This window comes from Diabrotica undecimpunctata, chromosome 10 (genome assembly GCF_040954645.1).
Source record: "Diabrotica undecimpunctata isolate CICGRU chromosome 10, icDiaUnde3, whole genome shotgun sequence".
Taxonomy (NCBI): Eukaryota; Metazoa; Arthropoda; class Insecta; order Coleoptera; family Chrysomelidae; genus Diabrotica; species Diabrotica undecimpunctata.
Window position 1 is genome coordinate 53580396 of NC_092812.1, and position 576716 is coordinate 54157111.

The following is a 576716-nucleotide window of genomic DNA, read 5'->3' on the forward strand; positions in this document are numbered from 1 at the left end:
AAAATTCCCTGTATTTGGCCATCTTGTTTCGCTCACCCCCATGATAGTGTTTAGTTTGTCCATTTCAGAGAATAGATTTCTCAGCTTACCGGCTTCATATAAAGTTGTTACATTCCATGTAACTATACGAGTTCTTCATTTTCATCTTATGATGTCTGGTGATGTTTTGATCATAAGGATTTTGCTGGCTGGCGACCTGGAAAGCTCTGTGGTTTATTTGTAAATTTCTTCCCCTGCTAGATCTTGAGTTCCGCAGCCCATTACCAATAATACTATTCGTTTCACTAATCGATGCCATGATAACTTTATTAGGAAGTATAATGGGTGGTTACTTGTTGCCTTAAGTGTCCGTATTAAACTAACATAGTAATGAAAATGCTGCTTCCCATTTCCATATGCTTTGGTCCTTCCCGTGTATTTCATTTCCTCGATACCACCCTATATCTGGGAGGCATTCCTCTATTCGCCACCTAGGGAGGCGCCTGATGGTAGATATAACAACCACACACAACGACTTTGATTTGAACCATTTTTCTCTAAAATATGAATTTGAAAAAATTATTTTTTTACTTTTTATGATTGTTTAAAAAAAAGAAAGCAACATCAGCTGTACATCTTCAAGGATTTGTCATCAGCTCTCCCTCATATATCTTTTAGAACCTTCAAAAACTCGTGAAAGATTTTTATGTAAAATCGATAATGTAGGTACACTATTTAGAGGTAAATAAAATTCTTAATTAATTACTGCTACGTTTATTTAGACAAATAAAATATAAAGTTATCACAAAAGTAGATCAGTCTGTTTTTGTAATGTTAAAATAAGGAATATAAGTGTAGAACAATGTAAGATTTGCATGCTACTACAGTATTTTTCAGTTGTATGATATAAATCTTACAAATACAATGTTAAGAAATGTTATATCCAAACACATGTAGTTTTCCTCATGCTATAGTATAAAGATAATCGAAAATTTTATCCAAAAAGTATGTAATATAAAGGAAAATACACAAAAATACAGAAAAATATGAAGACTGGATATCATAAAAATAAAAAAATATCATAATTATTTTTCATACATACTACTATAATGTGCAAAAAGAAATGCGTAAATTAAAACACTTGTTCACACTAAAAAAGATATAAAATATTAAACTATTCTTAAATTGATAACCAGTAAAGTAAATCTATAGACTTTAGACTTAGACTTAGGGTAGGTAAACTTTATTCAGATTCAGAGGAGGTTCATTAATAAACAAAATCGAAACTAGGTTTTTCGAATGTAAGAAAGTCTACTTTAGAAACCCAACTGAATGCTTCCTGATACATAATAGATATTTGTAAATATTTATTTGTAAATTATTTGTCAATCAGCAACAAAAAAATGTTTGTTATAAAAAATTTAAAAAACAATTTAGGTTACTATTAGAGACGCAAATTATAATGAAGAGACTAATATATAATAATAATATATCCTTATAAGTAGGTAAATAATCTATGAGGTAAGGTTCAGAATAAATACATGCATATTTATTTTATCATTTTCTTGAGCATTTTTTGATTGTTAAGTTCTCTGGATTATCTTAAATTAGATCAGAAAGAAATGCTAACATGAGCAATGAGTAAGGGAGGCAGAGGACTGTAAATAATTTAGTTCAGTATAAGACAAGGACTGCTTAGCTCGGGGAAATAAGATTTCCCTCGGGACTGTGACAAATCCAGGTTACTTACTGAAAATTTTTTACTTATTATAGATCTATATAAAGAAAACCTATACGTTTTTTGCAGAGATTTTGGCGTCTTGTTTAATTAATAACAATAGTGTAAAAAATGCGTAAAATGTGTAAAAAGTGTAAAAAATGGCATTTTTCGAATTTTTGTTTAGCATTACCTTTTTCTACACCAAATTCGCAGTCTTCTATTGATATTGATAGTCAATTACATTATATTGGAGTAAGAGATCCAAATATGACACACTCTTCAAAATCATCGTCAATTTCTTCTACTCCAGAAATTTTGCAACTGCCTACTGAAATGAAAAGAACGATGAGAACATTTCCATCAAAACTTCAGCTGAAAAACCGACGGAAGAAAAGAATCCACAAGCTTCACTCGAAATCACGAAACAATCACACGTTAAAAGAAGCATTCAGGAAGCATTATCTCCCCCTATCGTAAATCTGAATGCAAATACTCAATTATTTACTTCTTCACCCAATACTCACAAAATCAAAACCCAAAAATCAAAAAAAATCCAAACGCTCAGCACCATCCTCTAATTTTCTTAAAGTTTTCATAAATGAAATTCCAAATCACTTCTCTTAAACTACGATCAACTCATGATGATGATGTGACAGTTTTCTAGGCGGAAATAACGGCAATCCATCACTGAGTGGAAGAAATAGAAAGGCAGGAAAGAATATTCTGTTCAGTTGCCATCTTCACAGATAGTCAAGCAGCGCTTAAGGCCCCCAATTCTGTAGAGGTCAATTCTAAGCTAGTATAGGATTGTGTGTGTATGCCCCAAATAAACTAGGAGACCGTGCCCATAAGGCCAATGAAAAAGCAGATGAAATGGCCAAACAAGGCTCATCAATGCCATTCATTGGACCGGAACCCTTCTGTGGCGTTGCAAAGTCAGTAACAAGAACTGCTACAAGAAAGTGAGTAGCTCACAAATCTCTGGAATGGTGAAGGAATTTACCAGGACATAGACAGGGGAAACAGTTCATTACAGAACATTCGCCAAGATTTACGGCAGACCTAATAAGCAAGAGAGAAAAACAGTCGAAGCCATAGTAGGTCTTCTAACAGGGCACTGTAAGCTGAATAAGCACTTGAAGCAGATGATGACCTGTTCAGATTCTGTCACCTCGAAGAAGAAACAGCAGAGCATATTTTATGTCAGTGTGACAGTCTGGCAAATGTGCGGTTCTTTGCATTAGGAGAAGAAAATGCACCGGCAAATTGCTACATGGAAGGTACAGTCTCGAAGCTACTAGACTTTATAAAAAGGGTCAGGCTAGAGAATGTTATCTAGGACTAGAGAACCACAATAGATCTAAAAAGGTCGCAGTGGAATAGACCAAAAGGCCACCTTTCTAAATCTATCTATCTATCTATATCACGCTAAATATTACGTTATACGGAAAATCAAGGAAAACCAATAGTAGACCGCTACATTAAATTTTTAGGAATGCATTTTAACAACAAACTAAAATGGCGAGAACATATAAAGCAATTACAATTAACTTGCCATAAGCGAATACATATTTTAAAAACATCAAACAGGAAATTAGTTTCCGACCAAAATACAATATTATTGGTATACAAATCGCTGAACTTTATTACAGGCGAATGCAACTGACACTAACACATTCATCCTCAGTATACTGTAATCCAGAAAAACCTATTTACATCAACACTTCACAGATAAGTACAGCGCAATTTTTAATTCTAATGATAAACTGTGTAGACGCATTCATTATCTTTAGATACGTACATTACCTTTACAACTTTTCATTTGTGTGTACCTAATCTTATTTGTTTATTATCTAGTTATATTTGATTTACTTATGCGTTAGTTCTAAACCTTTGATTTACAATGTTTTATCACTTTGTTTTGTCAAATTAATAAAAATATTTTGGTTTATAAGACTTTCTATTATATATAAGTATAAACCATTGTAATTTTTTACATGGTAACATTCATTATTTCTCGAAATAAATGGAATTGATGTATGTGAGGGTAGAGCTCATACGCGTGCAACTATGTATAATAGAAGACATTTGTAAAGGCGGGTTTTTGGCGGGAATTTTGTTTTCTTTGTATTTAGTGACAGACTAAATTCTTCCCTTGTTTATATTAGTTTGTTTATATTAGTTTATTACATAATCTCTGGAGACGTCAATATTTTCTGCAATAAGCGCGGTGTCATCTACATATTTAGTAACACAAATGAGGTGACCATTAATTGTTATTACTGTTACTTTCTTCTTAAGGGCTTTCTCTTAATTATTTCTTCTGAATGAACATTGAATAATATTACTGACATTATAAAGTCCTGCCTACACTTCGTTTTATTTTTTCTGACACGGAATTATTTATGCGTAGCTAGAGTTGTGCACTTCCAAGGAATTGGGAGTTTGATTATCTCAAACAGAATAAAATACGTTATCATTACGGGCATCGACCGTGATAGCTTATGCTCTCCAAACACATATATGCTCAGCAGGATTCTAAAAATATCAATGTAGAAACCAAAATAAATATGAATCTATTCTAATCTGTTCTTAAGTATTTCAGGCACTGGTTCTTTATTAATTCTTTAATTTAATTCCAGTTAACCCTTTACCGCATTATGAGCCATAAATGGCACAAACCAAAACAAATTTTTTTAATGCTCCAACTCAATTTTTGTGATAGCAGTATGGCAGCCCATATCTTACAAGTACTATAATAGTTTACGCGAGATATGCGGCATAGTTCTGTCCGCGAGATAGGCAGGGATTGAAATTCTAAACCACGTGAAACAGTGTTCGAAGTTTGAGAATACTTTTCATGGTAATAACGTTTTTACGACAAGAAAAAATTGAAATTCATTGTATTGTGATATTAGATATCTTCTCAGGTGAGTACTATAGGTTTGTCCTATATATGGTATACTATATGAAGTTATGAACTCGTTGATTGTTTTTGTAGATGTGGATCCGAAAATATTTTATGGTACAACGAGTGTAGTTAGAATACCAGATAGTACTAATAGTGAAGAATCAGATAGTGACAATGAGGAACGTGAAGATTTACCAAGCAATGTCAAGAAAACGTTCATTCCGGCCACATCCTCAGAGTCATCAGATGATGATACCCCTCTGTCTGAAAGACTGCGATATAAAAAGAAGAAATCTTATGATTGCGTGAAAGGAAATCTAAGAAGATCAGAAAATGATACAAAATTTACTGGTTCTAAAAATTTACATTCCTCGATTTTATAATTAGAAACTTCGGTCCAATTTTTTAACTTTCTATTTCCTGATAGTCTTATAGATCATATCACAGAACAATCAATTTATACTCAGTGTAACAACGTCCAAATAAACCCGCTAATATAAAAAAATACGAAATAGAACAATTTACAGAAATTACTATTTATATGTCGATAATTCAACTTTCATCAACAAGACACTATTGGAATGCCAATATTGGTCATCGAGCAGTTAACGATGTGATGAGCTGTAACGGATTCAAAGAAATAAAACGTTTCTTGTATTTAAATAACAATAATGATATGATTGAAAATGATTAGCCTGGACATCACAGATTATTTAAAATCAGACCTATTCTGAGTCAGGCTCAGAAGCACTCATCGTTTCGAAAGAATAATTTCTAGCTGTAGACGAACAGATTTTACCAACAAGCGCGCGAAGCCAGCTAAAGCAGTATAACCCAAAAAATCACATAAATGGGGCTTTAAAATTTGTGCTGATAGATATTTCGGGATTCAGCTATGACTTTGATTTGTTTGCTGGTTCCCAAAGTAATATTGTTCCTCCGGGAGCTCCAAATCTTAGTATGAGCAGCAACGTAGTTGTCAAATTAACAGATTCGATACCAAAACATCAACATTAAAAGTTGTTTTTGACAATTAGTTCAACAGCATGCCTTTTATGATATATCTGATCAAAAAGGGCATTTTACCTTTGGGAACAGTAAGACTAAATCGTGTTCGTGGAGTTGTGATGCCAGCTCAGAAAGAAATGAAGAAGTGTGGTAGAGGTCATAGAGAAAAGAGCCAATATAGACAATGTGGATGGTATTCCTGTACAGAAAAATATATATAGTTTGCACAAAATGCACAATACCGTTGTGTCTAATAAAGAAACTGTTATTTGCAGGTTCATACTGCATAGTGTATAGAGTAAGGTCTCTTTTTATGCGGATTATTTTTATGCGATTTTAAAGTTGTGCGGTTTGTATTTCATCCAAAAATTTCTATTATTAACTATTATAATAAAATTAAATATTAACTATTCACATCCAGATGTCAGTAAAGTGAGCCTTTGCTGACTCCCTTGTTACATGACCTCCCTATTACATCATTGCGAATTTCACATTGAAAGGTATAACCTATTATGGTTCTAAAATAATTTTTCTCTTAGATATTACCAAGAACTTTAAATGCCTGTTGGAAAAAGGTTTGGACGGCATGTGTAACAAGCAATGCACCCATTCAAACATCGACACTATCAGATGAGATAATTAATTTGGCACATGAAATTGGCGGAGATGGTTTTAGTACCTTCAGCCACGATGATATAGATGAATTGCTTGTTGATGATGCATTAAGTGACCTTGATATAATTGATCAAACTTTAGATCTAACTTTAGATGGCGTCGTGAGTCTAGAAGATGATAATAATGAGGAAGAAAAACCAACCCCCCTCACTGTCAAATTAATTCGGACTTTGGTAGGAAGATCTATTGCAGAGACAGTTTCTTCTGACGATGAAAATGATTTTGAGCCACTTCACAAACAGTACCAACCATTATCAGATAGCGATAATGATTAAAAAAGTAAATGTAAAACTATATGTACCTATTACTTTCCCATAAAATAAAATTAATTAAGTTTTGAATACAAGTTATTTTAAGCTTTTGTATGAATTTCTTTCAGATATTCGAAGAAATTTATTATGCAGCTTATTTCTTTTAATTTCTGCAAAGCAAAGCAAACTTTTTTTGTTTTTGTCTTGGTGTTATGTAATTTTGACAGAAAACAAAAATTCATGCGGTAAAGGGTTCAAATTTGTTTGTCTTTAAAAGAGGTTAATTCATTTAAATGCTAGGATCTCTGGACATTCCAACAAAATCGGTTACAGTATATTACTATCATTATTGATTTCGCCACAATTAATTGTATTGTAATAATGCATTGACTACATAATAACTATGTTTATTTATGTTGTAGGACGTCCTAGAATATCCTATAACAGCTTGTTGGCAATAAACGAATAAACCTGATAAAATAAAATACATACGTCTTTTTGATATCAAATAGTATTATGTTAAGAATAAAACAAATTATAAAATAAAGTCTCTGAATCAGAATACAATATTTAAAAAAGTATTTACGAAAAAGTTTCCTATTTGGAAATAGAAACAGCATATACTAAAGTATTTGTTTCAAAATTTGTGGTATATTCAAAAACCAAAGGAGTTTCAGAACAGCGTGTATATTAATATCTAAGATCTATATAATATCTAGGATTTGTTGTAAGACCTCCCCTTCTACATTAACAGACAAGTTTTTAAAATAAAACCAACTACAGTTAGCTTTTCGCCAATGTTATGAAACATATCTTTCAAATATTTAAAAAAATATTTAAACATATTTAAGTCCAACTTATGGCTTTAAACCTATACAGTGTAGAACGTTTGTATTTTGTTATCACATTCGAAAATTAAGTAGATTTTATAGAATTCATAACAACGAACTCATCATCGGGTTTGGAATCCTTTACATCAAAAGGTATTGAAACTGATATGTCGGAATGGTGTGTTTTCGTTATTGAAGGAATGGATAAATTACTATCTGACTGTCTGCTGCAGCAATTAACCCTTAAACGCCCTTCGAAGTATCCTTGAAGCACGTAAATGAAGGGATCCAGCAGTAAATATATGATCAATCCAGTATCAGCCACCAAAAAGAATGTTCTTAGCTTTTCATCTGCTAAACTGTGCAACTGAAAGTACTGGGCAATCGGTACTGTCATCTAAAAAATAATAAATGTTTAAAATTACTACAATACTACGTTCTCTGAATAATATTCAATGTTGTAACCATTTTAGTCCAAACTAACCACCCATTTAGAAAGTAGTCACTAAAATATCATTTTCGGTGGTTACTCATAGACTAAACTGAATTAGAAATTAAATATCTTAGCAAAGAAAGGTCACAAGAATGGTCTAAAAATAGAAAATGGCATACGGAATATGTTAAAATAAAAATGAAATATACAGTTTAATAATTAATGACCCCTAAATTCTTAATAAAATTTTAAATGTGTGTACTAGTAAAAGTATATGTTTTTTATATCAAATGAAAGCCAATTTTTTCTTAATATGTTGATCTAAGGTTGTCTTAGAAAAAATAGTCGCAAACTAGGGTTGCCAGCTATTAAAAACGTGAGATATCAAAGATAAAGTAAAAGACATCTAGCGCGAAACGCTACTGGTTTGAAATGTCAGTTGTGTGAGTTTTTAAAGCATGCATTGATAGATATATACATACAGTACACCCTTGATAGTCCGACGTTTTGCAATCCGAAACGTTCGGCACACAACCTAGTGCCAAGCTTTTATTTAATTCGTTAAGAAATTTCAGTTCAATGGCGAGCACAAGTTCAAAACGAAAGCACAAAACACTGACTCTAAAAAGATAAATGGGATATTATTAAGAGATGCGAGTGTGGTGAAACTCTGACTGCAATATCTAGATTCTATGATATTGGACTAGCTACAGTGTACGACATTATGAAAAACAAGGCCAAGATCGAAAAATTTATGAAATATGTAAAGAATGATTCTAAAGACAGAAAAATCTATCACATCCGGTTTAAGCAACAAAGAAACAGACAAGCTCCTATTTCAGGTGACATGTTAAAAAATAAAGCTTAGTTTTTGTATCAGGAATTAACAAAGAAAACTGATTTTCGTGCTAGTCAAGGTGAAATACGATTTTTGCAGATGAGTGGAGAGAAGTTGAGTGCAGATGAGCCTGAGATATTTGAATTTATTCAGAATTTGAGAAAAAGATCACCGAATTAGACCCAATTCCTGAACAACTTTATAACGCTAATGAAACCGGTCTAAACTGGCGGCAACTTCCAATAAAGACATTTGTCACTCTTCAGACGAAAAAAAATTTTTGGTAGAAAACTTCAGAAAGAACGTCTTACTCTCATGGTATGCGCGAATGCATCAGGATCCCACAAATTGAAATTGGTAATCGTGGGTAAGACAAAAAACCTCGTACCTTTAAAAATGTTAAAATTGAGATGAAGTCCCACAAGTTGAAGATGGGCTAAGAATAAAGAAACTATATGCTACTGCCTTGATTCAGCCCATGGATCAAAACATTATTAAAACTCTCAAGGCACACTACAAGAAATAACTCCATGTAGATATTGTAAGTCAACCTAATGCTGACATCACTTAAATTTTGAAAATCTTTAACATCAAAGATGCGATTATCAATGCTGCGTTTGCCTGGCAGCAAGTCAATACTTCTACACTGATTAAATCTTTTTCTTCTTCTTCTTCTTCCTACTTTATACATAGGCAAAATGCCTGTTTTACTTCGGTTTTTAGCCTCAATTGACGTTGTCTGACCATCTTTTCCTCGGTCGTCCCAATGATCTTCTTCCATTTGGCGATTTGTCTCTTGCTATTCGTACTATTCTATTTTCTGTCATTCTTTCGATGTGTTGATTCCATTCCACTTTTCTTCTTTTGGTCCACGCGTTTATTTCCTCTATACCACATCTCGCTCGTATTTCCTCACTTCTTACTCTGTCTCTTAGAGTTTGGTTTATTATTTTTCGTAAGACTTTCATTTCTGTTGTTTCCAGTAGTCTTTGTGTTTTCGCCGTATCTGCTTTTGTTTCCGCTGTGTACGTCATTATCGGTCTTATTGTTGATTTATATATCCTGGTTTTCGTTTCCGTTGTGAGGTATTTGTTTCTCCAGATTGTGTTGTTGCGACATCCTGCTGCTTTGTTTGCCATGTTCACTTGTTTTTGTACTTCTTCTTCCACTTTTCCGTAGCTTGACAGTTTTATTCCCAAGTATTCAGTTTCCATCACTTGTTTTATTATTTTGTTATTTACGACTAGTTTACATCTTCTCGGTTCCGCTGATATCACTATCGCTTTAGTTTTTTCTGTTGAGATCTCCATGTTGTATATGAGCGCCGTATATTCGAATTTTTTAATTAATCTTTGTAGGTCATCTTCATTTTCGGTCGTTATTATGGCGTATTATGGCGTTATGGACTGATTAAATCGTGGAAGAATATTTGGCCCAACAACCCACTCGTTCCAATAGAAGTTAACAAAGAATCCAATGACCAACCTGTGCAAGTTGTAATAGATGATGCCCTTCAAATTTTCAAGGATATGACTAATTCATCAGAATCAAAAGAAGCTTTACAAGAGTGGATTTTAGATGACAATCTCCATGCTGACTTAACAATAAAGAAATATTTAGAGAAATGACAGAATCTGTTGACAGAATACCTTAGTTGCGGCAGTTAGTTATTAGTACGTATAATGTTTATGAGTTATTATTTACATAGTGTATGTATGTCAAAATTAAACAGACGAAATAGGCCACATAATTATTGTAGTCAGATAGATCAAACTAAAATACGACAAAAGGGAGATGAGTACAGAGAAGTCTTAAGAAAAGAATTTGTAGAACATTATCAACAAGAATACTCAGACATGAACACAATTAATAAAGAAATGCAACGAAAGCTCTTGAAAGCAGGACTGACTGTTGCAAAGAAAACGAAAAATAAAAAAGATAGAATAAGTGATGAAACAAAACGGTTGATGGAAAAGAGACGCACATTTCTAAGCGAAGGAAAGCGAAACACCAATGGTTTCAAAGAATTGAATAAACAAATAAAGAAGGGAGTAAAGGAAGATTTAAGGATCTATAATGAAAACAAGGTAGAAAAAATAATAGAAAAGAACCGAGGCCTGAAATGCTTAAGGTCAAACTTAGGAAAGTCTTTAATAATATCATTGAAGGATAAAGATGGAAAAGAAATAAGAGAAAAGAACGAAATCCTAAAAGTTACTCAAACATTTTACCGTGATTTATATTCCTCAAACAAGAACCCAGATAACACTGCAAAGGAAGATCTTATGAGAAAGATAACAAATGTTAACTCAGAAATACTCCCTAACATAGAATCCTTCGAAGTAAAACAAGCTCTGGCATAACTAAAGAACAATAACGCTCCGGGCCCAGATAGAATACTTGTAGAAATGTAAAGGAGGGGAGTGAAATTATTCTCGAAGAATTGAAAAATGTTTTCAACGAATGTCTTCACAGAGGAGAAGTCCCAGATGATTGGAATGAAAGTTTGGCAATACTTCTCTTCAAAAAGGGAGACAGGGGAGATCCGAAGAACTATAAATCAATCTCCCTGTTGTCCCAAATGTACAAACTGTTTATGAGAGTAATAACTAAGAGGTTAACGTCGAAGCTCGATAGCTATCAACCGGTAGAGCAGGCAGGATTCCGAAAGGGTTACAGTACAGTAACTAAGTCTTCGTTGATTATGAAAAGGCATTCGACTCCATAGAACTTTGGGCATTAGAGACAGCTATGAACAACTGCAGGATAGACCCCCGATACAGAATGCTCATACATAATATTTACAAGAAAGCTACAATGAAAATACAAGTAGATGCGAAAACTAAAGCTATACCAATCAACAGAGGAGTTCGCCAGGGAGATGTTATCTCACCAACGCTATTCACACTTGGACTGTAAGACGTGTTCAAAGACATCAACTGGGTAGATAAAGGAATAAATGTTAATGGAAGAAAACTAGTTCATTTGAGAAACGCTGATGACATTGTAATATTCGCTACAAGTTTCGAAGAACTACAGACCATGATGTCGCAACTATTTCAAGCTTCGGAAAAAGTAGGTCTTAAGATGAACTTGGAAAAAACAGAAATAACGTTGAACGACATAAATTTAGAAACAGTAAGCGAATACATTTACCTGGGACAGATAATAAAAGTTAACAAAGATCCACTTCTTGGATCATTAACACCCAATTCGAACATGGAATGGAAGAAGTTTATACTAATCTGACAAAGTAGAAAACATTGTGTCGGAAATATGCAGAATAAAGATTAACATACTGAAGCTTAGCGATATACAATAGCCTAAATTACGAAAATGAAACACCAGAAATGGAACAATGTATTATTACGGTAAGAACAACTCCAGTCACAGTCAGGGGGTTGGAATTATAGTTAATAAAAATTCTCAAAAATTCTTGGGTGGCTGAGATCATCATACTTTATTGACCGAGTTTAGATGATGCATATCAAGGATTTTGTTTCCAGTGAAATTAAGGTTCATTCAGGAGTACCCCAAGGTTCCCATTTGGTGCCCCTGTTATTTAACATATTCATCAATGATATACACCACTGCTTCTAGCACAGTTCACCTTTTGTTTTTGCGGACGATGTAAAGTTCTACACAATTATCAATATTATAGAATATTGTGTTAATCTTCAACACGATCTTGGTCGGTTGAGTCAGTGGTGTGTGTTGAATGCCATGGCCCTGAACGCATCCAAGTGTCACGCTGTTTCTTTTGAACGATCGAGAGACTCAATGGAATATAATTGTAATATAGAGAACATTCTTGTTGACTGGGTTACCGAAATTCGTGATATGGGAATTAATTTAGACTTTTATTTGAATGGCATTATATTTCAATAATTTTGAAGTCTTTATAAGAAGGTACAGTAGATACTTTCAGAATATTGAAGCGATTAAATTACTATATTGTTTTTTAGTTAGATTTCTTCTAGAGTATTGTTCTTGTGTGTGGTCTCCATCTTATAATATTAACGTATTAAAAATCGAGACAGTCCATCATAAGTTCTTGAAATATGTAGCATATAAACAAGGTATACCTTTTGAATTAAAATCAAGTAAATGATTTTAATTCAAAATTGAAGCTCTCATTGTATGACCGACGATTAATTAAAGATGTAAAGATGCTTTATGGTATAATTAAGTCTACTGTCTTGTGTCCTCGGCTTTTGAGCAGGTTGGCCTGCATGTACTCTCCGTAGAACACGATTAAACCAAACTTCACAGAACCAACTATGCATAAACTAATTTTTAATCTCGATCACTAAGATGGGCAAATATTCACCCAGATCTAGATTTTTGCACCGAAGACCAAATTCATCTCTGGTCTCGGGCATATGTTTATGTGAGTGGCTGTGGAATAGGTAGTCATCATTTTGAAACGTAAAACTAAATTACGTGATTAAGTTTGTGATGTTTATATTTCATTTTATTTTATTGGGCAACAGCCCGTTGAAAATAAATAAATAAATAAGTATATACTTTTACCTATCACCAACATTTATTCCATTTTCCTTGAAAATTTTTTAAATTTTTATTAGTGTCGCTGTTTTTTGGACTCAAATACAGATAACAGTATTAATAGAGTCAACACGAAATTACCCTAAATTAAATTTCCACTAATCGATAAGTCAATAGAAATACACAAATATTTAAGCCATAGAAAAAATGTTAGTGGCAAAGATCGCTGAACCAAACTTATCTGAATTTATTAGAGTGGAATTTTAATACCAGATGGCCCAGAAATATCTCATCTAGTTACAGTATATATATATATATATATATATATATATATATATATATATATATATATATATATATATATATATATATATATATATATGGTGGTTTTCTTGTATTTTTTTTTGGTGTTTCAATAATTTATTCAAATTTTAGTATACGTACCACTTGCGGTGCCCAACATACAACATATATAATACAAACAAAGGCCATTAACTTTGCAAAAGCGACTTCTTCCGGAGTCTGATATCTGGTAGCACCAACTCTGTTGCTGATTATCGATTTGCTTATTCTTCTTACCAAAATACGTTGTTGGGACCTTATCCTCGAAAGTTCACAGATCACGGATGTGTTACAAAAAGCTATACATAATAATAAAGTTGCCCCTAAAAATGTAAAATATGTTGAATAAAAACCAAAAAATTCTTAACTTCGACTTACCAAAAGCAAAGAATATATAGGCATAAACTTTGTCCTTGGATTGTGTAGCATACCTAAACCTAATACAGGTTTCCTTTGAGGCATCGTAGTATATACCAAATCCAAATAGAGGCATGTATGTTAACAAAACAGCTGTTATCCATAGCGCAAACAAGAACTTTTTCAGCCTTTCATAGGTTACAAGCTAAAAAATGAAATACATAAGTATTCAATAAATGCATAATGTGAGATGGTATTTACTACAAACTATAAGATATTATTAACCCTATAATAATATACTAAGAATGGCAATGACACGATTATATTTCATTTTCAAACTTCTTCTCTCAAATAAATATACGTTTCTAAAATAAACATTATAATTAAAGTTAAAATATTCCTTTTCAAAGTTGCTTTTAAAATCTGTAACCAAAATGTTTTCATCTGCAGAAGCCTGTTTGCCTTTTCCTTTCGTGTTATCACTTCCTGAAATAGGTTTTTTCCGGACACTTGCTTTTTCTCTCCAATCTATCAAGCCTTGTTTTACTGCTTTCAGCCGTTTGTTCTTTTTCCCATTTCTCATTTCTTCAGTATTGTTTTAACATTTCGGTTCTCTGGCATTCGTATAATGTAACCAAGTCATCTAGCTTTTTGGGTTCGTATTTTTGCCTTAATTATTGGGTTTTCATACATCTTCGTTATTACTGTATTTGTTCGTCTTCTCCAAATATTATCTGCAGTCTGTATTCTTCCGAAGATATTTCTTAGCATCTATCTTTCCCAGATCTATACTTTTTGCTGGTTCATGGCTCATCTGTCGCTGGCATATATCAACGTGGGTCTGATCTATGTCTCGTAGACTCGCAATTTAGCTGTTTTTGACACATGTTTTGCTTTCAATACTGAATTTAATGACCTCTACTCCCCTTCATTAATATTTTGTCTATCTCTTTTCCTGTGTTCGTTGTGGTTATTCCTTCTTCTTATTTTTATGTAGACATGATTCTGTCTGTTTTTTAATGTGTCTCCAGTAAGTTGTCGTTTCATCCTTTTCTTGGTCTTACTACTGATCGTATTCCTATTGGGGAACCGTCTCTTGCCGTCTTTACTACTCTATTTGTTGTCATTCGGCTTATGTGATCGTTTCATTCTACTCTTCTATTTCTTACCCAGTTCTTGATGTTCTCCATCTTGCATCAACGTTGTATATCTGTACTTCTAGCTCTGTCCCATAGTGTCTTACCATCAATTTTTTGATGGTGTTTCATCTCTGCTGTTTCTAACATCCTTTTTATCCTCTCTGTGTCAGGTCGTGTTTCTGCCGTGTATGTCATTGTTGGTTTGATGACTGATTTGTAAATTCTGTCTTTCATTTCTTTCCCGATAGTTTTATTTCTCCATATTGTTTTATTCTGGCAACCTGCGGCTCTGTTTGCTCTATTAACTTGATCTTCCACTTCTGTTTTGAGTTTTCCGTAGCTAGATAATGTGATGCCTAGATATTTAAACTGCATCACCTATTCTGTTATCTGACTTTCCAGCTCCAATTCACATCTGAGTAAATTTGCTGTTATAACCATGTATTTTGTATGTATTGTATGTATGTTAAATTTTCTGGCGGTTATATTGAATTGCTGCAGCATACATTGAAAATCATCTTCACTTTGAGAGAGTAGTATTGCGTCGTCTGCATAGCAGATTATTTTAAGTTATTTTTCTCCCATTTGGTATCCTTTTTTAGTTTTCACTTTTTTATTATTTCATCCATACTCAGGTTGAACAATAGAGGACTCCGGTAATCTCTCTGTCTTATCCCATTGCCAGCTTCAATAGGGTCGGTATAAGCTTTTCTGGTATTTCTAATGTTCTCGTGGCCACGTATAGCATCCTTCGGTTTTTGGAGTCATGTGCCTATTTAAAATCGATAAATAACATATGCAATTCTAAGTTTTGTGCGTAGCTATTATTTTGAATTAATTTTAACATACTTTTTGTTATAACTTAAGCAAAAAATACTGCTATTAGCTGTTAAACTGTGGAAAATACTTAATATTATTATTTTAACTTGCCAAAAAATTATACACGTTCCAAAACATATTGTAAACAAGAATGTCTTTGGTGAATAAGAATCGTTCTTAAATGGTAGAATGTGTCATATATTAATATCTCAAGGTGTTGCCATGTTTAGTAAAAAATTAGAAACAAACTAATATTCGCAGAAATAAATTTTAATAAGGTCGCCTAGTCAGCGAATCTCGCTATCGAGATAAACATTTCCGGCAGTGATGGGTTCCTTCCATCCATCCAATGGCGCTACAGCCCAAATCGGGCCTTGACCTCCTTCAACAGGCTTCTCCAACCATCTCTATTTACCGCTGTTCTTTTCCATGAACGCGTTCCCAGGCAGTTCCTGGCAATCTCATCGACTTCATCTTCCCATCTCTTTTTAGGTCTTCCAACAGGTCTTTTTCCCTGCATTCTTGCATTTAATAATTTTCTGGGGATTCTATTCTCATGCATGCGGACCACGTGCCCTGCCCATCGTAATCTCTGCAGTTTAGTATGTTGTGCTAGAGTTGGTTCGCTATATTGCTCGTATATTTCTCTATTGTACCTAATTCGCCAGTTGTTGTTTTCACTTATTGGGCCCAGGATCCTACGTAATATTTTTCTTTCAAACACATCTAATGCATTGGCAGATTTCTGTGTCACCACCCATGTTTCGCAACCATAACTTACTATGGGCCTGATTATTGTTTTATAGACCCGGAGTTTTGTTTTCCGGTGTACGTCTCGCGATTTGAATATGTGGCCCATCGCGAAATAGGCTTTTTTTTGCCAGCACAAGCCTTCTATTTGGGTTCCTTAACTAAAAAAAACCCTTTAAAGTCACGTGAACCAGCTTAGCCCTGAGTCGGATCTCCCTGTCCTCCTTAACCGCACTCCTTTCATACTAGTACATCGAGGTGAAACAGTCAGTTAGGACATTGCTTCACCCCGATTTCCTTCTTTTGCTCGATTCTCAGTCGACATTCACTTCATTTCCCATGCTCTGTCGCCATTTTTTCTCTTTCGCTCTCTCGTTCGTACTCGCATTTTATCCTGTATTGTCAACCTCTTCTTCTTACCCTTACTGGCCCAGTTCTCCCTCCTCGATACCTACTAGAACGGCATCCAGCTCCTGCTTTTTATTCTCTTCTTGTCTGAACCTAACCCAACATAACTAAACCTGAAAGAATCCCTTAATCCTGAAAGAATCTCTGGTTCTAAAAATCCAAAATACGATCAAAAACTGTGTGGTTACAAGAAAAGAAATTAAATGAATTTGCAGAAAGAAGAAAAGAGAATAGGTAGAAAAGCAATTGAAAAGTATAGAAGAAGCCTACATAAACAAAGAGGTAAAAAATTTTTACCACGAAAATTAAAACTTTATAAAAATTAAAATAAATAATACAAAGTATTGCAAAAAAGGTTTACTTCTAGAAGAAACTACAGAAAAATTAAACAGATGGCGGAATACTTTGAAGAACTGTTGAAAATAGACCAACAAAAGGAACTAGAGGGAAATGGGAATTGGCAAGAAGAGAATGAAGGGACGTGCGATGAACCAACTCTGAATGAAGTTAAAGAACTAATAAGAGACCTAAAAAAAGTGTAGGAGAAAGTTATACTCCAGCTGAGATTTTTAAAGAAGGCGGCGTAAGACTAAAACAAAGAATATTCCGCTTGCCATTAGGAGTTTGGCAAAAGGAAGAAATTCCGAGACAATGGAATGGTGCTTTTATTTATATAATCTACAAAAAGGCGACAAAACGGGATGCGAAAACTCCAGAAGTATAGAACTATTAGACTTAGTCTATAAAATACTAAAATTATTAGGAAAATATTATTTTTTTATTTTTTTTAGCCTTGGTTTTAGAACCTTCAGCCATGTAAATACATACAATTATTAGTAGTATTCATTCATTCAGGATTGTACATGGAGGACACTGTTCACGCTCAGAGGTTCATCAGAGCGACTTCATTATAACACACAAGACATAAACCACGGTTAGATAGGTGGGCAACAAATACGATAGGTACACATACAAAGAAAATATCCATTCAAATGGTCAATTTTTCATTCACACCTTAATAAATACCATAATCAGTTTAAAAATGTTTGTATTATCTGCACTTTAGTACATTTAATGATGATGATGATGATGATGATGATAGTGTGTTTGGCATGGAAACTAGTCCTTTTGCCACAGATTTTTAAATGATTTATGTTATGTTTATCAATTAAAAACTTGATTGTACTAAATTTATATTATATATCCGGATGCATATAAGTGATTACATATGAGTTCGTATACAGATTTCTGATTCAGTGACAGTAGGTGGGTTATGTTTACTGGAAGTTGCACATTATTTTTAACTAGATTTTCATAAAACGTAGATGAGAGTGCTTTATTTTTAATACATCCAAACAGGATGTGATTAACATCACACTGGGAAATATTATCGCATAAACACTTTCCTGATTCTATAATGTTTAATCTAGCCAGGTGAGCAGGAACAGCACCGTGACTAGTTTTTAATCTTGTAATAGTTGCTGCTGATCGTTTAGATATATTATAATGGAATATGTGTGGTAATGCTGTTAGGGATGGTAACGTAGGATGGATCTTGTAATAATGATTACAAGATCCATCCTACGTTACCATCCCTAACAGAAGTACATTTAAGTAAATATTAATTAAATGTGAAAACAAGGTTATCGGAAAACACCAAGCAGGGTTTAGACCAGGAAGAATAACTAACTAAGAATAACTTCAAAATAATGGCTACAAACAAAACTTAGGATTACATATGTTATTTATAAAGCATATAAAAAAGTTTTCCAGCAATTTAAAGAAGAATTGAAAAGATACGGACTAACAATAATTAAAACAAAAACGCAATTTATTTAAATGAGAAGATACATATCAAGTGATAGCAAAATTAAAGCAGTACATGCTGTCTATAATTTTGAAAAAGTCACAGAATTTTAATACTTAGGAGTAACCATAACGAACACGCGAAAAAAGGGAAAGAGATAGACAAAATATTAATGAAAAGGAGTAAATAGGTCACTAAATTCAAAACTGAAAGCAAAAAACGTGCCAAGAACAGCTAAACTGTGAGTCTACGATACAGTAATCACACCCACGGTGAAATATGATGGTGAAATACCATGGTGAAATATGAGAAACGTGGTTTATGGAAAAATCAGTCGACTATAAAAAATGAAGGGAATAATCAAATGTTTGTATTATTGTATATATATATATATATATATATATATATATATATATATATATATATATATATATATATATATAGCTGAGTTTAATCTAGTTTTATGCTAGGGTGCACTTGTTCTCTGATGACATGTTTCGGTTTTCTGTGAGTTTTGTTTAACTTCATTAGAAAATTTTTCATGTTCTTTCTTTACCATTGGTTTTGTTAGTGTTTACTGACAGGCCGCTTCCTGTATGGTTTAGGTAAATTATCGTACGGCTTCATCAATGTCTCTAGTACTTTTCAGGGTATAGGTCCAAACTAACATCAAGTAGATCCCGAATCACAATCCGTGTATTTATTACTTAAGAATGGCGGATGTTCAATTTTAATATAAAACTATGAAACTATAAAGGAAATAATGAAATTACGCATGAGAGATTTGTATTGTCCAATTTTTTGTACTTCTAATCAAAGTAACTACCCTCAAATAAAGTTGGTTTAGGAACGCAGCTCAAAAATATTACCAAAACCATTGTTAAATATATTTTTATTTATTAAAATTTTTAATATGAATATTTTTGTTAAAAATAATTGTATTTTGAAAACCTCTTACGAACTGGAAGTTTAAACGTTAAACAAAAAAAATTATTACAAGTTATGGTTTGCTCCTAACAAGATATTTGAAAAACAATTAAAATGCCACAAGCGCACAGACTCACAACAATAACAATTTAACTGTTGATATAATAAACAATCAAACGGAATTTATATGAAATAAATGAATCATAATTTCATTTCCCGAACACTAATTGCAATTTTTCATGTATAGCATAGAAATAGGTACATTGACGGCAAGCGACCATATACATATTTACCAATCAAAAATTGAAAGGGAAAATCCTGGTTCCTGGTGGTAGGCTGTATACCATATACTTTCTCATATTTAGATTCCTATCATAATCTGTTCTTGCAATATGAAGTTTCCCACTACTATACAGGGCATTTAACGAGTTAGGGCCATATTTATTTCGATATCGCTATGAAATAAACACCCTGTATATAAAGAAGGAATACATAAATAAATATCCATTTTACATAAAATGGTAAGTTTAACAGAAATCATTGACAAATATTTGTATACAGGGTGAATTACAAAAGAAAATTACGATTTTCTCATATTTTTTAAACTTACAACTTACAACCCTATATTTTACCCCATATTTTATTTTGTCAAAATATTTCACTTTTGATACTCTTTCTTTGTTTATAAAGGATTCCCTATACCTAAGCTTATTATTTCCGAGATATTTTTAGTTTTCTTTAAATTTCGGGAATACCTTTAAATTGTGTAATTAGAAATAACTTAGTCTTGTATAATAATATAACAAAATTATTTTTATTCAATAAATAAAGTCAATATTATGAAAAGATTCTCTTATTCTGTTTTTCGTATCACCTGGTTTTGTTAGAGGCCTTCTGCTACACAAGGTTTTTTATATAAGCAGCCCCACATGAAAAAATCAATTTTTGATAATTCCGTTGATCGCGGTGGCCAAAAAGTTGGGCCTCTTCTGCCTATCTTAATCGCAGTAGAATTATTATTTAAATGATTGTGAATAAGAGCAGTGTGATGAACTAGAGCACCGTCGTGTAAAAAACACATTCTTTGTCGAATATCAAATGGAACATTTGGCAGTAGTAATGGTAAATAATGATTAAGAAAATCCAGATCTATAACACCGTTCACAAGGCCGCCAAAAAAATGCGCCAATCACAAATTCCTCAACAATACCATCCCAAACATTTATAAAGAAGAATTTGACTATGGCTGTTAATAAATTAGGGATTGCTTGATGCATAAGAATGAAAATTATGCCGATTCAATGTTTCATTTCTATGAAATGTAGTCTCATCTCCAAAAAGCACAAAAAAATCGGTCGCTATGCACTTGCTGCTGACACCATTAACAAAAAACTAATCTGCAATGATAACTATCGACTTTCAATTTTTGATGTAACTATAATCGTGGAGATGCATTTTGTGTGTACAGAGAATTTTTGCTGCCGAAGTTTTACTAATGTCATGTCTAGTGTGGGAAACTTCAATAGTGCCTAACAATATATCACATTCAGTTTCTTCACTTATAACAGTTTTGATTCTCTTCAAATACAGTACGACCAAAATGATTAATTAATTTTTCAAAAGCTCTTATGTTTGGCCTGCTCTGTTCATCGCTGTTGATATATTTTGGATGCAAGTAGACAATTTCTAGAACTTTCTTCTAATACCCAGATCATATCTGCTAATTGTTTTACAGAAAAATTTATTTTTAAAGTTTAAGATATCTACAATGACGAATTAAAAAGGTAGTAATAATAACTGTCATAACTAACATAACTTTGATAACATTAAAATTTTGTGTAATGGAGGTAATAAATTCAAAAGGATCCTTTTAGAAATGGTTTGTACTAGCAAGAGTGAAAATAATTTAAACAAAAGATCATAAATTAAAAATCTAATTAAAATTTATAATTGTATTATTTCTTTATAATTCATTTATAAAACTAAAGCTTAAAATATTTGTTTTGAGTCGTTCTATAACTTTCAGATTTTCAAAGTTTATAGCTTAATTTTGTTTAAAACTCTTATAAACAAATTAGTTTGCAACTTTTTAGTGAAATTTATAATGTTTAATTGTTATTAACTTTTTTAATAACAAAGATAAAGTAATTTTGCAAAGTTTCTTTAACCTGAAACAATGAAACAATTACCTTTAAAATGATGGGTTTCGAAATTTAATCGCATGTATGATAGCTGAGTTATACTTGGAAAAGTTCCATCCGATGTCTATTTTGCAATTGTTTTTCACAAAATGTGTTATAACTCTGGTTCTAACAATCAGATCAGAGTTTACCAAACGGCATTTTGTTAATTTTTTCAAAAGGAACAATTTTCATTTTGGTAAAATGAAATATTTCTAATAGTTTTTTACTGTGTTGAATATCATTTTTACTTAATTTTATCAAAAATAAAATATTCAAAATATACCTCTATAATAGTAACAGTGAGTGATTTGACAGACTAAGAAGTTTGCGAACTTTTTACAGACAAATATACCGAATGAAATTTGTGTATCATCCTGACGTACGCTGAAAATAATGCGCCTTTCCATAACTGATTGAATAAGAAATTAATTTCTAATATTTACTCATTAATATACTTTGAGCATGAAAATTATCATAAGATTAAAAGATGTCGTAACATTTGTATTCCGAATAAGTGTCGATCAAATCACATTCATTCATAGAAACTTAATGGTGGCATTATTAACTCTAAAGTACCGCGCTGTATTTAATTGGAAAAACGTGCTATCCAAGGACATTGTTAAATTTTTTAAATTTAATTTTTTAAGATGATTTTTAAATATCAACTGAAAAGATCCGAACTCTTTTCGTATTTTCTTACAGAGCATTTTACTTTATTTCTGAAAACCATCGAAACGAAAATTCTTCAAACAATCGACAAAAATCCGAGCCGTAGATCCTTCAATACCGACTTAAAACACAAATACTAAATAATGGAAAGACTGTACTCGTAGTACATTTGAAAACTATTGATAGAAATTTTATTACACGTGAAATAAAACCCAATATAACCATCATAAGACAGTGACGGAGATTTTCTAAAATAAAATATTCAGCATTGTTCTGAAAGTATTTTGCAGATTGTGAATCATTTTAGTTAAGATTGTTAGTTTTATAATAAAAAGCGATATTAATAAGTGAACTTGTGCAGTAAAAATGTCACAAACGTCTAATTTTACTCCTGTGACAATAAAGGGACCTGGGGTCCCTAATAACAAATGACGGAGGGTGTGACAGAGAGAGGCGTAAAAGGTTGACTATTGCTAGAACAGCTATGATGAAACTGGTAGCAATTTGGAAAAATTCTAGCATAACAATACACACAAAACTAAGGCTGGTAAGGGCGCTCATTTTTCTCATAGCGACATATGCATCCGAAACGTGGACCTTAAAGAAAGCGGATAAAATAAACTGGACGCTTTTGAAATGTGGGTATACCGCCGCATGTTGAGAATATCCTGGATTGATCATCGCACTAACGTATCGATATTAGAACAACTTAAAGTAAAGGATAGATTGCTCAAACAAATACAACAGAGATATTTGCAGTATTTTGGACACATTGCTAGAAGAACAGGTACGATGGAAAAACTGATAGTCGAGGGTAGAGTTGAAGGAAAGAGACCTAGGGGAAGATCTCCAAGCCGTTGGGTAGATCAAACAAAAATACTGATTAACCTAGGGTTACATGAAGCTGAACAACTAGCCCAGGACAGAGAAGGATGGAGAGAAATCGTGCAAAAACTGTAAAGGCCTGATGGTGTCACCACATTCCAAAAGGGATTAGGACTGAAGAGGATGACATTAAAGTGTCATTTAACCGTGCCAACGAAAATTTTAGTGTTAAATGTTTATGATGCATGTACATGAACATTTTCGAAGTACTGTTCGGAGTATAGTTTCTAATGTGTTCAGATATGACCAGAGTTGGAGAAGCAACTATTATAAAATTTTAAAGCAACGAAAGAGTGGAAGTATTATAGAAGCATCTAAAACGTCAACAGGGAAAAAACCCATTCATACAGACATATGTGAAACAATCGATTCGAAGAAAAGTCCATTCATTTTATTTACAAAAAAAGATTTCTACTTTGGATAAACTTTTATGAGTCTTTGCCAAACATTAAAAGAGATAAATTGTGGAAATCTCTACGTGAATTAATATTCGTTTATGTGAATAGCAATAGAACATCTTCGCTGATAGAGACAGAATAAATTATTTGTTAGAGGATGCAATATGTAAGGGAAATTCGAAAATTAAAGAGGGAAGGCAAAAATATTTTTTATTTAGATGAAACATGGATAAATGAAGGACATTTAAAAAAAAAGTTTGACAAGATAAACTGGTTACAAATGCTCGTCAGGCATTTATAGAAGGTTTGTCCACGGGCTTAAAATTTTCAAATGGTGAAGGTCGCCATCTAATTATCACTCATATTTGAGGAGATAAAGGATTTGTTGATATAGGTTTGCTAGATTTTATATCTAATTCTACAAACGAATACCATGAAAAAATGACTGCTGATGTTTTTGAGGAATATTTCAGTCAAATGATAGATTTATTACCGACTAATTTTGTAATAGTCATGGAAAATGCCAATTACCGTTCAAGATTAAAGGAACCGTTACCTAACACTAAATGGAGGAAGCAAGAACTCTTGGATTGGCTAATAACCAAATAAATAGAAGTGCCAGCAGAAGGTTTACTCAAAAAAGAGTTATTGCAGCTATACAAACAATATTCACCAAAATTTAAGAAGTATAGTGTAGATGAAATAGCAAAAAACATGGAGCTAAAGTGTTGCGATTACCCAGTGACAGATTACCCCATAGAACTAATCTGGTCTCAAATGAAGGGATATGTCGCGAGAAATAATACAACATTTAAACTTCAAGATGTTCGTCAACTATTACCTGATTCCATATAAAAAATTTTATCTGACAGTTGGCAAAAAGCTATAAGACATGTCATAGCAGAGGAAGAAACATTATAGAAACTCGATATGTTAATAGAGGAAACTATAGAACCAAGTATTATTTCTGTGAAATGGAGAAACTGATGATGACGATGATGCCTTCTTATCGGAAGAAGATAATTTTTAGTTTTCCCTCACTGAGGCGTTCAGTTATTGCTTAATCCCTTAGGGTTTGCCCATTTGCATTTTATGATGTATTGTATTTGAGGTTTGTCAGTGTGGTCATATTAAAGTCGAGTGAAAATTCAGATAAGAAGGTATCACAAATTTTTTTTTTTTAAAATCCTTTATAAAAGTTATATAAATTAAAATCCAAAACAGGCTATGTCATGAAGACAAAACGTTTTCGGAATCCATATTCCATCATCAGTATCCTAAAAAGTATATAACCACTTCAATTAAAAAAACCATGAAGTTAAAATTTTGACCAAGGTTAATACAAAATGTGGTTAATACTTACTAGGTGTACATGTTTTGAGCCACTAAATATCTGGGTAAAAACCAGTTAAAAGGTATATGTTACAATTTAGTTTACATTATTTAATCTTATATTTTAGGATTTTAAAATTACAGGAAGTTAGTTTCCTTGTGGATGAAAGAAAGTATCAATTATTACGTTTTTTCTCTATTGACCAATCTTGTATTTAGACCTTTGCTTAAAAATTGTTCTATCAATCATTTTCAAATGTACTATAAGAGAATTTATTGTAAAATGTGACGATGGTTAGTGCAATGGCTACTACTGATAACAGTGCTTATCTAAAAAACTAATAATGCGGTTTACTTTATGCATCACGGAATTTTCAACCATTACTAATTTGGCATACCTACGTTTAAAACCACCAATAAATTAAAATCTATTTTATCTAGGACTAAACTTAATAATAAACAAAAAAAAAACAAATTGTTGTGTTCATAAAATACCTGAAAACGAAAATGTTTATTTGAAAGAAACTTCAATACTACCAAAGGTTATAAAAACTGAACGATCTCAGATATGTATTATGTTCAATGAGATTAATCAATATCATCAATACCATCAATAATTTTAAACGAATTAGACAGAAATATTAAAGAAGCTGCATCAACTTTACTAATGAAACATATTAAACTGAAAACTGTTTAGTAAAAGAAAAAGGGATTTGATTAAGTTATTGAACGGTCTCGGTATAAGACTGAGGAGCTCTATACTAAGTACGACTCCTCCGAATATACTGGGTGGAAGAAGTTCTCATCCTCAATCGTTCGGACGCACATATAGTGCGTCCCAACGGCTAATAGCAAAATATATCCTTTGAATATATAGGACAAAGGGAGAGGTGTACATAATATCTAACCAAATAAACACATCAGGATCAGCTAAGAATATGATTAGTTCAAGCACTAGAGACAAAAATGAATGATTTTGTTTTTTCGGTCCGGGCAATTTTTTTTTATTATTTGGACCATTCTGAACAAAATAGGTCTGTTGTAGTTTTTCTGCAAATTTGATCGTTTTCGAGTTCTAAATAATTTAAAACGGAGAAAAAAGCAAAATTACGATTTTCAAGGCTTAAAAAACAAGTAAAAAATATTATTTTTGAATTCATCAAGGATCTAAATTCAAGTTCAACCTTGTTCTATCATTCCCCGATAAGTATTTTTGACCTATTTTATTTTAAAACATTGTTTTTTGAAAGGACGGGCGCTCGGGCTGCTGCGTATAAGAAAGAGAAACAAGATCTACATAGGGCACAGATTTTTGCTGGTTTAAATTTTCATTGCACAAATGAGAATTTAAAAAACAATGGTTTAATAGTTATTTATGCACCAAGGGTGTTATTAAGATGATTATGCCCGGAGAGCAACATAATCCATCCAGAGGGCCTCTGGCCCGAGGGATGGATGCTGTTCGATGGGCGTAATCATCCGGTAATACCAGTGGTATGTATAATCGATCAAGAAGAGAATCCGTTTAGAATAAGATCTATATCTATAAAAAAAAGTTCTGGACCTGCAAAATTAATGAACATTTAAGAATGGATCTTACGAAGTTTCATTCAAGAGCTACAATATAATACTTGTTACATAAAAAAGGTTGATTACAAAATTTATTTCAAAAATATAAAATGGCGAAAAATTGACATTTTTGGACTTTTGCATCAATCGGTAATTTTGAATCAACTATTATGTCAAATTTAATGTAACTTAGCTAAAATTAAAGCTTGTACTTTCATAATAGTGCACTCGTTTTCTTCTAAAATAATGATTTGATACATTAAACATAAAAATGCTTTTTAAATTTAGATACGTAAAGTAAGAATAAAATCGTTGATTGAATAACCCATTTGGGTTATTCAATCAACGATAAAATGTATGGTAAGGTATGTATATTCAGCATGGCTTTGAGAGATATGCGGCATATACAAACACTGCAAGCGGCAGCGGGTAATAATTGAATACGCGCTTGATTAAAAATTAAAAAACGAAGGTTTAAATTAATATTATGAACTAAAATGCTTCAGGATGTTGTTAGCAGACATTGGAAGAATAGTTGTGACCTTTGACAACATTAAAATTTTCCTTTTTTCATATTGTTTTTCGGAATTGAAAATAGCCATTTTTGCTGAGAAGCTACTAAGAGCCTTTTTTGTTCAGAAACTTTGTTTATAAAAAATTGTTTAAACAATTTTTGACGCATTTTGGACCTGCCAACATGCAAATTTGTTTTTGCTTTTTTTTTAATGAACAAAAGGTGTCTTTTTTGAGTAAGATTGTGCAAAAAACCGAATAAGAATATTTTTTCTAGCGGACGCGCAGTGGCTTCTTGGACTAATATGAGAGATAGCTGACCACCGATACTTGAAGACGTACGGCTGATTTTGCTTTGTTTCTTTTTAACTTTCATACAAAATACAAATACAGTATTTTGCAGTAATTTAAAAAGGTTAACCTTATGTGCTAAATCTCAGCTAGATCGACCAAATAATTTATTATTCAATTTGTTTATCCCGGATAGCGATTATTTAAAAACTGTACTTGCCCAAAAAGTGACCCTACAGGGGTGGCCAACTTAATCGGACTCGAGATCTACTGTCTGCCTTTCTAATTCTTTGCGATCTACCGACTAAGAATATTTTAACGATACTGGCGAGCAATAAAACTTTTAGTCAAGAATTTTAACGTTAAAAGTGAGCTGAATAACTTAAGAGTCGCTCACTATATATCAGAAAATCAATTACTGATTTTCTTTTTCTTCTTCTTTTTATGTAGACATCACTCTGTCTGTTTTTCAATGTGCCTCCAGTAAGTTTTGGTGCCATCTGAGTTGAGGCTTCTTACGTCGATTATTTTGGATGGATGTATATCTCTGTTAGATATAGATTTCTCCGAGAAAGGGTAAAAAGATTGGTATTTTCTTTTTATTGATTTACTCAAGATTTCCAGTTTAGGAAAGAGAAATAGGGAAATATCTTTTGTCGATCTTGAATTGCATTGAGGAACAGATAACCCGTTAAAATGATGGTACTTGTAAAATACCGCCTGTCCGAGCTCTGTTATTTTAGAAGGGAACTTAGAAATGCAAGCGCTGAAAAAATTTGCAATATCTCGATTTGTATGACACGCAGAAGCTTGATTATTTTTAATTCCGGTAGCTTGATAAAATAATAAGAACTATGCTATTTTCACCTTTCGGAAAAAAAGTTGAATTTTACTATTATTTCGTAAAAATATTGAAATTTTATTAATTAATATATATTATTTATCTTAAACATATAACAATTATTAATTCTTCTTGTAAAATGCAGATTTGTTTCAAAATTTGTCTTAAAACAATTTATTGAGTGTAAAAAAAGTCTTTTATATTTTAATTTAAATAAGGAGTATTAACTTTTAATTAATAATATATATTTATATAAATAATATACACTAATTAATAAAATTTAAATATTTCTTACAAAATAATAGTAAAATTAAACTTTTTTATTGAAAAATTTAACTAATTGATTTTTTCGAGATTTTACGATTTTTCCGGGAAGTGAAAATGGCACAGTTCTTACTATTTTATCGAGTTACCGCAATTTAAAAAATCAAGCTTCTGTCATAGAAATCGAGTCATAGAAACCGAGATATAGAAACGAGGTCGGTATAAGATATCTTCAGGATTCGACGATAAAGCCACATCGATTCAACGATAATGCTAATAAACAAAGAAAATATGATTTTAAGAAAAAATACCATATTGGTTTCTATTGGTCATAGAAGGGTTTTTTTAAGATTGTGTTTTTTCAGCATCTTTTCAGTGAACCTACTTACCACCTACAAGCGCCAATCATAAAAGATATCAAAGTTTTTATAAATACTTATAAGCTAAAAAGTCAGCCCTTTTTCAACGCCTTTTTTTAGCCTAACGTAAAAGATAAGATTAAATACTTCGAAATGGGAACATTAGGATTAATACAGAAAGAAAGCAAATAAAAATATGGAATATTGAAAACAAATAGTGCTGTTTGTAACAGTTGATTGAGGATATGGAAATAGAGCAAAGAATAGTCAAAGGAAGTACTCATGGACAATTTTTATGGAAATGTTTCCTTGAGGCGTCTTAGCTTTACAAAATAAATTATTTACCATGTCATGCTCGATATAGAAAGGTTTTCCATATACAATTATTAAAATTTCCAAATTTTTTACTTGTAGTAAAATCAAACTGAGTTGTTATACGCAAGAATTACATAAATATTTTCATTTTTTTAACGTAGGTGAAACCGTAGACAATAATAAATATGCAGAAATTACATTCATAGCAAAATAAACCGCCAAAAAGTTTAAAATTCAAATAAAACAAAACAAATTTGGCTAAATATAAAACATTAATACAAAACTCTATGAGGATTATTAGTAAAAATACATTTTTTGGCATTTTTATACTTACTTGATGATATAAAAAGGGTCTTGTGAGTGCCAGCCATCTTTCAAGCGCCATAACAAATGCTACACATCCAGAACCAAGACCAAAAGCCCGTACCACCACAAAACTTGGACAATATACAGAGGGATGAAAGTAAGTATAGGTTCCTGGATTTGTAAGAACGACCATTCCAATTTGCGCCATTAGGTCGTTGGCAGCTAAGCATCTAAGCATAAATAAATGCTTCTTATTTCTTCTAGAGGCCGTTTTGTAGAGGATCCAAAGTGCTACGAGATTGGCTAGGAGGCCTAAGAGAAAAGCCAGTTGCATGACGTAACTCCAAATACCGTCCACCATTTTTTAAGTTATTTAAACTCTTCTGTCACCGTAAATCAGTTTCTGATTTATTTAGAAAAGGCTATACGGCATAGTACCGTCAAGATCGGCTAGTAACTACAGCCACTCTTCGACGAAATCTTCTGAAACACTGAGATTCTAAATGATGTGGCACTACGAAGTTTAGATCTGTAAAAGAAACATTAATGGTTAAATATGCACTACTGTGATAACCATTGATAAGAACAGTTTATATATATGCAAAACTAAAAGTACAATCAGTGCTTTTTGACGCAATTAGATTTTTTATTATTAAATCTAATTAATTTTAATTTTATTAGTTCTTATTAAAACCACATCTAGTGGTCTGACTAAAAAAGGTATTTGGTACCATACAAGGGGAAGTTAAAAATTATTTTTGACTACACTAATAGAAATAAAAAATATTTAAACCTAAGTAGTAGGTATTTTAAAAACTAATTTCAGCCCAAATAATACCCACATCAAGAGCGAACGGAGGATAATCATGTCCATAAAAAATGTTTAGACCATGGGAGAAATCATAATAATTTTTGTTTAATTTCTTGTGATGAATATTGTAGGTGTACCAAATAGTCAAAGTTGTGCCATTACAAGAACATATTATTATTAAAAAAATAATGTTCCATCCACATAAAAATTATTGAAAAATTATTCATATTATCTAAAAACTCTTATCGACAAAGAAATAATGTATATTTACATATTTCTTTAAATATTAATAAATAAAACTGATTAAATTATGTTTAAGATTATTTAGTATTTAATTTTTAGTTTATTTATTAATCTTAGTTATAATAATTAGGTATTAAATTAAATTATATTAAATTATAGTAATTAGTATTTACAGTCCATTGAAATGTTAAATTTGTGTATGCTTAGCGTGTATTTCCTAGCGGACACAGATTTATGTTTTTGATGTATTGGGAGGGTATAAGCAGTATAAGCTTAAATTCAAGTTTAACCCTACAAAAAATTTTATCTGACATTATTTGTAGCAAATTAAACTGTCTACAACTTTATTTGTAATTCTTTTAACCTTAAAATGGAAAATAAAAAAGTTATAAACAAAAATAACTAAAAATTTTAGAATAAATTTTCTTGGGAATTATAACTTTTTTTCTAGTAATTTTGCAATAAAATATCATTAAAACAATATCATAGATGCTCTTTCATAAAATAATTTTTACTGCAAATTTGTTTAATTTCATTATTTTCTTTGGCTTTTACAGCGCTCCGCACTTGACTGGATTCTTGAATACTCGCCATCTTGGAATAAGGTGTGCCATCTTCCTACGTTATTATTAATTTATTATCGATCCATTCCGCCACTAGAAAACTTACCCCACCTCGTGCGCTTGCGTCGCACGAAAAAGCACCAATGGACAAAGGTTTAATAAGAGCACCGTATCAGTATTATTCTAAGATAAATTTTTGGGTAATGAAAAGAACAAAACAAACTTCTCAAAACTGTTCTATCAGAAGTGGATTTTAGTGTCGACCAGGCTGAATCTGATGCAGATACAGTCATCATCCGTTCTGCTCTTGATGCATTCCAAGCCTATGATTCTGCAGCTGTAGCAGAGAACATTGACATTCTTGTCTTGCTCACAGCCAGTTTTTTTAAATCTTCAAAAGGGTGTAAGTTGCGTCAGTTATACTGTCCTTCAAGTTTTATATATGGAGACGTCATTGCCGAAAATCTTCTGTTTCTCCATTCTTTTTCAGGAACCGACACAATATACAAGATCAGCAAACTTAAATTCATCAAATTTACAGAAACATCCTGAATTAGCAAGCCGAACCGCATTATTTCTTAGTAAGAAAGCCAAGCGATATTTGCCCACTATCGTTGGCGAACATTTTTGTATCGTTTCTTTTTATACAGATCACGACATTGTTGTATTGACCATACAACACAATGGCAATCGCTGTAACATGTTACACGTTTCCACCTCTATATTAATTTCACAGTAGGTACGAATTTGTAGGTCGTAATTGTCTTATTCTGCCTCACCGAATTCTCAACCACATATATGTAGAGGGCAACATCCCGGAAGAATGGCTTAAATCGATATTTTTACCTCTACCAAAAAACAACAATCCCAAATCATGTAATGACTATAGATTGATAAGCCTAATATGCCACCATTTAAAGATTCTCTTGAAAATTGTTCAAAACCGAATTTATAAGAAATGTGAGGAGCAGATAGATGAAACTCAGTTTGGCTTCAGAGGAGGCATGGGTACAAGAGAGGCATTATTTGCGTTGACGGTACTCTTGCAGAAATGTCGGGAATATAACAAGAGTGCATATGTATGCTTCATAGACTTTAGGAAGGCCTTTGACCGAGTGCAGCATATGAAGTTAATAGATGAATTAAAAAACATCAATTTAGACAAAAAAGACATTAAGTTTATTAAGGCTATATACTGGAACCAGAAAGCAGTAGTAAAGGTGAACGATATAGAAACAAATAATATACCGATTGCGAGAGGGGTTAGGCAAGGATGCGTCTTGTCTCCGACGCTTTTCAACGTGTACTCACAGGTCATATTCAGAAAAGCCTTATGGGAAAGAAAAGAGGGAATAAGAATTGGTGGAGAAATCATAAACAGCATGAGATTTGCAGATGACACGGTAATTATGGCTGAGAGTATAGAAGAACTACAAACTTTACTAGATGCAATAAATAGTGAATGCATTCAAATGGGACTTGACATCAACACAGATAAGACCAAATTTATGATAGTATCAAGGAGTCCAATAAATAATGAACAACTAACTCTTGGTGGACAGCAAATAGAGAGAGTGACAAAATATAAATATCTGGGAGCTTACATCAACACAGAATTAGATCCAGACCAAGAGATCCGGGTACGAATAGAAATGGCAAGGGCAGCGTTCTTAAAATTCAAACAATTGTTCTGTGACAAAAATCTGAATACTGCGCTGAGGCTGAGGTTTGTTGAATGTTACGTCTGGTCGCAACTATTGTACGGGGTAGAAACATGAACACTAAAAGCATGTTAGTTAATAAACGCAAATAGTTAAAAAGATTTAAGCCTTTGAACTTTGGATATACCGGAGAATGTTGAGAATCCCATGGACTGCCAGGGTCACCAATGAGGAAGTGCTGAGAAGGATGGGTCGAGACAAAAAATTGTTGAGAACGATAAAAGTACGCAAGACTGCATACCTTGGACACATACTAAGAAATAATATAGTCTTCTGCAGGTCATCATGCAGGGTAGAGTCGATGGCAAAAAGGGAATAGGTAGAAAGAGGAAGTCATGGCTGCGAAATATTCGAGACTGGACAAACATGACTGTAGACGAATTATTCCACGTTGCAAAAGACAGAGAAGCTTTTAAAAATGTGGTCGCCAACCTCCTTTAATGGGGACGGCATAGGAAGAAGAAGAATTGTCTTATTGACATTTAAAACTTCAAACGAAGTTCTGAAAGAATATGCAAATAATTAATAAAATGCCTATTACGTTATATACCGTCCAAGAAGAAGTGCAACTTGTAACATGGTACTTTCAGGGTCATTCGATGCACGAAGTAATTAATTTATCTATTGTTGCCTTCGAAAATAGACCCTCACCAAATGTTACAACAGTTAAAAATACCATTAAACCTTTTCAAACTTCGGGATGTGTAAACAGTTGTAAAAAGATAGTGAACCCTGCAATAGTGTACAAATTGCTAGGGAAGTTAATGTGAATGCTCGAACTGTCCAGCGAATTCTCAAAAGTAAATCACACTGGTATGTTTGTTTTAAAATACAATCAATACAAGAACTGTTTTTGGAAGATAACTTTAGGCGGATGGAGTTTTGTTAATTTATGTTAGATAAACAGAATGAAAATGTACACTTTTTAAAAAATATTTTATTTTCTGACGAATCTTCATTTTTATTACATAAAAAACACAATCCATCCGTTGCAAGGTATTAGTCTCGGAAAAATAAGCACCTCAGGGTTGCAGTGCGAAAACAGCATCCGCAAAAGATAAATATTTGGACTGGGATGTTAGGCGACCATATTGTCGGTCCATTTTTTATCGATGGATACCTAAACGGGCCCAAATATTTACAACTTTTACAGATTGAGATCATTCCGGTAGTTCGACACCTTACCGTTAATTTTCAGGAGGTTTATTTCGAACAGGATGGGTGTTCGGCTCACAACTCTAGAGCAACTTTTGATTTCCTCAATCAAACTTTTTCTGATCGAATTATAAATACACATGGTACAATTAAATGGCCCGCTAGATCCTGTGACTTAGCGCCTAACGGTTTCTTTTTTGGGGTTTTCTCAAAGAAAACATTTATAGGTATCAGTTTGAAAGGGCCACAAACCTAGTCGAATTAAGGACAAGAATACTTCATTTCTCTGCAAACATTACACCAGCCCTACTCCAAAATATGAGGAGAAATCTGTATGACAGATTTGGTTACTGTTTAACACAAGGAGATGGAATATTTGAGCCCTTTCTGATTTTTTTTCTTCTGTCTTATTGTTATAAGCTTTGTCCATAAAATGTGTACAATATTCAGTCACAATAAAGAATATTACTTATTTACTTATTTATTTATTTATATTGCTATTAAGGCTAAAAAATAAAGGCCAAAAAATTAGTTTTAGAGCATTATAATAAATATACTCTAGAGATGGGATTACAATAAATCTTAATTCCTATGGTCAACAAAACAATGTCGTTATCTGTATGGTGGAAATAAAGATTATTCTTTAACAGCATGAGATACAAACAATTCGCCAAGACGGTGACCAAAATTACATTTAACTTATCATCGCTCCCGCCAATACAAGATGCAGCTCATTTCCACAGTGTTAGAGTTTATTACCAGGAAACACTGCGATCCTGAAGATTGGGGCTGGAAAAAGCATGGAAAAATTTGGATACCAATTAAAACTTTCAAAACTCCAGCACACCCCGAACTTTTGAAATTAATTTTCCGCAGATACAAGGGAAACTGTGAAAGTATGTGTGGTTACTGACAAGTAGGCCTCAAATGTTCTGCAGTGGGCCTCAAATGTTCTGCAGTGTGCCTCAATTTTTCTGGTGAAACCTGCAGTGTCATTATGAAAATATTAAAATTAATCGAAAAATTCGAAGATGAATTACCCACAATGACGCCAATTCTAACTTTCGTTCTTTCGCAAACATTCACCTTCGATACTGAATTAGATCCTGAACCGCAGCCTGGACCATCAAAAAAAAATGAAAAAACAATAGCTAGAAAACAACTTTTTAGATGTATAATTATGCTCGATTGGAATATTATCTCGCCTAGAAATTGTAAATGAATTAGGCCTAATGGGGATACCACCTAAAAAACGCGCCTCCAGACTCTACCTCATAAGTGGTGGGGAAAAAAGCCGATAATAAACCAATAATACCATAGGAATGTTAACAAAATAATAAATTATATGAATAAAATCATAGATAATAAAAAACTAAGTCTAATGGTTGGTTTTTGTCGTATTCTTATAAGTTATAAGTGTTCAAGGACCTGGTCAGCTTTGGGAGTGCTGTGAAACAAACAGAAATTAATGAAATTGAACACATTTTTAGTGAAAATTATTCGTTGAAAACCTTCTTTCAAGAACACAGAGACTAAAAGCGAACAATTTATTATTTATACGAAACATGGTATGATACGCATGATAACTCTAGCAAGGGTTGCACTTATGGTTCACTTAGGTGCAAGCTGAAAGACGTACCTCCGAATAAAGGTTCTCGAATGATTATTGTACACTGTAGATCTTCAAATGGTTGGGTGCCAAATGGGTGAAAGCTTTGCGGAAAAAAAAGAATTCTAATATATTTGAAGAGTAGTTAAAGAATACATTACTTTCTAATATAACACCCAGCAGTGTGATAATTATGGACAATCCTATCACTTAAAATTCTAAAAAAAAGTTCGTCTTTAAAACAAGATTTCCTCTCGAATAATGATTTATGTTTTGAAGAGAACGAAATAAGAAACAATTACGTAAAGTGCTTCGTACTAAAACTTATGACAAACAATATATATAGGACACGCTTGCAACTGAACTTAGTTTTGCATTTTGAATCCAATAGAACTTATTAAAAAGCAGAAAACCATGCTCTTAATGTAGAAAATGAATACAGAAGACTAGGATAATTACCTTCAAATTCTTAAACATTTATACCGCCGCTTTTTTCGAGGGGAGAGAAATATGGAGGCAACTTTACGAAACCAATTATTGTTAATAATATTCAGAGTAATGTTCATAGTAGCAGATGCAACAAAAAAACAAGATTTAGAATTAGAATATTCAATACAAATAATACGGAAGAATGAATGGCATAAAGCAAAAAATACGGATAAAAGTTATCTCAAATTGAAAAGATATTTAAAACAGCAACATTCGACCTTCAAAGTATGCTACAACTCCCTCACTCCCCAGTATCCCCATTTTACTACTCTCGAAAATTGTGTGTATACAATTTTGGTGAGCACGCATCTTGATACTGCTGCAATAAAGTTAATGGAAAGCGTATTATTCTATTGAAGTATATTACAAACTTACCATCCTTTTTTCAGACACTTGTGGAGGTCAAAATAGAAACCAGCAAGTGGCTGCTGCACTTCTCTATGCAGTACACACTACACACTTTGAATGCATAGAACAGAAATTTTTGGAGTCAGGACATAGTCGAATATGCGTTCGGCGATAGAGTCTTCTAAAAAAAACCGAACAGCTTTTATCATGAACGATTGGCTGGAAATATTTAGGTCAGCATGGCATAAAAGATTACAGAAGGACCTGTATGCAGTACGTGAACTTAAATATACAGATTTCTATGATGTAAATAAAAATAAAGCAATAATAAAAAATAGAACGAAAGATGAAAACGGCTGCACAGTATCCTGGCTCAAAATTAAATCTTCAAATTTGTAAAAGAACAAACCGATCATCTCTTTTAAAACAGAATAGTAAAGTAACACCTAACCTCCATAGCTCCATAAATTATAATACTTCTATCTATAATAATCATAAATAAAATTGTAAGGTGAAAAACGAACAAAATGGTGATTATCTCTATTGTACTTACTTTGCAGTTAAAATAGTGAGTTTTACCTCTATATAGACGATATATAAATATGTATTTTCTACCGTTAAATGCAACAATTATTTTTTTTTTTGCATAAATATAACAAATATTTAATTATTTAGGACATAGTATTCCGAATTCAGCCGTATTATTAAACTTACAAAATTTATCACAAAATTATTGTCTTAATCACAAACCGAGCAATTCACAATCACGACTATACCTTATGGTTGATTAAAATTTACTGAAGCTATGACCAAGAGAAAGAATGCGCACATATGTACAAATCAAAATATGTTTATGCTATGTTATTCCTCGTCAGATATTAAATATTAACAGATCATTTAATTTTTAACCATCAAAAGCAATGTAATATGATGACAAGATGAATTCGGTAATGATAAGATGGTAATACGATCTTCAGAGGGTATCGCCGCAACAGTTCTTTGTCGATATCAGTTTATAGATAGCATGAACCATGTTTCAATGATAATATGTGTGGATTCAAGAAATTAATTCGGATAAAAGCTTTAATCCTAGGAAGTCACGTACCTATTATCCCTTAATAGTAAGGCAAAAGACTTGGGTAATTAAGAAATTCACAGAACGACAAAGGTACATACAGATTACGATGGAATTAATTTCTAAAAATTAATTCTTAGTTTCAAAATAGATTCTTACCAATAAATCACCCTCTCCAATAAATTGTTGGACTATAGTTATCAATATAGCATTGTTTTTAAATTGTTTTATGCATGACTTGGAATGGAATTACGAACAAGTCATTTTAGCTACTGTGATTAAATATAATGGAATGTGTGGTATTCATAAAGACTAATCATATGTTGTCATTGGTTGTTGGATGAAAATTCTTGAATTAAAGTTGATTTTAGGTAAGGAAATTAACTGCTATCTTCAAATAAAGTCGTTCCAAATATGCATTAAAAATACTAAAAATATGGTTTGCAATGTTTAGGGATTGCTTCACTCTTCATATGTAGGTATCATATATATACTGAAAATCATAGGGTACAATTAATTCGTTTTGTTTTCACAATTATCCAACAAGATCATTTGTTTAATAAACAAATGTATTTTGAAATCTACTTCTTATGTGGTAGTCTGTTAATATAAATAATTCCTTAAATAGATCTAGGTGACATAATAAATTGCAAGAGTATGAACATACAGCACTTAACATCTCCAACATCAAACAAGAGGCGCGCGGAAAGATCTACCTCGATTCAATATAGAACTAGATTTAAACAATAATAATACAGATGTATATCACATCACGAAACACTATCGTCAAAGTTGAGGCACCGCACCTGAAGAAAACCTCAATGGACCCCAATGTCAGAGATATTTTAGAATTTTTTGTAGTACATATGTAACAATGTACATATGTACATATGTAACAAAACTCTGAATGTAATAGGTGTGGGTGAACTGAGTAGCTTTACACCTGATACAGCCGGTCCCAAGCCCGGATAAAAGAGGAGGGGAGATGAGTAACACCTCTATAAAAAACCAGGGTTCAGCTGACCCGGCTGATAGCACCCTGTAAGGGTCCCTTGCCTAGGGTTACAGATAAACCGAATGATTTCCGGTATAAGCAATCTCCCACTTACTGGCCAACGGCTTCGGTCAAATGAGTTGGCGAGTGGTAGGACACTCTGTTGTCCTGAGAATGGTCTAAAAGGCGGAGGAACTAAGAAATAGGCAACGGCATCAGGATGTAGAAGGCCAGGAGAAACCACTACATTAAAGATCCTTGTGGATATCTCTAGTACAGCTTCCCGTGACAGAGGAAGAAAGTATGCATATTTTTAATGATCATGAACTTCGGAATCCAAGATCCGGCAGGGGAGGAAGATCACAATTAGACCACGAGGCCTCTCAGCTTGTAAACCCACGAAAGCTCCATGTCGTGGAAGTCCACAAGATAGCTAAGTGGAACGTCACAACTGTGTTTGAAGGCGCGAAGTTACACAATATTCAGCTAGAAATGGCCAGACTAGACATTCCTATCCTAGGTATCTGCGAGACGAAATGGCTAGGGTCAAACATATTCGAGAGCAATGGATACATTGTCTACCACACAGGAAAGGCAGACGTAACGGAGTCGCAATTATTGTCAAAGAAGAAATTCGTAACTGTATTAGAAATTTCGTTCCTTTCAATGATCGCATCATGATGATACAGCTGCAAAATAAATTAATAAATATTAATATAATAGAAGTCTATGCACCAACAGCTGACAAACCAGATGAAGAAATTGAGCAATTCTACAACCAAATTAAACAAATTATCCGGAGCACAAAAAAACATGAAGCTACGATTTTTATGGGAGACTTCAACGCAAAAGTTGGTGCCGAAATAACACAAGACATAAAAGGAACACAGAAAGGAACGAAAGCGGGCAGAGACTAATACAGTTCTGTCAAGAAAAGAATTGCATTATAGCAAATATTTTGTTTCAACAACCTAAAAGACGACTATATACCTGGAAATCTCCAGATGATCAAGAAGAAAAGGTAGTCAGAAATCAAATCTACTACATTATCATTAACAGAAGGTTTAGAAACAGTATTACATCTGCAAAAACATTACCAAGTGCAGACGCAGCAACTAATCATAATCAGTTCTGTACTGGATTCAAACTAAAACTAAAAATAATAAAAACCCTGACAGCTCAGAAAAAACATAATAATCGACTCCTAAGAAATACCGAAAAAGCAGATGAGTTCGGAAATAAGATGGATCATGAAATTAAAAAATAGCTAGAAAGATCTGAACAAGAAAATATCGGACAAAATATAGATATAATGATTCTGCCATGGTTACCGCAGCAGACGAAGTTTTGAATCAGCCATCAAAAGAGTCAGTAAAGAAAAAGGACTGGATGACCGATAACATACTAGACCTTATTCAGCAAAGAAGAAATTGTAAAAATAAAGATGAGACTCGATATAGAGAAATATATCGACAAATAAGATACGGGGTTAAGCGAGCAAAAGAGGTCTGGATGGAACAGATATGTCGTGAGATGGAAGAACTACAAAGAAAACATGACTATGAGAAACACCAAAGGTAAAATTATTCTCGACTTAAATGAAAAAAAGCAAGAATGGACCAATTACATAAAAGAGCTCTTGCTGGATCCGAGGCCACCACTGAACACCACAAAGTATACGAATACTGGTCCTAGTATTTTGAAATTAGAAAGCAGAAGTAGAGAAAGCCGTCAAACAAAGCAAAAATGGGAAATCTCCAGGCCCTGACCAAATACCATCAGACTGGCTCAAACTTCCAGACGACGACAATGTCTCAGAACTAACAAACATTTATAACCACATATATGAAACTGGAACACTGCCACGAATATGATTGCAGTCTACATTTCTCCCACTTCCAAAAAAACCTAATACGTCATTATGTAAAGACTTTGGAATAATTAGTCTCATGAGTCACTCTCTCAAGCTACTTCTTAGGATAATTCTTAATAGAATCAAGCAGAAATGTAAAGACACAATGGGAAATAAACAATTCAGTTTCAGAGAAGGATTGGGAACAAGGGAAGCTTTGTTCTCAATGCTAACACTACTTCAACGATCATGGGAAGTACAAAAACTTCAAAGTCTTGGAAGGGCAATGTGGAGTACGAATCGGGGAGAAACTATTAACAATATCAGATATGCAGATGACCGCGATCATGGCTAAAAGTATGGATGATCTTCAATTCCTTATAGATCGAGTCACTAGAGAATGCTCTAATAACAGACTAAGCATAAATACAACAAAGACAATTGTCAATAATGAACCGATAACAAAAGTTAACCATTTTAAATACCAAGGATGTTAGATAAACAAGACACTAAATCCGGATGAAGAAATTAAAACTCGTATAGAAAGGAGCATTTATAAAACTTAGATCTATTCTGAGCAATTTTCAGCTGAACTTACAGTTGAGAATTAAGTTCATAAAATGTTATGTGTATCCTGTATTACTGTATGGATATAAAACCTGGATTATGAAGGTTAATATGGTGATCAAATTAGAAGCCTTCGAGATTTGGTTATATCGTAAAATGCTCAGAATATCATGGGTCCAACACATTTCAAACAGAGAAGTCTTGAACAGAGTAGGTCAAGGTAAAGGGGACTTAATAAAGATGATAAAAAAGAGAAAACTCGAATATCTGGGGCATATAATGAGAGGAAGCAGATACAGGATAATGCAGTTGATACTCAACGGAAAGATCGACGGAAAAAGAGGAATTGGTAGGAAGAAATACCCACGGCTCCGAAACCTTCGTCAATCGACTGGCTTATCAGCAGATGAATTGTTACATGCCGCGCAAGATGACACACAAAATTAACGGAATAATCCAGAAACTAAAAAACAATAATATGTCAGTAAAAAAAAGCTGAAAAAATCTTATAAAGGTTTTTGAATGTTCTAAAAGATATATGAGACATAGCTGATGGCAAATCCTTAAAGAACTATAGAAGTACAATAATCGATTCTTTGAGGCTTCATTTTTAAGATATATATAGAAAATGAGTAAAATGTATATCCCATTAAAATGATGGTACTCATAAAATACCGCCTGTCTGAGGTTTGTTTTTTTAGAATGGAACTTAAAATTGGAGCTCGTTGAAAAAATTTGCAATATCTCGGTTTCTATGGCACGGAGAAGCTTTTAAAATTGCGGTAGTTCAATAAAATAATAAGAACTGTACATTTTTACCGCTCGGAAAAATCGGAAAATCCCGGAAAATTAATTAGTTAAATTTTTTCATAAAAAAGTTGAATTTTATTATTATTTCTTAAAAAATATTTAAACTTTATTGATTAATGTATATCATTTATATAAATATATAATAATTATTATGTATTCTTCTTGTAAAGTACAAAAGATTCGTTTCAAAGTTAATTTTAAAACCATTTATTCAGGGTGTGTAAAAACTTTTTAAAAATAAGACATTTCATATTTTAATTTAAATAAACACATTTGGGGTATTAATTTATAATTAATATTATGTATTTATATAAATAATATACCAATTATTAAAATTTAAATATTTCTTAGGAAATAATAGTAAATTTCAATAACTTTTTATGGAAAAAATTAATTCATTTATTTTTCGTGATTTTACGATATTTTCGGGGGTCAAAGTAGACCATATCTTATTATTTTATCGTGCTACCCCAGTTTAAAAAAAATTAATGTCTAAACTGAATATTAATGAATCTTTTAGAAACATGGCAGCACTATTATAATATATCAAATTTTTTTTGACGGTAAAGAAACGATTGAACATAATATATTTGAAGAAAGAAATTCAGTAAGTGTAATTATAATTTAAAAGAGTATGAGTTTAAATTTTACACCATTACAATATTTTGCCATTGCAAGGATAAAAATTCTTACCTGCCACTGAACCATAACAAAAATACAATTAATGCACTATCAATTCGTTAATATAATCATTCTATGCAATCATATAAAATATCAATATTTACGATTTTAAATATTAGATTTTTTCCTAGAAACACAACAAATACCTTGCTAATCTTTCGCTATATTTAGATCACAAATGACTGTTTATGAACATATCAAAACAACAACATTTGAGAAAAAGTTTTTGTAGTACCTAAGTACAAAAATTTTCTTTTATTAAAGATTTTATACAGTAATATACCGTTGTAATGTCTGACGAGGCCAGTAAAGCTGAAAAAGTCTTATACGGGCTTTTGAAGGTTTTAAAAGGTATATGAGGAATAACTGATAACAAGTCCTTAAAGACGTACATCTGATTTTGCTTTGTTTTTTTTTTAAATCATAAATGTAAAAGATATATTAAAACACTTCAACATTTTATCAAAATTGTTATTAAAAAACCTTTTGAAAAAGGACTAACTTTTTTGATGCCACGCGTTTGTAAGTAAGGACACTGAAAAGATGATGAAAAAACACAATTAAAAAAAAGAGAACCTTCTACGATCAATAGGAACCAAGATGGCAATATTTTTCTTAAAATCATATTTTCATTGCTTATTAACATTAAGAAAATTAAATAAATATGAAAATTAAATAGATTATAAACGAAGATTAAACTACTAGTAAAATACCGCCTGTCCCAGCTCCGTTTTTTCTAGAATGGAACTTCAAATTAGAGCGCACTGAAAAAATTTGCAAAATCTTGGATTCTATGGCACGCAGAAGCTTAAATTTTTTAAATTTCTGTAGGTTCACCTCCCGGACAAATCAATTAGTTAAATTTGTCCACAAAAAAATTGAATTTTACTATTATTTCGTAAGAAATATTTAAATTTTATTGATAAGTGTATATTATTATTATGAATCTATATTTTAAGCAGCGGGTACATATAGGCATTAATGAACACATTTCAGAAGAATTCGAAATTAAAAGAGGGGTACGACAGGGATGTGCATTGTCGCCACTAGTGTTTAATGCATACCCTGAAGAAATTATGAAAACAAAGGAGAGAGAGAGGTTTCTGTTCATCGAGGAGACAGAGAAAAAAACACAATTTTTAAATAATAAAGTCTAAATTTGTTATCTGATAATCTTATATTAAGATAATGAAATTTTAGGAAACGAAAAATTACAGATAAAATATGCAATATCGCTCAAAACTTTACAAAAAATTTATTTCAATAAATCTACAAAATATTGTAATTGAAAAGATAACCGTTCTAACGTTATTATGGCATAATACGTTGTCTGGGGTTTTTAGGATGTGGTGTGGAATTTTAGTTTGGCGGTGTGACATTTCGTCTGCAACTATAATAGACATCAAAGGTGACGCGGCACGATCGGATCTTCTTTCATTCACTGATTTTATTTATTACAAGACGTTAGCAGTGAAAGCCCATTGATAAGGTTTTAACGTTATGTCAATTAAACCTATGTAGTGCGTCATCATCCAAGATATCTATATATGTATCTTTAAAATTATCTTTGCTTAAGATACTTAAAATTACTTAGATTACGTAAAATGAATACGAAGTAAGTTCTAAAATTCACCATTTTTTTTTCGTAACAAGAAAAAGTGTACACTGTATGGAAGCCTTTATTTAAAAGCCATCGAATGCAGCTCGTTGGAGTAAACCTGGATTCGTATTTCATTTCTTTTCTCTAAAAAACTCTAAAAGACTTTTTGCCACAAAAGTTTTTATCACGATTTTAGTCACCAAAAACATCATTTTTCTCTTTTAGTTTAAATTGATATTCTTGAAGTGTACAATGAAAAGTCGCAAAGAAACCAGACTCCTCAGAAAACTTTGCATTTCTCATAATATGTTATAGGGGTTGATAAAAATTTTATTACTTTATAATTTACAGTTAATTCATAGCAACTGGACATTAATTTGTTTTTACAGACGTACAAACAACGTGACGTCCTACTGACCGCTTTTTCAAAAGATGCAAATCAACTTTAAACACAAAATATTTGCAACTGAGACAATCTCGTAAAAAAAATCCTAACACCTAAGTGTTAATGTATTTAACTACCGGCGACCATAGTCAACAACTAGCTCGACCACTGGTCAATCACTGATTTGAAATTTTTATATCATTTCTTTTCCAGCAAGATGGCGGTCACGGAAAGAAAACTAAAGTATTTTTCAAATTCTCAAAAAATGACGTATTACAAGCCATTGAGGATATTAGGAATAATGTATGTCCAATACGTAGTGCAAAAAAGATGTATAATGTTCCTCACTCTACCCTTATTAACAAACTAAGATGTAGAACCCCGGAAAAATGAAAAATGGGTCCTCCGCCTCCGACCATTTTGACCGTAGAGGAGGAAAACATATTAGTGCGTTAGATCACTGCTTCAGTCCATAAAGGATTTTCTCTGTTTCTATGTTTCATATGTTTCTAAAACCAGTATTAGACAGTGGCAGGAAGATGTACGCAGATACCTGGCAAGAGAAAATGCAGAAGATATATTACAAGATCCCACCAGACTATTTAACTCTGATGAGTCAGGTTTTCCTACAAATCCTAAAACAGGTTTGGTCTTAGGACCAATGGGATGAAAAATTTCTATGAAATCAAATCTGGTTCAGAAAAAGAAGGCATTTCAGTTATCTTCACAATTTCTGCAGATGGAGAAATTTATCCTCCTATGATCGTTTATCCCTATGAGCAAATTCCTGCATAAATAGTACGAAACTCAAATCCGGACTGGGTCATTGGTAAGATATTTGTATTTTATTTCATTACGCCTAACTCATATTTGATTGAAAACAGGAAGGTCTAAAAAAGGTTGAACTTCAAGCCAAACGTTCCATAGTTACGTGTGTAACACACTTCTTCCATTTGTAAAATCAAAAGGCGTGAAGTTTCCTATAATTTATTTTAGAGATCGGAATTTTTCTTTACCGACTTTTCTCAAATGCAACACATATTCTGTAGCCGGCAGACATTTCATTATTTGCACCCTTAAAAGCTAGTTGGAGGAATGTTGTCCTTAATTGGAGAAGATCAAATCGTAATAAATCAGTGAACAAAGCAACCTTTCCTGCCACAGAACGAGTTAGTGGGGATTCTATTAGGAACGGATTTCGTAAGTGGATATTTTAACCCTTATAATGTAGAAGCTATAGACTTGGTATATGCGTGCAAGACACTTCTAGAGTTTTGAGGGTATACAAGGAAAATAATACAAGTAGAAATAAATTCGCTGAATTTAAGATTCCACATTTTCTTTATTTTAAATCACTAATTCTATTGGAAAGAAGAAATGAATTTAAACGTGCTGAAATGGGTGAATGGGCAGATGACGAATCGGATACGTATAGTAAATCACAATAACGCCGAAAAATGCGTTTGTCCAGGCCAGACTATTTCTGTGGAAGCTGTAAAGAAAGACCTACAACCGCCTCAGAAAAATAACAGCATTATTATCCATAGCAATGTAGTGTTGAAGAGGCCAACGACTCCAGGATCATCGACATCTAACTCTAACGAAAAATTACAGAACCGAAAAATTAGCACTTCCATTTTAGATCACATTTTTTGGCCAGAAGAGTCGCCTGAAAAGAAAAACCAAGTTGTGAACAAGAAAAAGCTACCCCATGCTACTATGTCAAAAAGGTGGCTTAAGTATCATGAAAATAAAGAAAACTTGAAAATGAAAAAATTAGAAGAAAAAGAAGAAAGAGCTATAATAAGAAAAGAAAAAGGAAGAAAAGCAGCAAAACGTTATAAATAAAAATAATAAAAATCAGGAAAAGTTGAGACGAATATCAAAAAACCTAAAATAGAATATTCCGAAAGCGAGGGAGATGAAGAATGGTCTGAAAGCGAAACAAGTCTTGATGATATATCAGAACATTTCACGTGTGACAGCGAAGAAGAACCCTTAGCCAGAATTGCTAAAAAAGAAATTAAAGTAAAAGACGGGGAATTTTATTTAGTTATTTTTTCTAGGAGAAAATGTCACACTACACATACAAAAAATTTGTACTATTCTAAACGTAGTTAGTCGAGATGAAATAAAAGTTCTGTCTGTAGAACTCCTTGTCCTGTTGGCGAAGATAGATCAACCTATAAGTATATCGACGGTGATTTTTAGCATAGTTCAGCCACTCTTATTTAGGCTGAAGCAGCCAAAACTTGTAGGTACTGAGAATCGTATTAGGTACAAGAAGTAAGTAATATAAAATGTTGATGTATCGAATCGACGTTTTATTTATATCGTTTGGTATGTATCAATTACTGGCAAAAACGTAATCAAACACTAGTTGTCCAGTGAGCAACAACCGGAAGAATACGAATTTCTATATATTAATTTTTTTATTAAAAAAAACTTATTTAGGATTAGTTTCAACGCTGTTACACGATTTTACATTATAAATAAACATCTCAGCATTTTTTGTCTTGTGCAAAATAAAAAATAAAGGGACTTACATAAGTTTATTTATGAAAATTTCCTTAATTGATCAAATACTGGTTAACACACCCTACGAGAGTGTTATAAAAACTGTTTCTTAAAAAATAATCAACTCACTATTATGGCTTCTTTATAAAATTTATAGATGTGAATGTAAAAATCGACTTCCTCTTGTCTTAAAAAATAATCAACTCACTATTATGGCTTCTTTATAAAATTTATAGATGTGAATGTAAAAATCGACTTCCTCTTGTATCATCTAATATGTATATATATTATTTAATTTTAATTTTTTATGTCATTACTAGCACAAGATAGTAGATTATTGCATAAACATTTGGTCTATAGGATGAATACCGTTGATTGTTTGAATTATTTTGCAAAAACTAATTGAAAATATTTGATTTGGGTCGTAAATTTTATTAATGATTTTGGAGTACGTGATAATCTGAATGTAAGAACCAATAACAAAATGTGATATAAAATATAATTCCACGAATTAAGATCATTGATTTTTTTTGCTTAATTTTGGTTTATAGGTTATCTATTATGATTGCATCCTTTGTCTCCTAAGGTAGATACGTGCCCCTAGAATAATGGGATATGGGCAAAAATACAACTGGCTATCGAGATATGTTGTGGTGCATCCAGTTTGTGGATGTAGTTTATCCCTAACTTCATTTAGATGACGTATTCTTCATCTACAATATTTTCTTTCAAACATTAGCAGCCGAACTCAATATCCTACGGAAGACGGATTTCACGCCCTAACATTAAACAAAAGTGAATTCTGTATAATAGATAAGTTCCCCTAAATATTTTAAAAACTATTGAAAACATCTACCAAAACAACAAAATGGAAGTCAGAATAGATAGACAACTTACAAAACCTATAGAAATAGGCAGCGGAATAAGACAAGGGGATTCATTGAGCCCCATACTCTTCAATTTAATCATGGATGAAATCATCAAAAGCGTTAACAAAGTAAGAGGATGCAGAATGGGGAACAAAGACGACGCAATATTGATAGCCCAAGATGAAGATAGTCTGCAAAGACTGGTCCATAGATTTAACACAAGAGCAAAAGAATTTAATATGAAAATTTCATCTCAGAAAACTAAAACAAAAGTAATCAGCAAAGAACCAACCAGATGTAAAATAGAAATTGATGGCATCAGTATTAAACAAGTAATGGAAATAAAATACCTTGGAATTACACTGTCCGGCTATAGAGACCTGGACAAAGAAGTGTGAGATCAAGTGAGATCGAAAGAGAAGTAAAAACGTTAGAAGAAAATGTAACGTACAATGTATAAACGAATGGATACTAAATAGAAAAAAAGAATGGAATAACCACACAAATAGAATGAGGGAGACCCTCGTCGTCAAAATAGCAAAAGAGAAGTCACCAATCGGCAGAAGAATTATCGGACGACCGCGCAAAAGATGGAGTGACAACCTTTGATAGAGGTATTAATCCGCCAATGAACAAGCAGAATTGCTTATAACGAGGAAGAAGAAGAAGGTACGCTATCAGAAACAAATAAACATACCGGTCCCAATCTCTTTGATGTTTGGATATAACTTTGGAATGCTGTTTGTCCATCTTTGGATTCATGATCTCGACCATTCGACCAGATGCAAAGGTGTCTTTCTGGTCTTATTGGAACTAATCAATCGGCAAACATTTTAAAAAAAAAGTGTCTATTCGAAATTTCGCTCTTCGTCTGCATGGATTTCTAAGAATACCTCAAAAAGGCTAAATAACTCTTTAATCAGTATATTTGCAAATCATAGAACACTCTACTGTATAATGGATGCCCTCTTTTGTCTAACTGGGCCATTCCCCGTTGTACATAATTCGCATTTTAGCTCTTATTTCCTTACGCATTCTATTAGTTTCTTCACCTCTGTCCTTTGACATTTTACAAAGCGCCATATTTTCTTTTGACGCAATTACTCCAGTCAGTCGAGCTATTCACCTGCCAATTTTGTTAGACTGAACTGATTCACTTAAAATTTGGTGAGTTGATGAGAAAGTGCTCATATAACCAAAGTTATATAACGCCGATGTGTGCTTCTGTCCCAGTGGTTGCCACCCCTTTTCGGGGGTGGAAATTATTTTGCTCAAAACAATCACGGGAATCGATGGAGGATTTAATTCTAAGCATCTTGTCTTCTAGCGAGTTTTTTTCAGAAAGTCCATACTGTTTGAGCTATTTATGGTTGAAAACAGCGAATTTTCATTGAAAAAGTCACGTTTTTTAACGGTTTTTCATGAATAACTCAAAAAATATGCTTTTGATCGAAAAAGTATGTAAAACAAAAATGAAACTTATAAAAGAAGAATTCATTTATTGCAAGATATTCTAGATACAATACAAAGTGAGATATGGTAGGTGAAAGGAAAGATTTTTTTGCGAATATTTGGATCAATGTATTCAATATTAAATTGTAAGAAAAGGATTGATTTTTCGGGGATAATAAATTAAAGTTTTTTATAGTCCATGAAAATACCTTTAAAATGAGCTCTTAAAAAGGTCATTTTTATGTAAACTGAATAAGTTAGAGCTCGTTAAAGATGGGCTCTTGGATTATTTTAAGGAAAAAATGGCAGTATAATTAACCTTATATCTGGGTTATTAAACCAAAAACTGTATGAGAGCGGCGCAAGATAGACGGGGTTAAAAACACGAGGAAGAGGCCTATGTTTAGCACTGGCCTTTTGAGGCTGGATGATGATGATGTGACATTGAGATCCATAATGAAGATCAGAACAGCTTTGTTAAAGTTGCAGCAGAACATTTTTTATCGATAAATTCTAGTAAATAAAAATTTCCATAGTCCAAATATACACCTAAATACATTTCTTTTTAAAACTTGACAATCTTATTTTAACAACGTAATCTCGTATTATGTATTTTTTCTTTGGTTCACAGTTCTACATGTACCTACCTAAAATAAAAAATATCTCGTTGCCGTATCCCAGAAATATTGAACCAATAATGCCTAATAAGTAGCACAAAAATGACAATAAGCAGCATATTGATGGATATGCAAAACTCGTATTTGTAAATGGATCGTTATCAGTTTTCAACAGATAATCACCACTTATGAAAACAAAAATAATAGGTATGTCAGCGTAGTAAACATTGTTAAAATACATCATTTGGTTTTATGCTTTCCTTATTCTTCTGCCTATTATATTATTTATAAACAATGTATATATATATATATATATATATATATATATATATATATATATATATATATATATATATATATATATATCGGAGCAATGATAATCAACGCAGTTCAACTCGTAAGTGGAGTGTTGTTTATTATTATCTCTTGGACATCCAATAGCTCGTTGTACATGGTTTTTGTTTTTATCAAGTTCATCTTTAGGCCAACTTTATTAGGTCGCTTATAAGTTCTTGTAGTTGTGAAGGTTGATTAACAATCAGAACGATGCCGTCTACAAATCTTAGATGGTAGAGTTATTCTCCGTCAATGGATAGGCCTTTGTTCTGCTAGTTCATTTTGCTAAATATTTTTCTAGAGTTGCAGTGAAGAGATTTATTGATATGACGTCTCCTTGTCGGAGGCCTCTGGTATAGGGAAATTTTTGAATGTTTTTATAAATTTTTATCTTAGCTGTTGCTTGTTTGTATATATCTGCTAAAGTCTCTATGTACGGTTTGTCAATTCCTTGGTTCTATTACTGCCTTGGGATATATAGAACCGAAAGCCTTCTCGAAATCTATGAAGGTTAATGCTGATGGCATTTCATATTCTTTAGCTCTACTCATTAGTTCTCGAAGCGTATGGGTATGATTCAGAGTACTGAATCCACTTCTGAAGCTAGCTTGCTCTCTTCGCTTACTGCATCTAATGTAGTTGATAATCTGTTGTTGTTGATCTTTTTGGAATATCTTGTATATGATTGGTAGTAGACTTACAATAGGTCTGTGGTTGTTGATATCCTCTTTGCTACCTTTCTTATAAATGAGAATTATGTATGTTTCCTGTATTCCAGTGGTCTGGTATGCATCTTGATTTTAGAGAGTTTGTAAATATGCCTGCTAAGATTTTCCAGTTTTTTTACCAGCGTATTTAAGAAGTTCCACTGTTATACCATCTATTCCAACTGCTTTACCGTTTTTCATTTTTGTAATTGTCGATTTTATTTCTTCCGGAAGGACTTCTGGCACATCTTCTTGGTTACTGATTGCTTCTTTAAATATTTCAGGGACTTTGTCTAGTTCACTGTAGAATTTAGTCACGGTTTAGTTTATATATTGTATCTCTTTGATAGTTGTAAGGTTAAGCTAGCTATTCTATCCGAGATACTAGTAATTTTTACTGTTCTTCATTCCCATTTGTTGTTGATTAGGAATCCAATACCTCCTGTTCTGCCTGTTGATGTTCCTCGGGAGAAGAATGTGTTTTTTGACACTAATTCTAATAAATCTTCATCTTTCCGTCTTACCTCGCTGATTCATATAACCCATTTTATATTTTCCCATATCCCATTTTATATTTTCAGTTTCTTTGTCCATTGTCCAGTTCTACAAGTCTGGATTGATTTGATAGCGAGCGGCAGTTATATGTCGTTATATAAAGCGTTGTTGTTTTATTTGGCTAGCGGTTTAGACTCTGCAGATTCTTAGCATCCTCTTTCCTCCTGGCTGAACTAGGTCGATTTTTATTCAAAATCTTTTAATTATGCAGATATCTGTCATTTGTCAACCCACTTACCACGAACCCTTAATTTTAAATAAGGAATAGACTATGTTTGGCATACATCATTAGACAGGTATTTCGCTGGAGAGAAATCAGGCATCCATGATTGTTTTTTCATATTTACTCTATTCTTTTGAAAAGTATCAATTTATTAAAAGTGTTAAACTTGTTAAGAACTAAACGTACCACGTATGTTTTGCTAGTGGTGATGACAAATTTTTCCGTCACGTTAGAAACTACATTGAAAGAATTTTGCAAAAACCTTAGATATTTGAACTATTTTTGGTAGCATTTAATAGCGACAGTAAATAAAATATCCACAAATATTGGATATTAAAATGCAAAAAAGAAGACATATTTAGAACAAAAATAGAAGAAAAAATCTATTGGAAAATATAGTCCATATGTAATTGGGAGAAATATGACCAATATTATTCAGAGATACTACAATTGATACACTTGAAATAACCATAGAAAAGACGTTTGAGAATATTGAGACCTGACAGTGGTCAAGGAGATCGAGGAAACAATAAAAGATAAGAGAAAATAATGAAGAGTAGTAAAAAAAGCTAGAACGATCTTAATATTAAAGGTTAAGTTTAAGTGGACGAAGAGGATGTGAAAATTAATCGAATGAAATACTTTATTAGTTTATTAAACGAAGAATTTGACCAAAAAGTTGGTAAAATAAGGTGATCAAAATAAAAATGAGTAAAAAATGATATACTTGGACAAATCTTGGCAGCCATAGAAGATATTGCAGATTTGTTTAACGGAATTATGGAAGTGGGGAAAATACCAAATGAATGGAAGAACAGGATCTGATACATGGGTACAAAACCAATGAGGATATTCAAGGTACAAGTTATATAATATATAGAAAAGGAGATTCTAGGTAACGTAATTAATTTTCTGATAATTGGAATATAAACGGTCGAAGGCACCGTGGAGCTAGTCAAATAATCACACCCACTATCGATACATGTTCGACTTCCATTCGATAAAATATTCTTTGAAACATATGGATGCCCAAGCAGTATTGGAAAGGGAATGTTAATGTGACTAGGCTAATTTGCTTCTCATGAACGAATATTTTACTGTAAACAGAGCGATGATGTCGATATACCCTACAGTGGCTATGATCTTTATTTTTCATGTAAGAATTTTTCAAAAGGCGTGAACTAATATAGAGAAGAAACATAATGTGAATAGATCCTTAAGTTTATCGACTCATATTGTTAAAATTGTAATTTTTTTATTAAGTTGATGAAAAATATAGCCTCTTAAATTAACTTATTCATGTTCCATAATTTCAAGTGACCTAATTTAACATTGTTAGTTTATGTAACGAATATTCTCAGTTTCTGAATTTAGGTTGTCTATATTTTTAGTCAAAGCGTGTAAGTCAAATTATTTAATTAAGAATTCTCAACGCTGCTGGAAGAAAGTCAGTATCGATTTTCAATTTTGTCGAGTTTGTTTACAGCAAACTAATTACCAGACGAGACTAACTCTGGTCTATAAAAATTGCATTATTTTGGAGAAAATATTTTGCCCAATAATAAAATATTAGTTTATATTTTTTTAGTTTTTTCTTTTTATTTTTTTGTACAATTTACACGTACTACAAAATGTTTTGTTTAGATTAGTACCTTTATATACGTATTAGGTCTAATTTTACCCCGATTGTCTTGTCTAACTTCGCTGTTAGACCAAAGAAATTAGCATAAAAGTATTTTTCGTTACACTCTTTGCTACAGCTACTGCTTTTGATAAATTTAGTGACAACAATATGTAATAAACAAAATATTCAAAAGTTTAACGTCATTTTTTACTTATAAACAATGTAAGATAGCTGTTTGATTTTACATACTCTTGGTAAAGACCAGTAAACTATATGGAAAAGTGACACAGTTTTACTGAAAAATCATAGAAAATCCTTGAGAGTTTAGGTATGAGTATGTGGGCAATGAGAACTCTTGATCAGTATGACAATGGTATGACCAAAGCTAGAGAAGAAGGGGGAAAAATGATCCCCCTAAAAAAAAACTTCATGAAAATGGCAAAATTATTTTAATATAGCATTTTAATAGGATAAGCCTCTAAAAAAATAATTTATCTTAAAAAAACACGAAATTTTTTGAAAGAAATCTTTATTTACTTTTTAAAAATATGAAAAATACAAAAATAGCAACGTGATCATTTTACCCGCATGTTAGGGGTAAAACGATCATTTCTACAAACAACAAATATAATATCAAAAAAAAAATGTCTTTAAAACCTAATCTTTTTCTGAACTCTGTCTAACGCAAAGAGAACATCGCAGCAATGTTCACTAAGAAATTCATCTTCGTCTTCTTTAACTCCCGCACACAATTCGTGAGCCCATTCCAAACACTTTCGGCATTGAATCCATCCGTCAATTGAACTAAAATATTTCTCGGAGCAGTAGAGACAAATTGCATGTCTCTGGTTGTCTTCTGAATCCGAAGAGTCCTATAGACTTTCTTTTATATTCTTTTGTTGTTTTGGTTTTATTTCGTTTGAGTGTCTTCTTATTATTTCCATTTTCCTTTTAATTTCCTTCTCTTTTGCTTCTTTCTTGTTGATGTCCTTTTCAAGAGCAGTTGCCTTGAATTTTAGGAAAAGGTTGGCATTCTTGTGGTGTAACTGTAAACGATGAATTCATTTGTTTATCTCGTTTTGAGCTGGGCCCAGGCTCAGGATTTTTATACAGATCGTTTATTTTGCTAGTACCATTATCTGCTTTGTTGGTTATTCCCATCGATAAATAAGCTGCTTTACTTAAACTAGATCCTTGAGCCATATCCTCACCATTATCAAGGTCAGCTGCTAAAAAGTAAACATCTGAAAAAACCTGTGTGTCAGTTTTGCGGAACCCGTTTATCTCATTTGTTGAAGCCTGTAAGTAGCCTTCACAAAATATTTGGCCAATTTGAAACACTGGCACGGATCTAGGAGGGTGATGGTTCAACCATTTGTTTAATGCTTGGTCTAAATAAACACTAAGTGGACCCATAACATCAACGTCCAACGGCAGCAGCTTGTGCGTGAAGTGGGGAGGTAAACACAAGATGGTTACATAGTTTTCTCTGGTACTAACAATAACATTGAGATTTTTGGTGTGCGATAAATGTCCTTCTAATATAAGTAACGCGGGCTCATGGATACTTGGCTTCACAAAAGATACGAAATGAGCAAAACCACTGCTTAGAAACTTCTGTACGCATCCAATCACTTTCATTACAAGCAAATATGGTACCCGGAGGAGCTCCACCTGTCAGTTCAACTTTCATTCGCTTTCTGCTGAACATGAGCATTGGGGGTACAAAACTTCCTGCAGCTGATACATAAACTACAGCTGTCGTCGAAATTCCGTCTACGTTATAAACTTGGTGAGGAGAATAACTATATTTTTGTTAGCAGATTAAAGAACTTTGTCACAACCGGTTTGTTGAAGGCTCTTCCTCTAGCAGCTGAGGTGGGTTCAGGACATCTCAAGGAAATTTCTAGGTGTCTTCTTCTAAAACCATTAAACCAATCTTTACCATTAGCTTTTTCTACATGGCAAAACTTGTGGGGCAGTTTGTTTTTTTTTTTTTTCAGCAATCTGATACGCTAATTGTCGCAAATCATGCAAGGTGAGTCCATACATCCTACTTATAAAATGTAGGATATGTTTTACTAATTGTTGTTCTTTTTCTGGCGAAAATACAGAGTGGCAGCTACCAAATGACTTCTTCTCTAGCTTTGCTACCTTATTTTTATCCATTACACGCCGCTTCAGCGACATTCTTGGCACCTTGAAGATTGCGCCGCGGTTTTGACAGGCATTCCTCGCTTTAAGTTCTTTTTTTCACAAGCTCAGCGTCCTAATTTTGTCTGTTGGTTATTCGCTTATATGTTCGTGGCATTCTCTAAGAGAGACGTAAAATGAAGTTAAAAACCAAAATTCTAAATCAAATACTTTTACAGAAACTAAGGGGTAACATGATTCCGGGATCATTTTGCCCTCTTAGCAGAGATTCGTTTTACCCCAAAGTGACATGCATTAAGTTTTGTTCATTTTAAATTTCTTCTTCTTCTACTTCCTCTTCATAAGCAATTCTACTTGTTCATTGGCGGATTAATACCTCTATGGAAGGTTGTCCATCTTTGGCGCGGTCGTGCGATACTTCTTTTGTCGATTGGTGACTTATCTCTTGCTATTTTGACGACACGGGTCTCCTCCATTCTGCTTATGCGGTCATTCCTTCTTTTTTTTTCTATTTTGTGTCCATTCATTTATACACTGTAACTTACATTTTCTTCTAATGTCTTTACTTCTCTTTCGATCTCTCAGCGTATTTCCTGTAATTCTTCTTACTATTCTCATCTCTGCCGTTTCCAGTAGCCTTTTGTTGTGACTGTGTCGGGTCTTGTTTCTGAGGCATATGTCATTATTGGTCTTCACTGGCTTTATAAATACTTTACTTCATCTCAGTGTTAATGTGTCTGTTCCGCTATATAATGTTATTAAGGCATCCTGCCAGTCTATTTGCTTTTTGTACTTGATCTCTCACTTCTTTGTTCTGGTCTCCATAGCTGGACAGTGTGATTCCCAGGTATTTTATTTCCATTACTTGTTCAATACTGATGCCATCAATTTCTATTTTACATCTGGTTGGTTCTTTGCTGATTACTGCTGTTTTAGGTTTATGAGATGAGATTGTTATATTAAATTATTTTGCTCTTATGTTAAATCTGTGGACCAGTCCTTGCTGACTATCTTCATCTTGGGCTATCAATATTGCGTCGTCTGCGTAATAGAGTATTTTTATTTCTTTATTCCTATTCTGTATCCTCTTCCTTTGTTAACGCTTTTGATGATTTCATCCATGATTAAATTGAAGAGCATTCCAGTTTGTTGTTTTGGTAGATGTTTTCGATAGTTTTTATAATATTTAGAGGAACTTCTCTATTATACAGGCGATGGATTACATCTTTGAGTCTTACTCTGTCAAACGCTTTCTTTACGTCAATCAGACACAGAAATGCTGGTCTATTATACTCTAGTAATTTCTCAGTAATTTCTTTTTTAACGAATATTGCATCTGTACACGATCTTCCACTACAAAAACCTTGTTGTTCATCTGCTAAACTTATCCTCTGATTTATTAGCACTTGAAGAATTTTAGTTGTAACTTTTATGGTAGTATTTAACAAGTTTCTACCTCTGCAGTTTTCTGGCTGTTTTTTATCTCCTTTTTGAATACTAGAATTAGTTTGCTTGTTGTCCATTATAAATTTACTTGCATATATTAATTGAAAATGGATACCACAAATCAATTCAGCAATAGGGCAGAATGGAAGAACGTTGTCAACCAGGCCAAGAACCACAAAGGGATGTAGTTCCGTTATAAGAAGAAGAAGAAGAAATTTGTTATCGAATTTGCTCTTATCACATTTATATCTCCTATTATTTATGGAAAAGGTTTTAAAAAAGGATTCAGTACAAGCGACCATCTGCTTACGATAAAAATATTAATTGAAAAGGCCAACGAATATCAAAGAAGTCTTTACAAAATGGGAGAATAGACTATAGATATACGGACTTAATTTCCAATATATATGATCAAGCAACAACATCCATCAAAATAGTTGAACAAACGGAGCCCATTAAGATACGGCGAGGAGTCAGACAGGGTGACACTATATCACCTAAACTATTCAATCAAGCTTTGGAAGACATTATGAGGAAATTACAATGGGAAAATGGGGTACTAACATAGCCAATACTTGAATCACTTGAGATATACAGACGACATTGTATTAATAACAGAAAAAAAGGGAAGAATTACATAATGTGATGGATGAATTAAATAGCGAATCAACAAAAATAGATCTACAAATGAATTATACTAAAACGAAAATTATGACCAACCAACCAGAAGAATTAATAATTACAATTGCACAAACAACTATAGAACAAGTAAAAGAATATGTATATTTGGGACAACTAGTTAAACTAAATAAAGAAAATCAGACTGGAGAAATAAAGAGAAGGATACGGTTGGCTTGGGTATCCTTCGAAAAACTTTCCTATATACTAAAAAATAAAAAATACTCCCAATATTTAAAAACAAGAGTCTTCAACCAATGTATACTTCCTGTTCTCACCTACGGTTCTCAAACTTGGACGTTTACAAAGGAAAACATGGAAAAAAAAAACAAAGACCCAAAGAGCCATGGAAACACAAATGCTGAACATCAGGCTATCAGACAAGAAAAGAAATACTTGGTTTCGCAACAAAACAAAAGTGAACGATGTAGATAGGAAAACATAAGTGGAAGTTCGCTGGACATACCATAAGACAGAAAGACGATAGATGAAATAAGATGATTATACACTGGAGATCATATAGTTACAAACGAAAAAGAGGAAGGCCACACATGAGATGGTTAGATGACTTGAAGAAACACGCAGACCCGAAGTGGATACAAACCGCCTACAATAGAGAGACGTGGAAGAAGGAAGAGGAGGCCTATCTCCAAAATTGGACAGCCAGGGCTGTATAGATAGATAGATAGATTATTTATGAAAACAATTTCGAAATTCTTATCCTATTATATTTCTAATATAAATTTTGCTTTTATTTGATATCTTCTTCTCAGGTATTGCAGATTTCCGTATATTTGTGCAGAACTTTCATTACGTGAGGTTTTATCCTTATCCTTATTTTTAAGTATATGTAGGTTATGTTTGGTTTTGTATTGTAATTGTTTTTTAGCTTTGCTTAGCCTTTGCATATTAATATAAAATTAAATTCTCTATAACCGGTACGATAATCAAAAAAATATCATTCTTCACAGAACGGATGTTTTGCACCAGTGACACGACCTGTAAGGGATGGTTTAGGCAAATTTAAAAAATGAGTGATCCTCAACTGAATGTATAATTCAAAAAAGACAAGCTGCTTAACAATAAGGATTTGCAAGCGACTTAAACAATAATTTAACATAAAATGTTGGCATGTACACGTGTTGTTTGTGTAACGAATATAAAGTACTATTAATTAAAATTATTTTCAAAGGAAGTACCCGAACATATTAAAATTTATGTGAAGTTTAGCTACATAAGATTATCTTTATTTCTTTACAAATAAGATTCTGCAAATAGTTGCTTAATATGGAAGAAGAGTTTTTGGCTCATTTAAATATTTTAAAAACACTTGTATATCTCTAAAATCATCAAAAAATATTCTGTGACAAACACAATAAATAAATGAAAAAAATGATAAAATTATGAGAATTAATAAAATTTGTTGTTCAAATGTGTTTTGCACTCCTTTGATTTGCACACTTATTCATTCTTTACCAAGTAGTAAATACTATTCCTTAGTATTGTTCTGAAGCTATTTTTCTTGTGGCATTTTAAATTAATTGCTATTTAAATGGGAATAAGCCACAATTAAAGGTTAAAATACGTTTATTGACGTTTCAATTTCCACTTCGGAAATCGTTCTCAAAATACAAACATTAGTAAATTAAACAAATTTTGTTTTTTGTTACTTAGTGAAAAATTCTTCTAATAATTTAATTTTATCTGACTCATCTATATTGACAATTCAGACATACCTTATACATTTTAAAGTAGACGACTTTAAAATGATATTGCCAATATTGTTGAGTTGCGTTCCTGGGACGACTTTACTTATAAGATAGTTCATTCGATTACATGAAATCAACTTTAACTTGAGAATATCCGTCAGAAAAGATCATAACATGTAATTCGTCTTTAAAAAGACAAATACATGCCATGATGATAGTAAAATTCTCCTGTTAGTAATTCCATAGTAAATTATGAGGGAAAAACCAGGAAAAAACCTCATAATACTATCCCGACATGGTAAGTATTTGATCGTGCATTTAGTTTACCTTCAATAAACACCAAATTCCGATTTTATATGTTTGTTATTTAAAAAACATAAATTATGTATTCTCTATATGTTACTGACTTACCAATACTGGTATTTTCCTTTTAATAACTTCCTCTTTCAATATGGGTAACCAGATCCTACTACACTCTCCCGAGGAATTCGCGGCACAATTGGTCTCATTTAGCATAATTAGAGCCGCTTCTTTGATTTTTCTCTTTTTACCATCCGTTTCTTTTAGGACTATATTTGAATCATTCCATTGAACCCTATGTTCATTATCCCATGCGTGTTTACAGATTTGAGATCTATCAAATTCTCTATTTTTAATATAGGATTGATGTTCACTTATTCTAACATTTAATGATCTTGATGTTTCACCTAAATAAAACTGATCGCATTCACAAGGTATTTTATAAATGCAGTTCTTTGTCATTTCTTGTTCATTGTTAGGTTTGGTTTTGGACAAAATAGATCTCAACGTGTTTGTTGTTTTGAATGTTGTTGAAATGTTAAATTTATTTCCTATCCTTTTAAGCTTTTCCGATAATCCTTTTATGTATGGTATTGTTATTTTCCTCGTATTATTCCTAAATAATATTAGGAATAATATAATATAATAATCCAATTAATATTATTTAGGAATAATACGAGGAAAATAACAATACCATACATAAAATTATTATCGGAAAAGCTTAAAAGGATAGGAAATAAATTTAACATTTCAACAACATTCAAAACAACAAACACGTTGAGATCTATTTTGTCCAAAACCAAACCTAACAATGAACAAGAAAGGACAAAGAATTGCATTTATAAAATACCTTGTGAATGCGATCAGTTTTATTTAGGTGAAACATCAAGACCATTAAATGTTAGAATAAGTGAACATCAATTCTATATTAAAAATAGAGAATTTGATAGATCTCAAATCTGTAAACACGCATGGGATAATGAACATAGGGTTCAATGGAATGATTCAAATATAGTCCTAAAAGAAACGGATGGTAAAAAGAGAAAAATCAAAGAAGCGGCTCTAATTATGATAAATGAGACCAATTGTGTCGCGAATTCCTCGGCAGAGTGTAGTAGGATCTGGTTACCCATATTGAAAGAGGAAGTTATTAAAAGGATAATACCAGTATTGGTAAGTCAGTAACATATAGAGAATACATCATTTATGTTTTTTTAAATAACAAACATATAAAATCGGAATTTGGTGTTTATTGAAGGTAAACTAAATGCACGATCAAATACTTACCATGTCGGGATAGTATTATGAGGTTTTTTCCTGGTTTTTCCCTCATAATTTACTATGGAATTACTAACAGGAGAATTTTACTATCATCATGGCATGTATTTGTCTTTTTAAAGACGAATTACATGTTATGATCTTTTCTGACGGATATTCTCAAGTTAAAGTTGATTTCATGTAATCGAATGAACTATCTTATAAGTAAAGTCGTCCCAGGAACGCAACTCAACAATATTGGCAATATCATTTTAAAGTCGTCTACTTTAAAATGTATAAGGTATGTCTGAATTGTCAATATAGATGAGTCAGATAAAATTAAATTATTAGAAGAATTTTTCACTAAGTAACAAAAAACAAAATTTGTTTAATTTACTAATGTTTGTATTTTGAGAACGATTTCCGAAGTGGAAATTGAAACGTCAATAAACGTATTTTAACCTTTAATTGTGGCTTATTCCCATTTAAATAGTAATTAACTATTCCTTAGAATTATGGAAACAATTAATGACCAAATGTTTTTCAAAATTTTCTAATAAAGACATGGGACTTCTATTTGTGTTTATATATTTGTAAATTGAGAAACTTCTTTCCATATCAACGGATGTAAGTGGAGCATATTCTAAATTCACAGAAATATTTGGTTCTAAATCTATTTTTCGAAAAAATTACCAACAAGAATGTCAGCTACCTCAGTAAGTTTCGGTCAAACATTGTTTTTTTGAACTATTGTTTCTAATTTTTAAAAAATATCTTTTCCAGTGTCACCTTTAACATTTGACAAGCTGATCTAATTTTTTTTATTAAGGCTATGGTTTCTACCAAGGACAACTTTGATTATTCTAATTGAGTAATAGTTTTTTGAATGAAACTAAAATTTGATTTAATGAATGAAAGTTGCTGCTGAAGAACGTTATTTGTTTAGCATCTAGCAGAGATGGAACTTTCATCCGTTAAAACGTCAATTATATTTTTTTAAATCTACGAAATAGTCTGAATAGAAAAAAGCGTCTTTCAACCATGCTCCCGATCGTGTTAAAACGGGTTCTGGTGGAACGGAATATTTGGAAGCATTTTTTATAAAGTTGAATTCTTATTGGAGATTTAAATAATACTTTTTTATGCTTGTTATCAGGGAGTTTACAAAAGGAAACTTTTTCTAATTTCTTCCGCAACTCTATTGATACCATGTGCTAAACAAGTAACATGTATTAAGTTGGAAAAAATATTGTTAAAATTTGTCCTGCCTTGACCATATCTGGTGCAGCATCGGATAAAAAAGTAATAATTTATGGTTAGGAACAGCTGCAGGAACAAAAAATTTTGATAATTCTTCTTGTACAAAACGTGATATTGTTGCAGAGTTGTTTTTTTTTTCAAATTGCTTGCATTACTATTGCACTATTATTAGTTTTTATTTATTATTTATTATTAGTTTTTATATTATCTATTACTGGCGAGTACAACGAGTTTACCTTTAGAGTCGTTTCACTTAAAATATTCAATTTACAATATCATTTTAAAAAAGAAGTTAAGTTTTCATTGGATAATTTTAAAATCGGTATATTTAAACAGATTAATGAATGACATTAAGTAAAAGTATCTTGTCCATTTCCTTCTTTCGAACTTGACCGAAAAGACTTAGAAATCGTGCAAGCCTATACCGAGATAATTGATTCGTTCCATACTTAAAACTCTGTATAAAAATATAAGTATGATACTAATAAATTATATTAATATTCTTAATGTTACTGTTTTTGGGATATTCTACATGTTGTTTTTATAAATTTATTTTTTTAAAACACATTTATTCACCATTTTAACAGATTGTCACAAACATTGTGCTCACACCAGAGTAGATTGAATTAAATATTTTATGTCGAATGATGTTTTTACGATTTGTACTAAAATATTTTTTCACATCCACCTACGCTAATTTAACTTCAGAATTAGCAAAAAGTTTATTTCAGTTATTATAAAAAATGTTATCAATATGATGTTAGAATCTATTGAAGTTGATACTATTTTACAGTTCGTAAAAATTTTATTTACAGTGCAGATTTATGAAAAAATCTATTTTAAATTGCGACTAACCCGAACCTTGTCTAACATAGAATCCCGTGTATGATAAAAATTTGATGATCACTTGTATTTATTGTAATATAAATAATCTAACTGGGGTAATGATATTACTATTACCGTGGATTTCAAAATTGTAAATGGTAAATGTAAATGCGCCGTCCTAGTTTTTTTGCAAAAATCGGAATTAAATACGGTCTCCATGTCGAAGGTAACCGTATGACATCTCTTTTATTGAAACAATTCGGTCTTTTTTCAATTTCTATGGCTTCTCCTGGGTTGACAGAGTTACTAACGTGGAGGTCCTGCGTAGAATGGGGAAAGAATGTGAAATTCTCATGACCGTCAAAACTAAAAAGTTGGAATATCTAGGACATGTAATGAGAAATCAAGAACGTTACGGCCTTCTCCAGCTGATTCTCCAAGGGAAAGTAAATGGTAAGAGAAGACCGGGAAGAAGACGCATTTCCTGGCTTCAAAATTTACGAAAGTGGTATAACACGACTACCACTGAACTGTTCCGCGCTGCAATAAATAAAGTAAAGATAGCCGTGATGATCGCCAACATCCGGAACGGATAGGCACTTTAAGAAGAAAATGGCTTCTCGGATAATTCTTGGTTTAGGTATAGAAGCGGATGGGGGCTACGGTTGTGGAGTTTCAAAATCAATTGTGTGACCTATATGAAGATGGTGTTGACCTAGAGCCGAAATTGAATCAGAATTGTAAACAGAAAGGGAATGTTCATAAATCCTATTTTGAATTCTACGATTTGTTTGACCTATATAAGATCGGGGGCAGTCTGCACAAGTAATTTCATTAACTCCGTGTTGTTTGGTATTTCTCAACATTTGGCTAATTATTTATCAGTATGATCAGGAGAAAAAGATTTAGAGTACTTTAAACATTTCCATGTTCGTTCAAAACAGTACTGACAATATCACTTGGGTATATAATTAGAATAGAGATAGAATGAGAATACTTGAGATGAGAATGAGAATGCTTAAATGGATGAATAGAGTGATACAAAAGGGTAAATTAAGAATGACTATATTAGGCACCAATTGATGCCAAAATGAGAAAGCATATGTTTGGCGGTCATGTTCAATGTCGAGACATTATTCACTCAATACGAAGAATTGCTAATCTGCGGCTTATTGGGACGAGTGGGAGAGGAATATCACAGAAGACCAACTCGATGGATAGGTAGAAGCTGGTTTATTAGACGGCCACCTCATTCTCCGGATTTAAGCTCCTTAGACTTTTGGATGTAGGTTTATTTAAAAAGCTTCGATAGAGAATTAATTTTAAACATCACTCCTAATATAAATTTAGAATGTCATCTGATGGATTCGAACATTGAATTGGCTACTATCAGATAGTTATTGCTGGATATTTTAAACATTTGATTTAATAAAATAAAACGTATTTTCTCATCTCATTTCCATTTTCCTCCTGGTGTGTTATAAATGATTTTCTTGAATATTTCATAAAGTAATTAAAAGGATAGCTAAACCATATACCATTGAATCTGCCTGTGGAAGAACTATTCATTGCTTTAATTAAATATAGTGTCCCATAAAAAAATGGCGATGACGCCATAATTTCAACAAATATAACAGAAAAAAGTGGATGTGCAAAAGAATTACAATTTAAAAATTAAATTGACCTGAAGTTGTGTTTTTTTAAAGGAACACCCTGTATATTAAAACATTTTAGAACGTATTTTTTTAAATATGAAGAGTTCATTATAAGAACAGTGTGCCTAATGTTTAAACATCTATTCATTCAAGAATTCCAAACCACGGCAATAAAGATACATGGATTACAAGAGGAAACTGCGTTCACGAAATATCAATATTTATGTAAAACTAATAACCTAGGAAATATACTATATTTACTTACCAATCATTAAAAGAAAACGACAGATAATATAGATGAAAATATACAGGAATAAATACATGAAATAAATATATCTTTACTAAACATTAAGAACAAAATATGTGAAAACTTTACAACTGACTTTTAATTTTTGTATCAATAATTTTTCCTGACGCCTTTCTACTAAATCTTTAAAAACAAAAAAAGTGGAAGGAAAAAATAATAGAGTACATTTTTTACAATCATAAAATATGATTTTTTTAGTAAGTACCAAATTAATGTTTTTGAGCAAAAATCTTTATTTAAGTATCTGAAAAATATTCAATAAATTTATGTTGAATATTTACCTATTATAAGAAAATACTGTAAACACAAATAATATCATTAAAGTAATCACCAAAGTGAAATATATTCATACAAATTGTGTATGATACGCCTCCAACAAGAATATTTACTAGCTAAAGTTTTATACCTTAAAGTTTTTGAGTATATTTTGAAAATGAATATTATTGTGTGACGCAACTTACTTGTTTTTGAATCGCGGAGTTCCGATATTATCCTTATATCACCCTACAGAGCACCAACAACTAATGTAATTAGGGAATTTTTTGGTCGACGTATAGACGTTCCCGCTACCACATGACAGACCAGTATAATTGTCGCAGGCGTAATATTCTTATTCCGAGACGCGATCCATCATTATTGCAAATAATGTGCTATCCAAAAGCAACTTTATGGATACGCCACCGATCATCGGTTTAAAATCCGCATTATATTTATTAGCGCTATTTTACATTCAGAAAACGTTTTCAATTCACTATTTGCTTTGTGGTTTTTCTCATAGTGTAATAATAGTCACATATCGTAACAATATTGTTTATTGGTTTTTTATTGTGATTATTTATTATAACAAAAATTGTTATTGATTTTAGTACCAACTACTATATTGTTAGTTCCCTGTTTTAATCTTCTTTTATTATAATATATGCATAGATACATACATAATCGTTCCTCCTTCCGTTAGTTGTCGAGGGAAGTGATTCTAGCTTTTGATGAAATGCTTTTTCGCTATTTGTGTTGCTTCTTGCCAAGATTTGCCCTATACAGTATTTTTTAAAAGTTTTCTTACATTATTCCACTATCTCATTAATTGTTAAAATTATATGACACAATTGTCAAACAAATAATCTTGTTTAAGAAGTAGTATTGTTCTTGATTCTCGTTTTAGGTAGGTTTTATATTTGTTATGTTATATGATAATAAACTCGTTTTAGACGAATTTAAACTGTTATCTCTTCGAAAAAATAAGAGCGTAATATTACATTTATAAATCAAGAACTTAAGCTGGTCAATCAAAACTAGTATAGTATAAAAAATTTTCAAATAAAAGTTATTATTTGAGCAAAAATATACTTGACAATGAATATTACGTCAATGAGAATTTCGGTATCTATAGAAGCAAGCATTACCGACAATAAAAAAAATGTATATAATTTTAAGCTACAGGGTTCCGTTTTTATTATGAAATGCCCGCTGAAAAGCAACTTCAAAATTATCATTCTGAACTATTTCATTTGATACAGATGGTAATGTTATTTATCAAAATAAGTATTTACAACAAACTTTAATCCCAGTATATGAGAAAATTGAAGCAATTGCACAAAATGAGTGATATAAATATTCCTAAAGTTAAAACAACTATAAAAAAATAAAAGATGATTTTGTGCTTCGAAATTTTAATGGAAAAAACGTTCCAATAACTAAAAGAATGGTTTGAATCAAAAATAATAACAGTAGACTTAAGCATTTTCGGATCCAAGGGGGGGTCACGGGGGTCATGACCACCCCCAAAATAAAATTAAATGTCAATCAAATAATCTTAAAAAAATAATTTAAAACCCATCAACCCTATAAGCAGGAAGTCAAGAGTTGAAATTATTCAAACTCATTTATTCTAGGGTTAAGTGTAGAATTATACGGAAGCCTTTTTAAATTGCTCTTTAAAAAAATCAACAACTCTAAATACAGTAATACCTCAACTAAGACTTCCACGAATTCAGAGTTACGCGATTTTCAAATTTTGTCAATTCGTCATTTGAGTGCCAGAGAATCGTTCGATTATCGATGAGATAGGATTATTACCGCCCACACATTATTGCTCATTCAATGTACATGACATGACTTTTCGCAAGAAATCAGCACATTTTTATTTTGTATTAGGTATTTCTTATCTTCAGTTTTGTCTACGAATTGGTTGTTTGTAATTTGAATATGTATTATAATTGTTAAGGCTGTGTGCTAGATTTTATAATTTATCTATAATATATATCAAAGTGAATATTGTTGTTGCATTAGCTCTGTCTGATAAGTTAGTGAAAACAAATAAAGGAACTGGGGGCTGCTGTCCAAGCTATTTGTGAAACTGTGAAAGAGTAGTATGTTTTAGTGATGTTTTAGGTACAACTGGATCACTTTGGAGTCGTCTTCTTCAGTCACTAAATTAGATTTTAAGTAGACCACTGAGATCATAGAGGACACTTAATGCATTCTTCAAAATAAAAGATGAATTGAATTGAAGATGCCAAGTATAGTTTCTCGTCAAACCTGTCGTCAAAACCAATCTGCTAACTCTTGCGAAGAATATTTCCGAAGATCTATTTATTTACCCCTTTTATAGCGCACTGCATCTTGTGTTTTGGCTTTTGGTTTTTGGTAAATAAAGGTCATCGAACTGAAGGTAACTCCGTACTCCCTATCCCTACTAGAGGAATTTAACAATTATCAAGGACGTTCCTTCTGCCACCGAACAAATGCTGTGTGTTGTGACATAATAAAATTATAGAATAGAATAGACTAATAGACCAGAGTATTATGTCCTATGGAATATACAAAGCTGGCTGAAATCTGAAATAGTCGTCATAGAATAGTCCTGTATACACTATATTATTTATTTATGGAATAGTCCTGTAATAGGATTGGAAAAAGCGAATTAATTTCCACCACTACCAGTACCAGAAGCAAACTGTTTTTACTACTCCAAGGTCCGGTCCGGTACTTTCTGCTATGTACTACCTAATAATCGTACGATTACTAAATCAGCCGATTAACTTCAATCGCCGGTTAAAGCTTGATTAAATAAGTTTCGATAGTTTCTGGTCAATTTTGGTGGTGACTTTTAATTTAAGTCTCTTAACTTATGTCATATTTTAGCATGCTTATAGTGTCTTAATACCAATAAAGGTCATGGTCCAGGCGGAATATTCTAACTTATTTTTAAGGGATTGTACATTTTTTATATATAGGCCTCTATGGCTTATTTTTAATAAATCGCTGACTGAGGGTCACTCTCCATCACAATTTATTTATTGATGTCATCCTTAAATCATTCATTTCTAATTAATTATAACTCTTTCTGCTATTCTTAAAATTTTTGAGGCTTTACTGACTGATTTTTTGAAATTAAACCTGAAGAATCAGCTTCATACTGGTCAGCATGGTTTCCTGTCTGGTTGTTCAACTTCTACTAATCTATTAATTTACACTGATTATGTTATAATTGCATTAAAAAACATTTCTCATATCGATTAGAATTATACCGACTGTCTACAAGCATATTTTTTGAAATTTTTTTAGAGTGTCTGGCAAAATTTTTTATTGGTTAAAAAGTTATATGCAAGACCGATCTTTGTGTGTCAAACTGAAGGGCTTTACTTCAACTGAATACCTTCCTACCTCTGTAGTGCCTATTTGGGACCTCTTATCTTTACAGTTTTTCTTGATGATGCTAGCAGGCCCTTGACTGACTGTGAAATCTTAGCATAAGCAGATGACATAAAATTATTTTTAATATTATTCGGATTATCTTGGGCTACAAAAAATCATTGGACAGTTTTGTGAAATGTTAAGTGATCCAGTTTTATCAACCTTTTGAGCCCATGGTATTTAATTAGAATTTTAATATTTTGCTTGAGATGGTTAATAATGTCACAGATCTAGGTGTGGGTTTTCAGAGAAATTTGTCCTTCAATTTGCACATAGATCTTATATACAACAAGGCTAGGAAACAAATTGGTTTCATTAAGAGGCATACCAGAGATTTTCATAGAATTGCATATCTAAAAACTATATACTTTTCTCTTGTCCGCTCCCAACTTCAACATTCAACTGTGATCTGGATTCTCTTTACGCAAACATGTATCGAAAAGTTAGAGAGTTCAAAGAATATCTCTATCTACTGTTCTTGTAAATTGTGTAGACTATATTCTTATTCTGGTATGATCAATTTCTTGAATCTGGATTCTCTTACCAGAAGAGTTACCTTTCAATCTTTATTTGTAAAGCTTGTTAATAAAATAATCCAATCTCCTGAATTGCTTCAGCTAGTTTGTTTTCATATTCCTCCCCATTCACTACGTCAGAATTCACATTTCCATGTTCCTTCATCATCATCAACCTCTATACATCCACTGCTGGACATAGGTCTCCCTCAGCTCTTTCCATCTGTCTCTGTCTTGTGCGGCTTGCATCCAGTTATTGCTAACATGCTTCAGGTCGTCAGTCCGTCTAGTTTGTGGGCGACCTCTGATCCGTAGTGCTACTTGTCTTGGTCTCCACTCGACAATATGTTTTGTCCATCGATTGTCTGATAATATTGAGACGTGTCCTGCCCAGTTCCATTGTAGCGACGCGATTTTTTCGATGGCGTCTATTGTTTTTGTTCTATATTTCTTCGTTTGGGATTCGGTTTCTCAGAGAGACACCCAACATCTGACGCCCCGTAGCCTTCTGAGTCATGGGAATCTTATTCACTACCTTTTTTGTGAGTATTAATGTTTCCGCTCCATAAGTGAGTACAGGTAACATACATTGGTCAAAGAATTTCGTTTTGAGGAATATGGGTAGCTTTGATTTAAATACATAGTTTAATTTACCAAAAGCTGCCCAGGCTAATCCTAATATTTCGATTTAGCACCAGATTAGTAATTATTTGCGCCTTGTTCATATACGTCGTGCGTAAAATCGCAACGTGAACGCACACACCAGTGAATTGAAGTTCCAGAAAAACCGCAAACAAAAGTCCAAACAGCGCAACGGGTCGCGATATCGGCAATTCCGTGTGTGAACCCGCGAACGGATCCACGAGCCGGCGGGACGCGTTCTGGACGCTGGACCACCAGAAATAAACAATAGATGCGAAATTGCCACTTGGAGGTATCTTTTTATATCTCTCTTGCTTTTGTAAACAGGTACTAATATACATACTGCTTCTCCATTCGTCTGGCATTTGTCCAACTTTCATAATTTTATTAAATAAACCTGTTAGCCAACTTGTTCCTGTTTACTTAATACTCTCCATACTTCCCCAGGAACCGAAGATAAAAATAGTTAAGAGACAAGTGTTTACGTCAACCGGTAGCATCTCAAGCAACATTTCAATCAAAATTTCACACCAAAATCACACATTTCATATAAAAAAAGTAGATTATTATGAGGAAGATTCTAATATGAAAACTAAAGAGTATAGAGAAACAACTGAATATATAATATGTGGAGAATTTGGAACAAATCTAGAACTGTGTTTGGGTTGTGTGATTTGAACCAGACGCTTGCATCAATGGGGAAAGGAAGAAAACATTCAGTTGCGATTTTTATCAGTAAACGGTACTACTCAAATGTTAATTAAATGTATTCTTATTTGAGGTAATAGCAGCCCTCGGCTACGATTACCCACCAACTGAATAAATAATTTATTCAAAAATATTACAATTAGTAAAACTGCTTCTTATAAAACTAAAACTAGTTTTTAGTGTATATAGTATTAATAAATGGATTTGAATTAATGGACTCCCTTATTTGTTTTTATTTAACAGAAACTGGCCCGTATTTGTACGATGGCGGGAAAGCGTTTGAAATTGCGTTACATTTTGGTTCCATGCAATCTAAACATAGATGGGAATAAAATTAGGTTCTGAAAATAGATCTTTTTATAATATGAAAATGTAGGCTACATCAATGACATTTTGTACATGATTATATATCCAAAGCATACTTAAGATATGTACCATACAGTTTAGACAGTGAACTAATAAGAAAAAAAAGGTAAGCGTATATAAAAAACACTTTTGGTTTCTTAAATAAAAGTGATAAAAGACTACCCATGTGCTTAATTCATTAAATAGTTTTCACATAACCTCAACAAAATTTATTTTATTTATAATAAATTCGAATTTATTTCGAAATATATGAATGGCCTAAATCTAGTTTTATTTTTTGAAGCTGTGAAACAAACTCATGGGCCTATTATTTTATATCTACAATTGTTTTCTTTAAACCATAATTTGTGTAGGTACTTATAATCTACAAAAAACTTCTAAGTAGAAATAATTCATTTTTGACAAATTTCTTTTCTGCCGTCGAAATAAATCAGTAACTTCATAAATTAAAAACTTTATAAGCATGTATTTATTATAAGTCAAACTATTTTTTATAGATTACTTGTATGTAGTGTTGCTTCATTTTAGGTGTAGTATTTATTTTTAATATTAATTTATAACAAAAATATCAATTTGTGGATGTATGCGTTCCATACATTCTTACATCTACTTTTATGATTTATCCATCTCGTACCTACCAGCGTCTCTAGATGTTCTAACATATAATTCTACATAAATTCATTACATATATATTTTGATTTAAGAGACATGGTGAACAAGTACCTATTTCAATTATTATGAAGAACTTTTAATGATCGTATTTACAAATCATACTCTACACGTAAATTAATTGATTTAGTAACATAGAAATATGAAATAATCCCATTTTATCTCATTAACCGAACCGACATAATTCCTTTTACAAACTTTTAGCATATTTGTCTATACTGTGCATAGACGTAATAAGAATTGTCTATGTCTATAATACTGTGCTTGTGCTTGACCATAATAATAAAGGCGGCTAGGCTAGTAATTTTTAGTGTCTAAGATATAGACAAGTGACAAGGACAAGTAACGTTTTAGAGCTTAGAGCTTAATTTATGGGAGATATGTAGTAGGATTTTTAAAAACAAATTGAATATATATTTTTATTAATTAGTGTATAGTTCATACCAAAAAGTATGAATGTTTTATCAATGAAAAATAATCTAATAAAAACTAAAATGCTGAAATTTGTACTCGTATCCTTAACAACCATATAAACCAACTTGTTTATAAAGCAAAAGAAAGTTAAAACGATTTTAAGACCAAATAGTTTTATTCAACATAATTTTTAAGTGTTATTATACCGTTAAAACTTAGTGTGAAAACTATTCCCCTGTCTGCGCTCAATCTGCAATTTGTAAGTTTCTTGTATTGTTTTAAAATTCTGTCTGTACATTATTAAATCTAAATTCTAGGTTATGGAACCCCAAAATAAAACTGAAATACCGGCGGTACCGGTTTGTGGTGAAAATCAAGAACAATCTCCATTAGTAACACCACAATTAACTCATAGCGCCACTGAGAAATTGGCAGTACCTCTTTCTGAAAAAGCCCCCCTTTCATGTGAAAATATTTGTCCTAATAGCACTTCTGAAAAGGTAGATTCTAAACAGGTTTGCCAAAATGCTGAAAATCTGTCTATCCCTATATCTGGAAAGTCTCTTCATTCATCTGAAAAACCTTATTCTGAAAATATCTGCCCCAATACAGCCAACTTGCCTGTATTTGTACCTGCAGTAAATACAGGAGCAATTAAGAAGAGGCGAGATGAAAAAAGAAAATCAAGAGATCAAAGATCATGGGATAATTTGCTCGAATCTCTTACTAACCTGCCAGTAACAGAGAGAATTTATTTTATCAAAGAGAAATACATAGAACTATATAATGACTACAAAGCAGCTTCATCCACTCTTAAAACTAGTGAAAAACAATTAAAATGTTTGAAAAGGGAAAAAGAGCATGTTGAAACTGATCTTGCAAAAAACATAATGTCTAGGTCTAAACTAGAAAATTTAGCTAGAGAACTTCAGAAACAAAATCGAGATATAAAGGTAAGAAACAATGTTTATGAATAAATGTGTCTTAATATTATGAGTCTTTATATATAAACGGAATCAAATAATGTTTTTTCCTTAATTTCAATTTGCTGTTACCTAATATTAAATTTAGATTCCAGTATTTTTAGTTTTTCGTGAATATATTTGCAATTTGCATATTATATCCATGTAGGAAGATTCTCTCATACTATCATATCATCCCTGATAGCAATGTTTTTTTATCCAATCTTTTGGCTTCCATTGTTGCTTTTGACATTTATATTTAATGCTATGTTATTGTTTGATATGCTATGTTTTTAATGATTTATGGTAATAATCTTTGTAAATTTTTATATTGTTCCATACAGGAGGAAAACTACAACAGACTGAAGGATGAGGAGGAGAAAAGAAAGGAAGTTGCAGCTAGATTCACAGAGAAACTTAATGCCCTTACACAACTTATGGATGAGAATAAGGACAAATCTTCTCGTTTACGAAATGAAAATATTAATATGACTTCTAAACTAGCTGAATTATATGAACAATTTCAGGAAAGGGAACTTCACTTGTCTAACATGAATCGTCAGATGGATCTACAGAAGAAACTCTCTGAGACACAGCTTAAGAAGCTTGAGTGTGAGTTTGAAGCAGAACGTGAAATTTGGAAAAAAGATAGAGCCATGATGATTATTAATTTAGAAAGAAGTGATGAGACAAATAAGGTACTTCAAGAGAATGTCAATAGCTTACAGGATCATCTAAACTCATATCAAAAGCAGTATAGTGACTTTGAAACTACAATGAAGAGAAGCAACAAGGTGAGTAATCACTTTTTATTGATGATATCTATTATATTTATGGCCTTTTTAGGTATTTGATTCACTCAAAGATGAAATGGCTCATATGCATAAAATAAATAATGTTTTGGAAAGAGATCGCAATGAATGGCACAATAGATGGCAACAAACCAACAACAAATGGGAATCACTTATGGAAGTTCATAAAAAAACTGCTCTAGACTTAGATGTCAGTCAAAAAAAGTTGGATGCATTAGAAAAGTTATGCAGAAAGCTAACAGCTGAGAGACAATGTTATTTACAGGAGTTAAAGCTGTCCAATATGAACCCAATTACTCCAGTGGAGGAAGATGGTGAGTGCCATAATAATATATGGATGTTTATTTAAAACTACTTTAATACTATGCAGGTTTAGTTTTATTTCTAAAACTGGTATATATTTTAATTAACTGTAATTCAGTAAATATCAGAATATTCAGTCTATCAGTTATATTTCGTTTAGTCAATACAATAAAGGATTTCCCATAGGGGGAAATTTATAAAGTGTAACTATTTCTCATTGAGAAATTTTTAAATTGTCTGCTTACTTTTTCACAATAGCAGAATTGTGGCCAAAAGTTCATACTGTATTAGTAGATATCTGTTTGCAGTCTATAAGCTTATTCTGTATAAACAGTGTATAGACATTGCAATAAACACATATAGTCTATTTAGAGGTATATATATATATATATATATATATATATATATATATATATATATATATATATATATATATATATATATATATATATTCGTATGAACTTTAGACATTGCAGTGATAATAGATAGATAGATAGAATTTATTCATCCACAAAGTTTTCACAAATCTTATCAGACTAGTCAAAATTTTAGTACAAAAGAGTACAATATATAGTAAAAATACACATGATTAAAATAAAACAGTGATTAGAATAAAATAAATAAGAAATAAAAGTTACAAATACAAATATAGAACTATTGTTGCAAAAATGTTAAAAATTTAAAAATCCATCAACACCGTAGAATGTGTTGTCCATTAAAAATGAATACACAGTTTGGCCAAAACCTTTATTTGAAGAATTACGGAGAGTTAATATATTGACCATTTTATTGTAACATTTTATTCCAATATATTCAGGTGCATGTTGGGATACACCTAATCTAGAGAAAGGTTGTCGAAAATTTGATTTACCTCTAGTATCATGTGAGTGAATGTCCTCATTTCTATTAAACTTGAGCTTGTTTTCCTCAATGTGCAATATTAATTGGAAAATTAAAAGGCCAGGTAATGTTAAAATATTCATCATTTTGGCTTTACAACCCTGTGTGGGTCCTAGCCTCCCCAAGAATTTTTCTCCAGTCGTCCCTATCCATCGCCTTCCTCCGCCAAGCACGTATTTCCATATTTCTCATGTCTTCATCGATGTTATCTAGGAATCTTGTTCTGGGTCTTCCTCTTCTTCTTTGACCAATAGGTCTATCAAGGAGCGTTTTTCTAGCTGGGTCGGTTTGCTCCATCCGCATAACATGGCCTACCCACCTTAGACGTCCTATCTTTATGTGTTTTACGATATCTGGTTCCTGGTATATCCTATAGAGTTCGAAGTTGTATCGTCTTCTCCAGACACCATTTTCATTTACCGCTCCATAGATGCGCCTTAGTATTTTTCTTTCGAAACATCCTAACATGTTTTCATTACTTTTTGTTAAAGTCCAGGTTTCTGAACCATATGTTAGGACTGGGCGTATTATTGTTTTGTAGAGTTTTACTTTTGTATTTCTTGATATAACTGTAGATTTAAAAAGGAGATTAAGCCCAAAATAGCATCTATTAGCCGTGCAAATTCTGCGGTTTATCTCTGCGGTAGTGTCATTTTCAGTATTGACGAGCGTTCCCAGGTATACAAATTCGTTAACTGCTTCGATGACGTCATTTTCTATAACAAGTGGCCGTAGTGTTTGTGGTTGCGTACCTATTTTCATGTATTTTGTTTTGTTGGTGTTTATTATTAAACCCATTTTTGTAGCCGCTTCCTTTAATGCTACGTACGCCTCTCGTGCTGCGTTTTCCGTTCTCCCAACAATATTGATATCATCAGCATATGCTAAGATTTGCACAGATTTGTTATATATTGAACCGGTAGTTGTGATTTGTGACGTACGTATTACTTTTTCCAAAGCTAGATTGAATAGTATACAGGAGAGTGGGTCTCCCTGACGTAGCCCGTTATTTGTTTTAAAAGGTTCAGAGAGTTCCCCCTGGATTCGTACTTTGCATTCAACTTTTTCAAGGGTTAGTTTGGTTAAACTTACCAACTGATTTGGTACTCCTAGGTCTATCATTGCTCTAAACAATTCTCTTCTATTTACAGAGTCGTAGGCTGCCTTGTAGTCTATAAATATGTGGTGCGTGTCTACACCGTATTCCAGTGTTTTCTCTAGAATTTGTCTTAGGGTTGAAATCTGATGAATTGTTGATTTACCACCTCTGAAACCAGCCTGGTATTGTCCTATTATTCGCTCTGCATATGGTGCCATACGATGGCATAGTATATTGGAGAATATTTTATACGCTGCATTTAGGAGCGTAATTCCTCGATAGTTAGAGCATTCAAAGATATCACCCTTTTTGTGTATGGTGCAAAGTATTCCAATATTCCAATCATTGGGAAGGGACTTCTGTATCCATATTTCTTTTATAAGCTGCTGTAGGGCTATTATGATATCGTGGCCACCTTCTTTATATAATTCCGCTGGGAGATTATCTATTCCGGGTGATTTGTTTCTGGCTAGTTTGTTTACAGCGTCTTTAACTTCCAGGATCGTTGGTGGATCCTCCTCCCTCTCGTCTGCTCCGCTTACCTCGCAGCTTTCGTCTTCCGGGTTTTCTTCTTCCTCTATATTAAGTATCTGGTTAAAATATTCCGTCCATCGGTTTAGTACGTCTGTTCTTGTTGTTAAGAGATCGCCATTTAAACTTCTACATTGATTTGTGTTTGCCTTAAATTCTTTTCTGTTGATGTTAACTTTCTTATAGAATGTTCTGAATTCTTTCTCTCTGTTGAGGTTTTCTATATATTGAAGTTCCTTTTTTAAGTGGTTTCGATTCTTCATTCTGTGTATTTTCTTTTCTTCTCTTCTCTTTGTCTGGTAATTCTCTATACTTGTTCTAGTTCGGCGGGTAAGCATTTTTGCATAGGCTTCATTTTTTTTCTGTGTTGCGTCTTTGCATTCATCGTCAAACCAGTGATTTTTTCGGGTACAAGTTTCTGTTCCTATTTCATCTTGTGCTGCTGACTCAATATCTTCCCTTATCCTGTTCCAGAATGAGTCTATATCTCTCTGGTCTTCTTCGCCTAGACTTTGATTCCTTAACCTATTGGTAACATTTTCCCAGTACTGTTTTGCAACAGTTGCATCTCTCAGCTTCTGTACATTCCATTTCTTTCTATTTATTTCTTTTTCTTTGTTGGAGTTTGAAATTCTAGCCCTTAGTGTTGAGATCACTAAACAATGGTCTGAGTCTATGTTTGCGCCTCTATAACTTCTGCAGTTTATTATGTCCGTTCCGTGTCTTGAATCTATTAAGATGTGATCAATCTGACTAGTTGTTCTTAAATCAGGGGAGGTCCAGGTTACCTTGTGTATATTCTTGTGTTCAAAATAGGTGCTAGCGACGGTCATGTTCAGTGCTGCTGCTAAGTTTATCAGTCGTAATCCATTATCGCTACTGATGTTGTGTAGGCTATGCCTTCCTATAGTCGGCATAAAAACATACTCTCGTCCTATTCTTGCATTCATGTCACCTAGCACTATTTTAATGTCATTTTTGGGGCATCTTCTGTAGGCTTGTTCTAGGTCTTCGAAAAACTGTTCTTTAATGTCTTCTAGTTTGTCGTCGGTCGGGGCATGTGCATTAATTAAACTGTAATTAAAGAATTTACCTTTTAAGCGTAAATAGCACATTCTTTGACTGTAGGCTTTAAAATCAATAACTAGGCCTTTTGTTCTTTGGTTTACTATAAATCCCACTCCATCTATGTGTTGGTTTTCATTGCAGCTGTAATATATGGAGTGGGTTCTCTTATCAAGAATGCCTGTTCCCGTCCATCGCATTTCCTGCAGTGCCAAAACATCTACTCTGTACATGTTCACTATGTCTAGTAGAGATGCGAGTGCTCCAGCTCGGTACAGGGTTCGGGTGTTCCATGTTCCTAATCTTAATTCCATTTTTCGTTTGCAGTGTCGTCGTCGTAAGTTCCGTCCGGCTAATAGTCCTTGAGGTTCCGTAACATATGATTTTTACAGGAAGAGGTTGTTAGCCTCTAGCCTAACCCCCAACCTGGAGGGCCAGGGACTCTGTTGGGTTGCCATGCCAGTCTGTTTTGGTTCACGGGTGGTATTTTATTTCCCACCTACCCGCCAGTCCTAGGACTGGTTAGGGCGTTCCCCTATCCACCACCTGGGGACGCGTCCGATGGGCGACAGACAACATCCACACGGATGTTAAAATATTAGACTTCTTAAATAGTGGCTTGCAACTATCTGAAAATGGAACGCCATATATATACTTCTTAAAACTTTCTTTTGAGCTATAAATGCCTGTTCAAAATGAGATGAGCAACCCCAAAATATTAAGCCATACTGAAGTACAGACTGGACTAAACTAAAGTAAATCATTCGCAATATATCAAATGAGACAGTTTCTCTTAAATTACGCATTATACAGCTACATGTACTTAACTTTGCTGATACATGATTTACATGAGTTTCCCATGTAAGTTTATGATCTAGGGTTACCCCCAAAAATTTCGTTGTAGTATAACTTTCTACTGATTTGCCATCCACATGTAAATAAAAGTCAGAATTTGGAGTTAAGTTTTTTGGTAAGAAACGCATAAAATGTGTTTTTGTTACGTTGAGCTTGAGAGATTTTAACCTTATTTCTGAAATATCCCGAATACTCCTTCCTGGACCACAAGAAATAATTAATTTTTTACATGGCGATAAATGGTCATATCTAAAAGAAATCACATCGGCTTGTTCTTTTACAAATTTGAAGCATTTAATTTTTAGCCAGGATACTGTGCAGCCGTCTTCATCTTTCGTTCTATTTTTTATCATTGTTCATGTCCAATTATTTAGATCATAGAAATCTGTATATTTAAGTTCTCGTACTGCATACGGCTCCTTCTGTAATCTTTTCTGCCGTGCTAACCTAAATATTTCCAGCCAATCATTCATGATAAAAGCTGTTCGGTTTTTTTAGAATACTCTATCGCCGAATGTATAGAGTCGTACTTCATATGACCATGTCCTGACTCCAAAAATTTCTGTTTTATGCATTCCAAGTGCGTAGTATGCACTGCATAGAGAAGTGCAGCAGCCACTTGCTGGTTTCTATTTTGACCTCCACAAATGTCTGAAAACAATGATATTTTCAGAACTGTGGAGTAGAGTTTGTAATATACTTTAACAGAATAGATCCAATTTCGTTGCTGCCACGCTTTCCATTAACTTCATTCAAGCAGTAGCAAGATGCGTGCTCACCATCTCCCTCATAAATGGTTAAATTGTATACACACAATTTTCGAGAGTAGTAAAATGGGGATACTGGGGAGTGAGGTAGTTGAAGTACACTTTGAAGGTCGAATGTTGCTGTTTTAAATTTCTTGTTAAAGCTCCTCAGTGGCGACTTGTCAAACGTGCGAGGTCGAGCCTCGACTTGCGCTCACCTATACGCCCCGGGGGGGATTAACGGAGGGTGTGCGTACCGCAACACAGGTACTACGGGGAGGGTGGAGCCCCGTGTTACTTTGTGTAATCACGCCACCCTCAAATGGTGTCGGACTCGTAGGGGTAGACGTTCCGCTAACGGTCGTATGCTGAAAGGCCAGATAGACTAGGGTCCAGCCAATGTCTTTACATTGGAGGGTACACGAATTATTTCAATGCCCCGAGACTTACAAGGGAACACCGTATAGCACGTCTAACATTTGCAAGAGAGCACGTAAACTGGAATATCGACGACTGGGGTAACATACTCTTTACGGATGAGTCAAGATTTTGTTTATACACTTCGGATCGAAGAATACCAGTTTATAGACGAGATGGCGAGCGTTATTTTCAATGCAACCTAAGACCGGCGACAAACTTTGGAGGAGGATCTATTATGCTCTGGGGCGGAATATCTCTTAGAGGTCAAACCGAATTTGTACAGCTAGATGGAGGATCCTTACCTGCTGATAGGTACATTAGAGAAATTTTGGAGATGCATGTTGTTCCTTACGCCACATTTATTGGTAATGACTTTGTTTTAATGCATGACAATGCATGCCCACACGTCGCAAGAATTGTTACTGAGTACCTTCAAGAGGTAAATTTATAAGTTTTGAATTGACCAGCGCACAGCCCGGACTTAAATCCAAAAGAACATGTTTGGGACCATCTTTACAGAAGAGTGAGATCTGGTAATGTTCGTCAGCTAATCTTAAGGACCTGCAACGGTTGTTAACCGTAGAATGGGATAATATCGATATAGATTATCTAAGAAGATTAATTGGAAGTATGCCACAACATTGTCTAGATGTTATAAGAGCTAGAGGAGGCAATACGTCTTATTAAATTATCATTACTTTTGATTTTTATTTTTTTTTATTCAATGCTGTTTGTGTGCTTACTTCTAATTTATGAAATAAATTAAATAAAACCTTTCTTTTTCGTACATTCTGCATTTTTCTTTTAATACTTATGTACTTAAAAAACAAAAAAAAAACAACAGTAAAAAAATCTATGTTTTAAATTATTTTTAATACAAAATTTGCAGTTTCATAGGTGATGCGATACTTTTTTGGCGGAGTATGTATATATATATACCAATATAGCAGAAACAATTCAGGAGAAAGATCTTGAGAACCATACTGGAACTAACCAAAACATATCAAAATAAATAGTACTGAAAGAAGATATCGTGGCCAAAAAAGCAATGTAGAATTAGATGGCTAGGTCACCTCTGGCGAGCAGGAGATGAACTAGTGACATACGCACATAGTGATATAATGAAATCCAGGAGGAATAAAGAAAAGGGGAAGGTCAAGATCAAAGTGCAAGAAGTTGAAGAAGATGTACAAAATGCAGGAGTATGAGAATGATTTGGAATGGCAAAATATTTTGAAAGCCAAAAGTAATTTGTTTTTGACATTGGGATAGTTTGGGAAAAGTCAGAAAAAATCTGAAAACAAATAAATATAACTTATGCTAATTGTTATTAATATTATTTTAATTATTGTGTTTTGTTTTAGGGAAAGTTCCACAATCAGTTGCAAAAAATTCCGATGAATAAATCCAATAAATTTCGAAGGTTTGGCTGCATTCATGTTTCCTTCGACCTTTTTGTGTTTTGGTCTAAAGGACATTTTTTACTTTGATCTTGTTTCTTTGCATGTCCATAAACGATGTTCATAAATGTTGATACATAGAATTTAAATGTTTAGTCAAATTTTATTAGAAAGTTGGGGAAGTACAATAGTAATTCAATTACATCATGTTCGAAGTATGCTTTAATTTATTAAATTGCTGCTGTATTTATATTTAGTATATTAAGCCAAAACTAGGCTGTTTTCGGCCTTTTCAATGGTTTCAATTTTGTCTCAATCAGAGACTGTATTTGATCGAAGGGTTGATCACTAAACATCACTAAAAATATACTCATATTTATTTTATAATTAGATCTGATATAGTATAGACACATTTTCAATTGTAAAAATTATCAAGTATGATGGACCAACTGGACACTGTTTGACAAAAAAACCGGGCACCACATGTATAACTTAACACTAAATATATTGAAATGAAATACACTTCTATCATATGGTACAAAATTGTCTTAACCTAATAGTATGTATATACAGGTTTGTTTATTACTTATTTATTTATATTTAGTACATTAAGCCAAAACTAGACTGCCATTTAATTGTTTTAACATTAGTCTCAATCAGAGACTGTATTCTAGAGTGTAGTTTATTAGTTTCTTTGATATTCCTTTGATAATATGTAATAGCCATCCTCATTCAGAATATGCCACAAAGCTTACCTTCTACATTTATTATATTATATAGTCTCACATACATGATAATTGTAGATATTCACCAAAACATTAAACATCCGAGTTTTTTATCCAGCAGTGTATTTTAAAGATATCAGAATCATTTTATACTGATATACATTTGACACTATTTAATAAATTTATATTAAGCAAAACTACAATATATTTAGTTTCCTTTTCAAAAATTAGTCCTTTTCTCTGCACTAGATCAGTGTATGGGAAACGCTAAATCTTTCGAATAAAAATTTTCTGTTTCAAAGTTTGTCACATTGTGCAGTCAAAGGTTGCAATCTCGACCAATTGGGTCTTCCTATTTGAACTAGTAGCTAAGAAATATAGACACTGTTTCTTATAAATAAAAGCTGGCCCAGCTGAAGAATTAACAAGAAAAGCGAATGTTCATCCCAATATAGAGATCGACTCTTTTCTAAATTATATAACTACAATGCCTTAGAACTTATGTGATAATTACTGTTATTTCATTGACAAGCCGGAAAATAGTAATGATTGTATTGTACCTCAAACTTTCGTATCTGTTTATTCAAAATAAAATAAATTAATGTGTCAATTTTGTTTTATTAAAAATATCATTTGGTACATAAATATTGTACTATTCTAAAATAAATGTATGTAATAGGTGCTGACCAACATGGATATAGAACGAGAGGAAAAAACATAAGAATCATGGGACTTTCCTAGTACTTCCCAAGAAGAGCAATTTAAGATTAAAACTATCTTCTTCTTCTTGTATAGTTGGGCCGCCGAACAGATAGAATTATCACGTGAACGCCATGCGCTGGTTACGAGTTGCAGTTCCCAACGTCACAAGTTCGATTTACACTGGGTCAAGATTTGAGATACAATTATTATCGCAGTAAATGCGGTAAAACCCATACATAATATACATATTGAAAACTTAATTCTATTTGTCACTGTGATAGTGGAGTTATGATATTTACAATTTATTATTAAATTATGTAGTAGGAATAGTGTGACCAACTAGTCAGAAAAATCATATCAAATTAAAATTTCTGTATTTTAATTATCGTCTTCTGAAAAGAAGACGATTCTGCGTTGTGTACACGGCTTCTCTCGTTCGGTTTCAAATGCATTTAAGTCTGCAGACAGCCAATCACAACTCTGTAATTCTACGACACTCGGTGATCACGCGGCTTTGGGATTCTATCTGTTCGGCGGCCCAACTATAGTTTCTTCTATCGGAGGTTGGCTGTCATCACAGGTATCCGTACCTTATTGGCGGCTGCTCTGAAAAGATCTACTGAGCTGCAACTAAACCACTCTCTTAGGTTTCTTTTATCCTTGATTTTACCTTGCATTATGAGCCTTAATATCTCATATTTCGCACCTCTGGTAATGTAGCTTAATTATTCCAGCTTTCTTGTTTTGATGTGCTTTATGACCTCGCAATCCTTTTGTAGCCTTCTTAACACTTCTGCATTTGTAACTCGTAGGGTCCATGGTATTTTCAAAATCCTTCTATAGCACCACACCTCTCAAATGATTCCAACTTCTTTATATTATCCACTTTTAGTGTCCAGCTTAAGGATCTTATCCTCAGCTCCACAGCAAGGCCTCGATTAACAAACATTGTTTTCATTTTTATAAATGCTTGTCTTGCAATTTCAACGCGTGTCCTTATTTCTCTAACTTGGTCATTGTTTTCGTTTACCCAGATTCCCAGATATTTGTAGTTATTCACTCTTTCTACTTGATTTCCCTCGATATCTAGCCTTCCTACTGTATGTTGCTTAGAAATAATCATGCACTTGGTTTTCTTAACTTGGTTTCTCCTACATCTGTAGTCCATATTTTATACTGACTTGATGTAATCTATTTACTAAGCGTTGCATTGCTTTTAAACTGTCTGCAAAAACAGCAATGTCATATGCGAATCTTATGTTGTTCAAGATTTTTCCGTTTATTGATATACCCTGTTGTTCCTCTGATATTGCTTCCTTAAAAATAGCTTCGCTGTACAGATTTAATAACAATGGGGACAGCACGCAACCCTGTCTAACACCTTTTTTAATTTCTATAGTTTCTGTATCGACATTTTCGATTCTAACTTTTGCTTTTTGATTCCAGACATTCCAGTACAGATTTACAATAACCCGTATATCTCGACTATCCACATTCTTTTCTTTTAACAATTTTACGAGTTTCTGATGTCGTACTCTATCAAAAGCCTTTTGATAATCTATAAAACAGACATAAAGATCCTGGTTCATATCTAGTCGTCTTTGCGCGAGAACGTTAAAAGTGAACAGAGCCTCTCTCGTTCCTAGTCCTCTGAATCCAAACTGGGTGTCATCTATATCTTCTTCTATTTTTTTGTATAGTCTTCCATGTATTATTTTGAGAAATATCTTAAGTGTGTGGCTTATTAAGGAAATTGTTCTGTACTGGGAGCATTCTGTCGCATGTACCGATTTTGGTAATGTTACAAACGTGGACAGCAAATAATCTTCGGGTATTACTCCTGTTGTATATATTTTGTTGAACAGATCTAAAAGTATATGCAGTGCTTCTTCGTCAATGCGTTTAATTAGTTAAGTGGGTATCTGATCTGGGCCTACTGATTTTGCGGTCTTTGCATTTCTAATTGTCTGTTCTAATTCGCACATTTTTTTTTGGGTCCTGTTTGTTCCAGTATCAAAACTATACTATCTTGAAAACTACTTACTCTATCGCATTGAGACAAGAGGATGATATTTGCGTAAAGAGTAACAAAGAATAAGTAAAAACGTGCTGAAATGATTATTACGACAGTGACGTAGATTTTGAGGGGGAAAAAGGAAGTATCTATCCCTACACACTCCTCTGGTAACAGTGCAAAACTGTCTTATAACAGTACTTAAAGTATCCTAACATGTGTAAACTGTTTGTCAAGTAAACCATTTTAGAATATTTGTAATAAAATACTGGGTAAGGAGGAATATTTTATTTAAGTATTTTAGGTTTTTTGTGCTCTGGTTTCATCAGTTACTATATGGACAATTCTTAATGAAACACCCTGTATATAAATATGAACTTTTTAAACATAAATTTAAATGCTCATGCAAGCCTTGCATAGTTCAAAAGCTTTATTTGTAATCGAACACCCTGTATATTTTATGTTTTTAAAATTTGCTCAACAACCTGATCTTAACAAACTATATTATGCAGGTTTTATTATGAATAATACAATTTGAAATTATGTGTAATTTTCGTCAAGAAATTAAATGGAAAACCCAATATATTGGGTTCTTAGTTTCGAAAACTGATGTCTGTATTTAGCTAATTAAAAAAATACTATTTTTTAGTGTGATAAATTATTAATTTCAAAATTTTATGTATTTAATTTCTTGGTGAAAATCATATATAATTTTAAAATTTCACCTTGAATTATTCAAAATAGACCCTACATAATAGACTTTTTGAGATGAGGTTGGTAACTAGCTTCTAAAAAAAATATATACAGGGTGTTTTATTAAAACACTGTACATTTATATCTATGTTTAAAACACGCACATTTGAATTTAACACGTATGCCAGCGTTTCAAATTTCAAAATTTCACCCTCTAATATTCATAATAGACCCTACATGATATACTTCATTGAGATCATGTGGTTAATAATAATTATATTTATATTTAGAAAGTGCACATTTATATATAAAAGTCGACGGGTCTCAGCGTTTTCTATAATTTTTTTAAACAGACAGACATAATTTTATTCCATAAGTGGTTTCCACCCTGTATAACAGCATTCGTCATAAAATCCTACAAGCGAAAAAAGTGATAATTGTGAGGAAACATAACAATTAGATGAGTTGCATGATTCACAATCTCCACACAAAAATAAAAAGAAATCACATGAACTTTTAGAACAAAAAACAAGTTCCATAAGTAACGGTAACTGAATTGTAGTCGGTGATAGCTATGCAAAACTTGCAAGAGTTCGTAAAGGTCGTGAGAAGCATGATTAAAGTGATCTTTCGAAAGACTGACATATAAGTTACCTTTTTTTGCTTTAATCCAAAACTATTAATTCTTGTTTGAAGCATATGTAGCTTTTTTTACCAAAACAGATCATATCTAATTTAATAATAGTAATATCATTTTTTTTATGAATAGACAATTACATCGATAGCCGTTTTGAGTACGCTGATGAATATAGACCTCCCGAAGATAATTTCATTACTTCCGGTCATGAGCACCTTTATTCCAGTTGTCCTGCGCATGCATTCTCTCTAGGTCTCCATTCTGAAATTTTTTTGATCCTTCTCTTGCAACATGGCCTGCCGTTCCATTTCAGCGTTGTAGTTCTTTTAATTGCGTCCATAACTCCAGTTTTTCTCCTATTTTATTTCTAACTTTGTATCTGAGGGATGTATTCAACATTGACCTCTGTGTACCACTTGTATTTTACTTATTACTTTTCTGGTAAGGGTCAGTGTGTCCATACGTTTTAACCGGAAGCACACACTGATCAAAGACCTTCAGTTTTGAGAGGTTCTTGAAGAATTTCACTTGCATGATCTAACTGGTCTGCAATAAGAACCTTCAAGTTGTTCAGAAACTTCCCATTTATGTTGACTCCAATATTCTCCCAATTTATTATGTACATATGATCAATATTGCACTCTTGACATGAATCTATTTTGGAAAAAGAGGCAACTGCTTGACACAGTCCAGGACAGCTTCATGTTATGCTGGATAAGCAATTAGTAATTAATCAAAGGTATAGGTATCAAAAGGCAGTAGACAAATAGAAAAATATATTTTTTAAATATGTAATATACGTTAAAAAAGCAGAAAAATATATTTAAAACGAATTTTACAGGATAATAATTTCTTTTATTGTAATGTCAATTCTATCGGCTCCGTGATTTTTTCACTTTTAAGTAATCAATTCAATAAGTTTAATTTCAGTCCCGTGTGCAGTGCAATAGTATTTGAAATGTTATATTACATAAAAATTATGCAAATGTATTAGAAAACTATTGTTAGGAAGCATTTTGTAACTTTTAAATACACCTTCAATAATATTGTCAAATTTCTTTTGTCGTATTTGTATGAAAAATGCATATACCAATGTCCAATAAAGTCGGTACCATTTGAGAAACTATTTTAATTTTATGAAAAAAGTTATTCTTAATAAAATGTTCTGCATCTTCTAAAACCTAAAATACAATCATCAAATATTAAATGTTTTTAGTTATATACGCGGTTTATATATATAATATAATATAATTTTATGTAAGAGATAACAATATCTACAATTCATATTTTTTGACAAACCACGTATATGAGTAAAAAAATGTAATATTTGATGATTGTATTTTAGATTGTAGAACATGCAGAACTTTTTATAAAGATGAATAACTCTTTTTCATAAAATAAAAAATAGTTTTCCATATAGTGTCGACTGAATTGGACACCCTGTATATTTATAATAACAAATAATGATTCTAGCATGTATCCTCTTCTTTAGTGTGTTGATTGGTAAAAATAGTTTCTTCTGTTTGTGTTGCTTTATCTGCAAATGTTTTAATAGTCATACTATTGGCTATTTTAATCTTTAGCTCTCTAGACCTCTGTTGACGGTAACCTTGCATGTACTTGTTGATGGGTGTCATATCTCGTATGGTATTCCTACATCGAACATCAGTTACTTTGTACCGTTTAGCGTTAGGTAGCTCATCCAAATCTTGGTCTGAATTAAATCGTTTTAACGATCCAGGAGAAGATGTATCACCAAGGGTGGTAGAGAGACCATGTAAAACATTTTTTACTAGCTTTGTAACAGAAGACCAAAGCCTACCTGGCATAGAGTTGTCAAGACTAATATCATCTTCTTTACTCTCTGTAAAGCAAAATTTGTCGTCACTATGTATGTCAGCAGAGTTCCAGTTTCCTGAGTCACCTTTTGAAGTGCTTGGTCTATTATGAAAAATATCTCTGATATTAGGAGCTGATTTTATTGGTATAATAGAATTGTTGGGAGTCGACGATATTTGCACCGGTCCTTCAAATCTAATGCTCATTTCCTTATTTTTTACTATAGAACAAGGTGCCACTAGGTTTATTTTTTTCTTTGGAACCATTGGTGTGAAGAATTGGTTATTTGATAAGTGAAAATCAAGTGAACTTTCCTCTTCAAAACTACTACAAAGTTCAGTTGTAGATATCCACACAACTTTTTTTTCTTTATGGATGACTATATTAGCTTGATCTAAAGATGATTTTTCTTTCTCTTCTTTGTCCTTCTGTTGATAGAGAACGACTGCTTTTTTTTCGCTTTTTACGTCTTCTTCCATACTCCCACTTTGATTTTCAGTTGCAGAAAAGTATGCACTTCCTCCTAAAAATAACATAGATATATAAAGTGGACAAAAAGTTTGGAAACGCATAATTATCTCTAATAGATTACAAGCCCATGGAACATTTTTAAGGGTTTATTTGACCCATCATGAATCACATATTACCTGCCTAAGTTATAAATGCCGTACAAAAATGTTTAAGCCAAATAATCCCCTCTTGTAGATTCTAGTCTATAAATGGATGGTCTGAATTATAAAAAAAACGGGGTACGTCTATTCTGTAATATGGAGATTTCAAATTTGAAGATTGCAATGTTGCCAGCTTTACCATATTTCTGATATTATTAGTCACTTAAGTTTTTTGCTATACAATAAAGATGGTTTTTAATGAAAAAGAGCGAATTACTGTTTTAATGAAACAGGAAAATGGAAGAACTAGCGACACAGTTAAAACAATATAAGATAGATATCGCAGAAATTCAGGAAACCAGATGGGGGGGAGTGGACATGGAAAAATTGAAAAGGAAAATTATACAGTATGGTATGCAGGCAGGCAGAAAGAGCATATAGAGAACCAACTAAAAGAACTAGAGAACTATAAGGCACAAGCAGAAACGCGAAAGTTCTACGAGAGGATTAACCGGAACAGGAGAGAATTCAAACCTAGATTATCATTCGTTAGAAATAGAACACGGGAGATCATTGATGATGAGGACAAGATACTAGAAAGATGGACAGAAAACTTCGAGGAAAGGCTAAATATAAGAGGTGAGACAGGGCTCCACCAATCAGAAATCCAACTCGAGGACATTGACGATGAAAGAGGGAAAGATAAAATCCCAACAGAGGTAGAAGTCATCCCAGCTATACAAAATTTGAAAGAAAACAAAGCTCCTGGGGCAGATGGCATTCCTTCAGAACTTTTAAAGCATGGCAAAAAACCTGACATACTGTATATGTAGACTGGTAGAACTGATCTGGAAGCAAATAAAGTTCCCAGAAGACTGGAATGTAGGTATAATTGTACCTATCCACAAGAAAGGAGATCAAACAATATGTGAAAACTACAGAGGAATCACCCTCCTAAACGTAACATACAAAATATTGGCATATATTCTTTACGACCGACTATCGGGATATTGTGAAGACATAATAGGTAAATATCAGTGTGGGTTTCGTAAAGAAAGATCAACGACCGATCAAATATTCCTTCTAAGGCAAGCTCTGGAAAAAACATGAGTATGGCATTGATACTCATCACCTGTTTGTTGATTTTAGGTGTGCCTATGATAGTGTTGAAAGAAACGCACTGTACAAGGCCATGATAGAATTTAGCATACCAGTACACTTAGTAAAATTGGTGAAAGCGACCCTCTCAAGAGTCGAGTGTAAAGTTAGAGTGTAGAACGGAGTTTCCAGAACGTTCCAGTCTCAGATAGGACTTAGACAAAGAGACAGCCTATCATGCCTTCTATTCAATATTGCACTAGAGAAAGCGATAAGAGAATCTGGAATAACAACCAGAGGAACTATTATTAATCGCAGCGTACAATTACTAGCGTACGCCGATGACGTAGACATTATTGCAAGAAGAAAGGCGGACGTGGTCGAATCATTCAAGTCGCTTGAAGCAGCAACAAAAAGAATGGGACTAGAGGTTAACACTAGTAAGACGACGTATATAAAAGTATCAAATTATATACAAGCAGCACAACCCGAATATCTAACGATCGGAACATATACTTTCGAAGGAGTAAGAGAGTTTATATATCTAGGCATACAAATTAATCAGAATAATGAAGTAAGTGCAGAAATTAACAGACGGATATACCTAGAAAATAGAGCCTATTATGGATTAAACAATTTTTTAACAACAAGCCTAGTTACAAAAAGGACGAAACTAGTGATATAAAGAACTCTTATCAAGCCCATCCTCACCTACGCGTCGGAAACATGGACGATTACAAAGAGCGATGAAGAACGTTTAAGATGCTTTGAACGTAAAAAGCCAAGGCGAAGAATAGGAGAGAATGGAGACTTATCCTTGAGTAGGCCAAGACCCACCATGCGTTGTGGAGCCAATGATGATGACGATGGTATGCAGGCGAAGAAAAACAGGGATATGGAGGAACGGCTTTTATGGTGATAGGAGAAATGAGACACAAAGTTATGGAATTTAAACCCATAAGTGAAAGAATATCATACATAAGAACGGTAAATATCAAACCGAACAAGTTGTCGATAATAAATGTCTATGCACCCACAGAAAACAGTGATGATTTGACAAGACAGCGGTTCTATGAAACACTAGAAGAAAACGCCGAGAAAATCCCGGGAGAAGATATATTAATCCTTATATCCTATAAAAGAAAATTGCTTCAAAGGGGTTGCAGGTGCAAATTCAATACATGACACGACCCAATAATAAATGGAGAAAAACTATCTAATTTAGAAGCGGCATAAACATGGACATAAGTAGCTGTATATATAAAAAAAAGACATACACAAAATAACATGGATGTACCAGGAAGTGGGGGAAATAAAAGAGACCTACTGATTAAAAAGATACACAAACAATCGATAAAAGACGTTAGATCTCGTAGATGGGCCAACATCGATTCGGACCATAATTATGCTAGTGATTACAAAATATAAAATATAAACAACGAAGAATAAAAGGCGAAAAGCACAGAGAAAATGGGACGTTGGTAAATTGAAAGAGAAAGAAGTAAGAAGAAAATTTGTACCAGAAGTAAATACAGAGATGCAGTTGAAAGAACAACAAATGTAGGAACAGTGGAAAAAAATCAAACAAGGAATAAAATGCAGCAGAGAAAGTGGTCGACAAAATGCAAAATAAAAGAAGAAATAATTGGTTTGAAGATGTGAGTGCAAATTAGCCGTGGAAGAAAAGAATAAAACAAGATTGAAATGGTCAAGCACAAGCAAAGAAGAGGAACGATAAAAATACAAAAATCAAAGGCAAAAGACAAATAAATTATTTAAATCGAAAAAAAAAATCAAAAAGTAGAAGAAATTATGAACGAGATAGAATCAGAAAATAAAAAACACAACTCAAAACCATTCTACCAATACTTTAAACTAGGTAAGCGAAAGCGGACAGCTAATATAGCTATAGAAGCAGAATATGGCAGAAGTATTTCGAAGAGATATGTAAGAAGCGGATAGAGAAGTAGAAAGAGAAACCATAACGAACACAGAACAAGATGATGAAGAAGAAGAATTGACCTATACAGAAGTGAAAGAGAAAATATGCAAACTTAAAAACTGAAAAACAGCGGGAGAAGATGGAATATATGCAGAACTTATAACTTATGAACTAATACAGAATATATGGAGCAAAGAATTAATGCCCGAAGAGTGGAAGGAGGGAATTATACTGGCAATCCCAAAACAATGAGACCATAGAATATGCAAAAACTACCGAGCAATTAATTTACTGAATGTAACATATTATAAAGTAATGACTGGTATAATTAGAGACAGGCTAACAATATATACAGAAAAAAGTTTAGGAGATTACCAGTACGGTTTTAGAAAAGGAAGATCCACGATAGGCGCTATACATACGCTAAAACAAGTGATAGAGAAAACATACGAGTACGACGGAGAAACACATCTACTTTTCCTAAACTTTAAACAGGCGTTTAACAAACTAAACAGAAGAACAATGATCCAAGACTTACAAGAGAGTAATATACCAAATTAAATTATAAGAATGATGGATATGACAATGCTAGATTCCCGAGCAACAATAGATACCGGGAGAGAAAGAACAGAAATAATAAAAATAAAAAATGGAGTAAGACAAGGAGATATGCTTTCAACGGTTCTATTAATTCTATCACTAGACAAGATAATAAAAAAGCTGGCAAATGCAGGAACTATAAACAAGAATTCGCTACAAATAATAGGATATGTGGATGATATAACCATAGTAGCAACAGATAAAAGGGCATTAAAGAAAACCTTCCAAGAAATAGAAAACGAAGCTAAACTGAGAGGACTGGAAATAAATGAAAATAAAATAAAATATATGAACGTAAGCAAGAAAAAGAAGACACAAATAACAGAACTGGCAATAGATGCACACGGTTTCGAAGAGGTTGAAAAATGCAAATATTTGGGAGTACTAGTCAACAGAAGAAATGAAAGTGTAGAAATACAAATAGAAATAAAAAAATGTTTAGAGGTCAGAAAATAAGATGAAACACAAAAAGAAAAATCTAAAAAACGACCATAAGACCAATAGTAGTACCTATATGCTGCAGAAACATTTACAAGAAGTGCAATTGAAAGTTTTTGAGAGGAAGATTATCAGAAAAATACTAGAGCCAAACAGGGAAAATGAAGAGAATGCAAGACAATGGATGAATCACGAAATACAAGAACGGATGGGTTAAGAGAACATAGCTATATGCTGCAGAAACATTTACAAGAAGTGCAATTGAAAGTTTTTGAGAGGAAATTTATCAGAAAAATGCTAGGGGCAACAGGGAAAACGAAGAGAATGCAAGACAATGGATGAATCACGAAATACAAGAATGGATGGGTTAAGAGAACATAACTAGAGTAATAAAAGCACAAAGAATTATCCATATTTATAAGAAGAGCAATCCGTTAAAAGTTCTAACGGAATGGATACCTACTACCAGGTAAAAGAACGAGAGGCAGACCTAAACTGAGATAGAGCGTAGGCGCAAAATTTCGAGGCCAATGCTTTTTAAATGCATTCTTTTTTTTTCGAATCCTGAGAAAACTAATTAATATTTTTGAAAAATTTAAACGCAGAATGAAAGAATACATTATTACCGAGGGCCGAAAGTCCCTGAAAACTTCTATAATGTTTATTTTAATAAGTTACAGGGGTGAAAAAAAAAAGAGAAAATTTAGTGTGATTTTGAATTTCAAATATCTCATTCAAAAAAACTTTTTGTTTATTCTAAGGGACTTTCGGCCCTCGGTAATAATGTAATCTTTAATTCTGCGTTTAAATTTTTCAAAAATATTTGTTAGTTTTCTCAGGATTCGAAAAAAATGAATGCATTTAAAAAGCATTGGCCCGAAATTTTGCGCCTACGCTCTTAAGGAGTATGGAAATTAGAAATACAGCAAGGACAATCAGAGAGAGAGAGAGAGAAGAATAGAGAAAAGTAGTGGAAACAGCGAAGTCACACCAGAAACTGTAAAACCAAATACAGAATGGGATGATCTACCCACACAAAAAGGATTGCCCCTTATTTAAAGTTCGTAATAATTCGAAATAAATTTTTGGAAAATATAAGTGTGATGAAAATTTTTTTATAGATTATCTTACCTGAAAGTCCAACTGCAGTAAAAAATTGGGTGCAAATGACTCTTCCTTCTAAAAGAGGTGTCGTTAATTCATAACCATTTCTCATATTTCAGTTTAAATTACAATAAGACAAATAACATTCGATTATAACACATACATGCAATATATATTATGATTTATTTTCAAAAATTTTAGAACACATAAACTCAATAAATTTGAGTAGCAGCATAAAAGAATAAATATAACATAAAAATAAAACCATCCTAAAAACAAGTTAGTTATGTTAATGATACAAAGAATCGTAATAAACAAACATTGTTAAAAAGTAAGATCCTTCAAACAGTTAAAGTGTTATCTCTATGCAAAAAAAAAACAACTATTACTTTTTGTTTGTGTGACGTACCTATTGTTTAAAATGTTATATTTTTTGTCCACCTCTATAAAATAATTTTACACAAATGTTTTTGCGTAAGTCCTAAATTAAATTCACGTACTTATCTCTAAATACATCTCTTAAAACTCAACTAACACGCTATCACAAATAGTGGAACAAAAAGCAAGCTTACCAAAAGCAGACGAGTTTTTTAATTTTTTGCTAAGACTTTCTGTGATTGGAGTGTCGCAAAAAGTAACCTTCCTCTTTAGATTTACTGAATTATATTCAACTGTATCTCCGTTTTTGTTCGCAGAACAATCCACTGGAGTAATGATAACTTCCTGAATTTTTTCTAATACGACATTTGCTTGATCCCTTTGCATTGGAGTGCTAGTAGCTAAATTAGTTAATATATTTACTTTATTATTTGCATGGTTCAACTTGCCTGGAATGTATGGAGAGTAGGCATTCTCTGAAATGCCAGAATTATACGGTGTATAGAGACTATTTTGGCTATTATTAACTAGGGGACATTTAATATGTTGAAATAGCTCTTCTATTGACCCAAATAATCTTTTACACAATAAACAATTAAGTGGCCAATGATCAGTTTTTATATGTTCTAAGACCACTTGAGACGTAGACGAAATTCTGGTTTGGCCAAAAATGCATATATCACAATCAGGAAACACTTTGTGCACTTCAGTTTCATGATTTTCTCGACAAGTTTTGCAGCAAAATACTTTTTTACACAAACGGCAGTTATTATTCTAAAACAAGATTAGATTTATTGATATATTTTATATCTGAATATTTACTCACAACTATAAAATCTTTCATTTTCACATGCTTCAACTTTTTATTTGGCTCAAACACTGATTATAAACCATTCATAATTGACTATTTATTGCAAAGAGCTTTAACTAAACTAAGTATTTAAATTTGGTGCCTTTTCCGTATGGCAGTTGTAACAATCGTTTCCCTTAATTAATTTTATTATGATACCAAAACTTTTAATGGAATATATTTTTTATTTTTAATTATTATTTTAATTTACTCCTACAATCCTACATATGCTTATAATGTTAATAGTTCTCGTATAAAAATATTTAAACAATAAAATATAATAATAATCTTGTCCTTATTAGGATAGGAATTCGTTTCGCACGTTGGTAACACTAGCGTAAATCAATGCAAAAATAAAAGTTGGCGGAATTAGCCATGTTTGTTTTGTAAACAGGAATTCATCCGGCAAATTTTTACAAAAATTATTTCTGTGTTCAGTGAAGACTGTCCAACTTAGAAGAAGTGCGAAGCACTATTTTTTGTTGAATTCAAAATGAGCGGTGCCGTATATGGAGGTGGTAAGTTGTTAAAATTTACATTACATGTTTATATTTTTCATAACCTTATCTTCTAGATGAAGTTGGGGCACTTGTATTCGATATTGGTCATAATACTGTTAGAGCAGGGTATGCCGGTGAAGACAGCCCTAAAGTTGATATTCCTTCGACAATTGGTGTTTGGCTAGATAGTGATGAAGATATTCCTGTGACAAGATACAATATTGGTCTTCTTGCCATTCATGTATGGAGACCAGGTAAGTGAAACTAATAGGTATTTTTCCAATACATGCAAAACACAGTTACCTATGAAGAATAGAGAGAAGAGTATAGGGATATGGGAACACTTAAAAATATCAGATTGACAGCAGGATTGAACAGAAGTTTGTTGTAAGATTAGTCATTTAAAAAAAAAGTCAAAAATGCCATGTAAATAAAATAAAACCACAAACATCTCACTTCAAAACATTTTAAACACATTTAATGATCATTTTTGTCAAAACAAGAAGGGCAAATCTAAATAGAAACAGATCATATCAGAAAAAATGTATCAAAAATTTAAAATAAAACGCAAATAACATAAATAAATTAATTTAAATAATTTAATGATCATGTACAAATTTTCCAACATGACAGGATTCTGTGTTATTCAGGTTCGCCTTTTATTTTTTATAAAATGTCATCAAAATTTCTGTTTACAATGGTTTCTGGGTTATTCAGGTTTCACTTTTTTCCTACATGAAATATTTTGTTATTTTATAGGAATGGAATTATCCTCTTTTTTAAAAGAAGGCATGGTGGAGAATTGGGATATGTTTGAAAATTTCTTGGATTATATCTATAACCAAGCTCTACGAGCAATTCCTAAGGACCATCCTATACTCCTTACAGAGCCTCCATGGATCACCCCAGTAAAGAGAGAAGAAATGGCAGAATTAATGTTTGAAAAATATGGAGTACCAGCGTTATACTTAGCCAAGAATGCTAGTTTGGCTGCTTTTGCTAATGGAAGACCTACCTGCTTAGTGGTTGATAGTGGGGCCACCCACACATCAGCTGTACCTGTTCATGATGGGTAATTATACATTAATACATTACTCAAATTAGGTATATTGTCTCATGTGTTAATTTTGATACATCTGGTTCACTTTGCTTGGTGTTTGTTTAAAAATAAATGAAATGCTATTTGAAAACTTGGCTTTAATCAAGTTTAGAACTGTAGATAGGTTAGGGGTAGATATTTACTCAGTTGGATATCATATGTGTCTGTGGATGGATAGTTGAAAACCAGTTCTCACATTGTTACTTACTTACTTACCCTTCTGGCTGAATATTCAAGAAGTGTATATATTAAAATATGATGTCTTACTGTTGTGTACTCAAATATATTTGTTTTTGAGGGATCTAAAAGCTTAATTTTCACAAAAATATAATAGATAAGTACCTTAAATATTACAGATTCTGAACTTCACACTATATTTAAAAATTGCTATGTTCTAAGATGTTATTTATATTGAATATGACTTAACCTAAGTTGTAAATGTTTTTGTTTGGTTTTCTAATATTAGTTATTATACATTATTATAATAACTAAGATATAGCAGATCAATGTCAGATCGCTTATAAGATATAAAATCAATTAGTTATAGCAGATCTCCATTGGAAACTTGAATCAGATAATCCCATCTGCTTCATCATGATATTTGTTTTCATCAACCTATTCAATTTTTCACTTTGTAATACCTCTAACTATATGATATCGAAAAGTTCTTTATTTTACCTCTTATGAAAAGCTCTGATACATGTTTCTTGAATGGCTGTAACTCTGTTTTTTCGCCAATATATCTAGTTAGGTGGTAGTGATGGATGCTTAGCGTTACATAGAAATATGAATCAGTCAATGATTTTCCTATTTTATTCCTAATTCCTATAATTTATTCCAATGTTGCTCTTTTTACCTAATCACTTAGGATTAAAAATATCAAAATTTGTTACAGGTATGTTCTAACTCAAGCTGTTGTTAAGTCTCCAGTTGGTGGGGATTATTTGAGTGCTCAGTCTAGATCACACTTAACTGACAGAGGCATAGAAATTGTACCCCCAAGTTTTGTTGCTGGAAAGGAAGTTGTCAAACCTGAAGAAACGCCTATATGGAAAAAACGCATGGTCCCTCTACATTTAACTGAATCCTGGTATAATTATATGATCAAGGTAAATAGTCTAAATATTGGTATAATTATGTGATCAAGAACCTTTCTGTATTTTATTCATCTGTATTTAAGGTTTTATTCAGGATTTCAAAACTTTTTAAGTCTATTGACAGCTGTCAAAAAGTTCAAATTGGAACTATTTTATTTGAAGATTCAGCTTCCAATCCAGAAACATTTTATGCTGTGTACTTGTTCAGTTTTGATAGGATATACTGACGAAAACGACACTTTCCCCTAAATCCGGGTAACATCTCATTGAGTAAGTTACAAAGGTGTCAAAAAAAAATTGTATAGGAGACACCTATCTTCCTTTAGTAGGTTTTCACGGGTTGCTTTGTCATCGAATCACATACATCGAAGAAGCAATTTAAATGGGAGTGACATAGTCAGGTGGAACATTTCTATACTTGATCCATCAGTTTTCCAAAACTCATCTGGATTCACTTCTAATATATCAGCGTGTCTAGTATCCCGATCACGAATAAAAGTTATTTCTTATTGAGTCTATATATTTGTTCATACTTCCTACAATTATTTCTAACATAGCGTTATTCACAAAATATTTCCAACTATCACTAGGAGTCTTCAAGTCACGTGTATGTAATCTCGGCATCCTCAATTGTACTATGTAATTTTCTTGTCTTGTTCTAATATTTCTTGGTGGAACAGCATTTCTGCATCTGGTAACACCATCTTTTCCAATAAACGCTATCAGGTATTTAATAAATTAACATGATCTTTTTTGTTCTTTCCAGTGTTTATTAAATTGTATTATTATTTTAATAACAAATTATAGGAGGTAATGCAAGATTTCCAAGCAACTGTTTTACAAGTATCTGACGTGTCATATGATGAAGAAATTGTAAAAACTATGCCTGCTAATCATTATGAATTTCCTAACGGTTACCATAGAGATTTTGGAGTAGAGCGGTTCAAGATTCCAGAGCCATTGTTCAATCCGACAACAGGTGCCAAGGCTGGCATTCAACCAATCCTGGGGGTTGGTTCTTTAGTTACCACCAGTGTGGGAATGTGTGACATTGATATTAGACCGGTAAGTGTTTTATACATTTTGTTTGTCTTACTGCAGATAATTTGGTTATTATACATTGTGTATATTGTAGTATGTGTTGAGTAATAGCTTTGTTACTAAGTAAAGTGTTCTTCATTGTATTTACTACAAATAATCTATTAACTTTGGTGGATCTAATGTTCTACAATTGCTGTAAAAGAATACAAAACTGCTCTTCATAAGTACCGACGAACAAGAAATGAAGAACTTGTCATTAATTTTAAAAACATTAGAGCCAAGGGGAGGTATATCTTGAAACAAAGCAAGGAAGATTCATGGGGAACTACATTTTTCTCTAACTTCTAACATTCCCTCTACTCAAGTCTAGAAGAAAATTAATCAAATGCAGGGGAAAATATCCACAGAAGAATTCCATCTATCTTACTTCAAAGCGGTTGAGTAATTAATAACCAAGAAATCGTTTTCACCATGTTAGCTTGAATGTAACTGGACACTTTGTTAACTCAGATAACATGTTATATGGTGGATTCCTCCTGCTGTAAGCCAAGTAAACGAAAGACCTCACACACCTGAGATTTTTTCATAGCTAATGCGATCAGCTAATACATTAGAGTTATATTCAGGAATTTTATAAATCATAAAGATTTTGAGCTCTATTTATACGTTTTTGTACTTCATAAAAAAAAACTGAATCAGCTGTAGTCTGTGAATTGCTTTTTTTCATTAATTTTTTCTTTGAGACTGGTGATTTGTTCTTCCAGCTTTGCAAATCTTCGCACAAACATAGGAACACTCTTGAATGTATCACGACAGGTAGCGTAAAAATACATAAGTAGACTCTCTGCAAAATAATTGCCTGTATCTCGGATGTGGAAAATCAGAGCATTTTCTGCAATGTGTATCCTTGAACATGCTGTCGCATGCTATTATTTGCTTTTCATCAGTACTGATATCTTGGGAACAAGCGCTACAATTATTGGTCATTATAACCTCAAAATTTTATCTTAAAATATCTCAGCAATTCTTGGCTTTTTGCGGTCTATTATGAAGAAATATAAACAGCAATAACCGAATTAGCTAGTACGCACAATATTATTTTTAATATGCTTTCAGAACTTAAAAAGTTTTTAGAAAAATAAAGCAGCAAAATTTGTTTGTTTTGATAGCGTCTTGGATATGTGTGATATGATATTCAAACCTTAATATGGCCACCGAAAAGTCCAGTGCCTTATAAGAGTAGGAGAAAAAGACAACGATTTTTCCTTTTATGCAGATTTGCCTGCATAACAAAAATTCCACAATTTTTGTTCCTAATTCTAGTTCTTTTATTAAATTTCTTGTTTATTTACAATTTATATACAGAGTGAGTCATGAGGAACTTTACATACTTCTACCATATGTAGAGTCCCTCAGGGAGCATATCATGTGGCCACTAAAAAATGTCAACTCCTCTTCTTTATTAATTAACAGGGTGATTTGTGTAATTGACCATTTATTTCATTTTACTGTAGAGTTTATACGGCTCATTTGATTTTTTTAATTTTTGCATGATACAGTACACTACTATCAAGCATTCGACTGGTATTAGCTAAACTAAAAATTCCAGGACTGGCTTTGGAAAAATTAATTTAGGGATTCGTATTAAATATTACACCCTGTATAATTTTTTTTTAAAATGCAATAAGTGATTTTCAAACTACATAAATAGCCAATGAAAACGACATATGCGACAATGTTGTCGCACTTTTATTAAATTTTTAGTGAACGATCAAATCTTACCAAAAATAGAACAACCATAATGAAGTATCAAATTATAAGGTATTAATTTAAACAAATGTTATAAATTTCAAACATTTTAATTAAAATGAGTTCCTACAATATAATCTAATACGTAGAAAATTAACATCTTTACTGTCACTTTGTATTATCTCTACGATAGAATCAATTGTTTTTCAATTTTAAATTTTTACTCATAGATCGTATTGGGGCATTATTTTCGATAAATAATAAATTAAATTGATTAAAAAGTCAAACCTCTTGTATGTGTTAGTTTTTGTTGATTGTAAATGATTAAAATTTTATGTCAAATAATAATACATTGCATCAACTGTACTAAATAAAAATAAATCTAAAAAAGTTTAAAATGAAGGTTGGCGTTGACCGTTTGACGTTTCTTGATATTTTATACCCATTGTCATTATTGTCATTATCAATTGTTATTTATGTGTACAAGAATACATATTTCTTCTGTCATATCTACGTTAAGTACATTGTGTTAGTTTTGGTAGAGCTTTTGTTACTTTCGTTCAAAATGCCACATCAGTTTTCGACCACAGAATATGCAGACATAATATTTGTTTATGGATTCTGTAATGGGAATGGTAGGGCTGCTAGTAGAGAATATCGCAGGAGATTTCCTAATCGTCGAACTCCCAGTCATCCAACATTTGGGTCAGTTTTTAATTATTTGCGAGAAAATGGCACTTTTCCTAGTGGAACAACAGAGCGACATGTAGATAAAGCGTAGGAAGATGACATTATGGACGCCGTTACTATAAACCCTAGAATAAGCACTAGACAAGTAAGTCGAGAACTCAATGTTACTCAATCAAAAGTAAGTAGAGTCTTACAAAAAAATAATCTATACCCATATCACATTCAAATGGTTCAGCGACTACATGCTGGAGATGAGATCGATAGGTTGTAATTTTGTAGATGGATTAACAATAATCGACCAACGCTATACAGGACATTATTTACAGATGAAGCCCAATTTACCAGAGACGGGATAAATAATTTACGAAATTCACATGTGTGGGCAGAAGAAAATCCCCATGCTATTCGAGAACGTCGTTCTCAGTTAAGGTTTACGGTTAACGTGTGGATTGGTGTCATAAATAACCAATTAGTAGGTCCTCACTTTTTTGATGGTCCTTTAACAGGGCAGGTCTATTTGAACTTTCTACAAAATATTTTGCCGAATTTGCTTGCCAACGCGAACGTTGCTATCCGAGGGATGTATTTTCAGCATGATGGGGCACCCCCACACTTTTTACTGGCAGTGAGACAACATCTCAATAATGTTTATGGCAACAGGTGGATAGGACGTGCAGGTCCTATTTCGTGGCCTTCAAGATCCCCTGATTTCAATCCCGTTGATTACCATATTTGGGGACGATTGAAGCAACTAGTTTACGCAGTGAATATTAATAACCGACAACAATTAATTGATAGAATTATACATTGTTGTAATACTATTAGAAACGATCCCCAGAGTATCCGTAATTCAATACGTCAATTAACAATTCGGCAACAAAAATGTGTACAGGCTGCAGGGTTCCATTTCGAAAATCTATTTTTAATTATTTTTATTTTGTTACCATTATTGTATCTTTTCCAGTTCTAATTTATGGTTTTATCATAACTATGTACATATTTTTAGTTTTTTTTTTCAAATTGTTCTTCGTTATTGTTAGTAGTTACTGTTTTTTGTTGTGCAGTGACTCAATTTATCATTTCAATTAAAATGTTTGAAATTTATAACATTTGTTTAAATTAATTACCTTATAATTTGATACTTCATTATGGTTGTTCTATTTTTGGTAAGATTTGATCGTTCACTAAAAATTTAATAAAAGTGCGACAACATTGTCGCATATGTCGATTTCATTGGCTATTTATGTAGTTTGAAAATCACTTATTGCATTTTAAAAAATATATATACAGGGTGTAATATTTAATACGAATCCCTAAATTAATTTTTCCAAAGCCAGTCCTGGAATTTTTTAGTTTAGCTAATACCAGTCGAATGCTTGATAGTAGTGTACTGTATCATGCAAAGATTAAAAAAATCAAATGAGCCGTATAAACACTACAGTAAAATGAAATAAATGGTCAATTACACAAATCACCCTGTTAATTAATAAAGAAGAGGAGTTGACGTTTTTTAGTGGCCACATGATATGCTCCCTGAGGGACTCTACATATGGTAGAAGTATGTAAAGTTCCTCATGACTCACCCTGTATATATATATATATATATATATATATATAATATATGAATTTAAGATGTTGATCATTATTTTTATTTTAGGCTATGTATGGTAGTGTTGTTGTTACTGGTGGAAATTCTAGTCTACAGGGCTTTACAGAGCGCCTTAATAGAGATTTAGCTGCTAAAACTCCCCCAGTAAGTATTTTTGTGTAAATAGTTTATTTTCAGCATTTACATGATATTTTTAAAATATTGCCTTTTTAGTTATATGACATAATTTTATTATATTAATACCATCATCTCAAAATATATCTCATGTCACAGTGTGAAAATGTCTACGAGCCAAAACGACCCCTTTCATTCTCTTTCCTAATTTTATTTCTCCATAATTTCTGGTTCTTTAAGCTACTTTACACATGCATTCAATATTTACTTTAATTTTTTTAATGTCAATACTGCACCTGTCAAAATAATGTATTTCGGGGAGGGGGGATGTTTTTTTTTTAATATTTTAAACAAATTTTTAAGATTGTTTTTTAAATCGCATAATATAAATTTATTCCTAACACTAGTACATTATAGTTCAACATTTTAAGAGTATTATCTGAAATTTTGATACAAAAATATTAAAAATTCAGCAAATTATAGCTACTTTTCCAAGACGAAAAAAAAGTTTTCCAACAGAAGTCGATCATAGACTATATAATAATGAGACAGAAATCAAAATTTAAGTACCAAGACTGCAGAGTAAAAAGAGGATCTAACTGTGGGACAGATCACTACTTTCTTTTAGCTAATCTTTTGTGCCCCGTTAAACAATACTACAAACAGAACACCGAAAGTGAGAGAAACAATACTACACAGTACAAAACGGAGAGATATAAATTGCACCTTTTATTCCAACAAAGTATTAAACATCTTTTTCAATTTAGATTAGAAAAGAAACTAAATGAGATTGAAAGAAATATGTATGTAGAACAAGAATATAACAACATCACAACGATAATAAAAAAAAATTGCTTATGGATTATTAGGAACAGAGAACAACGACAAAAAACACCACGAACCACCATGGATGACAGAAAACGTAAAAGAAATGATACAAGAAAAAAACAAAATATATAAGAAATGGCTAACAAATAAAACATCTAGCAATAGAGTAGCATATCGAAGGAAAAACGGAGAAGTACGCAATCAAATAAAAGAAGCAAAAAACAATTTGTGGGAACAAAAAAAAAAGCATGGAGAACTATCACTAATCTAAAGAAAAACACCCATAACTCCTTAACCCCTTAACGTACGTGCCCGTCTCAGACACGGGCGCGCCTTACGCGCTCGTCTGGGACAGGGGCACCGGTTAAATTAAATTTTACACATCGAATTTTTCAAGTCTTGCGAAGCGGATATTTGTATAAAGAAACATATGTAAGCATATATCTAAATTATTTATCTATTATAAAATAGATGACTCAGTCAGTATTGAGTTACTTTAAAATATATTTATTATCTCATAACTTGCAATTTGCAATCGTCAGCATTGATAACCGATATTATTGTCGAACTTTTGTTTTTATACAAACCTTCTGTCTTGCCGGTGTTTTTGCGTTTGAACTAATTTGTGCCTTATTTTCATCATATTATATTGTTTTGCAAGAAAATTTGGATAATAATCGGTAGGTTAGAGTAATGTGTATATTTTTTGTTTTACTAAATTTTATTATAATTCATCTAAAATACCATATTGTGTGTGTGTCAATAAAATATTTTGGATTATTTGTATTGTTCATATAAATCATACTACTATATACCTATTCACAGTATTTCCTCTGCACAAAATTTTTAAATTTCAACGGATTTGCATATAAAAAGAGTGCGCCACTGTCATCTATAGTAAAAGACCATTGGCATTATATATATATATATATATATATATATATATATATATATATATATATATATATATATATATATATATATATATATATAAGCGGGGATCCTACAGCTTCTGCCGCTTCCCGCATTTCGATCGCCATCTTTTTCTATCTCTCCAGGTGTCTTCATCAATGGCTCCGTCTTTTATGGTTTCCATAACACCTTGTATCCAAGACTTGGCTGGTCTTCCTCGTTTCCTTCTATTACTTGGATCGTATTCCATAGCTCTTTTTGGCCATCTGTTGTCGTCCATCCTCTGTACGTGTCCATACCATATTAAGTGTCTAGTTTCTATTCTTTCAGAAGTTGTATGTACTCTAACTGTTTTTCTTCTAATTTCAGAAATAGTTATACGTTCTACCCTTGATATACGGCAAGCTCTTCTCAGGTAGTCCATTTCAACCGTGTCAACTTTTTTCTTTCCTTTTACTGTCATTTGCCAACATTCTGCTCCATATGTAAGAATGGGCTCTACAATTACTTTGTAGATAGTCATTTTAGTTCTTATAGTAGCTTTGTTGGACCAAAGTATCGAATTCAGAATTTAAACACTCTTCCTGCCTTGTTGCACTCTATAGTCTATATCTCGTTCCGTTGTTCCTTTACTGCAGATAATACTTCCCAAATATTTGTATTCGTAGCACCTTTTCATTTGTCTAATTTCCAAATCCGGGTCTTCGTCTTCACTGCCTATTCGCATATATTCTGTTTTAGACATATTCATACTTATCCCCCATTTTTCGTATTCATCTTTGAGCTTTCTAAGCATATAATCTGCATCTTCATCTGCAAAGAACAGCGTTGTCAGATAATGGTTGTTAAGCTTCAACCCCATTCCCGCACATTTTTGTCTCCACTGGTGCAGTGCTTCTTGGATATATATTTTGAATAGGGTGGGGGAAAGACAACATCCTTGTCTCAAGCCTTTCGTTACTGTAAATACCCTTGAGAAAGTATTTCCTGTTTTTACAGTGCTTTGAGGACATTTATAGATGTTCAGTATTGCTTTTAGATATGTTTTACTAAGGTCCGTTTTCGTCAAGACACTAAATAAGAGTTTTAAAGGAACTGTATCATAAGCCTTCTCCAGATCTGTAAATACCAGATGCGTAGGGAGGTTTCGAGATATATATACATATATATATATATATATATATATATATATATATATATATATATATATATATATATATATATATAATATGCGTATATTATTAGTATATGTATTAAAACAAAAATAAATATTTCGCCTAACCCCCCAGGAAAAGTAAAGGTTCTACGCCACTGAATATATTTTTTTATTTAATTATACCAAAAACAAAACATTTTCACTAAAAAAAAAAATTCGATCATTTTTTGACCATAACTTCAAAATTAATGTGTACGTTAAGGGGTTAAGAAACTTAATTCCTATAGAAAAGTGGGAAAATCACTATAAAAATTTACTCCAAGAGTCCAGATTGGAATATATGGGAGAGGAATACAGTATGGAGAGACAAACAAGTAGTAACATTAATACTACTAACAACGAGGTCCGTACTGCGTTAATTAAAATGAAAAACCGGCGATCTCCAGGAGCTGGCAATATAGCTGTAGAGTTACCTAAAGCAGAAGGTCCACTCCTAATAGAACGAATAACTTTTCTAATGAATCAATGCTGCCAACAAATTAAAGTACAATCTGAAAGTCGGTACTTTTTCTGTAATCGAAAAGATCCTAACTGCTACAGAGGATTAAGTGTCCTACCTACTTTCAGGAGATTGTTTGGAAAGATAATAAATGGAAAAATAGAAAATGATGTAGGACATCTAATTAGCGAAGACCAAAGTGGATTTACGCCTGGTAAATCTTGCACTGATAACTTGTTTATACTCCAACAATTAATAGAAAAAAGAATAGCGGTTGGTACCGAAGTACATCTAGCCTTCATCGACCTAGAAAAGGCGTATGATACAGTTTTAATACTTAAATTGTGGCAAGCTTTACAACAACTCGGCATTAGTCCATATCTTTTAGAAATTATCACAGAAGTATACAGGGATAACACTACTTACCTAAAAATCGGAAATAGACTATTAGAGCCAATAAAAGTAACTAAAGGATAATACAAGGATGCAGTATGTCACCCTTACTGTTTAATTTATATATTGTGGCAGCCTTCCAAAATTGGAAAAACCACTGAAAATGAAAACGATGAAAACGCGTTTAAAAAAAGCATATTTTTTTGATACACAGTATCATATATTACGGGTCCATATAGCGACGTGCTTGCTGCTAAAATATATAGAGCATCTTTTTACTTCTGCCTTTGACGAACTCTGCCTATTTTTTATTGCATCTGGAACCTTTTTATCCGCTCTAGTAATTCGATTGTTATTTGCCGCAAGTGCATAATTATGAAAACTTGACGCTGTACTTATTCCAATTTCTATGTGAGTGCTCACTCATCTCATTCACTCACTCACCACACTCACTCATTCACTCGCTCACTTTCTTTTTTTACATATTTAAAGAAGGAAAGAAGGAAAATCTGCATACAGACACCTCTGACTCACGCAGGCAGTGTTGGGTTCCTAATGCCTGGTTAAGGCAAAACATCTCTCCTTGTGCCCTGCTATCACTCGATTCTCATTCTTTCTCCCACACATTCATCGGGAAAACCACACCCACACGAACCACCAAAGACTTTCAGCCCCGTGCCTTAGCGAGGCTGCCACCTCTCCCGCGTCGTCTGTCTCTCATTCGCTCCTATTTCGGCCTGCGACAGTCCGAACCCCACCGAGGTACTACTCGCTCATTTTAAAATTCCGTTCCTAGTTCCCTCTCCTCTCGTTCTTTTGAAGAGAACAGCTCCCTGATAAATTTGTGGATCCGTGTCCACCACCACTCATCCCTCATCATTTTCTCCACCATTTCTCTCACGGAATAAAACATTCTGCAGTTACACTCTTTTTCAAACTTCTCTCTTTCATCCGCCCAACGCTCACACTCCAACATCGTGTTCACTCACTCACCCCAACACTCATTTCACTCACTCAACTCACTCACTTGTAAATGCCTATAACTCATATTTAATGAGTTTTATATAAAAATAAAAATGAGTTTATATAAAACTCATGTTTAATAAGTTGTATTTGATTAAAATAACACAAAATATGTTGCTCTTTAAGTATTAAAACTTCAACCATTGTCATCGACCTAGGGTCGCATTATAATTTAAATTTAAATATGTAAAACCATTTATATTGATGTCTTCGCTGCAATTTTAGTGTTAGCTAAAAGTACCAAAAGAAGGCACTGAGGATGATCTGAGCTAGATCAAAAACGTTATGTATCTATAAATTTTGGACGACACTTTTAACAAGTTTTAAATGAAATGTTTTTATACCAATATAAAAATTTTGAAGTTTTTTACTTCTGTATAAGTTTTTTTAACTATGGTATACAGCCAACTACTGGGATTTTCCCATTAATTTTTAAATAAAGAACTTTCTTGTTTTTAGAGTATGCGCCTGAAAATAATCAGTGCTCCCGGAGCCTCAGAACGCAGGTTCGGCGCTTGGACTGGAGGGTCGATTCTCAGTTCATTAGGATCGTTCCAACAACTATGGGTTTCCAAACAAGAGTACGACGAAAGTGGAAAAATCATTGTCCAATCTAAATGTCTGTAAATGTATCATGGTTACTTACATTACTAAAAGTATTAGGTGCTTCCTATTATGGAAATACTCGAATCATTGGACTTTTTTCATTTTTATCATTTTTTATAAAATTCTATGTTTCTATTATTTTCGTTCTAACGTACTTAAAATTGAAGAGTATTATGCTGAAAAATGTTAAACATCGGACATTTAAAGAAAGTTATAACCTTTCTTTAAATAATCAATATCTACAATGGCAGTTGTCTGTTCTTTGTAAATTACATTATATTTAGTAGATTTTAAGTAAATTGCGTGATTGCGAAACTAAAGTTATTAAAATACTTAAACCTTAAAATTATAATAAAAATCCATTAAAGACATGTAGTGATTAAAAGTAAAATAATTATAAGAATGTAGATATGAATTATTCAAAGTGATATAAATATTAGGTAACTGGCAAGCATTTGCATCATTACGTCATATAAAGTAGCTATGCAAAAATAAATTTTTTGTTGTATTATGATTTTTTTACAGTTTTATAAAAACCACACACAATGCTCTGGAATAAGTCTTACCCCCCCCCCCCCATTAACTTATTTATTTTTAGCACATAAGCAAAACGCCCGGACAGGTCGATTTTTAAAATAATCGTAGTATAACATCAACGTTTCGAACAATTCCTCTTCAGGTGACGGTGATAACTTTGACTTTTTTAAATGGGAAAGTACATCATGTGACACCTCATTTAAAAGCTTTTGAAATACTGATTTTAAAAATGTATAATACTTTGGTTCGAAAATTTACAGAATTTATATTATTCGAGAAAGAATTTTAATACGTACCTAAAAACTTTTTAGATGGTGCTAAAAATAAATAAGTTAATTGGGGGGGGGGTACACTTATTCCAGCGCATGGTATATATTTGCCACATAAAATGTCTGATATTCGTTGATTATTTAAACATTTTCAGCATGATCCTTATTAAATAAATTTTAGTTCATTAAGGACATTTTAACTAATGTAAATTTTTCTAACATCATTCCAAATTTAGGGATTAATGTGCAATTGTTTGTTTTAAATATTTTACGCTTTTACTAAATATATGTAGGGGTTAATGAATCAACAAGTTTGATTCTAAGTTAGTCTTTAACTTTTCATGGTCTTTTTGCCGTTAAATTGTTACTTTCACTTTGAATCCTATTTAACTTCCATATAAGCCGATTATCAAACAGTTTTTTAAATATTTATTTCACTCTTTGAGTTTCCATTAATCATTTCAAATATCTCTTTCTCCATCTTCAGTTTTCTTTTAATTGTGTTAATTGATGTGAAGCATCTAATGCGACCGGTTAGGTCGGCTTGCTGAAGTGGCCATGCGTTCGTAACTCCCCCCTCGTAACATCTTTTTTTATATATAATAACAGTCTGGTTTTTTATTACAATGGCAATATATGGATTCACTTTCAATGTTGTATATTCTTTACACTCTGAATGCAGCTGGTTCATTATCTTTTTTTCAATTAATGCTCATAAATTTGTTTTTGTAAATGTTGTAAATGTTTGTAAACGATTTTTCCATGACACTCGTTGATACAGGTATCTGCTTTTGATAAATTTGTTGACCTTACGTCATTGGCGTGAAAAGAAATATTTCAATAAATATTTACTGACACTATCACTTCACTTACAGTTTGCACTTGTAGGTCTTGTAGTATGCCTTTGTTGCTTACAAACCATGGCGCATCAGTTATTGCTCGTAACACCTTGTTTTGAACTCGGTCCGTGATTGCTAGGTTGGATTTTGAAACAGTCACACCTCTATTCCGTACGTTCAAATTGGCTTCAGTCCATTGTACGCTATTAGTTTCGCAACGACAAATGGGACTTTCTTCCTAGTCTCCAATAATATTTTCTATATGTGTTGTTTTCGTTTTTTCCATATATTAGTTTTCCGGATGAGTCTCTAGCATAAGTACTTTACAGTATCTACCGTTGGAAGTGGAGCATTGTTGAGTAATATTTGATATGAGTCGTCATGGCATTTAGTGAATACTATGGGGCTTGATTTAGATTCATTGAGTTTTATCTTCCACTTCTTAGTCTATTTCTGGACTTTATAAAGTTTTCTTGAAGGGTTTCTGCTGCAACAACGGGATCTGAATGTACCGCCATTATTGCGGTATCGTCTGCAAATGTGGCTGTATGTACTTTATTCATCATCATCATCAGTAGCTCGACAATCCTTTCTGAGTCCTGGCTTGTTCTAGGATTTCCGCCATTCTGTTCTGTTCCTTGCTTTTGGTTTTCCAGTTGATAATCTTAAGTGTTTTCAGATCTTGTTCCACTTGTTCCATGTATCTAAGTTTGGGTCTTCCCTTTGAGTTTGGGTTCATTGTATGCTGTGTATAGTTCAAAATTATATCTTCTGCGTCATATATAATTTTCTTTCACCCCCTTATATATGTGTCTTAAGGATTTTTCATTCAAACGTACCTAATAGGTTCTCATCGCTTTTCGACAGTGTCCATGTCTCTTATCCATATACAAGGCCGGTTTTATCAGGGTCTTGTATATTTTGCTGGTTTTTCTTGTGATGTTGTTAGATCTTAGATGTTTAATTAGTCCATTATATGTTTTATTATCGATATGTATTCTTCTCTTAACTTCTTCACCTACATTGTTATCTGCGATAACCAGTGAACTTAGATATATAAAATTTTTCACGATTTCGATGTTATAGTCTCCTATAGTCAGATTCTGTAGGTTTCTTTGGCCTCTGTCGATTTGCTTGCCTTCATGTATTTGGTTTTTATTTTGTTAATGTTTATGCCACTGTTTTGTGCCACTCTTTCTATCGCATTAAATGCTTCTATCATCTCTCTTTCGCTTCTAGCTATGATATCAACATCATCTGCAAATGCCAATATTTGTACACTTTTTATTATTATTGTTCCTTTGGTGTTGCCTTTTGACTCTCTAATTATTTCTCTAATGTGATGTTGAATAGAATACAGGATAGGGCATCAGTTTTGAATTCGAATTTTGCTTTGTGCTTAAAGTGTTCCTTTTACTATATCAATGAGTTGAGTTGGAATATTAAACTCTTTCAGTGCATGGATCAGAAATTCTCGATGGATGCTATCATAGGCACTCTCAAAATCAATGAAAAGATGATGTGTATCTATATTAAATTCACTAGTATTTTCCAAGATTTGCCTCAAAACGAAGATCTGATCTATTTTGGACTTCTGCCTGCAGAAACAACATTGATATCCCCCAACTATTTGTTCCGCATATGGTCTTAATCAGTCATACACAATATTTGACACTATTTTATATGCCACAGTTAGTAGCGTTATTGCCCGGTATTTTTTACATTGAAGCTGATCTCCCTTTTTATGTAGTGGTATAATTACTCCGGTATTCCAGTTTTGTGGCAATTGTTTATTATTCCTTATGTTCACTATTAGTTCGTGTATCGCATTCAATATGGAATGTCCGTCTTCCTTTATTAATTCTGCGCTAATGTTGTCTAATCCAGGTGACTTGTTGTTTTTCAGTCTGGTAACTGCTTCTTGCATTTCAGCTACTGAAGGGGGGTTGTTTCTCTGGTATCCGTTTGATCCAGTATAATTCCATCATATAGTGGATCTTCGTTTTTTTTCAAATTTTTCTTTGAAGAATTCTCTCCATCTTTGTAGTATTTCACTCTTCTGTTGAGTTACTATATCTCATTCTTTGTCTCTGCGCATCATTGTTCTTGGTTTAAATTCTTTTCTACTTTTGTTAAGTTTTTGTAGAATTTTCTGTTTTCTGATGGTTTATTTAGTTCTTCCATTTCTTGGAGTTCTTTTTCTATGTGTTCTCTTTTCTTTCTGTGATGTATTTTCTTCTCTTCTCTCCTTAGTATTCTATATTCTTCCTCTGCCTTTCGTGTTCTATGTCGTTGTAGTCGTTGATATGCATTATTTTTCCTCTCTGTTATGTTACGACACTCTTCATCGAACCACTGTCCTTTAGTTGATTTGAGCTTTTTTTGTAGACCCAGGGTCTCTTTGGCCGCGTCTTGTATGATGTTTTTACACGCTTCCCATTCTCTGTTTATATCCTCGTGCTTTTGTCTGTTTTCTAGCCTTCCTTTTATAAATTCTTTATCTTTTGCCTTTTTGCTGTTGTCTGCTATTTTTTTTTATTTCATATTTTTCAATTTTGGATCCATTTTCTTTTTTAATGTTTGAGATTCTGGCTCTTATTCTACTTTCCACTAGGTAGTGATCCGAGTCTGTATTTGCCCCTCGTCTGCTGCATACGTTTGTTACGTCTGAGTAATGTCTAGAGTCAATAATAACATGATCGATCATGTTTACTGTAACCCCATCTGGAGATCTCCACGTTTCCTTATAAATATTTTTTGCTGGAAGCATGTGCTGGCAATGACCATGTTAAGGGAAGTTGATATATTTATTAGTCTGGTGCCATTGTCATTGGATACCTCATGAAGGCTGTGCTTACCTATAGTTGGTAGTTATTGTTGCTCTTTTCCTATTTTTGCGTTGAGTTCACCATAAATAATTTTGATGTCATTCTTTGGACATGAATGGTAAGCAGCTTCTAGTTCTTCATAGAATTTTTTTTTGACATCGTCTTTCTTTTCTTCTGTAGGAGCATGCACATTTAAGATCATCATCATCTTGGTGCTACAGCCTTTAGAGGGCCTCGAGTTTCTCAAGCTTTCTACGCCATTCTATTCTGTCCCTCGCTTGCATTTTCCAGTTGCCGACTCCGATCTTCTCGGCATCTTGTGTTAGATGCTTGTGTTAGAGTGGTTTTGTTTTTTTTTGGATATTTGTATGAATCGTAGCTATTACTGGTGTATGATCTGAGGCAATATCATAATTAGGTTCAATAGTCGGTATTTGTTGGAGAATCTTTGGTTACAAAGAAATCAAGGTAATCTAGGTATTTCTGAGGATCTGTAGGCCAGTAGGTTGGTATATAGGTGGACAGATAATTTGAGTGTAGTTCTTGAATGACTTGATACAGTTTTCTTCCTTTTCCTGAAGCTGTTAGGCGAAATCCCCAGCTTGTGTGTTTAGCGTTATAGTCGACTCCTGCTAGGAATCTATTGCCGTTTTGTGGCCGAAATTTACCAAAAGCAGTTATTAGATACCTGTATCGGAGTGTCATGAAAAAAGCTTTTGTTTGCTAATTTCTCTGGTCTATAGGTAGTTCTGAGATGCACGACTCTTCTTTTTTATCAAAAAAGTATTTCTTTGCTCAGTTTTTTTCTTATTTTTTGTTTTATTTCGAAAATCTGTTTGTTATATACTTTATAGTTACAAAGTGTCTATGTTTTACTGTTTTAAAGAACCATGCAGCTTTTGTTTGCATTAAATGTTAATATTAAATGTTCTGTAAGGTACAGTAATTATTTTTTAATTACTTACGAAACATTGCAATTTCTATGCATTCAATGTGATAGTTTTATTTAACTGTAAATTGTTTGATGCATTAACCCTATAGTTTAGATATTAACTACTTTTTAAATTTGTATGTTCCTAGTTAAAAGAGCTTTTCCCAAGGAAAAGAAAAGCAAAAGAAAGTACTTAAAACCTAATGGTTTCAAAATGTATATTTTTATTTTTTTACCAGTATTATTTCTAAGGCTGTTTTTTTTTAGATTGTAGTCACTAAATTAGCCTATATTAGATATCAAAATTGTTAAGTAAACTAGATTTTTAGGCAACTTTTGTAAATTCTAGTCAGTGAGGATAATTTTAATAAAACAAAAATGATTGATTGATAACCAAAACAAAGTTATCAATTTTTTATTCGAAAGTATTTTTTGTAACCACCGCTTCAGTAACTTTTAGATTTTTTATAAATGTCTCTTCAATTTATGCAAACGTAGCTTTGGTTACTAAACTTTTTATGCTGTAAAATGACCATTTTATGATGACGTTGATGATAAAATTATCGATTTAAAATTTTGTGAAATCTCTTCAGCGAAAGATAGTTAATTAAATAGGTGGAGGCATTCAATACTCCTGTCATTACCTAGACATACATCTATCTAGCGAAAGAAATGTGATAAAAAAGCATTTACTAATAACATTTTAATATCAATAAGTAATGTGAAATTACGTAGGTCAGATAGCATTTTCTATCATATGAAAATAGACTTTATCATTTGAACTGAGTGTTCCGACATTTTTGCTTTTCGTGCGGTCTTTGTGACTCTTTGTTTGAGACACATTGGATGAGGTTTTTGCACGCAAACATCACTTCTTCGACTACTTTCACTACTAACATCACTAATCACCTGGTCATAATATATATATATATATATATATATATATATATATATATATATATATATATATATATTTACTTTATTTATTACTTTACTTTATTTATTTAAAAATATAGCAATATTTTTACTTTTCGACCACTTATTATTGTACCTTAAAAAAGTAGCCTAGAACTATTGTTTAGCCCTCTAGGTGCCCCTGGGACTGAGATATGCCCGTCGAAATAGCCCACTGCAGTGATAAAATGATATAATAAAACCCAAATTTCACGCGATAAGGGCCTTTAAGTTGTAGATAATTAAAGTTACGGCAGTTTTAATTTTAGCTTTAATCTGAGGTATTAAATACGTGAACGCTAATTTTGCTGTTAAGTTTTTAAAAAGTGACGAATATTTAGATTTAGAGTAAAAAGGGCGTGCATATCCTATGCCCAGGGGCACCTAGAGGGCTAAAAATAGGTACAATACTATAGGTAATTCTGACTTCCAAATTCGTGGTTCTCTTCTCCCTATTTCTCCATCATTTAGTAAAATACTAATATACCTAAAAGCTTAGTTGACTGGAGCTACCGTTTCAGAATAGTCTCGAGGAATTTTTTTGTAATACAGAAAATCGTCGAAGCGACTGTCTTGCCAATATTGTATATATTTTTGGAAAAAAACATTTTAAAGTCATAGTTATATTGCAAAATCTAATCCTAATATTTTATCTCCCTCCTCTTCTCTGAGTATTTCTTAAAAATTTTAACTTCAAGATCTTCATTTCTTTTCATACAGAAACGTTTGCAACGTGAAAAATAAAATTATACCATTAAAATGCTCTCTTATTTTTCTCAAGGTTGTTATGAATAATGTAATGTATTAAAAGTTGTGTTTGGGTGTTAGATAAGCATGAGCTAGTTTTGTCAAAAATTGTGAAAATATTTTGTACGAATATTTGAATATTACTTCATAGGAATATTTTTCTCAGCTAGTCTAAACCCTGAAATTTCAGTTGGAGAATTTAATGTATCTCGACAAAAAAATCTCAATAAAAATAAATTACCTAATATTTAGTTAAACTAGACCTAATTTTTGATCTTTATTGCTATTTTTTAAAGTGAGATTATTCTTAATTCATTTTATTTTATTTGTAAACAAGTTAAAAGGCTGAATTTTATGTTAAAAAAATAGTTAATGTGATTATCTACATTCTATTGTGCCAATAAATGTAATATCAATAAAATGTACTTTATTTCCTTGAACACTTCCAAATGATCTAACCCTAGGAAGTCCGAATCTTATCTACAGCTTTCTTTTTGTTTTTTTTTTAAGTAATAGATAATTGCATATAAAAAGAAAATAATAACGGAAATGAGGGTGCTGGAAAAAGATGGTTGGATTTATTCCTGTAAATAAATAGGACGTGTTTATATTGGTTGTAAAATTCACGTTAAAGGGTGAGTTCATCTCACGTATGTTTGTTGTGGTTTTTCAATTATTTACGACTGTTTAAATAACAAGTGATATAAAAATTAATAATTATTGTCTGCTGTTAGTCGTACTTAAAACCTGTAGCTTACAGAACCAGAATTTGAGAAGTCATTAGCAGCAATAAAATATTAGGCCAGTCAAGTTCCAGGCGTCCAAATTGTCGATCGTTGATAATAAGAATACTCAATTGTCTGTCTTGCAATTTACCCATTCATATTCAATGTCTAGATATTGAACAAGAAGAGGTTATAAGAATAACTAGGGCAAAATCGAAGTCACTAAGAATCGTCTGTAATAATTGCTGTATATTCGAAGATAAGTTCATTAAATTAACTGAGTTAATTTTTAAGTTCTCGATAGATTCGCATCGATTGAGGATCGTCTCGAGGCCTTGGAACAATCTTCTCAATATAGCAGAATGGAGTTCGAGGATTGTAAACAAGCAGAAATCGTTTAACCTAATTTTGTATTATTTACCGGAATCAGAAGGTGACGATAAAGAAGCAGAGGATATATCCAGGGTTTCCACGATTGTAGATACAATAAAACCGCGCAATCCCTCATTTACCTCCCTTTTTCGTATTGGAATTGGATCTTACATGAGTCAGCGTTACAAAACAAAATACCGTTACAGGGGCTCATGGCTGATGAAACAATTTGTAGAAGACCCAGACTAGAATCGTCCTTGTTTTGAATACTTGTACAGCAAATTCAAATTCCCTATATACTCTGATTCCCTGCACTGAAACCGGTGCTGAAATTGACTTGATCAGTTGTATAAGCACTGCATAAAGTAACAAATATTTCAACTATACAGCTTAATTTTTTACGATCTCCGGTTAACCGTCAAGAAACGAAACGAAAGTTCAAGCTGAGTATAGCCGCAGACACAAATGTCAACCATGAAACAAAATATTTCGGCAGTGTTGGGATGTTTGTATGATGTATATGTTGTATGCTTTCAAATATAAAGAGAGAAAGTTTTTAAAACGTACATTTTGATTATATTATGGTATTAATTCTCCAATTTTTAGTTTATATAAACCAATAACGAGTAAATGTCTTTTTTGAGATTAACTGCAAACATCTGTTGCAATCTGACAACTGGTGGTTTGACGGTTGTCAAATCTATCTGCTAATTTATCAAAGGGCAATTGCCAAAAAAGTTTGTAGTAATTAACTGCAATTAATCTCCAAAGAAACAAGTATTTACTCGTTCTTGTTGTATATAAATTAAAAATTGCAGAATTCATAATATAATATAATCAAAATGTATGTTTCTAAAGCTTTCTCTCTTTATATTTGAAGCATACAATATATACATTATAAAAACATGCCAACACTGCCAAACCGAAATATTTTTCATGGTTGACATTTGCGGCTATGTTCAGCTTGTATTTTCGTCAAAGTTAAACAATAGGAAAATTTATAAATACAATACAGCATCGTTAAATAAACAACCCACACTCAGAATAACAATAATATAAATAAACAACATACTGTAATCTAAACAATGCATTTTCTGCCATAAATGCAAATGGCGGCATAGGCTTTAAAAAAATTGACAAGTACGAGTAATAATTTCAATAAAATACAAATAAACTGTTTAAAATATAGTTATTACGTTGAAATCATATAAAATACTAAAATTTTATATAAAAAACTTCGGGTTTTAATTAGTTTTTGTTTTCTCCATATGCCTACATTGTTGCCAAGCATACGTAAACAAATTAATTCCAGGCAGAAGTTATTTATTAAAAATTATATAAATGGATAAAATACTCTTGTAGTATTTATTATACTGGATTTTTTCTGATTCTGATAAAATTTATAATAGTTTTATATGTTTTGTGAGATCGGCAACATTGTGACGAAAATTGTTAGTCTTATCACCGAAGTGGCCTTACGCTTGCCGTTACAGTTTCCTTTTTGCCAATTTGGTATCTTTAGCGTATATCACATAGATAATACAAAGTCCAACTAAATATTAACTGTTCAATAAATTAATCTAGTAAATTAAATAATATGAAGACTACATAAGATCCTTAAAAATAAAATTTAAGTATTTTATTAAGTATTGGTATACTTCCTGCAAAGCTTTGAGCCTTTGATGACAGATGGCAATGGTAGTTAATAGAAAAATTAGTTTAATATTTCAATAAAATACAAATAAATCGTTTAAAATATAGTTATTTCGGTTGTTAGTAAATACTAAAATTTTATATAAAACACTTTGAGTTTTAAATATTCTTGAAAATGTCAATATTTACAATTTTGTCAGCCAGCACACTGTGGGCGTGTACAAAGCAAAATGTTGGGAAACTGACGGAGCAGACGCATGCAGAATTCGACGATCTTCACACGTTTCTGTTATCCTGGTAGGAAATCTTGTCGATAGAAGTTTAAATTGTTTAAAAGGTGCAGGGTACATTTTATCCAGTTTCAATGACTAAACATGTGTTGTTCTTTCATTGTACCAAATTGTACCATGGGTGGTAGTAAGTAGGTGTGCGTTGTGGTGTACTTGAATAATTTCAAAAGTTTTCTGTATTTTATTTATTATGTAAGAGAAACGGTAGATTAATTAAAGACAATTGTAGACAATGTGTGTATTTATCATTAAATTTATTTAAAAAAAAAAAAAATAACTATAAAATGGTCAGGGTCCCATTGATAAAAAAAAATAGTTGTTTTAAACATCTGAGGAGTAAGTAAATCCTGTAAAAGAGCCTTTTCGTAATATGATAATGAATATTTTAAAAATCTAGGCATTTTTCTTTAGGTCTTCTTGTTATCTGTACTATCTTGAATAAATTACTATTTTTCTTTTAAGTCTTAAGTTTCTTACTTCTGTTCTCGCAATACTATGAAGTGCTCATGTGATTCTCCTTCACCACTGGACCGTCCTTGGTCCATAAACTATTAGATATGCATTCAATTATAAACTAGTTTATATAGTTTAAAACTAGTTCAAGAAATTTAATGGAGACTTGAAAGATTGGCTTCCCTTTTGGTCGCAGTTCAAAGTAGTGCATGATGATCCATCAATTGATTTTACTGATAAGACAGCTTAATTGAGACAAGCCACTGTAGAGGCTAGTAAGGCCAGACGATTATTGGAGAGTTTTCCTGCAGTAGCCGACAATTACTCAAAAATGATTCAGATTTTGCAGTCTAGGCTTGGTAGAGAGGATCTCCAGATTGAAGTTTACATTAGAGAGCTCTTAAAGTCAATTATAAGTCGAATTTCTAGTAGTCCTTGTAATATTTCTGCTCTTTATGATATGATTGAGAGTCAACTTAGTTCACTTGAGACCTTAGGCATAACTGCTTAGGGATTCGAGAATGCGCTTAAGCAATTGGAATGGAATACTATCCCGGAATATTCTTCAAAAGCGTATTAAGTGGCGTTTCATCCCCCCTACAGCCGCATGGTGAAGTGGATTTTGGAAGCGATTAGTAGGTAACGTGAAAGGACTTTTGCGAAAAGTTTTAGGTCGAGCATCTCTCAATTATGAAGACTTATTGACATTATTGTGTGATTGTGAGAGTATAGTCAACTCGCGTTCGTTGACGTATCTTTCGAATGAACCTACTGAGTTAACCACGTTAACCTTAAGTGTATGTTTTTACATGGACAAGTCAGTTACGAGTTGCCGGATTGTGATTTGCTAGAGCAGAATTCTCTCACACGCAAAATACGACGTTTACAAGAGTTGAGAAATCATTTGCGAAAATGATTTCGTGCTGAATATCTGGCTCAACTCAAATCAGGAATGAAGAAGACGAAGGTGTCTAAATTATCTATGGGGGATGTCGTTTTAGTCGGCAATGAGAACATCAAGCGTCTTCAGGGTGCTTTTGGAAAAATTATTGAACTTATGCCTGATAGGGATGATTAGTTGCGGTTAGTTCATCTTGCGACTGCACAAGCCAACTTCTGAGACCATTACAAAAGCTTTACACAGTGGAAGTCGTCGAGGCAGTTATTGTTGACGAGAATGTCTAAGATAATACTCTACCCTGTGGAAGTGAGGCGGTTCCAGGTTCTAAGTAACCTCAAGAGAACGTTTGTCGACTCCAGACTAAGGAAGAACCAAATGAAGAGAGTGCGGAAGTGATAAAAAGCAGAGCACCCGACTTAAATGAAAGATATACTTGATGTGGACGTATGGTGAAAACTCCTTCAAGATTCAAGTGATATTTTCTTGACTTCTCTCAAGGTGGGAGAATGTCGAATAACTACTTAATATGTTTACTTAAAAAATTCCCTAATTAGCGCATCGTCCCTCCAACTGAGGGCTGGTGTGAGGCAATTAAAGTTTAAGACCTTTTCGTCTGGGAATATAGGGAGTATCATAATATTAATATTAGGGTTGCGTAGATATAGTCAGTCGAATTTGTAGCACCAAAGCAAACTGTATTAAATACGAAAATAAATTTCACTATCCCAGCCAGATGGATCGTATAATAAACAAAAAGAATGATTTACCTTTTTTAACTGGCCATATAATTTAAAAATAGTTTGTTTTCTTTTAGTTAAAATTTTTAATATATATTATATATTATATATATAGTATCTAGTATATATAGTATATAGTATATATTATTACCATTTGTCCCTAAATATAGTCCACTGTTATTACAAATATTGACATGTCATTAAAAAAAGGTCTCAAGAAATATTTTAATTCTTTAAACAGCAGCATGATTCTTCACCAAAATGCCTTAGGTATGCAACCAAATAAACACTTATTTGTATTATTGGCTGTGAATAACTTTTATGTTGCCAAAGGATAATATCACAAAATCAGAAAGAATTGTTCCTATTTTATGATTATATAAAATAACGAATAATCAATGCGAATAATAGTATATTCATGAATTAGTTTGATATTTCATTGTAGTCCCCTTACGGAATGAATTACAGACGACGATGATTGAGATATTTATAATAATAATAGAATTGTGAATCTTTTAAACCATAGCTGTCGTAACTTAATGATTCAATAGCTTTACACAAAATTGAATTTAAATTTTTGGCATTAAAAACAATTGTTTATTATTTATTCTGTGCGTTTGCTAATTTTGCTTGCTGATTTAACTGTCAAGTATATAATAAATGTCATATAAACGCCAAGGTCAAGCTAAAATAATTATTTTAAATTGGTGTCTATATTTTTGTTTATAGTATGGACTACAAGATTTATTGTATTAAATTCATGTTGTATTACATATTTATATAGCCATGAAAAAATATCTGATTTGACACAGCACATAGAGCATTCCATATTTTTAGTGTTTCACGCACAGTACATTTTACGCAACCACTGGTGGTAAATATCTATTTTTATGAATAAATCACATGATAATGATATGTGGAAGTAGGATTAACTGAGTTTATTTTTCTTTTGTAGCGCTGATAACTTTTAAGGATGACCTCTCTAGAGATAAATGACCCCCCTGTGGAACGATGTCTATATAAACTGGTAATTTAACATAAAGTTCATAATAGTAGTTATTGTCAGTGATACAGTTACAGTGATAATAATTTAGCATTATTTTTGTTAAAAAAATATCTTTATTGTCTTTTGGTGTTTTGTTTTAAGGTGTTTTTGAGTACATTTTAATTTAGTGAATTTTTTTGTTCGATCTGGCAGCAAAGGAAGGAATGCTGAGAACTACAAAGGACTGCCTGGCACTTAGAATCCGTATTAATTCCTTACACCAAACTTGGAAGTGGTTGCATCAAACTATTGCTCTTCACGACTATCTTACTGCTCTTACATCAGCTTCTAAAAACGTGTGTTACATTAATTTTTTAACACATTAAGGTACTTTTTAAAGGCACAACATCTACAAAATTAATATTAGTAAAGACTCATATACATATATTTCAAAATGGCATTATTCCATCGTACCTACACAAGAGCAATTACTTTGATTTCAAGAAATAATAAATCCTACTCAACATCAACAGACCAAAACATTAAAAAATCCGTGTTCATATCACAATCTAAGGACATTTATACAAACTTAGCATTAGAAGATTGGCTGTATCGCAATTCTGATTTCAAAAATCACCATGTCTTGATGTTGTGGCAAAATGATCCTTGTGTAGTTATTGGCAGACATCAAAATCCTTGGCTCGAAGCAAATGTCAATGAATTGCCATATATTGGTGAACAAGGAGTTCAACTTGCTAGAAGAAATAGTGGAGGAGGCACTGTGTACCACGATAATGGAAATTTAAATCTTACATTCTTTACACCGAGAAATCAGTATAATAGAAAATACAATCTGGAAGTTATTAGTAGAAGTCTTTTCAGAAATTACAACATGAAAGTAGATATTTCCCCCAGAGAAGATTTGACGATAAGGAATTTAAAAGTATCCTTTTTTAGTGTTTAATTTGGTATATTATAGTAAATATCTTATTTGCTTTTAACTAATAACATATTTAGCATTTAGTTGCAGCATTTTTAAAACAGAATATAGGTACATAATAAAATAAGTACTTTGCTATATTAATTTGCAGTATAATTCAATACTAACTTTATTATTACTACTATTACTACTGGTTCCTTCTGGTTATATTTCCTTATTTCTGGGTATACTTATAAATTTTTTTAGACAAAACAATAGGTGTGTGCCCTTTCTGCAGTTTTGAAATATCACCACTTATTAAAATATTTTCTTAATAAAAGTTGAATGAAAGTCTAATTTTTGATATTTCAGCCACAGTTGACATACTTTCTTACTTTTCTTAAATCAAGTCCAAGTGATTATTGGTTAGCAACAACTATAAATAATATTTATTATTGATTTGTATTATCAAACATCACTCTATATTGGGAGTTTCCTCGCTTTTGTTCCTATGGTTCTCAATATATTATATACTTGTTCCATCTCTCCTATTTTGTTAATATTGGCATGACATACAAATTTGTATATGTGTGAGAATATGCACTGGTTAAATGTTCTTGTTAAGCTATTGTGGATATCTTTATATATAGCATTCATTTTTAATTTCTGCTACCTGTACTACTACTTCTACTGATATTTTTTTCATCTGTGTTTTTTTTGTTACTTTTGCTTTTTTACCATTTAATTCTTAATGTTTATGTAGCATTATTGTTTCTGTATCAGCTACCAGAATTTGATGCTCATTATATTACACATAGTATTGGTAAACATTGTTTTGATATCTCATTACTTACAATATAGTTTCTCTATAGCATCCATCCAACAACTATTGACTGTACAGATTTTGAGATATTTTATATTAGTCTAGTTGTGTTTCTATATTATGTTCTTCATAAAATTGGTATATCTATTGTCAAATGTGCTATAAATAGTTGTAGATATGTCAGATTACATTAGAAAAGTGGCTTGATCTTTTGATTGGATAAAAAGGTTATAAATGCATTAGAAGAGATTGGACTAAGCAAAATAAAGGTGGTACTGAATCGTGATGGATTAATACTTAGGAAAGATATTAAGTTTGAATACAAGGACTTTGTAAATGAACAACCCAAGTCTAGGTTTATCAATGGATGAATATTTTTGATATGAGATATTCATAATCATGGCTTTTATTGTTGTATGTGCTTCAAGTATATAAAAGTATATTAAATAATTTTGTTTATTGACATTTTTTCTGCATCTACTTCTAGCTTTATTTTCTTAACTTAGTCTTAGCAGATATCTGGAACTGCTGCAAAATTAGGAAGAACTAATGCATACCACCATTGTACACTTCTAGTAAATGTTAATAAAGTGGATCTGAGCATGGCTTTACAAAAACCTGAAGTAAGTTATACACATTTAATTATATAAAATCTTTTTAAATAAATTATTTATTTATAGGCTGAGATCAAAACTAATGCTACACAGTCAGTGAGATCAAAAATCATGAATGTGTGTGAAGACAATCCCATCGTTGATGTAAAAAATCTTATGACATTCATAGGATGGGAATACATGAGGATGCATCCACTTAAACTTATTGATGGGGGCATGGAGCTAGCTAATAAACAAAATGGCTTCCAGCTGGTGAATCCTACAGAGGGATGGTTCCCAGGTAGGACAAATATTTTATTCCGAACTTTATATAGTAGTACATAAATTATATGTTTCTGTATGGACAGTGTTTTCTAATACAAATCTTGTGTGCTTGTTGTAAAATATGTTATAAAACACGACAATAAGATATTCACTAAGCGAAATAAGATTAGAAAACTGTGGTAATTATCAAGCTACGTAACCTTATCTTTATTTTTACAATTTATTTCATTAATAATAGTGATTCGTCATTCATGATCCATCCGGACCGACTCAATTCTCCAAATTATTACAACCCGAGTCTTTTAAGATCCAGATCAAATTTGATCCAAGTATGTTATCTGTCACCTTTCTTTTTGTATTCCTAAACATTTACTTTTTATTACTCTTTTTACATTACTCTTACTTATTTTATAACTTTTTTAAAGAAGAAAGTGTTTGAGTCCAGTATTTATTTGTTCTGTAAAAATTAAGTTTGTACTTTTAAAAAGTAGTTGCATCAGTGAATACACAGTTAACCTGATACCCATATAACTCACTTGGTCTCTTGGGTAAACACTCTTTTACTTAAAACTGGGTTAAGTAAGTTATTCTCCAGAACATAAACATCACCATAATTGGAAAAACTCTTTATTAAAATAAAATTTACAAAAATTAACAACATGTACATGTTTTGTTTAAAAATGGGTTGCAAAAGGCTTTAAATATTGATGGTGGTTTAATATAATGCACCAGCAAGTTGCAGTTTTTTGTATTGAAACTTTAACAACACCTGATTGCATATTGGGATTCTTATTTGGATACAGTTTGTTAAATTTCATCGATAATACTTATGTATTTTAAAAGTTTTATAAAGTGAACTTTAATAAAATAATTTTCTTTTATTTGTAGGTTTGAATGAAATTAAGGAAGAGCTTCTCAGTTGGAATTGGCAATATGGAAAAACTCCAAAATTCAACATTACTAAATCTTTCAAGGTTCCTGATACCCTAGTTGAAAGCTATGGTATTAATGAGGATCTAAAGGTTAATATGGTTGTAGAGTATGGAAAAATCAGTGATATTAGCCTGTACGTACCGCCAGGTCTATCCTCTCAAGGTTTATCAGGAAATGCTAACGTTATTACTAGCCTCATAGGCCACACATTCTCAGAAGATGCAGTGCATGACCTTGAAATGATGATTAGTGGGTTGATCAATGAAAAACTAAGATTTGGCTCAGAACATTTAAAACAAGTGATGAATTCTTTCTGATCTAATCAGCATACATAGGTGGAAATATATACCAGTTATTTATATAACGTTCAAAAAGATCACATTTTTTTAAATTTCCATTTTTAATATAATTTAAGTTGTTAACGAAAAAGAACATAGAACGTGGCATACTGTAATTGAAAGAAATTGAATGGATACGAATATGGACTGGTACATTTTCCACTAAAAACTTCACCTCAACAGACATTTTAGTTAATAGTGACTTTTAAAGTAATTTGTGTGATTAACTACCAAAGTTAAAATGCTTAATGTTTAAGCTTTACCTTAAGATTCTGTATGTATTTTATGAACCGTTTCAATATATTGCTGTTATAATTTTCAGATTTTTATATAATTTAATATTTAGACAATTTAGTTTAAGAAAATGCTCCGTATTACCGGTGAACAAGAATTGATCATATCATTTATATTAATATAATTATTTTTAGTATACTTTATATTTACTCTTGTGTTGACTGTGTGGATATTCAGATAAGTTTCAGACACTTTATTTTGTGTTTATTTTTGTGTAAGACTGGCTAGAACTATATTTAGTGCTTATTTTTAATTTCATTTTCTTCATTTATAAAATTTTACTTTTACAAATTTCTTGTATTGATTTGGAGCTGTTGTGCCTTAACTAAAAGTATGGCAATATTGTAGAATTAATTAAAAACAAATAAAAATATTCATAAAAAAATTTATGGTGTTTTCTTCCCAAATTTTACCCATATCAACATTAATTTCAAATGTTGCATGGTCTCAACATTGGAAATACTAACCTTAACAATATATAAGTTTTTATGTATGTGCATTTAATAGGTTAATTAACAGCTTAATTGAGTTCTGCCAACTTTTTCTTTTAAAAATAGTGAATACCCAATGCAACATAAAGATATTCATAAATACACTTGGGAATGACCTTCACTCCAACATAATTCGATCATAGACTATATAATAATGAGACAGAAATCAAAATTTAAGTGCCTAGACTGCAGAGTGAACAGAGGATCTAACTGTGGGACAGATCACTACTTTCTTTTAGCTAATTTTTGTGCCCCTTTAAACAATACTACAAACAGAACACTGAAAGTGAGAGAAACAATACTACACAGTACAAAACGGAGATATATATATATATATATATATATATATATATATATATATATATATATATATATATATATATATATATATATATATTGCACCTTTTATTCCAACCAAGTATTAAACATCTTTTTCAATCTAAATTAGAAAAGGAAGTAAATGATATAGAAAGAAATATGAATGTAGAACAAGAATACAACAACCTCAAAACGATGATAAAAAAATTGCTTATGAAGTATTAGGAACAGAGAACGACAAAAAACAACACGAACCTTCATGTTGGATGTCTGGATGACAGAAAACGTAAAAGAAATGATACAAGAAAAAACAAAATATATAAGAAATGGCTAACAAATAAAACATTAGCAATAGAGTAACATATCAAAGAAAAAACGGAGAAGTACGCAATCAAATAAAAGAAACAAAAAACAATTTCTGGGAACAAAAATATGTCCAAATTGAAAATTTAATTGGTGGTTCTAAGACTACGGAAGCATGGAGAACTATATACAAACGTAGAAACAGCTCCTTTTGAAGATTCGCACGTTTAACAAAAAATCTTACTTTAACAGTAGTATCAATATCTGACGATTTGAAAGTTTTTTTAATAGTAAATATAATAATTTATAATTTATAATAACTCTTTCGATATAAGCAGAAGCAGTAAAAAATTATTGCTACATGAGAAATTTACAGGAAGTTTTTCGAAAAGCATTTAAAGTGTTTAAAGGCTATTTTTCTTAATTAAAATAATACAAATTGCAGTACCTATATATTTTATGTCTGAAATATTTCAATTTATCACACGAAAAATTGTTGTTACATTTTCAACAATTGGTACTCACGCCACTGCCCAACTGTAAAAGAGCTCACCAAGTGATTGCAGTCCTCTCATTGCTGATTTTATATTATGCTTGTAAACTTGAGATGGTGAAACAACACAATCTTGAAAAAAAACCTATGACCAATAGGAACCAAGATAGCAATTATTTTTTTCTTAAAATCATATTTTCATTGTTTATTAACATTCATCATCATCATTTTGGCTTTACAACCCTGTGTGGGTCCTAGCCTCCCCAAGAATTTTTCTCCAGTCGTCCCTATCCATCGCCTTCCTCCGCCAAGCACGTATTTCCATATTTCTCATGTCTTCATCGATGTTATCTAGGAATCTTGTTCTGGGTCTTCCTCTTCTTCTTTGACCAATAGGTCTATCAAGGATCGTTTTTCTAGCTGGGTCGGTTTGCTCCATCCGCATTACATGGCCTACCCACCTCAGACGTCCTATCTTTATGTGTTTTACGATATCTGGTTCCTGGTATATCCTATAGAGTTCGAAGTTGTATCGTCTTCTCCAGACACCATTCTCATTTACCGCTCCATAGATGCGCCTTAGTAATTTTCTTTCGAAACATCCTATCATGTTTTCATTGCTTTTTGTTAAAGTCCAGGTTTCTGAACCATATGTTAGGACTGGGCGTATTTTTGTTTTGTAGAGTTTTACTTTTGTATTTCTTGATATAACTGTAGATTTAAAAAGGAGATTAAGCCCAAAATAGCATCTATTAGCCGTGCAAATTCTGCGGTTTATCTCTGCGGTAGTGTCATTTTCAGTATTGACGAGCGTTCCCAGGTATACAAATTCGTTAACTGCTTTGATGACGTCATTTTCTATATATTAACATTAATAGGTAAAAATTAAACAAATTATAAACGAAGGTCTAAATTTAAAATTCATTTTATAGATGGAATACACCGAGAAGTAGTAAAAAGGTATCACCGCTAAAAAGGGTTTGTACCTACTCGTAAAATACCGCCTTTTAAGCTCCGTTTTTTTAGAATGGAACTTAAAATTGGAGCGCGTCGAAAAATTTGCAATATCTCGGTTTCCATGGTATGCAGAAGCTTGATTTTTTTTTAAATTACAGTAGCCCTATAAAATAATAAGTACTGTGATATTTTCACCTCCCGCAAAAATCGAAAATTATCGGAAAAATCAATTAGTTAAATTTTTCCATAAAAAAAGTTGAATTTTAATATTATTTCGTAAGAAATATTTAAATTTTAATAACTAATGTATATTATTTATGTAAATATATAATACTAATTATAAATTATTACTCCAAATGTGTTTATTATAAAAAACAGAAGTAAAATTGCTGGGTGTAAATGCTCGAGAGTAATTCGTTCCAAGAGCTTCAGCAACTGTGTATATATCTAATGTTTTCCCTGAATTGTTGATCAACCACGCTTCAACCGCTTTGCTGTAGTAGGTTTTAAGAGGTGAATAGACTGAAAGGTCCTGCGGCTGAAGCTTATGGCTGCTGTGGGAGGAAACGTAATCATCACTACTTCTGCATCAGAGGCTTTGTCCACGGCTTCTGGAGAAAGGTGTGTTTCATAGTTGTCAAGAACAAGTAAGTATCTTTTTTCCTTAGAGCAACTGGCATAGGTCAGAAAGTGATCAAAAAATTTTAAAAAAGTTTGCTCTGTTGACCATCCAGTTACAGATGCAGCACCTATACATCCGGGAGGCCCTTCAAAAATCATTCTGTCCTTGTAATGCACTCAAAGAAACCTTGTCAGAATGCCCCTTTAAAAATGCTCGCATCCATTCTTCTCCGACCATTTCTTCCTCAAGTCATGTTTCTGAATATTTTTTTTTGATTAGCCTCTGCGAAATTGGAAGCCAAAATTCTGATTCTTTTTTTTGTCAAACCGTATTGCATTTTAGCGACATTTTGGATATACGTAACAAGGCTTTGCTCTTCAGTATCGCTGAATAATTATTTCATCGCATTGTTTACAGAATATTCAAATTTAACGGCCCCACTTTCCTTATATTTCTTTAAGTGCCTAGTTATTGTAGACCTGCTCACTTTGAATACTTTTTCTGTCTCTCGAAACGTCATTCTCTTATAGGGGTATTCATTATTTTTAGCTTGGATTGCATTTACAATGCATCGGCATCTATTAGTTCCCTTTTGATACCTGTTTTACTTCATAGCATGATGAAGTTTAATCTATAATAAACAAAAATCACTGCAACCTGTTGTACCCTGAGCCGGTCCAAGGTACAAGATGCAGCATTGCTTCAAGGCATCTTTATATTTGTTTGGTACCAGAGGTCCAGTCATTGGACTGACATCTCCAAAGTCAATTTTTTTTCGAACACCAAAGACGCTTATTATTAGAATGTTTATAACTAATAGATTGCTGAATATATGTTATAAAAAAATAGAAGGCGAGATATTGCAAATTTTTCCACAGACAGAGTCATATCTACACAAAAAGAAGTATTTTAAATTTTTACAACTCGTAAATGTAGACCGACATTGATGTGATACTTCAACATAAGTTTATTTGAAAATCGTGGCGTATAATGCAATTTTTTAGATAACAGATCCCCATAATAATTATCTAAGGTCAAAGAGTTTATATTTCAGTCAGCGAGACGATTCATGTACAACCAAGTGTGTTTACAGTTTTATAGAAACTATATGGTGTTCGTGGATATAGGTCAAAAAAAGTACTGACCAAAGAGCAGTCTGTAAACGACGTTTTTGAAAAATATGTGATTTTTAGGTAGAGAATAGAAAATGTTAATAAAATAAACGTAGCTGTTCAAGGTTGACAACAGATTACAAAAATTTGTCGTTGTGTTATTACTAGCTGTTATCTTGGAATTGTTTTATAATTTAAAATTAGAGGTCAACATTCTTTATCTTCAATAATTACCCAGTTACGATAGTTATTTTTTTTAGGTATAACGAAAATCTGTCACATATATAGTGAGTGTTCACGTATGTTTATTAAGTTTTATCTTTTCGGAATTTATCTTTTTATTTTCGCCATTTTAATTGGTATTTATTTATTATCCTTGCCTATATCTCTAGTTTTTTGGTTGGACTTTCTCACTCGGTTGAGGAACTTGACACTCAGCAATTCTTTCTATCGACTGATCCTCATTTCGACGTTGATGTATCCTCTTAGATTTTTGCATTAATCCGTACCACTTTTAGCAGTACCGCAAGATATTCGTTCTTAATTTTTTCTCCATTCATACATCTAAGCATATTCGTTTCTGCAGTTGTATTTATTGTTCTTTCTTTTTCTTCTTCTTTCTTCTTGTATCTAGGCTTTAAAGCACGTTTCTTCTTCAATATTAGCCTCCTAAATTGCTTAAATTAGTGCATCATCTTTTTCTTGGTCTACCAATACTTCTTCGTCCATTTCGTGCTATTCGTACTATCATATCCTCTGCCATTCTACTAATGTGTTCGTTCGACTCCTGTTTCCGTTTTGTCACCCATCCATTTATGTCTTCTATATTGCATGCCATGTAACCATGACCTTTACGTACTGCTCGTATTATTTCGTCCATTATTATATTAAAGAGAAGTGGGCTTAACGAGTCACCCTGTCTGACTCCGCTTTGTACTGATATACACTGTGTTAGTTTTCCATTTATCTTTGCCTGTATTAGATTATGGAAGTACTTAGATGTTTTCGATGGTTTGTATAATATTAGTTGGTATGTTTCTTTTATACAGTAGGTGTAAGACGTCTTCGACTTGGATGCGATCGAAAGCATTTGTCAGGTCCATAAAACATATATATGCTGGTTTATTGTACTCGAAGGCCTTTTATCTGATTTGTCTTAGTACAAATACGGCATCTACGCAGGATCTTCTGGATCTGAATCCTTATTGTTCATCTTATAAAGTTGTTAGTTTATTGATTTTTTAGTTAGGACTTTTCTGGTAAGCTTAAGTGCGGTGTTCAGTAGATTTATACCTCTATAATTGTTGGGGTCTTCTTTATCTCCTTTCTTGAATATTCGTATCATTATGCTGTTTCTCCATGCGTCTGGTATCTTGAAGTGCAATATTAGTTTTTGTATAAATTTTGTCACCTCAAGTGTCACCACACACCGTGTTTTAGAAGCTCGTTGGTTATTCTGTCTGGTCCTGGTGACTTTCTATTTTTGACTGAATTTATGGCTATCTCTACTTCCTGAAAACTGATTTCTATTTCGTGTCTTAATTCAGGTACGTTATTCTGTTGATTAGTATTTTCCTTTCCTTTAAACAGTTCCGTCTGGTATCTTTCCTATTCGTTTGCTGGTATGTTATTGTATTCCTTCAATTCTGCCATTTCTTTCCGTTGGTTTCTTAGGAAACCAACGGTGTTATTTTCATTCTTATTTTTGCTAGTACTAGTTTGTGTTCACTCCCTGCGTCTGCTGAGTTCTTTCTTTTAACCTGTCCAATATTTAGGCCTGTACATTCTAGCTGGTCTTATGGTGGACTTATAGAATTTACCTATCTTTTTTCTATCACACAACACACCATTTACTACCTTCCATCTGATCTAACTTTATTTCAACTCATTTTTTGCAAATCGTTTCATCACTCGAATTGACTGGATGATAAGTAGTAGTACCGTCATCTTCAAACGAACATTCGGAATGTTTAGAGGAATTTAGGAAGTTAGTTCATTAGCCATATATAGTACCTAGTAACTTAAGAACTAGTAATAAGCAGCGTCGAGGAGGAGTTTTTTTGACATTAATAATGTTCAGCAACTGTTTGTTCAAATATATTATGAACTTGCATCATTAATCTTAGGTGGAGTATACATTCCCCGGACTCATCAGAAGATAGTTACCTTAGTTATTGCTCAGCTTTTAAAACTATTAAAAACAATAGGCCAAATGTACCTATTTGTTTATTTGGCCACTACAATTTACCACTGGCTGTTTGGGCTTACTCAAATGAAGAGGGCTTGTTCGTTGACTGAACACAAAACTATCCAGTAAAGGTACTATACTAATGCTTCTCTTACCTAAATCTAAGGCAATCAAATAACATACCAAAACAACGTGAGGTATTTTTGGATCTCATTGTCTACAGTATTAAAGATTATTAGAAACTGTCAATTTTCGAGGCTTTCATCATAAGGCAATTACTTGTGATCTGAATTGTAATGGTAATATTAAATAACTAGATTATAGTACTAAATATTTTGAGTATCGTAATGCAACTTTTATTGGCCTAAACAATTATTTTTCTTCAGTTGACTGGAATACTATTTATGATGATTCAAATATTATCCCATCTCATTAAATAATTTCTTTGAGGCAGTATCTAAAGGAATATCACTTTAAGTTCCGAAAAAAAAACATAGAAATCTTCAAAATTTTCTCGTTGGTTTTTTCCATAATTAAAAAAACTTGTTATTTCAAGAAGTCTGAGCATGCTACATTCAAACATACTCAGTTAGCAGCTGATTATACCTTATTTTCGGATCTTAGAACACAACGCAAAGTATTAACAGATCAATGTTACCGATCTTATATCTCCAACTGATTAAAGAATCTATTCACCCAGATTCAAAACAATTTTGAAATTATGTAAAGTCCTTTTATAAAACCATGGAATTCCGAATTTTATGCATTTTGATGACTTGTCAGCTGAATCAAGTGAGGAAATAGCAAACTTCTTTGTTAGTCATTTTTCTAGTGCCTATAGCTCAGATAGGGTCAATTTAAGTAACTTCAATTTTAAAGTAAAAAATTTTGTTAAAATTTTCACTTTCTGATCTCTTGAGCCTTTAAATGGTCTTAAGGATTAACTGAGTTAGGGCTCTGATAATATTCCTACATATGTAGTCGACTTTACATTATGCAATTTTCATGCTAGGCAAGAGTTATGCAAGACAGAATATGCAACTGCGCATGCCCACGCGATATTTCCAAGCAATATCCGTGCTAGACGAAAAATTAGAATGTGCTCTATTTTTCAGGCTATTTTGATGCAAGTTATCGTCAAAATTCATGTTGGCAATAAAACAAAATTTATGGTTCAGAATAAAACGTAACCTTATTGTGCAAGTGTAAATGTTATTTATTGGATGTAATGATTTGTGATTTATATTTGAATATATTTAATTCTGGACTGAAATTTCCAAGTGATATATCTAATAATTAAAAGAAAGAATATATCAAATAAAATTTGATATATTCTTTCTGTTGGCAACAGTGAAAGTGGTATCTTAAATTATTTTGACGCTATAATTGTTTATCTTTGACATTTCTTAGTCCAATATGGCATACAAATTTTCCTTTTCTTCTGCTTGTTTGTCCTCTGTAGGAGCGTGCACGTTAATTAGATTTATATCAAAGAACGTTCCCTTCATTTTCAGAATAGCTATCCTTTCGTTAATGTTAGTAAAACTTTTTACCGCGTGCTTGTATCTTTAGCTTATTATGAAACTAATCCCCCCTTGTCCACCTCGCTAATTATCGTGACATAGGTATTTTCCGTATTCCCAGATGTCTTCGTCCTTCCATCTCATTTCTTGCAATGCTAAAATATCTATTATTAGGTTTTTATTTGATAAATAAGGTTTTGTAGTTCTCCTATTTCTCCTAATGTTCTTATAGTCCACGTTGCAACTAAAATTTTTCCACTTTTCTTATTTTTCTTCTTCCACATTAAAATTATGAGGAATTATGCATTGATTTATTATTGCAGTTTGATCGTTTTTCTGGCCTACCTTTTTAACTCTATTATCTTTACCCTTATTCTTAAGATTAAAGTCAACATTAATATTAAAATCAAAATCAAAATTGAATAAACTGATAATTATCGAAAGGCTTATTATATGTTTACAAAAATATACAAAATAACAGTTGTACAGGATATATGGTTGGAAAATTTTAAAAAGAAAAACTTTTATATTTTATAAATAACCTGTTTTTGTTTTTAGATGTTGTTTGCAAATCATTTAAAAAAATATGGAACATAGTATGAAAAATGTTACTAATCTTTTTAATTAATTTGATAAAAGTTCTGGAAATAAACATTCGTGTCCAAACAAGATGTAATCGACTACCAAACCATCAAAATATTCCTTAGAAAAATAACAGATATTCTTGTCTGTAACCTACTAATAAAAAACAAATATGTGATAAGTAGTCTTGGTAAACTTGTCACTTATATTTGCACTTTATCACTAGCTCCTCTGCTGATTTGTAATACTGTTAAACTGCCGTCGGTATTTACAAAAAAAAACCAAAAAGTTGAAAAATATTTATTGAAAGTGAACATGGATATAAATAGTAATGTGTGTTAAGCAAATTGATAAAAAGATAGCTAGTGTAAAGTCTAACTTTGTAATTATTTCATTGTTTTATTTTTAAAACAAATAGGAAAAGAATCACAATTTTTATTTAAAAAAATTTGAACTTGAATTTTTTCCGTAACACACTTAACCGTTAATAGTAAATGAACATCATCATGATCATTGGTGCTACCGTCCGAGTTGAGGCTCAACATTCCTAAGCTGATTCCTTCATTAGGTCCTAGTCTATGCAACTTGATGCCAGTTAACACCAATCTTCCTGACATCCTCATCTACACCATCCCACTATCCCAACCTTTTCCTACCTCTTCGTCTAGTCCATGATAGTGGTCTAGTCATGTATTCTTTATACTAATTGTATAGTTTAAAGTTATATTGACGACGCCAAGTTCCATTTTCATTTATTGGGAGAAGTATTTTCCTCAGGACTTTCTTTTCTAATATTAATGGCCTATTTTCATCTGTGTTAGAAAGTAACAATGTTTCACAACCGTACATGGGACTGGAAGTAATATTCTATATATATCTTTGTCATCGACGTTAAAGTTATCCCCCATGTTTTTAACTCTGTGACCTGCCCCTGACGCCATAAGCTTAGTTTTATTTTCATTGATGACCATACTGTGCCCGTAAAAATCATTGGTTTGACGATGAATGCAAGAATGTAAGAAAAGAAAAGAATGAAGCCTACAGAAAGATGCGTACCCGACGAACTAGAACAACGATAGAGAATTACCAGACAAAAAGAAGAGAAGAAAAGAGGATACACAAAAGAAAAAACGAAATCACTTAAATAAGGAACTTAAATATTACTTTGATCTGCTTTCCCTTCCTTTTATATTAACTTTTTATTTATTTAATTACTTTAATTAATTATTTAATTCATTATCTAAGTGTGCAAATCATACATAAAAAAAAACAATCTCAGGGTGCCATTTTATTATACAAAAAAATTAATCAGCTTAGGTTATACTTATCTTTTCTCGTGGCTTCCAGTATCTCTTAGTTGTTCCTTATCGGGATAAAATAGGAAAAGGAAATAAATAGAAATAACATAAATAAACAAATACAAATATCTTTTATTATCAAAAGAAATAATATGAAAATTTTGAAATATTAGACTCTTTGTTCATATGTTTTGTACTCAAAAAAAAAATGAAATTCTGAATATTATAAAAAGAAACTTTTAAAATTGATTGAGCAATATTGATCCTCAATTATATCGAGAAATACAAAAATTAAACTCTACAAAAGAATAATACATATGGTTCAGAGACCTGGACTCTAACAAAAAATAATGAAAATATGTTGGGATGTTTCGAAAGAAAACTACTAAGGCTTGGCTACTATGGAGAAGTGAATAACAATGGAGTGTGGAGAAGACGATACATTATCGAACTTTATATAGAATAGAATATACCAGGAACCAGATATCGTAAAATATATTAAGACAAGACGTCTGAGGTAGATTGGGCATGTAATGCGGATGGAACAAAATGACCCACATAGAAAAACTCTCCTTGATAGACCCATTGGTCAGAGAAGAAGAGGAAGACCCAGACAAGGTTCCTTGACAACATCGATGAAGACATGAGAAATATGGGAATAACTGCTTGGCGGAGGACGGCGATGGATAGGGACGACTGGCGAGAAATTCTTGAGGACCCACGCAGGGTTGTAAACCCAGAATTATTATGATGATGACCAGACTCATCTCTCCTGCCATTTTGGAAAGTTTAGCGACTGTAGTGACTTGCACACATCTCTCTGGATTTATGAGTAGTACGTGCAAAAAGGTCCAGGTCATCTGGATCAGGTTGCCTGAATGAAACAATATGGAGAAATAAAAATATCGGGAGAGAAATGAAAGGTCAAAACAGTCATCAGATGAAACAGCAGAGATGAAAACACTTAGACAAATTGATGGTAAAACACTATGGGACAGAGCTAGAAGTACGACGTAGATGCAAAGTATAGAACATCAAGGACTGGGTTAGAAGTAGAAGAGTAGAATGGAACGATCATGTAAGCCGAATGACAACAAATAGAGTAGCAAAGACGGCAAGAGACGTTTCCCAATAGAAAGACGATCAGTAGGAAGACCACGAAAACGATGGCACGACAACTTATTGGAGGCACATTGAAAAACAGACAAAGTCATGTCTACATAAAAGGAAGAGGAAGAAGGGTTCTTCAGTTTTACATGAAAGGTCTAGTGTTTAAAGGATATAGAAACACTGTTAATATTAAACAGTTTATTAATAAAATAATATTAACAAAATTCAAAGTTCAAATAATATTAATAATATAACAAGAAAGAAATTTTCAGTATGTACAAAAGTTAGAAAAAATTACAAAATAACATTCTTAAAATTATTTTTTAATTATTTCTTATCTAAACTCAACTCGAAAAATGATCAGCTATTTATAGAAACTTTATAAAAATCTATAACTGCAAAAAGAAGTAAAAATTCAGAAAATGACTTGCTATTTAGTTTTTCTACTTGAAATATGGCTTGAAGGAATTTTTATGTCATCGAAAATTTAGAGAAATGTTTGTCAGGTTTTCAGCGACAATATTAATTTTTATATGAAAGTATATTCTGTTCTTTTTGTTTGAGCACCAAAGTCTGTACCAAGGTATAGATATTATATATTAGTCCGGCAGCTGAGTATCTTTCTGTATGCTTGGAAGGGTGGATAACAATTCTATCTTATGTATGTCCCCCATTTCAAAAACAAGTCAACACAATGTCAACACGTACTAGCCCGCCGTATGCTTGTTGATTCTGCAAGGACGAAAAGCTATTTGTTTATTGCTCAATGAAAAAGACAGTCTTTTCTATTTTTTTTTCAATAGTAAATTGTCAAAATAGATTCAAACTTTCTATTTATGTGCAGCTGTTAGAGAAATATACACCTTGTAAAAAGTTATGATGACTCAAAGTTAGGCTAAATCTTCGATTTCTTTCTTCTTGCTTTCTCTCTCGAATTTCTCACGCCTATTTCTGACAAGTCTTGCTTTACTGCTTGCAACCATTTCTTCTTTGGACGTCCCCTTCTTTTTCCCCATTTCTCCCTCCTCCAGTATTGTTTTAACATTTTGATTCTCCGGCATTCGCATAATGTGTCCAAGCCATCTAATTCTTTAGGCTTGTATTTTTGCCGTAATTGCTGGTTTTCCATACATCCTCATTATTTCTTTATTCGTTCGTCTTCTCCAAATATTCTCTGCCGTCATTATTCCTTCGAAGATTATTTCTGAGCACCTTTCTTTTCCAGATCTCTACTTTCTTTTCTTCCGGCTGGCTCATGATCCACGTTTCACTGTGGGTCTGATTACTGTCTCGTAGACTCGCAGTTTAGCTGTTATTGAGACATTTTTTGCTTTCACTAATGAATTTAGTGACCCTATCGTTCTGTTTCCCTTCATTAATCTTTTGTCTATCTCTTTTTCTTCTTTTCCCGTTTTCGTTATGGTTACTCCTAAGTATTAAAATTCTGACACTTTTCCAAAACTATAGACAGTCTCTGCTCCTTTCATTTTGATATATTTGTTATTATTTGTTATGTCTTCTCTCATTTCCATATATTGCGTTTTTGTTTAGTTTATTATTAATTCGTATCTTTTCGCTTCTTCGTCAAATTTCTGGAAAACTTTTTCTAAATGTTTTTGTGTTCTCGCTAGTATCACATCATCCGCGTACGATATACACTGTTGCCTGCTATTGAAAATAGTCCTGTTTGTTCTTATATTTGATCTTCTTACGATTTATTCTATACTAGGTTGAATAAATTCGTTGATAGCGGATCCCCTTGTTTTAAACCTCTATTCACTGTGAACTGTCTTGAAAAGCTTCCTTCCATTGTTACCCTATTTATTGTGTTCCTAAGCGTCATTCTCACTAGCCTTATAAGCTTTTCTGGTATTTCTAATGTTCTCACGGCCTCATATAGCATCGTTCGATTTAGGGAGTCATAGGCTTGTTTAAAATCGGTAAATAGCATATTTAATCCTAAGTTTTGTTCGTAGCTATTATTTTGTATTAATTTTAACATACTTATTTGATCAGTAGTTATTCTTTCTGATCTAACACCTCCCTGGTATTCTCCAATCACTTTGTTATCATATTTTATTAATCTTTTCCTAATAATTTTTGCAAGTATTTTATAGACTAATTCTAACAGTGCTATACCTCTATAGTTTTCGCCCTCCGTTTTGTGTCCTTTTTTATAGATAGGACAAATAAGAGCACTATTCCATTGTTTCAGAATTTCTTCCTTTTGCCAAATTATTAGTGTCAAGTAAAATATCCTTTCCTTTAATCTTTCGCCACCTTCCTTAAAAATCTTAGCTGGGATACCACTTTCTCCTGCACTTTTGTTATTTTTTAGATCTCTTATTATTTCTTTGACTTCATCGTGAGTTGATTCCTCGCACGTCCCTTCTTCATCTTCTTGCCAATTCTCATTTCCCCTTAAGTTCCTCTTGTTGGTCTGTATTTAATAGATCTTCAAAATATTCCGCCTTTTTTTAAAATTTGTTTCACCTAGAAGTAAGCCTTCTTTATTTCTGCAATACTGTGGATTATTCTTTTTAGTTCCTCTGGATTTCTTAACTTCTTGGTATAAATTCTTTATCTCTTTGTTTATGCATGCTTCCTCTATGTTTTTCAATTTCTAGCTGTTCTCTTTTCTTTTTTCTGCAAATTCTTTTCACTTTCCTTCTTCACTTTCACTTCTTATTCTTTGCTTTGTAGTTTTGCCCTGTTTCTTTTTGCCAAAACATTCCTACATTCTTCATCGAACCAGTCTTGTCGTCTTTTTATATGCTCTCTTTCTATACACTTTTCCGCTGCTTCCGATATGGCTGTCTGTATGGTCTGTCAATCTTCATCTCTATCCTGCTTGACTGGATTCTCTAGTTTTTTATTTATTTCTTCCTCTAGTCTGTTTACAACCTGCTTCTCTTGAAGGCGAAATTTGAATATTAATTTATAAAAAAATGTTTATAAAAATTGGTACCACTTTTTGAGATAGGGGACCTACATATTCGTATTCAGCGAAGAATTTTACATTTACATAATTATTTTCAACTATCCACCCTTCCACGTATACAAAAAGGTACTCAGCTGGCGGACTATATGCACTGACTGTAATATTTAGAATTAATAAAGTAAAATGAAATTGTGGCATAAACAACCAAATTTTATTTGAAACAACCATCAGAAATTGCAGAAAATAAAGATGATCTATCAACAGTGGTAAGGTTAAAGTACCTTTACTAGTCTAGGTGTACAAAATAGAAAATATTATATTTTGCCGTAACATGTGCTGAAAAAATGTAAGCATTGTCCATATGTATTATCAGCGGGAACCATTATTCCAAAAGAAAACTAGTATGCTTATTATATCATTCTTTTTGTATCATTAAATTGTCTAAGTTAAACAAAAAGTGAGCTATCCCGTTAATACTAAGATACCATTATATACATTAGAACCATTTTAAAGTTAGCATGCTTTAAAGGATAATATAGTCCAAGTTGTTGAAAGTTGAAAACGTAACCATTTCAAGGGGGGTTAGACAGGGCTGTATTCTTTCGCCACTGCTTTTTAACCTGTACACGGAACAAATATTTCTAGAGGCACTGGAAGAGTACAACGAGGGCATCAAGATTAATGGCGTACCAATAAGTAATTTTCGATATGCAGATGATACTGTTATACTGGCCGATAACATCGAAGATTTACAGACTTAGAGATTAAGATCCGAATTGAAATAGCAAGATCCAAATTCATCAAAATGAGAAAGCTCCTAAGCAACTGCCACCTAAGCGTGAACCTCCGATGGCGCGCCACGAAACGCTACGTACTCTCTACGCTACTTTACGGAGTTGAAGGTTGGACTTTAACAGCAGCAACTATAAAGAAGTTAGCGGCTCTAGAAATGTGGCTGTATCGACGCGTACTGAAAATACCTTGGACAGACAGAGTGATCAACACAGAGGTATTAAGACGAATGGGTAAAGAGGTGGAATTGTTTACAACTGTTAAAAGGAGGAAAGCGTCATACTTGGACCATGTGTTCCGTAATGATAAATACAGTCTGCTACAGCTTATCGTGGAAGGCAAGATTAAAGGTAGAAGAGGTCTGGGCCGAAAGAAGAAATCCTGGCCGAAAAACTTGAGAGAATGGTTTCAAATATCAGAAGCTGCCAACATAATACATGCGGCACAAAACAGAGAAACCTATCGTTTGATGGTCGCCAATCTTCGGTAGAAGACGGCACATAAAGAAGAAGAAGTCCAAGTTGTAGAGAAAAAAATGTCGTGCAGTCGTGCATTAATTAGATAATTTTTGAAACCAGCACAGCGTTATGAAAGGCAATACCTGGAGTAACCTCCAAGTGTTTTCAACTCCAAAGTGTTGGTTATAATTTTTATGGTACTTTTAAGGTGCAAAAACAGTGTTTTTTTATTATTTTTAGTTTTATTGTATCAAATAAATATCTTAGGGTAAAATGAGCACAATTATGAATAAAAGCACATAAAAATGCTTTAATTTAAGCTCTGCTACATTAACCACATCACCGCGTGTCTTCTGCATTGTCACCATTTCGTCAGCGAATTTGGTACTAATCATCAGCACATCTCGCTTATCCCTCCACTTCTGAACAACGATGCCAGAATTGCTTTGTTCACCTACATCTTCGCCTACTTTTCATTTTTTGGGATTATATTTGCGGTTTGCACGTAGCGTACCGATCATATAAATTTTTCGTTGTAGGAGTTCATGTGCAAGCGTGACAGAACTGTACTAATTATCAATCGCAAGTGTTCGTCTTTTGTCAAGCAGTTCATCCATAAGTTTCATCACTACATTTGTTGGTACGGTGCTACCTTTAGCATGTTCTTTTCCACAATATGCATTAAAATCGTAGGTATAACCACCTTCCAGACAAAATTTGAACAATTTTATCCCAAATTTTTGCCTCTTGTTGGCAATATACTGCATGAATTTAAGTCGCCCTTGAAAAGGCACTAAAGTTTCGTCAATGCATACATTTTCCTTTGAAATGATGGCAGCCTTGAATTTATCCTTCAGTCTGCTAACCAACGATCTTCTGCAAACGGTCATCTGTTGTTACTGAATTATCGTTAAAATGCAGCGTTTTTCAAAATAACTGGAAGCGATTCCTTGACATTACTTTTTTGATATTATTCACATAATGATCATTCTTTGACCAGTACGAATAAAGAGATGGAAATGACATAATCCCATCGATATAACTATACCCAGAAATCGTTTTATTTCGGCGACATCAGTGTTGTGAAACGCGGTAACACGTGCGATTATTTTTTGATTTTTTTCCTGACACTGCAGGACATAACGATTTATTTCTTTGAAATAAAAATCATGGATAAAAGACCATCGTCTAGAAAATATTCGAAAGGGCGATTTGTTGTAGAAGTTTTCGTATACTGGTTTATGAAAACCTACAGAATTATAGTCCTTTAATGTAAATTTCTGTAAATTTTTGCTGTTGACCAGCCCTCAGACAATAGCTTCATTCATTGTAGTGAATACTATTGGTTCTTCTAAAAGTTGCTGTTCGGAGACTTCAGAATGTTGGACAATGACAGATTCTATAGCAGCATCAACATGTTCTCCGAAATTCATAAGTGTATTATGAACTACTCAGTTCATAACGCTGTGCTGGTTTCAAAAATTCATAATTAATGCTCAAAATCATTTATTTTTGTCTCTATAGATTGGACTATAAAGACAAAATATTCGGATGCTATTCTCACATACACAGGTTTAGTTAGTGATTTACACTAGCTTTTTAAAATAAAAACGTCTAATATCTTAATCTAAAATAAAATATTATGTAAAGTGTTATGGTAAATCCATCTTATCTGTTGGATTTCTAATTTCTTGGTAACTCTTACGATGTTACTCCAGTAACAATACGGACTTTGACCCGCTGCTTTATACGGATTTGAGAAATATCGATAGCGTCTCCAGTTGTCTGGTTTACATAACAATAAACATTGTTTTTAGCAAGCGTGATAAAATAATCCGCTTTCTGACTTACAGAGTGTAAATATTACTGATAAAACTTCCAATAACTAGAAGCCAAAATGAGAATTTTTCAATCAGGTTAGCTCTCTCTTTAGCTTATAAACTGTCAACACTTACGGAATTAAGCACAATGTCTCGAATATTGAATAGGTGGCAAGGAATTAAAATTATCTGACCCATACTGTCATGAAGATCCATGAAGCGGTACGTGAAGGAATAGTTGGGTATTTAGTTATAATTTTGCAAGTATAACTCTTGTGGAGACTGCTTCTACTGATATGGTATTCTCTGCCAATTTTTTATTAATAAGGAATCTGAACCTTAATGAAGAATGTTTTCTCCGACAGAAGGCCCTCTCGACGTAGAAAATGTGACCAAATTTTCAAGTGGTGAGGCTTTCTTCTTTCCTACTAATCTCTGTGACGTCAACTATGTCCCAATTGATCTTATTCAGTTCATTTTCAATGTTTCTTCTAATAGCAGAGTTTTTGAATACTTTCTTGATAATCTTAAAGCCACCAGAGAAGAGTAGGGTGACTTTTTCATCCTTTCATAAAATATATGTATATATTAATGAAGGTGTCAACAATTCTCATCTTGTCCTTTTATCTTTATATTATTGTTTAATAATACAGGTCAACAAAAAAAAGATATATAAAACTTTTCTTATAAATTTATGTGAATTCGATGTATTTTTTGGCGCTAAAAAAGAATCTGAAATTAGATTTTACGTGTTACCCACATATGGACTGAATGAGCAATAGGAAGTGAAGTCTAAGTGTTCCCATTGTGTAAGAGTACAGCTTTTATACTTGTTTTTGAAGAGTCTATAAAAAGTCTCCAATCATCCTTATTATACTCAATAACAAACTCATTTATTAGACCACCAATATCATGACAGAAGACCAAATTCCCTTCCTGCCTAAAAAACTGAGCAAACTGTTGATCTCTGTACCTGTACTTGTAAATAGATGAACCAAACGACAACAAATCATTTTCTTTTAATCTTGAGCCAAGCAATTCTGATTTTTCCTTTGTTAAACCCAAATCTGTTACTAGTCATCTAACTTAGCTTGTGTAAACAACTGTGGTTGTAAATTTTCTAAAGGAAACTGAAATTCATCATCACTTCCTGGACCATTTTCATCAGATTTTGATTTACTAGTAGTTAAAATGTCATCAATACATAGAGGAGGCTCAGGGACTTGCAGTTAAGGTTCATGCTCTACCGGACAATAGCAGACAGGAGGTTAAGATAAACAGTGACTTTTTTATTTGGAGTTATATTCAGAAACATCGAAAGTACAAAAATAACAATCATTTGAATCATTTTTTTTGCTCTCTCCATACCATAGGCACTGCAGATCTGAAAGCTTTTTTTTCTTTTTCGACCACTTCCTTAATTCCTCAACAAAAACACAACATACATAGTGGTATATCCTTTGTCTTGGTCACCAATTTTCACACCAAAATATGAAAAATACACTCTGACGTTTTTTAGTAACAAAATCATTACATATGTAACAAAATGTATTTGGACAGATTTTACAACCTCTACTAGCCACATTTAAAAGCGTATGAGTCAAACACTGAAAGGTGAGGTTATGTTTATTAGAATAAAGGTACTATACAGCTATTAGAGATAGTGCAAACACTCCTGACCATGTCGCAGTAGACGAAATTTGGTTTAGTCCCACCTTCCATGCGAAACGCACTGTACTATGCAACGTGAAAGGTAGAACGTTTCAGTTTGGTTAGTATAATTCCACTTACAATAGAACATTTCTGCCTTTACGTGAAGTTTGACTCCGCCTTCGCGCAGCCCCATGGTCAGGAGTGTTTGCACTATCTATAATGAAGAGAAAGAAGAACAAAGAGTGTTGTACAATTCATTAACAGTGCTACCAATAAAGTAACATTAGATTGCTCTGCTCGTTAAACTAACTAAAATGTAATTATGCAATTTTAAATGTTAAATTGTAAAAGAATAGTGGGTGATAGTATTTTTAATATGATTTTTGTACTCAGCACATTAAAATAGATAAGATAGAGGTAATTTTATCAAAAAAGATTTTTTATCGTTGGCCTGTGCAATTAATATTATTTGTTTTATAAAAATAAAGCTTCTTTACTGCCAGTATACTTAATGCCTGTATTTATCACTGCCTCTACAAGTGATTGACTTTATTAGCTGAAAGGTTTGCAATTTGTTTTCCCTAACTTGTGCGATTTAAAGTGGCAGGAGCTGAAAGAGAGAAGATAAAATATTCAGGGCGCCGCATTCTTTTAAAAGAAACTGAAGATATGTTTTCATGCGGGTGAATTATTGATAAATAACGAAAAGGGAAAAATCGCCTATACTTAAGTGAATGATTATTAAATTGATTATTCGATGGGAAAACTATAACTATGATATGTTAATGCTAGTCTATATAAAAAATATACTTTATAGCATTTATTGGTAAATATTTTTAGGAGCAGACAAAAGCTAAAAGAAAAAAATTGACAAACTATAATATTTATTTTAATTAAAAAACACAGTGAGTAAGAAATTCTTATAGCATTTATAGCTACGTGATTGGTAAAACAAATACAACAAATGAATGTTTAACACTTTATCCCTTTCGACCCCACTTTTTTTTCTTCTCACCAAAAACTAATATTTATCATTTGGTCATACAATGTGCTTTTACGGATGTGTTTGATCATATTAATATTTTTTAAATTAAGTTTGCAGTCCTTATCCTAGGATATATTGTACCAATGGTTTTTTTTAGGGAGAAGATATCGATGGCTTGGTTCCAAATGTGGCTAACTATAATTTTTCCATTTTTGAGCTATTTACACAGTAAACCGCATAATTATTTTAAGTTTTGTTCCAAATGTGGCGAATTTCATTAATTTAAAAATTGGCGCCAGAATATATAGAACCATTAGTATCTATCTACACAATGAACGTAGTTCGGAATTCCATATGTAACTAGTAACACGTGACCACCTTTGGAATGGACATCTTTCGATGTAGGTGAAGTTAGCGCCATTTTTTTTATTATAATCCATGGTACAATGAACATACCATAGGTTGTTCTGTGGAAACGAATATTCAAAATATTGTGGTAACGTAGAGCTTGATGGGGAACATTAAAGTTAATCTGGCTTAACAGGTTTGGACAATAAATAAATCCATGTATGATCTTATATATAAATATAGCTCCTGATATATCACGACGGTTCTTGAGTGAAGGTAAAGATAATTGTTGTTCGATACAGGAATAATCATGGTGTTAAATAGTAATGTGGACACAAAAAGCACAATATCCGAAAAATTTATGCTGGACTCTTTCTATGGTATCAATATGTTATCAATTTAAAAATAGGGTGACCAAATAACTGAACAGTATTCCAGAATAGTTCTAACTAAGCAACAATACACAAGTCTTGTTAAATCAATGAAGAAATACTTTCAATTCCTAGTAACGAAATTGAGAAGTTTAGATCCCTTTATTGAATTAGTGTGTATGTGGAAAAAGTAAGTATTTTCTGATCCAAAATAACACCCAAATCCCAAATAGAAGAAACATAATTCAGTGGCTGATTATTAATAGACGAGCTTGTTCCAATTCTATTAACTTTACGAGAAAAACTTATAAAACAACATTTTTTTACACTTAACTGGAGTTTGTTCTGATTGCACCACTTTTGTAGTCGGTCTAAGTCATCTTATAGCAAGGCTTGATCTTTTAAGCTATCTTTAACTTTCCAAAATTTTAAGTCATCTGACAACATTAGACATTTGCTATTTAGGACACAGATAGTGATTCGTTAACGAAGATATTAAAAAGAAGTGGAAAAGTGTGGCCTCCTTGAGGAACTCCATTTTTAAATATAGAAACAACATAACTTTCTTTCTATAAAGAAGGAAAAATAGAGGTTTCCAGAGATCTATTTAACAATATAACAAATGGCATTACACGGATACAGACACACTTTTTTCATAAAAAATTAGGCACACCATCTGGAACATCAGTAGGCTTAGTGGGTAGCTCATTTATGCCATTAAAAATATCAGTCATAGTAATCTTAGAAGGACAAATATTTGTACTAAAGTTGCTATCTAATGAATGGATAGGTATGTAAAGGTTGTTGTTATTTGGTGAATATACATTTTGGAAGAAGTTCATAAATAAATTAGCTATATCTTGACCATTCATTGCAGATTGGACTTGATAAAATAAGGAGTTAAGTAGGTTATGCCTAGATCGCTTATCATTGATGTACTTCCAAAATGATTTTGGATTATTTCTTAGGCCAGTATCCATACCTTTAAGATAGTTGCTGAAGCAAATTTTAGACAGTTGTTTACATTCAGCTCTTAGGTGGGAAAATCTAATATAGTCATCATAAACCAAGTTATTTCTATTTGTTTCTTTCACATCGAGGTTTAAGCAACAGTCATAACTCACATGATGGATGCTAGGATCTACAAGGGGATCACTTACTTTTAAGACATTTAGCCCCTAACATTAAAAAAAACTAAATCCAAAAATACATTAAGATTATTGGGAATGTTAATACAGTTTTAAAAAACCAATGGCTTGAGCAACAATCACAGCTGGATCATCTGCAGGACAAAGCACCATTACACCAAACTCATCATTCTCCCATGACGCATTGGGAAGATTGTAATCGCCAAAAACATAGATATCATGTGCTGAGTATTGCAGAACAACATTTTCCACAGTTTGACAATGCCAGTTGTATACTTCGTGAGGTGATTGTGGAGGTATGTTAAAACCACCGACCACAAACTTGACTTCATTATATACGTTGACATAAGATATATATTTGCTCAACCGGATCTTCACGAATACTAATGATGTGTGATTTTAGCTTGTTGTTAACAAACACTAGTACACCACCGCCACTCAACTTTGCACTGGTTCTCTGGGATTTATCACATCAGTAGATACTAAAACCGTCACATTTAATTTCACAATTAGTTATGTTATCATTCAAGTGACTCTCCACTAAAATAAATATATTGTACAAGCAGCAGGAAATACTTTTCAGGATCTCGGAAATCTTTGTACGAATGCCTCCAACATTTTGATCTTCTTCTTCACGTGCCATCTCCGCGACGAAGGTTGGCAATCATCATGGCTATTCTGATCTTAGATGCTGCTGCTCTAAATAGTTCAATTGATGTGCATCCGTACCATTCCCTCAAGTTACGCAACCATGAGAGTCTACTTCTTCCTACACTTCTCTTGCCCTGGATTTTCCCTTGTATAATCAATTGAAGTAGGTTGTATCTCTCATTACGCATAACATGCCCCAGGTATTGCAACTTTCGTGTCTAGATGGTTTCCAATACTTCCATTCTTTTGTTGATTCTTCTCATGACTTCGTTGTTTGTTACATGCTCGGTCCATGATATCTTCAGGATTCTTCTATACACCCACATTTCAAATGCTTCCAACTTTTTAGCAGTCGACGCGTTAAGTGTCCATGCTTCCATCCCATAAAGCAGAGTCGAGAAAATATAGCACCTTGCCAGCCTAACTCTCAAGTCCAATTTTAGATCTCTTGCACAAAGTACCTTTCTCATTTTACTGAAGTTTGTACATTTTGACAAGAAACTGTTAATGGGAAGGATACTAGGTTTTTTTTGTAGTTTAACTTCACAAACTGTAGGAAAACCACTGCAGTATCTAATGCATAAATTTTCATCGCCAGCACATTTTCTTTCCTCTAGTTCCTTTTTAGTTGCCTTCTAAGAGTCTTATTCCATCTTAGTTTGATTCTTTGAGATTCTATAAACCAAGAATTATTTGAAAATCTATAGAGATTGAAAACGTTCGAATTGCCTCAATAAAAGAGATAACAGCACCCGATTGCCTTGGAGATAGAGACCCTTCTTAAATAAAACATCGCCCGCTCGACTTACCAATCCTAATCCCAAATACTGCTGTAGTGCAGTAATTAGTAAACAGTATAGTGTCTGAGGGCTCCGATTGCGTTATGATTATTTGTTGAAGATAAAAAAATGTGAAGATAAAAATATTATTTACTTTGATAAAACTATCACACACATGAATTTGTTAAGAAAGGTAAGAGATACAATATTCTGAAAATAACTATGTTTTTTTGAAGACGTCTACACCAGTCAAAGACCACAAGACAATTTCCCGAAACGAGTAAGTACTCTCATAAATCAGGAATCTGAAGTACTTTTACCAATCACAGTGTCAAAAAAGAGCAGCTTTAAAGGAAATAAAGAATCATCAGTTACCGGAGGCGTGCATCTCCGATATAAATTGACCTTCAAAAAGTTAATGGAATATGAGGAGGAATTCAATATTAGCGGAAACGGTTCGTTTTGTAATTACAAAACAGCATCAGTCCAAATCTGCAAGAGTACCTAATACTCTTTTAGAAGCATTAGTGAAGTTCTTTAAATTAAAGAAGGCCAATAAGTGACCTATTATGTTGATAGAAAGAAGAATATTAATGAAAATGTTACACATGTACATGAGCAGTAACACAATATCGATGGTAATTACAGCTACCAGTGTTACAAAGAATTGGTCAAACTTGTAAAATTCACATCATGTAATTGTATTAGTAAGGTTACAATCACTTTCCTAATTCGTGAAAAATCAGGTTTAAACAAGTATATTTGAATTATAAAATGAGCCTTAGTTGATAAATGCCTTACATGTTTAGAAAAATCGAAATAAATCAAAGCACCCTGTATTTAGGTATGGAGAAACCTTATAAAAATATAGCTTATGTTTTACGGAAAATTCAAAAATGTCATCAAATATAGGGTGTTCCATAAAAAAAAATATAACTTTGATATACCAATCTTTTTTGGAGCACCCTGTACAATTCACATTATTTTTAAATTGTAGTGTTAATGACATAATTCTGGGAAGAAAAGTCGTTTTCCGTACAGAGATCGAGGCGTATAGGATGGGCCACCCTGGATATATATAATACATTATTGAAGATTTTTGCAAGGAGATTTGTTTTCATATTTTAAGAGCTTTACAATTTCACTGTAAATGTTATCTGGACCAGGTGCTCTTTCAGTTTTCATGTTTTTCAATGTAAATTTATTTTCTGACGTTAGAATAGGTAAATTATCATCAATATTTGTACAAACGTCTGTTGATATTTTTTTCCGTGCTGTCTTAGAATAGATTTAGTATATGTTTTCCATTCGTCCTTTATTTTTCTTATGTGGTCAGTACCCTATCATCCCTGCTTGTTAGCATGCCACACTGTTTTTATTTCTATTTCCAGTTAATTCCTTTGTTTTCTTGTGGTGAAGTCTGTCATTGCATTTTTTCTATAAGTCTTCTATCTCTTCATACGTTTATAATAATTTCTAATATTTCATCATCTATCCTTAGTTTTTTGCCTGTTGGTTTGTGTTTTTTAGATTGTCTTATTATTGTCAAATTATTGTTTTTAATTCAGACCACAACTTGTCAGAATCTTCTCTGTCCCTCCAATGTTCATATTTTTATTCTTAAGTTCATAATAATTAAGTTTTTATTTTATTAAATTATTAACAAAATTATTAATATAATGTACATAATTATATAAAGGGGATTTTTTTAGAGGTATAGAAATTTGAAATGAAATAAAACAAAGATGATTTTTATAAATTGACATGAAATTTACTTTATTCGAAAGAGAATCTCTTGGCATTATAATTTAAATATGATTTCCGGCATATGACCGTCATGGCTGGCTCTGACGTAATCTAATCTGGAGGTCTAATTTTCGATCATATTTTCCAATACTTGTCGCAGTATATCGGTAAAACCGCGGCAAATTTTGTCCTCCAAGTGGTCAATCGTTTCATGCTTATTCGTATAGACTAGTACCTTCACATATCCCCCATAAAATAGTCTAGCAGTGTTAAATCGTACGATCTTAGAGGCCAATTCACGGTCCGAAACGGGAAACTATGCGGTTACCAAACGTTTCCTTCAATAAATCAATTGTGGTACGAGCTGTGTGACATGTTGCGACGTCTTATTGAAAGGACAGCTCCTGCACATCATGGTTATTCAATTAGGGAATGAAAAAGGCAGTAATCATGGCTCTATAGCGGTCAGCATTAACTGTAACGTTCTGGCCAGCATCGTTTTTGAAGAAGTACGGTCCAATGATTTCACCAGACCATAAAGCACACCAAACAGTCAGTTTTTGTGGATGTAATCCACAAATGGATGTAAACAGTGCGAAAAGGTATACGATTATCACAATATGCATAAGAAGATAAAGGAACTCACAACAAAGAAAAGCTACAATATTTTATCGAAAGGACTGTGCGATGATAATGGAAATCTACAACTAGACCCCAACAAAATAGTTAGAATCTGGGAAACTTATGTGGAACAACTGTTTAATGATGACCGTACTAGTGGGTATACACTCAGCAATGATGATACTGGCCCTTCTATTGTAAAATCAGAAGTGGAGAATGCTATAAAGGGTCTTAAAAATAACAAAAGACCAGGCAACGATAACGTATACGGGGAAGTATTGAAAATGCTGTGCGAAACAAACAGTCAATTTCTAGACTCACTCGTCAGACTCTTTAACAATATTTATAACAGCGGGGAGTTTCCTGAAGACTGGCTAGAGTCAACTTTTGTTGCCATACCGAAAAAACCAAAAGCAAAGTCTTGTGATCATCGGATGATAAGTCTAATTAACCACATTTCGAAGGCATACACCAAGGTTATTTACAACAGAATAAGCAAAAAATGCGAGGATAACATTGGAGATTCGCAGTTCGGGTTTCGGAATTCTCTTGGGACAAGAGAAGCACTTTTTAGTCTACAGGTACTCATCCAGCGCTGCAGAGATATGAACAAAGACGTGTACATATGCTTTATAGACTACGCAAAAGCATTCGATAACGTAAAGCACGAAAAGATAATTGAAGTTCTCCATAAGATCGGAGTCGACTACAGAGACATTCGAACAATAGCGAGTCTCTATTGGGGTCAAACAGCTAAAGTGAAAGTAGGATCTACATTGACCAATAAAACTGAGATCAAGAAAGGGGTACGACAGGGCTGTATCTTGTCTCCTATTCTCTTTAATATATACTCAGAAGAAGTATTTAAGACAGCGCTGGAGGAAAGCACAGAAGGCATAAAGATAAATGGAGAAATAATTAATAACATAAGGTATGCTGATGACACTGTGATTCTAGCAAGTAGCATGAAGGAACTGGGTTGCCTAATGAGTAAGATACAAAAAACAAGTGCACAATACGGACTTAGACTAAATATCACAAAAACCAAATGGATGTTAGTAAGCAAAACCCAACAACCACCACAGCAACTGATATTAGACAATGAAAGAATTGAACACGTGGATTCGTACATCTACTTGGGAACAACAGTTAACTCAAATTGGGATCAAGCGAAGGAAATACGTATAAGAGTAGAAAAGGCAAGAGCATCGTTCACTAGCATGAAGCAAATTTTCACCTCTAAAAGCCTCACCCTACCTCTCAAAATTCGACTTCTGAAATGTTATGTATTCCCGGTTTTGTTATATGGAATGAAGGCGTGGACAATGACCGCAACATTGATGAAACAAGTAGAGGCCTTCGAAATTTGGGCTTACCGACGTATATTACGTATATCCTGGACTGAGCACGTGACCAACGAAGAGGTACTACGCCGGATAGGTAAACAGAGAGAGGTAGGAATAAGTATAAAGAAAAGAAAGTTGGAATACTTGGGTCACGTTATGAGACATAATAAATATAGAGTACTACAGCTGATCGTTCAAGGGAAAATAGACAGCAGAAGGGGTCCAGGGAGGAGAAGACACTCGTGGCTCCAAAACTTGCGGCAATGGTTCGGATTGTCATCTGATGAACTATTCAGATCTGCCGTAAACAAAGTCAGAATAGCCATGTTGATTGCCAACGTTCGGAACGGACAAGGCACATGAAGAAGAAGAATGATTCCGCAACATACATGTAAGGATTATCTTAGGCATTTTTTGTTTGTTCTCCGCGTGTGAAGGCGGGCCGCTCAAGAAGAATATCTTCACGGCTTCTCCTGCTTGTCGTAAAAGGCGACTAAATGAAGCAGCTGTCCGCTGTCCACTACCCAAATTCCTAACCGGTCCCTGTGTGATAGCATAAACTCCCAACTATCATACGACACCCACCCCTACCCATAATACACGTCCTGATACCCAAACCTATACCCGAGGAGAAAACCTCCACTAATACAAAAACCAGTGGAAAAAATCACTGAGAACAAATGGATATGCATCATTCGAATATATCGCCACCCCAACCTCAAGGTGTAACATCATCGTGCCGAAGGGGTGTATGGCCCAAGGGAAAAGTGGGTCTCAAGCGATGCCCTAAGGAGGGGGCGAACCGAAGGGGATTATAGCCTGTTCTGACACAACATAAGTCACTTTTTTTAAAACCATAATATAACTTAAGAAAAAACAATTTTTACAAAAAATGTGTAATGCATAATGTACAGGATAGTGAAATATTATTGCAACAATTAATTTTAAAGCAGTTTTTCTTACAGAGCTTTAAAACAGTTTTTTGTGATTTGCTCAAAACTATAATTTCTCATGTTGTTTCTAAAATGACCGATTCAATTGGTGTATCATTCTTAAAATATTTTTTCATTAAATTTTAAACCAGTAGATAATCCCATAAATTTCGTTAAACATCGGAATTGTTTATTCAAAAAAAAAAAACTTTTTAATGAGTGAGAACACGTCTCTAAGTAGTTTATTATTGCAAAATAATCTTTGATAAGATGTAGTGTTTATTAAGATAAATCAAAAAAATAATATTATTAAATTTCGGAATCTTAAGTGGTACTGGACGTGGACGAAGTACAGATGACCGTGTTGAACAATTTATAATATCGAAAATATACTAATGATATGTCTGATAATAAAACACAATATAGTGTATGGTAGTATGGTACTTAATGTTTCTTATTAAGGAAAATATATAACTGATGACCTTTTGAACTTACTAATTTAAAAATCTGTTATCAATAACATGTTCCTGTTTTAAAATTACAGATTTGGAATATAAAGTAATAGGGACTTGAAAATGTTTCCATAATAACAACATTGCATATTCCGTATCCTTTGAAATGCCTTAAATCCGTACTTTGTACTATTTGTGCATATAAGAAATGCATATTTCATATCTTTATAAAAAAACTGTAAATACCTACTGTAACACATTTATATCAATAAAATTCTAAAAAATATTTTAAGGGATATTTACATAATAGGTACGTGAAAAACCCAAATGAATTCTCCCTAAAACGGTAGTATATTTTACAAAAAGCAAAATTTTTGAAGCGACTCTTATTCACGAACGTTCTGAATGGAGACTTAAACTCTCCTTATGAAAAAATTGCACAAAACGGAAGATTGTAACGGAAATTGTTCCTCATTTGTTTGAGTGAGCCAACGTAAGAAAAATTAGACGACTTATTGCACTGGCGCTATCTATCGGAAAATCCTCCAAGTTGTGCACAGTAATCACGGTAACCAACGTATGAATATTCATTACCTAGCCACATATAATGTTTTTTTCGATAGATAGCGCAAGCTTGCATGAATTTTTGCTTTTTGTCAAAAATAAATTCTCAGATAAGAATTTTAATTCTATTTTCTCGTAAAAATATTGAAAAAATCTAGCTACGAAGAAAACTTTATTGATAAAAAAAAATTTTTTGGTGCCAAATATGGAATATCATGCAAGTGAAACTAGTTGGAAGCTACAGTATACACTACGCAGTTCGAAATTGCAAATAACAGGTTCTTTCTTTATTAAGACCCAACAGTATTGTGGATTTTGTGCACATTATATATTTTCCCTGGCGGGTAGGAACTCCTTTGGATAGTCATATCAGGGAAAATGAATCAATCCCTGCCCTCCGCAGATTCCAGGTGTTTCCTGACCCGCGAAACTAGTACCTGCTTAGGGTCCCTTGTCCAGGGTCACGGATGAAGTCCACAACGGCAGCCAACGCGGAGAAGAATACCTTCGGTACGGTGTGGATGGCTGAAGTGTCATTCCCTTGATTTTAGGGATTGTATAAAATCACTCACCAACCCGTCTAGCCAGCGTGGTGTTTTAAGGCTAAAAACTTCCTAACAGGAATATGGCGATATCTAAAATAAAAGGAATGGGTCCCCAGGTGGGTAGACCATACAGTAATGGCAAATCCCACTTCTTTGGAAAAAAGGACAGCTTCATGGAATCTGAGGGAAGCAAGAAATCGCTAAAAACCACACGATTGAACATCGCAACTCCAAATATAAGCTCCTTAAGCAAAGATGAAAAAGTTTACGAACTCAAAGAAGACATCAAGGACTTAAAATTGGACATAATTAATCTAGCAGAGGTAAAAAGAAAAGGGGAAGAGTGCGTAGCACTAGAGTCTGGTAACGTCCTATATTATAAAGAGCGAGAAGAACAAAGCCTAGATGACGCAGGATTTCTAATCTCCAAGAAATATGCACATAAAGTAGAGCAATTCGTAGGAATATCTGAAAGAATTGCAATGATTAGGATAAATATAAACGAGAACATCTCTCTGAAAATTACTCAAATATACGCTCCAACCGCAGCACATCCCGATGAAAAGATAGACGAATTTTATGAGAAAATTGCAGAAACTAACACGAATTATCACAGCACGTATACAATGATAATAGGAGACTTCAACGCTAAGATCGGACAACGACTTCAAAAAACCGAACACTATATAGGACAATTCGGCTCGGGAGTTAGAAATGAGAGAGGAGAAACCTTGGTTAACTTCCTACAAGCCCACAAATATTATGCAATGAACACATTCTATAAGAGAAAACCCCAAAGAAAGTGGACGTGGCTATCCCCAGAAGGAGAAGATTAGAAAAACTCAGAGAGCTATGGAACGACAGATGCTGGGTATCTCACTCAAAGACCATAAAATCAATGAAGATATTCGTAATAGAACAAAAATAAAAGATGCTATCGAACAGGCAGCTAAACTGAGATGGAAATGGGCTGGACATAACCAACGTCATAAGGATGGCCGATGGAATCCGAATCCCGAAGAAATCGGGAATTGGTAGCAATATGAAGCCAAAAGACCACGAGGAAGACCGCAAATGCGCTGGAGCGACGATATTGAACTGCAGGACCAATGTGGAAACGTTTTACAAACAACAGAGATGAATGGCGAGAATTAGGAGAGGCCTTTATTCGGCAATCCGAATAGAGATAAGGGCTTAAAAAAATATATATACCCTGAACAGCCTGGAAATTTGCATCTTGACCTAGTGTTCTCATCCCAATATGGAAAATGATCAAACACATCTTTACGGTTGTCTTCTTAGGGTATTTTAAGAGACCGTTAGGATAATGAAGGCACTATATTTGTGAACCCTCTATATCGAACGAATAATGAAACTGTTCTGCTAGTGTTTTTAAAGTTGCCTATTGTAGATTACCAGAGGTTATGAGGAAGTTAGGTTATTATTTTGGGCAATAACTGATCGCAGTTACAAAGTATTCGTTAAGCCAGAATAAATATATAATCGTAAATAGTAATAGTAAAAATGGCCACAGTTATATAAAAATTCTGCGAAAATGCAGAGAACACGGATGGACATGTTGTCTACAGGGTGTTTTTACTGAATTAGATTAGTGCAAAAGACTGTAATAAATTATAATAAGTGGAAATAAAGATTAAACAAAGTGTTATAATATTTTAATAATAAATTAAAAGACTGTAAATAAAAGACAATTTACGAGTTGCTTTTTTATCATGTTTTGCCCACATGAACTTCAATTCTATTATAGTTTCCCATTGTTTTGTCTGTCCTATTTTAGGAATATATGGATCTTCATTGATTGCATCCAAAACTTATTACACTTTAAATTTTGGTCAGTAAATTGAATTTTTTTACCTCTTGCATTGTAGTTTGGAGGTTTAACAACTTCACTTTTTAATTCATTTCAATTTTATAAATATATCGTTGATTTGCTGACTAACTACATAAAATACAAATCTACAAGACCATTATCCGATGGATAGTGAGCTATGGATGTGAAACTTGGGTGTTGATTCAAAAATCTGCAAACTGCATAGACATTTTGAAAGAAAGGTACTGAGATGAATACTAGGCCATATAAATGAGAACAACAGGTGGCGAATCAGATACAATTATTGTATATATAATACAAAAAGAACCTTTATCTTAGTATGTCCGCCTATAGCGTCTTCAATGGGCAAGCCATGTATTTAGGATGGAAGAAAACAGGCTTCCAAAAAGCTGTTAAATGCCAGAATCCACGGGAACAAACCTATTGGAAGACCAAGAAAGCGATGTGCGGATGATGCGAATGGAGACGCCAGAAATCTCCTTAATAGTCGATCGTGGAGGAGAATGGCTACAGAGGGGTTTGATCATGGAGGCCAGGCCCTTCATATTACTTGTCTTTTAACAACATCGTCAACAGAAACCGAAGGATGCTCCATTCTTAAGAAATTATAAACATTGCTTATAAGTTCTTTCTTAATAACTGATAATGCATACTTTTTTAAACGTTTGACAGGTATAATATTCAAACCAAACTGCATCTTTATATACAGTGTGTCCAATAAAGTCGGCACCATATGGGAAACTTTTTTATCATTATTTTACAAAAAAAGTTATTCTTGATAAAAAGTTGTGCATGGTCTAAAACCTAAGATGCAATCATCAGATGTCAAATTTTATCAATCTTATACTAGGTATGTAAAAAATATGAACTTCGCTCAGACGTAAAGTACATTTATATCTTACAATTTCAAAAATTTTTATTACGAAAATTTGTTTGGAATTAAGAATTATGTTTTAATATGAAACATGAGAAAAAGAAAAATTTTAGAAGTAGAAAATAACTAATACATAAAATCACGCCATACCCATAGGTTTGTTAAACTACATAGTTAATAATACTGAATAATATAAAAAGCAGAGATTCTCTTTATTATTTCGGAAATAAGAACTTAATGATAGGAGGATAGCAAATTTGTTGGTATTAGATAGTTTTCAGCTTTCATTCTCTTAATCAATTTTTCAATTTTTATTTTTGAAGCCGATTCGTTACTAATATTACAATATACATTTTTAAATAACTATTTACTAAGTCCCGCACTACATCATATGGTACTTGGCACTTTAATACTGAATAATAATTTCTAGTAGAAAAATATACCATCAAAAATAAATATAGTTTTATAACCACAATATGTATCTACTAACTACAAAAATAGTGTTATTGCTTACTATATATTAAACAACCAAAAACGAGAATTAAAATCATCTGTGGAAGTCAATAATATACTTATCTAGATACACGTTATATATAGGATACAGGACCTAAAGTCTGGAAACGCTTAATTATCTCCTAATTGGATAGTCCGACTTGTACAAAAATCGGGACACGCCTATTCCGCAATATCGAGATTTCAAACTTGATGCTTGCAATGTTACCAAATTTACCATTTTCTGATATTATTAGTCACTTTGGTTTTTTAACTACACCACTTTGTATATTGTATTATTGGAATACATTACGAGTTCAACCATATGTAACACTTTGTATTTTATCTTCTTCTTAAAAATGAGGAACTTTTTATCCGTGTTAGACTGGAACATTTTTAACGATAATCTTGATGTAAATTACCTAGCAACGTTTCTAATAGATAATTATATTCTTGCAGTATCGCAATATTTTCCACAAAAAAAAACTGATTATCAAAGACAGATGTCCGGTAAACTGGCTCAATGACAACTTAAAAAATATGAGAAATCATTTCATCATCATCATCATCATCACTGGCTCGACAACCCTTTTTGGGTCTCGGCCTGTTCCAGGATTCTTCTCCATTCTGATCTGTTTCGTGCTTTTTTTCTCAGTATCTCAGCTTCGGTCTTCCTCTTATTATTTTTCCTACTGGCATCTGTTTGAATATTTTGTTTGGTATTTCGCCTTCTTCCATTCTTTCTACATGTCCTATCAAACGCAGCCGTCCTATTTTAATGAATGTTATAATATCCGGATCCTGGTATATTTTGTATAGTTCAGAGTTGTTTCTTCTTGCCATATTCCGTTTTCTTTTGTGCACTTATATATGTGTCGCAAGATTTTTCTTTCGAAGGTGGCTAACAACGTTTCCTCTCTTTTAGTGAGTGTCCAGGTTTCTGAGTCCCGTTCTTATTAGGGTTTTATATATTTGGCATTTTGTTTTTCTTGCGACGTTATCTGATCTTAATTGCCTAAATAAACCATATTAACATTTATTTGCAATAAATATTCGCGTCTTCACTTCATCCGTAACGTTATTATCAGACATGAGTAGGGATCCCAAATATATAAAATTTTTTACTCCCTCTATGTTGTATTCTCCTATTGTTATATTTTGTGGCTGCCTTATTTCTGCGTTTTTACTTACCTGCATATATTTTGTTTTGGTCTGATTGATTTTAAGACCACTATTTTGTTCAGCTCGTTCTATTTGGTTGTATGCCTCTATCATTTCTCTTCTTGCATGATGAGAAATCATTTGCAAACATATAAAATACGTGCTGATTCTACTAAAAACCCAGTACATTACAGCGAATACAAAAGATATAAAAATCATTACAATGCTGAGTTGAAAAGAACGAAAAAGCTGGCATATGATCAATTGATATTAACTTCAAAGAATAGATCCACGACGTGTTGAAAGGTAATTAACTATGAGCGAAATAAAACAAATGGTTTACATAATTCAACAACCAACGTATCTTGTTACTTTTTCAATAACTTTTTTGTTTAAATTGCTGAGAATATTATAAAATCCCTTCCAAATACACCAGACGACACAATTTTGAACTATTAAAAATTTCCAGCTCCATCGAATTCATTTTTTCTGTCGCCAACGAATCAACAAGAAGTATCCAAAGTTATACAAACATTTAAAAACTCAAATTGTTTGGATACTAATGAGCTAAACGCATCTTTTATCAAAAGCACTAGTGAAATAATTACTAAACCTTTAACACATCTCATTAATAGTATTTTTTCAATAGGGATATTCCCAACTTCATTTAAATACTCCAAGATTGTTCCTATTTTTAAAAAGGGCGATCGTGACCTTATAGACAATTATAGACCAATTTCCATCGTTTTGATATTCAGTAAAATAATCGAAAAAATTCTGAAGAAGCATCTTATATCGTAATTCGAAACAAATAACTTTTTTACTAGTTTACAATATGGGTTTAGAAAGGATCGTTCTACAACACATGCACTTTTAGATGTGATGAGTGCCATAGTTGATGGCCTTGGGAAGTATAATCACTTTGCCATAACGCTGACTAAAAAAACTGCATTTTTACGGTATAAGAGATACTCCTTTGGAACTAATTTCATCGTATCTAAAGGATAGATACCAATCAGTCAAGTACGGAAATTGTCTCTCTGAATTTAAGCAGATAAAGCATGGAGTTCCACAAGGATCGGTTCTGGGTCCTCTATTATTTATAATATATGTTAACGACTTGCCCAATTTCATGGCTCCATTTAAAACAGTTTTATTTGCAGATGACACTACTTTTGTTTTTTCTGATAAAAATTGTTCAGTTTTAGAAACCACGTCTGAGTATGAAAATTCCAATGCTCAATCATGGTTCTTAGCAAATAAACTTAAACCAAATGATAACAAAACTCAAAATTTAATTTTTTCGTCTACCTTTGATGTGAGTGTTGAAAAAAATAATGTCAAATTGTTGGGCATAACAGTTGATAACACATTGACTTGGTATAACCATATTGACCATCTCAAAGGTAAATTTTCTAGTACCTTATTTTTACTCAGACAATTAAAACTTGTTAAAAGTGTTGATACCTTAAAAATAACGTAATTTTCTCTTTTACATTAATTTTTAAGCTATGGTGTTTTGTTCTGTGGAGAAACTCTTGCAATGCCCCAACAATATTTAAATTACAAAAAAAGCAATAAGAATAATTGCAAAAGCTAGCTACTTAGAATCTTGCAAACCGTTGTTTATTAAATATAAGATAATGCCCTTGCCAACATTATGGCTATACAGCGTTAATGAAGAAACACATAAAAACGCTGATACTTTAATTAAACAATCTGACTTACATAACTATAGCACAAGAGGTGCAAATAACATCAGAACAGTTAAGTATCGTTTGAGTAAATCACAAAAAAACTCAATTCATTATAATATATACAATGTCCTACCTAAGGATTTAAGACAACTTTCGATGAATTGGTGGTGGCTGTGTCGGGTCTTGTTTCTGAGGCATATGTTATTATTGGTCTTATAAACAATTTATAAAACTAACAATTGCTTGACGTTTATTGAAAACTTTTGTAAATAAATTCTATTAATAACTAAAGGTGATAGTTGTTTTTTGTCCTGTACACAACCTTTACGTTCGACACTAGGCCATAGAATGGAAGCAATATTTATATCGCTAAAATTTAAGGTATTTTAGTGAGGTAAATCCACACTGAATACGTAAAAACCATACTCAAAGACCAAAAAACCAAATGTATGATTGGGAATAGTCGGTACTCAGTTAATTGGGCCGTTTTTGATAGAACTCAATTTAATAAGCGATAATTATAAAATGCTACTTAAAAATGAAATTGCACCTACCCTAAAAACAAGTTTGGAGCCAATTTGAATGAGATATGGTTTTAGCAAGACGGAGCTCTAACTCATTTTGGTGTAAATATTCGGTGTTATTTAAATTAGACATATCCAGGACGATGGATTGGTAGATTAGGTAGTATTGAATGGCCTCCTCGTTCACCCGATTTGAATCCCAAAGATTATTTTTATTGAGGATACTTGAAAAGTAGAATCTATAAAACTAAACCAGCAAGTGTTGCAAAGCTAAGACAAAGAATTATTATCGAGAATCCATATTAATTTCCGAAGAAACATAGAGAAATGTAATAGACGCATTCTACCATCGTTTAGGATACTGTCAAATTAACAACGGAGAACATTTTGAACACTTCATTAAGTGGACATTAATTTAGCAATGTAGTAAACTTTTAATTATTATGTTCAAATTTAGTTGTACATAATTTAAATAAAAAAAAATATAGAGACGATTAGACGTTTCTAGGCTTTTGTTTTCTTTATAAGGTATTCCTGTCGACATAAAATCGAAATATTTGTATACGGCTGAACTGGCATTGAAGTTGAAATTTTAATAAAGGTACAATATACAGGATGTTATATTTAAAAAACCAAAGTGGCTAATGATGTCAGAAAAATGGTAAATCTGGCAACGTTACAAACCTCAAATTTTAAATCTTCATATTGCACAATAAGTGTATCCCTGGTTTTGTATAATTCGAACCATCCAGTTAAGAGACAATTGGGTGTTTCCGAATATTGGCCCATTCTGTATATATATATATATATATATATATATATATATATATATATACAAGAAATACTGGATATTATTGACTGTCTATATAAACAAAGAAAGCAGTTTATTAGGGATGCAGTCAGTCAAACCTACTGTCTGCATCCCTAATAAACTGCTTTCTTTGTATATATATATATATATATATATATATATATATATATATATATATATATATATATATATATATATATATATATATATATATATATATATATATATATATATATAAATTTAAAGCCATTCAATTGTAGTCAACGATTTATTACTTAATTATATTTTAAACATTTTGGCGTGTTAATACTGTAGTTTGTTTTACAAGTAGCCAAGTGATGTCAGTGGGGTATTTCAACCTTTGGATAAAATGGACGAAAGAGACACATTACATACTATTCTTTATTTTAAAGTTTGTGAGTCAAGAGTGTGATTGTAATTTTTTAGTCTTGAGAAAGGAGTTGTATCGTAGGTATAAATCTATTACATCCTTAAAAGTTAAACAAAATTATGTTGAAATATTTTCATCGATACTTACTTATTTACCAGTCTTTAAAAAATTAGAAAATAGGTATAATAGTTTCACAAATAAACAAGAGACAACGATAGTTTTTATGAGGGTGTAAATGATACAGTCCTAAATTATATAATACAAGCATATATATTACAAATTCAAAAGACATTCCTTGGACTTGGATCTGCGGTGGTGAAGTTTTAGGGGACATTCGTTGGACTTTCCGAGTTTGAATTTGTATCAGCCCAAGTGTCTGATGAGGCTGGGATAGGCCGAAATGATTCATAACACTTTATTGATACCGATTCGAGCACGGGAAGTTTAACGAATTTGTCCTCCTAGGCCATATATTTGGCCATTTAATTCAACAATTAATTTAATTTAATTCAATTTAATTTAATGCTAAACCAACGCTAAAGGTAAGAGTGAATGATGCTGAAAGGTGAAGCTAGAAAAGTGGGTCACACTGTATGAGTTGGAATGCGTGAGTCAGACTGTGAGGAAGGAGGAAATGCCCATCTGGAAATAATGCCGAACTAGGAGCGATGAGTGTCTTCTACGCGCTACCTGAAACGAGACAGGGAACCTCCTTGCTGATGAATAGAGTGTGGATGTGTATGAATGTAGAATGAATGAATAAAGGTAGTGATTCGGAAGTGATGCCGGCCTTACAGCGGCCATTCCGTTTCCGGATCGCTGGATGACAGAGGAGGGTCTGGTTTAGCAGGTAGGCGTTCGGCGTAGACTCGGCGACGAGAGGGCATTTTAAAGTACCTCGGGAACTATCGCCGGAAGTACGAAGAACAAATCCTGCACTAAAGTTAGTCAGGCGGCGTCCTGGACTGAGATGTCTTTTGAAGATTCCAGACCCCCCCTCTATAAAGACGAAAAAAAAAGAGGTATTTAGTAAATCGCAATCGATTCTTTGAGGTTTTAATTGTAAGATATGTAAAAAAATTTAACATTTTATCAAAATTGTTATTAAAAAAACCGTTTGAAAAAGAGCTGTAGTTTTAGCTTATAAACATTTATAATAACCAAGATATTTTTCTTATTATCATATTTTCAATGTTTATTAACATTCACAGCTGAAAACTGGGTTGAGAAAATTTGCAGTATCTCACCTTCTCTGGTAGGCAGAACACTAATTTTTTTAAAGAGGATAGGCGCAAAATCTTGGTCCAGTACTCAATAAATGCATTCGTTTGTTTTCGAATCCTGAGAAAACTAACAGGTATTTCTGAAAAATTTAAACACTAAATGAAAGCTTACATTATTACCGAGGGCCGAAGTCCCTGAAAACTTCTATAATGTTTATTTTAATAAGTTACAGGGATGAAAAAAAAAAGGTAAAATTTAGTGTGATTTTTAATTTCAAATATTTCATTCAAAAGAAACTTTTTGTTTATTCTTACTTTAGGCCCTCGGTAATATTGTAATCTTTCATTATGCGTTTAAAAGTTTTAAAAGTATTTATTAGTTTTCTCAGGATTCGAAAAACATGAATGCATTTAAATATCATGTGAACAAGATTTTGCGCCTACCCCCTTAAACTGGGGTAGCTTAGTTCTCGTAAAGAACTGATCTACTTTCAATTTGCGGAAAAATTTTAGTATTATTTAGCAAAAAATATTTAAATTTTTAATAATGAATGTATATTATTTATATAAATGTATAAAATTAATTATTAATTAAAAATCCAAATATTTTTATTAAAATAAAAATATGAAACGACTTTTTTTTTAAGAATCTGAATAAATGGTTTTAAAATGAATTTTGAAAAGAATCTTTATGTCGGTACTTTACGAGAAGAAGTTTTGAACCCTGCTTTCAGTGAGCCTACTTACAAACGAAGTTATCCAGAAGAGGAGATTCCAGATGCATTACGGTATAAAAACAGAAAAATCTTCTTTTAAAGATTTGCATGTCTAACAAAGATAAAATTATTTATCTTTATTAATTATTACAATATTATTGTTTTCCTATATTTCTTTAATAAGATGTAATATAACATAACCTACGAATTAAATATTAGTATTAGTGACTTTAACAGTAGAAACAACAACGATTTGAAAGTTTTTTTAATATAAAATATAATATGTAGTCTCTTTCGATATAAGCAGAAGCAGTAAAAAATTATTGGTACATGAGAAATTTACAGGAAGTTTTTCGAAAAGTTTTTTAACTTTTTAAAGATTATTTCTCATACATATTTTGAAAATTCGTTCCTACTATTCTATAATATACAAAACTTTAGTAATCTCTAAACCTGTAAAAATTTGTATTGGTACGAAGGGAATTACAGATATATGTATAAATAATCACAATACAGTATCTAAAGTTTCTAAAGATCTAAGGAAATGTTCATCTCTGGAACACCACTGTATTAATTCATCTATTGTTATTACTCCATCCTTGTTCGTGTCAATCATCTGGAAAAGAAATTTTATCAATTAAAATAATAAAAATGCAGTACATATATATATATATATATATATATATATATATATATATATATATCTATTTTATAAAAGGTAAAAGAAAAAATAAATTAGACTTACTCACAATCAATTTAATTTAACTATCAGACGACCGGTTTCGCTTTCTACAATATGCAAAGCATCTTCAGGTCACGATACAAAGTTAAATCAATGCTGAAAATAATAAACCCATATTAGGGTGTTGTCTAATAAAGGTAAAACAAAGATAGGTGATATAAATTATATAAATTACAGTAATTATGCCAATATTACATGTCTGTGGTTTTTAAAAATGAATAAAATGTTTAAGCAGACAAGGTAAGACCCACAAATTGGTAAAATAGTCTATTAAACTGTAATGAATTAATAAATAAACAGGATTTTAAAATCCTCCCCCTTTTTAAATTTAATGTCTGTTTCGTCCCCCCGTTTTTTAAGTGTTTTCTGTGTGTTTTCTGTGTGTCTTAAAGTATCTCAATTTTAAATTTTAACTTTATAATTTGGACTTTACAACAATTTGCCACATATTGTAACATAACTTTATCAAAGTAATTTGATAATTACAAGCTGATATAATTGCACACCCACACAATTTGTACATTTATTCTTATTCATTGTCTCACAACTGTCACTTTCCAAAACAAAAATAAAAATCTCAATATATAACACACATTTCATAAATATATCTCCAGAATAAATATAAATAACTTTAAAGAACTTAATGGTATAGAACATTACTTTCATCAAACAAACAATTACATTTACCTATCTCTACTTCATTGGATAAAATCTGTCTCCTCAAGAACTTCCCCGTTTACTGTTAAACAATTACAACAGTTGACTTGAGTTCTCCAATCAACAATACAAGATAGTTTGAACCATGTTCTTTCAACCATCAATTAATAGAGTACCGGCATGTAAGTAATATTTTATTTATTCGTTTATTTATTAATTCATTACAGTTTAATAGACTATTTTACCAATTTGTGGGTCTTACCTTGTCTGCTTAAACATTTTATTCATTTTTAAAAACCACAGACATGTAATATTGGCATAATTACTGTAATTTATATAATTTATATCACCTATCTTTGTTTTATCTTTATTAGACAACACCCTAATATGGGTTTATTATTTTCAGTATTGATTTAACTTTGTATCGTGACCTGAAGATGCTTTGCATATTGTAGAAAGCGAAACCGGTCGTCTGATAGTTAAATTAAATTGATGGTGAGTAAGTCTAATTTATTTTTTCTTTTACCTTTTGAAATGGACTCACACAAGCAACACATTCATGATATCTATTTTATGTTTGAAATATTTTAACTTATCACACACGACCAATCGTTGAGGGATTTTTACATTTTTATCAATTTGTACTCAATACGGCACTGCTCAAACGTGAAAAACTCACCAAGTAATTACAGTCATTTCATTGCTAATTTTATATGATTTTTAGATAATTTTGATTTTAATGTTACTTACTGGACCCTTGAAAGGTTAATATATCTAAAAAGTTACGTTTTTAATGCGAAAATTATAATACTAAAAGAGGTAACAGTCTAAAAAGTTACCAAAGTAAGTAAACTGTGAGATTTGTCGGTTCAAATGCACAGCTAATTTTCAAGAGACTATTCGGTTTGAAATCGTCAAAGAATACTGGAATTTGGCTAACTATAATCAGCAGAAAGATTTCATTTTGCAGCGTGTCACTTGTAATTCGCCTAAAAAAACCAAGTTTAAAAAACCATGAAAAAAATTGGAAAGAAAAAGCAAACAGAAATTGAAATTAAGACAGTGGAACAAATTCACATCAAAGTGAAAAGTTAAGATGCGTTTCACTATTTTATTACCTAAATAACAATGGAATCAAACAAAGGGTATGTTAAAAAAACTCTGGGAGTTTTGAAAAAGGCCCAGAGCTTCTGAGAAAAAAATGTACCCGGGAATAAAACGCTCGAGAATGTCTTACTATTGGTAAAGCAACACATCGAAAGTTTCACGGTTGGTTACACATTCATGGAGTGTTACTCAATGCACTCTGCTGTAGAAACAGACAAAAAAGGACAGTAGCCGGTGCTGTAGACTAGAACTAATAATTGGATAATGCGCTTTTTTAGAATCTTTAGAATCTTTAGAAAAAAAGATCTTTCAGGTTGCATTGTGAAAAGTTTTATGGCTCCTTTGGAATCTAAAATCTACATTTACATAAGAATTTTATGTACCTTAAGTTACCTTAAGAATATATGTATTAAGTTTTATTTTCCAGGTAGTTCCCGAAAAAAATCTTGTACAGGTCATAAGAAAAGGTTTTGTATATTTATTTTGCCTAAGAAGGATTTATAGAAGGTATAATTAGTAACTATTAGTAAATCAATACAACTTACGTTAAATATTTTTTCTACGTGTTCCTTGGCAGAAGAATCTTCTACTGCTGGTTGTGTAGCTCTTCCAAGCATTTCATAAATACTAGTAACAACATCAACCATTTCGTTTTTGCTAATGAGGCCATCTCCGTTCAGGTCGTACAGATTAAAGACCCACTGGATTTTTTCGTTGATAGTACCTCTTGACACTTTCGACAAAATATTGAGAAAATCCTGCAAATATAATATCAAGTATAGATAGATAATAGATATATAAATGTTGTATGAACAAAATATAGTTATACTATTGCAGCAGACCACACAAATAATTTTTGATGGTAAATACTTTTATCATCAACCTAAGGGCCTGCGTCAATTACTGATAGATATTGCAGGAGTAAATATACAAACTATAAGCTACAGTTTAGTACACGGTGCAACTTATGAATCAAATTTTTTTAAATACATTTGCATTTTTTAGGAATTTTAACAGATTTAGTAAATTAGAAGTAATGGCAATTTTAATGTTATTTCTAATATCACAATTTGTTTTGACACAGGTCTTCCTGATGAGAGATAAAACCTCGAACTACGTCTAGAAGAATAGTAGAGCTCGAAAAGATATGCGATGGATTCGACCGCTACCTGATGGAAATTCATTTTATATAACAATATCATCTACTTTCATTTTAACGTATTTTTTCTAAGTAAAGGGTGCAAAAGATAATGTTTTTCAAGGGTGAACTGTAGATGTATTATTGGAATAAAAAATTATTCCTAACATCGTCAAATAGCTTCCAGCAAGCTTGGATTTACAGTTCACTTAATTCTCATCCAAGAGAAGTCTTTTGACATCTTGTTGCTTCATATAGAGGTCGCTACTTGCGTACTAAGGCATGTTATGTTACTGTAAGAGACATATAGATAAATTTCATTTTAAATCCTTAAGAGAACTCGAATTAGCAAGAGTTATCAGCGACACGAAGATCAGATTTAACAGGAAACGGAAGACAGGAATGGCCATCCTAGACATCGGGAAGGCACATGAAATGGTCTGGAAGAAAGCCCTATTCTACAAGATAGACAAAGCTAGATTACCTCATTACTTAGTTAACATATGTGACACATATCTAACTAGTAGAACTTTCCACGTTTCAGCCGACCGAAAGATGTCCAGAATTCAAGAAATCCAAAAAGGGGCACCTCAGGGCAGTATACTCTCGCCCATTTTATACAACATATTTGTTTCAGACTTACCAACAGATGCAAAAACAAATGCAGCACTATATGCAGACGACACGGTAATATATACAACAGGAAAAGATGACAGAAGAATAGTTCAAAACATAGACAATTACCTTGGAAGAATCACAGAATTCACGGAAAAATGAAAAATCAAGATCAACACCCAAAAGACGCAATTCATCATGTTTATACAGGAGAAAAATGCACCAGTAATAGAAATCACCATGGGAGGAAATAGGATCCAATCAGAAGATTTAGTCAAGTACCTAGGAGTCTATTCCGACAGATATTATTCATCATCATCAGTGGCGTTACAGCTCTTTATGAGCCAAAGCCTTCTTCAGAACAATCCTCCATTCGCCCCTGTCTCTGGCAACTCTTCTCCATGCTCTAATTCCGATAGACTTCAAATCATTTTCTAGGTTGTCTTGGTATTTAAGTCTCGGTCTTCCTCTTCTTCGTTATCCGATCGGCTCTCTTCGGTCAAAAACTTTTCTGACTATGGCATTTTCCTCTCGTCTGATTACATGACCTATCCATCTGAGCCGTGCTACCTTAATGAATTTTACAACGTCGACAGATATTATTATAATATTATATATAAAGAAACAAATACTTCCTAATATTCTTAGGTCCAGTCCACTAACAAAGGCCAAGAAGAACCAGTTATACCAATTTTTATACCAAAATTCTTGTTTATATGCAATATCAATTGGCTTAACAGAATAAATAATCAAAAGACAATGGTTTCCCTAACTAAAAGTATTGAGAACCACATTGATCACAAATCTTTAATGGAAAATTTCAAATCTACTTGTAGCTTTTCCTGACTATAATCAGCAACAGCTGTGATAAACCTAAGGTAACAAATTTACTCTCGGTCTGGCATTCAACTCCTATTTATTACTAAACTGTTTAGGTAATTATTCTTGGCTCTTATCAAATAATTATTATATAATAGGCACAGTCGTTAGTAGGCCAATCCAAGGGGTTGACTTTTACGGCAAGTCGTTTACGTTTATAAAATTAAATCTTTATCATAACACGTTGCTTCAAATTGGCACAGGGTGGCAAAAATTAGTTACTTACAAACTTAAAAAAGTTACTTACAAAATAATAAATGAAGAATAAACGTATTAAAAACATTAAATGATATTTCATATTGTTATACAACTACTTAGATAAACTATTTAAAACACCTTTAATGTTTTACAGTATTTTTAATTTGTTTTTCATTTGACGTTAAAAACCGTCAGAAATATAAAAGTACAAATCTTATCTATATTGTTTACGCTTTACAGAAGGTACGTTTACGTGAAAACTATTCAAGCAATTTATCATTTGCAACTTTTTTTGTTCTTCTTTCTTCTTCTTTTGGTGCCTATCCTCTGTGGATGTTGGCAATCACGTTGGTCCATACAACTGCTCTAAATAGATGTACAGTAGTCATTCCTGCCCACTGTCTGATGTTCTTCAAGCACGATGTCCTTCTGCGCCCTTGAGATCTTTTGCCTTCTATCTTGCCTTGTAAAATTAGTTAAATTAGTTGATACTTCTTATTGCGCATCACATACCCTAAGCATGCCATCTTTCTGATTTTCACGATACGCATAATTTCCAGATCTTTAATCATACGTTGGATCACAGTGTTGTTTGTAACATGATGGATATAGGAAATTCTGAGCATGCGGCGGTAGCACCACATTTCGAAGGCTTCTAATCGTTTGGATGTTGCCTCCGTCAAGGTCCAGGCTTCGACTCCATATAAAAGGGTAGAAAATACATAGCATCTCAAGACTCGTGTTCTTTTATCAATGTTCAGGTGCATATTACATAAAATCTTCCTGAGGCGGTTGAAGACAGCTCTCGCATTTTCTATACGACATCTTATTTCCTGTGACTGGTCCCATTCCTTATTTAGGCTGCATCCAAGGTATGTAATTTTGTCGATTATTTTCAAGGGTTCATTATTAGCTGTGAATTGGTGCTGTATTACGTCGTTTTTACTTACTACAAGAATTTTGGTCTTCTTACAGTTTAAGTTCATGCCGTATCTGTCACAGGCTTCCACTACACGGTCTATTAATGTTTGCAGATCCTCCGCATTATCAGCAATCAAAATCGTATCGTCCGCATATCTTAAATTGTTTATGATTTCACCATTGATTTTTATATTTTCTTCAACTTTTTTTACAAAATGCATTTAACCTAAAGTGATAGTATTGAAATATTAATAATGTAGTATTGATCAGATCGTAAACCTATTTCACAATCTACGGTAAGCGAAAATATAAAGAATTAGGCCATGTGAGAATGAAAATATTCGACATAGTTTTAGCGGCAGTAGAAAATCTACACTATACAGTGCGAGAATTATCTAGGAATTTTGGTGTTGGAAAGTCTTCAGTATCAAATGTTTTTAAAAAGGTAAAATACCATCCTTATAAAGTACGTATTATTCATGAATTGGCTGAAGACGACTTTGACCAAAGAACTGAATTTTGTGAGTACATGATGAACCAACCTAACAATTTCATTAATAACGGTTTATTTTCGGACAGGCAACGTATCATTTGAACGGTCACATTAACCGACAAAACACCCGTTATTGGTCTGATGAAAATCCACACTGGATGCAAGTGTCCCATAGGGAAAAACCTCAAAAAAAACGGGCTGGTATTGTGAAAAATACAATTATTGGTCCACATTTTTTTGATAAAAAATTTAACAGGAGCATTATATCTGGATTTCCTACATATATATTTAGGGATTCTACAGTATTCACTGCCTTCCCTCGCACAACCGTTTCCATCTCTCTCTGTTGTTCCATTCTCCATCGTTTAGTCCTCTCTTACTCATGGCGTCGTCTACTTCGTTCCTCCAGGATTTTCGGGGTCGTCCTCTTTTCCTCCTTCCTATGGGGCTCCATTCGGTTATTCTCTTTATCCATCTGCTGTCGCTAGCTCTTCTTACATGTCCATACCACTTTAGTCTTTTTTGTTCTATATATGTTAGTATGTCTGTTTCTATTGATGTTCTTTGCTTTATTTCGTCATTACTTCTCCTATCCATTCTTGTTACTCTGCAGCATCTTCGCAGGCATTCCATCTCTGTTGCTATTATCTTACTGCGATTTCCTACAAAATACATTAATTCCTGATCTGATCTAGCTTTTTCCTGATATTGAAATACCCACTAATTTAGACCGCAGAATCTGGTTTTAACAAGATGGTGCACCGCCACATTTCGCCGTAACTGTGACCGAATTTTTAAACAGAACTTTTCAACAACGGTGGATATAAAGAAGGGGACCAGTGGAATGGCTCCGTAGATCACCTGATTTGAACCCATTAGATTTCTTTTTATGGAGTTATTTAAAATCTATAGTCTACACAAACTGTACCAATTTCAAGCAACTTTTTATACATTTTTGGAATCAGCTCAGCAAAGGAAATAATATAAATTGGAAAAAAGGGGGTTACTTAAAAAAAAAGGTGATGACGTTATCATACGAACGTGGTTTACCCTGTATAGTAGATTATAGTTTGAAAAAGTAGTAAATTAAAATCAAAAATCGACTTGTTTCGAGAAATTCTAATAATTTTGTTTATTTAGCTAATAATGAATTTATGCGTTACTTTATGGAGGCACTATATATATATATATATATATATATATATATATATATATATATATATATATATATATTTCTGGATATAAAATTGGGCATCAAAGGTAAAACGCTTTAATCTGTGTGTCTGATACGACCGATGGTAATCTGGCCTAAAACCGCGACCCTTGTCGGATCCACAGGTGTAAAGTTAAACTCTGACATTATAATAGTTTGAAGCCCAACACGGTTTTGAGTTATCTGGAATAATTAATTAGAAGTTGTGTTATACACTGCCGTGGTATTAACCAAGCTGAGGGTAAGGGATCACTTTAAGCGGGGATCAATAAGATCCGTTTTAATTTTTTACCTATCCGGATTATACGGCGCAAAAAGGTCTCGGAAAAACTTTCTGGATTATATACAAGCTACACTATTAGGAGCAACGACGTTAATTATAAAAAAACTTAATTACTTAAAAAAGCGGAACTTTTTTACAAGCCGTCGGAGATATAGGAGGTAAAACCCCATTTAACAGAGAAAAAGATAAAGAATACAAATTTAAGGATTTAAAAAGAGTATTTGTAATTTATAAATATGCTATACAAACACACATACATACACACACACACACACATATATATATATATATATACATATATATATATATATATATATATATATATATATATATATATATATATATATATATGTATATATACAGTGTGACCAATTAATTTGGCACAGAAATTTAGTTTTTTTTATCAAAATGTGATTTACACAATCAAAAGCTTTGGAATAATCACAAAAACAGTGGCAGTATAAAGATTACTGTTTAGTTCTTGATAGACCTTATGTAGTACAGAATATATAGCACCGCTGGTACATTTATTAGATTAAAAGCCGAACTGACTTAGTGATAAAATGTTGTTTTCAACGAGAAAGGACATAAGTCGGGCTATTATAAGTCTCTTCAATAATCTTGGATAGTACCGGTAGTAAGGCAAAAGGTAATGAGGTGAGAAATCTGCGACAATATAATCAATTATGGTAGATGTTGTTTTATTTTCTATGTGTCATGCGTGAAAAAAGCTATTCGCAAGTATATGTACAGCCAAATAAAGAAATTTGTTGACGAGCCAATTTGGTCAGATTTGGGTATTGGTTGGGCTAATATACTTTTTGTAAAATTCACTCCATCTGTTTGGAAGGCAATTATGATATGACGGTTTTAGAAGAGAGTTGCTTTGTATTGAAATCAATTCTAACTGTAGGTTTAATTCGGCGCTTTCAATTTCAACACCAAACGGATTTTGGAAGACTTTCATGTTGGTTATTTGTAATTTAAAGTCTGTGAATATCTCATAAAACTCATTCCTTAATAGAAAATACAGTAAAGGCTTCCTACTGAGGTGCTCTGATGAGTCCTAAATAGAACAAAATACGTATAAGCGATTTGTAGAAGCACTATATGTGAAATCAAATCTTACATGTCTTTTCTATATCTTTATTCACTCGTGTTTTGAGTACTAGAAGCCAGTTCATCAAAGGTTCTTACTTAGATGAAACGATATGATGTGGAATCTAATTTTAGATTTCCCATGCCGATTTCTTTCATCGTCTGTTTGCTCTGTATATCGTAGAAAGTACAGATTTGAGTGAGACTGAATTTTTTTTCGAGCATGTAGTAGAAATCTCCGGATTTTTACTTTTTGCTTCATTCTTTAATCTTTGCAATAACGACGCGTACTTGGTCCAATGCCTCTTGATTTTTGCAAGATAATGTATCCTAATAACCAACTGCTTTTGTTTCAACTGTTTCTCTAATAATATGACCTTCTTAGTAAAAGCTTGAACTTCATAAAGCTAGAATTATAGTTGATCTTTTTATGGTTCATATTTTGCTTGTCTTGACAGTGTTTCAAATATCGGGAGACTTTGCGATTAACTTTTTCAGCACAGCGTACCGTTTACGTCAAATTTTTTATCCCTAATCAGGCGCAAATTCGTGAAATATATCGTAATTTCTAATTTCGGGTTAAAATAAGATAAAAAAATATTTTCAAAAGGCTACGAAAATTACCATTCTGTCAAACTAGCACATCATTTATAGGAATTTTTCATGTTACAATATTTTTTGACAAGGGTATGGATACAGAATCTACCTGAAGCTTATGCTACAAAATTTATTATTCACCGCTGCTTACAAAGCCAAAGAAAACTCAAAAGTTTTTCAACTTCGCCGAGGTTGAAATGCTAATAGATATTTATTTCCATCTAAACATGTTCGAACAAAATTGGCGAAAAGGTAGGTTCTTGAATATAAAATTCCGTGCCAGTCGTCTTTTAAGCATAGCGATTGAATTGTTCAGCATAGCTTTAAACCAATCGACACACGGGCCCTTTTGAGCGATTTTAAAATTGAGCAGTATCTAACATGAAGAAATATTTTTAATTGGTAAATAATGCCGTTTTAAGTCTGCACGGATAAAAGTAAAGTTCAAGCATGCTTCAATACATTAGATTTAATGAATAGTATCGACGTTCCCTGTCATGATAGCCGATTTTGGACGACATTCGCGAAAATAGATATTTTAGCAAATTACGTAGACACGTTCACAATTTTTTTTAATTGTAGTATCGTTGTATAGAAACATTTTTACCAAAGTGTCGTAAGTGTTACAATTAAATGCACTTTTTGGCAAAATATGTTAAACATATCATCAAAAGTTCGCTGAGAATTTCACCATGCAAGAACCCAAGTGATTAGTGAGACTCATAAATTAATGAAGGCTTTATGGAAAGGAAAAAAATCCCGTAAGCGTGGACTAGGCTGTGATATGTTCTATTCGCAAACAGATAAGTAAAAATGCATCTCAAAATTATTGGTCAATAGCATTACTAAATGTGACGTACAAAATATTTGTCACATAGACCAAAGCTATTGGAAAAAATAGGTGAAAACTATAATTGGAGAATATCAATGTAGGTTCAGCCAGAGAAGCATGCCATAGCAGATTTTTATGCTTTCAAGAAATACATGCTGACAGTTACCGATATGGAAAACCGACGATGGTTCTATATGAATTGAAGAACCCTTAAAATATTTAGGAATAGATATAAAAAATTTTAGTATGCAAAAATTCCTCCAAAGTTAACTCCAATAGCATCTTTACTAGCCAAATCTTTACAAACAAATTTTCAGTTTTGTTCCACCAAGATCAGTTAAAATAATAGAAAAATTAATAGCTGATAATTAGTATTTTTTTGGTTAGAGCACAATGTTATTCTAGTCTCTTAACACGATTTCTGCCGAATCGTTCTGTAACTAGCAACCTCCTTCTAGCCCTTAATGAATGGACTTTATGTCTGGACCGATATGAGCCAATTGATATTATTTATATAGAATTTTCCCGTGCATTTGATAAGGTAGATGTCTATATAAAAATAATACTGAAGGGTACGTGGTGAGTTGCTATTGTGGTTAGAAAACTTTTCGATGGAAGTGGAAAATTACTGCCCTATGCCACATGCAGTAGCCAGTGGTGTCCCTCAGGGATCTATGTTAGGGCCTATTCTGTTTTTGCTGTACGTTTCTGATTTAACGTGTGGATGGTAGCCAAAGTCGGTTTAAGTGACCTTAACCAGCTATCAAAATGGAGCATGAAATGCTTACTTCTATGTAAGTTTTTTTTTATAAATTAATAGTTACCACAATTACTTTATTGTAAAGACAAAAGGTAAATTTATGTGTCATTAAAATTAGTAGATAATTTAAGGTCAAAAATTAAATCACTACCTTAAAGTTATTGGCCAATTAAAAAAAAAATGGAATATGGTGAGGTTCGATTCAAACTCACTTTGGCGGTTATACACGTTTTTCAACAAAATTTTTAAATAATCTTTTTTAAAAACGATCGAGTGAAAATCGAAAAATTTTTTAGTTAAAGACGTAATTTTCATTACAATTAATTGTGGATTAATATAATATCATATAGAATCATATATAATGAACAAAGACCACTTAACATAACCTACCTTTCACACTAAATTATAATTTTATTTGTGATTAACATTAAAAACCGAGATTTAGTGTTTTATATTTATTTTTTAAAAAAGGCCTTATATTACTGTGGATTTAGTTTGGCGTTAAAAATTTTTCCAGCCAATTTTCATCGGACGAGTACGAAATTTTATTCATGTCATTTCCGTTTCCCTTGAAAAATGATCACTGCATCTGCATGACCGTAAAAGTGAAGATTGCTCGGAAATAACTAAATATTGTGGAAGATTTTATTTGTACGTGATTTAAGCAATATGCAAGGTTGTAACAGTAAATATCCATGTACAAATAATATTTATTTTATAAATACATTAACACATTTAAACTCATGCGATTAATCTGTCTTAATATTTCAACCTTAATTATCTATTAATAAAAATACTTCCTTCTTTCTCATAAAGCAACTCACTGCTACAGGGAAGATTATAATATATTTATATCACCTGACTCTTTTTCATGCTATTAACTGCTTAAACAACCAAGATCTGAAAATAATTAGAAATCTTTACTGGAATCAGACAGCAAATCTCAGAGTTGAAGGTGAACACACTCCTCTTCTTAACATGCCATACACAAAGTGCGTAGGCGACTATCTCATTACTAGAATTCTGTTCTTGGCGGCGTGACACAGCTCGCCTGTATTGTGTATTCCTGTCCATTCTTTAATATTCCTTAACCAGGATAATTGTTTGCGGCCGGCTCCTCTCCTACCTTCGATCTTCCCTTGTAGGATTAACTGTGGTATTTCATATTTTGCTCCTCACAATATGTGCCCAAGGTAACTAATCTTGCGTTTTTTAATTAATTCAAAGAGTTCCCTTTCCACGCCGGCTCTCTTAAGGACGTCATCGTTTCGAACTCTATCCACCCAAGGTATGCGCAACATTCTTCTCAATGACCACATTTCAAATGCTTCAAGTTTGTTGATAAATGTTTTTTTCAAAGTCCGCGTTTCCATGCCATAAAGCAAGATTGACCATATGTAGCACTTGACCATTCTGTAGCGTATTTCGAAATTTAGGTTTTGATTACATAGGAGCGGTCTGAATTTCACAAAAGCTTGTCTTGCCATTTGTATTCGGGTTTTTATTTCTTGTTGTGGATCCGATTGGTCATTGATTGTAGTGCCAAGGTATTTAAAAGTTTTCACGCGTTTTATGCGATCGTCACCCAAGCATATTATCGGGTTTTCTGGAGGGTTTCTGCTAATGACCATATATTTCGTTTTCAAAATGTTGATTTTGAGGCCATATTTTTTACCTATGCTATTCACCCTATCAAGTAATAACTGCTGATCTTCCAAATTATCAGTTATAATCACTGTGTCGTCCGCATAGCGTAGGTTGCTAATTGGTATGCCGTTCACCTTAATGCCTAATTCCGTGTCTTCTAATGCTTCCGCAAATATATTTTCAACTTATAAATTAAAAAGCATCGGAGAGAGTATGCAGCCTTGGCGGACACCTTTCCGGATTTCAAATTCATCCGTATATTGGTCTTGATCAATCCTCACCTTTGCCATTTGGTTCCAGTATAGATTCTGAATAATTCTGATCTCCTTCTGGTCAATGTTGGCCCTATGTAGTAGTTCCATCATGATATCATGTTTAACATTGTCAAATGCCTTCTCGTAGTCGATGAAGGTGAGGTAGACATCTTTTCGTTGATCTAAATAGTTTTGTATTAAGGTGTTCAAACATAAAATTGCCTCTCTTGTTCCTAGTCCTCCCTTAAAACCGAATTGTGTTGACCCGCTAAGTTCTTCTAGTATCTTGTACATTCTTGAGTGTAATATCCTAAGGAAGAGTTTCAGCAAGTGACTCATTAAACTGATTAAGCGGTGTTCATTGCATTTTGTGGCATTAGCTGTTTTTGGGATCATCACAAAGGATGACTGCAGCCATTCTCGCGGAATGTAACCAGTATCATAAATTCTATTGAACAGCTTTACCAAGATTTCGATATTCTCCTCGTCTATTAGTTTTATTGCTTCTATATTAATTTCATCTGGACCTGTTGCTTTATGCATCTTTGTGGTTCTAACTGCATATTCTATATCACTTCGCATTATTGATGGCCCTGATAAGTTTTCGGAAGGAAGTTTGCGCGTTGGTTGTGTTGGTCTTACGTCATTAAAAAGTCTTTCTGCGTATTCTTTCCACGCCATTGCTATCTCCTCTTCTGACTCTATGTATTCGTTTCTGTCGTTGCGTATTCTTGTTCTGTGGTGGCTTTTGTGTATATTCGATATTTCTTTGATCTTCTTATGTAGTCCAAAACTATCTCCTTTTTCCTGCAATTGTTCTATTTCGTTGCACCTTTCCACCATCCAACGTTCTTTTGCTTTCTTAACCTTCTGGCGAATTTCTTTATGTATCTGTTTGTATTTGTCTTAATTACGTTGTTGTTTATGTTGTCTTCGCTTTTCCATTAGATCCATAATTTCGTCCGTCATCCATTCGTTACGCTTTCTCTTTCTGATCTGTGTTTTAACTTCCCTGTTTACTGCCAGAATCGTTCCTTTAATATCATTGACTATCTCTTCGATATCATCATTTTGTTCTATTATTCGCATTCTTTCATTAATTTGATTTGCATAACTCTTCTTAAGATTTTCGTCTCTCATTAGTTCTCTTGTATTTATAGGCGTGCTGGTGTTTGTATGTGTTCTTTTAATTTTTGCTAGTTTTAACCTCACATCTGCTATTAGCGGATTATGATCGGATGCAATGTGAAAAGAGATCAATCACAAAGATGTAAACACACTGACTATGGGAAAATCATGCGTGGAGTGAGGCAAGGCTGTATTTTGTCTCCTCTAATCTTCAATCTGTACTCTGAAAGAAATATTTATAGGAGCTTTGCATGAAACTGAAAAAGGTATTCTACTAAATGGTTACCGGCTAAACAACATCAGATATGCAGATGACACCATAGTATTTGCGGACAACTTAGAAGACCTACAAGTTTTTATGAACAAAATCACGTATTACAGTCAACAATATGGACTCAATATAAACGTTAAGAAGCTTATGATAATTAGCAAGAAAAGGATATCAGAAGGTCAACTTTACGTCAACCAATCCCCTGTAGAAAGAGTGACACACTACAACTACCTCGGCACCATAATAAATGAAGAATGGACCAACAACCAGGAGATTAGAGCACGCATCGGAAAAGCTAGATCCACCTTCAATCGGATGGGGGGCTTCTTCAAGAGTCACAACCTCTCTCTTGATATAAAAGTAAGAATGCTGCGATGCTACGTCTTCTCTGTCCTTTTTTATGGTGTTGAATCGTGGACCTTGAACGAAGATATGTGCACAAAACTGGAAGCATATGAGATGTGGCTATATTGGAGAATGCTTAAGATCCCGTGGACTGACCGAGTCACAAATAAGGAGGTCCTCAGAAGAATAAATAAGAACCGAGAGATACTGGCTACCATCAAATATGGAAAGTTACAATTCTTCGGACATATTATGCGAAATGAATCCAGATATGCTCTCCTTCAAGCCATCCTGCAAGGAAAACTATTTGGAAAACGAGGTCCAGGAAGAAGAACATCTTGTACATAATACAACAAAAAATTGTACATAATACAACAAACAAAAGCAACAGAAAATAGAACAACATGGCAGTGACACTGACTTATCATATTGTCGTAAAATTGAAATCATTGTATTTGCATTTTCCTTATACACAAAATGCAATTTTCATTTTACCACTATTAATTTTGTTCACAAACTTTCCTGATACTTCCCTGCATCGAATATAAAAAGTTGTACAGCGATTCATTTTGCTGCGGAAAATTGATAGGTTTAGTGGTTTTTAGTGCTTCGTTTCCTCGACTAACTAGTCATATTGCTACCAAAATGAATGCATCTGTTATTTAATTGGCTATCATTGGCTGTGAATTTATTACTAATTGTTGTGGCGGAGTATGGTTTTTACCAAAAATCGCAAACTGTTTTTTTACTGCTAAAGTTGAGGCTGTATTCTTAACTCGTTTCTGCAAACTTAGTATCTAAAATTATTTAGACGTTCTCCATTTATTAGTAATGAAATTGCTGTCTTTTGGGGCTTCTTTAAATATCTCTTCTAAGAAGATTATCTAGCAATGAAATCTCGAAACTCAAATGAAAGATCAAGTGAATAGAGCAAACAGAGCCGCAAGCTGCCTGAATGAAACAATATGGAGAAATAAAAATATTGGAAAAGAAATTTTCTTCTTCTTATGCCATCCCCATTAACGGAGGTTGGCGACCACATTTCTAAAAGTTTCTTTGTCTATTGCAACGTGGAATAATTCGTCTACAGTCATGTTTGTCCAGTCTCGAATATTTCGCAGCCATGACTTTCTCTTTCTACCTATTCCCTTTTTAAAATCGACTCTACCCTGCATGATGCCTTGCAGAAGACTATATTTATCATTCCTCAGTATGTGTCCAAGGTATGCAGTCTTGCGTACTTTTATTTTTTATTGTTCTCAACAATTTTTTGTCTCGACCCATCCTTCTCAGCACTTCCTCATTGGTGACCCTGGAAGTCCATGGAATTCCCAACATTCTCCAGTATATCCAAAGTTCAAAGGCTTCAAGCTTCTTAACTATTTGCGCTTTAGACGTCCATGTTTCTACACTGTACAATAGTTGGGACCAGACGTAGCATTCAACATACCTCAGTCTCAGCGCAGTATTCAGATTTTTGTCACCGAACAATTGCTTGAATTTTAAGAACGCTGCCATTGCAATTTCTATTAGTACCCTGATCCCTTGGTCTGGATCTAATTCTGTGTTGATGTAAGCTCCCAGATATTTATATGTTGTCACTCTCTCTATTTACTGTCCACCAAGCGTTAGGCGTTCATTATTTATTGGACTCCTTGATACTATCATAAATTTGTCTTATCTTTGTTGATGTCAAGTCCCATTTGAATGCATTCACTATTTATTGCATCTAGTAAAGTTTGTAGTTCTTCTTTACTCTCAGCCATAATTACCGTTTCATCTGCTTATCTCATGGTGTTTACGATTTCTCCACCAATTCCTATTCCCTCTTTTTTTTTCTCATAAGGCTTTTCTGGATGTTCAAGGATGTCAGAAACAGCATAGATGAAAACACTTAGAAAAATTTATGGTAAGACACTGTGACAGAGCTAGAAGTACAGATATATGACGTAGATGCACAGTGGAGAACATAAAAAACTGAGTAAGAAATAGAAAAGTAGAATGCAACGATCATATAAGCCAAATGACAACAAATAGAGTAGTAACGGCAAGAGACGGTTCCCCAGTAGGAAGACGATCAGTAGGAAGACCACGAAAACGATAGCACGACAACTTACTGGAGGCAAATTGAAAAACAGACAGAAGTCATGTCTACATAAAAAGAAGAAGAAGAGTAGATATTAAAAAGGAAGGGAGATAAAACGCACTCTTGTTCGATATCTCTGTTCATCACAACGTCTCAGCTCAGTTGGTTGCCCGTTCTAATTTTTGTTGTTTGGACATCATCCTTAAATCTTAATATTTTGGAGATTCCTTAGATTTATTGTTTTAGTTTTCACAACTATGTATAAACATGTCTATTATATTTAATATTGTTTAATTGAATGGCTTAATATTTGAGTCTGCTCCTGCCTATGTTATTGCCTGTAAACCGACAAAAAGATTCCAAGACAATAGGTATAAAACAAAGAACAATAAGCTTTTTATCCCTATGCGTGCCTAAAGTAACAAACTGTAAAACACGTCAATACGTTTATGGTAGCTCTAAAATTCGGTAATTTTATTTTCCGCCGAAAAATTTATAGATTTCATCCTTACCCACCCATGCTTCCATAAATATCTTTTGAATAGGTGCTTTACTCCTGAATGAAATCTGGAATGCGTTACGCGAAATATAAGTTACTTTCCCTTTAAAGGCCTTGATAGAGGTCGTGCGGTTTCATTATAAATATAACCTATAGTGAAATGTGCCATTTTTATCAGCGATACTGAAATCGAACCTCGCTTTACTCACTCACCGTTAGCCAATTGAACACGGAATATTGCTTCATTTGTATTGTTGCTCTTGTTAGGGATGTATGGATTGTGGAAGGTAACATGGTATGGAAGAGTAAAGAAAATTCATACAGGGTCTATAAAAAAGCTCTTCATTAACGAATTTTTTATTTAATTGTCTTTATTAAAAATATGGCACTTGAGAGATGTCCTACTCTCAGAAAGGGGGTTTTTGTATTCGCCAAATTGCAATAGATGTGACATGGTAACTTTCTAAATGACATTACATGGTAATTAACGAACCTGATTGTAAATACACGTTTGCAATTTACGGTTTAAGTGAAATTATCGCTAAATTAAAAGCTTTTAATAGTTGAGTCCGAGAACAACGTCCGAAAAACTGTAGCGATTATAGAATGATAAGCCTTATGAGCCACACTTTGAAAATATTTCTACGCATCATCCACAGTAGAATCAGAGATAAATGTGAAGAAGACCAGGATGAAACACAATTTGGCTTCAGAAATGGACTGGGAACTCGGGACGCCCTCTTTGCACTAAATGTATTACTGCAGAAATGTCGAGATCAAAGGAAAGACGTCTTTGCTGTATTTATTGACTATGAAAAGGCATTTGATCGAGTACAGCATCACAAATTAATTACAATATTAAAAGATAAAGGAGTTGATAGTCAAGACATACGATTCATAGAAAAGTTATACTGGCGTTATAACAGCGACAGCTCGCATAAACGGAAAATCAATAGAAATATGTAAAATACAAAGAGGTGTCAGACAGGGTTGTATACTATCCCCACTGTTATTTAATTTATATTCAGATAGAATATTTAAAGAAGCGGATGGCGAATATTTGGAATGGGGCGTGAAAGTTAATGGAATTCTGATAAATACAATCAGATATGCAGACGATACAGTTATTTTAAGTGATGACATGAATGGATTACAATGCCTTTTAAATGCCATTGATACAGTGGGAAGAGAGTTTGGCCTAAACATAAACTGTTCAAAAACAATACACATGGTGTTTAGCCGTTTAGCACATCAAGATGCACGATTATATGTTGATGGTCATATAATTCAAAGAGTGTCCAGTTTTAATTATCTTGGTTGCCATATTACTGAACAACTAGATCCAGATCAAGAGATTAAACGTATAATCGAGATAGCCCGCACGACATTTTTAAAAATGAAGTCATTCTTCTGTAATGATAACTTGCAACTTCAACTTCGAAAGCGCATGGTTAAATGCAACATTTGGTCAGTCCTCTTATACGGTGTCGAAGCATGGACATTAAAAATATCCACCATTAATCGTCTGGAGGCCTTTGAAATGTGGCTGCACAGACGTATACTAAAAATTCCATGGACGGCTATGCTGACAAATGTGGCAGTCCTTGAGAGAGCAAATGCTGCTCGCGAGCTGCTTGATAACATCAAATGTAGAAAGATGGCCTATTTTGGACACGTAGTAAGGGGAGACCAATATAATATTCTTCAACTTATTATGATGGGTAAAATCGAAGGACGCAGAGGAATTGGTAGAAAGCAGACCTCTTGGTTGAAGAATATCAGGGAGTGGACCGGAATGAGGAAAGCTGAGCAACTATTTAGAATAGCTCAAGACAGAGACAGTTTCGCCATGTTAATCGCCAACGTCAAGGGGACTTGATAGGGCACGTTAAGAAGAAGAATAGTTGAGTTTTATAAGTTCAGTCTTTAATAACATCGAGAAAACGACTGTGAGAAAACAATGGGTGTAAGTGAATTGAGGTGGTCAGGCTCAGGTATTTCTCACAAAGACAACTTTACAGTGTACCATTCCGGTAGCGACGCCACAGGTAAAACACCATGAGACTCGCCTGAAGAATGATCAAGGAAACTACGTTCATGCCCAGGAAGAACCAGCTAAAATCTGGGTAAACTATGCTTCGTGCCTCTTTGCGGATAATAGACCGAATTTTCCAACTACTAAACTACCCACGGAAAATTTATCCGGCCCTCCCATTATTCGCGCCGAGGTGGAGTACGCTATAAAAGTAGCAAAACTAGGCAAGGCCCCTGGACCGGTTGGAATTACTACGGAAGCCATAAAAATTTTGGAAGATGATAACATCGACATGCTGGTAAAAATTTTCAATGCCATATATAACACCGACCACATTCCAACGGATTGGCTTTATTCAACCTATATAATGATCCCTAAATCACAAAGAGCGACAAAATGCAACGACCACAGACTGATAAGTTTAATGAGCCATTTGCTTAAGCTGTTTCATAGCATCTTTCACACAAGAATGTTCAGAAAGTTGGAAGATCTAAGCGGTGAGACACAATTTGGTTTCAAGAGCGGACTGGTCGGCTCATGTTCACAACTTAAGAAAAAGCTATCAAGTTCATTATTTGTTATTCGCCAACCAGCAAGGGTTTTCAACTTTGAAACATTAAAAATGACATATTTGTCTTTATTCCACTATCACCTAAACTATGGTATAATCATATGGAGCAATTCAACAAATGCACTTCAAATTTTTAGAATGCACAAGAAAGCTATCAGAATTTTAGCAAGGTTAGTTATCTAGAATACTACCGACCTTTCTATATTAAATTTAAAATTATGTCGCTATCTACTCTGTTGATATTTCAAGTTCTAACTGAAATTCACAGAAAACGTGCCCATTTAATAAAGTAGTCCACGTTCACATTACACGAAACTGTCACTACCACGAACAAATCGCTGTAGATTAAGTCTTTCAGAAAAAATTGTCTTAATTATAACTATTACAATATTTTACCAAAAAGTATTAAACAACTAAGCTGTAATAGTTTCGATAAAGTTATAAAAAAATATCTTCTGAAATATTGTTTTTACTGCTCAGAAGAATATATGACTCATTGCAGAACATCCACTGAACTGCTTACCGTAACTTTGCCATAAATCTTTTTCTGTTTAATATTTGTTTTTATTTGTGTATATTTAAGGTACTGTTGTGAATTTATTAATTGTTAAGTCTTTAATTTATAATGTCTTGTTCTTATCTTAATTCATTAAAAAGCACAATGACTGATATTTATTTATTTTCACTAAACATACATAATTTATTAAAAAGCGAACGTAACATTTTATCGCGAGCGCGTCGTCCGAGTATTAACTGCCCTCCATATAAAAATGTTGTATTTATATACGAAATCCTGATATACTAGAACAGCATCGAAAGATCGAGAAGCTTGGCCGGCTCATTCACCATAATTTTGGTTCTAGACTTCCACCGAAATTTCTACAATAAAACAGAATAATTAGTCATAAAAGTTAGGCCAGTATATTTATCGTAACATTGCCCCCCTCTTAAAAGATGGTTCCTCCTGGAACCTTGTCGGGACTGGAACCGGAACTGTATGCTGGTATCGGCAACTGGACCCTCTTTTACAACTTCCAGTTGTATAAAAATGACAAGGGACGGTTTTCTCTCCGCACCAGTAACTATGCGGATTGCAACAGACTAACACCTGGACTTCGGTGTCTTTAAAGATCTCCTCCACCATATTTCGGATAACCCTCCAATCTAATTGGCGGCACTCCAACTTTGGCATGGCTAACTTTTGCACGTCGGACTCTAGTACGTGCCCTCTCAATTGAAGTAAGGCTTCCCATACATCTCGGTAGGTAGGTTGGTCACGGGCAGTGTCTTTTGTTACCAGGTAGAAAAGGTAACGTGATGCATCTTGGAGTTTCAAGGTTTTACCGGACGCTGGCACTTGGCATTGAAGTTCTGCAACTCGACCAAACTTCCTTCGAAAGACGGATGCCAACCCTGGTGCGTCTTTGATACTGGCCGGGATGGTAAGGGCCAGCGAGTAGTCATCGGGGAGCGCGAGTAGATCTTGCTTTTCTTCAGTGGTAACACCATGTCTCGCTTTACCGGTACCTCCATAGGCACCCATGAATTCCTCAAACGTGAGGTCAGACACATCTTGGACTTGGTTTACTTCCACTTCTTCATCTACGTCGTGGTCACCTTCGAAAGATGCCAACCGGTTATGGTGTACTATCATCGGCTTTCCCCTCGGAATCTTGCTTATTCGGTAGATGACATCGTTGATCTTCTCCATGATGAGGTATGGACCTTCCCAAAACTGCTGCAATTTGGGAGAACAACCTTTTCGCTTCTTGGGATTATACAGCCATACTTTGTCGTTCTTCTTAAAGCAACCCTTTTCGGCTTGTGTATCGTACCGTTTCTTCATTCGGTCGCTAGCGATCTGAAGGTGGGAACGGACCAACTCATGTACATCGTCCATTCTTCTTCGTAATTCGATCACATAATCTTCACCTGCTACATCTTCTCCAGGTCGACACCCAAACTCTAGATCACAAGGTAGTCGCATTTCGCGTCCGAATAGGACTTTCGCTGGTGTCTGGCCTGTTGATTCGTTAACAGCAGATCTGTAGGCCATTGTGAAGAACGGAAGGTATTGGTCCCAGTCTCGCTGATGATTGGACACCATCTTTGTCAAATATTTGCCAACTGTCCTATTCATCCGTTCTACCATACCATCAGATTGCGGATGATATGCTGTAGTTCTTGTTTTCTTCATGCCTAGTCTATCACATATTCCTTGGAATAGATCACTTTCGAAGTTCCTGCCTTGGTCACTATGGATCTCCAAAGGCACTCCAAATCGGCTGATATATTCTTGGATCAACTTATCTGCAACGGTGGCGGCCTTCTGGTCTGGAAGTGCGTAAATCTCGACCCACTTAGTGAAGTAATCCATTACTACCAACATGTACTTGCCCCCATTTTCACTTTCTGGAAATGGCCCTGCAATGTCCAAAGCTATTCTTTCAAACGGGCTTCCAACATTATATTGTCTCATAGGAGCTCTCCTTTTCCGGTGAGGCCCGTTACTCGTAGCACAAATAGTACATTTCTTACACCAGTCTTTTACGTCGTCGGAACTGTTCATCCAATAAAACCGTTCCCGAATTCGCTGAAGGGTTTTCCTTACACCAAAATGCCCTCCCGATGGACTGTCGTGTAACTGACGAAGTACTTCGGCTATTCTGCTCTTTGGAATCACCAACTGTCTTCTTTTCTCTGAACCGTCATCATTTTCCAGGACTCGTTTGAGCAAGCCATCTTCGATGATAAATGAGTCCCACTGGGCCCAATACGTCTTAACTACTGAGCATAGGGTTGATATTTCCTGCCAAGGTGGTCGACGGTTTTCCTCTTTCCATTTTCGGATTTTCTGTATAACTGGATCTTTCTCTTGTTCTTCCCTTATCTTAGTGGGCGTCCAGTCGTCGTTGACAATCGTCGTTCTTAGCACTGCTGCTTCCTTGGATTCCGTTTTGTTGCAGTGGGGACACTCTGCTGGGCATGGCCGTCTGGAAAGAGAATCAGCGTTTCTGTGGCTAACTCCGGCTCGGTGCTCAATCTTAAAATCGTATTCTTGGAGTCGTTCGATCCACCTGGCTATCTGACCCTCTGGATTCTTAAACTGCATCAACCACTTAAGGGCGGCATGGTCGGTTCGGATTAGAAACTTTCTGCCATAGAGGTATTGATAGAAGTGCTCTACTGATTTAACTACTGCTAGAAGTTCTCTCCTCGTGACGCAATAATTCCGCTCAGGTTTTGAAAGAACTTTACTAAAATATCCGAGGACTCGTTCCTGTCCTCCTTGAATCTGAGACAGCACTCCTCCAATTCCCACATTACTTGCATCTGTATCTAAGATGAACTCTCCTTCTGGCAGTGGATACCCTAAAATTGGTGCTGTTATTAAGTGCTTTTTCAACGTTTCAAAGGCATTTTGGCAGTCTATATCCCAGCGGTATTCTCTTGCTTCCTCTGTAAGTCGCGTTAATGGCTTAGCGATATCTGCAAACTTCTTAATAAACCTCCGGTAGTAAGTACATAGTCCAAGAAAACTTCTCACTTGATGTTTGTCAGTTGGTTTTGGCCATTCCTTAATGGAATCGATTTTTCCTTTATCCACGGCCACTCCTTCTTTACTGACTATATGACCCAGATAATTGACTTTACCTTGAAATAGCTGGCACTTCTTGGGGTTTAGCATCAATTGGGCAGCTTTAAGTCGATTAAAAACGTTTTCTAAATTCCTCAAATGATCTTCGAATGTCTCCCCCAAGACGATTATGTCATCTAAATAAACCAGGCATGTTTTCCAAGATAACCCTCTCAACACATTTTCCATAAGCCTCTCAAATGTCGCAGGAGCATTACAAAGTCCAAATGGCATAACGTTGAATTGCCACAATCCAGATCCTGTGGTGAAGGCTGTCTTTTCTTTATCGACTGGGTCCATTTCTACCTGCCAGTATCCAGACTTCAAATCTAAAGTAGAAAACAATTTACTTCCAGCCAATGTGTCATCGATCCGAGGCAGAGGATAACTATCTTTCTTGGTAACGTTGTTCAGCAAACGGTAATCCACACAGAACCTCGTCGTTCCGTCTTTCTTCTTAACCAGGACCACCGGAGAGACCCATGGACTCGTAGAAGGTTCTATCACCCCGTCTTTCTTCATTTCCTGAACAATCGTTTCAGCTTCCTCTCTCTTCGCCTGTGGTAATCGTCGAGCTGTTTGACGAATTGGCTTAGCATTACCAGTATTAATTTTATGCTTAACAACGGTAGTTCTTCCCGTCTTTCCTCCTTTCGGTACGAAAATATCACGATACTGCCACAGAAATTCCCTTAATTTCCTTTTCTCCATCTGATTTAGAGACTGTCCTGCGACTGCAACCATTTGGTCGAATTTGTCGTTGGAATTATCAGATGTTGTCGCCTGACGGATTATGGATGTCACAGGTACACAAGTTCCTACTTTTGTCTCTTTCTTTATGGTCACTGGGTAGTCGTTGACATTGATAAGTCTCACAGGAATTTCTTTAGCCGAAGTCACCAATTCCTTTCCAATTATGATTCCACGACCAACCTCATCGTCGTGGTTCCAAGGCTCCATCATAACAGGTCTCCCTTCGTCTACAATTCCCTGTAGTCGCGCTACTATGATCGTTTCGCTTCTCGCAGGCACGACTGTATCTTCTGTAATGGCTGCTTGCACAGTGTTGTCATTATGTGGATGGAGAAATACCTCCTCGTTGCCAACTTTGATTACCTTATTCTTAAAATCCAATTGGAATCCATGCATATTCATTACGTCCATTCCTAATATAACATCCTCTTCGATGTCAGCAACTATAACAGTATGGACAAACTTTTCTGCCCCAATTCCCAATTGTACCTGGATTTCTCCATGAATGTTGGCATTTTCACCTGTAGCGGTCCGAAGTCGTAACCTCGTTGGTAACAGTTTCTTTCGGCTGTTTATAACTGTCGGGCGTATAATGGTTCTGGTCGCTCCGGTATCCACCAACAACGTATGCTTTTTACCATTTATGTCTCCATCTACATATACACTATCTTCACGACATTTCAAAGAAGCTATTAGTATAAGAGGGTCTTTGGAAAAGTTTTGGGTCGAAGCTGCTCCCCTAAAGCCGACTCGTTCTGGTTTTCCTGATGGTGAGTTTCTTGATTTTATGGTCTTCGTTTTATTGCATGTAATACTTTTCATCATATTAATGAGCTGGTCAAGTTTATCTTCATCTCCTTCCTCTTTTACAGTCCTAACTTTACTGTACCCGCCAGAGGCCTGCGTAGCTGACTCATATTCGAGGGCGGCGGATAGGACATCAACCAGCGTCTTGTGACGAGCTAATCGCAGTGTTCTCTGCATTTCATGATCACGAAGACCATCAATAAACGTTTGAACGGCCAACTTTTCCATCATGTCTTCGGGAGCTGTTGGATAAGCATATCGTACTAATCTGGCAATATCTACCTCATATTCTTGAAGAGCCTCATCTTTCTTCTGTCTACGATTTTTAAGCTGCGACTGATATACATGCTCCAAATGTTCGTGGCCATATCGCATATTTAACCTCTTCTTCAGTTGTTCGAAATCATCGGTCTCCTCTACGGCTATGGTCTGAAGCACATCTAAGGCATCTCCTCGAAGAGCGATAGTCAGGTTTACAGCCTTTTCTTTTTCAGACCATCCATTTGCTCTTGCGGCTGATTCGAACTGTTTCATGTAGTTGTTCCATGATGATTTTCCGTCGAAAGTTGGGACTTTAACATGAATAGAACCTCCACTTCCTTCAAATTTCGGCCGTGTCTCCAACTTAAATTTCGTCTCGTCTTCTTTTATCTCCACTGTAATCGGATTGTTACCTCTCTCTGCTGTCCCTGTTTCTTCCATCTTCCTTTCCATCTCTTTAATCTTTTCTTCGAAGGCCAACTTATCGGCAGCAACTTGGTTTTTTAGCGAAGACACTCTATCGTCAAGAGCAGATATTTCAGAAGTGACTTTAGAGATGTTAGCAGAAACTTTGCTTTCCAGAGAAGAAATCTCGTTAGAAACTTTGCTTTCTAAAGAAGCGATGTCGCCGGATACTTTGTTCTCCAATGATGCGATGTCGCCGGAAACTTTGGCTACATCAGAAGACACTTTCGAAATATCGTCGGAAACTTTGTTCTCTAATGATGCGATGTCGCCGGAAACTTTCGAAATCGACGAGAGGACAGCATCTTCAAATATATAAGTCTCTGGATCTAGTCCTTCTTCTAGCAAAGCGTTCTTTAGTCGTTGGACTAACTCAGCCTTTTTTCCGGTAGAAGCTAATTCTCTGTCTTCGAGATGTCTTCTTAAATTCGTCACTGTGAGCTCATAAATCGTAGCCATTTTCACAATTTATTTTACGTATTCACTTGTATTATTATTATAAGTCTAATTTATGTTCGATCTCACTCTGACACCATTTGTTGTGAATTTATTAATTGTTAAGTCTTTAATTTATAATGTCTTGTTCTTATCTTAATTCATTAAAAAGCACAATGACTGATATTTATTTATTTTCACTAAACATACATAATTTATTAAAAAGCGAACGTAACATTTTATCGCGAGCGCGTCGTCCGAGTATTAACTGCCCTCCATATAAAAATGTTGTATTTATATACGAAATCCTGATATACTAGAACAGCATCGAAAGATCGAGAAGCTTGGCCGGCTCATTCACCATAATTTTGGTTCTAGACTTCCACCGAAATTTCTACAATAAAACAGAATAATTAGTCATAAAAGTTAGGCCAGTATATTTATCGTAACAGTACGTTTTATATTCCTTTTTTATATACTATGTATTTTTTTGACTTGCTGCAAACAATACTTGTATCTGTTATGTAGTTAAGTAAACACTCTACTCTACTCTACTCTACTACAATCTTCCCAAAAAAGTCCATCGGAAAAACAAAAAACCCAAAACAAATACTTCATTATCTTTAAACAATCGGAATCCTGTCGATGTAGTCTACTTAGACTTCTCCAAAGCTTTTGACCGTGTTCCAAAACGTCGATTACTAGCTAAATTGGAGCACTATGGTATCCGCGGAAAGTTGAACATTTGGATTGAAGATTTTCTATCCGGTAGATACTTCAGGGTTCGTGTTGGGGAAGACCACTCACTAGATAAGCCAGTCAAGAGTGGAGTCCCACAAGGATCAGTACTTGGACCGCTACTATTTTGTGTCTACACTAGTGATCTTCCGCTCATCGTATCCAGTAAGGTTTCCATTTACGCTGATGACACGAAATTATATGTGAATCCAACTATTAACCAACATGTTCTTCAACAAGATCTTGACGCAATATTCAAATGGTCCTCAGAATGGATACTTCCGCTTAACATTGAAAAATGCGTTGTTTTACATATCGGCAAAAATAACCCATCACTACCGTACTTTATTAATGGACATCCCTTAAACTCGGTAACCTCCCACAATGATCTCGGAGTGATAATTAATAGTGACTTAAATTGGTCTGATCACATAGTGTCGGTGTGTAAACGTGCAAACTCGAAACTGTTTTTGATCCGTAAATGTTTTACACGTATATCTCTAACTTCTGTTAGTAAACTTTACTCAATATACGTTAGACCTATTCTTGAGTTTGCCGGACCAGTGTGGAATCCAGATCTCATTCGCGATAAGATCCTTATATGAAATGTTCAGCGTAAAGCTACAAGACTGGCATGCGGTCGTGTAAGACCTAACTATGAAGATAGATTATCCATGGCTCATCTTACGACATTCGAGCAGCGACGTCTTCGAGGTGATCTAATTATGTCCTTCCGTATTTTAAAACATAACTTTGGGAACCTAAGCACCATATTCACTTTGAATCAAGACGAAAGATTAAGAGGCCATCGATACAAATTGAAAAGGGAACAAACTACTGCAAGGTCTAGGGTGAACTTCTTACCAAATAGAATCTTTAATATCTGGAACAATTTGGATCAAGACACCATATCGGCAACTAGTGTTAACATCTGTAAAAATAAACTTGATAGTGGTTTATTTTATTTATAGGATTTTTTTTTCTTTGACAGCATTATTTATTTATTTATTTATTGTCTCACCATTCAACTTTTGTATGATATACTTAATTGTTTATGTTTACCTAACTTTATAATTGGTATTAGTTTTATAAGGATGTTTTTATTTTTGATTTTTGGGCATAATAGGAGCTCGCTCCTCTGCCCTTATTTGTCATATAATAATAATAATAATAATATCAAGAGATAGATCTCACATATTTTAGTTAATTTAGCTGTTGAGGTTCAGAACATTGCTAGTCTATACTTGATTTCTGAGAAACTATTCTCATTGTTGGTCATCAGACAGCCCAAGTATACAAATCTATCTACTAAAACTACAACTGACTGAAGTTGATGTTTCCGTCGAGGAGAATTTTTTTTGTTTTTTAAATTCATTATAATGAAATATAATGATAATTAAAATGAAGTAAAAACACAATTACAAGTTACAATGACATTTTTAACATAATTTTTTGGACAAAATTTTTAAAGAGAAAAAATTGGGATTTGTTAATTTTTAAAGTACTTATATTTGTTATTATAAAAATATTATCAATTCAGTAATAAGCAAGCATAAAATTTCTTTAACCCCCATATAGTAATAACGCGCTATAAGACGTATTCACTTCTGTCGGCACTGTGCAAGTGCCTTGCGCCGCTTTTTTTAACGATTTTTGACTTTTTACAACCATCAATAGCCAGATTTTGCAAAGAAAGTACTTTTTCACGCTTATTTACAATATGGTGTGTTCAATTTAAAGGATATATAGAGTATTTTTTTACAAAAATGACTACTTTTATTTATTTTTTATGGAATATCCTGTATATTTACGCTGAAAATAATGTTAAAATATTCTGGCCATAACTTTCTACAAAAAGTTTTTGTTGATCTCTTCTGTATCGTTTCTGTCTAACTGAGAATAATTTTTAACAATCAAACTAAGTTTTATTTGTCGGCTGGCAAGTTGTCTTTAATTTATGCGGCGTGGTCTAACAATTGATGGGTCGTTAGTGGTAAAAGTTAGAAGAGGGTGCCGCACCGTGCCATCGACATCGTATTCGGTGGCGGTATATTGATTCTTTCTATTAATAGCAAGGAACACGGCACATCTCATCATTTTGTGCTCGCTACTCAGCATCCTCCTGCCATCCTGCTACCATACAGCAGCAAGAGACGACTCCTCCACGACACTAGCCATTGCATTGGGTTTCTGACAATTATGCTATCCGCAGCGATTCCCAACCTGTTTCTGCGATCTCAGGAAAATAGAAAAATAATGCAATTTCCTAATAATTAAGATCTGTAAAAAATTATTATAAAACTTTGAAGTTCTTTGGGTATGAGAATTATTATCTGTATAGTTTTAAGGTTTTGATAAAAGTTCCATACCGTATAACATTATATATAAAAGAGTTTTGATGATACAGGGTGCTCCACAATTAGATATCTGTAGAAGTTAGTTGATTTAATAAATTTTATTTAAAATTTAGTAATTTTAGATAAAAAGCATGAAAAAATAAATATTAAATCTGTGCAATAACTTTTCTTAAAAAATACTAGACTCTAAGTTAGACCTAATATTAACAGCAAAGTTTAGGAGAAAATATATTTTCTACATACTTCTTCATTTTTAACTCACCTTTATCCACTACTAGACACAGGTTCCTATATCATCAGTCATACTTTCCGGGGCCTGCTTAGGCCTCTTAACGTTAACTCAGTTTCCACTCTGTTAGCCTACCATTTACAGACGATATTACTTGGCCTAACGTCATTTAATTATTGCCACTTCTTCTATTACGTCTGTAATTTCGGTTATACTTTTGATCTATTCCTTTTTGATTTTGTCTTGCAGTAAAATCACCAGAATTGATCACTCCATGACTCTCGGCGATGTTCTTAGTCTTCTTTAGTAAAATATTTAGTAAGCGGGGTGTTGTCCAACCCATATGAACAAACAGGTAAAATACATGTTTAGGACACTTTTCTTCAATCCCACACAACTTCTGTATTATTAACTTAAAGTATTGATTTTTCACTTATCACATCTTCATAGTAATATTAATTAAACAGAAAACAATGAGAACTGATTTTGTGATTTTGTCCCAAGGTACAATCAAGCCTTGTATTTTGGGACAGTGCACGGTCCGGTCTTTCAAATGTCTGCCTTATCAACTGTCGATGGTAGGTACTGTGCCTACCATGGTTGTAACGGGTAACAGGGAATCAGTGTTTGATTCCGGAGAGGAAGCCTGAGAAACGGCTACCACATCCAAGGAAGGCAGCAGGCGCGCAAATTACCCACTCCCGGCACGGGAAGGTAGTGATGAAAAATAACGATACAGGACTCATCTGAGGACCCGTAATCGGAATGAGTACACTCTAAACCCTCTAACGAGGATCAATTGGAGGGCAAATCTAGTGACAGCAGCCACGGTAATTCCTGCTCCAATAGCGTATATTAAAGTTGTCGCGGTTAGAAAGCTCGTAGTCGAATCTGTGTCCCACGCCGCCGGTTCATCGTACGCGGTGTCACCTGGCGTCTCGTGGGACGTCCTGCCGGTGAGCTTAGCTCACAAAGGCGGCCCAACTCAATCCCGCTGTGTGCGTGGAATAATGGAATAGGACCTCGGTTCTATTTTGTTGGTTTTTCGGAATCCCGAGGTAATGATTAATAGGAACGGATGGGGGCATTCGTATTGCGACGTTAAATGTGAAATTCTTGGATCGTCGCAAGACGGATTTTAGAAGCGAAAGCATTTGCCATAAACACTTTCATTGGTCAAGAACGAAAGTTAGAGGTTCGAATGTGTTCAGATACCGCCCTAGTTCTAACCATAAACGATACCAGCTAGCAATCCGCCGACGTTTCTCCGATCTTATAGCCTGCGTACGTCTTGTTCCCTCTAGGCCGTTCTACAAATGTGAACTTGACTATGCAGGACCTTTTTTGCAAAAGGATCGACATACCCCAAATTATAAAGCTATCAACTGTTTCATAGCTCTATTCATCTGTTCAGCAACTGAGGCCATACATTTAGAAGTCGTGAGCAGCTTGACTACGGAAAGTTTTCTAGCAACGCTAAAACGCTTAATTTCTTGACGAGGAAAATGTTCTTCTATGCTTTCGGACAATGGAAGTACCTTCGTTGTCGCAAAAATTAGCTTGCCAAATTTTCTGAAACTTCTAGTTCAACTATTAGGGACAATTGAACTACCGAAGGTAGAAATTGGCAGCTTATTCCGCCACAATCACCTCATTTTAAAGTAGTTTGGGAGGCGGGAGTAAAATTTGCCAAATTTCACCTAAAGCGAGTGATTGGCAATACAATTCTTTCATATGAAGAATTTTCCACTATTGTATGTAAAATTAAACTTCACGACCACTATCACTAATGTCTAACGACCTTTCCGACTCACTTACTACAGCACACTTTTTAATTGGATCCACATTGACCGCAACACCTGAACGGAATTTCTTATTCCGTTCCATTCCAAAGCGTTTAAAAAATGATCCAAGGTTATTGGACTAGGTGGTCCAAGGAATATATTTCATCCCCCCAGCAGCGAGTTAAGTGGAAAAAACATTCCAACAGTCTTCTCAAAATTGGAAGCTTAGTGACGGTGAAGGAAGATGGGACTAAACCCTTAAGATGGTGTCTGGGTCGAGTGACTCCATTACATGCGGGCAGTGATGGAATATTTGGTATAGTGATCATTAAAAATAACAGAGATTGTTTTAAACGATCAGTAACGAACGTGCGTCTTACCTACAGATCAGTGACTTAAACTTAGTTTTCGCCCCACGGGGGCTGAATTTACTCGGAAACAGGGAGAGGCCGACAGTGATCATTCTCATAACATCAACCATCAGACAAGGAGGCAATTTTTATATTAGTTAAGTGATTTTGTTTTGTGTTATTACACAACGTGAGTTTCTAATAATATTTAACTACAGCCCCTAAATGCCTATTCTTATTTGTTTGTTCATATCCCAGATATACGAGTAGTTAACTTTGTCGAAAACGAAAAGATCAGACTGCTCATCATAGCAACGAACAAACTCCAAATAACCAAATGCTGGAAGTATCAGTTGACTGCGAAAAAGAAGAACAAGCATAATAGCTTACATAGAGAAAGAAGAATAATAATTACATAAAGCCTCAAATCTGATTGTAATAGAAATTAAAATGCGAGATTCCCAAGCAATAATAGACACAGGAAGAGAAAAAACAGAAATACTTAATAAAAAAAAAACGAGTAAGACAAGGAGATTCGCTCTCACTACAATGGTACTATTTATTCTATCACTAGACAAGATAATAAAAAAACTGTCAAACGCAGGAACTATAAACAAGAATGCAGTACAAATAATGCATGGATATACGGACGACATAACCATAGTAGCAACAGAAAAAAAAAACATTAAAGCAGAAATATAGTGTTTTATAGAAATGAAAAAATGTTTAGAGATAAGAAGATAAGTACATTTGACATGGATTTGAATGAAACAATTTTAACAATCAAACAGCTTAATAATGAATAGTTTAATATTTCCTAAACCAATCTAAAACCCGGAGATAAATTTTTAACAATGGTTTTACTCACAAGCTCAGGAACTTGTTTTAAATTTCTATGAGTGCTTTGAGTATGAAAATAATTTATTACCTATGTCAACATTCTTGACATATTTTATGCGATATCAACCCATTAATAATTAACACTGGTGATGGTTTCGTTGGTAAATATATTATTTAAGCTTAAGTTTGTATATTATTTATTTCGTTAATTATGAGTCAATTTGAAACTATCGTATTCTACTTTCGCAATACGGAACTTTTGTGAACTAAATCGTCCAATACTATATTTAGTCGTGTTGTATTTATAGTTCTCGGTATATATTTTGAATTGAGATAAATATGCTATCGAACTTTCAATAAATACATTGTTTTACTATCTTACATTATTATAATTTGATTATATTGAAATGAAACATTACATTAGTTAGTCAGAACAGTACCCTCGGCGTTTTTAATTTCGACACAGCGATGTTGAAATCCGTTCGTTAATTCTTTGAACATGCATGACAATATTCATGCATTGTCATCCTGGTGCCTTTAGTGACGAACTAATACGCACCCTGATGCGCATCGCCCCGCCTTTTACACATTTCTTAATTTACCATTGGCCGAGAGATCCGAAAATGCCATATAAATATTAAAATACTTTTAAATATGCGCATTCTTCGGATCTTGGATGAGTCGATAGACCACGGCCTTACCTAGAGCACGTACGCTCTAGGAGGTCGCCGGTCGGGGCTCTGCTCCATTTTGCTACCGCAAACAATTAAGACTCTGTAGATAGTCTTTCTTCTGCTACAAAAACTTGTTTTATTTCCACCGATATCCTGATAGTATTCGTCATATAAGAAAATTCACACCAAGTCTTTATCAAGACTTGGTGTAACAACATACATCCAGAAGTTAATTGGATAAATGCTTAGGGGTATTTCATCCAATATACCTGAAGCCCCTAAGTAGAGCGTACAGCAGAGTGGATAATTTCATAGGTTCACTCATGCTGCGACGACATGGCGCCCAACTCGCTTTTCGACTACGCCCACCGATGAGAAGCCGTGGTACACACAAGCCTATGAATCCATGCTGGATCCAAGAGGACAGAGGGGAGAGTTACCGGATGTTAGGACGTCAAAATCCTAACATTCCGCCATCCAGGTCCTAGACACAGACCTGACGCCTTCTGTGTACCAGACGCCTGAAGCGAGCCAGTTTTCTTCGAAGCCTGAAGTCCTGGAAGCTATGGAAGTCCCGGAGTAGCTACAGTCACTGCCTGCCCTACCAGTATGTGGTCCGCGTCACCACGGAGGCCTCGGGCAAACTTGCCTACGAAACACCGTGGATAAGCAGAAGGGATCCGGAGAGCTGAGAAGAGGACGAACCCGCCGAGGGAGCCTGGTGCATCGAAGGAGGATGGAACCTGCCTAGGATGGAGATGCTGTCACCACCACCTTCCCTCAGAATCAAGGTAACAGTGTTGCTTTAATAGTGCTTGTGTTTGCGAACATTTATAATCTTAAAACTTTGATAACTTTAACTTTTTCATTTTTGCAGATTGTTATTGACTATTACTTTTCATATTTTCAAAGCGTTTATTAACTATAACCTTTTTTATTTGTAAACTGTTTATCAATTGTACTTTTATCTTGCAAATCGTTTACTAATTATTACTTTTCATTGTGTTTATTAATTATAACTTTCTATATTTGCAAACGGTTTATCAATTATACCTTTTACCTTTGCAAAATAGTCTATCAATTATTAATTTTCCATGTGTATAAGTTGTGACTTTTCATTTTTGCAATTTGTTATTAATTGTACCGTTTCATTTTGAAAATTGTTTATTGTGTTTTTATCTATGTAAACTTTTTCAATTTTTTTTAATAAAATTTACCTATCTACAGAGTCTCCAAAGGGAGGGGGATGTCATCCTGGTGCCTTTAGTGACGAACTAATACGCACCCTGATGCGCATCGCCCCGCCTTTTACACATTTCTTAATTTACCATTGGCCGAGAGATCCGAAAATGCCATATAAATATTAAAATACTTTTAAATATGCGCATTCTTCGGATCTTGGATGAGTCGATAGACCACGGCCTTACCTAGAGCACGTACGCTCTAGGAGGTCGCCGGTCGGGGCTCTGCTCCATTTTGCTACCGCAAACAATTAAGACTCTGTAGATAGTCTTTCTTCTGCTACAAAAACTTGTTTTATTTCCACCGATATCCTGATAGTATTCGTCATATAAGAAAATTCACACCAAGTCTTTATCAAGACTTGGTGTAACAACATACATCCAGAAGTTAATTGGATAAATGCTTAGGGGTATTTCATCCAATATACCTGAAACCCCTAAGTAGAGCGTACAGCAGAGTGGATAATTTCATAGGTTCACTCATGCTGCGACGACAGCATTACTTTTTATATACAGTGTGGCGCACCGAAAACGAAACAGAGGCATTTACTGGCAGATGATTCCTTTTTTGAAAAAACGCTCGGACCCGTCGATTTTGTTTTTGAGGGGGACACAAAATTGGCATAAAATCACTTTAACATTTGCAGCCCCTTAAGCGGGGGTGGCATGATCCCTAAAATCTTAAATGAAAAGGGGGGTCGAATGATCCATTATTTGAAAGGTCTTTCAACTCCCTTTATAATGATTTAAAATTCATGTATTCAATTCAGTAGTTTTGGAGATTTATCGATTTAAAGTTTAAAGTAGATTTTAATGGGTTCATCAAATAAGTTTGTACTTCTTTCAGAAGAAATTTGAGTAAAAGCATTTTCTTGATAAGTAAATGCTTTTATTTACTACGCCCATGGTTTATTAATAATAAAAATAGCAATTGAAGTGTCCTTTCTGACAAAAAAAGTTGTTTCTTAAAGAAAGATAAGTAGAGAATGCCACGTACTTATTTTAAATAGGAAATAGTACATTAGTTTGCGATTGATTTGACCAATCTTTGTTGTTAAAATATCATTTATTGCTTTATACTTAAATTAACCATGGTATATTCCACGGCAGAAAGGGTTGAAATTATTGAAATATTTTTCGGAAATAATCAGTGCGCTAATAGAACAGCACAAATTTTTAATGAGCGACATGAGAACAATAATGTGCACCGAAAATATGTCCTAGAACTTGTAGCTAAATTTCGGGAAACTTAATCAGTCGCCAATAAAAAACGTAATATTGAAAATCCTATAAGGAACGAAGCAACAGAAGTGGGGGTTTTAGGGCAAGTTATTGTAGATCCTACATTAAGTACCCGCAAATTGCAAACTTCGTGTGGTGTTAGTCGACGTACTATCCAACGGATTCTAAAGGCCCATAATTTTCATCCGTATAAAATGCACCTTGTACAAGAACTTAATGAAGACGATTTTGATAAGCGATTAGAAGTTTGTGAAGTTATGAGTGAACGAATTACAAACGATGAACAATTTTTATTTAACATTTGCTTTTCCGACGAATGTTCCTTTTTTTTTAAATGGCGAAGTAAATCGTCATAATTGTCGATATTGGTCGGACTCTAATCCCAGAATTTACCATGAGGTACACACACAGCAGCCACAAAAATTAAATGTTTGGGCTGGCATTTTTGGCGATCATTTGGTTAGTCCTTTTTTCTTACCTGGAAATTTGACTGGTGAAATGTATTTGGAATTACTGCAAAATGCCATAGATCCGGCGCTAATAGATATAATTGAAAATCAGAATGATGGTCGATACGTTGAGAATATGTTGATGTTCCAACAGGATGGTGCCCCACCACATTACGCATTAAGAGTTCGGCATTATTTAGATCAGACCTTTCCAGGTCAATGGATTGGTAGAAGAGGTGCCATTGAATGGCCCCCAAGATCGCTAGATTTATCACCTTTGGATTTCTTTTTGTGGGGTTACTTGAAAAGCAAAATCTATGCTACTCAGCCACCATCTTTAGAAGATTTACGACAAAGAATTGTGAATGAGTGCCATCAAATTACTCCTCAAATATTGCAAAATGTCCGGCAACGTTTTCAGCAAAATCTTTATTATTGCATGAAAAGTAATGGTGGTCATTTTCAACATTTACTCGGCTGACAGGTCAGTTCATTCTTTATTTTTTAACAACTTTGCTGCTATGTATTGATCTCCTCTTACAATGATGTATTTAAACTTTAAATCAATAAATCTCCAAAACTACTGAATTGAAGTACATGAATTTTACATCATTGTAAAGGGAGTTGAAAGACCTTTTAAATGATGGATCATTCGACCCCCCTTTCCATTTAAGATTTTAGAGATGGTGCCACCCCCGCTTAGGGGACTGCAAATGTTAATGTGATTTTATGCCAATTTTGTTTCCCCCTCGATAGCAAAATCGACGGGTCCAAGCGTTTTTTTTTAAAGGAATCATCTGCCAGTAAATGCATCTGTTTCGTTTTCGGTGCGCCACCCTGTATTAAACTTAAACAGTTTATGAAACAAATCATAAACTACAATAGAATATACCAAACAAAGACATTAATATGACCAAGGACAGGAAAATGTTTACTCGGACCAGCTTTTAAAAAGGCACTTGAGGGACAGCCATATGGAATCAAAATCAACAGGGAACTACTTAATGTAATTAGATAAGCGGGCGATACAGTAATTCTGTCAGAAAATATTGAATGTCACCAAATTTTGCTTGATCGAATTCACGAAGTAGAAGAGGAAATAAATTCAAACAAAAAGAAATTTTTAATCTTTAGTTGTAACCCACATCCAGATGCAGAGCTTCATATTGAGAATATGATTGAAAGTAAAGCAGGTTGGACTAGTGTACACAACTATATTTGTGCAGTGATCAAGAAAAAAAAAGAGGAAGAAAGACAGCCGGATCAACGGCAAAGGTAAGAGGGAAAGATGCTGGAAGTTGAAGGTAGAATAATGGGTCAGACTGAATGAGTTAGACTGTGTGAGTTAGTGGATGAATGAAGCTAGTACTTCGGAAGTGATTTCGTTATTCCAGCGGCCATTCCCCTTCCGGATCGCTGGATGACAGATGAGAGTCTGGTTTAGCAGGTAGGCGTTCTGATAACTCTGATATGGCAAGTGAAGAAGAAGATACCTGCTCGAAGAAAAAAATATTGGGGATAACAAGTTAAAATCAAGACCTTTTAGATGTTCTTCAATAAGAATATATGTGATTGTTGGACATATGTTTATTAGCACCAGTTTAGTAGCAGGTGTAATTAATTGACGTGCCGGAATAACATATCTGATACGAATCTCCCCTTAGTTTCTTAGAAAATTTTCCAAAATACTTTAGCTTTCCACTCTCGGCTTCGCTCTTCAGATGCGATACGAGGGCTGCCTTTTTAGTTTTGCATATAGCCATAAAGACAAAAAAATATATAGACATAAAGTACTGTATTGCTTTTCGGAATATATCCCACATTCAAGATGAATACACTTTTTCATACGTTCAAGCCAATTGGTAAAGCAGTTATTCCAGTCTTCAGTTGATACCTGCAAAATCGTTGTTTTAAAGGCATCGATGGTTTCTACTGTTGACTGGAATCGCTGCCCTCGCATTGAATTCTTGATCTTTGGGAACGTGAAGAAGTCATTGGAACTTAGATCGGGGCTATACAGTGGATGGTTTAATAATTCGATTTTTTGAAGTTCGAAAAACTCTCTTGCCTTTTGGGCAATGTGAGCACTTGCGTTGTCCTGATGTAGGATGATTCGCCGTTGTGTGTTGCTTTGTTGGAGTTTCGCTATAACTTCTGGTAAACAAACGGTTATATACCAATCAGAAGTAATCGTTCTTCGATCTTCTAAAGCAATTGTTGCCACATGACCATATTTTGACACAAAAGTTGCGACCAATTTCTTTGATACACTTCGAGAACGGATCACTTTTGTTGGTTTTTCCTTATCGTGAAACACCCACAAAGTGGATTAGCGTTTAGGATAGATAGATAGATATATTTAGAGAGGTGGCCTTTTGGCCTATTCCACTGCGACCTTTTCAGATCTATTGTGTTCCTTTAGTACTAGATAACATTCGGTAGCCTGACCCTTTTTTATAAAGCCTAATAGCTTCGAGACTGTACATTGTATGGGTACACCTGTATGTATTGTATGTATTGTATGGGTACACCTTTATTCATGTCTTCCCTGCCTGGTATCTTAATTGTGAACTTATTGTTAAAGCTGTATCTCGTAGCTGTTGCATCGATAGGTTGCCCCATCACAATATAGTCTTTTAGCTCCTCGATTAGCTTTCTGTCCTCAGCACCATGGGGTGATCACCACAGATTAATCTGTGCATCACTGATCTGGCTTCGCCCTGTATAAAGATATGAAGTGGTGGTAGATTCAGCAGACCTTCCAACGATGCAGTAGGAGTTGTTTTTATGGCCCCCGTAATACACAGGCACGCTATATAGTATTTGTGTATAGCGTTTGTGTATTACCTAGCAGCCTTATTGCTCCCACTTGCTGCGTCTTTGTCCACCACGTCACCGAGACATAGGTTATCATAGGTTTAATAACCCTTGTGTATAACAATAGAGTTATTTTGGGGTTAAGTCCCCAATTCTTACCGCATATTCTTCTACATCTACCCAGGGACATATTAGCTAGAATTGACACGAACCGCTTTTTGTTTTTTTTTGTGAGCAAATGAGGGATCCAACGGTAAACCAACGTAGTAACACCCAGTTTTTCATGTAGGATCTTTTGAATCGAGGTCTTTGAAATGTCCAAAGATGCCTCTATCTCCCGTTATGTTACACGGCGGTTATCCTTAATTAGCTGACGAACCGCATCAATGTTTTGCTGTGTGATTGTTGTTTTGGGGAACCTGGCCTGGATTCGTCGCTGAAACTGAAGCGACCACGTTGAAATTCGCAAATCCAGCGGGAAATAGTTGACTGGCGTGATGCTTTATTCCCAATCACAGAAACCTTTTCAGCGAGACATTGTTTTTGGGGTAATTCTCTCCGAAAATTATTACTCTAAAATGTTCACTGCTAAGATCCATTTTTCGACCGACTTGCTAATTTAAAAATATTCACTGTATCTACACGACTTGTTGTATCACAATGAAACTCTCTACTTATGTCAACAAAAGATTTAGACAAAGACTTTAAAAAGAGAAACCTGGTATAATTACCTACAGGAGAATCTTCTAAAAATATTTGAAAATACATGGAAGTAGAAATATGGCTCCAACAATACTTTTTGGGAACTGCTGACGTCGACGATTTGCTGCCGCTTTTTACTTTCTCGCATACATCAACGCCTAACAGGAACACACTGTCACCGAAATGCGTGTTCCCTTTGCAGCTCCAAAAATTCTATTTACTAAACACAAAGTTTCGTCCTTCTTTGCATATCCTTTATTATCTATTAATTTTTCAACTTTTTTAAACGACATACATTTATTTTGAGAATATAGATAGATTAGAATAGCTAATTTTAATCCCCAAATGTACTATTCTTCTTTAGAAATAGTATAATTCTATATGAGCATTAAAATATATTCAATTTAAACCAAGTATGTACTATTAAAAAGGCTAAACATTCAAAACACTGGTGCGAATTCGAAAGTTGAATGTTTTTTTTTTACCTCATCATCCCCTAGGGTTATTAGACGGGTGGTATATCTCTATTTTAGAAAAGTTTTTTACAAATAGTATAATAACACTTTTGAAAAAACAATCATTTTGTGAAATTTTACAGTTTGTTATAGAGTTTACAATTTTTGAAAAAGTTTATTGTATTACTGATGTCTTCTAGAGCTTCTTTCAGATTGTCTTGTAATTTCACTGTCAATCTTGCTTGTCGAGTATATTGGACAGCCTATCATTATATGTGGCACTGAAATTGGTATTTGGCAGGTGTGGCAAATCGGCTGAGGGTCCTTGGAGATGATGTATCTATGTGGAAATTTTGTATGACTTAGCCGCAGTCTATTAAAGACTACTTGGTCATGTCTTTGAGCTGGGAGCGGTAGTAAAGCAGAAGTAACATCTGGTTTAATAATTTTTAGTTTTACTTCTGTTTGGCTTCATTTTACTTGTCAGGTTTTGTTAATGTAGGTTTTTATTAACTTTTTTTTTGGTCTGAAAATGGTATGTTTTGCATTATAGAGATTGTCCTGTTATTGATAGTTTTTGTTGCTTCTTCATTACCCCTTATCCCAACATCGAATGGTACCCATAAAAATGTTATTTTTTGCCACGTGTTTGGGTATTGTATGGCACGTCTTTTATTGGTGCTAAATTGGCATGAGTAGGATACATCTGTTTGACACCATTTAAGGCACTCAGAAAATCTGATATAATAAGAAAATTTATATCATTGCTGGTACATTGCTTCAGTGCATTGGAGATTGCTTGCAGTTCTCCAGTAAATATTCGGCAGAGACCCTGCCTAGCTCCTTGGCTAGGCGGGTGATAGAGGTGCTGTCTTCGTAAAGCTGCAGCAACTACACCATTGCTGCTTTTGGAGGCATCAGTAAAAATTAGTTTGAAATCAGGATATCTGTAGATGGTAGACTTAAATTGTTTTATTTCAGAAGAATTGTGTGAATTTTTGGGATAGTTGAGTAAGGTAAAATCTATTTTCGGTATTTGAACTTTCCAGGTAGGAGACTGGCATCTGTTTGTAGAAGTAGCTCTCAATTGATGTATATCAGTTTATAGGGGAGTAATTTGAGTACAGATTTGGAGGATTTTTTCTTGTTAAGCATAGTATACAGGGGTTTTCATTTCATTTTTCATTTAAAGATATTTAGTAGTACAACACATTGAAAAATATTGTCTTCTGAGAATTAATGGCGATTCTCCTGCTGGGACTTATAGGATGCTAATTGGCGTGGTTCTGAAAGCTTCGAAAAATATGCGTGATTTTGTAGATTGTATGATTTCCAGTTTGTTCAATTGACTTTTAGGAGCAGTTTCATAGCATATACATTCGTAATCTAGTTTGCTTCTAATTAGAGCTTGATATAATCGTAGAAGAATAGTTGTCTAAATTTCGTTGATTGTTGTGAGAGTGTGTCCGTTTAGCTTAAATATCGGTTGAAAATCTCAAGTCTATATCTACTGACCACCCTTCTAATTTATTTAGTGTATTTTGTAAGTCAAATGTTTGTTTGCCTCAAACACTAAAAATATTTTAGAAATTATAAAAGTACTCTAGAAGGGAGGTTTAATATTAGAAGCGGGATGCTGGTAAAATAGGCACCATTGAACCAGCAGTAATATATAAAATTTATATTTAATCTAGAAACTATATTACAAAAACCTTATATGAAAAAATATTTCAAATTTATTAATTTGATAATACAAATTAAACCATTGTTTGAAAATGTTGATTAAATATTATAAATACTCTGCTAATGTATTTAGAATGTCCTAAAAGAGCAATAGTAACTGAAATGTCAGTGCATGGGTTTATATCTAAATATACAGAATGTCTGGGCAAAGCGCCAAATAGATTTTAATCGAGAATTCATAATAATGGATATATTATTCAGAATAACTTGATGTAAACTTAATCAAAAATATTGAGGGCAAGGGATTGTTCTAATGACCTATACCCAAGCTTATGAGTCTTAAGAGTATCAGCTAAAAAAAATATCTATGTAGAGACCAATGTCACAGCCAGATAGCTTCAAAAAAATGGTAAAAAGGATAGTAATTTTCTTTTTTTTAGTCTTGTATATTCGTTTAGTTTTGATGCTAGAAAAAAAAACAAAAATAAAGTTTTTTTAAACACTTTCAACAAATTTTGATGAGTTTTACCCGAAAAGTGCATAATTTTTTGGTTATTTCACATTGAAATATTCGATTTGGAATTTGACAAATAGGAACCAACTTTTTATGAGCTACAATTCTGCTTCTACTGGGCCTACAGACCTCATAAGTACACATTTTTTTGTTTATTCATAACCTACAATTTTGCTACAAATATTTTTTTGATAAATATTTACGTATTGAGTTATTTGTAAAAAAAAACTTTTTTTGCAATTTTCACTCGCAAATAACTCAAAAAGTATGGACTTTTTAAAAACTCTATGGAACAAAAGTTGCTTAGAATCAATCAGTTTATAAATTTCGGGCTTATTTTGAAGGTATGTTTTTTCATCCCCGAGAAGGGGTGGATTGTAAGAGGAACCTAAATCCAAATTTTCAAACAAATTCATCGTGACGAGAAAAATTACACCCCAAAAAGATAATTTAAAGGAGTATCTTGATTTCTCTATTTATCATTTCATTTCTATAGAATGATACCAATCTTCTTTTATAATTCTCCTCACACCACAAGAATTTAATACGATCAATTTTAGGATTTTCATTATTTTGTCTGGGTTGCTGTAATTAATTCTTCAAGGAAAAGTAGAAGAAAAGCAAGGACGAGGAAGGCGAAGAATTTCCTGGCTGAAAATTCTACGTACGTTGTTCAACACAACAACCACAAATCTTTTCAGAGCCGCAGTTTGCAAAATACAATATAATACAATACAATACAAGGGAGAGGCACTACAAGAAGAATTATTTTGTCTCGTTTCATAGTGTTCAAACTTTGTGATACTCAACGAGAGGTATGGTATTCTGTCGAAGTCTCTTTTTAGAATCGGGTTTTACTAATTCCGCTGCTCTGGTTTTGTGTGGTTTTTGTTTGGTCTACGTCATAGCACCTATTTTTGCCTCTTTCGTGATCTTCATCTTCTAAGCACCAGATAGGCGTTTTTTAGTAATTCATCCTGAGTTTGTTCCACTCAGCACACCATCTGGCTCTAGATTTTTGTTTCTGACACCAGAAGAATTACCCATTTCTGAGCCAGCTTCTGAGGCATGTCCTTTCTCTCTTAATGCTTGAATTCCTCAGAGTTCGCCAGCTCTCTGCGGTATAGCTGAAGGCAACACTTTTCCCCCCTATACCATACAGTTGTGGTGGAGGGGTCTCTTATTTGCCAACTGAGCAATATCTAAGTAAGAATTTATCCCCTTAATGTTCACCACCCTCAGATTGTTCAGTCCTAGTGCTTTTCCTTTCTTAGTTGATTGTATCGTGTTCTCATCCTAATTAATAGATAGTTGATTGGTTGATCAGATCCTTATCTAGTGAAGTTCCCAAAAGAACCGAGTTTTTAAGAAACTATAATAATTAAAAAAAATACGTTTCATTTGTTTATATAGACGAAACGTGGATTTTTTCTAAAGGTGGAATAAAACGGATTTGGCAGTATATATAAAGAGTGTATATTATAAACAGTTCAGTAAGGTAATATGTTTCCATTTTCTCATAATAAAAAATTTTAAGTGTTATTGTTATTATTTGATCAGTAAATATTTATCCCTACAACTTAGAAACAACAGAATTTGTAATGTTTTCTATTGTTGCTCTAATAATTGTATATTTCTCTAAATAAATGTAAAATACATTATCAGTTAAAACCGCATTTTTGCTTGTTCTAACAGTGTTTTAAATATTGGGAGAATTTGCTATCAACTTTCTCAGCACAGTGGATCGTTTAAGCAAAACTTTCATCCCTACTCCAAAAAAGTTGCAAATTCCTTAAATATACTATAAAAGCAATAGTAGAACGATCCGTATCAGCAACAAATAAGTGAAAATTTACAGATATGATCGCTTATATCCAAAGTGGCTGTAAAAAACAAAGAACGAATCCATATTATTCAATTCAAGAAAAATTTCCAAACCAAATGTTGAATTTTAAATTTTAATTTTCTTTGTCTTCAATTGTTTTCTAAACTGTTCAGGGTGTAAGATTTTTAGTTCTGATTTTTGCGTGGTTATATGGAAATATATGATTTGATTTGATAATCATTGTTATTAGAATCTGAAATGTATATTTGGATATACTATTTACAAAATTCATTATTCTCACTTTTATTTTATCATCAAAGTTCACATTCCCTGCATATACTCAACTATTGCAAAATTTCGTAAGGAATCTCTGATTGCATTACAGTCCAATTCCACATACGGGAGGAACATGAATATCTTCTTTGCTTTTAAATAACCAAATAAATAATGCATTCTGTGCATAAATGTGGAGTTAAATTTCTGCGGAGTGTTAAAGCTTGTATATTTCGTATATAAAGTCAAGGTTAACTGCACCCCATAGTTTAAAATCCTTTGTTCGTAAATCCGTACGTGTTAACTGAGAAAGCTGAGAAAATTAGATATGCAGCTTATACAACCGTCCTTATATATATATATATATATATATATATATATATATATATATATATATATATATATAGAAAAGAAATTTAATCTTTGCAGATAAGTTAAATAGTAAACTCTTAAATATTGGGGAAATCTGCAAGAAAGACTCTAATGAGTATCAATTGTTTCGCCGAACGTTTTCGCCAAAGAGAATTAATTTGGCTTCTTGAGGGCTGAAAGAGAATAAATTATAATTAGCTACCATAAATTATCTATTAAAACATTATTGGTCTTACCGTAACTTAGAATTGTAGAGTTAGAATATTAAAAAACTTTGCTAGTAACATAGTGGTGTTTTTTGTTACTATGTGCAAAAAAAGTTTTTTTAAGGTTTGAAATGTATGGTAGCTTTGAACTTAACTCGCAAAGGTTTACCCAAGGTTAATCGAAAAACCCAATGCAACTACATTTAAAAGGAGGTAATTCTTTGAATTGTCGGCAATAACTAAATTTTTGATTTTTAGAAAGTTGTTTTAGAGGTCCAAGGTGTAATCAATATTAACAGAACCAGCATAGACATCAGGTACGCTAATGATCAAGAGCTAAATAATCTTATTGGAAAACATAAAAGGGGAAAAAAATTAAAAGTGAGTTAGAGATGGCTACTGTTTTTCTTCAACTATTTTTAATATACACGTAGACAACATAACGCGGGAATGGAGAGCAATATATGACGAAAGAATTTATTTTATTATAAACCTATCTTAAAGTCACTCTTATAATATGCAGATGATCCGGTGTTAATTACCGAAGATTAACTAAAAAAAGGAATATATCAATTAAAAAGCGTTTATCACAAGTTAAATCACAAACAATTTCTTTTATTGGTATACCAACGGTGAGATAAAAATGAAATTTGTCATTATAATCATATAATAGCACAAATAGATGATTTAATTACTTAGGATGTAATCTGACGTATTAGTTAAGAAATATTCTCCAAAAAAAAAATAATATTCAACATATAAAAATGAACTATATTTTAAATTGTTTAATAACTTTAATTTGAAAAAAAAACTTATAATAACTGCCATAATATATTGTTTCTTAAGAATTAGTTCAAGTTCAAGCTGAAGTATGTCTCTAGCGTTTGGCAGAATGTCAAGTACAATGTAGCGTGTAAATATTCCTCAGAGGCAGTGAATAACAATGTCGAGTTTCAACACTCTCAAACAACGCTCGTGTTATTAAAAGCATAATCTATGTATATGATCTCTATTATGTAATTAGAGAGTGAAGTTGATAAGCCAATGTACGACTACCTGTAATGACTTATTTACTGTTATAATTGAAGGTGTAAAATCAACACCTTCTTGAATATACCAAGATATATATATATATATATATATATATATATATATATTATGGATGTTCTTAAAGAACATCCTAAAAAAAATTTTTTTTTTTCAGTTTCCAACGTGTCAACAAGAGTGGATTACAATGGCGAGAGATTTTCAACAATCGTGGAATTTTCCTAATTGTTGCGGGGCATTAGACGGAAAACATATAAAAATTGTTCCGCCACCTAGTTGCGGGAGTTATTTCTTTAATTATAAAGGATTTCACAGCATTGTCGTGTTAGCCATAGCTAATGCCAATTATGAATTTATTATAGTACACATAGGAACAAATGGAAGAGTATCTGATGGTGGTGTTATGGAAAACACTACATTTAACAGAAAATTACAATCAGATGAGCTCAATTTACCGACAGAACAACAGTTACTTGAATGTAGGGATAAAACTTCGGTTCCGTATGTCTTTGTGGCAGATGATGCGTTTCCGCTGTCGAAGAACTTAATGAAACAATTTTCTACAAGCAATTTGAGTAAAGAAGAACGTATATTTAATTATCGTCTGAGCCGTGCAAGAAGAATCATAGAAAATGCATTTGACATATTAGCTGCAAGGTTTCGAATATTTCATACACCAATAAAGACAAAACCTGCCATCATTGAAGATGTCGTTTTAGCAACTTCCGTTTTGCATAATTTTTTACGTAGAAATTCCAGACAATCGTACACTCCAGTTCAAAGTTTAGATATTGAAGATACTAAAAATGAAACTGTAACCCAAGGTGACTGGCGAAATTCTGACGGATCATTTGCACCATTGCAAATAAATCACAACAGACACTACAGAAGAGATGCTAAAGAGTTACGGAAATATTTCAAACGCTATTTTATTAACGAAGGAAAAGTATTATGGCAGGATAGAATTATATAAAGTAATACTTGTATCAACAAATAATTAAATTATTATTATCATTACCACAATACAATATTTTTTGTCTTAAACTGTGTCTGAAATTTGACCTTACCTGACTAATACTGTCCTCATCAAAATTTGAAGCTTCTGTTTGTTCCTCAAAAACCTCTATATTATCTGTGCCCTCTCTAACCATTTCTTGATCTTCTGTGAAGAGTAATAATTTGAAATACCACCAACGTGGATCGTAAACTTCGTCAGTTCCAGTACCAGACACTTTTGATTCTTTTACCTTTTTCAATTCTCGCCTGAACGCTGTTCGTAAAGAATTAATTTTTTTCACCACCATATCTTTGTCGGCGACTGGCTCTATTTCTTTTAATTTTTCAATCATCCTATCATAAGCACTATTTCTTAGATGTTTATTGCTGTACTCTTTACTTTTAATTTTCCTCTCTGTATAACTCAATGAATTCGGTTATAAATTGTTTAGAATAATTTCTTGTATCACTCATTTTGTTTGTTGCTCAATGAACCACCAAAAATAACAAATCGTAAATTTCGTCGTACCACTACATGCACGGACTTGTTTGTGCGATCTGTCGTTCCAACAAAAAATCAAAGCCTGCAGATTTAAGTTCTGGAGTTTGAACGTTTAGTATGCACAAACAAATTGTTGAGCTACACGGATATTTAGGTATGCGCATACCCGTTTGCATACCTAACATTTATCTTAGGTGACTTTAATGCTAAGTTAGGTAGAGGAAAAGTTTCTGGATTCATCAGAGACTTCGGACTTGGAGCAAGGAACGACAGGGGAGAGAGAATGACCGAATTCCGCCAACAACACAACATGGTAGCAACAAATACATGGTTTAAATTACACCCTCGCAGATTGTACACTTGGACTTCACCACAACACAATGAAAACAGAGTAATCCGTAACCAAATAGATTACATATTGGTCAACAAAAGATATCACAATGCAATCATCAGTGCAAAAACATACCCTGGAACTGACATCAATTCCGATCATAATCCTGTTGTTGCAAAAGTTCGCGCAAGATGGAAACTAATAAAGAAACAAAAACCTCAACACCAACTATTAGATATCCAATTAATGAAAAACGACACCATACATCAGACAGTAAATAAAGAATTAAACAAAAATTTAGGAAATATCGACCACAATAGAATTAGCGAGTACGATGACATAAACGTTCTGTGGAAAACTATTAAAAAACAAATGAACAATGTAACGGAAAAACATCTAAAAGTAACACCTAGAAATAACAAACAGGAATGGATGACAGAAGAGATTTTACAATTAATGAATAAACGAAGAGAATCTAAAGGAAAAAATGACAAGGACGGAGAATACAAAAGACTAAATAGAATAATTCGAAAAAAAATAACCGAAGCAAAAGAGAAATGGCTGGAAACAAAATGCGTGGAAATAGAAGAACTACAACAAGGCACGATTTTTTTAATTTACATAAAAAGGTAAAAGAGTTTACATCGACTACCAAGAGAACGACTTTTCACACCATGCTGAACACGGATGGCAAACTGCTAGAATCAACGGAAGATAAACTGAAAGAATGGGAAAACTACATTAAAATTCTTTTTCACGACATACGAGAAAAACCAAGATTGGAAAATAACAACGAAGTGCCAACAATTCTGAAATCTGAAATCATAAATGCAATTAATCATCTTAAAACAAATAAAAGCCCAGGTCCAGACGGAATATACCCAGAAACATTAAAATTAATCAGCGAAGAAAATATCGAAATATTTGTCCTGTTATTCAACCGCATTTATGATACAGGTAAAATACCCTAAGATTGGCTGGAGTCAATATTCATCCCACTACCAAAAAAGCCAAACCCACAACACTGCAATGAGTTCCGTCTGATAAGCCTTATGAGTCATGCAGTAAAAGTCCTACTAAAAATCGTACATAATCGTATCTATAGAAAGTGCGAAACAATAATCGGAGACGATCAGTTTGGATTCAGAGCCGGCATGGGAACGAGAGAAGCCCTGTTCAGTTTACTAGTTCTCGCCCAAAAATGCTACGACCAACAGAAAGATATATTTATATGCTTTATAGACTTCGAAAAACCATTTGATAGAGTAAGACACGACCTACTATTAGAACGTTTGCAAGAAGTCGGTTTAGATGGAAAAGACATCCAATTCTTAAAAAACTTGTACTGGAACCAAAACGCCAGAGTTAGGATCGAAGGTTCCACATCCGCAGAAGTAGAAATTAGGAGGGGAGTTAGACAAGGATGTGTTCTGTCGCCTCTGCTGTTTAATCTTTACTCCGAGTTTCTATTTAAAGAAGCATTGGAGGATTCCAAGGATGGAGTCAATGTGAATGGCGTAAATATCAACAGTATCAGATACGCCGATGATACAGTATTAATTACGGATTCCGACTTAGGTCTACAACGACTCATCGACAAGACCAACTCGACCTGTGAGCAATTTGGTATGAAAATAAACATTAAAAAAACCAAAGTGATGTCAATCCGAAAAAACCTAAATGTACCTCAACCTTGCACAATAAATGGGCACATTTTAGAACAGGTCAATAGATTTAAGTACCTGGGATGTTGGATCGATAGCAGCCTAAATCCTGATCTAGAAATAAGATCGAGAATAGAACAGGCCAGAAAATCTTTCGAAAAAATAAAAAAACTGCTTTGTGATTCTCGAATAAAACTCGAAATTCGACTACGTTTACCAAAATGCTACGTCTGGTCGACTCTTCTATATGCAGTTGAAACGTGGACCCTTAAAACATCAACCGTAAATAAATTGGAGACCTTTGAAATGTGGATCTACCGGAGAATACTCAAAATTTCATGGACATCGCATACCTCAAACGAAGAAGTGCTGCATAGAATAGGCAAGGAAAGAGAACTTTTTAACACAGTAAAAGTTAGAAAAACATCATACCTAGGCCACATACTGAGAAATAATAAGTACCAATATGCCCAACTTATAGTGAAAGGAAAAATCGAGGGAAAGAGAGGCCTAGGAAGGAAAAGACTATCGTGGCTCAGAAACATCCGACAATGGACAGGGCTAAATTTTGAACAGCTAATAAGAACAGCTGAAGATAGAGAAGAGTTTAAAATTGTAGTAGCCAACCTCCATTGAGGAGAGGGCACTTTAAGAAGAAGAAATTAAGTTTGTACCGATATGTTTGATTAAACATATTTTATCTGACTAGTATGAACGTGTAGTTTTAAAACTTGATGTAGTGTTATTTGTATGTACAAACTAGTTAAACAAATTTGTTGCTCCGTTTAGGGCTCGCTTTAGACCGTCCAAATGATCCGATTTTAATTCCATAAAGTACCTTAGACAGGTTAAGTCCGTTTTTATTGGCAAACTTCTATATCGTTTAGTTTTTGTGGTGCAAGCTTTTAAAAAAATTTAGAATGCAAAATTATTATGCGAAATTTGTAAAATCGATTTTAATAAAATTTGTAGGACTGATTAACTATGTTATAGAGATTTTCTAGACGAATTATGAGTGTCTAAGTGTAATCTAAGTGGTTGAAAAACATTGAATAATAAAAGGCTTGTTTACCCCTCTTTTTTGTATTTATTCGTTGTCTGGTTAAAACGTTTTCTCACATTCCGAAGCATTTGCGGTGTGATTCGTCTGCATTAGTTGACAATTCGTTGGCACAAATCTTCTAAAGATGAGTGTGGTGTTCTATAGATTTTACTTTTTAGGTGTCTTTATTAAAAAGAATCCAAGGGAGACAAATCTGGTGACTGAGGAGGTCATTGGATGCTGCTTTTTCTCCCAATCCAATGCCGTGGAAAATGTCGGTGTAAGTATTAATGAAGAAGTAAAACATAATGCATGGGAGCACTATCCTGTTGAAAAGTCAAATGATCTTCATCATACTGTTGACCATATAGTTTAATAATATCAGTTAAGGCAGGATAATTTGATTGACCATTCTTTTTTCCCTGTTGGTGATCGAACATCCTTTGTCTTTTTTGATACTATTAACATTAGAAAAAATAGGTTCAAATTGTTATTTTAAGAATTTATCGAGCTTTTTAATTTTTATATCTTCTTCTTCTTAACATGCCATACACCAAAGTGCGTAGGCGACTATCTCATTACTAGAATTCTGTTCTTGGCGGCGTGACACAGTTCGCCTGTATTGTGTATTCCTGTCCATTCTTTAATATTTCTTAACCAGGATAATTGTTTGCGGCCGGCTCCTTTCCTACCTTCGATCTTCCCTTGTAGGATTAACTGAGGTATTTCATATTTTGCTCCTCTCAATATGTGCCCAAGGTAACCAATCTTGCGTTTTTTAATTAATTTAAAGAGTTCTCTTTCCACGCCGGTTCTCTTAAGGACGTCATCGTTTCGAACTCTATCCACCCAAGGTATGCGCATCATTCTTCTTAATGACCACATTTCAAATGCTTCAAGTTTGTTGATAGATGTTTTTTTCAGAGTCCACGTTTCCATGCCATAAAGCAAGATGGACCATATGTAGCACTTGACCATTCTGTAGCGTATTTCGAAATGTAGGTTTTGATTACATAGAAGCGGTCTGAATTTCACAAAAGCTTGTCTTGCCATTTGTATTCGGGTTTTTATCTCTTGTTGTGGATCCGATTGGTCATTGATTGTGGTGCCAAGGTATTTAAAAGTTTTCACGCGTTTTATGCGATCGTCACCTATGCATATTATCGGGTTTTCTGGAGGGTTTCTGCTAATGACCATATATTTCGTTTTCAAAATGTTGATTTTGAGGCCATATTTTTTACCTATGCTATTCACCCTATCAAGTAATAACTGCTGATCATCCAATTTATCAGTTATAATCACTGTGTCGTCCGCATAGCGTAGGTTGCTAATTGGTATGCCGTTCACCTTAATGCCTAATTCCGTGTCTTCTAATGCTTCCGCAAATATATTTTCAACATATAAATTAAAAAGCATCGGAGAGAGTATGCAGCCTTGGCGGACACCTTTCCGGATTTCAAATTCATCCGTATATTGGTCTTGATCAATCCTCACCTTTGCCATTTGGTTCCAGTATAGATTCTGAATAATTCTGATCTCCTTCTGGTCAATGTTGGCCCTATGTAGTAGTTCCAACATGATATCATGTTTAACATTGTCAAATGCCTTCTCGTGGTCGATGAAGGTGAGGTAGACATCTTTTCGTTGATCTAAACAGTTTTGTATTAAAGTGTTCAAACATAAAATTGCCTCTCTTGTTCCTAGTCCTCCCTTAAAACCGAATTGTGTTGACCCGCTAAGTTCTTCTAGTATCTTATACATTCTTGAGTGTAATATCCTAAGGAAGAGTTTCAGCAAGTGACTCATTAAACTGATTAAGCGGTGTTCATTGCATTTTGTGGCATTAGCTGTTTTTGGGATTATCACAAAGGATGACTGCAGCCATTCTCGCGGAATGTAACCAGTATCATAAATTCTATTGAACAGCTTTACCAAGATTTCGATATTCTTTATTTTTATATATTGGTGTTTAAATTGTCTTCTTCTTCTTCTTCCTTCTTGTATGTAGGCTTTAAAGCCTGTTTCTTCTTCAATATTAGCCTCCTAAATTGTTTAAATTATCGCACCATCTTTTTCTTGGTCTGCCAATACTTCTTCGTCCATTTGGTGACTTATCTCGTGCTATTCGTACTATCTTATCCTCTGTCATTTTACCAATGTGTTCGTTCCACTCCTGTTTCCGTTTTGTCACCCATCCATTTATGTCTTAATGTCTTAATCCATTTATGTATTTAAATTGCTTTAAAATAAATATTTTTTGACTTAGTATATTGATTTTTTAAAATTCGCTTGAAATAATCTAAAATGTCAGATGATTCCATATAAGTTTGTTTGTGTGTACCTCTAACATATAAAACATAATACTCGCTAGTCCTTACAAGGAAATGCTTATTGACTGTATTAGTATTAGTAAAGAAGTCTTTTCAAAAAGTTAAAAATCAACACAAAAGAAAATAGAAAATGATTTTCACACATTAATAAGTAACTAATAAGTTTATTATTTTTAACTAAAGATCGATAAAGAAGTAAAATAAAAAAATAAATTTGCTTTAATGGCAAAAAATAGGCGAATCAAAGTTGCTACTAATCCTGATAGCGCGTCTTGGTTAAAATTTCCAGAAGTTAAAGTAGTTAGTGGAAAGTTAGTTAGATAAAAGCAATGTCTCCAGTTTCTCTGTAAATTAAGTAAACTTTCTATATGCTGTGCTTCTTAAAATTGTTCTTGAAAAATAACACTACTTCAACTATCAACTGTTTTATAGTTTAAACATACAAAATAACACCAGCATTTATAATTTGTTGAATATTCCATAAATTTCTATTAATTTATAATAAGATACGTGTGAAATCGATTCGGATAAACCTGTTACCCAAAGCGATTTGTTCCGGTAAACAAACATTTCGTATAAAAATATTTCATTTTATACTAAATCGATCACAACTGATATAGGACTGCATCATAATTCAACCGATGTTTGTTTAATAATAAATCGCTTCAGATTCACATTCACATAAAAAGTTAAACGTAGTTAAAACTGTTTTTTTATTAAAACGCAATTTTTAAAATCGATCTATTTCTTAGTTTGAAAATATTTTTATGTTTGAAAGTCATATTTTCACATACCTGCCATAAAACAAAAATTGTAAATTCTTATTAAGGCCCATTTATGATAAAACGGACCTATTTATAAGAGAGATTATTTTATTTATTTATAAGTTATACATTTCTAAAGAAATGGTAGCTGTTCTGACTGGTTTTTCCATTCGGTATATGTGCTTACAAAATGTTCCTCGCTGAAAAACTTTGGCAACAACGACCACCTCCACTGCATAAAAGGGTTATAGACAAATTCATCGAATACAACCGATCATTGGTCATTGCTTTCGTAGATTTTCGCAAAGCATTCGATACGAAAGAAATTAACAGCGTAATGAGAGCGTTGGAGGAAAGTCGCATAAATTATCGGTACTAACTGATCACGAATATATAAAATAATGCAACCATGACCGTAAGACTACAAAAAGATACTTCTTCTTCTTCTTTTTCCTCTTTATAAGCAATTCCGTGAAAATCCAAATGTCGACTTCAACAAAATGGGATTAGTTCATAAATATAAATACTTAGATCATAAAATCCAAATTTCTAGGGACAACCAAACTGCTGAACTGCAAAGAAGAATCACTTTAGCATGGGCTGCATAAGGAGCTCTATCAAACATCTTCAAGAGCAACATGCCAAATGATTTGAAAGAGATGTTCGACCAATGTGTGCTTCCAGTCATGACTTATGGCGTCAAAATACTTTCCTTAACCCAGGCTACAGTAACCAAACTCAGAGTAGCCCAAAGACGAATGAAACGTTCCTTACTTGAACTGACTCTCAGAGACAGAGTTAGTAACGAAGAAATAAGAAGAAGGACAGGCGTCAGAGATGCCATAGAGGGCATAGCATGGCTGAAGTGAACTGGACGGGCCATGTGGTCAGAATTAATGACGGGAGGTTGACCCAAAAATTACAGTGGGGAGACCACGAGCTGACAGAAGAAGCTGAGATAGACGATGGAAAAACGACGTCAAAAGAATCGCTTGGAAATTGGCTGCAGAAACCTCAAGACCTGGATGAAATTAGGGAAGACCTATGTTCAACTTTGGACACAAAAGGCTACATGATAAAGATGCGTCTTTTGTTTTTGTGAATACACGTCCATACCTTAGCTTCATTATAAAATTATAAAACACAATAAAATACCAGAAGAATGGAGAACGAGCGCACTAATTCTACTATTCAAAAAAGGAGATAAAAACAGTCAGAAAACTACAGAGGTATAAACTTGTTAAATACTACGCTAAAACTAAAAAAAAAATTACAAGTGCTAATAAATCAGAGGGTAAGTTTAACAGATAAACAACAGCGTTTTCGTACTGAAAGATCGTCTACAGATACAATATTCGTTATAACGCAAATTACTGAGAAATCACTAGAGTTTAATAGACCAGCATTTCTCTGTCTGATTGACCTGAAGAAACCGTTTGACAAAGTAAGACTCAAAGATGTAATCCATCTTCTGTATAATAGAGAAATTCCCCTAAATATTAAAAAAACTATCGAAAACATCTACTAAAACAACAAACTGGAATGCTCTTCAATTTGTTTATGGATGAAATCATCAAAAACGTTAACAAAGGAAGAGGATGCAGAATGGGAAACAAAGAAATAAAAATACTCTGTTACACAGACGACGCAATATTGATAGCCCTAAATGAAGATATTCTGCAAAGACTGGTCCACAGATTTAACATAAGAGCAAAATAATTTAATATGACAATATTATCTCCAGTCCAGAGTCTTAGAGATCATCTAAGACCAATAATGAAATGTGCCCCAGAAATAACACCCAAGACAGCCACAACGCAAAGGCTACTGGAAACGACAAAGATGAGAGTACTGAAAAGAATTACAGGAAATACGCTGAGAGATCGAAAGAGAAGTGAAGACATTAGAAGAAAATGTATCTTACAGTGTATAAATGAACGGACACAAAATAGAAAAAAAATGCAATAACCACATAAGCAGAATGGAGGTGGTCCGTGTCGTCAAAATAGCAAGAGATAAATCACCAATCGGCAAAAGAAGTAGGTATCGGACGACCGCGCAAAATATGGAGTGATAACCTTCAATAGAGATGTTAATCAGCCAAAGAACAATCAGAATTGATTGTAAAGAGAAAGAAGAAGAAGACCTTAGCTTCATAGCTGATAATCCATAGCTTACTGTGTATTTTAGCTAAACCATTCGGCTTTCTAGAAATGTGACGATGTGAGACATTCGGTCAAACATATAACACAAGACTGTCCACGTAGGGTCTACATCAGGGATCCTCACTAGGATTTCTTTGAGAGCCTAATAGTTAAAATAAAATTTTTCCTCAGGGCCGCAAGTACAAGTGGTGGTATGAAATCACTTTAAAACTATATGACTATAACGTAAGTCTATTACAAGTTGCGTAAAAACAATATAATTATAAATTGTATGGACTGTTCTGCATGTAAAAAGTAGGAAAATGTCTTTTACTTGACTCCAGGAATGGCAAGTCCCGAATTTGTTAATTCTTTGAAGTCGACGGGCGAAATCTTTCACAGCTCTATAGAATGGTATCTATGTTAGCAGGTTGGGAAGAAACTGAAATTCTCAAAATGTTTTCAACGTTCTCAATGTAGATTCACAGACATATGTTGATGCAAAAATACACAATTTCTGAGAACAGTAAATTAAGTTAGGAAATTTGTCATTTTCAACTGCTTTCCAAAACTTAGAGTAAGCTTTTTCCTTCTTTTTTTCTTCAAAAATACTTTTGAGCTCTGTATCATTCTGAAGATCAATTAACTCATTTTTCAAATCCCTAGCTTCGTATCCAAAAATAGAAAGATGAGCTACATTTGCTGTTGTTATTGACCATGGATTTTCCACCAAGCGAAATGGTTCTTGGAACTTCCTAAAGTCACTAAACCTCACAGACATTTCATCCTTTAGATCTGCTAACAGCTTCAGTAGGACAGAAATAAATCTCTTGAATTTCATCTGGATTTTCATCAAACAGTGCTTCAACGGAAGGAACGCTGGAAAAATCTTTATTTGACAATTCTTCAATATACATATTCGGCTTCTGCTCCAGTGAAAACACTCTCCACATTAACTACTTCATATTAAAAGGGTAAATGTTTTTAGGGTCCATTTATTTTTTCGGGCATGCGCATTTACGAGGTCCACAAGGTTTTAAAACATCTTTACTGGCCGGCCACTGCCACTGTGGTGGGGGTAAAGATAACTACTGCGAAATGAGGTACAATGCATGGCACCGCTCTACACTACTGTAATCTGATTAAATACATAAATAGAAACATAATTACATTATAACTCGCAAATTTTGTTTTACTGCCTAGCAGTCTGAGGGCCGCGAAAAATCGCTCCGAGGGCCGTGTGCGGCCCACGGGCCGCGTAGTGAGTATGGTTGGTCTAAATGGATCATCGTTAAATAAATAAATAAGTAATACTTTATATACATATAATTCTTTGGTAGGTAACTTTTGGGACTAACTTAACTTAACTCTATTTCATGTGGTGCCTGTTCAGAGGTGTATGTCGGTCAAACCAGCCAGAAACTCTCAAAAAGAATAGCTTTGCACAAGAGTGATGTTGTGAGGAAGTCTACTAGTACAGCTTTTAGCTAACATATTAAGAATACTGGACACATTGCTAACTATGAAAATGTGGAAGTACTAAAAAGAGTTGATAACCATTTTAAGAGAAATTTCATAGAAATGTGCTACATCCATAACTGCAGCTCTTCTATGAACTGTAAGAAAGATGTTGAAAACTTAAGTTGTATTTATTCTTTTTTGCTTCAGCAGGACTTGACAAGATGTAACAGGTTGAAAAATGAAGGTAACTTACCATAACATACACAGATGACCTGCCTGCACTTGAGAGCAGACTTCATTTCCCTGCTATTTTGGTTCTTTAAAAGATTATTTCCAAGTTCCATTTTATTGTACGAGGTGCAGATGTAAATATAACCTTGTTACATATGACATCTAGGTATTGACAGAAATCAGAAACATTGTCATCAAAAAAGAATAAAAATTCTTCTTTTCTACCTTAAACATGAAGATGCAGTTTTTGTTGGGTTTTAAATGTTTTTGTGTTATATTTGTAAAAATACCCTTTTGTGTTGTAATGTTTATATTGAAAATTTTAAATGTATTTTTTAACATTTTTAACATATTTATGACAGTGTTCTTCGCCACTAGGACCACTGAACATTTTCAATGTAGGTTTTTAAATGTTAACTTCCACCATTTGTACTAAATAAGTTTTCCATTTAGGTGCTGATGAAGGTGACAGCCTATCACCGAAAATTTCACATTTAGAATAAAGTTCTACACCAAACTGGCTTATACCATCTCTAGCCAATCCTTGACTTGACGCTTTCCCGAAAGTTACCTACCAAAGAATTGTATTCTTAGCGTCGTTATATACTCTATATTTATATATATATATATATATATATATATATATATATATATATATATATATATATATATATATATATATAGATGGATGCTCAGGCTAAAATAGGGTCAAAAAGGGGCAATTTCCTTAAGCGTAAAATGCTTCCAAGCCTTTTGAAAATATATCATTACCTCAGGTACCATTTGACAAGAATTTTGAAATATATACTAATACACTCGTAAAAAGAAGCGACTGAATATATGCAATATAAGAATACCTCTAAATGATAGTGTCTTCTAGAAATAATAATCCCTTTACTTTTAAAGACATTACCAACAAAGACGTTTTCTATTTTTAAATTCGTAAGATCAGGCCTGACTTGCCAACAAAATGTGTTTATCCAGAAACAATACCTATCAACTATACAAAGATCGCTGATATTAGAAAAGTATTATGCTACAAGCGAAACACGGATATAGTTTTATTATTATATCACTTTCTGGAAACAAAATAAAAGAGCAAGGTATTGGAGACTAAATTTGCGACATAACTAAATTTAAGTTTTGTATGCATTTAATAAATATTTCGGATAAATTCTGAAATACATCAATATGTAATTTATTATTTCTGTATATCTAAAATTTTCTCTGTTCAAAAATAGTATAGTAAGCTAACAGCATAATAATAGGACGGTCAATTAGTTTTGCGCTTCGATAAGATGAGGCGTTGCTACTAGTCTAGATTTTTTTTGTTATATTAGTTTACTCTTCAAATAAACGTATGTGAAGTTTTATTTCGATCTGTCAATTCATTCTTTGCTTACCAGCGATTTAGTATGGATGTGTCACAGTTTTTTTTACAATGGAAAAAATCAAGTATCTTGCAGTGATTAAATTTTTATGTTTCGAAGATTTAAAAGTAAATAAAATTAATGAACGAATGGTAAAAGTATATAAGGACTCTTTGCTTTCAAGTAGTACAGTGGGTTGCTGATTTTAAACCTGGTCATACAAGCCTTGAAGACCCTTCAAGTCAAGGAAGTGTAAAATCAGCAATAACACCAGAAATCGCCAAAAAAATACATGATATCGTATTGGAAAATCGTCGAGTGACTGAGGGAGATTTAGAAGCCTTATTCTTAACACATTTATCTAGTTGAATCTCCCGTCTGCAGGCAACAACTACAGAGGAAGAAAAGTTAAAGAACAATTTGTTGAAATTGGAGGTACATTATCTGAAAATGTAGATCAACCTGTTGCTTCTACTCCTAATAAAGTAGATATTAATTACTCAGATCCTTCAATATCTCCAGTTTAGACTGTTTCTTTTTATAAATGGAGTCTTAAAAAATTGTCTGGTAAAGAACCTCTAATCCCATTTCTAGAACAAATTGAAATTAAAGTTTCTTTTAGTATTCTTTAAGGTTAGACAAATACAAGAAGCATTATTTGATGATAATGCTGAAAAAAACTGAAGTCTGCTTTACAAAATTGAGAAGAGACACCTCAATCCTGAAGTACATATATTTCGTATAAATCGTTTTTAAACTAGCTACACCAATCTAAAAAACGGTTTTTTTTCTCAGAAATTTTTAGCGATAAAATTGTTTAGTTTTTCTTATTGAACACAAAAGAAGGGGTTTTATAAAAATCGCCTGTAATAAAAACAATAAATTGACTATTTACAGAGAGCTTACTAAGCCAATATAACAAGTTCCCACTTGTTGGCAAGCATTCAATCCTAGAGGTAAATAGATATTTCCCGACCGGCTTTCATTGAAGACTACGTTTTTATCTCTTTTTAAAATTTATTATACGAAGATTTCTAAGAATGAAAATATATAATGCTCCGAGTAGAATTCGCTATACGGAAACAATACTATTCAACGTAGTAAGAATTGTTTTGGCTCATACTACGATCCTTTGAAAAGTCTCAGATATACAGGATTGCCAGGAACTTTCTCTAAAAAATAAATAAATAAGTGGGACTTTTAGATACCTTTTTTATATTAGTCTAATGCACTGTTTCCCAAAGAAAACTTTCTTCGATCGGGTACCCCTTCTGCAGACGTCACGTTGTAATCTATCGTCCAGACGAGTGGATTGATATAATTAAAGTCTCCAAATGAAAAGACCCCAGGTTTGTGTTGACTCAAATGCAACATCAAGAGTTGCAGTGAGCACACCATATATAAAAAATATGATTACTAACCGGAAAGTAACTACTATTGGATACAACTTTAGCTGGCTTAAAATAGGATGGTTTCGATTTTAAAGCGATCAACCCCCTTTTTTTTAATGTTTATTTTCCAAAAAGAAAAATGTTGGTAAGCCAATTGCGGTTTGAACATAATACAAGAACCACTCTATCCAACAATAAGGACTGTTACAGCTGCAAAGAAGAACGACATGATGAACTTACTGTCATCATCATTTTTATAAAAAATTGCTCACTGCGTTAGCCACACGAGCATCTGGTCAACGAAACCTCGAAGATAGATCTTCTGAGGATAAACTGATATATGATTAGATGAATTAAAAACAAATCAAATGAAAAATAAATAAATCTTACTGATTTTAAAAACAAATCGTTTAGATTTATATTGGCAAATATATTGGATTTATTTACGCAAACTTTGGTATTATGTTTTTAATGTCCATAGCCTCGGCAATAATATATTGATGTTATACACATACACAGAGAGAGATTACAAACAAATATCTGGAACACCAATGGGTTCTCCCCTTTCCCCTGTCATTGCTGACATGTTCATGGAAGCCTTTGAGTCTTTAGCCCTAGAATCTTACCCCTTAAAACCAAAAGTCTGGTTCCGCTACGTTGATGATACATTTATCATCTGGCCCCATGGTCAACATACCCTTTCTCCCTTCCTAGATCATCTTAACTCACAACACCCGAGTATAAAATTCACAATGGAAGTAGAAAATAATCGGTCCCTTCCCTTTCTCGACGTGTTAGTCACCTCCAAGCCCAATGGCCGATTGGGTCACTCTGTTTATAGAAAAAAGACTCACACGAATCGTTACCTACATGCTTCATCACACCACCATCCTGCCCAAAAGAATTCTGTGATCAACTCTCTCATCCATCGGGCCATTTCGATTTCTGAACCTGACAACCTTAGAGAAGAACTTGGCCATCTGCAAAAAACCCTTGTCGCCAACGGTTACTCCAAGTCCACAATTCAAAATATTACACACCGACATCTACATCCCCCTTTACACCCTAGGACGACAAATTCAGAATCTTCGGGTAATACTCCTGTGGCTTTTCTTCCGTATATTCGAAGTGTCACTGATAGGATTGGCAAAATTCTTCGCAAAGAAGGTATCAGGACTACTTTTCGACCACCCAAGAAAATCTCACAATATCTACCCTCTCCTAAGGACCCATTACCGCCCCTATCTTCCTGTGGTGTCTATTCTATTCCTTGTTCCTGTGGACAAGTGTATATTGGCGAAACTGGTCGTTCCGTCAAAACTCGTATTCAAGAGCATCAAAGATGCATTCGATCAGGTCTTTTCTCCCATTCTGCAGTTGCAGAACACTGCCAAGAAACCGGTCATTCCATATTATTCGAAAAAACCCATATTATTTCTAAGAGCCCCTTCTTTTATTCCAGGAAAATCCGCGAATCTCTAGAGATCCGAAAAAATCCACATAATATCAATCGAGAGGAAGGATACTACTTGTCTCCCATCTGGAATCTCAGTCTAGAGCCGCCGTCCGGTCCCGCTACCACGATGCAGCCACATGATTGGCCAGCGTGCGCTTCTTGACGTTCGCGCCACGGAGTGTGCCGATACGTCCCGACACGACAGGTCACCGCGACTATAAATAGAGCGGTAGCGGAGTAATCGTCGGATTCACTCCCTGCCTCTCGACGCGTTAGTGTTCTGAGCTGTTGGACGTGAATCCCTGTCCTGGCATTTGGTTTTCACCTCTGGCTGCGTTGAGTAGTTGAGTTACTGTGACCAAATGCCCATCTTGGTAGTTAGTATTCGCCTCTGGTTGCGTTGAGTAACTGAGTTACCGTTGCTAACTACCCATCTTCCTGTCTCTTGTTTTTCTTTTTTGTTCTCCTGAAGAAGCTACATACAATTGTAGCGAAACGTCGAGATGAACCCACCTTTGGGTCACTCACAAATGACACGGTCCAAACCCGGAAGACGAATAAACTATAATTCTGACTCTGGCCGTGGAAGCCTACGATTTCATTCTCCTAACTTCTTCACTGACATTGTTATCTGCGGTAACTAGTGAACCTAGATATGTAAAATTTTCACGCTTTCAATGTTATAGTCTTCTATTGTCAGATTCTGTAGGTTTCTTTGGCCTGTCGATTTGCTGACCTTCATGTATTTGGTTTTTATTTCGTTATTGTTTAGGCCACTGTTTTGTGCCGCTCTTTCTATCGCATTAAATGCTTCTATCATCTCTCTTTCGCTTCTAGCTATGATATCAACATCATTTGCAAATGCCAATATTTGTACACTTTTTGTTATTATTGTTCCTTTGGTGTTGACTTTTGACTCTCTAATTATTTTCTCTAATGTGATGTTGAATAGAATACAGGATAGGGCATCTCCCTGTCGTAGGCCCGTTCTCACATTGATTCTAGCTGTTAGTGCGTTTTGAATTCGAATTTTCTTTGTCCTTTAAGTGTTTCTTTTACTATATCAATTAGTTGAGTTGGAATATTAAACTCTTTCAGTGCATGGATCAGAAATTCTCGATGTATGCTATCATAGGCACTCTCAAAATCAATGAAAAAATGATGTGTGTCTATATAAAATTCACAAGTCTTTTCCAAGATTTGCCTCAAGACAAAGATCTGATCTATTGTGGACTTCTGCCTGCAGAAACCACATTGATATCCCCCAACTATTTGTTCCGCATATGATCTCAATCGGCCATACACAATATTTGACAGTATTTTATATGCCACAGTTAGTAGCGTTATTGCTCGATAGTTTTTATTTTATGTAGTGGGATAATTACTCCGGTATTCCAGTCTTGTGGCAGTTGTTTATTATTCCATATGTTCATTATTAGTTCTTGTATGGCATTCAATAGGGAGTCTCCGCCTTCCTTTATTAGTTCCTTTCTTCCAAGTTTCGTCAATGATTATGCAATAAATCAAAAGTTTTTTGAATTACAACCAAAACCTTTCAAATTCTTATAAGATACTTTCAATCAGACACTATATTACAGTTTTTGACGTAGTAGTTGTCTAATACGAAAGCATAAACTTTTTCAATTACATCCTGGAAAACTGCTTAAAAATCCAATTTTTAAGCATTTAAAACCGAAGGTAGTTTTCAATAGTGCTGCATCTAGCCTTCCTTGATTTTGGAATATTTTTAAGTAAAAGTACTCTATCAATGCTCTCAAATTTTTCCAATATTTACAAAATCATACCAGACATTTATTTTGGTCTACTACCGGAAACAGATCACCCTGTACCATATTTAATCTAATAAATGCATTAGACTAAGTAAATATCCACCATCTCTTAAAACTACAATTAAAATATTCAGCCAAAAAAGTATACTTATAAAAAATGCTATGTACAAACTACACATGCAAATAAAAAATATCTTTCTCACCTCAAAACTTATTTTGCCAGTTTGCTTTTGTTTCATAGTATTAAACACATAATGAGCATAATTCGTAGCATCTGAAAAAGAAATCATTTTTAAAATTCGATTTTATCTGAAGTTAAAGGTAAAGTTTTTTTATATTTTAGTGAAGCATTGCAGGGATAATTTAGAAATCGAAATGGTGCATAGTATTGATAGGACAGTCGATAATCGGATTTAGAGATGACATATTTTGTCCCATGCAAATTGTAGCTACGGAAAACTAACAATGCGAAGGATTTCAACAAAATATGAAACGTTTATTGCAGATACTTGAATTATTATAGAGATGAATTTTGTTTTAAATTATTTTTTATCTACCTACTGATATATTTTGAAATTATTTAAGAGTTTATAATAAGTACGGCATTTGACTGTATAAAGAAAAGTTTTATTCATAAAATCCGACATAAGCAATAACCAAGTACAGTGAAGGACTAGTTAACGGCAACTCGTAAGCCAATAAATGGAAAGGTACTTAAACAAAAAATATTTTTTTATGATTTGTATACCAATTCCACATAATAGATAAATGTTGATGTGAAATGATTAAAAAGCAATCAATAAATAATAGACTTTTTTTTTTATTTAAACACAAAACCACATCAACCGCGCAGGGTTATTAGTGGATATAACAAATACATGAAATATTACATTAAATAAAATTGAATAACTTGATGTCTTTTAAATAGCTTAACACTGTCGAAATTTTTTGGTGAGAACTGTCTTGAGATCATCATCTGTGAATCCGTGGGATCTTTTTTTTCCTTGAATTGAGGACAATCAAGCAGGATGTGTTTCACAGTCAGTGGATTAGAGCAGCTGGAGCAGATAGGTAGTGGTTCTTTGGTTAATAGGTATTTGTATGTTAAGGCAGTATGGCCAATTCTTAAACGATTAATAATTACTTGGTTTCTTCTGTTTAAAGGAGTCTCCAGGACATTAGTTATTTTTGGGCAAATTACATTTAATTTAGTACCTAATTTTTCCCACTAATTTTGCCAAGTATTAATACAGTGATACATAAATTTTGCAGGATGTTTTGAGTTCATTCGAATTTTGTTAGCCAGCTGGTCTGCTTTTTCATTTCCGTAAATACCTGTATGTGAAGGTACCCAAATAAAAGCCGCTTCCTTTCCTAATGATCGAAATTTTTCTAGTTCGTTTTTTATACTCTGTATAATAGGGTTGTTGGTATATATTTGTTTCAGTTCCAGTAATGCATTTAATGAGTCTGTTACGATAATGCACTTCATAGTTCTACTCTTTTCGAAGAAAATTAGGGCTTCCAAAATAGCTCACCTGTTAATATACTGCAGTTGGTTGGTATCGATATGCTATAAGAATTTTCTTTACAGTGGTAAGCAGCAGCGTGATCATTGGGAGTTTTAGAGGCATCGGTAAAGATTTGCAAATAATTAGGATAGTGGTCTAGAATTTCCATGAATAGAGATTTAATTATTGTGGAATTTGTAGTTGATTTGGGATACTTGGTAAGTGTTACGTCAATAGTTAATGGGTGGCTTGTCCATGGGGGATAGTTTGCATTTATATGTAGTGATACATTGAGATGATTCCTATCGAAAGTTGTGAGCTTTATTCTTTCTATGAGGGGTGTAGAATAATAGACTTGAAAACAATAAATTCATCAAATTTTTGTAAATTTAAAAACAAAGAACTAATTTATTGGAGAAACGGGAAACCAACCCGGATTTAACTACTATATAGTTAGACAACAAATGCAAAATATGTATAAGCAGCCATCCAATGCCCATCCAATATTCATCAAACCAAACAAATTGTTACTCACAAATGCAGATTCCAAACAACACACAGGGTCAGCACAAATCAACAATATACAAGGTTATCTACAAATCTCCTCACAAACACTAGGTATGTGCAATATGCAAATTATTACTCGAAAGGGTTTTTCTTAAAACAAACAAAAAGTCTATAAAAGCGAAGAGGTAATATATAAACAAAAAATATAAAGCTATTCTAATTATAGATTAGACAACTCATTATCTTCTTCTTCACAATAAAAAGCTTAAGGTCCTTAATGTGCCAAGTTGCTGCAGAAGAACCAATCAAAGTCTTACATGTCCACAAACCTGCTGTTCGTGACATAAACGAAGATAGAAATGTAGAAATGATACTTTTAAAGTAAAATCTAATACAAATCAAAAGTAGACAACTCGTGATCTAAATCATCCTACAAATACAAATAATATATAAACGAAGAAAAAGGGTTTTAGATCTTTAATGTTTCGATATGAACAGTACAAGAACAAATGTGGTTTCTAACTCAATATACTCAACGTAATTTCGCAAACTCAAAAATATATTTTAAGACAGTTGAGCCAACATCTAATCTCAAAAAAAGTAATTACTATTTAAATGGGAATAAGTCACAATTAAAGGTTAAAGTACGTTTATTGACATTTCAATTTTCTGACAAAGAATTTTGTATAAGCAGCCATCCAATATCCATCAAACCAAACAAATTGTTGCCCACAAATTTTCGTCAGAAAATTGAAACGTCAATAAACGTACTTTAACCTTTAATTGTGGCTTATTCCCATTTAAATATTAATTACTCTAACATGCCACAATAAAATAGCTTCAGAACAATATCTCAAAAAAAACTACGCAATCTAACTGCAATCGGGTCTTTCACCGGTGACTAACGTATTATACAAACAACCGAATGCTCGAGGGTCTCCACCTGAGACTAATACCGTTTTGCATAAACAATCGAATGCTGCAGGATCTTTCACTTGCGTCAAAGAGAAATAAGGAGATACACCCTTTTCTACCAAAACTCCTGGAAAAAGAATTAGGTCAGATGCAAGCACCTCTGAGTACGCGCAGATGAAACATTTTCGAACCGAGAAGATTAATTAAAAAGCTGCTATCAGCAGAATCAAATTAGGAATAATCCACCCTGAGTACTCAGTACACCTAATAGATGATAATCAGTAGGATTTGCTTTAGGTAATATTTGTTGAGGACACAAGCTCCAAATGGGAAGGAGCTTACTGCGATCGAATAAACTCATCTGCTCAAAAACCCACATAATATGTATAGCATACATGCCGATATCTATGTTTGCTGAAAAAATCTGCAACAGACTGAAGAACCAGACTTCAACAGCTTTCTCTACTGCGAGAAACCTGGTCCAGGAACTAGATGACCTTTCTAAAAAGACGAGCCATCTATGAAGGCTTTGCAGAAATTAAACTTCAGACCCTTTTTCTGTTTTGGTCATATCACCATCAGACTAACGTTTGCAAAGAAACGGTGGAGGCATCTTCTTCCTCTGCACAATCAAGACCGAAGAAAACAAAAATAAGGAGAGAAACGTCAAACTCTTTGGAAAACTTAGCAGACCGGCCAAAGAGATAGGTGAATAATTGTCTTTCTCACAAGGCTAGTAACCTCGAAAGCGAAAGGGGAGGCGACTGGAAACCTGTCAGCAGGTTGTACATAATTATAGACCAATTGTTCGTAGCATGGAAGGACTATTACAAAGGGAACTTTTTATCGATGGATCAAAAGTTCAGAACTTAGTTTATATCGTCCTCAGTTTGTCCTATTTCTCACTTCTAGACACCAATCAACTGGCTTGGCGAAGAGAATGGCCGAACTGGGACTTTAAATGTAATACCATTGTCTTTCGTGATAAATTCAAATTCTAGTTGGTATGCATGTTGTCCATGTAACGGTGAGAAGGCGACGTGGTTAAAAAAATCATAATTGGTGTTCATCAAATGGATCCATTCAAGATGTGGTAGACTTACATGTTCTGCGTTATACACAGATGATTGACAGTCCATTTTTTTTTGAAGACAATCAAGTCAATTTGTTGCCTTTGCCACCTAGATCTTCCGATCTTTCACCCAGTGCACATGTTTTGGACATTATGTGAAGAAACTATTCCGTTTACCTCATCCTATACAAACTCTAGTGGCACTTCGGAACGAGTTACAAGTAATCTGGAATTAAATTAAATATCTTATTTGGAGTCTGCCCAAATGAATTTTTCATTGCAGAAATCATCATGGAGGTCAAACAAATTCTTAATTTTTACATTTTTTCCAACAGTTGGATTTTTCTGAAATTTTGGTCAATTACTTAACTAACGGTAAAATATATGTATACAAAAAATTTTTATAATATATATAATATATTGAAAGAAAAATATTAATTATGAATAAAATATGGAAACAGGTTTTAGGTCGAAATAGAGAGAAAAATTGCATTTGTTCACGAATAGCATCTGCTTTTTATCAATTTTAATTTTTTTTATATTAAAATACCTCAAAACAAACTGTGGGAAACCCTGCAAGCAACAAATATTATTTCCATAATAATTTCATTTATACAAACTTTATACAAAAGTAACACGTTGCTTGTAAAACAAGGAAACTCGATTTCCATTGAATTCACAAATAATAACTCGCTTTCTAGTGGATTCGTAATCAAGAAAGTTCTGAAACAAGCATGATGTCTATCTTGCACATTGTTCAAAAATTATTTGAAGCATGGAAACTTTAAAAACTGGCAAACAAAAATGCTCAAATTATATCCCCTTAAATGTTCCCATTTTTTAATCATTATTATTATATTGTCATTCATTGTATTAAAACCACTATGATGACTTGAAATATACGATGCATGAACTGGCTAAGGGTAAGTTCACACGGCATTGTACTGCACGCTTTTTTGCAGAATTCGTGTGTACAAAAAGATACTTAATAACGAGATCCTGACAATTCATTAAGATATATATGCTGCCAACAGTAACCGTTTTGGCTCCAGACGACCGCCAATAAAAACAGCACAGATTGCTGTGGAAAATGAGTTTAACTTAACGACCACTTAACGAACAACAAAATAGCAGCTTACCCTGCATCAGACAAAAACCACCAGGTTTTGACTTACCACGCAACACATGGACTATGCTGAACCGAATCAGAACCCAATACTGCACATGCGGTTACATGATGCACAAATGGGGTAAACGACCATCCCCACTTTGTAACTGCGGACAACCCCAAACCATCTGTCACATTACAGAACAGTGTCCCACAATATCCTATCAAGGCAGGTCAGAGGATTTCCTAATGGCGACTCCAGAGTCGATAGAATATATAAATAAGTTAGATGTTCGTTTGTAAACATAAATATAATGTTTTATACAAAATATATGTAAATTTAAATGTAAATTTGCCATACGATAAATAAATAAATAAATGTCCCATAAGAATTTGGAGATACTGATTGAGATATTGGTTTTTTTAATTGTTTGAGTAATAGTAATAGAATAAGGACTTTTGGTTATGAACATTCATTCTGTGCGATTGGTATTATTTGTAGTTCGTGAATTTGTGAGGTAAGAATATCAAAGTATTACTTAATTTTCTAAATTTAAATAAGTATTGAAATTTATTATAATCAGGTATATCTGTTTAAGTGGAATAGGAAGAGTCAATAGACACTGTACTATGCAAAGGAGAATGCATTGTCATCGTGATTCTTTTGCGAGAATTTATAGTAGTCGAATTATTGTTCAGTTCTTGAGTAAAATACCCTCCTTGACTATTTGATGCAGCGCTAGTGAAAGGCGACATTTGGTGACTTTCAATACCCAGACTACGTGATGGAGTGCTTGTGAAGGGTAACAATTAATGATTTTCACTACCAAATATAACAACTGTAGGACTCTTATTTAAAATTCGAGAACTTCATTGTCATCAAAAGTATTTAATGTTGGTACGTTACTGTTGGTTTGGGATCTGACATGGAATCCATTAATTTAAGCATTTTAGCATCTACTGGATTTGTATATTTCTTCCCAGGTCTCTTTGGTATAAGTTTTGGGGTCTAATTCATTGTCATGGTATTGCCAGAGTATAACGAATTTATTTCTGTTTGGGAATTATTCTCCTGATCTTCGGATTCCCCAACACTATTTTCTACGGTTAAATTAGTAACTGTCTCCTTATTTTGGATGACTTTCTGCAGAAAGGTTAATTGTTGGCTATATACATAGGGTTTCATGGTTTTCAAGCCACTTCCTGATCTCTTTTGTTCCTATATCTTTTAATAGAACGATTATAATTATCTCTTATATGAGTCCATTTTCCAATAATTAGTTTAGCTGTAAAAAAGTGAGTATTGCAGTTTAAATATTCATACAAAACTTATTTTATTTTGTTCTGTTAATTTATTTTATTCTTGTTTTAGGTATTTAGCATCAGGATGTTCCATAAAGTATTTATTTTATTTTCATAAAGTTGGAGTATCAACTAGAAGTAAAATCATCTAGAGTGTTTGCTGGATACTATGGAACGCTCTGCAAGAAAAATATATTCGAACGTTGTCTTCAGAAAAAGAATGGGTGAGAATAGTGGAAGGATTCGAAAAAAAGTGATTTTTCTCATTGTTTGGGCGACATTGACGGCAAACATATAAGGATTTACCGTCTGAGTAGAGCAAGAAGATACGTATAGTATGCATTTGGTATCTTAACATCAAAATGGAGAATATTAAGTAAGGCTATTGATGTCTCATCATGTCTACTACTACTACTAAGGATTTCCACAGTTTTCACTGTCTTCCTTCACTCAGCCGTTTTCTCCAATTTTCCCTGTCATTCCAGTCTCCATCTCGCAGGGTTCTTTTCTCTATAGCCTCGTCGATTTCATCTCTGAATGACCTTCGGGGTCTTCCTCTCTTTCTTCTTCCAATCGGGCTCCATTCTGTGATTTTGTTTATCCAGCGTCCTCTGTCCGCTCTTCTGACGTGGCCGTACCAGGATAGTCTCTTCTCCTTTATATAGTCGATTATGCCTGATTGCACTCCCATTCTCCGCTTAATCTCTGCGTTTTCAATTCTGTCTCTTTTTGTAAGTCTACAGCTTTTCCTCAGGAACTCCATTTCTACTGCTCTTATTCTACCTCTATTTCTCTTGTTTATTGTCCAGTTTTTGGACCCATATGTCAGGATACTTCTTGTCAGGGTATTATATATATTTTTTTTTGTCTTTATCGTAATGTTCTTATCCCACAACACTGAGTTTAGTTGTCTTATACAGTTTCTTGTTTGTCTCAGTCTGTTGTTTATATCTTCTTCTGTTTTTCCCTGGTTCGATATTATGGTTCCTAAATACTTAAATTTATCTGTTCCATTTATTTGTCTTCCCTCGTCTATCTCTAGGTTTCTCATATCCTTGTTTTCTGTTGTTAGGTATTCGGTTTTCTCTAAGTTTATTTCCATTCCGTTGTTTTTATATTCTTCTTCTAGTTTTCTGAGCATAAAGCTGAGATCTTCTTCATCTTGTGCGATGACTACTTGATCGTCGGCAAAACTTAAGGTGTACAGGTATTCGTCTCTTACCGGTATGCCCATTCTTTCGCACTTTCTCCTCCATGGTTTGAGTGTCTTTTCCAAGAATATTTTAAACAGAGTAGGGGACGTAGCACAGCCTTGTAGAAGTCCTTTTGTGGTCTTAAATGGATTGTAGGCTTTATTTCCACATTTAATAGCTACTTTGTTTTCTTTGTATAGTGCTTTAACTGCTTTTATTAGTGTTTGTCGGATTCCGAGATCATTCATTGCTTCCCATAATTTTACTCTAGGTATTGAGTCATATGCTTTCTTTAGATCAACAAAGGCCAGATGGACCAGTCTACCTTTTGCCATTTTCTTCTCTATCAGGTGTACGTATGATCTAGGCATGATTTTACTACTGTGAACCCTGCTTGGTCTTCTCCAATTTTTCCTGTTATTTCAGTTTCTAGTTTTTCCTTAATAATTTTCCCGTAAAGTCTACCTACCGACGATATTATACTAATTCCTCTATAGTTTTCACATTTTTTCCTGTTTCCTTTCTTATGTATGGATGTGATGTATGCTTGTGTCCATTCCGCAGGTATTTCTTCTCCATTTAGTCCTCTTTCGAACATTCTATGTAGCATGCGGAATAACTCTTCCGTTCCGTTTTTAATTAGTTCGTTTCTTATTCCTCCGGGTCCTTTGGCTTTTTTGTTCTTCAATATCTTGATTGCTCTCTCTGTCTCATCATGTCTACTTATAGAAATCTAAGGTATGCATTGTATTGTACACTTACGTTCGTGAACAAGATGGCCATAACTTTGACGAAGTACTATATTTGAAAACATTCAAACTATATCTGTATAAAACGTAGAAGCAAATACCGCGAGATCTATTTTTGCTGACTATTTTTTATCTAAAGAAGGGGCCATACAATGGCAAACTGAATATATTTCGCATAAAGAGAATTTTGTTTATTATAACTTGTTTGAAATTATTTGGTAACTTGTAAACAATTACTTAATAAAACTGAAATGTTCTGTTTGAAAACAATTACGGTCACGAATTCCGTGAACCGACCACAAGACAAATATTTCAATATTGAATGAGCTAAAAGTCAGTAAACGGCTATCCAGCAACGTTTATCTCCAACAATTAAAATACTTTGGACATATTATGAGAGCAGACCCAGAAAACATGGAAAGACTTATTATCCAAGGAAAGGTACAATGCCGAAGATCACGAGAAAGATCTCCAATAAGATGGATCGATCAAATTACAGCCATATGAAAAAGACCTATGCATGGGTTAAAAAAAATAACCAGAGACAGAGATCTTTGTAGACGGACCATACACGACATTATGATGACCACTACACTCCCTCCGGGAGGTCAGGATTAAAGAGAGAGAAGCAATGAGTAGGTTATGTTCAGGTTTCACATAGATGAGCTTTATACTTTAATATTTTTGAACATCTGATTGGTTTTTATGTAGTCTATTTGATTTTAAACTATCTTTTTTTGAGTATTCAGTCAAGAACACTTAATAAAATACAACTATTTTATTAGGGAACATTATCTTTTGTTGATCTCGGAGAGTATGATTGGCTGTTTATCTTGCATTCCGTCATTGTCTTTGGAAATTTACATTCTGCACGTAAACGTCGACTAGCAATAGATAAGATAAAGAATAACATTGATAAAAACAAATAAAATGTAGATAACTCTTTTGAATGACTGGCCTAAGCATTATTATTCCAATCATACCTGCTCATATATACATACATTTTTAAAAATATGTATATGCGAACATGCGATATATTGTAATATGCATGCTACGTAAATAAATGATGAGTATGCACAATGTTGACTAATTCAAAAAAAAATTTATGACCTCTGCGTTACACGAAAAGTTTTTGAGATTTTTTTACATTGTAATAGGTATTTACGTATGCGACAAAATGGAAATTTCATGGAGATCTGCAATAAAACAATGGTTATATTTAAACGCCAATTACGCAATTACCACACAATTTAAAGATGGGAATTATGAAAAGTTACGTATATTATTATTTTTTCTTACCTTTTTGATGTATATTTGTTAGTTTTTATTTTATTTTGACTATATTTTGTGGCCATGTTTTAAAATCTACAGACTACTACAACTAGGGCTGAGCCTAGATAGCGGTAACGCCAATTCGGAAGACCCTAATTTACATATTCATGCGCATCGAACATTTGTATAAGACGCTCCTTTAAAGTAAGTGATTGGCCTTGGTAACTGGATGTCAAGAAGCATCATCAGTTCATCTAAAAAGAACAATATGGAAAACCAAACATCCATGGAAAAGTTATTATAAGTGGGTTACCTTAAAAGGATATGTAGCAGTCAAAGATATAAAATGTGTAAAGAAGCTTATGATACTGGACATTAAATATTATGTTGTATAGACAATTAATTGAACTGAATACAGTTTACAAATTAGCTCAACTTAGTACAGCAAAAGACATGTGGTAATGGTATATGTATATAAAAAAATATGTGAAAAAACTTAAGTAAAAAACATTAATTTATAGAGAACCAAAAAGATCATAATATGATGCACTTCCAATAGTATATAATTATTTAAATTTGATCTTAACTTTAGGTAACATTATTAAAAATTGAATTATAGATATTTAAAAAAGTATATAATGAAGTTACCACTCTTAAGCTTCTCAGTCGCTGTCGGTGAAGTGCGACAGGAATCTAGGTACCACGCCGAACGAGAAAAGACAGTAACCTTGAGGTCAAAAAATTTGACAGAACAGCAAGGCATTTTTTAAAAAGTTAATGTTGTGGCAGAATAGCCAGCAACAGGCGAAGATTGATTCAACCTCCATCAGTCCAAGGTTCATACATTTGGAACCGAGAATAATATAGATTCTATGAATCTATTTTATTATAAAATTTTATTAAAATATTTGAGCAGAAACGATTATCGTTTCTGCTCATTGGCATACATTGGGTACAACATAACTACATTGGGTTTTTCGATTAACCTTAGAGATATAAAAACGCTATAAAGTCTCTGAGAACATATCCCGGAGCTGACATAAATTCAGACCATAATCCATTAGTAGGCGTAATGCAGATAAAATTGAAGAAGATCCAAAAACAAACAAATATACCACGGTTTGATGTCTCAAAGATAAAAGAAGAACCTATACGTCAGAGCTTAAAACAAGACATAAATGATAACTTAAAGAAAATCAAACAAGACGTGATAAAAACAACAGATGTTAATGACAAATGGAACATGGTACAGGAAACTTTAATAAAGGCAGGAGAAAAGCTACTGCAGACAAAAATAAGAAAAAAACAGAGATGGATGACTTCAGAAATCTTAGATCTAATGGAGGAAAGAAGGAAACATAAAGGCAGGAGTAAAGCAAAATACAAGGAACTGCAGAGATTGATAGGAAAGAAAATAAAAGAGGCCAAATCCACCTGGCTTTCTAATCAATGCAGTGAAATAGAGGCATATGCTAAACAGTATGATAGCTTTAACATGCATAAGAAAATAAAGGAAATGACAAATACACTGAGAAAAAAGAAAGATGCCCTTCTGAAAGACGCAAATGGAAAAATCATTATAGAAATTAAAGAGAAATTAAAAAAATGGAAGACATACATAACAGATCTGTTTGAGGATAATCGACAAGAACCGGAAGAAATCGACAGCGAAACGGGACCAGAGATCATAATAGAGGAAATTGAACAAGCAATACGAAACGCAAAAAACGGAAAAACTGTAGGTCCAGACGAAATACCTGTGGAACTACTGAAATCTCTAGACGATGAAACTTTACTTTTACTTCTGGACCTATTTAATGAAGTATATAAAACTGGAAAAATCCCACAGGAATGGTTGGTGTCCACCTTTGTAGCAATACCAAAAACAGTATATGCCAAAGATTGTTCAGACTATAGGACAATATTACTAATAAGCCATACCCTTAAAATATTTCTAAAGGTGATTCATGGAAGACTATATAGAAAACTAGAAGATGATATGGATGATACTCAGTTTGGGTTCCGCAAGGGACTGGGAACGAGAGAGGCATTGTTTGCTTTTAATGTCCTCTCTCAAAGATGCTTAGATATGAACCTAGATATTTATTCCTGTTTCATCGACTTCGAGAAGGCATTCGACAGGGTCCGACATGAAAAACTAATAGAAGTACTGAGAAACAAAGATATAGACAGACGAGACTTACGAATCATTATCAATCTGTATTGGAATCAAAAGGCCAATATAAAGATAGAAGAACAAAAGTCCGAAAATATAGATATAAAGAGAGGAGTAAGACAGGGCTGTGTTCTGTCACCATTACTGTTTAACGTGTACAGTGAAGCCATATTCCAGGAAGCGATAGCGGATCTGGGTGATGTAATCTCTGTAAACGGAAGAATAGTAAATAACATAAGATTCGCTGATGACACCATTATAATGGCAGATACCCTGGAATCGCTACAAGAATTGGTAAATAGAATTAACGATTATTGCATTAGATACGGACTAAAAATAAATAAGAGAAAAACTAAATTTATGATTGTCTCAAAAACGCAACATGGAAATGAAAGATTAATGATAGAGCAAACCCAAATAGAAAAAGTAGAGACATATAAATATCTGGGAACCTGGGTTGATGACAAAAATGACCAAAGTAAAGAAATCAAAGTCCGAATTGAAACTGCAAGGCAAGCATTTGTAAAAATGAAGACAAAGCTTACCAACAGAGACCTTCAGTTGCATCTCAGATTGAGGGCTCTAAGATGTTACATATTTTCTATCTTACTATACGGAATGGAAGCTTGGACATTGAATAAACAACACATAAGAAAAATAGAAGCGTTCGAAATGTGGTGTTACAGAAGAATATTAAAAATTCAGTGGGTTCAAAGGATTACCAATGCTGAGGTACTACGACGTCTAAATGAGGAGTTAGAAATTATGAACAGCATAAAAAGAAGAAAACTAGAATATTTGGGTCACATAACCAGAGGAGAAAAATATGAGCTGCTGAGAATTATTATGCAAGGAAGGATTCAAGGAAGAAGAAGCATAGGAAGAAGACGCCTCTCCTGGCTGAAGAACCTTAGAGAATGGTTTAACTGTAGTTCACTACAACTTTTCAGAGCAGCAGCCAACAAAGTAACCATAGCCGTTATGATATCCAACCTCCGATAGGAGATGGAACTTTAAGAAGAAGAAGATTAACCTTGGGTAAACTTTTGTGTTTTAAGTTCAAAGCTACCATACATTTCCAACGTTAAAAAAAGTAGCTAATTATAATTTATTCTCTTTCAGCCCTGAAGAAGCCAAATTAATTCTCTTTGGCGAAAACGTTCGGTGAAACAATTGATACTCATTAGAATCTTTCTTGCAGATTTCCCCAATATTTAAGAGTTTATTATTTAACTTATGTGCAAAGATTAAATTTCTTTTCTATATATATATATATATATATATATATATATATATATATATATATATATATATATATATATATAATATTAATGCAAATATAATTGTTTCGCAGATTACAACGTCTCGAAAAATAATCTCAAAGTCTACCATTCTAATAATGTAATTGATTTTAAAATGGTTGGCAAAAGTATAAGTAGCTTACCTAAACTTTTTTCTCTTATAACACTTATTAGGATACGCCATGTATTTGCCTCGTATTAAATTGAAGTGTATAAAATATTGTATATCAAAAAATTCCGCAAAAGAGACCTTCGTACCCTGAAAATAAATTACATTTGGCCATTTCGTAACCTATAAATTGAGCAATAAAAATAGTCCCATACTGGCTTGTACCAGAATCCAAACTCATAGATGATAAATTTTCAAATAACTATTACTCCGTCACATTGACGATAGAAAATAAAACAAGAAAATACAGCCACATTTTCCGAAACATGTTTTAACTGATTTTCTTCCAATAACTTTAAAAAACTAAAAAAACTTATGTTTTTATTGTACAAGTAATAACAAAAGTTTTAGTTATTTTAGTTCTCTGAAAATTGCATTATTGGAAATATATACAGAGTAGCCTAATTAAAATACTCCACTTTAAATCTTTGCCGCTTTTTCGGGAAACCACGACAGGTCTATTTTGCTTTCAAGGGGGACTTGTTTTTGATGTAAATTAATCGATGCAGAATCATCACCCTAAATCCACCACGCCGATAACACCTTCAAGAATCTTAAATGGAAAGGTGGGTCACGTGGCAACTACTCCTAGAAGTAAATTTTCTTTAAAAGCGTACTGAAATCTGATCTTTTAAAAATTTCTAAAAACAATCTGTTGGATATGTTGAAATAAATCAAACAAAGATAAATATAATAAAAATATGGAAATAAGAGAAAGAAAAAATAAAGAAAAAATTATAAACTAACTGCAAAATTCACCTACAACAATTTATGTTTAAAATCCACAAGCAAAAGGAAATTCCTGTAGTTGGTTTATACCATGAATCATAAAAAAACTTAAAAAAATCCTTTATAAAAGGTATATATATATATATATATATATATATATATATATATATATATATATATATATATATATATATATATATGAAAATTACTGAGTTCTCGGGAAGAACCGCGTTGAGAATTTAAAACTCGACGTTTCGGCACCCATTTTGGAGCCATTATCAAGAGTGATACGGTTCGGTTCGAGTTCGGGGTCTCAATCTGCCTACTCCCCTCACTCGAGACGTACCAGTATCGTGTTCTATATTGCAAGAGTTTTAAATTCTCAACGCGGTTCTTCCCGAGAACTCAGTAATTTTCATTTATCTGACCGCGGAAACTTATCCAAATATATATATATATATATATATATATATATATATATATATATATATATATATATATATATATATATATTCTAAAAATGCCCTTTCGGGTTACATTACGGAACGTTTTCAGACTAATAGGTCCATCATTAGCGCAGTTACTAGGTATACATGAATGAAACCCGTAAATATGTGGGTAGAAAAACTTTAAAAGATATAAACTTTGTCAATTAATACATATTTGTCGATAAATTTAAATAATAATGTTTTTTTGAAACACATTTACTTCATGGCAAAGCAAGACTCCCAGGGATTACTAACCCGAGCCAAGATGTCTCTATTTGTCCTCGATGTCAACTCAAATTCCTTTCGAAATTATGTTTGATTTCAAAAGGAATTGCCGTCCTATATTAGGGCTTCACCAAGAAAGATTGCTGTGAGGGCACCAAGGGAACAACAACACGCAACATAAAGGCGTATTATACAGTGCCCAAACCTACATGGCAATTGCATACAAACATTTGCCACAAACGAAAACGTACATACTTCTTTTCATACTATAGACCTCTTACTTACAGTAGGAGCTGTGTAGATACGACGCTAGTAGCGGAAATATGAAGAAATGGAAAGGAATAGGCAACAGTCAAATAGTCAAGCATTTTACAAATCAGTGTCAAACGAAAAGAAAGGCTTCAGACCTAGATGAGTGTCTGTACTCAGAAAAAATGATGAATTAATAATAAATGAAAAAGAACTGCTCCAAACATGGCTAGAATATTTCAAGACTTTACTAAACATACATCAAGGGGAAGAACATGGAGAAAATATATATCTTGGGGTGGACCTACCGGTAGAGGACCCCAAAATAGATGAAAAATTGCAAGCAATTAACAAATTGAAGAACGCGAAAGCTCCAGGCTTTGACAATATACTGGCTGAATTCCTTAAGTACGGAGGATAAACTCTACATAGACAAATACACAAACTAATAACACTTATATGGAATGAAGAGAAAATACCAACAAAATGGCACGAAAGTGTAATAATCCCCATCCATAAAAATGGATGGGGAACCATGAATCTTATCGAACATCCTATTAAGTAGGCTGATACCGTTTGTAGAAAACTTCATGTGGGAATACCAAGCCGGCTTTAGAAAACATAGATCGACCATAGATTAGATCTTTACTCTAAGACAGCTGCTTGAAAAAGTATGGGAATTCAATAGAACTATCCATAATCTCTTCATAGATTTCCGGCAAGCGTACGACAGCATTAAAAGGGATCAGTTGTGGAATGCAATGGCAGAACCTTCAGTTTCAAAAAAACTTATCCAGCTTGTTAAGTGATGTGTGAATAGCTGTAGATCCAGAGTACGGATAGGTAAAAAACTCTCAGAATCTTTCGAAATAAGCAGTGGCCTGAAATAAGGCGATGCGCCGTCACCTCTTCTCTTTAATATCATCCTGGAGAAAGTAGTAAGAGCACCACAACTTACAACAGAATTACTGACAGTAAATGGACCAAAATTACTACTAGCATACGCAGATGACATTGACATTGTGGGAAACACAGTCACCAATGTGAAGGAGACTTTTAATAAATTGGAGGTAGAGGCAAAAAAACTGGTTTAAGGGTAAACGAAGAGAAAACCAAATACATGTGCATCAACAGACAAAAGGGACGAGATAGAATAGGGCAAAATGTTACAATAGACCCATATAACTTTGAAAGAGTGGAGAGTTTTAAATATCTCGGAGCAACAATCACTGCATATAACGATATCGTACAGATATAGCAAACATATATATGTACGTACAGCCTCCATAATACTATTAAATCTAAAAGCCTACCACGAACATCAAAGATTAGAATATATAAAACGGTGATTAGACCGGTGATTATGTATGGCTGTGAGACGTGGACCCTGACCGAAGAAACTGAAAGAAAACTTAGATGTTTTGAGAGGAAAATCCTCAGAAGAATCTTTGGGCCTTATCACGACATTAATAGTAACCAATACCGAATGAGAACAAATGCTGAGGTCAAGCAGATGTATAGAGCGAGCGATATAGTCCCAGAGATTAAATCACAACGTCTAAGATGGGCTGGCCATGTCCATAGACTCCCTAATAACCGCCTTGCCAAGTTATTATGGAAGGAAGCCCCCACAGGAAGAAGGCCCTTAGGACAACCACGAATGCGATGGAGAGACAATATATGGTCAGATCTAGGAACATGGGGCTACCCACTGACCAAACTATTATGGACGACCATTCAAGATGGAAGCAAGTTGCGCAGTCAGCCAAAACCCACCCCGGGTTGTAGTGCTACGAGAAGAAGAAGAAGTTATTCCGTCATTCTGAGTTACTCACTGTTTTGCAGGAATAATCTTGTTTCTTTTTTAAACATACGGTTTTCCTGCATCTCTTAAGGCTTTTTGCTTCATACATTTCCACTCAGTAACATTTACTGTAGTTTTTCTCAATTATTAACCGTTTTTAGGACACTAGGAGGTAAAACCACGTGCGATTGGGATGCCATCGTTAATGAGATAGATTGTTTTTCCTTTTAATGACAATTGTATTGCCTTTTTACCAGTCACGCCAAAACTGCATAGACCATCGGATGTCCAACGGCACATATGTAGATTAAGGCAACATACTGTCAAAATGTAACATGAATCGTTGTTCCAGTGTACGCTTAAATTAGCGTATCAAAAGGAATATTTCTGTTCCATAGATAATTAATTAAAATTGTATACTCCTTTTCTTTTTGGCAATAAAAAAGAAGTTTGCAAAAATATCTAATTTGTACGTATTTTCTCGCTGCATTGTGTAGGTATACCACCTTTATCACGAAGGTAATTTTTATATAACAGCGTTGGGAAAATAACCGATTACAGTAATTCTAATATTGATCATAAAAAATGAAAAGTTTAATACTTCTGTTAAACCTTGTTTACTTTTGAACGCTCTTTATGAAATAAGCCATGAAAAGAAGGCGATAAAATGTTACGAGCTGAACAGCTGGGATGAATGTACTATAAATCATTTAAAGCCGTGTTAGCCTTCAACGTCCGCATAAATATCGTTTCCTTCCTACTGATTGCTATAGCATTTTTTTCTTCACACTTTGAGGGCGTTGTTCGTATTATATTTTTACGCATTGTAAAGTACACATTATATCTGCGATTCATACGCATAAATAGGCTGTTCAGGGTTGGAGTAAACTAAGTAAAAATAGTCGAAAACATTTCGTAACCTTAACATTAATTTACGCTTTCCATAAATTAAGGCCGTTGATTATAGTACAACAAGAAAATCAAAATGATATGAGTTCATAACATTTTAACAGCTCTACTTCCATTTTAGTAAGTAATATGCGGCCCTTTACAGAGAGAGCCAGCTGTAACGACTGAAGTATTCATGATGCGTTTTAGCAAATTAAAATTTGGTCAGAACAAATTATTCGAATCCTTAATTCTCTACTCTCTATCAGTGGCGTTTCATAAAGGCATATTACAAATATTGTCTACATCCAAACTTGAATTTGTTTGAAAAATTTATTTTAAAAATACCATTCCTTCATGATTTTCTACAACTTTCAATCGTTAGTCAAAGTAATTTCTTATTAGTTGTAAATCTCTTAATTTTACTTACAAAATTGCCTCATTAATTCGAGATCTTGGGCTGTTAGTATTTTATTCGTAAAAAATGCCACTTTATGTCCTTTTGCATAAATAACTATTTCCTATTTTATGCAAAGTAGGAAAGGATAATTTAAATATTTTCTGGAGCTTATTGGCAACAATAAGAATTCAAATTTCTTGCCAATTGCTTTGGCACAATGTTTAAATCTTTCGGGGTTGAACACAAGTCAAATTATATCGGATGTAATATATCAGATTTAACTTGAAAACGGCTTCCCATCTGGAAGTTGAAACGTCAAATAAATTATACTTATGTATTTTATAATTTTCGGTTTTTGATTTTGGAGATATTTTCTTATGAAAATTAATTTTTAATGGATATTGCATATAATGGATTGGTATTAATCATAAATCCAAAATTGGAAATATAGTTAAAATCCCGAAAAAAACCAACAAAGATTTTTCTTGCAACTATGAAAAACTAAAAATTAGGAATCAGAATTAAGAGTTAATTTTACTTTCAATGAAACGAAGATATTTAGTGATACATAGGGCAGTATAATACTTAAAAATTAATGAAAAAAAAATCACTGAAGTTGATTTTTTAAAGTTTAGTGCGCGTGTTGTCCGCTAGGTGTCCATAAATAAGGGGGCAACAAAATGTAAACAATATTTGAAATTTCACCTTGTTTCCCGTGATATTAACACGCAATTTTATGAGAATGGTTTTTAAAGTTTAAAGAAAGATAAAATCTTGGCCGAAATATAATAATTGTTTACTTATATTGTGTATTTTTAAATCATAATTAGATTAGACATAGTTTTTGTAATATATATATATATATATATATATATATATATATATATATATATATATATATATATATATTTTTAGTGGATTTTCTTGGGCTTAGGTTCATAAAAAAATTTGATTTGATACTAAGGCATTTTTATATATTTTTTCGACGTTTCGGCAGGAAATCCATGCCTTTTTCAAGAAGTAATATTGACTAAAAAACATTTTATGATAGACATAATACGATTTAAAAGTTAAACTTTTGACTTACCAAGCATGTAAAAATTTGTTACTAACAAGTAGAACGTCACAATTAAAATAATATTAAAAACATAGGACATACCCACTAAGTCACTACATGTAAAATATATTTTAGATCTAATGTGTTGTTTATTGAAGTTAGTTTATCGTTTAAACAACCAGTTATTTTAACATCATAGGCGTTCTGAGATTGTCTTTTTATGTATTTTTAAATTAAGTTAAAATATATTTTGTTCAAATTTTTAACATCTTTTTTATCATTTATTGCATTATTATTTTTTTTTATTTGTATAGACTCTAGAAGCTCTCTCTTTTTCCTGTTGGGTTCACTTTTTAGGATCTTGGTTTTCTCAAAATCAAATTTATGTTTTTTTTCGTTTTCATGTTTTGTGAGGGCGGTTGAGTTTTTTTTGTCATATTTGTGGGAACGTATTCTTGAGTTAAGTAGCTGACTGGTTTGTCCAATATAAACTCCATCACAATTCGAGCAGGGAATTTCATATACAACATGCGATCTTTTTAATAGAGGGGTTTTTGTTTTTAATCTTGTAAAATTCTTTTTCAAAAGATTGTGCCCTTTATGAGCAACCATAATATTATGTTTGGACAGAAGATTTGCAATTTGTTCTGATAATCCTTTTATATAGGGAAGAGACATATAGTTTTTCTTTACCGTGTTGGTTTCATTGTTATTATTGTTATTGTAAAATTTATGCAGTCGCGATTTGAAAGTGTTGTCGATAAGGTGGTGTGGGTATGAATTAAGTGTTAGTGCTGTTTTTGCTTTTTTAATGGCCTGAGGTCTATTAATAGGATCGGATAATCTAATAGCTCTATCGGCGAGTCCGATAACTACTGATTTCTTTTGAGACAGGGGATGATGAGAGTTAAAATTCAGATATCTCGATGACCAGGTTTTTTTGGTGTACCATGAAGTAGTTATAGTGCTGTTTTCTCTATGTAAGGTCAGGTCCAGAAAATTAATTTGATGATTTTTTTCAATTTCTAATGTAAATTTTAGTTTTTGGTGAAAGTTATTGAATTGATTTAGTAAAATATCCATTTCCTGCCGAAACGTCGAAAAAATATATAAAAATGCCTTAGTATCAAATCAAATTTTTTTATGAACCTAAGCCCAAGAAAATCCACTAAAAAAATATATATTAAGGTTCAAGAACTAAACTCAAACTATATATATATATATATATATATATATATATATATATATATATATATATAAATATTGGTTAATCTTTGGGTTTGTGGTTTAGAATAATTGTATAAAAATAGTTCGATCATGCAGTGCATTGAGTAGTACTGCAAGAAACTCCAGAACAGAACATACAGGGTGTTTCGAAAAAAGGTAACCCCGTCTCTAGGGTAGGTAAAAAACTGAAAAATAATTGGGGTTTGCTCAGTAAAAAATTTATGTAACGCCATCCGTTTTCAAGATACAGGGCGTTGAAGAAAAAAAATTTTACGCATTTTTTATGATTTTGCCGAAATTACTGGCAACATTGTAATGAAATTTTATACGAATATGTTTTGGAAGCTGATACATCCCATGAATTTGTTTTTATATCTGATTCTCATAGAGGGCGCTAGTTACACGGATCGTACTAAGTATTAGTCAATATAACTTTTTTAAGAGTATAATTATTAATCAAAATTTCAAGTACACTTAAACATCATTCAATTTTACACCAAAAATGTACTCTTGGTAAAACTCGATACTGTGCACCGTTTTCGGAATATTTTGATTTGAAAATTATGAAGTAATAATTGATGCTGGTAGTAATGATAAAGTTCTAATAGGTATACCTCTATTTTCACCAAGTGTGCCATGAAAATCTGACATTTATTGATTGTTAGGACGATAAATCAACAATAATTAGAGTTTTTAAACCTTGTTATTTGTAAAATCAAATCAAAATGTACTCAAATGTTGAATACACTGACATGTTATTAACGTTAGGCGAATGTTTAAGATGTTCTAGTGCAGGTGTGATACGTTATGCAGAAAAGTTTCCTAGAAGAAACTTGCCAAGTAAAAAAACATTTAGAGCCGTTGAACTACGTTGTCGAGAAACTGGGAATGTGAGACCAAATAAAATAAATTCTGGTAGACCAAGAACAACAAGAACAATTAATAAAGAAAATAATATTTTAAATTTACTTGATCAAGATCCAACAGTTAGCGTAAGGAATATAGCAAAACAAACAAATACTTCTTCTTCAAGAACTTGGCGGATACTGAAAGAACAGCTATTACATCCTTATCATTACAGACAAGTCCAAGAGCTCTTGCCAGATGATCTACCGGTTAGGGTGGATTTTTGTGAAACATTGCAACAAAGGACAGCCCACAATCCAAATTTTTTAAAATGCATTCTTTTTACGGACGAGGCCACCTTTACGCGACAAGGTATGTTTAACTCCCATAATGCACACTACTGGTGTGATGAGAATCCACGAGTCAAAAGGGTATCACATTACCAACACTCATTTAAAGTTAATGTTTGGACAGCAACTTTAGGTAACAAATTAATAGGTTATCATATTCTACCTGGAAATTTAAATGGTGATATGTATCTTATTTTTTAAACAATTCCTTATTCGAGATATTAAAAGATTAAACGCTAAACGAGCGAAGATCTTTATTTTTTATGCACGATGGAGCTCCACCACACTTTGATAGAAGGTGTCGTAATTGGTTGAGTAATCATTTTCCGAATCGATGGATTGGTAGAGGTGCAGAAGCTCCGATTCATTGGCCTCCTCGGTCATGCGATTTTAACCCTTTGGACTACGCAGTTTGCACGTATATTAAGGAAAAAGTCTATGCTACAGAGGTAAATTCACGTCAAGAATTGGAAGAAAGAATTCAACGTCAATTTAATGACATCATAGCTGATTCCCTACCGTTTAGAAGGTTAATGGAATCTTTAGAAAAAAGAATAGACTTGTGTATTCGCGAAAACAGAGGGCATTTTGAACACTTGCTGTAATTGAATTTTATTTTATGTTCTTAGTCATTAATTTAATTGTCTTCTTGTGAGTTTTGTTTAATTACTAACTATTTTATACCAGCATTAATTATTACTTTATAATTTTTAAATCAAAATATTCCGAAAACGGTACACAGTATCGAGCTTTACTAAGAGTACCTTTTTCGTGTAAAATTGAATGATGTTTAAGTTTACTTGAAATTTTGATTAATAATTATACTATTAAAAAAGTTATATTGACTTATACTTAGTACAATCCGTGTAACTAGCGCCCTCTACGAGAATTAGATATAAAAACAAATTCATGGGATGTATCAGCTTCCAAAACATTCGTACAAAATGTTATTACAATGTTGCCAGTAGTTTCGGCAAAATCGTAAAAAATGCGTAAAATTTTTTTTCTTTAACGCCCTGTATCTTGAAAACGGATGGCGTTAAAAAAATTTTTTACTAAGGAAACCTCAATTATTTTTCAGTTTTTTACCTACCCTAGAGACGGGGTTACCTTTTTTTGAAACACCCTGTATATTTCGCTGAGTATCAAAGCCTATTAACTTACCATCGGCCTCTGCTCACCATCTGCAAAATTATTAACTAAAATGACATCCGAATTTCGCATGAAGCGAAACAATATTCACCGAGGAAAAATTCAATGTAGAATCACTGTGGAACGACTCTACAAGACAAATGTATCAAAGGAGGCTAGCACAGAAACTACAGCTGAAACAAATAGACGACATCGAAGATATAAACGCGAGCTGGGAGAAAATTGAAAACAACATTAAAGAAGCAGCAACAGAAGCTCTAGGAAAACGCAAAGTTATACTGAACAAAAGAAACAACAACAATACGTGTAAAGAGAAACAAGAGGCCTACACGAAGTACAAAACATCATATACTTCAGAATCCCGAGACACCTATAGAAAAATAAGAAATGAAACAAAGCAGTTGGTAAAAAGAACAAAAAATGAACACTGAGAACAGTTTACAAAAAGGATGGAAAGCGACTTCTACGGTACACAGAAACAAATATGGAAATTCATAAGAAACCAACGGAAAGAAATGGCAAAATTGAAGCAATACAATAACATACCAGCAAATGAATGGGAAAGATTCCTGACGAAACTGTTTAAAGAAAAGGAAAATAATAATTAACACCATAACGTACCTGAATTAAGATACTAAATAGAAATTAGTTTTCAGGAAGTAGAGATAGCCATAAATTCACTCAAAAATAGAAAGTCACCAGGACCAGACGGAATAACCAACGAGCTTCTAAAACACGAAGGAGAAAGTATAACCCTAGAGATGACAAAACTTATACAAAAACTAATATTATACTGCAAGATACCAGACGCATGGAGAAACAGCATAATTATACCAATGTTCAAGAAAGGAGATAAAGAAGACCCCAATAATTATAGAGGTATAAATCTACTGAACACCGCACTTAAGCTTACCGCAAAAGTCCTAACCAACAAAATCATTAAACTAACAACTTTATCAGATGAATAACAAGGATTTAGATCCGGAAGATCCTGCGTAGACGCCATATTTGTGCTAAGACAAATTACAGAAAAGGCCATCGAGTACAATTAACTAGCATATCTATGTTTTATAGACCTGACAAAGGCTTTCGATCGCATCCAAGTCGAAGACGTTTTACACCTACTGTATAAAAGAAATATACCAATCAATATTATACAAACCATTGAAAACATCTACTTCTATAATCGAATACAGGCAAAGATAAATGGAAAACTAACACAGTGTACACCATTACAAAGCGGAGTCAGACAGGGTGACTCGTTAAGCCCACTTCTCTTTAATATAATTTGGACGAAATAATACAAGCAGTACGTAAAGGTCATGGTTACAGAATGGAGAACAAAGAAATCCAAATATTATGTTATGCAGACGACGCCGCATTAATCGCCGAGACAGAAGAAGAGCTCCAAAGATTAACACACATCTTCAATACAACAGTCAAGAAATACACTATGATAATATCAGCAGAAAAAACCAAATGTATGACAACATCTAAATACTCACTACGATGTAAAATCGAAATTGATGGGAAAATAATAAAACAGGAAGCAAGGTTTAGATATCCGGGAACAGATATAACTAGTTACGGAGATGTTGAAGAAGAAGTACAACAACAAAGCTTAAAAGCAAGTAAAGCGGCGGGATCTCTTAATGACACAATCTGGAAGAACAAACACCTAAGACAAGACACAAAAACAAGAATCTATAAAGCAGCAATTAGACCTATATTAACATATACGGCGGAGACAAGACCTGACACATCTAAAACGAGACGATTACTAGAAACAACAGAGATGAAAATACTCCGACAAATATCAGGGAAAATCTGTTTAAAATTTAAACAATTTAGGAGGCTAATATTGAAGAAGAAATTTGCTTTAAAGCCTACATACAAGAAAGAAGAAGAAGAACTGAATTTAATAAAGTAAGTCCCAATCTTCATTATTCCATGATTAAAATCATAAATAAAACTCAAGATCAAGATCAAGCGTGATCTTTCAACATTTATTTTATATTCCGTCAAGTTTAATTTTCAAACTCGTACCCCCTTATTTTTTTTTCATCATAGAGTGTTCGACCTGTAAGTTATTTAATAGAACTTTGTAGCTATCACTTAATTAGTTACAGAAAGATTTCTTCTGCTTTTTTGCATCCAATAATTTGTAGAATAGGTTAAAACATTTGTTTCATTGGTGCTGCATCCAGAAGATCAGTTTCTTCTAATTCTAGACTTACAAAAAATATTCTCTGACCACACAGACTTCTTCTTAACCAATTAGTGTTTGTAAGATCATATTACAGATTTAATTTTATACTACAGCATTATTCGCCTGCTGCAGATTTGATGTTACATTGGACAGCAAGAAAATCGGTTTTATGACACTGCATGAGATTTATATCAAGTGGCGTTTTCAATCAAAAGCAAAGTTTTGTTAGACAAACTATTATTTTTATTACATCTTATACCTAAATAAACGAATAGTTAATTAAACCATTTATTGCAGAGATTCTTCTTCTTCTTGTGTTCTGCTCGATTATCGTGTGTTGGTTATCAAATAGGCTATACTAATTTTATTAGCGGCAGCTCGTAAAAAGGGATGCAGAGGATCTGTTAAACTCTCTCAGGTTTGTGCGCCATGTCATTCGTCTTCGATCTGGTCCATTTCTTTCATCTATCTTGCCTTTTATTATTAAATGAACTATACTATATCTCTCTGGGTGACGTGACTGTTTTGACCACTTCCGTAACTTTTCCCATCCGCTGCAAAACAACTTCGTTACGACCTGTAGATATTACTATTTGTCAATGCCTGAGTTTGATTCTTGTAGAAAACTGAACGAGAGTTCAAATTTCAAAGAACAAGGATTTTGAGATATTCCGATGATAATAAAGGAATATATGAATAGAAACAACATTGCTAAAAGCAAATGGTAAGACCTCTTTGTTTATTTTAAACCCAGGGCGGATGATTCTTCTTTGGAAGAGAAGCTTTTGCTTGGCAACTATTTAAGATTATGTCTTCACTCATTAGCGATATATACTTGCTCGTGCGAGATGTGTCTCGCCTTCCAAGAGGTTATGCATCCGTTTAAATAAAAATGTAAGATCAAGGATTTAAGATAGTCTTCAAGCTTTTTAACTATAATGTCTTTTCTGATTCAATAGGCCGCTGATAGGGCCGTCAAATTTGTTGTAAAATGATATCATTCTAATAGTGTTGTTCTTGTGTTTTTACTCCAGCGCTTTTTAACTGCTCAAAATTTTAGCACAATTTTTTCGTCACTATTTATGGCTTTATTAAACGCCTAGTGCAACTGCTAATTTACTTTTGTATAATTCTTTCTACATTTCGACATTTCTTTTAGTTTAACACAGAAATGTATATATTAAAAGAGTATTATGATTCAGCTTTCTAACAATACAAATTGCAGTTAAAAATAAGACAAACTAAAGTGTGCTTCTGCAAGAATCACTTCAATCAGACAGAGCACTAAATAGTCCCAATTCGAGAGGAAAACTAACGGACTTAAACAACCACCACCAACCACCCGACCGTTCGGTAACCGTTCGGCTACATATTTTAGTCCGTATTCCGTATTGTTACAGTGGAAGTGACTTACTCCACCACACCATTACCCTATTAAGCGTTGCCTGCAACTATACCTCTTCTCTGTTTCTCAATTCAACTGTATCGTAATTATTTATTACAAACCAACCGAAATCAAAACTATATTTACTTAGTATATATTAAAGTTACATTCGAAAATTTCTTAGTTGATTTTGGCGTATTTTAGTTGATTTCCCAGATATTCCGAATATTCGGTGATCCGAACAGAGGTCAATCCCAATTAGTTAAGACTTCCGGGGCTTATTTAAGGTTACGATTTCGAACTCGGAAATCGTTTTAAAAATTAAGTTTGTATATGTATACAGTGATGAGTGTCTTACCACCCGGCTTTTTAACGTAAGAGATAGAAAACACAGTTACCTTGTGAAATAAAAAGAGATGAAACTTGTAGAGGTGGGAAATAATCGGTAGAAACCTATAATTCACATTACCACTATCGATAGTCTCACACCTTTAGACGTTAGCTTCGAGCTAAATCACCTCGGTCATAATTATTATGTGTAACGTATGTGTGACGTATTTCCATTTTTTAATTTCGCATAAATTAAAAACTGATTGACCACAATAAAGCAAAAATGTGAATAAAATAATTTAATTAATAGTAATTATTTAATCTAAAGTTTGAAATTATTAACCAAGAATAATTTCTACTATGATTTGAGGAGTTTCATACACTCTTGTCACGGAATAATCACAATCCTTCGTGGATTAGTGGTAAGAATTCGACACAGACGTCGCCAGACGATTACAGTTCAAAACCCACATGTGGTTTTCTTTTTTTTTTTTTTAATAATTTGAAATTATGCAGAGATCGTTTTGCTTTGAATCGCTAAACATTTATGTCAGTCGTTACTAGTATTAGAAGTGTTTAAGGTTAAACATAAATATCTTATTGAAAAAAAAGTATCGTCGTACTTTCGAAAATAAAGTAAAAATTCTTCAAAATTAAAAGAACGTTTAAAGAATGTTTAAATAAGTAAAAATTCTACAAAAATAAAAAAAATATGTTCAAATAAGCCTTCATTAGCAGCAGAACAATAACCCAAACTGTCACTAAAGTAATATAAAAGTTTGATGGATCAGAGTTCAAGTCACGATGTTCTCATGCAGGCGCTCAGGGTTGAAATCCCACATAAAAGTTTTACTTTTTTAAAAATTTGAAATTATGCAGATATTATATCGTTTTGCTTTAAATCACTAAACATTTATTTCAGTCTTTATTAGAAGTGTTATAGTAAAACATGAAAATCTTATTGAAAAAACAATGTCGTACTTTCGAAAATAAAGTAAACATTCTTCAAACATAAAAGAACGTTCTAAATAAACGTACTTCCAAAAATATTTACGTTTTAGGGATATCGCTGTGCATTTGTCTGAGAGAAATAATCTGTACTTATCTGTCTATACTTTTTTAAGGAATATATTATAACCTTTCGAGACTGGCTGAATGACGAAAGTCAATGCCACAAAAAAAAAAAAAAAAAAAAAAAAAAAAAATATTTAAATAGGTAGAAATTCTATAAAGATAAAAAAAAAATTATTCTAATGAAATGTATTTACAATAAATGTTCGAATAAGCCTCCATTAGCAGCAGAACAATAACCCAATCTATTATAAAAGTTTCGTCTAACATTAGTTAATGTTTCTGGACTAATACCTCTCATTGAATCAGAGATCTTTTTCAGAGATCAGAAATATTACCTACTCTAAATCTTGAAATTCCATATTGTTCTCCGAGACGAGATGTTGATTGGGTAGGATTTTGCTCAATACTTGCACAAATCAAAGTGTCCCTTAGTTCCAAATCTGGATTTACCTCCCTTCGTCTACGAACTCCTCTTGGAGCGAATACGGATCCATAAGTAAAAAATTACGTATAATAGACTGAATTGTTGATCGTGCTGGAGCCGGCCTATTTGGAAACATATTTACAAATTGTTGTCTAATCATGTTGTCTGATAATCCATTCACATGCCAGACAACAATTTGCACTTTTTCCTCGACCGTTAAAACCATTTTTACGAATTGTTTTTTCAATAAAAAGTTTCTGTTTACCGTGCAAAAACACTTCTCGGTATGTTATTATTTGATGGCTTGATGATTTGGTTAGCTGTAAAGCAGGCAGCTGTTCGCGCGCATCCATTACAATGTTAATTAATGTTAATTGTTTTGAAGATCATTACCTGTACAGAGGAATTGATATTAACACTGAGAATTTAGTGATGGATTTGGCATTAAACAGTCTTAACCGGATTATTTTGCAATCACAACTGAAGACTGTAAAACTGAAATTGAATTTGAATTAATTTGTATTTCTATTTTTTAACATTGGAATAAGAATAAATTGTAAATAATGAGTTTTTCGAAAACTTTTTACCTAATATGTATCATATTTTCTATTACTTTTTGATTGAGTAAAACAAAAATTTTATCCTTGGTGTGAATTGAACCTCAATCTTCTTGTCACTAGACCACTTCTCTAACTATTACACCAATTCCACACACAATAATTGTTTTCGGATGGACATTCCTACCTTTAGTTTAATCAAATATTTCAGTTAAGTTATTTTTATTATTAAATAAACTTAAAGATTTATAATTTAAAATCGCTAATAATTAATGTTTTTTACTATAATATATCTTAATTTATTCAATCATTTATTCTAACATCAGAAATTATTAAAATAAAATATTTTCGAGGTCATCCGTATAATTATGACTGAAGTGAAATAGCCACGTCAAGAACTATCTTTACCTCATACTATCTCACAACTTAATCTGTCTTCTATCCTTTCCGCCATTTTGCCGGGTCGTAAGACACTCATCACTGTATATATATAATATATATATATATATATATATATATATATATATATATATATATATATATATATATATTATGAATCTCAAATTTTAAAGGAATTGGAATATGCAGGCATCTGTTTCTTTAGATTAAGAATATGTAATTAATGTAGGTAAAGTGCGTCATCAAACAATGAGAAGTTTAAAAGTGTATAAAAACTTGTGCAAACAAACAAGACAATGAAAGGTCGTTTGTGTTTCCCTAAAATTTGTTTACCAAGAACTATTTGTATATTTCGTTATTTAACTTAGATTTAGAAAGTAAGAATTTGTATAATATAAAAATGAACTTCGGTTTTTCCAGGTAATGTAAATTGTGTAAAAACGAAAGCTATCTATTCAATTAAAAAAAAAAACAATGAATGGTGTTAGGGTTGTTGACAAAGGAATTTGATAGTGGATTCTAATAAAAGACAGTATGGTGAGAAAAGTGTGACGAGAGAAAGAGAGGAGATGGTAAGATATTTTTATTTTGAGTTATTTGATTGGTTCGAAAGAGGAAAGGGAAGTTAGTTTGGTTTTTTTTGGGGCAAAGGAAAAACGAGGAGTCGAAGATGGAACTGCAAGAGAAAACGTTGTTTCCGGTGATAAGAAAAAAAGGTGTGGACGTTGCGAGATAAAGAAAGTTTGTGAAGTTGTTTGTGGCAGCAGAAAGCCGTGACAGAGTAAGAAAAAATCATCAAATCCACAATTTGTAAGTCTTTCTTTTAATATAAGAATTATTTGAGGCGAGGCCGCATATGTTTTGGTACGAGAGTAAACGAGATCAGGAGGTGTGGAGCAACGGCATAAGGAGAATCGACATAAAGTTTAGTTTGTTTTATTGAAAACAAAAGATAGGCCCAGATAATTGATACTGAGCCCCGGAAGTAAGTTCTGAGATAAACAAAGTTATGGGTGTTCATTTTTGATAGTTTTTTGCTTTAGCTTATGGTTTAAAGGCATAGAAATTAATGCGGCATTCCTGATGTCAATATAATCATAATAAAACAACATGCCTAATTTTACACGCAAGCAACTTATTGTGTCTATATTTATACCCCCTATTTCACTCACAATATGGTTAATCAGACTGTTGTAAAGTTAGGTATCTATTTATAGATTATTTTAGCATCTTAAATAATGGTGTAATACTAATACAATAATTATATATGCCTGGGGTTAGTTTGTGTAGTTTGCAAACTACCAATTACGATCCTACGCCTGGACAAAGGAGGAATATTGAGCCACAGGCTGACGATCTGTTCTCGTAAAAATATTTGTGTTTAATTTATGATTGTATTTTGTACTTATTGTTAATTGAGTTTGCCCGTAAATAATAAATAAATAAATAAATAATTTTCAACTTACCGCCTAAAGGAAAAAACTGGGAAAATATCTGCTTAAAGGATTCTTCATCAACCATTCCGGTAGGACATTCCTGCAACAAATATATATTTTTAAACCTGCGAAAAAACGTTAAAAATATTTTACATCAAATTAAACACAAAGCCTTTCAATGAGGTGTCACATGATGTATTTTCCCATTTAATAAAATCAAAGTTGTGTATACTATGATTATTTTTTCGCCTAAATGTCCATCAAATCAGTGTTCAATATTTTTATGTGTAATGGTTGTGTCTAAAGAATGTATTATTTTATTCTGGTCTAGTGCTGTTTTAATTGAGATATAATGATATTTTTTATGACGTTAAATGTAAACTTAAAAACCGTCGTAATGTTGTTTTAAACATAATTATACTAGGACAAAGCGCCATGTTTAAAAATTAATTAAAATTTCCTCATTAAATTACTCCTAGTCTCGACTAATTGCTTCTTTTAATTACAAAACTCTCACATCAATAATATATACAGCTTACGAGAATTATTTTTCACATTCTGCTCACATCAAGTTTTTCACCGTGTTCAAAGCCTCCGTGAGTAAAATCATCAAAAGAAATTCTATTTGTAAGAAGCATGAAGGATTTTTCGTGTTATGCTATCTCTTGTCTTTTTTAATCCTATTTTTAATTGATGGTTGGTTTGGAACAGCAATGAAAGAAAAGATTTTTAAACGTATAGTGTTTATGCGAAATAAAATTAATCGTATTGATCAATAGAAACAATAAATAAAAAACTATAAAAGAGTTGGTGATAATATGAAAGAGTTGGTGATAAAATAATACATCACGTAAATAGAAATATAAGGTATTGCTGTTCCACCTTGACGTAAGGATTGGACTTGAGTTTTTAAAACTAACTATCACAAATGATCTAATAGAGGCACCATCCCACACTTTCTGCCCTATTAACGTTTTACTTAAATTGGGAGCTCTTTAGGTACAGACTCTCAGTTTCCTTTAATCATAAGATCAGAGTAAACTATTTTAATAAAAATAAAAAATAATGGCCACTCTACTCTACAATATACTGTTCTCAGATGAGAGCAGAATAGCCTAACAGTTCCAGATGGATGCCAACGTGTCTATAGGCGTCAAAATGAAAGGTTTGCTGCATGCGCTATAACCGAAACAGTGGCTTACCGAGGACGGTCAATAATGATTTGATTGATGTGTTCGGTAGAGGCAGTGTGAATGCCCAAGTATACGTGCAAGAAGTTCTCCAAGACCATATCATGCCTTTTGCACCATTCATTGGTGATAATTTCAGACTAATGCATGGCAATGCACGTTGCTATACAGCAAGATCTACCCGTGAGTACCTTAATGAGGTCGGGATTCAAGTTCTACCATGGCCAAAATTGATAAAAAACATGTCTAGTTGTTAAACCACCTAACTTTTGTATTATTTAACAAAAGCGAATCAATCAAAAAACAAAACGTTGAGAAAACGTGAGGTTATAGTTACGATTTAATTTTAGTATTCTACAAATGCTAGAATATTCCACAGAGTGATGCAAACTTAAAAAAAACACAGTTTGATTCGTACACCTGGTACACAATGAAAATTTACCTGTTTAGCAACAATATTATTATAAAGATATTGTCAAGGAATAACGCTACAACATATTAAAAAAATCACTAAAATCGGATAACCGGGGCCGGTTAATTTTGGCTGAGACGAGAGATATATATATATATATATATATATATATATATAGATCTAGCGGTTAATGTGGGCTCCGTACTAAAACGGTGTTATACGAACTCTAGGAGAATATACACCGAGTATATTATTATCTAAGTAGCGCTTTATGTAAACTCCGACCAACACATAGGATCAAGTAGGCTCCGTAATACGTTAAAACATTTTTGGGATCCGTATACACCTTGTCTGGTACAAAACTAAGCTCCTGCAATGTTGCCAATAATTTTATTAGTCGTAGATTTTGAAATTTTACAGCAGGTATATTGTGGGACTTGAAATTTATATTAATATTCATCAATTGAGGCATCGAGGAATTTCATAGATACTTGGCTAACGTAGTTAAAATTTTTATAATATAAATTGTTAACCGACATATAAATTTATATTACTTTTATGTTTATTAGGCAAGGTAGTAATTTATATTACTTGCTTTAATTATTTTTAAACTTAAGTAAGCGTCTATTATAAACTTGGAAAGTTTCCATTTTTATGCATTAGTATTTTCTTTTAAATGAAACATTTATCATATAAATGTACGTATATCGAGTGGAGTTTTCGTGTAACAGTTTAAGAAAGTAGTAGTACTCTAATATTTGTTACCACATAAAATTATAGAAAACTCTGTACAGCAGGGAGATCTTAGTAACTTTCTGATTGCTACAGTTTATGACGTGCAATATTTGTTTCATAAATTAATAAAATTTAAATTACAATAATTTATAAATCACTTTTTAAATTGGTCACTTATGTTAATAGAGGTCATCGTGAGTGCAAAAAGTAACAACGAGTACGAAAGATATCAGGCATCAGGGGTGGTATTTGTAAATCTAAATACCGCTTACGACACCTTAAATTAAAGGGAATTTCTGTAAAAACTATATGACATCCCCTTAGATAATAAACTCACTCATTTTAATATATTAAAACTGCTGTATATAGAGATTCGCGGATAGCGGGTAGGAACTACTTTTTGGACAGTCCTATCAGGGAAAGTGAATCAATCCCTGCCTTCCGCAGATTCCAGGTGTTTCCTGGCCCGGGAAACTAGTACCTGTTAAGGGTCCCTTCTCCAGGGTTATGGATGAAGACCACAACGGCATCCAGGGCGGAGAAGAAGGTCTTTACAACGGTCTGGAGGGCGGAGGTGGCCGCGCAATGGTTTTAGGGTTTATATAAAATCAAACCTGGAAAGCGGTAGCTGGTCTTTCAGTATTTGTATTAAGCGGAAGTTATGTAGGCCAGAACGGTCAAAACATAACAGTACCCGGTGCGGTGGTAACCACTTAAACAGCATGTACACAGCGGTTTAGAAATCCAAGGAAATGACTACTACACTATTTTTCCCAGGTTTATCAATATAGCTGAGGAATTAAACGATGGCCCCGAGTACGGGCGCCTCTTAAATAAGGTAGGGGTGCGAATAATGGGTCCAGCTTGGCCAAATTTGATATCGAAAAAAGCTGTAGAATAGGCACATGGAATGTGCGGAGTTTATATGAACCCGGAAAAACACAGAATGCCATAAATGAGATAAGAAGACTGCAAATATCAATTCTGGGTATTAGTGAAATGTGATGGCCCCGATCTGGCCAATGCCATGTGGATGATCATGAAGTGTATTATGCAGGAGAAGACAGTAATTATCATCGTAATGGTGTAGGATTCATAGTCACAAAGGATGTTAGCAAATGTGACAGGGCGATATGCCAGGTATCTGAACGGGTCATAATGATTCAGTTGAACGCGAAACCCAGAAATATAAATTTAATACAAGTGTATGCACCGACAGCGGAAAGTGAACTGGAAGAACTTGAAAAGTTCTACACCGATGTAAAGACCGTCACTGACCAACTCAAGACTAGAGATCTTACTATTCTGATGGGTGACCTTAATGCTAAGATAGGAAAAGGCAGACAAAGTAACATTATTGGATGTTATGGACTGGGCGATAGAAATGAAAGAGGAGATTATTTCTCAGATTTTGCAAAGAACATCATCATCATCATCAATCAGCCCTGAGTTGTCCATTGTCCGATCTCATTTTTTGTCTTACTATCGGGGCTCTTCCAAGTCCATCTTCTATGGATTTCCTTATAGAAGAAGCTATTCATTAAATATAGATTGTTTTCTAATAGGAAATTTAAGAGTATTTTGCCCCTTTCGTTTCTATCTGATGTGCCAAAATTTCCGAGGGCATTTTCAGCTGGATCAGCGCTTATTCCTATTTTGGCATTAAAGTCGCCACATATTACCGTAAAATGTTCTTGGTTTTCTGAAACAGCTGTGTACAAGTCATCATAGAACTGTTCTATTTCTTCGTCAGCGTGACTCGATGTTGGTGCATAGACTTGAATGATCTTTATGGAGTAACGGGTGTTTAGTTGTAATTTTGCAAGTATAACTCTTGTGGAAACTGCTTTTACTAATATGATATTCTCAGCTAGTTTTTTATTAATAAAGAGCCCAATACCTCCATTCCCATCGTTTTCTCCGACATGATAGAAAATGTGACCGGATTTTAAAGTGGTTAGGCTTTCTCCTTTCCTTCTGACCTCAGCGACTCCAACAATGTCCCAATTGATTTTATTAAGTTCAGATTCCATTTCTATGAATTTTTCTTCTGATAGCAGGGTTCTTGCATTGAAAGTTGCAATTTTTAGAAATATATATCTGTTAGATGGTTTTCTAAAATATGTCAGAATTTTGTCCCCCCCAGAATCTGTGGGACTGACTGATAGTCTATCAGTGTGAGATTCTGAATTTTTCTTTCTACTCACCTGGGGTAAATCCGTTTTTGTATTTGTATCTGACATAACAAAGGGGTAATAGCAATTAAAACGTCACGCTTGCTTTGCGTGTTGACGAGTTTTTAGTTCAGCCGCCCATTATGGGTACAGACACTATTGACAACCGCCCAATATGGGTCGGACGGTATCGGTTTGATTTTATACCATCCCTAAAATCCAGGGATGCCACTTCCGCCATCCACGTCGCACCGAAGATCTTCTTCTCCGCCGTGCCTACCGTTGTGGTCCTCACCTGTATCCCTAGGTAGGGGTCAGTGTTATACCCCACAGAACTGGGTCCCGATCTGGACTTGGCCATGTATTCACTCCGGTCTACTGAAATGATAGATGCCAATCCCCGCGACATGGACGCGCCAGATTGGAGTTACCCACGTGAGCGACAGAGAAGGTGGCTCTGTGCTCCGCAAAGAACATAACCTATGTATAAAGAACACCTTTTTCAAACTACCTAAACGGAGATTATTTACATGGAAATCTCCAGCAAACACTCCCCGTAATATCGTCAGAAATCAAATTGACTACATAACTATCAGTGAGCGTTACAGAAATGCAGTAAAGTCTGTAAAAACTCTTCCTGGTGCTGATGTTCCATCTGATCACAATCTGTTGTTAGCAGAAATAAAATTAAAACTTAAACGGATAAAGCAACAACGATCCTATAACAAACTGTATATGGATTTTATTATAAACAATAGCCAGATGATTGCAAACAATTTAGAGAGCAATTTTGATAATTATGAACAACAAGAATCCATCGAGGATCATTGGAACCAAATCAAAACGATTATAAGCAACTCAACTCCAAACTTAAAAGAGAGCAGTCAAAAAAAGCAACGGTGGATGAACGATGAGATTTTGAATTTGATCGAAAAAAGACGCAATTTTAAGAACCAAAACGTAGAAATGTATAAAGTAATTAATAAAGAGATAAGGACTAAAATAAAATCTGCAAAACAAACATACTTCGAAAACAAATGTTCAGAAATTGAAGAATTACAGGGAAAACATGATTAATTTAATATGTATAAAAAAATAAAACAACTGACAGGTCAGAAAAAAAAAACAGGCAAATAACAACGTTGATAGAGACGGAAAACTGACTATCACTAATTCGCATAAAATAGACAGATGGAAAGAGTATATTAAGGAACTGTTTAGTGATGAAAGGCCCGAGCTTAAAATTAACGAAGTAGTTACAGGACCTGACATAACTATGGACGAAATTGAACAAGCAATACGATTAGCAAAGACCCGAAAAGCGACGGGACCAGATGAAATACCGAGTGAAATAATAAAGTGCTTCCAAAGTTCAGGTAAAATATCTCTCCTTCATCTGTTTAATAAAATTTATGAAACTGTCTATATACCAACGGATTGGCGGCTGTCGATTTTTGTGACGATACCTAAAAAAGCAAATGCAAAAAGATGTAGTGACTACCGAACCATCAGTTTGATGAGTCTCAAATCTCAAAAATCCCCCTTTTATACCAGTTAAAAGAACATAGTGGAGAATGACGGTACGCTGATCTATATCAGGTGTTGAATCAATAATTAGAGAGTAAAATTTCGCTTTCTGTAATTTGTTCACTCTTATGAGTTGCAGATATTTCAATACAATAGAAATAAATTCATCACATATTGTAGGGATAAATAATTTATTATACCAATCTTGCAGTTAGATTGAACTCAATAAATATTCCAAAGCACCTATTTAATCACCATTATTTTCACACAAAATCATTTTTACCACGAAACGTTAAAGTGTAAGAAATAAATTTGATTGTCGCTACCATAGGTAAAAGTACTTCCCTTCAATATATTTTTTTCAAATATTATTTTTAAACACGTGCATAGTAAATAGGAATGGGAACAATATATCCTCCATACATTAAATATATCAATATCGCTCAACAGCAGCACATTGGCACGTATGTAATATGATCCAGAATATATTACATACTAAAAAATACTATGTCTAAGTAGCCATTGTCAAGATCAATAGCGCCGATATAGGTAGTTAAAATTTTGAACACTTATTTTAACTGTTTATTATCCATATAAACGACTTGTGACTGAAATTACAAACTTATTTACTCTGCATAAAAAGACTCTTTAATACCTACAGTTATTAGTACACAAATCTGATTCGAAATATCGTCGAATAGTAATAGTCTGTATATAAAAATTAAATTTTTAATGAAAAGTAAATGATAAGCCATTACTTAAGGGGCCAAAAGCAGGAGGCTTCACGAAGATTAAAGTACTAATGAGACCATTGCAATAAGACGTACCCTGGGTAATGATTAACTAATTAATCGGCCAATTATTCAATCACCCGTTCAATATGATTTTGTCAACTCGAACGTTTTAGGACAACCTATTCTAATTATGTTTATAAAAATTGAGGGCATATCTAGAGATAAAGAAACTTTACTTCACTAAAACTCATAGGTAAGACATATGAAACTTTCTACCGTTTCAATATCGTTCTCTAATTCAACTGTGCGTCTGTTTCCCCTAGCTCTTGCCTGTGTTAACTTTTTTGTCTTTTGAATATTTATTTCTAGTCCGGTCTCTTTTGCCTTTGATTTTAATTGTGAATATATTTCTGCCGTCTAACACAAATGTGACGTATTTCTAGTGCAGATAAAACCATGTGATAAATAGAAAAGTCTTATCTTTGCCGGCAAAGAAGCAAAGAAAAACTCAAAGTGAGAGAGGAAAAAACCAGTCAGCTGAGAGAACTTTTCAACGATGTTGAGCTTGGATCCACCATCTACATCTCTCTCTCTCTCCAATAGCGCTACAGCCCAAATCGGGCCTTGGTCTCCTCCAAACTATGCCTCCAACCTTATCGGTCTCGCGCCGATCTTCTCCAGGTTCTCACGTCTAGCAAATTTTGCGCGTCCGCTGCCACTTCATCCTCCCATCTTCTCCGTGGCCTTCCTTTTGGTCTTGCGCCCTGCATTTTACTATCAAGGGCTCTTTTCGTCAATCTTTCTGTCTCCATTCTTACTACATGACCAGCCCAGGGAAGTCTCTGAAGTTTAACGAATTCTGAGATCGGTGTCTCTTTGAACAGTTGGTAGAGTTCATGGTTATACCTGGATCTTCATATTCCGTTTTCGTTAATAGGTCCAAATATCTTTCTTAGGACTTTTCTTTCGAAGACTTCCAGTTTTCTTTTTGTCTCTTCTGTCATCACCCATGTCTCGCATCCATAACATACTATTGGTCTGATAATAGTTTTGTAGACCCTGATTTTCGATCTCCAGTGTGTGTTGTTGGAGCGAAACACATGATCGAGTGAAAAATAAGCTTTGTTTCCCTTTACTATTTATCTTTGGATTTCTGGCTCTTCTGTTCCATCCGTGTTTAATGTAACTCCTAAATATATGAAACTTTCTACCGTTTCAATATCGTTCTCTAATTCAACTGTGCGTCTGTTTCCCCTAGCTCTTGCCTGTGTTAACTTTTTTGTCTTTTGAATATTTATTTCTAGTCCGGTCTCTTTTGCCTTTGATTTTAATTGTGAATATATTTCTGCCGCCTCTTCTGTTCTGCAAGACATGATGCTGATATCATCGGCATAGGGCAATCTGTATTATTAGGAGATTACCTCTTCCAATAATCAGCTGTCTTATCACATATTCCAAGGTCAGGTTGAATAGTGTTGGTACAAGCCCGTCTCCTTGCTTTAATCCTTGGGCTATCGTAAAATTTTCAGTGAGCTAATTTTTGACTCTGACAGTTGCTATTGGCGAATCCATTGTTGTTTTTACCAGTCGGATGTATTTTTGGGGGATATTAAAGCTCTGCAATATTTGATATAACTTGTTCCTATTAATTAAGTAGTAGGCTTGTTTGAAATCTATGAATATTTTGTGGACGTCAATGTCGTATTCCCACGATTTGTTTAAGATTTGTTTCACTGTGAATAGTTGGTCAGTTGTAGATCTTCCTTCTCAGAAACCGGTCGTTTGTTTAGTATGTAAGTAAAAATTTTGTACGCCGTGCACAAGAGGGTTATGCCGCGATAATTTTCGCATTTTAGTTTATCCCCTTTTTTATAAATTGGGCATATAATCCCAGTTTTCCAATCATTAGGGATCTTTTCATCATTCCAAATCTTGTTCATGAGCACATGCATTTGTCCTACTAGGTGATCGCCACCTAATTTATATAGCTCAGGTGGGACGTTGTCAATACCTGGAGCCTTATTGATCTTTCGTGCTCGTATTGCCTGTTTTACCTCTTTCATCGTTGGGGGTTCTATATTTTCGGTGTCTCGCTCATTGTGATGCATGTCAATATGATCTTCATTTTCTTGTGTCCCTAAAAGAGTTTGGAAATAGGTTTTCCAGACTGATTTTATTTCTTTTGGACCACTGGTTATTTGCCCTTCTTGATTTCTGCATAGATTTGTTCGGGGTTTATATCCTTCTCTTAAATTGCGTAGATATCTGTACGCCTGTCTTATATTGTTCCTCTGAACATTTTCTTCCATTTTTTGTATATTCCGTTTTCGTATTTTCTTTTCTTTGTTCGGCATATTTTATCTGCCCTCCGTCTTGAATCTTGGTAACTTGCCCTTCTTTCTCTGTTTCTTCTTTCCATATATGTCTTGTGTTCTTCATTTCTTTTCTGTATGGCCTTATTACACTAGTCATTGAACCATTCCTTTTTTTTATTTTTCTTATTCTTGCCTATGATTTTTCTTGCTGCGTCAATAACTTTTGTTTTGATTTCTTCCCAATGTTCTTCGGTACCTAGTGCTGTCAGTGTTTGTGTTATTTCTCTTTCATAGTTCTGTGTGACATCTTGTTGTTTAAATTTTTGTATATCTAGCTGTTCTGTTCTTTGTTCCTGTCTTTCTTTCCTGTTTCTCTGAATTCTGCATTTATATTTTATCTGTACTAGGAGATGGTCAGATCCGCAGCATGCTCCTCTTCGGCTTTTCACATCTTGTATGCTTGTTGCGGCCCGTTTGTCTATCAAGACATGATCAATTTGGTTAGCGGTTGTTCCTCCAGGCATAATCCATGTCGCTATGTGTAAATAGGTGACGATAAAAGAAAAGCTTTCTATGATCAGTTAGGTGGTAGACTTAGAAATATTCCAACTAAGAAATGACTCATAACAGAAGGTAACTTCAACGCTAATATAGGCTAATTAGACAAAGGAAATGAACATATAGATGGAGGATACGGCATTGGAACTAGAAATAACGCAGCAGATAATATACTGGAATTAGCAGTAGCACTAGGTATGGCCACTGTTAGTAAATGCTTTTAGAAGAGAGAAAGCCAACTTACCAACCAATAGAAATATTAAAAAATCAGTTTAAATTCACGCAAGACAAATCAACAACGGATGCAATTTTTATCATAAGGCAAGTAATGGAAAACTAATGTTAGAACAGGTGAGGGTAAGACTGATAAATTTCATTTAAGAATAGTATTGCATCAGGGGTCAGTGCTAATCCCTTATCTCTTCTAATTAGTGTTGGAAAAATTAACGAAAACATGTCAAGGAGATATTCTGTGGTGCCTGATGTATGCTAACGATGTGGTGTTAGTAAGAGATAAGGAGAGAGAATTCAATTAATGATTGAGACAATGAAAATGGGCGCTTGAGCAAAAAGGTACTAAGGAAGACAAAACCAGAGTATCTAAAGTGTGCATTTAAAAATTAACTTCAACTTCACTTTAAATCAGGTTGTAATATTGACTGGTGAAATTATTGAAAAAAAAAATCGTTTTAATTAGGAATCTAGATTTGATGTTACAAAGCAATGGGGAAATAGATGGAGATATAGTAGACTCAAATAAGGATGGATAAAATGGAAAGAAGCAAGTGATGTCTTGTGTGATAGAAAGGTTCTTACGAAACTGAAAGGTAAATTCCATAAAACGGATATAAAACCGTAATTGGACAGTTAAAAAAATAAGAACAATGAATGCATTTGAACGAAATGACAATGCTTAGATGGATAGGTGGCTTAAAAAGAAAATATTAAATTAAAAATTAAAATATTGGCAGAAGTCTAGGCGCAGCACCTCATCTATGCAAAAATGAAGAAGCATAGGTTACGATAATTAGGGCATGTTGATCGTCGACACGAGAGTCATGCGATACATAGGATTCTGGTTTTCCAGGTCCCAGAAAGTAGTAGGAGAGAAAGACCGAAAAAGAGATGACGGGAAACGAATAGGAGAAATATGTGTATGAAAGAAATTCATCTTGATATGGCGAAAGATAGAAAGATATCTCTGTATATAAGGATAAGGCGTAAAGGGATAAAGGCAAAGAGAATGATGATGAAGAATCAGTAAATATGGTGATACTTGCATTTACATAATTTTTCAAAATAAATGAATCGCTTATTTTTATTAATTATTCGCTACTCGATTTATTCAAAATCTTATATAACAAATTGTTCATATTTGTTAAATCAGTAATGTTAAAACTGTTTGAGAAACAGCTAGTTAAGAACCACCTTAAGTTAATGAAACTAATAATAAAAGAAAAGAGATTATATATTATGAATCCAAACCGATTATTTTTATTCAGAGATAAAAAATATCCTATGATTAATTGAATATACAGAATTATCGATATAGGTAACTAAGTGAGAAACTTGTTGAGAAACACGTTTTAGAAAAAAAAATTGTGCTAGTCTTTTTTGACATAGCTTAGGCCTTTGCTAAAGTATAGCATGGGAGTTTAACCTGCAAATAGTATACCTACATGGTCATAGTTGGAAATGACACTGTCATACTCACAGTATTTGACAACAGCAAAGTAGCAGCAAAAAAATTATAACAGTTATTAAATAAAATTCATATGTACTTAAAATTGGAAACCTAAACTAAATGAGTCCAAATTAATGAACGTCAAGTTTATACATCTGAAAATCTAAAACATTAATTTTACAAAAAACGATGTCTAAATACCTTATGCATCTTTCACAAAATACATGGGAACTGTACTTGAGACTTCTATAGTATATGTTAAAAAAAGGGAGGAACTCAGAAAAGTTATCAGAAAATGTATCCGCAACTCCTATAGACATTAACTTGGTACTGATATCTCTGCTCCCCGATTTTAGCAAGCAGTCACCAAACCATTAAAACTGCTACATTCATACTTCCTATTATCCAACGATTAGCCAGTCCAGGAATATATGCATTATTATGGTACTGATATTGCTGCTGCCCCTTATAAGTAAGTAGAATATGCAAGGAAGTTTTTGGCAATTTAATAGGGTTTTTGTGTGTTACAATATAATTTCTCCGAGAAAGTAAAGAATATCTATCCGCTATCCTGATTTATTCCATAGATTAAATATGAGAATACTATAGAATAATGCTATTACCAGCAAAAAAACGGTATAATAGTAACGAGAAAACCAAATAAATGTTCATTAACAGACAAAAGAGACGATGTAAAATAGGGCATATAACGTAACAATAGACCCTAATAATTTTAAAAAATTTGAGCGTTTTAGATATTGCAGAGAACGTTGTCACATAAGAGACAAAAGGGAAAATTCAGGTAGCAAACTGATATATGTATAACCTCATAACACTTTTAAATCCAGAAGTGTAATACATACTACTAAAATCAGGATATATACATATATAAGACAATGTAAGTAAAACTCAGGTATTAATTACATCAGGATTGCTAGAAAGATTGCCCTCAGTCAGAAGTGTTTTAAGACCGGGAACTAATGCTAAGGCCAAACAGGTATATAAAAATTGCACCGTCGTACAAGAAACTAAATCTCAACGATAAAGTTATTGTTTTGCACTTCGTATTGATTTGTGATCTGATTCATAATAGAATTATATATTTCTCTAAGAATTCTTCTTTCTGCGATGCTCAATCGGCTCTTATTTTATTTTTTCATTGTTCGTGTTTTACTTACATACGTAGAATATTATTTTTCTTACTGCGGGATGTATTTTTGGATTTAATTTTTTGCTTAAAACGTAGCAATTGCCAGCTTATATTCTGTCGTTATTCTCTTTTGTAGTGTTTTTGTTAAAAGTGCTCTTAAATCCCAAATATTTAGACCGATGAAATATTTCAAAGTTATACTGGTCTATTGAAATATTATGTCCTATTCTGTTTCTTATGATAGTCTTCTTATGATAGCCATATATTTTTTTATTATCGTTGATTTGGAGGACCCTTTTTTGCGATTTTTTCTATTGAATGTATTAATGTTTTTTTCTCACTAATAATTATACTCACTACTATGTTAAACTCATCGTCAAAAGTCCCTATAATATGAGGACCTTAATTATTAAACTGTGAGATTTTCTGTATTTGCTTTCCGGGCAATGCTCTCAAGCATTGCAAACTAGCTTAATGTTTTTCTTATTCCCAATTTTCCATAGCGGGTGCTATGATTCCAATGGTGTAAAGTACAACCTACATATTTGTTGCCAAAATTACTTTGCTGCTGTCTCGAGTACCGTTTACTGGTATATGAATTTTGTTACGAATTTATGTTGTGTGCTGAACTCTATTAAATCTTTTACCGCGAATTGAAAAGCATGTTTTAACCTTTATTTGTAACATTTATCGTTATTTGTCTTATATGTATACAATCGTCCTAATATTTGCGTTATACATTGATATTTATGTGGCAATTAGCTGTAAAGTCATTAGTCTTTTCTGTCGTATCATATTTTCTTGATTTTATTTTTGTAGACAAGCGGTTTAGTTTGTGTAATATAATATCTTCAATTCGTTTCATAATATTTAGTTTTCAAAACAGCTGTTCGCTAATTCGTTCACCTTTTTTAAAGCACTTTGGGTTATGACTATTGGATTTTACTTTTTAAATAGAGTTTGGAATGGAATCTTCCTGTTTGAAATCAATGTACATTTGAAAATAAGTCAACAGTTTTCCTTGAAGTCTGACTTTACTTGTAGATTATTCCTTGTTAAATTAATTAGTTTATTAGGTAAGCCTAGTTCTTCCATGGTATTTCATAGTTTTATTCTTATGATTATCAGTGTTTGTTTAAAATTTATAAATAACTAGTTTAATGTTTTTTTTTTGTATTCCCAACATTTCTCATTAACTGCCTAATAGTGAATAATTGATCAACGATTTATTAAGTTTTTCTAATTCCACACTAATATCCACCTATTTTATAGTTCACCTATTTACTCAATCGTTCTAGGTGTATTAGAAAAAATACTGTATATCCTAATAATTAATAGATATATAGCTTATATCGCTATAGTTTATGCAGTACATTTTATTACATATTCCTTTTGTGTATGGGTATGCTTTTCAGCAAGTTGGTACTTGCTCTTACGTCTAAATTGACGGATCAGCCGTTTAACTGCCTGTACTGAACTTTCTTCTTCATTTTGCAAATATATATAAAAATTAATAAAAACCACTCTGACATACCGCTGATTGAAATGTTGGATACCCTGGCCTATACTATTAAATCAACGAAAATACTAAGATCACACGGGGAGAATATTATGGGTTATTTCTGGTTTCGTCATAATTTACACTGAAATTACTAACAAGAGAGTGCTCTCACTTCCATATGTTGAAATTGATATATAGTACCAACAGATGCTAGTCATATTATACCATCAGTACTAATAAAATAGAAACTATCAAATTAATGTCAATTTCATTTAATCGAACGTACTAACCTTAGACATGGTCATTTAAGGAAACACACCTCAAAAATGTTGACAATAAATTAAAAATATCTTTAGCGTTATAAAAGTACCAGAGCAGCAAAGCTCACAGCATGAGAATATTGCCTCGTACTTTTATATAGCAATTTGTTCTCACAATTTTATAGTTTTTCGAAAAATGAACTCCGATTCGAAGATTAAAACGTCAAACAAAATGTAAAAACCTATTCATATTTTGAGATATAAAATCTTCAATTTAGATATTGAACATTCTTAATAAATTAATGTATAATCTAATATTTAAGCCAGTTTAAGTTTTACAGACTTGGAAAACACTGAACAGACAAATATTTATTCTTTAATATACTGGGTTCCAAAAAAAGTGTACTCAAAACGAATAAACATTATCTACCAAGTGTTTTATTCCAGTTTCATATGAAAGCACCAGATATTAGATATTATAAATTTCATAGGTACAAATTTGAGATAAAAACCAAATGACCAAATGAGCATATAGTGAAATATAAATATCTTAGAATAGCTGTATCGAGCGAGGATAAGGTTATTGATGAGAAAAAAAAGACCTATCGCTAAGGAAGTGAGAAAGTAATTGGCAAACGCAAAGAGCACTTTAATTGTATTAAATGAAATATACATTACAATCTATTATGATACACATATATTCGTAACGCAGAAACAAGACAATAAACACGTTAAGAGAATCTTAATAATAACCAAAATTTAACTTTTAATACACAGAAGAAATAATGATATACAGAAGATATATAAATTAAAAAACTTTATCCACTTATTGTACGCAAGAGAGATACCTCTAGAAAAACTCAAAACGATCGAAAATATATACCAAAACAACACAATAAAAGTAAAAGTAGACGAAGAACTAACCGACCCTATTGAAACTGACAGTGGGATAAGGCAGGGATATTCCCTGAGTCCTTTATTGTTCAACCTGATTATGGATGAAATAATAAAAAAGTAAGAACTTAAAAAGGATACCAAATGGAAGAAAAACAAATTAAAATAATCTGCAACACTACTCTTTCAAAGTGAAGATGATTTACAACGTATCCTGCACCAATTTCATATAAAATTTAACATGTTAATTTCCCCAAAAGAGACAAAATGCATGGTTACAACAGCAAATTTACTAAGATGTTAATTGGAGCTGAATGGTCAGATAATAGAACAAGTGATGGAATTTAAATATCTAGGCATCACATTATCTAGCTACGGAAAGCTCGAAACTGAAGTGGAAGATCCAGTGAATAGAGCAAACAGAGCCCCAGGCTGCCTAAATGAAACAATACGAAGAAATAAAAATATCAGGAAAGAAACGAAAGGCAGAATTTACAAAACAGTCATCAGACCAATAATGACATACGCGGCAGAAACAAGACCTGACACAGAGAGGACAAAAAGGATGTTAGAAACAGCAGAGATGAAAACACTTAGAAAAATTGATGGTAAGACACTATGGGAGAGTGCTAGAGAGCTAGAAGTACAGATATACGACGTAGATGCAAGGTAAAGAACATCAAGAACTGGTTAAGAAATAGAAGAGTAGAATGGAATAATGACAACAAATAGAGTAGTAAAGACGGCAAGAGACGGTTAACCCATAGGAAAATGATCAGTAGGAAGACCACGAAAACGATGGAACGGCAACTTACTGGAGGCACATTGAAAAACAGACAAGAGTCATGTCTATATAAAAATAATCAATCATATTAATGTAGAATAGCAGAGGACAGAGTGTTTAGAGAAAATAATGAATCAGTCATATTAATATAGAATAGCAGAGGACAGAGGATTTGTCATAGCTTTGGACAAGTGCCCAATTGAAAAAATAACACAGGTCGTTAAAAAAAGACGGAACTCTAGAAAGAAAATAGAATAGATTTAAAAAAAAAATAAAAGCATAAACATGTCTTTTCCTACTTTTTTAATATTGAAAATACGTAAATAGAACATTGAATTAAAATGTTACCTTTGATATCTATGATAAACCTATGACCTAAACAGTGGCGCCGATGTATGTAGTTGAAATTGTTTACACTTATTTTAACAGTTTATTTTTTTATTATCTATAGATGAGTTGCGACCGATATCACAAACTTATTTATTTTCCACAAAGAGGCCCTTTAATACCTAAAATTATTACTATACAAATCTGATTCGAAATATCGTCAAAAAATAATACACGGCATGTAAAATTTAAATTTTTAATAAAAAGTAAAAGATTAGGCATTACTTCTGTGGTTCAAAGAACGAGCCTTTACGAAGATTGAAGTACTAATAAGGCCACCGCAATCGGGCATACCCCGGGTAATGATTAATTAATTAATCGGCTAATTCTTCAGTCACCTCTTTAATATGATTTAATCAAATTGGTCCTTTTTAGGACCAACTATTCTAATAACATATGTCTATAACTGTTAAGGGTATTTCTAAAGATCAAGAAACTTTACTTTACTTAAACTTATCAGACATATGAGCTAAACACGAATCTGACTTATTTCTAGTGCAGGAAACACATATAGGGCCTAACCTAGGGTATTTGGTATACAGCTGATCGTTAAAACCACATTATAGATATAGACATGCTATTTCTATCGAAAAAGAAGCAAAGAATAACTCTAAGAAGAGAGTTATTCTTATATTGTAGAGTAAGAAAGGACAAAACCAGTCAGCTGAGAGAACCTTTTAACAATGTTGAGATTGAATCCACCATCTACATATTTAATGAAAAATAAAACAACTACCGACATTGAGGATCTGAGCACAAAGCTTATTACGAAATCTGGACCAAAAACACTACAATGGCTGATCCGGATGATGAACAACTGTATTCAAATTATGGAGATACCCAAAGTCTAGAGACAAGCCAAAGTTGTTAACTTGCTTAAACCTGGCAAAAACTCCAACGACTATAAAAACTATCGGCCAATATCTTTATTTTGTCAGCTATTCAAAATACTTTTGCACAAGATCGTTAATATGATATCACCGATATTAGAAGAAAAACTTAAATTAAAATGCAAAAGTGGCTAAAGATAGGGAAGATTATGTACATCACAAATACTAAATCAAAGACCAGTACGAAAAATATCGGGTATCGGGGGTGGTATTATTCACTCTAAATGCCGCTTACGACACCTTAAATTACAGAATATTTCTCCAAAAACTATATGATATCCCCTTACATAACAAACTCACTTATATTGTCTCCGTATACCTACACAAGAGAAAAATTTTTGTATCACATAATGGTAAGAATAGCAGTTGAAGAACAGTCTCGCTTGGGGTAGCATAAAGGCACCTACACTGTATAACATATTTATTTTGAGATAACCTTCTATCGAGATATCATATTTAGTACACAAATAAGAGCAGAACTAAAATAATAAAAAAGCTTTATACAAGATATTGCAGAAGATAATAGATATTGGATAAAATAAAAGTAGTTTTTATTAATCGGATGCTTACATAAAACGTACAAAGACATACTCACGTAAACAAAATATATTACGAAATTTCTGTAATTAAAAAAAACATCGAGTTCAGCATTGAACTAATAAAATTATGTTAAATAAAAAAACAACATTATTTTTAAAAATGCAGAAAAAATAAAATTTTCTATGCAAGCGAACATTCCATTCAATAATAAGCCCAAATCCTTTTGTATCTACATACCTGTTTTTTAAAGAACCAGTTACATTTTAGTACTTAGTTATACCAGGTAATATGATATCCTCTGTTACACAGTGTAATGCGTATGACATTCCACTGTCTACAAACAGTAGATAAAAATAAGGAGCCCATATAAACCGTTCAGGGTATATGTTGAAAATATACGGTATAATCACACAGTTGCCAAACTCTCAGAGCTTACTTAAACCGATAAACGTATGGTTGAAATATACAATGAAGAAGATCTGAACGACCCCTATAATATATACACGTGAACTAAGCGATATACATTTATGATACAGGGGTATTTACGGGCTCCAAAAAATTTTTATAAATTATTAAACTCTACATGTTGATGAATCGATAGAACCAATATTATGGAATGGTCAAGTGAGCTCCGTATATCGGTATCCACTTGACCACGGAGCTCAATTGAACCTGCATTTTAACATGGGCGGAGTCCACTTTATGCCGTAGATATATATATATATATATATATATATATATATATATATATATATATATATATATATATATATATATATATGTATATATATATGTATATATATATAAATATATATATATATATATAAATATATATATATATATATATATATATATATATATATGTAACTTATTCAATATATTATAAAATGAATATAAAAGAGATTTCAAAATTTAAAATCACCTTAAGTACTCCTTCAAATTCAATAATATAGGCGGTACAACAAATGTGTTTATTTGATCCACCCACTGTACTGTGTTAATATTTTAATTAGTTACCTGCAAAGAAGGAGGTTTTCTTTTAAATACTAGCAGTCTATAAATTTTCGGATTGGTTACTGTTATCAGTACAGCCAAAAACTAGTTATTTAGCACCAATAATCGTGATATGAGTAATTTGTAGGCACGATACATTAAGCAGACAGTTTTTTTTATGACACCGATAAAACGAGAATGCTGAAAGCGTTTTTAAATGAATACATGGAATTTAGTAACAAAAAAATAAATATATACTTAGTTTCATTTAAAAATTACTTATTCGTTTTTAAATTAAAATTACATGCTTTTGTTTTTGGTTCCAGTCCAGAAATGGTTCTCAAAAATACTTAATCAAATATAAAAATTGGTATAACTCGTAATCTTCGTTTTTTGAAAAAGCAGATGAGTTTATAAAAGTGAAATTCCTGATATATTAGCAGAAACTGATGAAAGAGGTCACAGTGACACAGATAATAATTAATACCTACTAAATTTTATTTTTCTTTGTCGATATATATATATATATATATATATATATATATATATATATATATATATATATATATATATATATATATATATATATATATATATATATATATATATACAAGGATTTCCACAGTTTTCACTGTATTCCTTCACTCAACCGTTTTCTTCAATTTTTACTGTTTAGCCAGTCCCCTTCCTGTAGGTTTCTTCTACTCATTGCTTCGTCCACTTAATCTCTGAAAGATCTTCGGGGTCTGCCTCTCTTTCTTCTTCCTATCGGGCTCCACTCTGTTATTCTATTTATCCACCGATTTTGGTTTGCTCTTCTGATATGTCCGTACCAGGTTAACCTCTTCTGTTCGATGTAGTCTATTATGTCGGAGTTCATTCCCATTCTCCTCTTAATCTCCATGTTATTTATTCTATCTCTTCTTGTTACTCTGCAGCTTCTCCTTAGGAATTCCATCTCTGTTGCTCTTATTTTGTTTTTGGTTTTCTTATTTATTGTCCAATTTTCATACCCATAAGTGAGGATACTTCTTGTCATGGTATTATATATTTTTTTCTTTGTTTTCATGCTGATGTTCTTATCCCATAGTACCGGGTTCAATTTTCGTATGCAGTCTCTTGTTTGTCCTAGTCTATTTTTTATATCTTCCTCCGTTGTTCCTTTGTTTGATATTATGAAGCCTAAATACTTATACTTGTCTGTTCCTTTGATTTGTTTACCTTCGTCTATTTCCAGCTGTTTTATTTCTGTATTCTCCGTTGTTAGGTATTCAGTTTTCTTTAGGTTTATTTCCATCCCATTCTTTGTATATTCCTGCTCCAGTTTTCTCATCATAAAACTGAGGTCATTCTCGTCTTGTGCGATTACTATTTGGTCGTCGGCAAAACTTAGCGTATATAGATATTCGTTCCTTACTGGTATACCCATTCCTTCGCACTTTCTTTTCCATGGTTTCAGGGTTTTTTCCAGGAATATTTTGAACAGGATGTGGAGCAACCCTGTAGTAGTCCCTTTGTCGTCTTAAATGGACTGCATATTCTATTGCCCGTTTTGATAGCTACTTCGTTATTCTTGTAGAGTGCTTTTACCGCGTTTATTAATCTTCGTGGAACTTCGATGTCTTCCATTGCTTCCCATAGCTTGGTTCTAGGTATTGAGTCATGTGCCTTCTTAAGATCAACAGAAGCCAGATGGATGGATCTATTTTTGGCCATTCTTTTTTCTATTAGTTGTTCGACCGTGTAAATGTGATCTAAGCATGCTTTCCCCGCTGTGAAACCTGCCTAGTCTTCTCCGATTTTATCTTGTATATATATTTCTAATTTTTCCTTTATGGTCTTTCCATACAGTCTGCCTATAGACGATATAATGCTTAATTTATATTTAAATGGGAATATAATGCTGATTCCCCGATAGTTTTTGCAGTTTTTTCTATTTCCTTTCTTGTATATTGATGTCATATATGCTTGGGTCCATTCTGCCGGTAAGTCTTCTCCATTCAGTGCTCTCTCAAACATTTTATGTATCATACGGAATAACTTTTCCGATCCGTTTTTTATCAATTCATTTGGTATTCCGCCGGGACCTTCTGCTTTTTTGTTCTTTAGAGTTTTGATAGTTCTTTTTACCTCAGATTAATTCGATTTTGTCATGTGTGTAGATTTCTATTCCGTCTATTTCTGATTCTTTGAATTTGGGGCGGTCTTCGGTTAGCAATTTTTTATAGTATTCTTGCCATTCGTTTTCTTTGATTTGACCGATTTTAATTTTCTCTGTCTTATTTCTTTGGAGCGACTTATAGATGCGCCATGACTCTGAATTTCTCGTTCCTCCTATGTGCTGTTCTATCTCTTTTTCCCATATTTCATTTTTTTCATTTGCCACTTTTCTTTTCACTTCTTTATTTTTTTTCCTGTATGGTTCCAAGTCCTCATAGTTTTTTGTGTTCAGGTATTTTATATGGAGTTCTTTTTTCTCTTTTATGCATGTTAGTGTGTTTCGGTTAATTTTGTAGTTTGGTGGGTGTATTTTTGGTCCACTTTTTCAAGAGCTTCTAGGGCTGCTGTCTTCATGCAGGTTTTTATGTGTTCGTATGTTTGTTCTAATGATTCATACCAAAACTCTTCTAGCTTTTGGTCCAATCTTCGCTTATATAGGTCTTTTATTGAGTCTTCTTCTAACAAATTGATTTTGAATTTCTTTTCTTGTGTTGAGCACGTATTGACAGGTGTAGCCGGAGCCGTAACTTGGTCAGACTCTCCCTGGGTCGGTTTCTGTTGGGTCCATATGACAGGGAATTCCATCCAAGCGATTACTAGTTTGTGATCTGTGCCGCATTCTGCGCCTCGCTTTACTCTCACGTCTTTTATTTTTTATCGAGCTTTCTTGATTTACTATAACATAATCAATAATAGACCTCAATTTTCTTGTTTCTTGTGTCCAAGTGTATTTGTGTATATCTTTATGCTTGTAGAAGCCGTTTGTGATATTTAAGTGGTTTATTTCGCATAGCTCAATCAATCTCTCCCCGTTATCGTTCATTATATCTTCTCCAAATCTACCAACTGTTCTGTCGTTTTCTTTTCTTCCTGTTCTTCCATTTAGGTCACCGGCGATAATTATTTCTTGGTTCTTCTTTATCTTTTCGATTTTTTCTTGCAGTTGTTCTATGAATTGTTCTTTTTCTGCAATTGAGCTGTCTTCTATTGGACCGTATACTGCTAGTAAGATAATTTGTCTTCCGTATACTTTTAAGTTAAGCTTGGCAATTCTTTCGTTTATTGGTTCCCAATTTTCGATTGCGTGTTCCCATTTCTTTTTCAGTATAATTGCAATTCTTGCTTTTGCCCTTTCTTTCTTATCTATTCCGCTCCAACAGTGAATGACGTCTCCAATTTTTTCGGTACCGTTTCCTTTCTTTTTCGTCTCAGTCATTATCATTATATCTAGTTTCATTCTTTCGAATTCCGCTATTACCTCTTTGTCTTTTGTTCGCCATCCTTGTACGTTCCATGTGCCGAGTGCGAGTTTTCTCTGGCTTTTCTTTCTTGTTGTTGTTGTTTTTTTGTTGAGTTTTGAAGCTGGGCTTGTTTCACTTAAAGCAAAACTGCCCCCTCCCCGTGTCCGATGGGGCTCCCTCCTTCAGAGGTGTGGGTTACCACCCGGGGATTAATATTTGTTTTTTTCATTTTGCCCTTTGTTTTTCAGCTCTTGAGGTTTTTTCTATGTGCCAGGTTGCTAACGCCTGACTCCAGAACCCCCTTTTGGAGGACCTAGTATTCAGCCGCCCACTCTGGGTCAGACGCTGTTCGTAGCCGTCCACTCTGGATCAGCCGCTACTATTGATTTTATACAATCCCTAAAATCCAGGGATGCCACTTCCGCCATCCACGCCGTACCGACGATCTTCTTCTCCGCCGTACCTACCGTTGTGGTCTTCACCTGTATCCCTAGGCAGGGGTCCGTGTTATACCCCACAGAACTGGGTTTGTGTTAATATCCCTACGTAATTCATGACGATTCATTTATGGATCTGATATCTTAAAACTATGAAATAATTATCTTAAGTGACAAGCTGCAACTCAAATTTACACAACCAAAGTCTGACAAAATATCGTATGTTACATAATTTTATAAAAAAATCTTAAATTAATGTTTTTCGCTAAATTTAAAATGTGTTTGTATCAATGTATCAATGTAATATAGTTTAAAAAGTACCACTGTATTAGCTAAAAATTGGCATAAGAAAAACTCGTCTTCTGAAGAATATGCGCTGTGTCGCTTACGATGTTTTGCCAAAAACCCATCGATATACACTTTTCTATAATATCCTACGAGCCAAAACATCGTTCCTCACATTCGATACTAAAACGTTTTGCTCTTGGAATACAAATAAATTTCATAAAACTATAATGAATTATTAATGTAAACGTATTCTGCACGTATGACATTTTACCTTCTCATTAAAAATGTATCCCTATTCTCTACAGTTTTAAATGTACGAGTTTCAACTCTTCTCTCGTTACTGTTATAATAAATGTCACTGGTAGTAAATAAAAGATGCCATACGATAAAAGAACAATTGAAGTGTCTTGTTCCCGTAGATGCCTATTTATTCTCAAAAGCAAACATTTTCAAACAGAAAATTATAGGCAACGGGAAATATGTCACACAAATGCCGGATAAAACAAAATAATTCTTTTAGATCACTTTGTGTGTTCTAGAAAATATAAAAATTGTCTAGCGGCGATTTCATTTCCATAGAAATGGAATTTATTTTAGTTGTTTAGTAGTTTATGCCTAAATCACACATTTAAAAATATTTGCGTTTTCTTTTTTTCTAAGCATGGTTACTGAGGCACAAAATGACATTCTTAACCGTGTTCGTAATAGTAATTGTTTTTTTATTATTTGAGCAAAAAGTAGCATCCATCTAATGGTTATTAGCGACGGAACATTAGCGACATGTTACAATTTTGTGGTACAGTATTAAGTATAAGGTTACATATTATATTATCTACAAAAACATTAGATTTTATTTTATTTTTTTTATTTAATAAAACTCCAACAGGAATCTTATGATTATTTATGTCTGATCATTCACTATGATCAATAAGCAAGTTAGTTCTATATACAAAATATTACAAAAAAATATCTAAGGTTACATTCAGCAATATTCCCTAGGCTCTAATACTCAAACGGCTTCGTTCTCTTAAGTCTTCTTATCTGGTTGGCGTTGTCTAGGAGTTTGATGGCCTCGACATTCACGTGGTTGGAGAGCCTTTGCTCATGACTCTCGGCAAACTTACTTATTGTCTGGATAACATCTGGAGGTCTCGATGAAGATCACAGTTTCTTGAAGTACCATGGAGCGTTAACGATGTTCCTTAATAATTTATTCTGATATCGTTCTATAATTTGGATGTTACTTTCTTTTGTACAGCCCCATAGCTGTATCCCATATGTCCATATCGGTTGAAGGACTTGCTTATACAATAACAATTTGTTATAAGTAGACAGAGTGGATTTTTTCCCCATCATCCAGTACATCTTTTTGAACTTAATTTCTAATTCCTCCTTTTTTTTTTCTTAATATGTGCTTTCCAACGTAGCTTGGAATCTAATGTCATACCCAAATATTTTGCAGTATTTGCATAAGGTATTTGGTTTCTATTTATACTAACTGGAATATGTTGTTCTCTTTTGTTAGTAAAATTGTCATGAACAGATTTTGTTTCATTCAATTTGATACGCCATCGCCTGGTCCAGATGTTAATTTGTTCAACAGAGTTCTGTAGCATGGTTGCTGCATCCTCGTGGTTTTGTCCGACTGCTAGGATGCATGTGTCGTCTGCAAATGTCGTAATTGTGTTAGGTTCTAATGATGGAATATCGCTGGTATAGAGCAGGTATAGCACTGGCCCCAGGACACTTCCTTGTGGAACTCCAGCTTTAACTTCTCTTAATTCTGAATATGCTTCCTCATATTTAACTCGAAAGTATCTGTCGGATATATATGATTCTAGTAGTTCAGAATATTGTTTTGGTAAGTAGCATCTCATTTTATGATATAATCCGTCATGCCACACTTTGTCAAAAGCCTGCGCTACATCGTGGAAAATTGCGGAACAGACTTTTCTTTCTTCTAGAGCTTTTTCTACTATATCTGTTATTCTATGCACCTGATCTATCGTTGAGTGGCTTGCTCTAAACCCAAACTGATGATTAGGAATTACATTATTTTTCTCTATAATCGGTTTTAGTCTCTTTAAGAGTAATTTTTCGTATAATTTAGCCATGACAGGTAACAGTGAAATAGGCCTATATGAAGAAGCTTCTTGTGGAGGTTTTCCTGGTTTTAGTGTCATTATAATTTCTGCCACCTTCCATATCGTTGGTACGTACCTCAGTCTAAAGGAAGCGTTTATAAAATGTGTTAATTTTATTATAGCTTTCCTTGGAAGTTGCTTTAACACTTCCCCAGTAATTAGATCAAATCCAGGAGCTTTCTTTGGATTTATATTTTCTTTTATTTCCAAATATACTTCTTTTAAAGTTACAGGGCTAATCTCCATTTCATCTTGATCAGGGAGCTTCCAGTTAAGTATTTGTTGTTCTTAATTACGTTGAAAAGTATTTTCTAGGTGGTCAGCAAACCTGTTGGCCTTTTGTATATTGCTTCTTGCCCAGCTACCATTAGTATTTCTAATTGGTGGATTCTGTAAGATTGGCCTTTTTAATCGTTTGGTAGCCTTCCACAATGAGTAATCAGTAGCGCTATCATTTGATAGTTCACTTAGGTAGATGCTAACCGATTCGTTTTTAATTTTTTGAATTTCTCTTTTTAATTTTTGTGTGGCATTATTTAATTTCGTTTTATCAACTGGTGCTCTAGACTGATGCCACTTGCGTCTCAGCTTTCTTTTTTCGGTTATCATTTCTCTGATTTCTTTCGGGTAGTTATTTCCTTTTATTCTTTCGACACTGTTCGTGCTGTTGTTCCAAGCAGCTTGTTGTACATTTTTATTGAGTAATTCTACTTCTTCCTCTAGTTGATCAACAGTTCTTAATGGAACTGAGAGGTTAATCTTCTCTTCAAGGTCTATCTGGAAACTTTTTCAGTCAGTATTATTGTTAACAAGTCTAGGGGGACTTTCTTTTTTGATAACAGTGTCATTGAGTGTGAGAATAATTGGAGAATGGTCCGAGTTCATTTCCAATGCCTCTTCTATCTCTATGTGATTTGTTGAAATATTTGGGCCTGAAATTCTTTAGTTCTGCATCCCATTTCCTGATAGTGCATAATATTTTCTTTGATTATTACTGCACTACCTCCTTTGCTGCATTATCAAGGTGAGTAGTATGATAAGTTTTATAACTCCTAAATCTAATATATGACTCATTCGTAAAATGGGTTTCAGAAATGAGGCATATGTCTATTTTTTCTATATCTAGTATCGCTTGTAGTTCTTGCTGATGTTTCAAGATGCTATTTGCATTCCATTCTACTATTCGTAAACTACCCGCCATTACCAAGTCTTTTAGGTATAGCTCCTTTGGTGCTATATTCTATTCTGGTTATAAGCTCACCCAGGTTAGTTAATCTCTCTAATATTTTCTGTAGTGTTTTTTTTTTTTTTTTATTTATTTACGCTGCAACCACAAGGGTTATTAGCGACCTAAAAAATATAATACAGGTAAAGGTAGAAAAAATTACAATAATTGATACAGTTCTGAGTCTTTAAGATAACTTATTGTGTTTTTTAATATCCATGTTTTTTCCTAAGACTTGTGATGGAACAGACATGAAGTCAACAGTGATATTATTATCCTTTAGAGGAATTATTTACCGATGAGTCGGAATCTTCTTCCGATAATGAAGTTTTCACTGTAGAGAGTAAACCTATATGTTTGCCAAGTTTTCGTATTAATTTGGTGCTTATGGTTTTCATTCTTTTGTCGATGTAGTATGAATGTAATTCCATTAAAAACTTTATAAGTACATAAGAGTCTTCTGAGTACAATTTTGTTACGCTGATTATGTCTTTTGATCCTTGTATATTTTCGAATAGATCCACTACTTGATCGAAGCTTAACAATTGCTTTTCCCTTTCTACATATTCTCTAACTGGTTTCAATAATGTTTGGAGATTTGGTATATCATTTCTTAAGTTTTTGTCATCAGTTTTGGTTTTTTTCTTTAATTGAAGCTTAGGTTTTTCAAAGTTTTCTTCGGAGGGTGGCGTGATTGCATCTTCTAGGGTTCTTTTTCCGGTTGCTTTGTTTGAAGTTACTTTGGGTTCGTAAGAATTCAAATGTGTATTTTTATTTAGAGGTAAGTGTTGACTTGTTTCGGATAAGGTTGATTTATGTTTTTGGGTATTAGAGGATGACTCAGACGATGTAGGTGTTGCGATTGTAGTGTTAACTGAAGAAGTGGTCAAATGTATGGATGTATTTTGTAGTGAGCACTGTTGGGTTTGGTTTATTGATAAATTTGGGATTGCTACTCTTTGTAATGTGGTTTGAGAAGACGTAGTAAGTGTGGAGGGAGTGGTATTTGAGATTGCGGGAGTATTTTGTAGATTATCTTGTTGAGTATGATTTATTGATGAATTTTGTCTTATTTCTGTTTGCATTGCACTATCATTGTGAGGATGGTTAGGAGGTGAAATATTTGGACAATTAGCTGCCTGGTGTCCAGTTAATTTGCATTTGAAACAATTTTCGTTTTGGGCTATAAATATGCGGTATGATGTTTGTTCCAACTCGATAATAAAAGATTCAGGTAGTACAAAGTTGTCTGGAAAAGGTGAAACGAAAATTTGTCTTCGGAAGCTTAGAATATGACTAAAGGCAGGATTGGTTGCTCCTATCCGTAGATATGATATGTCTGAGAGAGGATTTAAACCTAGTTTTATTAATTCGTCCATTATTATGTTAGAAGGTATGCTTGGACATACATTGGACAGAATTAAGCGGACTGATGGAGTTATTAATCTTCTCGCTTCTAGTATATTTCCATTTACTATTATTTTTTTTGTTTCTGCTATGAATTTATCTACTAGGTTTTTGGATGATAGATATATGCATATTCTACCGTTTGATATACGGGATGCGAAAATTATATTTTTTGGTTCTATATGCTGACTCAATCCTTCAAGATAGTCATTAATTGTACAATTCTCTAGAGTGTTAAACAAAATAGCTTGATCTCTGTTTGGGATTAATATACTACGTGGTTGACTAACTGCTTTTGAGTATGATGCATTTTGTGGTAGCTGATTGGAAGAGGACATCTTTTAAATGGATTTTAAAATCCGACTAAAACCGATGCTGTTTTACAGCTTTCGTTGTGATACCAGTTCATGTAAATTGGATAATACTTATAACTGATTGCAGTTGTTTACTTAAATATATAAATCCAAATAGATGAAAAAAGTATATTTTATCTACTCACGATTCCAATATTCAGTATACAAATCACTTTCACTTTTATACTTAATTACTTTTCTTAAGTTATTAAACCACTAAAAAATTAACTTCTTTGCGAGCTATTTTAGATTAGACTCGAACATGATTTTGCAATAAGTTCTTGTTTTGTTTTCTTCTTGTTTTAGATTTTCTACAGGTTTTGGATGCATTCTTTGTGGTTGTCTGGGGGTCTGTTTCTTGTTATATTTATCTTTTATTTTTTGTATTTCCTTTGCCACGATACATCCTCTATAGTTAGCCAGATGCCCTTCTCCACAGTGGATACATTTAGGTTTTGCGTCCTTGGGTTTCTCACATTTGGTTGTTAGGTGTTTTCCTGTGCAGCGGAGACATCTTGGTTCTTTCGCACCTTGTGTGTGTCCATATGCCTGACATCTCTTACATTAAGGTACCAATTTTGATTTTCTTAGCGGAAGTATTTGTATTTTTACGCTCATGATATCTGAGATCTTATAGATTCTATTGATATTTTCGTCATATCTGAATACCAACCTAAACCTATTTAGTGGTTGCTTTGTTTTGTATTTTAATTTCGGTATGACATTTATTATCTTGAATCCTTAATTAGTTAAATCGTTCATGATCGAATCTTTACTGGATGAATGATGTAACTTATTAACCATAACTTTAATGGGTCAGTTTTGCTTATTTTCATACGTATGCCATGGATAATTTACTTCAGTCAACTTTTTCGTTAATTTTCTGAAGTCTTCTTTACTATCGACATTAATTTTAGCGCTCTTGTCTCCAAGTACTTTTATCTGGAATTTAGCAGTATGTAGTCTGACTAATTCAATAAATTGTCTAAATTTGGCAATACTCTCCACAATTATTGAAGGTGGGATTTGTGTTTTTCTAGGTTTTTCTTCTCTTTGTTGGACATATGACTCTGTTTGTGGTGGGGTCAATGATGTATCCATTTTACGTTTTTTGAAGTTTTTGACACGTATCCACTCTATCTCCTCAGCTAATTCCTCCTCGTCAGTATTCTTCTCTTAGGTTCTTTCTATTTTTTCACAGACAAGTTTTTCTCTAGATCTGCAAATTTTAATTGCAAGCTTTCATTTAATTTTTGTAAGTTATCTAGCTGGAGTTGGAGCTGATTTACCCTATCCGTAGCGTAAATCTTCTTCATTTCCGTCTGTTTCCATGCCGTGTACAGCATCTGTTCATTCTGGGATCTTGCATAATTTTTCTGAAAGAGGGTACTATTTTGTTGTATTAACAGTACCTCGTTAGGTGTTTGCGGACCCGCATTTTGTTGAATCATTTTAGCAAGAACCGACAATTATAGCAGTCACTAGGTGCCCTTCATTATTTCTAACCAAGCGCCCGGACTATAAACAATTTAAAAGTAATTTGGATTTATCTTACCAGTTTTTGTCACTTATCTATTTTCGACTTAATTATCAAATGCTAATTAGCAGACACGGAAACACCCAACCTTTATGATACGAGGTTTAATGAATACAATTATTAGATTTTATTGAATACACCAATTGTTTCAAAAAGTCAATTACAGGACTGATATATTTGACACGGTATTAAAATCAATACGTTCTCAAAAATGGGTTTAATAATAAACACCAATACAACGAAATACATGAAAATAGGTACGCAACCACAAATACTACGGCCACTTGTTATAGAAAACGACGCCATCGAAGCAGTTAACGAATTTGTATACGTTCGTCAATACTGAAAATGATACTACCGCAGAGATAAACCGCAGAATTTGCACGACTTATAGATGCTATTTTGGGCTTAATCTCCTTTTTAAATCTACAGTTATATCAAGAAATACAAAAGTAAAACTCTACAAAACAATAATACGCCCAGTCCTAACATATGGTGAAATATCATAAATGAAAAATGGTGTCTGGAGAAGACGATACAACTTCGAACTCTATAGAATATACCAGGAACCAGATATCGTAAAACACATTAAGATAGGACGTCTAAGGTGAGTAGGCCATGTAATGCGGATGGAGCAAACCGACCCAGCTAGAAAAACGCTCCTTGATAGACCTATTGGTCAAAGAAGAAGAGGAAGACCCAGAACAAGATTCATAGATAACATAGATCAAGATATGAGAAATATGGAAATACGTGCTTGGCGGAAGAAGGCGATGGAGAGGGACGACTGGCAAACAATTCTTGGGGAGGTTAGGACTCACACAGGGTTGTAAAGCCAAAATAATGACACTAAACACATTGCAATATTTATTAGTGAAGGTGTTACTTTATAAAAAATTATCCGGGTTACAGTAGACTGAGGATGAATGCGAAAGAGTTAGTTGCATTCGTCTGCGATAAAGAGATGGTGCGCCGAGTTCTGCGTAAATACTATCTGTAAGTCTGCTCCTAAATGCTCGCAATAGACCGTTCGTATGAATTACATCTCTAGTTTTTTTAAGAGTTTTTTTTCAGATGAATAAGCTTTGCAACCATAGTCCAGTTTAGATCGAATTAAAGATTTGTATACTAGTAACATAGTGTTTTGGTTGGAAGCCCATTTCTTATGTGTTTTTAAAAGATTCAGTCTTGAGTAGCAAGTTAAATTTAACTCTTTTATCAGCACTTTCCAACACAGTTTGTTGTTCAAATGCATTCCTAAGAATATTAAATGAGAACAGAAAGTTATTGATTTTCCATACAAGGTAATATTTGTATTTGTATTTGAGGAAAAAATGCCTTTGGTTTTGAAAGTAGAAAGTTCAAAGCCAGTGTTCAAAAACCAAGTATCTAATTTATTTCTGAGTGATGGATTTGTGAAAAGAAATTTGAAACTAAGTGGAAAGGACCTGTTACTTAAAAAAAAATTAAAAACCATAGAAAGTTTCCCAGTATGTTCCATTCGTATAATCTACGTAGTGTATTGTTTTTCCGTGCAGTATTAAAAACATTTTTTTATTAAAAAAAGGGCCATACATTTTCTGTTAGTTGCAAATGGTTCTAGTATATCGTTTTCTATTTCCAGAATGTTGTCACTATCTGAACGAATATGTCTAAATCTGTTTTCCTCACTAAGCAGCAAGTTATCCTTTTCTAATATCCACATCAATCTATAATTTATTATTTTCTCCATAAGTTAGCTCATAGAGCAGGTAATGGATATTGGTCTGTACGATTCCACTTCAGAGCGGGGTGTCTTCTGTTTTAGGAGAGAGAAAATATAGACTCTAGACCAGATTGAAGGAAAACACCGCTTTTCCCATACGAAGTTGAATATCTTTAGTAAGTGAATTTTCCCTGTCTCGAGAAGGTTTTTTAGAAATATAGGTAAGATATCGTCAGGTCCAAAACGAGTCGTTAAGACTGGAAAATGCCATATTTCAGGTGAGACGGGAAGGAAAGCAAGTAGGACACCAGAAAGTAAAGTGATGAAAGTTAAAGAATAAGGATATTCTGGATGAGTACTTTAAAAAGTTGCCAAATGATGGACACCAGAGGAGAGACAGAAGATCCTGGATCTCAAATGAGAATGTATTACTGGGGATAGCGAGAGGTGAGGTTATCGAGTCATTAAATAGGATGAAGAATGGTGAAGTAGTAGGACCTGATGGAACACCTGTGAAGGTTTGAAAGGCTTTAGGAGATGAAGAGACTGATATTTTGTGGCAAATCATGAGTAGGATATATGAGAAAGAAAGGATGCCTATTGCATGGGGAAAGAGTGTGATTGTATAAAGATAACGGGGACATTCACGACTGTAAGAACTACAGAGGGATGAAGTTAATGTCGCACACAATGAAAATTTGGGAGAGAACACTAAAGTGAAGGTTAAGGAGAAAGGCATGGATGGGAGAAGAACAGTTCGAGTTTAAGCCAGGGAGGAGGACAACGGATGCTTTGTTTACTTTAAGACAGTTGGTAGACAAATACAGCGAGGAAAAAAGCTATATTTGGTACAACACAGTCCCTAGACAAGAGATATTGAGAAATATCAGAGAGAAATGAGTTCTTGAGAAGTAAGTAAGGCTCGTGAAGGATATGTACGAGAAAGCGTACACCTTGCGTCGGATTGACGGAAAGTTTTCCAGTAACGGTTCGTTTGCATTAAGGCTATTTACTGAGTCCCTACCTATTTAATCTTGTTATATATGTACTGATAGAGAAACTCAGGAAAGAATACTTCTTGGTTAATGCTCTTTGCTGATGATATCGTCTTAGTAGAGGAGAGCAAAAATATGTTAGAGAAGTTGCAAGGTTGAAGAAGAGCTATTGAAAAGGGAGGACTTAAAATTATCAGGTTGAAAACAAAGTATATGTGGTTAGAAGGTAGAGAAAAGGTTGGCGACATGGAATTGCTTGAAGAAAAACAAGAGATTAGGAAAATTTAAATACCTGGACTCCTACATTCCGGAAAATGGGACACTATGGGAAGAGCTGAAAGGAAAGATATACAAGAGTTTGGTAAGACCTGTGTTGGTGTACGGCTATAAAGAAGATTCAGGAAAAGAAGATGGAGGCAGCTGAAATGAAAAGTAAGACGAAGAGTAAGGAACACACACCTTTGAAAAGGGAGAAGCTGAAGAAGAAGAAGTTTCGCCACTTTTTTTATTCTCATTTTTAATTATCTGTCTTTATGTTTTTTTTGCAAATCTTCTACTGATCCATTTTTTCTTGGTGGATATGCTTATGAAGATGATTACCAAGCATCTTCTTACATTAGACAAATTGAAAGGCAAGGGAAAATATTATTATCATTATATTAATTTGTTTTCATCAAAAATATTTCAGGATACTTGGTAAACATCCTGTATAAAAAATTTAGGAATTAAATTTATGCCATTTGCAACGAGAACGGAAAAGACCTCTAACAACTCCGATTCATATTAGAAGTAATGGAAAATTTTCAAAGAGAGAAAAATAGAAATAGACAACTTTTCTAAATCCTAAAATGTATATCGTAGAGTCATCAAAGAAGGACTTAGTTCTCTTAAAGTTTATTCCATTTTTATTCTAAACTTACTTGTTTGAAACCTCTGTACATCAGCTGAATCTCTTTCCTAGTAAACTTTGTTTTGAGGGCCAATTTATGCAATTCCTCAGGTCGATAACGCGCTATGTGAAAACTAAACTCATCATTTTCATCGTCTGAAACAAAGATATATTCCATAAGAAAAAAGTCAATTGTATTAATAAAACTGTTTTTCATTTGTATATAAACAATGTGTATAATCATTTTTATATTAGCTCGAGGAAATAAGATTTCTCTCGGGACTGTGATAAATCCAGGTATCTACAATTTTTTAGTTATTATAGACCTATATAAAGAAAATCTATATGTTTTCTACAGAGATTTTGGCGTCTTCATTTAATTATTAACATTTTAGTGTAAAAAATTCACTTTATTTGCTTACCATTAAAATCTGCTTATTATTTGAGGTAAAATTACAAAACTTTATCTTTTAAAATATAAAAAAGCTTGAAAATGGCGATTGCTAAAACTTATTAGCAAGTAAAATTAATTTGTTGCTACGAAAGATGCAAAAAAGGCAAAATCGTTAATTATTTATAACCATTATAAAAATCAACCTTGATATTTTTTATTGTGTACAAAGTTGTAGTGTATTGTAGCCCTTAAGAAACCCTTAAAATTTCAGATCGATTCATCAATTAGTTCAAGTTATTTGTTTATCCCAGAGATTTTTTTTTGCAAAATAATGAAGATACGTAATTACAAGCATATCAAATAAAAGTTTAAAAGTTAAATTATCAATATGTACATTTGTACATATCAAAAATATAACGCAAAATCCATCTGCAAAATTACTTTTACTTTTGATTTATAAGCATTTAAATAACTTTTTAACTATTGCTCGTAGATAAAATCTTGTTTGGTAATATTTGAAAAGCTGATAATTTTTACCCAAAAGAAAGAAATAGAAAGTCCTACTGGGACGATTAGATAAAAAGTAGGAATTTTTTTTGACTAATGTTATTGCAAAAAAAGGTTTCTGGAAAAAACAAATAGACTAACTTTTAAACTAATTGATGATCGATCTGATGAATTTTTGAGGGTTTGTTAAGGACCACGGGCATTTATTATTTTGCTCCGGCGGTCAGATTTTAATACCCTACAGAAAAGGGTCAGAGGTAAATTCGCTCCCGCCATATATTACTTAGAAAAGATGATTTAAAAATACCTTTAGAGTTACACAATGGATGATAATGAATAGCCAGGATCAGCATAAATAGAGAATGTTGTCTTTATAGAGCAGGTACTTTGATACATTTTATTAGTAAAATTTTTAATAAATATTTCGCAGGTAACTTTGTAGTTACCTACATACAAAACTACTTACTTAAAATTCTGTAAGGATATTATCACTGAAGTATTATGATATAAGAGCTCGTATTACCTTATTCAATATTTGCACAGACAGTGATGAAGAAAGAGAAGAAGATGTAATTCGTCTCCTATATAATAGAGAAGTTCCCCTACCAAAACAACAAAAAGGAAATCAGAATAGATGGACAACTTAGAGAACCTATAGAAATAGGCAGCGGAATAAGACAAGGGGTCATTGAGCACCATGCTCTTCAATTTGATCATGGACGAAATCATCAAAAGCGTTAACAAAGCAAGATGATACAGAATAAGAAACCAAGAAATAAAAATACTTTGTTACGAAGACGACGCAATATTGATAGCCCAAGATGAAGATAGTCTGCAAAGACTGGTCCACAGATTTAACATAAGAGCAAAAGAATTTAATATGATAATCTCATCTCAAAAAACTAAAACAATAGTAGTCAGCAAAAAACCAACCAAATGTAAAATAGAAATTGATAGAATTAGTATTGAATAAGTAATGGAAATAAAATACCTGGTAATTACACTGTCTAGCTATGGCGACCTGGACAAAGAAGTGATCGATCAAGTACAAAAAGCAAATAGACTGGCAGAATGCCTTAATAATATTATATGGCGAAACAGACACATTAAAACTGAGATGAAGTCAAGAATTTATATAGCCAGTGTAAGACCAATAATGACATATGCCTCAAAAACAAGACCCGACACAGCCACAACGCAAAGGCTACTTGAAACGGCAGAGATGAGAGTACTGAGAAGAATTACAGGAAATACGTGAGATTGAAAGAGAAGTGAGGATACTAGAAGAAAAAGTAACGTACAAGGTATAAATGAATGGACACAAAATAAAAGAATGGAATAGCCTAATAAGCAGAATGGAGGAGACCTTTGTCGTCAAAATAGCAAGAGATAAATCACCAATCGGCAGAAGAAGTATTGGAAAACCGCGCAAAAGATGAAGTGACACTTTCCATAAAGGTATTAATCCGCCAATTAACAAGCAGAATTGCTTATAAAGATGAAGAATAAGAAGAAAGTGCAAGTGATATATTTCTTAGAAAAGATTGGTAATTGGTATTCTACCTGAAATTTTATAATAAAAAATTTTTAAGCGCAAAGGTCACTTTTATGCTAGTTATTGACACTTACAAGTATAAATTACAAGCATAACAAAATGCTTGTTAATAATATTAAACGTTGGTAGTGTTTAGAAAGAAGTTGCAAAGCATTTGTTAAAACTCTAAATATTTGTAATAGTGTAGTTGAATGTAGTGATAACCACACCCACGATAGTTTATCAAAAACATTGTTAAACCGTCCAAAATTAAGTAATGATGTTTAGCGAAAGGTAATGTACGATTTGTGTGAAAAACCATTTTTTTTTATTTACTTATGCTGTAACCACCAGGGTTATTAGCGACCTAAATATATAATACAGGTAAAGTTAGAAAAAATTACAATAATTGATACAGTCCTGAGTCTTTAAGATAACTTATTGTGTTTTTAATGTTCATGTTTTTTCCTAGGGCTTCCTTTATATTATTTGGTATAGTATGCTTCTTTCTTGCTGCTTCATATGTTTTGCACTGAGTTAGTATATGCTTCACGGAGAGTGTTACTTGACAATTTTCACACATTGGCGGCACAGTTCGCGTAAAGAGGTGTTTATGTGTAAAGTTACTGTGTCCTAGTCGCAAACGTGTTATTCTCACTTGGTCCTGTCTATTCGCTGTGGGTTGGAGCCATGGTTTCACTAATTGTTTGATTTCCTTGAGTTTATTTTGTGATGCACTCCACTTATTTTGCCACGCACTTAACACTTTATGTTTTATTTCTGACTTAAAGTCATCTGAAGAAACCTCATTAATAATGGAGTCCTGGCTGAAGGATGCTAAGCGTGCTAGTTCATCTGCTTCTTCATTTCCTTGTATACCTGAATGTGATGGAACAAACATGAAGTCAACAGTGATCTTATTATTATTTAGAATCTCTATTTCTGATTTGATATGTGAGGCAATTGGATTATTGGTATATAAACGTTTGATAGTGTGAAGTGAGCTTAGTGAATCGGTTATTATGAGAGACGGGGACTGTTTCGACTCTTTTATGTGGATAAGTGCTTGTAATATTGCAAACAACTCCGCAGTATATGACGAAGTAATGGGCTTGAATTTAAATTTTAAGGATGTATTGGGTGTAAGGATGGCTGCACCAACACCGTCTGAAGATTTGGATGCGTCAGTGTATATCTTATAGTGATTTTTATAAGTTTCCATTTCTGTTAAGAATGATTGTTTGATCAGGTCTGTTATAGTCTTACGTTTTTTATATATACTAAGGTTAGTATTAATCTTGGGAATTGCTATTAACCAAGGTGGAGAAGTTAGGAAATTTGTTGGGAGAATTTCAGGAAATTTAAGATGTAGGTCATGAAGGTTTCTTCTAACTCTTTCGTAAAATGGTGGATCTAGTCTTGTTGTAGAGAAAGTGTCTTGAAATCGATCTGTGAACGTATTGGTATAAGTAGGGTGTTCTTTATTACTAGCTATTTTAGAAGCATATGAGAGAGAAAGGTATTTGTATCGTAAACTTAGTGGTGGCTCTCCTGTTAAGCATTGTAAACTTTCAACTGGTGTCGTTCGAAACGCACCTGTAGCTATTCGTAGAGCTGTGTTTTGAACAGTTTCTAATGTTTTCAATACTGATGTTTTACTTGATGAATAAACTATCACACCATAGTCGAGTTTGGATCTAATTAAAGATTTATATACATGTAATAGTGTATTTTGAAAAAATATATAAAATATATATTTTAAATATATATATTTTATATATATATATATATATATATATATATATAAAAATATATAAAATATATAAAACCATTAAAGTTGATATACAGCGAAATTAACGAACTGGCACTGATTTTACTGTAGAAGATATACACTTAAATAGAAAACAATTTATAATATCAAAAAACAAGTTATTCCCAAAATTCCAAAGTGCTTGCAGGAAGTATATGACTCATTGAACACCGTGAAAGTGATAACGAATCAAAAAGAACAATTTTAAATAAAACATAATCCGGTACAAAAATTTGTTGCTTTTTCTTTACACTAAATTGTTAATAATTAAAAAAAGACGCTGAGGTCTCTGTAGAAAACGTTCAGGTTTTTTTATAGGCCTATAATAACTACAAAAAATTTTAATTACCCGAATTTGTAAGAATCCCAAATAGGGTTTTTTTGCTTATTTCCATGTAGTATATACTGATTATTCTGTGTATAAATATAATCTGTGCGTACTTGTAAGAGTATGCTGTAACTAGATTTATTTGGAAATTTACATGTTAGCAATTTCCATTTTAAATTACAGTTAAACCACATGCAGTTTCCTGAAAAGAAAGTATATGTATATCCTACCAAAGGATTCATTTGAAACATGTACTTTTTCTTTAACTTAGGAATATATACTCGTATGCTATGTAAAATAAATAGAAACAGCATGGGATGTAAAAGTTCAGCAAAAATTAAAGTCACTCACTAAAACATAAAAAGTAATGTACCCTTTTTGGGTTTAAATTTCATTTGTAATATAAATTCATATAAATATTGCAAAATGCCTAAATAGTTATGTAACTTTTATCTAACGGAACATAAATCCAATAAAAAAGATTAACCCAAAGTAATCGTCAATAATGTGAAAACTTTTATGTTATTGTTGAAGATATCGATTTGGCAAGTAAAAGAGCAGCGAAATTTAAATTCAGTATCCCAATTTTCAATTTTTTTATTACAGAAAAATATTCTTAAACAAAGTCTTCCCTCAAGGTATAGTCGCAACCGTATAATTTGTTGAGATGACTTTACTGTTTTGATAAAAAAATTTATAGCCCAAATAAGTCAATATGAAAAACAACTATATAATTTTCACAAAAATTCTTCATTCAACTGAATGTTTACATATATATATATATACACTCGCGATCATAAAATCCGGGTCATCTTGAAAATTTCAAGTTTTTTAAATATTTTTGCCTCTGGTGCAGTAATAACCTTTTTTTTGGCTAATGTATTTTTTTATTTGTCATCAATGTTTGTTTTGAAAGAAAAAAAAATGGTTTTTTATTGCTTTTATTGAAAAAAAAAACAGAAAACAAATCAAATTGTTGATAAAACAGACATACGAAAAAAAAATGGAAAATACAAAACGTGGTAAAAAATCAGTGAAATTTCAATGACCAATATCGTGTATTGCCTCCCCTTGTTCTAATAACCTCTTGCAGACGACGGGGTATACTCTCAATTTTTCTCCGGATTACATGTTGTGGTATGTTATTCCACTTTCTCACTAACAGATCCTTAAGCTCCTGTGCGTTGTTAGGATAAAGTGTATGGATTTGAATACGTTTTTTCAAATCGTCCTAGAGATGTTCGATGGGATTCAGGTCCGGGGACCCAGCTGGCCAGGGTACCCTCGTAATTCCAACTTCGTCCAAGTATTACATACTGATCCTGGCAACGTGCGGTCGCACATTGTCCTGCATAATAACGGCGTTTTCTCCAAGCCCTACCATTTTGAGCATAACATGTTCTTCCGGAATCTCCGTAATGTACCTTCGTGCAGTTAGGGACCCATTTTCGATGAAGGGTAATTCTGTGTGGAAGTCGGAAGATATACCTCCCCAAGCCATGACCGAGCCTCCACCAAATGGCATTCTTGGAGCAATGCAAGCTTGTGAAAATCGTTTACCGGTTCTCCTCCAAACTCTTACACGTCCATTGGATCCAGTTAGGCAGAAACGGGATTCATCTGAGAATAACACTTTGCTACAATCGTTAATTCCCCAATGCGCGTATTGTCGAGCAAAAGCTAGTCGTGCAACTCGAGGCACCCGGCGAAGTGGCGGTCCTCTAGCCATTACCCGAGAAGATAGTCAAGAAGAACGAAGTCTTCTTCTGACTGTTGCAACACTATAATTGCGATTTGGTACTTCCTCTAGACGATTTTGATGCATAACCGCAGTTGAGGTCCGGTTTCGTAAAGCCTGAAACACAAGGAAACGGTCATCTAGTGCCTTGGTCGTTCTTCTTCGTCCAGAGCCAGGTCGCCTGGTTAGCAAACTTGCCTCCTGAAAGCGTTGAAGCACTCGTTGAACCGTAGAAAGGCTTACGCCAACAGTTCTTGCGACTTGCCGTTGAGTGTGACCGTCTTCCTCAAGTGCAACAATTTGTACCGTTTTAAGAACAGTCAAAGGCATTTTTGTCAAAAAATAAACACTAATAATGGCACTAATAAACACTAATCGTGGCAATAATAAACGTTTGTCCGTAGCATTTGAACAGAAAGTCGAAGTACAAACGAGACATTTAAAACAAGCGGAGTTACAGGTAGCGTTCATTTTGGGAAGTGTGCACTTTACCGCGAAATCGGCACTATTGGAATTCTTTGTTACAAAGGAAACCGCAACAATTCTCAGAAACATGCATTAGTTTGTATTTGTGTTATTATTATTTACGATAAAGCACGTTAAAAATACAATATAGGTGATTTTCAAGGTGACCCGGATTTTATGATCGCGAGTGTATATATATATATATATATATATATATATATATATATATATATATATATATATATGTATATATATATATATGTATATATATATATATATATATATATATATATATATATATATATATATATATATATAGATATTAGGAAGCTTTCCAACAATAATATTAAACAACAGATGCAGGAGAATTTAAATACCGAAATATCAAAAATCCTTAAAAATAACAATGAACCGCTGGAAAAGTGGAGTGAAATTAAAGAAGAGATTAGGACTTCAAGCACTAAGTTTTTACTACCTGATAAGAGAAAAAAGAAAGACTGGATGACTGCAGAAATCCTTAACATGATGGAAGAGAGACGGATATATAAAACTAAAGATACTGCCAAATACCGTGAAACCTATAGACGAATAAGAGCTGAGATAAGAAAAACTAAAGAGAAATGGTTCTCGGAGAGATGCGAAGAAATCGAACAGTGCGAAAAGGTATACGACTATCACAATATGCATAAGAAGATAAAGGAACTCACAACAAAGAAAAGCTACAATATTTTATCGAAAGGGCTGTGCGATGATAATGGAAATCTACAACTAGACCCCGACAAAATAGTTAGAATCTGGGAAACTTATGTGGAACAACTGTTTAATGATGACCGTCCTAGTAGGTATACACTGAGCAATGATGATACTGGCCCGTCTATTCTAAAATCAGAAGTGGAGAATGCTATAAAGGGTCTTAAAAATAACAAAAGACCAGGCAACGATAACGTATACGGGGAAGTATTGAAAATGCTGTGCGAAACAAATAGTCAATTTCTAGACTCATTCGTCAGACTCTTTAACAATATTTATAACAGCGGGGAGTTTCCTGAAGACTGGCTAGAGTCAACTTTTGTTGCCATATCGAAAAAACTAAAAGCAAAGTCTTGTGATCAACATCGGATGATAAGTCTAATTAACCACATTTCGAAGGCATACACCAAGGTTATTTACAACAGAATAAGCAAAAAATGCGAGGATAACATTGGAGATTCGCAGTTTGGGTTTCGGAATTCTTTTGGGACAAGAGAAGCACTTTTTAGTCTACAGGTACTCATCCAGCGCTGCAGAGATATGAACAAAGACGTGTACATATGCTTTATAGACTACGCAAAAGCATTCGATAACGTAAAGCACGAAAAGATAATTGAAGTTCTCCATAAGATCGGAGTCGACTACAGAGACATTCGAACAATAGCGAGTCTCTATTGGGGTCAAACAGCTAAAGTGAAAGTAGGATCTACATTGACCAATAAAATTGAGATCAAGAAAGGGGTACGACAGGGCTGTATCTTGTCTCCTATTCTCTTTAATATATACTCAGAAAAAGTATTTAAGACAACGCTCGAGGAAAGCACAGAAGGCATAAAAATAAATGGAGAAATAATTAATAACATAAGGTATGCTGATGACACTGTGATTTTAGCAAGTAGCATGGAGGAACTGAGTTGCTTAATGAGTAAGATACAAACAACAAGTGCACAATACGGACTCAGACTAAATATCACAAAAACCAAATGGATGTTAGTAAGCAAAACCCAACAACCACCACAGCAACTGATATTAGACAATGAAAGAATTGAACACGTGGATTCGTACATCTACTTGGGAACAACAGTTAACTCAAATTGGGATCAAGCGAAGGAAATACGTATAAGAGTAGAAAAGGCAAGAGCATCGTTCACTAGCATGAAGCAAATTTTCACCTCTAAAAGCCTCACCCTACCTCTCAAAATTTGACTTCTGAAATGTTATGTATTCCCGGTTTTGTTATATGGAATGGAGGCGTGGACAATGACCGCAACATTGATGAAAAAAGTAGAGACCTTCGAAATGTGGGCTTACCGACGTATATTACGTATATCCTGGACTGAGCATGTGACCAACGAAGAGGTACTACGCCGGATAGGTAAAGAGAGAGAGGTAGGAATAAGTTTAAAGAAAAGAAAGTTGGAATACTTGGGTCACGTTATGAGACATAAAAAATATAGAGTACTACAGCTGATCGTTCAAGGGAAAATAGACAGCAGAAGGGGTCCAGGGAGGAGAAGACACTCGTGGCTCCAAAACTTGCGGCAATGGTTCGGATTGTCATCTGCTGAACTATTCAGATCTGCCGTAAACAAAGTCAGAATAGCCATGTTGATTGCCAACGTTCGGAACGGACAAGGCACATGAAGAAGAAGATACATATATATAATATATATATATATATATATATATATATATATATATATATATATATATATATATAACCTAACCTCCCTTACATATTTGTTTTTCGTTTCTACCCACGATCTCCTTGGTCTTGATCTTGGTCTCTTAATGCCTCTTGAATACTGAATTTTGCCTAGAACATAAATTTTGGCACCCCACAAAAGTTGAAAAAAAATCGAGCAATTTTACCTCCGGACTTTCCCGTAAAAACGCTCGATTTACCAAGAATCGTACGCCGCAGAAAAAAAATGTTTCAATTAAAAAATGTAGCTGAGATAATTTTGAACAAAAATGTTTATTAACATTTTTTGTGTAGAAATTAACCTTTCTCTGAGAAACAACGAGCGACAATTGAAGCGACCGGCGAGTTTGAATGTCAGTTGCACGCGCGAAATTAATGTTAAATCAAATTTAGATCAACTCGATTGTAAAAATTCGATATCTTCTGACCAAAGTGTCATAGCGACAAAAATCAAAAGGTGTTTTAAACGTGAAGAGTGCAGCTTTTGTATGCAATTTTTGTGTTTGCCACAGATGAAGTAAATTTCTATAAATCTGTTTAATAAATAAACGTTGCGCGATTTTTGCCATTTTTTACGATTCTCGTGAGATCAATAAAATTTATTCCTGTCAAAAATTTCCATTTTTAGATGCCACAAATATGAGGGATTTAAAATATGATTAAAAATCGCAGAATTGAAACATTTACATTGGAAACGATCGCATGTCACGGGAAATGCCTCCAAGAAGACGGCTTTGGGTGTAATTTGTATCAGAAGTTAGGTACTTTTAAAAAATGTACTAGGGTAATAAAAAAGAGCAGTTGTAAACGTTTTATATCGTTTGTAATGTGAAAGTTTAAAGTTAGCGTTTTTTAAGCATATTGTGAATACCTCACATTTCTTGCCTACGCTAAAAACTAAAATTTAATGGTATAGGTTTTGGAGATCATCATCATCATCATTGGTGCTACAGCCCTATAAAAGAGACTCGACCTTCCCAAGTCTATTACGCCAGTCAGTTCTATCCATTGCCAACTGTTGCCAGTTTGCTGCGCCTATTTATCTACCATCCTCATCTACACCATCCCTCCATCTGAGTTTTTGGCCTACCCCTACTTCTACTTCCCACAGGTTGCGACATAAGGATTTTTCTAGGAGGGTTGTTCTGCTGTGATCTTGCCAGATGCCCTGCCCATCTTAGTCTTCCTATTTTTATAAAGGATACTACGTCTTTACTACCAAATATATGTTTATATCTGTGATATATCTGATAGGTTTTGCAGATAAGGCTCTACTAATCAACACTTGAGATGCTATGTATTTTCTATACTTTTATATGAAGTCAAAGCCTGGACCTTGAAGGAGGCAACATCCAAACGATTAGAAGCCTTCGAAATGTGGTGCTACCGTCGCATGCTCAGAATTTTCTATATCTATCATGTTACAAACAACACCGTGATTCAACGTATGCATAAAGATCTGGAAATTATGCGTATCGTGAAAATCAGAAAGATGACATACTTAGGGCATGTGATGTGCAATGAGAAGTATCAACTAATTCAACCAATTTTACAAGGCAAGATATAAGACAAAAGATCTCAAGGGCGCAGAAGGACATCGTTGTTGAAGAGCATCAGACATTGGACAGGAATGACTACCATACATATATTTAGAGCAGCTGTCAACAAAGTTGTATAGACCAACGTGATTGCCAACATTCACAGAGGATAGGCACCAAAAGAAGAAGAATCAACACTCCATAGTAACTGGTCAATGAAAAGGATAAATTGTATTGATCTCATAAGAATCATAAAAAATGGCAAAAATCGCGCCACGTTTATTTATTTAACAGCTTTATAAAAACTAAGTTTATTTGCGGCAAAAAACAAAAATTGAATACGAAAGCTGCCCTCTTAACCTTAAAAACGCATCTTGATTTTTGTCAATAGGACACATTTTTGTCATAGGATCAAATAAAAAAAGGTATCGAATTTTTACCATCGAACTAATAAAAATTTTATTAAACATTGATTTCTTGTGCGTAACTGATATGCGTACACCTGATGCCATAGTTCTTGACACTATTCTACTTCCGGTTTTAGCGGAAATACCCTCAAGTAATTTAATTTAAATGGGAAACTCTCTATATTTTGCTGATTTTAAAAGAACTTGTTATTCCTAATTCATAAGTACCAAATTTTATAGAACAAGCTTGTTTCAAAACAAAACAACTGTGGCATACAATCAATTGTGGCATAATCCCATATAAAAATAATATTCAACATAGATATGCCACAAGAAAACAGTTTCAGAACCTTTTTAAGATAAAGGAAAGCCTGGATTATATAATCAACCTCAGTGCATTCTGGTATGCCAATAAACTAACGTTATTAAAAAGTGATTAACTCAACAACGCACTTATGTATTTTAGAGTTATAATTTCTATTAGAAAATCAAATTATGGTTTGACGTTATTTAAATTCATGAACAGCAGTTCAGGAACGCTTACACGTTCGATGCAACAAGTAAAATTCGCTAGGCGCCTAGCGGTAACTGAACCTTGAAATAACTCTGGATTTAATATGAATTAATTGCGAAATTTTTAAGTGGCGTTAACTGGCTTTTCCGGACCGCCACTTGATTATAAACTGATTAAAATTTATTATCATTTCAATGTCTTCTAGAGAGTGCCGAAAAATGACAAAAGCTAATAAAATAGTTTTTGTCAATTTATACAGGGTATTTTTAACCATGAAAATCGCCCTTTTTCATTTTGTTCCAGTTTTAAATTTTTTATACCTTGAAAACAATTGACATTGGAGAAAAATTTCTGTAGACTTTTTTAGTCAGAACACACTTGAGCTTTTATGTTTTTTAAATAAACTAGAGCAATAGTATCATACTATGGCTTTATTAGAAACTATATTCTTTTAATTTCAGAGTTATGATTAATTTTTTCTGTACAATGAAAGGCTTGGAAAACATTTGAAAAATATTTTATATTTGAGGTTATGCTACATGAAAACCGTTTTAAATGAATATCACTGAATTTAGTTCCGAGTTTCAGATAACCTAAATCATCTAATTTTTATGTTTTATCGTTTTGGATGTTAAAACATGAAAATCTGTTAATCACAACATAATATATACTTAATTGCTATTTAAATTTCAAGCATTTATTTGATCTCTAACTATAAAGGATACTTCAAAGTTTAAGATACTTTTATTACAGAGAAGCCAAACAAGCTTAATTTACTTACGTAAGTAATAAATCCTAATTTTTACCAAATCCTTCCTATTGTGTTTTTCATTGCCACAGGGACGAACACACGTAGAAGGTTTTGATTTGAGTCTCTTTTCCACTTGGGAATTTACTGCTGGTTATCAGCAGCGTACTGAATTTAATTTTTGTTCTTCTTGTGACAATCGCACATATTTTATTTTACAAAGTTTAAAATCAATAAAAATAAAATTACTTGATTATTCAACTCGATTTTAAAAGTATTATTTAAAATTAAAAATCAGTACGTAGCATCAACAGTACCGCTTACTGTAGCACTTTTTTTAAACAACCAGTGATATACTAAAATTTTAACTATAATTTTGTATAATATTCATAACTAATATTATGGTTTGAAGCATAACAGTGGTTTTATGTACTTTCGAATGTACAAAAATCGTTAAAATAAATAAATAAACTTTGTAAATCGATGATTGCAAAAAATTGATAAAATAAAAAAATTATAAATACATAATAAAATTGCTTTATTCAATTCAATTATAAATATTATTTAAAATTTAAAAAACATAAAAAACATAGTACGAAGCTTCGCGCTAGGCTACAGTAGCGCTTACTGCATTAATTTTTTTATAAATAAGTTTTTTAAGAACAGTTTGGCGAAATTTGTTAAAAGTTGAGCATTCGCCAAAATTTAGGCTGTCGAAAGCGCTCTCGCCAAAACTTTAACTGTCATTTGTGTGGATATTTGGGTGGAAATAGACTTCGTGGGGCTGATTCTACTACAAAAGCGCCCTGGTAAGGAGGCGTAAATAGTTGAAAGAGTCCATTGACGTGACGAGCAGAGTCCATTATAGGTACAACATGTAAACTTTTTAAATTTTATTAAAATCTATAACAAGGATCTTAACCAACGGCAGTAAAAATTATTGTTTTTTGGTTATTTGTTACACTTTAGTCTAAAGCTACTTTAAAAATTTATCTGACAATTTAGTTTTGATGTAAAGTCCGTATAGAAATAAAAGCGATTAAAGAAAATAGCGTAACCAAACAAATTTCTGCTTATAATGAGAGTCTGTGTCAATAGAGTTTTGAAAGTAAAAAGTAAAAAATCTTTTTATATTACACTTGTACGTTATTTCAACGGTCCAGTTGAAATATGTTTATAGTTGCCAATCTGTCGACGTCTAACCGCCAAAGTTTCAGAGCTGTACGGTATTGTTTACTTTCAATGGTTTTAACTACTCACTACTAACAAACTTTCTAGAGTATACTTTTGGGCATTGGGTGTAGTTAAGCATTCTTTGTAAATGGTATTTTGATATTTTGGTACGAATAACTGGATGCAATGAATTGAAAATGAACTTTTTAAAGTAGTTTGTTCTTAGAAGTTATTTAATCCTTCTTCAAAATACGTTCAAAATAATTTATTACATTCCTAATTTACATTTATTCAAATAAAATAGAAATGGAATTATTAAAACAGACACATAAATAGGAATACATATTTTTATAAAGCTAAAGGTGAGTAACACTTAATTGCATTTTATTTAATAACCATAGTATGATAGTTACTCAATTACTAGAGGTATCCAGACATCGCAGTCTTTGTTGAAACATCAATATACTTTGTTGCTATCAATATAATTTAGTTTCCTCCCGAAGTTAGTTAAAATTTCGCTTACAAAACAATCCACTATCGAACAATATAGACTTATTTTACACATACATTGTACATTGATTCATTCATTCATTCTCTGACCGCTATTCAGACAACAAACTTAAAATCACTTTTAAATACACTTTCGCATTTACATACAGGGTGAGTCATAACTATTGGGACATAGACTAAGGACAGGTTATTTGGACCAAAATATGGCTATTGGGCCAAATATGCCTTAATAAAATGTTGCTGAGAAAAAAGATACAGGGTGTTAAAGTTAATTTTTGTTTTTCGTTTTTTGCTAATAGTTTCCCTGTATATTTATAAATTGCTATCAAAATTGGTACAGAGGCATAATCTTAAACAAGAAATAGTATTTTATTTACAATTCCACTATCAAATACCAAACTAATAAACAAAGTTGCAACTAACGTAAGGTTTCCGTTTTGACGATAAATCAAAACTAAACACACTTTAACTTAAAAGAACTTACAAAAACTCAAACTAAATGTTCTACATGGTCTCCTCCGATTTCTATGCCTTTTCTAATTCTTTTTATAAAGGATTTTTGGACGTTAAAAAAATATTATTCTGTCCCCTTATAAGATTAGCTGCATTTTGAATGTATCTCCAAAGTTCGTCTCGTGTATTAATTTCATTGGTATGAACTAAGGACTTCATATGTCCCCAAAAATAAAAACCTAGCGGGTTGTACTGTAACGATGCTCTGATCGTTTAACAGTTCGAACCGTGGGAGTGTCAATATTTGCGCATCCACTTCTACAACGTGACGGCGAAGTGGGAATCAGAACGGCTATTTAAGGCGTGTGAATAGCGGAATTAGACAGTCTTGTAGCTAGCGCTCTAGGCTCCCTGACTCGCCGGTGTAGTGAACCTGCGAGCCATTCTGGACAGAGACAGTTCCGTATTGAGGATCATACTCTATCCTTAACCAAGCGGAACCCATCGGTACTGTGTATTGAACATTACCGTGGATCTGCACAGAGAGATTTCCGTATTGAGGATCGTACTCTGTCCTTAGCCAAGCGGAACCCATCGGTATTTGTGTATTGAACATTACCGTGGGTCTGCTATTTCATTTCTTCATTAGTAATAATTAGTTTCTTTTCTTTTATAGACGTTTGCCGGGGAATTCATTCATCGCGGGACCCAGACGGAAACGTAGAATTCATTTTATTTTTGTTTTATAAGTATACAACGTAGAATTCCTTTTTTTTAGTTTTTATTTATTGTATATATATACTTAATAGATTTATTTTTATTTCAAACCTGTGTTTTACTGAGTCTGTCGCTCCGAAAGAGCTACCCATCACAGTACTCAGGACTTCTTGGTGGCCATTGAAAATCACTGCCTCTGCCAATCCATCGTTGAGGAAATACGTCATTAAGATGATTTCTAACAGCTAATGAAAAATGAGGTGGCGCTCCATCCTGCATAAACCACATTTTTCTTCTTACATCCAGCGACAGATCATCTAAAATATCATTAAAAGTATTTTCCAAAAAGAATAAATAAGAATCTCCATTTAAATCCGGAGGAAGAACATAAGGCCCTAGTAGTTGGTCGCCTATAATGCCACACCAAATATTCAATTTAAACTCATGCTGAAAATGTCTAGCTTTAATAGCATGCGGGTTTTCTTCTTCCCAATAATGACTATTTCGCCAATTAAAAACCCCTCGTCTGGTAAAAGTTGCTTCGTCGGTGAACATAATATTCTTAATAAAGTGTCTGTCATTGCGATGTTTATTCAGAATACGTTGGCAAAACTGTAACCGTCGTGGGAGATCTGTTGGAAGTAAATTTTGAACAGGAGTGAAGTGATAAGGATGGAGGTTCTCTTTTTTTAGAATTCTAAAAATAGACGACTGACTTACTCCTGTTGCTGCTGATAGATGTGAACTTATTTTAGGATTTTCATCCACTCGAACCAAAAGTTCATCTTCTTGATTAGGTGTGATTTGTTTCGGTCGACCACCCCGATTTTTAGTGTGAAATGACCCAGTTTCACCTAAACTACGATACAATCTTGCAAAAGTTTTGTGATTTGGTTGCCTTCGGTTTGCGTATAACATTCCATACCTTCTGGCTGCCGAGCGACCGCAAAAATTTTCTTGTGCGTATACGCAAATCATATCTCGCATTTCTTCATTAGTAAAATGATTGTGACGAGGCATTTCAATCAAAAAAAGTAATGATTACTTTTAAAAAATGCAACATTACACTACACTGTCACATCAAAAATAATTTTCTCTGAACAAATGACATTTACCAACAACAATTATCTGTCAGTCCAAAGCATACTTTTCATAAATGAAATAATATATGAAATCCTTTTTTAAGACTCTCAGCAGTTCGACTGCGTTTTTATCGAAAACGGTTGAAATTATCATGTTTAAACAAGAGTACCAATTTTACGTAAAAATGATGTTTACGTCATATTTTCTAATAAAAATTACTAAAAAGTTTCATCAGAAAAAGTTTAGACTCAATTTGATCGTTAGGAATGATCCACGTGGCGCCCTCTATGACAAAACGTAAAATTGTAAATAAAATACTATTTCTTGTCTAAGATTATGCCTCTGTGCCAATTTTGATAGCAATTTATAAATATACAGGGAAACTATTAGCAAAAAACGAATAACAAAAATTAAGTTTAACACCCTGTATCTTTTTTCTCAGCAACATTTTATTAAGGCATATTTGGCCCAATAGCCATATTTTGGTCCAAATAACCTGTCCTTAGTCTATGTCCAAATAGTTATGACTCACCCTGTATACAGATAAATTGTCTCCATTTTCGTGCACTTTACTAATACAGGGTGTCCAGGAACTCTCCTGACAGACGGAAACCGAAGATTCCACAAATAATTTTAAGACGATTTAACCCAATTTACCTAGTCCAAAAATGCTTTCAAATCGATTTGAAAATTTTTCGTTTTTTCGCCAAAAAAGTTAAATTAATAGGTACCTTAACTAATTTTATAAATTACGCTTTGTTTTAATAAATTTAGCACAAAATTCGTAAAATAAGTTTGAGAAGCAAAGCAAAAAATCAATTTGAAACAAAATTTTATTTAAAGTTTTTCAAAAACAAAGTATTTATTACAATGGAAGGAAACTACAGGAACGAGTATCAGAGGTATATAGCAACAAAATATGCTCAATGTGATGAGCATTAATCTCTGCATAAATTTTCCATTTTGCTTAGAGAATGCCGAATTCTTGCAAAAAATCTTCTTCAAAAGTTATTTCAAATTCAAATTCTTTATTTTCTTTCTGACAAACATAGTTTGTATAGAATTAGTCACAAATATACATTGCTAAAAACTAAACACTAACCTAGACTAAACAAGACATGAAAGGAATTTAAAAGCTAAATGAAATACAGCTAATATCTAAGCTCTCAAAAATTCTTCGACTGTATAAAACATTTTATCACATAAAAATTGCCTAAGATTCCTCGTAAATACATTTATTGAACTGGTGGACTTTACAACTGTGGGCAAATGATTAAACACCTGTGGCACGTATACCCTGGGCGATATAAATTTAATGTTACCTTTTGAAAATGGTATATAAAGTTTATTACAATATCTAGTATTTAAATTATGCATATTACCACTCGTTTTAAACTGATGTAAGTTATTAAAAATAAAAACACATAATTCAAAAATGTATAGACACGTCAATGTTAAAATTTTATATTTTTTAAAATATTCTCTACAACTAGTTAGTTGGGAGACACCAGCGACACAAAGCAATATTTTTTTTTGTATGACGAAAGTACCATTTGCATAACCAGACATACCCCAAAAACATATCCCGTATCTTAACCTGGACTCCACGAGTGCATAATATATCATAATTAGCTGATTTTCCGTCAAAACGTATTTTAAATTCCAATTGGATAGTTAATTGAATTCAACTTCGAAACAACCGCTCCACAATGCAACTTCCAATCAAAACTTTCGTCAATCGTTATTCCCAAAAACTTGCCTGACGACACCGTAGCTATTTGCATGTTGGTAAAAATAAACTGAAGATTTTCCAGGTATTTTTGTTTATTGTGAAAATGTATAACTTGCGTTTTTTCTGCATTAAGATGCAACGAGTTATCGCAAAACCAAGAATATAAAGATGAAAGAAAATCATTACATTGATGTTGTAGGATTACGATGGATTTGTTAGATAGAATAATTGACGTATCATCCGCACATATAGTGAAATTTGCCGCTCTGTCCACTTGTACGATGTCGTTAATGTAGACTACAAAAAAAATTGGTCCTATTATAGATCCTTGGGGAACACCCATGTAGTAACAAGACTAGATCTACAACTGGTCACACAATTCTCGATTTTCATCTGAAGGCTCACATATTGTTGTCTATTGTTTAGAAATGACATAATCCACTGTAAAGAATTATTTCCTGTAATACCTATCTGTTTTAGTTTTTTAAATAATATTTCATGGTTGACAGAATCAAATGCCCTACTAAGATCACAAAATATTCCAATAGGATATTCGCCTGCATCAATCAAACTGGTTAAATGAGCATAAAATGCATGGACTGCCGTATTAGTAGATTTGTTTTCTTGAAATCCATGTTAATTTATAGTTATGATATTATTGTTTTTTTAGATAACCATTTAATCTCTTTAAATATCCATACTCAAATACCTTTGAAAATATACTGGGAATTGTTATAGGCCTATAATTGTTGACCAGTTTTGGATCTCCTTTTTTAAAAATGGGAACTACTTTGTCTGCCTTGATGTCCTAATTAGCAAAATTTCTATTGCAAAAAGACAAATTGGTGAGATAAGTTAAAGGATTGATTATAAAAGGTAAAACCTTTTTCACCAAAAATGCAGGTATCTCGTCAAAACGACTAAAGGATTTGTTTTTAAGTTTACTTTGCAGGAGTTCGATCAGTTCCTGCCCAGTAAATGGGTACAACTGAAAGAAATTTTCATGATCTGTAATAATTGACTGACTGTCTTTGTCTACTGTATTACATGGAATTTTCGACACGATATCAATGGGTGCATTTTTAAAAAATGTGTTAAAAGTGCATGCTACCTCTTGGAGATCTGTAATTATATTATTTTCATCATACATTAAACAAGTATTAGCATTGTTATTAGCACTATTTGAAAAATCATCGACAATTTTCCACGTAATTTTATTGGGATTCTTAATATTGTTCTGAAGCTATTTTCTTGTGGCATTTTAAATTAATTACTATTTAAATGGGAATAAGCCACAATTAAAGGTTAAAATACGTTTATTGACGTTTTAATTTCCACTTCGGAAATCGTTCTCACAATACAAACATTAAAGAACGATTTCCAAAGTGGAAATTGAAACGTCAATAAACGTATTTTAACCTTTAATTGTGGCTTATTCCCATTTAAATAGGAATTAATTTATTGGGATTATCAGATTTCTTGTTTTACTCAAGAGTTTTCTATGTTTTTTCCTTTGTTGTTGATAAAAATCTCTAAGAATTGGTACTGCCCTTGATAATACTTGTAAATTTCTTAATTCAAAACTCGACTTTCGCACTTCACCATTAATTCATTTATTTTTAGTTGTTTTGATTTTTTTCTTGTTGATGGAAAGCTATTATTAAAATGAAACACAAAAGATATTTATAAATTCTTGAAATGCTAGATTAGTGTCTAAGATTCCATAAACACTACTCCAGTTTTCGTTAATGAGATTATTCGTTATTTCTAAATTCGTTGTAAGCATCTTGTATCCTTAGCCGGAGTTATGCATGATTTTGCTCGAAACAGAATAAACAAATGCTTTTATATATCGCCAAATACAATAAACGCAAGAATTGAAATCCGGCGACCTTATTCCAATCCAGTGGTCCTCGTAGTTATTATCAAGAACTACTACTACTACTAAGGATTTCCACAGTTTTCACTGTCTTCCCTCACTCAACCGTTTTCTCCAATTTTCCCTGTCATTCCAGTCTCCATCTCGCAGGGTTCTTTTCTCCATAGCCTCGTCGATTTCATCTCTGAATGACCTTCGGGGTCTTCCTCTCTTTCTTCTTCCAATCGGGCTCCATTCTGTGATTTTGTTTATCCAGCGTCCTCTGTCCGCTCTTCTGACGTGGCCGTACCAGGATAGTCTCTTCTCCTCTATATAGTCGATTATGTCTGATTGCACTCCCATTCTCCGCTTAATCTCTGCATTTTCAATTCTGTCTCTTTTTGTAAGTTTACAGCTTCTCCTCAGGAACTCCATTTCTACTGCTCTTATTCTACCTATATTTCTCTTGTTTATTGTCCAGTTTTCGGACCCATATGTCAGGATACTTCTTGTCAGGGTGTTATATATTCTATCAAGAAAGTTTTATATATTCCTGCTAAAGTTGGCCGGACAACCGTCATGTCGAAACCAAGTTTTGGATATTCCAGCAGGCAATTCCACGGGTCCAAGTGCTAAACCTATGCTGATGCTTAAATTTTTGAACAACGGGGGATTTCTAACCAACGTACAAATAATAATGTGCATTATGTTCATTAAAAATTCCATTTTTGTGAATATAGCTTTGTCGCAAAACAAAATGTATTAGAAAAAATCTCCAGTTTAGGAAAGGAAAGGAAAGGATATTTCACCTGACACTAATAATTTGGCAAAAAGAAGAAATGCCGAAACAATGGAACACCGCTCTTATTTGTCCTATCTATAAAAAAGAACACAAAACGGAGTGTGAAAACTATAGAGGTATAGCACTATTACAAGTAGCCTATGAAATACTTGCAAAAATTATTAGAAAAAGATTAATACAATATGGTGAAATCGGGAAAAAAGAAGAGTACGTCCAAAGAAGAAATAATTAGAAGCTGTAATGCAAGACTTGTCAAAAATAGAAGTGAGAAATTGGAGAGAGAAAGCAAGGGACCGAAAAAAAATGGAGGAAAATAACCAAATTTTTAGAAGCCAGGGACCTACAAGGCCTTTAGCGCTTATATATATATATATATATATATATATATATATATATATATATATATATATATATATATATATATATATATATATATATATATATATATATATATATATATATATATATATATATATATATGTATATATATATGCGTAAAATTACCGTATCTTCATTAAACTGTTTAAATATCTTTTGTATATTATTGTTTGTACTTCTAATTGTGAATTTTAAATAAACCTGATCAGAACTATATTCATTACTTATAAAACTTTTACTTCAAAAAACACTCGCGTTTGGTACGATCTTTTTAACTTTATTGTTCAATATACTTTTAGGTTTTCATTGTCGAGAAGTATCCAAAGACCTTGAACACATCTTGATTAGAGCTATAAATTTTTTATAAACTTCCAAAGATTTCAAGCGAAACTTAAACAACTTAAAAGAAAAAATCTAATATTAATGGCGCATAATTCGTCTTCTGCAGTTGAAATGATTTATAAAAGAGAATTATAAGTTCTTTGAATATTCACAAAAAGGCATGAAAATTTCCAGATTCAATGGAATAAAAAGACGGCCTTTTGTATATAATACAATAAAATAATATTAAAAATGACAGATGGGTTTTGTATTTCTAAACGGAGTGGAAATAAAATATTTCTCTTTTTCCTCTACGATTGCCTTCTTTAATATGTTCTAATATGTCTGTAGTGTTACTATAAAAACGACATTACCGTTATCCTGTCAACTATGATAGGTTTGTTGGTTGTTTATCTTTATTTAGCTTTTTGGTTCATTAGCGTAATCTTAGAGATTCATAAAGATGTTTATCAGGAGTTCGAGTTTTAGAGTTGATCCGCTAGATCTTTGCACATTATCATCATTCGTATTATAGGAAATAAGCCAAAACATGTGAGCCAAACTTACGTCCGTTATAAAAATTATTAGAAAATGGCTAATATTACATACAATGGATATTTTATACTTTTTTTTATTTCATTTATTGCATTTCGAAAACTGGGTATAAATTAGAATCTTAAAATCTACCAGCTAGGTCGTAAAATATTTGAGTTTACCACTCACAATTAGTTGTGTCGTTAATTTTTTTATTTGGATGGCTCTCAAGTCCTTTTGTATAATTAACACCGAGAGTTTTAGTTTTTCCTTTAACCAATGGCACTTGTAAGCCATGCGAAATAATACCGTTTGCTACAGAGCATGGTTTACTTATACAGAATGTTATAATGGATAATGTCTTGAGCCTGAAGCCTGATCTGTGTGTTTTCTGTACCCCATTCCTCTCGTGAGCAGATATCCCCCTGGAAAAGAAATTTTAGGACTGTATCTGGGTGCCATATGAGCAAAAGTCATCATGTATAGGGCCTCCATAGCTGTTTTTGGTATGCCGCTCAGAGAGCAAATGATAGTTGCACTCACTGGACAATAATTACTTAGATGTTCACTGAAAAATGGACAAAGTTGAAAGATTTCCATAAAATGTAGAAAAAACAGTCAGATATATCGTCTACAATTGCAGAACATTTGTTCATTAATGCCATAACTACCTGTGTTGCAGTTTCGCAACTATATATAAATATTGTTAAAATATTAACAGACCTTTTGTTTATTTTGATTCTCCCCCTACAATTAGCTAAGATTCCGCTTACAAAAACACAGACACTATTAAACAATTAGAAAATTGTTAATACATTGTTGCAAACAAAAGTCAGTTCATTAACATTGTTGTTAACAAAGAAGCACAAAAAAATTAGTGGATTCTGTTAAAATTGCCGATTGCCTTGGTAATTATCGCCCACACGTAGTGTCAACTGGTAAAAAACATTTCTCGAACCAACCGCCGTTTTTGCAGTTAGTACAGTTGCAGTATGTCGGTTATACATCGTTTATACATCAATACATCGTTTTCAATAGCGGGTGGTGCTATCATCTCATTGGGGTAAACTACAGCCTACACAATTTCTTACCAAAACTATTTACTGCTATGTCGAGTAACGTTTACTGGTATATGCATTTTGTTGCTATTATATTTAAATACGTTTATTTGAATTCAATTAAATCTTGTGCCAATAATTGAGACATTTGAACTTTAATCAGAACATTTTACGTTTATTTAAATATGTATTAACGCTATTGTATGATCAATGTAGTTTTGTTTTACCATTTATAGTTTATAATATAATATTATTTGTCTTATATACAAAATTATCCTATTGCGTTACATATATATTTATGTGGCAATCAGCTGTGAATTGCGACTGGCATTTCCTGCTGTATCGTATTTTAGCATACTCCTGATTTCTTTTATAGACAAGTGGTTTAGTTTGTGTGATATAAATACCCAAAGTTCGTCTCATAATATTTAATTTTCAAAAACAGCTGTGTTTTAAGCTAATTCGTTCGCCTTTTGTAAATCAATCTGAGTTATGAATAACTACGGGTTTTTTATGTATTTTTAGCACGCATATTTTAATTTATAATCTTCTGTATGTATATATAAGTTGATTATTCATTTTACTTTTTAAATACAGGTTTTCTATGGTAATATACATATCCAATGCAAAAAGGAGAAAACCAGAGAGTGTTAGATTAAACATATATATTCGTTCTCCCTCTCTGATGGCTTTATATGTTGTTTAAATGTCATTTTATGTTCAGAAAGCAACAATCTGAAACAGGTCTTCTTCTTCTTCTACTTCTTGGAGATCTTTCGATCTGTTTAATTCTGAAGCTGCCTCTGGTTAATTTCCTGGGAGGTAGATTGCCAACTATCCCTCAATCTTTTAGGTGGTCTTCCGGGAGGTCTTGAACCAGGCGGATTGTTTTCTAGGGCAATTTTTGGGAGTCTATTCTCATCCATTCGTCTTACATGACTGTACAACATCTTTTTACGCTGCCTTCCCCATCTTACAATATCTTGAATTTTGCACTGCTCTCTAACGTTTGTATTTCTCACCCTGTCTCTTCTTGTTTTGCCCACTATTGTTCTTAGGGTTTTCATCTCGGCAACCCTTAGCATCTGTTTCGTTTTGTTGGTATCTTCGCGCACTTCTATGCCATATGTCATGATCGGTCGTACGCAAGTCTTGTAGATTCTAATTTTACTATATGTGCGCATATACGGATTTGACCAGACTATCTCTCGCAGGCATCCCGACAATACGGATGCTTTGTTGATCTGATTCCTTAGGTACTTTACTGGGTCGTGTCTGCTTGATATATCTATGCCCAGATATCTGAATTGCATCACCTGTTCTATGGGGTTGTTCTCAACCACTAACTTACATCTGAGCGGATCTTTTGCTATTGTCATACATTTAGTTTTATTGGTAGAAATGGTCATATTTAGTTGGCGGCTTATTTGAAAGAACTGAAAGAGCTGTCTCTGAAAATCATCTTCTGATTCGGCAATAATTGCTGCATCATCTGCGTAACACACCATACCAATTCTTTTGTTGCTCATTCTGTATCTGAGATTGAGAGATGTTACTTTGTTTATAATTTTGCCCATGAGTAGGATAAACCAGAAGGGGCTTAAACTGTCGCCTTGTCTAATTCCTCCCGGTGTTAGAATATTTGCAGTGAATTGGTCTCCTGCTCTAACTTTGGTTACATTGTTGTTGAAACAGGTCGATTTAGAATATACTTAAGTCAAAAACATACATATCTGACAGTTATATTGACTCATTGGTTTCAACTATTTCGAATTTATTTTTTAATAACTTAAATTTATCTTTGACCTACTTAATTTTGGTGGAAAGTCAGTGTCCAGAAAGTCGATCAACAAATGTCCTCTGTCATGGCGGAGACAAAAGCAGTCAATATTAAAAAACGAATTGTTATCCGTCAGTTGCAAATTTAAGGGTTTAGAATTTATAATCTCCAATTATAACCAAAGCACATTTTATCCGGTGACGGGTTTTTAAGGGTCGAAATTAAAAGGGAAATCTACGTGCACAAAATACTAAATGGTCGCATCTGCCAGTGACAACGTGCGATACTTTAAAGCACTTAAACTCATTTCGATACTATTTTTAAACTTAACTTGGATTATGTTAAGGTTAACTGTTTAGCAACATGTCGTTTAGAAATATTGTTTACAAAATTAGCTTTACAAAAGTGAATACTTTTACTAACTGAGTATAAAATTAGTTATAAACAAACATTAAAAATTAATAGTGCTATAAAATTAAAGTTTTTGTATTATAAGGACATAAGATAAACACAATTTTTCATTTAAAATGGGTCTTCACTTGAATATCGTAGACTAAGGACGTATTCCGACAAATGCGATTGCAAAAAGTAACCACCAATAAGAACAAATCAAAATCTAGTTATTAAAATTCTCGATATTAAACTAAACAGTAAAGTGACAGTGGCGTACCAAAATCTGTTTTCTACAATGAAAAATTTACACACACGAAACACAAACAAATATTTTTTTAATTGTATTATCAGCAGAAATTGCAAATAAGCAGCAGATCAACTATTAACAAACGTCCAGGAACATGTACCTAACTCCCCAACAATATTCGCCACTAGAATACACATCTGAACATGCACCAAACCATATATACAGGCAAACGACAAATACTCAGATATCAAACATTCCACAAAATCAATTCGCTCTTCCACCACAACTACAATAATTTCCACCACAACCCCAACCAATTTACTACAACTCAAGCAATGCATCTAGTGTATACCCACTCCATACCCACAACAGATATAACAAGTCACCAAATGAGCAACACATAGTAAACACACCCCGATGGTACAACTCATAGTGGCTCGGTGGTAATCATCCGCAGCTGCATATCACAACATGATTTGCCAAAATATGCAACAGAAAAAATATAAGCAGCAATCGTTTAAGTGAAGTGTAACGCCATAGCACTTTAACATATTTGCAATGTACAGCCCACCTCGTCATTCAATCTCCACATACGAATATAAAGCCTTTTTCCAATTACTTGGCAGTAAATTTGTAGTCTAAGGAGACTGAAATGCAAAACACACACAGTGGGGCTCAACAAAAAAAGTTCGTAATCTTCTAAAAGCAATGGCCGACATTAACTATGATTACGACACCAACGGAATCCCTACGTACTGACCGATTGACCCCAGAAAACTTACTTACTTACTACTACATAAGCAAATTAGTGTCCCTAAGAAACACAATTATAAACAACCCACTCCCTCCTCGACTCACGTCAAAAAACACCAACTGGACAGATTTTTAATCCTACTTAGAAGAAAACGCTAATCTTAATCTGCGAATCAAATCTACACATAACATAAACAACAGCTCAATACTTCACCACACTTGCGAAAAAAGCGGCATGGCAATCTACACCATGTACTGAACGCAAACCAACAAATACCACAAATGTTCTGCACATTCGCCAACTCATTGCTGAAAAATGTCGTGCGAGGAGAACCTGGCAAAGATCTAGAAACAACATAGATCTAAATATATTCAATAGACTACGTAGGCAACTTGGAGTAGCCATCAAAGCCGCAAACAACGAAATCTTCTAACATTACCAAACCTTACAGCAAATGACTAGACGTTATGGAAGGCGACTAAGACGCTTAAGAAACCATAAACTATTTCTCCCATCCATAAACCAAATGGTGAATGGACCTGTTCCAACAAGGAAAAGCGGACGTCTTTGCTGAACATCTTAGAAACGTATTTCAAATAGAGCCAGTAGACCATGATGAAGAAGTGGAAGAAATAATCTGCGCAGTATGTCAAATGTCCCCCCGATTGAAAGTTTTACTCCTATAGAAGTCAAAAAAAGCTAAACAAACTCAACTCACAAAAGACCGTAGGTAATGATTTAATACGGCACAAATACTCACAACAACTTCCTCGCAAGATCAATACTTTGCTAATAGCTATATTTAACCGCATTCTAAGCTTGTCATACTTTACAAAAATATGGAAATTTGCTGAAATCATTATGATCCTCAATCCAGGAAAAGTTTTTGAAAGATCGCTGCTATAAAGGATATACGCAGATTATGAATTCCCAACATTACTACCCACTTTATTGTAAATGGTTCTACCGTTGAAATAAATAAATAAATAAAACATTAGTTTGGTTTTCGGGAAAATCACTCCACTACCCAACAAGTCCATCGAATGATAAATGAAACATCGAGAAGTCTCGAAGAAAAGAAATACTGCAACGATATATTTCTAGACATCTCACAAGCGTTTGACAAATTCTGGCACAGAGGTCTGCTTTACAAAATGAAAATAGCACTCTCCAGTAACTATTTCCTCCTACTCAAATTATACATATCAAATAGATATTTCTCATTCAATGAGCAAGACCAATATCTTGTAGACGACAATTAGCACTATTATGCCTCTTTAATTTTCGCAGAGTCGTTTGTCTCCTCCCTTGTACATAGTTGATACAATTCCACCTTCCAATAATCTGGGATGACTTCTAGTGTCCATATGTGGCAGATTAGTTTATAGATACGCTTCCATAGCATATGTCCACCATTCTTTATCAGTTCTGCAATTATTCCATCTGTGCCAAGCGTTTTGTTATTGATCAGATATTTTATGACGTATATAGTTTCTATCAATGTTGATTCCTTAACTAATTGTTCTGCTGTGTGGTACATTATTTCTTCTTCTTGGTTTTTTTTTCTGATTTAACAGTTCTTAAAAATGCTTCTTCCACCATTAGTTCCTCTTTCTCGCTGATAATTGCCCCGCTTTTGTTCTTGCACACTGTTGTTCTTGTCATGTGTCCTTGAGTGTATCGCTTGGTTTCCTTGTAAAATTTCCTAGTGTCTCTTTTGTTATTGTAGTCTGTAATTTGTTGTACTTTTATATTTAACATTTCTCTCTTTTTCCTTCTACATATTCTCCTTAATTAAATCCCATCCTAGTTCTTTATATACTCTTCTATTCAATCAGGAATTCTTTTGTAAACATTCAAAACTAGTTTATTCAGTGTTTCAGCACTACCTAAGCCATTTAAGTGAAGCTAAAAAAAAAATATATGTGGAGAAGAAATATTACTGCACAGTCTGTAAGAAATACAATAAAGTAAGTATGAATTGTGCTCATAATTAAAAGCTCATAGAAAATTTCAGGCGATTGAAAGTTGTCGCTTTATAATGCTACGATAATAAATTTCTACACGAACAAAATTTTTGTTACATTTAACTCTAAAATTGATCTCCACATTTTTATTTCCTTATCCTTATCAATACCTGTTATCGATTTACAGCTCAAAAGAAAGTTAACCCCAGTTGTAGCGACTGTCGTTTAAGAAGTAAAATATTTTTATAGGAAGACACTTTGACATCAAAGAATATTTTATTTATTTACCGCACCAGAGGGACAGAAAGTATCTGAAAATCGAATTAGGCCTTGAAATAATTTATTCGAATAAGAAACGTCTGTTATAAGAAAAAGTAAAAGTTTACGACAGGACCAGAAGTAATGTTTGTGTGGCTAGTTGACCTCTTTGATATTTATACAATCAGATACAACGAGATGATCGCTTTCTCAGAAATCAATATACTCTAAGGCCGCTTTTGACCGGAACATTTATTCAAATGCAATAGCTCTAAATGGGATTACAATCTCTTGAGTGTTTGCAAATAGTACATCGTACTGTTAAAGAAAAACATAATCTTTTAATCAAATGTTTCAATCAAATAATTAGATTTAAATATTTTTTAAACGACAGTTTTTAGTAATTAAAATTTATATATAATATTGATGAATAAAACTTCAATTTACCTTTTTTTATGAGATTTATACTGTGTGAAGATTTAAGTTAATAATAATTTAAAAGAAACATTTACAAAGCTTTAAATTTTTTATATATCACGTTTTTGAAAAAAAAGCAACACCATAGGACAAATGAATCCTACTGTCCAACAACTCATTGGAGAAGCTGATTCATTAGTAAGAACTGATTTCAATATTTTTTTTATTGAATTATTTAATTGGAAATTAATTCCTTTGTCGTTTTGTAAATTTCGTAATTACCTAAGTCTTTCGTTTTTTTTTGGCCTTTGGGAGCTGTGCCCATTTAGCCAGCCACATTTCTTAAAATTAACGCCTAACTTAACCTACTCTACCACACACCAAGATTATTACGAACTTAATCGGACAATCAAGGATAGGAAAGGGAAAAAAAGACTAACCACAGACTAAGTGGACCACGGGAAAAGGGGTATTATTACCTATAAAAAACACAGAGATCACAAAGCTAGACCTAAGCTAAGGTAATAATTTACCACCGTTCCACTTCAATCTTCATCAGTCCCCATATGCTTTCATTGGGGCTAAGATCTGGAGATGCTGCTGGCCACGGAATTGTTGTCAAATCGTGTTATTGCATCCAAGCTTGAGTATAAGCAGAAGTATGGCATCTGGCATTATCTTGCTGAAAACGCCACCCCTCTGGATATAAAACATGAGCCGTTTCAAAAAGAAAACTATTTAGGATGTCACAATATTTCGCACTATCAACAGTACCATTACCTATACAGAGAAGTGTAGCACTACGCTGAGATATTGCTCTCCAAACCATTATTTTAGTGGGAAATTTGAAAAATTTAACGGTAACATTTTCTCTTGATAGGACTTTTAGATGATTTGCACGAAGCTGGAAACAACTTTCATCAGATATAAAGACATTATTAAAATTATCTTCTCTAAAACGTTGAGAACAATCTATTCTTGCTTTTGCATTGTTTGTTGCCATTTTGATAACAAAGGCATGTGTTACGAATATAGCAAAATAGCGACTCTTTTCTAGTTCGCAACCAAATCTCACACATTCGACTTAACATTCAGAGATAGATGACATGCAAACGATTTTCAGGGAATCCCCGAGCACTGAGGCTATCGACATTGTATTATGCCTCTCTCTCACGCCGTATAGACAGTTTTCGTAGAGTGATTTAAGGCGCAATGGACCGTGGAAGTGATGACGTAGATTTTATTGACATCTGTCAGTTTCACTTTCCAAACAAACTTTGTTTAGTGTGGATAATTTGTATTTTTCGTTATTTTTTAATTTTTTTTTACAGAATCTTTCCGCTTTTTGCAATATCTAAGTATTCTAATAGTTACCACAACAATTTTACAAGGTTGTGTAAATAATAAAGCATGTTGTTTTATAAAAATAGCAATAAAATGCATGTATCAATAAAGTAAGGTTATAATGTTTTTTATTTAAACTTTTAAACTATCTTTCATAGAAATAGAACACTGCATTATGATGGTATTATCGTAAAAAACACTATACTTAAAAAAACGGCAGAGGAAGCAAAATATTAACTTTATAGAAATTAAAAAGTCATGAGATTGGGCATTTCAACTTTTGTTTGGAAAGTAATTGACAGTTGTGACGTCACACTTCCACTGTCCATTCCATTGAGGCAACACGAGACATGTGACATTGTCGCATGTTACACACAGTCATTCCATTGAAGAATACGTGAAGAATTATTATAAACTAACGAAAACTCAAAAAAGGCTTCATTCAACAGACAGTCGAAAGTCATGTTTTGTTACCAGAGAGAAATCATTATTTGTAGAAAGAATTATTGTATTACCATAAGCTGAATTTGGATGATCTTACCTAGCAATTGTGGTTTATTTTTCTACAAAAAAAGGTCATTGACTTCAAGCCAGTGCTTTGTAACCGCAACTATCCTCAAGAAACAAAAATAATTCAAGCAGAAACATGCTAAAGTTGTCATCATTAAAATAATTTAATGTTTCTAGTCCCACAGAACACATCTCGTATTATTTAAAAATTTCGTTTTGCAGAGACAACGGAATAGTAATTTTGGTGACATTTCCCGCTGATTTTTGCATGTGAATAATTCTTTCCAAAGTAAAAAAGGGCCTAAAATCAGCAAGATCAGCTTCCATATCAGTTAAACTCATTCCATAGGCATCGTTAAATTCTAGGATTTTTCGTAGATCTTCAGTCTTAGTGGAAAATCCTTCGGAAGCCAAAAAGAGTTTAACGCTTGTATTTAACGCATTGTGATACACCGTCAAATTTGGAATAAAAAATCCTTTCATCTGACTTAACCTTCACCCCACTGATCCATTAAATTTTTTTCATTGTAATGACATCACAGCGCCCGTGATCACGTCACAAATCTCATGTATACATCAATCGATAGTCTTGTAGTTCCAATTGACATTTCCTAATTTTCAAATAAAAATATTTATTACTTCCTGAATTGAAGGCTGTTAAAAATATCATGGAACACCGTGTATATATTAAGAATCTGGTATAGATGTTGCAGTAAAAGAAACAAAATCATTTGTTGAATTACATTTAAACGATCCCACTATAAATATAATTTTTTTAAAAATTTTTTAATTTTATTTCTTAAACAGCTTGTAAAAATGAAACTGCTGTATCCAAGAATTTTCACCGACTTAAATAACAGTTTTATTAGAAAAATACCCATTTTCTCGTTATTTTAAAAACGTTGAGAGCGAATATCTTGCAAGTTAGTGTTCTAGAAACATAATTTCATGCCATAAATTGACTACAGGTATATCGTATCAGACAGTGGAGCAAATAAAAGAGCGATCAACATAAATCAAAACAACAAGAAAGAGGAAAACCTACGGATTATGTTACCATTAATTTTTTTCGTCGTGAACGTACAAAGATACGATGGTCGTGATGAGAAGCAGACGAAACCTATACTGAACATGATGGCTTTTTGTGAATGTATATACTGCAGAGAAAGGACAAGAATTAATTGGCAAAAACTTAAAATCCTGCGCAAACAAACGAATTTATTAAAATTTTTTGGTCTTCCCTGACGAAATCCGCAGGAAATCCATATTATACGAGTATTATGCAAATCTTTTAGAAAATGATAATGTCTTTGTTTTTTTGGGCTTCATAGTTTTGATAAATATTCTTTTAATCTATATATTTTAACAAAATAAACCATATTATGCACTACATATTTCGATGCATTCATACAAGTTTTATTTTTGATAAACACATTATGTAATGGTCAAGTTGAATTTCTTAAAAGGTATCTGTTTTTTTTTTTGTATTGTACAACCAAATCTAAAACACTTTAATTTAGCAAGATTTTAGAAGAATTCTCAAGGGACCATAACTAAGTTTGTTTCTTAAAGTAATTTTCAGGGTTCGTGTTTTCTCTCGCGCATATTTATAAACAATTCTTTCTTTTGCATATCGTCTTTTTTTCGAGACAATTGCTTTGCGTAAACTCTGGCTATTCACATAGACGACCTTTCATTTAAATCTTCCATGAACTTTAACTTTTTGGATACGTGATCATATTTTTCATTTTCCGGAGTTGAATAAAGATATTCAGAGGCAAACTCGATAAACTAAGTTACTTTACCATGTTTCATCTTCTTTATAGAGATCCACGGTTATTTTTTGAAACAGAAACATTTTTCATCCTAATTCGTTAAATCAGTAAAGCTCGTTACTTGGATAAAATTGGTTGGCACTGAATTTTTTATTTTCACTTCACGTGATGTTTTAGGATATTAAGAATTCCTTCGCCTTCTGTATTTCAGACATTACTAAATTAGGAGACCGTTAAAATTTGTTGCCACGTGTCTGCCAAGCCACTTATTAGATTCTCTGTGTTGTTGCTCTTTGAATTAAAGCTTCTGGTACATTATTCAAAAACCCTAACTTAAAGGAAATCTTATCCTTAGGACAATTATAGTTGAAACTAGTTCAAGACTAAAAAAATATTTCTCTATTTTCCCATATTCACCTCATATTTGCAATATGTTAAATGTTAACTTATAACGGAATAAAAATTTTTTATATAACTTATTGAAGCATTTGGAATGTATCGTATGAAACGTATTATTTCCAATTCGACTGAAAAAAATGTTTTATTTTTTGTTTAGGTAACCAATTGTCCAGCCATAATTATTAAGATTCAAATTAAGACATTCCAAGATTCTGATCTTCTCACCTGATGGTAAATACACGTTTGCAATTTACGGTCTATTTAATACTCTAGTCGTCAGAGACAAAAATGCAACTGAACCTCTAAAAATCATACGAACAAGCTGAATTTTGCCGAGAATATTCATTTTGGGACCCCAAAAAATATGCAAAAAAGTTTATCACTTTAACCCCCGGGCTTCCCCCTAAAACCGCCCTCGCAGGGGGGCAAAAACGCAAAAAAATCGATTTACACAGAATTTGTACACCTTAGAAAAAAATGTTTCAAATAAAAAATGTAGCTGAGATAATTTTAAAGAAAAATGTTTATAAGCATTTTTTGTGTAGAATGAACCGTTCTCTTAGAAACAACGCTTGAAGCGTCCGTCGATTTTGCGAGCGGAAAATCAATGTTGAATAAAATTTGTATCAGCTCGACGGTAAAAATTCGATTACTTTTGATTTAAGTGACCTATCGACAACAATCAAGATGCCTTTTGAAGGAAAAGAGTTTAGCTTTTGTATGCAGTTTTTGTATTTTGCCGCAAATAAACTCAAATTTTATAAAGGTGTTCGATAAACGTGGCGCGATTTTTACAACATTTGCGTTTTAACAACAAATGTGAGGCATTTGAAATATGCTTGAAAAATATTGGATTTAAACTTTCACACAACAAACGATCTAAACTATTTAAAACTTTTTTTTTAATTACACCAATACGGTTTTCAAAAGAATAAAACTACTGCAATAATCTGCACCCAAAATAGTCTTCTTAAATGCATTTTCCGTGACGTGTGATCGTTTGTAATGTAAAAGATTTTTTTTTTTTTTTTTATTTCGAAAAATATGTGTCTCGACAGCTAATGGTCATTGACATAGGTACAATTTACATTCATGTTTACATGGTTATTACTTTACATTGGGTACAAATTAGTTACAATACATTTTTTATAATACATTTTGTTTTATATTAAAGTGTATAACTTTGTGTTTTTTAAAAAGTTCAATACATTTTCATAGTTGCTGCTGTTTGAGATAAGTATGTCTTTTAGGTCGTTACCAAGATTGTATTTTCTTCTGGCCGCTAGGTAGTGTTGACACTCAAGAAGTACATGTGTTACGGAAGTCGTGCTGTTGCAGTACTGGCACAAAATCTGATTACTGGAATTCATTAGGTGTCCATGTGTAAGGCGTGTGTGCCCTATTCTCAATCTTCGAATGATAGATTTGTCCTTTCTTTTCATTGGTGGGAGCTGCTGGTAGAAAATGTTTGGTTGTAGAATGCTTAACTTGGTATTGCTTCTTTTCCAATGATCATTCCAAAGGTCCATTATTTTATGTTTAATTATTCTTTTTAAATCTGATGATGTTTGAATGTCTATTGTTACGTTAAGAGAACATGCTTGTTTTGCTGCTTGATCGGCTTTTTCGTTACCTGGAATACCAACGTGTGATGGAACCCACAATATTGTTACTGTAATTCCATTAGTTTGAAGGCGATTACATATATTCTGGATTTCTTGAACTATTGGGTGGATAGAATGTACGTTTCTTATGAACTGCATGGAGGACAGAGAGTCCGTACAGATTGCTACATTTTTATCATCGTTAAGTGGAGTTTTCACCGCTTGTAGTATTCCATATAGTTCAGCAGTATAAATACTGCAATTGCTGGAGAGTCGAAACAAGTTGACGGTGGTTGTAGTCGTTGTAACAGCACAGCCAACACCTTCTTCAGTCTTAGATGCATCTGAGTAAAGGATCTTATCGAAGTTGCAATGATGTAGTATTTCATAGAATCTTTGTTTGATAACGGAAGGTGATGTTTCATTCTTATTATATTTGGATAATTCGATATTGAAATTTGGAAGTTTACATATCCATGGAGGAGTTTGAGGGACCGTGAAAGGGCTGGTCGACAATAGATTGATATCTAAATAAGGAATTAACATCTGTATAGTGGACGGTACCGTTCTAGGATTATTAGTAACTGGTAATTGTCTATTACAAATGAGGTTTCTTGTGGGATTTGTGAGATTTGCTGAAACTCTAGCGAAATAGAGCAGTAGAAGTTGTTGTCGTCTTAGATGAAGCGAGGGTTCGAAACATTCTACATGAATGCTTTCCACCGGACTGGATTGGAATGCTCCTAAACAGAGTCGAAGGGATGTATTTTGGACTACATTTAGTGAACATAGTAGTGAGTTACTTGATGACATGTAGAGAACACTACCATAGTCAAGTTTGGAGCGAATAAGAGCTCGATATATTTTTAGTAGTGTTTCCTCATCGGCTCCCCAACTATAATGAGCTAGTGATTTAAGAAGATTCATTCTTTGAAGGCAGCTACCCTTAAGTTCTCGAATGTGTGGTCTCCAGGAAAGTTTTTTATCGAAAATAATGCCAAGAAGCTTTATTTGATCTACTACTTGGAGACAATTTCCATTCAGAGTAATGGTTGGAGATTGCGTGTTTTGTCTTCTGGTAAAATGAATAACTTTGGATTTGGATGGGAGTAGTTAAGGCCGGATTGACTGGCCCAGTTGTTTATTTTACTTAGAGTGTTTTGTAGTAAGGTATTTGTGCTGGATGTGACCTTTCCATAACAGAATAATATTATGTCGTCAGCATATATTCCGTATTGTACAGGGTCGTTTATGAATGAACTAATATCGTTAATACTAAGAAGAAATAGTGTGCTGCTTAGGACACACCCTTGTGGGACACCGTTTGTGGTTGTGTGCTGTGAGGAGGTTTTGCCATTAGTAATTACTTTAAAGGATCGCTCTGTAAGAAAATTTTTTATAAACGAATATATATTACCGGATAACTTGTTCTGGTTTAGTTTGTTTAGTATTACAGAAATCGGTATGGAGTCAAAACCACTTTCGATGTCAAGGGAGATTGCAATGACTTCATTTTTGTTAGATAGCGCAGTCGCAATTGTTGATTGAAGAAGTATAAGATTGTCCATGGTGCATCGATTTGGTCTGAAGCCTGATTGAAATTGGTCGAGGATTTTATTTTGTTCAAGGTACCAAAGTAATCTTTTATTAACCATTTTTTCTAGAAGTTTGCATAATGTACAGGTGAGAGAGATTGGCCTGTATGAGTTTAGCGTGTCTAGGGATTGATCGCCTTTTTTGATGGGAATCGTTATGGATTGTTTCCATAGTGATGGGAGTTTTTGGGAAGACCACATGTTGTTGAACAGTTGGAGTATTTTCTCGTATGTATTTTGGTGAAGGTTTTTTAAAAAGATAGAGGGAATATCGTCAGGGCCTGCAGCTCAGCTTTTTGTCGAAAGAATGGCATCATTTAGTTCTTGGAAACTGAAAGGTATATTAATGGGATGATTAGTATTGCAAGTTTTGTGAGTAGCATCAATTTCGTTATGTGGATTAGTAGGATTATTTGATTTATTGAGAAAGTGTTGGGAAAGCATATCACTGATTTGTTGGTCATCTGTAATTATTTTGTCTTGAATGGTGAGAGCTGGAATTTTGTATGATGTGTAATGTCCTTTCATTCTCTTTATTTTTGACCATACTTGAGTCGGAGGGGTATCTTTTGTAATAGAGCTGGTATTGTAAAAGATTAAATTCTGCGTTTTTTTATTCATATTTCAAATGCCTCATATTTGTTACCACAACTCAAAATTGAAATTTCATGTCATAGGTTTTAAAGACTGATCTCTAAAAATGAAAAGTTTACTACAACTGCTCAATGAAAGTGATCAATTTTATTGATCTCACAAGAATCGTAAAAAATTGCAAAAATCGCGCCACGGTAATATATTTAACACCTTAATAAAAACTGAGTTTATTCTCGCCAAAATACAAAAACTGCAAAAGCTGCACTCTTGCCTTTAAAACGCATCTCTATTTTTTTCGATAGGACGTTTGGATCAAACGATATCGAATTTTTACCGTCCAGCTGATACAAATTTTATTGAACATTGATTTCGCGCGCGTAACTGACATGCAAAATCGACAGTCGCTTAAATCGTTGTTTCTACGAGAACGGTTCATACTACACAAAAAATACTTATAAATAAACATTTTTGTTTAAAATTATATCAGCTAAGATATAATATATCAATATATCAATGAAACGGACATTTTACTGTATGGGCTTATATTTATCGCAGAGAGGTTTCAAATACTAAAATAAATTAGCAGTAATCTTGATATTACAGAACATGAAACTAATTAGTCAATAACTTACAGATAGTGTTTTGAAAAGTACAGCATTTTACTTAACCCAATTACTAAGGTAATATTCATGAACCTTATCAACAAATATGGAAAACATTATTGACAACTTGAAAGCATTAAATAAAATATAAAACATTAATTACAATTTTTATAAAATAAATGGCGAACTCCTTGTAGGCCACAAGATTCGTGACTCCACCTCTTGCACATATAACATTGCAACCAGTCTATCTTACGTTGAATGTAGTCTCCATTACACACTCTGCATGTCTCATCTTCTTTATTTTTTTCATTAGCGAATTTTGTCTTATTTTTATTTGTTTCCTTCTTTGTATTTTTTGCTTTCTCAAATTCATCAAGATGCAAGTCCTCTTCAACGTTTGTCGTTTGTTCTACGTTTTTTTCAAGAACTATTTTTAATTTTCTTTCTATGTTTCTATGTTCTATAAAATAAGTACAGCAGTTAGAATTAAAGAAGTTAACCAATATGGGAACCCTTAAGAAAAATAAACGGGAACTCCCTCCGGAATTCCAGCTACACTGATGCAGGGAAGTAAATTCGACTTACGGATTTACAAAAAGTTTAACCCTAATTTCCCATGTGCCAAAAAAATCGAAGGCTGTTTTACTTATTTCTTCGATGCACCATTCAATAAGCACGAATCAGATTACTGGAAAATCATTCTAATCTTACGAAAGGAGGTGTCGATACGTTAGGTGCCAAGTGTGCCAAATATTCTGTTAAATGTCGTTCTCGACGATGGCCACTTACTGTTTTTTACCGCATCATTGACATAGCTGCTGTTAATTCGCATGTTGACTACCAATCACTGCAAGAAAAAATACGGAGAGGTTAAACTACACAAAGGAGTTGGCGAAGCAATTAGCTTTACCACATATTCAGAGAAGTTTCGAAAATCCCAGAATCCCGAAAGAATTGATATGTTGTATTGAACGAATACTAGGACAAAAAACGCCAAAAAGAAGCAGATTTTAAAGAAAGGCTTGAGAAAAAGAACACGTGTTACCTATGTCCAAGTGCATTAAAGCAAAAAACCTTTTATGTGTGCTTTTCTTGTGGAAAACCAGTGTGCTTACAGTGTACAAAGAAAATGTGCGGACCTTGCGCTCAAAATGACTAGTTATTTTAATGTAATTTTTAGTTATTGTCAGTATTTTGTATTTTATTTTTTGTTTATTCATATTATTAGTCTGCGTCTTTCAAAATTCTTTTACCATTTTTTATTTACCAATACCTACTCAAATTTTTTTGTGATTCAATTTATAAAGGATTATGCATGCGTTAATAATTTTCTTGAAAAAATAAAGTATATTTTATTTGGAGCAGTATTTTATTTTACAGAAGTGTGAAGAATTATTTCGTAGTTGATTTACAAAAAAAAACCAGTTATATGAGAGAAATTCATATTGAAAACAAAGAAGCATAGGCATACCGCATGTCAGTGTCTTCGTCCTGAAAAACATCCACGTCAGTAGTTAAGGATTAAATTGAGAACTTTATGCCATACTAAAGTGGTAAAATACATTTCGAGAGCAAAAACCAAACACTCTGTAATAATATCTGACTCACTCAATTCAGTGAAACTCAAACAGCAAACCTTCACAAACAGCACTATTGCCATATTAATTAAAGAAATATTACACAGTTTTTGTCAAACAGAATAAAAAATAGTTTCCTGTGGGTTTCCTCTCACTCTAGAATCGAAGGAAATGAAAACGCTGATCTTTGCGCTTACACAGCTGCGCAATTACCTTCATTGGCAGAACAATCAATTCCAGCCTCAGATATAAATCGACTATTAAAATCGATGACCCTCAATTTATGGAAAGAAAAATAGAAGACATCTACAAGCAAACCAAGTAAGATAAAAGAAGAAACTGATCCATGGAACCGAATTCAATCAACAGATCTCACCAAGTTATTTTATCTCGTCTTCGGGTTGGACACTGCAAACTTACTCATGAACATCTGGTTACGCATACCCAAGCACCAAAAATATTCCAGTAAAAAAAGTAAAAAAAAAGTAAGAAAAAACAAAAATAAAAAAGAAAATTATAAAAAAAGGATATAAAAAAATATAATGATAATAAAAAAAATTTAACGTAGGTACATACTTATATGTAAGTCAATAGAAGATAAGATTTTATTGTTGTTACGGATTCTCTCTATAACAATTGTTTAAAAGGAAAATTTATTAATAATTCAAAACATAGGCTAATCGATTATGTCCTTAGTCATAAAATAAAACTACACACACACACAAGCACCAAAATGCATCAAGTGCAATACCAATAACAATTACACATGTGCTATCAGAGTGTAGTGAATTTGACAGTTAAAAATAATCGATTCCTGGATATCAAACAATATGAAAGACATTCTTGACCTTCAAACCGACTGTAAACCTCTTTTCAAATTCCTTAACAAATGTAACTTAGCAAGTAAGATATATTATACTTAAATTTATACTTTTTGTATTGTATTTTCTTTACCTCGCTAATGATCTGTGTGGTTAATGCGATTATTTTCCAAATATGTAAAATAAATGATTTATTTTAAATAACGTATTTATCAAAAACCCGATAGTTTACCCTAATAAACATACATAACGATTTATTGTTTTGACTAAATGGTTTCTAACCCTTTATATCATAAGAGGAATTCACAAAATCAACTCTAATTCAAAGGTGTTCACTATTCCCCTGCATTGCTACTACGATACCGAAGTTAATGATGTGTACTTAATTTTATCTTCGCGGTGTTTACTCCATACTCCTGTATTTCTCGAGGAAGTAGAGCCACACTTCTGTGATGAAACACTTGTATTTATATATTAAGGCTTTACTATTATTATTATTTCACATACCAGAAGTCAAAATTACCAGTAACCTAAAGTAATTTTATAGATTAATTTTTTTTTAATAATTATTATATTTCAACAATTTGTTCTTATCAGTTATGTCTTGAAAATTTTCTATTTTCTATATGAGGTTTTTGTTTATGCGTTTAATTGTTTTTTATATTTGTTGTATACCTGTTGGCATAATAAATATTCACGTAGGTAAAAGTGCAAATCGTATCTGCAGAAAAACGTTTCGTATTTATGATTTGCTTTTTTTAAGTAAATCACTTTTCTGTGTCGTCCCTGAAACACCCCAAGCGCGAATCAACAATCTATATCTTCTCGCTCTTTCTTCTTTAGGCCAGGTCTTTTACCACTCTGCTTAATTCGTTGTAAGTTGGTAATTTTATAAAATTTTGAGATATATTTGGTTTTAAATTAGATATACACTAACAATAACAGCGTCGATTTTTAATTTATTTTTGTAAACAACATGTCTGTTTATACGCCCGCAGAAAAGGTTCAAATAATAAAATGGTTTTGGGTGGTAATTCTGGACAACAGTGTGTAGATTTATTTTCTGTGTTTTTTGGGGGTAAACCAATTCCTTGCGTACAATCAATTCATAATATTGTTAAACATTTTGGGAGTTGTTTTGCCTTAAAAATTACAAAAAATGTCACGCTCAAGAAGTGTTACCAGAGAAAGTTGAGGAAAGAGTATACTGGGATACACAAATTTGTGCAACAATCGAGGTAGATTTAACACGTTCAATACGAGTTTCACGAGTTTAAATCTTCTGTTTCGTTAGTAGGGAGACACAATCCTTCCATTACGAGTTATTAGGTGCGGGAAAACGAGCACAGAAGTGTTGTTTACCGAACTTAACGTCCTCAAACAGTTAAAGTCTGGACTGGCATTTTAGGAGACCACATAATTGGTCCATTTTAATTGAGGGCAACTGATTAGTAGAGTATACCTCGATTTGTTACAGAATCATGTTCTTTCTTCCTGATATAAACCTGAAGACTGTTTGGTTCCATCAAGACGGCTGTTCAGTTCACAAAGCTCGAATAATTAGGGAGTACTTAAACAGTACCTTCTCGAATCGAGTTATAAGTGGAAGAGGCGATATTAAGTGGCCTGCGCAATCTCCAGACCTTGCACCCATGGACTTTTTTTTGGGATATTTAAATAGCATCATCTACGATCATTCTGAGGCTAGAGCACAAAATTAGGATGAATTAAAAAACCGAATAAGAGAAGGTTAAATATTTAAATCATTTCTGTAGGACATAAAGAATTATTTTTTATTTTATTAGGAATTATTTTTTATTTTTAATAAGAGTAGGGAGAGGAGGGTACAGTGGCCACCTTTCGAGTAAATTCAAGATAATTTGTATATAAATCATAATATATTAATGAGTATCAACTCAAACAACGTCAAAGCACTTGGTAAATTAAAAATGTACTCTGTAATCCCAAAAAAATACAGGTTATGCAGGTGTAACCAATTTTGTTTTTTCAAAAAATGTGGCCACTGTACCAAACTAGATGGTACAATGGCCACAAAGATAAGGTACAGTGGTCATTACTTGCAATTCTTATATTTTTATTTATAATATTCATAAAAAAAGGAAAATTATATCAATCTTTAACAAATATTATAAGATGATAAATCCGCTTCAAAAGTAAATAAATTTGCTGTTCGTTGTGTTGCTCCAGCACTTTTTGCTTGGGTTAAAATGAGTTCAACATCTTCTTTTGTAATCGTGGCAGAATCTGTAACTGTAGAAAATGAAGACTGTATTCCGTGACGTCTTAGAAAATTTACATTGTATTCTTGACCAGAAAAAAAACTTCTGTAACTTGTGCAACATAAAATTTTGAAGTTTTCTTTGTTTGAAACCTCACGAGAACAAATTAATTCACTTCCACCATTCGTGAGGATATGTCTTCGTCAGAAATTTCATATACTTCTGAAAATAGACTAACATCGTCGGAATCCACAACATCAGACAATTCAATATCACTGTTACTGTCATCACTAGGTATGCTTTTATTTTTCTTTGCATTACTTCTATTCGACTTGTTTGAACTATCAATGTTTCTTTTTACTATTGTCTTAGCTCTCTTCACTCTATTTTGCCTTGATACTCTTTCTACTGTTTCCGCTTCTAATCTTTTATAAAGTGGTGTATCAGTTAAAATTTCAGTAGTCTTCTTTTTCCTTTGTTTTTTTAATGACAATAAGGTAGCTTTAGGGTATGGTTGCAGTAATACAGGGGAAATAAATCGATTTTCGGGTGTGTCCTTGGAAGTTGCCATCGCTTCATAAGAGACAGTTTTCTTTTCAGGTGTTATTTCCTATGGATGTTTCTGATTTGTTTCTGGTATTTTATCTGGACAAGATGATGTTGAAGAGAACTGAACGTCCATTTGTGATATATCGCTAACATTTGAATTATTTGGTTGTTTTGGAAGCCATAAAATCATCGTCATTAAAAATGTTATCATTGACTTGAAATACCCCAGTAGCTTTAAAAGCTGATACCACATTTTTGGGATAGAAAGCAAGTGGATAAGCATCGCTCAAATCTCTGCTATGTCGTAAATTGTTATCCTCTTTCCAGGATTTTTCAATAACCAATTTTGACAACCATGTGAGTAATATTTCTTCAGAGGACAAAATACAGCTTTATCTAGTGGCTCAAGGCGATGACTAGTATGTGGCGGCAAAGTCAACAAGATTATATTATTTTCTTTTGCAAATTTAATAGATGCTAAAGAAACATGGCTCTCAAGGTTGTCCATGATTAGTAAAATGGGAGATTCCTTTGTAGAATTAGTATGTTTGACAAAATGTATCATCCACTGTTCAAATAATTCTGCTGTCATCCATCCAGATGCTGCAGCACACCTCTGGGAGCCTGGAGGTGCGTTTTTAACCATATAATCTTTAAAAATTTTCCTAGGGAAATTTTCCACTAAAAACGGCGGAATCGAAATACCTATAGCGTTTATTGCATTGCACATGGTTACCAAAGTGCCTTTTTTATTTAAAACTATATGGCCTACTTGTTTCTGTCTTTTTTTGGCTATTACTTTTCCTGCATCTTGCACAGTTGTTAGTGCTGTTTCGTCAACATTCTATACCTGACTAGGTGTTAATGCATATTTTTCATAAATCTTCTTAAGATTACTAAAAAAATTTGCAACAACTGGTCGATTAAACTCCATTGCTCTACTTAGTGAAGTTGCTTCTGCCGATCGTAATGATAATTCTGAATTTCGTTTCATAAAACTTGTAAACCAAAACTTGCCTGCCATCTTTTCTTCCCATGAAGTTGGTATTTTGTTCCTGTTAGTAATTGCCAAATCATAAGCTAGTTATCTGGCACCCTTCGGATTGAGACTATGATGAAGCTTGAATTCAAGGAGTTTTAAGAATACGCCTACATAGCCTATATAAATTCTAACTGCGATAAAGATTTCTTAAAGTACAGAACAAATAACAAAAGAAAGTACATATTCCTATTAATATAGTAAACAATATTGAACCTTTAAATGCACTTATAACAATCAGAGAAATAAGAGAGATGGTAGATTCTTTAAAGGACACATCCCCTGGCCTCGATAACATCCCTACTTCTTTTCTGAAACACCTACCTGACAAAGCTGTAGATATACTATTAAGAATATATAATCTTATATGGACTAAACATGAATTTCCCAAATTATGAAAGACAGCTATCATCATCATCAATCAGCCAATCGCGTCTACTGCTATATATAGGCCTCCCTCAGTTCTTACCAGTGTTCTCTACACTGGGCGGCTTGTAGCCAGTTTGGTGGTGGTGGCTGCTCTTACCTCTGACACAGTAATGGGTAAAAGTATTTCCGATCCCTGATTTATGAGAGTCTTTACTTGTGTCGGGAAATTGTCTTGTGGTCTTTAGCTGGTATAGAGGTCTTTATAAAACTCTACTGCTGTATATAGGCCTCCCTCAGTTCTTACCAGTATTCTCTACACTGGGCGGCTTGTAGCCAGTTTGGTGGTGGTGGATGCTCTTACTTCTGACACAGTAATGGGTAAAAGTATTTCCGATCCCTGATTTATGAGAGTCTTTACTCGTGTCGGGAAATTGTCTTGTGGTCTTTAGCTGGTATAGAGGTCTTTATAAAACTCTCTGGTTATTTTCAGAATGTTTTGTTTATGTGTTGTTGCCTTTCCGTCTTTATCTCTAGCTTGTATATTTCTTTTTTACTTTGTGTGAGTTTTCTTTTGATTATCTTTAAACCTTTGTTCTCTTCTACTGTTTGAGTAATTACATTAGTATTATATCTTCTTACATCTTTTCTAATTTCTAATTCTTTTATTTAGTTTTCTATATTCTTCTACAGCTATAACTATTCCCATTTTAAGAACTAATAAGTCACCAAACAAAACAGATTTTTATCGTCCTCTATCTCTAACTTATGTAATGTGTAAGCTTTTAGAAAAAATTATAAATAAACATTTATTGTGGTGTCTTAAAAAAATAACCAACTAATTAATTAACAGTCTGGATTCGCCCCTTAAAATCAACTACCGACAATTTAGTAAATATAACACATATAATAATAATGCCTTCTGCAACAACCAAAAATATAATTACATAAAAAGAATTTTCAAAGTAATAAAATAAAATTCTAAATTTGTTGTAAATCCGTATTTGATTTTTGTATTACCAAATATTATATATTAAAATTTCTGTCAATTTCTTTCAATATTTTCTATAAACGTTTTCATAAAAGTGCAATATGAAAACCGTTTATTCTGAATTTTTTAATGCCCGAAGCTTCAAAGATTATGGATATATTTGGACTGGCCTACTTTTTGTGTATTCAGCTTTGTGCGCCACAGTGAAAATGTTAACTTTTCACTTTTTTTGTTCGCTCCGCATCTGATTTCATTGCGATTATTTGCGAATAACTTTTTAAGCGCAAAGCTAGATTTGATATATTTTTCCTTTGACGTTACAAGTTATAATTTTCTTAAATTATCCATCTTCGATCATCGTACTTACTTGTTTGACTCATTCTATTCAATATTGTACGGTATTTCGTCAAAACAACTGTACAGTATGTAAAACTTATGTTTACTTCAATGTTTAGTCAATAATTGTTGGATATTTTATTGCAAATCCCCTAAAACATGCATAACACAGTATCATAGAAAAAATATATTTAAACAAATTTCTGTTGAGTTTTTATAATTCGCAAATAACAACTTTAACAAATTTAATGATACAATTTTCGATTGATTTCACTCTTATTTTTGGGAAAATAACTATATACGGAAGTAACTACGCCATCTAACGTTACGTCCGTATATAGTTATTTTGATAACTATTGTCTAGGTCGGGAAATATTTTTGTTTTGGTTCATAGTAGTAGCTATACCGCTCTGAGGAGACCTAAAGAGGTCGAAATACGTATAAGCGGCTGTCGCTGCCCTGTATCAAAACAAAAATCTAATACCGTCAATATGGTATATTTATTTATATGGTATATTTGCTGGTACTCCGTTTGGTGTACCAGAAACTTGGTACTCCGTTTGGAGTACCAGAAACTGAATTCACTACGAATTTTGACCATGATGAACGGCATGTGGAATGCAATTTTAGATTCCCTTGCCGAGTAATTTATCAAGCTGTTTGCTTTGCAAGTTTTATAAAACAGAGTGGGAAAAATTTTAATTCGGTTTCGCTAGGTAGAAATCGTTTGATTTCTCTTTTTGTTTTTAGATGGCGTAGTTACGTCCGTATATAGTTATTTTGATAACTATTGTCTAGGTCGGGAAAGATTTTTGTTTTGGTTCATAGTAGTAGCTATACCGCTCTGAGGAGACCTAAAGAGGTCGAAATACGTATAAGCGGCTGTCGCTGCCCTGTATCAAAACAAAAATCTAATACCGTCATTATGTAATATATTCAAGTTACGAATATTTTTTAAATAGCTGAAGTTTTTTGAGATAGCTCTAGCTACAAACTTATCTGTACAAAACTGTCTGAGTAGTGTAATGAGTATCATTAGTTTCGCATTTTCATGCCATATTGTGAGCGATGAAGGATACTCCAATGATGAATGGCGGAGGAATGTGTTGAAAAAAATGGATCCATTCTTCAACTGTTACTCTAATACATGGTTCTTTGTATACGATATTATATGGATAGGCTTGTTGATACAAGAAAGTTTAACAGCCATGCATGTGTAAGTAAAATTATAATTATCTAATAAATTTATTTCTTCTGTTATTATTTTATCTTTAATTAAAATTGCTGTACCTCCACACCCATCTGGGCGATCAGATCTAAAGCAATTATAGCCAGAGAAGTTATAAAATTTTCCTGGTTTAAACCATGTTTCTGATAACATGGCCACATACACATTTTTTGAATAAGTAAGGCTTCTAAATTTGGTTTATTAGAAACTGCTGAGCGGCAGTTCCATTGTAAAAAGATTATAGAGCTAGTTATATCTAAGATGATATTTGATCAAGTAAGTCTTCTTGTGAAATCGATGCCGTACTTAAGTATTTATTAATTTGTTGTATAATCTCTGTTTTTGATGTGTTTAAATTTTCAGTGAGTTTTAATGAACTACTTATATTAAAAACCAATTCTAAAACTACATTATTTAAATCTGATGATACTCCTTGTGTCTGCAAATTCGTTGTATTTTATTCTCCGTATATTTATAGGTATTATAAATACCTACCACCGTTTTGCCTAGGGATATTTATTGAGGAAATTATTTCTTTTCTAGCTGATTCCAAATGATCTGGAGAACTTGGACATTGTCGCTTTAAATTTGATTATTCTGAACTACTGCTGGTATAAAACATTTGTGAAGAGAACTTTTTTGCGAACGAACCAGTTTGATTTGGAGTTACTTGATAGGACTGATCATTTTTATTAGAGTTGGTTGGCAAGGAAGAACTATTATGTCTGGCTGCGATATTGGCATATGAGATTTTCGGTATTTGTTTATAGGCATCAAAGAAATTTAGATTTAATGATGACATAGTATTCTTGATTTGTTTTTGTCTAGAGAACTCAGGGCATGCACTTAGGTGTGTCGTCAAATGATTACCTTGACAGCTAAAACAGGTAGGTGTATATATATTTACTGTACAATCTTTTGTGTAATGAAAATATGACATTTATTGCACCTGGGACGTGCTTTGCATTGAGCTTCAATATCTCCAAAACGAAGGCAAGAAAAACATAATAAAACTTTTTGAACATAGGGTTCGACTTCTTTATTTACTTTAATAATTATGATATATTTTGGAAGAGTTTGTACTTCAAACTTATAGTGCATATTGTATTGTTTAATTTTATTTTTGATGTATTTCTCAGAAAATTCAGTATCTATGTCTCTAATTATACCCTGTCTATGGAGTATAAACTTCGGAACGTAAACATCAAAATTATTGTTTGTAAATAATGCAAATAATACAAATCTCTCGGTATCTAAGCTACTAAAAAGAGACATGAATAAATATGGCTTACTAATAAATAACACCCTGAATATCAGTTATAGTCGTACATCAATTACCAATAGTGCGGATGGAACTAAAGCCGTTATTGATCGAATTGCAGGTTAAAGAGAATAAACAACCTTTAATCTAACGAAGAACAAATCGAGTGTCTGATATGAATGATAAATATTTTACCGTATGCCAAAGTACGGCTCTGCTCTAAAATATACTCAAATTGATAACATAGCCCTTAATTTAGAAAATAAAGTAGGTTGTTTACATTTTTCAGAAAAAAAAAACAACAAATAAAGTCTCTGATATGACGGCTCCAATTGATTTTTTTGTTATTTTCGCAAAAAATATTTCGGTTCCTAATGACTTCTCTATTTTTTTCTTAACCACTATCAGAAGCTTTTAGTCATTTTAAGCTTGTTCGTAGCCTATTTCGATTTAACGATATGAAAAGTGATCCCATCTCTCGCTGTCATGTCAATTCAAGTGCGATTGGTTCGGCCAACAGCAAAAGTGCCTGGAGAGATTAATGACAAATAGACGGGTTCAAATTTCAAATTCGAAAGCTGTAATCATTCATTTTATTTGTTTATTACAATAGAGATTTTTAAAATGTCCGCAATATGTATTTCTACCTGCAATGTTAACGACAATGTAATAAATGGCAAAATCTCGTTTCAAAATATTAAAAGCGCTTATAGATACACATATATATTTACTGAAAGAAATACTTTACTTATAAAGCGACACTTGTTTGATTCATTATTAGAAGGAAATTAATAATTAAACTCCTGACAATAAATGGAACAAAATTACTATTCTGGGGGTTAAACTTAATGGAAACTTTCGCAGAAGCACTCCTTTGCAAAATCAAACAAATGTAATATATACTACTACTACTTGTCGGTTTATAACGTTCTCCGCCGTTTTCCGACTTTCAATCGCCACTTAGTCCGGTTGTTTCATAGGTCTTCTTCTATGGCCCTCTCTCTCGGTTCTTTATTTATTCCTTTCTCCAACTTTTTCTCGGTCTGCCTCGTTTTCTCTTTCCTTCTGGTTTGCATTTTAATATTTCTTTTGGTATTCGTTGTTCATCCATTCTTTGTATGTGTATGTTCAACCAGATAAGTTGTTTTGTTGTTAGGTCATCTGTGATTGTTCGTTTGATTCCCATTATTTCTCTAATGCATTCGTTGGTAATCCTTTCTCTTCTAGATCTTCCTGCAGCTCTTCTCCAAAAATCCATTTCCGTCGCTTTCAGCGTTGCCAGTGTTCTTTCTTTGGATGGATTTGGACATGGTTATAAACGTTTGTAGGGCGTATTGTAAATCTTTATACGCCGATATGCACCAGATGCCCACTGACAACCTATATGTACCTAAATGTCAGGTATCCACTTTCCACTCTCCTTCAACAGGGACACACCCCACTATCTTGGAATCTGAACCAGACATACTTTTTTCCGAACTGCTTCTAATTCTAATTGACGGCTCGGGGTACAAACATCTCAGTTCTAGATGAAATTAAATCCAATCAGCGTCTCTCTAGTACTGTTTACTCTAGAATTTTAAAGTTCTTTAGTCATATCCATCGAAGTGATCATATAATGGAGCGGTTGGTGGTCGAAGGAATGCCTTAGAGCCAACCCCAACGCGGCAGATCTCCACAGCGATGAGCAGACATCATGAAAAAGCTTTCCAACAAGCAGTATACTGAGGCAGTACATGTAACAGATGACTGCGACCAGTGAAGAAGTATCATTGATCAGACTATCCGATCTGCTGAAGCTCAATGATAAACTATAACACATATGTAAAGAGGTTAATGACTACGATGATGATTGCCATAACTGAAAATGAAAATGGACTTAAATTTGCAAACAATTTGTAATAAAAATCACAGTTATTATTATTACAGCAAAAGAAACCACAGATTTTAGGGGAGGTTCTGAAATTGAACCACAAAGACAATGCGGGAGCGAATATAGATATAGCCTCTGTTGCTCTAAACTAATTCGTAATAATTGGTTGACCGCAAAAATTAGGAATCGTGATATATTCAGTTTTTAGATATCTTGTAGGTTCCTTGTGAAACAAGCGTCGACCCACAACAAAGAAAACTACAATTGTTTATGCGCGAAGAACCTCAGTAAGGACGAAAAAAGGTCCAGCGATCGAACACTTACGGCTTAGCAAGGAAAGTATACGTTTTAGTAAGTCGTCGATCCAAAAGAAAGCTATTCGAAAGTTACGAATATTAATACAAGGTACATACAAGAGATCTTTTATGTAGCACTGTGGAAAGTTCAATAAGGTCAAGCGGCTTCTTTATCTAGATTCTACAATGTATCTTCCAATAGAAGTATTACAAAATATCTCCCTAAATTCTCTATATTTATAAAATAAATTGATTTTGCTAATAGTTATTTTATCTCATTTTATCACACTAATAAATTACACTAAAACTGAATTTATGTATAAATACCAATAAAAGATAGCGATATATTTGAAAGTAAAGAAACAGGAAAGCATATTTTCCAGCTTAACATTAATGTAGAGAAGCATATACCTGGTTTGGTTCGCCGCTACAGGCACAAGAACGTAATTAGACGGCGGTTGTGATAAATGGTCTACAAAACTACATAAAGCCTAAAACAGTTTATTAAATCGTTGAAATCCGCGATAAAAACAATCACACCCTGTTTTATGAGACTGAAATTAAATTTTTAAGTCCGCTCAGCCATTCGTGCCCTTTTTGTCGTCCGAAATTAACTTCAGCTTTTTGTTTCCATGTTAATTTTTTGAGTGTCGAGGGCTAGCGGTGTCATGCGGACTAATATTTTAATCTGCTCGTGTAAAAGGTGCATCACTACCAAATAAAATCAACTAGCAGTAATGTGATATATATATATATATATATATATATATATATATATATATATATATATATATATATATATATATGTGTGTGTAGATAGTGGATGGCATTAGAACACGTCTATTTGCCACAAAATACTTTTGTATTTTTTTATTATTAAGCAGAGGTTTGGATTCTAATTACACAATGTTTGTAAATACACATATTTAACCATATAATGAACTAAATACTTTTTGCTTCTAAAACAAACTTGATTAAAATGTTGTATATTTCTTTCTCTTGTTGTGCTAATAAAGTAGGGATGTTAGTTGGTAGACTTAAAAAATTGTGCAGATCTTCGTACAGCATATCTGTATGTGCAGTATATATTTGACACTCTAAGAAAATGTGATTTATATCGGCTAAAGGACATTTTTAAAGGATATTTTCTGGACAGTGACATACCAATCCAAAACAAATGTGCTGGAAAGCGACCATAATTAGGTTTTAAACGTGATATAATTGATGACTTATATCTATTATAATCCCACGAATTGATTTTAACATCTGCACCCCATTTATATTTGGAAACTACACGCAGAATGTTGAGCCTTTCTCACATTTTTGCTTTACGTGTTTTATGTGGCTGGTCCATAGGAGTTTATTATCAATATAAATGCCAAGATATTTATATTCTTTCACTATTAGTATAGTAAAACCGCCTATGGTATACAAATCAGGGGTTTTAGGTCTGTGCCTAGTAAGACACATAACCGTTGTCTTTTGCTGTGAAAAACTAAAACCCATAGTATGTAACCAATCACGCATGCATAAAAAAATATACTCTAAATCTGTAATACATTGTTCATATGAACTAGGGATAGTATAGAAACAAATATCATCCACGTACTGAATAACTTTTATAGTGTCATCCATCAAACTATGGAGTTCTGATGTGTATACATTAAATAAAAGTGGACTCAATATTGATCCCTGCGGCAAACCGTTATATACTGTTATTGGTCCGTGGAGTACATTTTTGTGATCACGAATATAAATTTCTCTGTTTAGAAACAAATTTATTAAGTTATTTGATACCCATTTGCTGATACCCATTCTACACAATTTTGTTTTTAAGATACTCAAATCAACCATATCATATGCATCTTTTATGCACCTCAAATTTGTAAGTAAAATCTTTGCTTATATATATTGTAACTCATCATAAACTCTTTTCAGCAATTACTGATGATGATATAAAGCATAATATATATATATATATATATATATATATATATATATATATATATATATATATATATATATATAGTCGAAAAACAGGGATACTTGGAATTCAAGTAAGTGATTGATGTTTCAATTTAGCAAAAGCTAAACCTCACGGTTTTGTTTTGACATTACATCCCCAATCGTTTATCTTTAAGCTATCAATTGCAGTTCAGTGGCATATATTCGACAAATATATCTACCATATACAGCAATTTGTTACATGTTTATGCAAGTATAGCTTTAGTCAATTTATAAGTTATTTAAAATTAATTTACTTTTTTTCTTGGTTGCTTATATAGTCTGTGACAAATTATTTGTAGCTAAAAATTTATAACAGCGTCTTTATCAAAATTAATAAGCTATAAAAATATAATTTATTTTATCGATTTAAAGAAAAAAGTATCGCATTATCAGGAAATTAAATTTTTTATTGGAATCTTGCCTTGAAATCTAAAAACGATTTCTCTCAAACAGATCAGAACAGCATTCATAAAACCATGCAAATAGTAGGAAGATGCGAAGCAGCGTCTTATCATGAAGGATAAATAGTTAAATAATAGCTAAAAGAAGCAATAAAATTATATCTAGATTATAAAATCAAATCTGTTGGTGTTTTAAAAAGAGAGTGGTAATAAAAAGGATTTGGAAATGTGAACATTTGGATTACATTTATTTTTTCAAAAATTTTACTGAGAAAAAACTGCAAATATAAAATAAATTTTGGTTTAACGGTTAACGACCAAATCTTAAAAAAATGACGAAACAACTGCATGATTTACAGAAAAATCAAGATACTGAACGTAAAATAAACGAACACTACTTCATACTAATGAGAGATTTTAATGCTAAATTTGGATAGATGACAACGCACAATATATCTGTAAACTTAGACTTTGGAAAGAGAGATCAAAGTCCGATCAAATTCAGCCAAGAAATCGACCTTGTTATCGCAAGTTCGTGGTTTCAACTTCCATAAAAACTTCTACACATGTGAAAATCGAACACTAAATCGATGGACACTAATGCAGAATCGAACGGAACCAGATGGACTACATTATGATAAACCAACATTTTCAAAACAATACTAAAAATGTACAAACTTTCAAAACAATACTAGAAGATGTATAAACTCAAACCATAATTGACTCTGCTTCATAATACATAATTACATCTATTATTTCGATTAGATAAATGCCCCTCCTCACAAAAACTAGAGTAGCCGTACGCCAATGATACTTCCTTCGGTGAAATTGTCTCAATTATCGAAAATACTTTTTCTTGCTGCAACAAGTAAAACTTGGAACAAAGATATAATCATTTTGTAACGAGGAGCTCAATGCTCTTTATCGTTAAGTGTTTACAGCTACACGTGCTATTTATTTTTATTTCTTTTGTTTTAGAGATTTAATTTTTACGATTTGCCAGTCTGCTAATAGCAGAATAAATATTGGATCTTTGCAATAAATATTAATATATTAAATCAACTTTAAAATAGGTTTAATTTGTATTTTGAGAATGATTTCCTAACGATTAATAGCTGGACTCACTATTCTCAGATTGTAAATGAAGTGAAGTGAAGAAGAACAAAAAATTCAGAGAATGAAGTTACCTGCACGTTCTCTTGATATGAATCCTATAGCGCATGTTTGGGATTCTTTGAAAAAATTAATTAGATAAGCAAAAGAAACATTAGATACATTAGATCTATTCACGAAAGCTTTACTAGAGGAATGGGTTGCAACGTGTCAGAATTTTGTGTAAAACTTGGGAGTGAACAGGCTTCGCACACGTTAAGTTTTAGATAAGGCTAGATGTGGCCCCACAAGCAGTTAACTCTTTCTTCCTCTATTTTTCTCTGTAGCTTCCCAACCCAACGTGGATCTTTGCTGCCTATACTATAAGAATATTACATCTTCTCTTCAATTTTGTATTCCTAGGGTATTTAAATATTTTTCCTTATCCTTTCCTTTGAGTCTGGGTCTGACTAAAGGTCTCTTGCTGATTGGGTTCCCCTCCCATATTCGTTTGATGAGCCTTTGGATTTGTTTGATGAGCGTTGGTTATACTGAAGTGGCCGTATATGGTTTCCAATCCTTCGTTTGTTCTAATTAGATATTGTCCAGTTGTCTTATAAACTACAGGGTGTTCCAAGATATTTTAAACAAGATACTTTATTCAGGAAGTAATGAAGATTTATATTTAAAAATTGGGAAATGTCAACTGGATCTAGAAAACTATCAATTAATGTACGAGTACATCAAAGTACATTTCGTAAGTCAAACGAAAGGCTTTTCATCCCAAATTCAACGATGTACCACAATGAGAGTACTAATGTTAATAAATAGGCTAAATTTTCGATTTAATAGCGCATTTTTATCTACAAATTAACCAGAAACGAGCATATTTTAATTGTTTTTACAAATTAACAAGAAAAGCATCCTTGAGATCTTGTTTAAATCGTTTTTTGACAACTACAAAATTATTAATGGCTAATGTCATTTTTTTGTGTTCACTCACTAATTAGTTCATGTTTTACAAGTTTTAAAACAGAATTTTCAAATGTCGAGAGTACATACAGTAGTAAAAATGCCTTTCCTATTCACACCCAATGAATACGTAGATATCTAGTTGATTTATGGTTAATGTAGGAAAAATATTCGAAATGCTCAAGCCTTATAAACGGAACGCTTTCCTGAAAGGAGAGACACCATTTTATGTAACTTTTGCTATAGTTGAGGAAAAGATACGGCAAGGTTCATTTCCGAACGGTAAACATAGAGATCACGTCAAAACAATACAGACCGATCAAAACTTGGTAAATGTTTTAGCATATGAAACGATTAATCAATAATGTGTCCATAAGGTCCATACAGAAACTGGATTGTCTTCAACTACAGTTCAAAGGATTCTAAAAATCCATTATTACCATTCATTTAAACTGTTTGGTTCATGAATTGCCACCTATCAATTTGGATCGAAGACTAACCTTCATCGTTAATTTTTTAACTAGATTTTGTAGAGTGATGAAACCCGTTTCCATAATTATGGGATTGTACATATAGAAAGATTACAGTTAACATCTCTGTGCCTCTGAAATAAAACCTGAGTGGTAAATAGGGCCTCTATTGTAGCCACAGCGTCATGCAATCCAAATTATTTGCGTGATACATGTTCATCACATTTTTTGTAGATTTTACTGTGAATTATTTTCAGAAAGGTATTTACTAGGTGGCTCACAAAACTTAGTTCTATAATCTTTTATATTTTACTACTTTATTTTCTGGGAATAAACCCAGATTATTTTATATTTAAAATAACATATTTTATTATGTTTCTACTAGTCCAGAAATCGTTCCAAAATGTCAATCCTTGAGAAATATTTCCGAACAGGAAGTCGAAACATTAATACAATGTGTAATTTTAATTACAATAATTATTGTGGTTTATTCACAGTCAAAAATATGTGTAGTTAAATGTTTATTAATGACCGAATCTGTATTAAAAGTAATTACAACACTAATTTTTGCAGTGTATGTGATAAACAAACAATAGTAATGAAATGTCAGGCTTGAATGGGCTGATATGTCATGGCACTCTATTGCCTCGTAAAAATCAATTGGATAAACCCCCAGTTGTGTTGTCAGACAACCATTTTACAATAGTAATATTAAATTAGGCATACAGTCGGTGTGCCAGATTCGTATCACTTGGGGAATTGAAAGAGGGAACGCTTAAATTTTAAGTGGAAATTGAATTGATTCACTGTTTCCCAGCACAGATAAATTTTAAAATCCCAAAAAGGTCTTCTAATATGCAAGAATATTATATATTATAATAATATTTATGGAAATTGCGGTTACTTGATGGAAATTAATGTTAAAAAATAATATAATACATCAAAAAATATTTTTTTATATTCCGCAAACTATATTTTCTTGACATGTTTTGCAGAAACATCAGCTTATTTAGAACAATGATAATTTTAAGCTTAACATTCTTTTATTTTAAATTAGGTCAGCATCATTAGCCTGTATGGCTATTAGCAAAAAAAGAAAAAATACATTAAATGATGGTAGTCCCGCAAGATTTAATTTATTGGCAGGAGAATCATCGGCTCTTAATCTCTCTTTATGTGATCCACATTTAGCTGTTAATCTAGGCTAGGAAGTTTTGTCATAGACATATGGAAGTAACCATATACAGAAAATACAGAAATTTACCCCAAAATGAAAAACTAGTAAGGCAGATTGGAATGCTTTCTCCCAATATATTGACAATAATATAGTTAGGTAATATTTACGTAACAAACGATATTCATGAAACCTTCAGGCTATTTAATAAATTAGTTTTAAAAAGGTCTGAACTATTTATCGGTAAAACAAAACAAGTAACCAAGAAGATACTATGTTGGTCTACAGAATTTGAAAAAGCTATATCAAATAGTAAATCTACCTTAAATATATATAAAAAACATAAAACCCTTCAAAATAAAATTACCTTTAAACGGTTAAAAGCACAGGCGCAACTCACTACCACTCAATCAAAAAGAAACTCATGGCAACAATTTGTTTCATCAATAAATAATAAAACAAGTTCCAAGGAAGTTTAGCAAACAAAAATTGTGGCACTACACAAAGAAATGCCATTAAATATCTAAAACATCAAGATCAAATAATATCAACTCTCTCTCGTGATCAAAATTACAACGTCTATTGCCTCAAGAGTTACATCTGGCATATCTTAATCTTAATGATGCTGCTCCCAACTTAACTGACCCTTTCAGAGTTAAATATGGCACTTTCGAGTCTTAAAGACTCAAGTTCTGGATCTGACGATACCTTACCTATAATTCTAAGAAACCTTCCTAAATATATTCAACTTCGTATGGGAAAAGCAGTGTTTTCTTTCAATTTGGTCTAAAGCCTATATTTTCCCTCTCATAAAAGGGAAGAAACCCCGCTCTGAAATGAAATCGTACAGACCAATATCCATTACCTACTCTATGAGCAAACTTATGGAGAAAAAAAATTAATTATAGATTAAATATAGAAACAGAAAACGGAGTACCTCAAGGATCTGTCATCAGTCCCAAACTTTTTCTAGTAGCAATCAACGATATTCTAAAAAACTTTGAAAAGCCGTTAAAGGCAAGACTATATGCGGATCACTTAATAATTTTTACAAAGGAAAATATATTAAAACTATAATGAGAAATTTACAATGCAAATTTACAATTTATGTAAAACGAAATCATGTATTCTTCTCTTAATCTAAATGAATATAATGTAGAGCTAAGTTCTGAGTTTTGTGCAATTTATGTATCTTCAATAAAAACCAATATTTTAACTGTATACAGATCGGGTAAGGGTGACTTTGGCTTGTTTTTGGTGAATTTTGAAAATGTCATAACATCGTTGCTTAGTAAAGCAGACAAACTTGTACTTGGTGATTTTAATATACATTTTAAAATTAAATCTGCCCCATGTTTTGATATTCAAAATCTATTAACATCTTTTGGTTTAAAAGTAACTATAAACGATTATACTAGAATCACATCCCAGTCTATTTATTGACTCTGAGCATAAAGTTGTTGACACTAATCAAACATTTCAACGGTTTATTACTTCTTCTGGTTTACAGAAGCTTAAACGTGCGCTAGCTAGTACAAATATGGACTTTTCTATGATATTGTTAATGATCCTAATTTTTTGACAGTGTTTTTTACCGAGACTTATAACAATTTAATATTGAAGCATTTTCCACTAAAAAAGTACGACAAACTGCTGAGAAAACACCCGTGCAATGGTTTAATAATGAATTAAGGTCTTACAGATCTAATCTTTCTCTTATTAAACACATTGCAGATGCCAATAAGGATCCCGATTTTTTCAAAGTATATTAACATTAAAAATTTGAATATAATCGGCAATTACAAATTGCTAAAAAGTCAGCTTACTGTAATTTTATTACTAATTCCAGTAATAAACAATCGAAAGAACCAACACAAGATCCAGTTCGGTACAACCTGATCTACCTCCAGACGAAATAAATCATTTTTTTACTACAATTTCATTGAATATAATTACATCTCTTCCTACTATTAATGCCGATGTCCTCTTCAATTATAGAAATTATCCTTCTCCGAACAAGTCCTTTTTTTTCGTCCCGTTGTGGAAGAAGAGGTCTCTCAAATAATAAAGTTTCTTAGTAATTCTAATTGTATGGATGTTCACGAAATTAATAGCAAAATTTTAAAAGAAACAGCTTTAACAGCTTTCACTCATCTTATTAATTTAATTTTATCAACTGGAGTATTTCCAGAAGTACTAAAAGTACTACCAATCTACAAAAAAGGTGATTCCACAAAAACTGGCAATTGCAGACCCATAAGCATTGTTTTTACTTTTGGGAAAGTTATTGAAAAAGTTATCAAACAACAATTTTATTCCTATTTTGAGTCAAATAATTACTTTAGCAACTCACAATATGGATTCAGAAGTGCTCGTTCTACTACGAACGCCGTATTTAATGTTGTGAGCGAGGTGATTGATGAGCTTAAATGCGGCAATCGCATAGAAATATCTCTTTATGACTTATTGAAAGCTTTTGATTATGTTTCACACGACATTTTGCTCCACAAATTAAATTACTATAGAATCAGAGGTATCCCTCTTAAGCTTATAACTTCTTATTTATATGGCAGACACCAGGCGGTAGTGTCTAAAGGTCATCTCCGATTTTCTATTCCTAAAACATGGAGTCCCGCAAGGTTCGGTCTTAGGACTTTTTCTGTTTATTATTTATGTCAACAATTTGCCTAAATTCATATCTCCGTACAAAACCATACAATTCGCAGATGATACGACATACGTTATATCAGGAAAAAATATTGATTTAAAAATATTTCATGAAGAAGTTTCTACTAAATCTATCTACAAGTAATTTACACAATGATCCAGATAACAGAGAGACTGTTAAACTATTGGGAATAACCATAGATAATCGACTCAACTGGTCGGCTCATATCTCTCAACTTAAGAAAAAGCTATCAAGTTCATTATTTATCATTGGCCAACTAGCAAGGGTTGTCAACTTTGAAACATTAAAAATGACATATTTTTTTTATTTTAATAAAGCCGTCTGATATCCATGTTCACAATACGGGAAACTGTCACTACCTACGAACAAATCGCTGTAGATTAAGTCCCCCTTGGCGGGACGAAAGTATAAAATCCATAAAACACACTGATACTGAGGTAAAGTACCAGTAAATACTTACCACTACAATTTAGAAACAATAGAATTTGTAATTTTCTGCTATTTTTGCGGTAATAATTGTATATTTTTCTAAAAGAATTTAAAATACATTCAGTTAATTTTGCTTGTCTTCGACAGTGCTTCAAATATTGGGAGAATTTTCTATTAACTTTCTCAGCACAGCGGACCGTTCAAGTGAAAGCTTTCATCCCTAATCCAAAATAATCGTAAATTCGTGAAATATACTTTATGTGAATGGTCAATACGACAATGTAAGCGATCGTAAGCCATGTGATAGTCAATGCCTTAAATATCTGTACATTTTTATTGCATATTCAATATACTTCTCAAAGATTAAAATGTCCAAAATGAGTAATGGCTTGAAAACGATTGAGATTCACAAACAGTTTAGTTCAAGATTAAGGGGCAATGTTAACTGAAGTTCAATTATTTGAGAAGCGTCATTCCTTTATAAATATTTACCCGAAAAGGTAAAGAATATTATCCCCAACCATTTGAATGTAAAAATAATCAACAACACTTTTATTTGATTTGATTTAATTTTAATTTAATATATTTTTTTTACGTTCTAAAACTTTATTGGTCATTAATCATTTTTCTAAAATTAAAATGGCTCAAATATAGTCTTATTAGGATTTTTGCCGGTTTTCTTACCGATTAAAGAAAAATTTACACACATATAGCCTAAAGTATAAAAGTTTCAAAATTATTTTTCTTATCGGGTATATCCATCTAGCTGGAGACAAACAAAAAGTTTGTTCTCGGACATAAATATAAAGAGCTCTAGAAAATATCACGGATGGCTAAATCCAAAAACTTAGGTCAAGGAATATGAGGCCCTAACTTTCGTTTCTAGATAACTCATAGAATATTCTTCAAGCACGTAAAAGATATACCTGGTTACTAAAAAATAATTGAACATTTGAAGGGCTCATTGTTATATAATGATAAGCCACAAAATGGTGATCGGGAGTAAATCAGTGTTAAAGTTTAAATAAAAATTATAAAATCAGAAACATATTTATTCTACATTTGACAGGTTTACTTGAAACAAGTATGTAATAATCTATAATACAAACTACAAAGAAACAAAAAATTTGCATTGGTATGCCCAAAAACAAATAATTAACATTTTTTGTGTGGCTTGTCATACTATGACAAAAAGAAAATACTTTTTGATATACATGAACCAACTAGAATTATGTTACTCCAGTAATTCTGCTTCACCATCTTCATTTTGGTCAGGCTTATAAGAATGTTTTTTTTTTCCAATTTTGACAGGCTCTTTGTATTTAAGTGTTAACGAATCGAGCGTTAGCAGTGCTTTTTTTTTAATAAATTAACTTCCTGGTATGCACCATTAACAGCGTACTTAACAAAACAAGCATTGGGAGTATTAATGTGGAACATAAATGAAAACAACCCTAAAAAATCAAATTTGTTACTGTCGTCAATTTTGGTCGCTCTTTTGCATTCTGTTGTAGTATACTGATGTGTTTAAAGTTATTTTGTTTCATGATTGTGACCTCGAAAGGATTTTTTTGGGATTCTGATGGGGAATATATTATTGGAGCATATTTCCGATGGTGTTTTTCTATGAGAGCAGAATCCTGATCTGATGGTAAGTGCGTGTGGCCGCTAACAAGGAAGTGGTGAGTAATTTTTTAAAATTTCCTTTCTTTAATCATTTGCAACCACAAGGCCATTAACGTTCAGTTTTTATTTTGTCCCGGACAGTTGTCAGTGAACAACACCAGTTCATCAATGCCTGACTTATTAGATAAAAACTTTAAACCAGCACTTCCAATTTCATCACTACCTCTTTTAGCTGTGTCTTCCGTCCATACAAACATGTGCCCCTTTCCCAAACCACATTCATGTATACCAACTTTATAAAGCCATACTTTTCTGTAGTAAAAAAGCTACTCCTCTAGTCAGTTTCGGTACTGGCAGGGCCTGTTGTAAATCAAATATTACAACTAATTTTTTATCATTGGTTTTTGAATCAGCAGCTTCCGTTTTTAGCAAGTCCTGCATAGCTTTTACCTGTGCTTGTAAACATTTAAATTTGTCGTCAAAGAAGCTGTTAATTCGTCATTACTCTCAACTTTTGCTGCTTCTATTTTAATCAGCGTTTCATCACATGTGTTGCATGTATCGGATTTTGGCAACTTAAAACCTATATTAAAATCGGTACAAAAGATTCTCCTATATGTCGATGCAGAAACAGATGGTATATCCTTACGTTCACACCATGGAACATAAAACTCTTCATATAGACGAGTTACTGACATATCACTATTTAAATAAGTCTTTCCTAGATCGACTAAGTGACTCTGATACTTAGAAATAAGGTTAATATGGCCTTTAACATACTGGATAGCTTCATCACCACCCCAAAACGAGGGTAATCGTGCCTTTTTTGGGAGATTTCAAAAATATGCGAAATAATAGTGATTTTGGAGTGTAAAAATGTCACGTCTTAAAATCACTGTAGCGCCTGTTCAAAAGCACCTACAAACCCTTTTTAAAAAACAAAAATGAAGGCCTCCTTTATACTTTTAAAATTTTGTTTTTCTTTTCATTTGCAATCTACAGGGTGAGTTTTAGGTATGGAACGCTTCAATTATCTCGGAAACGGCTTGAACAATTTTTATAGATTTTGGTGTGTAAGGGTCTTGTGATGCGGTCAATATTATGGTCATATTTACATTGTTGTCAGATCTTTCATCTTTTTGAAAATCTAATTAAGTCGCTTGTAGATGTGCAGATTAATACTCTAATAATTCTTCGTGATAAAGTATATTATTTTTAATCACGATTGCACTACCTCCTTTGGCTGCATTACCAGGGTGTATTATGCGGTAATCTTTGAATTGTATGTATAAATTGATTTGCAAAATATTTCTCAGATATGAGGCAGATGTCAACTTCCTCGATGTCAAGGATCGCCTATAACTCTTGCTGATGTTGTAGTTACCCATTGGCATTCCATTACACGATTCTGATTTCACTAGTCATTTGCGATTTTGGGAATTGAACCCTTAGTGCTATGTTCCAGAAGAGTAAATCTTTCATTAAATTTTTTAGTTCATCTAGTATGAGCTGTAGAGCCGAGTCTGATTCTTTCTCATTCTGATTTGTAATCATTCTGGTTTGTAATGAATCGCTATATTTCTTATTTACAGTATTTACAGTTTGTTTCCAATCAGCAGCATTTTCTATATTTTTATTTACTCTTCTTCGTGAAGGATTCGGTAGGTTGACCTTTATTGTATTTTTGTTGACAAAACAACAACAAATGACATAACAAAAATTTAACCCATTAATGCACAAAACTTTTTTTTACGTCGTTCAAAGCTTATATTCAGTAAAACAATACAAAACAACTATAAATAGAGTAATAATGTATCCTCTTGGTATTATGTTTTTTCTTTGTCGAATAGGACCGGGTTGATTTTTCAACCAAAGAACCATTGCGGTCCCAACGACTTTGAAATTTCACTGGTTGAAAAATCAACCGCTTGTTCAATTTTGAGGAAATTGTGTTACTAAATAAGAAAACCGCTTTAGACAACGTTTTATTCAAAAGATAATTATTGTAAGAGACAATTATTACAAATGGAAAGGTGTAAAATATTCCAAACAAGGGGCAATATCTCTTCTGCTTCTTCTCTGTGCTACAGAAAGCACATTTCCGAGAGGTACCTTTTACAGGTAAATGTTCACCAATAATTAAACTTCTAACCACAGGATTAGTAGACACCTTTCGTCCTTCAATCTTGTTTATTTTACGAAATGCTGTTGCTACAAGACCCCTTTCTACTTGAAAAATTATGTATGAACTCATTGGCAAAAAAGCTGCGGTATGCCAAATGTGACATAGGCTTGCGTGAATTTCTTTTCATTCTAAGATTATACACTATATAACTGTTTACTACTGTAGCATTTAGGAGTAGTGCAATAGTTTCATCTACCATTTTCTGGATTTCCAAGAGAGCGTAGCAAGAAAGCATCTGATCGAATCTCTCAACGTCCCCCATAAACCGATTACAATCACAAACTGCTTTTGGGCATTTAATTTACCACCATCTTCTGAGTCTATGGCTTGATCATCAGTTATGCCATCAATCCATCTGTAGATTTGCTTGAGATCTAGCTCTTGTAGCTTGTCAATTCTGAGTCTGGACATTCTGAAACAGAAACATCATTTACTATAACAACAAATTTAATGTTGCTGTTATTACCAATGCTTTATAATTATTATTTTGTTATAATAATTGCTATTATTATTATACAGACTAAATAAATAATTGCCAGTTTCAAATCAACTAACATGTTGGAAGTATGAACTGGATATAACATCTCAGCCGAAACTTTATATACTAATTTAGGATTTTATTTCATACATATAATGTTTAGTTAATGAAAATAAGTTTAAAGAATTTTGCTAACACTACTAATTGGAAAATTAAAACAGAAATAAAAGCACATAAAAGTAGCCTAAAAAATTTGCCGTCCAACAATATTTTATTGTGTTTATTACTAATAAGCTGCAATCCGTTTGCTTTACATAATTTGACAACGTTCTGTATAAACAAATGATATAAAATAATTAAAACTTACCTAAATAACGGTTTTTTCATAAAAATCGGGCAATTCAAACAACAAAACAGAACACATGTAAGCCAGTTAGTACACTAAAGGCTCAACGGTTGAATTATAAAGCACTTGTAACCGTAGTTCGCACGCGTTTGCATTTACCGATACTGACTCATTGAAAGATCGTTTCTTAGACCGAATCGTGATAACTTGCTTATTCACAAACCTGTGCGACATTAAGAAGTCAGTGATTCATAATCGGTTGATATATCGACTAGAAATCGTTAAAGGATACCCCAATGCTCTTTTAAATGTAGTGACATTGAATATGGTATAAATGTATTTTATTTTATGGGAGAATATTTCTGACAAAAATTTTGAGACACTAAAAATATCAAAACAACTTTTTTAAACTTCAAGTGTTATACCACCAAGGAGGGTTGTTTTTTTTAGAAAGATAGGTATTTTTCGAATATTTAGACATCTGTGTTCTTGTACTGATATCCTGCAAAGTTTCTTTAAATATGCCTGATGATAGAGGATATGTTCTAAACCCCGAAACCGATTTTTACTACCACTTTTTACTGCCAATAAAAATATATTTTTACATAAAAAATATATTTTTTACACTTACAAACACTTAAATTAATTAAAGACAAATGCCATTTTATTCAAGTGAGAGATAAAAATATCCGCTATTGGTAACTATTCAAACGCAGTTCCCCTTTCTGTTGCCTCTTTCTAAACGAAAATGAAAGTCTAAACGTGTCGTAGAGGAAGTTCAGTCACGCATACTGCCGTTAAAATATCCCTTTACGTTCACCAAGAGTTTCACGGAGGTCAAGGTAGCGACAGAAATTTTTCGGTTACTTTTTCAGTTTAGTTCAGAGTTCAGCCGCTCATTACTCACCGTTTCGGTCATCCCAGGTACCTAAAGTGTCAAAAGAATTGAGCTCTGACGGCGCTCTCTCCAGCTTATCTATACCAGGAGACCTGAATATTTTATAATTTTCCAATAACTTCCTGATACATCCACCTATCGAGACTAATATCTTTTTTACACGGTCTTGTAGATATATCCACTAATACATACAGTTGGTACAGTATAAATCCCGATGCACGTCATTATCTATGTCAGAGATCTAAGTTGACATTGTTGCCAAATTACAAAAAAAATTCCTGAATTCATTTTAAATCGAATGTATATAGCCATCTCTTCCAATATTGTGTCGGTTATAATAGTTTTAGGCAATTCCTCAATTGATAATTTTCTCTGTAAAATAAATTTTGAATTAAATTTTAAGAAATACGAGCACTGGTTTCCATTACACTCTGTATACTAAAGTTTGAATGTGATGAGTTTGGTACGGTGGTACTTAGAAAAATATGGGCTTTTAATTTTTTTAGATAAAAATATGCCCTTTCTATTTAAAAAAAATATCGATGGCGTCACATCTGCTAAGATAGTGGGGATAAAAGTTTTTTTTCCAAAAAGCATAAAATAGTCATTATTTTCAAATTTAACTTTGACTCCTATGCCCTTATTAATAACCCTTAATTTCTAATTAATTAATTAATTATAATAATAAATTAATTCGCACCCACAAGGGTAACCCTCGGAATTTTATATATAAACTGATTTAAATTCAATTTATCTATTAAACGTTTATATATTAACGGAATTTCTGATCCCGTATCAATGAGTATCTGTACCTTTTTACCTTTAATAAATCCATCAACCAACACTAAATTCAATCTTTGATGTTCCACTTTATTTTCCGTTAATTTAATAAATTCGCGTGGATGATTAACAAATTCGAGTTTGCTGTGATTCTTATTTAGTGGACGCCTTCGTGAAAATACGAACCGTGAGATCTGTTGTCTGATGTTGTTTTATGATTTACGTCTCTTCTTTGCGGTCTATTGTTTCCAAAACCATTTCGGTCATCTCTGTTGTTATGGCATTGCCCGCTCCTATTATTGTTGTGATAATTTTCCGTGTTTCCTCCATTTGCTACTGGTCGGTTGTGATTGTACATATTATCATTTCTATTTTGTCTATGGTACTCATTATTATCCCTGAATCTATTCTGTCGAAAATTATTATTAAATTAACCTTGTGGTCTATTGACTTGATTGTTATTTTGGAATCTATTCGTATGTGGTGTTGTTCGATTTCGGTCGTGACTTCTCCGCTCTTTTCTACGTGCTTCCCGCACTTGTAAAAATTGGCATGTCCCCGCCAAATTTGATCTTAATGTCACTAGACATTTGTAGATAACTTCTCGATTTTCCCGAACAAAAGCTCTTTTTCCTAACCTAACCTAACGTTACCTTCTTGTAAATCTCTCTCCAGTTTCCATTCCACCTTCTCTATTCCCTCTTGTATTCCTTTGCGTGTTTTCTCTTCCACAGTTTCTATTTGTTCATGTAAAATTTCTATATCCTTCCTCTGACTCTCTAGTTTTATATCTGTTTCTTCCGCTATTCTATCGACTTCCTTTTGTATTTGTTGTAGATAACCTTTCACTTCGTATTCATATTTCTCTAATTTGTTTTCAATCTGACTTATCATTTATTTATTTTCTTCTCTAATTTTCTCTTGATGTGCTTTCATCATTGTTCTATTTTCTTTTTACTGTTTCATATTTCTTGTTTCTCCTCAACTACGGTATCATTTGGTTCATTATGAGACACATCTTCCAAAATTAGTTCTTCCTCTTTGTTATCCTCTTTTATTTCCTGCATTTTACTTTGTTGTCGTGTGACCGACATTTTTTTAACAAATTTCACCAGTATCCACAAAAATCCCAAAGTTTTCCCAAATTTTATCAAATATACTAAATCCCTTTAAATAAATATGTCCTTTAGAATGTTTGTAAATTCACAGGTAACAATTTTAAAATTTTAGAGAAAAAGAAGATATCCAATGATATAAGATATATGCTTCTATTCCTGTTCTATCTTACACTATTTACTAGGTATTTCTTCACAGCCCTCTACGTTGGGAGACAGTTAATATGATATTGTAATTTTGAAATATTATGATAAAACAATAATTAAATTAATTATGATCTAATTAGCTAATTAAAACAAAAAAAATGTTATTTAATGAATTTTATTACGAATATGTGAATAAATTTTATTAACGACGCCAATTCCATAATTCGTCTGTTTTCTTATCTCAGGGTTCCTATTTGAGTTAAAAAAAAAATACCTTTCTCTTCAATAGTGTTCAATAAGAAGGGGAGTAAAAGGAATAAATAAAAAAAAACTCAAATTTGTGCAATACAATTAAAATATAATAGTAAAATAAACCATTTAAAACTGTTTATACAACTAACGAAATCCCTTAGAAATAATTGTTTCCCAAATCATATAGCTTTCACATATTATAAAATTACAATAGGAAAATTAGTCCAATCTATTGTCTCGTCTCAATAATTTTTTCTCTGCACTTTATGAAAACGATTCACCTTAATTAACTCTCTATCGAAAAACTCCTTCCCTGGTTCTGCTTATAAAAACAGTCCTGGCGATCAAAAGAACATTTTGACATCAGTTTCTATCTCCTTTTGGGATTGCCCCTTTCTGCTTAACTACCAATCTCTCCGGGAATAATAATTTGTTTGTACTTACAAATTCTGCACCCTTTTCATCCGGCAAATCAGCTTTCAAAACTTACTGACACTACTATTTTCACAAAATCTATACTTTTCTTTCAACGTTTAAAAAAAATACACACACACTTGTCGATTTGATCTTTCCTCCCTTCTCGTCCACCAGCAGATGATCACTTTTTCTGCTTCAAAAATCATTCTCGTCTCTTAATCCCTTCCATAATTTTCTGTTGACCAATCAACATCCTCGACTCAATTCTCCAAACGCCAACGCTTTCCAATTACCATAATTGTGTACAAAAATATAGACATATAGACAAAGACTTTCTACTTTCTACTAATACTCTTAATGACTTGTTTCGTGGTTTAATCCTTGAAAAAATGCAAGTAGATTTGATATTTCAATATAACATTTTATTTACTTAAACTAATCTTAAATACCTATCCTAATTTGAAAAGTCCGAAATTTACCGTAAATCTAAAATTGAAAAAGTCTCTTTTCTTCACAAAACAACAATAAAATTAAACCGTATATCTAAATATGATATAACTATAACATGATTTTACAAATTTTTGTGTCTTCTTCTTTTTCTCTATTAATTTTTCTTTATATACATTTTCGGATCATATCAATATGTATAAATGCTTATTTTTATCAGGTAATGTTTTAATGCCGTACCCCTGTTTTTATACAGACTACCACAACCTTCTTCACACAATTTTATTTCTCTGCATCGTAGTTGCCTGAATTTCGCTAATCTCACTACTGTCAAGGGAATCTAAGTTTCGTCTTTCACATGTTTCTTTTACTACTCTGGTTACGATGTTGTCTTTTAAGTAGTCTTTTTTGACACACACAGCCACATATATGCCAGGTAAGGTATAAGTAATGGGACGAATTGTGAGTTTACGTTTAGAAGGCAGCAGTTATCATATTTTATTTAACAATAAGGGATCTAAGATCGCTTGTTTCTGAGGTACAGTATGGTACATTTGGAAAATTAAGGTTTTCGGTATATATATTTATATATATATATATATATATATATATATATATATATATATATATATATATATATATATATATATATATATTGTTATGATATGTAAAATCGAGAAAAATATTGGTTTGTTTAAAAATATTTCAAAATTCAATAACATTAAAATAATTCAGATAAGTAGGATAATATCCAACAAACATTTCGAAGAAGGAGAGTTATTAATTTCTTGAATTACCTGTACCAAACAAAAAGTAAGCTTTGCATAAATTATTTCTTTGTTATACTTGAGTGACCCGCATAATTTTAAGTGAAAACAAAAAGACAATTGAACGGGGTTTTCCAAAATACATTAATGCAGTGATTAGGGACAAATAGAAGAGATTTTAGATAGAGGTTTTTGTTAGTTTTTAAGAATTATAGAAAATATTATTTGTAAATAAGTTTTAGGAAATTTTATAATTATAGGTAAAAATTTGTTTGTTATCGAAATGAAAAAATGGGGGAATTGTGACGAGTTTTGATTGGCGGAGATTGAAAGGTATGTAGGAATGAAAGTGTAGCTAGATTTAGGAGAGAGAAAAGAGTTCAGTTGGTTTTCCAAATCTGTAAGAGGAACAGTGGTTGTTCTCTGGCGGGTTCCTGAAATGTAGCAAGCAGTAGTGTTGAATGTTAGTGAGTTTTTGTGGAGTTAGTGTATCTGACAGAAGCTGAAGCAGAAAAATATTGTAAGTCATATTTCTCTACTTATATTCCAAGAGTCACTGTTCAGGCCAACGAGAGATTCAGTTTATCGTAAAGAGAAGATATTCCAAGAGTCATTTTTCACTCGGGCCAACGAGAGATTCAGTTTATCGAGAGGAGAAAGGCTATCATAATTTGAATGATTTGTGCTTTTGAAGGAGATCATTAAGGACGATATACTTGCAACAATCTGTGTAAGATTGCTGATTACATAGGGAGCGGTTGAGAGGAGATAATATAGTCTACAAGGAACAAGGATTTGGACCACTCATCATCAGAGAGAGATATTTTGTTTTCTGCAGTTTTTTCTTTTATTGATAACACAATTTTTACACTTAATTTAGAAAGGATATAAATATTTTGATTAGGAGAGTTAGAATAGTTCGGAATTTTGAGATCCCAATTAATATTGTTTGTACCATAAATTTTGATTGTTCACGTACGGAGAACAAAATTTTGAGAATCCTTATATGAGATTTGTTTATTGAAAACTTTTGAGTGTGAATTATTTCATTATTTTATTTCAATATATAGTGTTAGATCATATGTGTTTTTTATTATTCCGGTATTCTCTGGACCTTACCTTTCACATGTAATAGCATAGATATTGAAGCACGAATTTAACCCTGAGATAAAAGAATTAAAAATTGTGATAGAGTCATAATCATATCATTTAAATAATTTTAATTAATCAAAAAATTTAATTAGCTAATTATTGCTTGGCGCACCAAGACTTTAAATATCACAATAATATATATATATATATATATATATATATATATATATATATATATATATATATATATATATATTATAATTCGTAGAAGAATATTTAAAATATGATCCATTAAAAATGGATACATTTGGAGTAGAAAGGTATTAAGCACTGAAAAAAAAACTGAAAAAAAGTCATAAGAATTTTGGTTTAATTGGATATTTTGATAATAATACCCCACATAAAGGTTCCAAAAAAATATTTATTCATGTAAGCGTCGAATTAAAAAATTTTAATTTTATTTTTTGATAACATTTTTTGAGTACACTTGTATATATACATAAATTAAGACATGTCGTGCTATTTTTATTCCTTTAAGTAGTGGTATCATTTATAACAAGTCTCTCTAGATATCCTCTGTATTAAAATATTTTATAAAAGTTAGATTGCCTATATTTTTCGGCAAAACCTTCTTGTAAAGAATACGTTTTATATAAAATATCTTGGAAATACAGCATTGCATGTCTCACACCAACGACCCTTCTGGAATATTCTAGTTCGTGAAACAAGAAAATTGCGGAAAATGTAGTTAGTTCTGGGCTGTAAAATAAAAGGGTTATTTTTATTTAAGCTATATTTCGAAGAAAATTTCAAATTTGATAGCCGCATTGAACAATTTCATAATAAATTAAAAGATGATGGATGAAGTAGTCAGTATAAAAATGAGAAATATCTCAATTTTCCCAAACTTACTACAGTTTTTTTGGATTAAAGCAGATATCATCAGGTAGAAAGACTTTCTTCGGGTAGAAAGACTTGTAATTCATCGAAAGATTCAACTAATGTCTCCAAAATACTTCTCACATTCAGTGGTTCGCGCACAGATGTACAACGCATTGGACGTTTTTGGGGTTTTCTTCACCAGAGCAGTAGCAAGCTTTTCCTCAAAGTTCCAATTCTTTGCAACACACATTATATATATATATATATATATATATATATATATATATATATATATATAGGGTAAAGGGAGGAGAGATGGACAAGTTTATCTTACTCTGTTGTATCGTTTAACCTTAGTTGCTTAAGGGGGGGATGACGGATGATCTAATCTAGATTAGATTATCCGTCATCCTCCCCCTTCCAGATTATGAAATTCTCATTTTTCTTTTCTACACAACTCCCTCAGGGTTTGGTTTTCGGTCCTCTGGGGACCTCAGTCTTCTGTAGTCTATCCGTTTATCACAACTTTCTCAAAAACACCTTAATTTTCATTCTCTTTACTCAAATTTAACAGAGCCACCTACAACAATTTTATTTTACTATTATTATAGTCAATATAGACCAACAGTTCATTTAACTTACCAACTTATAACTTAATCTTTTATTTTCCTATGTACCTAGTGTTGCTTTATAACAGATAGGGCCTTTTCTCAAGTTATAAGTTGAGTACATTACGATCAATATATTACAAAACCACTCCCAACCATCAATTTTTGTCCATTTCATATACTTGTCAACACACAAAATATAACTACATCACTCAGTCTGTTAACACCTAATCAGATATTTATATTCATGAACTTGTAACTCAAGAAGTTTCAAATTTACCAGGTACCAAATGTTGTTTTTTGACATACAGGGCCTAATATAATTGAGTTATAAGTCAATTTTTACATGAACTTTATATTACAATAGTTTTATTTCATTCATTGAATAACATTCTCACATAATAAATATATTAATTCCTATACTTTTCAAGAACCAAACTTTCCACCTGTGTCTAGTTTCCATTTTCCAGGTACCAAATGTTATTGAAACATAAAGGGCCTTATATTAGAATCTTTTTCATCACACCACTTGACACTGTATAGTTGGTTGCCTAACTATAATCACATAATTTTCTCATCACAATTTCATCTCACATACATAATTTAAAACAACAACATTGATGGTTGATACTGTTATAATTTTGACGTGACAACGTCTTAAATTAGGTTGTGGCTCGGAGTCATTCATGAAAAAGTGTAACGCCCGCTCACGTCTGTTACAGTGAGTCACCGAACGAGAGAGAGGCCCGCCGGACCGACGAATGCCTTGCGTCTCTCTCTCACTCAAACATGATTGGTCCGCTGCGCGCGCTGCACTAGAGAATTAGGCGCGTTGAATCGGTGCGTGCTTCCGTGCTTGTGTCTCTGTCTTTCTCGAGCGTTCTTGGCGTTCAAGACACATTACAGCAGAAACACTTCCTTTCATTTCATGTTTCTCCTATCATCGTCCTATCCTCAACAAAATCACTCAAATAGAAATTAGTTAAGTTTAAGTTTACATGTACAATGTTTTAGTAAACAAAATATATTGCTATAGTTAAAATTTGTGCAATTCTTATTTTCATTCAATTCCTTGTTCCTATTGTGCAATTTAATAATATTTATATCAATAAATATTCTACCGAGAAAAAGACGTTGTCACGTAAAATCTTCGCCCGTAAAACCGACTTTACAGGCAACCGATTTTTTAATTTTATTTCAACTTTCACAATTTTAAATATATTACTTCATATAATAACGGTGGCTTCTGTCTCAAATAGACACATACAGTTACACTGACTGCTCTGTCATGACTTTCGTCATAACCTGTTAAGATTGTCATTTCAATCAGTTGCTTTAATAAAGTCCTCGTAGACATACCGTCTCAGGACATATATTGTAAGTATTAACCACATTTCACATTAACCTTAGTCAAAATTTAAATCATTTCATGTTCTTTTTAATTAAGTGGTTAAATATTTTAGGACACTGATGATGGAAAACTTATTCCGAAAACGTTTTGTCTTTTTAACATAGCCCGACTGGGTTTTTTATATACCTTTTTATAAAGGATTTTATTGGAAAATTTTTTATTATATGGTATACAGCCAACTACAGGAACTTAGTTTCCTTGTGAATTTTATTTGAGTTTTTCAAATTTCATTTTTTGTAAAAACAGGTGGTTTTGACCGATTATTTGTTAGTTTAATATGGAACTATATTTAAAATGTGTATTATAGAGTAAGAACTACTGCTGCTTATTTTAAAGTCTGCTTATTTTAAACAATACGGCTGGTCCATCTGTCCTCTTATTTAAGGATAGATGGATCATTTGCGAGGAGGAGAGTTGGACCAGTACGTTTTGTTTTAGGATTATGCCCAATAAATATATTCGCAAACAAAATACACATAAGAAAGGTAACTGGACCTCTAGGGAGCTAAGTGATGCCGTAGATGCTGTAAAGAATGGTGATATGGGTATTAATGAAGCCGACAAAGCATTTGGAATACCCAGAACGACTTTTAAAAGTCGAATAAAAACAAACAATATGAATTAGATGAACCGATTGGGTCCAGATTGTTCTTTAGGAACTGCTGTTGTAGCTAAAATGGTTAGCCACATAAAAAAACTACAAAAAGCAGGCTTTGCACCAACCAGAACTGAAGTAAGAACCATGGCCTTTAATTTAGCTCAGCGATTAGGAATCCCAAATAAATTTAATGTAGAAGAAGGTAAATTTTTAAATTCATAAATCTGATACAAGAGTAACTTATTGTCTACTTTTAGGTAAAGCTGCTAAAAAATGGTTACAACTCTTTTTAAAAAGAAGACCTGAAATTTCAATTAGAAAAGCTGAGAACACCTCAATGGTACGAGCTTTAGGAATGTCCAAAGAAACAGTCGATAACTACTTTTCTGATCCCGAGAGAATTATAACCGAATATAATCTTTATGATGAACCCGGACACATATTTAATACTGTCGAAACAGGATTACAACTGAATACTAGAACCGGTCAAGTTCTAGCAGAAAAAGGTTTAAAATGTGTTCCTAGCGTAAGCCCTGGGAAAAAAGGTGAAACGATCAGTGTAATAGCTTGCTGTAGTGCAGAATATTAGGATGTCGGAAAAATCAGCATACGTTAACAGTGACATTTTCTTAGAATGGTTACAAACACACTTTTTGTCGAGAAAGCCTCCAGGTAAAACCTTATTAATATTAGATCGCCACACATCCCAAACGACCAATCTGGATCTACTAGAATTTGCAGACCAAAACGAAATAATTTTATTTTGCTTACCATCCCACACAACACATTAACTACAGCCTCTAGATCGTGCTATTCTTAAGTCACTTAAAAGCAACGTTTATGCTAAATACCATTTTATGGTACAGAATAACACAAACAGTGTTCTAAAACGCCTTCAGTTTGGTAAACTCTTAGGTCGAGCATGGGGAAACTCAGCAACTGTCCAAAATGCGGCTTCTGGATTTAAATCCACGGGAATTTATCCGTTCAATCCATTAATAATCCCAGAATATGCATTGTTGACACACACCCCATTAGAAACAGAAACAATGAATTTTCCAGTTAGATCAGAATCTCCTCAACCAGGTCCCTCTGGAATCAGTGGTAAAATATCCTTGCACGGTAGACCAAACAAGTCATCAATTACTAATGAAGATATAACTCCCGGAAAGGCTCTTGATGAGGTAACGCCCGTGCCTGTTTGGCCCTAGCCAAACATTCTCTAGAAAATAGCCATTCTTTTGATTTTGAAAATCTACAGATTTTGGAAAAAGAAAAACATTACAACAAAAGATGCATATTGGAGATGATTCACATAAAAAATGATCCAAATTCCATCAATAATAAGACTGACATCAAAGATCTTTCCAATATGTATCATAATTTAATAAATTGAGTTGTTTTTTTAAATGCACTATGGCAGATATTTGAGATACGACCCTGAACCATTCCTATTTTAAGATATCTGCCAGATGTCATCTGTCAATGTCAGATACCAATTTTTAATCCATGTTAAACTTTTTAAAAAAGTGTAAACATGAAATTCAATTGTAAAATGTAATGTTTAAAGTTTAATAAAGTGCCTATTGAAAATGGCAAATTTGCCTAAACGTTTAAGCAAAATTTAAATAGTTTTATTTACATCAGACCGACAAACCAATGAAATAAAGAAGTTTCTATTTAAATATTTACATATCGATTACCCTCTGGGAATCAAAAGCTGGTTGCTAAAGAGAAGTGGTCGTTTAAGAGAAAAAATTAAATCAACTGATCTCCATTTTATAAAAACTTTTCAATTTATTTAAAAAAATTCAGATTCACATTTTATTAAAAGCTTAGATCTATTTGTGAACATGTTAAAATTGATTTCATTAATAAAATAGGCTCTAAAAAAATCTCTGAGACTTACAAAGTATTCAGATAAGTTTGATATATTCGACACTGGAAAAACTTCAGCTGATTTGTATCCATTTTTTAAAATTTTTAAAGTAATAATATTTTAACTCTATCGAATGCTGTCTTGTTGTCGATGAATATTTTATAAAGTACTAAATTAATTAATTCACGGGTCGTCCTTCTCGTAAAAGCTAAAGCCACACCATATTCTCTAAGGGGTTAAATTTTAGTTTTTTAATTTTCTTATCTTGAATAATCCCTAGGATATGCTTTAATATTAATAAACTAATGAAGGCCACATAAAAAAAATTAGTTAGCTTGAGCCATGATAAAGATGCATTGTGTACCAATAACTGGTCTATTTAGGCTAATAAGTAAAATAAGGGATATTAATGAGCCAAATGTCTGTAGGTCACGTTTACGGATTATCCAGAATAGTTAAAATTTCTGTAACGGATTATTAGGGTTTATAGCTTTACCCAACAAAGCACATAAATTGTAACTTTGCAAATTAGCTACAAAATATTCAGAAACACATCTATTGAAATGGTATATCTGTACACACAATTTTCACTAAGGATGTTTAAAAGAATTATTTGAAGACAATTTAAGTATTTTATTAATAGATAAATTAGTACAAGCGTCACGTTCAGATGTTTATCATTTATAGCAAAATGACAAACCAGAGACTCCAAATTACCAGAAAGATAAGTAAATTTATGGTAATGAAAATTCAACTCGGTAGTGAGATAAATAGGTAAGTCATCTTCTTTTTGTCTTTCTGTGGCATTGTGTACCGGCTTGTTTTTTTATGTCATAGTCCCATCTTATAGTTTATTTTTATGAACGAGAGAGTAATTAGCATAATTTTAACTGGTAGCTCCGACCACTCCATGGGCGTGCTCAAGAATAATTGAAAAATTACTTTGAATAATTGTAAAAAATAAATGAATTATTTCAGTGTTATAAAGTGTTATGTGTATGTAAACAAAAGTGACCTCTTTTATCACACACTATATTAGAACTGACTGGCCTACATTAAAAAGGGTTTTAAAAAATTCACATTTTTTTTTAATTTTTAAAAATTACAAAAGAGAAAAAGAGTTTTTAAAACCGTCTAAGGTATGTTAAATAGATGAATAAAAATATTAATATAAAACTTACAGCTACTTGTTACAAATCCAAATCAGATTCAGAAGATGAACTTTCAGAACCAAGATTTATAATAACTGGCTCGATCATTTTATCAGTAATATTGTCCAGCTTCCACATTTTTTCCTCTTCTTTACTAGTGTGATTTACTGCCTTTTCCCAGTTTTCAGGTTTTACAGTATTTACGGCCTCCAAAAACAACTGTTTAACATCATGAATTTTAAAAGTGGTATTTTTTCTTGAAACTTCACTCTTTATCTGTGCCCATACCAGTTCAATCGGGTTTAATTCACAATGATATGGTGGGGATCTAAGTACTGTCATTCCACGATTTTTGGCAATTTCATCAATTTCGTATTTTTTAAATTTTTCTTTATGAAGGACACACAACGAATAAAGTTCCTTTCTTATAGATCCGGGATGGTACGTAATATTTTTTGAACTCAGCCAATTCTGCAAGTCTTTTTTTAACCACTTGGTTGTGGGCAGTCCTTCTATAAGTCTGGAGTGATAACTTGCATTATCCATTACTATTACACAGTTCTTAGGAAGAAGATCTATCATTTGTTCGAACCATTCTTGAAAGACATCAGCGTTCATGTCTTCATGGTAGTCACCGGTACGAGTTGATTCAAAAGTTAATAAACCACCTTCAACAAAACCGTCTGAACTGCCAATGTGTACTATTATCAGCCTGCGTCCCTTTCCTGATGGTGGGTTTAAACCAGTAGATAAGTTATTTACAAAAGCGTGCCTTTGACTTGTAACAGTTTCATCCTGCCAAAATTTATTTGGTGTATGACCCTCGTTGATCCATGTTTCATCAAGATAAAATATTTTTCTTTTTTGGTTTCTCATTTCCTTTATGGTTCTTAGATAATGTCTTCTCCATATGACAATATCGCTTCTTTCTAATAAAATAGACTTTCTGGGATTCTTTTTCCAGCGGAAGCCTATTTCTTTTAAAAGTTTCCATAACGTACTTCGACTCATTTCTGGGTAATCCTTATCATCTCGAACTGAGACAAGAACTTTATCCAATGTTGGAAATTCTTGTCTAAAGAAGAATTCATGCACTTTCCGTCGAAGTCCTTCTTTAAAATGATATTCTATTTGAAATTTTGGTTTCCCTGGAGCATTACGTGGCATTTGAAAACTACCACATTTCTCTTCTTTAATAACTCTGTAAATCGTAGATTTCCCAACACCAAGTGTACTGCTAACTAACTCAACGGTCTCATCAACACTTTCACATAAACGTTTGTCTGTAAATGATTTAAAACAATTAAATATTAATGTTTTTTCATTAACTGTTAGAGGACCAATTTTTCGGCGTTTACACGGCACTTCCAAATTTTCCATAACACTAGTATACACAATAAACTGCACCTTGCAACTGAAGTACCTACTTTTAGTGAACTGTTAAGAATTTTGAATACGCCACTTGGACCTTCCTATATACAAAATGGAAAAACCTACTATCACATTTTCTGTGGAATAAGTTTAGAAGGTAATTATCTAGTCAATTACTGTCGTAGATTCCTGGAATTAAAGAATTAAATGTTTGATTGTTGAAACCCTTACTTCGTGGAATGCACTCATTTCAGATAAAATAAAACGTTTTATTTTATCTAAAGAATTAAACTTTATTTTGCAAATAGGCAAAGAATTAAACTTTATTTTGCAAATAGATAAAATAAAACGTTTTATTTTATCTAAAGAATTAAACTTTATTTTGCAAATAGGTAGGTACTTATTAAACTTTTATTGGTTATATATAACCAATAAAATAAACATCTTACATTTCTTGCAAATTCATTAGTACCTGTTAACCTCCATCACTCCGACACTGGCAACCTTATTTAGGGATTAGTAACCCTCACAACTATTGTATTCTGTTCTGCTCCAACCTTTATACCTGCTGGTCATACTCAATTTAAAATTGTTTTCCTATATATTTCTGTAAACTTGTTGACAAATATCTGTTTTTCATTGAGTCACCCGTATCAACAGTTTAGGGATTTGCATACATAATTTATTGTTTTATTACTCTCTCATACATAAAAATACACTATAACCCATTAGCAACGAGAAAAGAAAATATTTTTTATATGCAATAATTTTATTTAAAACTACGCAAAAACAACTTATTTTTGTTAAATTTAAGCCGAAATAAAAAAATTCTTTTTTTTTTTGGAAAAAAAAGGTGGACCGATACGGGACCACTAGGCGTTTAGCAAGATAAAATATTGAAACAATTCATTAATTTGTCCCATTTGTATGAAATGGTTTAAAACATGAAATGCAAAGCCCAACGTTGCATTTTTCACACATTGTACGCCCTTTTGAACTGCACACTGGCATGGCGCACCGCTTTCTTTTGCCCTTAGGTACAGAGATAATCCAATGATCCTTGCAGTCAAACCTGACTCAGTCAGACACTCGAAAATCACTTCCTGCTGCTCTACCTATTTTTCCAGTTCTTTTAGCGGGGACTTTATATGTCGTTAAGTAGGTCTAACAATTGAATGAATCGTAAACATTTTCTGAGTTTTGTATAAAAATACTTTTACCTGACAAATACTTCTTCTAAACTCTAAGAGACTAATATTCTTCCCGGATTTCCTACATATGGTCCAAGCATTTTGAAGAGCTGCATTTTTTGGAATGTATGCCGGCTCGGTAACTAAAAAAAAATTACCCATATATTTTCATTTATATAAATATTGCTCTTTTCTTCTTACCAATATATATTACTGTCCATGAGATCAGTTCCTCCCATGCTGTTATTATACTGCGAAAGAAGATATGGCCTAGGTACTTGTATTGTCTTGCTATCCCTTTTGGAATATCTTTCTACATTTTTGACCGGCTGAACACCAAAACATATGCTTGCAGCTGTTACAACTTTGTTGTCCCTCCAGCGAACATATTGAATACCAGTCTCCTTATTCAACGTTGAACAATATTCCCCTCGTGCCCTCTTTTCCATCGTCTTTTTGGAAACAAGTGGACAATTTCTAGGAATTCTATTATCCCTCACAGTACCTGTAACCTCGTACCCATTAGCTTTTAGAGTACTTAACAGTTTGTACTGGTAAATAAATTATCAACGAAAAACTTGTATCTCAGAGATCCTTTGTCACCCAATTCTTCGATCATCTGTACCATGGGAGCTGCATCTTTTTCGAAATATTTTTGATATTCTTCATTAATCTAGGATTTTTTCCCTGATATACTTCAAAGTTTATCAAATATCCGCTAGGTGTATTCATACACCACACCTTATAGCCAAACCTTAGAGGCTTTCCTCTGATAAACTGTTTACATTCATGATGCCCAAAGTAGCGTATCATCAATTCATCATAAGCTGTATTTTCTTCTGGGACAAAATGCTCTATGAACGATTTTTTTAACATATTTGTAAGTGATCTTAGTTTGTACATTTTGTCATTTTTATCTATATTATTATTGTCTGCAAAATGAAGTAAACGAAAAATTTGTAAAAACCTGTCACGTCTCCTTGCATCAGACACCAGAATATTTTGCATGTCAGGGCTTCTCTCCCAGTAGCTTCTTTTAGATGATAGCTTATTATATCCGCTTACTAAGAGAATTGCCATAAATACTTTCAATTCAGGAAGTGTCACGTTAGGGTTCGGTTGATTTATCAGTAGAGCATATTTTGTTGTTTCAGACACTATCATTTCTAGCAACTCATCAGTAATAAATAATTCAAACAGTTGCACACAACTAATCTCTGAATATTTACTGTAATCCCCTTTTGGAAAGTTGCGCGGCATATAATGAAGGTCTCCGTCAATATAAGTTGTAGGTTCTGGCAGATTAATTACCATTCGGGGATTTGTATTAGTTTTTATTTCATAAGAACTATTTACGCTCTGCAAATCCTTATCATAGCTTGCTTCTAGGTCTGATTGTACACCTCCTAGACGTTCAGAGTCTGCAAATACAACTTCCACACCTGCACGAAGTTGACGAGGATTCAAGTTATCCAGGTCACCACCTTCGTCTTCGTCACCTGAATCCTCATCCCTAAGGAAATTTGATTCGGGCGGCTCAATAAAAATGTCTGTTACATCATCTTCTTCATATGCGATATCTAAAGCTTCCTGTAGTGTAATTCCACTGAAATTATAAAAAGATATGTTTTGACTACATAACCGCCTAGTGTTTCCATATGGGTACAGCAATATTTACATGAATTTTTAACTGCCCCTTGTAATTTTGATACAAAAATATGCACACTACGTTATATTTTAAGATCTTTTAAAATAAGTAAAATTGATTTGATCCTAGTATTCCCAAAAAAAGGTACTGAAAATTTACTTACATAAATCGGATGTCCATTATCAAACACTTTTTACTATAACACGATTTTCTAACTTCCTTAGCTTGTGAAATCTAATAAAACACTGATGAGTATTCATCAACGCAGGTTCAGACAAGTCTAAATAAAGTATACATGCGGTAAATGTAATGTTGGTTGCCTGTTTTATTATAATTTTATTGTGTTGAACAATACCTTTACAGCTGGATCCATATGGTGACTGTAGGTGCTAATGGGTTAAATTTGGACGTCTTCTTGGCCTCTTAGATAAACATACTCGTCTACTGTCTCAAGTGCAGTGTTATTTCTAATTACATCTTGGACACCCAATAACTCTTTGTACATGGTTTTTGATTTTGTCAAGTTCATTTTTAGACCAACTAAATTGCTAGCTAAAATTAGGTCTTAGGTGTATAAGTTCTTGTAGTTTTGTAAATCTTAGATGGCTGAGGTATATTACATCAATGGATAGGCCTTTGTTCTGTCCTTCATTTGGCTGATTTTTTTATTTATTTTCTAGAGTTACAGTAAAGAGCTTTGGTAATATCGCGTCTCCTTGTCGGACGCCTCTGGTAGTGGAAAATTCTGGAGTGTTTTTATAAATTTTTTACCTTAGCTTATGCTTGTCTGTATACATTTGCTAAAGTCTCTATGAACGATTTGCCAATGCCTTGCCAATCTATGAAGATTAAGGCTAGAGGTATTTTATGTTCTTTAGCTCTACTCATTAGTTCTCGAAGAGTATGGATATGATCCATGGTACTGAATTCACTTCTGAAGGCAGCTTGCTCTTTTGGCTGTGCAGCATCTAATGCATTTGTTAATCTGTTGTTAATAATCTTTGTGAATATCTTGCATACAATTGGTAGTAGACTTATAGGTCTGTAGTTTTTGATATCCTCTTATCTACTTTTCTCATGAATGAGAATTATGTTTGCTGTATTCCCGTGGTCTGGTATACATTTTGATCTTAGTCAGTTAGGGTTAGTAAGGGTTCGCTGGTGTGCTTCGATTATAAGGTGCAGAAACTTTTCACCCTCCTCCTTCTGCTATATAACGTACTCCCATAATACACCATATATTGCCCGGGTATTATGTGACATATGTCTTCGTGAACGTAGGAGGTAGGATTCGTCGGTAGAGCTGTTTGACTTTTTAGATGAGCTATGACCTATTCGTCATTAGGAATTGTTTAATCTTTACCAGAGAATTTGATCGTTTGCTCCAACCAGCAAAAGAACAACTTCTCTCTCTTTCTTCCGAACTAGAGTTCGGAATTTAAGAAATATAGTTATATTTATATTTGTCATTTGTTCAATGTTATTTCATCTTGTTTTCATTTTATTTTATATGCTATGTATAATGGTAATTAATAAATTTAATAAAATCAAGAATGCAACTAGAACAGGAGATGAAGCACACAAAAAAATGTTTACACGACGAACTAGAAAAAAAAAAAGCTAAAGTATTTTTCACGATTTGTAATTTTAGTAATGAAACAAAACCAATGGAAAAATTAGTAAGAAGTTGAATAGACAATTTTGGGGGAAGAATATATATAAATATACATAACCACAATAACAAAAACTATAATCCCTTACTTTATTTTCTACCTCACTGAATGCATTTATCTTTAAAATCCAGTAAAACTTTTACTCCCAATATGTGAAATTATAAATGCATTAGACTGTTAACATAACTGTTCAGAACCCATGAAATATGAGTTTTTTAGAAATATAGCGCTGTTAAAAAAACCATAAATCGTGTTAGAATAAAATATTTATCAACTCGTTCCTTGCATAATGCAAGATCAGAAATAAGACAATTTTGTATCTTTTTCGGTGATGTTTTTTATTTCGCGAAGTATTACAAGCTAAAACAGAATGAATGAGCGACTAATTTATATTATATACTTATATATATATATATATATATATATATATATATATATATATATATATAATAAGAAAATAAGATAAGATAATAATTGGAGACTTCAACATTAATTTCAAAAAAGCTTCTAATGAATTAAAAAAATTTTCGTGATCTTATTTCTACTTTGGTCTGAACCATAAATATTAATGAATTTACAAAAATCACAACTAGATTAGCAGCTTGTTTAGATAACAGCTTAATAAAAATAAGCAGTGAGATAGTTGGTTGTGGAATTGTGGACCATGTATTTCTGATAATCTTGCTCAATTACTCTACTTAAAAACAAGATCTAAAAAAAGTCGTAGTGCTAATACATACAGAAGACATATAACAAATAATGGCATCCCTATGTTAAAACAGTCGTTAAATAACGTTGACTGGGTTTCAGTTGTTTCTCTCAAAACAGCAACAGAATTAGCTCAATTTATTACCAACATGTGTGTAAAGTTGGTGGTTAAAGGCTGGTTATGGACCTCGGAGGTAATATGAGATGTCGACTCTTATATTGCAATAATATTCAGAAATGTACACCCGTTTCCCAACGAAAGGGTTGGGGGTTCTGGAAACAGAACTCGGCTCTGCCAGTAAATCCTACTCTCACGTCCTCGAAGACATATATGTCTCGTAGCCACCGGATATATGGCGTACAATGAATGTGCGTTATATAGCAGCGCACAGAGGGTGAAAGGCGAGTTTCTGGCGCCTTAAAACTGAAACATAATCGACTAAAGGAAAATTCTCCAACAGATAATCCTGGTCCTTCAAGCTTGGGGGTTGGAGGTATGGGTCAGTCCCTCATCACGCCGAGCCTCGGAATATAGATGAAAACTTACGACGACGACACCTGGCAAAGAAAAGGACTTTGAAAATTGGTACTTGGAACACTCAAGGCATGACTCACAAGACAATGGAAATTTTAACTGAAATGACGAAGCAAAAAATGGACATCACAGTGCTCTCTGAAACCAAAAAGAAAAGCCAAGGAAATGAACAGATTAAAGACTACATTCATATATGGTCAGGAGTAGAGAAACGCTTAAAAAAATACATAAAGACTATGTGTACATCTCTGAAAGAATTCTGACAATAACTGTCACATTGTACGGCATCGAAACAATAGTTGTTGAAGTCTATCCGCCAATAAACGATTCAAATCAACAAGTTAAAGATTTCTTTTATGAAGAGTTATCAAACATTTGTGACAAAATAAAAAGTCATCAAGAAATAATACTGTTAGGAGACCTAAATGCCAGGGTAGGTTCTCAAATAGAGGATGACGTAATGGGAAGGTACGGAGAAATAGTTAAAAATGGTTCAGGGGACAGCTTAATTGAGTTCTGTCAACTTTTTGGTTTAAAAATAATGAATACCCAATTCCAACATAAAGATATTCATAAATACACTTGGAAACGACTTTCACTCCAACAGAAGTCGATCATAGACTATATAATAAAGAGACATAAATCAAAATTTAAGTGCCAAGACTGCAGAGTAAAAAGAGGATCTAACTGTGGGACAGATCACTACTTTCTTTTAGCTAATCTTTTGTGCCCCTTCAAACAATACTACAAACAGAACACCGAAAGTGAGAGTAACAATACTACACAGTACAAAACGGAAAGATATAAATTGCACCTTTTATTCCAACCAAGTATTAAACATCTTTTTTAATCTAGATTAGAAAAAGAAGTAAATGCGATGGAAAGAAATGTGGATGTAGAACAAGAATATAACAACGTCAAAGCGGTAATAAAAAAATTGTTTATGGCATATGAAATATATAAGATATGGGTAACAAATAAAACATCTAGCAATAGAGTAACATATTAAAGGGAAAACGGAGAAGTACGCAACCAAATAAAAGAAGCAATAAACAATTTCTGGGAACAAAAATGTGTCCAAGTTGAAAATTTAATTGGTGATTCTCAGATTACGGAAACATGGAGAACTATCACTAATCTAAAGAAAAACACCCATAACTCCTTAAGAAACTTAATTCCTATAGAAAAGTGGGAAAATCACTACAAAAATTTACTCCAAGAATCCAGATTGGAATATATAGGAGAGGAATACAGTATGGAGAGACAAACAAATAGTAACATTGAAAAACGGGCGATCTCCAGGACCTGGCAATATTACTGTAGAGTTACTTAAAGCAGGAGGTCCACTCCAAATAGAACGAATAACTTTTCTAATGAATCAATGCTGTCAACAAATTAAAGTACCATCTGAATAGAAAACCGCTCATCAAGTGTCCATCTTTAAACAGGGTAATCGAAAAGATCCTAACTGCTGCAGAGGATTAAGTGTCCTACCTACTTTCGGGAGATTGTTTTTAAATAAAATAAAGGAAAAAATACAGGATGATGTAGGACATCTAATTATCGAAGACCAAAGTGGATTTACGCCTGGTAGATCTTGCACTCATAACTTGTTTAGACTCCAACAATTAATAGAAAAAAGAATAGCGGTTGGTAACGGAGTACATCTAGCTTTCATCGATCTAGAAAAGGCGTATAATACAGTTCCAAGACATAAATTGTGGCAAGCTTTACAACAACTCGGCATTAGTCCATACCTTTTAGGAATAATCACAGAAGTATACAGAGATAACACCACTTACATAAAAATCGGAAATAGTATACCAGAGCTAATAAAAGTAAATAAACGACTAAGACAAAGATGCAGTATGTCACCCTTACTGTTTAATTTATATATTGAGGCAGCCCTCCAAAATTGAAAAAACCACTGCCAGGGAAAGGGAATCCCCATAGGAAATGACGTACTGTTCTCCCTAAACTTTGCGGAGGACCAAGTTGTTCTAACTCAAGATTCTTATGATCTAGAATTTATGATAAAGCGTCTATACAGAGAATATGTAAAATGGGGGTTACAAGTCAGCATGAAAAAACAGAATATTTAATTATCAATTCAGATACAAGGTTTGAAGTGTTGATAGACGAGGATGTGGGAATCAAACAAGTAGAAAAATTTAAATATTTAGGTGGACTCATTGATAAGAAAGGCTTGGGAGAAACCGAAATTAAACACCGAATTAGTCAGGGAAGTAAAATTGTAGGATGTTTGAACTCCTTATGATGGGATCGCAACATTTCCAAAAGGAACAAAAAAGAATAGGGCAAACCATGGTTGAATCAGTTCTTTGTTATGGCTCTGAAGTATGGACAATTAATGTAGACCTGAAGAAAAGATTGTTGGCAGTTGAAATGGATTATTTGAGAAGTGCTAGAACATCAAGGCTGAAAAGAAAGATCAATGAATCTGAAACGTTAATTTTAGTTAACGAAGTGAACTGACATTAATTTTCCGATAAAAAAATTACGAACTTATAGTACAACTCCAATTTCTTGGTTTGATGATGAATTAAAAGTAATGCGAGAACATCTTTCGACAGTTAAGATAATTACTGATGTTACAAAAAATTATAGTGAGTATAAAACCAATAGGAAGCACTACAAATTAACAATATCAATAACAAAACTGAGTTATGAGCATTTCTTTTCCAATTCAGACAATATATCTCGTGACAGTTGGAAAAGTATAAATTATCACAGAAATTAATTTCAAAATAAAATAATCTGTCCAAGCGCGATTACATTAAACGATTTCAATAATTACTTTACTTAAGTAGCCATAAACTTTTTGAAAGATGTACACTCTCGTTGCCACTCTTTAGTTTTATTATCTGTTAGTGAAACTGAAATCAGAAATGTTTTGCATAGCTTGAAAAATTCTCACGGTACGGATTTTTATTTCTTAAACAAAAAAAAATTGTGGAAAAAATTATTGACAAATTAATTATACTTTACAATAATTGTACAGCTACTGCTACTATACCAACATACCGATATAATTATTGACAAATTAATTATACTTTATAATAATTGTACAGCTACTGCTACTATACCAACATTTTTCTTCTTCGTAATCTCTTGAATATCAAATCTAATACATTTCCATAGTTTTTTATGTAAATTTTTCTTTCATTTCTTCATTACCATTATAATTACTTCCTACTTTAACTAAATATTACCTCCTCTAGTCTTTTATGTCCTTCATTGATGATCTTCTTTTCTATTTCTATAACATTTTATCTTATATTTCCAATACAATTATTTTCACTTACTTATCATTAACGTTACCCTATTCACACACAATTAGTTATAATAATTACACTCAGGGTATTATAATCCCTTCTAGTGTTCTTTAAAATAAATTTTCTCTTTTTTCACATTTAGTTAATCAATCAATTAACTCATTCTTAATTTATTTAGGTCTCTAATCAACACATTTGAATTTCTGTGCTTTTTTAAAAAATCAGCTTCCACTTTCACTGATCAATTTAATTTTATAGTCAATTCATAAAATATAAACAGTAGGTTTAAACAACAATAAAAATACTAACTGCTATCTCAATAAACTAATTTATAATAATATATGGTACACAACCAACTCGTGGGGACTATCCCTTTTAATGTTATTAATAAAAATTAGTAATATTACATTGTTTACATCTATAAACTTTTTAAAAACGATTTACAGACTGTAAATTGAAATGACAGCTATGAAGTTTTAATAACAATAATTATGATTATTTCCCCAAAAATATATAGTATTCAAGGTAAAACATGTACGAAAAAACAATTACAGCATAGGTATTAGAATTAATTCAGAAAACTTAAACCTAAATTATTTAGTTGATATCATTTTTAATCATGATTTCTAAATTTTTGTTATATTCAAAAAATCTTACGTTAAGGTAATATTGCCGGTAAAAATATTTCTGGAAAGTATTTCATGGGAATGAAAATGCATCCGGACGCGGCAAAAATCTAGCTTGTTCCGCTTGACCGCAAAAAGCCATCAATCATTCGCATGTGTGTTGATGTAATACGTAATGGTGTGTTAACTTCTTGATGGTGTAATATCGGGCGAAAGTTATATCCCGATATGAAGCGCCATAAAGAAAGTATATTTGAAGGAATTATGACGAAGTATGTACTCAAACAGGAATTAGGGTAATTTACCGTGAGATCCAAATAATTTGTTCAAAGTTGCCGAATCCTGCTTCTTCTAATTTTCGCTTGCCCGGAGTGGAAACACTAAAAAAGGAATAGGTCTCTAAACATTCTAAAATTTATTTTCATACAAATATACATTCTGAGTAATTTTAAATACGCCGTACGGATCCTATGGGATATTACTCCCTTTTAAGACAAACGTTTCAGGTTTAAGTTCAAAATTTATTTTATACAAATTAATTTTTGGATAATGAGTATATACTCATACTAAATTAATGTAATAATATATTATTATATGATTATATTATTACATTAATAAAAGTATAACTATATTATTATATTCTTATATTTCCAGAGTTAGCCACACGGCTCACACTCTCTCTAAGGGGAAAATATCACTTATCTCAGATACCTACGGCATCAAAATGATAGAACTCTGGTGGAACTCCTTCCGTGTTATCGAGCCCTAGGTGGCCTGGTACGTCGGAATATCTCCCAAAAATTTTCTTACGCATCTAGTTGTTGAGAGCAGTTCTGCTTTTTGCATGGTCTTATAGAGATGTTCATTAAGAACCAGCTGTTTTATATTCTCTAAGAGACTCTTCGGAATAACTCCTGTAGTAGAGAGAATAATAAGTATCGTGTCAGTACTTTTCATTCTTCATTGTCTCCTTATTTGTATTTCCAGATCTCTGTACTTAACGATTTGACTAATCATATACATAAAATCATACTGAGAGCCTGGAATAAGGAACAAATCCCAGAAGAGTGGTGTATTGGGATCGTTTGCCCGCTACACAAATAGGGCGATGAATTAGAATGAAGAAAATATAGGGGAATAACCCTCCTTAATACAGCATACAAAATATTTTCGAGTATTTTATATGGTCGCCTGAGTGAATATTCAGAGGAGCTTCTTGGCAAATATCAAAGTGGTTTTAGGCCTGGTCGATCAACAACAGACCAGATCTTTGTGCTAAGGCAAATACTGGAAAAAACCAATGAATTAAATATCGACACATACCATCTTTTCGTAGATTTTAAATCGGCCTATGATAGTGTCCTAAGAAATAAATTGTATGAAGCCATGGATGAATTCCACATCCCCGATAAACTGATAAGATTGGTTAAGGCTACAATGCGTAAAGTTGTTTGCAAAGTCGAAATACAGGGCGAACAATCACAGGCATTTGAAACGCATGTTGGGCTGTGACAGGGAGGTGCGCTGGCGTATCTGCTTTTCAACATAGCTCTGGAAAAGTCAAAGATGCCCAAATAGACAACAGAGGAAACATTTTTAATAAATCATCCTAAATTTTGGCATATGCAGATGATGTTGATCTAATTGCCCGCACAACACGCAAACTAGAAGAAATGTATACCACCTTGTCAAACGCCTCAAAAAATATGGGCCTGCAAGTAAATGAAAATAAAACTAAGATAATGGCATCAACACCCAACAATAGAGCCAGAAACATCGGCCACCAATTCACTGTTGATAATTCTACCTTTGAAGTGGTGGACAAATTCACATACTTAGGCTCCCTGATTACCAAGGAGAACGTCATGACGAAAGAAATCAAGCGAAGAATAATCCTGGCAAACAAATGCTATTTTGGACTAAAAACAAAAATAAGCATAGACAAAACCCTTATACAACCAGTGTTGACATATGGGTCGGAGACATGGACCATTTCCAAGGCAGATGAAAATCTCCTGCTTATATTTGAATGAAGGATCCTGAGAAGAATATTTGGTGGCATCTGTGAAAATGGTGTTTGGAGAAGGAGGTACAACTACGAGATATATCACAGATATAAACATATATTTGGTGGTAAAGACGTAGTATCCTTTACAAAAATAGGAAGACTAAGATGGGCAGGACATCTGGCAAGATCACAGCAGAACAACCCTTCTAGAAGAATCCTTATGTCACAACCTGTGAGAAGTAGAAGTAGGGGTAGACCAAAACTCAGATGGAGGGATGGTGTAGATGAGGATGGTAGACAAATAGGCGCAGCAAACTGGCAACAGTTGGCAATGGATAGAACTGACTGGCGTAATAGACTTGGGAAGGTCGAGGCTCTTTTATAGGGCTGTAGCACCAATGATGATGATGATGTACTTCGTTTTTTGTTTTTTCGTTGTATTTAAGAAGCAGATTATTTTTGTTAGGTATCGCCACATCAATTGAAGCGTGCATTTCGATAACGTAGTAAGTGCCAAATTATAAATTTTTCAGGAGGAGTAAAAAACAGTTTTTTATCGAACATGTTTATTTCTTATAATGTAACATACTGAAAAAGGATTAGTTTAAAGGTATTATATAATACAAACACACCGCAAAGGAACAATAAACAAAGCTTACTTAAAAAAAAATTCAAAAATCTGTCTAAGGTCAAAACGTTGTAAGTGCCATCAGGTTTGCAAGTCAAAACGTTTTAAATGCCAGATTTTTAACCGTTGTTTCCTACAGTAGAAACTTGCCCTGGTTGACCTAATTTTTCTTTAAAATACTTCTTGGCATCATCGTGAAGATAAGGGAGCATTTTTTTAATATCTGTTCTGTTTTTCTCTGGGATACCAAAGTGAGTTCTAGTTTTTTGAAGGTCTATGATTTTAAAGTCTTCTAATGTAACTCCAGATTTGAGTACATTGGTCTCACTCCATCCAGCGAGCTCACTATGTCCTTTAGCCACCATCACCGTACCAAATTTCTCTCTTGTAAGACGAAGCTGCGTAGCTGTTGAAATTCCTAACTTCTTTGTGTTCAGTTTATCACAGGCAACGGTTTTGAAATCATAAAAGTCCTTAACCACCATGCACGAGAATGAATTTTTCTGGGCCGCACTAGTAATGATGTTAACAACATTCATCAATGTATAAGCCTTACACACTTTTTTACGTTTTTCTATGATTGCGAAATCTCTGCCGCAATTAAGGAAAGTGTGTCCTTTTACAGGAAATTTATGAATAATTTCCTCAAAAACGTTATTTGGTAGTATGGTCAAATACATGGCAATCATGAACTGATTTTTATTTTGACCCCCACAATTATCCGACCACAAAATAAGCTTTTTCTTTCCGTAATTGCCAATTTCCTTAGTAAGGTAAGTATATAAACAGGAGCTAATTTCCAAGGCACCCCTTTCTCCAAAGTCCTCAGTCCATAAACACATGAATCCCTTTCCTGTGATGGAATCGTGAATTCCTAAGTTACACACTGCAAGCTGTTGTGAATAGTACATTTCGGAGTGAGTTAATTGGGGAATGTACATTTGCTGCTGCATATCGAAGGAAAGAACATGGCAATTACTTGTACATGCATTTTTGGTCTCAGTTGACATTGCTTTTGTAGTCGCCTGTGCTGTCCGATGGTGAAGCTCCTGTTCTGTTACAGCAGCTTTATCTCCTGATTTTATTTGAACAGCCAAACTATCACATGTGGAGCATGTATCTACTTTAGGCCTTGCAAAAGATAAGGTAAATTTTGATATAAAAATTTCATTATACCATTGTCTAGTCACTGGTGGTTTGTTAGGCGGCTGATAATCCGCACAATATTTCTCTAAAAATGCACGGTACATTCTACTTACGTTTAAATCCGGTGACAAGAAGAGCTTATCCGGGGTTTTCGCCCTTGCGTAGTGGCTCTCAATTTTTGGAAAACTTTCGATATGCTCTATAATATTGTTAGTCCAGACAGTCTTGAAAATATTTTGTCGAGCTCCTCCTCGTTTTTCTGACATATCCATTTTACCATCAAGAATTTTTTCTCCCAAAAGTTGCACTCTTCTTGGAGTTACGGCAAACGTACTACAAAATGTTTTGAGGCAAACCCTTATTTTAGATCCTCCAGGCAAAAGTAAATGGTAGGTGAAAGAGTGCTTTCTCCTACTTTCACTGGGATGTTCGTACTGACCATGACGTCTCCTTTTGATTAATTGGGGATGAATAAACCTTTGTAGGTAACTTTGCTGCTTACTATAATCAACCATTTCATAGAAATGATTGTACAACTCAACAAGGTATTCCAGTCTTATGGATCTACATGCTAGTGGACACTTGCATTTTACCTAAAACAATTTTGGATTATTTAGATAGATTTAAACAAAAAAAAATTATTTATGTTTTAACGTCTATTTAGATAGGTATCTCTTTAAACCATACTTACATCAGCTGGTGACATTTTCTTTGTAACGGTCTTTTTATTGACTAGAGAAACATATTCTTCGCCAGAGTTTATCATTTTCTTGGTTTTATTTTTTTTCCAACTATCAACAACTCTTCTTTTCTTTTTGGACCGTTTTTCTGTAGTTTCATCCATATGCGTTCCAAATACTTATGTTTAAACCCAACCCAACACGTCCAAACAAAAATAATTTAGTAACTGATGCGCCACTCTACATTTAACAGAATTGCACTACGATACTTACAACGTTATGACTTGCACCGCTACTTTATCCCCACTTTTCACGCCGTCGCTAGCCATATCGACATGAAATAAATTTTAGGCGATGGAACATGGCACTTGCAACTCATTTAACTTAAAAAAACCAAATGAGGCATATTGGCACTTACAACGTTATGGAAATGCACGCTTCAATTATTGTTGTCTGTCTAGTAAGTTTATTAACTAGTTGAGATCCGGTCTATTATGTCCCACTGGTTGATCTGTGAGCATAATAAAGGTTATAGTTGTCGTTTTCAAGCAGTCTGTAAGAGACATATTGATAATAAGGGAGATTGCCGGTTTGGAGCAGTCTCAATTTTCGAACCAGTGCTTGGTGAAGAATCTTTTCCACTGAGTCATGCCGTTCTTTGTAATCAATTCCGACTAACACCTGGCAGCCCTCCGTAAGATGTTGGATGGTTTCTTGGGCTTGACATCCGTATCGGCATTTGTCGTTTTGGACCTGAGGATCTTTGACAATATATTTTAGGTAATTTTTAGTTGGAATAACCTGATCCTGAATGGCAAGTAGGAAACCCTTTGTCTCAGGAGACATATTTACTGAGGTCAACCAATAGTTTGACAAAGCTAAATGAAGAGAAAAATCAGAATTTGATTTTTAGTTCTGATTGGAAGTATATCTCAAGAAATAGTGTTAAACTATTAGGAATCTTTCTAGACGATAATTTGAATTGGAGTGCTCATATAGATTACTTAAGTTCTAGACTTGCTACAAGTATATTTTTAATACGCAACTTAGTTTATTTGATTCCTAAAAATACCCTTAGAATGTGCTACTTTGCAATAATTCATAGCCATTTACAGTACGGAATCACTGTTTGGAGTAATTTTTCTCACGCAGATCGCATTTTTAAACTACAAAAAAGAGTAGTGAGGATACCTACTTGCAAGAGAAGAGTATAGGGAACACTGTAAACCTTTATTTCTGGATTTAGGTATTACGCCACTACCTTCACTCTATATATATATATATATATATATATATATATATATATATATATATATAGCTAATATATATAGCTATATATATAGCACTCTATATATATAACTCAAGTTCAGGTACATTGAAACACATTTTAATAAATAATAAAAAAGTTATTAAAAATATTTAAAATCAGCGATTTTACTGTTCATTTTGTAATAACTTTTTTGTTTATTATCCGATTTAAATTTAGCTTACATTATAGTGTGTATCTTTTTTTTTTAAAGGTTGTCTGTTAATATCAAATCTCTAAATAGACAAGTTTTTAAGTTATGAGCAAAATAATGAGTTCGACGTTTTGATCGTTTATTTAAAAATAGTTTTACTAAAAAATTGATGAATCCCTAAATGAGAGTCTTTTTGTGATATCTAATACTACACATTTCAACTATCAAACCCGTCTATACAGTTGTGTCGAGTAAAAAAGTAACTTAATTGGATTATAGAGCTTTTTGCTAGAACTAGACAAACTTAATTTGATACAACACAATCTGAAACCTAAAAAATGCAATATTGTTTACTTTACCTTAATTTTGACAAATAATTGAATGATAATGATCAAATGATACTAGCTTTTTCATCCTAACAAAATACATAGCCCAACTATTCCACATAATAGATGAAATAGATCTTTGTCAACATCAAGTGTTTTTGTGTGTAAGTGACAAACAGGATCAAAACAGTATTAAAGTTGCCTTCTTTACAACGATATGTCTGGCATAAGCTTGACAAAAAACATCATATAGCACTATAACAAAAGCAGGGAGTAAAAAACAGGGGCGGTCCAAAGGAATATTGGATCCTTATTTTTGACAAATTTTTGGTGTGCCATTAGAAGATGGCATAAGTTTTCAGTGAATAAACCACATAGTCTGGGGTCACCAATAGGTCGATGAAACTTATTTTAGTTCAAATATGCATACAAAAAAGTTACTTTTGAAGTTACAATATGAAAATAGATTTTTCCAGTATCTTCTAAACTATTTTATATATTGTGTTATGTGACTTCCTTATGGTAAGAGGGTCTTTCAAATAAAAATTTACATAAGATGTGGAATCCATACAAAATTTATGAAAGTTGTGATTCCATAAAATTATTAAATCATTTAATGTCTTATTTAAATTTATTAAACAGAAGAAACCAAGTCAATATTAATCGTCTAAGAATTGGCCATACTGCCTTAACACACAAATACCTAATAACAAAAGAACCACTACCTATCTGCTCCAGCTGCTCTAACCCACTGCCTGTGAAACACATCCTGCTTGATTGTCCTCAATTCAAGAAAAAAAGAATATCCCACGGATTTACAGATGATAATATCAAGACAGTTCTCACCAAAAAATTTCGTCAGTGTTAAGCTATTTAAAAGACATCAAGTTATTCAATTTTATTTAATGTAATATTTCATGTATTTGTTATATCCACTAATAACCCTGCGCGGTTGATGTGGTTTTGTGTTTAAATAAAAAAAATGTCTTATTTTTAGTGTTTCGTCAATTGTTTTAGGTCTGCTGTTTGATTTTTATAGATCTACCAGGTCGTTGCAGAACTTCTTGGCTTAAGAACTAGGCAATGGAGTGGAATGGAATTCATACGGTAACATTTTTAGAAAAGATGATGGACAAAGCCAAAATAGCGCTAATTATTGCTAATAATAATAATAATAATAATAATAATATTATTATTCGGAGTTCGTACGAAGAGTAAGACAACTAAATCGGTCATATCTTAATAGTAAAAATTTGTTTAAGGCATTAAATACGTACGCCTGTTCCGCGCTGAGCTACTCATTTGGTATTATAAAGTGGTCAAAAACAGATATAGAGGGTCTTCAGCGGAAAGTAAGAACACTTCTCACAAAGGCGCAAAAACATCACCCACGCAGTGCAGTAGAGAGAACAACATTACCGCGGTATCAAGGGGGAAGAGGACTTATGGATATAGGTGAGCAATTGGATAAACAAATTGCTAATTTAAGAACTTATTTTCAGGTACAGGCTGAGACATCTACTTTACATCGAGCAATTTGCGCAGTAGATGATACGACGCCGCTTAAACTGAGGGAACAAGAAATGCGCATAAACCACCTGACTAAACAAGACAAAATGCGCACCTGGATGAGTAAACCTCTGCATGGGCGACATCTCAATGAGATCAGCCAAGAATATGTCGACAATACAGCGTCGAACTATTGGTTGACATCAGGAAAGATGTTTCCCGAGACTGAGGGTTTCCTACTTGCCATTCAGGATCAGGTTATTCCAACTAAAAATTACCTGAAATATATTGTTAAAGATCCTCAAGTCCAAAATGACAAATGCCGATATGGATGCCAAGCCCAAGAAACCATCCAACATCTTACCGGTGGCTGCCAGGCATTTGTCGGTACTGATTATAAAGAACGCCATGACTCAGTAGGAAAGATTATCCACCAAGAACTAGCTGACAAACTGGGACTTCTCCAAACCGACCATCTTCCTTATTATCAATACGTCCCTGATAGAATGCTTGAAAATGACAACTACAAGCTATACTGGGACCGCACTGTGCTTACAGACCAACCAGTGGCCCATAATAGACCCGATCTCATACTAGTTAATAAAATTACTAGGCAAACAACACTTATTGATGTGGCGATACCCAACACCAATAATTTACGTGTTAAATACAACGAAAAGATCGCCAAGTACAGAGATCTAGAAATACAAATCAGGAGACAATGGAGAATGGAAAGTACACAGACGATACCCATTATTCTTTCTACCACTGGAGTCATCCCGAAGAGCCTCCTAGAAAACATAAAAAAGCTGGGTCTAAACGAACATCTATATAAGATTATGCAGAAAGCTGTGTTACTTTCGACGTCCAGATGCGTACGAAAATTTTTGGGAGATACACCGGCATACCAAGTCACCTAGGACTCGATAACATGGAAAGAGTCCCACCAGAGCTCAATCCTTTTGATACCGTAGGTATCTGGGATGAGTGAATTTTCCCCTTAGAGGGAGTGTGAGCCGTATGGCTAAATCTGGATAATAATATATATATTAGGATTCTGAAAAAGTTATGGAACAAATAACCATCTAAGACATCAAAGCATAAAAACCCCAATAGAGAAAGTAGTGGAATACAATAAACCTCGAGTGCTAATATTTGTAGATTTTCACAAAACCTTTGACACTTTGATACTAATAGTAATCGGACAAAAATATAAGGAGAGGTTAGACAAGGAGACCCAATGTCACCTAAACTTTCTAACACTCTGCTGGAACATGCTTTTAAGAATTTGATTTGAAGTGATTGGCTCACAAATGGAATTAAAATAGGTGAAGAATATCTAAACAACTTACGTTTCGCCAATGACATAGTCATAATAGCTGATGATCTAGAAATGGTAAAAGAGATGATACAGAAATTCGTTGTTGCTACAGAAAATGTAAGTTTAAATATAAACATTTGAAAAACAAAAATAATAACAAATTTAGTACCCAACCAAAACATCAGTATTGGTGGGCAAAAATTAGAACTTCTTCTTCTTCTTCTTCTTTTTATACAGACATGACTCTGTCTGTTTTTCAATGTGCCTCCAGTAAGTTGTCGTTCCATCGTTTTCGTGGTCTCCCTATTGGGGAACCGTCTCTTGCCGTCTTTACTACTCTATTTGTTGTCATTCGGCTTATATGATCGTTCCATTCTACTCTTCTATTTCTTACCCAGTTCTTGATGTTCTTCACCTTGCATCTACGTGGTATATCTGTACTTCCAGCTCTGTCCTATGGTGTCTTACTATCAATTTTTCTAAGTATTTTCATCTCTGCTGTTTCTAACATCCTTTTTGTTCTCTCTGTCTCAGGTCTTGTTTCTGCCGCGTATGTCATTATTGGTCTGATGACTGTTTTGTAAATTCTACCTTTCGTTTCTTTCCCGATATTTTTATTTCACCATATTGTTTCATTTAGGCAGCCTGCGGCTCTGTTTGCTCTATTCACTTGATCTTCCACTTCGGTTTCGAGCCTTCTGTAGCTAGATAATGTGAAGCCTAGATATTTACACTCCATCACTTGTTCTATTACTTAACCTTCTAGCTCCAATTTACATCTTAGTAAATTTGCATGCATGTTGTAACCATGCATTTTTTCTTTTTTGGGGAAATTAACATGTTAAATTTTTCTGGCGGTTATATTAAATTGGTGCAGCATACGTTGTAAATCATCTTCACTTTAAGTATTGCGTCGTCTGCATAGCAGATTATTTTAAGTTGTTTTTCTCCCATTTGGTATCCTTTTTAGTTCTTACTTTTTTATTATTTCTTCCATAATCAGGTTGAACAATAGAGGACTCAGGGAATCTCCCTGTCTTATCTTGTTGTTATTGGTTTTGAAACATCTTTTGTGCTATAAATAAACTTTATTTACAAAAACACGTTTTTTGAGGAACCTGGCCTCCAAGGTCTTTAAGTCTGAAGTATTATGTCACATAACGATAACTACCATAACCAATTTTCTCCATTTTCACAAATTTATTGAAAACGTTTACTATTGATGGTTTTTAAACAAATAATAAACAACTACTCCCATCTCTAGGTCTGGACAGGTACTTCTGGGACCACTCCGATACATGGTTTGAGTATACTTTTAATTTATAGATTAAAAAATGGTTGGCATTTAATTTTATTTTGTATATATTACGATAATTACGTATAAATGATTTTACCAATAGCTTTTTTGTAATTCCCACGTTGAGTTGTTTCCCAAAAGTTATTACTTGAACTCCGGATATTCATTTAATAGTAGTTTCCAATAGGTAGTTACAAAACCCTTCATTCAGCACCCACGTTCATGATAATTTGCATGTTTATTGCTTTTCTCTATTTTCATTATATTGTTTACAATTTCAGATTTTTATCATATCAAATTTGTGGTTGCAATTTATTTTTCGTATTGCTACAGGACTTTTTTCATTATATAATATTATATATTGATATTACTTTTTCAAATCCTTGATTTTCCTTAATTATCAAACACCTACATTCATTCTTTGCTGCTATTTTACGTTTTACGTAATGCAACATTATTTTTAATTTAATTTTTAGCACTTTAACTTATTCCTGGATCTTCTCTGTATCGTGAACTTGTTTCAGAAAATGATCATTAAGACACAAGTTTACACTCTTCTTAAATAGTTGAGACATACGTATCATAATTACAACTATCCATGTAAGGAATACCGAAAAAGTTAGTTAAACTTATACAAATGACTTGTGTAGTAGTAAATGTTGTTGATAAGGTGATGCCTTATCAACAACACTTTTCAAGTGTTTTTAGAAAACTAGATATGAATAGCTCTATTAATACAAGGTTAACTCAAATATGCGCATATTTGCCTATGACATACCTCCAACAACGAAGAGCAGGCGTTTCGTTGTTGAAGATAACAATGAAAATTATTGTACTATATAGACTGTCCCTAGACTAATTCATTTGCATGTGACTAGACTCGAACCTGCCACTACACCAGACAAACTCAGAAATATTTTAGTCTCTAAATTCCCTGAAGTGGTCTGTGAATCTCATGAGTTAAAGTGGCCTGATCTCTACTGTTCTATGAAAGTTACACTAAACAGAGAAAATTTGAAACAAGCTTGGAAGCGTGAAGTGTGACCCTGAGGAGCTATTGTGTCGTTTTTTCAGAAAAAGAGTATGCTGTAGCAGACTTCCAAAGTAGTGGATCCAGGGTGAGACCGGTTGTTGCTATAGACACGTACAGTATAGAATTGAACTTTATTTTTATGCATTTGAATGTTCAGGGTGGCTTGGCTGGAAAATGTTTTGATTTGGATATGATATTACAACAAAAAAATGTAAGTATCTTTTATATCACAGAGCACTGGCTTGAATCCATTAACATTTGTATTTGTATTTCAATTCTAAATTTTGAACTAATTTCACATTTTTCTCGAACTAACAAAGAAAGACGCGGTGTTGCGTTATTCGTAAGAAAGGATGTTTTACAGAAATGTAAAATGTATGTGTATATAGGGTGTATTTGAAATCTATTGTGGAAGAATAAAAAACAAAAATGCAAAGGGATTTATATATTTTCTCTCGATTTACCGACCTCCTCAAAACCAGCAACTTTAAACAGTTCATTAAACAACTTGAGATTTGGATGTTCAATTTCTGTAAGAATGGTAATCAGTTTCTTATATGTGGAGATGTTAACGTGAACTTCCTAATTAAAAATAATCACAGAAATGATCTAATAAATTTATTAGCTGAATTTAACATTAAACAGTTATTAATGTTCCCACCAGGATAACAAACACATCTTCAACATGTATTGATAATTTTTTTAGTAGTTTGGACTTAGGCTTTCAGTGTCCCAATAATGCATAACTGTAATAATTCCTTTCAAACCCGTTATTTTATGGAATCTAATATGGATGTTTTCCGAAATGTATTATCTAGGGAAACCTGGCATGAAACTTATTCGGCTATCACTTTCAACGATAAAATATCAGCATTTTATAAAAGGTTTTTATATCATTATAACACAATTTTTCCTAAAATACAAAAACCAGCCAAATTGTATAGCAAAAATAAGTTTCCTAAGCACATCAAAGAAATGCATAATATGCTGTGCGAAATGAACGTATTATGCAAACGGTTAAATAGTCAATTTTTTACAGAACGAAATAATACTTTTAAAAGCAATATCAACAAATCAAACAATAAGATTGTAAATTAAAAAATAAAGGACGTATTGAAAATAGCAACAACATGATAAAAGAAAGTTGGAAAATCATCAATAATAACCAAAATAGAAATAAACCTACATTAGCAAATACAATTAAAATAAATGACAATGAAAATATAAAAACTAAAGATAAAGCCAACCTGATATATAACTATTTCTTTAATAAAAATAATAATTACTTAACTTCAAATTATCTCATGAAAATTGATCAATTTTCGAAGACTTTCTTTCTTTCGTCAACTACACCTGCAGAAGTACTGTCACATCTATACATATAGATTGCTTATGAGTAAGACCACATCTAAACATGCTGAAGGTTTAGATGAAATCAATGGTAAGGTTATAAGATATGTTGCCAGTCACATATGTGAACCCTTGTCACATTTAATCAACGAATCTTTTACGACAGGCCAATTACCCAATATAAAGGAATCCAAGGAATTTCCAATTTTTAAAAATAAAGATTCTGCAAGTAATATTGAGTAAATTATCGTCTGATTTGTACACCCAGTCAGATTGCAGTTGTTTGAACTGGCATTCTGTGAAAGACTAACAAGCTATCTAGAAGCATTTCATTTACTGTCAGATGTCCAAAATGGGTTTAGGAAAGGCAAATCTATTATAAGTGCTGTTGACGACTGTCTTAATGAAAAACAGAACACGTTGGGTCTTTTTTATGATCTCAGTTGTGCTTTTGACATGGTGGATCACAGGCTGCTTCTGATGAAGATGAAAGGCATGGGAGTTCGAAGTATACCACATGACTGAATAGGATTATATTTGTCAAATCGTTTGCAAACAATAATATTAGATGGTACACTATCAGACCCAATGAAGTCTTCTGTGTGAGTACCACAAGGTTCGGTTCTTGGTTCTTTCTTCTTTATTGTTTTTATCAACGATATCAACCAAGTTTGCACTACTCCTAATCAAATTATTGAATATGCAGATGATACAAGCTTCATTATATTACATCATCAGTTTGATTAGCTTGTTAGCAAAGGCAATACAGCATCTCAGGAATTTAGTAAGCATTGCAAAGACAACGGCCTTAAATTAAATATAACAAAAACCAGTTTCATGAGGTTTTACCAAAGAATGTAGCCCTTGACTATGATCCTTATCTACTATTGATCACAAGTCCATTAAAAATGCTGAAGTAATAAAATTTTTAGGACTGATGCTAGATCCAAAGCTAAGTTGGAAAGATCAGATAGATAAAGTAACCTCGACACTAAGTAATCGCTGTTATGTAATTAGAAATATAAGAAATACTCTATCCTTCCATATATTAAAACTAATGTACTATGGCTTGGCGCAGTCACTTCTTCCGTACTGCTTAATATTTTGGGGCTCATATCCATATATGAATAGAGATTTTATATCTCAAAAAAATACTAAGAACTATGGTTAAAGTATCACCAACTACATCATGTAAGCCACTATTTATAAAAGCTAACATCTTAACTCTTCCATACAAATTGTTATCTCTTTATTGTTACCATATTAATCCTCTTCCTTGTTACCATACAAATGACTTCGTAGGATTCAAAAGCCGTGGTCAGAATAGATGAAGATATGACAGAGGCATTTGATATTGAAAATGGAGTTCCTGAGAAGTACATAAGGCTCGTGAAGAATATGTATGAGGAAACGTACACCAAAGTAAGGGTTTGTGTCCAATTGACCGAAAGTTTTCCAGTGACGCTTGGTTTGCATCAAGGCTCTTTACTGAGCCTCCACCTGTTTAATCTTGTTATGGATGTACTGACAAAGAAAGTAAGGGAAGGGGCTTCTTGGTCAATGCTCTTTGGCGATGATATCGTGTTAGTAGAGGAGAGCAAAGATATGTTGGAGGATAAGTTGGAGGGTTGGAGAAGGGTTATTAAAGAGTGAAGACTTAAGATTAGCAGGTCGAAAATGGAGTGTATGTAGATATAAGGTAGAAGAATGGTTAGAAAAATTGAATTGCTTGGATAAAAACTAGAAAAGATAGGAGAATTTAAATACTTTTGCTTCTACATAACGAAAAATGGGACACTAGATCGACACAGGCTGGTTGGTTTAACTGGAAGCGAAAGACCGGGGTCCTTTGTGATCAAAAAATCGGGAAATGGCTGAAAGGAAAAAGGGTTTGGTAAGACCTGCGTTGGTATACAGCGGTAAAGTGTAGCCTGTAAAGAGGATTCAGGAAAAGGAGATGGAAATAGCTGCAATGAACCTGTTGCGGTGGATGTGGTAAGACTAGAAGGGACACGATAAGTAACAACTTTATTAAGGAAAGAACCTACAGTCTTAAAAAATATTCAAGAGAGCTGTTAGAAGTTGATGAAAGGAGAGGTAGAGAAAAACCGAAGAGAAGATGGATGGACTGTGTGGCAAAAGACTTAAGAGAGAAAGGTTTATGTGCAGAAAACCCGATGGACAGATTGGATGGAATGATTGAGGACAAATATTAAGGAACAGCGACCCCTGAAAAGGGAAAAAGCTGAAGAAGAACAAGAAGTTTTTATTAACTATAACATTTAATTGTAGCTTTTAAAGAAGGCTGTGATAAATTGAGTAAAAAATACAACAAAATAAATTGACGACAACTTTATTAAATTCAAACTTTCCTTGTATGTAACAGCACATACCGCAGTGTATAACTAAAGCCATTATTTGCATTCCGAAAATATTTGAACTTGGATTTTCAACACAGCACAAGGAAGAATTTTTGTTTGCGAGTTAGCGGTTAGATGTTAAGTTAGTATTAACCTGTTACCGCAGTTTATTTACTAACAACTTTATAAATATTTTACCAAGAGAAAGTTAATTATAAAACAAAGGTATAAAATTGATAAAAGTAAAATCAACATTTAACAGGAATTTGTTTATTTTATTTTAAATACGTATTTTGATCACTATATAATCTCTGAATGTGTTTCAGTCGCTTTTATATGTAATTAGCATTATAGATCCAGAAATCTTGCCATAAATATGATAAAACACATATACACACGCACATACACACGCACACACAAACACACACACACAGACACATAAAATTAAAAAAGCTATCTAATTGTGCATTGTCTATTTCTCATGAAATCGTAATAACATATGAATGTTTTCCTTTATTCTTTAACTTTTATGGCTTCGAATAATATTTCATCGAGTCCATTGTCTAGCTCTTAAGCCGACAGTTCCGTCACAATTGATAAAGAGACGTTTATTGTCCTGGACGCTGCCCGTTGCGATTTAGACAGAACCCGAAATGGCAACGAGGCTTGAGATAATAAACTAGAACTGAAATAAATTCTTTATTTCGACCATTCCACCCCCTGCTGACACAAATAATTTGACTTTTGAAGAGCCTCAGCGAAATTGACAATATCTACATCACTGAAATGGTCGAAATATTTATTTTAAAAAGAACCTTTTTATATAATTTAATAAAGACTATAAAGGAAATTTTCGATTTATTGTAGATATATTTTATAATATTGTATAAATATTTATTTATTTATTTACGGGATGTCCCCATTTTACAAAATTTAACAAAAATAAAATATGCTAACCATAATACAAGTACATACTAAAACTAAGTATTAAATAATGATTAAATAATTATTGTTAAACAAATGATTAAATTAAGTAAATTAAATTAATTTTCCTGAAGATCTTGATAAAATGAAATGATCTTAATAAAATAAAATGAAATGAATACTCCAAGTTAAATGTCACTCATCTTTGATTCCTAACATACTCAGCCAAACAGTGCTTAAATCTTACAGATTTTATATCCACCAGATCATGAGATTGGCTAAAGTCATTTCCCAGGATCTGAATCCTGTTAATAGGAGAGAATTTGCCATAGTTAGTGTGATAGTGTTTTATAGAAAACAAAGGCATGTCTCTAAGAATTCTAGTGTTACATCTAAAGTTGATAAGACTTAATAAATCAGAACAGTCAGTGGTATGGTCAAGTAGTTTATGGAGAAAAACTAGATCACATTTAGTTCTGTAGTCTTCTAAGGAACTGATATTTAGCCTTTACCTTAGTTCTACCGAAGACATGTTCCTTAAGTTTAATTTATAAGCACAAATCCGGAGAAACTTATTTTGAATTTTTTTAAGGGTGTGAATATGGTTAAAATGGTATGGTGACCATACTATAAAAGCATAAGACAGGATGCTACGGACGAAAGTAAGATATAAAATTCTATATGTGGGTACTGAAAGATCTCGAGAGTTTTTTGTGATAAAACCTAGATTTCGGTAAACTTTATTTGACAAATTGTTGATGTGGGGGATAAATGACAAGGAACTGTCAAATAACACTCCCAAACCTTTTATTTCAGTCACTTTTGATAGAATGCTTGTATTCATGTGATAGTCAAACACAACATTATTTTAGATTTGCTAAAGGATATAACAAAACACTTATCTTTATTTAACTGGAGACCATTGGAAAGAGACCATTTATACAGGGAAGTAAGGTCTTCCTGGATCCTTAGATAATGATATAGATTTGAAACTTTAAAATATAACTTAAGGTCATCAGCAAATAGCAAAAACTGACAAACCTTTATTACCTTAGAAATATCATTAATAAACAAATTAAAGAGAAGAGGACGCTTATGTAAACCTTGTGGGACCCCTGAACTGACAAAAATAGTAATTGAAAGTGAACCCTTTATAAAAACAAACTGAATTATTTCATCAAGATAACTACTTAAGCACGAAAGAAACCACTCAGGAAAGCCAATACATCTTAATTTAAAGATGAGTAAAGAATGGATTACTGTGTCAAAGGCCTTCGAGAAATCAGTATAGATGGAGTCCACTTGGTACCCATCCTCGAAAGCCCTGATAATGTAATCATGATACAAAACAAGATTTGTAGATGTAGATTTACCCTGCCTAAATCCATGTTGCTCATTAATCAAGAGATTCCTACAATACAATAGTTCAAAAGTTTAGGTACATAACAACAGGCCTATAATTTTTTATATTGTCTCTGTCACCGTTTGTAAATAAAGGAGTTATATAACTGTCACGCCACTTACTAGGGAAGGCATGTAGTCTCAAAGATAAATTAAATAATACATATAAAGGTTTGGATAGACTGTAGACACATCTTTTTAAGAAATATGTAGGAATATTATCAGGGCCATAACTCATTTATCCTTTAGACCATTTATAGACTTAAAGACTTCAGAAAGTGAAAATTAGATAAATGGAATGTCAACAGAATTTTTTACTTTAAAATTGAAGTTACCTATGCAGTGATTTATTCAAAAATTGACATTAATATCCATATTTAATAACATAGTTTCGTATAATTTGTATAATTTGTAATTTAATTACTAATAAATGATTGATGATTGATTACATCAATAAATCAGTTCGTATTATAGTCTGGCAAACAAAAAATGAAATCATCCAAAGGCACGCGTCTCAACTAATCAAAAGTTATTTATAAAATAAGTTTTCATTCACATTAATAATGTGTCAACTAAGCAAATGAGCGGAAGTTTTCAAAATAATTTTGAAGTTCTGTCCAATTTGCGCCATTTGTCCAAGTTCCATGTTAGTTGTTGGGAGGTAGTTGATTGTAGTTCATTGCTAATTATGATGGGTAGTGATCACTATCATATAGATCTGGTAACACCTTACACGTAAAAGTATGTGTAATTGATGGTTCGCAAATACATAGATCTATACTAGAGCCTTCACCTGTTCTTATGTCAAAGCGCGTATATTGTCCGTCGTTAAGGATATTTTACTTGACTTCTTCTATTATTTTTTCCATTTTTCGACCTAGAGATGTTAGTTTTGCTGAACCCCATAACGTATTATGTGCATTGAAATCTCCAATTATTATCCGTGGAGCAGGTAGTTGATTTAATCGGTTTAAAATTTCTTTTGAATGGAGTTCTTTATTGGGGGGAATGTAAATTATGCAAATTGTAAAAGAAATTGCGTCTGTGACTCTAATTCCAATTGCTTCGATAGTTGTTGTGAGTTTTATTGGTTTAGCGTCAAAGTTATCTTTTATGTAGATTGCTACTTCTCCACTAGCAATTTTCGCATTTTCTCGATTTCTAAAAAAATAATTGAAATTCTTTGTCATGAACTTTGTTGTTTTTGAAGTTGGTTTCTTGTAAACATATCAAACTAGGTTTATGTTTTTAACATTTCTAAATGGGTATAATACCCATTTCTGTTCCATTGAATTAGAGAGTTGAAAATGATATATTAATAAGTTTCTGTAGATGCGTCGCTTTCTAAGTCTGTTTGAAGGTCTGAGTTGATTTGCCTTAATATTTTATTTTTTATTTGAGTGCATTTGACTTTAATTTTTCGGACCTTCAGGTAAGGGTATGTATTAGTTAATAGATCTGTGACCTCTGCTGTTTCTTCTGTATACATTTTGACGATACTCAACGGGTCTGGTGAGTTCTCACAGTTTTCAAAAAAGTCTAATAACTGTTCGTAAGTTATAGGGTAGTTGGAGTTTGGGTTATGAAATAAAGTTTTACAGTATCTTAGCATTTCTTCTAATGTTTTTTGTGGTTTGACATTTTGATCTGATTTTACTTTCTTCTCTTTATTTTTTGGTGTAATAAAAGTAAGTTCCTCTGTAGATGTAGTAGCTGGTGGAGATTTGGGAGATTGTGCGTTTATTTTGTGCTTTGCCTGTGTTTATATGCGTTGCCTTATTTTCTAGATCTATTTTTGGGTCGTTTGCTGTTCGTGAATCTTCTTTGGTTGGTTGCATGTGTGGTTTTTGTTATTGGGTAGTTTGGGGTTGGGTTTCTTGTTGTGTGCTTTCTTCTTTTGATTGTTGTTGTTGAGTATTTGTCTGAGTTTTTTGAGTTAATAGATTAGTTGTATTCCTGTAAATCGTTTCCTCATGTGTGATAATACAAGAATTAGGTAGGGGCTGTTTATTTAGTTGAGATACCTATGTATGTTTGGCGTCTGAAACTCAAAATATGCTGGAATTGTGGTGTTGATGTGCCTATTCTTAGGAATGTTATAAGTGACAGAAGATTTAATCCATGTGATTTTAATGCAGATATTAGGACTGAGTGTGGGGTTGAGGGACAGACATTGGACAATACTAATCGCTGACTGGGGCTAATTAGCCTACGAGCTTGTAAGAGTTGTTGGTTTATTTGAATTTTTTCATTTTTGTTTATAAAATCCTCAGCTAGTTTTTCGTTTGCTAAATATATACATACTGTATTATTTGATAATTTTGAACAAAAGATGATGTGGGTTGGTTGTATCAGAAGACTCAGAGCGGACAAGTAATCATCTAGTTTGGTATTTTCAATTGAATCGAAAATAATTGCTTGTTTTCTTGATGGAAATATATTTGATTGTGGTGTTTGATTGGTTACGGAAGAATATGTAGGTGATCCATTAAATTGATTTAATGAGGAGCTGTTTGGTGTATTATTAGTTGTAGGAATTTCAGATTGAATAGAACTATCCATTTTCGTAATCATTTGTAATTGGAGTACGGTCCTGGCAAACAACCTTCGTAGTATGTAGTAGAACATGTTTGGTATACCTGTCCTAGCTTTTAAATGCTTATATTCCGAAAATAATACTCGATAATAGAAGAAACTGTTATGATTAAAGTAACTTACTGTCTCTGTTGTATTTATTTTTGTTATTACATTACTGGATCACTAATTAACGAAAAGATTTTTAGTATTTCACTAGTTTTGAAATTAATTTTCTAATGTTTAATTTGAAAAATTTAATTTAACAACTTTTATGAAAGTTTAATTCTGGAAACGCTTTATATACTTTGAGTAATTTTAATACGTTTGATGACGTCGGGTTAACTAACTTTTGTTTTTATTCCCAACAGGCAAAATTTTTCTTTTTGGAATTGCTCTTGGGAACAAGGAGGTGAACCGGAGTCTCCCGCTGGTCCAGTTCAGAGGCATATCCAAAAAACGTCCGAAAGGGATTATATACACAACAACTATAGAAATATTGCACATTGGTGCAAAAGAAATTAAAGTTTTCTTTATTTAACATATGTGACATGTAAAATGCCTACAAATTATGTTTAAATACTGTTAAAAAACTTACTACGAAGTAAAAAATTCTTGAGTAAAATGGTATAAAATTTATTAAAAATTTTAAAGCTGATCTAAAACGGAATTACAAATTTTCAGAACGTTTTCAATTCTATCGGAGAATCCTCAGTGAAAATCGTTTATATAGTACTTGTAACTAGCCACATAACGAGCTCAGATGACCCCCAAATTACATAATTAAAATAATATACTTTATAATTATTATGAAACTGGGTCGATGATAAAGGATTACATTTTTAAAGGAAAATACAAATTCCCAGCTCGAAACTGTCTGTTTCACAGAAACAGCTGTTTCGAAACAGCTGTAATTCTTCCCAGTACTCTTATCTCTGCCGTTTCCAGTAGCCTTTGTGTTGTAGCTGTATCAGGTCTTGTTTCTGAGGTATATGTCTTTATTGGCCTTACACTGTCTTTATAAATTCTTAACTCCATCGCAGTGTTAATGTGTCTGTTTCGCCATAATAGTGTTATTAATGCATCCTGCCAGTATATTTGACTTTTATACTTGATCTCTCACTTTTTTGTCCATGTCTCCATAGCTGGATAGTGTAATTTTATTTTCATTACTTGTTCAGCACTGAAGCCATCGATTTCTATTTTACAGCTGGTTGGTTCTTTGCTAATTACTATTGTTTTAGTTTTTCTAGAATGAGGTTATCATATTAAATTCTTTTGCCGTTATGTTAAATCTGTGGACCAGTCTTTGCAGATCTTTTTTGATCGTTTAAAAGAAAAATGGAGTCTCCATTGTTTCTCTTAGTTAGTCTGTTATATAATTACTCGTGTCATTTTCTGTACATTTTACAAGACAAAAATATTATGAATTATTGTGAGAAATACATTCTTTGAAATAAATGCATTTTTTTTCAAGCAGAAATTTTTACTAATAGACCCAAAATATGTAAAGTAATGGGTACCGCCTTAAGGTTCTCTTTTACTTTGTTCAAGAAAGCTATTAGTCTACAGGATAAGTTTTATAGATTTTGTTGTTCCTGTAGTTCCTCTATCTCCTCACATTTTTTTTTTCATCCTATACTCTCTTACCGCTTTTACCTATTTGCTAATCTTCTTATTGAGCCATACAGATTCCTGCTCTTCCTTGTTTTTAATTTGGTGTGTCTCTTCTAAAAAAAAACATGGTGTCAAGTGAGGAGTAGGTAGATTGAGACTTCGAGGCCGTTTGACGGTTCTGGTACTTCTAAAGAACACGATACTGGTACGTCTCGAGTGAGGGGAGTAGGCAAATTGAGACCCCAAGTCCGAACGAACCGTATCTCTCTTGATAATGGCTCCAAAATGGGTGCCAAAACCTCGAGTTTCAAATTCTCAACGCGGTCCTTCCCGAGAACTTGGTAATTTTCATTTACCTGACCGCGGAAATTTATCCGAATATTATATATATATGTATACATATATATATATATATATATATATATATATATATATATATATATATATATATTTAAGAGAAGGAAGAACACCTTCTGTAAGGAAATTGGTGCTCAAATAAGTTTGAAATTTAGAACCTTATGTAATTATGGGACGCCACTGTTTTAGCAGCTAAGACCGTAGTTAGCAGTATATATTTCTCGAAGAGGGAGAACTACGCTACTTTTACTGCATCACAAATCGTCAATATGTGCTCAAACCCTCAGCTATATTTTATTAACTTTCAGAAAACTAGCTCTGGGCCTAAGGTTTACCCTTTCAAATGGATACGGCACTTCACACAATTTGGAGGGAAGTAGTTGATTTAAGTTGCAAATGAAATCGTGATAAGACATTAACGATTCATAAAAAACTTAATATTATTTACTATCTTTGATGTGTTTATTTCAAAATACGTTTATATTATTGTTTCGATTTACACTTTGCAAACTGTTTTCAAAATTAAAATTAAACAAATTATTTTATTTTGATTAAAACGAAACGAAAGACTTTGGGAATCGAAATGTCAAAATAAATGTAAGCTCAATTGAAATTGTGATTAACTCAAATTAAAAATAGTCAAACTTAAAATGTGTCAAGAAAATAGTTTCATAGCAGTAAAGTAAAGAGCAGTACCTTCAAGAGACGGTAATAAATTTATAATTAATAATTAAAGAGTGGACATTAGAAAGGTCCAAAGTGTCCTAAGTTTTTGACGTCATTGAGTCATTGACGTAGAAACGTGAGTGACGTGAGTCATTGTGAGTGTATTAAATCAGAAGAAAAAATGAATCATAATGGAAAATTTGTCGGGAATTTTTTGTCATAATGTTTGTTGATTTTCGGGAAGAAAAAATTGCTGAAACGTGGTATACTGATAAAGGTATCAGACATGCTGCTCCAAATTTTTCTGAATCTGATCGTTTGTTGTTAAAAATCACATAAACATGATCCCGAAGGATGTTGATGATTATTGTTAAAGAGCTAACCCCGCAATGGAGTACCCTGGAGAAGTAGCCCTGATTTGAAAATTCACAAATTGTTTCAAGCCTTGTTGCAAATGCACCCAAATTCAACAGCCATCTATAAGTTTTATAGGCCTGTGTTCATTAAGGATTTCCCTAGCCTGTCTTTCCACTTCATTGTCGAATTAAAGCCAAGGATGGGTCTCATAGATCTGCCACAACTTAACTAGCGCTTTATTACGGTAAGACCGAGAGGGCTAGAGCGTTGGTAAAACAAGATACCATCAATTCTCAAGATCCCGTAGGCACAAAGTGTTGTTTATCTATGAATCTCCAGCAGGTCATGTTTGTTTTATCATTGACCCATAGCGATATATTTTATCTCTCACAGTTATCTTGCTATAACTTGGGTGTTCATGTTGGTGAAGCCTATAAGTGTATGTGGCATCAGGGAATAGCTTCTTGTAGATCCAACGAAATTGCCTCATGTCTTCTCTAGCTTGTTAATCTCGGTATAACTCTTAAAAAGCACTTACTAATATTGCGTTAGCAGAATAAAAATAGCATTTTATATTATAGTAGTCGGAGAGTCATAACATCACCAGACTACAAGGCTTCCCCAGTCGTAACTATGAGAAATTATTGTATTAAAAATGAGGAGAGAACAGCGAAAAAGCTTCTATTCCGCTGAAAAATTAGACAATGCCTTACAGCAAATAGACTTCAGATAGATATATTGGAAATTAGTAACATACAATGCCCAGTGTCTGGAAAATTGACATATTAAGAAATCTGAAGTAATTTACGCAGTTCAAATTTGATTTTGTTTTCCTACTCTTATCCAAAGACTTATCTAAATATATTTTTAGTGCGAAAAATTGTTTTTTATTTGTATTTTTGAAATTAGTTTTTTCTTTTTCTATTTTAATGACAGATTTTATTTTCAATGCCCTGAGTTTTATTTTTGTGGTGTAGCAGGAGCAAATCTAAAATTAAGACCCTCATTTAATTAAGATAAAATGTAAAAATACGCCAAAAAGGCATCTAATGTTTTGTATGTTGAAGCTAGTGTAAATGAAAATGTTTCGTACCCCTTGCCATTGGTAAACCTTGCACAAAATTTATTGTGTTCCAAAAAAGTATATCCACAATCGTCTTTATTGTAACCATAATGTTTTGTTTCGTTTGGCTTTTGATCGAATAGGTTGTATGAGTCTAAATTTATTTTATTTTATACATATTCAAGAATATATAAACCTATTGTGAAACATGTTTTAGCGCGAACGTTTGTTCATGCCTGAAAATATATGCGTTAACTGTATTAGGATTATATTCCTCAAAGTGGTATAAAAACTTAGTGATATTATGTAAGAAGACATCAGGGAGGATATCGAATGCTCGATGCAGTGAAATCGATGCGGATCAACTCAGAACCCTAGTGAGTTTGAATTAATTTTTATAATAATATTAATTTTAGATTTAGGTTTATACTATTAATGTTTTATATCGACATCAAATTTGTCTATTCTCTAACCAAATTTTATTTAATATTATATGAACTTATTTTTCTATTCCCATATATCATTATATATTCCCATACATATATCAATTTTAATACCCTTTATTGGGTTTTATTATAGATATTTTTATTAGAATAAATTGTTAAGCAATGTAAGCGAATCACGCTATTAATTAAATTAAACACAATTAATTTATTCAAAAGCATCAGTTATGGCAAGGATATAATTGAACAGGATATAATACACCGATAAATATACTTCTGTCAAAAGAATAAAAAAAAAAACGAAATTCTTATACGTAATTTATATCGACTAGCGAAGTACAAGTAAGGTTAGCGTCTTTTCCGAAAACATTTTAATTGTTTATTTTGATGAACTGGCCAAAAAGTTTTAATCTTCAACTTTATGGACCCATTATTTCGTCCTGAAATGTACGTGGTTTAAAGGTGAAGTGGGTATAATCAAGTATTTTAAATATGTTCTATTAACAAGAATATCTAGAAGAGATAAAACGAAAAAGTTACAGAATTTCGGCGATTAAAAACAAATTTATTGCAAAAATAGTATTTATTTTATTTTATTAACTTTATATATATAAAAGCAAGAGAGTAACGGGAAGATTGTGTCAATAATTTGCAGACACAAAATAAAAGATAATCAAATATACAATCCATTGCAAAATTTAATTTTAAATTTAAATAAAACCTTACGAATTAATAAGTTTAAGTTGCTGCATGTGATACCCAGATATATATAAAAATACTCGAGTTGCTTGTACATAAACATACTGTAATTTCTTAGTTATTCGTTAAGAAACTCTTCCATTTAATAATATTGTTACGATAAATATGAGTCATATTTAACCTGTAAACATTTTGTTATTCTCACTTTTGTTCTAGTATATTCTTCGACCCGCTAGAAACTGGTCTGGCGCTCCCTTTTATTCGAGAAGGGTCAACACAGGTCAACATCCGGCCGCTTCCAGAGATTCCAGGCTAACGGCTGTTTGATATATATAGAGAAATTTTAATTGTTGAAGTTGGTCCTAAAATATAATCGGGTCGAGTTTCAAATTGTAACGCAGAAATAAATATTGTAAATAAATAATATAAATTAAAGTAGTTGTGATAAGTGTAAGAATATTGTATATATAAATTAATAAAGACTTTAATAAACTAAGTGTTAGTATATTTTAAAGTTATTCAGACGATTCTGATTTTTTGACAGTACATTTTTTTAATATTGTTCGGAAGCTATTTTCTTGTGGCATTTTAAATTAATTACTATTTAAATGGGAATAAGCCACAATTAAAGGTTAAAATACGTTTATTGACGTTTCAATTTCCACTTTGGAAATCGTTCTCAAAATACAAACATTAGTAAATTAAACAAATTTTGTTTTTTGTTACTTAGTGAAAAATTCTGCTAATAATTTAATTTTATCTGACTCATCTATATTGACAATTCAGACATACATTATACATTTTAAAGTAGACGACTTTAAAATTATATTGCCAATATTGTTGAGTTGCGTTCCTGGGACGACTTTACTTATAAGATAGTTCATGCGATTAGATGAAATCAACTTTAACTTGAGAATATCCGTCAGAAAAGATCATAACATGTTATTCGTCTTTAAAAAGACAAATACATGCCATGATGACAGTAAAATTCTCCTGTTAGTGATTCCATAGTAAATTATGAGGGAAAACCCAGGAAAAAACCTCATAATACTATCCCGACATGGTAAGTATTTGATCGTGCATTTAGTTTACCTTCAATAAACACCAAATTCCGATTTTATATGTTTGTTATTTAAAAAACATAAATGATGTATTCTCTATATGTTACTGACTTACCAATACTGGTATTTTTTAATGGACTTTTAATAACTTCCTCTTTCAATATGGGTACCCAGATCCTACTACATTCTGCCGAGGAATTCGCGACACAATTGGTCTCATTTAGCATAATTAGAGCCGCTTCTTTGATTTTTCTCTTTTTACCATCCGTTTCTTTTAGGACTATATTTGAATCATTCCATTGAACCCTATGTTCATTATCCCATGCGTGTTTACATATTTGAGATCTATCAAATTCTCTATTTTTAATATAGGATTGATGTTCACTTATTCTAACTTTTAATGGTCTTGATGGTCTCATTCACAAGGTATTTTATAAATGCAATTCTTTGTCCCTTCTTGTTCATTGTTAGGTTTGGTTTTGGACAAAATAGATCTCAACGTGTTTGCTGTTTTGAATGTTGAAATGTTGAATTTATTTCCTATCCTTTTAAGCTTTTCCGATAATCCTTTTATGTATGGTATTGTTATTTTCCTCGTATTATTGCTTGCATATGCTGTAGGATCTCATTCTAAGTTGTTTTGTTCTATTCGATCGATTGTTGAAAATTCCTTATTTATAAACGATAAAGGATAATCATTTTTTAATAAAATAGATGTTAACAAATGTTTTTCCTCCAAGAACGAATTTTCGTTAGAACAAGTAATTTTGGTTCTATCGTATAAGGATTTAATAATTCCCTTTTTAATATTAATATTGTGATTTGATTTGAAATTTAAATATCTGTTGGTGTGTGTTGGTTTTCTATACACCTGAGTTTCGTATCCAGTATCGTTCTTAGAGATTAAAACATCCAGAAAAGATAATGTGTTCTTATATTCCTTTTCCATGGTAAATGTTATTGTCTCTTCTTTATCGTTTATATCATTTAGGAATGTGTCCAACAACTCTGATCCATGAGGCCATATTGAGAATACATCATCTACATATCTCCACCATACTGAGGGTTTTAAATTTTGTTTAGAAATAATATTTGTTTTAAAACCTTCCATAAATATATCGGTTAATAATGGAGATAAACTAGAGCCCATTGCTAGTCCAAAACTTTGTTTATAGAATTCATTATTTAGTGAAATTATCAGTATTATCATCATGTATTATCAGTACATAATGTTATTAACTCCATTATAGCTGATATATTTAGTCTTGTTCTAGTTGCCAATGTATTGTTGTCTAATGGCTAGTTTGTTCTTTTTAATAGTAAATTTTTATATTTAATACTCGAATATGTAGTCTATTTCTAATTGCCATTCTTCAATATTATGTTGGTTTTAAGTTTTATTTATACACTACATTGACGAAACAAGATAAAGAAAAATTAATCTTGTAAACAAAACTCTAATTAGAATAATAAATTTTTAAGTATGCTTTTGTAAATATTATGAATGGTAGCCTATAACGGCTCGTGCCGCAAACTATTAATTTCTATACATTTTGTTAAATGTTTTTAAGCTTCCACAACACATTGTAAACATTAAAACCAAAAATATTTAACACCATATAATCTGCAAAGTAATAAACCGATTAATTTTTTGTCCACCCAAATAAAAGCAGCATTATGACGCTGCCGATTGTGAATTCTGCGCTAGTGCCATGATAATACCCCTCTCATTTTATATTATCATGAATGTGGAAGAAACAGCCACCATTCAGCCACAATACGATATTATTCTCATATACAGCTGCACACGGATAAAATATGACCTTTCCAACACAGAGATTATGCTGCTTTCCGGTTGGAATATACCCTAATAATTGTTTGGGACACTGCTGTCCTGCAGGCCAAGTAAGTATATAGTCCGGGCGACAGAACATGGTACAGCAAGCAGGATTCAGCAAGATACATGTGGCAGGCAATTACTTCCAAATATTTGCTCGTGAAATATTTACTTTATGAGCGGATATAACAACAAAAATTTTGAACTAAACCGTTGAAATAATTGACTTAAAATTTAATTTATAATTGTTCAATTGCATCAATATTGTCAGGTTTAAATGAGTTTAAAACAAATTGTAGTAAGTAATATATTTCTAATTTTTTCACGTAAATCAAAAATATTCGTAACTTTATGTTAATGATTCGTAAATATTATACAAAGTGGGCCAAAAGTTTGGAAACGCCTATCTCTTAAATGGATAGTCCAAATTATACACAAACAGAATTACACCTATTTTTCAATATGAAGATTTAAAATGATGTTCGTAACGTTGCCAGATTTTCCATTTTTTTGATATCATTAGTCACTTTACCTTTTTAAATGCAACACCCTCAAATCTCACAAATCTCAACTTCAATGCCAGTTCAACCGTATACAATACTTTCGATTTTATGTAGTCAGGAATATCTTAAAAAGATAAAACAAAAGCCTAGAAACGTCAGATCGTCTGAATAAATTTTTTGATTCAAACTATGTACAATTTGAAAGTTTAGTACATTGCCAAACTAATGTCTACCTAATCAAGTATTTAAATTGTCCTCTGTTGTTATTATAACAGCATCCCTAACTATGGTAGAATGCGTCTATTACATTTCTCCATGTTTCTCTAAAAATCAATATGGATTCTTCGATAATTCTTTGCCTTAGCTCTGGAACACTAGCTGGTTTCGTTGTATAAATTCTACCATTTTTAAGTATCCCCAATAAAAATAATCTTTAGGATTCAAATCAGGTGAACGAGGAGGCCATTTAATACTACCTAATCTCCTGACCCATCGTCTGGACAATTTTTGATCTAAATAACGCCGAATATTTACACCAAAATAAAAAATGTTTTTTTCCTCGGATTTGGTAAAAATAAAACAAAAATAATTAAAAGAGAGAAAAATTTTCTCTAAAGAAAAAAGTTGAGAACGATTTCCAAAGTGGAAATTGAAACGTCAATAAACGTATTTTAACCTTTAATTGTGGCTTATTCCCATTTAAATAGTAATTAAGTCATAATTTATAAAATTAAATCAAATATTTTTTTAATTTTAGTTACCGGGAGTTAATTTCCTAAAAGTATAGTGGTTTTTACAGTATTTTTACAAAATCTATGGTAAAAATTCACGTCAAATCGACAAAAAATAACTTCTGTAACTCTACAAATTCTACATACAGAATTTGCATTTTTGTTTAACAACGTATAAAATTTTTTAGGTCCTTTTTATTACTCGGACTATTGTTGAACCTGACAGATCATTTCCCAAAGAATATGAATAAAGGGAGACTTTTGTGGCTGATCCGCTTTTTAAATATTCATATGACAAGGATTTCAGTTAATTGCCTCCCAAATGTTTATCCTTTTATAGAACTAAATTTATAATCAACAGTGACACTCGAAGTAGAGAGTGGCTGTTTCGAGAACATAGCCGTTATTTGATTAATCAGTTACTCTTCTTTAAAACAAGCAAAAATATATAAACCGAAAAACCCTGAATGAAAAAAATTTAAATTTATGTGATCCACCACTATAGTTTTCTTTCCAGTATTTTCTAATACTCAATATTGCTTACTAGAAAATCAGAAGAAAAAGATATTTTCAGAAGAAAGTTTCTACTTATTGTACGAAATAGCGTACCTCCGATTTAGCACGTGTCACAATTCTTCACAAGGCTGACTCCAGAGTATACGATTGAAGACGTTATCTATAGAGGTGCTGCACTAGAGAAGCTTCCGACGGCGAATAGAGATGGACTACTCCAGATAGTTCTAGAAGTAATGTATTCACTATATATATATATATATATATATATATATATATATATATATATATATATATATATATATATATATATATATGGGAAGGCTTTTATTAGGAGTTAGTTAATTATATCGTGTTAAGCTTAAAAATAAATAGATTTAAACACATTACAGTGGTGTCACGATGGGAGATAACTTATTAAATTAAAAATAAAATAAACAGTGACTTTTGTACTTTCGAAAAGTATTGTTTGTTGGGAAAGTTCGCGTAGTTCGGTAGTGATATTTGTAAGAAAGAACTTTTAAAAAGTTCGTATGCCTGACCAAAGATGCGACTTGCAACACTATCAATAAAACAGTTGCGTGAACAACTAGAAGAACGGGATAAAGACTGCAGCGGGTCCAAGAAGATCCATCAAGAACGACTGAGGGATTTTCTCAACAAGAATGGAGATACACCATATACATTTCGTTTTCAATCAGCAGATGAAGCAGTTTTTCTTCTTCTTTTTTGCCAACTCTCATTTCCCTCTAGTTCCTCTTGTTGGTGTGTATTTAACAGATCTTCGAAGTAATCATCTCTTTATTTTCTGTAGTTTCTCCCATAAGTAAACCTTCTTTGTTTCTGCAATACTTTGCATTATTCTTTTTAGTTTCTCTGAATTTCTTGACTTCTTAGTAGACATTTTTTACCTCTTTGCTTATTTAATTTATCAATTTTCCGTCGGGGGAGGTCCATGTTACCTAATGACGGTCTTTAGGATCATAATTTGTGCTAGCTATTTTTATTTTATTGTCTATAGCAAATTTGATTAACGTTTTCCCGTTATCAAATTTCGTCCCCTGTTGTTCTTCTATATATTTCGCAGTGCTGCAATTTAAGGAAAATTGATCGATAACTAAGAAGTGAAAGGTGTTTTAGAACTCGTTGGCCATGTTCATTCTTAATCTGCCATCACATTTTCCCTATTAGCTACAGATTTTTCACAAATCGCCATCTAACTTTTGTACGAAAAGACAGGTCTGCTATAGTGGCTATTGTGACTATATTTTAATTCCCTACCTACTTGACTTTCTTGAGTCTCTAGATGTAGATTTCTCTGGATTACAGTCTCTCTTTAGGTTCCAGAGGTAGTCATTATCGTAGTAGAATTTCACCTGCCTTGATAATGTTTGTCCATTAATTTAATATCTAGATGAAACCTCTGCCCCTGTTCTTGCTGTAATCTCCCAAATTATCAGGAAAATAGTCCAAATGTAAGTCAAGAAAATTAAGTTTTACACTCATAAGACAACCTTGGCTTTGGAAATTTCTTAGTCCATAAACTGCAATATTTAGATTATATCAACAACTATAAACTACTTGCGAAAGATATGTTAAAAACATAAAAGTAAATAAATCTGTTGAGAAAGTTAGGTGGTTGTGAAGAAAATGTTTCAGAGTTGAGAGAGAATATAGAGAAATTATTAAATATCGCAATGAGCACTACGGTCCCTACTTTGAACTAAGTATTTATGGACGAAGAAGACCTCCAACACAAGCTTCCCTATCACTTCAACAGGCTTACGTAGGTGTGCGTCCCATTTCGTTAGCAAAATTTAATGATTTACAGAAATTATGCACTAACGACGTTTTTCCTTCAGAATTCCATGCTTGGTATTCGTCTCTTCTACTTTAAGTGCCATCTCCGCGACGAAGGTTGGCAATCATCATGACTATTCTGACCTTCGAGGCAGCTGTTCTGAACAATTGCCTTGAGCTGCAACCAAACCACTCTTTCAGGTTCTTCAACCAGGGAACGCGTCTTCTTCCTACGCTTCTCCTACCCTCTACTTTTCCTTGAATTATGAGTCTCAAGACTGTTGTATCTTTCGCCTCTCATCACATGTCCAAGATATTGCAATTTCGTCTCTGCCAACCTTCAAATCAGTTATTGACCAAAATACTGAGCCAAGTATTTATAGCAATAGTGAATCAGAGGGAAGCGAAGACAAAGAGCAGGTCTAAACTCATCGAATTTTTGCTTTTATTTCTATAAATCTGTTTATTTTAGTGAGTTACTTTAATTTAGGTAATAAATAATGTTCACAATATCTTCTTCTTCTTCTTTTTATATAGACATGACTCTCTCTGGTTTTCAATGTGCCTCCGGTAAGTTGTCGTTGCATCGTTTTCGTGGTCTTCCTACTGATCGTCTTCCTATTGGGTAACTGTCTCTTGCCGTCTTTACTACTCTATTTGTTGTCATTCGGCTTATATGATCATTCCATTCTACTCTTCTATTTCTTACCCAGTTCTTGATGTTCTCCACCTGGCATCTAAGTCGTATATTTGTACTTCTAGCTCTGTCCCATAGTATCTTACCATCAATTTTTCTAAGTGTTTTCATCTCTTTTGTCCTCTCTGATAAGAGATGCCCAATACGTTTGTTATTTTTTGCACAGAAATAATTCATTTTTTTTTTCAGTTCATTTCCTTTATATTTTTTATTAATTCTTCTTCTTCTTATTTTGGCATCATAACCCTGGATGGGTCTTTGCCTGTCTGGCTATGTCCTTCCATTCAGATCTTTCTTGTGCCCTTTTTCTCCATTGTCTTATGTTCATTGTTTTCAGGTCGTCTTCCACGTCATCCAACCATCTCGTTCTGGGCCTTCCTTTTTTTCGCCTTTCTATGGGCTTCCATTGTAATATTTTCTTTGTTGTTTTTGCATCGTTTTGTCTCTGCACATGTCCCAGCCTTGACAGTCTTTGACTTTTCACAAATCTTACAATGTCATAACCTTCATTTAACTCATTAACCTCGTCGTTTCTCCTGATTCTCCATGTGCCATCTTCCTCTTGTACCAGGCCATATACTTTCCTCAATATTTTTCTCTCGAATGTCCTAAGTTGTGCTTCATCTTTTTTCGTCATTACCCAAGTTTCACATTCATAAGTTACTACGGGTCTAATCAGTGTTCTGTAGATAGTCATTTTGGTTCTTTTGTCTAATAATTTCGATGTCATCAATCTTTTATTAGCATAGTATGTACGATTCCCGCTGGAAATACGTGCATTAATTTCGCTACTTACGGAGTTCTTCTGATTGATTTCTGTGCCGAGATATGTAAAGGCATCCACTCGTTCGATAGTATAGTTGTCTATTGTGATATTATTTTCATTGTCAGTTATTCTTTTGACTGTCATATACTTCGTTTTTGCTTCGTTTATTTTGAGAACTCTTTTTCTTGCTTCAGGATCAATTTGTTTGAACACTTCCATTAGTCGTGGCTTATTCCTACTAATGATGGCTACATCGTCTGCATATGCAGTAATTTGTACTGATTTGGTGTTTATATGGCCGGTTATATTGGTTTTTCTGATGACTGCCTCAAGAACTAGGTTGAATAGCATGGTTGATAGGGCATCTCCCTGTCTTACTCCCATGTTGATGTTAAACAGGGGAGTCAGTTCTCCATCTACTCTTACTGCGGCTTTTGAACCCTGCAACATCATTTTTATGAGGCTGATGTATTTCTTAGGTATACCTAGATTACAAAGGTCTTCCAGCATTCTGTCTCTTTTCACACTAGCAAAAGCTTGTTTAAAGTCTATATACATATTATATAGGTCTATGTCGTATTCATAAGCTTTTTCTTGTATCGTTCTTAGTATGAATATGTTATCTGTAGTGGCTCTATTTGGTCTGAATCCATTTTGATAATCACCAATTATATTTTCGGAGTATTCTAATAATCTATTGTAGATTATACCAGAAAGAATTTTGTATATTTTTTATTAATTGGTTATTATAATTAATTACTAATTTGTAATAAGTTAAAAGTGTGAATAAACCCTAAAAGATTTATTCGAATGCAAGCAAGATACTTGTAATAAAATTATTAGATGCACAATTTATTCAATTTTAAAATCGTAAACATTTTTCACAAAACAAATTAGTTCTGAACAAACGTTTTTTTACAAACAAACCCTTTTACAGGAAGAAATTGATGAAAACAATAGCGGTCTTTTGGCACAAAAATAACTGGAAACTGGAAAGCATTTGCCGCCGGAGGATATTTCTGGTGGATGAACACTGCGCTCACAAAATTGTGACATTCACTCTCTTATTAATGATTCAAAGGGTGTTTTATACGAAAGAATGCTGCCAGAGTAAACTGCTTGAGGTGGCTCGCGGACACTACTTATTTACATATTTTCAAAGTGGAAAAATTACGAGTTATGCATTTGCTGTGTTCTTTGGTGATATAACTTTACGTGAAAATATTTAGCAATTTTGCTTTTATTTTATTACGGTTATTAAAATATTTGCTTTTAATGCTTTTAACTTTAATAAACAAATAGTAAATATTTAACTGAATTAAGAAAACTACCAATTTAATAGGATATTGTAAAATATTTATTATTGGGAATATTTCATTAACATTGGCTCAGCTCGGGCATATTTTGACAGATTCAAAGTTAGAAACCTACAACACAAAAATTCCTACCTCACACTCTCAACAGCTCAAATAAACTTACTATTGCAGATTTCTTTAATTGAAAAATGAAGAATTTTTTATAAATACTGGGAGTGTATACTAAACCTATAACATTTTTCGTATCTATTTACAAAATTGTTTGTTGTTTGCCCACGGTGTTTGTCCAAGCTAATATTCAAAAACCACTGAACCGATTGCAATAAAACTTGTGAAACTGTATTTTTCCGTTTAACTTAGGATATAGGATATCTCGATAAACGACCCCTATTTTTTATTATGAATTCAAAATGTTTTATATGACTTCACCTCTACACTTTTAGTTCAAATTAATCCATGTAGCTATAAAATATCATAAAATGACGTTTACCAAACGTCATTTTATGTATATACAGATCGAACCTTTAATAAAATTTCGTAACAAAGAGGCAAGTATTATCACTAAGATATAATAAACTTTGTCATCACAATAACATTGATTAATAAAAACCACGTCCCTATCGACGGTACAAATGAACCGTCCTTTGTTCCCAGTACCAGTAATGCATTAGTTAGTGATCAGTGTAGCAGTGTCTGGGGGCTCGGGAGACTGAGACCTCGGAGGTCCCGAAGAAGACATCAAAGAGGATGTTGAAAGCTCGGCACAATAATAATCGACGCGGTTCAATCCGAAAGTCTGACTGTTAAGTTTAATATTGATTCTTGTAATAGTAGTAATCTTAGCTCTAAGTTTAATTGTACTAAGCGCGGAAATCTTTCGGAACATATATTAATATAATCAAAAATTGTATATAGAGAAAAATGTATAGAGAAAAAGAAGAAGACAAACAATTTGTAAAATTATGTTATAGTTATATTCTAAATATACGGTTTTAATTTTGAAGTGTTGGTTAAGTGCTAAAACAGAGACTGTCAATTTTAGATTTATGTTTGAACTGGGACTTTCTAATTTATGGAAAGTTGAGTTTTAAGAATTAGGAGAGTTTTGGAATTTGGTTGAATGCAAAGAAAAAATGTTTTGATTGGTTACAAGACATTATGGAAGGGATAGACAGACGGGAATGAGATTGAAAAAGCAAGGAGGATCATCAGCTGTAGGACTTGAAGCGAGTGAAGACAAAATCGAAAGGAGTGTGCCGATAGTTTGTTTTTTTAAACCGCTAAAAGAAAAATTATTGTGGCGAAAAAGTAGTGCAAAGAAAGTGTTAAAAGCTGTAGTTGTAGTATTTGTAAGTAAAATAATTTACTATTCTTGGAACAAAGCATAGCTAAGGAGAATTTTGACCTTCCAATAGGAGAAATAAACATTGTTAGGAGTTTGTCGACAGTTTTGTTTTTATAAGCAGAACCCGGGAAGGAGTTTGTTGGATAGGGAACTTATTAAAGTAAATCCGATTAGGAAAATACAGAGGCAAATTGTGGAATTGTGTGATTGAACTAGATTAAATTTGAATTGTTTTGTGGTTAATTGTATATGCAACAGGGTAATTTAGGGAAACATTTATTTATAAGATATTTATTTAGTATATGAAAATCTACAAAGGTATTTGGTCATTATATTTTGAATCTATTGCACCAATTGATTTCTTTTATTTATTTCCTTCTACTCCTCTTTTTTCTCAAGCACTATTAAAAGAAAAGGTAATATCTTTGAACTCAATTAAGAACAGTGAGATGAGAAAAACATATATTTATTAATCTGGAGTCTACATTAAAATTCAATAAATAAATTTTTTTCTTTTAATTTGCTAATTAGATCACAATTCATTTGATTTTGAGTATGAAATTTCATAATATATATATATATATATATATATATATATATATATATATATATTCTATGTGTTTATATTTTACCTAAAAATTAGTTTAAAAGTACTATCAGTGTGGTTAAATATCACCACCTTAAATTATTTACTTAATTTAAAGGGTATTCGAAGATGAAAATTATTCAAAACGTCTAAATTTACCTGCAGAATAGACCCTGACTACTTCTGCCTACATATTCGGGATATAATTGAGTATTTGGGAAATGTCAAAGTTCGGCGTTCATTTAGATCTACTACATACACTAACATCGTTTGTACAGCTAAACCAAGATAGTTCGGTGAGTAAGGGTCCAATCGAAGAATCATTTATTATTAATTAGACGTGATTAAATTGTACAATACGGAGTGTTTGTAGAAGTCTAGTACATTTTGGAAAGCAAATTTAAATAGCCAAAGTGGTTTATTTCATCGGATTCACAAGACAAATTATTACCAATGATAAAAGCATATTAAAAACTACCTTTACATACAAAACAACTTATTTCGACTATACTAGTCCATGCTAACCGGCTTATTTCCAACCAACCAATAGAAGCTCTGCTGCTGCTACTGAGCTGACCCAGTGAGTCTTACAAATTTTAGGATATGCGAGGGTTTATTGTCAAAGTATGTAAAAAATAATATTAATTACTTTATTATTTAAAGGATAATGGATGGAACAGATGAAAGTGTAAGTGTTGATGAAGAAAAGAAAGGGACTAGAAAGAAATGAGTTCTTCTTCTTCTTCTTCTTCTCGTAGCACTACAAACCGGGGTGGGTTTTGGCTGACTGCACAACTTGCGTCCATCGTGAACGGTCGTCCATATTAGTTGGGTCAGTGGGTAGCCCCATTGTTCTTAGATCTGACCATATATTATCTTTCCATCGCATTCGTGGACGTCCTAAGGGCCTTCTTCCTGTGGGGGCTTCCTCCCATATTAACTTGGCAGAAAGAAAAGAGTTACAGGAGTAAAAAGAAAAAGTGAACAAATAACCAGGTATGTAGCTCCTAAAAGCTCGTTTTTGTACCGTTTAAGCACAATAATAAATCAACGCTTTCATAACGTTCCAGACACGAAAAGACAAGACAATATAATTGCCAGCCTGATTCATACAACACAAATCAAAAGATATAGGGCCTAGGTTTGCTGTTGAAGGAAAAAGAGGAGGTGACTCTACCAAAAATAAGAACTATCTGAAGAAGGAAAGTGTTGAGGGTACATAAGAAAGCTCAGAGGAACTGAATCACATTACAGAAGATAGAAGATACATTACAAAAGATTATATCTGAGTAGTGAGTTATCACTAAACTAAGTAATATATTAACGTAGGTTTTAAGCCAACTACCTCCGATACTTCAGTTGGTGCTACCTTCTCAAAGAACAAACTAAAAGTGCACCTGCACAGTCTGCTGAAAAGGCGCAGCTAATGGTTGAAAAGCAGATTCATTCAAGAAGAGCAAAAGCTTTTTTTAATACATGGAAATGGATTTCCATGAAGAATACTTCACAACAGAATTAGATGTAAATGCGAAGAAGATCTCGAAGATACCCAATTTGGTTTTAGAAATGCTATGGGAATCAGGGAGGCACTTTTTGCGCTTAACATCCTATTACAAAAATGCCGTGACCAAAGAAAAGATGTATTTGTATGTTTCGTGGACTTCGAAAAGGCATTCGATAAAGTACATCTTGTAAAATTAATGCAAATACTGAAAAATAACGGAAGAGATGACAAGGATATTCGTGTCATTAAAAATTTGTACTGGAATCAAACTGCTATCGTAAAAATTTGAGATAACTACACCGATGAAGTCTCAATACAACGAGCATGGAGCAAGTCAGACAAGGTTGTATTTTGTCGCCAATATTGTTCAATGTTTACTCGGACTAGTTATTTAAAAAGGCACTTGAGAGACAACCATATGGAATAAAAATCAACGGGGAACTACTTAATGTGATTAGATATGCAGACGATACACTAATTCTGTCAGATAATATTGAAGGTCTCCAAATTCTGCTTGATCTTATTCACGAGGTAGGAGAGGAAATGGGCATTAAAATAAACTCAAACAAAACCAAATTTTTGGTGTTTAGTCGTGACCCACATCCCGAGCAAAGCTTCAATTAAACGGAGTCCAAGTTGTGAAAGTTCACAAAATGACATATTTGGGAACTGTGATAACGGACCAACTAGATCCAGACATAGAAATAAAACGTAGCCTAGCAATGACTAAAACTACTTTTATGAAAATGAAGTCATTTCTTTGCAATAATCATCTCAGTTTAGAACTAAGACAAAGAATGGTTAAGTGCTATGTTTGGTCCGTACTTTTGTATAATGCAGAAGTGTGGACGCTAAAAGTATCGATCATAAACAAAATTGAAGCATTGGAAATGTGGGTTCATAGAAGAAATGCTAAAGATACCTTGGACAGCAAGAAAAACTAATGAAGAAGTACTAAGGAGCGTCAACAAGGATAGAGAACTGCTAAAGGCTGTTAAACATCGAAAAATGTCTTATCTGGGACATATAGTAAGGGAAAGTCGATATAAAATATTGCAACTGATCCTTAAAGGCAAAATAGAGGGCCGTAGAGGTGTAGGAAGAAAACAAGTTTCTTGTACTTGTTCTTTGCACGCTTATTTTACTGCTAAAAAGCGATTATAAACTGAGATTATACATAGTTTTGGACATAGAACATATTTGGGGAATATGCAAAACTTATTACAATAACTACATTGGAAGTAAGTGTTACAGTGACCCAGCAGTTTTGAAAATATGGCAAGAAGCATTGAATACTGCTACTTGCAGTTTGCAAGTATTTGCAATTTGTAAAAAAAGTGTGCGGATTTATATAAAGTTAATAGAAAAATGTTGGAGGTTTGAAAATCGAATCGAAACAATTAACCCAGTCATCATTTAAACTCCAAATGAAGATACCTAACGACAGTTATTATGAGTATGGATCTAATTCTTGATTACGCTGTAAGGTAATATGTTTTCCTTTTCTCGTTAAGAAAAATTTTGAGTGTTATTGTTTTTATTTTATCAGTAAATACTTACCACTACAATATCAAAACAATAAAATTTGTAATTTTCTTCTATTTTTGCACTAATTGAATATTTCTCTAAATGAATGTAAAATAGATTATCAGTTAAAACTGCATTTTTGCTTGTCTTCGACAGTACTTCAAATATAGAGAGAATTTGCTATTAACTTTCTCAGCACAGCCGACCGTTTAAGTCAAAATTTTCATCCCTTATCCAAAATAGACACAAATTCGTGAAATATACTGTACAGGTCTTTTGTCACACCACATTAAGCCTAAAAACTGTGATGTGCCATTTCTTATTGTAGAAGTAAAATTAAGTGAAGCTAATACGAAACTACGCGCTTATTTTCATTTCGATTTTATCTATTACATGTTGATATACTCTGCTCATTTCGATGTTTACGGTATATGGATTCCTGTGATTGACGTTTTAACAGATGAATTTCTATATTTACGGCTTTCCTAATGCAGGTGTGAACCTTACTGGCAGTAATAAATTTGACAAGGTGAAATCTGTATAGATATGCCTATTTAATGAATATTTATTGAACATCGATGTGTAATGAAAAATCGAAGCGACGTATTTAATCGGCCACTAAATGTATAGCTTTCATGCATATCAATTTATTTAAATTAAGATTTTGTGCTCGCTAAATTTTAGCTCGTTAAACATAAGCACACAAAAGCTTGGGAATTTTATAAGCGGCGTATTATATGCACATTTGTTTGTGGAAATAATCTACAAACTGATTCAGACACGTTCTCAATTTAAAACAGATTAAAAAACTTTTAAACGTGATTGGAGAATTACGTAAAGGAAACAACTATGATTGAATAAGGACTATTATCAGTAGAGAGAGAGTCTGGTGCTAAAACCATCATTATCATTAAAAGGCCCCTTTTAAACCGAAAACAAAAAACGCTTAGAAGGGTTACCTCTGGACAAACATTGTCACCTTGTCACTTGTCACATTGTCTAGAGATCAGACAAAATACTAAAATCACAAAATAAGCAAACAAATTATACAAACAGGAAACTTGCGGGTTACGTTTCAATAACAACGTGGTTTTGTAACGAAACACATATTGGAAGTGAACTGAATGTGGTATTATCTACTCTCTTTCAATCCAAGTTTCTCTTGCAACATTTTTAGAGCTTCCCACACGATTTTGATAGTACATTTTTTTTAGCTGATTTGATAAGTTTTAGATAGGTTCCTCTGTACTTGGAGATATATTCAGTGACAAAGACGTTGGTAGTAAATTTCTTGATATCCAGTAGTGAACGAATATTCTTGACTGATATGCGGATACCTTGCACCTGTGTAAGTGTTTGAGTGGTAAGTTTAGCTTACCAGTGTAGTCACCTGTAACGATAAAAATTGACGGCATAGTTTCTAAAGTTGTTAATACATATTGTAGTATTGATTTATATGTGATTCATGCTGAATTAAATGACTATTTAAAAATGTCTCATGGACTTGTAGTCTATAAGAAACATAGCAGATTGAACTTAAAAGACTGTGAAACGAATACATAAGAGCGCATATGGGATGCTAGATGTAATTGGATGGAGAAGAATTAAATGAATGGTTACTGGTATAAAGACGTATGTAAAAATGATAAACATGAAATTCAATTACCTAGGAGTAGAGATAACTAGTGACAGGGATATAAGAACAGAGACCACAAGGCAAGCATCAAAAGCGGCAAGAGTAAGTGGTTGCCTCCGAAAAACCATATAGAGAAACAAATATCTGATCACGGAAAGCAAAATAAAAGTATACAAGACAACAGTAAGATTAATCCTAACAATGCCGCGGAGACAAGGACCGATATAAGAAAGACTAAATAACAAATCAACAATATCGAAATAAAAGTATTAAGATCAATCGCGGGCATATCATTAAGACACAGACAAACCAACAGAAGTATACGCGAACAATTCAAAATTCAAAATATTAACAGGTGGATAAAAACAAGAAAAAAAACTGGAACGAACATGTAAACCGAATCTTAGCGGCTAGCCAAGAGTCTTCGTTAGCGAAGATCTGTAAAAACAACAAGCCGTATAGCAGAAGACCTGTTGGAAGGCCGCCAAAAAGGTGGAAAGATAATGTACAGTCAACACCGACTGAAACAGAATAAGAGGCAGACAAACAGGAGTAATACTAGTCGTACGAAGAAGAAGAAGAGGTAAAAATGATGGAAAATTACACTACCGCGAATTGCGCTAGAGGAAGTCAGTTAGAAAGCGAATGCAAGAATAGAGATGAGAGATAGCTAGCAGTCCATGCTCCCAAGAGATAAACAGCGATAAATCGGATTAATGGATATAAAGATCTTAAAGAAGAAGAAGGGAAAAGCAAGATTAATGGTTAATAGTATGGATAAGTGTCGTTTGAATTCATGTATTTATACAATTATGGATTTCTATAAAGTAAAGATCTCCTCAGTCCTGTATTTAACATGAGTTTCTCTTTGATATTCTTTCGGAAATAAAAATCCTGAAAACTCAATCGTTATTCAAGAATTAATGAATATCCTTAGCACGGGCTTTTGTATTCAAGCAAGCATTATTGAAAGTGCGATAAACTTCGGCAAAAGAGAATAGGAAATGTAACAAATATTCTAATTCTGACAAAGGAAAAAGTTCTTGCACATAAATAACTGCATAATTTATCTTAAAGCCTGTTTCCCTGGGAGATTGATGAGGATCTGCACAACTTGACGAAACTGTAGCATTCAATCAAGTCTTTCAGTAAAACTTCGAAGTAACACGAACGAACGAACATTTAATTTTGAAAGCACACGGTCCTTTCTCCCCGTTAGCATTTAAAAATTAATAAACTCATGACGATAAACGTCTCTTTCGGGAAATTATTTATTCGCTGCTGTATCGAGTGAATACAAAAAAATACTTATTAAAACGACAACTTTTCTTACTGTAAAATATATTTATTTTTTACTTAATAAATCACTTTCTTATATGAATATTGTCTCATTTAAGTAATTTAAAAATAGCAGAATACGAAAAACAGATCATATTTTTCATAGTTTTAGCCTCGGATCTTGATATAGTCAATTAATCTCATACCGACGTGACTGCGACAACATAGAATATACCAAAATATACGTGAAAAGCATTGATGCATCTTTGAGTGCTGGAAGGTGTTCGAAAATTTTCTTAAGGGATCTAAAAGTCGTATTTATTCTTCCTTTGCGAAGGAATTTCATGTTAGCGAGAGTGAATATAAGACGGAAAGCGATTGATACGAGGTTTATTCGAAAATTACGTTACATTGAGTAGCATAGAGCCATTATGCCTTTTTGTGTACTAAAAATGTGATATGAGCTAATAAAAAAAGGAAATTTAGAGTTGAACCGAGGTGTTTTTCTGAAAATCTAATTTTCCCAATTTTTATTTTGACTACAATTGAAAATAAAGAATACATTAATCAAAGATACAGCAAGAAGACCGACTGAAAGAAGCTTTCCCTACGGCCCAGAAGTAACAGACAAAGAAGAAAATATGACTAAAGATAGGAAATCATTAAGATCTGATGAACTGCATGGTAAAATTAAAAAATTAAGGGCTTACCAAAGCACACTTCTTACGAAGCACAGTTCAACAACAGGTATGATCGTCCAAGTTCAGCTCATGGTGGCACTCTAATTCTTTCTACAAATAATGATTTATCTCCCATAACAAAATATGACTTTCTGTTGAATGAATCTTTTTTTGAGTTTTCATTGGTTTATAACAAGAGTCTTAATCTATACATGCTTTCCATTTATAGATCACCTGATTCTTCCACGGACCTATTTTTTCAGAACCTGTTAAATTTATTAGACGACCTGCCAAAAAAGTAGAAATATTCTATGCGGTGACTTGAATATTAATAACGCAGTTGCTTGTGCCACCCAATTATCCTTGGTCAATATATTCGAATGGTATGTCTTAGAATGCACGTTAATTCTCCTACAAGAATTACTAAAACAAAATCTACCATAATTGATTATATTGTCTCAGATTTCTCACCCCTTAGATTCGATTAGATTAGATTAAGAGAGGTGACCTTTCGGCTTATTCCACTGCTACCTTTTCAGATCTATTGTGGTCCTCTAGTCCTAGATAACATTCTCTAGCCTGACCCTTTTTATAAAGTCTAGTAGTTTCGAGACTGTACCTTCCATGTAGGTATTTGCCAGTGGATTTTCTTCTCCTAATGCAAAGAACCGCACATTTGCCAGACTGTTACACTGACATAAAATGTGCTCTGCTGTTTCTTCTTAGAGGTGACAGAATCTGCACAGGTCATCATCTGATAATCCTATCAGCTTTAAGTGCCTATTCAGCTTACAGTGTCCTGTTAGAAGACCTACTATGGCCTTGACTGTTTTCCTGTCTTTGCTTATTAGGTCTGCCGTAAATTTTGGCAAATGTTCTGTAATGAACTCTTTCGCCTGTCTTTGTCCTGGTGAATTCCTCCACCATTCCAGAAATTTGTGAGCTACCCACTTCCTTGTAGCCGTTCTTGTTACTGATTTTGCAACGCCGCAGAAGGGTTCCGGTCCAATGAATGGCATTGATGAGCCTTGTTTGGCCATTTTATCTGCTTTTTCATTGCTTTTATGAACCTAATGACCCGGTACCAGGCTACCGTAACCATGCTACGGTCTTCTAGTTTATTTAGGGCACACACGCAACCCCATACTAGCTTAGAATTGACCTCTACAGAATTGAGTACCTTAAGCGCTGCATGACTATCTGTGAAGATGGCAACTGAACAGAACGTTCTTTCCTGCCTCTCTATTTCTTCCACGCAGTGATGGATTGCAGTTATTTCCGCCTGGAAAACTGTCACATCCTTAGATAGACTTACCGGGAAATGTATCCCTTGATTTGTCCCTACTATGCCGGCTCCCACACCCTCCGATGTTTTTGAACCATCCGTGTACCACGGAGCAGCAGCTTGTATGGGTACACTTTTATTCCAGTCTTCCCTGCCTGGTATCTTAATTGTGAACTTATTGTTAAAGCTATATCTCGTAGCTGTTGTATCGATAGGTTTCCCCATCACAATATCGGCTTTTAGCTCCTCGATTAGCTTTCTGTTGTCAGTACCATGCATCTGGCTTAAATGGCGCTGGCTATGGATTAATCTGTGCATCACTGATCTGGCTTCATCCTGTATAAAGATATGAAGTAGTGGTAGATTCTCACCCCTTGCTGTATGCTCTACAATTATTATTGCGGGACTACCTGATCACGAAGCAGTACATACCAAGTTTAACACTCTTAACAAACAATCCTCGAAAACCCAACGTTTAGGTAGGTTTTTTTTTCACTCAGAACTTTCGTAAATTCCAAAATTTGAGCTTGACTTCTGTGTGGCACTTTCCCTTTGTGGACGTGGACTATAATTTCAGTGATTTTTTAGATAGGCTTGTCTGTATTTTTAATAAGGCATTTCCTTTAATTTAAATTAAGTCACAACACCACACATCCTGGACAACCAATGGTATCCGCATTTTAGCCAAGAATATGCGTTCACTACTGTACATCAAGTAATTTACTACCAACGTCTTTGTCACTAAATATATCTCCAAGTGCAGAAGAACCTATTTAAAACTTATCAAAACAGCTAAAAAAATGTACTATTAGAATCTTCCAGGAAGCTCTAAAAAATGTCGAAACAAAAAATTGGTCCATAATAAACGATCTTTGAAATAAAACTAACACAGCTCAAACATTTTCTCTTCCAAATCCTAAAAATCTAAATGAATACTTCGTTAATGTGAGTAAAAACATAACTATTTTGCCACAACAAGATGATATTTCCTGTCTTTCCAATTCAAAAAAGATTTCGAATTCATTCTTTATAACATCAGTTGATAAATCTGAACTGATCGAAACAATCTGTAGTAGCAAAAGCAAATCTTCCTGGAGTACTGATGGACTATCCATAAAAATTTTCTTAAATCTCCCAAAAAATGTGTTGGAAGTCCTAGTCTTACTAATTAACGGTTCCTTTGAAAAAGGTATATTTCCAGAGTGCCTAAAGACAGGCATTATTATTTCTCTTCATAAGGGTGGTGAAAAATCTAATGTCTGCAACTATATACCTATTGCCTTACTACCGAACCTATCCAAAATTATTGAAAGACTTATAAAAGCCCGACTTATGTCTTTCTCGTTGAAAACAACATTTTATCACAAAGGCTTTTTATCTAATAAATGTACCAGCGATGCTATGTTTCTACTACATGAGGTCTATTAAGCACTAAACAATAATCTTTAAACCGCCACTGTTTTTTCCTATAAAGGAATATATTTTTATCCTATGAAGGAGCTCTTCAACCCTTGCTTCTTAGTAACAGCCAGATCACTATCGTTGATTCTGTAAAATTTCTTGGTATTTTGGTCCCTTCATATCGATTTGTTAAATAAGAAACTAGCCTCAGCCTGCTATCCAATAAGATCTGTTTCGAAAAAAATTAATTTATCATCTTTCAAAATAACATATTTTTCTTTGTTCGAGTCTTATCTTCGATATGGCCTTCCTTTTTGGGATTCTAGTACAGCTGCTCAATCTGATGTTATTTTTAAATTACAAAAAAGAGCAATACGGTATCTTTTTGGCCTCAGTAGAATAACACATTGCCGAAGCTACTTTAAAAATCACGAGATTTTAACTCTTTCCTCTTTATATATTCTAGAAACTGTTTGCCTAATTCGTAAACACCTACATGTTTTTCCAGCATGACCTAACCATGACTACTCCACCAGAATTCAAGCTTTGATGTGTATTTACCGATCCCGTCCACTGAGTTAGTAAAGAAATCTATATTATATTCGGCAAAAAAATTATACAACCATCTCCCCTTGCAAATTAAATCTACAACTTCTTAAGTTCCGTAAATTGACAAAAGCCTATCTATGTATCTGAAAGACCATATTATTCAGTGGAAGAGTTTCTTAACGAATAACTAGGAAATTACAGTACGTTCAGGTACAAGCAACTTTGTACAATGGATTGTATATTTTATTATCTTTTATTTTGTGATATTGACGATTTATTTAATTTTGGTAAATTTTAATTATTATTATTATTTTTTGATTTTTTGTAAACTTTGTCCATAAAATTGTACAATTTTCAGTGACAAAGCATATTTCTAACATATATGAGACTGGTCACCTACCAAAAGACTGCCTGCTATCAATATTTATTCCACTTCCCAAAAAAGTCAACGCTAGGAAGTGTGAAGAATGTGTATGCATGTTTCATAGGCTTCGAGAAGGTATTTGACAAAGTTTTATCAGCATTATTTAACATGTACGTTGAAAACATCTTCAGAGAAGCCTTGGGTTAATCAGAAGATGGTATTGCAGTAAATTGCCAACTTTAATTAACAATTTTAGATATGCAGACGGCCTAAAACTATATTGTAAAAAACAAAATTAATGATCATTAATAAAAATACAAACATAAACGCCCAAATTACACGATACACCGTTAGGAAGAGTAGAGAAAATATGTTATCTCGGCTGCAATATTAAGGATAGCTTAGATCATAGTTACGAACTAAAAACTCATATTGAAAAAGACAGAAGCTCTTTTAACGGTCTTAGGAAGATTCTCTGCAACTTCAAGTATCAATATACGCATAAGAATTCTTAGATTATACGTCTTTAGTGTCCTCAATAATAAATGTCAAATAAACTTATTTTAAAGTAAAAAAATTCCAACAAAAATAGTAAATTGCATTAAGATGCCACAAGAAAATATCTTCAGAACAGTAAAATAGGTAGTTAAGACATTTTAACAAGGACAGAAATAAAACACTGTTAGTGTCATAAATTAAGTAAATTAATGAAAAAACAATATTGGAAAAAAGAGCCTGGAAGTAATAAATGTTCCTGGATAAAGTATGTAAGATATTGGATAATTGACGGATACATGTTAACTAGTAATATTTACACAGGGCACAGACCTATTTGCAATTGCAATAACGAAGGAACATCTAAAAAATAAGGTTGCTGTTTTATGATATTTAGGTCTTCTGCGACTATCTCGTTACAATTATTGATCCCAATGAAGTTTAGGTCCGATATCCAAAAAAGCGTTACTTTAATATTTAACATTAGAGCCTATAATAATGCATTTATTACATTAAACGAAATCCTCCAAGTTTGTTATTAATATTGTTATAAAATCGAGTTTGATCAGAAATTTAAGGAAACAGTATGAATACTCATGGATTTATTTCCATTTATTTTAATATGTGAAACTTTTACTGAAAACACATATTTAATTTTTAACGTTATTAAAATGTAGAAGGTTCTTTTCAATCTCAGTTTAAACCTTAATCTCTGCTAGCGGTTGGTAACTTTTACGTGTACTCTGTGTTACTTGATGCTTGTCAAATATGCACTTTAAAAATTGGAACAAGAAATAAACGTAAAGTGTGTAAAATGTTTTTACTTTCCATAGACAGACAAATAACAGCACGAAAGGTGTATTTAAAATATATATAATAACAAGCAGAAGGTGTAAATTATTTTGTTTGACCAATGGTCCTCCAAAAAACTTAAATTTGATATTTTTTTTCAGCTTACTTTTTGATGTTCAGCTTTTCTGCTTTATACAATCTAATACCTCTTCCATTCTAAGTTCACTGTGTATAGTCCTATTGATAATAGAGTACATCATACTGGTTATTTTAATATGGGTATACGTATACCGCCCAAATAGGCAAATAAAATTGCTTCAGAGAGGTTGCAGTGGAAAACTCAACACAAGAAAAAACAATGGAAAAAGACTAAGTAATTTGCCAGCGGCATTAAATATGGACATCAGTATCACGAGATATAAACACAAAGACATACACAAAATAAAATGGATGAAGCCAGGAAGTCCAGAAGAAAATCGAATGGACAAAATACTGATTAAAAAGACACACAAACAATCAATAAATGACATTGGATCTCACAAAGGGGCCAACATGATTACATATGTCAGTGATTACAAAATGTGAAATAAATACAACGAAGGTGAAAGACGAAAAGCACAGAGAAGATGGGAGGGACATGGATAAATTGGAAGAGAAAAAAGTAAAAAGAAGATTTGTAAAAGAACTAAATGCGGAGATGCAGTTCAAGAAACAACAAATGGAGGAACAATGGAAAATATCAAACAAAGAATAAACAAAACTGCAGAGAGAATGGTTGCCAAAATGCAAAATGAAAGAAGAAATAATTGTTTTTACAATGAGTGAAAACTAGCAGTGAAAGAAAAGAATAAAAAAAACGATTGAAATGGTTAAGCACAAGCAAAGAAGAGGAACAAAAAAATACAAAAATCAAAGAAAAAAGTAAAGAACTTGTTTAAATTGAAAAAAAAAAATTAAAAAAAAAGTAGAAGACATTATAAACGAGATTGAAACAGAAAATAAATGACATAATTTAAAACCATAGTACTAATACTTAAAACTAGGCAATCGAAAACGAACAACTAATGTAGTTATAGAAGCATACAAATGGCCGAGGTATTTCGAAGAAATACAAAGAAACGGATCGAGAAAAAGAAAGAGAAGCAATAATGAACAAGGAACAAGATAAAGAAGAGGAATTGACCTTTACAGAAAGATAAAATATGCACACTAAAAAATCACCAAAAAAATAATCAGAGACAGAACTAAACTGAGATGCAGAAAACAAGTGGAAGACTTAAGAAGTATGGAAATTAGAAATATGGGAATCACCTGGTCTCAATCTGTCTATTCCTCAGAGTCGAGTGACGACCGGTCTTACCCTGTGCTGCTGTTATACTATAAGTATGCACGGGAACGGCAAGCGCTGCCGTGGTCTGAGCTGACGTGGCCTAAGCGGTGTGGGTTGGGGCGGGGGGTTGCTGAAGCAGCGGTCACCATGCCGGCAGTCGTTTAGCGTCATCGCGTGTGTTTAAGCTGTTAGGCCATTTTCAGTTTCGATGGCTTCACGAATGATTTCCAATTTTAAGCAGCGGATGAGAGCGATGGTTTTTGCTTTTTCGAAATCTATTTTATGGCCTGTCTGAATATGATATTGGGCTAGGACTGAAGTAGTATCGGAATGTTTGACTTATAGAGAATGTTCGTAAATACGGTTATGGATTCATCGGTTTGTCTGTCCTATGTATGTACGTGAGCAATTGGAACAAGGTATTTCGTATCTCATAGTACCTAAATATGTATATATATATATATATATATATATATATATATATATATACATTATTCAGCACCTAGTGCAGCGTCGTCTGCATATCATATTATTTGAATCTCTCTGTTTCCAATTCTGTAACTATACCTTTGACATAATGCTTGTATTATTACGTCCAATATTTATTAAATAGCAGTGGGACTAACGAATTACCTTTCCGGACTCCGCTTTGTACTGGTATAGGCTGTGTTAGTTTTCCATTTATCTTAGCCTGCATTCGATTATGAGAGTAGATGCTTTTGATGGTTTGTTTAATATATTAATAATGAACATGAAAACAATATATGCTGGTTAATTACCCTCGTTTTCGATGGTGACACTATTTTTTCCTTTAGTTTTATTCACAAGACGTGAAGATAAAAATCGTGCAAGCCGTTTCCGAGATAATTGAGACGTTCCATGCTTAAAACCCAACCTATAGATTGCGAATGAAAAAAAAACAAAAGGATTATTTTAGAAGTATAAAACAGTCCTTTATTTTTGTTTTCTAAAAAGGTTTGTAGGTGCTTTTGAACAGATTCTCCAGTAATATTAAGTTGCGACATTTTTACACTCCAAAATCACTATTATTTCGCTCATTCAATTTTTCAAATCTCGCAAAAAGGCACAATTACCCTTATTCCGGGTGCGGCACTATTTTTTTCTTCAGTTTTTATGTCCTAAAGAATAAAAAAAAATGGTCCCAAGAGTCTGCTCTCAAATTTCAAAATGTTTTTGGGATCAAAAAAAAAGATATTTTTTTGCAGAATTTATTTACTTTATTTTTAATTTTATTTTTGTGATTTTTAAAAAATATGAAAAAATCACAAAAAACAGTTTTAAATCAATATTTTTTTCACCAAATATCAGTATAATACTGCAACGGCGTGAAGTATATCAAATATTTGTATTATATAAAATCAGTTTTCGTAAAATAATTTAAAAATAATAGATTAACTTACTTCAAATATTTCGGTATACACGAATAATTTTTTTGACGTTGGCAAAATCAAAATCCGTAAATAATAGGCGTGTGTTTACCAACCCTAAATAGTTATTACCTCGAGTCTAATCTCCAGGGATAAAGAATATACCCCAGGCACTACTTCTAAGAACGGTTTACCCAGAAGGGAGTGGATGCATTACTAACTGCATTATTTAAGAAGTTCAAATATGGCTTATAAATTGCTGGAGGTGTAATATAGCAAGCTCCACAAAAAAATAAAATTTAAGAATAATAATAGGTTGAAAAATATTACGATCTTTTCAACATTATTCAGTATGTAATATTGTGTTTTTATGGGATAAAGCCACAATTGAGTGTAATGATTTACATTTGTAAATAAAAAAATTTGAAGTTTTGATTTCCACTTCGGAAATCGTTCCCAAAATAGACTATTTAAGTATTTTGTTAAAAAGAGTTTACAACCACCAAGTTGTTGACGAGGTTAGGTTGTTTTACAAAATTAAAATGTTAAATAGGCCGCGGTCACAGAATAATAAACAATTGTTATTTATTCTGTGCTCTAGTGTTATGGCCAACAGCTGTGCTTTGACTGAAAAAATATGATGCTGGATTTTTGCCCCATGAAACTTTAAATTCTGATTATTCTACGTGTTCTGCATTATTAATATATACTATATGCGTTTGAGTGTGAGAAAGTGTTCGTGTATTGTGTATGTGTGTTGCATATGTATTGTATATGATTGAAGATGATCTCTTAATCCGCTGATCTCTTAATTGCAAAAGTTTCTTAATCTGCTATTAATGGTATATTCTTGTTGTTGACTTTTCTTTTAGTATTGGCAACCAAATTCTGCTACATTCTGCTGATGGGTTTGCATCTTTCTATTGTACTTTGTGTACATTGCCTCAGGCATGATTGCATATCTGTGATATGTCGAAGTCCTTCTTTTTGATGTATATGTTATGCTCGTTTATACTGACACTTAGTGGTCTTGCGATTTATTCCATATATAAATTGTTGCATTCACAGGGTATTTTATAGATGCAATTCTTTGATCTCTCTTTTGTGCTATTGGATTTGGCTTTGGACAGGCTAGATTTAAGTCCAGTGGTTGTTTTAAATTTTCTAATGGCGTACTAATTACCTATTCTTTTTCTGTTACATATAGAATTGTCATCATTGGATCCCTGCTGGTGAGTATTTTTGGGTTACTTGTGGTGTTTTATTGTTGTTTTCTTTCTTTCATATGGACTTCAATCCAGAAAAAAGTGTGTATTAAAAAGTTCTGTCAACGTTAACAAGCGTAGATGTTACATTTTTCAGAAGTGTCGCGGGGATTCCTTCTGGTAAATAGGATCTTTTATTTTGTATCATTTTTTTTAAGTTTGTCAGTTAGGTTGTCTCATGTTAGATGAAAGAAAAAAATGTTTTATCTGCTATAGGAGGAAAATACCAGGCTCGATTTAGAGGTGGTAAATCGAAAATTCATCAGATTGCAAACCTGAAACAAATTTTAGAAAAATACTGGATATATGGCATAGATACTCATCACATATGTATAGACTACAAAGCAGCCTACGAATCTGTGAATAAAAGAGAAATATTCAAAGCAATGAAAAAGCTAGGAATACCAAATCAGTTGGTAAATTTAACAAAACTAACTCTTGAAAAAGTTGAATGTAGAGTACGAATTCAGGGGGAACTGTCTGAACTTTTTAAAACAAATAACGAGCTGCGCCAGGGAGACTCTCTTTCTCCTGTATACTGTTCAATCTGGCTCTGGAAAAAGTACGGCGTATGAGACAAATCACAACCATTGGTTCAATATATAATAAATAAGTGCAAATCCTTGTCTATGCTGATGATATCAATGTTATTGGGAGAACGGAAAACGCTGTACGAGAGGCGTATGTAGCATTAAAAGAATCAGCTACAAAAATGGGTTTAATAATAAATACCAACAAAACAAAGTATGTGAAAATAAGTACGCAACCACAAATCCTACGACCATTTGTTATAGAAACGACGTTATCGAAGCAGTTAATGAATTTATATACCTGGAAGCGCTACTTAACACTGTAAATAATGCTACCGCAGAGATAAACCACAGAATTTGCATGGCCAACAGATGTTATTTTGGACTCAATCTCCTCCTTAAATCCACAAGTCTATCGAGAAATACAAAAATAAAACTATATAAAACAATAATACGCCCACTCCTAACATACGGTTCAGAGACCTGGACTCTAACAAAAAGTAATGAAAACATGTTAAGATGTTTCGAAAGCAAAGTACTAAGAAATCTATGGAGCAGTGAATAACAATGGAGTGTGGAGAAGACAATACAACTTCGAGTATACCAGGAACCAGATATCGTAAAATATATTAAGATAGGACGTCAGAGGTGGATAGGGCATGTAATGCGGATGGAATAAAATTACCCAGCTAGAAAAATGCTCTTTGATAGACCCATTGGTCGAAGAAGAAGAGAAAGACCCAGAACAAGGTTCATTGATAACATCGATGAAGACATGAGAAATATGGGAATTCGTGCTTGGCGGAGGAATGCAATGGATAGGGACCACTGGAAAGAAATTCCTGAGTAGACTAGGACATCAGTTGGATGGTAACCTTTGTCAATCGATTACAAGTTTTTACTGATAATGGTCTGATAGCATTAAAAAAGTTTTGAAAGTTGTAATCCGTTTGGATATATTAAGTATTTTGTTAATTCTACAAACATACCAATTACACTAGAAGTTATGTAATTGCAAAAGCTTTTTACAGAAAGAATCCTTCAAACAAAATTTAAACCAGCGAACTATAGATGATACTAATACACTAGTAATTAGACTACAACCAACGCTGGTTCAATATTTTACCAAGTGAGCTATCGAAAATTATGCATTATACAGTTTTTTTTGCTAATTGGAAATTTTTTTCTATGGAATCGATCACTTGAAAAACTGGCGGATGCGCCCAAAATGATCATATTTTTTTATTTGGCACATCTTGATTTTATACAGTTATAAGGCAAAAGAAAAAGAACGCAAATTAGTAAAGAGCATTAATGTAGAGCATCCTGTAGAACTGCTACTAACTGTATAGTAGTATATTTTACTCCATCATTCAATATTAATACAATATATATTCTAAAGAATATGTATTGTATTGATCGTTAAAATTTTCGTTTGGATAATTATTTTCTACGCCTATGAATAAACTAACGGTAAGTAGAGTTTCATCTCCGATGAAAATCTTCACCATGTTTGTATTTTCATTAAACTCAACGAGGACGTTAAATAATTTTAAAAGGGTTGACACATGCTTCCTCTCAGGATTGCGTTTTGATCTCTGGCATACATGCCAAGTTTATGCATAGAAAAATAGTTAATGAGCATTTAAGGGCACATTTAGAGAAAAAAGTATGAAATAAATTAATTTCCGAAATATTTGCGAATATTAATAATGCTAAAATGTATATACTTATGTACTTATGAAAAGTAAAGGAACATAAGAAGAAAGCATAGAAGCAATTTAACATAAAAAATTGTTTGTCTTAATTATTGTACTTGTTTTTTTTTGGAACAATAATTTTTATTGTTTAAGGTAAAATTTTGGATTGTGCTGGAATATTCACGTTTCTGTTTTTCAAATTTATTAATTGTTAGTAGTATATTGAAAAATCGCACTACGTTATCTTTCGAGCTTAAAACAAATACTTCAAAAGTACGGTAAGTGACTAGTAGTACCAAAAACATAACAAAGAATCTAACTGCGACAAGAATAAGATCATGTCTGCCTGCCAAATATCATTTAATTGCTAGAATCTATCGACTAGTACTGTTCATTTTTATTCGCTCACATCTAAAGTGGAATTGTACTAAAATATCCAGTTTTTTGTCATCGATTATGTTTAATAACTTACTTGGTGTTTTTTTGTGGATAAGATTTATTGGCTTGCATCAATATTATTGCTTAAATAACCTCTTATTTAGTAAAAGACTCAGTCGATTCATAACTTTGTCTCAAATTTACCTCCAGTACATATCGTTAATGAAGATACTGGCGCTGCAGTCATAACCCAAACATTGACAAATAAATAGAAACTCCCTTCAGAGTACTCCATTTACTCTGCTGAACTATACGCTTTATACCAGACCACCCCTGCTGTCAACGTATCCAATAATACCAATTATATTATACTCACAGACTCTCTACAAGTTCTGTATAATCAATCCAATATGTCTACCTAAATAATCGTTTGGTCATCAAGATAAAAAAAGATGTTCATACAGCTCAACTGAATAAAAAATATTATATTCTTGTGGATACCATCCCATATTGAAGTTCAAGGAAATGAAGAGAAAACTAGTGATAGTGAGGATTGTACTGAAACATTTACGAGTGCGGACGTGAAAGCTGCGGTCAAATGTAAAGTGCGATATATGTGGAAGGAAAAGTGGAAAGTGTCATGGGCCAAGCTACGCGATAGTAAAAAAACCGATAAAACCCTGGCCCACATTACCAAGAAGTCGGAGAGACCAGGTAATAATAACGCAACTCCATCTGGGTTATACCCGATTAAATAATAGCTATGTGTTTTCCAACAAACAAGAACCAAGATGTGACAAATGTGAAGAAAAGTTAACAATCAAACATATTTTAGAGAAATCTCCAGCATTAACGCCAAAGCGCATGTTGTAAAATATACCCAACAAACTAAGGATATTTTAGGTCTACAGTACAAAATGTCAAACCTGAAAAGTTTCCTAACTTCAATTAACATTCTAAAGTCTATCTAAATATATAAATGTAATCTTCTTCTTCATGTGCCTAGCTCGATTATCGAGCGTTGGCTATCAAATTGGCTATAGTAATTTTGTTGACGGCAGCTCGGAAAAGAGACGCAGAGGATCTGTTAAACCAATCTCTCAGGTTTCTAAGCCATGACGTTCTTCTTCGACCTGGTCCTCTTCTTCCGTCTACCTTGCTTTGTATTATTAAATGGAGTATATCATATCTCTCTGGGTAACTTTTCCCATCCGATGCAAAACAACTTCGTTACAAACTCTATCCACCCAACTTACTCGTAAGATTCTCTGTTACATCCAGATTTCAAAGGCTTCTTCCAGTTTCTTTGGAAGTGTATCCGTCAAAGTCCAACCTTTGACACTATACAAAAGAGTAGAGAACACATAATATCTCACTAATCTAATTTTCAGACTTAAAGTAGTATTGTTTCCACATAACAGTTTCTTCATCTTAAAGAATGCAGCTCTGGCCTTCTCTATCCGTATTCTAATTTCTTTGCTCATGTCCCAGTTCTCATTTAGATTATATCCAAGGTAAGTGATACTGTTAGTTCTCTCCAGTTGTTCACCATAAGCTGTTACCACTTCCGCTTGTATTGGCGTTTTACTGACGACCATCACCTTTGCCTTTGCGGTGTTTAATGTAATGTAATAAATCTAATACAAATTATTATTTGCTACTATTGTTTCGCTAATAGCTAATTTGGCGGATGCGATTTTGTTATAAAAAAGTACATATCGTTAATTTGTGTAAACCTAGAGATTCATTGATATAAATCCCATAATAAATTGCTAGATTGTTAAAAATGAGTTGGACTATTTAAGAAAAATCTTACCAATACTCACGACACAGAAAAGAATGGAAGACAGTCTTTCATTTTAGAAAAAAATGTGCAGCAACTTGAAAAAAATTTATGAGACCCTAAAGTGCCATATTGCAAAAAATACTATTATTATACGTTATTTGACTGGTGACAATATAAAAGAAAGTAAGGTTTCCATAATTTTCGAAAAAAAAACTTAGATGTGTAACAAAAAAAGTATATTTTCTAATAATTTGCACAATTTTATATCGCCAATAATGCTGTATAATAATTAGTTATAAATATTGGCAAAAAAAGCCTACAATTCCTATTATTGAATCGTACAAATACGTAAGGATACAACTTAGTAAGGACATTTCGACTTCAAGAGAATTACCATGTTTTAAAATAGAATTAGAACACTTGGACAGCATAAAAGTAGGATATCTTAGAGACTACTCAGAATTTCCACAATATATCCGGAATAGCATGTTCCAAGCTGACATAAAGTCTATGTTCCCTAATTATTCATATATTTTTCGGATGCATCTAAATCAGATTTAAAGGTTACATCTGCCTTTTACGATCCAGATCGAAAATTTAGTACAGTAGTAGATCTAAATATTAAAACCTCGATATATACCGCTGAATTAATAGCGATATTAGAAGCACTTAAATATATTAGTAATTTCTCAAGATCAAAATCTAATTACGGTATATTCTCTGATAGTAAAAGTTCAATACAAAAAATTGAAAATATTTTTAAATATAACAATATTGGATTTAATTATGTGTTATCTGAAATTATAAACCTGGTGGGTACAATAAAATTAAGAGGATCTAATGTAATGTTTTGTTGGATAAAAGCTCATTGTGGAATATCAAATAATGAAATAGTAGATAAAATTGCTAAATATAATGAACCATCTAAAGAATCAGAATATAAATGTGTAATTGAAGATCTAAATTCTCATCTAAGGAAAAAAATGATAAATTCATGGCAAACAATGTACAATTTATCCAACAAAGGATTATATTATAAAGATATAAAACCAAAAATACAGTCCTCAACGTGGTTCAAAAACTCAAATTTTAATAAAGATATGATTAGAATACTATGTAGAATAAGATTTAACCATGCTCTGTCTCCGTTACATAAATTTAGAATTAATTTAACCGAAACTCCATTTTGCGAATGTGGCGAAGAAGGCTCAATTGAGCATTTAGTTTTAAATTGCTCATTAAATATACGATGTATAAACCAATTTATAATAAAAATATACGAGTATATCAATAAGGAAAAAATTAGTATTAAAAGACCTTTTAATTTATCAGATTTAATAAAAACCAATAACTTGCATATATATGAAATAATTTTTCGCCACATACGTGAAATAAAATTGAATTTCTAAATGTATTATGGTAACAGTGTATATATTTCAAACATAAAAAGTTAGTTATATAAGTCCTTTGTTTTAACCCAGTTGTTAACCTTTTTATCCGTGGTCTAATTTTGTGTTGTGCAAATCGCCTTGATAGACCCCTAGGCGTATGTAATAAATCAGCAAAACCATATATTTTCCTTTTCCTTCCAGTAAAAAAAAATTAAGAAATAAAAATAATAATAAAAAAAAAATAAAAAAAAATAAAATAAAAAAAAAATAAAAAAAAAATAAAATAAATAAAAAAAAATATAATGATAATAAAAAAAAAATTTAACGTAGGTACGTACTTATATGTAAGTCAATAGAAGATAAGATTTTATTGTTGTTACGGGTTCTTTCTATGACAATTGTTAAAAAAAAATTAATTAATAACTCAAAACATAATAGGCTAATAGATTATGTCTCTAGTCATAAAATGAAACTACACACACATAGTTATAAAACACAGATTGTTTAGGAATGCTAGCTTTCAAAATGATAGTTAAAGAATAATGTATAATCTCAGTGATAAAAAAAATATCTACTATTATGCTGCAGCAAACCTTGTCCACTGCTTGTTAAAGAAAAAAGTTGCAGGTTCTAGGAACAGAACTCAACAAATCCAACTTTAACGTCCTCGAAGACAAATTGCCGCGTAACCGCTGGATACGTGGCGTAATTCAGCAGACTTAAGAGTGTGAAAGGCGAGTTTCGAGAGTCTAAAAACTGAAATAACTCGGTTAAGAAAAATATACTGATAAAATTCTCATCAACTAAGCATGGAGGTTGGATCGATTAGCTTCCAAATGACTTCGTCATTTGGAAAAAATCTATTTTTTTAAAATTTTCGAAAATCTGCCTAGAATGCTGATATACGACAAAACATGCAACGGAAATGGAAAGTGAACATCTTTAAAGACTACGGAACAAAGAATGAGATGTTATAAAAGATCAGAAAAGAATTGTGATTGTTTTTTTTTGTAGCGAAATAACTGGAAATTATTATTAAATGTCCAAAGATATAAAAGTGAAAAGTGGAGTTTCCGTAGTGGTTCATAAATATTTTAAAGGGTATTAAAAATTGACAAGAAACTAACAAACAAATTAAATTATTTAAATTCAATAAAAATGGTCTGATAAGTGTTCGTCAAAAGTTAATAATATTGCTAGTATTCCAGTAAAACGCTTCAAACTGCTTCTGAAATAAATGGAATATTGTACGAATTTTTAGCATATCTATGAAAGAAACTGTTCCATCAATATATTAGAAACCAAATTAAAGAGTAGAGACGCCTAAGGAAGATATGGCAAAATACAAGACAATACAATAGTACCACACAAAAACTCCTGCGTTGAAAAACTTTTGCGTTGAAAATTTTCTTCTAAGTTTAATGGCAAGAACAGATACCGATTATTCACTTTGGAAAGCCACCAGAAAATTAAAACAAGCCACTAAAAACATCCCATTATTAAAAAACCCGGCTCATATGGGCGAGAACAGATCAAGAAAAAGCAGAGACATTTGGAAAATATCTTGGAGAAGTTTTTTAACCTCTACCCTCTGTAAGTGCTGAAGAAGATAAAGATATTTACGAAAGTCTAGCAACAATTCAACAGCCAGATGAGCAAATTAAACCAGTATAAAAAATAGAAGTGAAGAGTGCTATTAAATATTGATTAAAAACCAAAAAAGCTTTAGGTTATGACCTTTTAACAGGAAGTATCTTAACAGATTACTAAAGGCGCGTTTTCACGGGTCGATCTAGGTTGAACGATTTGGATCGTTCGAGCATAATTCGATCTGTGTGGAAAGCAAAAAGGTTTACACGACAGGCGATGAATGTTAAATTAATTGTGGTACAAAATGGCGTCACGTGAAATTATTAATGTAGGTGTGCAATTAACTTGCTGTGCAATTTGGGAAGAAATTGCTAAATCAAACAAAAAGAACAAAAAACGAACGTGGTGGACTCGACCGTGGATTGTGAGACGAAATACCCATGGTGCATCACAAATCCTGCTCCAAGAAATAGTTGTGGAAGATCCAGAGGCTTATAGAAATCATCTAAGAATGTTTAATGCTCATTTTAGAGAACTTTAACAAAAAACTGCTGAGACAAGTCAAAAAAACGATACAAATATGCGTGAAGCATTACCAGCAGGGCTAAAATTGCAAATAGCTCTTCGATTTCTAGCCACTGGAGACAGCTATGTGTAAATGATTTATTAAGGACTTGTACAACAAAATGAATGTTTTTAAAAATAAAAAAAAGTATTATCTACCTACCATGTTTGATTGGCTTTTTCTGCCTCCCATCGTTACTGTTCCCAGAAAACTATCAGCATGTTTAAGCCAAATTAGTCCGGTACATATAAGTCGTCAGGTCCAGAGCCACCCTTTAGTGATTTTAATACTTTGCTCAATTCACGATTGTATGTTGTTCTAATATATTGGGTTTATTCATATGTTGTAGAATTGCTTGCAATGCCTCTCGCCTTGCTTGTAGATTGCGATAAAGCTCGGTTTGTGGATTCCATAATACATTATAGTTTTGATAAGCATCCAAAAATCTTGCCATGCCTGCATCTGACCATTTTTCAGTCATTTTTTCCAAAAATTACAGCTTGTAGTACTAAAAACAACAACTTTATACACGCTAGAAGTACTCTACTCGGCTTTCGGTACGTTGTGTTTCCGTTCGACCAGGTGTTTACACATTCGATTCCAGTCGTTCGACATCGATTCGGCGACAATCGCCCGTCAAAAGTAGACAGTCTTTCTACTTCCGTCGAATCGACTCACTCCGCCGAACGGCCAAGTCGATTTATGGTTTACATATTCAATTTGCTTTCGATTTCATAATCGACCTAAATCGTTCAATCCAGATCGACCCGTGAAAACGCGCCTTTATTCTCAACAGATTGTTGGATAGGTCAAAATTGACGAAATAAATCTAAAACGTTATATCACATAAAAACTTTTATCAATCATCAACTTTTGTTCGAGTTTGACTCAACATTTTGAGTTTTTTATCAAAGTTAATTAATTTTTTTCAGTTAAAAAAACGTTTCTTGGCTTCTTTCAGATGCTCCTGAAGATGCTATAGGAAGTGAAAGTACTTAGGCAAGATTTAATTAATAAACTGTGCTCGATATCTGCCTTTAGTTTGATCAAAGTATTTTAAAAGGGTTACCAGATAAAGGAATATATATAATAACTCAACTTTTCAATGCTAAGGCGACATACCTCTCATCGTCTTATTAGTCTCTTACCGGGAATTGTTAAGCTATTTGAGAAGCTAATTAGCGACAAGACTTATGAAGATAATACCTGATAATAATCTTTTCCCGGATCATCAGTTTGCTTCCAGAGAGAAACATTCAACAATAGAACAAGTACATAGAGTCATTGAAATAGCGAATAAAACTTTTGAGGAAAAAATAATGCACTGCACTATTTCTTGATGTCAGTCGAGTCTGGTTTCGGTCTTGGCTAAAGTTCGTGCTCAGCCGGTTATGCACATTTAACGCTTGCCGACAGTGACGTCAGAATGGACTTTGACCGTCTGTTTCAAGTGCCCATCCTCTGAATATTTATGATATTGTCCTTCTTCTACAGCAAAATTAAAGTGTTTTGTGCATTTATAAATTTTGTGCAATATAAATAAGTTTTACTCTAGACGCTGTATGGAATATCATCTTAAGAGTTTAATTTTATTAATTAAAGTTTTAAAAATTTGGATTCAAACGGTCAATTTTAATGTCAGTGTTAAAATGTAATTTTGAAACTGTTTCCCCGGCACTAAATGCCATTCTGCGAAACTGACTAAAGTTTCAAAGGAAAACATTGGATTTTCACTGTCTATTCTAATTAAAATTTTTCTCGATGGCTCTATATCATTTTAAGAAAACTCTGAAATACAATCTTTTCGAAATAAAAATCTTGTTACAACACGCTGGGCTATTGTATACAAAAAAATGTTCCAGAACATAACAAGACAGTTAACGACTTTTTGCGCACTATTTGCTACCCTCCGCTGGATTTAATGAAAATTCTGCTCCAAAGCTTAGTTCTAATAGAAGCAGCGTCCTAACGAGCTCCGATAAACTTTTGAAAACGATTATATTTGTGATTTATTACCACAGATTCAATAATTGTGTAGCAATCATATCAGTGGGTATATAAATCTTTATTTAGACCTCTAATAATTATTATATTGTAGAATATTATGTAAATATGTGTTTAAAAACCAATTTGAATTAAACAGGACTAATACTTAGTTATATTATTTAGATTTCCATCCCTAGTAGCTTTTAAACGCTTATATGAATGATTATTTTATTGCTTTTTTTGTCTAGTCCTCTATGGATCGACTTTCTAATTTGTAAATATCTTTTTATCGCGAATCAACAGGTCGCGATCAACTATTTTCTATCACGAATTACCCGTGTTTGATTATCCTCGTCTTTACATCAAAATTTTTACAGATATCTTAGAATATTACCTCTTAATTTGATGCTGAATCTTCTTGAACAAATATTTCGATGCAACGATAAACAGGATGACGAAGTAGACATGAACAGAAGCAATCCAAGAAAACTTGAAAATTAACCTGATCAAATACTGTAAAAACATCAAGAAAACGTAAACTCCCATAAAACTGCAATATACTGCCTCATAACTGAAGAGTGAACGCACAAAAAATTGCCATAATAATATTAACAAACATAAGAAATGGAGCTTTTAGTAGTAGTTTTTCCACGTACCTCTATCCAAAGTCTTAAAAGTTTTACTCCCTAGGGAGTAAAAGTAATGTAAAAAGTATAAAAAGAGTAAAAATAAAAATTTGATGACATGGTATGTCATATGAAATAACTTATTGACGCTCTATACTATATATGCCCAAACTCTCTAGTAATATCAAAACAAAAGTCATTGCAGCCTGGAGATTTTCCCTTTTTAGTTTTCATCTGACCTCTTTTATATGATTTTCTGAAACTTATCATTCTAATATGTATTTGTCTGCCTCTGTATTTACTAGAGGTTTTGATGGAGGTGGTATGTTACTTGCTAGAGATTTTCCTACATGTCCAAAGTATTGATTTGATTAATTAGATATGTCCTTAGCTCTATTGAATGAAGAATTATGACATTGTACGAAATATGTGCGTGCCTCTGATAATGTATTTGAGAAATATCTTTTTTGCTTTAGCCACTGCATCAATTAACTCTCTTTTGTGCAGATTTATAGGCATCTTGCAGGATCTTGTTATTTGAAAACTGATTATGCTTTCTCGAGTGGAAATCTCGTTTTAAAAAAAAGGTCACTATAATGTAATATTAATCCAAGATGCACTGTTTTGTCGAAAACGATTTTTGTACTAAGGCTTTTTAAGTAAATTCTGGTGATTTCGTCACACAATGAATTGGTTTTATTCCACATTGGATTTCCCAGAGTGTTTATTTGACTTATAAACTGCTCTCTGTTTATATTTGTTACTGTATAAAATTTCTCGGTAGAGTTACGTGATGAATTTTTCAATTTTAATAACTGGATTTGGTGATCACCTAAACTCTATCTACTACATAAAGCTTAACATTATAATGTAAAATGTTCGTCCCATCATTATCATTCTGGCTTAACAACCTTGCGTGGGTAATAGCATCCTCGAGAATTTTTCTCCAGTCATCCCTATCCATCTCCTTCCTCCGTCAAACACGTATTCCCATATTTCTCAGGTCTTCATCGATGTTGTCAAGAAACCTTGTTCTTGTTCTAGGTCTTTCTCTTCTTCTCTGAGCAATGGGTCTATCAAGGAGCATTTTCTAGCTGGGTCTATTTTTCCACCCGCATTCGATGCCCTATCTACCTTAGACGTATAGCCTATAAAGTTCGATGTTGTATCGTCTTCTCCACACTACTGTCATTCATTGCTCCATAGATTCGCCTTAGTACTTTTCGTTCGAAACATCCTAACATATTTTCATTACTTTTTGTTAGAGTCCAGGTCTCTGAACCATATGTTAGGACTGGGTGCACTATTGATTTGTAGGGTTTTATTTTTGTATTTCTCGATATAATTGTGGCCGTGCAAATTCTGTGGTTTATATAAAAAAAAATTTGTTAAAATCCTTTATAAAAGGTATATAAATAAAAAACCCAATCGGGCTATGTCATGAAGACAAAACGTTTTCAGAATCCATATTCCATCATCAGTGTCCTAAAAAGTAAGTATATAACCACTTTAATTAAAAAGAACGTGAAGTTTAAATTTTGACCAAGGTTAATACAAAATCTCTCAGTGGGAACAGATGAAATATGTGACCTAGTCTTGGAAGACGACAAAATCAAAGGCGTGCAATCCTGCAAATATTTGGGGGTCATTTTCAACAAGAAGGGAAATAGCGCAGATGAAATCAGGGAAAGAATAAACAAGGGCAGAGCAGCGACCCGTGCCTTAAACTCTCTTCTCTGGCAAAAAACAATTCGACGAGAAACCAAAAAACACATTTACGGTAGTATAGTCCAAAGTATTACACTTTACGGTTCGGAAGTATGGGACGTCACCAAAGCTAATAGAAATAAACTTTTGACGACAGAAATGGATTATCTGAGACGAAGCTGCGGTAGATCGAAACTGGAGAGAGTTAGAAACGAACAAATAAGAAACGAAATGAAAATGGAGAGAAATATCAATGATGACATAGAAAGAAAACAATTAATCTGGTTCGGACATGTTAAAAGAATGCCAGAGTACAGATGGCCTAGGAGAGTACTGGAATGGATCCCTCCTGAAAGAAGAAAGAGAGGACGACCACGGAGAAGTTGGCGCAACGATATTGATGAAGCAATGGCGGCAAGAGACTTGGAAGAGGCAACTGCATATGACAGAAAAAGATGGAAATTGGGGGCGGAGAAGCGGCGACAGCCGTAATAAATCCGTTATTATATATTATATATATATATATATATATAATACAAAATGTGGTTAATACTTACTAGGTGTACATGTTTTGAGCCACTAAATATCTGGGTAAAAACCCGTTAAAAGTATTCCAATATTCCAATCATTGGGGAGGGATTTCTGTGTCCACATTTCTTTTATAAGCTGCTGTAATGCCATTATGGTATCGTGGCCACCTTCTTTATATAGTTCAGTTGGGAATTATCTATTTTGTGCATTGTGTGTTTGTCGCTGCAATTCTAACACTATTCTCCGTAGATTGTTAGTTTGATGTTAAATGTAGACGTTAATTTATGGCTAGGAATTTTACAAATTAAACATTGTAAAATGTACTGTGATATCCAGTTATAGGAGAAATGTAATGGGATTGGCTTGAAAGATTTATAAAACATATTTGGACAAGGAGAAACATCCTGCATATTACAAACATGGTCGATGATTTCGCTATTTGCAAACACCTACAGGTGTGAACAGCTTTGTAGTCGAATAAAGCATACTAAATCTCGAATGATAACACGAATCACTGATGAGAATTTGGAAAACTGTTTGTCGGTAGCAACAACATTAATCGATATCAACATTGATGCACTAGTTCTGAGAAATAAAATTAGACGTTTTACTAAAAATTATTATATTTTGTCTATTTTTAATTCTCATTATTTTTTGTATGTAACTTTAATCTAATAAATATGTTTGATTCTCATTTTTGTTAAATCTTCGTCTAAAAACAGTTATTTCTTGTTTGCTTGTACTTTTGAATAATAAAAAAATTGTGCGACTCGCTAGCAAATCTCATCTCTAAAATTTGGTCCGTCTGCTGAAATTGTTAGCCACCCAACACTTAGACTGAAGATTATCGAGATCTTCTGCATAAATCGACAAAGACAGTCATACTCGAATACATATATAAGACAATCACTTTTTGATTGTTAAAGAATTTATCAGTCTGAAATAAATACAATTTTTGATCCAGTATTAAGTTGGGTTTTTGACTAAATAATTTTCATTTTTATAATCAGAAATTGTCTTTGTTTTTATATCATGGAAACATTTTTTTTATTAAAAAGAAACATTGCCACATCCACCAACAGGTTATTAGCGACGTTACTCAGTAAACAAAACTTTAAATCTGATACAAAATATTAATTGACCTTAGGTAATTTAATAAGATTTTTACGTGACAGTTTTCTCCTAATAAATCTGGTAGAGTATTTGGTATATTGTTTATTGAACGTTCTCTATGGTATTCTGGACACTCAATTAACAAATGGAAGAGGCGTAGCACATAGGTCGCACAGGGGGCGTTCACTGGCTGAAAGTATATGTCCTATACGTAGACGCGTTAGAACCGTTTGAATAAATTGTGTACTATAGTTTATTTTTATGAACGAGAGAGTAATTAGCATAATTTTAACTGGTAGCTCCGACCACTCCATGGGCGTGCTCAAGATTAATTGAAAAATTACTTTGAATAATTGTAAAAAATAAATGAATTATTTCAGTGTTATAAAGTGTTATGTGTATGTAAACAAAAGTGACCTCTTTTATCACACACTATATTAGAACTGACTGGCCTACATTAAAAAGGGTTTTAAAAAATTCACATTTTTTTTAATTTTTAAAAATTACAAAAGAGAAAAAGAGTTTTTAAAACCGTCTAAGGTATGTTAAATAGATGAATAAAAATATTAATATAAAACTTACAGCTACTTGTTACAAATCCAAATCAGATTCAGAAGATGAACTTTCAGAACCAAGATTTATAATAACTGGCTCGATCATTTTATCAGTAATATTGTCCAGCTTCCACATTTTTTCCTCTTCTTTAATAGTGTGATTTACTGCCTTTTCCCAGTTTTCAGGTTTTACATTATTTACGGCCTTCAAAAACAACTGTTTAACATCATGAATTTTAAAAGTGGTATTTTTTCTTGGAACTTCACTCTTTATCTGTGCCCATACCAGTTCAATCGGGTTTAATTCACAATGATATGGTGGGGATCTAAGTACTGTCATTCCACGATTTTTGGCAATTTCATCAATTTCGTATTTTTTAAATTTTTCTTTATGAAGGGCACACAACGAATAAAGTTCCTTTCTTATAGATCTGGGATGGTACGTAATATTTTTTAAACTCAGCCAATTCTGCAAGTCTTTTTTTAACCACTTGGTTGTGGGCAGTCCTTCTATAAGTCTGGAGTGATAACTTGCATTATCCATTACTATTACACAGTTCTTAGGAAGAAGATCTATCATTTGTTCGAACCATTCTTGAAAGACATCAGCGTTCATGTCTTCATGGTAGTCACCGGTACGAGTTGATTCAAAAGTTAATAAACCACCTTCAACAAAACCGTCTGAACTGCCAATGTGTACTATTATCAGCCTGCGTCCCTTTCCTGATGGTGGGTTTAAACCAGTAGATAAGTTATTTACAAAAGCGTGCCTTTGACTTGTAACAGTTTCATCCTGCCAAAATTTATTTGGTGTATGACCCACGTTGATCCATGTTTCATCAAGATAAAATATTTTTCTTTTTTGGTTTCTCATTTCCTTTATGGTTCTTAGAAAATGTCTTCTCCATATGACAATATCGCTTCTTTCTAATAAAATAGACTTTCTGGGATTCTTTTTCCAGTGGAAGCCTATTTCTTTTAAAAGTTTCCATAACGTACTTCGACTCATTTCTGAGTAATCCTTATCATCTCGAACTGAGACAAGAACTTTATCCAATGTTGGAAATTCTTGTCTAAAGAAGAATTCATGCACTTTCCGTCGAAGTCCTTCTTTAAAATGATATTCTATTTGAAATTTTGGTTTCCCTGGAGCATTACGTGGCATTTGAAAACTACCACATTTCTCTTCTTTAATAACTCTGTAAATCGTAGATTTCCCAACACCAAGTGTACTGCTAACTAACTCAACGGTCTCATCAACACTTTCACATAAACGTTTGTCTGTAAATGATTTAAAACAATTAAATATTAATGTTTTTTCATTAACTGTTAGAGGACCAATTTTTCGGCGTTTACACGGCACTTCCAAATTTTCCATAACACTAGTATACACAATAAACTGCACCTTGCAACTGAAGTACCTACTTTTAGTGAACTGTTAAGAATTTTGAATACGCCACTTGGACCTTCCTATATACAAAATGGAAAAACCCACTATCACATTTTCTGTGGAATAAGTTTAGAAGGTAATTAACTAGTCAATTACTGTCGTAGATTCCTGGAATTAAACAATTAAATGTTTGATTGTTGAAACCCTTACTTCGTGGAATGCACTTATTTCAGATAAAATAAAACGTTTTATTTTATCTAAAGAATTAAACTTTATTTTGCAAATAGGTAGGTACTTATTAAACTTTTATTGGTTATATATAACCAATAAAATAAACATCTTACATTTCTTGCAAATTCATTAGTACCTGTTAACCTCCATCACTCCGACACTGGCAACCTTATTTAGGGATTAGTAACCCTCATAACTATTGTATTCTATCCTGCTCCAACCTTTATACCTGGTGGTCATACTCAATTTAAAATTGTTTTCCTATATACTTCTGTAAACTTGTTGACAAATATCTGTTTTTCATTTAGTCACCCGTATCAACAGTTTAGGGATTTGCATACATAATTTATTGTTTTATTACTCTCTCCTACATAAAAATACACTATAGCACTAGTTTTCCACTGTCGTGTATCTGGTTTTAGCCATCTTAATTTAGATTGCGATAGAAACCATTCGCGCTGCCACTGACCAATCACTTTTTGTTTAAAAAACGTTTTGAGATCTTTACATAAACTCTCACGCACTAATTCTGCACTACTGTCTGCCTCTTCATTGCCGATAATTCCTATATACGATGGGATCCATATAAATTTAGGAGTTATGTGGTTCTCTTGGGCGATTTGTAGTTCAGTTTTTATTAGTTACTCCAATGGCTGTTTAGGATACAGATGCTGTATTGCAAGAAGAGAGCTGAGAGAGTCGGTGAGAAACAGAGGTTTTGAAATTCTTGAGAGGTTTGCATAGGAAACATTTTTTATTTTCCTAAAAACGCCTTTTTTGTGTGAGAACTGTGATTAAAAGTTAAAGCACAAATAAATATGTTTATCAAATTAAAATAATTCCATATTTTATGCTAGCAAACGTGACACGTTTTCTATTAGCAGTTAATTAAAACTAAACTTGACTTAATACGTTTATATTCTTAACATTTATAATAGCACACAAGTCCTGCCAAAAAAACAGGTGGAGAATTGCAAAGTACATCTCTTGTCTATCTTGATCTATTTCTTGTAGTTCCACCCCTGTATACGGAATATTAAAGCATACAAATTTATATAAATATTTATCTAATGTTTATCTAGCAAATTTGACACAAAAATTATTATTTAATGCTCGTTTTTAAATATCAAATTTTTTGGCTGCATACCCAACACAATGTTCTCTTTAAAAAATAATTATTTTGCTCTATTTGCTCTCCGTTATGATTAATTGATAGGGTAGTTTTATACAGAATAAATGTACTGCATTGTTAATGGGTTATGGTTTTGGCTGTATCGGCAAAATATACAACATGTATGCAACAATATTTAACAATATACAAATTAATAGTAAAAAAATATTCCCTTTTGTACCTCAGTTTAAATGTTTTACAAATAAATTTAACCGTTAACTGTCAACGGTACTTTAAAGAGCATACCCTAAAAAGCCAAACCCCTATTTTATTTTGAAAATATCAAAATAATTCATACAAATTAAATTCTATTATATTTGTTGCCGTAGAGTTGGGTGACTTGACTATAATTTTGACTTCAATTTTTAATTCAGTAATACCTGCCATACTGAATAATCTATCACAAAACAAAAAAGATGGTATTATGCCACTTTTGGCAAAGAATAGAACTTATATAAGATATTTTTGAAAAATTAAAAAAAAAAGTACAAAAAAAAAATAAAAACCGTGTTCCTTAAGTTATCCTGCCTGTTTGGTGACAGACAAAAATAAGCAAAAATCAGTGTAAACGACAAGTAAAACTGTTCTATAGGTGACTTGACATCAAATTTAACTTTTAAAAAAATCTGTAACTATTTGTACGGGGTCAAATAATTTTTGAGACCACTTACTCAAAACGTTTATTCTGACAAAATACAAAAACAACAAATTAAAATATTTTCAAACAGTTTACATTATATTAGACTTAAATCTTAGTTAACAATATACTTATTATTGTAGTTACCTAACCTATTTGTTTATAAAACATTATCAGTTTCAACCAAATCTGTCAAAAGTTTGAAACGTTCTCGGCGAAGAAGGTGTGGAGCTGGAAGACGAACGGCTTCATTTCTGTTCATCATCGATTCGTCTATTACGTCAGGATATGAAAAAAATGTTTCTTTGTTGCCCATATTTTTTCGTAAGAATTTGACTCGAATGTGCTCTTCATCTATGACTTGGCAGATTTCTCCAACGTATTTTACAAGCAGTTTTTCTGTATTAAAGTTCACGAGAATAAACTCTCCACATTGAAATGAATCTGATTTCACAGGTTCTTTATTTTGCTTGTCTTCTTTATTTTGCTCTTGATTTCGCATTTGTAAATTATTATCTTCGGGCTCAGTATCGCTGACCTCTTCTTTCTCGGTCTCGTCTTCCAGATCTATTTCACTTTCAGAATAAAGTTCGTATTTATTGGACTTTCGTGACTTGGATTATCTTTAACACTTCTCTTTTGATTAGGTAGTCTTACTTCCACCCTTGTGTCGTCTGGTTTTTGTGCTTCTAAATCTTCTACAGAGATGCTCTCCCCTGGAGCAACATTAAGCTTCTTCCGTCTATCGGATATAGTTGGCAATTTCCCCAACAGGCCCACCTTGAAAAGGGATTCGTTTTAAAACAGATTCTCGGTCGAAAACACCTAGTTCTACTAATGTTGCTTTCAGTAGACCTGGAAATCGATTTTTCCTTATAGGGCCAGGTTGTGTTTGCTTACATTTAGTCAAAACAGATCTCCATTTACCCTTCAGTGGTCTAAAATACCAAACATCCAGCGGTTGCGTTAGATGAGTGCTATTGGGCGGTAAAAGAACAAAGCTAATATTATTATTTTTTCACTCTTGTATGACAGTGATGGAAATATGGCTGGATTCTTCAAGTTTTTTTAAATAAGGGAGCATAATCAATTTAAATTAGTCTTCGAATAATTGTAGATCAAACCATCCCGATTTGCTCCGATTGTAACGAGAGTTTTCAGGACCATTTTCTGTCCATGTAGACCACAGCTGATCTGCCTTATATACAATATAAGGTGGCTACATAAATCCATAGCTCGTGATCCACTAACGGAAAACATCACACTCATCGAAGATTTGGTGTGGTCCACAATTTTTTCCGCATGTTGAGTTGCAGGTCGAACAACAACTTTGGTTCGTTCAGGATCATCGGTGAAACATGTTTCATCGTAATTACGATATTTTCATCAGGAATGTCTTTTAAAGTAACAGCCAACTTATCAAAATATTCTCTTAAAACGTCAATAGAAATCGCAGAACGACTTCGCTTTATATTTTCTGAGAGGCGAATGGATAAGTCACTATGACGAGTAATAAATGCGTATTACCAACTAATATCCGGTCTGTTGTCGGGGAAAGATCATAATCTTCGTCCTTGTCTGTTTATATAATTTCGAACGAGATCTTTAATATTGTCTTTATCTAAGGAAAATTCCCCCTCCGCAGCAAATAAAATAGAATCTTTTAAAACCACTTCCTCCTCCTTTGTCAATGAAGTCTGGCATCCATAAGGTTTAACTCCTCCCTTCTCTGTGATTTTGTGCTATTTGTTGACAATTTTGGTGATACGCCTGATGTTGTCAGCCCAACGTGCAGGTGGTCTTCCTCTACTACGTTTGTCTGCTCTTGGCCTCCAATGTGTAATTTTGCTCGTCTATCGTCCATTGGTCAAATACTTTTCATTTGAGGCTAATTGGTATGTTGGTCCTAAGTGTGTCTCGCAGTTTTCCAAAGGATGTCCACACTAAAGTAATTGGTCTTTGGATTTCGCATATCTGGTTATCCCTGCTGATTCTTATTTCACGACCCAAATACCTATATTTTTCTACCAGTTCTACCACTTTGTTTTGAATAGTTAAATGGTTATTACGAACCATATTTGTTATAAACTTAGTTTTGGTCAAGTTCATTCTGAGGCCCACTTTCGAACATGCAAAGTCCAATTCATTTAACATACTGTGGCGTCTCCTAAATTATCTGTGATAAGAATCATGTCATCTGCGAAACGGAGATGGTTAAGTTTTTCGCCGTCTATTATTACTCCTCCGTGGTCCAATTGACCATCTTACAGGCATACTCTAATACCGTTATGAATAATTTCATAGCTTAATTATATAGCATATCAAAAGTCATGACTTTTTTACCTTTTATTCAGTATTTTTAGGAGCCAAATAAAATAAATATGTACAACTTTTTACAAGTAAATATAATAGGTCATCATTAGACTTCGGCAAATATGCATATTGCATATTTTGCATATTGTGCATATTTTATGCAAATATTTCATATTTTGGCATATTTGTATAAAAGTTTGCATAAAGTGCATAAAAGTTCAGATTTTTATACTGTATTTGAAAATTTTTAAACATACCAATTTATTTCAATTCTTGTATAAAATTTTGTAGTCATTTTAATCAAGAAATGATCTAAGTACGTAATCTCTACAGGTACAAAACATTTACAATTTCAAAGAAGATCAATTTAAGTAGCCCTCAACATTCTTAGAAAGTCTCGGTCACTGAGGCATTCAGTTATTGGATAATCGCTAAGGGTTCGCTCATTTGCATTTTATGATCTAATCCCCAAATCTATCTACAATTTATTGTATCTTAACAGCAGGTAAACGGCTAATAGTTTTGTTCCTAATTTAGGGATTTTCCAAAATCTCCCAGTTTATTGAATTAGGTACCTAAACATTTCTAATTTAATGCTCAGATTTGTAAATCATTTTTGTTTTGATATTCAAAGCGTAAACACTCGTTGTGCGTAACAAAAAGGAAGATTGTGATTTTATAATGCCTAAAACAACCAGTGCTTCAACTTGGGTTAAACCTTATAAAGAGCTGTCTATGGATATGGGAAAAATCTACTGTTCAGTCTGTGGCAAAATTGTAAGTATCTAATAGTTTCTATTAAATATCTAATATTTCATACATACAGGATGTTTCCAAATGACACTTACAACGTTTGACTGTAGATACTTCTCGAAAAATTGAACAAAACGATATAGTTAATGAGGGGTCAAACTTATTTACTTTTCGAGATACAGGGTGTTAAAATTAAAAAAAATTAAATTCTTTTAGTTAATAACAACAATAACTTTAAAACCAATAAACGTATTTACTTGAAATTTAGTACTCGTAGGTTGTTTTTAAATGAAAAATAGCTTCCTTTAGTGAGAAAAAATTGTCCATGGTACAATACAATGGTGTGTATTTAGAAAAATTTTTCACCTTTACTTTTTTTTATGAAGTCAGCTATTCTAAAACACAATTATTTTTATTGTAATTGAATTAACAAAAACAAACTTTTGTTGAATTTTAAAATAAGTTATATGATGTACTAATGGTTAGTAACAAAAACTAATTTGTGGATTAATACTGCATTTAAAACACTTAGCGAGTGTTTTTTTTCCAAACCAGTTATTTGATTAACCAAAAACACCTTGTATATTTTTATATTTTAAAGGTTGGGTTAAAATAAAGGTTTTTATTTTTATTTATAGATAGCATGTGAGAAGAAATTTCAGATAGACCAACATGTGAGAACTGCTTCACACATTGCAAAAAAAGGAAAAATAGGAGGAAAACATCAAACTTCAATGGCTAAATGTTTCCAATCTACTTCAAAAAAATTAGATGAGCAAGAAACTTTTAATGAAGACTTGTGTCGCGCATTAGTGTCTGCAAACATACCGCTTTCAAAATTAGCAAATGTAAATTTTAGTTCGTTTCTAAAAAAATATTGCAAACTTAATGTTCCAAGTGATCGGTCTCTAAGAAGAAATAATGTGAACGGGCTATACTCGTCGGTGTTAATTAATATTAAGGAAGAAATTGCAGATAATTATTTTTACATATCTGTAGACGAAACCACTGATTCCTCAGGAAAGTATATTGCTCATTAATTGATTGGTGTTCTTAAAGAAGATACCTTACCAAAATCTCATCTTATTTCATGCCAGCAACTTGAGAAAACAAATGCTTTAACAATTTCGCGTTTTATACAAGAAACATTAGCAACTTTTTTTCTTCCGACAACTATTCCTTCTAATAAATTACTGCTTATTTTATCGGATGCTGCTCCTTATATGGTGAAAGCAGGACAAAATTTAAAAATATTTTTCCCAGATTTAATACATGTTACTTGTGTAGCGCATGGATTAAACAGAGTTGCAGAGGAAATACGAAAAAAGTTTCCTCTTGTAAATACCATGATATCACGTGTCAAAAAAGTATTTCTTAAATCTCCTATAAGAATTCAACTTTATAAAGAAATGCTACCTAACATTCCTCTTCCACCACAACCTATTTTAACGCGATGGGGAACATCCTTAGAAGCAGCTAATTTTTATGCAGATCATTTTGTTAAAATAAAGAACATAATTGATACGTTAACAGATGAAAGTTCCCAATCTCTTTTGGATTCTAAACAAACTTTTCAGAGTAACTTGCTTCAACAAGAACTTTCATTTATAAAATCAAATTTTAGTTTTGTTCAAAAAACAATTACTCAGTTAGAATCACCAAAACTGTCATTGTTCGAAAGTACAGCATTAATAAAAGAATTTGCGTCATGTTGTCGGAACGTTAGAGGTAATATTGGAAAAGATATTTTAAAAAAATTTGAAACTACTATGGAAAAAAATAAAGGTTACCATATTCTTTCTGAAGTAGTCAGTGTTCTAGCTGGAAATATTTCGGAAACAATTAATTTAGAACCAAATGTTTTGGTTAGTTTGAAAAATGCTCCCGTTACATCAGTTGATGTTGAACGAAGTTTTTCCATATATAAATATATGTACTCAGACAGAAGCCACAAGTTTTTGTTAGAAAATTTTGAACACCACTTGGTCATTTATTGTTACCATAATTCTAAATAAGTTTATTCATACTTAAAAATGATGTAGTTACTTAAAATAAATGTAAATCTTAATGAATAGTAGGAAATATTTAGTTATGTACACTTTTTTTTTTTTTAAATAAAATTGTTACTATTTTACGATTTTTTTATTTATTTTTATGCATATTTTGTAAAATATTTGCATATTTTCGGGTAAACACGTGCATATTTATGCGCATATTTTCTACATTTTTATTTGCATATTTGCCGAAGTCTAGTCATCATTGTAGAATACTTTAGAAATAATTTTAAAGTTTGAGCATTTACCTAATAGGTGGCAACAGCAGTTCCAAAAATAATTGCCTGCTCTGTCAAGTCACCTAACTTTACCGCACATAAAAACATCAATTTAATCAAATTACTATATTTTTATTCTTCGATTTCAGGGACGGTACTCCTAAGTACCTTTGAGAAAAAGTGCCATATTATGTCAAAAAATGGGAAAAGTTGACATATTGTATAACGGACTCTCGTCGTCCCGTAATGGACCCTTCCAACTATTTCGTGTCGCTAGTTTCATGACGACCGCCTCTGTATTTTGCAATAGAAATAAAGTAATACAACGTCACTATAAAAGCTTCCCTTCAATAGGAACATCTGTTATCTTTTTTCCACACGGAAATATAGTTAGATATAGTATTAAATTATTTCACATAGATTAATTATTAAATTTTAATGTTATAAAAAATAATCATTAATTTCAGGTGTGAAATGTCAAATAAGTCTACTTTTTAATTAACAAATATAGTTGTGCTGCATACATTATGAAATCAACAAACAAAACATCGTTTGTACATAAACAAATGGTGTATGAACATTCACCTAATACCAACAAACAGATATTAATATCTTACTATAAGGTATTTCACTATTAATAAAGCAATATATTCATAGAATGTCCGAGAATACTGTTTCCAGTCATTTTTAAAAAATAAACATGTGCTGAAATATAGCTCTCCAAAATACGTTATTTATGTACCGTTTTTATCCACACTTTTTTATTTTGTATTTTAAATTACAGTTTTTTCACAAACCTTCATAATATATCTGCAATCTGATGTTGTTTATAGGAGTCTTGTCTATATTAAAAATCACAATTTTGTACTACAAAATCGAAAGTTATAAGAGAGATATAGGAAGTCGATAGGGAATTTACCTGTATTAAAAGCCATATTTTTCATTAAAAATTCGAAAGTTAATTCTCATAAAGTTTCAATCTGAGCGCCTACTCCAAATATGATTTTCTCTGACAGCTCGTTATACACTATCTTAAAACGTATTTTTAAAGGGTATATGCTCTGAAAGTTATTAACACTTAATACAATATTTTAACAAATGAACTCAATTCCCATTTGTTTTGTATTAATTGGTGGCCAGGCCAAATTTTCGTTGACACACGCAATAAATTCATTATCCAATTCAAATCAAATTGGCAAGAATATTATTCTCGCCACAATGGGAAAAATGAAACCGGATTATATTCATTTCGTCCGTTTTGTTTCGGCATGTTATAGAATGATAGTGATTACGATTTAATTATTATATCAATATTTGATAGGCCCTCCGCACATGCACAAAGGTTTAAGGATTAACAAGTGCCTAGAATTGTGTTATACTTGTCTAAATTAGCAAATGTAGCTTGATAACGAAATAAAAAAGAGCTTGAGGGGCCATCGAACACTAGGCAGAAGCGAAGCTTCTACCGATTGGTATACAGGGTGTTCCATTATTAATTGTAAATATTTTAACTGTAGATTACTGGGCTCAAAATATTAGGATTTAACCCAAATATCTTAAATAAGATCTGGCTCCTTACTGAGTTACAGGGTAGAGTTTTATTTAAAAATTTAAAAACTATTTGTACCGTAGAACGGGGTGACTTTGTTATTTTCCGTATTTTCTAATGTAACTTTTGAATGAGTCATCCCAAAAATTTGGAAAAGTCGCCATTGGGATGCATTTTATGTTTATTTAATTTAAATTGATAGTATATATGTTTTTAAATTAAGGATTTTCTCAAAAAAAAAAATAAAAAAGTGTATATCAAAGTCACCCATTGATGTGGAGTCACTTTGATACCCCCTTTTGAAATAGCTTAGCCGATGCATAAAAGCTATAGTAATATCAATGTCAGCCCATTTTTTAATCGATCAAGCCAATTTTTAGATATTTCAATTTTAATTTGGGAGGTGACTTTAGAATTTTCTGATTCTAGAAGTAGCTAATACTTTATTGAGATAAAAAACATTTTAGCAAATTAGTAAAACAATATAAAATAGTAAAAAAAGTCAAAAGAATATATTATGAAAGGCAAACAAAATAAGTTATTTTTCTTTAACATCAACTCTGCCAGGAAATATGCATTTCGTTGCTGTTTCATGTTTTCAACCGATGGGGTCTTCAGAATTGCTAAGATATCAGCGAAAGGAGCATTCAAAACGTCGGTCTCCACAACTTTAAAATGTTTATGGTTTTATCCAGTGATTTAAGTCCAATGAATTCGTATTCGTCAAAAGGTAATTTCTCTTGTATCTTTCCGTCATATACGTAATTTATACATTTTCGTTTACCTACATAATTTTTACAAGTACATAAGTTCCAACATTCAATTCAGCAAGAGATGGTTTTGTATTCATCTCATCTTCATGTGATTGGTTCCCCACAGAATCTTCATTTTTAATTTCATTTTCACTTTCACTGGTATAGCTGTTTAATTCGCTATTGGAGGAGCTGTCATCCGCCGTTATATGTCGACTTTTACCGGGTTGGATATTAAGTTTTTTTTACTTCGACGTTTACTAACCTCTATTTTGAACTTCTTATTAATCAAATAGTCTGTGAGGCTGTCCTTAATCAGAGGTTCTACATAAACAACATCATGGTAGATTGGTGCAATTTTACTCAAGACTTTATTTGGATCGAAAGGAACCATGCCACAAGCCTAGAACCCATTCTTCAAAACTCTCTTAATTGCACTTTCTTCACAGTCTCCACGTTTGTGCTCAGTCTTTGCAATTGTCTGATCCATTAATTCCAACACTACTACAACAAGGAGAGTCCTGTGGACCCCCTAATGTCCATGCATCCCACATTATTAGTGATTTGCTCTGAATATTCGGTCCCTCTTCTATATAGCAATCTTCTTTTCCTGGATCATCACTAACGTTGGTTTCATCGTAATTGAAAACGTGCGATGGAGGGCAATTTGAGAGAGTTGTTCTTAAATTATTGAAATATGATTCTATCGTTTCTTTTGTGACACCTGCCCGAGCTCTAGTAATGTTAGACGCAAGTCGTTCAGAGATTTGCTGACTATGCCTCTCTAAAAAATGGGTTACCCAGTCGTTACCAGGACTTACACCGTTTTTAAATTTGGAAATAATTCTTCCAGTTCTTTCTAAATAAATCTTAGTGAAAAGTTGTACATCTAACGTCGATAATGGAAATATCCAATCGGCACATTTGACAATGCAGGACACGATTGATTTTTCCTTCAGCGCCGACAACGCAGTTTGGCCCCCTGGTTTCGTCCCATGCTTCCCTTTGTATTTATTATATAAAGTACCATACGAAATTTTGAATCTTTTTGAAGGGGCTTTAACAGAGAAGTTTTCGTTTACTATTTGAAGCAGAGCATGTTCAAGAGTTCATACCAAAATCTGGTATAGAGACTTTGAAGTGGCCATCAAAATCAGCTGATTTGTCACCTATCGAACATGGCGGGATATGGTAGGTCGAAACCTAAATCGATTGCCACGTCATCCAGCAAACTTAGATGACCTGTGGCATGACCTAAGAAAAATCTGGATAAGTATTCAGCAATATGATATAGACCACTTAATTCGATCAATACCCTATAGAGTAACCGAGTGTATAAAAAATCAAGAAGAAGCCAACTACTTATTAATTTTTTGAGGAAAATTACGTTCCAAATTTGTTTATAATATTATTAAATAATATATAAAGAATATCATAATATATACTTCCATAAATAAATAATTTAAAAAATAATTGTCCTTCTAGGACATTCATTTTTTTTGCCATCAATATACAACATTAAATGAGTATGGTGCATGATCAAAACTATTTTCAGAGATAATCTATTACAAAGAAGAAGAGGGATCAAATTAAGAGGAATATTTAAACAATGTAACTTTTCTAAAAAATGTGTTGTTTATAGAAGAATCCACTTTCACTACAAATAGAATCGCACTATTACAAAATTGAAGCTACTGCACAGCAGATAATCTCCGTTGGTAAACTGTAAAATTAAACTAATGAAAGCCAGTATTCTCAATGTCACAATCAATTTCTGGTGTGGTATATATACATACGAGCGAATTATTGGTTCTTCTCTGAGAAAAAGAAGAACTCAAAGAACTAGAATTTTTAAACACCGACTTGTGATGTGGACATGGAGAAACAGCAGTCAAAAAGTATGGAATGATGCTAAAGTAAAACAACAGCTAAAGTTTGGGCTAATTATGTAAAGCACAAAGAAAAATTGATACAAGCTGGTTGGACAAACCTGATCATATACGACGCAGTAAAAACACTAGTTATAAATCTAGCAGACAATACAGATGACAAGAAGTCCTCCAAAGTCCTTTGTTAATTATTGAGTTGTTAACAATAAAGGTTCTTAATTATAAATGCCTTTCCCAATTTTACATGTGTACGTAATTTGTTTTTTCTGTTGTTTTTTCACTTATTAATGTTATAACTAGTTCATAATCTCATTTTGATATTCTGATGAAATAAAGAAATTTTCCTAAAGTTTAGCAATCAAAAAATTTACTAAAAAGGCCCTTTACAAGAGCTACAAAAAATTCTCAGACCTAAAATATAATAGCATCTATTATCTTAATATAAATTAAATAGAAATTATCATATGAAAATAATAAACCGATGGAATTCGTGAGAAGTACAGAAGAAAACATTGTACCTCAAATACAATAGAAAAGTTTTATATTTAAATTGGAATATACAGACTGAAAAATAAAAAAAGGAGAATGAATTTTTTATAAAATAATAATTATTATCATAATCTTGATAGCTAGCTGAAATTGACAATAGACGAATTGATTAATTATGTTATTTGTTATAATACTAATATAATATAAAAATATTACAGTACCCATAAAATAAAATTTTTATTGGTTATTCCATTCCAGTTATTTGTTTTTAGGAAGATTTTACTTCTTAATATAAATATTTTATTATTTAAACACATGTCTTTTACTTTATAAAAATTGTTTTAAATAAAAATATATTTAAAAGTTTTAAATATATTTTTTCCCGCGTAAATTTAAATCAGTTAAATTATTTAACTTTCCTATTATCAATCAAATACCGATACAAATCAGCACAGCATATTGCAACAGTTTTAAAATTTAGTTTCAGTCAAAAATCATCAAAACTTACCCATTGCTCCATTGAACTCACGTCCTTCTCACAAAATTCGAACTCAGTAGCTGCACCACTCTCTATCTAACCAGAATATAAACGAAGACTGAAGTTATCCTGCTGTTTTCAGTGAACACTAACTTGGAAACGCGCGCAGCGGAGTTCGCATATATGGGGAACCTTTTGCGTTTTTCCAGACTAGGAAAATTATGTATTTAATAAGTTTTACGGGAAACCTGGAAAATTTGAAATAAATAAAATTAATGATATAGATTAAATTAAAAGAATCTGTAAAAATCAGATGATAGAGGTAATACACAAATACTGTAGGTACAGAATTATATCGAAAAAAAGATATACCAATGAAAGATATTAAAAGGTTACAAATAAACAAATAAGGTTATTGCTAACTAACGGCTGTAATACAAAACGCTGCTTAGGAATCTACTCCTATAAGTAAAAAGTGTAATTCTGAAGACAACAATGTGCCATTACATATTAAACAAATTCAAGCCGAAAAAAAAAGAAAGTGCGTGCGAAATGGCAATGTTCCCGAAATCCCTCAATAAGACACAGCTAAATAGACTAACACACGCACTAAAACAAGCTCGTAATGATACCTTCAAGTTTTATATTAACAATATCTCTCTAGATGACCACTCTATATGGATAGCAACTAAAAAATTCAAGAAACCGACACTACCAATTCCTCCAATAAGAAAACCTGATAAACGTTGGGAGCAGACTGACAATGAAAAAGCTAATGTATTTTAACAGTAAAACATGACAAATTAATGACTCTAATGCAAGAAATTGGAATTGACAACAAAGATCTTAGAATTATCAGAAACATTTACTACAATCAAACGGCCAAAATCAAAATAGAAGACCAGTTAACTGATAAAATTGCAATAGAACGTGGAGTACGACAGGGCTGTATTTTGTCTCCATTGTTGTTCAACATTTATTCTGAATGGGTATTTAAGGAAGCTTTAGACGGTTGTGCGAAAGGAATACTAATAAACGGTGAATGGTTGAATAACATTAGATATGCAGATGACACTATAGTTTTTGTCGATAATCTGAATGACTTACAGATATTAACAAATCGCATAACAGAAGTCAGCAACAGATACGGACTAGCTCTTAACATAAAGAAAACCAAATTTATGACAATTAGTAAAAAACCAATACTAAACGCTCAACTTACAATCAACCAACAGAATATCGAAAGAGTCGAGCAATATACATATCTAGGCACCAATTTAAATAGCCAATGGACCACTCAACAGAAATTAAACAGCGAATAATAAAAGCAAAAGCAGCATTCGTTAGAATGAGAACCATTTTCAACAGTCGAGACATATCATTAAAAACAAAATGCCGTCTATTGAACTGCTACATATTCACAGTTCTGCTCTACGGAATGGAAGCATGGACACTGACTGTTGCATCTATGAATCGGCTCGAAGCTTTCGAAATGTGGTGTTATAGGCGCATCTTACGTATATCCTGGGTTGACAGAGTTACTAATGTGGAGGTCCTGCATAGAATGGGGAAAGAATGTGAAATTCTCATGACCGTCAAAACTAAAAAGTTGGAATATCTAGGACACGTAATGAGAAATCAAGAACGTTACGGCCTTCTCCAGCTGATTCTCCAAGGGAAAGTAAATGGTAAGAGAGGACCGGGAAGAAGACGCATTTCCTGGCTTCAAAATTTACGAAAGTGGTATAACACGACTACCACTGAACTGTTCCGCGCTGCAATAAATAAAGTAAAGATAGCCGTGATGATCGCCAACATCCGGAACGGATAGGCACTTTAAGAAGAAGAATGTATTTTCAAAATATTTAGAACATACATTTACTCCAAATTTAGGTCAAAATATAAATTATGATGTAGTTAGCGAATATCTAGATGCACCCTGCCAACTATTACCACCATTAAAAGCATTCTCCCCATTCGAGGTTCGCAGAATAATAATGAGTTTCAACTCTCAGAAAATTCTAGGATACGGTTTAATCGATGGGAGAATCCTAAAACATCTGCCCAGGAAAGCAGTTCTTATGCTTACTATTATCTATAATAGAATGCGGCCTTTAAGCCATTTTCCAATCCAGTGGAAATATGCCCATATTATCATGATTGAAAAGAATAAGCGAAACTGTACCACTCGAGAACATAATACCCGAACATCAGTTTGGTTTCCGTCAAAAATATTCAACAATCCAACAGTGTCATAGAATAGTAAAGAAATCAAGACAAGTTTGGAAGAAAAGACTATGTGTGCCTCAGTATTTCCCGATATTCAGCAGGCTTTTGATAAAGTCTGGCACAACGGTTTGCAATATAAATTAAAATCTTTACTGCCTAGCGATATTTACCTTATCCTGAAATCCTATATTAACGAACGTTGGTTCCAAGTCTCAACCTATCACTCAATGCAATCCGGAGTTCCTCAGGGAAGTGTCCTCGATTCCTTCCTGTACCTAATCTTTACTGCTGACATACCTATTACAGATGACGTCACAGTGGCAACTTTTGTCAATGATACAGCCGTTTTAATTTCAAACAAAGACCTAGACATACCATTTGAAAAGCTGCAAAATTACTTGCATATATTAGAGAATTGGTTGATAAAATGGAAAATTAAAGTCAATAACGAAAAATCAGCCCAAATCACATTTACAACAAGAAGACGCACTTGTCCACAAGTTAGTCTAAACAATGCCCCCATCCCTGCTAGAGACGTTGTGAACTATCTTGGGTTGCTTTTGGACCGAAAGCTGACCTGAAAGCAATACATTAACGCCAAAAAAACTCAGCTCAATATAAAATTAAAACAAGTGAATTGGTTACTTGACAGAAAGTCACAACTCATTGGAGAACAAAATACTGCTTTACAAAGTCATACTAAAACCAATATGGACTTACGGCGTAGAACTCTGGGGCTGCAGCAAACCTTCAAACACAAATATTTTGCAGACCTCCTAATCAAAAAACTACGTATGATAGCTAACGCCCCTTGGTATATAAGGAATGCAACCATCCACAATAATCTAGGAGCACCAACCGTAAAAGATGTCATATCACTTCACGCCAACAAGGCCAAAATTCTTAATTCAACGCCCTTCGGCCAAATTATCAGTGAATTATATCAGCCACCAATGGAGGAACGAGGACTGAAGAGGACTTGGCCAGAAGACCTGGTTACATAGGTGAAAATGGAGAACTGTCGCTGGACGGTACCCAAATCAAGTCAATCTTGTCATCACATTTACTAATTACTCAATGTACTGCTTATGAGTAGATTGTAAATATGCATTTAAAAAAATAATAAAAACATAACAAAACAAAATTTGTTTATTTATTAATGTTTGTATTGGGCACAATACAGGATAACACCTTCCACCCTTTCCAGGATAGCAAAATCCTGGAAAGGGTAGAACACTTTAGATATCTGGGTAGCTGGATTGACTGCAGGGTTGAAAGTGACGGAGAAATTTCGACCAGAATAGAACTCGCACGGAAAAACTTTATTAACTGGCGTTCTGTATTATGCAGTAGAAGTCTGTCGTTGACCACACGTCTAAGAGTATTGAAGTGCTACGTCTGATCCACTTTGTTCTATGGATGTGAAACCTGGACAACAAAAATAAAAAATCTCAGCGTTTGAGTTATGGTGTTACCGTCGCATGCTCAGAATCCCGTGGACAGCACACATATCTAACGAACGCGTGCTAGAGACCGTGCACAAAGAGCGAGAATTGATCAACATCATCAAAATGAGAAAGGTCCAATACTTCGGTCATATAATGAGAGAACCTAAATATCGCTTACTCCGGTTAATCATTCAGGGCAAAATCGAAGGAAAACGTTGGGTCGGAAGAAAACAACTGTCCTGGCTACGTAACATCAGACAATGGACAGGTCGAACGGTCGAGGAACTGTTTCATCTAGCTGCCGACCGAGAATCATTTCATCAGCTTGTCAATATGACGATAGCCAACGCTTGAATACAAGCACGGCACACAAAGAAGAAGTATTGGGCACGACATTGGGGTACACCTGATTCAAGTTAGTACAACGCAGTGCATTCCTCTTGGTATTTAACTAGGAAGTAAAGATCTACGCTGTAGATGCTTTTTGAGTTTATAGAGTAGGCCAGTGTGCCAGACCTTATTAAAAGCCTGACTTATATCCAAAAACGCCGAGGAACAGTATCTATTTTCTAGATCGTTATCGATTTGCTTTACAATTGTATGAACCTGTTGGATAGTGCTATGTTTGCGATGGAAACTAAACTGGTATGAAATTTTTGTTTTCTAAGGTGGGTTGATATCTTTTTCAATCAATTTATTACTAACAGGGCTAAATTAATTTTATTCTTATCAATATCTTTTTTTACATTGTGCATCTCCAAGGACGCTCCTAATCAAAAAAATTTTGGCACGAGATACAGTCAGCGGCTTCATTGACAATGCTGTCTGAAAATTCTGTTGTAATAGAATCAAGTTGATTTAATTTATTGCTGAATTCAGATAGTTTAATATCAAAGTCTTCAATTTTCTTCTTAATGTCAGCTTTAAACTCTACTAGTAGACTCTTGATTTCAGTAATATTCCCAATGTTTGAACTACATCCATTTGCAAAGTATACCTACATATCCCACGTACTTTTTGCCTCGTATCAACTCGATCATCGACAGACAGGTACAAGCGATATGTATTGGTTTCTTACCATCATCACACTGGAGCTTTCTATCGGAGGTAGAATTTAGTTTTGAACAATTAGCGCAAAACGATGTATTAGGCATGATTGTTTTTGTATTAGTTTTAGATATGAATTATAATTATTGGATTGATAATAAACAGCAAATATATCGTTATTACTTACTTAAATAAGGAAAGAAATTATAACTTATGTGGAAAGAAATTATAGAAGTATCAATCCTTCAATGTATATGTATTTCAGTTTTTATTAAGTTAAGCAATGTTAGTTAAACAAGAATATTCGTAATAAAAAGCCCTAATATATTTTACATTTTACGTAAGAAATTAAAGCCTTTTACAAAAGTTTCTTTCTTATTTTTCAACTCCTAAATATCTATTCCATTATGTGTTTTATGACCTTCAATTCAGGACGATGAAGTATTCTGTACCCATGAAATTCTTAGGTTTCATCGGTCCCGGTGATCTAAACCATTTGAAAAAGAACAATTTTTTGTGCCATAAATGAGCAGCTAGCTTTTTGTCTGTAACAATATCTATGCTCGATAAAAAAAGGGTCCCAAATTCTTGAAATTATTCCAGAAATAAAAAAACGCGCGGCGTTGGGCGTCGTAGTGAAATGATGTGCTTATTCATATCAAAAACCATCGCGAAAAAAATCTAATTTACCTAAAACAAAGTTTACAGGGGTAGGCAATCGACTGAAAAAATTTATTGATTATATTTTCAATTAAGGCTGATAATAGTAGAATATACATTTTGCGGTTTTTGTTAGGGAAGCTAAAAAAGATACTTGTAGAAACAAAATAACTTATATATACATATATAATTATGGTTTACGATATTTCTACTACCGGAAGTTGAACTAATATGCGTCCCAAATATTATTTTACACCAAAAAGGTACTCTTGGTAAAACTCGATATTTTATACCGTTTTCGAAATATTTTGGTTTGAAAATCATGTAGTAATAACCGATACTGGTATAAAGTAGAAAAACATTTTCTCTAAGTTTGCTATGGGAAACTGACATTTATTGATTATTATAACGATAAATCAACAATAATTATATACCGACATGTAAATTAGGCAGCGGAATAAGATAAGGGGTTTCATTGAGACCCATGCTCTTCAATTTAATCATGGACGAAACCATCAAAAGCGTTAATCAAGGAAGAGGATACAGAATGGGAAACAAAGAAATAAAAATACTCTGTTACGCAGACGACGCAATATTGATAGCCCAAGATGAAGATAGTCTGCCAAGACTGGTCTACAGATTTAACATGAGAGCAAAAGAATTTAATATGACAATCACATCTCAGAAAACTAAAATAATAGTAGTCAGCAAAGAACCAACCAGATGTAAAATAGAAATTGATGGTATTAGTATTGAACAAGTAATGGAAATAAAATACCTGGGCATTACAGTGTCCAGCTATGGAGACCTGGACAAAGAAGTGAGAGATTAAGTACAAAAAGCAGATATACTGACAGGATGCCCTAATAACACTATATGACGAAGCAGACACATTAACATTGAGATAAAGTCAAGAATTTATAAACCCAGTGTAAGACCAATAATGACATATGCCTTAGAAACAAGACCCGACATAGTCACAACGCAAAGGCTACTGGAAACGAAGATGAGAGAACTGAGAAGAATTACAGGAAATACGCTGAGAGATCGAAAGAGAAGTGAGGACATTAGAAGAAAATGTAACGCTGAGTGGAATAATTACATAAGCAGAATGGAGGAGACCCGTGTCGTCAAAATTGCAAGAGATAAGTCACCAATCGGCAAAAGAAGTATCGGAAGTAAGTTTCCTATTAGGAGGAAGTTATTAAGTAAAAAAACATTTAAAGTCATTGAATGACATTGTCGATAAACTGTAAATGTACGACCAAATAAAATAAATTGTGTAAGACCAAGAACAAAAACAACAATTAATAAAGAAAATATTATTTTAAATTTACCTGATTAAGATCCAACAGTTAGCGTAAGGAATATGGCAAGACAAACAAATACGTCTTCTTCAAATACTGGCGGACACTTTAAAAGCAGCACCTACATCCTTTTCATTACAGACAAGTCCAAGAGCTCTGACCAGACGATGTACCGGATAGAGTGGGTTTGTGAAAGATTGCAAGAAAGAACAGCCCTCAATCAAAATTAGGGAAAAATATTATTAGAAAAATAACTCATATGTTTTTATTTGATTTTCACATTTTATTATACTACTGCTACTAATAAAAGATAAAAGTTGATAAGTTAGTATTAGAAACAAATAATGTATAGTATTATGTAAAATTATTAGCAAACGATATTTGTAAATTACATAAAATTGTACGTGAGGACTTGTTGAGAACTCCTGGTTTATTCCGTTTATTTTGAAAGATAGACAATAGAGAACGCCATCGCCAACTGACTACAAACTTCATTTTTAATATAATGTAACATTTACCTTCGTTTAATTAAAAAATAAATGTAAAAATCACTTATATAGACATATACTTTCAAGTAAATCCACATGCACCAAAATGTCAACTCGCTTTACACCTCATAATGTTTTCATTTCAATGAATTTTCCTCCCGTGGTAGGGTGTTTTGTAAACGATTTTCAGTTTTGGTTACATTCATGCAAACACTCTAACAATATGTTATTATAACTTCGGCGTTTATATCAGTAGGTATATATTAGAGACCGCAATTAAAATTAAAAATACCTTAAAATATTTTCTTTTTGGAAATGCTAGTAAATTTTCTGTAAACAGCTGTTTTCATTTCTGTAAACTGAAATTTAAATTGGTATTTTAGAAATAGGTACTGAAAATGTTTTCTTATGCCACGATTCTAAGGTAAATATTATGTTTATATGGGACAACGACAATTGATTGTAACGAAAATTACATTTTATAATTGCTAATTACATTTTATAATAAAAATGATCGTTTAACTAATGTTTGACGATTTGATTCCCCCCCACCCTCAAATCGTTTTTAAAAAAAAATTCTGCAAAATCTATATTAATCAAGTTGTAGTTAGTGAGGGTATGTTTTTCAAAATTAATGGTTGACCTAATTGGCCTCGATCTAAAATTTTTAAACATAATAATTTATTTCAATTCTTGTTTTAAATTTTGTAGTCATTTTAATCAACAAATGATATAAGTACGTAATCTCTACAGGTACAAAATATTTACAATTTCTAAAAAGGAGGGGTCAATCGGTCAATTTATAAGCCTCAACTTTCTTAAAAAGGATTTAAATTTCCAAGGGGCGGAACGTGTTTTGCAGATTGTAAATCATTTTAGTTAAGATTAACAGTTTGTGTTTGTAAAGCCCTGTGATTATAACACGCAGACTTGTTAGTTTTCTAATAAAAAGCGATATTAATAAGTGAACTTGTATAGTAAAAAGTCACAAACGTCTAATTTCACTTCTGTAAAATTAAAGTGTCATTTAACCGTGCCAGTGGTTAAGGTCACAAACTTTGTGGCCAGTGTTTAATGTACATGATGCTCCTTATACATGAACATTTTACAAGTAATGTTCGTAGTATACTTTGTAAGTATTCAGATATGACCGGAGTTGGAGAAGCAACTATTGATAGACTTTAAAGCAACAAAAGAGTGGAAGTATTACAGAAACACCTAAAACGTCAACAGGGAGAAAACCCATTGATATAGACGATACTGTGAAACAGTTGATTCAAAGAAAAGGTCATTCGTTTAATTTACAAAAGAAAATTCCACTTTGGATAAACCTTTAGTAGACATTAATGAACACGGATCTTTGCCAAACATTAAAATAGATAAATTGTGGAAAAGTTTACGTGAATTAGGTATCGTTTATGAGAATACCAATTGAAAATCTGCGGTCATAGAGAAAGAAGAAATTATTTGTTTTAGGAGGCAATATTTAAGGGAAAATCAAAAATTGAGGAAAGAAGAAGGGCATTGTGTAAAAAAAATTTTACAAAATAAACTGGTTACAAATGCTCGTCAGGCATTTATAGAAGGTTTGCCTACGGGCTTAAAATTTCCAAATGGTACAGGTCGCCGTTTAATTATCACTCATATTGGAGGAGATAAGGGATTTTTTGATGGAGGCTTGTTAGATTTTATTTCAACTTCTACGAACAACTACCATGGAGAAATGACTGCTGATGTTTTTGAGAAATATTTCAGTAAAATGATAGACTTATTACCAACCAATTCTGTAATAGTCATGGACAATGCCAGTTACTATTTAAGATTAATGGAACCGTTATCTAACACGGTTTCTCTTGTCACAGTCTTGCGGTTTCTCCCACGTAGAAATTGTTGCATTGAGAGGGTATTTTATAGATGCAGTTCTTTGAGCTTTCTTATGTGTTTTTACTTGGTTTGCTACAGGGTAGATAGATCTCAGTATGTTGATTGTTTTGAATGTTGTTGTAATGTACTTATTCCATATCCTCTTCAATTTTTCTGATAATTTCTTTACATAGGATATTGTTGTCATATTATTGTTGAATAGATTCAAAGATAACAATTGGGCTAGTACCATACCATTTTTATGCATATTTGATATACCGGAGCGAGAAAACATAAAACTAGTCAAATTATCTTATAGTACAGTAGTTTTAATACTAAGAGTTCCTATAGAAGAATCAACGAATGAATATTAACCAGTCTATATTAACTATACTAATCAGAAATTAAGTAGGTCCCAATTAATACAAAAATAGCATTGTTTCCAATAAGAAAACGGCAAAATACCTGAGTATAAATTTGGACATCAAACTCAAGAGGAAATTACCTTTAAATAAACAGCTAAATACAGTGTAAAAATATATACAATACGGAACTAAGAAGTGCAAGAGAATCCTTAAGAGAGACATTGATAGGAGGAGATAGCATAGACCGTAGACATAGGAAAACTCCATAAAGTTCTCTCTAATGATGCTCAGATACTTGTACGCTCACTTCAAAAGGTGTCAGGTGAATAAACTCAGAATGGTAAAAATGCTCTAAAAAGAATGTTCAAGGTTTAGTTTCCTGAGTCCGAAACTAAACTAATTCCAGTAGACACATGACAGCATACTAGAGTTGAGACCATAACTTATTATGATTCTAAAGAAAACGGGCGTGTGGCAAAAGATGTGATAAATCACCGGGACTTGACGGGATTTATCTAATACTTCTAGAGAAAGGAAATGACCTTCTGTACATAAAAATATGAACAGATTAGCTTAGCACTGGGGTTCATATCAAAAGCATAGAGACTCATATAGGTAGCTTTTATACCTAAACCTGGCAAAAATGTATAGTAAAAAATTAAGTCCTTGATGCTGATAAATCTGATTTTATTTGTATTTAAGACTCTAGATAAAGTGGTCGATATGCACATCAGGTATGGTGTACTTGTTGAAAGAGCGATACATCAGGAACAGTATACATATATATCAGGATTCTAAGGATACGGCACTACATCATCTTGTCCAGAGTTCGCGAAAGAGAGGAAGCATTTGTCCAGCAATTACAAGGGCGATTCGTCTGAAAGAAACAGACGAAACAAGCTCTAGGTGGATATATTGCATGCTTAAGAGCCAAGTACTAATATCTAACATTACTGGAGGATACACTGTCATTACAGGTAGCTAAAAGTGCCATCTTTAAATTAATCCAGATATGCAAAGGCTCTAAGGAGGCACAGCAGTGACCCTGCTTTTTATTAACTATTCACTTTCTTGTTGTGGCTGCAATACACACAATATTACACTAATTCATTATTTACTCAAATAGATTAGTTTTTTGAACCTCCGTATTTAGGGTTGGGTACCAAGAAGCTGCAGCAATTTAGGGTTGGGCCATTGGTGGAATTTCCTTCATTTCTTCTACAATATTCCTTAGTATACCAGGTATAACCCTGCACCATTGGTTGTCCGTTTTTGACTCATTACTCTCGTGGGTATATGTACACGTGGAATGGCCCTTTAGGTCTTTATCTGAATACCATATGGTAAACAGTCATCATCCATAGGGTATCTCTAATTTTATTTTTTATATTACTTTGTTCTGGTCTAAATCTACATTGTACAGGTTTCATTGCATTCTCGTCTCCCCCTTATCACGATGTACAAAGAAGGGATATATGTCGAGAAGAGCCTCCACATCTGCTGTTGGTGTTGCAGTGCAGCCACAACACAGAAGTGAGCAGTTTAGGTCAAAAAGACGAATCAATTACATTTAGATTACATTTTTTTTAATAATCCCAAGTTAAATTATTTTCTAATAAATTATTTGTTCTTAATAACCCTTATTCTCACCATCGAAGACGGGTTGGTATAAAAACCATTACCTTTTATTGATAGCGCATTAAACTCTACAAGCATAAGGCCATACGAAAATTCTTAGTAATAAGAAGTCGAGAAAATATCTGAGAAGCATTTTGAGACAATGAAGATCACGCATTGCCCAGTAGACAGTGCCCACTCTAATACTCAAAATCTGAGAAAGTTATTTAACTTTAATATGCTCATTTACATTTAAAGAACTCTCATATTTCTATATGATGCAGAAATACGGGCAGATCTACAGTCGGTCAAATCATTAGTGAATTCTCTTATTTGCCAAAATTTTTTGATACGGAGAATAACTCTAATTGCTATACACAACATTTAGTATCTTCTAAAATTGATCTATCTGCCAATAATTGATAAGAGCACGCGTAGTATTTTTGGACAGATTTTCAATCAGGGAAATTATTTTGTACCTCAAAAGCACTTCTTATAAAAGAAATGTATGCAAATAATATATTTGATATATGCGCTTCACTTGCACTTAAACAAACGAAAAATCCAAATAAACTCCGTTGCTATAGCGACGAACCACCGATGTCCTGATCAAACGGTTTCCATTTGAAAACACTAGCATATTCATGTTCGCAGTAAACTGAATGCTATTTTAAATACCTTTCAATGCTAATGAATTGTTAAATAAGTATTCACAATCTTTTAAATCGTTAATAATAAATTATATTTATGATATAAAACCTGTAATACGATTTGCTTTAAATGTCTTTGTGGTTGAAAAGCTACAACATATATTTTCACGAACTAAATATTATGATAAAATAAAAAAGGAAATTACGCTGCTAGCTGTCAGTTAATGTTTGGTTTTGATTAATGAACTTCGTTGAGGAGGAAAACGATCTGCTTCTCTTGTCCTCGCGTTATTTGTCTCATCCTCCGCCCTTAAGGATTTGTTTTGTTCCCATCTGTTTGCCATTTATTCATCCACCTATTCTGAGGGCTCTATAAAATCAATAAAAATACAAAACCACACAGGGCTTATCAATAATGACATATTAAGAAAAGTATCTGCTTAATGTGGTTTAAAAATAAATGACAATGATTTTATGCCCAAATATTTATTAAAGTTAAGATTAATTATTATTAAGAACAACTCTTTTAGAGTATCTTGTAACTCAAAAATGGGAACACGAGAAGTATATAGCATATTGAGTATGTACAAGTACTGCTGGGTTTGGTTCACATTTTTCTTCATTATCTCGTATACTCGTATCAGGTGTTCTTCATTTAGCAACTCTTTAAAGTACTCATACCATCTTTGCTTTATTTTAACATCGATTTTTAACACTCTTCAATCCGCATTCTTAGTCTGCCGCACGTGGGTCAAGCCCTGTGATGATTTGTCCTTACTGTATAACTTTTTCATCCCCTCGAGTGTTTTCAACTCTTCATACAGCTGTCAGACGATATTTTCTTAGCAGTAGCTACAGCGCGCACTGTTTTCATCTTTGCTACCTTTTATATATCCTTATCTTCTTCTCTTTTAGACCTGCTATACCTCTTTCTTCTTTCTAACCTTCTGTTGCACTTCATCGTTCCACCACCAAGTTTGTTTGTCGGTAGGAGGTCTTTACCAGATGTTTTTCCTAGCACTTCCTCTCGCACTCGCACCATAACTTTACCGTTGGGTTCTCACCAGTCATTTACCGTATATTTTCGTCCTGCTCCTCCACCACTCTACTCTTAAAGACTCTTACTAAATCCTTATCATTTGCCCTTATTATTTAACTTCCACCACTTTACTTTCTGGTCTCCTACTTGCTTTCCTTTCTGTGCCACCTTTATCTCCGTATCCACTATCACCGGTCGGTGTTGACTAGCTACACCCTCACTCTTTATCACTTTATAGTTGGTAACCTCTCAAAATCTATCTAACTTTCCCTTCCCATGCTACTTTAGGTAACATACGGGTTTTCAGACTTCATAAAGAACGTATTAATGACAGATCCAAATCCATTGCCACTGCAAAGTTAATAACACTATTTCCTTCATCATTTCTTATTCCCATCCCCAAACCTCCGTGAACTCTTTCTATTCCAGCACTTTCTCTACCAATATGTCCATTCAAATCACCTCCAATAACACACTTTTCATCTACAGGAATCTCAAGCATCTCGCAATCGAGGGCACTCCAAAATTCTTCCTTTTCCTTACGTCCTCTAATGGGTAGCCCTAACACACTTTTCGCAAAGGTCAGGTGAGGCTGCAACTGCACGTCGCTTACGGGGAACGCCCTAGCCTCTAAACATCTTTCTATATTCCTTCCTTCCATGATTTTAGTAAGGTTTGTACTGCCGGATGCTCTTCCTGACGCAAATTCTCCTCCTTTATGCAGGCTTGAGATAAGCACTGATAGTTACCGAGCTACTCAATTCACCGAGCAACCACCAGAGACGGAGTTGTTTTCTTGTGAAATTTCTTATTTATAAAAGACAACGGGTAGTACTTTTTTGTTAAAACCTTGGTTAGCAGGTTTTTTCTTCCTCAAATGCATTTTCATTGGAGCAAGTGTTTCAAGCTTTATCATAATGATTTAATAATTCCTTTTTTGATGTTTACGTTGTGATTTGAGTGGTAAACTTAATCTATGGTCAATCTTCGTACAAATATACAATTATACAAATAACAGGAGTATTGGTCTACAGACATAAAAATTCTATAGTTTGTATTATCATGACAAATTAACAAGGATTCAGGAAGTATTAGGTCCACTAAAGGTGAAATATACACCTGTCTACGGAAACTTAGTACATGTTGAAATTCGGGACGAGATATGCCAATTCTAAGGAATGATACGGGAGACATAAGTTTAAAACCTAGTTTCTGTAGTTCTGATTCTAGAATATTATGTGGAATTGATGGACATACATTGGATAATATTAGTCGTTCACTAGGAGTAATTAATCTTCTTCCTTGTATTATTTGATTATTTATTACGATTTTTCCTTTGTGAACATTGATAAATTTGTCAACTAATTCTTCCTTAGATAAATAAATACAAATCCTGTTGGTAGCTATAGGTGAAGAGAACAATATATCTTTTGAAGAAATAACTGATCATAGTGATACAAGGTACTCTTCTAATTTTACATTTTCTAATGAACTAAATACAATAGCTTCCTTTCTGGATGGAAAATTAAAAGTACTGGTTACTGATGAGTACGACTGTTTAAGTGTTGGTGGTGAAATACAGCTTATTTCCTGAGCTAATTCGGAATTATTATCATCCATTTAAATAAACTTCGAAACTAGTCATTAGATCTGAATGCGGTCCTGTATCAAAACTATAACTAGGCAATTAAGCCGTTGCAAAAACAAAAAAGAAAAAAAACAAGAAATTCTTGTTTGTATTTAAAATATTCGGTGGTTCTTCTTATGTTGTCAAATAGATATTTTTGTTTATTACTAATAATTGATGTAATATAAGCTGACTTACAGAGTCTCTGATGTTATTCCTACTAAGGAACTTCACCAACTCACTCTTGTAATTTTTCAACGGGTATATTTAACTTAACTTAAGAGCCGATATTTTCCTACTCTACTGGTTAACTTCCAGGTCAGGATTCCCTAGTCCTAGTTTTCTTTTACTTTATTTATTATTCTTCTATTTATTTCTAATCAGTTATATTATTTTTTCCCAGTTTTAATATAATTGGTATTTTTTTTTAAATTTAGTGAATGCAGATATACCTTTTTGATATGTTTCCCATTTTGACATTATCTTTAGGATTTATCTGACCAATCTAAAGATGAATTCTTACTTTTAGCGATGTTAAACTTATAATATTTACTTATTTGTAATAGACATTTTAGGTGACCCAGAAATTTTGTACATATATTAAAAATAAGGTACTTATCTACATATTTATCTTCAGTGTTTTAAGGAATTTATAGAGATAAAAAAATTTATTGGGATCATAAATGACGGGATAAATAAGTTTTAATAATAGAAAATGTATAAATTGTTTTTTTAGTTCTTTGATTTATCAACTGAAATAAGTAGAGTCACGTATTCTTTCAAAAATTCTTAAGTACTCTACCCATTTTAAAAAAATGCAAATATAGCTACTCACTAGCTGGACAACTTGTAGTACGCCAGACGCATTTTTGTGTTGCCGTACCACTAGTCGGTGATGGTAGAACCAATGACGTATAGTGAACGTCATTGGGCAGAACAATAGTGCAACGCGTTGCACGACCAACAGATGGCATTGCAACTAGTCATTTATTTTATTGCGTAAAAGAAGGTAATACACAAAAATAAAAAACATCATTATTTACGTTTGCATTTTGATAAAATATTTTTATGTATTTATTTTAATATATGATCTTACAATATATATCTATATATTTAATATAATACCTATACGAAAAGGGAAATACCTAAAAATTAAAACAAATTAAAGTAAAACAGTCTTCTAAATTAAAAAAACGATATATATAGTGCTGGATGCTTTATTTTTAAAGAATAATTTTATAAATATTTTTTATAAAATTTATAAAATATATGAAATACAAAGCATCTCAGAAATGCAAAAAACATAGGATGAACAGAACATTGTACCTATTCAAGAGTTAGAAAAATTATTAACAAAACATGATTAAAGGTGCAAGGAAAAAGAAGCATAACGTCGCAATATTTGAAAATGATGATAACAACTTACTTACTGAGTTAGAAGCCGCCTGAAGTTGGTTTTTGGAATAGATAAATTTTGGAAAGATCCGATACATGACAAATCTGGTACTAATCGAAAATCCAAAAGTCGACTACAACGAAATAGGATTAGTTCATAAATATAAATACTTAAGTAATGAAATCCAAATTGCTAGGGACAACCAAACTGCTGAACTGCAAAGAAAAATCACTTTAGCATAGGCCGCATATGGAGGTCTATCAGACATCTTCAAGAGCAACATGCAAGCTGTGAATTGTCTGCAGGAAGCTCAAAACCAACAGAACTGAAAGACATTAGGGGAGGCCTATGTCCAACTTTGGACGCAGCAGACTACGGATACTTAAGTATGGTGTTTGATTTCCGCTAAAAGTTTTCTTCTTTCCTTCGTTTTTAGCTTAGTTTCGTTGCTTGTTTTGTTTTCTTTAGGTCTTAGTTTCTTTGCCATCTGTCGTTCAGCTTCAAGAACGTTTTTCTTTATGTTTTTGTTGACTTCGTCAATTTGGTGTTGACATGTGAGGGATCTTATTCAAACTTAGTTGCTGTTCTTCATACCTTTCAACAGCATGTCCTTGTCTATTTTTTGGTTTATAAATGTTCCTGGTTCCTGTCTTCAACTTTCGTTTTAGAACTTCAAGGCTTTTATTTTGTTCTATGGTATAAGTTGTTATTTTAGTGTTAAAATCGCTTATGTCTTTCCTAACAGTTTTTGGAATGGTTTTATTTAAATTCCTTAGCTCTGCGATGTTCACTGTATGCTTATCTTTCATTTCCCTTCTTTTTTGCATTAGGTTCCTTGTGCCTTCTGTAAGTTTTTCATTTTTCCTTGTTTGCTTAACTTAAGAGTTCTTCTGTGCCTTCCTTAGAACGTCCACCAACCTGTCGTTAAGTTGTTCAATATCGGTTTTATCTTGTACGTCATTCTGAAGGTTTCTATCTATTTTTTCCTGGTACGGAATTCCATTCTTTCCATTCTTCCATTCTATGGTCACTTCCGGTTGAAAATTTATTTAATACAGTTACGTCTTGAACAGCGACATTTTTGTTAGTAAAGATAAAGTCAATTTCGTTCAAGCCATTTGGTGATTGCCAAGTCCACTTTCTCTGGGGGCTTTTATTAAAATGGGTGTTCATGACATATAGTCTGCGTTCCAGAAGAAATTATATAAGAGTTTGACCCCTTTCGTTTCTGTCGCCATATCCGTGAGGTCCAAGTACAAACTCCGAATCATCCTGCTTGTGGCCTAGTTTTGCGTTTAGGTCTCCCATCAGTATGGTATAGTTGGTGGTTACCTTTTCTAGCGCAATGTTAACGTCATCGTAGAACCATTCAACTTCTTCGTCTGTGTGGGCACTGGTAGGTGCGTATACCTGGATGATCTTTAATCGAATTTTTTCGTTTATTTTGTAAATAAGATAAATAACTCTATCACTTTAAAGAGAAGATTCGTTAAAATCAGTAAACAAGTTCAAATTTTATAAATAATTTATAATATATATATATATATATATATATATATATATATATATATATATATATATATATATATATATATATATATATAAATGTGCACTCGTAAGTGAATGGGATGTTTTCGGTCAATTTGGAGATAAAAAGACAAGAGTTGTGCTACTTTATCTATTTATTGAAGACGTTTCGCCTATTGTTCAATAAGCATCATCAGTTCATCTAAAAGAGTGTTATTAGCGATACATCTAATATGAAAAAACAATTAAGTAAATGATCTTACCTTTAAAAGATTGTTTACTTAATTGTTTTTTCATATTAGATGTATCGCTAATAACACTCTTTTAGATGAACTGATGATGCTTATTGAACAATAGGCGAAACGTCTTCAATAAATAGATAAAGTAGCACAACTCTTGTCTTTTTATCTCCAAATTGACCGAAAACATCCCATTCACTTACGAGTGCACATTTTTTATATTAAATTAAACGGTCATATACCTTAAAGAGATATATATATATATATATATATATATATATATATATATATATATATATATATATATATATATATATATATATATATATATATATCTAATAAATGTGTTTCTGATGCGATCGTTTATAGCGTTAAAAGTTTCTTCTAAATATTTAAGAGCCGCTAAAGGCGTAGTGGATCATCAATAAAAAATCGAGAGATATTTCCCAACACATTAATTATTTGTGCGCTTCAGTAGCCGCCACTATCGAACATGAAAAATTCGAGCTGATGGAGATTTGGAATACGATAAGTAACAAAGAATATTGCACTGTCTGATCTCGTTATATCATTGGGGATATACTTGCGGTCCAGTAACTAGACTAGGTTCATTTTCTCTGGCGTGACTCGTTGCACTATCTCGTATGTGAGCGCGTAAATACCCAGGAGGCCAATTAACCACCCAACACTATTGGTCATTAATTAACAAAACTATTTGGAATATATTATCCAGAAACGACGATTGCCTCTGTTTGATATACACTCACCAAACAAAACAAGCCACTGTAGAGAAGGGTGTTTAAAATGTGATACGATCGTTGTAGGCTTCATAGCTATTAGACCAATAGACCATTATAATTTGTTTTTAATCAAAGATTTGGATATTATAAATGAAACGTTACAGTGTTAACGTTGCTAGTATAACTCATGAATTATTTTGTGTAATATAAAATGGCCATAAAATAATTACGCAGACTAATCAGTAAATCATTAATTGAAAATAAAACTATGAAATAATCAAAACTTTAATTTTTTTTTTATTTCAACTTTAACGTGCTCGGCTACTATGGCCACTTACACAGGTACTATAACACGAATTTTCATTACACAACCATTAGGTGTTACATTAAGAATAAATAGGTATGTTACAATAATACGGAATGATAATAATATGTTATACAATGTCTAAATTAAAATCTAATTATATTTTTTGATATAAGTGTTCATCTCTAAGGAATTGTAGCATAGCTTTTATTTGGTCAGGGTTGTTTAGGATATCTCGTACTTCACTTTTGAGTTTGTATTGTAATCTTCTGGCCGAATGTTGATGGCATTCAGTGAGAATATGTTTGATTGTCAAATATGATTGGCAGATTTGATAGGAGGGACGGATGCTAGAGGACATTAGGCAGCCGTGTGTGAGTTTTGAATGTCCTATCCGAAGTCGTCTTATCACAATGAGATCTCGTCTTGAGAGGGCTGAATAGTCAAATGTAGGCTGACTGGTTATTGACGGTTGTATTTCGTGTAAGATCGAACGGTTAAAGTTCCAATGCTGCTGCCAAAGGAGTCTAGTTCTTCTTTCAGTATATGATTTTAGGTCCTTACAAATTTGAATTTTATCGGTGATTTCAGGTGATGCTGTAGCAAGTTTAGCATAGTGATCTGCAGTTTCATTGCCTTCTATACCAATATGAGATGGCAGCCAGATTATGGTAACTGTTATGTTTTGGGACAAGATAATTTGGTAAGAGTCTAGGATCTTTTGGACGATTGGATGATCAGTAAATATATTTTTGATAGAATGGATTGATGCTAAAGAGTGCATATGGCAACCTGCTTATTAGGTGGAGATATATGGTTAAAAGCTTGCAATATACTAAATAATTCGCCAGTATGAACGCTGCTGACGGTTGGTATAAGTGATGACTTAATAATTAGTGAATGAGAGGTTGTAACAGAGCAGTCTACTCCTGTGTCATTTTTTGAGGCATCCGTGTATAATATCAGGTCGTATTTATTCAAAGAGCTCTGAAGCCTGGAGAACTATAAAAACGATGAGAACAACGACAAAAAACCAAGTCATAATAAATAGAATACCAGAGAACACATGGGTAGAGCATTTTGAGAACTTATTAACAGAGAGAAGAGAAAGGTTTAAACAGACAAATGAACAAGTGGAAGTAGAAGGAAGAATCGAAATATCAATAGAACAAGTGAATGAAGCAGTTAAGGGAATGAAATTAAAAAAATCTCCAGGCCCAGGCGGAATACATCCAGAGTTGATTAGATATGGATCATCAAAACTGTTTGAGATGATCCGAAAATTATTCGAAAGATGCTTAAACGGAGAAGAAGTTCCAGAAGAATGGAGACAATCGTATATCTCTCCAATACACAAGAAAGGCACAAAGATGGATCCTAAAACTATAGAGGGATCGCAGTGATTGCTACTATAGGCCGACTATACTCAAAAGTACTACGAAACCTGATAGAAAATGATATCAAAGACAAACAACCCGAAGAACAAGCGGGATTTAGGGCCGGACGCTCCACTATGGATAATATCTTCACATTAAAAATTGCAATGGAAAAACGAGTGCAGAGAAATAGAGAAACTCATATAGCTTTAATAGATTTGGAAAAAGCATATGACAGTGTACCGATCTCCCAACTATGGATAGAAATGGGTAACTTGAAAATAAACCCAATTCTTATTAACGCCACTCAAAAATATTACGAACAAAACTTTGCGAGAATTAAAATGGGACAAGAAATCACCTCTCCTTTTCAAACAACAAAAGGACTACGACAAGGCTGCTGTCTGTCACCCACCTTATTTAAAATCTATTTGGACAGATCCTTAGTGAAATGGGTAAAAAAATGTAGAAACATGGGAATAACGGTGGAAGAAAACAAGCTATATACACTTTTCTTTGCGGATGACCAGGTAGTAATTGCCGAAGACAGCTACGATCTTAGCTATATGGTAAGAAAACTGCAAGAAGAATATGAGGTGGCAGGTCTAAACATGAATATGACAAAATGTGAATATCTCTCAGTGGGAACAGATGAAATATGTGACCTAGTCTTGGAAGACGACAAAATCAAAGGCGTGCAATCCTGCAAATATTTGGGGGTCATTTTCAACAAGAAGGGAAATAGCGCAGATGAAATCAGGGAAAGAATAAACAAGGGCAGAGCAGCGACCCGTGCCTTAAACTCTCTTCTCTGGCAAAAAACAATTCGACGAGAAACCAAAAAACACATTTACGGTAGTATAGTTGAAAGTATTACACTTTACGGTTCGGAAGTATGGGACGTCACCAAAGCTAATAGAAACAAACTTATGACGACAGAAATGGATTATCTGAGACGAAGCTGCGGTAGATCGAAACTGGAGAGAGTTAGAAATGAACAAATAAGAAACGAAATGAAAATGGAGAGAAATATCAATGATGACATAGAAAGAAAACAATTAATCTGGTTCGGACATGTTAAAAGAATGCCAGAGTACAGATGGCCTAGGAGAGTACTGGAATGGATCCCTCCTGAAAGAAGAAAGAGAGGACGACCACGGAGAAGTTGGCGCAACGATATTGATGAAGCAATGGCGGCAAGAGACTTAGAAGAGGCAACTGCATATGACAGAAAAAGATGGAAATTGGGGGCGGAGAAGCGGCGACAGCCGTAATAAATCCGTTATTATATTATATATATTTATTTGTATCTATAATGTCTTTAAATGAATTTATAATGAACTCTTTCAAATGTTTATTTTTATCGAATTTGGTGAGTAAGGTGTTAAATTTGGGCGTGGATATGATCCAAGGAGGAGATGGAGGGGGATAAAGAGGAAAGGTATGTGTAAGAGACATATCATTAAGTGTCTGTGCTAAAATTAGTGGAATAGGTTTTATTGGTGGTAAGGATTTTGTATTGTGTAAATTATACGTGGACATTACAAATAATGGATGCACTGGATTAGAGGGGTTAGCTGATACCGATGCTGCATAAGAGAGTAGCAGTTGTTTTCGTCTTATACAAAGAGGAGGTTCGTTAGCTTCGCAATAAAGATTATCTACAGGACTAGATCGAAAAGCGCCAATACAAAGACGAAGGACTGTGTTGTGAATTGAGTTTAGAAGGTTAATATATGTTTTGGAGGCGGATATATATATATACATATATATATATATATATACATATATATATATATATATACTATATATATATATATAGATATATATATATATATATGTGACAACCATAATCTAGCTTGGAGCGTATTAGTGATCTGTATATTTTAAGAAGTGAGTTTTCGTCAGATCCCCAATAATGATGTGATAGAGTTTTTATTATGTTTAGTCTTATGTACGTTTCTCCTTTTATTGCAGCAAATATATGTTGCTTCAAAGTTAGTCGTGAGTCAAACGTTAATCCGAGAATTTTGCATTGTTTAACAACAGGAAGAGGGACATTGTTGATCAAAATAAGTGGAGATGGAAAAGGGGGACGTCTACTAAAGTTTATAATTTTAGATTTTACATAGGATAAAGATAACCCCATGTCACTAGTTTTTTAAAAAAATGTGTGGTAGAAGAGTTTTGTCCATGACAGTAAATTACTAGATTTAATAGGGAAAATGAGGTGAGAGCATAAATCACTTTGCTAGATTAAAAAGTGTAGGACTTAGTACCGATTCCTGAGGTACGCCATCAGTTTGAGTATGAGTAGAAGATAAAATACCATTGACAGAGACTCTGAACGATCTAGAAGATAGAAAATTTCGTATGAAGTTAAATATATTACCATTAATATTAAGAAGGATAAGTTTGTTTAATGTACATTGCCTACTTATAGTGTAAAATAAAACTTTAATTGAAAATACATTAATTTTGGAAATATTCTAAAACTGTTTTCTGTTGGCTTGCCTAAATTAAATATTATGTATACAGGATTAAGCCACAATTGATTGTGATGAAAATTACATTTTTGAATAACGTTTGAAGTTTCGATTTCACTCCGGAAATTGCTTTCAAAAGTGACGGAAATAATTTTTAAAATTCTGCGAACATATATAACCAAGTTGTTAGTGGGTTATGTTTTTCAAAACTGACTGTTGACTTACTGGTTCTCTATCTTGCAGATAATAGCTTTCTTTTAGTTGACAAAAAACTTTGTTATTTGCACTAACAATACTTATTTTCAACTAGATGAAGATATCTATTTCAAAATTTCGGCTCATCCCTATCTCCATTATTAGCAGATATATTCCTGGACTTGGGGTAACAGAGTAATTGAAATCTTTTGCTAAAGCTTGAGTGGCAATGGTCTACGTCACATTCCAATAGACACAATCATCTGTAAAACTGAAGAAATTATCTTCAGTTTACCTTAGAAGATGCTGAAATAAGTAGACAAGACATCGCTAGAGTTCTTAGAAACTCAAAGCCTCCTACTTTGAATATTAGCCAATCCGATAAAAAAGTCCTGAAAGAATTCAGTCAAATCCAAATCTAGTCCCGCCGATAAAGGCAATGCCACTGTCATTCTAAGTACTTCTTCTTACGTTAATACACTCTCAAATCGCATTAATACTTTAGACTACAGATAAATTTCTAATAATCCAACAACCTATTTGGAGAAAACAACAAAAGCCATTATCAATAAAACCTTTATTCCTGTTGACATTAAACAATCTCTTATTCTTCGTGAAAAGTGTTTTAGAAAAAATAGGTAAAAAGAAATAAAATAAGACTTACTCACAATCAATTTTATAAACCGGTTTCGCTTTCTACACTTTGCAAAGCATCTTCAGGTCAAACGGAACAAAGTAAATTAAATGATGCCGGTACAAGAATTATTAGTTAATGATTCAGGAAACATAGTTCAAACTATCCTGTATTGCTGATGATGGGTGGTCTTGGGTTTTTAATTGTAACTGTTTGATAATTAGCGGGGAAGTTTCTTGAGGGGAGAGATATTAACAAATGAAATAGGAATAAGGTATTATGTGATTGTTTGTTAAATGAAAGTGATGTTTTATATTATTTAAATTATTAAAAGTTATTTATATTTATTCAAAAGATATATATTAGAAATGTGTGTTAATTTATTGAAATTATTTTAATAAAAGGATAGTTGTATGACAATGACTGAAATTAGATGTACAATTTTGTGGGTGTGCAATTTCTTTAACTTGTAATTACCAATTATTTTTTTTTTGCTGAAGTTAATTTGATTTCTGTTTTGGCAGAAAATTGTGATGTCAGATATGATAAAATTATTAAAACTAAAACAATTAAAGACACTTAGGGACAAACAGAACACAAGGATAAAACAGACATTAAATTTAAAAGGGGGCATTTATTGGCACTACATCACGTTGTAGGAGATGAACTGGTAAAAATTGAGTTTTTTTTTTGTTGTCTACTAGACTTTTTTTTACTAGACTCTCAGAATACCTTGAATATATGGCCTACACAAAATTTACAAACCCAATATTCCTCTACGTCTCATTGTCAGTGCATGCAACTACCCTACATAACCATTGGCTAAGTACTTGGACAAAACTCTACAACTTCTCGCCGGAAATACTTCATTCGTCAAAAATTCTTTTCATTTCATCGAACATTCTAGTAAGTTTCGATATTATTTCACTCTTTACAAACATTCTTACAGACGACACTAAAGATTCTGAAAACTAAATACAGTATCCATCAAGATCACTTATCTCTCATTAAACATTGTATGCCCAATACTTATTTCATCTTCCAAAATCAATTCTATAGACAAATAAATAGTGCCGCAATAGGCTTTCCGCTATCTCCAGTAATTGCCAATATCTTTATGGAATACTTCAAAACCCGAGCACTATCCACATCAATGCTCAAACCCATATGTCGGCTAGGATATGTGGATGATATATTCGTCATTTGGCCCCATGGCAGGGATGCTTTGGTGTCTTTTTAATTCATCTGAATGGTATACATCCTAATATCCAGTTCACGATGGAAGTGAAAACTGATTTATTACTACCGTTTCACGACGTTATCATAAAGAAAAACCAATCCCAAGGTTTGCATCACTCTGTTTATCGAAAACCCACCCATACCAATCGTTACTTATTTCTTAACTCTTATCATCTACCTTTACAATTTAATTCAGTCATTAATACCCTGACTTTCAAAGACAATATTCCAAACAAAGTTTATGAAATTCCTTGTGCAGACTATCCTATATAGGCCAAACAAATCGTAGAATCCAAAATAGAATTTATGAACATTCAATTTCTGTTAGCAATTCCGATTCAATTTCAGCTCTAGGTTTCATCACTAATCCGAAATAGTCGCAAATGCCTGAAATATACTCTACACCCCAAACAATAGGTACATTTTAACATTTCCAAGAGGAGCTGCTATTGTAGCCAATCTTGACATCTCTAAAAGTAATTTAAACTCTTAGTATGTAATTAGAACTTCTTCCTTGCACGTCCTGTGATAAAACGATGTCATGGCATAAAAATTACTATCATCAAGTTACTCTTTTATGACAATAGAATAGGTGTTTTTGTGGCATTGAACTCCGCTTATGTTTACCTGATTTTGTTTTACATTTCTGCGCCCAGTTACATATGAAGAGAATAATAGAAAATCAATTAATGCTGAAACTAAATAAATTGCCCACTTATGCGTAAGGTTGTCCGAATGAATCGATATTAATTTAACTATCCCGGAAAATCAATGTAATATTCCAAGTTGTGTTCACTTTTGGAGTATATTGACACCATACAGAGGTAAACAGGTGGCGATGGTGATATTAATAATTATCTGTTAAAATCAAAAATCAAGTTATCGATTAGTGAATTATTAGTGATTAATTTAAACCAGTTGCCGTTAGTAATCAATAACGTTTTAATCAGTACGTTTAAATTAAGGGCGATACAAATTTACTGGAAATTTATTGGAAAATATTATCATCATTATTGCAGCGAACATTTTTATTTTAATATCTTTAAATATTTGTTGTTAATTTTAAATCTAAGTATATATATATATATATATATATATATATATATATATATATATATATATATATATATATATGTATATATATATATATATCTATATTTAGTAGAATTTCTTGGGCTTAAGGTCATAAAAAAGGTTGTCTACGATACTATTTTGTTGTCTATTTTTTATTTACTTTTTTTCAACATTTCAGCAGGATATGATGCCTTTTTCAAGAAATATTATTGACTAAAAATCACTTTATCAAGCAACATAATAAAATTTAAAAACAAACTTTGACATACAGCTTGTGGATTTTCTAAACGGCTATGAGTTTCAAAATATCTGCGTTGGATCGTCCAAAATTATTAATATTTGTAGGTAATGTCAAAGCGTAAATTTTTACTTTGCGCATGCATGAGTCATGCGTCCAAAAGTTTGTCGCAAATTAAACGTCAAAATTAAAAAAGTTTTTGACGGTGATCATTTTAAATAAATATTTTAGTTTTGAACAGTTATTTTTCCGCAAATTTTCGATTCAATTTATTATGAATTGATTGACGCCAGATAAGAAAACATTAAAATGTTATCGTTTTACCAATTTATATTAAATAATCGTATTAATTAAACTTAAGTCGCATTTTTTTTTAAGTAAACATAACATAAAAACAAGGAATAGAACTCCAATGTGCAGAGGCATAGCTAACATCAAAGAAGTTCGTCAAATATCGCGAGTGACGCTACACCAGTATGGCGGATGGGGGTGCATACACGTGTATCAGCCCGGAAGGCAGCGAAGAGTGCGGCTGCGTTGGGCAGGGTGATGCCAAACATTGGGGAACCCAAACCAGAAAGGAGGAGGGCTCTACACGGTGTTGTGCAGTCAATCATCCTTTACGCGGCACCAGTCTGAAGTGGGTCGGTAGAGATACCGACCTACAAGTGACTCATGATACGAGTGGACCCAACGAGTCTGTTGAGAGTAGCATGCGCCTACAGGACTGTATCTGCGGCGGCCTTGTAGACTATCACAAGTTGCTTTTCTTTGCATCTGTAAGCTGTGAAAAGGAGATATCTCTATGAGAGAAGAGAGCATTTGACTTGAGCCATAAATAAAAAAAGGGAAAAATCAATGGAAATATGGCAAGATAAGTGGAACAATACGGAAGATGTTGCTCAGTGGACTAAGATACTGATCCCTAGCCTAAGGGATTGGGTGGATTGTGGTCACAGGCGACTCAATTACTTCCTGGTGCAAGTGCTCACAGGACATGGGTGTTTTAGTGCATATCTTCATAGGTTCAGAAAAATAGATAGAGATAAATGTCTAGACTGAGAATACTCCGTACTGTTACTCAAACAATGCTAGAGTGTATTCAATGGAAGGTGGAGAGAAACAGAATGTATAGAGAAACAGGTATGAACCCTGTGACCGTGAGAGTGATATGTCTGAAGATGACGGGAAGTAAGGAGGAATTGAATAGTGTACACAATTACATCCGAACAGAAAAAAGAAAGAAGAAGAAGAGAAACACCAGCCGGACCATCGACACAGATAAGATCTAGATTAGAGAAGGGAGTGCTCCGAACGTGTGGCCAGCCTTACAGCGGCCATCTCACTTTCGGAGTATGGTACGCGCGGCAGTTAACTGAAAACAAGTAGGAGAGGGTGGTTTTTAGTTGGTAGACAAAATAACAAATGCATCCGTTTGCAGGAGCTGTTTCTAGGGGGAAATTGGCTTAATATACTCCTCTATCCTGAATCCAATACACGCTAGCCATCCCTATGGTTGGGTTAACCTGGTACGGTTTTTAGAAAAAATTTTATCCTCAGAAAAAAAGTAATAAAACACCCAGTTGTTATTGATGAAGTAAAATCCATTATGTATTGGGTTTTTGAGATCGCCTTAAGTGTCCCCTTTTTTCAGTTAAAGTATGTTACATTCCCAAAGAAACATCCTGTATATATACACACACACATATGTATATATATATATATATATATATTTATTTGAACTAAGAAGGTACTTATCCGCTTGATGAAACCTCAAATTCTGTACCTGGTTACAATCATTTATTACCTGGAACAGTTAACAATAGTGGTCCAATATAGGTCAGTATTATTAAAATTTGAGAGTGAAACTGATATTTCATCTTCTTAAATAGGTAACAGAATGTTAACCTATTCATTGACAGCTAAACAGTGTTGGACTAAGGTTATATTTGAAATAATGCCATCCATTGGAATGTTGGCACCAAGAAGTCGAGAGTTAAATAGATTTCTTGGATAGACCTTCTTCCCATATCGTATTGATAAAGATGTTGGCTACATTTTATTTATTGCGAGTAAGTCTTATAAGCCATAACAACATTTGTTAACATTAAGTGATATGCTGTTGATTTCTGACCAAATTTGGAGTTATTGGGCATCATGCCTGTTTTATAGATTTTGAAAAAAAGTTGAGAGACACTGAGAGACATTCTTGAAAAAAAACATAGATAATAAAGATCTGCGAGTAATTCTGAATTTTTATTGAAATCAGAAGGTTAATATGAACATAGAAAACGAGATATCTCAAGAAATAGAAATAGAAATTGTTATCAACGGAGTGATTTTAAATAATATTTGATATACAGACGATATAGTCGTCATCGTACCACAGTCGAACAGGAAACGACTGCTTACAAGTATAAATATTGCTTGTAACAATTACGGTATATAAATCAATGTCCAGAAAACTAAATATATATGGTCTTCTGTACCACAACACTTATGTACCCGAACATGATGCAATCAATGCGAATTAGTATATAAATTGCACTCAATGTTTAAGAAAGTATCAAAGTACAAGTTCGATTGTTGATAGGATTTCTTTTTTTCCTATTTTCTTATCCTATCAAGAATCGAACAGACAAGGAAAGCATTCATGAGGATGAAAACATTTTTTACAAGATCAGACCTTAGTCTGCAGCTTAAAATCCGAATGATCAGATGTTACGTTTTTCTGTCTTACTGTATGGCTGTGAAAGTTGGACAATGGACTCTGAAATAGAAAAAAGAATAGATGCCTTTGAGATGTATATATACAGATGAATATTGAGAATTCCATGGGTACAAAGAGTTACTAATGTTGAGGTACTTCGTCGCATATGTAAACAAAAAGAATTACTAAGAATAATCAAAGAGAGGAAATTGCAATACTCGGGTCATGTATTGAGAGAGAGACGAAAGATACACATTACTTCAAGTTATACTGGAAGGAAAAGTACAGTTTCGCAGCAGTTTCCAAAACTACAATTGCCACTTGTATCATCAACCTTCGAAAGGAGACGGCGCCATGAGAAGAAGAAGAAAGTACAAGTAGTTCGGAACTTTAATAAATGAAACTAGAGACCAAAGCAGTGAAATAAAAGGACGAATCGAAATTGCTAGGGCCACTTTTAGTTAGCGACTCAACCATTTCCAATATCTAACAACTGCTTTGAAAACACAATTGCACTTTGATCTTGTTGCAAAAACACTCGCATGTTATTTGTCCATTGGAGCGTCATTACATGCACTACAAATTGGATGATGTTAGACATGCGTTAAGTTCGTCCGCCTTCCAATAAAGTTGCAGATATTCTAGACGAAGCCAACGCTATTGTTTTGAAGCTATTTTCTTGTGGCATTTTAAAGTAATTACTATTTAAATGGGAATAAGCCACAATTAAAGGTTAAAGTACGTTTATTGACGTTTGAAATTGAAACGTCAATAAACGTACTTTAACCTTTAATTTAGGCTTATTCCCATTTAAATAGTAATTAAGCCAACGCTAGGACTATTGCGATCTGATCTTTATAAATAACAGTAAAGAAAGTAATGTTTTTCTGTTCATTCCCAGCATCAAGGACGTAAATTCCACCAGATCCAATGATCACAGCTTCTATCAAAGTATCATACGCAATTATTTATTGTTGATTCAATTGTAGAAAATTTGTATGAACTATTTCGACAAATGCTTCAATGTTGAACTGTCGTTCTCTTTGTAACTGTTATTTTCTTTCATAAAGTCACAAAGGAAATAAATACCTTACATTTATTTACTGTCAAATATTCAAATATTTAATGTCAAATATCAATTTTTCTTTGAAAGATAGTTATATTAAGCTGCATAAACAACTATGTTTTGATAATAATATAAAATAAAAAAATTAAATAAAGCTGCTGATCAACCAAACAGGTTGATCAGCACCCTCAATAAATTTGTTTCTGAACTTAGAGATGGCTCTGCCGGGGCATGCTGCTATGGTAAAATTTTCAACTTAATTGTAGATTTCTACATGATGACTCTTTATTATAAATCCTAACATAAATTTTTTTCAAGTTTTCTATTAAAAAATCTTATTTTTTCATCTATATTATTATTTAATATTTCAGCCACCTAATGTTTGGCCACTAAGGAAAAAAATACGCATTACTTCAAAATATAATGGGTGGAAAAAATAAAACGAAAAGGAAATCCAGGTCATAGAGGAATGTCAAGGTTGCGAAATTTAAAAAAGTGGTTTGGTTGCATTACCAATGAGCTCTTTAGATCAGCTGTAAATAGGATCAAGATAGTCTTGATGATTTTCAATCTCCTATAGGAGTGGCGCAATGAGAAGAAGATACGTTTTTCTTTTTTGTTTTAATCCTGAGAGAAAGTTCTAAATTTATTCCCCTTTATAGGTATTTACTTGACAGAATTTACCTTTTTGTGATTCACTCCTTTTCTATCTAATTTTTTCCTCGTGAATTCTTATACATTAAATTTATATTATGTTCCAGTCATAGTATTTTTTATGTAAATATGTTAAAATAATTGTCAAATATTTTAAACCAAATTAAAAATTATTTTGTATTAGATAACATACCGGTCCGGTCCCTATAATACCTTTCCCTTTCATGAGTTTAAAGTTAATGGTATCTTTTACTTTCATTTCAACATTTTCAAAAAATTGAAAAATTAGTTTTTGGTTAAAAAGGAAATGTATCTACCTACCTGATAGTTTGACTAATGTTAAACAGCTGTTACTCTATTACCTGGGCTATTCGACGAATAAAATTGAATTGAAAATGGGAATAAAGAATACCCGAACGAGTTATTATTATTATTAGGACACATACAATACCTTATCTAATGCTAATAGTATTATACGATTTAGGATGACAGTAAGATATGTATATAAATTAGCAAAAAAGCGAATATATGAAGCAATGCGAGTGTATGGAGAGTCTATATAACATTTATCGGTTCCCGAGAAAAATGAAGTGAAAGACAGTCTAAAACTGTTTATGAGCTAAACAGTTAGCTCCCTTTCAAAAGGTTTTTTAAATAACAATTTTGATAACATGTTGAAACATAAAATATATCTTAAAACTGAAGCCCTATCGACTGCGATATGTCAAATACCTGTAGTCACTGTTAGGGCAAGTACAGTTGTTTAAATACTCGCTCTCCAGGATAAACAAATTACTGTAAAAATAACTGTTTTTTGCAATGATATCAGTTAATTGTTTATTTGATGTTATGGTTTAAATTTCTTAAAATCTAATAAAAAAAATTAATTCACCGACCGGTAAAGTTGTTTCACCTGATAAATAGGAATTGCAAAGATTGGTAGCAGTGGACAACGAAAGTGCATCCTGTAATAAACAAACAGGTGTATAGTATATTTGGTACTAGTCGATTAAGTGAAAATCCTTTCGACTAGAAAGAAATTCGGATGCTGTGAAATAGGAGTTTGTTCCAGTAGCTTTTGGAGAGACTGTTGCGGCGATAATGTGTGCGAGAGACGTTGAGAAGCAGAAGAGCAGAAGAGATAGAAGGCGTGTGTAGAGCAACTGAGGGTACGAGCAAAAGGTAAGCAGATCCAGTTGTAAGAAGAAAAGGAGCTAGTAGAGAATTCTTGGAAATAAAAGGTTACTTTGCCATATAATCAACAAAGACTTTCAACCACGATCATAAGTAGATCATAATTATTTTTGGTTGTTTTTTATTGGTTTTTTAATATTTTCTTCAGTGATTTTATTTCACAATAAATATAATCTTTTAATTCAGATAAAAAAAAATTAAAAAAGTAATATTTGTTGAAAGAAAATTCTTTGTCTTGATTTAATTTAGAAAAGAAAACATCAACAAGAGAAGAGATCTTTTATTTGAATACAACTCCAAACAATTGATAATTTGTATAGGAATTTTAATGAATTTGTAATTTTCAATTATACGGATTAGCGCATATGAATATATAATTTTGATTAATTGTAAAATTATCAGACTTTAATATTTCTTATTTGATTAGTTTTTAATAAATTATTTAATAGTTTAGTATTACAAGATTATTTGGTTTAATTTATTTTCTTATTGTCCATCCTTTCCTCAAAGGCAACTGCTTAAAGAATACTCTGAAACCACTTATTATAATTAACGATACAAGGAGCCCTGCGATGAAATTTTAATTAAAATTAATTTTGATACACGGCAGCGACAGCCGCTTATACGTATTTCGACCTCTTTAGGTCTCCTCAGAGCGGTATAGCCACTACTCTGCCCGAGTAGTGGCTATATCGCTCTGAGGAGACCTAAAGAGGTCGAAACACGTATAAGCGGCTGTCGCTGCCCTGTATCAAAACAAAAATCTAATACTGTCATTATGTTTTATTACTTTACTTCAGTTGGAGTACCAGAAACTGAATTCACTACGAATTTTGACCATCGTAAACGGCATGTGAAATGCAATTTTAGATTCCTTTGCTGAGTAATTCATCAAGCTGTTTGCTTCGCAAATTTTAGGGAGCGTAGTGGTAAAAATTTGAATTCGGTTTCGCCAGGTAGAAATCATTTGATTTCTCTTTTTGTTAAAATTAATTTATTTGTTTTTGCAAAATTAAGCCTAAAGCATATTGAATCATGACAAATAAAAGGTCATAAAACTCCTCCAAAAATACCAGCAATATCACTGAATGGAAAAGTTATAACAGATAACTAAACAATTGCTCAAATCATGGCTGAAAGTTTTGAATGGAAATTCAGGTCTGAATTTGAACAGATTGAGTCCAAATGACCAGAATATACAAATTCCTCTTGCTCCACAAATTAGTAGACACGACATTGACGCCATCAACCTTCCTTTTACACAAGAAGAATTAGCACTTGCACTATTCTCTTGTACGAACTCCGCCACTGGACCAGATAATATCCCAATTATATTCATCAAAAATGTATCTCATTCTAGCCTCTCAACACTGCTAAATCTTTATAAGAAGATATGTGCTATTACAAACACCAATAGCTTCCGCTATTTCAAATAAACAAGATCTGATCGCTACTGTCTTTGATATAGAAGGAGCTTTCGATACTATCTCGCGCCAAGCCATCCTTGAAAAGCTTCGTCAATACAAGATAACAGGAAATATTTCCTCCTTCATAAAACTTTTTACAACAAAGAACGTTCAAAGTGAAAACAAATGGGGAAATTTTGGCGACATTCGGGCAAAATAATGGAGTCCCACAAGGTTCAGTACTCAGTACAACACTGTTCATTCTTGCAATAAATGATATTTGTTCCAGTATTTGTCCACCATTCAAGCAGTTAATATACGCAGATGAACTTATTTTACATTGTCAGGGAAAAAGTACAATTGCCACATGCAACGTGCTCCAGACCGCTGTAAATCAACTTAGCGAATGATCCAAAAAAATCCGGATTAGCTCTTTCAACCACTAAGTCGAAATTAATACGTTTTAGCAGAAGACCCTGCAGCCAAAGTCCAATTATCATCCTTAATGGAACTCCATTACAACTAGTTACTCATTACAAAATACTTGGTTTAACGTTTGACAGTAGGCTAACTTGGAAACAGCATATTAGTGTAGTAAACGGTAATGCAATGAAGAGACTAAATATCATCAAGGCACTATCAAAGTACCCACGGGGTGCGGACGAAACCATCTTACTTAATATATATAGAGCTTTAATCCGCTCAAAACTGGACTACGGCAGCTTTATATACATGTCTGCATCAAAATCTGACTTGAAGCTACTGAACTCTGCGCATAACACTTCTATTCGTCTTTGCTTAGGCGCTTTCAAATCTAGTCCCATAGACAGCCTTTACTGCGAGGCTAATGAACCACCTCTCTGGATTCGACGAGAGTATCTTCTTCAACCTTACTTTGCCCCCGTATCCGCAAATCCATCAAATCCAGTCTACCATTTAATTAATTCAACATCGCCTGTGGAGACCCCGCAAAGGATCCAATCAATAATAGACATCCAGAAATTAACTCTAAGAAAAACCATCAACCTTACTAAAACACATTCCTTCCCAATCCAGGATACTCCGCCTTGGAATAGACTAATCCCACATTCAATCACTTATTTATTAGAATACAGTAAACATGAAACCTCAAACCTTCTTATAAGGCAAACCTTTGAAGAAATCATAAGCAAGAACCAATTCCAAAAAATTCTGTATACAGATGCCCCCAAAAGCGAAGCAGTTGTTGGATGTGCCGTTACCACATATGATGAAATAATAAAATCCTCTTTTTTATCGAATTTATGCAGCGTATATACTGGAGAAATTTATGCTATACTAGAAGATTTTAAAAAACTAATAACAGATGATAAAAATCAAGCAATATGCACAGACTCCCTGTCGTCACTACACTCTATAAAAAGTCTATACTCTCAGCATCCCTTAGTTCAAGAAATCCATACAGTGCACTCGCTTTTCAAGGTGTAAATGTCACGATCATCTGGCTACTATCCCATATCGGCATCCCCGGTAATGAAAAAGCAGACCAAGCAGCCAAGCAAGCTTCTTGTGTAAACAGTCAATCCTCAAAAGCCCAACATATTCAAATCCGTAATGACCTAAAGCAAATATTCAAGCAACAACAGTATCATACCTGGCAAACCCACTGGAACACAATCAAGAGTACATTACATGAAATCCGGCAGACTGTTGAAAAATTAGAACTTCCAACAATCTCTAGAAAAGAAAAAGCTGTCATCCGATGATAAAGAATAGGACATACCCGACTCACACATGAATACTTAATGAAGTCCGAGCCGAAGCCCAATTGCCAAATCTGCTCAAATGTATTAACTGTGAAACACATCCTGATCGAGTGTCCCCGGTACGCAAAACACAGAATGCAACATAAACTTAAGTCAAATATTAAAGACGCTCTAAACTCACCCGATCAAGTCTTTAACCTAATTGGTTTCTTGAAAGACATTCAGTAGTTCAACAAAATATGACCCCTTGTTTTCCATGTACTTTAACATTAACTTATAATTTAGTGACAAAATTGTTGTATTATTTAGTCATAGGTTATAAGCTTATAGATTAACTGTAGCAATTAGTAACATGCTTTTTGTAATTATTGTACACAATATTGTTTGTGTCAATGGTCTTTGCAGCCGAGACACATTAATTTAAATAAAAAAAATCAATTAAACATATAAAAGGTTGAAATTTGCAAATCATAATAGTATATATACACAATTCTTAACATAGACATGCCACAAGAAAACTAGTTTCAAAACCGTATTAATCTTGAATATTATAGACCATTTCTGGAGTTATATTACGAATTTCCAATTTAATTCTATTCTTTAAATCTCGTAAGGTTTGTAGTCGAACGATGTAAACTTTTAGTTTTAAGTAACCCCATAAGAAAAAATCAAGCGGTGTAATATCTGGAGATCTTGGAGACCACTCTATTGTTTCTCCACCAATCTATCTCATAGAAAAACAAATTTAAAATATCAAAAACAGGAAGTACAAAGTGCGGAGATGCACCGTCTAGCTGAAACCATATTTTTCACGTGGAAAATTACGAACAAAATAGGATCCTCGACACTCCTTGCCCATGCGTTTACTCTTTGAGGGTGCTGACTGTGTACCTCGGTAATCTAATGAGGATTCTCTGTACTCCAATATCTTCAGTATTGATGATTCACTGTTCCATGTAAACAACAAGTTTATTCGTCACAAAAAAGATTTGTCGTCACAAAAAAGTAAAGCATGAATTTTGATTATATCTTGAAGTCGCCTATTCTCAAAATATATGAATCTATAATTTTGCTCCTCACTGTATATGCTCACTTTATATTTATTTGTTTAAACTGTTTAGATCTTGAATGAAGACTAAGGTTTCTCAGGCGTGTTATGTAATTATTTTTAAAATGAGAATATATTAGAGAATACAACGCTAAGTTTTAATTAGAACTCGGCAATCGTGCTCATTATGGAATACAGATACCTACGAATAAATGGAAAGCGGAAGACGGAAATACGTAAATAAATATCGTTATATCAAATTTATAATCAGCTGTAATTAAAATCTTCTCTTAAATGCTTTTACCTCATTGGAAAATTACAAAAATGACATACCGAAAATTATTATACTCGATTATTTTTACAGGAAAGTTTAAGATGTGTAGAGGAAAATGTTCGTTAACTTTTTAAATAAACTTTTCATTAAAACTAAACTAGCACTTTGTCTTTTCTCATTTGACTTTAAAGATATTGCTACTTTTTCTTATAAAACAATTATATTTAGTTTTTCTTTTCAGAAAAACAATTTTGTTGGTTTAGTGACCTGCCCATGTTAATATATGTTTGGTAATGCGATATTTCAAACTTCTTACTATATTGGTTGGACGATCGGGTGGGTTACTTCCTCCTAGTTTTCGCAGCAATGACGAGGCCTATCTATTTGAGTTTTTCGTTCTTCTTAAACCATCGAGGAGTATAGTTTCTGCGGTACACTCTAAGAATTACTTTTGCTTTCACCTGTACGGAAATCACGGAAACCCTTAATGAAATAAAAAGGAAAGCCCCTGGCTTTGATAACCTTCATGCCAAGTTTCTAAAGCACGTTGGCAGATTTACTAGGCAATGGCTTGAAAAGTTCTTCTCAGGCACTCTTCAGACCAGAAATGTTCCCCACCAACTCAAAAGAGCAAAAATCGTAGCTATTTTAAAATCAGGGAAAGCTAATGATCTACCAAAAAAATACCAAGCACTTGCACTTCTAAATATGGTCTACAAACATTTTTAATGATTGCTACATAACATGATTAGCCAAGTAATACTCCAACATATAAAAGAACTATGAAATAAACAGCATTTCGACCAAACAGCAGCTGCACAGAATAAGGCCTAGCACTTACTAACTGAGCACATCAAAAATTTTCTAAGGAACACAAAAGTTTTTTCTCATATATATGTACTTCAATTTTGATTGGATTTTAATATTGTTAATATGCCTGATAAGTAAGCAATGAACTCATCTTAATTTCAGTACAATAAAATTTTTCTATGATGAAATAATCAAACAAAAGTTAAGAAGTGCGCTAATTTAATGGAAAGCTTTAACATAGTCAATATAAAATTTTAAAATCTAACAACAAATGTGTTTAATAATCTATATTTCCTCCAGTAGCGATAATTACAGCTTGACATTTCCTTGACATGCGCAAAATTAAATTATCAATTTCGCCTTAGGGAAATAGGATCAATTCCTATGTAAGAAGATCTTAAAAACCTTGTTTAGATGAATATTGTGCAGATAACCCTCTCTGAAGCATATCTAATATATGATCGATGGGATTAAGACATGGCGATTGTGCTGGTAACGCTAAAAGTGTAATACCCTCATTACGAAACCAATCTCTTACTGTTATTGCAGTATGTGGCCTTGCATTATCCTGCACTTAACACAAGTTAGAACCTGCTTAAGGCGGGCGATTCCGTGCAGAAAGATTACTGATATCATCAATGCTATGCTATGAAACAGATGTTTTCAAGTCATCCTGTGGGATAAGGCTAGTAACCAAATGCCAATCTACAAGGATCGGTGCCGTTCTCCTACTCTTTAATCTTTATATAGCAGATATGTAGACGACTGGGCGCTTGCTATGAGTCATAAAGAATTGGAGACTACTGTGCAAATTTTGACAAACGATCTGGTTACCCTCGGAAGATATTTTGCAGAGATTGCAGCCCAAATTGCGATTGTGATGCTACAAGAAAAACGGCTAGATATTTAGTGGGGGAACACCTGGTCAGATATTACAGTGGTAATCCGTTGAATTTCTTAGTTGCGACCAAAGAATTAAATAGAGTAAGAGTGAGATAACAAATGTCTGCAAAATCCAACATATTGTAGGATAGGAAAGACGAAAAGATGAATACAGAAGTATTACAAAAAAATGTAACAGAAAACAACGGCGTACACCATCTTACCTGGTACTAACTAAAAGAAGGGATTCAAATATATCAAGGGCTTATTAGAAAAATTTATAACAACATTCAAAATAAACAATACACAGATCTATCCTGTCCAAACCCAAACCCATAAACAGACAAGAAATATCAAAGAACTGTATCTATAAAATATCCTGTGAATGCAACAATTTCTATGTGGAAGATGCCGCAAGACCACTAAGTAACAGGATAAGTGAGCATGAAACATGCATTGCACAGTTATACAATGAGAAGTTGCATTAATAATCATGAAAGAAACAGAAATGAAAAAGAGATAAGGCAAAAAAGCAGCTCTCACCCTACTTAATGAAGAAAAATTTGTAGCAAACCCATCCACAAATTGTAGTAGGCTTTGGTTTCCAATACTAAAAGAAGAAGTTGGAGGCATATCATCTACGATTATACACAACACACATGCAACACACAATACACAAACATATAACTACATAAACACACATTACATAAACGCATAATACAAAAATAAATAATACCAAAAAAAACACACACAAAAGTCAGAATTTGATATCCAGAGGGTATAAACACCACCCTCAGATTTTTGAACTAAAAGCAGGCTGTTGCCTACAACTTCAAGGCCAAGTAGTTCAAACGTCAATTTTGAAACAACATAAAAACCTATTAACAACTTCGTTGGTTATACATTTTGGCAGAAATATTTTAAAATAATCTTTTTTGAAAACGATTTCCGGAGAGAACGTCGAAACGTCACACATTAGTTAAAAATGTAATTTCCATTGCAGTTAATTGTGTCTTAATCCACAAGAAAACAGTTTCAGTACCTTTAATAAATATAAATTTTTTCACAGTTATGTTGTTACTCTCAATTCATTTGACGGGTTCGTAAGAATGTTTGTTAAAAGAAAATAATTTCTAACAGTTAGGTAATAGTGCTTATATAAAACATGTCATTATGTCAAGTTCAAGCTTGGCAACCAGTTAAAGATCAGCTTAATCTACAGGATGATTAGTTGTTGGAAATACAAAATAATGTGTTAAGGAAACGTTTGTTAGAACTAGAAGTATATTAACAATATTAAAATGAATTAGATAGATAAAAAAATTAAAATAATAGGAGGTTTAAAAAATCGTATCAAACAGAAAGCAAAATGCAAAAATTATCAAATGTTATTTCTATGTAAATTTGGAAGTAATTTGCGAAGGAGATATAAAGACCTGTGTACCATGTAAGTACAGATACAAAAACAATTCATCAGAGATACGTGTTATCAACATTACTGGTTAATTTAATATAATAGCAGATTTTAGAAAAATTGCACTAACAAAAGCAGAAACATGACTAAAGACTTAATAGCGGATAGTCTAAAAGATTCAAAACATTATCACAGTTACACAAAGGACTGAACGGGACGAATATCCGTTGAATAAAAAAAGACTTATACGTTTGATTTTCCGAGTTTGAATTTGTATTAGCCCGAGTGTCTGATGAAGCGGGAATGCTGAAATGAGTCATAACACTCTATTGATACCGATTCGAGCTCGGGAAGTTTAACGAATTTGTTCTCCTAGGCCATATATTTGACCATTCAATTCAACAAAGCGATAGCAGCTTGTGCTTTGCCAGAGGACAGAAAACGATATTATTAAATCGTTTTGACATTCGTTTGACTTTCCGAGTTTGAATTTGTATCAGCTCAAGTGTCTGTAGATATACATCTATGATGACTAAAGACTTAATAGCGGATAGTCTAAAAGATTCAAAACATTATCACAGTTACACAAAGGACTGAACGGGACGAATATCCGTTGAATAAAAAAAGACTTATACGTTTGATTTTCCGAGTTTGAATTTGTATTAGCCCGAGTGTCTGATGAAGCGGGAATGCTGAAATGAGTCATAACACTCTATTGATACCGATTCGAGCTCGGGAAGTTTAACGAATTTGTTCTCCTAGGCCATATATTTGACCATTCAATTCAACAAAGCGATAGCAGCTTGTGCTTTGCCAGAGGACAGAAAACGATATTATTAAATCGTTTTGACATTCGTTTGACTTTCCGAGTTTGAATTTGTATCAGCTCAAGTGTCTGTAGATATACATATAAATAATATATATATATATATATATATATATATATATATATATATATATATATATATATATATATATATATATATATATATATATATATATATATATATATATATATATATATTGCAAAATAAAATATTCAGGATTCAAATTTTTAAGGTGTTTTGTGAATTGTGAGATTGTAGATCATTTTAGTTAAGATTAACAGGTTGTGTTTGTAAAGTCCTGTGATTATAATACGCAGAATTGTTAGTTCTATAAGAGATATTAATAAGTAAACTTGTGTAGTAAAAATGTCACAAACGTTTAATTTTACTCCTGTGAAATTAAAGTGTCATTTATCCGTGCCAATGTAAACTTTAGTGTTAAATGTACATGATGCTCTTGTACATAAACATTTTACAAATACTGTTCGGAGTTTTCAAGTGCTCAGATCTGACCGGAGTTGAAGAAGCAACTATTTATAGACTTTTAAAGCAACGAAGATTGTTAAGATTGTTAAAGATTGTTGAAGATTGTTAAGGATTCCATGGGTAGATAGAATCACGAATACAGAAGTGTTAAGGAGAATAGGCAGAGAGAGCGAAATGGAAAATACAATAGAAGAAAGGAAATTGCAATATCCCGGACATGTGATGAGAGGTGAAAGATGCAACATCTTGAGACTCATAATTCAAGGAAAAGTAGAGGGTAGAAGAAGCGTAGGAAGAAGACGCGTTTCCTGGTTGAAGAACCTGAGAAAGTAGTTTGGTTGCAGCTCAAGGCAATTGTTCAGAGCAGCTGCCTCGAAGGTCAGAATAGCCATTATGATTGCCAACCTTCGTCCCGGAGATGGCACTTGAAGAAGAAGAAAGCAACGAAAGAGTGGAAGTATTACAGAAGCACCTAAAACGTCAACAGGGAGAAAATATATTCATATGGACGATACTGTGAAACAATCGATTTGAAGAAAAGTTCACACATTTTATTTACAAAAAAAGATTCCTACTTCGAATAAACTTTTAGTAGACATTAATGAAGACGAATCTTTGCCAAACATTAAAAGAGATAAATTGTGGAAAACTTTTCGTTAGAGAAAGAAGAAATTATTTGTTGGAGAAGGCAATCTTTAAGGGAAATTCTGAAATTGAGGAGAGAACGCAAAAATATATTTTTTTTTAAATTAAACATAGATAAATGAAGCCCATTTTGTAAAAAAGACCGACCAATTGTGTAATAGTCATGGACAATGCCAGTTACCATTCAAGATTAAAAGAACCGTTACCTAACAGTAAATGGAGTAAGCAAGAACTTTTGGATTGGCTAATAACCAAAGAAATAGTAGTGCCAGCAGAAGGTTTCCTAAAAAAAAATTTATTGCAGCAATGCAAACAATATTTACCAAAGTTTTAGAAGTATAATGTAGATGAAATAGCATAAAAATATAAAGTTAAAATGTTGCGATTACCACCTTATCGCTGTGAACCTAACCCATAGAACTAATCTGGGCTCAAATGAAAAAATATATCGCGTGTAATAATACAACATTTAAATTTTAAGATGTTCGTCAACTATTATCTGACTCCATATAAAAAATTTTATCCGAAAATCGGCAAGTTATGTATTAAGGTATGTAATTATATATTTATACTACTAATTATAAGTTTATATGATGCTAGTAGCCGAAATATATTTATTATTAAATTGTAAGGAAATGTCCTAAACAAATATTTAGTATTTTTAGAAAAATTAATACGTACGTAATCATGCATAAATTAGTAACCGAAATCTGGCAACGGAAGGAAACGCCCGCGGACTGGAAATTAGGTGTAATGCACCCTCTCCACAAAAAGGGAGATATAATGGTGTGTGATAATTATAGAGGCATCACCCTACTTAACGTAGCATATAAAGTATTGTCCAACCTATTGTACAAAGATTGATCCCTGCTGCTGAACAAATAGTTGGGAACTACCAGTACGGATTCCGACCCAATAAATCAACAACGGATCAAATCTTTACAGTCAGGCAGATCCTTGAGAAAACTTCTACAGGCTATGGCGGAATTTCAAATGCCTCTTCATCTTGTTCAACTAACGTAACTTACACTCACAGGCGTAGAGAGTGTAGTCAGAATCCAAAAGGACTTTTCAAGACCCTTCCTATGTAAAAATGGACTGAGACAGGGCGATGGAATGTCGTGTCTCTTATTTAACCTTGCACTAGAAAAAGTAATTGAAGAGTGCCATATTAATACGAATGGCACCATCTTTAATAAATCTGTACAAGTGGTCGGATATGCAGATGACATAGACATTATCGCTAGGTCCACAGAATCTCTGATCGAAGCATTTCGATCACTAAGGGCGTCTGCACTGAGAATGGGATTAAAAATAAACGCACAGAAAACCAAGTATATGTATTGTACTAGATCAGGCAACCAGATACCTAGACTATTAGTTGATGATCTGGAACTGGAAGGTGTGGACACCTTCGTCTACCTGGGCTCGCTGCTGACCAAAGACAACAATGTCAGCGAAGAAATTAAAAGAAGAATAGTGTTTGCCAATAAGGCTTGAGGAAACAAAGGGCCCCAAAACTACCCAGAAAAATTAAAGTTACCATATATAAAACACTAATAAGGCCAGTGTTAACATACGGGTCAAAAACGTGGTCACTTACACAGAACGACCAAGAATTGCTTAAACGTTTTGAGCGAAAAATTCTAAGGAAAATATACGGAGGAGTCCAAGAACAGGGTTTGTGGCGTAGGCGCTTCAACTTTGAGTTATACAGAAGTTTTATGGGACCTGACGTTGTAAAATGTATTAAATTAGCACGCCTTCGATGGATAGGACATGTAATTAAGCAAGATGAAGATGCAACGATCAGAAAAATTTTCGACCGAAGAGGACCAGTGGGAAGACGAGCCAGAGGAAGACCAAAACTTAGGTATCAAGATAACATAGAGGATGATCTAAAATCCATCGGAGTTAAAGCATGAAGAAGAGTTGCCAGAGACAGGGCGAATGGAAGATTGTTCTGAAGAAGGCTTTGGCTCATAACGAGCTGTAATGCCACTGATGAATACGTACGTAATATTGACATTTTAGTTTTTTTTTATATATTAAAGTAATTTTATGTCCTTCGTCACTGAGGCGGTAAGTTATTGCTTAATCCCTTAGGGTTTGCTCATTTGCATTTTATGATGTAATGTATTTGAGGTTTGTCGGGATAGTCATATTAAAGTCGAGTGAAAATTCAGATAAGAAAGTAGCAATTATTACGTTTTTTCTGCATTGACCAACCCTGTATTTTGACCTATGCTATAAAATTTGTGCTATCAATCATTTTTAAATGTACTATAAGCATTTCCAGACTTTTGATTCACTCTGTATATATCTACCAATACATAAGTACGACTTCACATAGTTTTATATTATGAGCCTTTTATATCAAGAAAGTATATGGAAGGATTTAAAGAATAATTGTTATTATGGGAAGTTGGATTACAAGAATTTAAGTTGCACACATGGTATACGAAAATCAACAGCAACTCTCTCGAATATGAAATATATTTCTTCAGACCCGAATGCAAGTGTTCTAGTAATAGTGTTGTGGCCTTCACCACTTGCATAAAACCGTATCAGCTAGCCAGACTAATCATAACACTTCTCAAATTGTTACATAACACACCACAATGTAATATATATTATAAACTTGTGAGAATTAGAAAATGTTGAACTACCAAACATGGCTGGGACGATTTTCTCTATCTATTCAATGCTATTGATTACTCCATTGGGCCATGAACAAAATAGGACGAAGTGATGAAGGTTCCACTGCAATTACATACTACACACAAGTTGTTTAACACAATATTGCAATCTTGTTAGTGTAATTCTTAAGAATTTCCTTGTAGGTCACTAAAAAATTCATTTATAGAAAAACCTACTAGTTTAAATATTATCTAAACGTAATATTATTATTGCAAAGCTTTTACCAATAAAAAGTTATATATTAGGCTGAATATTTTAGTATTATAGTTTGACCTTTACATTTTTTAATGGCAATGGGCGTCAAATAAGATATCATTTCAAAGCCATTGCAATTTCATCTACAATTAAATGTTATCCCTTATTTACATCCCTTTAAATTTTTCGGTCCAATACTTTATTAGATTTATTTAAAAAAATACATTTTAAAAATTATTATTTTTAGTTGATTACTATTTCTTAGTTGAACAATTGATCGAAAGGTTCTATCACACATCTAATCTTCTAAAGACGTGGGTGGTGTTCTATAGATTTTACTTTTTAGGTGTCCTCACAAAAATAAATCCTAGGAAAACAAATCTGGTAGCCGAGGAGGTTATTCGAAGCTACCTCTTCTCCCAATCCAACACCGTGGATTTTTATATTGTAAGGATATGAACTACGAGCAGTTTAAACATTTGAAACAATTGAAAGATGCTAGGAAATTGGGACTGCAGTTAAAATACAATAGTTACCATGTTCACAGCAAAGAGAAATAGCTCAAAGAACTAAAGCTGAGACAGAAAGAAAATTCAACTGATTTTGACGGAAACATCATCTTGGACAAATACAGTAAAATAAGAACGTGGAACAAGTACTTAGAGAAACTGTTTGAAGACCAAAAAGATAACACCTTTGAGTTAGAAGAGGAGGTACATAATGAGCCAAGAATAGTGCAGCAGGAAGTTCATTCTGCAATAAAACAATTAAAGGATGGTGAAGCAGCAGCTCTGCTGCCACCTTCAACCGGATGAGGGCCTTCTTCAAAAGCTATAATTCTTCCTTGGTATAGCACTAAGAATGTAAATAAGATTGCCATGTTGATCCCAATCAGGGTGCTACAAGCCCAGTTTCAGTACAGTAGAACAGCTTTGGCAGAACTTACAGTGGCAACTGATTTAGCTTTTATACAAAAGACTTGGTTAAACAAAAGTTCTAGTGGGTATTGACGAAGAGCTTATATATAACAGATCTACTTGAATTCCGACAAGTGGTATAATAGTTAACGTGTAAGCCAATTGGCTAAAGTACAACAGTACTACACACTACTTCTAGAGAAGAAAAAAAATTTCTTTTTGTTCAAACTTTCTACTGTCATTTGAGAATTAAGCATGATAAACTGATAATATCAATCTATTTGGTACACAAGGAACCTAACTGGAAAAGTGTTTACGCTTTTACCGACTAATGTTACTTTTAGTTTTACACCAGACACATCGAGATATCAAAAATGTTGTCTGTTGGATGCTAAAAAAATCCGATAACAATTTAATTTATACAAGGTAATAAATTTCCAAAAACTACGAACTCTAGAAACCGCAGTTGACCTGTGAGTGATTCATGTTTTGTTGATCAACACCATCACTACATAATTAAAAAGTAAAAAAATAAAAGTAGTTTTAACCTTGGCCTCTGGAACTTAAAAAAATGATAGAAGAAATACATATTCGGGCCACAAGACACCGTTAGAATTTCAATGACCTTAACACAGGATCGGCACAAGATTCGCGAGAACGATTCAATTATTCGTCGACAAGCAAAACCATGTAAAATTAATTTAGAAATATAACAAGCACCTTCTCTAGCTGTAACCTATTTTAATAAAATATTTTATTAGGAATATTCCAATATTAATATTATAGGTCTTTATCTTTTTAATAAATTATTTGAAAACTTATAAATTTAAAAATTAACAACTAATATAAAACTTATGATCTGTTGAGTTGGGGTTAGGGTTTATTTTCAATATTTTAAACATGTTTTTAAGATTTTTTTTTGAAAAATTGTTTACCATAAATTTATTTATAACATTAGTACATTATAGTACAACATTTCAAGAGTATTATCTGAAATTTTGGTACAAAAATATTAAAAATTACGCAAATGGTGGCTAATTTTCCAAGATGAAAAAAAAAGTTACTTTGCGGTGTTCATCATAACTTATAACTGGATCATCAGTTGACAAAAAACCGAAAAGATTTCGTTAGTTTATGAATTTTCTTAGTTCACAACAAAATTTGGCTAATTTGAAGTTATAAAATTAATTGTAACAACGAAAGCTCAAATATATTATAAAAAAAAAACGACTAGATGAAAAACTCTTATGCAAAATTTTGATAGTGTAGAGGACCAATACAAGAATTTTTAAAGGGTGCAGGAGAAATGGTATCGGGAAGAGCTATGAAGGAGTAACAACTAGTGTTAGGACATGTGTGGAAGATACTGATAAATTTCATGTGAAAGTATGATTGCACCAACGCTCGGTGCTTAGTCCTTAGTTATTCTCATTAGTTCTGGATCAAATAACTGCGAAACTACAGGGTAATATTGCGTGGTGCTTAATATAATAATATGCTGATAATGTAGTGTTGGTAGGAAATAGTGATAGCGACTTAGAACAAAAACTGGAACAGTGGAGACAAGCTCTTGAGGAAAAAAGTTTAAAACTTAGTAGGACAAAAACAGAATATTTGGAATGTTCATTTAAAGATGGAGTTGGTACAAATAGAATGATATATTTGAATGGATGAAGTGAAAGGAAGCGATTGGTGTGTTGTGTGACAAAAAAATTCCAATGAAGCTCAAGACATGATTCTATAAAACAGCTATAAAACTAGGAATGAGTATATTAGGGAAGTGTAGGGATGGCACCAATTGTTGCTATTATAAGAGTGATTGTGATATATGCGACTTCGTTTAGTGTTAACGATAGGATCTTGTTTTACACTTAATTCCTTAACAACCGCGAGACTTTGCGTTATTTGCAACTTAATTAATGACTTTTGTTTCAATATTTTATTCCACCAAATCAGAGTAGATTACATTTTAAATTCGACAGTTTACTTCATTAACACGGTACTGCCCTATCAGATTACTGGAAAGGGATGCCCAAAATATTATATGACTATATTTTCGTCTACAAACTGGAATTTACCCAGACGTAAACAATTCTGTCTTTGGTTTTGATATTTATATCAAAATATTTTCATGGCCATCAGCATTGTAAAAATACCATTGATTGGATTTTATAAGTTGTAGTTTTTGGGATAATTAACTCATAATTAAATATAAGGTTGAATGCTCGAATAAATGAACTTTGATCAGATAAAAGGCATATATCGAATACAGTTTAATTTAATCTTGCCCAAGTACTTTCGATCCCTAGATCATCTTCAGGGGCATTTCGTCAATTGCGGCCTATCCGGCAAGAACAAAATGTCATAAACATATAAATGTACATCACACTACACTACAAAAGGACAAACAAACACTTTAAAATTATTTAAGAAAGGCTACATTACTTGCAGAAGCCGGAGACAGAATGGCTCCTGATCTAACGAAAATGTTGGGGTGACCCCAACTACCCCCACACTATATCAAAGTGCTATATGGTACACAAGAAAGCATCTCTTGACTTCGAAGTTTTTACTTATTTGGGAGGAGTATAGCCGGTGTCTAAGGCGTAACTTTTTCTTGATGTCTACGAGATTCATAAATAGCTTTTATTTGTGCTGATTCCAATTATTGCAGGCGTAACTAACCTCATGTTAATACCGAACTGAAGATGACTGTTATTAATTTTACACAGTTTAAAATAAATTCACGTATTTGCATTCTAGAATTAAAATAGTTTAGGATTAGAGTTAAAAAAGGCTAAATACCTTATACGATTTTATATAATAAGCAGCCTCTGATCTGTGTATACGTATCATTTACAATATTTGCAAGTGTGTAAAAATCGAAAAATCGTACAGTTCAAAAGTTTTTCGAGTCTATAAACTTTTTTTACAATTAAAATGACAGGTAATAAAATATATTCATTTGGAAGTAACTGTCAAAAACATTTAAATCTCGTGGCCAATTCTAATTAGGATTATCTTTGATGGCTCGGTATATTACTAACCATCATTCTTCAATTAGTTACTTAATTTATTACAAAATAATAAAACGGAAGCAGCTCCTAATTGAAGTCCCCGGGTCAGTTTGGTGTAACCGTTGCGGAAGCTCCACAGCCGCTATGTGATGTTCGATCCACGATAGGGGATATTTTAGGGTTGGGATATGGTTTTTTGGAATGGGATACTGTTTTTATTTTTCTTATAGTAAATTCCCATTATGATTTCCAGTTTCATTTGTGACCAAAACCGCATTTTGTACGGGTTTAAAAATTTTTTGGCAAATGAAATTATTGTTGAGTTAATATTGATAAATATGTCGAGTCGCTCATTTCGGGCTTATCTGAACAGTGCTCCAAAAATATTGCAGAACATTTTTTTAAGATCTATAGCTTTTTAGAGATAGATTTTTCTTGAGATCTAATAAATTTTAATAACAATCACGTCTCCAGTGATAAAACATCAAGTTGTCGTTAGTGACGCTTAATGAGTATCTACCTAAAGTGAATAATGCCACAAAAATAGTATTAACTATAATATAATATAATAATCAAGTATACAGTGGGCTTTCTAGATAGGTAGTTACTGCTTCACCACAAGCACCAATGGCATGAATGGAATTCTCGATTCTAAGGTAGATACTTTTCATTATATTGGAACATATACTCTACATGATGTATTTATTATATTAGTTATTTTTACTTTTAATAAAATGCTTTTGTTTTGTCACACCAAAAATATACGCAGATTTATTTTGATATTATAAATGCATATAAAAAATGCAAACTCCCTATAAAAGGCTCCGTGGCCAAACACAGGTTCAGGTAAATAAATCCCAACACATTGCAGGGATCGTCACCTGCTGCAGAAATAGAACTAGTTTTTGTGGATAGGTGGCCCTGAAATTTTTGTTACGGACAGATGGACAGACAGATTAAGCAAATTATATATTATATTTATTAGATTAGTTCTTTTTACTTTTGCATTTCTTGGAAGTTATTTCAATATTTATCCTGCCATAGTATCATAACCAGAGGTTTTTTTGGGATTCATAATTTTTTTCATTCAACGGCAAAAGACAAAGAAATGATTTAAATCGAAAAAAAAAACAAAAACTAAAAGAAATTATGAACGAAATAGAAACAGAAAATAAAAGACACAACTCAGAACCATTGTACCGAAAAAGACACAACTTAAAACTAGGTAACCGAAAACGGACAGCTAATATAACTATAGAAGCAGAAAAATGGCAGAAGTATTTCGAAGAAATATATCAAGAAACAGATAGAGAAGAAGAAAAAGAATTGACCTATAAAGAAGTACAAAGTACTAGTCAACAGGAGAAATGAAACTGTAGATATAAAAAGAAGAATTGAAGCGGAAAATACAGCGTTTTACAGAAATAAAAAAATGTTTAAAGATAAGAAGATAAGCCGAAATACAAAAATGAAAATCAACAAAACGACCATAAGACCAATAGTAGTATATACTGCAGAAACATTTACGTTAACAGCAAGAGAAGAAGAGCACTTGAAAGTTTTTGAAAGGAAGATTTATCAGAAAAATACTGGGACCAAAGAAGGAAAACCAAGAGAATACAAGACAATGCATGGGTCAAGAGAACATAGTTAGAACAATAAAAGCACAAAGAATTAGATGGTAAGGACGCATAATGAGAAGAGAGGTGGAGAGGAATGGATGCCACTAGGTAAAAGAACTAGGGGCAGACCTAAACTGAGATGGAGAAAACAAGTGGAAGAAGATTTAAGGAGTATGGAAATTAGAAATATAGAAAGGACAATCAAAGAGAGCGAAGAATGGAGAAAAGTAGTGGAAACAGTGAAGTCACACTAGAAACTGTAAAAATAAATCCAGAATAGAATGATCCCCCACACAAAAAGGATTTTCAAGTGAAAACAGCTTTAGCTTCTTCGGGAGCGTATGGATTGTATATATATATATATATATATATATATATATATATATATATATATATATATATATATATATTTCTTTAGGATTCAATTTATTGTTAATTCAATTTAAGCTCGTTAGGTTCTTGGATAAAGCGTATAGGTACCTACCTACTGGTCAGCTTAATATTTACAAGTGTACTGGGAATTCATTGCTTTGAGGGCCAAATATTATGCTGGGAACCTTTCTTTCAAATACTAGAAGCTTATTGATTTCCCGCTGGTTGAGAGTCCATGTTTCACTGCCATATGTAATAATAGGGCGAATAATCGACTTGTACAGTGTTAATTTAGATTTTCTTTTTGGCAGCTTCGATCTTAATCATGTTGAAAGGGAGTATAATGCTCTATTTCCCGCAGCTATCCTTGCTGAGACCTCTTTTTCTATGTGGTTGTCCGCTGTGATTATCACCCTCAGGTATTTAAACTCCTTTACTACTTCGAAGTTGTGATCATTAATACTGATGTTCTGCCTAACTCTTGGTCTTGGATTTTTGGTAACTACCATGTATTTCATCTTTTCTTCATTTATTCGGAGACCAAGACTACCTGTTTCCTCCTCGAGCTGTGAAAACACCTCTCTCACGTGTCTTGTAGAATGCGTGACTGCATTTATATCATCAGCAAAGGGCAGCAACAGTTTTGATCCTTGATCAGAAATCTTCCTGTCAGCTCAGACGATATTTTACTCATTGCATATTCTAAAGCAAAATTGAACAGCAACGGTGAAAAGGGGCCCCCTTGCCTAAGTCCTGAATTTATACCAAATGGCATCGATATTCTGCTTCCTATCTTCACTTGCGCATATGAGTCTGTCACGCACATTTGCGTTAATTCAACTAATTTTCTTGGTATTGTTCTGAAGCTATTTTCTTGTGGCATTTTAAAGTAATTACTATTTAAATGGGAATAAGCCACAATTAAAGGTTAAAGTACGTTTATTGACGTTTCAATTTCCACTTCGGAAATCGTTTTCAAAATACAAACATTAGTAAATTAAACAAATTTTGTTTTTTTGTTACTTAGTGAAAAATTCTTCTAATAATTTAATTTTATCTGACTCATCTATATTGACAATTCAGACATACATTTTAAAGTAGAGGACTTTAAAATAATATTGCCAATATTGTTGAGTTGCGTTCCTGGGACGACTTTACTTATAAGATAGTTCATTCGATTACATGAAATCAACTTTAACTTGAGAATATCCGTCAGAAAAGATCATAGCATGTAATTCGTCTTTAAAAAGACAAACACATGCCATGTTGACAGTAAAATTCTCCGGTTAGTGATTCCATAGTAAATTATGAGGGAAAAACCAGGAAAAAACCTCATAATACATAAAAACCTCATTGATATTCTCAAGTTAAAGTTGATTCCATGTAATCGAATGAACTATGTATCTTATAAGTAAAGTCGTCCCAGGAACGCAACTCAACAATATTGGCAATATTATTTTAAAGTCCTCTACTTTAAAATGTATAATGTATGCCTGAATTGTCAATATAGATGAGTCAGATAAAATTAAATTATTAGAAGAATTTTTCACTAAGTAACAAAAAAACAAAATTTGTTTAATTTACTAATGTTTGTATTTTAAGAACAATTTCCGAAGTGGAAATTGAAACGTCAATAAACGTACTTTAACCTTGAATTGTGGCTTATTCCCATTTAAATAGTAATTAATTTTCTTGGTATTCCCATTTCTATTGCTATCCATAATTTGCTTCTTTTTATGGAATCATATGCTTGCTGGAAATCTATGAAAATTTGATGCACATCGCGGTTGAATTCCCAGTTTTTCTCTAATATTTGTCGGATGGTAAACATCTGATATATAGTTGACCTTCCAGTACGAAAGCCGCATTGGTAGTTGCTTAGAATATGGGATGAGTCTCTTTAGGAAGATAATTGATAGCACTTTATATGATGTTCTAATAAGCGATATGCCTCTATAGTTTCGGAATTGTTTTTTGTGTTCTTTCTTATATATGGGAATTATAACGCTTCCATTCCATTCTTTAGGCATTTTCTGTTGTTGCCATACTCTCAGAATGATGTCATACAATTTTTGATGTAAAAGATTTCCTCCTTTTTTTAACAACTCTCCATTTATGCTATCATTTCCTGGTGCTTTATGGTCTTTTAGAGACACGATCGCATTCTTTACTTTCTCAAGTGTTGGTGCTGATATTTCAATATCTGCGGAATAAAACGTAATATCTGCTTCCTCTGTCTCACCTTCAATATTTAATAAATTCCGAAAGTATTCCTTCAATCGTTCGATGATTTCTGTTTCTATCATTATAATTTCACCTGCTTCATTTCTCATAGGTTGTGTTACTCCAACACTTGCACCTCTTCTGACTGACTTTACCTCACCAAAGAATTTCCTTATTTGATTCCTCTCGCTACTTCTGTCCATTTCCCGGATTTGCTGTTCTAGGTAGCTCCTCTTTTTAGTTCTGAATAGTCTCCTTGTTTGTGCTCTTGTTCTGTTAAAATCTGCTTTGTTCTCATCTGTGGGTCTTGTAGCATTTTCAATCTTTTTTTCATTTTTATTTCCAGAATTTCCCCAGATAAATATTCATATTCCAGTGACAACTTTATGTAGAATCCTTTGTGAGGTTAATTAGAGCTTTTAGTGTGGTTTGACTGATTGTTTCACGATGAATTTTAAGAGATGTTAATCAGATTCACAAAAAATACACTTAAAATCATGTGGGCCACAACATTTTTTATCTAAAACATCATCAGCATCACTTCTCTCAAGATTCTTATCACATTTTTGTTTTATCTTTTTGTTGATATTTTGGTTTTACCTTTGTAGCTTATGTCTCAAATTATACGCACACTTAATGTGCAAACTCTCAGAAATCTTTATGTAAAAGGTAAGGTAAAATGAAAACAATCTCTAACAATTTATATCCTTATCTGAAAATATTTTTCCTAATATTGGTTGACGATTATTTGCACCATTTATATTTAGTGTGTTGTTCATAATATGAACAGATTCGATTTTTCCCTATACAAAATGCCTCCGCCATTTCCTTGGCAAATTAATTTATGCAGTCTTTTCCGTAGCCTCGATAAAACGATAGCGATTCATCGTAAGAACATTTTACATAATAACTTGTATTAAAGGCTTTATGTTGCTAATATCTAATTACTCTACATTTTAATGGGCTGTTTTTAACTTTTTGCAACATTGATTCAAAATCGACATAGGAGACAAAAGTCTTGTTTGCTTATAAATATGATTTTAAAATACAACATGATGATATAATGAAAATAAACGTTACATTCATTAATTTACTCACAATATTTTTTGCTTTTTCTTCTTTTTCGGCTTTTTCCCATTATGAGTTTGCTGTTTTCGTCCTCCGCAGTCACCTTCTTTGAAGTCTCTATCTATCATAGTTCCAACTTATAGCTGGTTTTCCTCTCCGTCATCTAGCCGACGGGTCCCAGTCCAATATTTTTTCATCCACCTGTGATCTGGCATTCTTTGTACGTGCCGCTACCACCGCAAGGCTCTGTTTTCCAACATTTTTTAAATTAATCATTCTACTTTCATTCTGTTTCCTAATTCCGCTGTTGTTATTCTATCCTATCTGGTGATTTGTAGACATCTTCCCATAAAGTACAATTTAACTGTTTTTATTTTATTTTAAATCGTTTTTATTAATGGTTATACGTCCACTACATATGGGGTAATATTCAGCACTATGCAAAATATTTGTTAATTTTGACTTCTACAGTAACAATTTTTCTCAAAGCCTACCCCAATACATTTTTTTTCAAATTTCGATGATTTTCTCATTAACCTATGTATTAAATTTGTGTGTAATAACAAAACTCATAGACTACAAGCCTATGAGAGATATTTAAGAGGTCATTTGACCCAGTACAATACTACAATATGTAATAACAACTTTAGAAAATATGCCGTCCATTTCTTCCGGTAAAATTACCACTCAAGGGGGAGGCATTTTGGACAAACATATTTGTACGGCATTTATAACTTAGGTAGGGTAATACAAAAATAATTACCTGCGACCTAATGCCGTACAAAAATATTGGTACCAGTAGCAGGAACAATCTTTGATTTTCGGAAAATTTTGACCCCACTTTCGGCAATTTGATAGAGTGCAGCATTCATATAATATATAATAATAATAATAATTTATTCATCCTGGAAGATCATTTACATGATATAGGATAAGTCGAATAAAAAATATAAATACTTATAAAACATCACAATTTCAGAATTAAAAGATAAAAAGTACATAGGATTAATTATTTACATCACCCAGATATTCACTTCACTGTAGAAACAATTTTGCAATAGAAAAGATTTTAATTTACCTCGAAATTTATTTAAATTCGTTTCAGATTTAATACTTTTGGGAAGATGATTGAAAAGTCTTATACCCATATAATACTGGGATTTTTTAAATCGTGCTGTATTATGTTTTGGTACTCTGATGAAGTCATTTTGCCTAGTTGAGTACTGGTGATAATCAGAGTTTAAACGAAAAGTAGTTACATTAGCTTTTATATGTAGTATACATTTAAAAATATATATAGAAGGTACTGTTAAAATGTTGTATTTTTTAAAATATTGTCGACATGAATGCCTATATAATAAATTAAAAATTAACCGAATTATCCTTCTCTGAGAGACAAACACTCTTGCAGCATTCACAGCACTACCCCAAAGATTTATATTGAAGGCCAAGTGAGAATAAACAATTGCATAATAAACTAGTCTAGCATTATTCAAATCATGAATGTGTTGCTTGTGTGAGTCCATTTCAAAAGGTAAAAGAAATAATAAGTTAGACTTACTCACAATCAATTTAATTTAACTAATCGGACGACCGGTTTCGCTTTCTATAATATGCAAAGCATCCTCAGGTCACGATACAAAGTTAAAATGCTGAAAATAATAATCCCATATTAGGGTGTTGTCTAATAAAGATAAAAACAAAGATAAAAACATAGGTAGGTGATATAAATTATATAAATTACAGTAATTATGCCAATATTACATGTCTGTGGTTTTATAAATGAATAAAAAGTTTAAGCAGACAAGGTACGACCCACAAATTGGTAACATAGTCTATTAAACTGTAATGAATTAATAAATAAACCAATATTACTTACATGCCGGTACTCTATTAGGTGATGGTTGAAAGAACATGGTTCAAACTATCTTGGATTGTAGATTGGAGAGCTCAGGTCAACTATTGTAATTATTTAACCATAAACGGGGAAGTTCTTGAGGAGACAGATTGTATGATCTTGAATGGATGTACAGATTGTGTGGGTGTGCAATAGTATAATCTTGTAGTTATCAAAATTTCTTTGATAAAGTTGTTGCAATATCTGGCATATTATTGTAAAGTCAATTTTTTTTTTTTTTTTTTTTTTTTTTTTTAAATTTAAAAAAAAAAAAAAAAAAAAAAAATTTTGACTTTACAATAATATGCCAGATATTGCAACAACTTTATCAAAGAAATTTTGATAACTACAAGATTATACTATTGCACACCCACACAATCTGTACATCCATTCAAGATCATACAATCTGTCTCCTCAAGAACTTCCCCGTTTATGGTTAAATAATTACAATAGTTGACCTGAGCTCTCCAATCTACAATCCAAGATAGTTTGAACCATGTTCTTTCAACCATCACCTAATAGAGTACCGGCATGTAAGTAATATTGGTTTATTTATTAATTCATTACAGTTTAATAGACTATGTTACCAATTTGTGGGTCGTACCTTGTCTGCTTAAACTTTTTATTCATTTATAAAACCACAGACATGTAATATTGGCATAATTACTGTAATTTATATAATTTATATCACCTACCTATGTTTTTATCTTTGTTTTTATCTTTATTAGACAACACCCTAATATGGGATTATTATTTTCAGCATTTTAACTTTGTATCGTGACCTGAGGATGCTTTGCATATTATAGAAAGCGAAACCGGTCGTCCGATTAGTTAAATTAAATTGATTGTGAGTAAGTCTAACTTATTATTTCTTTTACCCTTTTGCATAATAAACATTCAATAACTGTTCCTTTTTAAGAAAACTTTTTAATTGCAATATTGCGTGATAACTACTATTTATCTTTTGCAAACTTGATTGATTTGAGATTCCCAGCTCATGTTACTATCAAGATACAAACCTAAAAGTTTGGTGAAAGTTGTAGAATGAACCAGGCTATCATTTATTTTATAGAAAACTGGTACCTTAAATTTGATCTATAGTAGAATTGCATGCTTGTGGTTTTTTTAGCATTAACAATCAAAGCATTTTTTTACACCACTCTGTAAAATCTTCAGATATAACATTTAGTTGAACAGTTAATTCCTCGGCACTTGAAGCAAATGTAGCAATAGTTGTGTCATCTGCATACATAAATATGTTATTTGAACTGACATATCTGGGCATATCATTAATATAGCATAGGAATATTAATGGCCCCAATATTGAACCCTGAGGAACCCCAATATCAATATCACCATAATCTGATCGTGAGTCATTAAATTTAACGAGGATCTTCCTAGAATGTAAATAAGATGACAGCCATAATGAGAACTGACCCCTAAAACCAAGATTTTTTAACTTCTCTATAGCAACACTTACATTAATGGTATCAAATGCTTTTGAGAGATCAAAGGAAAGTGCCCCCACAAAATCTCCCCGATCCAGTGCGATGTGAATGAAACTAAGCAAATCAGTGGTAGCACTATCTGTTGATCTTCCAGGTAGAAATCCGTGTTGGTTGGAACATAATATATTGTATTTACTAAGGAAACTATACATTCTTTTGTATACACATTTCTCATAAATTTTGCCCAAAATAGTAGGGACTGTAACTGGCCTGTAATTATCTAAAACTGAATTATCTCCACTCTTGAATATTAGAGTTACAACTCCTACCTTCAAGCTATGTGGAAAAACACCCTGTTCTACTGATAAATTTATTAAGTTTGCAAGGGGTTGCGCTATATATTCACTAATACACTTTATCATTTAGTTGATATGCAATCAATACCTACTGAGGTAACATTTTTCAAGGAGCCAATAACCTCTTTAACATCATACTCATCTACAGGAAAAAAATAAAAGGATTTATCTACATGTTGTGTGGTATAATGATCAAAATTGGTATTTTTAAAAATATTTATGATTTTATTTTTAGGACAAGTAGTAAAATGCTCTACAAAAGCGTTTGCCATCTCATATTTATTAGTAATAATTTTATCAGCAAGTTGGATTTCATCACAATGATTATGTTTTACCGTCTTACCTATTTTTTAATTAACCGTACGCCATATAAACTTTGCTTTGGCTGTATAGTATTCTTACATTCTAAACTATTTTGAAAGAAACTATTTTTTGTTAAGTCGATTAGTTTGACATATTGCTTCTTTTTTTCTTTATATTTTAAATGAATGTCTATATTTTTAAAATTATTTGATAGCCAAAAAAGACTTCTCAAATCATTTCCCTCGTGTATTATCATTTGTTACCCAACTATTTTTAGACTTATCGCAAATTCTTTTTGTAGTCATTGGACAAGATATGTCAATATGGTACGTAAGTACCTTCAAAAATGTTTCAAATGCCAAATTCGCATAATTGAGATATTCGTAAACCTGTTCAAAATTTTCAGTGAAAAATCTGTTTTGTAAATTTAATAAATTCGATTGAGCAAGATTTCTGAATGTTATGTTTTGACTTATTTTAAATTGTACTTTATTTGGTTTGTCATCTAATAACGAAAACTCCAAAACAAAATGATCTCCCAGAATAAAGTCTTTGGTAGTTTCTTCATATTGATGTGACCAGTTTGTAAGAAAATAATCTAATTAAGTTTTAGAAGTTTTTCCATTTTTGTCTGTAAATATTCGTGTAGGTTCTTTATTTTGACACTTTAAATTAAAACTTTGTATAAAATCAGTAAGTAAAAATTTTTCCTAGAGTCTTTAAGATAATCTATATATATATATATATATATATATATATATATATATATATATATATATATATATATATATATCGGCTTGTATAGGGGTGAGAAATCTAATGCGCAACCCTTGGTTTTAACCCCATCAACTTCAAATAATTAAATGATGTGTAAAAGAATTTTTGGCAACTATGCCGTCTAAAATTGTTTTCTGTATTTGGGAATAGAATATTATTTTTTCGGTAAGATAATTATTTCTTGTACGGCAGTCGCTGTTTTACAAAATATAACTTAAATCTCTTAAACTAATTTGTAACCTGTTATAATAAATGGTACAAATTAAAAACCTAAAAAGAAAACAAAAAACAAAAATTCGAAAATTAAACATGAAAAAAAAAACAATGCCATACATTTTTAACTCATGGATTTTCACAGCTGATATAGACTATCGAAAAATTACATTTTTTAGGGCCTAGCGTGCATATCTTATTGCATTTTTTTTCTGTAGTCACCTGTACCGATAAAAATTGACGGCATAGTTTCTAAAGTTGTTATTACATATTGCAGTATTGATAAAAACCCTAATGAAAACCGAAATTAAAACCCTAAGAACAATAGTGGGCAAAACAAGACAGGGTGAAAAAAACAAACGTCAGAGAGTATTGGAAAATTCAAGATATTGTAAGATGGGGAAGGCAGCGTAAGAGGATATGGTACAATCATGTAAGACGAATGGATGAGAATAGACTCCCAAAAATTGCCCTAGAAAACAACTCGCCCTGTTCAAGACCTCCCAGAAGACCTAAAAGATGGAGAGATAGTTGGCAATCTATCTCCCAGGAAATTAACCAGAGGCGGCTTCAGAATTAAACAGATCGAATGATCTCCAAGAAGTAGAAGAAGTATTGATTTATATGTGATTCATGTTGGGACAAATGAACTTTTAAAAATGTCCCATGGGCTTGTAGTCTATAAGTCATCTAAGTCACATTTTCTAATGAGTTTTCTACATCATATAGAAACTTCTCCAATCTTTGTGCCCTTTTTGTTTGTCATCTTTTTTTCTTTTTTTTTTAAGATGAGCAGATTTGTTTGCATTTTATTTAATGTTTTGGTTTGCTATACATGTAAGTCACTCTTTACCTTTCGTCATTATTTTACTTTCATCTAAACTAGTTTTAAATCGAATATTTGTTAATGTACTAGTCAAATGTTTAACATCTCATAACAAATCATATACTTTAAATAAATAATAGAAGAAGTTAATCATCCACTTGCCCACAGCTATTAGTCGGATTAATGGTATCTCTTCGATTCTAAAATCATGTCGTTGCATTAATGCTAGAAATATTTCGTAAAAACACAAACGAGACCTGGGAAAGTCTTCATTTTTAATCTTTGACCTTATTTTGAATGTTGTCCGCTAGCGTAACTTTCACTAGGTATTCATTGTATACTATAAATTTATGCCATTCTATTAGAATATTTCTACAGGGAAGAAATTTCTTATGCATATATATATATATATATATATATATATATATATATATATATATATATATATATATATATATATATATATATTATAATTATTAATGATAATATTAATTCAACAAAGCGATACCAACTTTTGCTAGAAGATTTAATCTTTTACACATTTCGCATAGCTCAGAGACCAGAACACGATATTATTATACCGTTTTCGTTCACGGCCGCCAAAGCAGGTGGCGCCTTTGTAAGCTAACTACTGTTGTAGTGAAGTTTTGGGAGACATTCGTTGGACTTTCCGAGTTTGAATTTGTATCAGCTCAAGTGTCTGATGAGGCTGGGATAGGCCAAAATGATTCATAACACTTTATTGATAACGATTCGAGCACTGACAGTTTAACGAATTTGTCCTCCTAGGCCATATATTTGGCCATTTAATTCAACAAAGCGATAGCAACTTTTGCTAGAAGATTTAATAATCGTTTCAAGAAAAGGAGCAACTTAACTTTGGAAATAATCTACAGGAGCGATGCGACAAATTGCGGCAGTACTGTCAGAAGTCGCTGCATTCCAGCCTGGTGACTGCAACACAGCCACGGAGGAAGCTACAGCTACCTGAGGAAAGGATTACTTAGGAGCAGTGTTACCAATTGTGCCAATAATGTCAGAAGAACCTATAGTTCTAGAGCTACAGCTAACACAAATGAGGATTGCGCTACCTGAGGAAAGGAAAGCCAAAACGTTTAAAAAAACAAAAAAGGATGGTAGTTAAAGCAATAAAATTAGATAAGGAAAAATCATTAGCAAAACTCGGAACTGAGTAGAAAAGAAAATATATGAAGGTGGAAGGCAACCGTAAATACGTATTTCTGACTAATTGGTCGTCATCAGTACGGTGCTGTTAAGTTAGAAAAGAAGCAAATAAACTTGGAAAATGAGTATCTGAAAGAATCTGTAGTAATCATATTTCTCTTTCTATTTTTGTAGAAATTTAAGAACAAGCGCTTTTAGTATTGAAAACAGTTTAGCATAGAACTATTTTTAACAAGTAAGTCTGTATACGGTAATAGAAAGGGTGATTTTGAAGTTTGGAAACAACTTCGCTGAACAACGCCGAATCGGTCAGCGAATACTTTGTATATAACTGGATTATCTTGATTAGATGATATTGCAACAGCATAAGAAAGACTTCTGAAGAAGATATATTGTCTTTTAAAAGTGAGAGGGATCTCTTTAGTCTCCCAGTATAGGGTTTATATTGGACTTGTGTGATGTGCTCCTAAGAAATTCGAAAACCTTTATTTTGAATCAGATCTATCGTTTTTAAGTAAGTTTTTTTTTGGAGTTGTAAACGATTGAGCCGTAGTTAAGTTTGGAACGTACTAGGGTCTTGTCGATATGTAGTAATGTAGAAAGACGTTGCTTCCAGATAGCACCTCTAGCCTCTCCTACCCAATTCCGGTCCTCATCTTCAGAAGTTTGATCATGGTCACAGGGGTGAACGCCAGTGTAACCAACCTCACTGAAATGTAGGGCCGGGTCTTCAAAGGAAGGAAGCTTACTTCAAGCTTCATCAGACAGATGAGCTCTTTTGATATGAGATTGACAAAGGGGCCTCCAAAGCAGATGAACCATGAATGAACAACGGCATAAGGATACAGAAGACAAGGAAAAACCAATGTAAAAAAGATCATCGAAATAGCTTAAAAAGGATTTATAAAATACTAGTCAATGTTTACAAATAGGTCCGTCGAATGTTATGGATGGTCGCAACTGCTATATGGGGTAGAAGCTTGGACTCTAAAAGCCCGATCCGTAAAAAAATTGGAGGCATTCGAAATGTGATAAGCGTAATGATAAGCGTAAAACGTCTTATCTTGGACACATACTTAGACACGACAGGTATAACTTCCTTCAGCTTATTATAGAACGAAAAATAGACAAAACAAAAAATAGACTGGCTGCGCAACATCAAAGATTGGACAGAATTAGACTTTCAAAGTTTAATAAGGAAAGCCTAAAATAGGGAAGACTTTGTAAAGGTCATCGCCAACCTTCGCTAAGAAAATGGCACCTAAAGAAGAAGAAGATTCAAAAAATCGGTATATAAGCGTATTCTTAAAATTTCTTGAACTGCAAAAGTCTTAAACGAAGAAGTGTTTAGACGAATTACACAGAAACTTTATGCACACAATTAAAATAAAAAACACATCGTAGCTTGGTCTCATACGTCCAACCAATAAATCTGCTACATGCCAGCATGCAATGAAGAGTAGATGGAAGATCGGGCTTGGGAAGAAAGAATAAATCTTGGCTGAGGAATATCAGAGATTGGACTATCCTGAGTGTTAAACAGATATTTCACGTTGCAAAAGATAGGCAAGTATTTAAAGAAGTAATTCGTTCGTTAGACAACAGCACAATAAGAAGAATATATTTGATACTTGTACCTATTATACTTCAGCAACTATGATTATGGCCAGGGCCGCCGCTACCATGTGTGCCAAGTGTGCATCGCACACGGGCGGCCAACATTAGGGGCGGCCAAAAGCAGGCCACTGATGATAATACTTTTTTAAAACGAAAATAAATTCAAATAATTAAATAGTAATGATTCAGATAATTCTGTGAACTCTAATATTCCAAACAATAATAATTATTCAGTACGTGATAATACTCAAATGCGTTTCATTTATCATGTATACTTCTTTTTTTTTTATCCTAATCAAAAAAAAATGTCAGAAAATATTATTTATTGTATGAAATGTTGCCCTTTTGCAGGTACAGTCATAAAGCAATTTCGGGAATACTTTTTAATTCAAAGCAGCTGGCGGCTTTCGGACTTCAGTTATTTGGGATTTCACACGTAGATATTTTACAAGAATTTAGGCAAGTGGTTGTAAAGTTTCTGTTATAATATTGTTTCTATGGTTATTTTTACAGATGGGTCATTATGTCTTATGTTCAGTCGTAGTTGAGAATTCGATGAATTTAGACACGCTTTTGATAAACGATTTTGTTTGTAAAATATAGTAGTGTACCCTTTTCTTTTGCACAGTAGGTACTGTATTTCGAAGTAACGTCGAGATCAGAGCAATTTTATTCGTATACGCGTTACGGCTACATATTCTTTGGCGAAACATTATTTGGACAACTTATTTGAAGTATTTGGGATTTATTTTGATAAATTCGCACGGCTTCGTTATTAAGTGATAATTTACCATAAATTTACCATGTTAATAAACCATAGAAAAAAGTACCAAACAATTGAATATTCCTGCGGATAGAGACGGAGGATTTGATGACAATAATAGCGATGGTGCGAGTGCTGATGCTGAAACGCCTGAACCTGAAGCCACCAAACAAGACAGAACAATTAATGTTCCAGTTAATCTGGATTGCAGTGTAGGAAGCTCCAGCATATACTTGGTTTCAGATGATCCCGGAAAATGGCCTGCAAATATGAATCCAAGTGAAGTTCAATTTGTTGTTGAAAATTTTCTTTGGCAAATTACAAAGATTAACTTCCCCAGAGGTACAAATAATAGGAAATTTTCAGAAACTTATTATTATCGCACATTACCTAATCAAGAGCAAATTCATCGCCCGTGGTTACTTTACTCATTATCACTAAATAGTGTTTTTTGTGCACCTTGTAAACTATTTTGTTGTGATAAAAGCAGCCGACAATTACTTAGTGGAATTAATGGGGTAAGTGACTGGCAACATTTAGCTATTATTTTAAAAAGACATGAATCCGGTGCAGCTCATATAAAATATTCTCAAAAACTGTTTGAACTATCTACAGCATTAAAAAAAGGATTAACAGTTGACTCTGCTCATCAAAAATTATATGAAATGGAGAAAAAAACATTGGGGCGCTGTTGTTGAAAGATTATTATCAATTGTAAAATTTTTATCTAAACAATGTTTAGCTTTTAGAGGATCATCCAATAAGTTATTTGAACCAAATAATGGAAATTATTTGCAGTTAGTTGAAATGATTTCTAAGTTTGACGCTGTATTATCAGAGCATCTCCGTCGTGTAGAATCCAAGAGTACAAATATACCACATTATTTAGGATGGCAACATCAGAATGAATTGATTGTTTTATTGGCAAACTCTGTTCAGGACGTTATCCTAAAACAAATTCGAGAATCTAAATATTTTTCTATCATATTAGATTGTACCCCAGATATAACGCACGTAGAACAAATAACAATTGTAGTAAGATGTGTTTTAACTTCAACACTAGTTCAGATATTTGAATACTTCTTGGGCTTATCTCCTGTAACTGACGTAACTGGACAAGGTCTGTTTGAATTTATAGAAAATAAACTGAATGAATTAAATATAAATATTAATAATTTGCGTGGACTGTTCTGCGCATAATTTAAATCTGATGGTGAATAATGCAGTAAAAATAAGTTTTGAGTCAGTGGAACTTTTTAATACTATACAGGAACTATATTTATTTTTTCTTCTTCCAATATTAGATGGACATTTTATTAAAGCACCTTCCAAAGTTGACATTAAAAGCATTGTCGGACAAGCGATGGGAGAGTCGGATCGATGCAATCGCGCCATTAAAAATCAAGATTATTAAAACTATTTGAGATCCTCAATGAAGCAAGATAGACTTTCTGCTTTAGCAATGTTATCTATAGAACATGAAGTGTGTGCGACATTAGACATTAAAGATATTGTCAAAAAGTTTTCCGAGACGAAAGCCCGAAAAGTGCGTTTTTAGTTTTTTTTATGTGTTTATGTTTCTATTTACGGTTTATTTCAATTAAATGGACGTTTAAATTAGGATATACATATTCTGGATCATGATTATTAAAAAAATTAGGATAAAGGACGTTTAAATTAGGATATTAGGGTAATATATGGACGTTGGATCATGGAGATTAGTCTAAAGGTTCAAGTAAGTATTTACCTATTTACAAATTATTATTGTTATATTATGCATCTTCTGCACATTTCTTTAAATAATAGTATGTATGTCTAAAGTGTTAGAAGGGGGGCCGCAAATAAGTTGCACACGGGCGGCCAATACCTTAGCGGCGGCCCTGATTATGGCTATTCCAATTTATTAAAAAAAATTAAAGTTTTACTACTTGTACACAAATACATAAAATTTACAAAGAATATGCCCTACAACATAATCAAGACTCGAAAATATACTTTGTATCGCATCTTATTGGGAATGTTTTAAGAAAAATTGAGCAATTACGTTTAAAAAATAAAAGGTATCAGTAGTATAGTGACAAATAAAGTAAACGAAGTAAGTGATCTTTCCAGTTTAGTAGAATTTACTTTCTTCCAAAAACTAAAAGTATTATCGCTGAAAGTAAAATGAGTTGATGTTTCCCACCCGGTAAGAAGCCGAAGAACCGTCATGTTAAGATTTTGTAACGGAATCGTCTGACGACTCAAGCAAAAACGAATCGTGTAAAATATAAAATATTAGATATAAGAAGCATGTTTTCAAAAGCAACTGTACTCTTGAGTTTAAAGCCGTAAATTGGTGTAAAAATCGTATAGTGGAAAATCGTTAATGAAATGCTTTCTCGGTTTGTTTTTCTGTATAAAATACATGGAAAAGTTTGCATTTTGACATGAATTTTAAACATATAAAATGAAACCTTTTATACATTAAATAAAATTTGATTTTTTGATACGATTACGATCAAGTTTAAATCCATTCTGTTCATAATTCATTAATAGATTACTTTTATAAACCACTTTTGCTTACTTTCCTGTCGGTTTATAATTTCTCTATTTCAAAATTACGCTGTTAGGATAAGTATTTATCTCTCAGACCGCTCTTACTCTGTGTCATTTTTCTGTGCAAATAATTGAAATGAAGACTTTTTCGCATTATTTTCTAAATAAATTCAAATACTCTACAATTTCAGATAAAGGATTCAGATATACATTACATAATAGACTAGGCGGAATCTGTAGAAATTCAGACCATAATGGACATTTTCCATAGGAAGCTATTTTTTTACCGAAATCCCTTCAGAATGTGCCCAATATCGATAATCACGATATGCGCCAGTCGCAAACCCTGTGCTAAATTTTTTATTTAACAAAATCTGAAAACAATTGAAAATTTCTCATTTTTTTGCTCTTATTTTCGTTTATAATTCGGAAAATATTGATCCTAGAGAAAAAATTATAAGAAGTTAAAAGTTTGGTTATTCAATTTTACACAATATTTCGTTAGCTAGAAATTGAAAATTTAATGTGTATTGTTGAAAAAATAGCAATAATTGGAAAAAAAAGTACAAAAAAATGAAGTTAATCCTTTAAATGTTTTTGACTTTCTAAAATTGACTTACAAGCTCCATATTACGCCTAGAAAAACTTTTTAATATGTTTAAAACGTGTGCTAAATTTTGTTAAGATCGGTCGGATAGGTTTTGCATAATAATTTTTGCAATCCAGCCTACTGGAAAAAATCGCAAATTTAAAAAAATTTATAGTAGGCCCTAAAAAAGGCACTCAGATAGTTGCAAATTGTTTTTTCATATAAAGGAAGGCTCAAACTTTCAAACGCTTTTTGTAAAATTCAAATCGGTTCACTAGGAGAGCCTAGAAATTTTTTTAAAGTTTTAAACATTTTTTAGACTTATAAACAAATTGAATAACTTTACGAACTTTAAACATATCCTTCCAAAAAAAGAACAAGACTTTAAAATAAATCATTGAAGATTGAGTCAAAATAAAGTTTAGTTATGAAAAAAAAAATTTTTTATTTTTTATTTTTTTTTTTTCGTTCGCCTTTGTTTTAACAATTTAAATTATTTATTAACAATTTGTAAATACATATTTGTTTACTAAAAGTAACAATTTACTTCAATGTATAAATTGCAAGCTCAAAAAAAATGCATGAAGAAAAAATGCAATTACTTGTTTAACATACAATTGTTTATTGCAAATTTCCCAATTTGCAATTAAAAATGTTATTTGAAAATATAATATTTGAAATCCTTGTCGTCCGAGACATCGATTAAAAAAAAAAGAGCAAAATTTGGGTAACAAGAAGCCAAGATAATGCAATTTTTAGCGCGCGCTATGGTTTTGAACTCGCCGATTCACATTTCGAGTGAATGTCCCCCACCACCACCTCTCATGCATTCCGAGCGACAGTTTACGCGAAAACGGTTTTTTATTTGTCTTTTTTATGGATGTTGGCATGAAGCGCATTACGTAAAACTTTTCATATAAAAAGTACTTGACAAGACGAGGGTACTTGTTTAAAAACGAGCCCTCTATTACTTATGGTTACACGGCAAATGTATGCCAACTTTGACCTTCAATATCTCGGCAACCAGTAAGCCGAATGTATCTTTTTTTTTAAAGAAGCGTTTTTCATGTTCTTTAAGTGTATAAATTTTGAAATTGATATGTTTAAAGCTCGTAAAGTTATTCAATTTGTTTATAAGCCTAATATATATAAAAAATGTTTAAAACTTAAAAAAAATTTTTAGGCTCTCCTAGTGAACCGATTTGAATTTTACAAAAAGCGTTTGAAAGTTTGAGCCTTCCTTTATGTGTAAAAAAATTTGCAACTATCTGAGGGCCTTATCTAGGGCCTACTATAAATTTGAAAATTTGCGATTTTTCCAGTAGGCTGGATTGCAAAATTATTATGCAAAAACCTATCCGACCGATCTTAACAAAATTTAGCACACGTTTTAGACATATTAAAAGGTTTTTCTAGGCGGAATATGGAGCTTGTAAGTCAAGTTTAGAAAGTCGAAAACATTTAAAGGATTAACTTCATTTTTTTGTACTTTTTTTCCAATTATTGCTATGTTTTCAATAATAAACATTAAATTTTCAATTTCTAGCTAACGAAATATTGTGTAAAATTGAATAACGAAACTTTTAACTTCTTATAATTTTTTCTCTAGGATCAATATTTTCCGAATTATAAACGAAAATAGGAGCAAAAAAATGAGAAATTTTTAATTGTTTTCAGATTTTGTTAAATAAAAAATTTAGCACAGGGTTTGCGACTGGCGCATATCGTGATTATCGATATTGGGCACATCCTGAAGGGATTACAGCAAAAAAATAGCTTCCTATGGAAAATGTCCAATCCAAAACAGATCCCGCCTAGACTATAAAGCATTCGATGAAGAGTTTTTCGCAATTTCAAGAAAATAATAAGTATTGAATTATCAATAGTCTTTAGATAAGTGTCGTATTTGGATTTGTGTGGACCCATCTATATATTTCATTACTTTCTTTTATTAATATTCTTATTAAAAAATGTCCAAAAAATAATATTACAATGCAAGATACCAGACGCATGGAGTAATAGCGATAATGATTACTACTTCTTCTTGAAGACCCCAACAACTATAGTAGTATAAATCTATTAAACAACGCAAATAAGCTTACTTCTATGTCTATGCTTGCAAGCCATAAAGAAGGCTAGTAAATACGTAGCACATCCTTAGGCGTAGTCCTAACCTTATATCCCGACAACAAAAACTTTTTAAGTTTAAAGGATGATGCACGTGCTATTTTAATAGGTGTTTTAATTTCTTTGGTTTGGTCTACATTATTTGATGTTATTCATTTTCTCAAGTATTTGTAGGTATCCACACTCTCAATTACAGTATCCTCAACAATCAATTGCATGTTTGCATCTTCTGATTTAGTCATGATCATGCATTTAATTTTTTTCAAATTCATCCTTGGTCCGTATTCATGACAGCATTCATTAAGTCGTTGCATTACGTTCTGTAAATCATTATTGTTATCCATCATTATCCGTCATTTTTCGACTGTCAATATTTTTGCTTTTTAATATTATCTACAAGATTTTTAAACAAAATACAATTAAAACCAGAAAATTGGAATATCTGGGACATATTACACGTGTAGAGAAATACACCTTGCTCCAACTGATTATGCAGGGAAAGATTCAAGGAAAGAGAAGCATAGGGAGGCGTAGAATGTCATGGCTACTCAACCTGAGAGAGAGGTACGCATGTACATCAAATGAACTTTTCAGAGCAGCCGTCTCAAAAGTCCGAATAGCTATGATGATTGCCGACCTCCTCCGCGGAGATGGCACTTGAAGAAGAAGAAGACAAGCTTTTTATGCTGAATCTTATCAAATGCCTTTGCAAATTCTACAAAACATAAGTACATGTCCTGATTCATGTCACTAAAAAAAATTGTGTGTCACTAATTTCATATTCAAGAGTTTTAAATATTCTGTTGTGTGTTATTTTCAAAAATGATTTAAGTGTGTGACTCATTATAGCTATTGTTCTGTGATCTGAGCAGGATATTGCACTTGACTTTTTGGGTATTGCCACAAAGATCGTTTGCAGTCATTGTCTGGGGATTGTGGTAGTCTGATATATTAGATTAAATAGTTCAACCATTACATCAATAACATCTTCATCAATGAGTTTATGGACACATTATCTGGTCCAGTAACTTTGCCCTCTTTTGTGTTTTTAATGGCATAGATGACTTTTAGTAATATTGGTGGTTCGGTATCCTCTGTGGTTTCTAATGACAGTTCTTCGCTTTCATCATTTATAGCTTTTGAATGTAATTGGTCCAGCGACAAAATTTTTCCTTCACATCAGTAATAATATCATTTTTAAGGATATTCTTGTGCTTTTTCTAGAACCTGTCATTTCTTCGATATTTTTGTGTAAATTCAAATTATCATACATTTTATCCAGATCTTCTATTTCCTTGCATCTGTAAGAAAACCACCTCTCTTTTGCCTCTCGAATTGTCTTTCTTAATTTTTTCTGAATTTCTTTGTAACTATTCAGGTCTTTTACCTTTTCTTCGTTCTTCCATAACTTTAAGAATGTTTACTGTCATCCAAGGTTTTATTTTTTTTTTCAAGTGGTTTGAGGGTTTTTTCTTCCAACTGGCACAAGGGCTCGGTGAGAGTGATCAATGAGCACTCTTGGCTCTATTTTCTTATTGGTCTTTTGGTTAGGAATCTTGTAAAAATATTACATATAAATATTAGTTAATTTCCAAACCAAAGGACAGTCTACCTCGGTCTCTCCTAGAGCTCTAAACTCTAGGGAGCCGACTAGCGGGGCTCTGCTCCACTTACCTTGGCTCTGAGGCTTTGTCTTCGCCTTCTACAAATTGGTTTTATAAATTCACGAAACATCCTAGAGCAGAGCATACGGTGGGAGACGGTTTTACCGTCCTGTTAACATAGCATAACTGGTACATTTATTAGATAAAAAGCCGAACTGACTTTGTGATAAAATGCTGTTCTCAACGAGAAATGACATAAATCGAACTTTTATAAGTCTTTCAATAATTTTGGATAGGACCGGAAGTAAGGCAATAGGTCTATAGTTTCGAGAAGGGAAGATGTGTGTTCCCCTTATGTTATATCAGATAACATCGACTTGTAATTTTACTATTATAATGACAGTGTCATTATAATAGTAAAATTATCCACGATTTTTATGTAATACAAAGGTTTTCACACTTAATTACATATATGTTTTCACACACAACTACTTTAAATGTAAGTATTTTCCACATATTTTGTAATTCAACGGTAAAAATTGTACCTTATGTTTTTGCCATTTTAAAGTGGAAAAATATACATTCAGGTTTTTCACTGATGATGATACGACTGGACCGAAAAGGTTTTGAAGATATGTAAATATTTTGGATAAGTTTTAAATAATTTTTATTAATAATACCATTATACAACAGAAGTCTGTAGTTCTATGTGAGTTTTTTTAAACTATGGTATATAGCCAATCACTGGGATTTTTTTTACTATGTTTTATTTTTGTTCTTTTTGTATCTCGGTAATCTATTATAACTTAAAAAATAAAGCTTTGTGTTTCAAATTTTATTTGCATTTTTATAAGCGTTTTACTTTTGATTCTTAGACGGGTAGATGAGTTTGTGTCATCGTTAAGTATTAATAAAAATATGAAATATTCTCTATAGGGTGGGAGGCACATTAGATATTTTCCTAATCCAACCAAGGACCAAGGATCGTCCTTGGTTCTCCCTTTTTATACAACGGTACACTATTCAAGCATTTCATTTTATTATTTGCTTTATGTTTGCTTGGAATTTCACTTATACTATATTTTCTTATTTTGGAAACTATATTTAATTTACTTAATTTTGTATTACTGAAAATACATACCAATGTACTTAATATATAATATATATATGTAATAGAAAAATATTAAAAATAGTAAACACTGTAATTGGTATAAATCTCCTACTCTACTGTCGTTCCCGGAACTAGATGAGTTCTTGAATGAATGCATGGTAGGAATCCATATAACATAAACAAATCTGATGCAAGTGTTACCTGACATGTTCAACATTATGAAATAAAGAAAGTGACATTTTATATTAAGAGCGTAAACTAGATTCAATGACTCACGAAATGTCTAAATGAAAGTTGATCCAAATTGTTCGATTCTAGGTAATAGGCCAGCCAAAATAAACTTGGACAATAACGGTTTTAGAACCGTACTAGGCACTCTTTTAAGATTTCGATACAGCCAATCAGTAACTAGAATATTATTTACTGCATTTATAAAATCAGAAGTAATAAAGCAGAACATGAAACGCAAAACTGTTTTTAATTTCCACAGAATATAATCAACTTGATATGTTTCGCTATATCATTAGCTCCCTCGGAATAATGTTAACTTCAAACTAACCCTTATTGTGTACTAAGCATCCGTGCCCCTATAAGATGGTTTTTATTATTTATTACCTAACTAAATGCTCTTTAAGGTGATCTTCCGATGTATAAAATTGCTGAAAAAACCAGCTGTTTGTTCAGTTATCCGCTTTTTTAAACTTCGTCCTGTCTGGCCTATGTATTCTTATGGGCATGTACCACATGTGATTTTATATACTCCTGATATTTGGCTTACATTATCCCTACTGTTACTTTTTTATGTATCTTTATACCCAAACAATTGTTAATTTTTACAGGTGTTAATCGTAACAAAATTGACTCGAAAAATAACACGTCTTTGGTTAATTTCACTGAAAAATATAATAAAGATAAAGATGACAGAAGCCATAGTCAGCAGTATAACGTTACTTTACGGTATATGTAGTCATATGATATACAAATAGTTTTAAATTATCATTCTTTTGGGGAAGCTGATGTTTCAGCGAAAGGACCATAAAGAAAAATCACATATTTCGAATGAAAAAGAAAATCTCAGTCTTGGTGTACAGGCATAAAGGACCAAGAACGTGGCTCAGAGAGAACTAGACGGATACGGCTAGAAGAGTGCCTTGCTTTATTATAAAGTTAACACCTCGGTTTGGTTTCATTTATCAGTTTTTAACCAAATTTCAATTTTATTTAGAACTGCTTGCAAATTTTCTAATGTAGAATTGAGGTGTAGCTTCAAGCCCTATTTCTGAATTGCTGCAACTTCTATGATGTTGAAAGATTAAAGATCAACAGTATAGATTGGGTAAAGGATACTTACGAGTACGCTTTCTTGTGGTACACGGCTTATTTAAGTTAAGTGTATTTTCTTTCCTGTTTTACCAAAAGTACCTTATAATTAAAGAGTGCATATTTCTCCTGTTGCATACAATTGCATATTTTGATATATAGAAATAGCAGGCTTTTAGTAACATCGATTAAAATTATATGTGCAAGTATGTATTCGGCAGTTAAGCTTCTTTGTTGTTGTACCATAAACATAATGGGCGGTATCATTACAGGTATCACCGTCCGGGTGTTTAAGATTAGAGACTTCCCAGAAAAGATTCCATTAGTAAATACCTATTGTATTTTGAATATTACAAATACTACCAATACTTTCTGCTTTTGAATTATTCTAGGAAGCACAAAAACAAAATTAAATTTTAAAGGTAGGGTAAGTATCTTAAATTATTATATTAATGAATAGTCTTAAATCAATCTCCGGTTGTTCAGCTTTTGTGATTGCAAATTGTTGTATTTGTGATAAAAAGTAAGTTCTCTATTTCAATAGATTTTTAAACTGATCAAACTCCTTTACACATCTACGTGTCTATCACCATTCACGGGTGAAAAACACTGATTGAGTCAAACAGAACATATCAACTTTATGAACAAAAGAAAGATATTCACAAAGATAAATACAAGATATTCACAAAGATCATCAACAACAGATTAACAAACGCATTAGATGCTGCACAGCCGTTTATCACAGATAAACAATATGAAATACCGCTAGCATTAACCTTAATAGATTTCGAGAAGGCTTTCTATTCTATATATCCCAAGGCAGTAATAGAAGCTTTGACCAACCAAGGTATTGACAAACCGTACATAGAAACTTTAGTAAATATATACAGACGAGCAAAAGCTGAGGTAAAAATTTATGAAAACACCCCAGAATTTCCTACTACCAGAGGCGTCCGACAAGGAGACGAAATATCACCAAAGCTCTTCACTGCAACTCTAAAAATATATTCAGCAAAATGAACTGGCAGAACAAAGGAATACTCATTGATGGAGAATACCTCAGCAATCTAAGATTTGCAGACGACATCGTTCTGATTGCTAATAATTCTGCAGTGCAAGAACTTACAAGCGACCTAAATACAGCTAGCAATGAAGTTGGCCTAAAAATGAACTTGACAAAAACAAAAACCATGTAAAACGAGCTAGTGGATGTCCAAGATGTAATAATAAACAACACTGCACTTCAGACAGTAGACGAGTATGTATACCTGGGACAATTAATACATAAATCTGGCTCCTTACTTCCAGAAATCAACAGAAGAATAAAACTAGCTTGGACATCTTTTGGTAGAAATGCAGTTATATTAAAATCGCAGATGCCAATCCACCTGAAGAAAAAAGCATTCGATCAGTGTACACTACCAATCATGACATACGGCTGCGAAACTTGGACACTAAAGAAAGAGATAATATCGAAACTCAAAGTCACTCAAAGGTCAATTGAGCGATGTATATTGGGTATAACAAAGAGAAATCGAAAAAGAATAGAATGAATGGATCAGACAGAAAACCAAGGTTATTGATGTAATCCATAGAATTAAATCATTAAGGCAGAGAGTGGGACATTTAGCGAGAAGAACTGACAATAGGTGGTCCACTAGAATTACACTGTGGTATCCAAGAGGCGCCAAGAGACCAAGAAGACGTCCAAATTTAAGGTGGGACTATGGCATAAGGAAACAAGCCGGTACAATAGCCGGGCAGATATGAAGAATGAATATGTAAGGGAGGCTACACCATAATCGGTAGAATATGTTGAGAATGATGATGATGAAGCAAAAATTAGGGTTTCACTTCATTGCGTTCAATAAATAATATAATCAATATTGGAAACAAGACTAAATATTTAAAAAACAAATTAACATGAAATACTTATAACATCCTTAATGACAAAACACATATTTTCCATAATAAAATGATCGACATTCAAATTTGACATAATATTAGGTAATCTAATTTGAAGTGCATCATTTTTTATTGCAGAATTTTTATGTCAAAAAAGCATTTCGACTGGCCTAGAACCTAACTGATCTCTGATCTCATTTCCCAATATTGTTGTTCTTGAGCTACGTGCATGAACTCACGCAGATATTTAGTTGAAAAATAAACACATTATTGCTTAATTCATGAAATACAGTTACAAAATGTGTTTTTGTTTAGGATATTCTATTAAGTATCACGGTAACCGGCGAACCCAGAAGTGACTCAGAAGTAGGTGAATACGTTCTCACAAATTTGGACATTTGTTCTTCAAGAGTTTAAACTCGGAATTGGTAATACGTATTATTTTTAAATATGTTTATATGGGGTTAAGCTACAATTGATTGTAATGAAAGATACATTTCTAAATATCGTTTGACGTTTCTATTTCCACTCCGGAAATCATTTTCAAAAAGAGATAATTATGTTTTTTAAAACTGATGGTTGACTTACTTGCTTCAATCTTATTGGCAATATTTTTGGTTAAAAAAAAATTGAGGGCGATGTTTTTATCCTCAGAATATCAAATTCTAACTGTTTTATGTATTTTATTCTTTTATTTGATAATGTAGATTACATGATTGTGTATTGTGTGTTGGATATGTATTTTGTAGAATTGTAGATGATGTCTGCGACTTCCTTTAATTTGCTATTGTTGGCATGTTCTTGTTGTTGATTCTTCTTTTAGGATTGGCAACCAAAGGCTGCTACACTCTGCTGATAGGTTTGCTACACATTTTTTTTCATTAAGTAGAATGATTATGACGCATCTTTCCATTGTAATCCGTGCTGGTTATCCCAGGCATGCTTGCATATCTGAGATTTGTCGAAGTCTTTGTTCTTGATGTATGTTTCATGTTCGTTTATCCTGACACTTAATGGTCTTGCGGTTTCTCCCACATATAAATTGTTGCATTCACATGGTACTGTATAGATGCATTTCTTTGAACTTTCTTGTGTGTTGTTTGGTTTGGTTTTCGACAGGATGGATCTCAGTGTGATGGTTTTTTTATGTTGTTGTGATGTTGTATTTATTTCGTTTTTTTTTTATTTTTTCGATAAGCCCTTTATATATGGTAATTTTATTATCTTTTAATCGTTTCTTGTGCAATTCTTAACGTTAAAAATTATTTAAAGATCATCTAACTATATAAAAAGCTAAAACACAATGTTTGTCCAGTAGAGTAACTACGCTATCTAGGAAAGAAATTTCCTTATCTAATTAATTTTGATATATATCAAGGAAATAACCCAAAATCCAGCGAAGTAGATGAAAAATTATATGGAAAAGCTACTGCTCCACTGCTAAGCATGTTGCGTGAATTACCCACCAATAAGGGGAACCTACCATATAAACTCTTTGTAGACAACTTGTTAACCAGTGTTAACCTACTGTCCAATATGCGAGAAAATGCTATTTGGTGAACTGGTACCATTCGTGAAAATCGTTTACCTAAGGGTATACCTCGTCCGTGTCTCATAGGAAAATATAACTTATCGATGGGAGGGACGCACTTGATGGATCAAAATATAGGAAGGATAAGATATTAGATCCAAAAAATGGTGGTGGCCATTATTTACATGGTTACTAGACGTATCATTGGAAAACGCTTGGCATATTTATAAAAAGACCGGCAATTCTATAAAACAAATCGATTTTCGCAGATATATAGCCACCTCATATCTTATGAAGTATGGTACAGAAGCTAAAGGTGCAGGTCAATCAAAACCCTCAATTTCAAGCAGTCTCGGTAGTCGAACCAGCGACACCGTCAGATTTGACAGACAAGATCACATCTTGATATATATTCCAAACAAGAAAAGACGACGGTGTGCATTTGAAAATTACACTTCTGTTGTTAGAAATGTGTAGAAAGTGTGATTTGGGGTTGTGCATTGATTGTAATGAGCAGTTTCACACAAGATAATTCTCTATACATATGTAAAACATATTTTTTGTTTAAATATAGAATTTAATGAAGCTTTCGCATTTTTTCTTATTTTGCTCCCTGTATGTCCTAGAGTGACATATATGTCACAGCTAATAACTTTTTTTTTAAATAAGCCAGAAACTCGACTAGAGGACTCATACGAACAATAAATTACCATAAAATATATCATTTTTCAAAAATATAATAATTCAGGATATTAAGGGTTAATAATACTAACAATATTAATTTTATATTGTACCATTGTATATGGTACCATTAGTTAAACACAATGTTATTAAAACTTTTTTGCCTCCTAGTACTTTTTCGATGTCAGTTTTTATAGAGATGAGGCTACTTTTTTATTATGTTTTAAAAATTCTCTAGTTGGCTGTATAATACTTGTATACACTTTACTATGTATTAAATAGGATTACTGGATAAAGATTATACCAATAGAATGGGGTTTCGCGATTGGTTTTTAACGAAAAACACACAAACTGTCAATTTTATTAATTTTATCCTGTTTTGTTTACCGACGAATCTAACTTTAACAGAAATGGCATTACGAAACATCGTAACATGCACATCTGGGCCGAAGAAAACCCTCACGCAAAGTCTCTCGTCACCAAAGAAATTTTAAAGTCAATGTTTGGGCAGAAATTGTGGATAATAACCTAATAGACCAGCTTTCTACAAAACGTGTTACCAGCGTACTTAGACGAGGTCAATCTCGCAGTCAGGAAACATATGTGGTTTTTACAGGATGGCGCTTCAGCGCATTACCGCAATCCTGAACGTTTGTTTGGAAGGGTATATTTCTTGGCCACCCAGAGGAGTAGATCTTAACCCAATGGACTTTTGCTTCTGGGGTTTTATGAAAGGGTACGTATATTCCGTACAAATTATGAACGAACAACAACGAAGAAATAGAAACATGAAAGCTGCAAATCGATTTCGTCAGAAGCCCTTGATTTTCCAAAATATTCGATTTTCCTATTTAAAATGGTGGCGAATGTATATTCAAGAAAATGGAGGTCATTTTGAACATTTGTAAAATCCACATATTTGTAAATGGTTAAGTAAGATTATAGATACTTGGTAATAATATGAAAATTTATTTCTATTTTACATTTTGCTAGGTATTCAGAAATTTTGAAACATTAAAAAAGAAAAAACTGGCTTATCGAAAAAGTACTAAGAGGCAACAAAGTTTTAAAAACAGCGTGTTTAACTAATGGTATCACAATAATAATTACTTAAAACATATACAAACATTTGGAGGGGTTTAAGGGAACAAAATCTCCATAAAATTTTTATGGGGTATACAAATTTCACTGTTATTTCTTTTTAAAGATATTTCTGCCATAAGAAAGCCACATATCCATTTGCAATATAAATCTCTAACAGTTTTTGATATATTGAAAAAATCTAGATTTTCATTTTCTAACTTCAAAGGGTTTTTTCCATGTGCACATTTGTGCTAAGGTAGGTTACCTACCTTTTTATTACACCCTGTATATTGATAAATTGACGCAAAGGCGCAAAGGAAGGCAAATGTTACAAATAAAATTTAAAGATTAAACGTTATAATGAAACCATAAAAAATACCTAATTTAAAGTTATAAAAGAAAAATCTTGATCAATATTTTTCTTTTAGCAAGGAATTTGTGGTCTGATGCTATAACAAAAGCGTTAATATTTTCTTCAAAGAAAGGTTTTTGTAGAGAAAGTGTTTTCTAGATCTAAAACCGTCATTTTTCGGAATACGCATAAGCTTGTATGATGTAAATTTAATAGCACTTTTAAACGTTGAATTATGGTCCTTAATGTTCAGGATTTATATTTTGTGCTGTGTGTATAGTGCTGTAAAATATGCTAACATCACAGATTCCAAATGCGATTTTATCTTTGTTTTCCGGTCTCCAATTTAAGAGAAACTCATATTTCGCTACATAAAATTTTCTTAATTTTCTGGCAATAAATTAAAAGACGCAATCTCAGCAGTTTCTTTAACTTCTTGTGGAAGTTTATAATCATTTTCATTTTCTGAATCCACTTTTTTGTTTTTACTTAAATATTTTATAAAATATATTCAAAACTTTACATTTCAATTTTAGTAATTATTTCGACTTTTAGACTTAGATAGAATTGATGGAAAACTGAAACAATCAGATGGAGAAAATATAATTTCATTCTATCACTTTTATAAGACAGCTTATAAATAATTAATATATTTTGTTATAAAAAGAATCTCAGTTCTGTAATGATTACTAATTTTGGCTTGGCTTTGGGGTCATCGATGTTTTAATCGGCAAAAGCAGAATTGCAAATGAAGATGACATAATAGTATGTGAACCATCATAATAGAATATCTCTCTACCAGATTGGCAACGAAGAACCGTTATTGTTAAAGTGTAGCCTTGAAACTTGAGGTCAATGTTTTGGGAATTGCGTCAAATTTGCGAATCACCTGAAATTTTGCTGTTATGGGTTCAAGTTGGCAATAAAACTTTTAACTGTAATACAACTTTCATTGCCAGGAAATGAAAATAAAAGCCGATTGAATATTTTTATCAATATGTATATGTAGCAAAATATTTACCAAGGTTACAATAATATAAAATATTTAAATTTATTAAATAATATAATTAACGTCATTTTTTCAAATATTAACTATTTTTGGGACACTTGGGCTAGTATTATATTTGCTTTAATTGAAGTAATAACTTAGTCCAATCAAATTAGTAAAAAATATTCCTTTTTTCGTGACAAATAAGTAGACGGGTTTTGACTCTTAAAATGTAGTATGAGATATTATAAAAAGACTCTCATCTAGGGACTCATGAATTTTTTAGTGGAAATCTTTTTAAATAAACCATCAAAACGTCACACTCATTATTTTGCTCATAACTTAAAAACTTGTCTATTTAGAGATTTGACGTCAACAAACAACTTTTTCAGAAAAAAAAAGATACATAAAATGAGATATGCTAAATTAAAGTCGGATAATATAAACAAAAAAGTTGAACAACAACAATGAACGAAAATTAACAACAAAATCACCGTTTGTTCATAACTTTTTTATTATTTATAAAAATTTGTTTAAGTGTACCTAAACTTGACGGTCTTCTCGTGTTGTGTACAAAATATAGGCCGGATCGGTTGGATAGTTTTTGCGAAATTTAATTTTTATGAAATAAGATTTTTAAAAAATGAACTAATTTCTAAGGTTGGTTCAGATAATTTAACTAAATGGATCTCAATAATCCGGGGCTTATTTTCTTTGTTAAGAATATAAACTAATAACCCCTAGAATTTTTTTTTAATTACATTTATGTACACAAAATGATTTAATAATAAATAAAACTTTTTAAGCATATAAACATTTACAATAACTTATAAACAATAATATTTAGTTCAAATTAAATGGCTAAAAAATATTTGCAAGGCTGGTTAAAAAACACAAGTTTTAAAACCAAAAAAACCTAAGGGGTCCTACAACCTTAGGAGCCCAGATAGCCCCTTTTTCTTAAATCATTTTTAAGTTAATTAACAACATTAAGGGCAGAAATTAACCAAACTTTCATAAGAAAAGTCGAAGTTTTTAACTCAATTTTTAGCAAACAAAATTATAAACAATACGAGTCTTGTAAACAAAATGTACTTTGCGTTCAGACTAAAGTAAGTAACCGATTAAAATGCCAGCCGCGCTCGTCAAAAAATCCAACACAATTTCAAAATAGAGCGCTCGAAAAAAACATATCTCGGGTCACACTGGACCGAATTTGCTATTTCTTAAAATATACTCATTTGATCCTACCAGGAATCATCAGAGCCACTGGTACAGAAGTTTCCATCAAAAAAAGCTCCTGGTAGGATGAAACACGTATAAGCGAATATATAGAGGCACTATATGTAAAATCAAATCTTAACTATCTTTTCTTTTAATAACTTTATTATTGAAGACGCTTTATTTGGAAGACGCATTATAAAAACAATATATGCAATACGAACAGAGCTCCCTAAATATTCATCATTGGAACCAACGCAAGAAAGACATTATGACCAGAGAAATCATCAATTACAAAATGAATTTCTTTATTTTTCAGTATTTGATATTACCACCCCTACTCCTAATTACACTTTAAAATCTATTTCGCATGTATCGGATAACTTTTCTAATAAATTCTTGAGGCATTGCTTCCCATTCATCATTAAGCTCAGCTCTTAATTCCATTATACTCCTTCGTGCATGATTTCTGTCCCGAACCCTTCGTTTTTCATTTGATTTATGTCCGGGCTCAACGCAGGCCAATTTATTGTAGGTATACCAAGATCAGTCAGATAGATATATTATAGTGCATTAAAATCAAGGCATCACCAATAAATCCCGCGTATAGAACCATATGTTCCTCCAAAATGTCTCTTATGTACGCGTGTCTCCATCAGGCACAAAAACCAACTTGGTTTTCCCATCCATGGGAATGCATGCCCAAAACATACAAGAACCGCCTCCATACGTCACAATTTCTCTTATAAAACATTGACCAAATCGCTCTCCCGGCCTATAGACCCGAAGCCTCTTGTCGTTGCCATGTAGGCAGATCCTACTTTCGTCGAAGAATACCTGACCTCGTACCTCTCTAAGCTCTTCTTTGAGATTAACACCTGTCAAATGTCGATTTCTCAGGGATTTCAATACAAGAGATCGATCATCTCTCTCCTTTGTTATCCGTTTACGGCCTCCTCCTGTCGGCGGACATAATCACCAGTATCTTAGCAAATTGGCTCAAATTTAGTCAACTGAACGTGTTAAGTCGGTGCTTGTCGATTTCAATGAATTAAATGTTCCACATTTTGCTCCTCTTCTGACTCGCATATCTTTGATCTTTATTGTGGTATCTTGTTTGATTATTATGTAGTCTATTATCGATTTCAGCTTTCGTGTTTCTTGTGTCCATGTATATTTATGAATATTTTTATGTCTGAAGAATCCGTTGGTAATTTTTAGGTTGTTTAGTTCGCATAATTCAATCAAACGTTTTCCGTTATCGTTAATCGCAGTGTGCAGATTAGCACATGGGACATCAAGCTAATGGTGTGGTAATCGCTGCATGCTTTTGCGTTTTTTTTTGGGGGGGAAACAAATAAAGATCGACGGTAACCAGTCGTTGGGTAATACGCCTGTACTATAAATTTGGTTCAACAGTATCATTAAAACATCAATGTACTCCTCAACTATAATTTTTAGTATTTCGATAAGAAGCATGTCAGGTCCAGGGCTTTTCCCACTCTTCATTGTTTTTAATGCGTGTAATTTCTTCTTTTGTAATATCTGGACCTATTTTTTCTGAAATAACTGATAGGAATGTCATAAAAAAGAAGAATATCGAAAACTATTGATTCGAAATCATATCAGGTTTTTGGACGAGGTTTAAATAAACCTCGGTTTTTTTACCGGTACGCCAATGAATGTATCAAGTAAAAAATCGTCATCTAGTTCAGTAGTATGTCGCTTTCTAATCTAAAATAAGTATTTCATTAACTTGTATAAATATATCTTTAAGTAAAAATAACGATCTTGTCTTATGTCTACGGTATAGATAAGTAGAGACTGAGAATTGGAACGCGACTGTAGGTGTAGGTTATATCATTATGTTTGATCCTAATACATAGAATAGCCATTAACACAAGCAAATGAATAGTTTTAAGGAATATATTCTAAGTGAGAGTGAAATAAACGTTACGCATACCACTGTTACTTTCATTAATTAAAACAAATAGAAAATGACACATGGTTTTATTGGAATTAATATTAGCGGAAGAAGACCAACCAGAACAAAATAAATAATCATTCTTATTTATCTTTACAATCACACTAGTCAACATATAAAATTTAACACTCAAATCGTTTTCGAAAATCCTTAAATAAAATTATAAATTATCTTAACCTATAAATATTTACAACGGATTATAAATATTTGCAGTTTAAGATCATTCATAATTTTATGTTGGAATTTTTGGAAACTATTTTCGGAATGGATATACGCTGCATCAATCAAAATTCAGTAGAATATAAGGAACTTAATAAGACAATAAGAAGAAGAATAAGACAATATATCAGGGACAACAATACCGAAAAAATAGAAAATGTTATAGAGAAAAAGAAGAGCATGAAAGTGTTAAAAACTCTAAATAGCAAAGTCCGACAACAAATACATCAGATAAAAGACAAAAATGGAATCCCTATAAATGAGAAAAATTAATTAACAAATATTGTTGAAGAATACTATACAGAATTATACTCGTTCAGAAGATCCAAGAATATTAAATAAAGGTTCTGAAATACTACCAGAACTTACTAAGGATGCAGTTAAAAATATGTTAAAACTGATAAAAAATTGAAGAGCTCCTTGAGACGATGAAACACAAAAGAGATGAGTACAGCTGGAGTTCAAAATACTTTGGAGGCCGTTAAAATACTAATAACAGGTGACTCTTTGCCGGTGTTATTCCCACCTTTTGGCAAAATGCGAAGGTACTTTTACTATATTTGTTTACAGACAAACATAAACTTAAAAGTTGCAGACCAATAAGCCTGTTACCACACCCGTACAAACTGCTTACCAAAATAATTATCAACAGACTATCAAGTTCGATAATTACGATTAAGCGGTATTTCGAAAAGTTTGTAGTACCATTGAAACCTACAGAATGTAGATTGTACACCCTATAATTCATAGAATGAATTACAGGGTGTACAACGATTGATTGAATGACAGGGTTGTTTTTAACACTTAGGTTTTTTAGCAAAAATTTTGTTGTGAGCCATTCTCTTCTGTATTTTAATGGTAATTCTTCAGACTCTAATAACAAGGCTTGGATTGTAGTTGACTTCATGCATCCTGTGATAATCCAGATCCTTTGGTAGTGCATCTGATCTAGTTTCTTCAATATATATTTAGGGCATGTAGATAGGAATTGACTCCCATAGTTCAAATGACTTAGGATAAGTGCTTCATGGATCAGTTTTAATATTTTTGGGTCATTGCCCCACCATGTTCCACACAAGGCACGCATTATATTCAGTGCTTTACCCATTTTGACTTCCAGCTGGTTAATGTGTGCCTTCCATTTAAGGTTCTTCTGTAAAACCATTCCTAGGTATTTAATTTTATCTACTCACTCTATATGTTGTCTCTTATAACTGATATTTCCGGGCATTATTTTTTTATTACCCTTTGTAAACAAGATAACTGTAGATTTGCCTACAGAGATGATCAAATTATGATAGTGCAGCCAGGCCTCTAGATCGTATATATATCATATATCATATTATCATATCATATTTTTAACGTTCACTCCCTTGACTAGAATTACAAAATCGTCTGCATACTGTATGACTTTAGCATTTTTGGGGAACAAATCGTGTAATGAGTAGGTATATATGTTGAATAGCATTGGACTTGATGGTGATCCTTGTGTGGGTCCAGTGCTAGTGGTCTTTGGACCATGTACTAACCCACAGTAATACTCTTTTTATGCGGATTATTTTTATGCTATTTGAAAGTTGTGCGGTTTATATTTCATCCAAAAATTTCTGTTATTAATTATTATAAATAAATATTAACTATTCACATCCAGATGTAAGGAAATGCCTTTGGAATTTGGGAGATTCCCTTGTTACATGATATCCCTATTAAATCATTGCGAGTTTCGCATTGAAAGGTATAACCAGCTATTGTTTTAAAATAATTTTTCCCTTAACTTAGTTCCGTTTTATCAGTTGTTTAAAATATTATTTTTTATTATATAGAAGAGGTTTTTGCCATCTCAATATCGTAAGTCTAATTTTTTTATTTCTTATTAAATAAACCCTTAATAGAGGACAAACATGGTATTATCATAAGTGATATCGACAGAGTGTTGGAAACATGGAAAAACTATTGTTCAGAGCTCTACAGGGAAGAACACGTAAATCTAGGCCACACTTCAGCCCTCGAAAACATCGCATACAACCCTGAACCTGAAATTCTGCTGTCCGAGATTGAAGAAGCTGTAACTCACCTCAAGAAGAATAAATCCCCTGGCTGCGATGATATCACGGGAGAGCTCCTTCAGAACATGGGAGACAAAGGATGTTACATAATGTGGAAACTTTGCAATAAAATTTGGAGATGCGGAAAGTGGCCCAGAGAATGGCGCACATCATTGTGCATACCAATCCATAAAAAAGGAACAACTACAAAGTGTAGTAATTATCGTACCATCTCACTGATTTCCCATCCAAGCAAAATATTAATAAGAATCATTAAACGCCGTTTGCAACAATACTTAGACAAACAAATTCCCCAAGAACAAGCAGGCTTTGTCAAAGGGAAGGGTACGAGAGAGCAAATCCTTAATATGCGGCAGCTCATAGAAAAGGCACGCGAATTTAAAATTCCAATAATAATCTGTTTTCTAGACTACCAAAAGGCATTTGATTGTGTGAAGTGGGAAGTTCTCTAGACAGTTCTTCATGAGATGGGAGTTCCAGATCATTTGGCAATATTAATTAAAAACTTATACGAAGATAACTCAGTTAAAATAAGAATTAAAAACCAGCAATCTGATACCTTCAAAACCAGCAGAGGTGTACGACAAGGGTGCATACTATCTCCAGACCTGTTCAATTTATATGGAGAATACATAATGAGGAACGCACTCGATGGATGGAGAGGCGGCATCTCCATTGCAGGAAAAAAGATCTCAAACTTAAGATTCGCAGACGATACAACACTGATAGCAACATCTGAAGAGGAGATGTCGAGACTGATAAAGAGAGTAGAAACCAAAAGCAACAAGTGTGGGCTCAAGATTAATAATCAGAAAACAAAAATCATGATTGTGGACCACGCGAATATCCTTCAAACAACAGGCGCCCTAAATCAATTCGAGAAAGTAGACGAGTTCACGTATCTAGGATCTTCCTTAAGAAATGCAGCCTCCTCCCATACGGAAATTCGCAGAAGAATAGGGATGGCCAAGAACGCGATGAGTCAACTGTCAAAAATATGGAAGGACCGCTCTTTATCCAAAAAACTCAAAATGAGACTGGTACGGACACTCATTTTTTCAATCTTCAGTTACGGTGCCGAAACATGGACAATAAAATCAGAGGATAGGAAAAGGATTGACGCATTCGAAATGTGGTGCTGGAGAAGAATGCTACGCGTCTCGTGGACGGAGCACAGATCCAATCAGTCGATTCTCGAAGAGCTAAACATTCAGACCAGACTCTCCTCTCAGTGTCTTGCAAATGTTTTAAAGTTTTTTGGCCACATTGCGAGAAGAGACAATGACAACTTAGAAAGACTAATTGTGTGCGGAAACGTAGAAGGACGTAGAGGCAGAGGACGCTCACCTATCCGATGGTCAGATCAAGTACAGAAAGCCACTGGAGAGACGTTTTCCGAATCCATGAGAGCAGCCCAAAATCGCAAGAGATGGAGAGAATTGACAGCCCGCATTGTAGGAAATCACGATCCTCAGCAATGAGGAAACGACAAGAGAGAGAGAGAAACCCCTTAATTATTTGGTCCAACGAAGAATCTGGTACAAAAATAAGCGCCAAATTTTCATCTTACTCAAGGGATGTATTGTAAGAAAGAACAGAAAGAGCCATCGCAATTTGGATGGAGGAACTAATTCAAAGAAGAATTCCTGTAAGTGGTTATTTAATCCAGGAAAAAGCTCTTCAGTTTTATGAGTTATTGAAACAGTCAGAGCCACCAACTTCCACTTCCCAAGCTGGTAAAAAATAGGATGGCTAATCGTGGTTATAAAAAAAATGCATTTCATGCATTTCATAATATAAAGATCACATGAGAGAGTGCTACAGCAGATAAAGCAGCAGCAAAAATATTTCCACAGGAGCTAGTGAAAATTATTGAAGATGGGGACTATTGTGCCGATCAAGTATTTAAAGCTGATGAAATGGGACTGTATTGGAAAAAAATGCCTAGCCGTACTTATATTGCAAAAGATAAAAAAACTGCAAGTGGACATAAAGCAACTATAGATCGAGTAACATTATTATATACTTTGTAGCAATACATCAGGAGATGGGATGTTGAAACCGCTTTTAATAAATAAGTCTCTTAGGCCACGTGTTTTAGAAGGCAAAGATTTACTTTAAGAAAAGAAAAACATGGTTTTTATGGAAAAATATGGTTATTAATAAAAACAGAAATAGATAAAAGTCAAAAAGAAATTCTAATACCAGCAAGATATAAAAAGGAGCAATGGACGACGGAAGAAATTTTAGATTTAATGAAAGAACGACGTCAATATAAAAACAAAGATAATCAGATGTACAAAAAAGTGGATAAACAAATATAATACAGAATTAAGAAAGCGAAAGAACAATGGTTAAAAGAACAATGCGCAGAAATAGAACAATACCAGAAAAGACATGATAGTTTTAACACACATAAAAAAAATTAAAGAATTAACTCACAACAATAAAACAAGAAAACCGGGAATACTGAAAGATGCAAATGGGAAACGAGTGTTGAATACTAACGACAAATTAAAGAGATGAACAGAATACATCAATAAACTGTTCAAAGACAATAGAACAGAACAGATGGAGATAGAAGTAGAAGTGGATACGGTTTTAAAGATATTAAAGAGGAAATTAAAATGGCATTAAAAAACAGCAAAAATGGTAAAGCAGTAGGTCCAGACCAAATCCCTATAGAAACCTTAAAATGCATAAATGATGAAACCTTAGACATTATAGTAGACTTATTTAACTCAGTATACAAAACAGGCAATTTTTTTATATGCGCTTTTCTGTGGAACGTATCCACCACATAAAATGAGACCTTACTGTAAGGCAAGACCTTACTGTATTAAATAAAAAATGAAAGTCTCACGGAGAGAACAAAAATAATAAAATGGAAGAAAATAACGCCGTGAGAATAGTCAGAGCTAAAGCACCATATGGAAAAACTCGACGAAGAAGCTGGTCATACAAATCATACAAAAAATGTAAAAAATTTTATTGTTAATATTTTTAAGAAACTTTTTAAAGACTTGGTTGCTACCATCAAATGATAACTTACAAGTTACCAAATAAAATTAGGTCAAATACTACAAAATCTTTAGGTAAAGCCAGGCTTTTTAATAAACAAGTCACAACAAAAACGATAAACCGCTTTTAGTTTGGTTTTATTTTTGAGGAATAAATATTAAACAAATTTGTTTAATAACGGTATTCTTTACCATTTCAGGTGGGTCCCAGACCCGATGAAAATATATTTAGGAGACGGAAATACTTATGATTCGGTAGAACAGTGACCTTAACTTGCCTAATCCATCTAGAAGTCTTTGACTCGAATGATTCGCTAAATTAAGTATGCGAATTCCAGCAGAGAGAAGTAGGGGTAACACGGACGATCCGTTTTCATGTGAAACGAATTTTTAATAAGCTATATAATTTTGATTAACAAAACGATGGTCTCTTAAGCCAATTGCATAACCATCAATTACCTATTTCTTTTACTTTTCATATTGCTGTGGTTTTTTAATTTTTCCCTTTCTTCTCCCTAGTCTCTCTCTCTCTTTTTTGTATTCGCATATGAAACATGAAACAAAATGTTATTTTTAGTTATAAACACATCAAAATAATCTGGGGGACACCTATATTAATAGCTTTAAATCAATGATAGCTGCAAATACAAAAACAAATTTATATTTATAATCTTTTTTGTTGTTTTGTCGATTATTATAACAACCTGGATGGTAATGCTGATAAGAATGGCTATAAAAAATTTAACAAACTTGGGGTGGCATCACTCTTGGTGGAAAACCAATCTCGTTTCTCTGGAACGGTTTCTAAATGAAACATACTACCGCGATATTATTCTTGAATCTACTTTTGTACCCCTTGCACAACAAGCTAGTTCCTAATTTCAATTAACGAGCTACAATGAGCATCTGCATACTGCCAGGGTCATGCCAAAATTCCTCGAAGATAATGAAATTAAGGTTTTACCATGGCCTGCACAATCGACAGATTTAAATCCAATTGAGCACGTATGGGACATATTGAACAAATGCATTTTACAACAAAATATTGCGTTCAATACAAGACAGTAACTGTTTGAGGGCCTTTCAATGGAGTGGAACAGAAAATCGCAGCAAGACATTGACTATCTGATCATGAGTTTGCCTTACATATGTAGTAACTCGCAATCGTGGAGGTCATATACTACACTAACTTATCCTTAACACTACTTTGTTGGAAGTTGTGGGGGCAACAAATTACTTTTTTATTTTTTTTTTGTTACCATTTTTGACTTACGGAGTTCTCTTTAAATTTTCTTAAGAGCTATTGTGATAATTCTAAGAAAAAATGTTTATTTTATATTCGAGACACTTGTTTATACCTTTTTATTAAAAATATTTGAAATACAATATTTGAAATCCTTCTCGAATTTTTTGTTTTTGTCCCCTAGATTATTTTGATGTGTATTTTCCAATCATTTTACCTTGTTTAAACTGTTGCTGTCACTATCATATCTTTTTTTTTTCTGTGTCGTCTATGAATGTAAAACAAAATTTTTACGTGGCGTCATTGGATATTACAGGTATCAACGTCAAAATTCATACTTTATTTATTTGTAGAAAATAGTTTATATTCGTATTTTTAATGAATATAGTTTGGTGATTTCTAGTGAATCTAGATAGTGAATCTAAAAACATGACTGAAGCTGGTTTTTTCAAAGCAAAATCGGATAATCCACCAAAAATAGATGTATTTATGCTGACAGCATATTTTGTATCAAATCTTGATTTTACGAGCGCAGATATCAAAGGAGTAAAAGTTGCAAGGTAATTATTATGTTATATTTTAGACCACAACATAGATTTATATACACAAATGCACAGATAAATGCAGTTTATAATATACCAAAACATAACCTATACATAACCATTTATTTAAAACCCCTATTTTACATTTATATCATAATAATTTATATTTAATATTATTAAAATTCACTCAAAGATTACACGTGTATATAATATACTAGTGGCCCAAATTCTGGAAACATTACAAAAATTTTAGTTTTGTAATCAGCATTTCTCTTTTTCACAAGACTTATGTTATTTAAAGTTTATATATAATTTTATTGAATCGTTTTATGCTTCTACTTAATATTTAACAATCATTGTAAGAGGAAAAACCCTCTAAAAATTTTAAAATAAATAAAACAACAGCCGTTAGCTATTAGTAGATATATTTTTAAAAAATGGTACAATGGTTATTAGCAAGAAAATTAGTAGGTATTTGGTGGAATTCTGCGAGGCATGGAGTTCACGAGGTGAGCCAAATCTTCTGGTGTAATAACTCTAAAGCCGTTTTGAATAATGGCTTCTATCAGGTCTCTATTGTTACTTGGGTTTCGGCGTGATACTATCACTTTTAGCTTTGACCATAAATTTTCTATTGGATTTAGATCGGGACTATTTCCAGGCCAAAGCAGATTTCTCAACCATTCCATGGAAGTCTTAGTCGTATGACAAGGCGCTCCATCCTGCTGGAAGATGCATTGTTGGGCATCCCCTTCAAACAAATATCTGACAGTCGGCAGCAGTTTGGCTTGCAGTATCTCTTCCTGATATTTTTTTGCATTAATATTGCCCTTTGTTACTGCTAAACGTCCAACTCCTTAGTAATCATACAAGTCCATACCATGACACTCACAGGATGCTTCATAGTGATCGTAGTACACTGGGGCAAAAGGTCTTCCCCGGTCGGCGGCGAACAAACTTCACTCCATCACTCCCAAAAATCGAGATTCTGGTTTTATCACTCAAAATTACCTTATTCCACTGTTCTTCTGTCTACCCTCTGTGTGCCAAAGCCCAATCAATGCGTTTTTGCCTCTGTTTTGTGTTCAGGAACGGCTTCTTTCTAGGACTTCGTGCTCGCAATCCATTTTTACACAACCTTCTTCTGATAGTGCGGTCCGATATTTGTAAGCCAGTTGATTTGACAATAGCATTAATTTCTTTTGTCCACGAGAAAGTCGGCATATTCTACGCTCATCGTATTGACTACCTTTTGGTTTTTTGTCTGTTCTTTTTGTTGATTTTGTCGTTTCAGTGTTATGATAACGTTTACAAACTTTCATTACATCTGATTTTGTGGCACCACCACCCAATTTGTTTGCTATTTCTTGATATGTGTAACCTTCTTCTCGAAGGATAATTGCTTTGGCTCTCTTTCCTGGTGACCAGTCAGCACGTTTTGGTTTCCATATTTTAATAAACAGTTATGTTTATATATATATATATATATATATATATATATATATATATATATAGAGAGAGAGAGAGAGAGAGCGAGAAATACATAAAATATTAAGCAGAAATACAAAACAATAAAATAAAAATGTAATTGCACTGATAAACTATATAAATCACGACCATGAGGCGAGTGTTGCTGGAAAAACGATAATTTTTCTAAAATTTCCAGAACTTTGGCCACTAGTGTACTTTGCAAATATTAGATAAATATGTTTGAATAGCTCAAATTTATTCAAAATTTTTAATTTCACTCTGAAAACTAGTGTTAATGTTTTTAAGTCTATTTATATTTTTTTTACTTTATAAAGATCTATATTATTAATATAAGATTAAAAAAAATCATGCATACTCCCTATTTTGTATTAATTTGAGCTAGTAATGAGATAGTTCAGATTGATAATGAGCGATAGATAATGAGTTCGTTCAAATTCAAGTTCTAAAATTCCAATTAAGAGAGAAAAATTTTAAACTTTTATATAATTATTTTTAAAATATTTAAAATAAATCGTGTTTATGAGCAAACATATGCAATATATGCAACTATATTTACTTTACATATATTCCGCTCTGTATAAATTAGACTAGGTTAAGTCAGTATGTAGAACTTGACGATAAATTTTTGTTCTCGCATGTCCCTTTTAAGAACTAAGTTGCATGTTTCAGTGCATGTTTACTTCTTTAGTTAAGTTGGAGTATTACTCCAACTTCCCCTATCGGTTTCGCTTCACTAACTGTAACTTAAAACATAGTTGTTTATAAATTTACTTTCTTGTGCGGAAGCTATCCTAGCTATTCGATTTATCTAACATTTTTATTCTCATTTCGTTGAACACGTAGAACGTGTACTTTGATTAAAACTAAATATATTGCATTTTTCAAACGATAAGAAACTATCAGGATGACACAGTGAAAGCAAATACTTGATCAAGGAATCAAAAAATTAGGAGTAAAATACCAGATTGTTTTTAAGGTTCTTGATAACTATTACAACGTATATTGTATTGTTTTAAGACAACTTATTCCACTTGAAAATTATGAAAACCATTATTATAATAACAATAGCCATAGCAATACAATTTATTAAAAAAGTTACACACTATAAAATGAACGTAGAGTATTTACATATCAACCTACTGTACACCGCTCGTGACATTCGCTCTGATGATACTATCGTCCTCTTCTACCCCAATCTGTAAAAAACTCATCGATTTTACGTAAAAATCTTATTCAGATTTTTAAAGGTTTTAAAAGGTGTATAAGGGATAGCTGAAGACAAATCCTTGAAGAAGTACAGCTGATTTTGCTTTGTCAATCATCATAAAAAGTGAAAAAATGGTTTTTTGGCTATAAAATGTTTCTTATACATTTTAGAGAAAAATAGTTCAAATAGAAGTTGTGGATCTTAAAAAGTTCTTTATTTTGCGAGTTTTTAAAGTAAAATGTATAAACATTTGACCGAGATAAGTGCGAAAAACTTAGTTTTGCAGTAATTTATATAATACCTTTGTTTTTTGAAAAATGACTACTTGAAATTATGGCAATTAACGAGTTATTGAAGTATGATAAATCTCAGCTAGATCAACCAAATAGTTTATAAGTTATTCAATTTGTTTATCCTGGAGAGTGATTATTTAAACAAATGTACTTGCCCAAACAGTGACTCTAGGAGTATTTAGGACATTGCAATTGATTCTTGGTGTGTTTAGTTTTAAGATATATATTAAAGAAATTATAGCACTCATTAATTAATAAATAATTTATTTTTATAAATAAACTAAGGAATAAATTATATTTTCCATAAAAAAATTAATGAATTTTATTATTATTTCGGAAAATTTTTTTAAATTTTAATAATATAAGACGACTTCGGATAGGACATTCAAAACTCACACACGGCTACCTAATGTCCTCTAGCATCCGTCCCTCCTGTCAAATCTGCCAATTTTATTTGACAATCAAACATATTCTCACTGAATGCCATCAACATTCGGCCAGAAGATTACAATACAAACTCAAAAGTGAAGTACGAGATATCCTAAACAACCCTGACCAAATAAAAGCTGTGCTACAATTCCTTAGAGATGAACACTTATCAAAAAATATAATTAGATTTTAATTTAGACATTGTATAACATATTATTATCATTCCATATTATTGTAACATATTCTTAATGTAACACTTAATGTTTGTGTAATGAAAATTCATGTTATAGTACCTGTGTAAGTGGCCATAGTAGCCGAGCCCGTTAAAGTTGAAATAAAAAAAAAATTAATAATGAATGTATATTTTTATATAAATATATAATTTTAAATTTAAACTAATACTCTAAATGTGTTTTAAATTAAAATATAAAACGACTTATTTTTTAAGTTAAGTTTTTATTACACTCTGAATAAATGATTTCAAAATAAATTTTGAAACAAATCTTTTTGTCTTTACAAGAAGAATTAATAATAATTACTATATATATATATATATATATATATATATATATATATATATATATATAAAGTAGTTAGGTATTATTGACTGACACGTTATGTAAAATAAAGTTTTATTTTGGGGTTGCAGTCATTAATAGGGCATGAAACTGAAACTCTTTGTTCTTTATCTAGCTTTCGCAAAATTTATTTGCTTCTTCAGGATATGCTAAAATATGGTATCAGTAAATACAATGGAATTAAAATTAAATAGAAGTGTATAAAACTAGTATAAAAACTTACAACATGAGGTTAATTGAAAATTTAATGGATTAAACAGTAATGGAAATGCAGTATTTCAGTTTTGCAGTATTTGTAAGTACAAATAATTTTCTTATTCGTCGGAAGAACCATCGACAAGGATATTTTGACAGCCAAAAGAGATAGCAAGGATTGATAGGAAGTTTGTGCTAAATTCCGTGTAAGCAAAACAAAGAAAGGAGGTTCAGCTAGAGAATTTTGAGGAAAGAACAGTTCTATATATAAATTTAAATTAAAAAAAAAACAGGTACATTTTAGAGCTAAAATAATTGAAATTTAATTGGTTTTTGAGAACAATATTGCAAAGTCATAAAGTCTTAAAACGAAACAATAGTTTTTTTTTAATTTTCTGTAAATTTAGTATCTGTGTTTAAAAAATAATTTAACTTGGGTTGCGCAGTGTAATTTGTCAGGATATGGAAACATTTATATGTAAAATTGATTTGTTTTTACGTGTAATAATCGTCCAAGGTATTTTATCATTATATTTAAATTTAATTGTACAAATTTGAGTTTTATTTATTTCCTTTTGCGCCTGTTGTTATTGAATACTAGACAAAAAGACGAAGGTATTGTTGAATAATTACTAATTTGGCGTATGCATTTAAAATTATCCAGATACCTGAAGTATAAAATTCAATAATTTTATGTTTGTTTTAATTCTATTAAAATTCATTAAAGTAAGAATTTTATTTAATTTTCAAATTTATTTCAAAATCATAATAACTGTTTTCGCCCAACGCGAAGGGCTGTGAAGAAACACCTAGTAAATAGTGTATAATAGAACAAAAGTAGAAGCACATAATTACGTTATACAAGTTTATATTCTTCTTTTTTCTCTAATTTTTGAAACAATTAAGGAGAATCAAGGCTTGTGTATAGCCTGAAGTGAGTCTGTGCTCCACTGGGATTGTGTAAGACTACCTACCCGCTACTCAACATTAAGAAAACCACATGCATGCTGTGCAAATGCAGATCTCGGGGCGCTGATGGCAGCGAACGAAGATGCACGTTTCTACAAGACCTTATATGAAAACCTAGAAAACCTGCGAAGATTATACTTTTTATTTTCTTTAATTTAGTCACCTAATAGTTTTTCTAAATTGATTTATCATTTATTTTACCAGTCTTTACTTATTAGATTTATTAAGGTATATTGGTAAAAGAGAAAATAGAGACCTCAATGCAGATTATTAAATAATTAACTAGAGAGAACATAGTTTTTTGAGATCTACTTTCTCTTCTTGCCCGGTAAACTAATTATTAATACTGATTATTTTAAATTGTGTTATTGTCAAATAGACCTCCTTTCGTTTGTCTGATATTTGGATTGCTAACGGTATAAATGTACAAATGTACATAAATATATATACGACTAGAAGCTGTAGAATAATTTTTTTAGTGAACTGTCAACAACAATGAATTTGCAATTCGTGACAAATTATGCAAATTGCCTAGAGAGTACGGGTGTTATCCTTGAAATTCCCTTTGAAAGAGAAGCATGTTTTTAACCAAAACAAATGCATAGGAAATTTAATTTAGCTATGTTTTGATTATCCACTTGTATTTTTTTAAAATAGTGAAACAAGCACAATTTCAGTACATTAAGCATGCTGGAGGTGTCAACAAAGTTATGTGGAATTATTTAATATCTAACGAAACAAGCACTAGAGAATTTATGTTAAGATTAACACACTAACCAACTGAAATAATTAATGAGTTTTAACTTAAACTTAAACTTCATAAACGAGTCTTGAATTTCAAGATAAAAACTGCAAAGTCTATATTGTTTACCAATAAAATATGAATCATTATACAGGGTGTTTCAAAAAGGTATGTCATAAATTAAATCACGCATTCCGGGGACAAAAATAAATTGATTAAATCCAACTTACCTTAGTATAAAAGTGTACACAAAAAAAGTTACAGCACTTTGAAGTTACAAAATAAAAATTGTTTTTTTTGGATTATCTCCTAAACTACTTGACATTTTATAATAAAAATGAATACGTTACTTTCTTGTTCTTAAAGCATTTTTCATAAAAAAGAAACAACAAAATCTTAGCGCACAGAAAAATTTTAAGGGGGTGTGCAGCCCTAAATCCCCCCAAACATTTGAGTACGTTCAAATTAACTGAATTTTGCGGCATCATTAGTTTAACACATTATTTTTAAAATTTTTTTGCCTCATCACTTTTTTCAAAAAACAGTTTTTATTGAGTTACGGCCCTTTTCATGAACCTTAACATAATTAACAAGTACAAAAAATTTCTATAACCTCTATAAATATGATATTACAATAAATGTTCAAAATAACCCCCATTTTCTTCAATACACATTCGGTATCGTTTTAATAAGGAAAACCGAATGCGCTGAATAATCATACTTTTCTGACGAAATTGATTTGCAGCTTCAATTATTCTAACCCTCAATTGTTGTTCGTCCTCTATTGTTACAGAATACACTTTCTCTTTCATAAACCTCCAAAAGCAAAAGTCCATGGGGTTAAGACCTGGACTTCTGGGTGGCCAAGAAATAGGTGCGTCACGACCCCTTCCAATCCCCGACCAGGATACTGCCTGCAAAGGTATTCCCGGACGCATCTAAACATTCCGTATATCTATTTGGCACCTAGGACTTTTCTATTGGTCCTTTGCGGCACGCGGTCATGTTTCAACCAATAGGGGCGAGGTGCCAAAAACGTATATGGAATGTTACTTTGGTACGAAATTCATATACCGAATGTCAAATATTCGTAGACCCAAAGAGACGACTTCTCTAGTCGTTCATTAAAATCAGAAAAGGAAAGTAATTTTAAAATATTTTTTAATTTACTATAAAAAAAAGTAAGTCACTGCAATTGGAAATAAAACAAAATACATTTAAATAAATAATAAAAAAAATTATTTTTAATTAATAATAATAAATAATTTTTAAAATATAGTATTTATATGAAATTCAATAAAGGATGTAGTTTTGGACTTTGTCAACATTCTACACATCTGGTGTTTTTTTAGGGCTATTGTAACGGGTAAGTTTCTGAAAAGTTTCGTAAGCTTATTAGTGATTTTTGGGAAGTACGGAAGAGAATCATATTTTGTAGATCGTTCTAAAGTGGACGGAGAATTAATAATCTTGATTATTATATAATATATTATTAATCAACTGTATGTTATTAGAAATGGACGCTAAATTTTCGCCATTGGGGGCTTCTGAAATCGAATGCCTGTAACTTTTAGAAAATAGATATTTATTAATGTTAGTGATGGGATAGGACTTATCAATGAGAACAGACTTAAGTAGATTTAGATACTCATCTTTCTATAGCGAATGTGTCAACGTATGTACTCTAAGACTAAGGGCTTGTACTAAGTTATGTTTATATCTAGTTGGGTGTATAAAGTGATAATTTAAGAAACGGTTGCTAGTCATTTCTTTTCTGTAACACGTGGTGCCAAGTGTGTTACCTTGTGTGCGAATGATTCGTATATCTGAAACAGGGATGCTATTCTCACTCTCCAATAATTCACATGTTACTTGGACGTGATTATCAAAGCTATTAAAAATTGACAAGGTGTTCAAAAGCTTATCAAGTGGTGTTGCTAGGATCAGGTCGTCGACATATCGCTTTACAAAGGGAACTCGAAAATCTAACTCTGATATTCCCATTGATAAGGTCGTTAAGTACAAAATTAACTAAAATGGAAGTGGTCCACGATCCCATGGTAGTTACAAAAATTTGACGATAAAATTTGTCATTGAATATTAATTAATTAGGGTCGAAAGTCAAAATTCCGAGAAAGTTTCCCATGATACTGGACTGTGAGGTTGAATTTTATTCCAATGGTCCCGGAGGGAGGTGACTACGCTGGAACACGGAAGATTTACAAACAAAGATACCACATCAAAGCTTACTAGGACATACTCACTTAGTAGATTAAACTGGGCTAGATTAGTGTTCGGAGCAATAGAATCTGGGAGCATTTCCATAGTGCTGATGGAGGGATTTTTCTGTATATATATATATATATATATATATATATATATATATATATATATATATATCTATTTTTATGACTCTAAAACAGATCGAAAATAAAATAAATTTTTATTTTAAAAATACCATGAGATGATAAATATTCAAAACCCTGTATAGGTTAAAAATTTATAAATATAATGTTTTATTTTTGTAATAAGTGTTTTCGTATAGAAAAACAATTCGGGATTATTTAGAAAGTAAGAAAGTATTGTTTTAAATTTTACAAATAATTGATTATACATGGTTTTGTAGCAGATAAGAATTCAAAAAGAATTTTAGATATAAAATGGGTTGTATATTAGTTTCTTGAAGGTAATGCTATGAATAGATGTTATCTTTTACAAAGAGACATTTGCATTTGTAGCAAAACAAAAGAAAGCTTAGTCGATATCATATCCTGTTAATTGAGGAAAAAACCAATTACAGTAAACACGCTGGGTTTTTGAAACTTAAAATTAGGAAAAATAAAAAGGACTAGGGGAGGAGAATAGGAAAGTCGACTTGAAAATTGAACCAGGAAATTTGAATCATTGTGTTTTTAAGATCGAGAACGAGAAGTCCACTTTAAGAACAGTGTGGGAAAAAGAATTATAAATTTTTGTGTGTGAGTTTAAGTTGGTGAGCAGAATAGTTGTAGACGAATCGAGACCCAAGTAGAGAATCTCAAACTCCTTGTGGCCGAAGAGACTCCTAAATCTGTAAGAAAAGGAAAAAAGTTATATAAAGTTTAGAGAGAGTTAGAGACGGAAGACGCAATTTGCGGAAAGAGTCCCATTATTATTATCGTGAAACGAGTAGGAGGTGTTTTTTTTAATTTGGAGAGAAACTGAACGAGTGCTGTTTTTTGTGTAATAGTTTTTGGAGGGAGGAAGCAGAGCCACACGTGTTTGGGACACATCGCAGAAAGAAGATAAAAAAGGTCAGTCAATTTGTTTGTGAAATAAGCGTTGTATGTACACCATATATTTTATTTAAACTCATATCATAAAGCAATTGATAAAAAATGAATTGAATTCATGTCAGAAAATTTGCATATATTAAAATTTGTTTGTTTTTAAGAAAGTTAATGAGAACAATTTTGCAGTAAATCAAACAAATTGGTTTAAAAAGGGAAATAACAGAATTAAGCTTTCTTTTGCTCTGAGGAATAGATAATTCAGTGTATACAATTTTTATGTTGATAGTTATATATGGTGTTGAAATAAATGGTAATTGTTTTTAAAAGGTTATAAATTGTGTTATAATATTTATTCTCTTAGTCTATCCTAAAGAAATCCAGCATCCAGGAAATATTAGAAGCCACGAATTGAAAGTAAAATAAATTTATTGTGTAGTAAAGAACCCTGAGAAATTAAATATTATTTGATCTAGTTTAATTCAATTAGAATTAACAACAATTAAAACAAAGCAGATCATAATAATATATATTAATATTTTACATTTATGTGATATATATATATATATATATATATATATATATATATATATATATATATATATATATATATATATATCGTTCATCGATCATAATTACGGAATATTCATTCTGTCTCTCGCTATAGCGAAACACAAAATAAATACCTCAAACTAACCTATTTAACAAGTGTTATTCAGTCGTCTTCAAACAGCTCTAATATAGTTAATAAGCATCTTCTAAATGATTTACATCAAAGGGACAGAGAGAGTGTTCTATAAATGCAGTTTCCTTTTGTGAAACACTTTTCTTTAGAAACCCTTCTGTAGAAACCCTGTATAGTTTACATTACTTAAGAGAATCTAAATATAGGATTTACTTACTTTGTGGTAAAAATGCAATTGATTAGTATAAAAAATTATGTGTGGTCTGAAATGGAAAAGTAGACGATTCCAAGAAGAATAAATTCGTTTATTAGGAATTTCCACAAAAAATTTTATTTCCAGATGGCTCGCATTTTTCTCTATTAAAGTTGGACAAAGACCCGAGCTTTAAGGGATAACTTTTGATATATGTGTGCTTTTTCACTAAAGCTCCATGATATTTGAAGTAAACCCTTTTTACTTGTCACTAACCTCATCAATTTATTGAGTTATTCCGGCAATAAATGTCGGAATATTAAGTGTTATCTATAGAAACATTTTTCACTGTCTAAATAATACCTTAAAGGAGTTTTACTCCTTAAACTTAAACGGTGAAAAGAATAGAAATTTGCAACATTTTGTTTAAAAAAAATCGTTCAACATTGTAATAGTACAGAAATTTTGTAGTATTCCCATCAAAATTGACAAAAATTGAAAACCTCGGAAAAACCCACTTAGAACCACGATCTATCTTTGTGGTTAAAAGAGCAATGGTAATGAATAAAAAATGAGAAGAGACGAAGATTTAAAAATACGCGAAAGAAATCTGAACGCCCAAACTTATTATTGAAAATAGTTTAAAAAAAATCGAACCCTATATGTGCACGATTCCTGAATATTTATCGACAGGTTTAAAGCCGCCATCAGGGAACGACCCCACATTATTAAAATACATATCGCACATTCAAAAGTTTTTATAAAAGGATACTTATTATTATTATTGTTCTGAAGCTATTTTCTTGTGGCATCTTAATGCAATTTACTATTTTTGTTGGGAATAAGTCACAATTTTACTTAAAGCACATTTGAAAATGACTGATAGCACAAATTTTATTGCACGTGAGATAAAACCCAATATAACATCGTAAAGCAGTGACGGAGATTTTCTATAATAAAAGATTCAGCGTTGTCTAAAAATGTTTGAGCTTTAGCTAAAGTTTTTAACAGATCAATTAATTTCAATTCTTGTCTTAAATTTTGTAGTCATTTTAGTCAACAAATGATATAAGTCCGTAATCTCTAAAGGTACAAAATATTTACAATTTTTAAAAAGTAGAGGGTCAATTTATAAGGCCCCAATTTTCTTAAAAAGGATTAAAATTTCCAAGCGACGAAACGTGTTTTGCAGATTGTGAGTCATTTTAGTTAAGATTAACAGGTTGTGTTTGTAAAGTTCTGTGATCATAACAAGCAGAATTGATAGTTCTATAATAAAAAGCGATATTAAGGAGTGAACTTGTGTAGTAAAAATGTCACAAACGTCTCATTTTACTCCTGTGAAATTAAAGTGTCATTTAACCGTGCCAATAAAAACTTTTGTGTTAAATGTACATGATGCTCTTGTACATGAGTTGGGGAAACAACGATTTATACACTTTTAAAGCAACGAAAGAGTGGAAGTATTGCAGAAGCACCTAAAACTTCAACAGGGAGAAAACCCATTCATGTAGACTATACTGTGAGACAATCAAATCGAAGAAAAGTTCATTTATTTTATTAAAAAAAAATTTTACTTTAGATACATTTTTTAATAGACATTAATGAAGACAAATCTTCGCCAAACATTAAAAGAGATCAATTGTGGAAATCTTTACATGAATTAGGATTCGTTTATGAGAATAACAATAGAAAATCTGTGCTCATAGAGAAAGAAGAATTTTTTTGTTGGAGGAAGCAATATTTACGGGAAATTTGAAAATTGAAGAGAGAAGGCGAAAATATTTTTTATTTAGATCAAACATGGAAAAATGAAGGGCATTTTGTAAAAAAAGATTGGCAAGATAAACTGGTTACAAATGCTCGTCAGGCATTTATAGAAGGTTTGTCTACGGGCTTAACATTTTTAAATGGTAAAGATCGCCGTTTAATTATAACTCATATCGGAATGTTCCCATGAATTGGAAAAATCCAATTTTGTTTATACAATTCATTATTTAGTTGAAAATATGTATTGTCAGTATATAATGTTAATAACTCCATTATAGCTGATATATTTAGTCTTGTTCTAGTTGCCAATGTATCATCATTCTCTAATTTTGTTTTGATTATTTTAAAGACGAATCACATGCTATGATTTTTCTGACGGGTATTCCCAAGTTAAACTTGATTTCATGTAATCGAATGAACTATCTTACAAAATAGTAGTTTTCTTGCTCTTCAAATAAAATGCTTTGTCTTGGTGGAGAGTAGATTGCCGCTACTGTTACTAACCGGTGGTTTACAGCAATACTTTGTATTTTATCTGAAGCATAAGGTTCAAGTGCAAAGTGTTTAATAGGTTCTTCTTCTCTTCTTCTTCAGCCTTCATTCATCCATTGTTGGACATAGGCCTCCTCCAATTGTTTCCACGCTTCCCTATCTTTTGCAATTCTCATCCATTGCTTTCCAGCTACAGCTGTTATATCGTCTATCCATTTCTTTTTGGGTCTTCCCACGCTTCTTTTTGTTTCTCGAGGTCTCCAGAATGTCACTTTATGAGACCATCTGTTGGTGTCTTGTCTTGCTACATGTGCTACCCATTGCCATCTCAATGTCGCTATTTTTTCCATGATGTCGGTTACTTTAGTTCTTCGACGTATTTCGGTGTTAGGAATTTTGTCTCTGAGGCTTATATTTAACATGGCCCTCTCCATGGCCCGTTGAGTTACTCTTAATTGTTCTGCCATTTTTCTTGTTATTGCCATAGTTTCCAATCCATAAGTTGCAACTGGTAGTATACAAGTGTCATAGGTTTTTCGTTTTAAGTGTATTGGGATTTTTCTGTCTTTTAAAATGAAGCTCAACTTCCCAAAAGCAGCCCATGATAATTGTGTCCTTCTTTTAATTTCTAGGGTTTGATTTTCCTTTTCGTTTTTAATTGCATGTCCTAGATATATATATTGTTCTACCTTTTCTACATTGATGTTATCTATCGTGATGTTTTCTAGGCTGTTGCTTAATATCTTTGTTTTGTCGAGATTCATTTTTAATCCTATTTGATTCGATTTGTGATTTAAATCTTGTAGCATTGATTTTAGTTCATGGATATCTGTGCTTATTAGTACTATGTCGTCTGCGAAACGCAAATGGTTAAGATATACTCCATCTATTTTTAATTCCTTTTCGACCCAATTTAGTTTTTTGAAGACATTTTCTAATGCCAAAGTTTAATAGGTTACCTGATGATAATTGCTGTTCCAGTGTAGATGTTTTTTAAATATGCTTATGTATAAAAATAAATGTAGACTGTTCTGACTTAATGTGGAAATACGTAGATCACGTCATAATGCGTGTGATATAAAATGCGTAGTTACATTTTGTGCTTACACTTAAATTATACCAGCTTGACGTGGGAACACGTGGAATGGCGCAGTTTAGGGGCCAATTAAAAGTTCTAGATTCTTCGTAAGTTAGTCCAAATATCTCTACGGAATAGTTTAAACAGTTCAAAAAGAAAGGGGGAAGACATATTTAAATTTGATTTATTCCAGATGATGATTGCATCAAACATTTCTCTGTATAAATTAATTACACTCATTGTAAGTTGTTTTTTGAAAAACATTTTAATAACTGCTTACCGAAGGAGAGTACACTAAGAAAACAAACTATTTAAAAATGCTATGTGGAGTGTATTTCAAAAATTAAGCGGGAGTTAGAGGGCAATTTCTTGTATGTTGTCGTGAATAAAACAATAGATGTATGCTTCAGGTATATAACTAATTTGATTATTGGAATTTTAAACGAAAACTTTGCGAAAAACAATAATTAATTGACGTTAAAAAATTGGAAAAAACAAATTAATTAACTATAAGTAGATTTATACAAGATAGTTTAACAAACCTAACAGTTTATCGTGCTAGTTAAATAGTAATTTGTAAAGTAAATTTAAAAGTAATTAAGTAAAAAACTAAGTGAAAGTGATTTGTATACTGAATATTGGAATCGTGAGTAGATAAAATATACTTTTTTCATCTATTTGGACTTAGATATTCAAGTAAATCACTGCAATCAGTTATAAGTATTATTTAATTTCTATGAACTGGTATCACAGCGAAAGCTGTAAAACAGCACTGGTTTAAGTCGGATTTTAAATCCATTTAAAAGATGGCATCTTCCAGTCAGCTACCACAAAATGCACCATACTCTAAAGCAGTTAGTCTACCACGTAGTATATTAATCCCAAACAGAGATCAAGCTATTCTATTTAACACTCTAGAGAATTGTACAATTAATGACTATCTTAAAGGATTGAGTCAGCATATAGAACCAAAAAATATAATTTTCGGATCCCGTATATCAAACGGTAGAATATGCATATATCTATCATCTAAAAACGTAGTAGATAAATTCATAGCAGAAACAAAGAAGATACTAGTAAATGGAAATATACTAGAAGCGAGAAGATTAACAACTCCATCAGTCCGCTTAATTCTGTCCAATGCATGTCCAAGCATACCTCCTAACTTAATAATGGACGAATTAATAAAACTAGTTTACTAGTTTAATTCCTCTCTCAGACATTTCATACCTACGGATAGGAGCAACCAATCATGCCTTCAGTCATATTCTAAGCTTCCGAAGACAAATTTTCGTTTCACCTTTTCCAGACAACTTTGTACTACCTGAATCTTTTATCATCGAATTGGAATAAACATCATACCGCATATTTATAGCCCAAAACGAAACATGTTTCAAATGCAAATTAACTGGACACCAGGCAGCTAATTGTCCAAATATTTCACCTTCTAACCATCCTCACAATGCTAGTGCAATGCAAACAGAAATGAGAAAAAATTCATCAATAAATCATACTCAACAAGATTATGTACAAAATACTCCCACAATATCAAATACCACCCCCTCCACACTTACTACGTCTTCTCAAACTACATTACAAACAGTAGCAATCCCAAATTTATCAATAAACCAAACCCAATAATGCTCACTACAAAATACATCTATACATTTGACCACTTCTTCAGTTAACACTAAGATCGCAACACCTACATCGTCTGAGTCATTCTCCAATACCCAAAAACATAAATCAACCTCACCCGAAACAAGTCAATACTTACTTCCAAATAAAAATACACATATGAATTCTTACGAACCCCATTTAACTTCGAACAAAGCAACCGGAAAAAGAACCCTAGAAGATGCAATCACGCCACTCGCCGAAGAAAACTTTGCAAAACCTAAGCTTCAATTAAAGAAAAAAACCAAAACTGATGACAAAAACTTAAGAGATGAGATACCAAATCTCCAAACATTACTAGAACCAGTCAGAGAATATGTAGAAAGGGAAAAGCAATTGTTAAGCTTTGATCAAGTAGTGGATCTATTTGAAAATATACAAGGATCAAAAGACATAATCAGCCTAACAAAATTGTACTCAGAAGACTCTCATGCACTTATAAAATTTCTAACGAAATTACATCCATACTACATCGACAAAAGAATGAAAACCAAAAGCACCAAATTAATACGAAAACTTGGCAAACACACAGGTTTACTCTCTGCAGTGAAAACTTCATTTTCGGAAGAAGATTCCGACTCATCGGTAAATAATTCCTCTAAAGAATAATAAGATCACTGTTGACTTCATGTTTGTTCCATCACATTCAGGTATACAAGGAAATGAAGAAGCAGATGAACTAGCCCGCTTAGCATGCTTTAGCCAGGGCTCCATTCTTATTAATGAGGTTTCTTCTGGTGACTTCAAGTCAAAATAAAATATACAGTGTTGAGTGCGTGGCAGAATAAGTGGAGTGCATCGCAAGGTAAACTCAAGGAAATCGAACAATTAGTGAAACCGTGGCTCCAACCCACAGCGAATAGACACGACCAAGTGAGAATAGCGCCTCTTTGCGCGGACTGTGCCGCCAATGTGTGAGAATTGTCAAGCAACACTCTCCGTGGAGCATATACTAATTCGGTGCAAAACATATGAAGCAACAAGAGGGAAGCACACTATCCCAAAAATAATATAAAGGAAGCCTTAGGAAAAAACATGAACATTAAAAAACACAATAAGTTATCAACTATTGTAATTTTTTCTAACTTTATCTGTATTATATTTTTTAGGTCGCTAATAACCCATGTGGTTGCAGCGTAAATAATTAAAAAAGACCTCTTTTTACCCAACTCTTTATCAGGTGATAAAATAGTTTTAATGCTTTCAGATGGTGCGACATATATGTTAAAGCCTGAACACAGAGTAAATAGAATTGTAGATAAAATACGAAATATGTTTCTGTATAGACAAAAAAATAATCTATATATTAAAAAAAATTAAAACTTTACTTAGGACTTACCAAAAAAAAAAGCGAAAAACTGCAAAAATCGCAAAATTTATAATTCACTTTACTTGAGCATGCATAATTTAATAGATTCACCAACTGCGAGTACAAGAGGGAAGGTACCGATAGTGACTGCTAGAATTGTCAAAAGTAGTAACTTTTTAAAAATCGATGAAGAATATAAATCATTTAATTTCAAGCGCACCTCACCTCGAAGAATTACTGAATGTAGAAACCAGGGCAAACCGACTCATTACTCATAACTTCACTTATTAATGTTTTACATGGAAAAGGTAATCATTTTTCAAGTTCAATTGAACACATATTGCATTCTTCATAAAAATAATTGAAATTGATAAACTCTTATTGGGTGTTCGTGTTTTTTTTTTGTGAAAGTCAATATAACATTTTATAAATCTCTTTGTTTAATAAAACCAGGAAGTTTAGCTAGTCGACCGTCATTAAAAACAAGTGGAAAGACACAAACAAAGAGGTATTTTAAAAAAGTTACGTTGTTTATTATATGAAGTATGAAATACAAGTTCTTAAACAAACAAACGGCAAGGTTTATGGCACTAAATTGACAGTAATAAAATATATAAGTTAATGATATGGAACTATGCAACAAAACAACGTTCAATAACATAATCAATACTATAATATGTAATAACAACTTGTAAAAACAAAAATATGTCCATATCTTTATTCGTTTTTGTAACTATTTATATTTATTCATATCTTGTAGATAAACAGGAAAACGGGGGAACCTGTTTATTTTACTAGTGTTGGTGTTAAAAGTAAACAAATTATTTATGAACTTCATCTGCAGGTGGATGATTTCCTAAGTTGTCTCGCTCTAAAACGGTTTAAAATTGCTTAATTCTTCAATACTCTTCCAGTTTAAATCATAATGTTTTTATATTAATTTTCTATCATCAACTGCTTTTTCTTGTTTTACTTTGTAAAGTATATTTTGGTATTATTTTATGACAAAACTGGTCCGTATTTCTATTCGTTTTTGTGACTATTTATATTTATTGATATCGTGTCGATAAACAGGAAAACAGGGAACCTGTTTATTTTACTAGTATTGTTGTTGAAAGTAAACTAATTAATGATTTAGGAACTTCGTCTGCAGGTGGATGTTTTTTTAAGCTGGTTCGTTCTAAAACATTTTTAAAATAACTTAATTCTTCAATCCCCTGCCAGTTTGAATCATAATGTTTTTCTATCAATTTTCTAACATTAAAGACTTGTTTACACGAGTAGAGTTGTGAGGAGAGTAGAGTCGACTCTACTCGCTACTCTACCAAAAATGGCTTGATACCGTTCACACGAGAAAAGTTACAAGTATAGTACTTATCCTAGTATACTGTGGAGTAGGTGTTTGTTTAGTACAAAATGAATTCAAGAAAAAGAAAATTGATTCAAAATTGTTTAGCTACTGTTGCAAATGCATTTGTAACTGAGGTCGCTTTTAAAGCGTTTTAAAGACCCGTTTACACGGGTAGAGTAATGATGCAAGTACTTGGTAGAGTAGAGTAACTCTACCCGTAAAAAAGCTCAGCGCAGTAGAGTAGCAAGTAGAGTGCATAGTACGTGGTAGAGTAGAGTGACTAGCAACATGTGGCAAAGTAACTCGCCTGCGCACTCTACCCATGGAACGCGGTCAATTCTGGTAGAGTAGAGTAGGTAGGAGAGTGCATAGGGACGCTGTCATTCCGTCTGGAGTTGTGTTTTGTGTAAATAGTGAAAATAAGGTTCACCGAAGATGAACTTCATTTCACTTTCACTTTAAAACTTGTAGAGATGTATGGCGAATACCAGTGTTTATGGAATTTAGGTAGTGTACACTACAGAAATAAAAGTATGAGGCAAGCTGCGGAGGATGAAATCGTCGAAAGAATGGCAAAAGGGGGCTTTGGAGTAAACGAGCTCAAGCAAAAAATTAAGAATATAAGGCGCACTTATAATCAAGAGTATTTAAACATACAAAAATCAAAAAAATGGGGTTCAGGTTCAGCCGATATATACGTTCCGAACGTGAAATGGTTCACTCCTATGGAAGCAATCATGAAAGGTGCAAAAAGAAACAAGAAAACTGAAGGCTCACGGGCAAGTTACAGGTTTTTATTACTTGTTAATAAAAAAGACAATAAGAAATAAAAAATGTATTCTTATCAAGATAAAAGAGCTGAGGCCCCGTGTGTATTTCTTCTTTTAAGCCACTCTCTCATTCACTCTTTTCTTTGTTACAAAGCGACCTCAGTTACAAATGCATTTGCAACAGTAGCTAAACAATTTTGAATCAATTTTCTTTTTCTTGAATTCATTTTGTACTAAACAAACACCTACTCCACAGTATACTAGCATAAGTACTATACTTGTAACTCTTCTCGTGTGAACGGTATCAAGCCATTTTTGGTAGAGTAGCGAGTAGAGTCGACTCTACTCGCTACTCTACTCTCCTGACAACTCTACTCTTGTAAACAAGTCTTAACTGCTTTTTCTTGTTTTAGTTGTAAAGTAAATCTTTGCCTTTTAAAGCACGTGGTCTAAGAGATTTATTTATTAAAAGCGGTTTCAACATTCTATCTCCTGATGTGTTGCTACAAAGTATGTAATGACGTTACTCGATCTTTACTTACTTTATGTCCACTTGCAGTTTTTTCATCCTTTGCGGTGTAAGTACGGTTAGGCATTTTTTTCCAATACAGTCCCGTTCCATCGGCGTTAAATACTTGATCGGCACAATAATTCCCCATCTGCAATAATTTTCACTAGCTCCTGTGGAAATATTTTTGCTGCTGCTTTATCTGTTGTAGCACTCTCTTCTGTGATCTTGATATTATAAAATGCATTTCTTTTTATAAACCCGAGTTAGTGGCTCTGACTGTTTCAATAACTCATAAAACTGAAGAGCTTTTTTCTGGATTAAATAACCACTTACAGGAATTCTTCTTTGAATTAGTTCTTCAATCCAAATTGCGATGGCTGTTTCTGTTCTTTCTAATAATACATCCCTTGAGTAAGATGAAAATTTGGCGCTTAATTTTGTACCAGAAATTATAGATTTTCTTATAGCAACTTCATTCTTCTTAATTGCTCTTACAGTTGATTCTCCTAAATTAAAATGTTTTCCAATTGCCGTAGGTCCTTCTCTTTTTCCTAAGCGATTTAAAATTGCAATTTTCGTTTTCAACGAAGTTTATTGTCTTTGATGTTTTTTTTCTGCGTTCGGCCAAACAAAATTTAAAAAAAAGAAATAAAAAAAATTAGACTTACGATATTGAGATGGCAAAAACCTCTTCTAATGAAAAATAACACTTTACGACACTCACTTAAAATCTTTCCATCCGAAAACCGTGCTGCTTATACTGCAACTTGGAATTAGCAAAATTTTAAACAACTTATTATAAAACGAAGCACCGCTAAGATAAAAATTATTTTAAAACAACAGGTTATTCCTTCCAATGAGAATCTCGCAAAGATATAATAGGGACATCATGTAACAAGGAAATCCCAGAATTGCAAAGGCTCAGTTTACTGACATCTGGATGTGAATAGTTAATAGTTAATATTAGAGTGATATACGAACGTATCTATAAAAAGCTAGATGATAGAATAGCTGAAAACCAATTGGGATTCAGGAAAGGCACCAGAGAAGCATGATTTACTGTACAAACCCTAATCGAACGATGTCGAGATGTTAATTTCGACGTATTCATATGTCTAGTCGACTTCGAAAAAGCTTTCGACAAAGTACAACACCGAAGAATGGCAAAAATACTGCAGAATACAGAATTAGATGACGAACACGTGAGAATCATCGCCAATCTATACCGAAATCAGAAAGCCATAATACGAATAGACCAACAAAAATCGAAAGAAATACCTATAAATCGTGGAGTAAGACAAGGATGTGTGCTTTCCCCTTTACTTTTTAATATGTATTCAGAAGAATTGTTTAAAGAGGCATTAAAAGAGGTAAATGAAGGCATATTTATTAACGGAGCACTTCTAATTAATCTTAGATACGCAGATGACACAATACTCCTTGCGGACAGCAGAGAAGGGCTACAGATCTTGGTTGATCGCATTACCCAATACTGCGAAAGGTATGGAATGGCACTGAATACAAATCAAACAAAAATTATGGTGGTAAGCAAGAACAAGATTGAGGAAGACAGTGTTTATGCTAAAGGAAAACTTTTAGGCAGGATGCACAAATATCATTACTTAGGTTGCGAACTAAATGAAGAATGGGATAGAAGTACGGAAATAAAACGGCATATTGAGATAGCTAGAAGTAGAATAAGATAAAAGCAATATTATGCAATGGAAAACTCAACATTGAAATTAGAACTAGAGTATTGATATGCTACGTGTTCTCTGTCCTGTTGTATGGAGTTGAGGACTGGAAAATTACAAAGGCGACAGAGAAAAGACGCATTAACTTTGAAATGTGGTGTCGGACACAACACATAACAAATGCGGAAACGCTACGAAGAATGAAAAAAAATAAAGAAATACCCAACACTATAAAGAAAAGAAAAATGAGCTACTTTGGTCACGTACTAAGAAACGAGAAATACGAATTAATGCGGCTGGTCATACAAGGGAAGGTGGAAGGCAAAAGTGGACCGGGGAGAAGACGCACGTCCTGGTTGAAGAATCTGAGACAATGGAGTGGGAAAACGTCAATAGAACTTTTCAGAACGGCTGCAGATAGAGTCAAATAGGCCATGATGATCGCCGATGTCCTTAGGGATGGTGCACGTTAAGAAGAAAGAATAGTTAATAATAGAAATTGTTGGATGAAATACAAACCGCACAACTTTAAAATCGCATAAAAATAATCCGCATAAAGTTTATTATAAGTTTTGTTTAAAGCAGTGCTCCTTGTGCGAATTGTCCCAATTTTTTTTTCACCAGTCACCAACGGCTAAAAAGATTCCCAAATGAATCAATCTCATGAAATCAAACGAATTATTTTTATTGTTTTCCCATACTGGATTAAATTTTTATTGATCACTATTAAAAATAAAACGCAGGGTATTTACGGCAAAATGATAACATCTCACCAAAACTGTTAACAATACCGCTGACATATAACAATTATATTTAAGACAGTTGAGTAGGACAACATGGGAATCAACGAGAGCATAGACGAGCAAATGACAATGGACCGCCGGAGTGATGACGTAGATTTTATTGACATTTGTCAGTTTCACTTTCCAAACAAACCTTGTTTAGTGTGGATAATTTGTATTTTTCGTTATTTTTTTCATTTTTTACAGAATCTTTCCGCTTTTTGCAATATATAAGTATTCTAATAGTTACTACAACAATTTTACAAGGTTTAAAGCATGTTGTTTTATAAAAATAGCAATAAAATGCATGTATCAATAAAGTAAGGTTAGAATGTCTTTAATTTAAACTTTTAAACTATATTTCATAGAAATAGAACACTGAATTATGATGGTATTATCGTAAAAAACACTATACTTAAAAGAAAAAGCAGCAGAGGAAGCAAAATGTTAACTTTATAGAAATTAAAAAGTCTTGAGATTGAGCATTTCAACTTTTGTTTGAAAAGTAATAATAACAATCTGACAGCTGTGACGTCACACTCCGGCTGTCCATACCGAAGGCTCTACTAGGTATATAGGGCTAAAAAAAAGAAGAAAGAATAAAAATATCACATAACTAACGAGTGTAAAGGTATTATACCTACTTTTATGTATTAGCTGTAGAAATATACAGCTTACTAGTTTTTTGCATTAATATTTCGAAGTGCTGTAATTTTTTTAAAAAGGTTTAGTTAAATAAATTCTAAAAGACAGTAAACAAAAAGATGAGCTTCCCCGGTATGAAAAGATTCAACAAATTCGATAGCGCATCAACAGCGTGTATAAAGTGACCATGACCCCTTGCATTTGATTGTCCCGATGAAGAGTCGTACAAAACATAGGTATATCTAAATCCTAGTATGGGAATTGCACTTTTATATTTCAGTCAAGTCCAACCGTATATATTCCGTTAGCTAAACAAAGTCACGGTCTCTTAGAAACTACTTATAAAATGTGGCAGAAATTACAGGACGAGAACAACAACACATAACACTTCAGGAAGTTTACGATATATTTTTAATTTAAGTTAACTAAAACTTGTGTTATTTTATGATATATTTATTCGCAATTCTCATCGTTAAATGGACCTATCCTGTTTATTGCCTCCCGAATTACTCTACCTTAAGTGATGATTAGATGCATATATTCGTAACATTCTAGATATATATATATATATATATATATATATATATATATATATATATATATATATATATATATGATATATAATAATCATGATTACTGCACAAAGCTGATAAGCAACCAATAAAGGTACCGACAGGAAATAAAGGAAGTAATATTCAGCTGCTTAATAACCAAAAGTTCAGGAAAAAATAATACCACAGGTTGGAGAATGAAAATTTCACCTGTTCTTGAGCTCTCTTGCAAAAATCTAATTTTCGAAAATTTCGGCTTCTTCACGTATTCGTCTATCAATTACTCTTTCCCATATTTTAATGATGTGATTAAGTAATTTTATAACCCTTTAGGTTATATCTCTGTTTTTGAAAACAGGTAAGAATTTAATGCTACACCACTCGTCTGGTATTTAACTTTTGGTACATTTTCCATTTATCATAATTCATGTCTTGCAACTGATTTATTGTACATTTTCAATTTATTCAAGATACCCATTTCAGAACTCTGGACCAAGTACCCATATCTCAGACAACTAAAATATAAAATTTTTGTCCACACAGTTCTGCATTCTTTATTACTTTATTAATGTATATATCCAGGCAAAATCTGAGATTTAAATAACACTATACACGATTTCGTGGAAGAACGTACAGCTGATTTTGTTTTGTTTTTTTTAAATAATCATAAAAAGTGAAAAGTAAATTTTAGAGAGAAATATTTTATTTAATTTGCGAGTTTCTAAATTAAAATACATAACCAATTGACCAAAATAAGTGCAAAAACCCCTTAATAATTTTTGCAGTAATTTATAAATGTTAATTACTTTGTTTTTTGTATATTACAGACGACATCTAATACAACTACTTAAAATTATGGCAATTAATGGGTTATTGAGATGTGCTAAATCTCAGCTAGATCAACCAACTAATTTGTAATTGGATGGTCGTATAGTATTAGTAGAAGAATTACAAAGGTATAACCTTAAAATGATGTTACTCGTAAAATACCGACTGAATGAAACTCCAAATTGGAGAGCTGAAAAAATTGCCAGTTTCTATGGCGCGCAGAAGCTTGTTTTCTTTTTTAAATTACGGTATAAAATAATATGGACTGAGCTATTTTCACCTGACGGAAAGAGGAAAATTCTGGAAAAATCAATTAGTTAAATTGTTTCATAAAAAAATTGAATTTTCGTATTATTTCGTAAGAAATATTGAATGAATGTATATTATCAATATAACTATATAATAATTATTATTAATTTTTCTTATAAAGTAAAAAAAGAGTTGTTTCAAAATTTATTTCAAAACTTTTTCTTCAAATAGTCTAAAAACTTTTCATATTTTCATATAAATTTATAATTAATATTAGGGGAGAGTGTTGTACCTTTGGGCAAATTTCATGTCGTTTGGCTCAACATGTTTAAAAATTGCTTTATAGCGACCATTGAAACATACAGAAGTAGATACAACCTTTATCTATAAATGACAAAGTATAGGTCTATGGATTCGTTTCAGTTTCCTTTTAAAAAAATTTTTTTTGACAGGTCGTCCAAAGGTGCGACACTGTGTTTGTTGTACCTTTGTCCACAATATGTTGTAGCTGTGGTCAGAGAACAAATTACCTTCGGTTAAGAAGAAACAACACAAACGAACGGAATCTTATTTATTAAATGAATTATAAGATGACAAAGATGATTACTTTACATGGTATGTATCAAATTTAACATTAAAGGACATCATATTTTGTTGGCGTTGTGATGTTCCAACCAAATCTTGTGAAGGCAGTTTTTTTATTATGTCGCCTTCGGAGACACAAGAGACTTCCTCATCTGAATAGACAAATTTATTGTTTCCAATAACTGTTTTTAAATATTTGACCATGTATTCGTCATCTAAAACCTCAACTATCTTGGCAACATAGTGTGCAATATTCTTTTTACTGGCCAATTTTACGAGAACAAAATCACCCTCTTTTAACTTAGAAGAGCTCAGTATTTCTTCACTTTCCTGTTGCTCTAATCATCATCATTTTCATTTTCGTTTGCCAGAAAAGTTTCTAAATCCTCGTCACTTGAATCCTTTGTTATATTTTTCATCCCTTCATCAGATTAATCTGAACTATCGCAGAGAACCTTCCTTTTAACTGACTTTGGTTTTTTCACCTTACTTTGCAATAGTTCCTCTTTCACCGGGGTGTCTGTCAAAATTATTGTTTTACCACGCTTTCGTCCCGTTTGAGAAGTCTTTCGAGCTACGGCTTTGGAGAATGGGCGCACTACAAACGGGCTTTTGAAGTCAGCGATATTTGCCTTGTTGTCATTAGACTTTGATGTTGATGGATTTGCGGATAGTTGAAGGCTTGATGAGCAAGATGCCGTATTACGATTCTCTTCTGATTCTGGATTTGGGCGATCTGTTACATAGGACGACAGATATTCGTGGTCGCCAAATATATTTTTATTAACAAGCCATATCCCTGTTTTTTTAAATCCTTTGACAATGTTTGCAGGGGTAAATGATTTTGCAAATGCCTTGTCTACGAGTTTAGCTACGTCATACAAGCTTATAGGACGTCCAGGATGAGTCATCATCCACTCATTAGCTATGGCGTTGTGGTAGGTTTTTGTATGGTCCAAAAAAAGTCCTGTTAAGAGTTCTGTGTAAGGTGTGTGGCGGCAACGTTAATAGCACAATATTATTTTCCTTCGCCAAATCAATCACGGAAACTGCAATATGGGACTCGTGATTATCGAGTATTAGTAGCACTTTTTCTTGCTCTCTCGGCTTAACGTCGACTATAAAATGCTGCAAGTAGTGTAAAAAAAGCTTCTCGTTTGACCATCCTGATGGATTTGCGTCTTCAATTGAACTCGGTGGTGCACCATGTAACATGTGGTCCTTGAAAAACACGCGAGGGAATATCAACATGGGCGGCACATGGTTACCGATGGCATTAACCGCAGCAATCAAAGTTACATCGATACCTCTTTCTCCGGATGTCATACTACCCAGTACCTTTTAAGGCTATTATCTTAGGTGGGGCATAGACTAAAAAATTCCCGGTTTCATCTAAATTATAGATTTTGGCAGGGGAAAACTTATAGCGTGACATTACTGTTTTTAAGATTGTTGAAAAAAGCTTGGATATTTTCTTTGTTAAATCTGGTTGACCTTACCAGGCTTGTAGCCTCGGGTTTCCTTAACGACAATGATGGATGCTGATTCATGAAGTGTCTTAGCCATTCATTGCCTACAGTTGTATTTGAAGTCCAATTTTCTGGTGTTTTTATCTTGTTTTCACGTTTTCTCTGCTTGTTCATTGGCGGATTAATACTTCTATGAAAGATTGTCCAGGGGATTGATTTTCCAGGGAAAAGTAGACAGTAAGCGAGGGCCAGGCAGGAGAAGACACTCCTCCAAAATCTGCGGAAGTGGTTCGGGCTCATATCGGTCGAACTGTTCAGAAGCGCCCTAAACAACATCAGAATTGCCATGTTGATAGCCAACGTTCGCAACGGACAGGGCACTTGAAGAAAAAGATGAAAGGTTGTCACTCCATCTTTTGCGCGGTCGTCCGATACTTCTTTTGCCGATTGGTGACTTATCTCTTGCTATTTTGACGACACGGGTCTCCTCCATTCTGCTTATGTGGTTAGTCCATTTTTTTTTCTATTTCGTTTCCATTCATTTATACACTGTACGTTACTGTTGTGTCTTTTAATGTCTTCACTTCTCTTTCGATCCCTCAGAGTATTTCCTGTAATTCTTCACAGTACTCTAATCTCTGCCGTTTCCAGTAGCCTTTGCGTTGTGGCTGTGTCGGGTGTTGTTTCTGAGGCATATGTCATTATTGGTCTTATGCTGGCTTTATAAATTCTTGACTTCATCTCATCTCTTCATCTCAGTGTTAATGTGTATGTTTCTCCATCTAATGTTATGCCAGTCTATTTGCTTTTTGTACTTGATCTCTCATTTCTTTGTCCAGGTCTCCATAGCTGGAAAGTGTAATTTCCAGATATTTTATTTCCATTACTTGGTCAATACTGATGCCATCAATTTCTATTTTACACCTGGTTGGTTCTTTGCTGACTACCATTGTTTTAGTTTTCTGAGATGAGATTGTCATATTCATCTCTTTTGCTCTTATGTTAAATCTGTGGACCAATCTTTGCAGCATCGAGTTAGAATCTATGGAGAAGCTATGAGCATATTAACGTATGTACTAAAAACGGCGTAGGTAGGCGTGGCTAACTGTGATATCAATATGGCGGTGGGATCATGGCCGGACTCAATAATATTAAAACTACTATAAAAATATGACTAGTTATTCAGAAGATTTAATCATAATCTAAAAAAGTGCAATACATTTTTAATAAACTATGATTTATTTATCCCGCGGTAAACACTAAAAACACGATATATTATACATAAAGATAAATTAATACAGTCAAATACTATTAATTTATTCTCTGAAGTACGGGCCTTTACTTTGTTTACATATTTGTATACTAACCTGTAGGACGTTATTCCTGAAGATTTTTTATTAACATTGCTTCTGCCACTGCAACTACGTTGAGAACAAGAAATCATTATTATGCACTATCACAATATATTATTACAGTTTCTATAAAAGTATTATAAAAGTAAAAATATTCGAAAAACAACACACGTAAATAAACATATACGATCTGTCAAAAGTGGCAAAACAATATGGCCGAAGTGAGGTCGTTTTTAGTCACGTGATGCCCTCTCCATAGATTCTAACTCTATGCTTTGCAGACTATCTTCATCTTGGGATATCAATATTGCATCGTCTGTGTAACAGAGTATTGTCATTTCTTTGTTTCCCTTTTTGGTATCCTCTTTCTTTGTTAATGCTCTTGATAATTTTATCCATGATTAAATTGAAGAGCATGGGGCTGAATGAATCCCCTTGTATTATTCCGCTGCCATTTCTATAGGTTCTCTAAGTTGTCCATCTATTCTGACTTCCATTTTGTTGTTTTGGTAGATGTTTTCGCTAGTTTTTGTAATATTTAGGGAAACTTCTCTATTATACAGAAGATGGATTACAGCTTTAAGTCTTACTCTGTCAAACGCTTTCTTTGGGTCGATCAGACATAGAAATGCTGGTGCTGGTCTATTATATATATTCTCTGTATATGCCAACTATAAATTGGATCATGCAGCCTAGATCTTCACTTATAATCTGTTCAATTTTCAGCTTTAATGTTAATAAACAACGAAAATATTATTGTAAGAAAAAAATACTATCTTGGTTCCTATTGGTCAGCGAAGGTTCTTGTTTTAAAGATTTTATTTTTCACCATCTTTTCAGTGAGCCTACTTACAAGCGCGTGATATAACAAATATTAAAGTTATTATACATTTTTATAAGCTAGATAAATAGCCAGCCCTTTTTTAAAAGGTTTTTTCATTAACAATTTCGATTAAATGTTAAAAGTTTTAATATATCTCAAAATTGAAGCCTCCAAGAATCAATTGCTATCCACTAAATCCCTCTAGAGTCACTGTTTCGGCAAGTACAGTTGTTTAAACAATTACTCTCCGGGATAAATAAATCGGAACTATTCGGTCAATCTAGTTAAGATTTATCATACTGTATGGTACTCAGATAAAGGCCTAAAGTACCTTTTTAAGTGGACATCTGCCCACGAGAGGAATGGGAGGAAACACACAGCCCAGTCTGTAGGGATTATATCTGTTACAGAGAACGTTAAAAAACAGTAGAAGGATCTGGTGTAGAAATAATTAGTACCGGTGATATTCAGAAATAATTTAATATATGCACAGATATTCAGGCGGCTATGGAGGCTCTTAGAAGCTCTAAGATGGAGACTAGGCTAGTGTGGGAATGTCGAGAATAACTTGACAGCCTGGCGGAATATAACAGTGTGACAATGGTATGAGTTCCAGGTCATAGGATAGAATTTGCTTA

General features: G+C 32.9%; 6 protein-coding genes across 11 annotated transcripts; 3 read left to right on the forward strand and 3 right to left on the reverse strand.

Annotated features, from left to right (window-relative positions):
- Positions 1 to 737: 737 nt before the first annotated feature.
- On the reverse strand, positions 738 to 65657 carry LOC140452014 (rhodopsin, GQ-coupled). 3 transcript variants are annotated; one of them, XM_072546024.1, is made up of 5 exons: positions 65481 to 65657; positions 29654 to 30154; positions 13872 to 14055; positions 13596 to 13816; positions 738 to 7771 (listed from the first exon to the last, which is right to left on the reverse strand). In XM_072546024.1, the coding sequence occupies exons 2-5, from the start codon at positions 29984 to 29986 to the stop codon at positions 7460 to 7462; spliced, it is 1050 nt and encodes a 349-aa protein (XP_072402125.1). In that variant the 5' UTR covers positions 29987 to 30154; positions 65481 to 65657; the 3' UTR covers positions 738 to 7459. The 3 variants fall into 3 exon arrangements, with proteins under 3 accessions (XP_072402125.1, XP_072402126.1, XP_072402127.1); XM_072546025.1 differs by lacking the exon at positions 65481 to 65657 and adding an exon at positions 42556 to 42602; XM_072546026.1 differs by lacking the exon at positions 65481 to 65657 and adding an exon at positions 37279 to 37351.
- Positions 65658 to 70896: 5239 nt separating this feature from the next.
- Positions 70897 to 82457, forward strand: LOC140451992 (beta-taxilin-like). 2 transcript variants are annotated; one of them, XM_072545994.1, is made up of 5 exons: positions 70897 to 71052; positions 72347 to 72982; positions 73336 to 73785; positions 73838 to 74117; positions 81087 to 82457. In XM_072545994.1, exons 2-5 carry the CDS (start codon positions 72350 to 72352, stop codon positions 81125 to 81127), a joined length of 1404 nt encoding a protein of 467 aa, XP_072402095.1. In that variant the 5' UTR covers positions 70897 to 71052; positions 72347 to 72349; the 3' UTR covers positions 81128 to 82457. The 2 variants fall into 2 exon arrangements, with proteins under 2 accessions (XP_072402095.1, XP_072402094.1); XM_072545993.1 differs by lacking the exon at positions 70897 to 71052 and adding an exon at positions 71948 to 72288.
- A 4198-nt stretch (positions 82458 to 86655) lies between these two features.
- Positions 86656 to 94860, reverse strand: fs(1)Ya (female sterile (1) Young arrest). Of its 2 annotated transcripts, none has more exons than XM_072546104.1 (4): positions 94733 to 94860; positions 94098 to 94677; positions 93553 to 93600; positions 86656 to 88255 (listed from the first exon to the last, which is right to left on the reverse strand). In XM_072546104.1, the coding sequence occupies exons 1-4, from the start codon at positions 94745 to 94747 to the stop codon at positions 87363 to 87365; spliced, it is 1536 nt and encodes a 511-aa protein (XP_072402205.1). In that variant the 5' UTR covers positions 94748 to 94860; the 3' UTR covers positions 86656 to 87362. The 2 variants fall into 2 exon arrangements, with proteins under 2 accessions (XP_072402205.1, XP_072402204.1); XM_072546103.1 differs by having other exon boundaries at positions 94730 to 94830.
- Positions 94861 to 94997: 137 nt separating this feature from the next.
- On the forward strand, positions 94998 to 108637 carry LOC140452063 (actin-like protein 6B). The gene is made up of 7 exons (XM_072546105.1): positions 94998 to 95271; positions 95328 to 95507; positions 96013 to 96325; positions 97248 to 97461; positions 98257 to 98514; positions 102587 to 102682; positions 107923 to 108637. The coding sequence occupies exons 1-7, from the start codon at positions 95247 to 95249 to the stop codon at positions 108088 to 108090; spliced, it is 1254 nt and encodes a 417-aa protein (XP_072402206.1). The 5' UTR covers positions 94998 to 95246; the 3' UTR covers positions 108091 to 108637.
- Positions 108638 to 121607: 12970 nt separating this feature from the next.
- On the forward strand, positions 121608 to 125860 carry Lipt1 (Lipoyltransferase 1). 2 transcript variants are annotated; one of them, XM_072545789.1, is made up of 4 exons: positions 121608 to 122233; positions 123545 to 123655; positions 123713 to 123926; positions 124799 to 125860. In XM_072545789.1, exons 1-4 carry the CDS (start codon positions 121745 to 121747, stop codon positions 125158 to 125160), a joined length of 1176 nt encoding a protein of 391 aa, XP_072401890.1. In that variant the 5' UTR covers positions 121608 to 121744; the 3' UTR covers positions 125161 to 125860. The 2 variants fall into 2 exon arrangements, with proteins under 2 accessions (XP_072401890.1, XP_072401891.1); XM_072545790.1 differs by having other exon boundaries at positions 123548 to 123655.
- Positions 125861 to 164791: 38931 nt separating this feature from the next.
- On the reverse strand, positions 164792 to 459700 carry LOC140452084 (A-type potassium channel modulatory protein KCNIP2-like). Its single transcript, XM_072546140.1, has 6 exons — positions 459550 to 459700; positions 292066 to 292190; positions 258896 to 258965; positions 228566 to 228636; positions 167417 to 167629; positions 164792 to 164981 (listed from the first exon to the last, which is right to left on the reverse strand). Exons 1-6 carry the CDS (start codon positions 459551 to 459553, stop codon positions 164871 to 164873), a joined length of 594 nt encoding a protein of 197 aa, XP_072402241.1. The 5' UTR covers positions 459554 to 459700; the 3' UTR covers positions 164792 to 164870.
- Positions 459701 to 576716: the final 117016 nt, after the last annotated feature.

Coding starts and splice junctions, on each gene's coding strand:
- LOC140452014 (XM_072546024.1), bottom strand. CDS start 29,986: ATGGTGGACGGTATTTGGAGTTACGTCATGCAACTGGCTTTTCTCTTA. Junction 13,817..13,871: donor CTATATATTCTTTGCTTTTG/GTAAGTCGAAGT, acceptor TTACATTTTTAG/GGGCAACTTTATTATTATGT. Junction 7,772..13,595: donor TATGTTGGGCACCGCAAGTG/GTACGTATACTA, acceptor ATTATTTTTTAG/ATGACAGTACCGATTGCCCA.
- LOC140451992 (XM_072545994.1), top strand. CDS start 72,350: ATGGAACCCCAAAATAAAACTGAAATACCGGCGGTACCGGTTTGTGGT. Junction 73,786..73,837: donor CAATGAAGAGAAGCAACAAG/GTGAGTAATCAC, acceptor TGGCCTTTTTAG/GTATTTGATTCACTCAAAGA. Junction 74,118..81,086: donor TACTCCAGTGGAGGAAGATG/GTGAGTGCCATA, acceptor GTTTTGTTTTAG/GGAAAGTTCCACAATCAGTT.
- LOC140452063 (XM_072546105.1), top strand. CDS start 95,247: ATGAGCGGTGCCGTATATGGAGGTG. Junction 95,508..96,012: donor CATTCATGTATGGAGACCAG/GTAAGTGAAACT, acceptor GTTATTTTATAG/GAATGGAATTATCCTCTTTT. Junction 97,462..98,256: donor GGTATAATTATATGATCAAG/GTAAATAGTCTA, acceptor AACAAATTATAG/GAGGTAATGCAAGATTTCCA.
- Lipt1 (XM_072545789.1), top strand. CDS start 121,745: ATGGCATTATTCCATCGTACCTACACAAGAGCAATTACTTTGATTTCA. Junction 122,234..123,544: donor TGACGATAAGGAATTTAAAA/GTATCCTTTTTT, acceptor ACTTAGTCTTAG/CAGATATCTGGAACTGCTGC. Junction 123,927..124,798: donor TACAGAGGGATGGTTCCCAG/GTAGGACAAATA, acceptor TTTTATTTGTAG/GTTTGAATGAAATTAAGGAA.
- LOC140452084 (XM_072546140.1), bottom strand. Junction 258,966..292,065: donor TGTACAGAGGTTTCAAACAA/GTAAGTTTAGAA, acceptor TATTTGTTGCAG/GAATGTCCTACCGGAATGGT. Junction 228,637..258,895: donor CCAGTTTTTTCCTTTAGGCG/GTAAGTTGAAAA, acceptor TTTCTTTTTCAG/ATGCTACGAATTATGCTCAT.